General features: G+C 48.4%; 22 protein-coding genes, 4 long non-coding RNA genes and 6 other non-coding genes across 84 annotated transcripts in view; 19 read left to right on the top strand and 13 right to left on the bottom strand.

Annotated features, from left to right (window-relative positions):
• Nucleotides 1-9,203: 9,203 nt before the first annotated feature.
• PIPOX (pipecolic acid and sarcosine oxidase) lies at nucleotides 9,204-105,573 on the bottom strand. 6 transcript variants are annotated; one of them, XM_038548304.1, is made up of 9 exons: nucleotides 105,456-105,573; nucleotides 76,465-76,622; nucleotides 19,399-19,547; nucleotides 12,012-12,225; nucleotides 11,589-11,771; nucleotides 10,894-11,046; nucleotides 10,346-10,504; nucleotides 9,670-9,745; nucleotides 9,204-9,406 (listed from the first exon to the last, which is right to left on the bottom strand). In XM_038548304.1, the coding sequence occupies exons 3-9, from the start codon at nucleotides 19,461-19,463 to the stop codon at nucleotides 9,276-9,278; spliced, it is 981 nt and encodes a 326-aa protein (XP_038404232.1). In that variant the 5' UTR covers nucleotides 19,464-19,547; nucleotides 76,465-76,622; nucleotides 105,456-105,573; the 3' UTR covers nucleotides 9,204-9,275. The 6 variants fall into 6 exon arrangements, with proteins under 6 accessions (XP_038404232.1, XP_038404231.1, XP_038404230.1 ...); XM_038548303.1 differs by lacking the exon at nucleotides 105,456-105,573 and adding an exon at nucleotides 99,879-99,897; XM_038548302.1 differs by lacking the exon at nucleotides 105,456-105,573 and adding an exon at nucleotides 94,746-95,035.
• Nucleotides 48,512-54,367, top strand: LOC119873329. The gene is made up of 3 exons (XR_005364714.1): nucleotides 48,512-48,720; nucleotides 50,435-50,552; nucleotides 54,087-54,367. It is a non-coding gene; the product is annotated as an uncharacterized LOC119873329 (long non-coding RNA).
• SEZ6 (seizure related 6 homolog) lies at nucleotides 55,594-101,521 on the top strand. Of its 5 annotated transcripts, none has more exons than XM_038548295.1 (17): nucleotides 55,594-55,787; nucleotides 76,890-77,537; nucleotides 78,007-78,140; nucleotides 88,140-88,335; nucleotides 92,398-92,583; nucleotides 95,010-95,178; nucleotides 95,312-95,478; nucleotides 96,065-96,259; nucleotides 96,505-96,643; nucleotides 96,755-96,951; nucleotides 97,877-98,071; nucleotides 98,671-98,862; nucleotides 98,972-99,166; nucleotides 99,688-99,726; nucleotides 99,965-100,082; nucleotides 100,167-100,269; nucleotides 100,435-101,521. In XM_038548295.1, the coding sequence occupies exons 1-17, from the start codon at nucleotides 55,733-55,735 to the stop codon at nucleotides 100,465-100,467; spliced, it is 2,961 nt and encodes a 986-aa protein (XP_038404223.1). In that variant the 5' UTR covers nucleotides 55,594-55,732; the 3' UTR covers nucleotides 100,468-101,521. The 5 variants fall into 5 exon arrangements, with proteins under 5 accessions (XP_038404223.1, XP_038404222.1, XP_038404221.1 ...); XM_038548294.1 differs by having other exon boundaries at nucleotides 55,595-55,787; nucleotides 98,969-99,166; nucleotides 100,451-101,521; XM_038548293.1 differs by having other exon boundaries at nucleotides 55,595-55,787; nucleotides 98,969-99,166.
• On the top strand, nucleotides 105,074-147,047 carry PHF12 (PHD finger protein 12). Of its 2 annotated transcripts, XM_038548291.1 has the most exons (15): nucleotides 105,074-105,255; nucleotides 105,900-106,081; nucleotides 127,673-127,745; nucleotides 130,323-130,716; nucleotides 132,269-132,389; nucleotides 133,650-133,782; nucleotides 136,064-136,228; nucleotides 139,288-139,446; nucleotides 140,047-140,842; nucleotides 142,081-142,206; nucleotides 142,871-143,014; nucleotides 143,962-144,060; nucleotides 144,803-144,885; nucleotides 145,467-145,605; nucleotides 145,955-147,047. In XM_038548291.1, the coding sequence occupies exons 1-15, from the start codon at nucleotides 105,190-105,192 to the stop codon at nucleotides 146,287-146,289; spliced, it is 3,015 nt and encodes a 1,004-aa protein (XP_038404219.1). In that variant the 5' UTR covers nucleotides 105,074-105,189; the 3' UTR covers nucleotides 146,290-147,047. The 2 variants fall into 2 exon arrangements, with proteins under 2 accessions (XP_038404219.1, XP_038404220.1); XM_038548292.1 differs by lacking the exons at nucleotides 105,074-105,255; nucleotides 105,900-106,081 and adding an exon at nucleotides 118,502-118,585.
• Nucleotides 147,048-149,815: 2,768 nt separating this feature from the next.
• DHRS13 (dehydrogenase/reductase 13) lies at nucleotides 149,816-153,985 on the top strand. Its single transcript, XM_038546153.1, has 5 exons — nucleotides 149,816-149,969; nucleotides 150,100-150,218; nucleotides 151,184-151,307; nucleotides 151,489-151,800; nucleotides 153,283-153,985. Exons 1-5 carry the CDS (start codon nucleotides 149,843-149,845, stop codon nucleotides 153,732-153,734), a joined length of 1,134 nt encoding a protein of 377 aa, XP_038402081.1. The 5' UTR covers nucleotides 149,816-149,842; the 3' UTR covers nucleotides 153,735-153,985.
• A 458-nt stretch (nucleotides 153,986-154,443) lies between these two features.
• On the top strand, nucleotides 154,444-170,472 carry FLOT2 (flotillin 2). Of its 3 annotated transcripts, none has more exons than XM_038548288.1 (11): nucleotides 154,444-154,601; nucleotides 159,951-160,032; nucleotides 165,476-165,566; nucleotides 166,559-166,682; nucleotides 167,285-167,403; nucleotides 167,513-167,626; nucleotides 167,728-167,847; nucleotides 167,931-168,145; nucleotides 168,552-168,735; nucleotides 169,021-169,170; nucleotides 169,249-170,472. In XM_038548288.1, exons 1-11 carry the CDS (start codon nucleotides 154,553-154,555, stop codon nucleotides 169,285-169,287), a joined length of 1,287 nt encoding a protein of 428 aa, XP_038404216.1. In that variant the 5' UTR covers nucleotides 154,444-154,552; the 3' UTR covers nucleotides 169,288-170,472. The 3 variants fall into 3 exon arrangements, with proteins under 3 accessions (XP_038404216.1, XP_038404217.1, XP_038404218.1); XM_038548289.1 differs by lacking the exon at nucleotides 165,476-165,566 and adding an exon at nucleotides 163,223-163,313; XM_038548290.1 differs by lacking the exon at nucleotides 154,444-154,601 and adding an exon at nucleotides 163,223-163,313 and having other exon boundaries at nucleotides 160,005-160,032.
• Nucleotides 170,473-190,305: 19,833 nt separating this feature from the next.
• On the top strand, nucleotides 190,306-190,365 carry MIR144 (microRNA mir-144). The gene has a single exon (NR_049384.1). It is a non-coding gene; the product is annotated as a microRNA mir-144 (primary transcript).
• A 103-nt stretch (nucleotides 190,366-190,468) lies between these two features.
• On the top strand, nucleotides 190,469-190,537 carry MIR451 (microRNA mir-451). Its single transcript, NR_049459.1, has one exon. It is a non-coding gene; the product is annotated as a microRNA mir-451 (primary transcript).
• A 129-nt stretch (nucleotides 190,538-190,666) lies between these two features.
• Nucleotides 190,667-195,372, bottom strand: ERAL1 (Era like 12S mitochondrial rRNA chaperone 1). The gene is made up of 10 exons (XM_038548287.1): nucleotides 195,048-195,372; nucleotides 194,001-194,128; nucleotides 193,810-193,887; nucleotides 193,400-193,446; nucleotides 192,715-192,776; nucleotides 192,453-192,565; nucleotides 192,113-192,361; nucleotides 191,616-191,765; nucleotides 191,409-191,489; nucleotides 190,667-191,253 (listed from the first exon to the last, which is right to left on the bottom strand). The coding sequence occupies exons 1-10, from the start codon at nucleotides 195,328-195,330 to the stop codon at nucleotides 191,131-191,133; spliced, it is 1,314 nt and encodes a 437-aa protein (XP_038404215.1). The 5' UTR covers nucleotides 195,331-195,372; the 3' UTR covers nucleotides 190,667-191,130.
• Nucleotides 195,373-195,442: 70 nt separating this feature from the next.
• Nucleotides 195,443-279,263, top strand: FAM222B (family with sequence similarity 222 member B). 9 transcript variants are annotated; one of them, XM_038548278.1, is made up of 4 exons: nucleotides 204,080-204,202; nucleotides 252,794-252,886; nucleotides 267,269-267,390; nucleotides 275,297-279,263. In XM_038548278.1, the coding sequence occupies exons 3-4, from the start codon at nucleotides 267,309-267,311 to the stop codon at nucleotides 276,901-276,903; spliced, it is 1,689 nt and encodes a 562-aa protein (XP_038404206.1). In that variant the 5' UTR covers nucleotides 204,080-204,202; nucleotides 252,794-252,886; nucleotides 267,269-267,308; the 3' UTR covers nucleotides 276,904-279,263. The 9 variants fall into 9 exon arrangements, with proteins under 9 accessions (XP_038404209.1, XP_038404204.1, XP_038404206.1 ...); XM_038548277.1 differs by lacking the exon at nucleotides 204,080-204,202 and adding an exon at nucleotides 236,569-236,783; XM_038548281.1 differs by lacking the exons at nucleotides 204,080-204,202; nucleotides 252,794-252,886 and adding an exon at nucleotides 195,443-195,758.
• LOC111097445 lies at nucleotides 205,208-257,570 on the bottom strand. The gene is made up of 4 exons (XR_005364713.1): nucleotides 257,376-257,570; nucleotides 256,931-257,072; nucleotides 237,448-237,556; nucleotides 205,208-206,368 (listed from the first exon to the last, which is right to left on the bottom strand). It is a non-coding gene; the product is annotated as an uncharacterized LOC111097445 (long non-coding RNA).
• A 2,294-nt stretch (nucleotides 279,264-281,557) lies between the features above and the next one.
• TRAF4 (TNF receptor associated factor 4) lies at nucleotides 281,558-287,789 on the bottom strand. The gene is made up of 7 exons (XM_038548286.1): nucleotides 287,580-287,789; nucleotides 284,414-284,465; nucleotides 283,700-283,804; nucleotides 283,464-283,625; nucleotides 283,213-283,374; nucleotides 282,968-283,123; nucleotides 281,558-282,703 (listed from the first exon to the last, which is right to left on the bottom strand). Exons 1-7 carry the CDS (start codon nucleotides 287,720-287,722, stop codon nucleotides 282,071-282,073), a joined length of 1,413 nt encoding a protein of 470 aa, XP_038404214.1. The 5' UTR covers nucleotides 287,723-287,789; the 3' UTR covers nucleotides 281,558-282,070.
• A 599-nt stretch (nucleotides 287,790-288,388) lies between these two features.
• On the bottom strand, nucleotides 288,389-298,264 carry NEK8 (NIMA related kinase 8). Of its 3 annotated transcripts, XM_038548274.1 has the most exons (16): nucleotides 298,138-298,197; nucleotides 295,814-295,998; nucleotides 295,046-295,251; nucleotides 294,578-294,810; nucleotides 294,219-294,350; nucleotides 293,590-293,798; nucleotides 293,346-293,428; nucleotides 293,084-293,265; nucleotides 292,843-292,993; nucleotides 291,804-291,880; nucleotides 291,340-291,457; nucleotides 290,538-290,688; nucleotides 290,147-290,310; nucleotides 289,879-290,037; nucleotides 289,544-289,702; nucleotides 288,389-289,148 (listed from the first exon to the last, which is right to left on the bottom strand). In XM_038548274.1, exons 3-16 carry the CDS (start codon nucleotides 295,179-295,181, stop codon nucleotides 289,120-289,122), a joined length of 1,983 nt encoding a protein of 660 aa, XP_038404202.1. In that variant the 5' UTR covers nucleotides 295,182-295,251; nucleotides 295,814-295,998; nucleotides 298,138-298,197; the 3' UTR covers nucleotides 288,389-289,119. The 3 variants fall into 3 exon arrangements, with proteins under 3 accessions (XP_038404202.1, XP_038404201.1, XP_038404203.1); XM_038548273.1 differs by lacking the exon at nucleotides 295,814-295,998 and having other exon boundaries at nucleotides 298,138-298,264; XM_038548275.1 differs by lacking the exons at nucleotides 295,814-295,998; nucleotides 298,138-298,197 and having other exon boundaries at nucleotides 294,578-294,730; nucleotides 295,046-295,188.
• Nucleotides 298,265-300,379: 2,115 nt separating this feature from the next.
• Nucleotides 300,380-302,485, top strand: TLCD1 (TLC domain containing 1). Its single transcript, XM_038548272.1, has 4 exons — nucleotides 300,380-300,752; nucleotides 301,079-301,161; nucleotides 301,254-301,336; nucleotides 301,755-302,485. The coding sequence occupies exons 1-4, from the start codon at nucleotides 300,559-300,561 to the stop codon at nucleotides 302,136-302,138; spliced, it is 744 nt and encodes a 247-aa protein (XP_038404200.1). The 5' UTR covers nucleotides 300,380-300,558; the 3' UTR covers nucleotides 302,139-302,485.
• A 714-nt stretch (nucleotides 302,486-303,199) lies between these two features.
• On the bottom strand, nucleotides 303,200-303,264 carry LOC119873480. The gene has a single exon (XR_005365069.1). It is a non-coding gene; the product is annotated as a small nucleolar RNA SNORD42 (small nucleolar RNA).
• Nucleotides 303,265-303,842: 578 nt separating this feature from the next.
• On the bottom strand, nucleotides 303,843-303,914 carry LOC119873486. The gene has a single exon (XR_005365075.1). It is a non-coding gene; the product is annotated as a small nucleolar RNA Z17 (small nucleolar RNA).
• A 1,877-nt stretch (nucleotides 303,915-305,791) lies between these two features.
• LOC119873479 lies at nucleotides 305,792-305,858 on the bottom strand. The gene has a single exon (XR_005365068.1). It is a non-coding gene; the product is annotated as a small nucleolar RNA SNORD42 (small nucleolar RNA).
• A 1,693-nt stretch (nucleotides 305,859-307,551) lies between these two features.
• RAB34 (RAB34, member RAS oncogene family) lies at nucleotides 307,552-311,626 on the top strand. 6 transcript variants are annotated; one of them, XM_038548267.1, is made up of 11 exons: nucleotides 307,567-307,882; nucleotides 308,707-308,772; nucleotides 308,999-309,090; nucleotides 309,819-309,884; nucleotides 309,987-310,088; nucleotides 310,203-310,267; nucleotides 310,379-310,430; nucleotides 310,621-310,702; nucleotides 310,795-310,885; nucleotides 311,018-311,125; nucleotides 311,207-311,626. In XM_038548267.1, the coding sequence occupies exons 1-11, from the start codon at nucleotides 307,691-307,693 to the stop codon at nucleotides 311,272-311,274; spliced, it is 984 nt and encodes a 327-aa protein (XP_038404195.1). In that variant the 5' UTR covers nucleotides 307,567-307,690; the 3' UTR covers nucleotides 311,275-311,626. The 6 variants fall into 6 exon arrangements, with proteins under 6 accessions (XP_038404196.1, XP_038404197.1, XP_038404195.1 ...); XM_038548270.1 differs by having other exon boundaries at nucleotides 307,746-307,882; nucleotides 308,560-308,772; XM_038548271.1 differs by having other exon boundaries at nucleotides 307,794-307,918; nucleotides 308,560-308,772.
• A 4,554-nt stretch (nucleotides 311,627-316,180) lies between these two features.
• PROCA1 (protein interacting with cyclin A1) lies at nucleotides 316,181-324,404 on the top strand. 8 transcript variants are annotated; one of them, XM_038548260.1, is made up of 6 exons: nucleotides 317,059-317,253; nucleotides 317,867-317,922; nucleotides 320,666-320,836; nucleotides 322,684-322,819; nucleotides 323,103-323,261; nucleotides 323,358-324,404. In XM_038548260.1, the coding sequence occupies exons 3-6, from the start codon at nucleotides 320,710-320,712 to the stop codon at nucleotides 324,025-324,027; spliced, it is 1,092 nt and encodes a 363-aa protein (XP_038404188.1). In that variant the 5' UTR covers nucleotides 317,059-317,253; nucleotides 317,867-317,922; nucleotides 320,666-320,709; the 3' UTR covers nucleotides 324,028-324,404. The 8 variants fall into 8 exon arrangements, with proteins under 8 accessions (XP_038404190.1, XP_038404185.1, XP_038404187.1 ...); XM_038548257.1 differs by lacking the exons at nucleotides 317,059-317,253; nucleotides 317,867-317,922 and adding an exon at nucleotides 316,184-316,589 and having other exon boundaries at nucleotides 320,750-320,836; XM_038548259.1 differs by lacking the exons at nucleotides 317,059-317,253; nucleotides 317,867-317,922 and adding an exon at nucleotides 316,186-316,589.
• Nucleotides 324,405-325,375: 971 nt separating this feature from the next.
• On the bottom strand, nucleotides 325,376-362,362 carry SUPT6H (SPT6 homolog, histone chaperone and transcription elongation factor). Of its 2 annotated transcripts, none has more exons than XM_038548256.1 (37): nucleotides 361,988-362,362; nucleotides 349,693-349,834; nucleotides 348,755-348,913; nucleotides 348,582-348,658; nucleotides 348,030-348,222; nucleotides 347,518-347,602; nucleotides 346,610-346,883; nucleotides 346,132-346,233; nucleotides 345,767-345,883; nucleotides 345,071-345,160; nucleotides 344,728-344,870; nucleotides 343,900-344,048; nucleotides 343,650-343,748; nucleotides 342,415-342,544; nucleotides 342,180-342,330; nucleotides 341,850-342,004; nucleotides 341,473-341,668; nucleotides 340,948-341,087; nucleotides 340,715-340,832; nucleotides 339,695-339,771; nucleotides 339,310-339,445; nucleotides 338,873-339,010; nucleotides 338,627-338,794; nucleotides 336,901-337,028; nucleotides 335,560-335,767; nucleotides 334,599-334,746; nucleotides 333,835-333,977; nucleotides 332,767-332,907; nucleotides 331,315-331,510; nucleotides 330,672-330,910; nucleotides 329,976-330,089; nucleotides 329,681-329,805; nucleotides 327,660-327,772; nucleotides 327,307-327,384; nucleotides 327,044-327,210; nucleotides 326,482-326,669; nucleotides 325,376-326,180 (listed from the first exon to the last, which is right to left on the bottom strand). In XM_038548256.1, exons 2-37 carry the CDS (start codon nucleotides 349,799-349,801, stop codon nucleotides 325,994-325,996), a joined length of 5,181 nt encoding a protein of 1,726 aa, XP_038404184.1. In that variant the 5' UTR covers nucleotides 349,802-349,834; nucleotides 361,988-362,362; the 3' UTR covers nucleotides 325,376-325,993. The 2 variants fall into 2 exon arrangements, with proteins under 2 accessions (XP_038404184.1, XP_038404183.1); XM_038548255.1 differs by having other exon boundaries at nucleotides 361,984-362,361.
• A 29-nt stretch (nucleotides 362,363-362,391) lies between these two features.
• On the top strand, nucleotides 362,392-371,888 carry SDF2 (stromal cell derived factor 2). The gene is made up of 3 exons (XM_038548265.1): nucleotides 362,392-362,605; nucleotides 366,873-367,069; nucleotides 370,994-371,888. Exons 1-3 carry the CDS (start codon nucleotides 362,455-362,457, stop codon nucleotides 371,279-371,281), a joined length of 636 nt encoding a protein of 211 aa, XP_038404193.1. The 5' UTR covers nucleotides 362,392-362,454; the 3' UTR covers nucleotides 371,282-371,888.
• Nucleotides 371,889-373,972: 2,084 nt separating this feature from the next.
• Nucleotides 373,973-403,922, top strand: KIAA0100 (protein KIAA0100 homolog). 2 transcript variants are annotated; one of them, XM_038548244.1, is made up of 39 exons: nucleotides 373,973-374,120; nucleotides 374,973-375,096; nucleotides 375,597-375,646; nucleotides 375,941-376,088; nucleotides 376,266-376,384; nucleotides 376,621-376,681; nucleotides 376,863-377,046; nucleotides 377,587-377,710; nucleotides 377,875-377,999; nucleotides 378,445-378,512; nucleotides 378,628-378,773; nucleotides 380,515-380,633; nucleotides 380,742-380,905; nucleotides 381,061-381,319; nucleotides 381,839-382,044; nucleotides 383,615-384,707; nucleotides 385,133-385,324; nucleotides 385,451-385,653; nucleotides 385,801-385,919; nucleotides 386,041-386,261; nucleotides 386,766-386,956; nucleotides 387,072-387,171; nucleotides 387,309-387,511; nucleotides 389,527-389,821; nucleotides 392,591-392,748; nucleotides 393,027-393,233; nucleotides 396,572-396,671; nucleotides 397,079-397,261; nucleotides 397,617-397,738; nucleotides 398,226-398,381; nucleotides 398,464-398,585; nucleotides 399,672-399,852; nucleotides 400,886-400,972; nucleotides 401,392-401,502; nucleotides 401,638-401,773; nucleotides 401,878-402,008; nucleotides 402,182-402,283; nucleotides 402,589-402,723; nucleotides 403,133-403,922. In XM_038548244.1, the coding sequence occupies exons 1-39, from the start codon at nucleotides 374,056-374,058 to the stop codon at nucleotides 403,313-403,315; spliced, it is 6,693 nt and encodes a 2,230-aa protein (XP_038404172.1). In that variant the 5' UTR covers nucleotides 373,973-374,055; the 3' UTR covers nucleotides 403,316-403,922. The 2 variants fall into 2 exon arrangements, 1 of the variants encoding a protein (XP_038404172.1); XR_005364708.1 differs by lacking the exons at nucleotides 402,182-402,283; nucleotides 402,589-402,723; nucleotides 403,133-403,922 and having other exon boundaries at nucleotides 401,622-401,773.
• Nucleotides 399,981-416,730, bottom strand: LOC102154115. 3 transcript variants are annotated; one of them, XR_005364711.1, is made up of 6 exons: nucleotides 415,984-416,730; nucleotides 415,457-415,530; nucleotides 407,412-407,488; nucleotides 406,612-406,717; nucleotides 405,617-406,146; nucleotides 399,981-403,881 (listed from the first exon to the last, which is right to left on the bottom strand). It is a non-coding gene; the product is annotated as an uncharacterized LOC102154115 (long non-coding RNA). The 3 variants fall into 3 exon arrangements; XR_005364710.1 differs by having other exon boundaries at nucleotides 399,981-406,146; XR_005364712.1 differs by having other exon boundaries at nucleotides 399,981-406,146; nucleotides 416,409-416,730.
• RSKR (ribosomal protein S6 kinase related) lies at nucleotides 404,085-408,366 on the top strand. 11 transcript variants are annotated; one of them, XR_005364709.1, is made up of 13 exons: nucleotides 404,085-404,387; nucleotides 404,778-405,026; nucleotides 405,115-405,210; nucleotides 405,312-405,380; nucleotides 405,738-405,807; nucleotides 406,028-406,150; nucleotides 406,326-406,366; nucleotides 406,626-406,653; nucleotides 406,765-406,854; nucleotides 406,939-407,027; nucleotides 407,152-407,262; nucleotides 407,423-407,498; nucleotides 407,698-407,831. XR_005364709.1 is itself a non-coding variant. In XM_038548250.1 (12 exons), exons 1-12 carry the CDS (start codon nucleotides 404,331-404,333, stop codon nucleotides 407,917-407,919), a joined length of 1,212 nt encoding a protein of 403 aa, XP_038404178.1. In that variant the 5' UTR covers nucleotides 404,085-404,330; the 3' UTR covers nucleotides 407,920-408,366. The 11 variants fall into 11 exon arrangements, 10 of the variants coding, with proteins under 10 accessions (XP_038404178.1, XP_038404174.1, XP_038404177.1 ...); XM_038548250.1 differs by lacking the exon at nucleotides 407,423-407,498 and having other exon boundaries at nucleotides 404,781-405,026; nucleotides 405,115-405,198; nucleotides 406,046-406,150; nucleotides 407,698-408,366; XM_038548246.1 differs by lacking the exon at nucleotides 407,423-407,498 and having other exon boundaries at nucleotides 404,781-405,026; nucleotides 407,698-408,366.
• Nucleotides 416,731-416,816: 86 nt separating the features above from the next.
• SPAG5 (sperm associated antigen 5) lies at nucleotides 416,817-438,163 on the top strand. 2 transcript variants are annotated; one of them, XM_038548243.1, is made up of 24 exons: nucleotides 416,817-416,985; nucleotides 417,242-417,367; nucleotides 421,068-422,158; nucleotides 422,270-422,447; nucleotides 428,345-428,419; nucleotides 428,668-428,757; nucleotides 428,906-429,040; nucleotides 429,225-429,344; nucleotides 429,470-429,562; nucleotides 429,665-429,778; nucleotides 430,149-430,242; nucleotides 430,408-430,555; nucleotides 430,635-430,737; nucleotides 430,946-431,079; nucleotides 431,528-431,666; nucleotides 435,491-435,602; nucleotides 435,770-435,856; nucleotides 436,121-436,241; nucleotides 436,359-436,470; nucleotides 436,860-436,940; nucleotides 437,230-437,385; nucleotides 437,473-437,547; nucleotides 437,679-437,759; nucleotides 437,961-438,163. In XM_038548243.1, the coding sequence occupies exons 1-24, from the start codon at nucleotides 416,935-416,937 to the stop codon at nucleotides 438,030-438,032; spliced, it is 3,588 nt and encodes a 1,195-aa protein (XP_038404171.1). In that variant the 5' UTR covers nucleotides 416,817-416,934; the 3' UTR covers nucleotides 438,033-438,163. The 2 variants fall into 2 exon arrangements, with proteins under 2 accessions (XP_038404171.1, XP_038404170.1); XM_038548242.1 differs by having other exon boundaries at nucleotides 416,818-416,985; nucleotides 428,665-428,757.
• Nucleotides 438,164-438,913: 750 nt separating this feature from the next.
• ALDOC (aldolase, fructose-bisphosphate C) lies at nucleotides 438,914-442,756 on the top strand. Its single transcript, NM_001286945.1, has 9 exons — nucleotides 438,914-439,039; nucleotides 440,106-440,227; nucleotides 440,315-440,526; nucleotides 440,655-440,709; nucleotides 441,006-441,166; nucleotides 441,288-441,371; nucleotides 441,598-441,772; nucleotides 441,898-442,097; nucleotides 442,243-442,756. Exons 2-9 carry the CDS (start codon nucleotides 440,116-440,118, stop codon nucleotides 442,336-442,338), a joined length of 1,095 nt encoding a protein of 364 aa, NP_001273874.1. The 5' UTR covers nucleotides 438,914-439,039; nucleotides 440,106-440,115; the 3' UTR covers nucleotides 442,339-442,756.
• A 1,910-nt stretch (nucleotides 442,757-444,666) lies between these two features.
• PIGS (phosphatidylinositol glycan anchor biosynthesis class S) lies at nucleotides 444,667-460,225 on the top strand. The gene is made up of 12 exons (XM_038548240.1): nucleotides 444,667-444,771; nucleotides 445,051-445,190; nucleotides 445,276-445,387; nucleotides 451,656-451,745; nucleotides 452,027-452,118; nucleotides 453,470-453,677; nucleotides 453,941-454,083; nucleotides 455,068-455,182; nucleotides 456,831-456,976; nucleotides 457,553-457,653; nucleotides 458,612-458,822; nucleotides 459,148-460,225. The coding sequence occupies exons 1-12, from the start codon at nucleotides 444,738-444,740 to the stop codon at nucleotides 459,421-459,423; spliced, it is 1,668 nt and encodes a 555-aa protein (XP_038404168.1). The 5' UTR covers nucleotides 444,667-444,737; the 3' UTR covers nucleotides 459,424-460,225.
• LOC119873490 lies at nucleotides 449,244-449,378 on the bottom strand. Its single transcript, XR_005365079.1, has one exon. It is a non-coding gene; the product is annotated as a small nucleolar RNA SNORA1 (small nucleolar RNA).
• An 825-nt stretch (nucleotides 460,226-461,050) lies between the features above and the next one.
• On the top strand, nucleotides 461,051-466,822 carry UNC119 (unc-119 lipid binding chaperone). Of its 3 annotated transcripts, none has more exons than XM_038548239.1 (5): nucleotides 461,051-461,355; nucleotides 464,780-464,893; nucleotides 465,359-465,461; nucleotides 465,764-465,819; nucleotides 466,108-466,822. In XM_038548239.1, exons 1-5 carry the CDS (start codon nucleotides 461,130-461,132, stop codon nucleotides 466,218-466,220), a joined length of 612 nt encoding a protein of 203 aa, XP_038404167.1. In that variant the 5' UTR covers nucleotides 461,051-461,129; the 3' UTR covers nucleotides 466,221-466,822. The 3 variants fall into 3 exon arrangements, with proteins under 3 accessions (XP_038404167.1, XP_038404165.1, XP_038404166.1); XM_038548237.1 differs by having other exon boundaries at nucleotides 461,054-461,355; nucleotides 465,647-465,819; XM_038548238.1 differs by having other exon boundaries at nucleotides 461,078-461,135; nucleotides 465,647-465,819.
• A 4,718-nt stretch (nucleotides 466,823-471,540) lies between these two features.
• Nucleotides 471,541-499,988, bottom strand: FOXN1 (forkhead box N1). 2 transcript variants are annotated; one of them, XM_038548234.1, is made up of 9 exons: nucleotides 499,826-499,988; nucleotides 485,618-485,769; nucleotides 484,771-485,229; nucleotides 482,362-482,472; nucleotides 480,481-480,611; nucleotides 478,864-478,960; nucleotides 475,241-475,448; nucleotides 474,518-475,009; nucleotides 471,541-473,075 (listed from the first exon to the last, which is right to left on the bottom strand). In XM_038548234.1, the coding sequence occupies exons 2-9, from the start codon at nucleotides 485,738-485,740 to the stop codon at nucleotides 472,765-472,767; spliced, it is 1,932 nt and encodes a 643-aa protein (XP_038404162.1). In that variant the 5' UTR covers nucleotides 485,741-485,769; nucleotides 499,826-499,988; the 3' UTR covers nucleotides 471,541-472,764. The 2 variants fall into 2 exon arrangements, with proteins under 2 accessions (XP_038404162.1, XP_038404163.1); XM_038548235.1 differs by lacking the exon at nucleotides 499,826-499,988 and having other exon boundaries at nucleotides 485,618-485,776.
• LOC119873325 lies at nucleotides 480,667-490,367 on the top strand. Its single transcript, XR_005364707.1, has 3 exons — nucleotides 480,667-480,875; nucleotides 483,814-483,889; nucleotides 490,191-490,367. It is a non-coding gene; the product is annotated as an uncharacterized LOC119873325 (long non-coding RNA).
• An 8,209-nt stretch (nucleotides 499,989-508,197) lies between the features above and the next one.
• The window catches only part of SLC13A2 (solute carrier family 13 member 2), a 24,004-nt gene continuing 8,076 nt past the window's right edge, over nucleotides 508,198-524,125 (bottom strand). The window contains exons 2-12 of the mRNA XM_038548233.1: nucleotides 516,948-517,076; nucleotides 515,997-516,133; nucleotides 515,686-515,885; nucleotides 514,533-514,713; nucleotides 514,293-514,415; nucleotides 512,398-512,616; nucleotides 512,076-512,164; nucleotides 511,671-511,792; nucleotides 510,174-510,335; nucleotides 509,415-509,552; nucleotides 508,198-508,902 (exon numbers count right to left, since the gene is read on the bottom strand). Of these exons, the coding sequence (XP_038404161.1) occupies nucleotides 508,729-508,902; nucleotides 509,415-509,552; nucleotides 510,174-510,335; nucleotides 511,671-511,792; nucleotides 512,076-512,164; nucleotides 512,398-512,616; nucleotides 514,293-514,415; nucleotides 514,533-514,713; nucleotides 515,686-515,885; nucleotides 515,997-516,133; nucleotides 516,948-517,076 (1,674 nt within the window). The 3' untranslated portion in view covers nucleotides 508,198-508,728. The remainder of the gene's footprint in view (nucleotides 508,903-509,414; nucleotides 509,553-510,173; nucleotides 510,336-511,670; nucleotides 511,793-512,075; nucleotides 512,165-512,397; nucleotides 512,617-514,292; nucleotides 514,416-514,532; nucleotides 514,714-515,685; nucleotides 515,886-515,996; nucleotides 516,134-516,947; nucleotides 517,077-524,125) is intronic.

Here is a 524,125-nt window from a genome sequence, read left to right as displayed (position 1 = left end):
AAGAGGACACTAGGGATTTGAAAGCAGAGAATCTAAAAAGGAGGTTTTGGAGGTTTTTTGGTTTTTTTTTTTTTCTTTCTTTCTTTTTTAAAACACATTCTGGTATAAGAAGATGTAGCCAATAGCCTTGGAAACATTATGTCTTTGAAAGACAGGTCAATGACTGGTAATCAGGCAAATACAAGATTGTATGCAGTGAAATAGGCCTCAGGGCTCATATTTAGTCCTGGGGACTGGCAGCTTGGTACCTTTACTTGGAGAGCTGCTTCTGGCCCCCACAGGAGTACTATCCTTGGGAGAGCAAGGAAGAGTTACCCTAGAGAGTTGCACTGCCCTGAAGTTTCTGCACTAGAAGCATAGAACTCGTGGCCTGCCTTTAAGAGTCCTAGAGCTCATCTGTGGAGGCTGTTCTTTCCAGCGGACCACATACTGAGCCAACAGAGCAAAATTTAATAGTAGAAAAGGGGCTTCTGCTCCCAGGAACTGGCAAAAATAAGCCTGGAGAACCAACGAGAAAGGGAGGCACTCTTACAGCTCTGTGAATGGGTTCTTACCAGAATGTGTACACACAACAAAAGTGCACGTGAAAACACAGATAAATAGAAAAGTGTTAGAAAAAGGGACCTTAAAAATTAGAAATAGGTTTATTTGAGGATGTGGGTTATAGATGAAGTATCTCTGCTTATAAAGTTTGCAGACGGCTTTTTTAAAGTCAGTACAGATGTATGTCTGTGCCAAACACCAAAGAAGGGCCCAAATTGTCATATTAGTGTGATTTTAAAGAGTAGCTTCTTTCCTGGCATTTCGTAGATAGAAATAGTAGTGCGGTGAGGGGGGGGGGGACCAATGTGGCAAAGCTGCTTAAACTGCTTAGATCCCTTGCTGGGCGGGGGGAGCTGTTTTTAAAGCAGCAGGCATCTCTTGGCACAGCTCAGAGTAGAAGCTGGAAGAGGAGCAGATTGGAGGGTGGAACCTGAACGGGGTATTTAAGGGAGAGGAACACGGGGGAGCATCTAGACGGGCCCTCCGTGCAGCCTGGAGCCCTGCAGGTGACAAGTTTAGGCAAGGAAACTCTTGTACTCTTGTGAGGGACTGGTAGAGTGGGGTAAGGAGAAGCCGAGAATCAAAAGGTCATTTAGGATATTTGTGTCATGGTTATTATATACTTCTTTTCTTTCTTTCTTTTTTTAAAGATCTCTGTGGGTAGACATGGTTCAATGGCCAGACTTTGTGCCTGGCTGATGGGTTTGTGCTTCTCATACCTGACTCCATCCAAGTAGGTTTAGCCCCTTAAGGAAAAACTATTTTTGATGTTTCAGAGAGTCAAGCTAGTGAGTTCTCTGAGAAAATGAGAAGGTGTAGGTATGAGAAGGGGACGCCGGGGGTGGGGGTTCAGGCTTGGCAGAAGTGCCCGAGTAAGCCCGAGTAAGTCCCCTGGGGCTGGGGGTGGGCTTCATCTCCCTCCTCGCCCCCACTCCTTGCTCCCCAGTAGAAATCAGCTACAAATCTCGGCTTGTTGGGAACAGATGGCCTTGGCTGACGAATAAGCCACCGCAGGCTGCTCCACCTGTTCTCGGGCTGGAATAATCAGCTAGAGACAAACATCGGCGCTGAAATAACTCATGGCAGCGGGTGATGCGCAAGCACAGATTCCAAAAATCTCTTAAATAGACCCCCTCCAAGTCTCTCCCCTTCCCAGCCCTAGAGGCCATCAGGGAAAGGTAATGGAGTGGAGAAGACAGATCGAACCCCAAACTGAGCCTGATGCCGAACCGGTGGTGCCGCCGGGTGGGGACGGGGATGGGGATGGAGGCCTGGGGGGGGGGGGGGCGGCTGGGCTGGTTCTGCGTGGGAGGGGCTCAGGGTCGGGTGGGGGCCTCGTTCACCTGCTCTGGGGCAGGAAGTTATTTCGCAGGAGCACGTGGAAAACAATGGGAATGGTCGGTCCAGGTCAGAGACAAATGTGAGGAGATCCCACCAGTCACGGAAAGTTGAAAACTGAAAATTTGGGATTCATTCGAATTGTTCATTAAAGGAGTGATATGCAAATGAGACCAAGCTTCAGCGAATCTCTCAGCAGCTCAGACAGCTCTGCCAGCAGCCGCTGGGGGTGGGTGCCTGGGTGCCCCCACTTCTTTGGGTTTGTGTTGCCTCCCCTCACCTCCTTGATGAAGTCAGCTAGGCTAATGTTCCCTGGCAGAGGCAGATGAGCATGGGGGGGAAGGGTGACAGCTCAGGCAAGCAGTGGTGACAGCAGTTGGGAAGGGGGGAGTGCCATCTGAGATGGGGGTCCAGCTCCAGTGGAGTCAGTCAGGAGAGGGCGGGATTAAGAGACTGGGACTAGGCTGACTTCTTGCTCTGGGTGCCTCAGGCAGGCGGCTCCCCTTGGTCCAGCAACCAACCCCAACCTCCTGCACCTTGGGGCACGGACATGGGGACTCTGAGTCTCCAGAGGCTGGGCTGGCTGAGGGAAGAAGCCTGAGAGCCCTTGGACACCCCACACCTCCAACTGCATCTCTGCCATGTTCCCCAAGTGGTTTCTGTGGCTCTGCCTGCAGTCAGGACCCGTATCTATCATTTAGGGTCCCACAAACCTCTTCTTCCTGAAGCCAGCTGTACTCACGGAGGTGCCATGGTAGCCCCTTTCCTGTGGAGTGCCAGGCTCTGTAGTTCTCACCCTGTTGCATATTAGAAACACTCAAGGATGGAGCACCTGGGTGACTGAGTCAGTTAAGCCTCAGACTTAATTTCTGCTCTGATCGGTGATCTCAGGGTGAAGAGATCCAGTCCCATGCTGGGCTATGTGCTGGGTGTGGAGCCTGCTTAGGATTCTCTCTCTCCCTCTCCCTCTGCCCCCCTCCTCTCTCTCTCTCTCTCTCTCTCTCTCATTCTCTCGAAAGAAATAACTGATTCAAGGAGCCCCCCTTTATTATGTTTTGTATACAAGAAGTAAAAAGAATCATTAATGAACATCTTTGTCCATCAAGCAGCTTCAACAATTATCAACACTGAGCAAATCTTGCTTCATCTACCCCCCTCCCCACCCACTTTCCCATCCCCTTCAGTGGATTATTTTGAAGTAGATCCCAGATACGATATTACTTTGTTAAGAAATACTTTAGTGTCTATCCCTCAAAGAAAAGAAAATGACTCTAGGGGCACATGGGTAGCTCAGTCAGTTGGGCAGCCAACTCTTGATTTCAGCTCAGGTCATGATCTCAGGGTCCTGGGATTAGGCCTCACATCAGGCTCTGTGCTCAGCAGAGTCTGCTTGAGTATTTTCCCTCTCTCCCTCTGCCTCTTCCCTGGCTCGCACTTTCTCTCCCTCTCAAATAAATCTTAAAAAAAAAAAAAAAAAAAAAGAAAATGACTCTTTAAAAAATGTAAAAGTGTCATGATACTCTTATCATACCTAAAAAAAATCATCAATAACTTCTTAATACCAAATATCCAGTCAATGTTTAGATTTCTCTGATTTTATTTCACATATTAATAATTAATAGACTACATATGTATATACATATCTATTATATATACACATATATATAATTTTAAAAGTTTGTCCAAATTAGGATCTAAACAACACTGAGGAGCTTTTAAAAAAAAAATACTATGCTTAAGGGCCTTCTTACTCAGAGATTCCAATTTAATTGGTCTTGGGTGGGTCCCAAGCATCATATTTTTTAAAGCTTCCTGGGTAGTTTTAATGTGCAGTCAGGGTTGAGAGATGCTCTACCTTTCCCCCTACTGGTTTCCTGCCAACTCCTCCTCATCTAGGCTTTTAATACTTCTCCCTGACTCTAGCCAGTAGACCGGGCAGCTCCCAGAGCAGTTGGCACTATCATGCCTACCCAGACGCTTTGAGGGCTGCCCAGCTTCTCCAGCCTTCTCCTTCAGAGGGGCTTAAACTCTCTGTGGGCACAAGCCTTCCTTTTCCCTACAAATTCACATACCACGTGTGCCCGTGTCTATCTCGTTCTCCCTTAATATGCTTGGGTCTGTTCTTACCTTGCAAGTATAGCAGACTTTCTTTTTTTTTTTTTTTTTTTTTTCATGAAAATAGCAAAATTCCTGCCTCAGGAAAAAAGTGAGAACTTCCCTGGGGGCTGTACTCATTTGGCTGCTCAAGTGGCTCAATGCTGCAATGGGCTGAGCCAGGGGCCTGTCAGGGGATTGGCAGCAGATGTAAGGAAAACCAGAGATTGAATGGGACTTGAACCCAGCACATCTCGGGGAATCTAAGAAACTTTTCTTTCAAAAAAAAAAAAACAAAAAACTTTTCTTTCCTGAAGATGTTGGCCCCAGGAGCCTTTTAGAGAATGCTGCCCAGGTCCCTAGCTCACAGCCATCTGCTGCCTTCCTGAGGCTGGGGCTTCTGTTCTTCCCCTATGCCTCTATTTCGCCTGCCTTTTGGACTCATTCCTCCCTCCTGTGTCCCCCACTCCATGCCTCACTGAATGTTGGTGAAACAAATCTAGTCTAAAATAATGAGCAATCAACTACCCTGATGCTTGGGGCAGGCTGGCCAGGGGCTGGGGGGAAGGGGTAGGGAGCTGAATCATTTATAAGGCTTAATAAAGATGCAGATGAGCATGCTGACTAGGAGCCCCAGAGCTGGGCTTATTCATTATTCAAAGTTATGTAAATGCCACTGGGTCTTGCACGTTAGAATCCTGCCCCTTGCCTCTGATGCTTCTCCCAGCCTGACAGATCCAGCTCACCTTGTGCCTCCCCTTTCCCCACCCCCAGATGCTTCCATTTGCCCTGCCATAGGCCCCCGGTCCAGAAACCCATTTCAGACCCTACCTCAAGGATAGTAAAAAATCCTAGATCTGGGATGCCTGGGTGGCTCAGTGGTTGAGTGTCTGTGTTTGGCTCAGGGTGTGATCCTTGGGTTCCAGGATCAAGTCCTGCATTGGGCTCCCCGTGAGGAGCCTGCTTCTCCCTCTGCCTATGTCTCTGCCTCTCTCTATATATATCTCTCATGAAAAAATAAAATCTTAAAAAAAAAAAATCCTAGATCTCCTCTCTCACCAGAAGTCTTCCAGGAGCTTATGGAAGAAAGGCCCTGGCCTTCAGGAAAGTCTATATAGGCCCAAATAGATGGACTTCTGGCTGTTACAGATTTCCAAGGAAAGGATACCATAAGAGTGTTTATGTGCATGTTTTAATATCTCACAAATCTACTTAGTGGGATAGATTTCCTGAGGTCTAACCTAAATCCTTCTTGTTGCCCCAAAGCCCACCACTGAAATAAAATATCCAATAAGCAAATTCTCTTTCGTCACCTGAGAAGTAAAACTCAAGTATCGTCACCCCTGCTTACTGTCTCCACACTAATTCAACTTTGTTCACTCCTTTCACCTTTTTAGACAGTTGAACCTCCTCTTCCAAGTCATACTCACACTCCTGAAGCTTTTCGGCCTGTCCTGGGGTGCCAGACTCCCATGAGGGCTGAACTTGTACCAACATCACATCACCACCTCTTGCCCGCGTCCTAAGGACTGACTCATGCTCCACAACCTCCTGGGTGCCAGGACTCATGTCCCTTCCTCTGACTCTCCACTCCCTGAGCCAATCTTTCCCTCCCTTTCCTTCCCACCTCATCCCTCTCTAGCTTTTCAGTTTGGTGAGGCTGAGAGAATAAGAATTGGGTCAGAATCTCAATGGCATCGATTGCCTCTGCTTTCCCTTCTTTTCTGGACTGGCTTTCTTCCCTCTCCCCGACCCCAGCCTATTTTTAGCCTGCCTCTGTTTTCCTTAGTCTGGTTGGCATCAGCACTGGCCTCTTTCTCTTGCTGCCCTTATCTCTCCCCTGCAGCCTATACAGACCCCTGCTGCCCTTCCAGAGGTCTCTCATTGCCTGCCCTGCTGACTGTGATTTTCCCTCATCTTGAAGATAGGTAGAGTCTGCCCTAAAGGGGATGGCTGGCTTTGCTCAAGCACAAGGGAAGCGGGGAGACAATGTTGATAGGTCTGTTTCGGCAAATCCTTCAGTGTTTCTAGAACCCTTAAGTTGTCTCCCCTCCACTACCCACCCCACCCCAACCCTGGCCTTCTACAATGGTGTTTCCTCTCCTCTGTGCCCAGAGACTCTTCATGCCCTACATCCCCTCTTCTCTTCTAGGACCCCAGCCCAGCCCAAGAAGAGGTGCTCTGGGGCATTCTGGAGCAGTTTCCTTTGGCTTTGGGGGTAAGCAGCAGCCCTGGAGGTCTTCAGCTGCCTTCTTGGCCTGTACATTACCAGTCTCTTCTTCAATTCCTTTTCTCCGCTCCTCCCTGACCTCATCCCTCCCCACAACGCCCCTTCCTACTCGCACTTGCCCCCGCCCCTGCTGCCCTCCCCCTCGGTTTCTAGGACACACGAGTTCAGGCAGAGCTTGTCAGCATCCCCCACTTGTCCTTTCTCAGCCTCTTCTAGACATTGGTCCCCTCCTTTACTGTCACCAGCAAGCTGAATAAGACTGGATATTTTGGAAGGGGAGCTGCAGCTGGCTGGGGGAGGAGGGCAGTACTGGGAGAAGCAGAGGCAGAGGGAACTACGGGCAGGCAGCCGTTGAATGAGAGGGAGAGGTTCCCAGCGCCCTTTCTCCCCAACTTTGCCAGCTTGGGAGATGGCAGGATCCTACACTGATCTCTGTCTCGGTACCCCATTTTTTCTCTCTCTCAGAAATAACACAATACCTTGCTTTACAGTTTACCACGTCCTCCCACACATTTCCTGGTATCTGCATGGTGCACTCCTTCTCCTCTGGGCTGCTCAGATGCCACTTCCCTCTGAGTGGGGGTGGGGTGGGGGGGTAGGAGTGTGGGGGGGTGCTGTATCACAACCGTGGCAGAGGGCAGCCCTTCCCCCAGCATTCTCTGTCCTCCCTGCCCTGCTCTTTTTCTCCGTGCACTTGTCTCCTTCCAAACCAGGATATAATTTACTTATACATATTTCTTATATGTCTTCTCTCTGAACTGGGTGAACACCCCAAAAGCAGAGATTTTCATCCGTTTTGTGCGCAGGTATACCCACAATGCCTAGCACAGTCCCAGGCACATAGCAGAATTTCAATCAATCTTTGTGTATTTGATGAATGATATCATTTGATCCTTGCACGCTCTTGTAAATTTGGTCGGTATTACTATCCCCACTCTTTTTATTGCGGTAAAATATAAAATATACATAACATAAAATGTACCATTCTAATGATTTTTTTTTTTTTATGATAGTCACAGAGAGAGAGAGAGAGAGAGAGGCAGAGACACAGGCAGAGGGAGAAGCAGGCTCCATGCACCAGGAGCCCGACATGGGATTCGATCCCGGGTCTCCAGGATCGCGCCCTGGGCCAAAGGCAGGCGCCAAACCACTGTGCCACCCAGGGATCCCCCATTCTAGTAATTTTTAAGTGTAACAGTTTCATGGCATTACGTACATTATCTTATTTATTAATTAATTTATTTATTTATTTAGGAGGGGGTGGGGGACAGAGGGCAAGGGAAAGAGAGTCTTAAGCAGACTCCCCACTGAACATGGAGCCAGAAACTGAGCTGGATCTCACAACCCTGAGATCATGACCTGAGCCGAAATCAAGAGTTGGAGGCTTAACTACACCACCCAGGCATCCCTAAGTACATTCTCTTAAACCATGTTTGTGTTTGTGATGTGGTTAAACCATGGTGTTGTGAAACCATCACCACCATCCATCCACAGAATTTTTTTATCTTCTCAAACGGAGACCCTGTGTCCATGAAAGTCTAACACCCTCTTCCCCCTACCTCCCCAGCCCCTGGAAGCAACCATTCCATTTCTGGTCCCTGTGAATCTGACTGCTCTCAGTACCTCATGTGAGTGGAATCCTCCAGTGTTTGTCCTTTTGTGTCAAGCTTATTTCACTTAGCATCACATCTTCAAGTCTCATCCTGGTTGTAGTCCATTATTCCTACTATACAGATGTAATTATTCCCACTTTACGGAGGCTGAGGTTCGAGGGATCCTCTGAGAGCACCCAAGAAGCAGACATGGCACGGGACTTGAGAGCCTGGCTGGCTTTAGGATCCCCTGGAGAAATCAGTGCTGAACCGTGTGTCTAGGCCTATGAGGCTATATTCTTTGTGTTGTCTTTCCTTTGGGAATATTTTTATTCTTATCTCCATTTCCTGTTTCTGTTCAGCACTTCCTTCTAACATTTTCACCCCAATTGGTCCCAATTTTTCTCCCCCAGGAGCAGGAGTTCTCAGGTCAAACTGGCCTGGTCTGGAGATGCTCCGGCTGGGATTTCAGCAGAGCACAATCAGCCTTGCTTGAGTCCCTGTTTATACCCCTCACCCCTTCACCCGCCCTGGGGTAGTTATAAGCCTGTTTCCTTCCAAAGCAATTAGTGCAAGGAGGCCAGCCGACTCGGTGCTAATGCCGTTTCATTAAGTGGGAGCAATCCTAATGATAATAAAATGGCACATTTAACATTCAAACATTGAACAGGGTTTCTAAGCGAGTGTGTCTCTCTCTTCCTTTCTGGTATAACAGCTCCATCTTCATAAGGACCTGACAATACACCCTAATGAGAGACTGGGGAGAACTAAGCGTCCTTACAGAGCCAAGGGGAGGCCAAGAACCAGACAAAGAATCCAGGGAAAGAGGGTGCAGGGCATTGAGGGGATAAAGACCCCAAGGATTCCTGGGGTCATGGGCTCTGTGGCGCTGATTTAGACAAAGTCATGAAGAAATAAGGTCACATGGAGAATAAAGCCCACCACAGACTCTAATGCAATGCAGCTATTCATTTCTTTGCTTGCTCAACACATTTTTTTCAACAAACATTTTTTGTGCACCCAAGGTGAGCCAGATTTTATGGGAGTCTGTGATGGAGGATGGCTCATGTTTTAGGAAAAGGAACTCCAAGTTCCTGTAAGTCGTGATCTACAAATCATCTTGTTTACCCTCCCCTGGGCAGCTCTAGTCAATTCCACCCCAAGTTTATGAAATGTCTCAGCAAAGAGAATTTTTTAACAACTGCTTGGATCCCCTGAGCCAGTCCTTATGCATCCTCCTTATTGAGACATCCATCTCAAAGGTCCTTGCTACTTGGTGATTTAGAATATCTGGTTGACCTTCTGGAAGCAAAAACATAGTGGGACTGGGGAGCTGGCCAGGGAAAAGAAAGTGGATTCAATCATCTGGTATTGACTGGGGACTCAAGAGAGGCAGGAGAACAGGATGACATTTAGTAGCCAGAGGGCTTTATTCCCAGCTCCTATACATATGCACAAGGGAAGCTGCTGGCCAGGGGTCAAAGGTGGGCTTTGCCCAGGCCAGGGAAGCGGCTCATTCGAAAAGGCGTCAGGTCATAGGATGGGGTTAATTTCATACTTAATTCACACAGGATCTTGCCCACAACAGGGGCGAGCTTGAATCCATGTCCTAGGGAAAGGAAAGCAGGCTGTCAAGGATCCTCAGGGAAAGCAGCTGGGGTCCCTGAATATCCACTACCCTGTCCCCAAATAGAGCTAACATCCCAAAGCTGGAGGTTGCCTCCCACCAGAAGTACCTCTTCTCTATTTGCCTGCCCAGCCCCTTCATACACTCAAGTCTAAGCTCTGGCCAGCTGCGAGCCTAGAAACACCATTTTGCCTGGCACTGAGAAAGGTCGGCTTTAAGGCACATCTTTCCCTCCTCAGGCTCACCAGAGAATCCAGCACCAATGACAATGTTGTCATACTTTGGGTGTCGATCAAGAATGCAGTGCCCATCGGGGGTGTTCTAGAAAGAAACAATCACACTTGCGTCCTTTGAGAACAGAAGGAGGAGGAAGAACTGCAGGCTCCAATGGGAGGGGACTAGGCTGGATTGCTTTCCAGAAAGAATGGGAATGGGGCACAGGAATGCTTTCTGCATGCCAGCGCCCCCTCCGGGTATGACAGTCTTTCTCATTTGTCCATCTGCCCTCTCTTCTCATACAACGCTATGAACACAGTAGGTGCTCAGTTAATGCGTGTAAACTGACTTTAGCCAAGATGCCTCAGGCCCTGGTGACATCTGTCTCGTCTCTTTGTCCCTAAGGCCTGTTCAACGAGAACATCTTGCCAAAAAATCTTTTAGAGCTCTTCTGGGAAACATAGTGAGGGGCTGCCAGGCAGAAACCTAGTTTGCTAATGAAAAGGAATATGAATAACCTCCAACCGGGCCCTCTCCAGTAGAGGTGGACCAGCCCACAGGAATAAGCTCATTTGTTTCAAGTCACATACCGGGTCAGGGGTCAAAGAGAAGCCAGCTGGAGCAGTGCAAGGTCTCTCTGTGTCCTTCCCCTGTTCTCTGGGGCTGCGAGAGGGCCAGGCCTGGCCCGGCTGCCCACACCCTTACCGTGTACAGGCAGTGCTCCAGAATGGCAGGCTTGGGCTCTAGGTCGGGTAAGTGATCTCTGATGAAGCGGCTCAGGATCTGGACGTCTTGGATGTCTGAGAAGGCTTCCGGGCAGTCCCGCTCCTCAGGATCTGCATTGTTGCCGTGGTGATAGCAGACCTAGCTCCCAATCAGAGCAGTGTGAGCTGCGAGGCCGGCCCTCCTGCACACCCACCCAGCCCAGGGGGCAGGCTCAGACGCAGAGTGCCCCCATCCATCATCACAACCTCTCCCTGGCCCTGACAGATGCTGTTTGCTGCCACATGAGGTTGCCTTAACTGTTCCTCCCCCCACTAGCCCCATGTTTGCAAAGGAAGGGCTCCCTTTGGGGAGGGGGGCTTGGGACAGCTGGGGGTCATGCATTGCAAATGGTGAATAGAGAAGTATTCTCCTGCTCCTGCTGCTCCCTGGGGGGATCTGGGGAATCTGTTGAAAGGGAAGTTAGAGCATTGCCCCAAATCTGCAAGGGAGGGGTGCCCTACCAACCCTCTCTGGGCCTTTCTGTTCACCTTCATCAACCCAGGATACTCTCCGGAGGGCAGCCCATAGATGTGGTGGGGAGTCAGGCTGAGGTCCAGGACCAGGAAGCAGGGAAAGGCCTGGGACACGCCATAGCTTCCAGGAACCTTCTCTGGCCAGTAACACACATTGATCCGCAGAGTCTTAAAGGAGGAAGAGAAGTGAGAGATGAAGGGGGAAAGCCAGGAAACTACAGACAGCAAGAACAGCCTCTCCAGAGGTCCTGTAGCTCTTAAATACAAGCCTGGATCCCCCCCTTAACTTGTCCATCCTTGTTTCACCCAATTCTCTCATCATCAATCTGTTCTATTTTGATACGAGGCACAAAAATTTCTGCATCTCTGTCTCTTCCCTCAGTCTTAGTCTCCCATACTGCACCCAGGCCTACTTCCCTCTCTCTCTCTCTCTCTCTCTCTCTCTCTCTCCAGCAGTTAATAAGGCCTCAGATGTGAGGCATTACTACCAACCAAGCCAGTTCCTGAGGGCTTTATGTTTATTATATAATTTAATACTCCAACAGCCCTGTCCCCATTTTACATGTTATAAAACTGAGGCTCATGAAGTGAACTCATTTGCCCAAGTTCGTCCACTAGCAAGTGGCAGATCTGAGACTCAAACTCAAGTCCATCTGACTCCCAGGTTTCTTCTCTTAAACATCAACTCTGAGGCTTTCAGCCCGCCTGACCTGGAGAGGCAGCTCGATCCCCAGGGGACGGAGGAGCCGGTTGGTCCAAGGACCTACTGTGATGATCAAGCTCTTGGCTTGGTAGCTCCTGGAGGTACTTTTCACAATGACTGGCAGCCCTGGTTTTATCTCCATCACCTTCTCTCCATCATGGACTTGGCCTCCAAGACGTCGAATTGCATCCTGGAAGGGCAATGGCAGGGAAGAGCAAATTAGTTATATAGCTATACGGTTCACCCTGGTGAACAGAGTCTTTCACTTAGGGCAGAAAAGAGAGCACAGACTCCAGACCTCCCGTCCCATATCAACGAGATCAAGAATAAAGCCAGCAGGGCAATGGCTCCCTTCCAGCCAGGGAGGCTGGGGACAGCATATTGGAACCACAACAGAAGCTGCATTGTCCCCAAGGGCTATGCATACTACCTGGAGGGCTCTGAGGGCCCTGTCTGCATAGAGAACTCCTCCAGACTTTTCCAAGAGCCCCACTTCTCCCCTGGCCAACTGAACATTGGGGAAACGTTGCTTCAGTTCCTCAGCTGAAAAATACTGATGTTCCACCCTGTGTCTAGACAAAGTAGCCTGGATTGTTTTTAATTCTGAATTCTCCTTCATTCCCAGCATCAGTAGCCCAGTCTGCCTGTAAAAAAAGAAAAAGCAAGAAAAGAAAGGCACATGGATGATGGTATGAGTCAGGGCCCTGGGCCATTCTCTCTCATTCTTCAGCAAAGATCCCATCAAGGAGAGAAGGAGGGTCCCAGCCTCATGTTCAAAAAACTGATCAAGGGCAGCGCCCCCTGCAGCCCAGGGTGTGATCCTGGAGACCAGGGATCGAGTCCCGCGTTGGTCTTCCAGCATGGAGCCTGCTTCTCCTTCTGCCTGTATCTCTGCCTCTCTCTCTGTGTGTGTGTGTGTCTCTCATGAATAAATAAATAAAATCTTAAAAAAAAAAAAACACTGATCAAGTCAGGGGCGCCTGGCTGGCTGAGTCAGTAGAGCATGTGACTCTTGATCTCAGGGTCATGAGTTCAAGCCCCACACTGGGTGGGCATAGAGCCTACTTAAAAAGATTTAAAAAAAAAATTAGGGTGCCTGGATGGCTCAGTCGGTTGGGTGTCTAACTGTTGGTTTAGGCCAGGTCATGATCTCATGGGTCCTGATCGAGCCCAACTGGGGCTCCAATGCCCACATGCATTCTCTCTGTCTCAGATAAATAAATAAATCTTAAAAAAAAAAAGGTTAAAAAAAACTGTAAAGTCATCTCAGTACTGTCATCAGGGTCACACTCAGTATTACTAAGCTGGCTGCCAGCCCATTCCTAAGTCTGCCCTTGGCTCTCACTATTGGTTTACTTGTCCCTCTCTCCTCTTGGGATCCATCCCCGCCTTGAGGGCAGTTATCAGAAATCCTCTTATTCCCACATCTAGAAAGTGGTAAGTGTCTCTTCCTCTTCCTCCATCCCCTGACCCCTTCACTATCCTGATCTCCATTCTTTATCCTCTCCCTTCCTACTCTATGGCCCTGCTGTTTCTTTTCCTTTGTTCCTTTTCTTCACATATAATGTTTTGTCCCTTGCTGTGCATCTCTCTGGTTCCTCCTCAGAGGCTGCCCATTTTATGGAAAGGATCCTAAATGGGGAGACCTGGCTCTGGGTCCAGTCCTGGCAGACCCTTTGTGACCTTGCCCTGGTTGCACACCACTCCAGACCCCAGATTCCTCTGTAATGCAAGCCTGCTGGACAATATATTGGTGGTGCCACACCAGGGTGGTATCGCCCCGACCCCGGGGCTTATGGACATGGCATGGGCCATTTTTTTTTTTAGTTGCCACAATGCCTGGGGGTTGCCCCTCTCGTGTTTAGTGGGCAGGGCCCGGGGATGCTGAACCTGCAATGCTCCAGAAGATCCCACCCAAATGCTGAGAGCACCCTCACACAGAAACACCAATAGATGGTTTCTTGGGGTTCCGGCAATTAATTCAGTGATTCTGTGGTTCTATTTCTCCCTATACTTCCCTTTATGCTTCTTACTCTCCAGGGGAGTAAAAGTTGTTTCTCTTTAATACTTTCCGTCTCTCTGTCACAAGACATCAGAGCTCCCTTTTGATGGGAATGGATCTAAACAATGGAAGGGTCACTTTGGCCCTGGGACCATTGCTACAGTCCCTCTCCCTTTCAGCAGCTGCAGTGACCAGCACCAGCCTGGTACATCCCCCAGGTACTGTGTATAAAGCTCGTAATAGCCTATAATGGAGTCTCATGGATATTACATGCTTCCAAATCCCACATTATCTGGTTGGGGGGATTAAAGAGAAGATTGGGAGGGGGTAGGGACACAGCAGGCCCCAGGGCCGGTGTCAGTACACAGAGCTGCGAAGCATGCCCAATCCATTTGCCATGGCCCCCGCCTACCCAGCATTCAGCACTGGTGAGCGAGGATGAGCGCCTCCGCCTCCTCAAAGCTTAGCAGAGGAAGGATGCTGTAGCATCCCCATTAGCCAGCAGGGCCCCTTTCCCGTGGCCCCAAAAAGGGCTTCGTTTGGTTCTCAGGTAATGAAAACTTGCCCAATAGACTTCTTGGTCAAGAGGATAATTAAGAAGTCATGCAAGTATATGTCCTAGAGCCCTCGTTTGCCGATGTGGGCTGGGTACAATTCTGGGAAAGACCTGGCTTACCTCTCACCTCAGCGGTTATAATGTCAGACCCCTGGCTCAGCAATTGCAAAGCAGCATTTTCCAACCCCTGCCTGCTGTATCCCAACCGCAGTGTCCCATACACCCTGAGATTTAGCTACTTCCTTTCCACCCTTTCTCCCTTCCTTCCTTGAAGTAAGAACTCTTCTTACAGGAATGTACTGTATGGGGAAAACAAAACCCATGCCAAGACAACAGGCAAATCTGTCAAATTATGAAATGCTGAGTGATATTCTAATTCCCAAGCCATCCCGTGGTGGATGAAGCGGGAGCTCCCATCCCTAGGAGCAATCAGTGAGCTGATTCTGCCGGTGAATGTAATTGTGCCAATTGTAATCATTTTGCTCCAGCTCTCTGCCCCTGTGGCATTTATTTCTTAGCCCAGATATTGATCTAACAGTGGGAAATTTTCCATCTGAATTTGTGATGGTGGACCCTCCCCTCGTCCGAAGATGCGTTTGGGAAATTCTCATTTTCCGTGGATCACAGCTGAGCTATTTGGCCTGAGGGAAACCGTGCACTGCTGGAGAAATGCCTCCGATTGGAGAGAGATTTTTGACCATTATGAGCAAATCGGAAATAAATGTAAAACACTGCCTGCAAATGCAAAGGTCTGTCATTATGGGAGATAGGTGAGAGGCTCCTGTGGGAAATGCTTACAGAATTGGAAATCAGTCAGTCAAAACCGGGATCAGAAAATGGGCCTTTTCCACCCAGGATGAAGATAGATGACTTCCATGGGCAGATTGAAAATCATTTAAGTGCTTATTTTCTTAATGGCTTTTCCTAGATCCCAATAAACAGACCACTCGTTCTGCATCAATTTCTCACCCCTGTGCTCTGGGCCTCCCTCTGCTCTTTTCCTGCTCAGACCCTAGTGACAAAGTTTGGAGAGGAGAGGAATGAGAAGAGACAAGGCCATCGCAAGGGAGAAAAAAAAAATGTCCAGGAAATGCCGGCTCAGGGCTGGCCTAGAAAGAAAGCATCTTAAAGTGAGGCTGGATTGTCAGGGGACCCTGGAAAGTGTGGCTCCCAGCTCCCAGCTCCCAGCTCCCAGCATACGACCAGCTGAGTGCAGAGCATGGGGTAGGAACTGTGACTTCCCCCCAACCCGAGTTGGCTCCAGCACCAGGAAGAGGTAATCGAAGAATCCTCCTGAGGGCCTTGTTGACTCCTCTAGCCAACTAAAGCCTCAGACCTGATGTAAGGAGCTGGTGATCAGGGCCTTCCATCTGTTACTAAAGCAGGACAGGAGGCCACCGGCCCGATGGAGCAGGGAGGAACTGGGAGGGACAGATAGCCCTCCTTGGTCAGCCACCTGCCAGCCCGGGCTCCCTCTTCCCCTTCCCAGGGTGAAAAGTGCCAGTGGAGCACCTTGGGGAAGGGACTCAGCCATGGCCGCTGTCTTTGTTGGTTTTGGAGGAGCTCTTGGCTTTCATCTTCCGCTCAGTGGGCCGAGGTGGAATTGGTTAACAAAGACTGCTCCAGGGAGGGGATGTGGCTGACAAGCCAGACACTTCACAGAGACACAGGAAGCAGCAGCTGCAGAGGGGGCCACCAGGTTCTGCCAGCAGCTGTACTGCCTACGGCTGTGATCTTGTCTGATATTGTCAGCTAAGCAGGGGCAGCCTGGGTCAGGAGCTAGATATTAGGACTCAAAGGGAGAAGGGGGGACAAGCAAGAGGTGAGCCACAGAGCTGGGATTTGCTGGTGGTATCAGCATCCCAGCTGTATGCATCACAAAAGATTCAGACCTTGTGATCTGACACGTGTCATTGTCTGTACCCAGAATGTATGCAAATATCCGGAGCCCACCCATGTTTAGTATGCCACTGTCACAGGAAGAAGCGGAACAGGAGGAAAAGAATTGGACAACCACCTTCACTACCAACTCCTGAAGATGTTTGTTTGGTTGTTGTTTTTTTGTTGTTTTTTTATCACCATCGAATAGCATTAAGTACATACATTCGGATCTATCAGTTACATGATGATGTTGCGCTGGTTCTCCCAGAAGAACCTAGGAGAACCCAGAAGAACCTAGGAGAACCACAAAGATGATAACGCATGTAGAAAATCAGAATTAAGAGCCAAAGCAAAAAGAATGGCAATGGGAAGTATCTATTCTGTATCCCTAAGTAAAAGAATCAAATAGTGTGCTCGAGTGAATCAGATTAGCCACAAGAAAGAACTGGGTAATGATTATGATAATAATAATAATAATTAATAATAATAATAATGGCAACACCTAGCACTCTGTAGAACTTGAAAGGCTTTCCAAAGCACATTCACTCCACTATTCATTTTTCATAAGTGGGGATTAAAGCATCGGAATGGTCTTTTATTTTTTAAAATTTATTTTCTTTATTTTTAAAATTATTTATTTATTCATGAGAGACACAGATTGAGAGAGAGAGGCAGAGACATAGGCAGAAGGAGAAGAGAAGCAGGCTCCATGCAGGGAGCCTGTCGTGGTACTCGATCCCGGGTCTCCAGGATCACATCCTGGGCTGAAGGCGGCGCTAAACCGCTGAGCCACCCAGGCTGCCCTTGGAATTGTCTTTTAAGAGGGACTATGATATCTTCCTGTCTTTAAATATATATTAGCAGTCTTTCGACCCGAGATGATTTAGGCATGAATTTGTTTGGACAGAGGGGATGGACAAGGTCACCACTCTGTGGTATCTTCTAAGCCGGGGGCCAGCAAACTATGACCCAAGAATCAGATCAGATCTACCACCTATTTTTGTCTGTCATACAAGCCAAGATGATTTTTACATTTTTAAATAGTTGATAAAGAACAAAAGAATATTTCAGGACATGAAAAGTGCATGAAATGTCAGCATCCATGAATAAAGTTTTATTGGCATACAGCCACGCTCATTTATTTACATATCATCTGTGGCTGCTTTCACACTACAATGGCAGAGTTGAGTAATTGGCAGAGTTGAATAGTTACAACAGAGACCATATGGCCTGCAAAGTCGAAAATACTATGTGGCCAATTCTGGAAAAAGTTCACCAAGCCCTATTCTAGACTAAAAGTGTAGTGATCTCGCAATCTGCACTAATAGGTTAAGAGCCTGACTACTCAGCAACCCTCTCATAAGGTTGTGGGGTGGATTCAATGCATTAGCATATATTGGGTACTTTTAAAGCAGCCTAAGTTTCTTATCATGAGCACTAAATAACATGATGATGGTGATGATGGTGATGATGATGGACTTGTCAGGTACCACCACTCCAAACCCTTCACATACTCATCCTCACAACAGACCCCTGAAATTGCCCTACTTTATAGGTAAGAAAACTGAGTCTCCCAGAGGTTAAACAGCTTGCTCCAGACCACACAGCTAAATGTGTCAGAGCTGACATGTAGAGCCAGGCCTGCCTGGTCCCAAGGCCTTTCCAAATTCCTATCCTCCTGCCATGAGGACTGTGAGATTATGAGAATCTCCTATCCAAGGGTTCCTTTCCCTTGCTCCAGCAGCCATTCTCCTTGATGTCCATGGCTGCTACCTCCCACCTGTCTCCTCTTGCCCTTCTTCTTCCCTATGCAACAGAGATAGGATACAGCTGACCCAAATGGGTAGAAGGAACTGCCACTTATCCAAAGATGCTATGTACTATACCAAGTATTTCATGAGAGTCTTATTTAAGGGGCACCTAGGGTGGCTCAGTCAGTTAAGCATCTGACTCTTGATTTCAGCTCAGGTCAGGGCCATGAGATTGAATCCCACATCAGGCTCCACACTGGGCATGGAGTCTGTTTAAGATTCTCTGTCTTTCTGTCCCTCTTCCTCTCTTTAAAAAAAAAAAAAAGTGGGATCCCTGGGTGGCGCAGCGGTTTGGCGCCTGCCTTTGGCCCAGGGCGCGATCCTGGAGACCCGGGATCGGATCCCACATCAGGCTCCCGGTGCATGGAGCCTGCTTCTCCCTCTGCCTGTGTCTCTGCCTCTCTCTCTCTCTCTCTGTGACTATCATAAATAAATAAAAAAAATAAAAATTTATAAAAAAAAAAAAAAAAGTCTCCTTTAATCCCCCACAAAGCCCTGTGAGGAAAAAATGAGACACAGAGAGGTACAAAAACTTTTCCAGTGTTATACAGCCAGTAAGAGGTAGACACAAAGTCAAGTTCAAGCCTGTCTCAGAATCATGTCCTTTCTGAAAGATTCCAGACACTCTCCTAACATCTCTTAGTTACCTCCTTATCTGCTGGGAAGAAGTGTGCCCTCCAAGGCCTCAGCACTTCTCTTAGTACCAGATACTCAGCAGTATTCACAGATGGCTGACAGAGAAGGGTCCCTTTGCCAGGCCACCCCTCAGCAAGACATGCTCCTTTATTTGGGTGCTGTGTGCATTAGCTACCTCTGGAATAAATCTGTAATTAGCTGTCCTAGCTGTATTTGCATAATGGATTTCACTTTGTTCTTAAGTTAATGGTGTTTTTGCAACAGAACAGTAACCTCTTGGTTCTCGGCCATTAAAATAACTGCCACCCTGTAGGATAGAGTCGTGGTTTTGTAGAGTTCAGTTAAGAGCCACAGAGAAGGTGGGAAGGGACGTGTGGTGGGTGATTAAAGTTCTCTATGCACCATGGCTTGTCTGCCTTCTTCCCCATGACTGTTTGAAAGGTCAATGGAGGTGAGGGGGTACAGAGGAGCTTTAAAGGTTAGAGAGCCATGGGGACAGCAGAGATCCCCAGTGAGCAATAAGGCCTACAGAGGAGACCTATAGAAAGAGGAATTCAGAGAGAATGAATGGATTTATAGGGGTGGCTCCTGGGAGAGAGGACCCAGTGTGAAAAGTTTTGATATTAGTATGAATATAAAGAACCAGCTCTGGGTATCAGCTCCGTGTCTTTTCAGCAGTCTTCACAATATACCCTCTGCTGGCCTTGGACATGTGCTCTGAACCCAGTCCTAGAACTCAGAGTGTGACAGGAGCCAGCTGACCTATGGGGCAATCCTAACAGGGAGCAGAATGCTCCTATGTGTCTGGCACTTCCCTAGGCCCTGTGTCCCTCCACAGCATTTCACATGTTCACTGCACTGTACCCTCACATACTCAAAGCACCTCCAGGCACTGGGCCCCACATTTCAAGGAATTCCCCCATCCACCAACCTGTGTAATTGAGTTTCAGCCTCGTGCTCCAGCTGGGCCCATATCTGGTAGCACTCATCCATCATCTGGGTATAAAAATCTTCAAGGTATGCCCTTCGGATTATCCGGCTCTGCCCATGCGAGCTTCCTCGGGAGTGTGGTAGAAAAAACTGGAAACAGAAAACAAGAGAGACAACTGAAGCTGTTACCCCTTGTGCTGTCTCTTCCACCCCTTAGGAAATTGCTCAGCATGTGTTGTCAATCAGGAGCATTTCCTCTTCAAATATTTTCATAGTTCTCCCTTTATGGTCAAGTTACTGATTTGGCTACCAGCATAGAAGTTCTTTAGGAGTACTAACTCTGCTTCCTGGGATGCCTGGATGGCTCAGTGGGTTAGCACCTGCCTTAGGCCCAGGGTGTGATCCTGGGGTCCTGGGATCGAGTCCCACATCAGGCTCCCTGCATGGAGCCTGCTTCTCCTTCTCCCTTTGTTTCTGCCTCTCTCTCTCTGTGTGTCTCTCATGAATAAATAAAGAAAATCTTAAAAAAAAAAAAACTCTGCTTCCTGTTTGGTAACATTACCTCACACCCCAAAGTCCCTTTGTTAGTTAGTCTTTGGTCATCTTGCTGCAAGCCCAGCCCACTTAACTCATAGTCTCATAGAGAAGCATAATTAGAAAGCACCTTTGAGATCATTCCCATCTAGCCCCCTTCATTTTTTTTCAAATTTTTATTTAAATTCAAGTTCAAGTCACTAGTTAGCATATAGTGTAACATTAGTTTCAGGAGAACTTAGTGAGTCATCACATACAATACCCAGTGCTCATCACAAGTGCCCTCAATCCCCATCCCCCATTTAGCCCATCTCCCACTCACCTCCCTCCATCAACTCTGTTTGATCTCTATCTTTAAGAGTCTCTTAGGGTTTGACTCCATCTTTTTAGCCCTTTCCCATATATTCTTCTGTTTTGTTTCTTAAATTCCACATATGAGTGAAATTACATGGTATTTATCTTTCACTGACTGATTTATCACACTTAGCAAGGCATCCCCATTATTGTCAATGGCAAGATTTCATTTTTAATGGCTGAGTAATATTCCATTGTATATATACACCACATCTTCTCTACCCCCTTTTTTTTTTTAAGATTTTATTTACTTATTTGACAGAGAGAGAGAGAGAGAGAGCAAGAGAGCACAAGCAGGGGGAGCTGCAGGCAGAGGGAGAGGGAGAAGCAGGCTTCCCACTGAGCAGGGAGCCCAATGTGGGGCTTGATCCCAGGACCCTGGGATTATGACCTAGCCAAAAACAGACACTTAACCAACTAAGCCACTGAGGCATCCCCTTCTTTATCCATTCATCAGTCAATGGACACTTGGGCTCTTTCCATAGTTTGGCTACTGTTGATAATGCTGCTATAAACACCAGAATGCATGTATCTTTTCAAATCTGTATTTTTGTATCCTTTGGGTAAAAAAGGCTCACCCCAAAGTGTGCTGGCTCTGGAAACTTCTCTCTGGAAGAGGAGAGAAGGACAGTCCCTAAAGTCAGGAGTGTGGAGGAGACACAGTACCTGCTCCAGCAGGATGACCTTCTTCCTGTGTTTGGCCAGGTGGTATGCCGTGAAGCAGCCCTGGATGCCTGCCCCGATCACAATGGCATCACAGAGAACTTTCTGAGCAGCCATGATGCCCACTCAGCCTTACAGCCACAAAGCTCACACACAAAAGAGAAACCAAACAAAAGTAGCCTCTGGGCTGAAGGGGGAGGAGTAGGGCAAAGTCCAGCCTGGCCAACACTCCCACAATCCCCTGAGCTGTGTCCTTCCCTCCACTCCTCCCTCCCAGCAAAGCCTGGCATAGTGCCCAGCCCCCACTTCCCCTGTAGAGCAGAACAGGGTAGTCTGATTCCTGAAGTTTAGCCCAGCTCAGCTGCCAGCCTCACCCTTGTATCCCTCTAGCTTTCTATTCTTGGCTCAATTATTGTCATGCAAATGGCTCCTTCCTATGCCACCTTCCTGTCTCATTATGATCTTTGTCTCGGGACTTCGGCCTTGGAATTTCAATGCCTCCTAGACCAAGCTGGGCACCAGGAATGCTGCCTCCCCCTGCTGGCTTCTCTCCCTGCAGCCTGATTTCTTTTGGAGATTCTAAGGGCCAAGCTAAGAACTTGGCACTCCGCCCAGGGTAAGGCTCACCTCCCTGGTGGATGGTGAGGTCAGGGGGTAGATGCAGGGAACAATCCGGAGGGCAATTTTGTGAGTATGAAATTATTCTCAGCGTGTTGCTTTCATTTTTTTACAAAGGAGAAGAAATTATCCGGAATAACTGGGAAGGACAGAGTGAGAAGAGGAGCCTTCTCCTGAGGCACAGAGTGGGGACCAGGCACCAACCCCGGGCACACAGGGTCCCCAATGTGAGCAAGCCCTCTGTGCCAGGCAGTGTGCTAAAAAATACCACTACATGCATTCAGGACAGAGCTAGGATTTGTAGGACCTGGTTCTTGTACCATTTTGGGGTCATGATCCCAGAGTCCCAGGATCGAGCCCCTGAATTAGGCTCCCTGCTCAGTAAGGAGTCTGCTACTCCCTCTGCCCTTCTCCCTGCTCGTGCTCATGCTCTCTCTCTCTCTCTCTCTCTCTCTCAAATAAATAAATAAATAAATAAAATCTTTAAAAAAGAAAAAGAAAAATTATGAATACAAAATTAGGTGCTAGGACTAGGAAGAGACTGTCCAATTAAGGAGCACTGTGGATGAAGTTTTGTTAGCTTCATGGTACATCTGCCTCTGTACACATCACCTCATTTAATCCCTGCAGCCCTAGGAGAACATATATTTATCTCCACTTTGGGCACATTAAAGATGGCCCCAAATTCTTTGTCACTCCTCCCGTCACAGGCTCTGTGACTACATGACCAATAGACTATGGCAAAGTGGGCAGCCCCGGTGGCGCAGCGGTTTAGCACCGCCTGCAGCCCAGGGCGTGATCCTCGCTGCATGGAGCCTGCTTCTCCCTCTGCCTGTGACTCTGCCTCTCTCTCTCTCTCTCTCTCTGCATCTCTATGAATGAATAAATAAAATCTTAAAAAAAAAAAAAAAGACTACGGAAAAGTGACACTGGGACACTTTCTGGCCCCCGCCTTAAGACACTGAGAGCTTCTTCTTGTCCTGGAGCACTTGATCTGAGTCACCATGTTAGAGGTCCAACCACTCTGTGGGAAAGACCATGTGGGGAGGCCCTGAGACTGCATGGAGAGCCAGACATAAGAGTGAAGCCACCTTGGACCTCCAGCCCAGCCCAGCCACCAGCTCTATACCACTGAGTGACCCAGCTAATGCCACACAGAGCAGAATCACCCAGCCAAGCCTCATCTGAATTCCTGATCGACGAAATCATGAGATAGAATAAAACCAGTTGTTACTTTAACCATGAAGTTTTGGGCTAACTTTTTATGCAGCCAAAACTGAAATGCCTCTTTACAGCCAAAGACATTAAAGCTTACAAAGCCACACACCTAGTAAGCATAGGCACTGAGATATGAACCTAGGGTCATCTGCTCCAATCCTGTTCCCTTAACCACTGTGCCATGCTGGTGATCCGTCCGAACTCATACTGATGATTCTGATTTAAATAGTTTGCTGTTTCTTTCATGGCCATACTGTGTGGGGAAAAAAATACTGGATCAGAAAATCCATATGATCCCATTGCGGCTGCCCAGCCTCAGTGAAGTGACCCCCCACCCCCGCCACCCCCAGCAAAGGAGGGCAACTAGTTGTCCTCTTGGCCCAGACCCTCTTTTACTAGGAAAATGGGGGTCCAGAGAAGGGGTACCTATGACTGGCTTTTTTTTCTTCTAGAAAAAAAATCACTCTAGAATCCAGAAGTCATTTCAACTCCACCTCACCCCTATCCCACATGAATGGGGTAGCATCTGCCTCACAACTGGACAGTCCCCTTAAAAAATGGTAGACATGATGGGAAAAGTGTACTATTTAAGTATGCAAAGGCTTGATAGAAATAGGTAAGGTCAGCCCCCAGGTTTGTCTTGGTAAGATGTCAGAGAAGATGAACAGTTTATACACAAGGGAAACAGGTAATAAATCCTCACATGGAAGTGCGCCCAGCCTCACTAGCAATGAAAGAAATGGGAATGAAATAACCTCAAGGTACGATTATGTGCCTATTAAATGAGCAAAAATAAATAAAAATTATAAAATTGGGTGTTGTCAGTGCTGTGGGGAAGGAGAGAGAACGAAGGGGCGACTCAGATGGTCTGGGCCTTCTGGAGAGTACTGGGCAGCGTGCAGGCACAGTAGAATGGTGAACCTTCTGATCTAGAAATCTGACTTGGGGAACTATACCCCCAGGAAATATCCAAGGGAAGAAAAAGACATTTGTATGAAGACATTCATAGCCATGCTTTTACAATCTAGAGAACTGGAAACAACCCAGCCACAGGGAATCGCTGAGCAAATTCTGGCACGTTGACACAACGGAATACTATGTAGCAATTCAAAATGACAAGCTGAGGTCTGTGGGCTACATAAAAATGTGTATATATATGAAATCATCCTGAGAAAAAGAACAGAACACAAATAGACACACTCAGATCACAACCATGAGTTATGTGTGTGTGTGTGTGATCAAAGATCTAAAGAGAATTTGGCACAGTAATTGAGCTTAATGCTCATTAGTTTCCATACTCTCTCAAAACCCTGCTTTCATTCACAATTTGTAACAGGGGAAGGAGGAATTCCCTGGGGAAGCAGATTCCTCAGATCTCCGCTGGTCACCGGTTCCAGGGCCGGGGGAAGTTCTTTCTTTGTTCTAACCTCCGTGCTTCCTGCTGTCCCCCCACCCGCCCCTCCTGGGCCATTTCTTATTGTTCGTTCTCCAGGGAAGCTACAAAGCGGCTCTACATCCCCCTCTCCTTTGTTTAATATAATATCCCTCCAGAAATAAGACGACACTTCCATTTCCCCATCCCTACTTCACAAGCTTGCCCTGGATTCCTAGACTCAAGCATTCTGCTTCTTGTTAAGAATTTCAAACAGCTCCTCCGAAAGCAGACACTGGCCTCGGCCCAACCTTGAAATGAAAAGGAAATAGACTTCTGAAGGCTTCCCCTCTCTCTCAGGGTTGCCCGTCCTTGTGGCTGTCCTGACAGGGGCAGGCAGAGAGAAGCGATCCCCTCAAATTCCATTTTAACACCCATTTTGGATCGGAAGACTATTAAAGAAAAAGCCAGCAGCCCTACACCGCGCTGCTGTGTGTCAGCAATTGCAGCTCGTGTCCTGGGGCCGAGCCGCCAAGGATGTGAGGCTGAACTGCTCATCTGATGGCTTGATTGACACTTCGCAGACGGGGGCGGGCGAGCCCAGCCAGGGAAGCAGCAAGCTGTACGGCTCGAAATAATGAGGACTCGAATCGGGAGAGGGCGTGGAATAAATAAAAGAGACCTCAGAGTCGAAAGGCGAGGGGGAATCTTCTGTTCCCAGGGAGCTGGAGCCTGGGGCAAGGAGGCAGGCTGGCAGACCAGGAAGTGGCCCCTCCAGACCCATCCTGCCAGCTGCCGGGGCCTTTGGGTCCCTGATGTGTAGAAGATGCCAGAGTGAGAAAACCGAGAGCTGCACAGCTGGATCTGAACGTGGTCTCCACACACACTGTCCACCCGGTGCATGTCTCCGGTTTCACCCTCCCACCGCCCACCCCTCCAGCCGGGCCCCTTCCGCTGCCTTTGCCCCAGGTCATCCATCTGCCTTCACTCACCTCGATTCCCGCAGTAACCTCATAAGGGGGCTCCCGGCCCCTCCGTGCCCACTCTGTACCTATCCTTCCACGCCTCTGCCGGAGTCCTCTCTCTAAAACGGTGAATGGAACAGGTCACCCCCTACTGAAAACTCTGTAACAGTCGCCCATTTCCTATTACAATGAAAACCACAGCGCCTTAGCCTGGCACGGGAGGCAGTTTGCTTCTGACCTCCACTGGCTCTTGCAGCTCTGCAGCCGGTCCCTTCTCACCGCTTTCTTTAGGCCCTGGCAAGGCTGAGCGGAGAGAGGTCCTGACGTCGCTGCGATGATTCCAAACTCCCCAACACCCCCAAGCCAACTTGGATATCCTCTGTCCTGTGCTCCCTTCTCACGCCCTCTGCATCTCAGGGACAAAAATGAACAGAGGGTAATGCAGTAGTTCGCGTGTCTGCCTCCCTCGACCCCCAGCTCCTTAAGGGGAAGGAGTCTAGAGCGTGGCGAAAAGGATGTCTCCCTCCCACCCTGTCCTCAGCCACTTTGCTCTCCTCACATGCACTACTGTTACCATTTTCATTTGTCTCCTTTCAGAGATGTTCTATGAGGCTACAAAAATATTTAAACTGCCTAGTCTTTGTTTTAAGTCTCAGAAGTAGCACACTGCACAGCACTTTGCTGTTTCCGTTTCTTATCTCGTGGCTCCCGCATGAGTCCTATGGAGCTGGCCCGTTCTTCCTGAGGGCTGTGTAGTTTTCCTTGCATGGCGAAGGCATTTGGGACAGAGAAGGCACCCAGACATGTTTGCTGAATGTATGCTGGGTTTCTCTGGCTGCCAGAGGCATCCTCACTCACAGAGTTCTCTAGCCATCCGGTGTTGGGAGTTCGGGGGTTCTTATCCAGGCCAGCCTGGCAAGGTTTATTAAAGGCTGGCAGTGTCCTCTGTGAGCTGCTGAGGACGGTGCCTGGAGGTAGTGGGGATAGAACACCCAGAGAACCTGGCTTCTGCTTCCTGCTGTGTCTTTGTGTTTGCATTTGTTAAGTGGCAGATATTACCGCAACCCTGCTCCCTCAAGATATAAGAGTTCCATTCCTAGGCAGTCTCCAGGTGAGGGAAGAAAATAAGGAAAGTCCTGGGAATTGGGGCTGAAACCTCTGAGAAAAAAAATAAATCACCATGTAGCTTGGGAAGGGAGCATCCACCTCAGACCTCACTAGGACAGAAGAAAATTTGGTAAAAATGAGGAAAGAGACATTTTCATTGTCTTAAGGGAAAACTTCCTTGAAGATGAACACTAGAATCCCCTTCTTCTTCTTCTCTTTCTCCCTCTCCTCCTCCCCCTTCTTCTTCTTCTTGACTTAAGAGTTTTATTTTCCAGGAAGCCTGAGTGGCTCAGTGGTTGAGCATCTGCCTTTGGCTCGGGGCATGGTCCTGGAGTTCCTGGATTGAGTCCCATGTCAGGCTCCCTGCATGGAGCCTGCTTCTCCCTCTGCCTGTGTCTCTGCCTTTCTCTCTGTATCTCTTATGAATAAATGAATACAATCTTAAAAAAAAAAATCCTTTACTGAGGAGCTCCTGAAGGGTTGCCCTGGCCAGGGAATCCAGAACCTTCAGTCTCTCAGACACAACAGGTGGAGTTACAAGCTTATAGCTGGGAACTTCCTTACAGAGTTTGTCGTATGTCACTTTGTCAAACGAGATGAGGTTATTGAGCCTGTCCTGAACTATTCCTTTAGACCATTTCTCCTCTCTGGCCTTGCCCCCAGATTTGTTCACTGAGTCTTTGTCTTTTTTTTTGGTGGACTTTTCAGAATTTTTCTTCTTGTCATCCCTGGGCAACATTGCAAAGCTCAGAGAGTAGCAGCCACACCTGCCTTAGCCTCGCTAAGATGTCAGACAAAAATCAAACACTGGAATCTCAGTCTTGTCTTAAGTCTTTCTATCCCAGCTCTGCACAAATCTGTGTGCACATCTGCACACCCATCTAACTGTGGTGCTCAAGGATATACTCAGGTGTTCATTAAGTAGGTCTCTTTACACCTATGTGTATCTGAGCAGGTCTATTTCCACCACTAGGCTTTTGGAGAGGTCCCATTAAAGCTCAGCAGACATTGGAGAAAATAGCAAATCAAACAGTGATGAGAATAGGTATCCCAATTCTGCCGCTTGGAGGTGAGGGTGTGTTTGGGACCGAAATAATATATTATCCCCCTTTGTAGGAGAGACTCTTCCATGGCTTTCCCATACTTCATAGCCTGGCTATCAGGACACTCTGCAATCAAGATTTGCAGCAAGGAGTGAGTACCAGGGGCAGGAAAAGTCAAGTGGTTTTCACATGGATCAGGCTGGCTTAACAGGTGACAATATCAACCAAACTTTAGTAGCATGCAGGAAGACCAACTCCAGGGATTTGGTGCTCTGGTATTCCCCAGTTTTCAAGGAGATATGGTCTTCCATTCTCCTACCTCTGCAGCCTGACTGCTGATGTTGCTGCTTGTTAGGGAACATAGGTGGACATGGGAGCTCAGGTCCTCCTGACGTAATGCTACCAAACATAGGGTCATGGAGGCAGAGAATAGAGGGAAGCCTGAAGGAAAGCAGAATTTGGGATAGCAACTCCTAAGTCATCTTCAATCTCCATCTTCTAATTGTTGCCTCCTGGCTGACTCCCAAAGCCAGTCTGGCCCATCTCCTGAGTCATAATACCTGTAAGACTCATCTCCCTTACTCTGATTTCTCTCTGATTCTTATTCTTCTGTTCTTTTTTCTCTTTCTTCCTTGGGCCTCCTTCCTTTCCTTGAGGCCAAGAAAGAAAGAGAGATCTGAGGGAGGGTATTCGCAGAGAAGTGGTAGGATACCAGGGCCTGGCTGGGGGAGAGGGCTTGAGGCAATGGAAGAGGGAGGGGAGCCTAAGGGAGCAGAGAATCTCAGGCACCAAAGCTACAAAGCTCTGCTGCTTAGTGCTCTTTCTACTAATTGAGTATTTTACATAACATTTAAGTCCACTGGGGCTGGAAAGACAACCCTCCCTCCTGTATCCCTCCCTCCTCTCTCATTTGGCTGCTGGTTTAGACAGGACATTCATGCTTAAGATTTATTGGCTTCTTGAATCTGTAGACTAGTATCTTCCATCAGTCCTGGAAAGCTCTCAACCATTTCTCTTCTCAAATATTTGCTTCTGCCCTATTTGTTCTTTTCTGTTTTTCTGGGATTCTAATTAAACATATATTAAAGCTCTAAGCCACTGTATCTACTATCTTCTCCATCCTTCTCCTCTTTTGGTCTCTCCATGTTTCATACTGGGTAATTTCCCACTATTATCTTCCACTTTGCCAATTCTCTGTTCTACTGCATCTCAGCTGCTTTTATTTACTTTTTTTTAATTTTTTAAAATTTATTTACGATAGTCACAGAGAGAGAGAGAGAGAGGCAGAGACATAGGCAGAGGGAGAAGCAAGCTCCATCCACCGGGAGCCCGACGTGGGATTCGATCTCGGGTCTCCAGGATCGCGCCCTGAGCCAAAGGCAGGTGCTAAACCGCTGCGCCACCCAGGGATCCCTCAGCTGCTTTTAAATTAATGAGTTGAATTTAAATTGCAAGGGATCCCTGGGTGGCTCAACCGTTTAGCGCCTGCCTTTGGCCCAGGGCACGATCCTGGAGTCCTGGGATCGAGTCCCACATCGGGCTCCCTGTGTGGAGCCTGCTTCTCCCTCTGCCTGTGTCTCTGCCTCTCTCTCTCTTTCTATGTCTATCATGAATAAATAAATAAAATATTTTAAAAAATAATTTTAATTGCAATTACTATTATATTTTTTAATTTTCAGAATTTGCATTTGGGTTTTTTTTTTTAAGATTTTATTTATTTATTCATGAGAGACACAGAGAGAGAGACAGAGACATAGGCAGAGGGAGAAGCAGGATCCCCATGGGGAGCCTGATATGGGACTCAATCCCAGGATTCTAGGATCACAACCTTAGCCAAAGGCAGATGCTCAACCACTGAGCCACCCAAGTGCCCCTGTATTTGGTTTCTTTAAAGTCTGGTTTGTCCCTTTATTTTTTTTTTAATTTTTTTTATTTATTTATGATAGTCACAGAGAGAGAGAGATAGAGGCAGAGACACAGGCAGAGGGAGAAGCAGGCTCCATGCACCGGGAGCCCGATGTGGGATTTGAAACCGGGTCTCCAGGATCGCGCCCTGGGCCAAAGGCAGGCGCCAAACCGCTGCGCCACCCAGGGATCCCCATGGTTTGTCCCTTTACATAATGTCTTATTCCATGTAAATATCTGCACTTGAACAAATTATTGTTTATTACACATTAATTTATTACATGTTATTCCACATATATAGGAACAATCTAAATAGGAAGGGGCTTTCTCTGGAGAGTATTGTGCTGACTTCTGCCAGACACTAGGGGCATCACCAGTCCTGAGCTATCAAAACAGAGACCCCCAGATCTGAGGTTCTCTGGATCATGCGGGAGTCCTTTGGGATCTCAGTGTATTGAAGGGAGGACATTGTATTAAGCTTCCCACCATGTACAGGCATTGAGCATGGATTTCTAACCCATACATTATCCCAAGTGATCAAAATGAAACTTCAGATTTGCTAGAATTGACAGATGCTTTTTCAGGGAAAAGTGGTTTCTGTGCTTTGTTTGGTTTTCTCCTCCATATTGACCTGTTGGTTCCTTGGTATTTTATCAACTCTTTGGAGCTTTTAAGGTATTTTAAAAAATATTTTATCTAGCACTTCTAGTTGTTTTTACTGGGATGGTCAGTCCAAATAATTCTGTCTGACATTACCAGGTTCCAACCTCAGTTGCAATCAGATTACTGGGAACATTGGAGATAAAGATCACTTAAAAAAATAAGATCTAGGTGCACCTGGGTGGCTCAGTGGTTGATCATCTGCCTTTGGCTCAGGTCGTGATCCCAGGGTCCTGGGATCAAGTTCCCATTGGGCTCCCCACGGAGCCTGCTTCTCCCTCTGCCTATGTCTCTGCCTCTCTCTGTATGTGTCTCTCATTAATAAATAAATAAAATCTTTAAAAAAAGAGGACTGTTTTGATAAGATGCAAGTATAGGCTGTGACCTCCAAGGTTAACTGCTTTCAGCTGAAAGTGGGTCCTGATTATGGACAGCTTTTGTTTTAAAGACTGGGTCATGCAATTGCCCACCAGGGCTGCGTTGCTGAGAACAATAGAGAAGCATGGTCCTCTGTTCACCCTTCTTCTTTTCAGTACCTAACCTCCTTAAATAAAGTGTTGAACAAATATTTAAAGAAAATCAGTTTTCTCTCTATAAGTATAGCAAGAAACTGGCAACACAAGTTGCCTCTGGGGAGTGAAGGTAGGTGGAATCTTGTTACAGAAAAAGGCTTAGAAGAAAATGCTGTACAGGTAATTGCTGTCCTGAGGGGGCTCAGGGCATCGTCAGCATCCTGCCTGCACTGAAGCTCCCAACCACAGCCAGGGTTTGGCCTGGATGGGATCCAAATCCACAGAAAGACATGAAAACAGGTGAATGGTGGTGTGCAGCATCTGGAAATGTAAGAAATATAAAAGGGGCAAGATTGTGGAGCCCACCCTGGGTCTCATCTCATTGAGCAGGGTTTTTGTACAGAACTTTGAAAGGATCCACGCCAAGCTCACAGTAGCATGGTATTAGCCAAATGCTCCCCTCTTCCTGCCTCCGTCCTTGGCAGCCCTCTTTTTGTCTCTCCCTCTCTTTCCGTGTCTCTCTCCACTCCCACCCCTCTCCCTCTCTCTCTCTCTCTCTCTCTCTCAGCCTTTCTCACTCTATCTCTCTACCTATCATAGTTGTCCACCTTTCTCAGTATTTTCTCAGTATTTAGAGGGTCAGAAGAAGGAAGGCTTAGAAAACACATTGGGAAAAGTCCAGCTGTGTTTGGAACAGACTATCTATGCTCCTTGTCCAGAATTCTGAAAGGAAAAGAGACAGCCAAGGTTTGTGGAATGCGCTGGAGAAGGTCTGCCGGAAGCCCATTCCAAAAGCTTCCTGGACAACGCTGATCCTGATCATTGCCCCATAAGAACCCACATCGCATTGCATGAGCTCATCAAAAACTTCAGGGCACTCACTTTATAGACATCTCATTCAATCTGCATGACAGTCCTGTGAGGTGGGCAGGGCAAACATTTTTAACCCCGTTTTGCAGACAAGGAAACTGATAACCAGTAAGTGACAGAGCCAGCATTCCACCCCCCGCCCCCCTAGGACTTCAAGTTCCAAGCCTTTGTCTGCATCCAGAGACAGACCCAGGGCTCTCACTCCAGACCATCCTGGGTCTTGAGCTCAGTGAGTGCTTTTATGAAGAAGGAGCAAGAAGGGGGCTTCGTCCATATTGTAAGTCACAGCATTTTCCTCCCCTCCCCTGCAAAGAAAGAGAAGGAACATGACCCCCAATGGAAAGAAATTCTAAAGCAGCCCCTAGGGACCTCTGGAGAAGCTGTTTGATTTATTTCAGTCCCTACTGGTATTCTGTGCCACATTTATAAACGTCAGTGCCGGAAATGAAGTTCCCACTGCCCTGGCAGCTGCTAGTTGCTGCTGTTGCTCACTAAGGGTTCAAATAAAGTGTCTCCCCCTCCCCTTGATTGATAGAGAGCTGAAAATAAAATAAAAATAAAAGCCCCCTGGAGCACTGATAGAAGGGAGGGGACAGCTTCTCAGGAAGAGAAAGGGGGTGATCTTTTCTAGGCTTAGGCTGATATTAGTGGAAACAGAGAGGGTGTGTATGTGTGTGTGTAAGGAATAGATCCAGTTTTTAAGGCCACATGGAAAATAAATGCCTTCTGCATGGCCATGACAAGAGGAAATGTAGTGAAATCCATGATCTGTTTCAGGGGCTCTGACACAAAATGAAGGGAGGAAAGGGGGTCGGTGTGGTTGTCTTCTTAACCTCTGGGTTTCTACTCTCCCTGAGCAAAATCTGCTATCTTCTAGGGTCTGGGCCAGGAACAGAGACTGGCAGAGACCAAGAGCAAGAGAGTCCTAGAAGAGAGTGGCAAGAAATGAAAGATAAAAGCTTCCCAAAGGACCACAGAGATCCAAGGCATTGCCATTATTAACTGAACCAGCCGCTGAGATGGAAACCTCCTTGTGGGGAATGGGCTATTGTGTTGCCCATGGTACCAGGTAGATACTGATGCACACACCCCTGCAATAGTGCCTCCTCTTGCATATCTCCTAAATCCACAATGCTCTCTGGTCGTTGAGAAACGCTGGTTGGAACCAATGCACACAGTGCTGGTTGAGCACCTATAATGATCCCCAAAGCAACAAGACATTTAAAAGCCACTTTGATTTATTTTTGTACCTTTATTTTAAAACATAAGCCAAATATTTCCAAATGACTATTGTTCTCTTCAAAGTCACCCCCTTGAGAGGTTTTGTAGTTAACCCAGTGGCACTCACTGTGTGACCTAAATCATCCTGGAGGGCAATATGTTAATACTTCAGGGCCGGTTTATAACCCAGGGAATAAAATATCTTATTGCTTTAGAGGTTCCTTCCTTTGCCTTAACTTGTTTATCACACTTGTTTCCTGTAACTTCTGGCCCTTTCCAAGTAGTATCCTCTGTCTTGCTGCTAGCTCACAGTGGGTTGAACAGGCCCTTAGAGGACAGGATTACTCAGTGACAGGGTGGAGATATAATTATTAGCATAAGAGAAAAACACACAGGAGAGAGAAGAACCGTTATATTGATGTGATGAGTATCTGGGTGGGTTTTTGCTTCTTTTCACTTTCTTATATGGATAGAAATGTCTCTGTTTTTTTTTTTAAGTGTGGTGTAAAAAATGTGGTATATTTACACAATGGATATCATTCAGCCTTAAAAACACAGGAAATTCTGACACAGGCTACAACACAGGTGAACCTTGAAAACATTATGCTAAATGAAATAAGCCAATCGCGAAAAGGACAAATACTGGGATCCCTGGGTGGCTCAGCGGTTTAGTGCCTGCTTTCAGCCCTGGGCATGATCCTGGGGTCCTGGGATCAAGTCTGCATCGGGATCCTTGCATGGAGCCTGCTTCTCCCTCTGCCTGTGTCTCTGCCTCTTTCTCTCTCTCTCTCTCATAAATAAATAAATAAATAAATAAATAAATAAACAAATAAACAAACAAACAAATAAATAAATAAAATCTTTAAGAAAAGAACAAATACTGTAGGATTCCACTGATACGAGGTACCTAGAGCAGTCAAGTTCACAGAGACAGAAGACAGGTTGGTGGTTATGAGGGGCTGGGAGAGGCAGGAATGGGAGTTAGTAATGGCACAGAGTTTCAGTTTGGAAATGAAAAAGTTTTAGAGATGGCTGGTGGCTGATGGTTGATGGTAACGTTTACACAACTATGTGAATGTACTTAGGGGTACTTGGGTGGCTCAGTCAGTTGGGCATCTGCTTTTGGCTCGGGTCATGATCCCAGGGTCCTGGATCGAGCCCCATATCAGGCTCCCTGTTCAGCAGGGAGTCTGCTTCTCCCTCTCCCTCTCCCTCCATTCTTTCTCCTCACTCTGCGCTCTCTCTCAAATAAATAAATTAAATATATTTTTTAAAGATTTTATTTATTTATTCATGAGAGACACAAAGAGAGAGAGGCAGAGACACAGGCAGAGGGAGAAGCAGGCTCCATGCAGGAGCCTGATGCGGGACTCGATCCCGAGACTCCAGGATCACGCCCTGGGCCAAAGGCAGGTGCTAACCTGCTGAGCCACCCAGGAATCCCCAATAAAATCTTTTTTAAAAAGCAACAATGTGAATGTACTTAATGTCACTGAACTATATACTCTTCAAAAATGGTTAAAACGGTAAATTTTAAGGTAAGTGAATTTTATCACCACAAAAAGAAAAAGTGTGGAGAACAAAATCAAATGTATTCTCAAAAGGTGAGGATTTGACATTACTAGTGTTATTCAAAAGAATGTGCTACAGGGAGGGCAAAGGCCCAAAATATTCTTTCTGGATCAAAATCAGAGCATTGGTGTCAGGCAGGTAGCCTTCCTTCACTCCTGCTCTGAAGCCACTCCCAGGACGAGCTACACCTCCTCCAGCTCTTCTTTTCCTACACCTCCTACAACGTTGTGCACCTGCAGCTGCGAAGCCACTCTCCCAGCCCTGGAATGTTCCACAGCACAGCCTGGGCCACCCTGACCTAGCCTGTGGGCACTGGCCGGCTCCCCTGGCAGCATGAATGAGGCTAGAGCAAGTCATGGCTCTGCTGGCCAGGCGTCTGCTGAGGTGGCTTTTTAATCCTCCAGCCGTGCCTTCCTAGTGATTGCTTTTATTAGGAAATGTAATGAAAAAGACTATATGAAGCCCCTGCCAGAAAGAAAAAAAAAAAAACTAATAAGATTTTGTACCAAGTGTGGCGAGAAAAGAAAGGGGGGGGGAAAGCACATTAGGAGTCAGATAATGAGATAAATGAAAGACCGCAGGGAAGATCATTTTTGCAGACTTGCTGGATGGTTGTAAAATTTTTAATTTGCTGAATTCTCTTTTTTTCGTTGTCTCTGACTCTCCCCACCTCTTTCCCTGGCTTTCTGATGCTCTGAATCTTGTCCCTGTCTTTCCATCTTCGCCTTGCCCTCTCTCCCACAGCTGCTCTTTCGGTTTCAGCTCTTGCTCTTTGAGCGTGCATGTGCGTGCATGTGTGTGTGTGTGTGTGTGTGTGTGTCCCTTCACCATGGCCAAACCTGACCCTCAGGAGTTGGGCAGGAAGCTGGCACCTTGGGCAGCGAGTCCCACCCAGTCAGAAGGAGCAAGAGGACAAAGGACTGCAGCTCCCCACCCCCCTTCTAGGGAGCTGCTGTGATTTGGCTGAAGGAAGAGAAAGAGGGAGAGATCAAGAGAAGAAGGAGGAGAAGAATGGGGCTGCAGAGGAAGGACAGGAGATCAAAGACCAGAGAAGTAAGGAGGGAAGAGAAAGCCCCCGCTGCTCCCGCAAATCGATTCTCGGCAATGCCCGCCCTCCCGTCTGTGCTCTGAGCTGCTGAGCAGAATGCCACCTCCGTGGGATGCCAGACCTGAACAGAAGGGCTCTGGGGCACAGGGCAGGCACACAGGCCAGGCTGCCAGGGTCCACAGGGCCTGCCTTACCCTGTGAGGAGAGGTCCTGCCTCCCCAGGACCCCCCTGTCACCACCCAGGCTCTGAGGAGGTCCTCTCCCAAATCCGGTTTGGGCGTTAGCTTTGGCAGACCCCTTCCTCCGGTTCCACACTTGGGAATTCAGAGGAGTTCCTTTGCTCCTCTGCATAAATCCCAGTTCACGCTGCAGTTGGAGAGCTTGAGAGTGGACACGATGAATAGCTTCCCCATGGGGAGGAGGAGCCTGTGAAAGTATAGGAATGAATGGCTCGGGGTGGAGACATGTTGTCAGTTATTAGGAAAATCTCTCTCGCTCTTCCATCCCTTGTTCCTGCCTCAGTGGGGACCATCTGCTCCACTTCCTCCCAGGACGACTTTCTCTCTGTGCCCTGCCTCCAGCAAAAGTCGGCTGTCGGTGACCTAGGGGATGGGCATTTCCTCTGCTGGCCATGCAGAAGAGAAAAGAGCCATGAAAACAGGCAAGGTCTGTGGGAAGTAGAGGACTGATCAGAAGAGGGCGTGGGGAGTCCAGCAGTGGGGCCCTAAGCTGGCTGGACAGAGAAGGTGGAAGGGGACAGAGACAGGCAGTCCCAAGAGGGAGGATGGTTCAAGGTCAGTGGGAGGAAGGTGATTGCAACTTGACCATGGCATAAAATAAGCTGGGAATAAGAATAAATGCACATGGTGCTTCCTACACTCCAGGCTCTGAGAACCCAGGGTATTGATTTATCTAATCCTCACCACAATCCTGTGAGGTTGGTACGATTGGTAACATCTCCGTTTTATACCTGAGGGAAGTAAGGCATGGTGAGAGGGTTGGCTACGTCTCTCTGTTCCCCCTCCAGAACAGGAGACAAGTTGAACAAAGTATCAGAGATGAGTCAGGAGGGAGAACAGCAAATAAATAAATAAATAAATAAATAAATAAATAAATAAATAAATAAAATTTTTTAAAAAGGAAGGAGAACAGCACTGTGGTTAAGAATGTGAAGATTGGGATGCCTGGATGGCTCAGGTCATGATCCCCGGGTCCTGGGATCGAGTCCCACATTGGGCTTCCCATAGGGAGCCTGCTTCTCCTTCTGCCTGTGTCTCTGCCTCTCTTTCTGTGTCTCTCATGAATAAATAAATAAAATCTTTAAAAAAAAAAAAAAAAAAAAACAATGTGAACTTTTGGGCCAGATAACCCAACATGGACTAGCAGTGGGACCTTGGGTGAGATCCTCAGAGCAACATGAAGAGTACCAAATGCATGTTGGTTAAACATGGCATAGTTCCTGGCCCCCAGCTCGTCAGTGGCAGTGCTTAATGCCATTACCCCCACCACCCATGAGAATAGGAGAGAAGCTTCCATGCTTGGCAGCTGGCAAGCCTCAGTTTCCCCCCTCTAACCTCCCACCGAAACACTGGAGATGGGCCCTCCCAGGGATCAGCTTCTCAGGGGCACGCAGTCCTGCAAATAGGCCCCCAAAAAGCCCTAGCCCCCACGGCACAGCCCCTCACCCCAGAGCCTCCTCTTTCTCTGACCTGGTGATCCCAGGGATTCCCAGGCTGTGAGAGTAACCCCCAGCCCCAGTGGGCTCAGTGCATCACTCAGGGAGTGTGTTGCCCTCTTTCCTTGCCTCTTTCCCTTCCCTTGCCCCTGCTTTTCTCTTGATGGAGAAGGCACAAATTAGGCAGAAAGGAAAATGTTGACAGCTCCCAGCCCTCCCTTGCTGGGAATAAAGAGAAATGCGTTAACCGCTGAAGCTTTAGGTGGATCAAACACAGTTTGTGAGATGCTTCAAATGTATTATTCATCTCACCAATGATATGCAGTCTTGGGCTTTCTCCTGTCACCCCATCAAGAGGAACCTCAGCCACTGTGGAGGTGGTGGGCTCCAGAGAGGAGAGAGCACCCTCAGAACAATATCTTTTCAATATTAAATCAGTAAGTCTGTCTCCAATCCTTCTTTCTCCTCTTGAAGCTTTCCAAATGGGATGAGTCAACTTGCCAGAACATCTAAAGGTACAAGGCTACGGGTGAGACCCATGGAATTGGGCACAATTCCAAGTGCTTACACTTGGAACCAAAAAGTGACTATGACACTCGGAAGGCAGGAGCTGGAGACCCAGACCCCGGAAGATCCTCCATGTGCCACTTGAACTTGAGGGATGGACTCTCATGGGCTGGAAGAGCTCTAAGAGAAGGCATCTTAGCCATGCCATTAGGTCTAATTTGTCCTGTAGATGGAGAGGGTGGGGTGCCGCACTCATCCTATAGTTGGACATCTGAAGGAAGGTTCTGGATCCAGACACAACCCTTAGGCTTTGTGATTGGGACAGGTGGAGGCCCCTAAGGGTTCTACATTCATTCCCTGCCGCCTCTTCCTTTTCCCTTTAACCACTGAGTTCCCCTGTGGGCTCCTGCCAGCATCCCAGGATTCTGAGGCACTGGGCAGGCTTCCCCAAATCACACACTGCCTCCTTCTTAAGGCTGGAGAAGAAACCATCCCAGCCTCCCATGCTTTTGCCCCACTATCTCACAAACCTCACACTTGTGCAGTGCTAAGCATATCGGAAGTGGGAATAGAGTGTGGGCACTGCTGGTGCAATTAGAAGAGCCCAGAAGGAAAGAATTTTGACGTGACGTATCAAAAAGCCTTAGAGTGAACATTCCCTTTGACCCAGCAATTCCATTTCTTAAAAACTGCTCTAAGGAAACACTGGACAAGTGTGCAGAACCGTACAAAAACATTCACCCCAGCTTTGTTGATAATGGCAAAATCTGCAAACATCTTAAAACCACAGTCATAAAGGGTTGGCTAAATAGTTGCCTTCCAGTGTAGTCACTTATAATCAGATGCAATATGGGGGAAGTAATGAACATATTTGCATTCTAAAAAAAATGCCAAATAATAAAAATAAAGCACACCCTTTCCCTTAATCCTAACCTAGTCCCATTCCTCCCCTCAAAGTATTCATTATTAGCAGTTTAGTATGTATCCTCTCAGAGGGTTATTTTGAAGAATGTATTTAATGTAAACAAATAATAAACTCAGGTTACGCAAGTTTGTAACCAGAGATGTGTCCATGCAAAGATAAAAGTCTTGCTGCTTATACACCAGAACCTTAACAATATTCAGCCCTAAATAGTGGCACTGTATATGATTTTTACTTCCCCCTGCAATAATTACTGTGTTTTCTACATGAACAAAAAAGATAAACATTTTATTTATTTTATTTTATTTAGCTATTTTATTTATTTTTTCAACGGTTTTTTAATTTGTTCATTCCAGAGAGAGCAAGGGAGAGGATCAAAGGGAGAGGCAGAAGCAGGCTCCCAGGTAAGCAGGGAACTCAATACCAAGCTCAATCCCAAGACCCCAGGATCATAACCTGAGTCGATGGCAGATGCTTAACCAATGGAGCCACCCAGACAACCCAAAATAATGCTATCTTTAAATATAGTAAAACACAAGGAATTGATACCATTGGCTGTCTCTGAGGAGTGAGGGAGACTGTTCACCAGGTACTCTTTTATGTCTTTTGAATTTTGCACCATGGACAGATTACCTACTCAAAAAATGAATAAAATTTTTTAAAATTTAATATGGTAATAAAATAAAATGAAGGGACTGGAGGAGAAGACCTCCAAAGGGCAGCATGCCCTGATATTCCAGGAATCAGTAAAATCCTTCGAGCTGTAGTAACAGTTTCTGAATCTGCTCAGGATTCACTCCGGTACCACTAGTCTCTTTCTGACTCACTAGGCAAGGAATTAGGGCCTATAACCTGGAAGAAGTGAGGTGGGGTCTAAAATAAACCAGGCTGCCAGTCAGAAATAACTTTGTAATAATTTACAGCACAGCAACAGTAATGGCTCAGTTGAGGCCCTTTTCATTCTTTTTTTTTTTTTTAATTTTTTATTTACTTATGATAGTCACAGAGAGAGAGAGAGAGAGAGGCAGAGACATAGGCAGAGGGAGAAGCAGGCTCCATGAACCGGGAGCCCGATGTGGGATTCGATCCCGGGTCTCCAGAATCATGCCCTGGGCCAAAGGCAGGCGCCAAACCGCTGCGCCACCCAGGGATCCCCTTTTCATTCTTTTTCAAAGTATTTTTCATCTCCCTGTAGTTCTTCCTAGTTTCCTTGAGGTTCTCTGCTGCCATTAGGTTCCTGCCAGGAAAGGATGGGGCCGAAGACCTGTCTAAAGGGCCCTTGTTTGAAGTCTGCCCAAAAGATCCATATTTCCCAGGGCTGGGTGTGGGGTCTCAGACAAGAGTCCCCTCTTCCTCCTTCCCAGGGCTCATCTGCTCCCTCAGTCCCCAGCTCTGTCTCCTATCTCTGGCCTCGGGGTCCTAACTTGTCAAAGGAGGGTAATTGGCCTTGCCTCATAGACCAGCTGTCAGATGTAGGGGATGGTTGGTTGATGGACTGAGTGTACAGCAAGGTGGCTGCCCAGTCAGAGCAGAGGGCCCCCAAAGCCAGAGTGGCATCCAGCATTCACTGTGGGGGAGGATATAGTTGGCAAAGTGAGGGCTCTCTGAGGCCTGGGATAACCACTATTCACCAACCAGTGACAGTTTTAATCGACCATGTTATGAGAGGTACAGATGATGTGTGTCTGTGTATGAGGACACAGGCGGCCCACCCAGCCTAGAATGTGCTCCACGAAGTATTCATTCCCTTCCCTGGAAAGCCTCCTCCCTGGGTCCCCTCCTGTACTTCCAGTCACCCTTTCCTCCTCTTGGCTGCCCCATGCCTCTCCATTCATATACCTCCCAGGACTGTAACTGGATGCGTGTTTCACACACAGTCTCACTAGAGTGAATTCCTTGAGGACAAGATTTGTATCCAAATCATTTTTATATGTCACATAGTAGGTCCTCAGAAGCCACTTCCCAAATAAACAAATAGATGCAAATTTTTGAACCCATGATTCCTGTAAATCTAAGCTATCTCACTCCTAGCCCAGAGGCTACCCTAAGACCTGAGGCTCCCTGTTGCAACTCATGCCAAACCTGACCCAGAGGAGGTAGGGACAGGGAGATGGGGGCGGGGGCAGCCAGGTGTGGCAAAAAGTGGGCTGGGCTGTGGTCCTGGCAGAGGGGGACTTGACTGCTCTGGATTCAGCTTCTTTTTTCTACATGATCATTAAGTCAGATTGGAAGTCGAAAACTCAGATACCTACAGAGGAAAGTAATGTTGAGAGAGAAGCAAAGGGTGGAAGATAGGATAGTCAGGTAGCAGGTATATACCCTGAACACTGCCCTTCACAGCCAGCTGGTCATTGTCAGTTGATACAAAACCAGTGAGTTACAGGGACACCTGAGTGACTCAGCAGTTGCCTCCAGCACCTGCCTTCAGCTCAGGGTGTGATCCCAGATCCAGGGATCCAGTCCTGCACCAGGCTCCCTGCGAGGAACCTACTTCTCCCTCTGTCTGTGTCTCTGTCTCTCTCACTCTGTGTGTCTCTCATGAATAAATAGAATCTTTAAAACAAAAATAAAAACCGTGAGTTAAGTGTGGCAAGAGTTTCTCATTTTTCAAGGCAAGCCAGAAATCTAGATTTTTTAAAAAGATTTTTTGCTTATTTATTCATAGAGACAGAGAGAGAAGAGGCAGAGACACAGGCAGAGGGAGAAGCAGGCTCCATGCAGGGAGCCCAACACCGGACTGGATCCCGGGACTCCAGGATCACGCCCCCGGCTGCAGGCGGCGTAAACCGCTGCACCACGGGAGCTGCCCAAAATCTAGATTTTTATGTGAAGTCTCCTGTGAACAGGTCAAGCTCAAATCTATAAACCCTTGGCGGGCTAGAGGCCACCAGTTTGGGATCCCAACACCAGGTGACCACTCACCTCCTTTCCAGCTCTTGAATTTGCCAAATTTCAAGAAAGTGGCCTGAATACTTACGTTTGGGGGGTAACCTTTAAAGGGCAAGACCCAAAGTCCAGGTCTCATTCTGGCAACTGCCACCCTGATGCCCAAACTGTTGGTTTATGCAAGTGTGTCCCCTGTCTGCCACCAACCGCCCCACGAAGCAGGCAGAGATGGGGGATGAGGGGTCAATGGCCACTCGTCCTAGGATGGGCCAGAGGGCAGCCGCTGGCTTTCTGCCCTTCCAAGGGCCTGCCCTGCGCAGAGGTCCCGGCCCAGGGGCAAACCAGCTTGCCGCCTCGCCCTGCCCCGCACAGGGGCGCCCACCAGGGTGATACGGCCTCACCTAATAAATTCCCGTCAGCGACGCTGTCAGGGCCTGGGAAATAAATAATGATATTTAACATTTTGTAATAACAACAATTAACCAGTAAATAATGTCCTTTAAACTGCAAACGCTGGAGTAAATTAATTCTTCTAATGAGCTGTCAGGCACGGAAGAAAAAAAGTACCCGTTTCCTTTGGTGCCACGCGGCTGCCGTGTGAGCAGCGGGGGAAGCTCACCTCGGCCCGGGAGCTCATTACCGCCGAGCCCGCGCCGCCGCGGGATTCCCGGGAATTGGCCGCCGCCCGTCCTCCCCGCGAACCCCCAGCCCCACCGCCCCGCCCGGCGCCCCAGGCCTGGCCACGCTCGGCACCCGCACCGGCACCCGCACCCGCAGCCGCACCGCGCACCTCCAGGTGCCGATTGCAAACGAGCGCGCGGCCAGCATTTCAATTAGAGGCGCCCTCTCCCTTGCCTTCCTCGCCCCGCTCGGCCCCGAGGTGGCTGGGGCAGGGGCTGGGGACAGGATGGGGGGAGAAGCCGGCGCGCCTCCCTAGTCCTTGCTGCGTGACCTTGGAGAGCTTTCCTGCCCTCTCTGGGCGGCGACGTCGTAAATGGAAATGTGAAGCTAATCAAACCAGATCTGATTACTTCTGAGCTCCCCAGAAGCCTGTGACCATAAAAAGACACCTAAGAGTAAGGCAGCTCTTTATGTACTGATTCGGAGTAATCTCCAAGATATATTGTCAGGTGACAAAACGCGGCACAGAACAGTGTGTAGGGTATGCTATATCTTGTGTATTAAAAATAGGACTAAAGAAAGAGAGTATGGGTCCCTATTTGTATATGTCTAGACAGGAAACGGATCCAGTGTGCTTGCCTCTGGGGAGTACTGGGAGATTGGGTGGGAGGAACGCTTTCGCTGGATGGGCTTCCGACCCCTTAGTTGTGGAACCATGTGCAGTTATTTCTGTATTCAAAAAATAAAAGACAAAGCCTCTCGCAGCAGAGGTCATCTTGTCTCTCGGTGGCTTTCAGGAAGGGGGAGCCACAGGGGACAGATGAACTGAGACCTATCTTGAGCCTCCCCCCCCTCCCCAGGAAGAGAGCACACTGCCTGCCCCCTGACCCCTCCTACAGCACTAGCTCATGAATCAGGACCTCCTTGCCAGTATCTAATCCCATTCCCTCTCGCTACAATTTGAGTTTATCTCTATATTCTGTATTTGGTGGGTGGAAGGACTGATGATTTCATGCAGAATGCAGGAGTGGGGGGGGTGCAGGAGGGGTAGCCATGGTCTGGAGAGGAGAGAATGCAGGCAATCACCCACCACCTTCTGGAGCCACACAGGTCTGAATGTGAATCTGCTTCAGTTGCTTACTGCCGGTGTGGTACTGTGTCACATTCTCCACTGCTAGGCTTCAGGATCCAGACATCCCTGCTTCCCTCAGGGAGGACACAAGGTGCTGAGCATGATGAACAGGCATCCACCTCCCACGAGGGCCAGCCCAGGCCTTTTGCTCCCCAGGACAGACGGAAGAGCCCTTTCACAATCCAGGGCCATCTGGTTCCCAGATCTATGCCTCCCTGAAATGCCCAACACTAATCCCCAAAGGAGATGGATATGTGGCCTCCCTGGGGAACTAGGAGCAGCTTTGCCCACTTAGCACCTAAATTACCATGCTGTAAGTCCAGAACAGACTCAAGGTAGCTGGTGGCTGAAAGATAGTGTTGGAGCCAGAAAATCAGCCAGGCCCAGGGCTTAACTGAAGCACTAGAAGGCCGGGGGTGGGGGGTTGGGGGACCACTGCTCTGGAGGTGAGAGAATGATTTAGCAGGAGGGCTCCCAACCCCCTATTGCCAGCTGACCAAATCCATTTTCTTTTTTTTTTTTTTAAGATTTTATTTATTTATTCATGAGAGACACAGAGAGAGAGGCCAAGACACAAGCAGAGGGAGAAGCAGGCTCCATTCAGGGAGCCTGACGTGGGACTTGATCCCGGGTCTCCAGGATCATGCCCAGGGCTGAAGGCGGCAGTAAACCACTGAGCCACCAGGGCTGCCCGGACCAGATCCATTTTCATCTGTTTGTATCCTTGTCTCCTAATTAGAGAGTTTCTTAGCTAAAATATATTTGAAAAGCCCTAATCTTGGCCATTTAGAACACCCTGCTGCCTGGCCCAGGCCCCACTCCTCACCACCTAGATATATTAACAGGATTGGGGGAGGGAAAGGGATTATGTGCTGAAATGTGAGATGACCAGTGTGGACTCCTGACCCTCCTGTTTCCTCAACACCCCAGAACATCAGGGTGAAAGTTCAGGAAATTCATTGTGCCGGTTGTGAGAATTCCTGAGAGTCTCCCTTCCCTGGCACCGTGGTGGAAAAGCATGGCTTCATTTAACCTGATAGGATCCAGGAGGGGGAGAATGAGGGCATGTCATCTTTAAGACAGTATTGGTGGCTAAGGCTTAGGGAAGAGAGTCTAACAGATCCAGGTTCAAATCCGGTCTTCATTTCCTATCAGCTGTGTGACTCAGGACAAGTTACTTAACTTCTCTAAGCTTTGGTTTCCTCTTCTACAAAAATGTAGAGAATTTCTCTATCTCTTTGGGCTGTTATGAGGGTTAAGATGAGGTGTGAAATACTTAGCATAGTGCCCGGGCATAAAGTAAGCACCCAATAAATGGCTGTATCTGCTCTGGAGAGCTTTTTTGCTCTCCTGCTAGACAAATTCCATCTCCAAGCCCAAGAAGGGCAGTTGTCCCGCTGCCTCAGGTAAGCAGATCACCTCTGCAGCTCCCTGACTTGGGAGGCAGCCCAGAAAGGCCTCCAGGCCCGGCTTTTGCAGAGGGCAGCGGAAAAATCGGAGCTGAAGCCAGCAAAACAAGGATCCCAGCAGCAGGTCTGACTCAGCTCCTCCTGGGTCTGGGGGTTCCAGAGCCTTCCTCAAGGTCACATGACCTCCCAGTCATCCTGTCTCCATGTGACTGCCCTCTTGGCCTGAGTCCTCTGAGAGCCTGCCTGGACACCTGTGAGCTGGGCACACTGGCTGGGAGAGAGGGGTGTTCCAGTGCGCAGAGGAAGCTGGGTCTCAGCCACACGGAAATTAAAACCAGCTTGCCCAGTGCTGAGTTACCATGTCGCCTGAAATCAGATTGATTTCTTGGGCTTGTTGTGACGGCAGTGTTACAATTGATTCGTCTGGATGGCAGGGAGTTTATCTATTTGGAGCTGTCTGTCATTGATCTGAATAAGCTTCTAAAATAGCCCCAATACCTGGTGAGGGCGAGGTCGCCACCAACCCCAGCTCAATATTAATTATAATAATGAACAGGCATGAGGAGGGTTGTTTCATTGCCTGCCCTGCAGGGCTGGCCTCTGTGAGGTTTCCTGTTTAATATTCATTGCAGGCCAACCCGTGCAAAGAGCTGGCGGATGCTCCTCAACTAGTGAAAGTTTGCATGGGACAGAGAAGGGACTGGTGCTGTTGAAACAAGAAAGGAAAAAAGAAAAAGAAAAAAGAAACAAGAAAGGTTTAGGTTAGACCTCAAGAAGGACTTCCTAATGACTAAAAGTGGATGGAGCTAAAAGAGCGTATCATTCACTTGTTAGCCTGGACAAGTTATTTCTTACTGCATCAGTTTCCCTTGTAAAGTGGGGATTATGATACTTCTCCTACCTGCTGCCACCTCTGCTTCTGGCTAAAAAAATAAGACAAAACAAAACACTGGAAGCCTCTTCTGGTTCAGGGAGAAGCAGAAGGGTTCTGCTTTAGGTATAAAAAAAGCATCTGCCTTTCTCAGCTTTGGCACAGAGTAAACGTAATGGAGTTATTATTACCATAATTATTGATTCAATGACTATTTACTGAGCGCCTGCTACCTACTTGGCCCCAAGGAAACACAAGTGAATGAGCCACGATGCCCTGCCTTTGGGGAGATGAAGCCTTGGTTACTATGGGAGCCAGGACATCCCCCTTGCTGCAGGATCTCAGGAACCAGGGAGCATCCTATGCATGGGAGACAGCTTGGAAGTTGCTCCAGGAGGCAGGCGGGTGAGCATGAGGACCTCATGAGGTGGCTGCCAGTCCCAGGCAGTGTCGCCCTGCAGAAAGCAACTCTGCTAAAGATCAGCCAACGAGAGCCCCACCAGAATAATGTTCTCCCAGGAAGAAGAGGATCCTTCCCTCTAAGGATGTGGCGGAGATGTGATTAGCCTTGGAGTTCAGGTCTGCAAGAAGCAAAGAATAACAAGCTGCCCCTGATGACACCAGCTGACATGCAGCAAGGAGCACCACATAGGACTTCTCAGCTGAGGTTTGAAGGGCCGAGGAGACCCTGGATGGAGAGACTCACAGGCCCGTCTGGTAGCCTGGTCTGCTGCCTTTCTTGTGACATTCCTTGCTGTTGCTGCAAAGCTCTCCTCTCTCTTGCAGCCTGTGGCTGGCAGGGACCCCCACGGCCAGCCTTAAGAGAAACATCAGAAGAAAGTTAATAGCGAAACGCTCTGGCGGATCTAATTGATTTTTTTCCTATTGGTTCCCTAATATAGGCAACACTGTTCCTGCCGCTTTTCTGGGCTGGAGATTATGTCATAAATAAAGAGATTTGCTCCCTATTTCCATGTGCTTATCTTTAATAAGTTAAGAACTCAACAAGCTTTAGAAGGACTTGAAATAAGCAAGGGATCCGGTGGTGGCTTTGGCTGTGGTGGTGGCAGTGGCAGTCACAGCTTTATTTCAGCAGAGGGGGAGGCAGATGGTTGAGGCTGGTGGGGGCAGAATTTGCATTCTGCACTGGGCTGCACTGGATCCAGGCTCAGCTGGAAGAAGACAGGAGCAGGAGGGAGAGGTGGAGGAGGGACTTCATGGTGGTGACTGTGGCAAAATGGATGGATAGGGCCCGTGAGGCTGGACATACCATGGGGGTGAAGAGCGCAGGTTCTAGAGCCAGGGGACCTGAGTTCAAATCCCAACCCCATTGCTACTTACCAACTGTGTGACCTTGGGCTATGTTCCTAGCCTCTCTCTTTTCTCATTTTAAAGACAGATAATATCATCAATTCCATAAATTGCTGTGGGGCTTGACAACATGTAAAGAGCTTAGAACAGAGCCTGGCATGAAGTGTACATACAACATGTTAGCCAGGGTACGGTCAATAAGACATCATCTAACTCCATGGACTTTAACCGCTCCTGAGCCTCTGCCATGTGCTAGGCCCTGGCCTGGGCTTCACTGATGACTGAGACACTGCCCGGCCCTGACTTCAAGGAGCACCAGGCCAGCCAGGGCCCCGGGGCCTGTGACTGGCATGAGCGAGTGGTCACCCCTTCCCGAGCAGGCTGCCATTCTTATGCCCCTGTCTCAAGGTTCAACCACTCTCCAGTTCCGGACGCACCACGGATTAACTTCCGTTTCTTAAAGCTGACAGTGAACAGAAACTGGGAGCCATGTGTCAAAACAGCCCTCCTCGAGCCTGAGCACATTGCCACCATCCATCACGCATTTACCATATGCCAGGCTGTAAGGATCGGGATTTGAACCCAGGTTCATTGACTTCCCCTGCTCTAAGCACTGTCCTCGATTCCTATGCTATACTTTCAGTCACAAGCATTAATAAAGCACATAAAAGGGATCCCTGGGTGGCGCAGCAGTTTGGCGCCTGCCTTTGGCCCAGGGCGCGATCCTGGAGACCCAGGATTGAATCCCACATCGGGCTCCCGGTGCATGGAGCCTGCTTCTCCCTCTGCCTGTGTCTCTGCCTCTCTCTCTCTCTCTCTCTCTGTGTGACTATCATAAATAAATAAAAAATTAAAAAAAAATAAAAATAAAAAAAATAATAAAGCACATAAAAGATGCAAAACCCAAGCTAAAAGCTAAGGGCACAGATAAGTGAATATAATAAGCATTTATTGACTACCTACTCTGTGCCCAGCCTTCCTACAGTTTATCTCCCTGAATACCTTTCTGAAAGGCAAATGGTACTGTTTTACCTTTCTTTTTCTTTTTCTTTTTTTTTAAATGTTATTTATTTATTTGACACAGAGAGAAAGAGAGCACAAGCAGAGGGAGCGGCAGGCAGAAGGAGAAGGAAAAACAGATTCCCTGCAGGGCTCTATCCCAGGACCCTGGGATCCTGACCTGAGCCGAAGGCAGATGCTTAATCCACTGAGCCACCTAGGCACCCCTGTTTTCCCTTTCTAAGTAAGGAAGCAGAGGCCCAAAGAGGCCCAGAAACTTGCCCAAGGCAAGCATGAGATTGGGATGATTTAAACCTGGACCTGACTTCCAAGCCTGGGCACTAGCCCCTTAGCCCTTTGATAAGCAGTCTCCCTCTCCAGTGGGTCCTACTCTCCCAAACCACTAACATGGCTTCAGAAAAACCAGCGGCCAATCTAAAAACACCCCTAGTGTGCCCACCTCCACCCTTCTCCACTCACTGTCACTCCCCCCTCCCACCCCCTACTCACTCACAGAAGACAGAGGGCAGGCCCACAGCCTTAAGCCAATTTGTTATTTATCCTATAAGTCAGGAAACAAGGCTCCTTAGTGCCTTCCCTCTTTCCCTGATGGGGAAATCAAAGCTCAAACTTACACCAGGTCTTGGCCAGACTTTCTGAGTCAATGGGGCTGAGAGCAGAACCACACTCCCGCCTCTACTTCCCAGTGATACCTGGGTGAAGTTAGTGACCCAAGGATGCTGCTCAGCCACCCCATCAATTTCTGCAGTCCATCTGAGTCAGATTATATGAAGTTCTACCTTCAAGGGCAATTTGGGAGGGGCTCAGTGTCAGTGTAGAAGCTTTCCAGTGAAGACAAGACCAATAAATTGTTTTTACCCCTCTCTGCAAAGGGGGTCGAAGTGGAGCCCTCCTCCCTTCCGTAGGACTTGGGTGGCCCTTTCCTAGTAGGAGAGGGTTTTCTTCTTGGAGCCCCATTTTGAATTCACCCTCTCTCCTTCAGGCCATTGTCCAGATCCACAGATTCTGTTGCTTTAAGGATTGGTGACCTCACAATCAGTTGCCATAGAGACCATTGTGATGTCACAAGCAGAGGACAAGTAGTTCAAGGAGGAGTGGAGGGTGGAAATGCATGGCTGGAATTGAGGGACATCCAGGGTTTCTGTCCTATTTTCACACCCAGAAAAGAAAATGTCTGGAGCTGGATTCTGATGTCTCAGGGAGACCTGGCCATGTTTCCCTGTGTTCTCCTGAAAGTATGAGACCCCTGAGACCCAAAAGAAGGGTCAGTGAATACAAGCATCAGAAACACACTCCACCTTGGAGTGGTAAGAAGTGGGCTACTTTTGTAGCAGAAAGGAATGAGATTGCACATCAGGAGGAACCATGTAGCTGAAAGATCCCCATGGAGGGGATGATGATGCCTTGTCTTAGAAAACTTGAACCATGGGAGATGGCCTCTAGGGCTTTTATTATCCTGTTTAAGCACCTTGTAGAGATAGATATGCCACATTACAGTGAGTTGAGACTCTAGACTCTATCTCCTCTCCCTGGTCTGGGAGCTCCTTGAGAGCTCTGCCTCTCTATATTGCCCTCAGATCCCAGCACCAATAAACATTCCCTCATGCAGCAAACAAACAAGGAAACAAACAAGGGAGAGGGCATTGAACAAATTAGGTAGGTAATTGGGTAGAATGAGGGAGGGCATGGACAGATGACTGGATGGACATAACGGGCAGGTAGGGAACCTAGATCATGTACAGCCCCACTAAGCTTTGGAGCTCCACACCTGCCTACCTCTCTACTGCATCCCACCACATACTTCTTTTCTACAATCCAGCCACATTAATCACCTCTTAGTCCTGCTGATTCCAGGACTTTGCACATGCTGTTCCCTCTGCATGGAATGCACTTCCTGTCCCTCTTCAATCATGTAACACCTACTTGTCCTGTGGCTTTCTACTCCATCAACACATTTTCAAGGTAGCCTTCCCTAATTAGGTCAAACCCCCAGTGAAGTTGCTACTGCCTATGAACCTCTCCTGAGCACCTGATATGCTACAGTTTGTATTTACCCATTCAGGGTAAGATCTCCCATTCTAGACTCTGAGCTCTGAGCCAGCAAGGGCAGTGTCTGTTTCACTCACCTCTGCACCCCTAGCACTTAAGACAGTGGATACTTCATAAATATTTGTCTAGTGAATTAGTTAATAAGTGACCAGCCCTGCCCTCACTTATTCCAAGCAGCATATCCTCCACAGACATATCCTGAGCCAGGGGAGAGAATGTAGGCACAGGTCCCCTGCAGGTGAACCCAGGACACAGGCCAGAGGTTCAGGGAGCCTGAGGTCCTCCCACAACCTACCCCTGTCAAGGCCCACCAGCACCTATGCCTACCTGCTGTGCCTTGTTAATATATCTTGGTATCACCATGAACTACCTGCAAATCACTCAGCCTCCCAGGGCCTCAGTGTCCTCCTCTGTACAATAGGAACAATGACACTGCCTACTCAATTATCCTCTCACATTATTCAAAGCAACCCCCCAATTTGTCTCAGTCATTAAAAAAAAAAAAAAAAAGGGTATGGAGCATTCTTTTGTCCCCCAGCTATGGCTTGACCCAGAGTGAGTACTGTTTGGGACAGGGGTATGAGGTCAATCTGGGTGGATATTTGTTCATGCTTCCACCACCCTCATCCTGCCCTAGTTCTCAGAAGTGGGAGGAGTGGCCCAGGATTCTGTTGGGTAGAGGGACTCTTCCTGACAAAAGACCACCTTTTGGTCAGTGGCACCTCCTCCTTCTTTGTTCTGTGCATAAGTAGTCTCGCATCTATTGACCAAGATTCCAGGGCAGACCACCCAGGCAAGAAGTCAGTTGAACATCCTAACTGGTTCCACATAGCAAAGAACTAAGATGCCTTTGAGGACACCTGGGAAGCTTTGTTCTTCCCACCCCCACACTCCAGCTGACTATAGCTTCCTGAGGCCCAGCTGCCCAGGGCAGCCTCAGGATACACATTAGGCTTTCTCCTCCTTTCTCAGGGGCTCAGCCTCTCTGGTGACCCACTCCCTCATCACATGGCCATCATCCTGGGACCAGGACCCCCGCTCTATGGCCACACCACCATTAACCCAATGCCTCTGGACAGATGTATTTTATGTAAGTTCAAGCACTAGAAATATTGAGTTCAGGGAATTTTATTTCTAGAGCCTTCTATATTTCTCTGGGATTATCACCTGTCTTTGTTCCCTCCCTCTCCTGGTTATTATCTTTGGACCCTTTCCAAGTCAAGCCACCTTGATTGCTTGGGGAGAAGGCCGCCAGCATCCTCTCACAGTATCTGTGGGTCTGGTAAGAGTGACCTCAAGGGACCCTTTCTTCTTCCTTCAGTATAAGTCTGCAGGTGGCCACTCTGCCCAGGCAGCCTTGGCTTTTGGGAGCTGGCTTCACCAAGGGACTCTCCAAGTGCCAGGGAACACTGAGGTGATGGTGGAAGGGGAGGCCTTCTCCCCAAGTTAGGGAGGACAATGCTCAGGGTGAGCCTCAGGGTACGTAGGGGAGGGAGAAGGCCAGCTGTTCTCTTTTCTACACTGTGCCAACCTAGCCTGACACCAAATTAATAGCATTCAAATGAGATACAAAACATTATGCAAATCTAGAGGAGAAGGCTGTTCTCATCGGGCCTTTGGGCTGTTGGAAGACCAACACTTTAAGCCCTTTCTTGGAGGACCCCACAGACTCCCTTCAACCTCAGCCTTCATCCCTTCAGCACCAGCTGGTGTGAAGATTCCAAAGAGACTTCCGTGACCCTCTCAAGGTCCTCTGATTCATGTGCCTCCCCTGGTATCACCTCTCAAGCACTCAGGGCCGCCTCTATTCTGAAATGGTGCAGAAGCAGCTAGAGAACTTGGCATAGCCTCCCCCTGAATACCAGGATTCTGGATCCCCACTCATTAGCAGTATATGCAAAATAGATGCAGGGTTTTGTGGGGTTTTTTGTGTTTTTTTTTTTTTTTTTTTGCATCTATTTAATTGTCCATTAAAACGGCCCCACGCCCATCACCTCTGCACAGGCCCAGGCTTCCAAATTGCCAACCCCTGCTGCCTGCAAGCACCATGTGGTTCCTACGCCTGGTAATTGCCATGGTGTTTGTTGAGCTGTATTTGCATTTGATTGTCATTTAACTTTCCATCTTTCTCCTTCAATCAAAATCGGGGTTGGGCTTTTGCAATTGATTATTCATTTTATTTTCAGCCCCTTGGTGGGTTTTCAAAGAGTTTCCTTTATTAGTCCCACAAACTTGAACCCTGGGACTTCTCCTGTCACATGGAGTGGGGAGGCTTCCTCCCACTTATCCCAGGGCTCCTGCGTGAAAATAATCTAGCCAACATTGTGGATTTTAAGTCCTATTCCCAGTCTCTCCATCCCAGCACCTGCCTCATTTCTGTCCAGCCGGTGCCATTAAACATTTATGGAGCTGTAGAGGATCAAAGGCCTTGGCTGGGGGTGATGGACAGGCTAGAAGCCTTGGTTTAGAGATGGAAAGCAGCTCACATCAAGCCACTTTATGCTACTGTCTCCATCCACCCTGGGGTCTTGCTACAGCTGATGTGCTCCTGCCCCTGGAAGCAAATGCCTAGATGCCAGGACTCCCCATTTACCAGGGTAGGGACCTCCTCCTACCCCTAAATTCAAAGGGTTGACTTTGAGTACTCCAGGAAGCCTGACTGAAGAAGCATAGTATCCCAGATTGTTCAAGCTGATGCCAGGTCCGGGAGTCCCTCTGCAGAGTGGGGGAGCTGAATAGGCAGCTCTGTGCCCCTGGGAATCTCTAGAGTCAGGTGGCAGTCTTTTGCCCCTGCTTCCCTAGAACTCCAAAACTCCCTTGGCTCCACAGAAGATGTAGCTCTGGTTTGAGAGCTCTCTTGGAGGAGGCTCATTTTCTTCTTCTCTTGCTCAGAAAGCAAGTGTCATCCAGTTTGAAGGCAGAGACTTCAAAATAAGTCACCAGTGTGCCTGTGATCCTGCAAATTGATGGGCTGTTTGGAAGCGGGAAAGTGAAGCTGGCGTCTCCAGGGATATGGGCTGGTTGTCTGGCACTGCCTGGGCAGAGGCTGCAAAGGTCCTTGGGTTTGGAAAGCCCCACTTCCCTCCCTCTGGCCCTCAATCCTAATGCAGCCATTGTAACCCAGACCCCACCCACCAACCTTCTGAGTCAGCAGAGAACTCTTCTCAGTTACTACCACTTGCTATAGTGTTTGAAAACCCACCTTAACAATTCCAGACTCCCTTGTTTAGGTGAGATATCTTTGTGATGGGATAAATCCTTCTGTATAGTTACCAAGGATGTACTGCAGCTCAAATGACCACAAAGTCCAGCCACAAGTCTACTCCCATCCTTCCTCTTAAACCTCTGTAAGGACTTCCTGTTCCACCAGAGCCAGTCTTCTCACTGACCCCAAACTATCTTGCCTTTTCCACCACTTTACCTTTGCATATGCCACTCCCCCAACTTTGGATGCCCTCCCTCTTCCTTTCCACTGACTGAAACCTAAAAATTATTTAAGACTTGGTTTCAATCCATTTGCCTGCTGTGTGAAGCATTCAGTGACACCGCCCCCCCTTGCGCCCCCAAAAGGAGCAATTATCCCCTTCTCCACTATCTCACAGCACTATTTTGGCACCAGTAACCTGCCTTGGGCTTTAGACATTCCTTCCTCACCCCTCTACCTCCACTACTGCCGTATCATTTATTCACAAATATTTATTAAGCACCTTCGCAGAGTTGACAGATAATGAGGAAAACAATTAGGCAATTATGTAGACAAGGGTCATCTGGATCTAAAGAGCCAGGTGGAGGGCACAGAAAATGGGAGAAATGAGACAAGTGAAGGGAGACTTGCAAGGCTGCCACTTCCAAATGTGTATATGACTTAAGTACACTATAAGCCTACAGCATAGAGCTGAATACCCCCTCGGGCATCTTATTGTCCTCAGTTTGTGGGTGATGCTGAGCTCTGGGTAGACTGAGTCGCTTAGAGGACATAGACAGGGTGCTTGACAAACACTCTACTGCTTCCCAGTCTGGCCCAGTTCCCTAACTGGGAACCCATTGCACAGAGGCCACGTTGACCATCTTCAGGAGGGAGAGACAACCCTGGAGCATTATTATTCCCATCATGCACTATAAACCCATCCTCTGAGCTCAAGGCAGAGTGCTGCATTCTGGGACTTGTAGTCTCCATTGGACCCACCCCCACCCTCCTGAATGCCTACCTTAGTTCAGACAATAGGGAAGGAAACATAGCAAGTTCTTGAGTGGCTCCATTTACCCTCCCTCTTGTGAGTAGTGCCCAGCCCAGCTTCCAGGAGACAAGCCTGCCACCAGCCTCCAAAACCCCATGAATCATCCTGTCATACAACGTTCATCCCTGGGTCATGATTCACCCTCCTTTTGCCAAGCTGAGTCCAGAGGAACTAGAAATCAAGGAGGTCAGGAATACCTTTAAAGAGGAAAGGAGGACTCTCATACCACTTGCCAGCATTTCCCCAAACTTCTCTCTGCCATAGAACCTACCACTTCCCTCCTCTGCTGACAACTTTTTCTCCCCTCTGCACCTCTCCTCATCTCTGATTCTTTTGTCAACTCCCCTTCTTCTGCCAATCTCTGCTACTGCCCTCTTTTTTCTCAGCTTCTTGAAAGGACTGTCCAGCAATCCTCTCCCAGTGACTCCCTCAGATAATTCCACCTGCCTGATGCCTGGGATTCTTTAGGGTGGTGATTCAGTTCAAGGAGACTCCCCAGAGCTCACAGGAAGAGGATCTGGAAAGAATCTGAGGAGCTGAGCTGGACGACTGTGGAGTAAGGATCAAAAGACCCTCTGAGGAATGAGAATTAAGAGTAGAAGTCTTGCCACCTGCTTCCAGGATGAAGTCAGGAAGGGCACTGGACAATGACTAGGGTCTGAAAGCTTTGAGGAAGAGCCAAGTTCAGGTGAGAAGCACTAATCAAAAAGCTGTCCTTCTCCCTAGGTGCCACAGGGAGTTCAACCCTCTTCTTCCTCTATAGGAAATATCATCAGTCACAGGGTCATGTCCCATTGTGTCCACTGAGGCTTTTCAGGTGAGCCTATCTATGAAGCCAGAATCTCCTAGGTCTAAACATCAGTCTCAGGGATGACACAACTATGAGTGCCCTTTCTGCTGCCCTATGAATCATTGGAGTTCCTGAGCCCAAGTAGAGCCATGGACGTTTATTTTTCCATGTCCTTGAAATGGTACAGCCTCCCTGGCTATTCCCCTGGTCCTCCTTCAAGTCTCCATCTAAAATATCCTAGGGAAATGCTCCCATCCTCCATACCTGTCCCCTTTTCTCCACCAGTTCCAGGAACCTGGGTAGAGATAGGCATGAAGGGTCTGGTCTCACTGGCTGTCACTTTGATTTTTCTGGTCCTGTGTGTGTGCTGCGGGGCTGCCCGGGGTGGGGGGTATTGCCAAGACAGAGTCCTAGAGACCCTGGGCTGCAAGGGGATCCAGGATACTACCTTCAACTGCCCACAGATTGGCCCAAGTTGCCTCCTGCGAAGACTGTCTTCCCAGGACGTGAATACCACTGGCTTTTAACTATAATATCAGGATAATTAAGCTTTTCTGTGAGCACAGTTTGCTGCTGATGCAGCTGCCTGGAGCCCTGGCATTTATTGAGCGCAAAGTAATAATTTATTGTCCTTTGTACGCACAAAAGCCATCTTCATTATCAGCCCAAGACGGAGCTGCCACAAGGGCACGCGGGCCTCGCCAGCTGCCTCACTGGAGAATGTCTTCCCAGGTCACCCTTGATGCCCTCAGGTACCAGGATGGGGTGGAGTGAGGTGGCGAGAGGGTTGCTCTCCTGGAGAATCAGGTGAGAACCTCACCTCCTTGACAGGCTGCTAATAGGGGAGAGGGTGGCAGGCTTGGCTGGGCGTGGGCAGCCGGGAAGGGAGGGGGCCGTGTGCCCACACTAGCAGGGCAGTTCTTCCCCAGAGCTGGCGGCGGCGCGGGAGCCTGTGCTCCCGCCGCTGGGTCTTCTGCGCCTTTGCTTGAGACTTTACGGTAAACCGCTCCTCCCGCGCCCCCGCCTCCAGCCCCGCGCGGCGATCCCCGGCGCCGACGCCAGGCGCTGGCCGTGGTGCTGATTCTGTCAGGCGCTGGCGGCGGCGGCGGCGGCGGCGGCGGCGGCGGCGGCCCCGCTCCCTCTACCCGGCAAGACCCCGCTCTGTCCCCCGCGCCTACGCCCCGCTGTGCCCCCCGCTTCCCCGCCGTAGCTCCGACCCGGGGCGCGGCCACAACCGGCACCATGCGCTCGGTAGCCCTGCTGCTCCTGCCCTCGCTGCTGGAGCTCCTGGCTCACGGTAAGGGACCCCGGCGTCCGGCGGCAGGACGGGAGCGGGGGCGGGGTCCCGGGGGTGGGAAGAGGGCAGTACCGCCGCGCAGCCCCGTGCATCTGGCTGCCCCGCGCAAGCACCGCGCTCCGCCGGCTGCGCTGGCCCCCGCGCCGGCCGAGCCGGGCGGGGCGCGGGCTCCACCGGCGGGAAGCTGCCGCGGATCCCGCCATTCGCGCCCGGCCAAGACCTCGCCTTTAATCATCTCCCCGGATCTAATGGTATTTCTCTGCTGCAATTCATCACGCCACCCCCTCCCCGCACACACTCACGCGCTCACCCGCGCGCTACCTCGCCACACTCCAGGCGTCTAGCAGCGCCGGGGCGCGTGCAGGAGCGAGGAGAGGGCAAGGGGCAGTCAGTCAGGGTGGTCCTGCTGGCCGCCCGCGGTCCCGCCTTCCCTGCTGCCCGCCAAACTTCGTTTGACTTTGCTGCCGGTTCCCGGGCGCCTCGGTCCCTCGCTGCGGAGGGATCGAGCCGGATGGCGGCCGGACCCGGGACTGGGACGTCGTTCACCTCCCTCCGCTTCGCGCTGCCACGCCGGAGTCGGAACCCGGAATACAATTCCAGGGAGAAATTCGGGGACCCGGGGACCCATATTCGGCTGCTCGCTCTGACCGCAGCAACTGAGGTCCTAGGCTAGGAACTCTGCCCCCCACCCCACCCCAAAGTCCTTTCCTTGCACTCTCCCCCTTGCACATTCCCAGAGCTCTTCTCCCTCCGGGCCTGCCGTCCTGCCCAGCCCCAGCCCACCCCACGGCAGCAGACTCATCGCGGGAGGACTGGCACCCACCCCTGCTGCCCCTGGTCCTCCGTTCACAGTCCGGGACTCCAACTTCATTGGTCCCGGGTCGAGGGAAGCTTGGCCATGGAGTGAGCAGCCAGGGAGTGTTGGGGAGAGGATGAGGGCTCTGTGCCTCGGGGGAAGGAAGGTTTCCAAGTCTCGACGGGACCTGCCGCCCAGGCTCAAACAAGCATTCATCAAAGCTACGGACGCGCCCAGGTCTTTCTTCTACAGCAGCCGGCCGGACTTGTGGGTTCACGGGGATCTTGCTTGGAGTTGGGACCCACCGGCCCTCAAAGTATATGGTTCATAGCTTCTGATGTGGAGTGGGGAGAAGGTGGAAGTTTCTAACCTCCTCAGATCTTTTCAGGCCACGTCGGAGGTCAGGGCAGCCGGGCCAGGACCAGGCTGGGCCCCTGGACGGCAGTTTTCTGCGTTCCCAGGGACACGGAAGCTGCTCTCTGAGCCTCTGGCTCTTGTCGCTCGGGGCCCAGTGTCCTTCCCTGCCCCCTGGCTGCCCATGACTGGTCCTCCCTTGGCTCCCAGAACTCAGAACCTAGTGTTCACGTTCAGGGGCAGCAGGGGGGTCGGGGGTTGTCGCAAAAACCCCACCCTGCTGAGGGCAGGGAGAGGAGGGGAGAAGCCTGTATCTTGGCCCAACCATCCAAGGATGTCCCTGGGAGTTCGGCACCTGTCTTGCGGTCTGGCCATGTCTTGCTCTGGACACCTCCCCTGGGGCTCACTGCCTATGTCTGAAGACTCGGTGTGTGGGTGTGTGGGTCTGAGTGTGAATGTGTGAATCAGGGCCCAGTGTGTCTGGATTAACAGATCCAAGTGTGTCTGCACTCAGGAGATCTGGATGTTGGGTGAGGGCTCAGCAGTGAGCCAGTGTGAGGAGTGTGTAAGGCCGAGAGTGTGCCGCACAGCCTCTGCCAGAGAGCTCCCTGCAGGGCTGAAGTGAGACTGCGGGTCTCCAGGAGGATGGCTGGTGTGGATGAGAGTTGGAGGATCCCCACTGGAGGTATGGGTGCAACAGTTGGGAGGAATCTGTTCATTCTGTGGCCAAGAGCCTGTGTGCCCCCAGTCAGGGTCCCTCCCTGACACACCTAGACCTCTCTAATGTCCATGGGGCCACTTGCCCAAGGGGTATATGTTGTAGTAGTTCACCTGCTGGGCAAGACCTTTATTTTCTCTCCCCAAGGGAGAAGAGGAAGCAGCCCTGCAGTGCCAGGCATGAGGAAAGAGGACCTGGACCAGGGCAAGCCCTGGCATGTCCTTCTATCTCAGTGGAGATTCGAGGTCCTAGTTGGGGTAATGAGTTTCCTCATTGAGAGGCAGTGCATTCAGCCATCTTGGCACTCCTGGGGGCTCCAGCCATGAGAAGGCAGGCCTCGAGCCAGACTCTGAAGCCCAGGTGGCTGAGCACGAGGCCTTGTGGCCTTGAAACTGGTCCCCACCCACCCAAAGCTTGGCTCACACATAGATTGAGGGACACAGCTCTAGGCAGCCCGTGAGATGTTCCTGGGTGCACCCAGAAGTAGCTGAAGGGCCCCAGAGGTCGGAGGCCTTGGAAGGGGGATAAGGGTGAGATCACCCTGGGCCTGGCTCAACCCCTATCCAACTGCGGGGTGGGGAGGATGTGTCGAGATTGGTCTCTGGCTTGAGGGGCGCTGTGGGCCACTGTGATCCTCCAGACCAGAGGGCGGTGCCCCAGCAATCCTGCCACAGTGGGGGAGGAAAGCCGTTGGGGTGGCATGTGTCTAGGCCTGCTGTGTCAGTTTAATGATTTTTAATGAGCAATTACCTTTAGTCATTCTCCTAATTTCTGAATATCAATAAAGTTAATTAAACTCTGCATGTGTGAATGTGGCCTGGGGAGATTGTGAAGGTGGAGACTGGGGTGGGGTTGAGTTTCCTGGGGCAGAGGCTGCCTCCCTGGCCCTGTGACCTTGGACCCAATGCTTCCAGTCTCTAAATTCTGATGGAGTGTGTGGCAGGAAGAAGGAGGGAGGGGACTGCAAGTAGGGGCTGCTCAGTCTGCCAAGAATTAGGGGATGGTGTCTGGGAGGCAAGGCTTGTAGGAGGAAGAAGAGAACGAGGGCTTGGCCTCCAGGAGTCCCAGTGCTGAAAGGGTTAACAAACCAGGGCTGCCTTAACCTAAAATGGTAATTGCTGCTTCCCTCAGACTCAGTGGGAGGTGCGGGATTCTAACGGAACATTTCAGAGTCAGGGGGCTGCAGGGAAGCGCAAGCCAGGTCCTGCTCCCTGCCTCGAAGTCTGGCACTTGGGGGTCAGGAAGTGGCCACTGGGGATAAGGCCCCTTGGGAGGCAGTCTAGATTTCACTCAGAACCCCAGAGGTAGACTTGGCAGACAAGAGGCTCCCCTAGGCTTCTGAGGAGACTAGAGGACCCAGAGATTGCCATGGATGGGAGGGGAAGTCCAGGTTGGCTTCTTGCCCCTCATGGGTCTAAGCTCATCAGGCTTGGCAGGCCTTGGCGGCCATCCCAGCCTCCTCAGCAGGGTGGCAGCTTAAAATGCCTTGGGGACAATAATAGGGAGTGAGGCGACACAGGGGCTGGGCTTAATTAGAAACTGGGCTTAATTAGATCTTTCGTGCCCCCCCCCCCCCCACCTTGGCTGCCTGAATGGTGGGAGGGCTTCAGAAAGTCGGCTTTTGTGAACCCCTCCTTCCACCCAGACAGGGGCGACCAAGCCCTTCAGCCTGCCTCCACTATGTCCCCTTCCTTCCTCTGGGGGCCCCGCAGGTGCTGGCTGGTCTCAGCTCAGGGATGTTGCGCCCCCGCCTGGGCAGAAATGTCAGAGCTGTGTACCCCACCCCCAAACAAGAAAGATGTGAGTAAAGGCCTAGAGGGTAAGGATTACTTTTGTGAAGGAACCTCTTGGCCCTGAAGGCTAAGAGCCCAGGCTCCCTTGTGTGGCCTCAGGCATGCCTCTGCCCTCTCTAAGTCTCTACTTTCTGAAGGATTCAATGTAAAGTTGCACCAAACTGATGGTTGCCAAGCCTGGGAGCACATTGTGGCCTCCAAGGACTTGTCAAGTCAGGCAGATTTCTGGGTCCCCAGCTTTCTGGCTTGCTCTGAAGGAGAAAGAGCCAAGATCTATATGTAAGAGTAGAGCGTCAGGGAGACGATGCTGCTAGCCATGGTCAGCAGCTGGGAGGTAAGGGAAAGGCCCATCCCAGACTAATTCCAGCAGGAAGCACCTGATCCAGGAAGCCCACTCACCCAGCCAGGCCATTCAATTTGCCAAACTATCCATGTCCTCAACAGCTCCTGGGCTCTTACCATTCCTTCTGCCTGAAATTCTTTTCCCCTCCTGGGCCAATCTCATTCCATCTCATGCTTTGGGTCTAGCTGTGGTTGACACTTCATGCAATTCTTCAGTATATATTTATGATTCTTCAGGGGAAGCTTCACCTGACCTCCAGCCCGTGTCAGGGGACTCTTGGCCTCCCACCATCCCCTGGTTTCCCTCATTAAGGTATCTATCTTGTTGAGTCACGAGTGCCTGGCTGCTTGATGCTTCTCTCCAGGAGCAAAACTGAACTGAGAAAGGAGACAGCCAAGTCTGTTTTGCTGAGCCCCTCTACCTTGGGGCAGTTCCAGAATTCCTATCTGGAAGAAGTTTAGGGTCAGAAAGGAAAGATTGGTGCATGGCAGCTGAGACTGTGTCTTGAGGCTGAGTTTGCGTAGCAAGCACACTATTTTTACATAGATTGTATGTTAGGATTTTTTCCTTTTCCTAAGAGTTGGCCAATTATCCCCACTGTAAATTATAGCCTTTACTTCGTCTTTTCCTTCCACAAATTATGCTGTCACATCGTCAGCGTGAGGTGGCTTGAGGGTGGGATGCTGATGGCCATTCTGAGAAAGCTAAAGCCTCTCTCCAGCCACCCCTTAGTGCCATTACTGCTTGTGTCCCCAGTGGCACAGAGCCTAGCACACGACAGATATTAAATGCATATTGAATAGATTCATGAGAGTTGCACGTGTGGACAGTGGTGGAGTTAAGCCCGGAGCCCAGTCTTCTTGACTCCCTCCCATGGCACCTGCCTACCACGTCTGCTGGCTGAGAGAGGAGCCCTATTTGAAATTAGGGACGGAAGTAAGGGAGGGACAAACCCATTTCATCTGGCTTCCCATCATAGCCCCCTCCTCCATCTCAGCTTCAGCCATCTTTACAAAGCTTAGAGGGACCAACATGAAGCCTTGGGAGCAGCCCTGAGTTTAACATACCCTTGAATGGAAAAGTGGGGACCCTGGGCATCATCCAAGATCATAATAATGCATGTCCACAAAGCCTTCACATCTCCTGAAACAACAGTCCCTGGAGTACCTGTATTCACAATTCACTCATTCACTTCACAAACATGTACTGAGGTATGAGGCCTAGCCCAGAACCCTCAGACCAAGCCCTTCACATGCTTTTTCTATTTAATACAAGAGACTAGCCATCCCCACTTTACAGATGGGAAAACTGAGCTTCAGAGAGATTAAGTCACTGACCCTGGACTTCACAGCCAATAAGTAGCCAGGCTACTCCAAAATGCCTGCCTATTTTGCAAAGCCTGTCTACAGACAGCACTGTGTCTGCTCCCCCAGCCAGAGGCAAAGCTTTAGTACAGGCACATGGGAACCCAGGACACTATCACTATTATCATCACTATAATAACAATACTAGCAAGCATTTGTTAGGTACCAACTACGTGCCAGGCACTGTACTAAATGCTTTCCATTCCATACTCTATTTTTTTTAAAGATTTTTATTTATTTATTCATGAGAGACACACACAGAGAGAGAGAGGCAGAGACACAGGCAGAGGGAGAAGCAGGCTTCATGCAGGGAGCCCGATGTTGGACCCAATCCCGGGACTCCAGGATCACGCCCTGGGCTGAAGGCAGGCACTAAACTGCTGAGCCACCCAGGGATCCCCGCTTTCCATACTCTAGATAGAAGCTACTATCTGCATTTTATAGGTCAAGTTCAATCCCATGTTGTCACGGAGACCCATAAATGGCGCCTTTCTTCCGGCCCATTTCTGATGATGACAGTGACTTATCTTCCTGATATCTACCCTCAGTCCTCACTGCTGTAGATTAGGGACATTTTATCTTGCTCAGTTCTTAGTGGCAAGGAATAAAACATTCTCTGACACTGGGAGACCAGGACAGAGTATGAAGCTGGGAGTCAAGTGAATCTTGGTCTTGGCTCAGAAGTCCGTGACCTTGAGTTACTCATTCTTCCAGCATTTGGGAATGAGAAGACCTTGTCATTCCTTGTTGGATGAGAAGACCAGTCAATCCTGTCTTGGCCTCTGGGCTGCCCCACCCTACCCCCAAGTACCCCCTGCTGAGGCCCGGTACCACCACCATCCCACCACTCCCAGGCAGGAAAGCCCAAACTTGCCTGAAGCTCAGCTCATCTCCTAGACAGGGCCAGGTGTCAAGCCTGCCCCAGCTTCCCTCCACCTGCCTACCTGCCACCCAGCTGCCAGCCCTGGGAGGGAAGATCGATGCTGCAGCCGCCAGCAGTGTTGTTGGTCATCGATTGTTGAGATTTCTCAGCGGGCTCTGGAGCAAACAAACCTGCCGCTTCTTCAACAACAATCCTGGTCTCCAGCTACAGAGTCTGCAGCCTTGCTGGCAGGCGGGCTGGCGGGAAGGGGAGGGGGTGAGAGGTCCTGGCTGGGCCCAGCAGGGATAAGGGACTCTGCCAGGAGATGAGAAGAAACTGAGTGGTCATGGGAAGGGAGGCAACAGAGAGACCAGACCAAGATGCTAGGGTGAACCCTAAATCCACGCATGTGTTGTTTGGACCAACCTCTGAGTATTTGCTCAGCCATTTTTCCATTTCTGGAATGCCATCCTGTGTCCCTCTGCTTATTTCAGTTCTCTCACCCTCTCTTTTCCTGATCAGCCCAGAGGGCTCTCTGTCCTCTAAAAGCTAAATGCCTCCCCTTAGGAATTTAGCCTGACAATCCTTCATCCACTCATCCATTCTCCATTCAACAACCCTCTATTCAGCCCCTATCAGGTGCTTTGATAGGTAAGAATACAACATAATCACCATCCTAAAGGAACCCAGTTTGGAGAGGGAGATGCCTTCTAATAAGCTCAATTCTGACTGCCTCCAAATTTAGACCTGGACCCTCTGATTTTAATTAAATGAGATACAAATGAGATGCCAAACAGCATCTACGTATGTGATCCAACCACTTGATCTTTGAAAGCACAGGAGATTCCTAGCCAGGGATTGCTCTGAGTCAGTTTCTTGTCTGAGGCTAGAGGGCTCACCTATTTGGTCTTTGGGGGTCCAGTAAGCCTCTGGAATCCCTGGGCCAGGCCATTGTGGTGCCCTCCATCATAACTTTTCCCATCTTTGCTGTGACTAGGTGTCCCTAACCCCCAAACAGAGCAGTTGCAGGGCCGCTCCTGGCAACAAGTCCAGTTCTGTGCTGCAGAATGCAAGCAGTGGGTCTCTTCCTGCCCCGGCCCCACCTCATGCAGTCTCTAGGGTCCCAGCCAGAATCTTGACACCCTGGCATCAACCTCACCATCTCCTTGGTCCCCCACTCATTCCCTCCCCACAGGCTCCTCTCTCTACCCCCAGGACCCTCCTCCCTGCTGGTCATTGGGCTGGAAGGACAGACAGGATAGCCCCTATGAAAATTGCCTAAACCACTGAGCACTCCTTCTACACAGATGCTCATTTGCATGTTGTTTTATCCCCCTTTGCATTCTTGCTCCTTATTAACTTCACAGAAGCAGACCCTGCCTCTCCCCACTCCTAGACCAGATCCCTCCACCCCACCCCCCACAGCTTTCCCTCCCTGCCAGCCCAGCAGCTGAGCACCAGCTCCTTTGTCCCCCAGGCAGCCACCTGCTGAGTGTCTGGCCTGGGTCCCATCAACCAGCAGGTGCCTAGGGAGTCCCAGAGCCTGAGAGGGGGGCTATCGGGCAGTATGGAGAGCCGACTCGTGCCTCAGGGAAGAGGGGGCATCAGCTAAGGAAGAATAGAAGAGTGTTCATCAGGGAACCAGGACCTCCAGGACTTAAATCCAGTCCTGGCTCTTGCTGGCTGGCTGAGCTTGTGCAAATCATGTCCCTTTCCTGTGCCTCAGTCTCCTTGGGGATTCATGCTGTCCATCCCACCTCTTTCATTGAACAGCATCGAGATCAAAGGAAATCAGAGGGGGTGGTGATGGAAGGAAACCAAAAGCCTCACTTGGGGTGGTGGTCCTTTTTTTTTTTTATTAAAGATTTTATTTATTTATTCATGAAGGACACAGAGGAGAGAGACAGAGGCAGAGACATAGGCAGAAGAAGAAGCAGGCTCTATGCAGGGAGCCTGATGTGGGACTTGATCCCGGGTCTCCAGGATCATGCCCTGGACTGAAGGCAGGTGTTAAAGTGCTGAGCCACCCAGGGATTCCCCCGTGGTGGTCCTTCAATAGCCAGAGCTGTCTAGTACCAAGAGGGGCTGATTTTCAGATTGTCAGTGGAAGAGCCCAGTGCTGAACTATCGAAGGCAGGGATGGAGAGTGAGCACCAGCTGTACAGTAGGTATGAAGGTTAGCAGTACAGAGGTATGATGGTTGGATTCAGGGTGTTTCTAAGGGCCTTTGACCCTTGCTTGTTGCTCCCATGGACACTGTCTTAGACATCATTTACATTTAGCAAGGGGATGTGTTAGTGATTTGAAACATCTGGTATGGCAGCTGGCAGGTCTCCTCCTGTCATGAGGCCCTATTTTCTGGCTGGTTAGAGGAAATGGGGGAAAGAGAGTCACCTTCTTTTGAGGACAGAAGAGCCTCTGGCATCTCCAGGCAAATGCATGAAGGTGGGATGAAACAAGGCATGCCTGAGAGAGGTCATTAGAGCATTTATTTATCTAGCCTCCCCTTGTCCCCTTCCCTCATTTCCCATTCACTTCTTGCCCATCCCCTACTAGAGCCCTAGCTGTGTCCAGCTGGGTCCAGCCACCCCCATCCCATCTTCCCTTTGGCCTGCCAGTCAGGTCAGGGAAGAGAACTGCTGCTTAGATTGACGTGGTGTTCCTGAGACTCTAGCCACCTGGGTGGTACCCTGAGTCTGGTCTCTGCTGCACCTGTATCCCTGATGCACCTGTATCCCCAGGGTAGGGAAGGGCCTCAAGCAGACAAGGCTAGAGGGGATAAGGAAGGAGGACTTAGCCCTCTCAATTCAAAGCAATCATACACCCAACCTGGCAGGGTCCTTGGAGGTCAAAACAAGGTTGGGACAAGAGGGAAGTCTGAAGGGATGGGGGCTGTGCATCTGGGTCTATCTGGTATTTCTAAGAGTCTTGGGAAGAAAAGTCCCAGATATGCAAAGAGCCCTGTCTGTGTGCATCTCTACCTGGCTTGTCCATTTTTCCCTTGGCGTTCATATGTCCCTGCATATCTGGGTACTTCTATCCCTGCACCCTTGGGACTGTGGCCCTGTGTGTAGGCATAGCAGGTCTCAGCTGAGGGTGGTATTTCCCCCTCCCTGTAGCTCCCTCCATCCTTTTCCTCCCCAACTTTGGGCTCCATTGACCCCTCGAGGAGACTTATAGCGGGAACTGCTGCTGCTATTTTTGGCAGCTCTGCACCCCTCCCCTCCCCCACTCAGGCTTGCTGGGGAAGTGGGGAGGATAGGCAGAGCCTGGGGAGTCTCACAGTGTAGAATGCTGGGTGGGTAAAGCCCTCTCTCCTCAGTCCTACAAGGCTGTGGAGGCAAGGGGAGCCTGGACTTGTCCATAGGTGCAGGGCCTATACTCTGGGGCAGATCAGGCTCCATCCCACCTGCTTGGGCCCGGGAAAAGGTCCCAGGCTGTTCTCTTCCTACCTTCTCCCCAAATTCCTGAGAGTCCAGGCCCCAGTGACTCTTCCTGAAGCTGTTTGGAAGTAAGGCAGGAGCTCCTAGGTCTTCCCCATAGAAGCTGGAGAGTCAGAGAAGGGCTCAAAGTATCAGGAAGTTCAATGGAGGGAGCACACCTGGATGAGATGACACTTCACCTCTAGGTACCTCTGGTACTATCATGGCACTTCCCAAAGAGGTTTCAGCCCTATACTCTTGGGATGCCTGGGTCCCTCCCCACCACTGCCCCAGATGCTCTGGAAACTGGCACCAGCTGGAAGGGGGTAGGCTACAGCTACATACCCCAAAGGGTATGATCTGGAGGACCAAGCAGGTAGGCAGTTCTGGTTTCCTCAGAGTGGATGCCTGCCCTCTGGGCTCTGGATACCCTTGCTTTTTGAGGCTCTTTGTTCCTATATCTGTTTTCATCTGTCTCTTGAGTTTATCAGGGCAGACGTAGCCCCAGGTCAGCTTCGGGGCCCAGCTAGACCACTTCCCACAGCTGTCTTGTTCTCTAACTATGGGATGGGGAGGATTAATCAAGTAGTGCAGCTGAATAGGCCAGCAGACCCTGGCACACCATAGGTGCTCAAAAATATTCAATCCCTCCCTAGGTTCTCTTCTCACACCTCCGTCCTCCACTTCCCTGGTTGTTCCCACACACACACACATGCATGCACATACATGCACATATAGATACATTATATGTACTCACACATGTACATACATACACACAGCCTAGCCTTCCAAGTGCTCAGCAAATACTGGCCAACAGATAGAGGTGAGGAGACCAGGGTCCACTGCCATACCAAAGGAAAGTGATAAGTCAAAAGAGCACAGTGCTCCACACTGCCAGTCCCCCACCTTCACCTTTACCACCAACCAAGGGGCTCCAACAGCTCCTGAGTTTGGGTACCACCCATAAAGACAGGACTGTGACTCTCCACCCAACCTACCCAAAGACTCTAAGAAGCCAGGGCCTGAATACTGTATGAAAAACCAGCCATATCCAGAGAAGGCAAGACAAGTTCAAGGTCACACAGCCTGTCAGTGGAGAGCTACTTTCATGCTGGGATCAGGGTTCTGACAAGGCATCACCAGGCTCCTCTGCCTCACAGCTAAGAACAAATACTCTAGTGACTTCATAGGCAGAGAGTAGCCACAGCATACACCAACATTAAGGACCAGGGCAGCCCAGGGATCTGGGTTCAGCACCCCTCCATCCCTAGCCAAATCCCCCAATCCATCTCCTCTCAGATGCAGCTGACAAAAGCAGCCACAGGGCAAAAATCACAGGTCTGGGAGGGGACTTTGGCCCTGGTACACAGAAGAAGCCCCTTCATGTGACTTAGAGGCCCCAGAATCTTAGGGCTACCCTGCTGTTAATTCAGCTCAGCAGCAAACACAAGCACTGGGAGTAATCCCAATTGTATTGGTTTTTGAACTTCAGGATGTGGGCTAGGAGGGGGTAGCAGTGCAGAGATGCCAGTCTGGGACTTGGAAGCTACCTACTCTGGGGCCCTGGCACCCTGTGGCCCTGTCTTGCAGGGTGGGGTGGCTGGGAGGAACTGTCCATGGTAGGTACCTGGAGTAAGGCAAGGGCAGAGAATGGAGGCTCCTCCCTAGATCAACTCCAGTTGCCCAACTTCAGCACTGGGCTGCCTGAGTTGGTCCTGGTCCTGGCACCAGGGAGAATCCAATCCCTGCCCTTACAGCCTTCCTTGTCCCAGCTAACATTCTTAAAGTTTTTCATTCAGAGAAATATATTCCTGCTGCTGACAAGGTGGTGATTGGAGAATTAGTGCTGGGGGAGGGCTGACCTGAGCACCCAGCTCAGTGCCAAGTCCCTTCCCTGCCCTGGCCACACTACTTTGAGTTGGTGTAATTGGGGTGGAGCATGACAGATTGACTGGTTAACAGGCTGGTGAGGGAGGTGATGCCACAGGGACCCCTGCTGTTCTTCCCACTCCTCCAGTCTGCTCCAGGGGTGAGGGTCAATTCTACTGCCCCCACTCCAAAGCCACTCCTACCCTTTTCCTTGGGGACCCCAGTCCTGTGCCACTTGCCCAAGCTCCAGGAACTGTGGGCAGGCAGAGCTAGGGCCCCCAGGTTCCCAGGGCCAGCAGGCAAGCAGGAGAGGGGAACGCAGGGCTGCAGGGGAAGGTGGAGCACGCAGCAGGTGATGCTGTAGCAGAGGCCTCATTAATCACTTCTCCAGCCCCCAGCTCTGCAGTGGTGAGACCATATTAGATTTTAAATTGGAAAGCAGAGAACATGGCAGTTAGCTGGGAGCTCCCTCTACCCTTGGCCCCTGGTCATATAGCCTCAAAGGAGGTAGGGTGCAGTGGGGAGAAGAGAAGGGAGTTGGCCCCACTGTGTTCCAGAGCCCTATTCCCACCCACCCCCCTGTGTACCCAGGGCCTGAGAGACTGTCCAGGCCACAGGACCCTGGGAAGGGTCAGGTTAGGGTCCAAGAAGGGGGCAGAGTGAAAAGGAGGGAGCACAGCAGCCCCCTTGGAGAAAAGTGCAGCCCTTCTGGGAGCAGTGCCTTTTTTGGGCTTGAGGACCGTATGAAGTCAGGTTCCAGGGTGTGGCATCCATGGGCAAGGACAAATGGTAGTGACTTGTGGCCCATGCATGTGTTTGGACCTCTGTGCACATGCTCACATATACCCATGGATCCATATACTCACCCATGCACACACACATGCTCACAGAAAGCAGCAGCTCAGTGTGGCAGAAATTTTGAGCCCAGGCTGTGGACCAGGCAAACCCGATTCAAACCTCTTATTTGCCATTTTCTTCCAGTATGAACTAGGATAATTTACTTTGCTTCTCAGTCTTGGTTCCTTCCCATGTAAAGTGGAAAATACTGATTCCAAGCATGGAGAGCTGCTGATCTGGGTGGAAGACAACTCTCTGGGAGGCCCACGCCTGACCCATAGAGAGTGCTCAATAACTGTAAGTGCCCTGCCATGACCTTCAGGCCAGGCAGCTGCTCTGGGGCTGCCCTAGGAGCCCTGGGGAGTGGCAGGCCAGGCTCCCTGCCCCCCTGTGCTCCTGAATGGGCACTGAGGTTGCAGCAAATCAACCAAGCACAATGGGCATTGTCATGGGACATTCACATAGCCTGGCCCCATCCTGGGCCAAATCACAGGAGGCCAAGCCTTCCTAGCTGTCTGCCACCCACGAAGTCCTCCTAAACTGCCTCTACCTCAACTCCCAAAATTGCCCATCCCCTCAGAACACCAGTGCTCAGTCAAGGTTGGGAAGCCAACATCATCGGTGGGCGGCACTCATCCTTCCCAAGGGGGTGAGTGGTGATAGGCCCAGTTCTCATAAGACCCTTATGAAAAATCTAAAGAGTACCAGGGTTCCTTGTCATTTCTCCTGCCCAACCCCAGTCCCCAGTTTTCCAGGCTCAAAGGAGGGAAACAAATACTGCCACGCCATCTTAACTCTTCTCTGAGACCCCAGCTTTAGGCTCTTTCCTGCTGAGAGGCAGTGAATACTACAAGAGGTCAGGTAAGAGCTACACTTCCATTATGGTAGCCTTAACCACATGTGGCCATTTAAATGTAAATTCATTAACATGAATTAAAATTTAAAACTCAGTTTCTCAGTCTTCATTTCAAGTGCTCAATATCCATGAGTGGCTACTGGCTATCATATTGGACATGCAGATATAAAATGTTTCCCTCATCATAAAAAGTTCTATTAAGAGCACTGCTCTGGGCTGGACCACCCCCGGGTTTGAATCTGATACATTCAAATTAGTAGTCTTGGAAACTGTGCTCCCTGGGTCCCAGTTTCTCCATCTATAAATAGAATAATAAAAGTTCGTATCTCATAGAGTTATTATGAGAATTCAATGAGTTAATTCCAGTAAAGCGCTTCGAGTGGTGCTGTGCAGGTGATAAGTTCTCAGTCAACAGTAGCATTCCGTAGTTTTATTCACAAAGTCCTTTGTGACTCACTGGATCCTGGAAGGTGAGAGCTGGCAGGGCCCTCAGATACTTTTCCCATTTTACCAGTGAGGAATTGGAGGCTCAGGTTCAGGAAGTGATTTGTGTAAGGAAACCCAGCCTGTGAGGGGCTGGACCAGGACCAGGCGGGCTGACTCCTGGCCGGGGGCCACTACCTATCCCCACCCCGGCTCTCTCCATCTGACAAGAAGACCCCAACCCTGAGTTGCCAAAGCTCAGGGTTATCCACCACCCCAACCCAGGATAGTGAGGGACAAAGCTGCCCCCAGCAGCTCAGGAAGAGTGAACTCTCTGTCCCTGGAGGTTTGCCACAGATGGTATACAGCCCTGTAAGTTTTAGAGAGTTTACTCTTCAGAGCAATTGGGCAAGATGTTCTCTGAGTCCCAACATCCTGAGTCCCGGCCCTGCCCCAAGTCCGCTGTGTGACCTGGAAAGCCTTTTGTTTTTTGTTTTGTTTTGTTTTGTTTTTGTTTTGTTTTGTGTTTTGTGTTTTTATTTCATTTATTTATTCATGAAAGACACACTGAGAGAGAGAGGCAGGCTCCATGCAGGGAGACCAATGTGGGACTCGATCTTGGGACCCTAGGATCATGCCCTGGGCTGAAGGCAGGTGCTCAACCATTAAGCTACATAGGCATCCCTGGAAAGCCTTTTTAAATTTTTTTTTTTTTTAATTTTTATTTATTTATGATAGTCACAGAGAGAGAGGAGAGAGAGAGAGAGAGGCAGAGGGAGAAGCAGGCTCCATGCACCAGGAGCCCGACGTGGGATTCGATCCCGGGTCTCCAGGATCGCGCCCTGGGCCAAAGGCAGGCGCCAAACCGCTGCGCCACCCAGGGATCCCTGGAAAGCCTTTTTGACTCAGTTTCCTCCTGCATAAAAGAGGGAGGAGTGAGAAGTTCACATGGGCTCAGATTCTAGGGATCAGCAACTTCCTCGCCTGGAGCCTGGCCAGGAGGAAGTGCCCTCATTCATATCTGCACTCCGGACTTGACTGGACTGCAGTCAAGTCTTGGAGTTGACCAAGAAAAGATAGTAGAAGGGTGTGATGGGGAGGGTGGTCAGTTGCAGAGAAAAAGAGGGTAGTCTGGGGTCAGGGACCCACAGCACTATCTGTGCTGACAGATACTCTTCATCGATTGCCAGTTGAGGCTGTGCTGGGGAACTGCCAAGGGCTGGCTGCCCATCTTTTCCCTGTAGAACCCGCCCCTGCCCGCCTCTGCCCTCCTCTGCCCACCCCTACTGGACAAGGGCCAGGCACTTTGGGGAGAAGGGAGCCTTCCAAGTGTGCAGATAGGCAGAATCCTTGAGCCCACCCTTCACTGTGCCAAGTACCAGAGGTCAGTATTTGTGGGCAGAGACGTGGAGAGAGGTGCCTCATGCTGGATCCTTGCCCACAAGTAGTACATGTCCTGAGGGCCCACCAGGAGGTGTCCCCAGGAAGTCTGAGGAGGGAGCTATTGTCACCCATTGGGCCAGCAGTGATAGCTCCCCAGAAGGGGTATAGGAGCTGGGCCTAGTAGGACGGGGAGGGTTTAAAGAGATAAAGGAACACTGAGTAAATGGGGCAGAAGGAGGAAAGCATTTGTTCTGGCAGAGAAGATCCCTTTGAGTGTATCTCTATGCCCACTCCAACTATGCCCATGCAAGACACCACCAGAACTTCCTTCCCCACCACCCCAAGCTGCCGGGGTTCCCAGTATAAGTGCCCTAGCATAGTGGGGCCAGGCAGCTGGAGGGACAGTCGGGAGGCCCCAGTGAAAGCAGTGGACAGAGCTGAGCGATGGAGCTAGCCAGCTCTGGGTTCTAGTCCCAGGTTTGCCATTCTTCAGCCATGAGACCTTGGATAAGTTACTTAGCTGTTCTGGCCCCAAATGTCTTTATATTTGGGGATAATGACCCAAAGCTTGGTAGAGTAAGGGAGGGGATAAGAGTGGCATGTGAAGGCATGGAGCACATGCTGGGCACACAGTGAGCACTGGGTACTGGCAGCTGACACCTGCCCCAGTTGCCTGGCTCCAGACCACAAAGGGTAGAATGTGTTCATTCAGGCTCTGCCATATAGTCTGGGTGACCTTAGAGAAGCCACACCCCAGCTTTGGGCCTCAGTTTCCCCATTTGTCATACGGGGAGTCTGTTGCCTTTCCTGTTGGTACAAGTAGTCAGATAACAGGAAACCTACCTCAGATGCAGGGATACTGTGTGGTAATTACTACAGTAGCACATGGAATCAGAAGCCTCTAGAATTGGACCTCAGGCCTCAGGGGCCCTAGGTGGCCCTGCTAGCCTCTACCTAGGGCCTCTTATTTCAGGGGCAGACCTGGGCCCAGGGTACTGTCACTATGGAGACCAGTCTCTGGCTCTGGGGGGCTCAAGCACTCTCACTCCCAGGACCTCTCTTCCCTCCCTTGGGCTCTGGGATAATGAGGGCCTGCAGGGGCCAGGCCCTCACTAATCCCCTATTAAAACTTGAAAGGGGCCAGGAAACCTCCAGAATAAACTCATTAACTTTTATGGGATAATAAATGTATCACATTAAATTCTCATTCTTATGCTGGGCCAGCTTAACCTCCAGAACCCAGAAGGGTGGGCTCCCAGCCCACTGTATCCCCGGACTCCCCCTATACCCACCTGCTGTCCTCCTCCCTGCCCCCTCACAACCCCAGCTGAGAGCTGGTGCTACTACAAGGTAGGGATCAAGGCTGGCCTCATCTCAGAACTTTGGGCACCCCTCCCTGTGCTGGCTTTGGCTTCATCCTTAGGAGGCTAGCAGCTGTGGCCCTGGACGGGGAATGCCTGGCACCTCTGCAGGAAGATAGTTATCAGAGTGACAGAGGCCCTTCTGCCTTCACAGAGGATGGGGTGGGGCTGGCAGATGTGAGCATAGGCCAGTCTCTAGATGGCCCTCACCAAACCCAAATGCCCCCACTCCACAGATGGAGAAACACAGGCTCAAGTGGGCAGTCCCCCGCCCCAGTCACAGAGCCCGTGAGGTGTAGATTTGGGATTCAAACCTGAGGCTTTCTGGCTGTCTGGTGCAGGAAGATTTGCAGAAACAATAGCACCAAATAGGGCAGCCCAGCTGGCCCTGAGGTGGCATCTGGAGTCTATTGCCCAGTGCAGCAGGTCTCCCCAGGCAGGGCCACTTCATAATGACCCCAGTCCTTCATCACTGCCTCCACAGACCAATTCCAGCTCCACAGCCCACCAGCAGCCTCTTGGGTCTCAGTGAGCCTCAGTTTTCCCATCTATAAGACAGGAACGATAACACTTACCTAGTTGGATGTTATGAAAAAAAGTCCCCAGTGTTCAGGCTTCTGCTAAACAGAGGCTAGAGGACTCCCCGACCCCCATCCACCCCCTACCCCCATCCAAATGGGGCGTTCAGGGTGGAGCACAGGACTCTCATCTCTACCCTTACCAAGCTGGGCCCTGGGGAGGAGAGGGCAGGGCAGGTGGCCTTCCCCTGGAGGCCTCGTCTGGGCCTGGTGGGGAGGGGCCTCCAATCCCTAGAGGGGCCATGGTGGGGGGTGGGGGAAGAGGAGAGGAGGGCCGCTCGGGCTGGGAGGCGGGAGCGGGAGAGAATCCACCGGGGAGGCATCCTGAATGGCTCATTAGTGCCGATGAAAGCCTTTTTTCATTTCGTCTAAATACTTTAAACAGGGCTCCCTCCGATGTCTATTTGCATAGCTTAAGAGCTAATGCGGGGGGAGGGCCTAGGCGGAGGCAGGGCCACGCCAGGGCGGGGGTGCTGCTGGGGAGCTCCGGGGCTCCGAGGAGGAGGGGATGGCGGGTGAGGGGAGGAGAGGGGGGTTTCCCGGACCCAGCCCTCTACTGGGAAGAAGCCCTGGGCCCTGCGTCCTTTCCGGAGGAGAGGAGAGAGGGGCAGCCAGGGGAGTGCATTCCTGCAGTCTGGCACCAGTCGGAGGGGACAGGTGGGGATTTGGGGGACCTGTCCACCTCCTCCAGGCAGACCTTGGAGGCAGCTGCCCTTTGCATGACTAGTGTAGTAATATCCTCATTTAACAGATGAGGATGCTGACATTCTCAGGGTCACACACACTGCCACCCACCAGGGAACATGTTCCCTCAGAGAGGAGAAGCCTGGTCCTGGCCCAGCCCCTCCCTACCTTAGGCTGACCTCAGTGTTGCCCTGCCAGGAGTGGGTGGGGGCTGCCTGGCCTCCACTCTGTGGCCTCTCCCTCAATGCTTCCCTCAAAACTAAAATTTAGAGCAGTAAGATTCTCTGAAAACCCATCCAATGTGCCCATTTTACAGCAGCGAACACAAAAACTCTGAGAGGCAATTTGCCTGGGCTCAAGTGAGATTTAAGAGGCAGAGCTAACACTTGAACCCAGGTATGTGGGACACAGTGCCCCTGTCCAGAGAAACCAGTGTTCTTGGTTTCTGGTTTGGGGTCCAGACTCAGATATGCTTTGGGCATGAGGTGGGTGCTCTCTAGGTCCCACCCAGAAGGCTTCCTGAAGGTCCAGAGCAGGTCAGGCTCAACTCAGGTTCCAGATGCCAGCTCTACTTCCAAATTGCATGAGACCTTGGACAAGTCCATTCTCTCTCTGAGCCTTAGTCTCCTTGGCTATCTAGAGAGTTCTTTACTGGATAGCTCCACTCTCCTGTGAGGCAGGCTAGTATCCTGGGAAGACTAAGGCTTTGACCCAGATGGGCATAAGTTCAAATCCCAGCTCCATCACTGTGTGACTGAGCGAGCCCTCACCCCAGTTCTCTAGGCTTTGGCTTCTTTGTAATTCCCATCTCTCAGAATTGTAGCATCAATTTAATAATACAAGATCTGGGAACAGCCTGACTCAGTGTCTGGCAAACAGTAGGTACCTGATGAGACTGAGCATGTGGGTCCCTGATACCCCTGTTCCCTATGCCCTGCATCACACACTCCCTTCTGTCAATCTCTGCACCTTTGAACTCAGCCCAGGCAGAGACCCTGAGAAACCTGGTGGTAGGGAGGGTAGGTCACGAGGCCTCAGGCTTCCATCAGAGTCATCCAGGAGATCTGGAGATGCCCTCTCCCAAGAAATGGCTTGTCTCCCGGAAATTGTCTTACCCTCTCTGACAGTGGGTAGCATCCTCTGGGACCAAGTGGCAGCTGATTACGGAATCAATTTGCTTGTTTGATATGCTGTCTCGATCCCATTTAACCAAGTGCTCAGTCCCCCCAGATAACACAATCAGTGCAATCGACAGTGACGGGAGGTGCCCATTAGCTCTGCTCCATTGCCCAGCACCTACCTGGCAGCCGGCGGGAGGAGCTGTGCCCACTATGGTCCCTTCCCGAGACAGAAGATCTCTTTGCCCTTCATCCCCCAGTGAAGAATCCCAGTTCCCTAGCCTGGAAGCCACGGGCCACATCTCTTATTGGGCAATCCAGGAAGGGGACTCAGTCTGTAGCCTATGTGATGAGAAAGGCTCTTCTTCCTTGTGCTATGCTAAAATCAGTTTCAGCTCACCTGGCAAAGACTGTGTGACATCTGGGAGGTGGGCAAAGAGAGTAGCCCTGTCCTGGCATGACATAGGCACTGCCTGGACCCTCCATTACTGACTCAAATGAAAGACACAGGGCACTGGCAGACCATCTGCTCCAGGGCGTATGGGCCTGGCTGGGCATCTAGTTTGGGCATTGTATCGTCAGTGACTGGCACAGAATGCCGAGGCACAGATGGGCTGCTTTAGTGGGCATCTCAGGAGATAAGGGTTTGTCCTGTTTTCTCAGGGCTTTGGGACACCAAGGCCCCTCTGACCCAGAGTAATGGAGAGCCAGCCCTCTTACCTGCACCCACTTCTCCTGTCCCATCTCTTCCCTCCTCCCATTTGTCTGACACATCAGAGTTGCTATGGGCTCCTGAACAGAATGTAGGCCATCTGCCACTTCCTCATGCCTGCCAATCCATGGGGTGGGTGTGAGCCTGTGGAATGACAGCCCCACCATCAGACATTCAGAGGAACCAACCTTCTTCTTGCAAACTGTTAACTCGCCCTGGCTGTGTTTCCTGTCAAGTGCTCATGCAGCCATTTTGAGAGCTGTTAGAATTAGAATATCCTCCCATCCTTCTCGAAGCTGGCAAAATTCTGTATGAGCTGAATCTGGAGCCAGAATTCATTGACCTTTTCCTGGCAGTTAAGGATCTGAAGAGCCTAGTGGGCCACAAGCAGAATATGCATCATCTGTCCAGCTATGGTGGTTAAAAAAGTCAAAATAATCAATAGCAAACAATTTGTATCTCAAACCAGCAAAAGCAATAAGTTTTATCTTCCACAGCCTATCTAATTGATTAGTAGTGGCTGCCTGGATAACTGTGTTGAGAAGGATTCTGAAGTCCCGTGTGGCTCAGCAAGAAATACCCAAAATTGATTAACAATGTCTGCCATGAGTTGAGCCTAACTAATCCCTGCTTTAGACCCTGCCCTAGATGGACCTTGGCTAGTATCACAAGAAAGATAATGGGAGGGAAACAAGAGAAAACTAATGGGAATTCAGAGAGATTGGATCAAATGAGGAAAAGAAATATCATCTCAGTTAATCCTAAAAAAGAAACCCCATTTTATAGATGAGTAGACTAAGTTTCAGAGTTTAGGTTATTTGCCTGAGGTCACACAGCCCCAGAGTGGAATGGATTTGGGATTTAAAGCCACACATGCTTTACTCTAGAGCTTGGCTCTTCCCCCTCTCTTTACATCACTGCTCTAAAAGGATTTAAAACAAAAACAAAAACAAAACAAAAACAAAACAAAAAAATGGATAAAAGAGATGATTTTCTGATAAGTGAGAGAAATGGGACATAATGGGACCCTAACAAAGATGTCATGTACCCATTGGGGAATCTAAAACAAAACCCCAAATATATGAAGCATTTCCTGAGACTTCACTGCAGCTTCACTGAGAACAGAAAATGAATTTGAATGCCCTATAACCTCAGGCAGGAAAGTCTCCATGGTGGGGGATGACATTCTTGCTAAGGGTCTTACCTCAGGTCTTCAAGTCACTGGTTGAAGCCAATTCCTGTTTCCTCACGTATAAAATAAGGCCCCAATTAGAAATGGCAAATATTTATTTCTCATGTCGGTCTAAGGTAACAAGCATGGCTGCCTGGAGTGTTGTGTTTAGAAGGACTCTGAGGCCAAATCTGTGAAAAGCAGGAAATAATGGAAAGATAAGTTAGTAGTGTCCACATCTGGTGCTGGAGCAGAAATGATCTCTCACATGATATCCCGAAAATATGTGATATCCTCTCATTTCCAGCTCTGAAGTTCTATAGCTCCTGATTCTCAACAGTGAGTACACTCCCAAGCCTCTCTGTCAACAGAGATAGATCTCCTACTATCTGGACTGGGTGTGATGCTGCTCACTGTAGGGCAGGGGGAGAATCTCTGATCATTCGTTATTATTTCAGGACTCTCCTCAGAGGCCCCAACCATGGGGGAAGGGCAGGCCCCAGGAATGGAAGAGACGGATGGGGAGCTGACAGTGGCCCCCACACCTGAGCAGCCAGAACGAGGTGTCCACTTCGTCACAACAGCCCCTACCCTGAAGCTGCTCAACCACCACCCACTGCTCGAGGAATTCCTACAAGAAGGGCTAGAGGGCAGCGAGGAGGGGCTGAGGCCAGCACTGCCCTTTCAGCCTGACCCACCTACACCACTCACCCCAAGTCCCCTTCCCCGCCTGGCCAACCAGGACAGCCGCCCTGTCTTCACCAGCCCCACACCAGCCATGGTAGCAGCACCCACTCAGCCCCAGTCCAGAGAAAGACCCTGGAGCCTAGAGTCAGAGCCCCGTGTGCTTCGTAGCACAGCTCCCTTACCTCCAGTGCCTACCCTGGGCCCAGGGGAAAGGCCCAGTACCACACTCCCTAGCAGAGCATGGACTCCAACCCAAGAGGGACCTGGAGATATGGGCAGGCCATGGGCTCCAGAGGTCAAGTCTCAGATCATGGGGCTTGGGATGGAGGGAACCATCACCACCTCTACAGCTTCGGGGGATGACGAGGAGACCACCACCACCATCATCACCACCACCATCACCACGGTCCAGCCACCAGGTCAGCTACTTGCTGGCTTGCAGATCTACAAATGGGGATGGGGAAACTGTGGGCCCCTAAAATCCTCTGTCCCTGTTACTGTGGACACCTGCCTTGCCTTTTGGCACCAAGGGCCAGCCTGCAGGAGGCATGGGATGGGAACCAGATAGCCTAGGTTAAAATCCTCATTGGAAGCAACTACAACAGACCCTAGAAATTTTGCTGAACCTCCCTGAGCCTCATCTGGAAAATGGTGATAAGACACACCTCATTGAGCCATTGTGAGGACTTAGATAAGATTACACATAGGTACTCGAGAAAAGGTGGTCCCCTTCTTTCAACAGGGAAGTAGACTCCCCAAGAGCTAGGCTTCACTACACATACACACACACACACGCATTCATGCACATGCACGCATACACGGGTCAGCGTTGGTTGAACCAACAGCACCAGAGCTAGGCTTAGCCTTGTCTTTCCTCCTGCCTCCCAGGCCCTTGTAGCTGGAATTTCTCTGGCCCAGAGGGCTCTCTGGACTCCCCCGTGGCCCCCAGCTCACCTACTGATGTCGGCCTGGACTGTTTCTACTACATTTCCGTCTACCCTGGCTACGGTGTAGAAATCAGGGTAAGTGACCTGGATCCCACGGGGACAAAGCTGGGGCTAATATGTTATTTTTCCAGAAGGATGCTGGCTACTGGGGGAGGTGGGGATGCTTAGGGGCATCAGTCGGCCTAGAACCAGGGCTGGACCTAAAACTTGACGAGCCTCTGCCGTCCATACCAGAGAGTGAAAAGCTACTGTTCCTATCCCTCCATGCTCTCAGCTGAGAGGGGCTGCAAGAGAGCCAGGCGAGCCCATGCTCTTTCCCAGGGGCTCCATCAGGAGCTCAGGAGAGCTTGAGGAGCGGCTCTACTCTTGGTTGAGTAGGGGAGTGGGGGAGTGTCTGAATTTATGTGGCTGATGAGTGAGAATGCAGGGCTGCGTGGTTGGGCCTGAAAAGGCCATGGGGCCTTGTTGGCTGACTTATCCACTCACTCATTCCTTCAGCAAATACTCCCCCGGGCCAGGCCTCATGCTGGCTCCTGGAGTGCAAAGGTGGGGAAGATAGACACGGTGCACCAGCAGAGAGAACTAGCTAGTGGGCAAGTCAGGCCCACAGCCCCAACCTCCTGCCCCTTGCCTCCCTGGGCCATCTCATCTCTCCCTTGGGATTAAGACTCTCTCTTAACCCTCAAACCTGAGCCTGTAGGTCCTCATGGATATAACATAGGCTCTTCCACCTTCGCATATCTCAAAGCCAACTCTCACCTTTTGTTCCCCCAAACCTGCTTGCCACACCACTCCTGACCTCAGAGATGGACCCTAACCCATCAGAGACATAGAGCAGGGCCACCACTGTGCAATGTGGATGGTGCCTGGAGCGTGCATGGTGAGGTCGACTTGGCCCTTCTTTCTCCCTCTTCTCTGCGTCCCGTCAGCTCATGCCTATGTTCTATCATGGCACTCCCCAAAACTCAGATCTCCCTGCTTCTCCCCTCCATCCCACAACCACCACATATTCCAGCCTCCATCATCCTTCCCCCAGTAATGCCGTGGTTGCCTCACTAGTCACCCCACTCATGCTTGCCCCCACTGCCCTCCACTGCAGTCACTTTGCTATTTTATTTTTTTAAAAGATTTTATTTATTTATTCACAAGAGACGCGCACAGAGAGAGAGGCAGAGACACAGAGGGAGAAGCAGACTGTATGCAGGGAGCCCAGCTTGATCTGGGGTTTCCAGGATCACACCCTGGGCTGAAGGTGGCGCTAAACCGTTGAGCCACATGGGCTGCCCTATTTTATTTTATTTTTAAAGATTTATTTATTTGAGAGAGAGAGAGAGCACAAGCCGGGCAGGGAGAGGATCAGACAGGAGAGAGACTCCACATGCAGACTCCCCGCTGAACGTGGAGCCCAATGCAGGCCTCCATTTCACGATCCCGAGATCACGACCTGAACCGAAATCAAGAGCTAGACGCTTAACCACCTGAGCCACCCAGGTGCCCCTTATTTTATTTTACTTAAGTAAGTTCTTACACTCAAGATGGGACTTGAACTCATGACCCAGGGATCAAGAGTCACACGTTCTACTGACTAAGCCAGCTGGGCACCCCTCCAATTGCAGTCATTTTTCCCATATGAAATCAATTCTTCCCTCCACACCTTCCCAGAGGCCTCTGAATCAAGGCCAGTCCCTCTAACCAGTGTCTAGCCACTCCCTTCCTTGTTGTCTATCCCCCTTCGCACTGAGAAGCTTGCAGCTAACTGGATGGGATGAGCCTGCCCTCCCCACAAACCCCAGTTGTGCATGCTCATCCCTCTGCCCAGAAGAGTCATCCTACTCTCCCTTCCCAGGACTCGCACTTGGTGTTACTTTCTCTGTGACTTCTCTTCTCATGCCTCGTCCTATGAGTCTGTTAATAGCTGGCCACATGCCCAGCTGGACTGTGAGCTCCTTGAGGGGTACCTTGGAGGACAGGACCCAGCATGGGGTCTCCATGGACTGGCTCCAGGGACAATGCACAAATGGATGGAGGAAGGAAGGAAGGAGGTTACAGTGGCCTGAGTCTGGAGACAGAATGGAGGTGAAGGAGGGAATTGGACAGGTGACTGAGGAGCACAGGGAAGGGGGCAGAGGAGGAGTCCAAGAAACAGGGCTGTGCTCCCTCCTCCCAGCTCTAGGCCTGCCCCCATCCATCCCAAAGCCCCTGGATCTGGGCCTGGAGCCAACTACACCTGTCCTGGGGATGTCAGGTCCAGGTCTCTGAGCCAAATCCAGAAGAGGGGGACCCTCTCCCACCACCGGTGGGCCCCTTCCCTTCTTTCTGTAACCATTTGCTCCTGCTCTGCCAAGCCTTGTGCCCCTCGCTCTGGGTAATTAGGAGCAGCCACCCCCCCCCCAGCCATTAGCACTCAGTGCCGCTTAATTAAGGTAATTAATGTAAAATCATCACCTAATGAGAGGCGGCACCGGCTGTGGTTCACTGGGTGGAAGGCGCCAGCTGCAGGTGTAGGGAAGGGGGTGGGAAGGGGCAGATGCCAGGTTGGGTGCCCTCCTGCAGGCCTGAGCTTGCTGCACCTGCCCCCCAAGCCTACCATTCCCACTGAGGCCCACTGGGCCAGGCTGAGCCCATTGCTGGCACTCCACAATGGGGCAAAGGGGCTGGCTCTGCCTGCCCCAGCCCTGGCCCCGGCCACAGGCCCCACTCTAGAGGCCCACCCCCCTCATCTAAGCCCTGTGACTGCTGTCTGGTGCTGCCACTTTTTTTTTTTCCATCAGAATGCCAAAGCTGTTACCAGGCAACCTTGAGATGAAGACCTGCCACAGCCCCAGATTGCTGTCTGGAAATGTGGCAAGCAGATGCTGGTGCCACCTTCTGCCTCTATGACCGTGGGGCAGAGTCCTTGGGGATTTTGTTGGCCCTGATAGCCTGAATTAGAGTCTGAGGCCATGGTGGGAAGGGCCTGGTGGAAAGGACAGAATTAGCCAGGGCCAAAGCAAGAGTTAAAAGTTTGTCTTCTTCCAGGGCCAGTTCCACAACCTCTGCTCCTAGCTGGGCCTCCAGGCCATACCACTCAGGTCACTTGGGGACCAGAAGAATTACCAATACTGCAGACCAATACCTATGGAGAGCTGGGTAAACTGAGGCCAGCAAGGAAAGGGAACTGCCTAAGGTCACTCCATTAACCACTAGCTACCGTTTTTTGATGAATGAATTTGTTCTGCAATTATAAATTGAACAATTCCAATGTGCCAGGCTCTGTGCTGGATGCTGGACACAGTTCCCAAGGGACACAGACGTTATAAGTCATGACTCCAGATTGCTCAGCACTGTTGGGATGGAGTGGGAAGCCCAGGGGACGGTAGGAATCCCAGGATGGGGCACACTTCACCAGCCTGGAGCGCCGGAGAAGGCCTTCCAAAGGCCATAATACCTGCTCTGAGGCCTGACAAATGAGAGGTCAGCAGACAGGCCTGGACTGGGAAGCAGGTGGCTATGGCAAACTGGCCATTGAAGTTTGCCAGGTAGTTTGGGACAGGTGCTTTTTACTGCACAAAAGTGGGAGGTGAGCTAAGGGCCTTCTGGATTGCACTCCTGCCAGAAGCTAGGACTGAAAGCTGTGCCCTTCTGCCCAGGCAGTGGGGGTTGGAATGGGCGAGGCAGCCAGAAGTTCTAGAAGGTGCCTAAGGCTCCTTCAGACTTTGGGAAAAACTTGTGGCTTCTCTCCATTGTGAGTAAGCCCCTACTTGCCCCTCCATGAATTCACAGGGATGGTTAGGGTAGGTAGAGGGATGGAATCCAGGCAGTGGGGATGGGAGAAACCATGGGAAGAGAGAAGCATGTGAAGGACCCACAGATCACATCCCTGATATCACACTGAGCCCCTGCCATGTGACCACAGCTCTGGCTGAAGTCTGGGGATCAAGTCTGGGGCTCAAGTCATGAGGATCAGATTCAGGGCTTCCAGAGCCCCTAACTCCTCAGCTCTCTGTGTCCTGGACTCCAGCCCCTCCTAACCTGCTTTATCCCCTGCCCCCACCTCCCTTCAGGCCTCAGAGGGCCTCAGAGGGTCTGGGCTGCCCACATGGAGGAAGCCAGCTCAGGCCCTCTGTAATCAGGGGAGGTTTGCCTGTTTTGATTGGGGTCGGGCACTGGGCTGTCTTAAGAGATCCAGAGAAGCCCCTTCAGGATGGGTGAGCACAAGCCCCCCAGCCCATGTGGGTCCCATCCCTTCTCCAGGCAGCTGGTCTCCCCTGAGAGTTCCAGGCCATTCTGGGCCTGGCATGTGCCTCTTATTGCACTTGGCATTCCAAGAACCTTCCCACTGCCAGTCTCCATCTTGGCTTGGCTGCTCTCTGTACCATCTGGAGCCTGGGCACAGCTGCCCATAGCCTCTCTCCTAGTACCTCAGGTGGCCTCATTGGAACACAGCTCTCTCATGCCAGGCCAACTGCCAGTCTGATAGCCAGAACCAGGACCAGGCCTCATGTGGACACCAATAGGGTGGTGGGTCAATGGGGTGAGTTTTCCGGGCAACCTCCTCTGTTCTGGCTCCTAGAAGGCTCATCTGAGAGGGATTATGGAGGTGCAGGCAGGTCTGCCCTGTGGATTTCAGCCCCTCTCCCCATCCTCAGAGCAGACTCTGCCCGTCTGATATGGACGGGCATCAGCTCAGATAAGAGCTCAGAGGCTGTCATGTGGGCCTCTGCAGCCCATCTCTCAGTGACCAGGCAAAGCCCCTAGCCTTCCCTGGAACTGTTTCCTTCTTTGTAAAAGGAGATGAACCATATGATGCCGAAAGGCCCTCCCAGCCAGTCCTTCTGATCCTGTGTCTTTCTTCTGGGTTCAGGAAGCCCCCTCATAGGCCAGACTGGGCAGGGCCCCTCAAGCTCTTGACCCTCCTTCCTGCTTCCTGGCAGCTGTAGGACCTGGGCCAGAAGGTGGCTCCCAGGTACAGTGCTTCCTAGGCAAAGCCCTGACACACCTGAGGTGGAGCTATCACTGCGGCAAAAGCCACGGTCTTACCAAGGTAGAGCCCAGATCTCCCCAAGAAAGGGGGAGAGGACTGCTAAGCTGTGCCTGTTCTGTGCTGAGCTCCTTATGGGTGGGATCTGACTTAATCCTCACAACCCTATCAACTGTCTATGACCATCTGTTTCACACACAAAACTAGGGTTCACAAAGGTCATGTGACTTTCCCAAGGACCTTTCAACCAGTCAGTGATGGAACTGGGTTTGATTGCAGGACTCAAGAGCCTCTGGTTTTCCCCTGGCCCAGGAGACTGGCCCAGGTATGGCAAATCCAAAGAGGGAGCTCAGTTGGGGATTGTTGGGGGGCTCTACCCCAATTCTTTTTCTCAGCTCAGCCCACCTTCTCCTTTAAGACACTCACCTGGAATTCTTCCAGTTTGGGGGCAGGACCTGGAATGCTACTGCTTGAAGACAAAGCACTAGACCAGGAATCTGGAGTCCAGAGTCCAGAATCTTGGCTTTGTTTTGCATTTACTGTGTGACCCAAAGAGGAACTCTCAACTTTTCTGATTACAAGGTTCCCTTATCTATAGAGTAGAAGTAAATATACTCTGCTCTGCCTCCCTTAGTGAGATTTTGTGAGATCTGAAAGGATAATGGGTGTGAAGGAGCTTTGGAAACTATAAAGGGTCTCATAGGAGAAGCTGTGATGATGCTACTGTTGGGAGTGGGGGAGCCCATGGAGGTAGGGGAGCACATGGATTTTATGGAGTGTGTGGATGAGGGAGCACATGGATGTGGGGGAGAAGGGCATGAGGGCACATGTGTGCCATGCCATGTGTTTGAGGGAACTATGTGCATGCAACCAGGCCTCTGTCAGACTATATACATGGATGCTGGCGACCAGGAGAATGTAGTGGTGCAGGGCTTGTGGCCATCTTCTGGGGGTGGGGCTCACACACCAGAGTCATCCTCGGGCTCATCTGCCTGTGCAGGGTTTTATTCAGGAGATTCTGATATCATCCTATTCACGAGTCACACTGTTAGGACATGTTCTGGAGACCCGACTGGCAGCTTCAGAATGGGGACAGACAGGCCAGTCAAGGCTAATGGTCTTGGGGCTGGCAGAGGGCAACCTAAATCCTCCTCACCTCCCATTCAGAAAGGAGTCGGCCCCCTCAAAGTGGCTGCATTTCCTTCCTTGAACTGAACTCATGGTCAGCTGGAAGCCGGACAGTGCTAGACAGCCCGGGGTCCTGTGGGATTTGTCTTCCCTCTGCTCTATCTACCCCCTACCTGGCCCCCAGCTCCCCTCCCCTTGTCACAGGCTTATGGGTGTGGGAAGACAGCCCTTGTGAGCAGAGCTGACATTTCAATCTGTCTCCCAAGCTCTTCAGATGCCTGCAAATTGCATCAAGACTTCATCACCCTCCTTGTCCAACACTCAGCCCTGTCTGGCCCCTGTCAGGCCTGGCCCTCAAACAAGTGACAAATTATATTGCAGCCACTGCAGCAGGCCGGCAAGTGGGTGCTTGAAACCCAAGGGACCAGAGCCAACAGACAGCCCCTAGGTGAGGACAGGGTGCCTTCTGGATGTGAGCCAGGCAGCCCAGACCCACTCCATCCCATGCTCTCATGGCAGCCCTCACTACCAGGCAGGCTGGAAGCCAGGCTAGCTTGAGGGGGCCATAAGCCTCAGCTCCCAGTTTTCTTAGCCTTACGGGCTCCTGGGGAAGGGAGGGGGAAGAATGGCTGGTGGAAACATAAATCTCAACATCTTCGAAAAAGCCTGGTCTGACCAAAATCTACCCTGCTGCTAAACCTGGTGGGCATGGGGTCCGGAAATAAACATGTCTGGACATCTGGACAGGCGACACCCCCATGAGGTTGGAAGAGAAGGAGTTGCCTTTGCCTCCAGCAAGGCAAGATTTCTGTTACTTTACACCTTAGTGATCTTTTTGCAAGTTCCTTAGCCTCTCTGAGCCTCTGTTTACTTATGGGGATTTTACCTGTACCTTATAGAAGTGTGGCGAGGAGGAAATAATGCCTGTAAACAGAACAGGGCTTGACACATTGTAGGTGCTCCATGAATGCTAATTGCTATTGCTGTGCTGGCACCACTGGTGGCACTGCTGGTGGCAGAGCAGCAGGGTCACGAGCTGGAAGCTGTAGGTCAGAGGATGTTTGTGGCAACTAGGAAAAATGCTAAGTTCATTTCTGCTTCTCTGCTTTTGCCTCCACAGCCATTTCCCTGCAGTGACATCCTCCCTCCCTCCTCCTCTTCCCAGACCAGGCCCCTGCAAGGCCCTTGCAGATCTACCAGCTCCACACTCTCCCTGAGCTTGCAACCCCTCCACTCCCTGCACAGAGGATTCCCGCTGCATGCATTCAGTGCCACTTAAGGCAGATTATATGCTGCCTGGCGTCTCTCGATAATTACAGATTCCACGTGTGTGAGTCTTGTTTGCCCAACTCTAGAATCACAGAATCTCCAAGTTTGAAGGGACCTCATCCAGCCTCTGCCTGCGGCAGGAATTCCCTAAGGAATGTCCCTGGCAGATGGTCAGGCACCCTCCACCCAAACGTGCCCTATAAGGGAGGCTCCTCACGGACAGCTGACGCTGCCGTTCCAGCACCCTGTCTTCAGCCTTCTTTTGGGCCTCAAAGACCTACTAGGTCTTTTCTCCCAGGCAGAGAAGTCCCTAGGGCACATCTGTTCTCAGCACCCACAGTCTGAGGGACCCAGAGCACGGCTGTCTCCTGGGACCTGCCTGGGCTCAGCATCCATCCTCTGTGCTTCTCGGCTCACAGGTATCTGGCGAAGAAAGCCTCCAGTGGCCCACACATTCACTCTCTCCACACATCTTTATTGCGACTGGCTATTGAAGAGGGCATTGTGACCCCAAATGCTATCCTGAGCTAAAATGGAGACGTACTGAGAGAAGGGACAGGTGCGGAAGGCCTGATGCAAAAGAACTGACTGGCCTGGCTTGGAAGGCAGAGGGTGGTGGTCCTGAGATCTGAAAGAATGACCAGCATCACTAGAAGGGCAAGAGAGGGCATTCCTGCATATGCAAGTACCCAGAAGGGTGGAGTGAGGTGTAGCATTTGACTACAGAGTGGGCAAATGAGGCTGGCAAAGCCACTGGGCCCAGCTGTGAGCTGAGAACTTTGCACCTTGTCTTCTGGGCAATCTGAAGTCACTAATGTGTTTGGGTAAGAAAGAGGTATAATCTGATCTGAGCCAGCCAAGACCCAGAGATGAGCTGAGGATAGCAGGGGGGAAGGCCATTCTCCAGGTGAGAAAAAATGGGCAGGGGGTGATGTTCAGAGCTAAGGGATAGAGAGGAGGAGCCAACTGGGATTTGGGGGAGGGAACAGATCTCTGGGCTCCCCATCCAATGTTTCTTGTACTGGGCCACACTGCCACTTCCCCCCAGGGCAGTCTATTGCAGTCCAATCCTCCTTTGACTGAATGAAGGCATGAAGCCCAGAAAGATGCTCCAGGGATCGAAGGCCTGAGGACTGGGGTGATGGTAGAGAGGCCTGGGATAGCCAGAGGGAAGGATTGGAAAAAGAAGCCTGGGGGCACTTGGGTGGCTCAGCTCAGTGGTTGAGTGTTTGCCTTTTGCTCAGGTTATGAATCCCGAGGTCCTGGGATCGAGTCCTGCATCGGCCTCCCTGCATGGAGCCTGCTTCTCCCTCTGCCTATGTCTCTGCCTCTCTCTGTGTGTCTCTCATGAATAAATAAATAAAATCTTAAAGAAAAAGAAAAGAAAGGAAAGGAAAGGAAAGGGAAAAGAAAGGAAAAGAAGAGAAAGAAAAGAAAAGAAAAGAAAAGAAAAAAGAAAAGGGGATCCCTGGGTGGTGCAGCGGTTTAGCGCCTGCCTTTGGCCCAGGGCGCGATCCTGGAGACCCGGGATCGAATCCCATGTCGGGCTCCCGGTGCATGGAGCCTGCTTCTCCCTCTGCCTGTGTCTCTGCCTCTCTCTCTCACTGTGTGCCTATCATAAATAAATAAAAAAATATCACTAGACTAGTTTAAAAAAAAAAGAAAAGGAAAAAGAAAAGAAAAGAAAAGAAAAGAAAAAGAAAAGAAAAGAGAAAAGAAAAGAAAAAGAGGCCCAGAAGAGAGAGAAGAGAATGGTGGCCAGCATGTGGAGAGGGGGGTGCACAGTGAAGGGCCTGGCTGAGCAATCAGCAGGGGCTAAGTTAGGGAGGGCCCTGTGAGCCACAGCAAGGCATTTGGACTAGATAGTGGGGTCTTTGTGGGCTATGCGGAGTGCCACCAAAGGATTTCAGTGAGGAAGCACCACATCAGGCCACAGGTTGGGGCTACTAACTGGCTACAGTTAAGAAATATTGACGTGGAGGGAGAAGTGGCTGGAACCCTGCAGGCAGGGAAGCCGGTCAGGAGGCTGCCGTAGTGATCCAAGTGAGCAATAGCAGCGAGGAGCTGTGAAGTGGCAGGGGGGATGAAAAGTAGTAAAAAGATCTGGGTCCAATAGACAGGACCGAATGACTGATTGGCCATGGAGTATAAGGGAGGAGGCAAGATGCCAGTTTTGACTACGAGGATGCAGATGAATGGAGAGGGAAGCTGCTGGCTGGGGAAGAGGAAGGCTCAGTATGAGGCAGGCTGGGGGTTGGGGTGCCTGTAAAGTATCCAATGACAGGAGGAGTCCAGAGGAAGCTGGGCACATGGGACTGATGCTTAAGACCTCACATGGTGGGCCAGGCCCTTGGACACCATCTAGTTCAACACACCAACTCCATCCCCCAGAGAAATGAAGGGACAGGAAGCAGCTGGTGTCCTGGTGTCACTGAATAGCTTTGGTGACAGAAAGACATGCTTACAAATTCTAGTTCTGCTAATAATCTCTATGTGACCTTGGATAGGAACTTCAGATCCCATCTCACAGGGTTACTGAGATGGTGAAATGAGCTCCTCTTGCACTCAAGTGCCCAGCCCAGGGCCTGGAGGTTCCAGTGGCCAAGCAGCCCTGACGACAGGCCATGTCTGGGGCCCCCAGGAGACTGTGGGCAGTGGGGCTCAGTTGGCAGGAAGAAGCCTAACTGCTCTACTTTTCACTGTCTATTCCATGGCAGGTCCAGAACATCAGCCTCCGAGAGGGGGAGACAGTGACTGTGGAGGGCCTGGGGGGGCCTGACCCGCTGCCCCTGGCCAACCAGTCTTTCTTACTGAGGGGCCAAGTCATCCGTAGCCCCACCCACCAAGCAGCACTGAGGTTCCAGAGCCTCCCACCACCTGCTGGGCCTGGCACATTCCATTTCCACTACCAAGGTAGGCCTGGGCAGCTGAGGGAAGAACCAGCCCTGACTGGGTGCCCTCCTGGGGATCTCTGGTGCTACTATAGGTCTGTGTAGGGGAGGGGGGATGATGGAGGACAGACACAGGTGCCTAGTGAAGCTCTGTACAACTAAAGTTGATTATTACATATTTGACACCTCCCTCCTCCACCTACTACCCTACAGAAAACTGGTTGTGAAGGGGGCCTGACACAGAATCAGGTAGCCCCAGGGGTGCCCACTGCCATTTACTCATTCACTCATTCATTCATTCATTTATTCATCCAGTAAACTCTTCCTAGGTATCTGCTCTTTGCCAAGACTGTGCTGGTCATTGACAATATCAAGATGGCAATATCAACCCTCCAGATCCTTTGCCCTCAAGGAATCCAGAATCTCTAGGGGAGGTGGACACTTAAATAGGCAATAATAATAGAAGCCCTCTCTCCTAAATGCAAGGTGGTCAAGATCAAAGGGGCTTGATAGTGACCTTCTGGAGGTCCTTAGCTACCAACTTGGTCTTCCTGAACTGCCTCACCCACCCTAGCACCCTAGGGACCCAGTCAGCTCAGAACACCTCTGGAAATAGGGGAGTGGCAAGATAGAATGGGAAAATCACAGACTCAGGGGACGGGCAGATCTGTGTCTAAATCTCCCTCCCATTGGCTGTTGACCTTGGACAGGTCATTTGACCTCTCCAACCCTCCTTTTCCTCTGCTGTACCATGTGACCAATATACTTCCTCCATAAAGGCATGAGGAAGATTATACCAGAGGGTTCCCGTGAAGTGCTTAGCACTTAGCACATTCCATGAACTTAGTTCTGGTTCCATGAAGGAACCAGAAACAAGTATTAAAGAGCTGGCAGGATACAAAAGGGAGGGATTGGGGCTTGCCTCTGCCCCTCTTCCATCAGCATCTTTCCTGGCCCTGGCACCCTTTCCCCAGGCAAAGTCTTCTTAATCCCTTGTACTGCTGTGACAGGGTAACCAGTTCAGACTGGGGAGTGCTAATGGGGAAATAATTGGTGTGAACAAGTATAGCATTGCCCTACATTGTCAGGGACCACTTCCACAGCCTTGCAGGGTCCATAGCCCAGGGAGGAGGACAGGGACTGGAGATGGGGATGCTTGGAACCCACCTAAGCAGCACTCACCCCTCCCTAGCCTCTCCACCCAAACTGGGAGAGCAGTCAGGTGTGGCAGCAGGGAGCCTGGTGGTGGGCAGGGGCTGGCCCGGGGCTTGGCAGAGAGAGGCAAGGGGCCAGCTGAGACAAGGGTGAGCATCTAGGCGGCCCGGCCAGCCTCCCTAATGGCTCATCAATCCTCCTTAGCAGCGGGCATAATTTCACGCCACGGTAACCTTCTCTCTTGCCGCAAATTCCTCTGCACAAAACCCTGGACCTTCCCTCTGTTGGCCAGACAAAGGTGGCTGAGAGGCAGTGAGCTGGAGGCCCAGGGAGGGGTGCAGACACCAAGGAGGGGCTGGGAGAGCTGGCCCAGCCCTGCCTTCTGCTCAGCTCCCAGAAGTCCTCCCTCCTCGGCCCAGTTTTTGTCAATGATCAGCTCTTTCCTTAATGAGTGTAATTCCCCTAATTATAGGCTGTAATTAGCCCTGATCCCAGAGATGGGAACAGGAGGAGCATGTGCTCACACGCGTGTCTCCCTGGGCTGGAGAAAGAGGGTGCCAGAAGAGGGGGCGAGGGGACTGGTATCCATATCACTGTGCTACCCAGGATAATGTTGGAGATCACAAGGATGGGCCCCCACAAGGGCCTCAACTGCAGAACCAGGTTCCAGTTCCCCTCCCACAGCCTCAGGCAGGGTGAGGAAGCAAAGGGCTCTGCCAGGCATGCCCCTCCTCCCTCCTGAGCATTCCTGGCACTGGACTTGGCCCCAGAAACAGACGCCAGGGAGAAAATAGCTCAACAGATTGCAGTCATCCAGGCTCCCTGGGAACGGTAGTCATGGCAACAGGAGGAAGCTCCTCCTGGGAAGTGGCCATGATGGAGTCTGGGGGCTTCCTCATCTGCCCCCAGCCTCCTGTTCTCACCTCATCCCAGTTTCCTAATCTGTGAAATGGGGGACCGCCCTTCCCAGAGTTGTGATAAGAACTCACAGGAAAGGTGTCAGTACATCTGGTTCGTGGCCAGATGTACTGACACCTTTAGACCTCTAGAACTCTCTGGATGTCACCCCCTCCCTGCACTCTGGCTGGAGTGCCTCACACTCTTTTGCCCATCCCATTCTGGCCTGGGGTCTCTCCCCAGGTCATTGTGGATGGCCACCCTAACCGACCAGCCTTGTGTGTCACTCATGGGTTTCTCTGACTCCTGAGCCCTGATTTCTACCTCACCCAGGGAAACAGGTAGGAGAGGGGATTAGAACGCAATGGGCTCCAGAGCCAGGAGCTTCAAGTGCCCTCTCTACTGCTCACTGGCTGTGGGATCAGGACTAGTGCCCCGGTCTCTCTTAACCTCAGTTTTCCTCATCCTTAAGAACCCATGCCTTGCCTTCCTTCCACCCAAGCATGTTGTAGACCTCAAGTAGGAAGAGTATAAAGGCATTTTAGAAGCTGGATGGTGCCTGCAGATGTGAAGTGCTTTTATGAATCAAGATTACTAACAATAACAGCAGGCTGGGACATTTGGTATTTGTTCTGTGCCAGGAATTGCACATGTGTCCTCTCAGTTAACCTCTCTTGTAACAGCACCAGATGCTGTACTCTGAATGGGTGGGTAAACAAGGAAACAGAGGCACAGAGAAGTTAGGTAATTTGCCCAAGGTGGCACAGCAAGTAGGGGAGCTTGTATTTTTCAAACCCAGGCAGTCCCCTAAGTGCTGCCCTGCCCTGCCTGCCAATTACAAGTAACCACTCATTGTCATGAGAAGGAAGAGTTAAAACCATCCTCTCCCTTTGCACAAGCCCAGTGACTACAGCCAGGACAGGTGAAAATCACAAAACCCATTTCTGGACCCCATTCTGCTCAGATACAGCTCCTTTTTCTATTTATACAAATTACACAGAAGTTAGCAGAGTTCCTGCCTAGACCTCTCTTTCCATCTTGCCTAGTGCCATCAGTAAGGGTGGGCACCTCCACCCCAAGATCCTCAATCTAGATGGTCCCCATCCCTCTTACCACCCTCAAGGGTTTTCAGACTCCATAGCCCAGCCTTCACTCAGCCTCTCTCCTTGACCCCTCTGGCCTTCTTTCGCACCTCTCTGGACCCAAGCCCTGACCCCCATCTTTAGTATCACCTGGGGCTTGGCTCTATGTTGGGACTTGCCAGGTTGTTTTGTAGGATTTGCTGCCACCATTTGGTTATACTTGGTATGACAATTCCAAAAGTTACCAAGTTTCCCAGGCAACTTGCCCTTCCCCCACTTCCAAGGAAGGCGTGCCCTGCCTCCCCACCCTCGCCCCATCCTGTTTTTAAAAGAAGTCCACAGCCCTTGCCAGTGAATACTGGGAAAGCTTTTACTGTCTGACTTCAGTCGTTCTGGCTGTAATTCCTATTCGTCCCCTATAGGAAAAATAGTATGAATGCTTACATCAGAATAGACTCCTCATTGCTTCAAGTGCTTTCACATCTATAAGTCATTCAGCACACATTTCTCAAAGACGGGCTACCAGCTGGATTCGGGGATACCACACTGAATAAAATACTATCCCCTCTATTCTCTTAATAACCCTGTAGGTAGGCTGGCATTTTGAAACTCACTAAATAAATGAGAAACTGGGACACAGAGACGCTAAAAAACCTGCCAAAAACATCAGAAAGCTTGGACCAGAAGCCAAGCCTCCTAACTTCCAGCTCTGTGCTTGCTCCACTAACCAGCCCAGGCTGCTGGAAATATCACTGGCACCTTCTGGGGAGGGGATCAGAGTCTCTCCCAGAATTCCCGACACTTCCTCTGGCCCCAAGTGACATGTCCAGGCAGGCTGTGGCAAGCCCCTTTTGCCCTGGCTATGATTCAGCCCCCCAACACACACACACACACACACACACACACACACACACACACACAAACACGTGTCACCCATTTTCCCTCTGCAGCTTATCTCCTGAACTGCCATTTTCCCCGGCGTCCTGCTTATGGAACTGTGACTGTCACCAGCCTCCACCCAGGAGGCAGCGCCCACTTCTACTGTGCCACTGGCTACCAGCTGAAGGGTGCCAGGCTTCTTACCTGTCTCAATGCCACCCAGCCCTTCTGGGATTCCCAGGAGCCTGTCTGCATTGGTAAGTGGCTCTGGGGGACTCTGCTAAACAGAGGAGTAAGGTGGGGGGCTTATCCCTGCTCTCAGCTGCTGCCTGGAACCTTCCATTTGCTCTCTATAAGGAAGCCAAAAAATGGTCCCATACCTCAGTAGCGTTTATCCAACCTCATTATTGAGTATTTCCTACATAGAGGCACCAAAGGTATATAGAGCTGAATTAAACAGGGATCATGCCCTCAAAAAGCTTACAATTCCAGGAAGTGGGGGAAGCAAAAAGCACATGGATCACCAATTTCCAGAGCAGGAATTAAGGAAGCACCAATGAAGACACACAAAGTGACCTGGGCAGGGAGGAAGCAATCATTCTTAGTTGGGTATTTAGGAGGCTTCCTGGGGGAAGTGACATGGAAGATTTGACATTTTAATGGAGGGAACACTTAGCAGAGCAGTTAACACAGAGGCAACAAGGTGAGGGAGTGTTCAGGGACTCAAAACAGCCAGGGAAGAGCTCAGAACTGTTCCTCAGGAGAGGCAGCCAGGTGGTAATTGAAGGCCAGGAATCCAGGAGGCCAGGTGGTGTCTGGAGACCAGGAGGCCAGGAAGCCAGGTGGTGTCTAGAGTCCAGGCAGGCAAGAGGGTCTGAACATAGACAGTGACTTTGGGAAGGGAAAGGAGGGAGGAGGTCCCAGAGATACTGACAAACGGAGGGGGGCAAGTGGAAGGAGACATCCTCCCAGGTTCTGGACCTGCACGACCAGGAAGTCTGAGGTTGCTGCCAGTGAAGAGGGGCTTCTTGGCAGAAGGAAGATGGGGCGTTTAGTCTGCAGTGTGCAAGGCAGCTTGGGTATCTTTTCTTTTCTCTCCTTTTCTTTTTAATAGCTTGGGCTCTTGAACCTTACTCCATCTTATAAATGCTTCCTGAGTGCTAGGCACAAGCAGAGGTGAATAAGCCAGATCCAGTCTCTGCCCTCAAGGAGCTCTCTGGCAAGCAGGAAAACCGGCATGTAGCAAGCTCTGTGCAGACCAAGCTGTGATGGGGTGAATTCAGGGCATGGTCAGGATCCAAGCGAGGGAGAGCTGCTCCAAGATGAGGAAGGAGGCAAAGAAAGCTTCCCAGGGAGAGCACATGGAAGGATTATAAGAATGTTAGCTCAGGGAAGTGGAGTGGATCCTGAGGACAGCATATGCAAAGATGTGGAGGCAGAAAGCAGCACACTAGAGGACAGGACAAGCAAGGTACATGGGATGGGGCTGAAGCCAAGTCAGGAGAAAGCCGGCTTCATGAAGGGTTCGAATGGCCCCTCAAGCTTAGATGACTTGGAAGTAACAGGGAACCCCAGACAAATTTAAGTGAAGGGTGGGCATGCTCACATTCACAGGGCAGTTCTGTTCTGAGACCAAGAAGAAAGATGGGTCTTGCCCTCTCTGAAGAGAAGCAGAGAAGAAAAGCACCACAACACCCCCAGCCCCAGGAGTTTTATTAAATTTAAAAATTCTGCCATCTTGAACATCCAGAGACAAAGAGGCCATGTTCTGGCCAGGGCAGCCTGGTCTCTGAGAGCAAACAGGCTCCAGAGCTGTGTGTCTAGGAGAAGAAAGTGCTGCCTGAAACCAACCACACTCCTCTTGTCTTTGAAACCCCTTCTCTGGCCCTGCTCAACTGCCAGATGCTTGTGGCCAAGTAACCCACAAGCCCCATCAGTGATGGGGCTGGGTGAGCTGCTCAGCCTCCCCTTGGAAAAAGGACAGTGCCAGGCCAGGGGGCTCAGTCCAGGAACCATGGTGGTAGTGATGCTATCTCAGGAAGTATGCGAGGCCAGGCCCTAGGTAGCAATGTCTGCTGAGGGCAGAAGATTTGGAGGTGATGCCATGTATACCAGTAGTTTGTCAGCCTATGTCTAGTCCTGCCCTCTTTTTTACATTCATTAACTCATTTTATTCAACCAACACTGAATACCAACTCTGTTCCTGGCCTGAAAAAGACTTGGCACCTGCCCCAGGGGGTCCTAGTTAAGGAACATATCCAAACAATAATGGGTTTTAGGGAAGTGGCATGAGGTAGAAGCAGCAGATATACCCAAGAAGGTGGGAGGCCCTGGGTAAGGGGCTTGAAGGCTCTGCCTGCGGGGGCGGAGAGTGGGGAAGGCCTCCCAGAGGAGTCAGCAGAGAGGGAAGGTGACTTACCTAGGGCCACTTGGCTAGACCATGGCAGATCTACCACAGTCAAAGGAGTTGAATAATTCCAGATGAGTGAAAGGTTAGGAGGTAGGATTCTGGAGTCTAGGCTGTCTGGGGCTGCAGGATCACAGGGGCCAACGATTGACCTTTGGCACCACGAACGCACAGAGGGCTCAAGAGCCGGGGTGTGTGGGTAGGCTTGGTAGGCCATTCAGAATCCAGTGGAGCTGGGACCAAAAGCCAGCCCACAGTCCCTGCCCTATCTCACAGCTGCCTGCGGTGGAGTGACCCGCAATGCCACCACTGGCCGCATTGTCTCCCCGGGTTTCCCGGGCAACTACAGCAACAATCTCACCTGCCACTGGCTGCTTGAGGCCCCAGAAGGCCAGAGGCTGCACTTACATTTTGAGAAGGTTTCCCTGGCAGAGGATGATGACAGGTAAGGAGAGTCCTGGTGGGATGGGAGTGTGCAGCCTACTAAGGCCCCACAGCAAGGATGGATCCCAAGCCTAGGCCCCACACCTTCCAGGGCAGTGACACCAGCCAAGCCTCTGCTCTCTCTCTTGGCCCAGGCTCATCATCCGTAACGGGGACAATGTGGAGGCTCCTCCAGTGTATGATTCCTATGAGGTGGAGTACTTGCCCATTGAGGGACTGCTCAGCTCTGGCCGACACTTCTTCGTGGAACTCAGTACTGATAGCAGTGGGGCAGCCGCAGGCATGGCCCTTCGCTATGAGGGTGAGCCTGCTGGGGCCTCACAGGGGTGGAGGGCTTGAGTCTAGGACCTCTTCTCTCACACACACACCCCCAACCCATCATCACTCCTTCCAACTTAGCCCTCGCTCACCTAGCACTTAGGTGCTCCCCTCTCCCTCCCTTCCAGTTCTTAGGGATTCCTACCCTGGTCTTGCAGGAGACCCTTGCCTGGACCCAGGCCCTCTAGTCCAAGAGAATGAATCCTCAAGAGTTTGAAGAACAAAAAAGGCCCCAACCCTTAGAGAAGAAAATTGCTGCAGGAGACATTCTAGAACCACCCATGCCTGCATGCATGCATTCATTCATTCATTCATTCATTCAAAAAAACATTTATTGAGTGCCCTGTGTGTATGAAGCACAAAACTAGGTGCTGGGAATACAATGGTGATCAAGCCTGCCTCCTGAGCAGGGTATGATAGGGTATGGTGCTCTGGGCATCCTGCCCCTGCTGCAAGCCTAGGACATACATTTGTGGTCAGGAAGATAAAGGCCTTGGGGTGGGAGGCTCCCCCCTTCTCCCCATTTGCCCCAGTTGAGGCTAAGCTGGGCTGGCCCCTGTGGTTTGCAGCCTTCCAGCAGGGCCACTGCTATGAGCCCTTTGTCAAATATGGCAACTTCAGCAGCAGTGCCCCCTCCTATCCCGTGGGCTCCACCGTGGAGTTCAGCTGTGACCCTGGCTACACCCTGGAGCAGGGTTCCATCATCATCGAGTGCATTGATCCCCACGACCCCCAGTGGAATGAGACAGAGCCAGCCTGCCGAGGTCAGTAGGGACCTGTGGACAGACCTGCCCGGGGCAGGGAGCAGGGTGGGGACCAGAGCCAGCTGCAGAACCTGGGGCCAGAGGGGCCCTGTGACATGTGTGATTCAAGCCCCCCACCTAGGGAGGAGGTGCGGGCTCCCAGCAATGGGTAGGCACTCCTGTGGGCCGGTGGCAGCCCCAGGACATAGCACTGGGTGGGGGGGATGTGGAGGGGATGCACCTCCTGGGCCTCCCCTGCCTTCCAGCTGTGTGCAGTGGGGAGATTACAGACTCAGCTGGAGTGGTGCTCTCCCCCAACTGGCCGGAGCCTTATAGCCGGGGGCAGGACTGCATCTGGGGTGTGCACGTAGAAGAGGACAAGCGCATCATGCTGGACATACGAGTGTGAGTGCCCACTGGGCAAGGCTGAGCCAGCTCCTGAGCTGTGGGGTCATTTCTTGCCCAGATCACCCTAGAGTCCCCAGGCCCACCCTCCCTGACAGTCCTCCTCCACAGGCTGCGCATAGGCCCTGGTGATGTGCTTACCTTCTATGATGGGGACGACCTGACAGCCCGGGTCTTGGGCCAGTACTCAGGACCCCGTGGCCACTTCAAGCTCTTTACCTCCATGGCTGACGTCACCATACAGTTCCAGTCAGACCCCGGGGCCTTGGTGCTGGGCTACCAGCAGGGCTTTGTCATCCACTTCTTTGGTGAGCTTGCCCCTGCCCTGCCTGCCCCACCACCTGGGGGAGGGAATGCCAGAACACAGATCCCAAACCATGGCAAGTCAGAAAGGCCAGGGCAATGAGCCTGAGTGCTCTTAATCTGACGAGGGAAAGCTGGAAAAGCTCCAGGCATCACCTGAAGGAAGCCAGTCTAATTCTCCATCTTCCCTGAGGGCCCAGTGAAAGGGAGCCTTCTGTTGCAGCAAGAGAGATTTGGGTAGGCATCAGGAAGACCTTCATAACAAAGAGGAAACTCAGAAAGGTGTTTGTTTCTACCTTCTAACAATCTTTAAGAGAAGTGGCAATTTCCCCACCCTCCCCGGCTCCTCTCTCAGGCATGAGGAACTGGCCAACGTGCTTTTGAAAGTAAAGCCCAGGGGCACCTGGGTGGCTCAGTTGGTTGAGCATCTGCTTTCAGCTCAGGTTTTGATCTGGGGGTCCTAGGATCAAGCCCCTCATCAGGCTCCCTACTTGTGGGGAGACTGCTTCTCCCTCTGCCTCTCTCTCTCTCTCATGAATAAAATCTTAAAAAAGGAAGGAAGGAAGGAAGGAAGGAAGGAAGGAAGGAAGGAAGGAAGGAAGGAAGGAAGAAAGAAAGAAAGAAAGAAAGAATTCTGTTTGTTGTTTGTCTTTGTCTTTGTTTGTTGACTCTAATGGATAGGAAGAGGGCAGAAAGAAAGGCAGGCATAAAGCCAAAATGATAACCCCCGAATCTAAGAGACAGAATGATGTCAGGGACAGGCAAGGAGGGGCCCTTGAGCATGAAGGAATGCATTGCTGGGCCTGCCCAGGCCAGGCTAGGCCCAGGCCAAACTGGCAGGAGCTGGGGTGCCCTTGTGGTGAGGGAGGCTAGCACAGTCACTTTAGTGATGGCTGAGGGCCTGCATCTTGCTGCCCCTATGACCCCCAGAGGTGCCCCGCAATGACACATGTCCGGAGCTGCCTGAGATCCCCAATGGCTGGAAGAGCCCATCTCAGCCTGAGCTGGTACATGGCACTGTCGTCACTTACCAGTGCTACCCTGGCTACCAGGTGGTAGGGTCCAGTGTCCTCATGTGCCAGTGGGACCTAACCTGGAGCGAGGACCTGCCCTCCTGCCAGAAAGGTGAGTGTACCTGTTCTCCACATTCCCCTCTTCAATGCAAGATACAAGGCTCTCTCCTGGATTCTGAACCAGACTTCAGCTGTTGCCAGCTAGTACCCTTGAACTTCCTCCCCCTTTCATAGCCTAAGTTTTCTCATCTATGAAATGGGGATAGTACCTTTTCAAAGGGTTATCCACCAAGCATTTCAAATATTTCCTTCCTGATGGATGGCCAGTGTTTGTTGACTCTAATGGATAGGAAGAGGGCAGCCCGGGTGGCTCAGCGGTTTAGCGCCGCCTTCAGCCCAGGGTGTGATCCTGAAGGCCCGGGATAGAGTCCCACGTTGGGCTCCCTGCATGGAGCCTGCTTCTCCCTCTGCCTATGTCTCTGCCTCTCTCTGTGTGTCTCTCATGAATAAATAAATATTTTTTTAAAATAAAAAAAAATGGATAAGAAGGGGACAGATGAGGGATGCACCAGCAAGATGGCAGGGACAGATAAATAGGCACCACAGCCACATATCATGAAGATATTGGCTGGCTTGGAACAAAGCCAGGGTGGACTGGCTTCTGTTGAGTTCTATCTGGGCTACTTTCTCCCATTACCCCCCTACCCATAGTGACTTCTTGCCATGACCCTGGGGACGTGGAGCACAGCCGACGTCTCATATCTAGCCCCAAATTTCCTGTGGGGGCCACCGTGCAGTATATCTGCGACCAGGGTTTTGTACTGACTGGTAGTGCCATCCTCACCTGCCATGACCGTCAAGCAAGCAGCCCCAAGTGGAGCGACCGGGCCCCCAAATGTCTCCGTAAGTGTCAAATGGTTATGAGGGGAAGATTCTGGTAGGAGACAAAAGATGCCACCTCTGGAGACTAGAGGCCTGGCACCCTCACTGGGCTCTGCCTGCTTTGCAGTAGAACAGCTCAAGCCATGCCACGGCCTCAGCGCCCCTGAGAATGGTGCCCACAGTCCTGAGAAGCGGCTACACCCAGCTGGGGCGACTGTCCACTTCTCATGCGCCCCTGGCTACGTGCTGAAGGGCCAGGCCAGCATCAAATGTGTGCCCGGGCACCCTTCACATTGGAGTGACCCCCCACCCATCTGTAGGGCTGGTGAGTGTTTTGCCACCCTCAGAACTCCTGTCTGTCCCCGGGCGCCTGGGTGGCGCAGTTGGTTGAGTGTCTGACTCTTGGTTTTGGCTCGGGTCATGATCTCATGGTTGTGGGATCAGGCCCCATGTTGGACTCTGAGCTCAGCTTGGAGTCTGCTTACAATTCTCTTTCCCTCTCCCTCTGCCCCTTCCCATTCATGTGTGCATGCTCTCTCTCTCTCTCTCTCTCTCTCTCAAATAAATAAATAAATCTTAAAAAAAAAAAAAAACTTCCTGCCAGTCCTACAGGGCTGCTCTAGCAAAGACGCCAAATATTGAGAACCAGAACCCCCTGCCCACATGCCCTTCGTGTTACCCTTAGTCTCCCCAGTCTTTGCCAGATCTTTCTGATCTGGTGACACCAAGACAAATGCTGGGGTAGACTCTCCTTGGACAAATCCATCCCATGATCAGTCTACTCCCTGCCTTAGTGGTTGGCCCATTGGTCTCACCTCTGCCCTTGGCCCTCCCCTCTTGTTCCAGCCTCTCTGGATGGGTTCTACAGCGGCCGCAGCCTGGATGGTGAGCCCCCCCCTTGAGGGCCAGGGAAATAGTCTCCCTGGCCCTGGCTCTCACAGCTCCCAGGCCATGGGTTCCCCAAGAAGGGAGGGCAGAGAAAGAGAGAGGTCTGGGACCAGCAGAGCAAAAGTTAGAAGCTAGAGGGAGCTGCTTACCCGGATTCTCCTGGGCAGAGGTTAGGGCAGATATGGGCTCTGGATCATAGGGACTTCTCCCCCAATCCCATCCACTGTGTTTTCAGTTGCCAAGGCACCTGCTGCTTCCAGCACCCTGGATGTTGCCCACGTTGCAGCCGCCATTTTCTTGCCACTGGTGGTGATGGCGCTCTTGGTAGGAGGTGTGTACCTCTACTTCTCTAGGTGAGTCTGGTTTCCCTTCCTGCCCTATATACCCAACTCACTCCTGCCCAGCACTTCTGACTCACAGGCTTCTCTGTCCCACAGGCTCCAGGGGAAAAGCCCCCTGCGGCTGCCCCGGACACGACCCCGTCCCTATGACCGCATTACTGTGGAGTCAGAATTTGACAATCCAACTTATGAGATTGGAGTAAGTGCCCATGCCATTCTTTGCACCCTTTCAGAGGATCTAATTCTATTCTCCCTTGGGCAGGTACCCCTGAGGGTCCCTCCAAGCCCCCTCACTCTTTCCCTTTTCCTTGGGCAGGTGGATTATGGGCCGGCAAATCTTATACAAGTTTCCAACTCCCAGCAGTCTCTTTACTTTGCAGGAGACGAAAGAATATGAAGTCTCCATCTAGATGGGGGCAGCTTGGAGAAGCCAGCTCAACCCAACATCACAGCCCAGCAGCAAAGTTTCCAGCTTCCTGCTGTCCCTACACCTCCTGTACATACCATCTGGGAAGAGACGCCACCAATCCCTCAAGAAGTCGTGCCCTTCCCCACCTGCAATGCCCACCAGGGCCTATATTCTTGGTACCGCTGCCCACATAGGGCCCTTCCTTGGGTTCAAATCAGGGGGCATCTGCCTCTGGGCAGAGCACAGCTGGAGTACATACATCAAGTACCAGCATTCTCCTGACCCTCCTTCATGCCCTGGACCTCTAGCCTGGAATTCACAAGCAGAGGAAGCACACCTCTCTTCAGGTTAACCACCATCCAGGCTAGCATGTGGCACCCTGCAGCAAGGCGAACTTGATGGTGGTGGAGACTGCACCAGGGTGCCCCTCACAGGGCTATCACCAGTGGCCAAAGCTGCTGTCAACAATGACCTCTGGGTAGTCCTGGCATGCTGACATCAGCCCCTCGGGGAGGTCTCTAATCCTTCTCTAAGGCCCCAGGAATGGACAGTTCTGCTTCCTGGAGGCAAAAATTCTAAGGGACCCAAAGGTGTTTAGGGACCCTACCCCACGCTCAGGTTGGGCTTCCCTAGGCACTCATGCTCCACACCAAAGCAGGACACCCCACTGCTGCCCTGGCAGCCCTACATGCCAAGGAGAGGGAGATCTTACCCTAATATCGATCTGGCTTTACAAACATCTTTCCCACTAGTCCTTCCTCCAACCCCAGCCACCTACCAGTCTTCCCTCATGGCCACTGTGTTTTGGGATAAGGGGAATGGGCAGGCACATTCTGGAGAGGAGCGGAGGTCCAAGGGCCCAGAAATTTGGCATGGAACAGGGGGTTAGAGACCCACAGAAGAGACCCAGGAGTTGGCTACAGGCCAGTTTGTACATGTAATGTATTATATGGGGTCTGGGCTCCAGCCAGAGAACAATCTTCTATTTCTGTTGTTTCCTTATTAAAACGGTGTTTTTGGAAAAAAAAAAAAAAAAAGCAATGGCCAGGTAGATGGTGCTTTCTTGGAGGGAAAGGAGGTGGGAAATCAATGGGATGCGGATTTCAAGACCAGAAGGCATGCTGGGTCCACCAATTGATCACTCTGACATTTTATCAAGAATAAGTTACATGCAGGTGCTTCAAAGACTACTGTCCCCACAAGGTCAGTACAACAAATGGCAGGTGAAATAAGATGCCCCAGTGGCTGATCCACAGGGGTTTGGGAGCCCAGGAACCCAACTGCTTACCTACCCGCAATGTTTCCTTTCTTTCTTTTTGCTAGGTCCAGTACTATAGGCCAGCACACTCTCAAGCCCCTCCCCAATGCCACTGTATTGTTGACAAGGCCCAGGAAGCCTGACACCTCTTTTCTCCTTTCTTCCTTCCCCTTCTTTCCCAGCTAGCAAGACTTAGGAAATTGGAATAAGAATTGGAGACTGAACCTCTATAAACATGAGGCCCTAGTCCATCTTGGCCTCAGGGAATATCCAGACTATCAGGAGGAGGGGCAGTGCAGTTTAGGTCAGGGACTTGGCTCCTATTTTAGCAAAAGCCTATCTATGGGCTCCAGAAAGAAGTTGGCTGGAGAGGATCTGTTTAAGTTTGACCTGTTTGGTCACTTATAGCCCCGATGTCTCTTCTCTATGGTTCCCAGCACGTTTTGAGATGAAAGTGCTAGCCCAGCCTTGGCCCCCAGCACACACATCCATGCTTAGAGGTGTGTTCTGTGTGGCTGCTCTCCAGGGTAAGAGCAAGAGACAGGCAATGGAGTTATGGATACTCAGGAGGCAGAAGACAAAATCCCTGAAGGAAATAATGGCAGCAACCAGCACATTCTACTTCCACAGTCTTCCAACAGAGAGGCCTTGATCACTCATGGCTGCCCACCTCCCACTCTACCCATCTTGAAGGCTGGAGAAGCTCCAGTCCATGTAGAGTGCAGTGCCTATATTAACCACAAGAGGTCACTTCAGAAGATATCTGTATCCCACCTGCTAGCTCTCCTCAATCCCCCTTGAGCAACCAGGGCTGGAGCTCTCCAAGGTGGCACATTTCCAAACGCTGAGCTGACCTCCCCTTCCCAAGTTCTAAAGGAAGGTGTGTAGAGTGATTAGTTCCCCTGGCACTTGTCAATAGAGCCAAGTATTATTTCCCTCGTTAACCCACCACCTGTTCCTCTTTTCCACTGCAAATAATGATGTTGATCAAAGCAAAGTCTTACTCACTGGGCACAGGCCAACAGACTATTTATCTGCCCCATAATACTTTCAGGCTGACACGGCAGCACAGTTGGGCCCTGAGCAGTAAGAAGCTAGTGAGAGAGGGCCCATGGCTTCCAACTTCTGAGGGCCTGTGGCATGAAACAAAACCTCAGAAGATGTGAGGTCCGGCCACTTTCATACAACTAGCTCACCCCTACTCTCTCTGATGGTTGCCTCTCTGGTCCATAGCCACTAGGATTTCTTGTTTGCAGAGGCTGGTAGAGGGCAGAAAGCAGCCAATCTAGATGACATCTACATGACAGATAAGGCCCATGACCTTATCATTCTTCCTAGGCACCAAGAGGAACACCAGAAAAGTCAGAAAAACAGAAATATTGAGACCACACACTGACATCCCCACCCTAACTCATCCTCTTCGCTATCCCAAAAGAATATCTGCTGCTGTTGTGAGCAGCAACAACTCCTCACAGTTAACCCGGCATAATGGAGAGTGTCCTGGCCCGGGATTAAAGCTGTTTCATTCACAGGTCTGCCATAAATTCACTATGTGAACCAGGCAAATCATCGCTCCTCCATGCATCTGGAAATGAGATTAACACAGATGGCCTTTAATCCCTTTCTAGTTTTATCCTTCTGCAAATGCTACACCTTAACGATCACAGGTGAGCAAGACACAACTACCTGGCAACAATGCCAACTAAACGCCTAGTGGCAGGCACAGTGATGCCATTCATTCCCTTCTCCACCTCTTCACCTCCAGTCAGGCAAGAGATAACTGGCCATCTCTGAAAGAGATAACAAGGGCAGGGGCGGGCGCCATAAGGGAGGAATTCGGGGTGAGGCCTTCAGACTACAAATCCCAGCATACAGCACAGCATCCCTTCTCAAAACCATCCCTTCCTACCAGGCAAATCTCTTTTCCTCGCGTCCTCCTACCCTACAACGCATAGCATGCACAGGGAACTACGACTCCCACAATCCACCAGATCCCTCGCGATTTTTGATCCCAGGGTGCAATACGCTCCCGTTCGCCCTTTGGACCTCCTGCGCATTGCAAACTGGGAGTTGAAGTCCGCCATAGACAGGTAGCTGGGCGTTGTCAGTGTTACTAACTCTTCGCTGTTGGCTTCCACTGGAGCAGTTCTCAAGGACGGTGACCAAGAGAGGGTAGTAACGGGCAAGCGAAACTCTCCATGGTGTCATCATTACGCAAGGCAGGGATGCTGAGGCTAAAATTAATTCGGGAGCGGGAGGGTAGTGTGAACAGCAGCCATCCAACCCGACACCAAAAGAATAGTTTTCCGTCGCGACGGCTTTTCTTTTCTCTTTATCAATATGGCGTCTAGTTCAGCCACACCTGACGCTGGGAACCAAACGACCCAGTACAATATCTCTAGGAGTGTTGCTGTCACCGACAGCCTACCAGCTCCAGCCAACACCACACCTAACTCCTTCCCGTTGTTGCCTGAGGACCCCAAGGACATGGTAGCCCATATCCCATTACCAAAATGGCGAAAGTAGAAGCATTCTTGTTAGGGCCTGCAGGTGACAATACGCTTGCGCGGAAAGCGGCTGTGGTGTAGGGCGGGAGGGGGCAGCATTCTCAACGCGCCTGCGCAGGAGCAGAGTATTCCTGGTCTATACACAAAACACCAATGGAAGAAAAGCCCCCATGTTCCTGCGGCTGCGCTGTGACCCTTAGGAACTGTCCCAGGCGCCTGCGCGAGACCTCACGTCCCGCCCCCTTATCTCAGTACGCTGGCGCAAGGCAGAAAGGCGGGGCTTCGGCGCTCCAGACGAATGCCAGCGCGGCTGCGCGCTGGGGGGTACCCTCTCACTGCGGCTGCGCGGGAGCCCGGCCGCCGGCTGTCACTGCGGTTGCGCGCGGCGAGCGGCGATCCCGGGGCGCCTGCGCGGGTGGCTTTGCGGGCGCTCGCGGTAAGTTTGCGCCAAGTGCGCGGCAGCCGGGACGCAGACGGCGGCGGCGGCGAGAGGCGGAGCCCGGGGACCACCCCCCATCACCCTCCCCGCAGTCACCTCACGTACCACAACCTCACCTAACCTCTCACCCCCCCTCCGATCCCCCCAACCCCGGGATGGCAGCGCCCGCCAGCCTTCCCGGCCGGACCAGCGGTCGCCAGCGCCGGCTTTAGCCTGTGGGACTAGGCCCCGCCGAGGCCTGACCCCCGGAGCCGGGACCCACCGTGCAGCCAGCCGCCGGGCCGGGGCTGAGGGGCCGCTCCCCCCTCACGGCCCGTGGGGAGGACGCTGCCGTCCCGGGGACAGGGGGCCGGGGGGTGGGGGGGAGCCAGGGCGAGGAAGTCGGGACCCGTGTTGAGGAAAAAGAAGGGGGGCCGGGGTCAGGAGCGCCCCCTCCCCCCGCTTCCCCCCTCCCCCTGGGGTTGGGGGGGCCGGAGCAGAGAGCGCCCAGCCCGGGAGGTGGATGAATGTGGGAGAAAATGGAGACCAAGACGATCGTGTACGACTTGGACACGTCGGGGGGGCTGATGGAGGTAAGAGTGGCCCTCCTCATCCCCTTCCCCCAGCGCCGGGAGGGAACCTCCGCCCTCCGCCCCACAAAGCCGGTCCTGAGCTCACAGCGCAAAAGGGCCGGGGGAGGGGGGGTTCTTTCCCACCCAGACTCTCCCTCCCTTCTTTGCAATTCGAGGGGCTGAGCTCAGCCTCCGAGGACGTTTGCAGCAGTTTCACCTACCCGCCGCCCTGGATTCGCTCTCCCGAGGCACCAACCCACTCCATGTCGATGCACCGGCGGGCCTCCCCACCCCCTTCTCGTCGGCCCCTTTGTGCTTTCCCCAGCACGTCCGGGTACCGGGTTTCAGGCCTCTCCAGAGCCTGGCTTTGGAGTCCCCCACTGTCCATACAAGGAAGTGGCGAGAAGGGAACCGCGCACCCTCTCCCCATCCCCCTACCCTGATCCTCCCCATTTGGAAGAAGCTGTTCTCGTTGTGCTGCAGGAACGCTGTTAGGGTGGGCTCCCCCCGGTTCCGGGGGCTGAGAGGTTCTGGGAGCAGCTTGGATGGGAGGAAGAAGGACAAAAGGGGGGAGAGGGGTGGGTGACGGAGAAGCCTTGCCGGGGGGGCGACGGACCGCCCGGGAGCTCCGAGTATGCACACACGCCGTTTGTATGTGTGTGCAGCAAATCCAAGCTCTGCTGGCTCCCCCCAAGACGGACGAGGCAGAAAAGCGGAGTCGGAAGCCTGAAAAAGAGCCCCGTAGAAGCGGCAGGGCCACCAACCACGACAGCTGCGATAGCTGCAAAGAAGGTGGGGATCTCCTGTGCTGTGACCATTGCCCGGCCGCCTTCCACCTCCAGTGCTGGTAAGGTCTGGGGACCCCTTTGGAGCTCCTTGGCGGACCCCTCTCGGCACATTCCTTCACCCGGCCTACCCTTGGCTGCCGAAAATAACGGGCGCTTGCAGCCGCTAGCTGACTTTCTGCATCGGCTGGGGCGAGCGCCTCCCCGCCCCCAGGTGTCTGCCGGGATCTGGCCGTTTGGGGGGGGGGGGGGGGGGAGGAGCAGCAGTGGGTCCGGACCCCGAGGTGGGGGTTGGGACGAGTGAGGAGAGCCCCATCTGGGATTGGAAGTCTCTGGGTAGCCGGGACAGAGCCGGCAGGGCACGGCCGGCGGTGGCGGGGGAGGAAGGGGAGGAGCTCTGGGCCCTGTGCCTCTCGCTTGCCCGCGCGCCCGCCACCCTCGGGCTCCTGCCGGGCTGGGCTCTCCTGCGGGCGGGTGCGCGGAGCCCTCGGCTGCGGGAGTTGGCCTGGTCCAGACCCGGGAGTCCGGACACCCGGGCGCTTGCGGCTGTGGAAGAAATCATGGAGGGTGTCTCTCGAGTCCGCCTCTCCTCTGCTTCTCTGTTTACAATATGGCGACCTGCCTTTAAATTATATTTTTATTCTCAGCGCCATTTTGGCTGCATATATGATTTGCAAACGTCTCCCGGGGAACGGTGGGGGTAGAAGCTTGGAGTCTTTTCTGCAGAAGCTCCTCAGGGACCAGGGCTAGGATCTCGCCGCTTTGGTCCCCTTTCTCTGGCTCCGCTTGCCCCCTGTTGCCTCTCGGAGCTGCCTCCCTCTCTCCCTCCCCTCCCCGCGCTGCCGCCTCCTAGGAAATCGGGCCGGGTTAGACAATTAAAATTGCCCTTGGGCGCGGATTTCACTTCCCCGCTCCGGATCAGCGAGCCCTTCGTGGCAAAATTCTTTGCTGCCGGGGCAGGATTGTGTGCGGTTAGCTCGGCGAGGGCATTTTTAAGGAGCAGAGAGCTGGAAAGCTGCGCGCTTCCCTCTCCCCCCCCTCCCGCCCCCCTCCCTTACTGAACGCGAGAGGAGGGAAGAGACGGGCGAGAGAGGGAGGGACCTGAGTTGATCGCCCGCTGCGTGATCCTCCTGGCAGCTCAGCCCAGAACAGTCCGGCCAGGAAGAGTTTAAACTCCAGCTTCTGCCTGGAGAAACCATCTCTGCCCTCCACAAAAATCCTGCATCTGAGCAGGGAGTCCAGATTGTGTCGTGTTCTGATGGGTCTTGTTCTGTTGTTCAGCAACAGTTGACTGAAGCAGGCGTTTGTGAAAGCGGGAAAGAGAGGGTCTTCTGTTTGTTCCCACCAGTTTTTGATGTTGCCTTTTTTTTTTTTTTAAGTCCTCTGTTTAAAAAAGAAAAAGTGAAGTTTTCTTTAAGCCCTCTACACTGTTCATTCACATTCCGTCTCTCAGTTTGTGGACTGGTGCCTACTGTATATTTGTACTAATTACAGGTTTTGGAGCACTTATTAGACAGATGACTGATACTGGGCAAATTAAGTCTGTGGTCAGAAGTTAGGTAGGAAGCTCCCATTACCACCCCCCAGATACTTTTGCCCAGGAAGGCACCCCATCTGGGCTCGTAATGTTGCAGGGATGAAAATGGTTATCCTGGAGGAAGCTTTGTTGCTGGTTTTAAATTTTTTATTATGGAGTGACTAATACCAGCAGGAAGGGTCTGTGGTTTTTAGCCTTTGCTTCCTGTAAGGTGTAATCCACCTGGAGAAAATATCTCTGGTCAAGTTTCCTGAGCTGTTCTTGAGCAAGGAATAGATTTGTATCTGGATATGTTATGTTGCTTATCAGTTTTTTCCTGTTGCTTACACTTTTTATTGTGCTTGTTTGATACATATACTGGGACTGAATTGTAGCCACCTTGATTTAAAATGCGGATGTTTCATTCCTAGGATGAAGCTAGTGTGAGTTAACCAAGAATGGTGACCCCTGTGTTGAGAATTTTATAAGCTTTTCATTATCTTCAGTCTCCTGTGTTTAGTAAGGAGATTGTTCATCAGAAACTTCAGGAATGGAAAAAGTGTGCTGTTTTGCCTGGATTTGGGCTTTATAAACTCTAAAACCTAACCTCGGGATCTTCTAATTAGATGAGTGTGAGTCTTGTCAAGTTGTAACAATTAACAGTTTCTACCTCAGCTAAGAGAAGAGGGAGGTACTTGTAGCTGTTTGGTGAGACTCAGGCTTGCCCAGACTGTGCATTTCATTGAATACTTTTCTCTTTCATTTTTTGAAGATGGTGAATGGGAACTGGTAATCAGAGATTTGAGAATCCTAGTAAGTGAGGCAGGGCTTGTTTTACATCTCCAATTCCCTCTTTGAAGAGCCAGTACTGAAGGTACCATTGATTTACCTGAGTTATTACATAAATTACAAAGCATTCTAAATATTGGTACAAAGGCAGGAAGCCTTCTTTCCAATGAGCTTTATTTCACCTTCCTGCCTCCCATTCCACATTCTTTCCAGCACAAGTGAAGTATTTCGTTAACTACCTCCACCAGAGTAGTTAGGTCAAGTAGTTGACTGTCTTAGAAAATTTTGATTTCTGAGTGTCCTGGCTTTAATTCACGCCATTTCTGCTTGCTTGTACCATGTGGGAATGAGTTAGGTGTGGCTATATTTTCTCTTGCTTCCCTTTTTAACTAAGACTGGATTACAGTTGACCCTTCGGCAGTGCTGAGGGCTTAAGGACACCAACCCTCATGCAGCCAAAAATCTAATAACTCTTGATTCTCCAAAAACATAACTACTAATAGCCTATTGTTGACCAGAAGCCTTAACCAGCGACATAAACAGTCAACACCTATTTTGCGTGCTATGTGTATTATACACTGTATTCTTACAACAAAGTATGCTAGAAAAAAAGAAAATGTTAAGAAAGGAAAAAAAAAAAGAAGAAAGAAAAGAAAAGAAAAGAAAAGAAAAGAAAAGAAAAGAAAAGAAAAGAAAAGAAAGGGACACCTGGGTGGCTCAGCGGTTGAGCGTCTGTGTTTGGCTCAGGTCATGATCCCAGGGTCCTGGGATCGAGTGCCACATCGGGCTCCCTGCAAGGAGCCTGCTTCTCCCTCTGCCTATGTCTCTGCCTCTCTCTGTGTGTCTCTCATGAATAAATAAATAAAATCTTTAATTTTTAAAAAAGAAAGAAAATACTAAGGAAATCATAGAAGATACAGTACCATACTATAAAAAAATCCACATAGAAGACCTGCTGTCTAAACTCATGTTTTCCAAGAGTTAGCTGTATTTAGATAGCATAATAATGATGATTTTCTTTAATGTACAGAATATACAAGCATGAAGATGGAGGTTTTGCAAACCCTGTAGATCATAACTAGTTCTGCAAGTCTTCACTCAAAGTTCTCTGAGACAAGTCCTCTTTCAGTCTTTAGTCTGTCTTGCCAGCTTGCCTCACAGTGAATGAGATCTAACAAAATGTTCTAGAAGTGATCCTAGGCAAACTTTACCTCCTGGGCTTAGTGACATAGCCATAACCACAGGGAATTTTTCTAAGATAAACTACTATAGGAAATGATTGGTCAGATAAACTGTTTTAATTGTCTTGTCTTTTCTCAGGGGCCAGTGCTCTTCCCAGTTAGATTGGGAGCCCTGTTTCTGGTTTTTCTGTAATGATCCTTTAGGTGAGGGAATGAATTGTCCTGTGCTCAGCACCATGACCTCACTGAAGAATTAAACTTAAAGAGGTGATTTTTTGTTTTTGTTTAAGTGATAGTGTAATCATTTTATCTGAGTTTAACTGGTTTATCAATTATTCAGAGCGGTGGTAGGGTTTACTAAACTTGCCCCAGGAGAGCTGGAGAGATGTTTTTGAGTGTTTTCTGGTGAACCTGACACCTATCATAATTGTCATGCCATGAGTTGAACTTTCTGAAAATCCTGGTCTCCATGGGTTAGTCCCTAAAAATTGGTTTAAAAAAATTAGAATAACTGGTGGAACCCTAGTTGCCACTGACCCATCTTTCTGTTTGTGAATGGATTGAATTGTTCTCACCAATAAAGTGAACGCCAATAGGCCATGGGCAGTGAAGTTGACTAGAAACTAGATATTTCCCTCTGATTGCTTTCTCTCTCATGGCATTTTGCTCCAAACGGACTGAGGGACCAACACGGTCTGCTTGAGAAGTGAATCTACCTCAGCAGACCTCAGCATGGTTGCTTCCCGTCAGACAGATTTCTGTAGCATTTGCCTCCGCATGTTATATTTGGAATTTTTGGCCGGCTTTCCTCTCTTTGGTGTTGGCAGCAAGATCCAAAATGAGGTTTTCGAAGAATGAGAGTAAAAAGGTCTCTGTGCACAGGCAAAACTAAGCTCAGCTTGGAGTTTTGCATATCTAATTTTCAGTGAGTCATAACAAGAAAGGTTTCACACACAGAGTAGAAAACTGCCTTGCTGAAAATCTTTGCTGTTTGAACTTGTAAGAAGGTGATTTTCCTGATTTTGTTGTGTTTAGCTCCTCATTGGAGTAGTATCAGGCTAGCAATGAATTAAAATACATTTATTGTAATGTTATCTTGTGAATTTGTTTCTAACATTTTAAGTGCTTGGAAACCTAGCACTGAAGATCTGGAGGTGTCAGCATCTGGACTTCCTCCCATCACCCTGCCTCCTCAATAGTAAAATGATTCAACAATAAACAAACCTACTTTGGTTTTATGTATATTTTATTTATTTTTACATTTGCTGCATCACATTGGAATCCAGGTGTGTATTATTGTTTTTAAATGTTCCACTCAAACAGGAAGGGTCCAGTAACATTGAGCTTGAGCTCAATTACACATGCATGCTTTGTAAACTTAATGTGGGGCTCAGGGACTAATTCTTGTGATGCAAGTGCTTTGGTTCAATGATAAAAGGATAATGACTATTTGAAAATAATAATAATAATAATATTTAATAGAATTGTTTACACAAAAATGTGTGACCTAGATGGCTTTGGTTAAGAAAGGAAGCATCAGAAATTTTTTAAAGGGGAAGAGGAGACAATGTTCCTCAAAGGTAAGAGTGTTTGTATGACCTAAGGCAAGTACTTAGTGGTACTGTTGTGGGAAATTTTTCACTTTGGGCCTTTCCCCAAATTAATTACCATACTCAATGAAAAGTAGGATGCTGTTGTAATCTCATTAGTTTCCTGCTACTCCTTATGTATTTTCCTGCTCTCAAAATACTTTACAGATGGGCTCCACTAAAATACTAGGGCCGTTTTGGCCTTCGTAAATGATTAGTGTATTTTTTACGTGTGTAATTGTATAAAGGACATATTTAGGTAGTCTTCACTTATATATGGAGAGGGAATTCATGTTGATCTGTTTTATTTATTTTTTATTTATTTTGTTGATCTGTTTTAAATTCTTAAGTATGTCTCCAAGATAATTTTTTAAGCCAAATCATAAAATAAAGACAAATTGTGTAATTTGAACTGAAAAGGGATCCAAATTGTCCTTGCTGTGCGTTGATGAGACATTGGTTTTTATTAGGCTCTGAATAAAGGACAAGTAATACTCAAAAAAGGACTCAGTGAGTTTCCAAGGTTCACCCTTGTAGGATTTATCAGTACTTCATCCATTTTTATGGCTGAATATTATCCCATGTATGGATATACCACTTTTTTGCTTATCCATTTATCAGTTAATGGGCATTTGGAGTTTTTTCTACTTTTTGCTATTGTGAGTAATGATGCTATGCACATTTTTGTGTGCAGGTTTTGTGTGGGCATCTGTTTTCATTTCTCTTGGTTGTGTACCCAGGAATGGGATTGCTGGGTCATAGAGTAACACATATTTAACCTTTGAAGAACTGCCAGACTCCCAATTTCTCTACATCCTTTCTAACACTTGTTATTGTATGTCTTCTTGATAAAAGCTATCCTATGAGCAGGAAGTGCTATGGTTTTAATTTGCATTTCCCTAATAGCTAATGATACCAAACATCTTTTCATGTGCTTATTAGCCATTTGGATATTTTCTTGGAGAAATGTCTATTTTGATCCTTTGTCCAATTTTAATTGGGTTATTTGGTTTTTTATTACTGAGTTGTAAGAATTATTTATATTCTGGATACCAAGTATTTTGTCAGATGTATGATTTGCAAGTATTTTCTTCTGTGGGTTGTCTTTTTTTTTTTTTTTTTTTTTTTAAGGTTTTATTTATTTATTTGAGAGAGAGAGCAAGAGCACACACAGAGGGAGAGGGAGAATCAGACTCCCTCCTGAGCAGGGAGCCTGATATGGAGTTTAATCCCAGGATCCTGGGATCATGATGTGAGCCGAAGGCAAAAGCTTAACAGGCTGAGCCACCCAGGCGCTCCAGTGTGGGTTGTCTTTTCATTTACCCTTTTTATTTTTTAATTTTTGAGTCTTACCTAGAAGAAAAGTAGTTGATTTAAAGCAAACTTTAATGTCTATGCCTATGTTATCAATGTAATGACAGTGACTAAGGGTTTTCTTCTGTGAACTCCAGTCAGGATGGTATATCTCAGTGGAGAGAACCCTACAATGTGATTTTTTGTGTTTCAGCTTTTCTGAGTGACCCTTCTTAGTAAAGAGTCTAAGGCTGGAAGTTAGCCCTAGAAAAACTATAACAAATCCACCACAATAGAAAATGGCTCAGCGGTTTAGCACCTGCCTTCGGCCCAGAGTGTGATCCTAGAGTCCCAGGATCGAGTCCCACGTCGGGCTCCCTGCATGGAGCCTGCGTCTCCCTCTGCCTGTGTCTGACTCTCTCTCTCTGTGTCTCTCATGAATAAATAAATAAAAATCTTTTTAAAAAAATTTCTGTGTACAGAAATCTCATATTTGTGAGGCTCCTAGTTTAAGGAAGATTTTCATTTTCTCTGTTTGATAGGTTACAGCTTGGAGTGGAAATAACTCCAGATCAATTGAGCTAGCTCTTGAACTCCATTAACAAGAACAAAAATTGTACATTGTAATGAACTCACCTGTTTATATGTGTCTTTATGTAAACCCAGGTAGCAATAAATAGGGAGACAGAGTGCAGAGAATATTTGCCTGAAGGTTTTATATAGTTTATAAAAAGAAACCATCTGTTTTGATGCCCCCCAAGAGGATTTTTGCCACCTAGGAGTGCAGACGTCCTGCTTCTTAACAGAAATGGGTACGTTTTTTCTCCTATAAGTGATAGGACAATAGAAAATAGATGAAGCCGAATGTTTTTTGCTTTTGGTCATGAAGGAAGGGTGTTGAAATCTCTCTCTGAACCTCCTTGTCTCACCCAAGCAGATATACAATTCCTTGGGTGTGTAGTTAAGCAATCTGCCCTAGTAGATTTTGGTTGGGGTTGTGATGGTTGTATTATTATGATAATGCAGCAAGGCTCCTTTAAATGCATTCCTATTTTAAGGTGCCAGAGTTTAAGTCGTGGTGGGGGGTGTTTTCCCACCTCTACTGTGCTCTTCCTTTGACTTAAGATTCCCCAGGGAGTACAAACATGGCCAGCTGCATTGCCATTCAGTGAGTGACACTTATAAGAGCACCTCTGCATAATGCTAGCCTCCCAAGAGACTGGACAGGAGTACATCTGTCGCCCTGCCAGTTTCCTGAAAGAAGAGGACATTGTATTCAGTGCAAGTCCTAGACCAAATTTCAGAAAGGCACTTTGGTATTGCGGATTTGTCACCATGCCCAGGACACATGCACAGGTCACTAGCTGACTGCTTTTCCCATGACTTGAGAGCAGTTAAGAATAAGAAGGTGACTCCTTTTTCTGCCTGCCGTTTATAGATGTCAAAGTTTGCATCCTTTAAGCCTAAACATCTGAATCTAGGTCTCAGCAAATAAGAATAAAGATGAAGTTTTAGCACATTTGTATGGGAGGCAGAAGACACTGAGAGGTACAGTAGACACTGATAAAAAGGAGAAATCATTGCTTTGACGCATCAGCAAAAAAGAACTTGTCTACCACGTAGAGCTGTTGAATTCACAGTAAGCAAATTCCAAGTACACGTTACAGATTGATAAAATTTCAATTAATGTAAAGCTTGACTCATTCAAAAAGCTACTTTCCCTTTTGCAACCATGTACTTAAATGCTCACTAAACTTCTTGAAAGCCAGAGGCTGACCCATTTCCTCTGTTCACTGCTATGCAATTCGTAGCAGTATTACAAATGAGAGACATGCAAAGATAAGCAATGCTTGGGGAACAGAACTGATACCTGGTTCTACCAAGTGGATGGTATCTTTGTTAACACAAACACACGGTGACCATTCCTTTCCCCCTAATTACATTTGTTTCTTATGTGTTAATAGTGTTAGTGTTTAGTCTTTGCCCTTCCCCTGTTTTCTGACAAACTGCAAGATATATCTCCCAGGAAGTGTTTCCCAATCTTGAAAGGACAAAAGACAGTGTAATAGCAGGGCAGGGACTCCATGCCTGAACCTAGCTAGCATCAGACTTTCCTGATTTGGGGTCTGCATGAGGCTCTTTTTGAAATAAGCTTGAGTGAACAAGAGAGGACTCTCTGCAGGGTTTGAATTTAACCATAGCCCAAAGACACCACTTTACCACCAGGCCAGGCCAGAGTGAGGGAACCTCTCAGAATTACTAGCAAGCTTGAGCTTCAGGGTGGAGCCCTGTTTGTAGCAGCACAAACACTTTTATCCAGCTGTGACCCTCAGAGGACTGTTGAATATTATTTTTCTCCTGTCTGCGTTTGTGCAGAGAACAGAGCAGAGAAGCTAATGAAATGCATAGAACTCTTAAGTGATTATAGGCAAGACTCCTCATTACAAAACTGGGTGATGAGGAGCTACTCCTGTTCTTTACACCAGCCCTGGGCTCCTGTGATGAGCTGGGAGCTTTTTAATTCCCACGTTCACTGAACCATCAGAGTTCTCCTGATTCTTGGTTTTAGTGAAGCTCTGGAAACAGTGAAACTCTACAGTGAACTTTTTTGGTTGACATTCATCAATTTTTGGTCAAAGTGCATTATGAAATTTATACTCTTAATCTCATTAAATGTGTCTAAACCTATGACTTTTCCTAGATCTTTCTGTACATAGATTGGCTGTATTCAGCTTTCCTTGATCTTCCTTGCCATGTTTTGAAAGAGCATCTTAAACATAGGGAGAATTCTGTGACCGATTTTGGTCTTTGGATAAACATTGTTTTGCTCTATCATTTTTGTTTTCTTTATCCTTCCTTTGTAGTCCTCATAGTTTTGCCTGGCTTAGACAACACTCAGTCATTCTAGCTTAACTTAGCTCTTATAACACCTAATTCATCAGACATCTTTGGCTGCAGGCTTCAGTTTGTTGGTGTTGAAGTAAGCTGAATGGTAAGAAAAGGATCTGCAGTTTATATAAGTTACAGGAAAGTGATTATGTCCAAGATTTGTATGCTTGCTGCATGTAAGCTTTCCTTAAATTTTACCGCTTGTGTGCACACATTCAGGCCTTTAGGGTGATCATTCTTTGGTTAGAGATCATCTGAAAGAAAAGTGGGCCAAAGGGAAAAAATTATGATGCTCTGTCTCTGAGAAGTCTGTTCACCTCCTAAATAGGTCACAGGGGGTATAACTGGAAGGCTTCAGAAGCCCAAGTCAGCACTTAGCTGTGGCATCAAACCACGATAGCACTGTTTGACAGCATGCCAGGAGATTACTTCAATCATGTAGGTGGGGAGCTTTGAGGTTTATGAGTAAAATGGGGTAGGGGGAAAAGGTAGAAGAGAAGGAGAGAATAGACCCTGTGCTGTTTTGATGCAAATAATAGCATTATTCTCCCCCTCCCCTTTTTTTTTTTAAGAAGACCCTGTCAGAGGAGGGTAAATGAAGCAGAAGTCCTCCTTAGGGAAAAGCAGCTGGGTCCTAAGTAGAAACATCCTCTCTATATTTAGTTGGATTTCAAATAAAGATGTTAGTGTTTTTAGTTTTCCCAGCCCTTATAGAATTTTAGGTCCAGTATCTATAAGATGTAAACTGATCCAGATTTCCATATGCAAAAAAATTTGGGCTGGCTACCTCCTTGTTCTTGATGGTCCACTAAAATTTGGCCAGTGAACAGTACCCAGTTTTCCATATACCTCTGAGACTCTTCTGGAATACACAATTACAACTATTGGTTCTTCTTTCCAAGGAAGAACATTCCCTAGGAACATCAGAAAGTGACTATTGAGGCCAGAATAGTGACTCTTCCAAAAAACAGGTGGGCTCCAGCATCTATCATGAGGTGAATGAATGAAGCTCATTTTTAAAATGTTTGCAGCTAATTTGTTTGCCATTGTGGAGAATCAGGATTGCCAGAATAGCCAGACTAATGATAGATAAGGCCCTGTGGCACCCAGTCTCAGCTTGTAGAGAAGTTAGCAGAGCGAGACACACCTGGTTTAACTGTTGGCGCTCTGCCTTCCCACCCTCCTTTTGCTACACTTAGAACCCTGTTCTCCAGGTGTCCTTCACTGGGAGGATGCCATGAGCCAGCTCTACATAGAGGGCAATGAAGTTTGGGGGCACAGTCAGCTAGTTTGAAAGGATTGTATGCCTGTGGAAGTGACGCAACTAGCTAAGTTTCTCAATGGGGCATTTGTAATGGCCTGGCACTTCATTGGTCTCCTTGTTAACACTGCTACTGAGGCTTTGCATGAAAAAGCCAGTAGTCCTTATATTTTTTTATGTAATTTGTGGCATTAGCTGTTTTTGAGTCGGTAGCTGGGATGAAGGAGGGTAAGGAATTAAGGTTCTAGAACCCCGTGAACTTTCTGCTTTTATCTCCAATATCTTTCAGTATAGCCATCTTGCCAGCTTTTGAAAGGTAGGCTGTGCTTGAAAATAAAAACTGATGCCCATACAAGTGCCCAGAGGAAGCATATATGCTGACATTTAAATTTCATTAGATTTGTTTCTTTGAAACAAACCATTAAATTTGAGTGTATTAGTAACAACTTTTAAGCTTTAAGAATATTTTTTAATTAAATTTTATCCTGCACCTTTGAGCTTTTCTAGAACAGAAGCTGGTTTAAGTTTATAAAACCCTGCTTTTTGGGTGTCTGGGTGGCTCAGTCAGTTGAGTGGCTGCCTTCAGCTCTGGTTGTGGTCCTAAGGTCCTGGGATTGGGTCCTATATTAGGCTCCTGGTTCAGCGGGGAGTCTGCTTTTCCCTCTCCCTTTGCCCTTCCCCCCTGCTCATGCTCTCCTCTCTCTCTCTGTCAAATAAATAAAAATCTTTTAAAAACCTACTTAAAAAGGCTTGTTTTGTATGCTCATAGTTTCCTTTGTAGATCAAGATGGCTGCCGGGAGGCTGAGATGTGATAGTGGCCTTGTCAGTGATCACCTTCACTCCTATTTTGGCTGGTACCAACACGCTTCCTGAGCTGGCCAAAGGCAACAGGGCTAGTCTGAGGGAGAGCAGGCCTGCTGTAAGCATGTATTGTCTTTTACAGTCACTCTTAGACAATACCGTTAAATATAATTGCAGGATTTTTATCTGGTAGTGGACCTCAGATGGATGGATGAGACCCATGAACTGTGAAATTAAAAATCAAAACTGCTCAGTGCTATTGTTTGCTGGCTGACACCCCACCACCACCCAAAAAAGGGAGGAGACATACAGATGCGGCGGGTGTGTGTGTGTGTGTGTGTGTGTGTGAAATCATTCTTAGTCTGATATTTTAACTGAACTCTATATATGAGCATATATGGCTAGAGAGCTTCTTTTTTTTTTTTTTTTTTTTAAAGATTTTATTTATTTATTCATGATAGTCACAGAGAGAGAGAGAGGCAGAGAGACACAGGCAGAGGGAGAAGCAGGCTCCATGCACCGGGAGCCCGACGTGGGATTCGATCCCGGGTCTCCAGGATCGCGCCCTGGGCCAAAGGCAGGCGCCAAACCGCTGCGCCACCCAGGGATCCCAAGGCTAGAGAGCTTCTGATTCTTAGAGAATGATGGGTTCTGACAGGAGGGACCCTAGCAGTTCATGCAACTGACCTCTTTTAGAAGAGAACCCGAGTGGAATGCTGTGGGTATATTGTGTTTGGATATGCTATCTGCATAGAGTTCCTGTTCAGTCTTTGTATTAAGTAGAATATTTTATCAGTCCAAGAAGAAAGCCTTCTTTCTTAAATATTTTTTATGCATCTTACTTTCTTTTGTCCTAATACACACACCAAAGCTTTTGATTTGGTTAAGTGATATTTCCATGTCTCCCCAGCTGCCTTTGGCTCAAGTTTTAAAATGTCAGTGTTACTTAGCTGGATGGACAGTTGCAAGCTATACATTAGTAACGTAACATATTTTTAAAAAATACGGCCAGAGCCCAATGCCTTTCCTGTCTGCATGTTGTAATGCAAAAAATAGGTCTCTGAAATCAAAGGCAGTCTTTTGCTTCCCTGTCTCCCTATCTCCACCTCTCCCCTCCTCCCTTTGTTCTCTTGTTCCCCTCCCCCTTCTCCCTTCCAGTTCCATATTGAAAAACTGCTTGCGCTGGGTGGATAATTAACGCAGAGCTATGGAGCAACAGGTCCCACTGGTGGCGACTAAATCTGAGGTAAATGTTAATGTCTGCAGGTTCACATGTATTAATAGGTGAGGGAGATGAGTGAGGTGAGACTCAGATCAGCCACACTGGTGTATGACTTGAAATAGATCCTCTTAATTAGAGAGCCAAGAACCATGACAACTAACATCTTCCACCTGCAGTGGTGGGCTGCAGCCTCATTAGTGAATGAAAGAGGCATTCTAAATTAAAACTGGACTTCATCCTTTGGCTGTGAATTGGGTTCATCTGGCTCTGGGCTTTGAATCTCTGACATGGAGAGGTCTATCAATGCAGGCATCACAGCTGGGGGCCAGGGTGTATGTAGTTTTCTCTTCCATGATTCCGGAAATTAATCTAGACAGCCCTGATCAGAAATAGAGTCAAGCCATTTAAATTTATTTATGGGGGTCTAGATGTTGGAGTCCTGCTGCAGGGGTTGGCTTTAGGAGTTTTAGTTTTAAAAAATTAATGCCAGGGCTCCTGAATGGCTCAGTTGGTTAAATGACCGATTCTTGATTTCAGCTCAGGTCGTGATCTCAGGATCATGAGATCGAGCCCTACATTGTGCTCTGAGCTCAGCACAAGATCTGCTTGAGATTCCCTCTCTTCTGACTCCACCGTCCTGCATGCATGCTTTCCCTCTCTCTAAAATAAGTAAATCTTTTTTTAAAAAAAGTAATGCCTTTGACCAGCTTTCTAATTGGTTTGTGTACAGATGTTACTGTTAACAGTTTATAGGCCGTGTCAGGCCTCACAGAAAGCCACACCAAACCCTGAGATGCATATCTTTCAGTTGTCCAATCTCTGTGGATTTAGAGCTATATTGTTATGAACTATTTTATAGCTAACAGAAGGTCTTTAAGATCAGGTAGTTGTTAAATAGCAACTTAGAAAGCAGTGAATGTCACTGTGGCCAGGAATTGCAGGCCAAGGCTTTTTAACAAATAATCTGAGAGGAAACCTCCACAGCAGTGAAGATGGATAGATATTCTCTGCAAAAGCTCTGTCCTCACAGGGTACTCTCTAAAGAGCTACCAGTTTTCCAAGACAAGCCAGCTCTCATGCATATTCCAGGACTCACTTTCCTTTCTAGGACTTGGACAGTTCTCAGAAGGAATCTAAAGGCTCATACAGGGCAGCCCGGGTGGCTCAGTGGTTTAGCGCCGCCTTCAGCCCCAGGGCCTTATCCTGGAGACCCCAGATCGAGTCCCACGTTGGGCTCCCTGCATGGAGCCTGCTTCTCCCTCTGCCTGTGTCTCTGCCTCTCTCCCTCTCTGTGTCTCTCATGAATAAATGAACAAAATCTTTTAAAAAATAAAAAAATAAAGGCTCATATACTGTTGAGTTCTAAATGGACATAAAATACCCATTCCTAGGAAAGTGTCACCACTCCCTGAACTTTCCTTCTTCATGTAGTTTTTCAAATCTAGAAATACACCTTCCAAAACTATAATTTCCTCCTGAACCCCTTGAGATCCTTAGTATTGCTGCCTTTTTTTTTTTTTTAAAGATTTTATTTATTTATTCATGAGAGACACAGAGAGAGAGAGAGAGGGGCAGAGACACAGGCAGAGGGAGAAGCAGGCTCCACGCAGGGAGCCCGACGCGGGACTCGATCCCAGGTCTACAGGATCACACCCTGGACTGAAGGCGGCACTAAACCGCTGAGCCACCCGGGTTGCCCAGTATTGCTGTCTTTAAAGGATCACTGACTGAATTACCATTTGCTGAATAGTTCTGAATTATAGAAAGAGAGGAGGGAAAAGGCCACTGTCACGTTCAGTTACCAAGAAACCAAACAACTTCTTTTTTTTTTTTTTTTTTAAGAAACCAAACTTCTGAGGCTGTTCATTGAGCCCAGCATCCATGCACAGTTGAGTCTTGTATAGGTCTTTATGGTGGGTTCAGTTTGTAGTTGATTGTATGTGGTCTTGTTGTCAACTGTCCTTTTCATGTTATTCTAGCCTATGATCCCTGAGAATAAGGACCTTGTCTGAAATCTCACCACTTAACACATTGCCATCCATATAATAATTAATTATTCATTAAGTGCTTGACTGGACGAATGACTCTGGTCCTCTCTCCCCAAAGGCCATTTCATGGTAGAGTAGATCATAACTTGTTTGCTTTGTGTCCTTCCTCTAATGTGGTACCTCTAGCATGGCATTGGTAGTAAGCAGGGGGAACTCAATAAATATCGACTGATGTAGAAGGAAATGCTAGACTTTGAGGTTAAAGAAGATACTTTGATGGATATTCCACTGTTCCTCCCAGAAATAAGAGAACTCACAAAGGTTTTTTAGCAACAGCTTGGGCTCAAGATTTGAGAGAGCCAGGAAACTGATTTGAGTTCTAATTCTGCAACCTAACTGGCTCCATGGCTTTAAATAAGTCCATTTTCTCACCTGTATGATGGGAGTAAGAATTCTCACAGTGTGCTGGTGAAGATCAAATAAAAACATCTGTGAAAACACTTTGAATTGTAATACGCTGTGTAGATGTAAGATGAGATTATCGCTATGCTATTTCTAGGCTTTAGTGATTAGGAAGCATATTGATGTCTTTACAAGCAGCACTGGCTCATTATAGTGTCCTCATGGTTTTCATTGCTGAGCAGAGGAAACTCTGATAGAGCATTTCCAACATTACCTGACTTTTAACTTTTAATGATTTCCGTTTATAGAGAATGGCCCTCAGCATCTTGTCTTCATTGATATATAGGGATAAGAGAGAGCTGAGACAAAGCCTTCTTTTTCTTGACAGATATATTATGATTTAAAGACTCTGGCATGTATATAATTGTTTCAGAGCTGCACAATAAAGGGAACACCATTCTTATAGGGGAAAAAACTTTGAGATGTGAAAGTCTTCAGGATGTGTATGGGAGTGTCCGGAGGCTGCAGAATCTCCTTTCTCCCTGGAATCCTTTCCCTTTTGGCAATATTTCTGATATAGAACAAAACTAGCTGTTTGCAAAACAGCCTCTTTCTGAACTAGTTTGTGAGCTTATTACTCCAACAATCTAGCTTTCCTGGATCTATTTCATGAATCGTTTTAAAGATATAGGTATTTGAGTTGAAAAACTACCTTCTAGATAGCTTGAAAGGAATTGCTAATGGCAAAGAGGAAACATGGAGAAAGCTTTATGATAGGCAATTCTTGTATTCCTGCTGTATCTGTGATGATCATTTTCCTTTTTTTATTATTTTATTTTTTAAGATTTTCTTTATTCATTAGAGATAGAGAGGCAGAGGTAGAAGCAGGCTTCCTGCATGTAGCCCGATGCAGGCGGGACCGGATTCCAGGACCCCAGGATCATGACCTGAGTCAAAGACAGATACTCAACCACTAAGCCACCCAGGCATCTCTATGATGGCCATTTTCTAAAAACAGACTTTCCTTCCCTATCCATCCTATCTTACATACTACTGCCTTCTCAAAATACCACGTTTTCAAGTTTATTTCAAGATGCACATTCTATCTCAGAAAGCAACAAAATCTTAACTAGGCCTCACTCTTAAGTGTTCTGTGCTCATCCTGGAGACAATACTCTGACTTTCCTGTGCTATTCCCTAAACTCAAAAGCCCTCATCAGACACTTTAGGGCAAACAAAAAGAGCCTGTGGCCATTAATTTAGAATTCTGAGAAATGAATGTTCTTAAACTTTATCTCTAAAAGTGATCCTTTAGAAACCAACCAGAAGTACTTTTTTTTTTTTTTTAAGATTTTATTTATTTATTCATAAGAGATACAGAGAGAAAGAGAAGCAGAGACACAGGCAGAGGGAGAAGCAGGCTCCATGCAGGGAGCCGGACATGGGACTTGATCCCGGGACTCCAGGATCACACCCTGGGCCAAAGGCAGGCACTAAACCGCTGAGCCACCCAGGGATCCCCCAGAAGTACTTTTAAGAGCCTCTTAATTAAAATTTTAGGCATTTGACCCCTGTTTTCAGAAAAATAAACAAGAAATCAAATTGTTTAAAGAAGATTTTAAATGAGTTGGGGGTGGTGGTTCAGTGTGAAGTTCAGGTTTGCAAGTGTGGACTTTGACTCTCATGTCTTATTGTTTTGTAACTTAGAAAACAAATCATTTCATGAGTGATTTAACCACCAAAACAAGTGCCTACCCAACTGTATTGCTGCCTCGTGACTTTGGAGGCATTCACTTCCTAGAAGTCCATTCTTTAGTGTTCCGCAGTTTTTTTGTTTTTTAAGATTATTTATTTATTTATTTATTCATGAGAGACACAGAGAGAGAGAGAGGCAGAGACACAGACACAGGCAGAGGGAGAAGCAGGCTGCATGCAGGGAGCCCGTGGGACTCTATCCCTGGACTCCAGGATCACACCCTGGGCTGCAGGTGGCGCTAAACCTCTGCACCACCGGGGCTGCCCTTCCGCAGTTTTTTAAAGCTTTATTGAATACCTAGTATGTGTCAGACATCTTGCAGAGTGTGAAGGTACAAAGATAAGTAAGGCATAGAGAAAAGGAATCGGATGCATAACAGTTTCAGTACAGTGTGGCACAGAAGTGCTGTAGGGAATCGGGCTTCAGGGGAAGGCTTCCTGGAGGTAACATCTGACTTGAGCCCCAAAAGATAAAGAGTCCACTGGGTAAAGGAACGAAGGAAGGCCCAGCTTTTGTGGTTGTAGGTAGCACCTCCAGAACAAACAGACATGCAGTGGAGAAAGGATATGACTGTGGGGAGCCACCAGGTTAATGATGTTGGAGAAAGGTGAAGGACTCTGGCCACAGGGGTCTTTTTTTTTTTTTTTTTTTTTTTAATTCATGAGAGACAGAGAGAGAGAGGGAGGCAGAGACATAGACAGAGGGAGAAGCAGACTCCATGTAAGGAGCCCTGTGTGGGACTCTATCCCGAACTCCAGGATCACACCCTGAGCTGAAGGCAGACGCTTAACCACTGAGCCACCCAGGCATCCCTGGCCACAGAGGTCTTAACCGACAATATGGGAGCTTGAACTTTATCCTATAATAGTTAGGGTAGGGGTGATACTGAAGGGCTTTTTTTTTTTTTTTTTTTTTTTAAGGGCTTTTTAATTAGGAGGGTGATGGGACACCTGGGTTGCTCAGTGGATGAGTGCCTTCGGCTCAGGGCATGATCCCAGAGTCCTGGGATCAAGTCCCTTATCAGGCTCCCCTCAGGGGAGCCTGCTTCTCCCTCTGCCTATGTCTCTGCTTCTCTGTGTCTGTCTCATGAATGAATAAATAAAATCTTTTTTAAAAAATTAGGAGGGTAATAAGGTCAGAATTTTGTTTTAAGGGACAGCCCAGCAGTTGAGCATCTGCCTTCGGCTCAGGACATGATCCCAGAGTCCCAGGATTGAGTCACACATCGGGTTCCCTGCATGGAGCCTGCTTCCCCCTCTGCCTGTATCTCTGCCTCTCTCTTTCTGTGTCTGTCTCATGAATGAATAATAAAATCTTAGAGAGAGAGAGAGAGAAAGGAAGGAAGGAGGGAGGGAGGGAGGGAAAGAAGGAAGGAAGGAAGGAAGGAAGGAAGGAAGGAAGGAAGGAAGGAAGGAAGGAAGGAAGAAAGAAAAGAAAGAAAGAAAGAAAGAAAGAAAGAAAGAAAGAAAGAAAGAAAGAAAGAAAGAGAAAGAAAAAAGAAAGAAGAAAAGAAAAGAAAAGAAAGAAAATTTTGTTTTAAATAACTCAGTCTGCCAGCAGGAGTTGGGGCTAGATTGAGGGAAGCATGAAGAATGGCCCGGAAGCCTTTTACATCTTGGTAAAAGATCTAAGCTCAAACTACCTTTCCTTGCCCTTTTCTGCTTTACATGTTTGGTGGAGAGTATCTTGGTACAAAGCCAAATGGGCAGATGAAAAGAAATGATGAGAAACAGAATCAGAAGTGACAACCTTTTCAGGGTTAGTTTTAATATGACAGCTGCTGAAGCATAGCAGAGTCTGTAGGCCTTTGCAGATTACATGCATGCATTTCATTAGTTTGGATGTAGCCTGTGCAGAAATCCATTAGAGTGAAGTGGGAAGACTTTACAGGTGACATTCATCTCTGATCCTCTAGGGTTTGAAGACCTGTCACAGCAGGCCAGTGTGCCTCCAGTTTTCTACTTCCTAGTAAGGATCTCCTGAGATTCACCAAGGAAACTGGAAGGAAAGAAAGCCAGGACCTGTGATGGCTTGGTGGACATCCCGACATGTATACCCAGGGCTCCAGGGAAGCATGGCAAAGCAGGAGCAAGGACAATTTCCAAGCCAAGTGCTCGTTTAGATAGTCTGCCTTTGGTTCAGGTCACAATCCTGGGGTCCTGGGATTGAGCCCCATGTCAGGCTCCCTGCTCAGTGGGAAGTCTGCTTCTCCTTCTATTCCCCTCCCACTGACTCCCCCCCCCCCCCCCATAAGTCATGTTCTCTCTTTCAAATAGATAAAATCTGGGGAAAAGAAAAAGAAAAGAAACAGTAGAGCAGTGTAATATTAAGCCCTGGAACTTTAAGAAGAGTCCTTCTATTATTCAACATTCAGTTATTACCTTTTTTTTTTTTTTTTTATGAAAAACTTCCTCCTTAACATTCCAAATAGGTGACCCCAGGAACCAACTATAGGAATTCTTTAGTGTAAATGTAGCCTCATTCTGTATAACAGAATTTCTCATTCTGTATGCCTGAAGTGAGGTCTCAATTTGCATTTCTAATAAGTTCTCAGGTGATACTGATGTTTACTTCTGATCTGGAGACCACACTTTGAGAACCACTACTGTATAGACATTAGAAATGTGACTCTCAAAAAAAAAAGAAAAAAAAAGAAATGTGACTCTCCTGGGATGCCTGGGTGGCTCAGCGGTTGAACATCTGCCTTCAGCTCAGGGCATGATCCTGGGATCCAGGATTGAGTCCTATATCAGGCTCCCTGCAAGGAGCCTGCTTCTCCCTCTGCCTGTGTCTTTGCCTCTCTCTGTGTGTGTCTCTCATGAATAAGTAAATAAATCTTTAAAAAAAAAAATGTGACCCTCCCAAGGATTTAATATCCTATATATGGTTCTTGCTGTAACCTTAATGGAAAGTAAGGCCTTCCCTACACAGCTCTAATTCTGATTCAGTATTGACTTACTGAGTGACTACTGTGTGCACAACCTGTATATTATTAAGCTACAAAGAGGGAAGAGATCTATCTAATCCTTGTCTCTGTCCCTCTAATGAAAGAAATAAAAGAGGGGCATCTGGCTGGCTTTGTTGGTAGAGCATGCAACTTTGGATCTCAGGATTGACTTCAAACCCCATGTTGGGCATATTTATAAATAATGTTTAATATATATAAATTTAGGGCAGCCTGGTTGGCTTGCAGTTTAGCACCGCCTTCAGCCCAGGGCATGGTCCTTGGAGACCGGTGATCGAGTCCCACGTCGGGCTCCCTGCATGGAGCCTGCTTCTCCCTCTGCCTCTCTCTCTCTCTCTCTCTCTCTTTCTCTCTTTCTCTCATGAATAAATAAATATTTAAATATATGTATGTGTATGTATGTATATATATACACATATGTGTATGTATATGTGTGTGTGTGTGTGTGTGTGTGTGTGTATATATATATATATAAATAAATTTAGGGGTACCTGGATGGCTCAGTGGTTAAGCATCTTCCTTTGGCTCAGGTTGTGATCCTGAGGCCCCGGGGATAGAGTCCTGCATCGCTTTTCCATCTGCCTATCTCTTCCTGTGTCTTTCATGAATAAATAAGATCTTTAAATAAATAAATATATATGTATTTTTTATTTATTTATAAATAGTTAGTTCAAGCCCCACGTTGGGCATAGGGCTTCCAATATATAATAAGAAATAAGAGAACTAAGGTGCCTGGCTGGCTTAGTCAGAAGAGCATGCAACTCCTGATCTTGGGGTCATGAGTTTGAGCCCCACATTGGGTATAGAGATTACTTAAAAATAAATAAAACTTGAGAAGAAAAAAAACCTGTCACACAAGGGAAAACATGAGAAGTACAAAAAAAAACCTATGCAGCCCAGAGGTCCAAAATGTCCGAGTAATCCAGGAAGAACATATGGAGGAGCTGTACTCAGTTATCTGTTGCTGCATATAAAAAAATACCCAAAACTCAGTGGCTTAAAAACAGACCCTGGTTATTATCTCGCACAAGTCTTTGGGTTGACCGAGCTCACTGAGTGGTTTTTCCCTTCAGTTTGGTGCTGAGACCACAGTCCTTTAGAGGCTCAACTGAGCTGGCATGGTTCAAGATGACTTAGTCACCTAGCAGTAGTTCATACTGGCTTTTGGCTTGGAGTCCAGAGGAAGCTGTTAATTGGAGTTCCTTAAGTCTCCTCTGTGTTGCCTCTCAGCATGACAGCAGGGCTCTGAGATGGAACATTCCAAACATGTAAAAATGGAATCTGCAGGTCTCTTAACACCCAGCCTCAGAAGTTATATAACGTGGTCACTTCTGCTGCATTCTATTAGTCAAAATAAGTCACAAGGCAAGCTTTATTCAAAAGGAAGGAAATGGCCTACCTCTGGATGGTAGGAATAGCAAAGAATTTGCAGCCATCTTTAATCTACTATAGGCTGATTGAAGCAAGTTTTACAGGATTAATAGAGTTTTAACAGGCACAGCTTTCGAGGGGGAAAGTGCTATAGAGAAAGAAATAGCAAGTCTTATATTTGACTAGGGGGAAGAGTACCTGAAAGGCTCCTGGGAAGATGGAATGGGACTGTGCTACATGGGGCTCAGAAGAGCAGGTGGAAGAGTTTTTACATTAACAAACTTTGAGGAATATGGAGGATCTAGCAATGATTTTAGCATGATACAGTTTGGGAATGATTCTCAAGGTTCCAAATTAGTTCTTTCTATCTTTCCCTCTAAGCCCAGTGTTAATAGCTGTGGCTTTGGCTTCTCTTTCCAAGATATGGGAGGGGGTCCTCACTCTTTAAGGTTATTATAAATGATACCAGCTAACCATTTTAAAGGAAAAGAGAGAGAACCCTAGTAGTGTTGCAGGACCGGCCAGAATAGGAGTCAAGGGCCAATGCGGCCTTTTGCCAGACCCAGCTAGGCTTTTTCCTGCTGCATCAAAGGTTAGTACTCAGTCTTGCCCTTGTCTTTTCACCACAGTAACCCTCCACTGAGTGAAGAGATGTTGCCTCCTGGGGAGTGGATGTGTCACCGGTGCACTGTTCGCCGAAAGGTAATAATGCTGCTTTCTGAAGGCTCTGCTCAGAATGCCAGATCTAGAGCACTGATATTCTAGAGCTAAGATGGCCTGGCCCTGAAGGCATTTTCGTCCCTTCTTCTTGTCTTTTCCAGCCCTGGAATCACCCTCACTCTCCCCATGGTGACTGTTTGGAATCCAGTAGGGCCTAAAATCCAAACATGAGCTGCTGAAATGGGCAGAAGAGGTGTGTTAATTTACCAAGCCATGTTCATTCACTAGTGACAGGAGTAGGCTGATAAGTGGCCTGAATGTGGCAGCTGTATCCATTGACTGAAACTGGCTGAGAAAAAACAAGGCTGCTTCTCCAGCTTAGTGGAGAAAAGATTCCCCTCACCCCAAGGCACATGTCACTGGTATCCAGATGCTTGAAACTAAGTGTATGAGGGACAGAGAGGACTTTGAACATTTTTGTACCCCAGGTTGCCTAATCCCTCCTTAACTCCCCTTCCCTTGGGCCTTGATAATTCAGTACTAGCTTTGAGAACATGATTTTCTACTTTGAGACCTTTTGTGGGGTGCAAAAGCTAAATTCCTCTTTATCAAAAAAAGGAAGTAGGGTGTGTTTCCATCCAGATTATGATAACCAATCCTCAAATTATAGACTATGGATTAGAATCTGTCTGGAGTTGTAAACCATCTCCTTCCCTCTCCCCACACTCATTACACACCAAGGAACTTGCCTTTGTTTTGACATCACCTCTATTTTCCTGGCCTCTGAACATGATGTCACAATGAATGATGATTTCCTTGGTTGCAGAAACAGGATGAGATAATTCAGAAATTGTGGTTTATGTATGTAACAGTTTTCAGCCTTTTAGAAGGTAAACAGGCAGACTTTTCTTTTTCAACATGTGTAAAAAGGTCCTGTTAAAAGGCAAGGCAAGGCCAAGTCAACCACTTAGCCTCCGCTGTAGTTTGATATCTCCTAAAGTGCACAAACCAGGCTGTCCTCCAGCCTGTCCACCTTTCAAGATCTCTTTGTATGCATCCCCAGTTAGGTTAGAAGAGGGCCAGTTAGGTCAGAACTCCTGCCAGCTAGGAGGCCTTTCAGAAACTTGCCTCTGAAGAAACTGGACATGAAAGGGTTAGGAATAGTGAAGCCAGGAAAAGACGGTGGAAAAGAGGAATTAATATTATTTTGGTGCCCATTATATGCTGGGTATTTTACATATGTTGTCTCATTTAATCCATACAGCCATCTGTAGGTGCTGGTGGTAGTATCTCCATTTTAGAAAGAAGAAACTGAGGCTCACAAATGTAGAATAACTTTCCCAAGGACTCAAAAGAATTAACAGAGCCAAATTGCCTCACTCCAAAGCTCTGTTACGTCTTCATCAGCTTTCTAGAACCAGAGCTGCTTGGTGGGGATTATAGTAGCTTGTTTCTAACATACTGTGCTTTCCCTGAAATGCCACTCTGACCTCTTGCCTACCAGTGCCAGGTCTGCCTTTTCCAGCACCGCTACCTCTATCCCCCTTTTGCCTCCTATAGTTATGCTGAAGTGGATTGAAACAATACATCCTTTGAAAGGGCCCCAGCAACCTCTGATGTTCGGGTCCTGTTCCTAGTGGAGGTTGGATCTTCCTCCAACTCAGAGCCATCCCTTTCATACGTGTGACCCTATATCTCCATCATATCTCTGAAAGGAGGAGAAGAAAGGTTTTACTAGTCTTACTTTACAGACAGAAATTTCTGCACACCAACCTGAGTCACCCAGGGTCATAAGGAATCATTGGCAGAACTGGGACAGATCCCAGGTTTCCTGACTGGAGACCAGTGTTAAACCTTCATTTGACCACCCTTTGGAGTCCTAGAGGAAAATGTAATACAGGTCATCCAGTCGTACTGAATAAACATAGTCTTTTTCCATTTCCCCACCTTCCCATTTGAAGAAGTGTCCTTTCAGAGTTCTAGTTAAACTTGAAACATTGAAAGCCACCATTCTTGGACACTGTGATCACTGGGGAACTACCTTCCACATACCACCCATCCACCTTGTAGTGTAGTTTCTTTCCATGTCAGCACCCAACCTCCCTGGACAAGGAGCTCTGCTTGCCTCTTTTACTTTTTACCTTTGCTTTTGCCGACTTTATTTGGAGCAGAATTCTTAAAACCATTCAGGAGGTCAGAATGCTCCAAGGCAAACAACAGTGAGGTTGAGTCTTCTTATGTTTTTCTCCTGTTCTCACTTAACCTAAATTTATTCTCACTGTGATAACTTTTTATCCATTAATCTCTGTACTTTGTATGGAGATAGTGTGTATCATATGATGACTTAGAGTAAAAGATGTATGATAAGTGTGTATAAGTATTTTTAACTTCCCCTACTGTTTTTTGATCCCATCCTGCTATAGTTTGCCAGCTTTAGTTTAGTTCAGCTATAGTTTTGCATCTTGAACAGGCTGGTGTTCCAAGTCCCCAGGTGGATGAGTCTGTGACATGTTAGAGAATTTCATAATTTTGGCTAGTGGTTTAGCAGGACTGTATAGTATTCATCTCTTTCTGTCTTGTCGTACTTTATTTGATGGGCCTATCTGTTTGTTTGCGCAGAAACGAGAGCAGAAAAAGGAGCTGGGCCACGTCAATGGACTGGTGGACAAATCTGGCAAACGGACTACATCCCCCAGCAGTGATACTGACTTGTTGGACAGATCAGCCAGCAAAACTGAACTCAAGGCCATTGCCCATGCCCGGATCCTGGAGAGGAGAGCCAGCCGGCCTGGCACGCCCACATCCAATGCCAGCACAGAGACCCCCACCTCTGAGCAGAATGACGTCGACGAGGACATCATTGACGTGGACGAGGAGCCAGTGGCAGCAGAGCCAGACTATGTGCAGCCTCAGCTAAGGCGGCCCTTTGAGCTGCTGATTGCTGCCGCCATGGAGCGGAACCCTACCCAATTTCAGTTGCCCAATGAACTGACTTGTACCACTGCACTACCAGGTTAGCCAAATTGTTATGTCCCCTCCCCTCCACCCCACCTTTCCCAAAAGACTACCGTCCAGCCAGAGGGCAGTGCTGCCTATGTGGTCACTGTACACATAGTCATTCTCAGGTTCCTGTTCTTTGTTCTTTCTGGACATCTTTGAAGATTTTAGGTTATACTGTGCCTATTCAGTTTTTTTATATTCTGCCCTTCAGGGTATTACTTTTTTTTTCAGGGTATTATTTTTTTTTTAATATAAGTAATATATTCATATGGTTGAAAAGCCAAAAAATATACAAAGGCTTAAAATGAAAAATTTCCCTTCCACATCTGTCTGCTATTTGCCTGGTTTCTACCTTTCTACCCCTCACAGATAACCAATGTTTGGTTCTTGTGTATTTCCTTCTAGAATTTATTTGTGCCTATATAAGCAAATATAGATATGCTCAGTATTTTCCGTCTGACTAGTTTACTCAATATACTGCTCTACACTTTGCTTTTTTTACTTCACAGTATGCTCTAGAGATCTTTCCATATTAATGTAGACATTCCTCAGTTTTTCTTAGCGGTTGCATAATAGTCTATAATATAGATGTACTATAATTTATTTTAACTAATTTTCTATTAGTGGACATTCAGGTTGTTCCTGCTCTTGTTATTGTAGATAGTGCTTCAACAAATAATTTTGTAAATACATCGTTGTGTACATGTGAGTGAGTGTATCTGTAGGGTAAATTCTTTTTTTTTTTTCAAGTTTTTTTTTTTAAGATTTTATTTATTTATTCATGAGAATACACAGAGAGGAGAGAGAGAAGCAGAGACACAGGCAGAGGGAGAAGCAGGCTCCATGCAGGGAGCCTGATGTGGGACTCGATCCTGGGTCTCCAGGATCACACCCTGGGCTGAAGGCGGCGTTAAACCACTGAGCCACCGGCGCTGCCCTGTAGGGTAAATTCTAATGTTAGAATAACTCAGTTATAACTATGCATTTATAGTTTGGTAAGATGTTACCAAATTGCCTATCGTACCTTTTTTTGTTTGCTAAGTCCTGTCTTCTTGATACCACAAAGCTTCTAGACATTATTTTCTTTTTCCCAGAGAAAGTGAAATTGGCAGTCTTAAGAATCTTGGTCAGTCAGCAGGATGCATATGGAATCAAAGCCTTTCTGATTTCTGTAAAAATGCAGTAAAGGCAAATAGCCTTTTTCCTCTGCCACCTCCGCAGAACCATCTTTGTTGACCATTTGATGTAGGCACTTTATTCCTTAGGTTGCCAATATCTAACAACCTAAGCTTCTGACTGCTTTATATTTGCAAAACATAAAGATGTGTTTCTGCCCCAGAGCAGATGACTTCTGACCATAGTTCTGATTTCTGTCTCAGTGTTCCTTTTCCTACCTTCCTATTCCTTTTTCCCTTTGAAATCAGCCCAGGGGGTCTCAGAGACCCATGTCTAGGCCATGGCACATGCTTTTACTGAGATCTGTTCTTTCACTTACTGTTGTTTCCATATCCCAGACTAGGAACTCTACATCCAAGAAAGCTCAGCACCATCAATTTCTCTTCTAGGTTCTAGCAAGAGGAGAAGAAAGGAGGAAACCACAGGGAAAAATGTTAAGAAGACACAGCATGAGTTAGATCACAATGGTCTTGTTCCCTTACCAGTCAAAGTCTGCTTCACATGCAACAGGTATTTTTCTTCCATCCTGAGGGCTCTTCTCTGTAGTCATCAAATGATGTTGATGTTTTTTCTCTCTTCTGTCACCTCTTCCAAAACCTGTATGTTAAATGTGGACAACCCATATCCTGATGGCATGAGTACAGAGACTGAGTGGTCAATTGACCAGAATCTTGACTATCTTAACAACAAAGTCCCTAAAGTACCTTAGACTGTGTTTATAGAGGCTTGGATGAGAGGAGTTGGTCTTAAACAGAAGTGGGAGATATTTAGACTAGCTAGGAGGAGGAAGTCTGGCCAGCAGAAACACAGGGCCCTGGAAAAGGCAAATAATTTTTTAAGTCACCAGAGATGAGTTTAAAAGTAGTATAAGTATCCATGGTAGCTAATATGCATCAGACTGGATGACTTCCAAAAGCCTCCAGGCTGCCCCAGTTGTAGCTTTCCTGAGACACTGGTTTCCTTCAAATAGGATCTCCTCAGTGACAGGAACCAGCTGCTTCAATTACTGAAGCTGGACTTAGCGGCCTGGGTGACTTAGAAGGGCAGGATAGCAGGAGAAAATAGCTATCAAAAAGAAATGTGCCAAAGAAAAAAAGGAAATGTTCCACAACAAAAGCTGTAGGGAACTGGATAGTAGAACAGCAGAATTCTGAGCCAGGCCCAGACTAAGGTTCCAGTGCATCTCAGGGACCCAAGGAGTATCATAGTTACAAGTCATATCTGGTGTTTGCTGAAGCTCCTCCCTTAAACTTGTATACACACAAACACATTACAGAATCCTTTCCTGGCACAGCTCTCTCTCTCTGTGTCATTTTTGCTGAGTGCTTCATGTAGAAGAGAAGTCCTTTCTTGCTATATAGTATAAGACTCTAGAAACACTGCTGGAGATTTTTTTTTCTTTTTTTTTTTTTTTTTAATGAGGTAGTTACTTTCTTTTCAGGAGTAGAAAGATCAGAACAGAGTTGGCTATCTTCCCCTTGTGGGTACTGAGCATTGATCATTCCTGCTCTGACAGCCACTTTAGCTCTACTCCAAATAAACATTCACTTCCCCACAAGACACATTCCTCTTAAAAGAGAGAATAATGGAGAGCCTGGTGGTAGCCCCCAACCTCATCTGTCTTCCTAAACCATGAGTGTAACTGATCACTAGAGGGGAGGCTCTGAGAGAATGTTGTAAGGATTAGGGAGGAAAGGCTGTTCCACAGAGCAGAACTGGTTTGAATTTTCCCGTTTTGCCACAGAAATGGCCTACAACCATTTTTTGCAGGAGCTGCCGCGTGGCCCCTCTCATCCAGTGTGACTATTGCCCCCTCCTGTTCCACATGGACTGCCTCGAGCCACCGCTCACTGCCATGCCCCTGGGCAGATGGATGTGTCCAAATCACATCGAACATGTGGTGGTAAGTACAGCGTCACCCCTTCAGTTTTCTCTGAGCACAGCTGGGGCATGGACTGATTCAGGAAAAAGCATACTAGGGTCAGCTCTGTACCAGAGTTCACTATAATCTCTCAGATGCTGGATTCTGCAGACCATCCTACTCAGTTCTGATTCTTTTGACATGCTTCAGCTGTGTGTTTTCCCTTTACCCACAATGCCTCAGTTTATCTGTTCAGGCAGACTTGGTTGTTTATGCATAATTTCTTCCACAGTGAATTAAGCAGCTGACGTTACAGCTCTAAAAGAGGGGTATGTTAGATCCAACTTATGGGAATAAATGCTCTCGTGGTAGTTGCTTCCGTATTTTCCTGACTCTTATTTTTAGAGGGAACAAACTAAGAAACTCTAAAACATCTATCCTCATATCTCAGGAATTATCACAGGCAGTCAACTTCCAGTAACTTGGGAGAGTTGATGAATTGGCATGATAACAGTGTTCCAGACAGACAGTTATTGCAACACCTGAGGCCCTTTCCTGTCTCTTTAGTTTTTGACACCCACCTTGTCATGGTACATAATAGATATTCAGTGAGTAAGTTGTTGAATGAATGAATGGTGTGAGGGTCCTTTTATCTTCTCTCTCGGGAGTCTTGGGTGCATTTTCCAGATGCTACCAGGGGCTCAAACAGAATTGTAGTTTGCTATCTCCAAAAGAGGCTTAAGCTTAGTCCCTTTTATGCTAGACGCTAAGAACAGTCATTTACAAGGTTGAATGGGTGAGGGCTTCAGAAGAGCAGCTCCCTCCTAAGAGTAGCCTTTCTAGATTAAAAAGATTATTGTTGGGGATCCCTGGGTGGCTCAGCAGTTTAGCGCCTGCCTTTGGCCCCGGGCGTGATCCTGGAGACCTGGGATTAAGTCCCACAACGGGCTCCCTGCATGGAGCCTGCTTCTCTCTCTGCCTGTGTCTCTGCCTCTCTTCTCTGTGTGTGTCCCTCATGAACAAATAAATAAAAGTCTTTTTAAAAAAATGTTTTTAAAAGATTATTGCTTAAGAAATTGTCTATCAGATGATAATAACCATGGATGGATTGTCTTTTGACCCTTAGCATGACAGTGTACTCCTCACATTGTACCAAAGGACCTCAGTTACAGACTTGCACACTTGGGCAAAAATGTTGCTTTGCCTCTTCATTTGGCTGACACTGCTCAGAAAGGTTTATCTAGGAGGAAGCTTCTCTCTGAGGCTCAGTTATGAGTGTTTCATTTTGTCCCCTGCTGAACCAGAGAAAAACAACCATAAGCTGTGTGCCCAAATACAAATCTTAAAGGGCAGCTTTCCAACAGATGAAAAATTAATTAGGCAATTTTTTTATTAGCTGCGTAGAGGTTTTTCCTACTTTACTAATTAGGAACCTGCTGTGGAGATCTTTTCTTTTGAATTAAAGTGTAGTGGACTATAGGGCCCCTGGATGGCTCATTCGGTTAAGTGTCTGCCTCCGGCTCAGGTCATGATCCCAGGGTCCTGGGATCGAGCACCCGCAACAGGCTCCCTCCTCCAGCGGGGCATCTGCTTCTCCCTCTGCCCTCTCCTTTCCCCTCCCTCCCATAATTAAAAAAAAATAAAGTTTAATGGACTCTGCAGACGTAGAAGAGGGAAAGTGGCATAGTGTTCATATGCCTTCCATATGCTCCTGCATAAAATTCTTTCTTTCCCTCCCTTTTGCCTCAAGAGCAGTCCAGGCTTTCCACCTCCTCTAGAGCAGGACTGTGATATATCCAGATGGGCTCACTAATATTCCCTGGTATGTTGGAAGAGGAGTAGGGCAGGGACACACAGGATTCTGTTGCTGATCCCTGTTATCAGCCAAGCTCCTATTTAGGAAACTGTCCTGCTTCCTTTGGGGAAAAAAATCCCTTCTAGAAAGAGTCTGGGTCTCAGGGGCCAAGGCCCACATCTCCTCTGAAACCTATGCTCCATCAGGGTACACTGCAAAAGGTGGTGTGAACTGTCAGAGGCTGAATTTAAAGGGCATTTCTTAGCTAATTTGCGATTTCCTATCCCCCTCAAGCTTCTCCAGAGGATAGAAGAGACCAGTTTACCCCTGCTAGACCAGACAGGGCTGGGGGAGAACATCTTATCCATGTTCCCTGGCCATCTGACAGAAGTGTTTTGACATATCAGCCCCTGACAGAAAGAACCTATTTGGCCCAGTGCTTCTATATTTTGAACCTAGAGAATAGAGGTAGTTGGGAGGGGATGCCTTTTGAGGTTCATTGCAAGAGGGTGTCTGCTTTTTTCCTAGCTGAACCAGAAGAATATGACACTGAGCAATCGGTGCCAGGTGTTTGACCGTTTCCAGGACACCATTTCGCAGCATGTGGTCAAAGTGGACTTCCTGAACCGAATCCATAAGAAGCACCCTCCTAACCGCCGTGTGCTCCAGTCAGTCAAAAGAAGAAGCTTGAAGGTGAGTCCCAACCTGGTTCAAGCAGGATGATGTGTGCTCTGATTGTGTTCATGGGATAGACAGAGGATCATGGGCCCAAATTTAGAGACAGGAAGACTGAAGCCCTGAGATTTGTCTGTGGTATCTCAACAAGTAGTGAATGTGTTTTCATACTTGAGGATGGAGTTCAGAATTATGAAGGCCAAACCACAAACTCTACAAGTCACCGGTTCTCCTGAAGATAAGTGCTCTTTAGCCCCTTCCATCAAACAGATGTGCTCTATTACCACCCCGGGCCTGGCGCTCATGCTATCTGTTCCTGGGAGATGGCCCCTTTCCCAGAACTGCCTAGTGGGGTGAAGGTGATAGTGATGAAGCAGAGGACCATGTGGAAAGTGAGGAGCTATCCCAGCTGAGGAACTTAAGAGGAGAATGACTAAAGGAGAGTTAAATCTGTTTTCCAGGCTGCTAGGAATATATCATGAATACTCCAAATTGTGGCCTTGCTGTAATAATATCTAACATGCATTTGACAGTTGCTAAAGTGTGTCCACAGAGATAGACAGAAAAAATTCCTTTGTTTGAAAAACGTTTAGAGGTATTGAGGCTGTCTTCATAAACCAATCAGTTCCCTTATTCATTTGACTGAGAGAGCCCAACACTAATATTACAACATGCTTGATTTTTTTCTCTTCTGAAGTAATCCCACAGGCAGTGCTGTCTTTGGAGACCAGCAATTCTCAAATATGGCCACTTGGTGGCAGCCGCGCTCTAAATCACTCACTCCACTCCCATCACTTCCAGTGGATGTCAGCACCAGCAAAATGCTAACTGTTGGAAATTGTAAAATAATCTCTTAACTGTGTAAATATTTATACTTAAATGCAAACACCAGTTTCCAAAATCAAATCAAGGTGTTTCCAGTTGGGGGTATTACAGAGGTGGCATGCCTTATACCTTAGTGAAACAGATTTGAAAATAACCTAAACTGTATAATTCCCCATGTAGATTTGGAAGAGAGCCTGGTGGCTGAAGTGAACAGTCCAGGAGGCTCTGATAAAATCCTGTTGCTTTAGAGCCCCCCCTCCCCCTACCTACCTTCCTTCCTTTCTTTAAGACAAGTGGGGGGGCAGCCCTGGTGGCTTAACAGTTTAGCGCAGCCTTCAGCCCAGGGCATGATCCTGGAGACCTGGGATTGAGTCCCACGTCGGGTTCCCTGCATGGAGCCTGCTTCTCCCTCTGCCTGTGTCTCTGCCTCCCTCTCTCTCTGTGTGTCTCTCATTAATAAATAAATTTAAAAAAAAATAAGACAAGTGGGGGGCAGAGAAAGGGAGAGAGAGAGAATTTTAAGCAGGCTCCACGCCCAGCACAGAGCCCAACATAGGGCTCGATCTCCCAAATCAGAGATCATGACCTGAGCTGAAAACTTGACCAACTAAGCCACCCAGGCATCCCCCCCCCCCTCTTTTTTAAAGGTTTTCCTAGTCTTGAGGAAAATCCAAGGACATGAATTGCCTGAAACACATTTTTTACTTAGACAATTTGAAAATGAATTGAGGACTATAGCAGCACAGGGCAGTGATGGAGAACTGCTCAGGCTCTGTCATGGAACATCTTTATCATTGATGTAGAGCAGTGCAGCAAATTTGGCTTAAGAACTTTGTATTTAAAAAAAAAAAAAAGAACTTTGTATTTTGTTGGGGATTCCTCTTCCTACTACCCCTTCACTCTTCGCCAGGGGGCAACCTCAGATTTGCCTACCATTCCATTCCTCCCCCTCCCATTCCTAGGTGACCTTGGATAAAACCATGGAACTGGCCACCACCAATGGTGCTGACTCTCAATTCCGTATGCCTTGCCTTTCTCCTCATATCCAGACTGCTGTGTGCCTGCCCATCCCAGAGACACCTCAGTCTCCACTTGCCCAAGACCAAAGGTGTTCTGCCTCCAAATCTCCTCTTCCTCTTGTATTTCCTGTTTCAGTAAATGATCATGATTGCCATCCAGCTCCCTCAAACCAAAATTCTGGAAACCATTTTCAGTTCTTCTTCTTTTATCCTCAATAAGGACTTGGTCACCAAAGCTGTTCTCCACATGTTTTCCAGATCCACCAAGTGCTTCCACCTCTCTGTGCCTTATATGCTGCTCCCTTACCTTCAGTTACCCTTTATCTGCCTGGAAGTTCTCAACTTCCATGGCTCAACTCAGATATTGTTTTCCTGCGACATCTTCCCTAATCCAGAGTTCTGTCTTCCCAAGACAGACATGAGCACTCTCCTCTAATGTTTTTAGTAGCTCCTTAGCCACGCCGCTATACTAGGTCCCCTTACACTGCTTTGTAATGTTTCTGTGTTTATTTCCCCAGCTAGACTGTGCGCTCCTTGAGGGCAGAGCTTTTATTCATCTCTGGATCTCTAGGGCTTGGTACAGTACCCAGACTCAGGAGATGCTCAGTAAATGTTGGCTGAATGTATGAATGACTCTTTGCTTGTGTGGCTCTTTCATTCTTACATGGTTAGGATTCCGAATGTGCCTTTTGTCTTTGTACTACAAAGAGTTCTTCAGTTGTTTCATCAGTCATGAATGAATGGGTGAAGAAAACAGACATTGATAGAGTGCTTATCACCGGCCAGGCCTCATGCTGAGCATTTCCACTGTGAATGTGACCTCCTTTAACTTTTTACTTCTCGGATCCTGCTCACTCAACTCCCAAACTTGCCGCTGAGCAGTAAGAGCCTAGAGTCCCACTCTGAAACTGTGTCTAGTGTCTGTCTTACACTTCTTAGGCTAAAGCAGTGGTTTTTGTCTTCTACGGGCCTTAGACCTTGATAAAGAAGCAGGGTATGGGCAGGGCGCCTGCCTGCTGTTTCTAGCTCTCTTCCTTCTCAGGCTAATGTGTGTGTGTCTGAGGCACAGGGCAGTTGCAGCCCACTGAGCCTGCTTGTCCTAGTGGACCCCAGAGTGCATGACGGTCCCATGGGCATCAGCACCACAAATGGAAGAATGTGGCCAGGGCAGAATCACCTGGGCGTGTTGGCGCTATCTCCCCTCTCCTTCCTCCTTCTTTCTGTCCTAACCAGGTTCCCGATGCCATCAAATCTCAGTACCAGTTTCCACCCCCTCTCATTGCACCTGCGGCCATTCGGGATGGGGAGCTGATCTGCAATGGGATCCCTGAGGAATCACAGACGCACCTTTTGAACTCTGAGCACTTAGCCACCCAGGCAGAGCAGCAAGAGGTGAGTGAAGGTAGGGCCGGGATTCCAAAGCCAGTCTCCTTCCATCTCACCTCAACTGAAGTAGTCTCAGTGCTGTTCCCATCCCCATCTTCTGCAGCCCCACCCCCACACCCTCACCCCCTGAGAGTTGAATATTCCAGAGAGAACTTCTGGCCGATACTCTGAAGTAAAAGAAGTTACAGAGTCAACCAGTCTGCTTCTCTCCATGGGTCCCCCCATGTGCTGTGAGACTGGCATATCTGTCTTGTAGAAAGAGATGAGTAGACTCATAGAGAGGTTAGGTGGTAATGCTGAGCATATAGCAGTTGCTTAGGGTACTTGCTGAATATTGGTTCACAATATGAACCTTAGAGGCAGAGCCAGACTGAGAACCCCAAGCTCTGCTGACCAGGGTGTTGCCTGCTGAGTGTACCAACAAGTCTTGCTTGGGACTGGAGGTGGAATCCTGTCAGAAGTCAAGCACACCTTTTCTGGGCATTTGCAACGGGACCTTGGAAACAGTGCTTATCAGCCATGTGGTAGCCCTGGCCACTGGGGCAGAAAGGACCAGCGCCTCCCAGGCCTCTCACCCTCCTCTCCTCTCCTCTCCTTCCATTGCAGTGGCTCTGTAGTGTTGTTGCGCTCCAGTGCAGCATATTGAAACATTTATCTGCTAAGCAGATGCCTTCGCATTGGGACTCTGAACAGACAGAGAAGGCTGATATTAAGCCTGTTATTGTGACTGACAGCTCAATCACCACCTCCCTGCAAACAGCTGACAAGGCACCTACACCTTCCCACTGCCCCTTGTCCTGCCCCTCAGGGATTAGCACCCAGAATTCCCTGAGCTGCTCTCCACCCCACCAGCCCCCAGCCCTAGAGGACATCAACTGCAGTTCTTGTGTGGAAAAATCCAAGAAAGCCCCCTGCGGGACTGCCAACGGGCCAGTGAGCACAGAGGTGAAAGCCAATGGCCCACACCTCTACAGCAGCCCCACTGATTCCACGGACCCCCGGCGACTCCCAGGCGCCAACACCCCCTTACCAGGCCTCTCCCACCGGCAAGGCTGGCCCCGGCCCCTCACGCCACCAGCGGCTGGGGGGCTTCAGAACCACACCGTCGGCATCATTGTGAAGACAGAGAATGCCACTGGCCCCAGCTCTTGCCCCCAGAGGAGTTTGGTTCCTGTCCCAAGCCTGCCCCCTTCCATTCCCAGCTCTTGTGCCAGCATCGAGAACACCAGCACTTTGCAAAGAAAGACTGTCCAATCACAGATAGGACCTCCGTTGACAGATTCAAGGCCACTGGGCTCACCCCCAAATGCCACCCGGGTGCTCACTCCCCCCCAAGCAGCAGGAGATGGTATCTTGGCCACAGGAGCCAACCAACGATTCTGCTCACCAGCGCCATCATCAGGTGAGTGCTGCTCAGCCTTGGGGTAATTTGGAGTCCTTTCATGCTCTTCCTGGCAGTTAAACTTCAAAAGACACTTACATTCTTGTGCATATTTCAGAGGAGTTTGATCACTCTATTACTTGCCCTCCCCACATTTATGTGATAGAAGAGAAACACGTTAACTTGTCCCCGTTTTATTGGTGGGTTTGCTTAGGCTCTGAAAGTTTAAGTGATTTCCTCTAGGTGGCCCACTGAGTCAGTGGCAGGATTGGAACTATGGCTGGGTTTCTTGATTCCAACTTCCCACACCTTTCAGACTTAGTCTTCTTTGTGTTTTTGTTCCATCACCTTAGAGGAAGGCAGCTGCTCTCTGGAGCCACTGGGACCAGCCTGAGGTGCTAGGTGATGGCCTCTGTGTTTCAGGATCCACACCAGAGGACTAGATCACACCTGATCTAGATTCTCAGAGCCCGCTCATTTGAAGGAGCTTCTGCATCAGGAAAAGCAGGGGTAGAAAGCAACACTGCCTTTCAGAATAGCTGTAGAGTGGCATGCCCACAGAGGTTGGTCTGTCCCAAAAGCTCACCCTTGGGCCACGTCCAGAAAGGCAGCCCCCTGTATTGATACAGGGGACTCTCAGCTGTCCCCAGTCAGCACTCCGGACCTCGAGATTGCTGACCCCAGCATCTGAACCAGGTTTCAGATGCTGCTGGAACCCCCTGTGGTCTCTCCTGTCTGAACTGAAGCTGGCCTCCTAGTCAGCTGGGAGTCTCGGTAACCAGGTGACTGTGACTTCTCTGCATGGGGGCCCCTGGTCCCAGGATGGCCCCTACCCTCAGGCTCTTTTCCTGTCCCTGTTAACCTCTTAATACCAACCTGGATAGATTTTGCACCCTGTGAGTCGAACTTAAGGAGGCAGGAATTGAAGGGGCAGATACCACTTATTTGAGTGAATGGAGGCAGCAGGGAGGTAGTCATGGCCTAAAGAACAAAGCTGCCCCACCGCATTCCCCAGAGCAGTTGATTGCACTGGTTCTCAGTGCTCTGGAGACTCCTGCGTGCCCGGGTGCATTGTCGTTCCATCTGCCCTTCCTCACCACACATTTTTAGCTCTAGGAGTTCCAGAGCCTATGGGGTGAGAATCAAGAAGGGAACATCACCTTGGGTCCGAAATCCAGACCTGTCTCAGCAGTGGGGGATTGGACCGGTGGGTTTCCCCTCAGGCGACGTAAGTAACAGTCTTCCTGCTCCGTCCCCAGATGGCAAGGTCAGCCCCGGCACGTTATCCATAGGAAGCGCTTTAACCGTACCCTCTTTCCCAGCCAACTCTACTGCCATGGTGGACCTCACCAACTCACTTCGAGCATTTATGGATGTTAATGGAGGTGAGTGAGTGAGCTGCTGCTCTGCCACCAGCTGCTGTGTGAAGGTGCTGTCCCCGCACAGCATCAAGCTCATTTCAGAAAGGAACAGAAGGGCTGCCTCATCTCCGAGGGCTGGGGAGGTGGATTCAGAAGGAAAGCCCCTCCTACCTCTGCCTTCTACATGGCCATATACACATAATCAAAGGTGAAGGGAGAGGGGAGAGCAGAGCCAAGCTGAGCCTGAAGGCAGAATAAAACCAGGAGGGCCTTGTTCCCAAACTTAAAGAGAATGGAGGCAGAGCTTGTCCTTTGAAGAGAGGGTGGGTAGAAAATATATGCCTCGGTGTCAGACATCCAGCATCATAAACCCCACACACACCCACATACCCCCGCCCAACAGGCAAGTGGTTTTTCTTTCTCTGCCTTTCTAGGACCACTTGACCTAAAATCAAGCTACCCACCTGCAAGAGGCAGCTGCACAGGCTGCGTCAGGGCCCATGTCTCACTGCAAATGGCTAGTGGGATGCCCAGCTCTGGATCCTTAGGCCACTTTGTATTCCGCTGTCCGAGAAAAATCACTTGGCTAGATTCTAGAAATGCTAAACTATTTACTGTATGACCCTCACCTACTTCCACATTCCATTTCCTCCTCAGCTGCTTTTTAATCTTTCTCTTTGGTTAATAGAAATCGAGATAAATATGCTGGACGAGAAGCTGATCAAGTTTCTGGCCTTGCAGAGAATACATCAGCTTTTCCCCTCCCGGGTCCAAGTTTCACCGGGCAGTGTCGGGGCACATCCGCTGGCTTCTGGAGGGCACCACACAGAAGGTGCGCATGCACACACCTGCCACCACAGCATACCATCAGATATCTTTTCTGTATGTGAGCAGCTATTTCCCCTCCATGAGGAATCTCAGTTTTCAGTACCTCAGTGCTCCTTGTTTGCCTTTAACGGGCTTAATAAAGCACCATGGTTTCTTTCCCCAGAAAACAGGAACAAAAAGGCAACCACAGCTTTCACGTCAGACTCAGGGAAGTCTGAGCTATAACTTTCTTTCATGCTCATCCACCCTGAGACACACATAGCATCTATAAGTGCTTTTGGGTATATGTGGTATGCTTTCTGCTGAACTGCTTTCAAATATATGGGTTACAAAGGTTTCCCAAAAGGGAATTTTTTAAGCTCCCTTTATGGTGAGAAGCAAAATAACAGCTGGGCTAGGGGCACCTGGCTGGCTCAGTCAGTAAAGCATACAGCTCTTGATCTCAGGGTCATGAGGTTGAGCCCCATGTTGAGCATGGAGCCTACTTAAAAAAGAAAAGAAAAAAAATAACAGTTGGGCTGGCCTCCTAGAAATTCTTCCCAAGAGTTTAAGTGCTTAGGATATTCCTTAGAGCATTAACCTTTAATGAGCCTTACTGACTGAAATTGTGTGGTCCCCAGACCAGTAGCATCAGCATCACCTAAGAACTTGTTGGAAACGCAGTGCTCAGGCCCCACCTCTGACCCACAACATCAGAACATTTCACACTTGAGTTCTGTGACCATCTTCAAAGATGGTCCCTCTTACCCTGTGTTGACAAATGCTCTGGGTGGGGGAAGAGAGCATCACCCTGAAGCAGCCCAGGGTCCAAGGTGAGTTTGGCAAGATGACTCTCATCTAGTGGGATTATTTTCTCTAGGCCACAAGCCAAAGGTCTAGGCTCTTTTGGTTTCTGTTTGGGTCTCAGGTCCTGAGTTTCTGAATGATGCCGTCCCTGTGTTTGTCTTGTAGTACAAAGAAAGGAAGTACAGGCCCGAGCTGTGTTCTACCCTCTCTTGGGGCTGGGAGGAGCTGTGAACATGTGCTATCGAACCCTCTACATTGGAACAGGTGAGCCAACTAGAAGAGGCAATGAATCTGTTCAGCCCTAAATACTAACACCCCCCCCTTCCCCACAGAGGCCAGAAAAATGGGTGAGGGAAACCCTCTCCAGGGCTGACTGGTTTAACCCAGCAGATATTCAAGCAAGAGGGACTAAGAAAGGAGATTACCAGCTACTTGTCTTCTTTGGCTCGAGCCCTTTTGCTTTAGGCCCAGCATGACCTCAAGAGAGAGGAGTCAGCTCTGACTGCTGCTCAGGGAGGCATTTTAAACACGCAAGAAAAACTCAAGCAGAGGGCACATACATTGTCCTGGAGGTCTTTGAAAGAGTGATAGGGCTCACACATACCTAACCCTTACTCAGTCCTGTATCCTGTACACAGGGCCTGTCAGATTAGCCCTCGGCCTACAAATCCCCTTTCTCTCCAACAGTCAGATCTATAAACCCTACACCCTGTGTTGTTCCCTCAGGTAAATAACCCACCATCCTCAGGCACTCACTCTTCCCTTCTGGGCAGCAGCCATGTGTTCTAAATGAGATCAGCTGGCAGGGACAGCTGTTCTTTAGAAGGGGATTGAAAAGAAACCAGTTTTATTCAAAAATACAAGGAAGAGGCCCTGAGCTAGCTTTCTCCTGAGGTCTTATCAGTGCCTGCCCCAAAGCTCACTCCCTGCCACCCACCTTCCCCCTACACACACACCTTACAGTCTGTTCTCTGCCTGCCTTTGCCTCTACTCCTGCCACTTGCAGGAGCTGACATGGACGTGTGCCTTACAAACTATGGTCACTGTAACTACGTGTCCGGGAAACACGCCTGCATATTCTATGATGAGGTGAGGGCTGGGAATGGGGTGGGAGGGAGTTCTCCCAACCTGAGGCCTCTCCTAGGCAGTAGGGTTTTGTTCCATGCCCTGGGTGAGGGGAGCAAGGAGGGGGAGGTCTTCTCTTCTTCCCTCCCTGTCATTCCTGGAGGAGAAGAGTCTTGGCGTGAAAGGGCATCTTACCATGGCTATCCTGCTCCCTAGGAGGAGGATTGCCATTTCTCCTAAGGTTGGTCACAGGCTCAGCAGGGGGAGCCCACCCGAAAGCAGGGCCAGGGGACCAGCACAGGAGGAGGCCAAACCCTCTGTGCCAGTGGATAGCATTTCAGCAGGAGCCCGTGCCAAGGAGGCACAGAATAAAGGAGCAGTGGTAGAGCGGGGGTTGTGGGGCACTGGGAAGGGAGGCTTCCCTGAGGAGGTGAATCTTGAGCCCTATTCTAAAGAAACAGGGAAGGGGGCGGGGGGGGCTTGACTGGGGAAGAAAGAGAGCTCCCGAGGTAGAGCAGCACAGCCTTCTCCATGTGTCCTCTCTCCCCTTAGCCCCAGGCCCCACGCAGCAGACCACACATCTTATCTTCCCTCCTCCTCCTCAGAATACCAAACATTATGAGCTGTTAAACTACAGTGAGCACGGGACAACGGTGGACAATGTGCTGTATTCATGTGACTTCTCCGAGAAGACCCCGCCAACCCCCCCAAGCAGTATTGTTGCCAAAGTGCAGAATGTCATCAGTAAGTTGGAGCCTGTGGCCACAAAGCTGGCCATTCTTGGACACATTGTGTTAAGACCCCTGTCAGGGTGGCTCTGGCTTGCTGCCAATGACCTGCTCTCACCTTCCCGGTCCCATTGGCCAGGCTCTCCTTGCCCATGGGCCCAGGGAAAGCCACAGAGAAGCCAGTGCTATGGGTACATACACCTCCTTAAGGACTTCCAGCTCCCTGGGGCCTTTCCTGGTGTCCCTCAGCCCTAGGAACACAGCATTTAGAAAGGGGAGGAACAGAGCCCCAGCCAGGGGCAAACAGCCCAGATGGATTGGCTTCTCACCGTTCCTCTCCCAGTGATGGCCCTCTTTCTTCCCAGGGCGCCGCCGGCACCAGAAACAGGATGAGGAGCCAAGCGAGGAGGCAGCCGTGATGAGCTCCCAGGCCCAGGGGCCACAGCAGAGACCCTGCAACTGCAAAGCCAGCAGCTCGAGCTTGATTGGGGGCAGTGGGGCCGGCTGGGAGGGCACGGCCTTACTGCACCACGGCAGCTACATCAAGCTGGGGTGCCTGCAGTTCGTCTTCAGCATCACTGAGTTTGCGACCAAACAGCCCAGAGGCGATGCCGGCCTGCTGCAGGATGGGGTCTTGGCAGAGAAGCTGTCTCTCAAGCCCCACCAGGGCCCTGTGCTGCGCTCCAACTCCGTTCCCTAGGACGGGCAGCTGCCCCAGCGCCCACCCACCCGCCCCACCCAAGACTCCTGCGATGCAAAAATGTACACAAACCAAGCCCGGGTTTTTTCTAGACTCCACCAGAAACCCTTCAACCACAATCTTTGCATGAAATGAAGAAAAACCTTTGACTGTTTTTTAAAAAATCCTTTTTCTTTTCTCAAGTTCTAGGGGGCATTTGCACATACATTTGTACTCAACATTTCATGGGAAAGCGGCAGACCCGAGCTGAGGAACAGCGTGGGCAGGGAGGGGAAGGCTGGCGGTCTGGACACGTCCTCAAACATGAAACCGCTCCCCACCCGACTCCCGCCCCCTCCCCCTCCCCCGCCGTTGTAAAATAATCAGAAACTTGTTCTATTTTGTGGCAGTGACAATAGTTTTATATTAAAAGAAAAAATACAGTTTTCATACAGCAAAATCTATACAATATCATTGTTTTATTTAATATAAAGATCGCTACCCACCCTACTTCCGTGGTTCCTACCCTCCAAGTTATTTTCCCTTTCTGCAGCGGTTGCACTACAGGTAGCTACTGTGTATTATGGACAAATGAGAAATGAATTCTTTTTCTGGCTGTCCATTTATTTTATTTCAAATAAGGAAAAGTGTATTTGGATTTTGTGTAAATACATCCAGTGATGACATTTTTTCAATGTTTTTAAAAACTGTACAGTACTACATGTGGTAGAGCGTTTTCTTCAAATTGTCTATTGTAGCAAAAACGTTTTTGTCGTAAACCTGTTTTGTCTCCTTTTTTTGTTCTCTTGCCACTTCTCTCCTGTTCCTCCCACCCCTGGCTCCCTCCTTTCCCCACCCTCCCACCCCTAGTAGTACCAATGTACATAGTAATTGTAATGTTTTAGACTTTACAGAAACTTTCCTGTATTCTGTATATAAAAAAACAAAAATACTTCAAATTATGTTTTCTGCCTGTCTGTCCTACCTGTCATCACCCTTACAGAGGGGACCCTCCCCCAAGATCCTGGTCGCAGTCTCTGAATTCATTTCATTCCCAGACACTCAGTCCCCAAGGGAAGGCAGGAGGGTGGAAGGTCTGGGAGGAAAGTAAGCCCAATATAGGTGTAGGAAAGTGAAGGGCTAGGGTTGCTTCTGCTAAGGGGGAGCAGGGGGCTGTTGTCTGGCTTTATGGGTGACTTGAGGAAATCACTTGATGCAACCATATACAAGAATCCAAGAGGAAAAAAAAAAAAAAGAATCCAAGAGAGTGGGCCCTTGCCCCTTCCTGTTGACTCCAAAATCAAGATAAGAAAACAGGAGCTGTCGTAAGACCTCTGCCTTCTGGCCTAGAAACACTAACCTCAGGAGTTAGGGCTACCTTTGGTTGCAGTCTTTTGCTATCCTGTTTGATTCATCGGTTCTGGGAGAAGTCAATGCCTGGCTTTATCCTTGTCAGCCTTAGCTGGGCATGCAGCACCTCAACCAAGTATCACTTGCATTCCTCCTCTCTGCATGGCCTTTGCTGGGACTTGGGGCTTGGTCTAGGTAACCCACTGTGAGCAGGCAACAGGACAGATGTGCTCCCTGCCTCTTGGAGCTTAGAATCTAGTGTGGAACAATTTGTCGATTTAAATGTCTCTGGGAAGCATCGCGAAGGAGAGATTCAATCTCTAGACCCAGTCAAGCCACAACTTACATGACTAGCGATCCTAACTTCCCTACAATTGCAGCTCATCAGAAGATGTGTGCATGGCATTTTCTTAATTCTTAGGCCCTGACAACCCTCTCAGCAAACCAAGCTCCCATCCTTTCCTCCTCTCCAACCATACATGAGAAACTTTCTTTTGGAAGTGTTTCCTGAAGACAAGTCTTTGACTCCTTAGATAGAGATCACCTGTGTGTCTATCCCAGCAATGTTCCAGGAAGTGGTGTGTCAGGGTTTTGCCCTGAGGATGGAGAATGCACCCATTTGTTTCATTAACATTCCATTCCCAGCTTCATCCCACAGCGTCTACAATAGAACCCCAAACCAATAATGCAGCCAAGTAGGAAACTTCTCCCTCCCCTGGAATCAGGTCTGTTCCTAGTTTCGACCTACCTGCTTGGCTTAGCCTCCACCACTGCTCCCTGTGCCCTGATGGGCCTCAAGGTCCCCAAGGACAGAAACATTGTTCTGTTCAGTATTTCCAAGGCTAACCACACTGCTGGTCACACCATAAATGTCAAACAGCAGGTGCTAAGTTACAATGGTTTACTCAGGCTAGTCCTTGTCCTGGCAAGTCACCTGGCCAGCAGTACCCTTACCCATACCCTAACCCTCCTTACCTGTCCCCACTTACCTTGCCATCATAGTCACTTCTTAAACTGAGTCATGGAGCTTCTTCACCTATTTCTACCCCCTGTGAGGACCATCCCAGAGAAATTTCCTCCTGGAGGTCAGATAATGGGTTTTGCATTGAATGCTTCCCTTCAGAAATGTAGAGGATGGGGAGCAGAGACAGGGAGATATAAACAGCTAATGAAGGAGTAAATCATAACAGCCCTGGACAGATGGTGCCACCCTGACCATTACCTCATCTCTTTCTGACCTTTATAGGAAGAACAGGAAAAATTCTAGCAGCAGAGGGCTGGGAGTGAGGATCAGGAATTGGAGGGCAAGGCTTCCAGGATCAATCTCTCTCTCAGACATAACAGCATTCGTGTACATAGACACCCCTCCAGAAGAGAAAGTCTCTGCTACTCACAGTTGACACCCAGAGGGCTTACACACACCCTGTGAACCCCTCCTGCAAGGCCTCAGCTACGGGCATGCGCACAAAGGACAGCTACATAGGCAGATGTTCATTCAAGCACACATCGGCAGAGACTACAGATGCATGTACACACCTGGGGCGGCTCTTGGCCCACGTGGGCACAAACATGTAAAAGATGGTCACACAGGGATCCCTGGGTGGCGCAGCGGTTTAGCGCCTGCCTTTGACGCAGGGCGCGATCCTGGAGACCCGGGATCGAATCCCATGTCAGGCTCCCGGTGCATGGAGCCTGCTTCTCCCTCTGCCTGTGTCTCTGCCTCTCTCTCTTTCTCTCTCTCTCTCTCTCTATCATGAATAAATAAAAATTAAAAAAAAAAGATGGTCACACAGGCACACACACACAACCTGAAGGGTAATCCCAGGGCCCTTGGGCACATTACACACTCACGAGTCATTCACACACTCAGAGTTGGTGGATGCGTGTACATAGCCAGGGTGCCCCCGCACACAAACACGCTTCTGGAAGGAGTTCACGCAGGCACACACCTAGAGGGCGCTGCCAGGGCCCAACCCACACGGGCCTCTAGAAGGTGCTCCACAAGCACACACCTACAGGACGAAGGCGCATGCCTAGGGGGCGCTCGCAGGGCCCACGCTCACACGCACGCACACACACCCCTGCCCAGCCTCCCGCCCGCCTCCGCCTCCGCCTCCGCCTTCAGGGAGGCCCGAGCGGGTGCGGGGCGGACCGGCAGCCGCCGGGCGGGCGGCGATCCAGGGGAGGCGCGGGGCCGGTGCGGGGGCCGAGCGGCGCGGCCGGCATGGAGGCGCTGCTGCTGGGCGCGGGGCTGCTGCTGGGCGCCTACGTGCTTATCTATTACAACCTCGTGAAGGCCCCGCCCTGCGGCGGCATAGCCAGCCTGCGCGGCCGCACGGCCGTGGTCACGGGTGAGTGCCGGGGGCCGGGCAGGCGGGCTGGCCGCGGGGCGCGGAGGCCGGGCGGCGGGGGCGGCGAGGGCGGCGGGGGCGGGGGCGGCGGCCCGCGGGGCTCAGCGCGCCCACCGCCCGCCCACCGCAGGCGCCAACAGCGGCATCGGGAAGATGACGGCGCTGGAGCTGGCGCGCCGGGGAGCGCGCGTGGTGCTGGCCTGTCGGAGCCGGGAGCGCGGGGAGGCGGCCGCCTTCGACCTCCGCCAGGTGAGGGGGGGCCAGAGAGGGCGAGCGGAAAACGGACACTTGGGGATGCGGAGGGGTGAACACAGCGGCTCCCTCAGCTGGTTGTTAGTGCAGAAAAGAGGGTCCGCTGGTGCTCTGGGGGACCAGCGGGGAAGGGGCACCAGACGCCAGCTAGGAAGTGGGTTTTGCGAAAGAAGTAATTGCTGTTCTAAGACGTTTAAGGATTGGTAAAAGTTACATTAATGAAAGACGGTAGGGAAAGGAACAGCAGGGGGAACAGCATATGCAAAGGCCCTGAGGCAAGAGAGCTGATTTGAGTTTAAAAAAAAAAATGAAAGAAAAGGCTTATTGAGGCTGGATGGAGCACAAAATATAGGGGAAAGAGGCAAAATGAAGATGCTGGAGGCCCTTATAGACCCTATTGAGGAACTCAGATTTTATAGGAGGAGCAGTATTAGTGAAGGGTCTTCAGCAGGGTATGGACTGTCAGAATAGCCTTCCGGGAGGAACCCCTCAGTGGCTGCACATGCCTGGACTGGGGTGAGGGGGCAAGAGTGGGTGAGGGGAGACCAATGAGAAAGATGTCTGCTGTAGATTTCAGGATAAGCAATAATGGGCAGAGAGAATGATGATAATAATACCAAGTACTACCTACACAGTGCTGACTGAGTGCCAGGCTCTAAGTATTTTATGTATATTAATTCAATCCTCACAACAACTCTGTGAGATAGGTGCTACATTATTCCCACTTTACAGTGAGAAAACTGAGCCCCAGGAAGATTAATGTCACACTTGCCTAATGTCACACTCTAATAAAAGACAAAGTCAAGATTTGCATCCAGAGTCCACATGCTTATCCACTACATTCTATTGCCTAAGGGCAAATCTTAGTAACAGTATGAGGAGGACTCTCAAAATTTGGTACCTGGGGAGAGGGAAGAGGAGAGAGATGCCTGGTGACAAGCCCAGCCCTTGCTGCCCCACAGGAGAGTGGGAACAATGAGGTCATCTTCATGGCCTTGGACTTGGCCAGTCTGGCCTCTGTGCGGGCCTTTGCTACTGCCTTCCTGAGCTCTGAGCCACGGCTGGACATCCTCATCCACAATGCCGGTGAGGGGCAGCAGGCCCTGCAGGGGGGCGGCGGGTGGGCAACCATACCCTCCGGCCAGGTCTTGCCAAAGCCCATTGGATGTGTGGGAAGGATGCCCCCTACCACTGTCTCACAGATGGGGACACTGTGGCCTTCCGGGTTCCCTGTGGAGCAGTTGCTCATATCTAGCCCCTGCCCCAGGGATCAGTTCCTGTGGCCGGACCCACAAGCCGTTTAACCTGCTGCTGCGAGTGAACCACATTGGTCCCTTCCTGCTGACACATCTGCTGCTGCCCCGGCTGAAGACATGCGCCCCTAGCCGCGTGGTGGTGGTATCCTCAGCTGCCCACAGGCGAGGGCGCCTCGACTTCACACGCCTGGACCGCCCAGTGGTGGGCTGGCAGCAGGAGCTGCGGGCATATGCTGACAGTAAGCTGGCCAACGTGCTATTTGCCAGGGAGCTCGCCACTCAGCTTGAGGGTACTGGTGTCACCTGCTATGCAGCCCACCCAGGTGAGGCCTGGATCTCTGACTGCTCTGGTTGGCTTTCATTCCCCCTCTCTCAACCTCAACCTGTCCTGTGCACCCCCAGCCTCTCACTGAGCCACAGAAACTCAGAACAGGAAGGAAACATGGTATAAGGAGAGACTGTTCCTTGCTGATCTTGGAAGGAGGCTCTCCTTGTCTGGGTTATTCCCCTCACACCACTAGCTTGGATGCTGAGTACTGGTTAGGGTATGGCAATTAATAAAGCCCAGGCTCTCACTCCAAGAAGCCATCCATATGATGAACTCACTATAAAAATAAGAATGATGAGGAAGGGTAATAATTACTTATTCATTAAAAAAGCATTTACTGAGTACCTATTACATACCAGCCATTAATCCTGGTGCTGGGAACATAGCAGTGAACAAAACATAGACCCTTTCCCTGTAGAATTTACATGCTAGTTTAAGGGAAGGGGACATGACTAATAAATATATACAATGACAGGTGGCAATAAAATGCAACGGGAAAAATAAAGCAGAGTGAGAGGGATATGAAATGACAGGAGGTGCTGTTTTTCTGTGACAGTCAAGGAAGACATATCTGAAAAGGTGACATTTGTGTAGATGCCTGAAGGAGATGAGAGAATGAGCCATGTGGCTTTCTGAGGAGAAGAGTGTAAAGACCAGAGCTGATAGCCTTTGCAAAGGCCCTGGGACAGAAGTCCCTGGCAGGCTGGAGAAAGAATAGGGAACCCCATGTGGCTGGAACAGAGTGAGAGAAGCAGAGTGGCAAGAGATGAGATATAGAGATGGGCCGAGTCATCTAGGGTCTGGAAGTCCACAGTAAGCATTTTAGCTTTTAGGCTAAGTGAGTTAACTGATGAATAAGGCCCACCTCTGCCTTATGGAACAGATCACAGGATAACAAGATCTATCCCACCCATATTACCATACCGCATTTTTTTTTTTTTAGATTTTATTTTTAACTAGTCTCTACAACCAAAGTGAGGCTCAAACTCACAACCCCGAAATCAGGAGTCACATGCTCTAACGAGCAAGCCAGCCAAGCACTCACCATATCACACTTCAGATAGTCATTGCCTAAGACTCACTAGTAATTATAATAGTGACAATAACCACAACTAATGGTTATCAAGCTTTTATTACACTCCTCAGCTCTAATGTCCAAAACAGTGACCGGTCTGCCATTGGTGTTAATACCTTTGCTGCTTAAACAAAGGAAGAGGACTTGAAGAAGGAAAAAATGTGCCCTCAGGCTGGGGGGGGGGCGGCACAAGGAAAATCTGGGACATGAGAATGGACAGGAGCCCCAATAGAAAGGAGGAGGCTTGCTGTCCCCCACAAGGGACTTGAATGCGCACTCCACACTATCCTGGTTTCCCTAGAACTGGACTCTGTTCCTCATCCCCTTCTAGCCCTGTTCTTGCTGCTCTTCCCCTGGACCCTCACCCACCGTCCTCCCCACTTCCTTTCTTCCTGTCCACAGGGCCTGTGAACTCGGAGCTATTCCTGCGCCATGTTCCTGGATGGCTGTGCCCACTCTTACGCCCACTAGCTTGGCTCATGCTGCGGGCACCAAGAGGGGGTGCCCAGACACCCCTGTACTGCGCTCTACAGGAGGGCATTGAGCCCCTCAGTGGGAGATATTTTGCCAACTGCCATGTGGAGGAGGTTCCCCCAGCCGCCCGAGATGACCGTGCAGCTCACCAGCTGTGGGAGGCCAGCAAAAGGCTGGCAGGGCTGGGGCCTGGCAAGGACGCTGAAGCTGATGAAGATTCCCAGCCTGAGGACCCGAGGACCCCATCTTCCCCGAGCAGCCCCCACCCTGAGGAGCCCACAGTTTCTGAACCCTGCCCCACCTCTCAGAGTTCGCAAGACTTGCCTAAGGTCACACGCAGAATCCAGGTTCAAACTGAACCTGAGCCCTGCATTTCCTAATCCCTAGGCTGGGATGTTTTCCATGGCACTGGGTGACCCTTGGAAACCTTCACTGCGCGCCAGGCCATGCCCTGAGCACTGAGGGGTTTGCAATTTTTACCTCTGTGGTTCTTTTCTGGGGCTCCACATTATGTCCTGAACAGCTCTTTTCCTGGTGGAATGAAATCGTGGGCGATGGTTTCTTCCTGAAAATAGCCATACTCCCAGATTCAGGGGTGGGGGATAAATGCGCCAGCATTGCTTCTGAGGAATTTGAATTTGGTATTACCAGTCCCCGCGCTAGGTGACTGATCAGCTCTGGGTGAGGGCCGGGACGGTGGTCATTTGGTGGAGTGCAAGGTGCGAATTCCTGAACTGGGCCCTTTGCAACCTTGTAGCCCGGTAGTTAAATGACCCTCTTCGCCGAGGCGGGACTCGGCTGCGGAGTGAAGGGACTCGCCCAAGGTCTCGCGTCTCCCGGCCGGCAAGGGCAGGGGCGGTGTGACTCCGGGCCGACGGCGGCAGGGTGGGTGCGGGGAGGAGAGGCAGGTCCGGGCGCTCGTTACGGGGCGGCCCGGGGGGTCGGGGGGCGTCCTCCCGGGGCGCGGGGGGCTGGGCCCCAGGAAATAAAGCGTGTTGACCGCCTCGCCTCGCGCTCGCTGCCGCCGCTCTCGCCGCCGGCCCCGCCCTCCGCCGCCACACTTCCGGCGGGGCTGCGACCGCGGAGGGGCGCGGGCGGGCGGCCGCGGGGGTGGCGGGATAGGCTGGGCGCGGCCGCCAGTGCGCTCGGCGCCGTCAGGTCCCTGCGGTCCCCGCGGGCCCTCTGCCCCGCCGGCGCCATGGGCAATTGCCACACGGTGGGGCCCAACGAGGCGCTGGTGGTCTCAGGTGAGAGCGCGGCGAGGGAGGTGGGGCCCGCGCGCCGGCGCCGGGCGGTGTTGGGGTGCGCGCGCTGCGCCCTCCGTGGTCGAGGAGGGGGCTCGGGGCGGGGGCGGGGCTGCGGGGCAAGCCGGGGCGGGCTAGGCCAGGGGAGGGCGCGGGGGGCAGTGCGGGGAGCGGGGCGCGGGCGCTGGGCCTGAGAACCTTGCAGGGGGAGCCCCCATTCTCACGCCTGCCGCGCCCTCGGGACGCCCCCTCCCCCTGCGTGTGTGCTTGTGTTTATTCCCTCCTTTCTCTGCCCCCTCCCTGGGCACCGTCTCCTCTCCTCTACTCCACCGTGGCCTGGGGGTCCTGAACTGGGGGCGGCCGTGGTTCCCAGAACACAGCGGCCTGGCTGGATTCCAGCGCCCGGGCCTCGGGTTGGGTCTCGCAGTTTGGAGGGTAGGTGCCTGCCTGGGGCGGGGCCCCGGGACCGGGATCCTTGGGCTCCCGTTAATTCTGAGCAGGTTGGGGCTTGCTGGGGTTTCCTGGCACTGCCCGCCCCGGAGATGCGGGTGCGGCCTCTACAGGTTGAGAAATTGGGCTCTGGGCTGTGTCGCCGATTGCAAAATGCTACAGGCTCCAGAATTTCTCGGAGCTTCCGCGGGGGCTTGCGGAGGACTGCCGAATTGGGAAAGGGAGAGATATCTTTGCCTGCAGGCTGCTTTTTAAATTGTGTATTTGGTACCTTGAAAGGTGGCTGAAGCCTTTGAAGCCACCAGCGTGTGCAACACCTAGCTCACAGGTGCCGGGGAGGGGCGTTGTTTCCTGACAGCTTAGAGCCCCAGAGCTGCAGGAATCCTTCAGGTCTTCCCACCATTGCCAATTTCCAGCCTGTGTACCAGTTCTTAGGGTTGGCCGCAGAAGCGGGGGGTGGGGTGGGGGGGGGGTGGACTAGACCAGGGTTTGTAGCTGTGCCTTGGGGAGGTGTGACAAATCTGTTGGGAACTTTTACCCCAGAACATGGCCTCTGGCTCAGTTTGCACCTCAAAATCAGTCTGTCCCCCACAACTGGAAATCTCCACTCTTCCTGACCAGGACCCTGATAAGATAGATAAGACCGGAGCAGATAAGACCAGAAGTGGCCTTGGGGTTAGGAGGGAGACACTCCCCACCCCCCCCACCCCCAGTCAGAGAACACTGACACCAGACTTGCACCCATCTCCCAGGCCGCAGTCCTAAAGAGGACTTTTTGAACCTGAATCTGCACCGCTCTTTGTTTCTCTTGTGGAATTTCTCTCTGGAAGCCCAGACCCTGGGCTGAGGAGACGAAGGCTCCAGTCCTGTCCTTGTGGAGAGCTTTGAGACTGAGGAGTGAGAGCAACACCTGATGTGGGCTACTCTGTACCTTCCACTTGCTGGAAACCTGGTTTTCTGGCCAGAGGCCAGTGCAGTGCTAGCTTCAAAGGTGTTTTAGAGGTGGGGAGAAGAGGCTGTGCTGAGAATTGAGGGTGGAGTCAAGGAAGAATGGGAGAGAAGAGGGGAGGATAGTGCCCAGCATAACAGTACCTGGGGATTTGAGATGATCCAGCAAGGATGCAGCTCTCTCCTACACGAAGTCCCAGCAGAGCAGAGCAGTCACTCCCAGCCCCGCCCCCACCTGGCTGCTTAAGCCTCATCCAAAGTCTGGAGGCCGAATTTGGGAAGGATGCTGATAGATACATCTCTGGTCATCTTCTCCACCTGAAAAGGCTGGAAAATTTTCAGGTTGTCGTACCTCCCTCCTTCACTCTGTAATATAAAACCTTTTTTCTCAGTTTCTACTGTCAGGAATTTAAAAGGGGAATCCAAACACTGTACACTTTTCTCTCATCTCTACAATAGGGTCAGAGGTTCTTAACCTGGGGTTTGGGGGTAGAGTTTAGAGGTCTGTGCATTTGGATAGGGAGAGACGTGCATTTTTATTGTCACCGACCTTAATCGAAATTTAGCATTTCTTCATATTGTAAATGTCATCCACAACCCGTGATAGTATCAGTAGGTATTTTCCTACCACACCACAGTTTTTGCATTGTACCTTCAAAATCATTCATGCTCATCGGGATTTTGAAGTTAAGCTAGTTATTAAATCTACCACTAGATCTTATTATTTAATGTTTTACTGTATCATACATATTATCATGTATTACGTATCATGCATTTGGTTATTTTGATACTTTGGCAACTTTCAAGATAATCCATTTCTTATATATTTTATGCCTTTATGAACATTCCAGCATTGCTGGACTACTAAAGGGGATTGTGGCTCAAAAAAGGCTGAATCCCCCTTGTATGGTTGTCTGGAGGAGTGAGAAGGTAAAAGAGAGGCAGGAAGGAGGGCAGTATTTCTGAGGAGGAAAAGAGCCCATGCTGGATCTGGAGGGGCTGAGAGTGGGGCAGAGGTTATCGTGGGATGTTGTATGATTCTTCAGCGTGGGTGAAGACAGGGCAAAGGAAAGTAAGCTGGGTTAGAAAAGGTGAGATAAAATTAGGAGAAACTTCCGGGTCTAAAAAGAGTGAGAACAAGGGAGGTCAAGGAAGGGGCACCTAAGTGTTCTCTTTGGGGAGTGGTGCTCAGACAGCATGACCAGAAATTGGGAAAAGATGCCTTCCAGGGGAGGCGGCTGCTGGGGGTGGGGCAGGCTGGCCAACCCAGCTTCCTGTTGTTGCTACCCCTGGGAACCTGGCCATGTGTCCTTGGCCAAATCCCAGCTTAAGCGGTGACAGCCTCCTCCCAAGGTCAAAGACTAAGTTAAAGATAAAGGGTGGTCACCCCCTTCCCCACTCACTTCCCTTCCCACCACTACTTCCCCTGTCCCTAGCACATGGAGAAGTTCCCTGGAGCTGGCCGGAGGCTGCTAGGCCCCAGTCTTCACCAGGCCAGAGTGACCCTTTCAGTTTCTGTGGATCCCAGGATGGCTTAGGTTTCAGATTGACTGCTTGCCCCTGGAGGCCTCCTTACCCCACTCCCCAGGGCAGAGCAGCCTGCAATAGCTTCCCTTGAGCCTACAGCCCTGTGGGCCAGTATTTCCACCACTGAGAACTGGACTGATCTCCTCTTCCCACCCCTACTCATACCGCAGGGCTGCTCTTTGCTCCTGGACTTCTGGAGGGGCTCCTTGTGACTGGGTACAGCGGCAGGCCCCGGGGACCAGGTGGGCAGCTGAGTGAGCCTTCTCTGATACCAGCTACGCTGCCAGAGGCCCTGCACTCCCGGGGCCCATTCTTTCACCTCCACCTGTGCAGAGCTCCTCTCTGTTCCCTGTTTTCTCTAGGGTTTTTTGTTGTTGTTGTTTTGTTTTTTAATTTTATTTATTTATTTGAGAGACAGGGAGCACGGGAGCAGGGGGAACAGCAGAGGGAGAGGGAGAAGCAGACTCCCCACTGAGCAAGGAGCCCGACACGGGGCTCAGTCCCAGGACCCCGAGACTGTGACCCGAGCCGAAAGCAGACACTTAAACCAGCTGAGCCACCCAAATACCCCAGCCCCATTCTCTCTGTTGTCTCTCTTTCCCTTGTTGGCTTCACCACCCACTCAGACCTGGACTCCAGAGCTGCACTGATATGGTAGCCACTAGCCACTTAAATTTAAAGTAATTAAATTATAAAATCGGTTCTTCAGTCACACCAGCCAAATTTCAAGTCTTAGTAAGCTAAGCACATGTGGCTAGTGGCTGCCATATTACACAATGCATCTATAGGACATTTCCCCCCTCACAGAAAATTCTCTTGGACAAGATCTCTCTGGAAGTTACTCTCTGACATCAGCCATCATGCCTTGCCTAGGTCACTGCAAAAGGCTCCTGCCTAATCTCCTAGACCTCCCCACCCCCATCTTCCTTGTGCAAAGTTGTGTTTCTAAAATGTAGATATAATTTTGTTGCTCCCCAGCTTCAGTCTCTGTGTGATTCCCCCATCACACACACACCACACACACACACATGCACACACACACACAGCTTCTTGACCTGATACCTGAAACACCCTATGATCTGCCCTCTCTGCTGTGGGTCCTCAGAGACACTGTGACCCAACTACATGAAACTACCCCTAACCCTCGGCTTTTGGGGGCACACACTCTAAAGCTTTCCTGAAAACTCAAGTTTGTGAATACAGAAAATGACAACACCCATTGGCTTTTTCCCAAATCACATTTCCTTTGAATCATCTATTTCCTGTGCATTTTTTTTTTTTTTTGCACTGCAAAGAAACTGCCCCTCTAGCTTTTATTAAACTTTTCTTGAACTTGATGAATAATTTTGGCATTTGCAGGACAGTTCACAACAAGAATTTCAAGAATTGGAGGCGCCTGGGTGGCTCAGATGGTTAAGTGTCTGCCTACAGCTCTGGTCATGATCTCCAGGTCCTGGAATTGAACCCCACATGGGGCTCCTGCTCCGCCTCAGCGGGGGAGTCTGCTGCTCCCTCTCCTCTACCCCTTCCCCTGCTTATGTGCTCTCTCTTTCTCTCAAATGAATAAATAAAAAAATCTTTAAAAAAAGAAAAAGAATTTCAGGAATTGGTTTTTCTCATTTCTGCATAGACAGTATGCCGGACATTTCTACAGTTGGGGCCAGATGCAACATTCTGTTAAGTTTATAGTTTTCAGGCACCACTTCCTTTTGAAACCTTCTCCCTTTGTCTCTACTTCTTCTGTGGGTACCACAGGCTGGCCTTTTTTTGAGGCCTTGTCTTCTCCATTCACTCTCCTGCCCAGGGGTACAAAGTCACCCTGAAGCCCTGGGAATAGAGAACCAGCCTTCCTGAGATGTGTCTGCTGGGCATGAGCAAGGATCCCATCTTGGCTCCAAGATTCCTGCCTCCCATCAGCTTCCCAATGCCCCTCATCCCTTCATCCCCCTGTGTTCCCTTTCTGCCTGCACATGCCCTGATAAGAGGGAAATCATACAGTAGTATGGTTATCTCAGGAAATTTTCCTACATACTTCAAGATGGGAACTGTAGCTTCATTTCTGAATCCCTAGCACAGAAACCTATTCTGCTTGTTTGCTAAATGAATGGTTGAATGAAAGTTGAAAGTTTTTCCTGCTCACTCCTGCCCACTGACTTCTTCTGTTCTCTGAAAGCACATTCAGAACCATTCATTGGATGTCCTCCTTTTTTTTTTTTTCTAGGATGTCCTCCTTTTTATGTAAATTACCCATCCACCGAACTAGATTCCCAGGGCTTAAGAGCTCTCTCATTTCTGTGCAAGCTCAGCACCCATTCAATGGGAGTTGTCAAGTGTCAGAGCGGGTAGAGCCAAAATTGCTGTTGGAGGGATGCAGGGCAGACAAACCCAAGAACTGACTGACCAGCAGTGGTTTGTTTTGCTCTCCAGGGGGCTGTTGTGGCTCTGACTATAAACAGTACGTGTTTGGCGGTTGGGCCTGGGCCTGGTGGTGTATCTCCGACACTCAGAGGTAAGGGCTCAGGGCCCCCCGGGAACCTGGTGTCCAAGTGGGCAAGGGAGAAAAGGATTTCCAGGCTTCCCCCTCTTCACCCCACAGTCAGCTGGAGCATCCACCACTTGCCACATTCCATCCTGGGGGGTGGGGCCTCCTAAAAAGCAGGTGAGATGGGTGGCACAGGGGTCCACGGGGCCCATTTGGGCACCATCCCCTTAGTAGGGATGCTTTTTTCCACTGGAGACATCACTTGTGTCCCAGAGAATTCGAGGTCATGCCCACGCAGAATCCTCATTCCCTAAGTCTCGCTCGGTTATTCACGAAACCTGCCTGGATTATCCTCCCTGTGGAGACCCACAGAGGCTGCAGAGATCTACCCACCCACACCCGCCCTTGCCTGCGCAAGCCCGGACAATGCAGGCAATGGCTGAAGAGCAGAGAATGGATCCACGGTCTGAAGCAGCTCTATGGCTCCATGGCAGTGGCCGCTTACAGACAGGGGGAGGGGAGCTAAGGAATGGGTGCTGGGTCAGACAAAATGGATCGGGACCTCTGCAGTCAGTCTGGAAGGATTCGCCAGGGGAAGGGACATTTCAGCGGGCTCTCCTGGGAGCTCCCCTAGGACCCTCAGCACCCCCAGCAGGCCCAGACTTGGCCCGGGCCTCTCCTGCCTCCCTCACTGCTCACCAAAGAGGAGATGAAGCATGCCAGCCACTCTTCCACCATCACCCCCTTCCTGACTAGGCCCAGATCCTTCCAGGCCAGGACCCAGGCAACAGGGGTAGCCGAACTGGAAAGCTGTGAGAGGGGAAGTGGTGGTCACCCCAAAGGGAAGCAGTGGGGAAAAGCCCTGTGGCCTGCACTGAGCTGCCAGTGCTTGGGACCCCAGGGAAGCCAAGGGTGTCAGCTAGGGTCAGGGGCATGGGAAGGAGGTCCACTTTTTAACCTCACTGATATCGCAGTCACCCCCTCTTCTCTTTCCTCACTTTGCTCTACCTGAATAGAGGGATCCTGTGGGACTGTTAGGGCCCAAGGCCAAAAGTGTCAGAGAGTAACCAATACTGGTCACAACTTCCTCTCAGGAGGTTGCTAGGCCCTCTTGAGTATACCAGTTGGCCATGTTAGAAGCCATGGGGTGCCCTTTCCAGAGGCACTGCCACCCCACCCACAGGACATGCAGTCCTGTGATCACAGAGTATCTTGTCCAAATATCTTGACACACAGCTGGGCCTGAGGGTTTGCAGCTAAGCCAGACACTTGTCCTGCATAGGCCTCCACCACTAGGGCAAGATCCCTGCAGCCCTTTTTCTACCTTCTTGGCACCCCCTCTTGCTTCTTGCTGCAGGAAGCAGACAGAGCTCCAAGACGGGGCCGAGCTTCTCTGACAGCAGGTTTGCAAGTAAGGAGTGGAGGGCTTGGGACCTCATCCTAGGAAACTGGTCTCACAAACCCAGGCTTAGCATTCTCCCTCTGGTCCCACTTGCTGGGGAGTCTGAGCCTGTAGATCTTGCCCTTCGTGGGCCCTGTTTCTGAGGGAAGCCCCTTCCCCGACCCCTGGCCTATATGAAGGACATCTCTACAAGCTGGGGCTTATATTTCCCTAGGCCGGCAGGAGCCTCTCCAGTCAAAGTAGAGGGTTTTTTGTTTTTTTTTTTGTTTTTTTAATTTTATTTATCTATTCATGAGAGACAGAGAGAGGGGCAGAGACACAGGCAGAGGGAGAAGCAGGCTCCCTGCAGGGAGCCCCATATGGGACTCAATCCTGGGACTCCTGGATCAGCCCCTGGGCTACAGGCGGCGCTAAACCACTGAGCCACCCAGGGATCCCAAAGTAGAGGCTTTTAATCCAGCCTGAATTCCAAGCCTCCCTTTCCGCAGCCACCCTCCATGTGCCCCACCTCCGCTGTCAGCCATTCCTCTCCAGGCTCAATGAAGTCCCTCTTGCTGCACTTTGCTGCCATGTCCTGTACCATCCTGAGGCCCTCACGTGGCAGCTCTCTCCCTTACCTGAGTGAATCCTCCACCTCTGGCATCTGAGCTGCAGCCTCCTGTCTTCCCTCCTTCCTTCCCTCCCTCTCTCCTCTCTCCCTCTCGCCTCCTTCCCCAGAAGAGAGCTTGGTGGGTTCCTGTCTGAGCCAGGCATAGAGTCCTCTCAACCCAAGAGTGCTAGTATTAGGGGCTTGATTGAAGGCAGCCTTTGCATGTCTGCATGGCCAGAGCCCCTCTGACAGGTAAGGGCAGGGCTCCTCATGGCCTACTGCTCCCATCCCCTGGTCCACCTGCCTCTGCTCCTTTGTCCTCAGCCACTGCCCTCCCTTCCTCTGGTCTCAGGAAACGTCCCACACTGCACACAGCCTAGCTTCTGCCCAGCCACCCTGCACACACACATCCCGCACCACTCACACACATGTGCTGCACTAGGGAGGGTCGGCTGGGGTGGGCTGAGCAGCTGCACAAGGCCCTTTGCTTTTTTTGCCATAATTCTCCTCTGCCTATGCCCAGCTTCGGAAATTCCAAAGTGAATTATTCCATCACCTCCCAGTTGTCCCTGTGAATATCCTGGCAGGGACACACTTCCTCCTTCAGCCTCCCTTGACACTTAGCCCTCCAAATCAGAAAATCCCAGCGTTTGTTGTTGTTTTTTTGGTTTTTTGGTTTTTTTTTTTTGGGGGGGGTGGGGGGCTTTCCTGGACCAAAATTGCCTTCTTAGTGATATATAGCACAGACCCAAGCAGGATTAAGTATTTGCCGTGGCTCATTAATCCCCAGCATGGCATTTCCTGCCCAATTTCTGGAAACACAGGTTTGCCTGTGTTTAGAAGGTAGAGCTGAGGCTGAGTCTCCCAGACTGTGCCAGAACTGTCCTGGGAAAGTGAGGTGGTGGGCCACCTGGGCACCCAGCTCACAGGCCTTCCCATCTCAGGTCATAGGCCCAGGGCATCAGCAGGCTTTTCCCCCAGCCCAGCAGCTCCTCTCAGGCGGGTATGGGGGCTAGGGAAGATATTCAGAGGCCAGCAAGGGGGTTTCCTATGTCCCCCTACAGTCCTAGGCCGAGCTGGCAGGAGAAGGCTAGAGTACGAAGAGCAGCCTCCCCTGCCCCCAGGCATCAGGCATCATTGCTTGTCTGGTAACCACTGTGTGTGTTTGCTGTGTCCCCTCCTACCCCTCCTGTCCCTACCTCTCCCTCCCCCTGGCTGCTCCTCAGACTGTCTCTGGAGGTTATGACCATCCTGTGTCGCTGTGAGAATATTGAGACGTCGGAGGGGGTCCCGCTATTCGTAACAGGGGTTGCACAGGTAATAACCCACCTGCTTCCTCCTCTGTGTCTAACCTTCTCTCTTCCTGCCCTGCGGGGCCTGGCAGGCAGGAACTGGATGGACTCTCCTCCTGAGAGTGTGCCTCCCTCCCCTCTGCTCCCAGCTGTGCTGCTCTGGGTACCAGGATGGACCCCTATAGATCCCCAGCTCCCTTGCCCTCACCCACTGGGGCTGCTAGTGGGGAAAGAGCAAGGGATTCTGGAAGCTCTGCCCAAGTCTGCCAGTGGGTGTCCTTGGATGCCAAAGGGTAAGTTGAGGCAGGAGACACAGTGCCCTATGTGCCAGAACTAGGCTGTCTGGGTACAGAGGGTTCAGTCCAGCCACTCCAGGCACTGTGGAGCTCTCTTGCCAGCCCGACCTGTCCGTGCTGACATGTCAAGCCCTAGCACTCCTCCTCACAAGGCCAGAGACAGGTCCCCTGAAAAATTCTGTTCTACTAGCACCTTGGCCTCCTCTGATCTCCTTGACAGGCCTTAGCAAAATGAGTCCTGGCTTTTCCCTGCCCCTAATTTTTGTGCAAAAGCCTTTGAGGAAATCTCTTATCATTAGTTTTAGTTTCCTTATGTGTAAAATTGGGAATCCTGTCCTCTCTGTGCTTTGTAGGTATATGGGAAAGGCAGGTAAAGAAAGATGAGGACTCTGGGATTTTTGGAAAAGAAGTGCTGCAGAGGGGCACCTGGGTGATTCAGTCAGCTGAGTGTCTGACTCTTGATCTCAGCTCAGCTCTTGATCTCGGGGTCCTAAGTTCAACCCCAGTGTTAGGCTGTACACTGGGCATAGCACCTACCAAAAAGAAGAAGTGCCAGAGAAACCCAAGCTTTATCGTGAATCCAGTCTCACTTGGAAAGGCTAGTGACCGTTGATGTCTCATTCTTCGTTGCCATGTAGCTGTAGCCAGTGAAACCCTCTCCCGAGCTGGGGTGTTTGGTGCCTCCCAGCACTCTCCTTGTGCTGTGCAGGCATTCACCTTCATTGCTTCACTCATCAGCTCTCTCTTGAGCTCCTTCCCATTCCTGGCACTGTGGATGCTGCAGTGAACATCAGAAAGCCCCTGCCCCCTCAGAGCCTTCATTCTGTGTCCTCAGACTGGAAGAGCCCTAACCATCATCTTACCCATTCCCTTCACTTGTATGAAATTGCCCTTCAGGCTTCTCAGGCAAAACCCTAGACCACCTCTCTCTTCCTCACCTATCTTGCTGGCTCCACTCAGGAAGGGAACCGTCCCCACCTCATCCACTCCTTGTAGCCTCAGGTGGGCAGGCTTCAGCACAGAGGCCTGAGCAGCTCAGAGCACCTTGCAGGGAACGGGTAGGGTCCCGGCCTCCCTCCACCTCTAGCTAAAGCAACCCCACTCCCTCTCCAAACTGCTACCTAGTTGGAACAACTGCAAATGCCCACATCCCTTTTAAGCTAGGTGATGTGGACCCTTGAGACTGTCTGGGCCAGGAAGCCCTAGTGTGACCTCAGCCCTCATTCCCTACTTGAGCCACCTGGGCCCAACCCCAGAGGATAGGCTTCAGGTCAAACCTGATGCCAGGTGAAGGGACTGAGCAGGACTTCCCTGGCAGGGGGCCGACACAGGATCACCTCCATCTTGGTCCAGCATCTTGGTCTAGCATACTCCTAGCATACCTAGCTAGTAGGCAGAGGTTTCTGGGCAGCCTCCCAGGGCATCTTGGGGTACTGAGCAGACCTGGTGAACAGGTGAAGGCCCCTGAGGGATGTTCACATGGCACCTGTGGACAACCTGCACAGCACAGCCTGGAGTACCAGCACTTACATGTCATTCCCAGGACACACACACATCCACTCCCCCACACCCCCACACACACAGCTACACCTGGACCCTACCCACTGACCCAGACCTCCCACTACCACTTCTCTACTTTCCCCGTGCTGCAAGCCAGGCTGATCTGAGCAAAGACATGTGTGCCATGGGTAGCACATTGTACCCACACTGCTCTGCCTTCCCACCCATCTTTTCACATACTCCTCTGACTACAGACCCTCAAAGCATCCTCCCCACCCTCTGCAGCAGGATCCCTGGCCTGTCCCAGCTGGAGCAGTGAGATATTGGACTCTCCCCACACCCCAGACCCTGGGCCCCCAGACCCATGCCCCTGTTTTGCATTTCTTGGCAGGATTTCCCTAGAGATTATGACGTTGCAGCCCCGCTGCGAGGACGTAGAGACGGCCGAGGGGGTAGCTTTAACTGTGACGGGTGTCGCCCAGGTATAGTAACTCAGCAGCCCCGCGCATGTCCGTTGAGCTGCCTCGTCCTTGTGCTGGGGTGTGGGGGGAGGAGGAGAGGACAGCAGCCAGGGGCAGTCTCTCTCCAATGCCCCCGCCCCCAGCCCCCTTCCAAGAGAGGGTCATCACCACTGGAACGTGCTCACTTGGCCCCTTGGCTACTCAGCAGGACTAACAGATACCCCTTCTCTCCTCAGCGGGCCCACGAGGGACAGAACCAGTGCTGAGGGCTCCTGTCTCACTAACCCCACCCTATTCTTTGCAGGTGTTGGAAGGGCCATGTCCCAGAATCCAGGCCTTCCCTATTCTCTGGGTACGGGGTCTAAAAGGGTGGGGACCAGAGGGCAAGGCCACACGAGGCAGAGGAGCTCTCTCGGAGGTTGCTTAGTATTCTATTCCCAGCTCGGGGTCTGAGTGAGGGGCTTCCCACCCTAGACTTCACAGGGCAGCAAGGTGCAACCGAGTTAATAGGCCTCTGGTGAGGGAGTGGTTGGTTTAGGACTTCGGGAAGGAAAGGCCAGAAGACACCCCACCTCAGTGACGTCCCCCTGGACCTGTCTCCTGCCCTGTCTAGGCGACCTTCCCTAGTCTGTATATCTGTGTCCCTATTGCTCATTCTCCTTTTCACCCTCTCTGCCTCTCAGCTTGCAGGTCTCCTACCTGTGGGGAGCCTACGGGGGGGAGTTGGCTAATGAGGGAACAGTGAGTGGGCTGAGGGGTGGGGAGATGAGCCCCAAGCAAAAAGGCCATGTCTAGGCCTGAGGCTGCCATTGAAGATAAAATGTGTCAGTGTAAGAATTCCTTGTATGCTCTCCCCACTAGAGGCCTCAGCCAGACTACCCCTCCTGGCCCCTAGGCCTCCCGGTCTGAACAAGGAGGGGAGGGGCACAGCCACCATCCTCCACTCCTCTGGGTCTGGGGCCTCCACCTGCCCCCCTCCAGCCTGGTTCAGGCACCTCTGTGACCACTGGCAGGTGAAGATCATGACGGAGAAGGAGCTCCTGGCCGTGGCCTGTGAGCAGTTTCTGGGCAAGAACGTGCAGGACATTAAGAACGTCGTCCTGCAGACCCTGGAGGGGCACCTGCGCTCCATCCTCGGTAAGGCCCCGCCCTGCCTCCAGACACCTCTGCTGCCTTTGAGGAACCTCACAGGCTCTCCAAACCCAGGCCAGGGAGGGGCCCAGGGCATGGCAGTCCCACCAAGACTCTCTTTCAAAACTTCAGGGACCTGGGATCCCTGGGTGGCGCAGCGGTTTGGCGCCTGCCTTTGGCCCAGGGCGCGATCCTGGAGACCCGGGATCGAATCCCACGTCGGGCTCCCGGTGCATGGAGCCTGCTTCTCCCTCTGCCTGTGTCTCTGCCTCATTCTCTCTCTCTCTCTCTGTGACTATCACAAATAAATAAAAATTAAAAAAAAAAAAAAAACTTCAGGGACCTGAGGGAAGGGGAAGGCATTGGTATGGGGAGCAGGGGCTGCCAGTCTGATCAGGCACCTGGGATTGCTTGGGACACTTGTCCTCAACCAGCCTGGGCTCTGCAGGAGGTGACTCAGTGTCAAATGCTGTGAAGAAGAAACCCCAGGAAGACCCAGCTCAGACTGTACAACGTGTGCAAACACTCAGACCGCTACTTGCATGCCTCTTCCCTGTCCCAGTGGGCTGGGCCGCCAGGAAGCCAGCCTGTGATTGCTCTGTCCCCAGGAACCCTGACCGTGGAGCAGATTTATCAGGACCGGGACCAGTTTGCCAAGCTGGTGCGGGAGGTGGCGGCTCCTGACGTCGGCCGCATGGGCATTGAGATCCTCAGCTTTACCATTAAGGTGACATGTGATGGGAAGGCTGCAGCCCACTTCCCCACATGCCCCTCTGGGTGCTTGGCACTTTTGTGCCTATTACAACTCCCAAGGATGACTCCCCCTTCCCTCCCAGGACGTGTATGACAAAGTGGACTACCTGAGCTCCTTGGGCAAGACGCAGACCGCTGTGGTACAGAGAGATGCCGACATTGGGGTGGCCGAGGCCGAGCGAGATGCAGGCATCAGGGTACACCAGCTTTCCTTCCTGCCCCTGGGGCCAGGATTCTCAGGGGCAGCAGGGCCTTGGTTACCTGGGGGGCCCTCAGCACCTGCCCTTGTTGTTGCCAGGAAGCGGAGTGCAAGAAGGAGATGCTGGATGTGAAGTTCATGGCAGACACCAAGATTGCCGACTCCAAGCGAGCCTTTGAGCTACAGAAGTCAGCTTTCAGTGAGGAAGTCAACATCAAGGTGAGGCGCCATCAGGTATCCCAGGTTGGGGATTAGGGGCCTGGCAGCCAGCCTCTAATGTCCTACCCATCCTCCTGCCACAGACCGCCGAGGCCCAGCTGGCCTATGAGTTGCAAGGGGCCCGGGAGCAGCAGAAGATCCGGCAGGAAGAGATTGAGATCGAGGTTGTACAGCGCAAGAAGCAGATCGCAGTGGAGGCACAAGAGATCCTTCGCACGGACAAGGAACTCATTGCCACGGTGCGCCGCCCCGCCGAGGCTGAGGCCCATCGCATCCAGCAGATCGCCGAGGGTGAAAAGTGAGCACCCTGGCTGTGGCGGGGTGGGAAGTAGTCAAGCTCCCCTGTCGTCCACACACACCATCAGCTTTCCCAGTCCCAGCTTGGAAGCCACTTCTCCCTGTGCCTGCTTTCTGACTGTGGATTGGAAGTGACCTGCCTCCCCTGTGGGAATGGTGCTGGGAAGACTAGATGAGATAAAGGGGGCTCCAGGGCCTGGTATGGTACTTGGCTCAGTGGGCATCCTGGCTAGCCCCCTCTCCCCTTCTCATCCAGTAGCCAGTGGCCTCCCCCTGGCCAGAGCCAGAAGGCCAGGGTAGCTAGTTCCCTTCCTAGGTTCCCCACCCCGACACCCATCAGGGCAGAGGGCTTGAGGCAGAGGGCCCTGGCACTTGGCACTGATCCTGCTCGGCCTGAATTCCTGCAGGGTGAAGCAGGTCCTCTTAGCACAGGCAGAGGCCGAGAAAATCCGCAAAATCGGTGAGGCGGAGGCAGCAGTCATCGAGGCGATGGGCAAAGCAGAGGCCGAGCGAATGAAGCTCAAGGCTGAGGCCTACCAGAAATACGGGGATGCAGCCAAGATGGCACTGGTGCTGGAGGCCCTGCCCCAGGTGAGGCCCCCCCGCCCTGGGGTGGGTCTGAGGGGGCCTTGTCAGGAGCACAGCCACAGGCTGGCTAGAAGCATTGAATGCAGAAGTACTCAGCATCAGGGCAGGAACCCTACAACAGGCACAGGCTCACCTGGCCCACTGGGTCTCCCTGACCATGGCTTTCAAATAAGAGCCACCCAAGCTGCGTTGGGGTTGCATGAGGTAGAAGAAGGTGGGAAAGATACCAGACAGGGCAGATGGACAGAGTCAGAGCATGCTCTCCTCCCACCCCACCCTGCCTCCTAGATTGCTGCCAAAATCGCTGCCCCACTGACCAAAGTCGATGAGATTGTGGTCCTCAGTGGGGACAATAGCAAGGTGACATCAGAAGTAAACCGACTACTGGCGGAGCTGCCTGCCTCTGTGCATGCCCTCACCGGCGTGGACCTATCCAAGGTGAGCGCCCAGCTAGCTGCATGTGGAGCCATCCCGGGCCCCAGAGCCGAGGCCTCATGACGTCTCCCCTCCTTGCAGATACCCCTGATCAAGAAGGCCACCGGTGCACAGGCATGAAGGCCTGTACCCCTCAGCAGCCGTTTTACTACCACAGCGACAACGGGAGCGTTACTGACTCTGGTGCCTTATTTTGTAGGGACCAGAGGTGCTGCGTGTCCAGGCCCTCTCTGGCTGTCTTCCCTTCTCTCTTGTCTCTGGCCATCTCCTTTTCTCTTTTTCCTTCCCACACCTTCACTTCCACTGCCACACTCATCAGGTCTGTCTCCCCCACCTCGTGTCCACCTCTGTACATCTCTTCCTTCATCTATCTGTCTCTGTCTCTGCTCCCCCCCTACACATCCTGTAGTTTAGGCTGAAGTCGTTTATTATAATCACTGTCTGTGGGGGGTAGTAGCCCTGCTGCTCCTCAGAATCCTGGTGCCTTGAAGTGCTCTGTGCATCGTCCATCCTCCCTGTGGCCCTTGCCAAAACTCGGCATGGGTGCAGAGGGTCTGGGTAGGATGGCCACCCTCTCCTCTCCTGGCCTGGTCTTCCTGGCCCTACCCCAGGAAGTCCCCAGCCTCTCCCATTCCGACCCCCGAGGCCTAGCTGGCCACTGCCCTCCCCAGCCCCAGGCCTGCTCTCATACCTTACCTCTCTCTCCCCACCTAGGGGCACAGGGGCAAGGCCTCCTGTCTATAGCAGCTCCCTCACTTTACTACTGCCTTAGGAGGCCCCTGCTTGTGCTCAGGGAAGTCCCCTTCATGGACATGTCCCTACTAGGTGGAGTAGGGCTTGGTCCCAACTCTGTTAAGCCTTCCTGGGATCCGGGTCTAGCTCTGTTGGGGACTGGAAGGTGTGTAGACCCTCTTCCTACTAGGGCTGTGCTGTCCTGGACATTGGGCTAGGCCCTTCCAGTGGTTAGGGCTGTGCCAACCATGTACAGAATTGAGTGCTGTAGACTGGCCAGACTCCATACCCCTTATGCCATCTTTCCTTCTGACCAGAGTGATAGGGTTCCAGCCATGGGGAAGCAGTCCAGTCCTCTGTCTCCTTGCACTATCGGAGACAGAAGAGCCCAGGGCCCAAGCATCCTGGCAGGGATGCTGTGGGTGTCAGTTGGTTCCAGTCTCCCACTTCTGGCTCTGCCCCAGCCTGTGTAGCTGTTCCTGCATGTGGATGCTGCATGTCGGGTCTGGGGCTTGGATGCTGCACTGCCCCGCTGCCTGTCCCTTCTAGTAAAATAAAGATCTGTTATGCCTATGCCCTGTATTGTGTCTTCTGTGAAGGGGGAGACTAGAAAGCAAGGACTAACTGGGTCCCTTACCCATATGCCCATTCAGCCTAAAGGCTACGCTTTGTCTGTTCTTCCCCATGACAGCCACTGGGGGGCATCAGCACACTGGCCGTGTCCCCAGTACTGCTCCTGGGGCTGGGAGGCCACTGGCCCAGGTGTTCCTCCCAGATGAGAGCCTTGGGAGACCTGGCTCCTTTGTAGACAGAAGATGGGGGAGCTGCCAGATTCACCACACTTCTTTGCCGGTCCTCAGCCCCACTTGGTAATGAAGCCCATTTGTCAGGCTTAAGAGCATGAACTCTGAGGTCAGACTGCTATCACGTGTGTGATCTTGAGCAAGTAACTTCACCTCTCAGGGCTTTCATAACCTTTTTTTTTTTTAAGATTTTATTTATTTATTTTAAAGATTTTTATTTATTTATTCATGAGTGACACAGAGAGAGAGGCAGAGATATAGGCAGAGAGAGAAGCAGGCTCCATGCAGGGAGCCCGATGTGGGACTCCATCCCGGGACTCCAGGATCACCCCCTGGGCCAAAGGCAGACACTCAACTGCTGAGCCACCCAGGTGTCCCAGGCTTTGTTTGTATTCTTATTCGTTACAAACTTACATAATGTCTGCTATGTGCCAGTCATTGCCCTAGATGGTGCGGAGACTGCAGTGAACCATACAAAGCCCTAGCTTTTAGAGCTTACATTCACATGGAGGTAAAGAACAGCAAGTTTGGGGGCAAGTGAAATTTTAGCATGTCAAAAGAAGGCCTCATTGAGAAGGTAGCACTGATGAAAGTAAAGAAATACGCCGAGTGAAGAGTTTCATGTCCAAAGTCTCTGAGATAGAATGTGTGTGTGGTATGACCAAAGACGAGCAAGGACAGTGTATCTGGAAGCAAGTGAATGAGCAGCAGGGAGAATGGTAGTGGGTGAGGTCAGGATGGAAACCTGTTTGCAAAAAAAAAAAAAGAAAAAAAAGGAAACCTGTTTGCAGATCATGTGGAACCTTAGTGGGTTATATTTTGGCCTTGACTCTGCGGTAAGAAACTACAGAAGGCTTTTTTTTTTTTTTTTTTTTTTTTTTTTGAGAGAGAGAGAGCCAGGCAGGCAGAGACACAGGCAGAGGGAGAAGCAGGCTCCATGCAGGGAGCCCAATGCGGGACTTGGTCCCAGGACTCCAGGATCATGCCCTGGACCGAAGGCAGGCACTAAACCACTGAGCCACCCAGGAATCCCTACAGAAGTCTTTTGAAAGAAGAATGACATGGGGGTGGGCAGCCCCGGTGGTGCAGTGGTTTAGCACCGCCTGCAGCCCAGGGCTGATCCTGGAGACCCTGGATCGAGTCCCACGTCAGGCTCCCTGCATAGAGCCTGCTTCTCCCTCTGCCTGTGTCTCTGCCTCTCATTCTCTCTCTCTCTCTATGAATAAATAAAATCTAAAAAAAAAAGAAGAAGAAGAATGACATGGGGGTGCCTGGGTGGCTCAGTGGGTTAAGCATCTGCCTTCAGGTCAGGCCATGATCCTAGGGTCCTGGGATTGAACCCCACATCCAGCTCCCTGCTCGGGGAGTCTGCTTCTCCCTCTCCTGCCTGCCCCCCTCCCTGCTGTGTTCTCCCCTCCCCTCTCTTTCCCTGTGTCAAATAAATAAATAATAAAATCTTTTTAAGATTTTATTTATTTATTCATGAGAAACACAGAGAGGCAGAGACATAGGCAGAGGAAGAAGCAGAATCCACACAGGGATCCTGGACTGCCCCCAATAAAATCCTTTAAAAGAACAAAGAAGGATGATGTGATCTGACACATCTAAAAAGTATCATTCAAGGCCTGAGACAATACAAAAAAGAAAGGAAAATCCTTTCCAAAAATGGTGCTGGAGGGCAGCCCCGTGGCGCAGTGGTTTAGCGCCGCCTACAGCCTGGGGTGTGATCCTGGTGACCTGGGATCGAGTCCCACGTCAGGCTTTCTGCATGGAGCCTGCTTCTCCCTCTGTGTCTCTGCTTCTCTCTCTCTCTCTCTCTCTCTCTCTCTCTCTCTCTCTCTCTTCCTGTGTCTCTATGAATAAATAAACAAAATCTTTTTTTAAAAAAGTGCTGGGGATCCCTGGGTGGCGCAGTGGTTTGGCGCCTGCCTTTGGCCCGGGGCGCGATCCTGGAGACCCAGGATCGAATCCCACGTCGGGCTCCCGGTGCATGGAGCCTGCTTCTCCCTCTGCCTGTGTCTCTGCCTCTCTCTCTCTCCGTGTGTGACTATCATAAATAAATTTAAAAAATAAAAATAAAAAAAAGTGCTGGAAAAAGTGTGTCTGTGTGGGGGAAAAATTCAATAACAACCTCTACTTCACTGTATATACAAAAACGAGTTCAAGATGGATCACAGGGGATCCCTGGTTGGCGCAGCGGTTTGGAGCCTGCCTTTGGCCCAGGGCGTGATCCTGGAGACCGGGAATCGAATCCCAGGTCGGGCTCCTGGTGCATGGAGCCTGCTTCTCCCTCTGCCTATGTCTCTGCCTCTCTCTCTCTGTGTGTGTGACTATCATAAATAAATAAATAATTTAAAAAATTTAAAAAAAAGATGGATCACAGACCTAATGTTAAAATTCAGATTGCAAAACTTATAGAATAAAAGGGGAATGTTTCTATGAGCCTCACAAAGGCTAGATTTCTTAGGACAAAACAGAGCAGTAACCATAAAAGAAAACTTGATAAATCAAACCATCAAAGTTAAGTCTATTCATGTGAAGAAACCTCAGAAGGACGCCTGAGTGGCTCAGCGGTTGAGTGCCTCCCTTTGGCCCAAGGAATGATCCTAGGGTCCAGGGATTGGGTCCCACACCCGGCTCCCTGCATGGAGACTGCTTCTCCCTCTGCCTGTGTCTCTGCCTCTTTCTGTCTCTCATGAATAAATAAAATCTTAAAAAAAAAAACTCAGAAAATGAAGAGGCAAGCACAGTCAGAAAAAATACTCACCTATAACTAAAAAAGGATTTGCATTCTAATATAAAAAGAGCTCCTACAAATCAGTAATAGACAACCCCATATGAATATCGCTTTGAGGGACACCTGGGTGGCTCCCTGCATGGAGCCTGCTTCTCCCTCTGCCTGTGCCTCTGGCTCTCTTGCTCTCTCTCTCTGTGTCTATCATGAATAAATAAATAAAATCTTTAAAAAAATTTTTTTTGAAGACTTAGCATTGCAATGATTATCAATTCTCCCAAGTTGGTCTATAGGTTAAATACAATCCCAATCAAAATCCAAGAGATTTTTTCACTTCTTTTCCCTTTCTTTTTTACACTTCACAATATTTGTTATTCTGTGTATCTTTTTTTTTTTTCGTTGAAGTATAGTTGACACACAGCATAACATTTGAGGTACAACATAGCAATTCTACAATTTGATACACATTATGCAGTGCTCACAAGTGTAGCTGCCATCTGTCACCATACAACTCTATTACAATACCGCTGACTATATTCCTCTATGCTGTGCCTTTTATCCCCATGATTTATTCATTTTATAACTGGAAGCCTGCATCTCCCTCTCCCCATTCACCCATTTTGCCCATCTCCCCAGCCTCTCCCCTCTTGCAACCACCCAGTTTGTTCTCCATATTTACAGGTCTGCCTTCAGCCCAGGGCCTGATCCTGGAGTCCCGGGATCCAGTCCCTTATTGGGCTCCCTGCATGGAGCCTGCTTCTCCCTCTGCCTGTGTCTCTGCCTCTCTCTCTGTGTCTCTCACGAATAAATAAAATCTTTTTTAAAAATGAAAAAATGTGCTCGTTTCGGCAGCACACATACTAAAAATGAAAAAAATGTAAAATAATAAACATGTAGAAAATAACAATATCCCTATGACTTTAGGGTAAGCAAGCACTTTTTAAACCAATACAAAAATCAGTAAATATAAAAGAAAAACAAAAACTATAAAAAGATTGATAAATTGGAACATTAAAATTAAGAATATCTGTTTAGGGCAGCCCCAGTGGCTCAGCAGTTTGGCACCACCTTCAGTCCAGGGCACGATCTTGGAGTCCCGGGATCAAGTCCCGCGTTGGGCGCCCTGCATGTAGCCTGCTTCTCCCTCTGCCTGTGTCTGCCTCTCTCTCTCTCCTCTCTGTGTATTCTCATGAATAAATAAATAAAATCTTAAAAAAAAAAAAAGCATATCTGTTTAACCAGGTGGCTGACTGGCTCAGTCAGTGGAGCATGTGAGTCTTGATCCCAGGATTGTAAATTCGAACCCCATGTTGGGAGTACAGTTCATTTTAAAAAACTAAATAAACAGGGGTGCCTGGGTGGCTCAGCAGTTGAGCATCTGCCTTCAGCTCAGAGCATGATCCCAGGATCTGGAATCGAGTGCCACATTGGGCTCCCTGTGAGGAGCCTGCTTCTCCCTCTGCCTAGTTAGAGTCTCTCTCTGTGTCACTCATGATTAAATAAATCTTTTTAAAATTTCACATTGAAAAATGAAATAAATACCCAGGCAAAAAAAATGTTTAATTAACAACAACAAAAAAAATCTGCTTATCAAAAGACATTAATTTCCAGGGAATTATGCTGGTCTAAAACAACTAATTCAAAAATGTTACATAGTATCTGATTCCATTTATATAACTTTATTTATTTTTAAGATTTTATTTATTTATTCATGAGAGACACACAGAGAGAAGGGGGGCAGGGGGCAGAGACATAGGCAGAGGGAGAAGCAAGCTCCATGCAGGGAGCCTGAATGCGGGACTTGATCCAGAGACTCCAGGATCATGCCCTGGGCGGAAGACAGGCACTAAACCGCAGAGCCACCCAGATGTCCCAATTTTTCTTTTTAATTATGGTAAAATTTACCTAACATTTTAAAATTTACCTTTTTTAAAAATTTTTATTATTTATTTATTTATTTATTTATTCATTCATGAGAGACACAGATAGAGCGAGAGAGAGGCAGAGACACAGGCAGAGGGAGAAGCAGGCTCCATGCAGGGAATTTACCTTCTTGACCATTTTAAGCATGCAGTTCCATGGTATTAAGTACATTTACATTACTATGCAACCATCACTACCAACATCTCCAGAATTTTTATTTTATTTTATTTTATTTTATTTTATTTTATTTTATTTTATTTTATTTATTCATAAGAGACACACAGAGAGGCAGAGACACAGGCACAGGTAGAAGCAGGCTCCATGCAGGGAGCTCAATGTGGGACACGATCCAGGGATTCCGGGATCACGCCGTGGGCCAAAGGCAAATGCTCAACTGCTGAGCTACCCAGGCGTCCCTAAAATTGTTTTCTTTTTGTAAAACTGAAACTCTGGGGGTGCTTGAGTGGCTCAGTTGGTCAGATGTCTGACTCTTGATTTTGGCTCAGGTCATGATCACATGGTTGTGAAGTCCAGGCCCACGTGGAGACTTTGCTTGGGTCTTTCCCTCTCCCTTTGCCCCTCCCCTCACTCCATCTCTTTCTCTCTCTCTCTCTCTCTCTAAGATTTTATTTTTTCATGAGAGAGAGACAGAGAGGCAGAGACACAGACAGAAGAGAATCAGGCTCCATGCATGAAGCCTGATGTAGGACTTGATCCCGGGACTCTAGGATCACGAAAGCCCTGGGCCAAAGGCAGACACCAAAGTGCTGAGCTACCCAGGGATCTCCTCTCTCACTCTCTTTCTCTCTCTTTCTTTGTAATAAATATATAGGGACGCCTGGGTGGTTTAGCAATTAAGCATCTGCCTCCTGTGTGTCTCTACCTGTGTCTCTGCCTCCCTCTCTGTGTGTCTCATGAACAAATAAATAAAATCTTAAAGAAATAAAATAAAATAAAAATATAAAAATTCTTATAGAAAGAAAAAAACCTGAAACTCTGTACCCATAAAACAAAAACTTCCCATCCCTCCCTGTGACAGTTCCTGGCAACCACCAATCTACTTCCTGTCTCTATGAACTTGAGAATTTGACTTCTCTAGGTATTTCATATAAGTGGAATCATACAGTATTTGTCTTTTTGTGTCTGGCTTCTTTCATTTTGCAAATGCCCTCAAGGTTCATCCATGTTGTAGTATATGTCAGAATTTCCCTCTGTTTTAAGGCTAACATTCCATTGTATGTATACACAACATTTTGTTTACCCATTTGTCTGTTGATAGACACTTGGCTTGCTTCCATGTTTTGGCTATTGTGAATAATGCTGCTATGAACATGAGTATATGAATATCTCAAGATCTTTCTTTCAATTCTTTTGGGTCATACAATAATTCTATTTTTAATTTTTTGAGGAACTACACTCTTTTCCACAACAGTTGTACCACTTTATATTCCCACCAATAGTGTATGAGTTCCAATTTCTCCACATCATTGCCAACACTTGTTATTTTCTGTTTTTTTTTCTTTTTTTTTAAAGATTTTATTTATTTATTAATAAGAGACACACAGAGAGGCAGGGACACTGGCAGTGGGAGAAGCAGGCTCCATGCAGAGAGCCTAATGTGGGACTCCACCCCGGGACCCTGCGATCATGCCCCGAGCCGAAGGCAGATGCTCAACTGCTGAGCCACCCAGGTGCCCCTTCTGGGTTTTCTCAGAGTAGACATCCTAATGGGTGGGAGATGTGTGACTTTTTTTTAAGTTTTATTTTCACCTAAGTAAGCTGTACACCCAATGTGGGGCTTGAACTAATGAGTCCAAGATCAAGAATAGCATATTCTCCAACTGAGCCAGCCAGGCGCTCCATGGATGACATTTTTGAAATGACAAAATTTTAGAAATGGAGAACAGATTAGCGGCTGCCAGGAGTGGGAGTGGCAGGAGAGAAGTGGGTGTGGTCATAAACATTAGGGTCCCTTGTACTGGAATTGTTGGGTAACTTTACCACGGTGGTGGACACATGAACACACACAAGTGATAAAATTGCATGGAACTTTACACACACACAAGTGAGCACAAGTAAAACAGGAAATTTGAAGAAGATGGGTAGATTATATCAATGTGAACATCCTATGATATTTGTCTGTGGTGGTTTTGATGTTATACTGTAGTTTTACAAAATGTCACCATTGGAGAAACTGGCCAAAATGTGCGAGGAATCTCTCCATATTATTTCTTACAACTGCCTGTGAATCTACAATTACCTCAATATAAATTTTAATTAATACACATGCACATGCACACACATGAAACGCCATTGAGAGAATGAGAAGGCAAGCCTCAGAATAATGGGAAAAGTTATCTGCAATATGTGTATCTGGGGGAAAAATACTAACATCCAGAATATAGTTTACAAATCAATAAATAAAAAGGCAGGGACGCCTGCGTGGCTCAGCGGTTGAGTGTCTGCCTTTGGCTCAGAACGTGATCCTGGGGTCCCGGGATTGAGTCCTGCGTCAGGCTCCCTGCATGGAGCCTGCTTCTCCCTCTGCCTGTGCCTCTCATAAATAAATAAAATCTTAAAAAAAAATAAAAATAAAAAGGCAGATGACCCAGCAGAAAAGAAATAGACAAATGATGGGCTCAGGTACTAAACAGAAGGGCCAATAGATGTATGAAAACATGTGTGGCAGGGGTGCCTGGGTGACTTAGTTAAGTGTGTGTCTGCCTTTGGCTCCGGTCATGATTTCAGGGTCCTGGGATGGAACCCTGCATCAGGTTCCCTGCTTGGCAGGAGACTGCTTCTCCCTCTCCCTCTGCCCCTGCTTCTGCTCTCTCTCTCTCTCTCTCTCTCTCTCCGGCTCACTCTCAAATAAATAAATAAAATCTTAAAAAAAAAAATGAAAAAAAGAAAGAAAACGTGTGTGGCAGATCATATTTTGCAAAGATAGTGGCAATAGTATCATCCATTCTCTGTGTTCCTCTTTTTTTCTTTTTTTTTTTTTTTAAAGATTTATTTATTTATTTATTTATTTATTTATTTATTTATTTATTTATTTATGATAGACACAGAGAGAAAGAGAGGCAGAGACACAGGAGGAGGGAGAAGCAGGCTCCATGCCAGGAGCCCGACGTGGGACTCGATCCCCGGACTCCAGGATCACGCCCTGGGCCAAAGGCAGGCGCCAAACCACTGAGCCACCCAGGGATCCCATCTGTGTTCCTCTTAACAGTGACTGACAGTCCTTCCAATTAAAAGGAGAGCCTATGCCCCCTTACTTGAAACTGAGTAGGCTTTTGTGACTATTGGGGTCAATAGGATATGGCCAAAGTGATACTATGTGGCTTCCAAGGCTGCATCACAATAGACAGGGTAGATTCTGCTTGGTCTGTTGGAATACTCTGTCCTTAAGCCTTCAGTCCCTGGGATTCCTGGGTGGCAGCGTTGGTTAAGGGGCTGCCTTCGGCTCAGGTCATGATCCCAGGGTCCTGGGCTCGAGCCCCACATTGGGCTCCCTGCTCAGCGGGGAGCCTGCCTCTCCCTCTCCCTCTGTTCTCTCTCTCTTGCTCTCTTAAATGAACAAACAAACAAATAAATAAGTAGTCTAACCATTCTCAGGCAACGGTGCTGTGAGGAAGCCCTAGCAGACAGACCCCAAGGATAGGCCCTGAGCTCTGGAAGAGAGAGGTGCCTGGCCGGCCCCCAGCTGCTTTAGCCCCCATCTGACCAGATCCTCGTGAGAAACCCTAAACCAATTCTGCCCAGCCAACCTCCCGAAATCCTGACCCTTAAAGCTGAAACAGTGCCAGATGCTAAAATAACTGTTCATTGTTTGAGCTTCTATAGCTGAGGATGATTTGTTATACAGCAATAATGGGAACAGCAGGGAGCACCTGGGTGGCTCAATGGTTGAGCGTCTGCCTTTGGCTCAGGGCGTGATCCCGGGTCCTGGAATCGAGTCCAGTATCGGGCTCCCCGCAGGGAGTCTGCTTTTCCTCCCTCTGCCTATGTCTCTGCCTCTCTCTGTGTGTCTCTCATGAGATACATTCATATTTATGAATAAATAAAACCTTAAAAAATAATAATACTGTGAACAGCAGCCTAACTCCATTACTCACCAGAGAAATGCAAATTAAAACAAAACAAAACAAAAAAGATATCCCTACGCACCCACCAGAATAACCAAAATGGAAAAGAATGACAAATCCAAGTGTAAGTGAGGATGTGGAGCCGTTAGAACTTTCATACACATACACTGCTGGAAGAAATGTAGATTGATACAACCACTTTGAAAACCTATTTGATGGAATCTACGACAGCTAAACACAAGCATATCTTTTGACAGAACTATTCCACTTCCAAAGAAATACACATATATGTCCCTACAAGAATATTCTTAGCAGTATTATGAATAATGGCCCCTAAATTCAAACAACTCAAATGTTTAAAATGGTAGAATGAGTAAAGTTTAGTATATTCATGACTTTGAATGCCATGCAGTAATAAAAATGAACTGTTGACACATGGAACGATTTTAATGAATCTTGCAAACATAATATTGAGCCAAAGAAGCCACACATACCATATCATTCCATTATATAAAGTCCAAAAAAGCAAGCAAAGCTAATCCATGGCATTAGAAGTTGGGATGGAGGTCACTTTTGGACTGAGAGAGGACTAGCTCCTGGGAGTATATTGGTAATATGCTGCTTTTTGACCTGGGTGATTATTACATGGATGTGTTCACTTTGTGACAATTCTCTTACAAGTTGTGCACTTTTTGAACTCGTGTTATCCTTCAATAAAAAGTTAATTTGAGGCACCTGGGTGACTCGGTGAGTAAAGCATCCGACCCTTGACTTCTGCTCAGGTCATGATCTCAGGGTCCTGAGATTGAGCCCTGTGATGGGCTCCGTACTCAGCAGGGAGTTGGCCTGAGATTCTTTCCCTCTGTCACCCACCCCCAGCTGGCTTTCTCTCTCCTTTTCTCTCTCTCTCTCTAATAATCTTTTTTTAAAGTTAATTTAAGAAACCAGGGATCCCTGGGTGGCGCAGCAGTTTAGCGCCTGCCTTTGGCCCAGGGCACGATCCTGGAGACCCGGGATCGAATCCCACGTCGGGCTCCCGGTGCATGGAGCCTGCTTCTCCCTCAGCCTGTGTCTCTGCCTCTCTCTCTCTCTGTGTGTGTGACTATCATAAATAAAGATTAAAAAAAAAAAAAAAGAAAGAAACCTCCAAGGTGGGGATCCCTGGGTGGCTTAGCAGTTTAGTGCCTGCCTTTGGCCCAGGGCGCGATCCTGGAGTCCTGGGATTGAGTCCTGCATCGGGCTCCCGGCGTGGAGCCTGCTTCTCCCTCCTCCTGTATCTCTGCCTCTCTCTCTCTCTCTATGTCTATCATAAATAAATAAATAAATAAATAAATAAATAAATAAATAAATAAATAAATATTAAAAAAAAAAAAAAAAAGAAAGAAACCTCCAAGGTTTGGGGCCTGCCTGGAAGCATGGAGTTGTTATTTACTGAAATGGGAAAAACAGCTGAAGGAGAGGATTCAAGGTGAGATCAGACCTCAGTTTTGGACTTGCTAAGTCTAGTGCCTGTTAGAGAAACGGCAAACAGGAGATTCACTCTACAAGTTAGTGTTAGCAGAGAGGATTGGCCTGGACATGTGGACTAGGGAATCATCACTGTGCAGATAGCATGTGAAGCCTTGGGATGAAAGGAGATCAGTAAAGGAATGAGCGCAGGCAGCAGAGAGAAGAGGTTCAAGGATTGAGCTTGAGGGGCAGCCCGGGTGGCTCAGAGGCTTAGCGCCGCCTTCAGCCCAGGGCCTGATCCTGGAGACTGGGGATCGAGTCCCAGGTCGGGCTCCCTGCATGGAGCCTGCTTCTCCCTCTGCCTGTGTCTCTGTCTGTCTCTTTCTCTGTGTCTGTCTCTCATGAATAAATAAATAAAACCTTTAAAAAAAAAAAAAAAGGATTGAGCTTGGGGCCCTCAATGGTTGGGGTTGTCATAAGGACTAAATGACGCAGCTCCCACAAGCATCAGGCATGGCCCTTGGTGAGCCCTTAGTATGTACTCCCTAGTATTATTTTCTTGCACCTGGCTTATAAAGTCTGCTCTCAGGCATCTCTTTTTTCTTGTTATTTTCTTTCAGATTTTTTTTTTTAATTTTTTTTTTAACTTTTATTTATTTATGATAGTCACAGAGAGAGAGAGAGAGGCAGAGACACAGGCAGAGGGAGAAGCAGGCTCCATGCACTGGGAGCCCGACGTGGGATTCGATCCCGGGTCTCCAGGATCGCGCCCTGGGCCAAAGGCAGGCGCCAAACCGCTGCGCCACCCAGGGATCCCTATTTATTTATTTATTAAGATTTTATTCACTCATTCATGAGAGATACAGAGAGTGAGAGAGGCAGAGACACAGGCAGAGGGAGCCCGATGCGGGATCTGATCCTAGGTCTCCAGGATCACGCCCTGGGGCTGAAGGCGGCGCTAAACTGCTGAGCCACCTGGGCTGCCCTCAGATTTTATTTTTTAATTGTTAATTGTTAATTTTTAAAGATTTTCTTTTTAGGTAATCTGCACCCAACATGGCGTTTGAATTTACAACTCTGAGATTGAGTTGCATGCTCTACCAACTGAAACAGCCAGGCACCCCTTTTCTTCAGATATTAATGTTATTTTCCACCTGATTATTAAAATTATACATATAGATGTCTATACATGTGTATATGTTTATTTATTTTACTCATTTAATCCCTGCATCAACCCTGTGAAAGAGTTACTGCCTCTATTTTATCAAATGAGGAAACGGAGGAGCATGGAGGTGAAGGGACTTGCCCAAGTCACACAGTGTCTGAGCCAGAACCAGGACTGCAAGCCAGACTCTGAGACCCCATGCTCCTGCTGACCTCCAGGAAAGGAAGACCTGGGTGGTTGCAGTGGAGCCCGATGAGGACTTGGTCCTGGTGAGCCTCAGTATCTGGGATAGTGGCTAGCCCAAGGAGATGACCAGAACGGCCAAGAGAAGGGAAGTCAGCAAGAAAACAGGCAAGGGCCTTGCTGCCAGAGGCTGGAAGGATGCTGCAGAGGAGCATGGAGCCATGATGTGGGGGTGGGAAGAGAGGGGTGATGTATTAGCACCTCCGTTGATGCCAGCGGTCCCCTAGGGTGGAGCCAGGCTTCCATCCCTAGAGCCTGGAACCAGTCTTGGGAAGGGGGAGTAGAGAGTATAGGGCCTTTGGTTTAAGCCCTTAAACATCTGCCCAGGCTGTCCCCTCCTTATGTGAGGCTGCTGTGGACCCAGGATGGGCAGGAGAGGGCCCCGAGTATAGACTGGGATCCTAGAGGACACAGGTGATACTGTTCCCTATTTCCTTGTACTACTGACTCCAGTCACGGGAACTGAATATGGGGACACAGGGCCTGCTGCCTCTCTGCTATTCCCAGTCCCCAGGCCTAAAGGCCAGCACAGAGGGGGTTAAGGGCCCTGGAGCCTTTGCCTGGAGGAAGGGGGGGCATGGGGAACTGTCATAAGGAGCCTTGTCTGCCCTGATAATCCAGGCCGCCTATCTCACCCACAGCAGCTGTGAGGCAGACAGGTTGCCCTGGCAGGGAGGGAGGGAAGTAAAGGCCTGGCTGATGGCGGGAAAGATTTGAGGAGCGAGGGACACCCATGCTCCCTGGGGATCCTTTCCCACCCCATAGCCACTTTCAGGGCTATGCTTGAAGGCAGGAGGGCATGGCCAGGGTCTGAACGTGGGAGTTCCCACTGACCCAGAGAGTAGGAAGTGGGAGCTGATGAGCAAACAGACTTTGGGAGGTATTGATTGGAAAGTTTCTATTTCTGACTCTGTGTGTGCCTGGGCAGGTATGCAAGGTGGGCACTATCATGGGCATCTGCAGAGGTGTCTGCAGAGCATGGGTGCCCATGAGTATCTGCCCCAGTGGGGAGGGGGAGTAGGGAAAGCCCACTGCAAAGCTGGAAGGGAAGGAATCTGGCATTTGTTGAGCTCCTATTATATGGGAGCCACATTCGGTTGCTTGAGTAGCTCAGTGGTTGACCATCTGCCTTTGTCTCAGGTCATGATCCCGGGGTCCTAGGATGGAGTCCCACACTGGGCTCCCCACAGGGAGCCTGCTTCTCCCTCTGCCTATGTGGGTCTCTCACGAAAAAATAAATAATCTTTATACGTGAGCCAGGCTATACTTAGAAATTTCCACCTCTACTATCTCATTTCACCTGCATAACAACTGTGGAAAAGAAGGCATTTTCAACCCATTTATCTGATAAGGAAGCCAACACTCCAAAAGCAGGTAATAGTGGGATCCAGGGTCTGACAAATCCGGAGCTGTGCTTTTTCCTTTGAGCTCTGAGTCCCTCCTCAGAAAGTGGTGGTCTCAAAGAAAAGCAAGAACTCTTAAGGCACAACCCCTGAGCCACACAGGCTAAGGCTCTGGTTCAAGGCAAGGATGGAGTGTGTGTCCAGGGCATGTGAGCTCCATGCAAGGGCCTGGCTCACGAGCTGCAGGAGTCAGAAGAGAGAGGATCACTGCTGGTTTGAATTTATTTTTTTTTTTAAGATTTTATTTATTTATTCATGATAGTCACAGAGAGAGAGAGAGAGGCAGAGACACAGGCAGAGGGAGAAGCAGGCTCCATGCAGGGAGCCCGACGTGGGATTCGATCCCGAGTCTCCAGGATCGCGCCCTGGGCCAAAGGCAGGCGCCAAACCACTGCGCCACCCAGGGATCCCGATCACTGCTGGTTTGGAGCTGCTGTGGAAGAGGTTTAAAAAGGCTTGGTTGGGTGGGAAAATCAGAGCAAGTGCAAGTGAGGAGGGCACACCTGCATCATGTGGGTGCTTCACACACATTCTTTCACTGAATCTCCCTGAGGGTCTTGTGAGGCAGGTATTATTGTCATCCCCATTTTTTTTTTTTTTGTCATCCCCATTTAAAAAAATTTTTTTTTAAGGATTTATTTATTCATGAGAGGCAGAGAAAGAGAGAGAGAGAGAGAGAGGCAGAGACATAGGCAGAGGGAGAAGCAGGCTCCATGCAGGGAGCCCAATGCGGGACTTGATCCTGGATCCTGGGATCACCACCTGAGCCAAAGGCAGACACTCAACCACTGAGCCACCCAGGCACCTGTCATCCCCATTTTAGAGACTGGGAGACCAAGGCTCAGAACCATATGGTTGCTAAGTGGCAAAACTCATGTCTGATTCTCTTGCCTTTGAAATTCAAATAGTCTCCCTACAGAGACACACACAAAATCCATCTCATTTGTAGCAAGGCTGTGTATAAAGAAAGCCTGGGGCCTGGAGACCAGAGTTGTCATCCTGACTCATGTCCCAATTTACCATATCATGCAGGCCATGTGTTTACTCCTGAAGCCTCAGTTTCTCTATGATAAAATTGGTGTGCACGGGTGCCTGGCTGGCTCAGCCAGCAGAGCAGAAGATTCTTGATCTCAGGGTCATGAGTTTGAGCCCAACACTGGATGTAGAGATTACTTAAAAATAAAATCTTGGGGATCCCTGGGTGGCTCAGCAGTTTAGCGCCTGCCTATGGCCCAGGGCACGATCCTGGAGTCCCAGGATCGAGTCCCACGTCGGGCTCCCAGCATGGAGCCTGCTTCTCCCTCCTCTTGTGTCTCTGCCTCTCTCTCTCTCTCTCTGTGTCTATCATAAATCAATCAATCTTAAAAAGTAAAATCTCTATCAAAAAAATGCATTTAGGGGCAGCCAGAGTGGCTCAGCAGTTTAGCGCCGCCTTCGGCCCAGGTTGTGATCCTAGAGACCCGGGATCGAGTCCCACATCAGGCTTCCTGCATGGAGCCTGCTTCTCCCTCTGCCTGTGTTTCTGCCTCTCTCTCTCTCTCTGTCTCTCATGAATAAATAAATAAAATCTTTAAAAAACAAAACAAAACAAATACAAGTGGGGCATCCCGAGTGGCTCAGCGGTTTAGCGCTGCCTTCGGCCCAGGGCCTGATCCTGGAGTCCCGGGATCCAGTCCCTCATTGGGCTTCCTGCATGGAGCCTGCTTCTCCCTCTGCCTGTGTCTCTGCCTCTCTCTGTGTGTCTCTCATGAATAAATAAAATCTTAAAAAAAAAATACAGTTGGTATCTGGTCATGTTTTTGAGACTGATGGACATTGGCAAAGCCCCCAGGGAAGTCATTGTTAGGACTTCACTGCATCTGTGGTTGTTGTTCAACACATACACTTGCTCGTGGGGCTGAAAGGCACGGGGGAGTGTAAGAGAGCAGGTCGAGTACGTGGAAACTAACTGGGTACTGTCTGCAGGGTCAGCATCTGTTCAGTGTAAGGTATTCTCTGAGCACCTCACAAGGCAGCACCCTTGAGGGGTGCTGGTGCCCAGAGAAGAATCCGACAAGGGGCCTACTCACAGAGTAGTTGGGGACAAATAAGAGATCAGATGAATTCTCAGTGTGATGAGGAAAACAGCAGGATCAAAGCCTGGACTTGAGGGGACAGGTGTCAGGGGGGGTTAGGAGAAACTTCACAGGCTGGCCACGATGAACCCAGGCAGTCATCTCTGATCGGTCCCCTAGATCTCAAGCCCCAAGCTATCACATAGAGAGTAAAGATTAGAACAGTTTCCTTTCTCATACCATTTATGCTCCTAGGACTGACTCTACCAGGCTCTTACTTTGGGTTCCCCTTTTGTAAAGCAAAACAGGAAAGCAAGAACCTCTCAGAACTTCTCAAAGTCCTTGGTTCCAGGATGAATTGTGCTGCCAATTGTACTTTGAGACACTGACTGACCCTAGGATTGGGCCGCCTTCTTGTGCAAAGCTGCCGACTTCATGAAACTTAGTAAAGTCCAGAGGAAATTAAGAATAATTTTACAAGCTGAATCTATTTTTTAAATATGTGTGCTTATGTATCTCTGTGTGTCTGTGTATATTTAGGCATTACGCGTGTGCTACACACATGTGTGTGTTCCATGTGCTATGTGTGTCTATCTGTATCTGCTGCTGCTGTGCTGTTCTTCTTAAGGTCATGGGTTCCCAGGTCCTGAAAGGTGATGGGAACCCTGAGGCTTTGGGGGTGATTTGCTCCCCTTCTCTGGGCCTTGGTTTCCTCTCCTCCACAAATGGATTACTTGAACTCCATGATTTTGAAGGATTCTTGCAGATCTGACCCCCCCTTAACTTTGTCATTCACCATATGGTTTAAGAATTTCAACCAAAGGAGATCACAGTAAGAGTCAAGGGCTAAAGCTGGCATGGCAGGGGCTGGAATTAGACGTGAGAAGGTTAAGGTCCCAGACCAGTCCACACCGGGCTTCAGGAGAGCCACGGAGCTTCTGAGCTAAAGGAACAGTTGTTAGAATACAAGGCCAGGTCCGAGGATGTGGATTGTGTCCTCTCAACCCCGTGCTGGCCAGGAAGAGGGCAGGGTCTCCACAGGTCTTGCGGAAAGGGCTCTAAGGAGGCAAAGGGATAGCAGGGCTGCCATCCAGGAGACAACTCTGGGCGGGAAGTGTCCTCAGCTCCTACTGGGGCCCCGGCAGGCTCCTGATAAACAGAAAAGCCTCCACCCTGATAGCCCCAAGTCTGCTTATCAGGATCTCCAGACTACCCCACCCAGGCTCAGACTCTGTGCCAGCCCCCTCCACCCCAGCCAGGGTCACAGCCACAGGATCTCAGGCTGACCGAGACAGCGCTCTCTTCTACCTCCAGGATCCCTGGTTTCTGCTCACTTTCACCTCTGGTCTAGGACTAAGCAGGTTCTAGGCAGAAGCCAGGCAATGAGTGGCACAAATCTTGGCCTTAGTACATGAAGCCTTTACTCTGGTAAAGGAGCTTGAAGTATCTGTGGGGTGAGTAGAGGTGGCAGGAGAGGTTCCAGGACAGGAAAGGGGGCAAGAAGCAGACATACAGTATTTTCTCACCTGGCTAGAGCGCCTGGGTTTATAAAGGTTTCTCAGCCATATTTCTCAAGTCTTACAACTTGGTGAGCTGTGTTATCACCAAAACTCAGAGAAGAATTTTGCCTCTGGTCACACAGCTAGTGAGTGACAGAGAGGAAGGAAGGGAAGGAAATGGACATTGGTTCCACAGGTGTTAGATCTGACCTGGGAAGTTGAGATGAGCACTCACAGGACCCTGTCACCACCATATGAGCTAGGTATGGATTGCTCCCATGGTACATATGGGAAAACTGAAGTTGAGAGCACTCATTCCAAGGTCACAGAGCTATGCAGGGGATGAGGGATTGTCACTCAGGGCCTACTCTTCCTTTCCTTTTCTTCTTCTTTTAAGATTCTTATTTGAGAGAGCGAAAGAGAGAGAGCGAAAGAGAGAGTGAGAGAGAACTAGAGGGGTGAGGGGCAGAGAGAGATGCAAACTCCCCATTGAGCAGAGAGTCGGAGGGGCTCTAATCTGGGACTCTCGGATCATGACCTGAGCTGAAGACAGACACTTAATCAACTGAGCCACCCAGGCACCCTCCTTTCCTCCTCTCCCTTTCCCTTCTCTTCCCTTTCCTTTCCTTCAAGATTTTATTTTTAAGTAATCTTCACACCTGATGTAGGGCTCGAATTTACAACCCTGAGGTCAAGAGTTGCACGCTCCACTGACTGAGCCATCCTGGTGCCCCAGGGCCTTTTATTTCTAAATCTGGGCTCTCAATGCCTTGAGCGGCTTTTAAGAATATTCCACGAGGGGGACTTGGCTGGTTCATTGGGCTGAGTGCTTTGTGAGTAGCTAGTCACCCAGCTCAGCTCTGAACTGGGGACTGTCACAATGGCATCTACAAGAACAGGAAGGGTCTGAGAGAAAAAGACTTGCCTAAGAGCTATAGTTTTAACTGCCTGCTTCCCCAGGTCAAAGTTTTTCTTCTCCCCTACATCATATTGAGTTTAGCTCTATGTCAGACATTTGACATGATCAGCCAATAAACCAGGTCATTGTGATTATTTGCCTAAATGATTAATCACACAGATGAATGAGCCCATAACAGGGAGATTTAACTAGCCAGAAAAGATTTCCCTGCAGAGGTGATACTTACATAGGAAGAGGGAATAGAAGTTAACTAGACAAGAAAGGAGGGAAGACTGTGCCAGATCAAAACCCGACTTTTGATCTCAGGGTTTTAGGTTTGAGCCCCATGTTGGCTGTAGAGATTACTTAAAAAAACAAAACAAAACAAACAGAGGGAAGAGCATGTGCCGACATTCTGTGGCAGCAAGAAGCAGAACATCTCCAAGGAATCAAAAGTAGGTTTGGTCTCTCCTCCCACTCATCTTGGTCTCATCTGCTCCTTCAGAGGAGGGGTATAACTGTCTCCCAGAACACAGACCAGACTGTCTAGGATGGGGAAGGGGAGGGAGCACAGAAGCAGATGTGTCTCTTGGAATGGATATCTAAAATAACAGAGGTGGGGTGCTTGGGGGCTCAGTAGGTTGGGTGTCCAACTCTCGGTTTCCACTCAGGTCATGATCCTGGGGTTATGGTATCAAGCCTCACGTCAGGCTTCGCACTCAGCAGGAAGTCTGCTTAAGATTCTCTCCCGCTCCTTCTGCCCCCATCCCCTACTCCCTCTCACAGGCACATGCTCTCTCTCCTCAGATGAATAAATCTTTAAAAATAAATAATAAGGGCAGCGGTTTAGCGCTGCTTTCGGCCCAGGGCGTGATCCTGGAGACCCGGGATCGAATCCCATGTCGGGCTCCCTGCATGGAGCCTGCTTCTCCCTCTGCCTGTGTCTCTGCCTCTCTCTCTCTCCTATGTATTCTCATGAATAAATAAAATACTTTAAAAATATATATATATAAAAAAAAATAACAGAGGCCCTGTTTTGAAGACTCTCACCTTCTCCAGAGGCAGAGAACTGAATATTGCTAGGCTCTCATATAAGTGGCTTAAGCTTTGAACAGGCCCCTTACTCATTCTTACACTCTCTCGAGAAGAGCTTGAATTCACCTGCCCTCATATGTCCCAGCAGAGGATTCCCCCCCTTCCCTGCCCAGGGGAGCTTGCCATGGCAGAAGTGGGCAAGAAGTTGGCCTGCCTAGGTCTACCCAACTTGGGCTCCACATACACATGTGGCAGGGGCCCAGGAACTGAAGTTTAAGGCAGAGCTTGCCCCAAGAACCCAGCTGTCAGGACCCTTTCTGCTTTATAGAGGTTCAACTAACATTTTTTTTGTTTTTTTTTTTTTTGTAACTATCATTTTTATCACCACCTTCGCCATTCCATGACCAAAATAACCACCACTCCCACTTGGGTCATGGGCAACAATTAAACCCTGAAGGATGGGGTGAGGCTGTTCCTCCTCCCAGGCCCAGCAGATAGATGATCAGCTTCATGGGGTAGGTGTGAAAGGCAGATCCTAGCTTTAGCAAGGTCCATAAATTCATGTGAGAAAGGGCCTAACAGGGAGAGGAGCCAGTGACCCTAGTCTAGCAGGGAAAGGGTTAAGAGGCAGGGCTTTCTAGAACCCAGGGAAAGTGCCCCACCCAGGGGAGGGGCCTATGGATTAAAAGGCAAGCAGCTTGAGTGAAGAGCCAGGGTCTGGGCCTCCCTACCTCTAAAGGCCTCCCCAGTCTACATGCAGTTCCAGCTCCAGGTAAGTGCTCTCTCCTGGGCCTGTCTGTCTGCTTGTCAGTCTGACCAGAGGGAACCTTCTGTCTCATTATGTGATCTCTGGCTTGTTTAATTCTGGCACTGGGTCCCCCAGGAGATCTCAACAGACTCTAACTCTGCAGGATTTTCCAGGCCAGTTTCTTTCCTTACCTGACTTGGGCTGCCCCTGACCACACAATCAAGGCACTGCTGATTCAGGAGCTATGGAGCAGGGAGGGGGGAGCTCTGTGTGTACTGACCTGTCCTGCTCTGCCGTGGGCCCCTGGCTCCCCCTGCCACAGTGCTCTCCAAGCCATGCTCCCTGTGCCTGCTGCGGGGCCCTGGCTAGGATATCATCATATACTGTAAGTTTGCGACAAGATACTACAGTATAGATGATGTACTAGTCCGGGTCCCCACAGCTCTGGAGCCAGATGAGGAGGGCAGAGCATGCTGCAAACCCACCGGGCTTACCGCTCAGCCTATCCAGCCTGCTGACCGCCAAGACACTTGGGGATGGCGAGGAAACCGTTACCATTACTGAGTTTAGTAATGGTAATGGTTCTCTTGCTGTACCCACAATACGTGCCAAGAAGACAGCTCGGGACCCTGGAGCAGACCACTGGAAGGGACACTCCAGCTCAGACAACAGTGTGGGGGTGAGGGAATGAGTTTTTACTTTCCTGTGCTAAAGAAATAAAGATGAGAACCAGCATGCTTGTCTTTTTATTAGCATTCGAGAAGGGGAAAGGCATGGGGTGAGTGGCACTATCTCACTTAGGACCCACAGGTCCTCACACATCGCTTTAAGGTAGAGGAACTGAGGGGATAGGAAAAAGACCTCTCTGCTAAAACTGGCAACTCAGGGAGAAACTCTGGGTTCGGTGCCAGCTAGAAGCAGGTTGGCATTGTTCCTACAAAAGAGTCAACTTCAAGACTGAAGTAGCTAGGGCCCCAGGCAGAGAAACGACCTGAGAACTGAGCTAAGTTCCTGCCTCCAAAAGGAGACATGGCTAAATAGGGGCTAGGCAGACCCAGCAAGGCCAAGCCAGCCGTCGGGCAGTGTCCATGCCTCCCACCAGTCCCTAGAGGCCCTCGGCAGGGGCCATTCTGGTCAGTGGCTCCTGCCAGCAGCTCTGGCTCAGACCCTTGGGAGAGGCAGCAGAGGGTGGTCACTGGAGAAGCTTCACAGAGAGGCGGAGCTGAACATCACAGAGGAAGATGTCCATGAGGTCGTGGCCTGCCTCCTGTGCAATCTGGGCGATCAAGCGCCCCTTTGGGCCAATCAGGATCCTCTGAGGATGGGATTACAGAGAAGGACATAAAAAACAAAAACAAAAACAAAAACAAAACAGAGAAGGACATGAGCCTGCTCTCAGGGCTTCCAAGCAGTGGAGGAAGAACCCCTGCTTAATGCCCTGGTCCTTTCTCTAAGCCTAACCCAACTTACCACATGAGATTCTTTGGACACCAGAAGCTTCTGTTCGATCACCAGCTCCCCACTTGGCCCTTCTTCCCACAACACTGTCTTCTGCACAGGGAGACATGATTAGTCAGACAGGCCCATATCCCTTCCTCTCTGGGCCCCAGGCATCCTGTCTTGGTTGTGTGCCTGGTGAAGAGCCCCCAGATCCCTTCATTGTGCCCACGCCCACACCTGCTGTACACTGTAGGGCATCTCCTGGGGCAGGTGCTCTAGGAGCTTCTCTCGGATGATGTTGGCACAGATTTCCTCAGGCGTCTGGCTAGTGAGGACTCCACTGTGGTATTCCCAGGGTCCTGGCAGGGCCTGTGCTAGGAGGTATTGCTGTGGGTACAAAGAGGGTAGGTGGGCAGTTCAGTCCCAACCAAGACTTTCCTTTCTTATTCACTCTCACTACCAGGAGGAACTCTTTTTTTTTTTTTTTTTTTTTTTTAAGATTTATTTATTCATTCATTCAGAGAGAGCAGAGAGGCAGAGACACAGGCAGAGGGAGAAGCAGGCTCCATGCAGGAAGCCCGATGTGGGACTCAATCCTGGGTCCCCAGGATCACACCCCAGGCTGCAGGCAGCGCTAAACCGCTGCGCCACCGGGGCTGCCCCCAGGAGGAACTCTAAGGCTTGTCTTCACATGGTAGAAAAGAAAGGCCACACTATGACCAAGGCTAACTGACCTTTAGTGTTTTCACATCTTCCTGGCTTAGAGCTGACAACATGAAGATCTCTCGGAAGTGGGGCCAGCCAATCCTCTGAGGGCCTCCCATGGACTGTATGTTTGGCCCCTTAGCTGTTGGGCTGGGGCGAGGAGTGTCGGACTGTAAGTGAAGGGCCTGTCTCATCTTGAGCTTCTTGCCATTGACCACACCTTCAGTGAGGGCTGCTGTGAGCTCCAGGAGAACTGACTTCTGTTTCAGACAATCTACCTGGACATGGAGGATGGGTAGGAGGTGTGTGGTCAGTGAGATGGGCACCATGGAGGAAAGGAGACTCCTTATTCAGGTAGGCGGTGCTCACCTTGTTCATGACAAGGATGCTAGGGACTTGGGAGAACTGGGTCAAGCACTGGAGCACCTGGGGGCTGAGCTGATTCCGAGTCCACTTGTCTGAGACATCCACCAGAACCACAACTAGAAGTAGGCAGTGAGGGGAGGAGGACAAAAATATGACCACTCTTTCCCCACCCCCTAAAAGTGTCCGTGATAGGGGCTCTGGGTCAACCCCCAGCTTCCAAACTACCATGAACAATTGGGGTTCAGATTCCCATCATGAGTCTAACCTAGATCAGCAGATTCCATGCTCTTCCATGGATCTTCCAACAAAGAAAGCTCCAGATGGTGCCTGAGGACATACAAACATAGGTCAGGAAGGGTCTTAGGACTGATATACTCTTTTTTTTTTTTTTTAAAGTCCAAGATACTGACTTCCTGCCTTTTTTTTTTTTTAAGATTTTATTTATTTATTCATGAGAGAGAGAGAGAGAGAGAGAGAGGCAGAGACACAGGCAGAGGGAGAAGCAGGCTCCATGCAGAGAGCCCGATGTTGGACCCAATCCCGGGACTCCAGGATCATGCCCTGGGCCGAAGGCAGGCGCTAAACCGCTGAGCAGGGATCCCTGGGTGGCGCAGCGGTTTGGCGCCTGCCTTTGGCCCAGGGCGCGATCCTGGAGACCCGGGATCGAATCCCACATCGGGCTCCCAGTGCATGGAGCCTGCTTCTCCCTCTGCCTGTGTCTCTGCCTCTCTCTCTTTCTGTGTGACTATCATAAATAAATAAAAATTAAAAATTAAAAAATTAAAAAAAAATAAAAATAAACCGCTGAGCAACCCAAGGATCCCCAGGACTGATATACTCTTAATGAGGGATAAGGTGTGATAAGAGGGTCTTCCAGCCTCTACGATGGAATCTCCCCACCCTCTCCCTTACCACCTTGCCCTTTACAAACCCGTTTCCACAGCTATTACCTTTTCTGTTTAGCAGGGCTGATGAGGCCAGGTGTGTCAAGCAGAATCTAAAATCAAGAAAGAGAGATGCCCGGCCCCCGAGATGGGCAAGTGAAAGAAAGACCACCACTGACATCAGAAGCCTGGACTTCTACCCTCCACCTTTGTTTTAATTCTAGATGAGATCCAAGAAAAGATGATGACTGTGAATATATGGGAGATTGGGAAGGAATAAAGAGGGAATGAAATCTTTCTGACTAGATGCCAAAGGGGGGAAAGGAGAGAGAGATCTGCACTAGGCCTAACAAAAGAGGAGACCCTCTTCCCTCAAAGCAGTTAATCTAAACATTTTCTTCAAGTTGAACTGTAAGGAGACCCTCCTAAGTCCACCCTCTGCCCAGTCTGCTGGACTTCCTTTGCAGGCTACCCACCACCTGGGCCTCTTCCTCTGTGATGACCCCCAGAGCTTGGCAGCGAGTGGTGTGCACCTTCTTGGAGACAGGAAACACCTGCCAGAAATAAAGAAATCCTAGGTGAGGTCCCAGACCACTGTAGGTCAATTCATGAAGAAACAGAAAAAGTGAGATGAAGGGGAGGGTGGTGGGTCAAGGATGTAGCATACCTTCCGGCCCAGCAGCTGGTTGGAGAGTGTTGATTTCCCTGCATTTGGGGCACCCAGGAGGACCACTCGTAGGACTCGAGGGTTCTCAGGCATGTCAGGACGATGGACCAAGAGGAGATCCTGCTCATCTGTGTGTGGGGGCAGGAGGGGAGTGAGAGGTAGTGCAATCTGGATGCCCTGTCAGGTACTCAGTTCTACTCACACACAAAGGAAGTAAAGAATACAAGATTAGTGTATCAGGTTGAAGCTGAGACCTGGCTTTGAGACTTAGTTTGTCCATTAATTTGTTTATATGAGTTTACCAAGTTCTCTAAGTTCCTTGGTTTTCTCACATGTAAAGTGGAGATAATATTAACAATACCTACTTATCTTAAAACCTTCTTTTGACAATTGGCAATTTTATAAAAACAAACACAATGCCTGGCACTTAATACAATTACCGTGTGGAACCGTACTGGGAAGTTGTGCTTTATCTGATAAATATGTGTATGTGTGTGAAAGTATAGCCAGATCAGTTACAGCCAGAAATCCCTCCAGCTCGGACAATCTCACCCTTCTAAGGGTGTTATGTAGGCTCTGCAAGCTTGCTCAGTATTTCTAAGTATTAGTTTCTTATAACACTACATAAAAATTACCAGTTTTTGTGTCCAGCCTCCTTACCAAAGTGTAGTCTATGCTACTTGAAGAACAGGAGCTATTTCCTAGGTGTAATTCAGTCTCTTGACAAATAGATGGGGGCACTATTTGGGTCGAGTTTGCTTCCCATCTCAGGGCAGAGAGCGACAACTCTGCCTTGCCTGTGGCCCTTCAATCGCTTGCTCTTTTCGTGCGTCTCTGGTTGTGACCACATCGGTTCCCTCTTGGAACCTGGTATATCTTTCTTCTGAGATCCTTCACGGCTTGCCTCTCTCTCGGGGCCTCAAGATCGTTTTCCATAATATAGGACCAGAGATGATACCCCAGGGACTGAGGAGTTTCCCCGACCCGCCCGGAACTTTCAGGGCTAAGACCGTGACAGTCCGGGACAAGCCTATCTGGGCCCTTTACCTCTGTGCATGGACACGGCGGGAGGATGAGAAGTCAACGAACCGCCGTGCTGAGAGAGTCCGAGGAAGCGGTCCAAGGCTGAGCTCTGGCCATAACGGCGAGAGGCGGAGGCCAGGCGGGGACCAGAGAAGGCGGCTCCCGAACAACAGGACACGCACCTCCGCGGACAGTCAGAGAGCGAGGAGAGCCGAGCCACCCACTCCCTAGCGGCATCGGGGCCCAACCGCCTGATCCCTAACACGGTCGGAAGAAGAAGAGCGGAGCGGCGGCTGGCGGCAGCCATTGCGGCCGCAAGGCACGCCGGGAACGGACCAGGCGCGCACCTGCGGTTGGATGGAGCCGTGGAAAGGCGAGCGAGCAGGAGAGAGCGAGATTGGCCCAGAGAGCGGGGACGCACGGCACGTAGGAAGTGGGTTGGAGGAGAAACAGCTCTGGAGACAGACCGAAGCTAAGAAAAAGGAAGATGTCTATTTAGAGTTTGTGTGGACATGGTGATCGTTTTGGACCCCCATTTACATCCTGTTTCCTTCTTCTCCTGTCAGAGTTTCGCAAAAGGCCCTTCTAGCCCTGCCTCCTGAGAGACTACATCTCCCATGAGGCCAAGCGCAGAAACCTTTCTCTTAGCTTCTGCCTTCTCCCAGCTGGAGAAACTGACGCATCGAAGGAGGAAAGGTAGTGGGAGCCGGAGCAGGTGCTGTTCCGCCGGTCCCCGTAAGGGCCTTTTAGTTCTCTCTGGTTTCAGGCTTGCACACCCTCCCCTAGCACCTCCCTCCCCCAGCCCCCGGCTTGGCCTAGCTGGTCAGCAGCGTTCTCTAACAGTCTGCACCTTTGCTTTATGCGAGCTTCTTGTAGGGAGTACTCCCTGGGTGTGTGTTCCCCAGGGGCACAGACCCAGTTTACCATCTATTAACCTCCCTTACGATCTCCTCCCTGAGGACATTCCTTTCTGAAGAAAAACAAGAGGGTCTTAAAGGGAGAAGCTGCACAGTCACCTACAATCCCTCAGATTGCCTTAGTGGCCTGCGGAACTTACATCTTAGTCATTTTGCGGCCTTAAGCTTTATTCATTCTTTGAAGCCTCTCAATCAAACTCTTGGGGATTTATTCATATGCTATGTACAGGCCGTGTCCAGGTGCTGGGGATGTATGACTGAAGAAAATGGACAAAAATCTGCCTCAGTATTTTGTGTCCTGGAGGTCGAGAGAGAGAGGGAGACAGAGAGATACTAGTGACCTGACAGAATCAGTTCAGGTAGCATGTTCCAGGTGAAAACCTAAATGGAGTAGGAGGCCTGGGTGGCTCAGTGGTTGAGCGTCTGCCTTTGGCCCAAGGCATGATCCTGGGGTCCTGGGATTGAGTCCCACATTGGGCTCCCTGCCTGGAGCCTGCTTCTCCCCCCTCTGCCTAGGTCTCTGCCTCACTCTCTGTCTCTGTCTCTCATGAATAAATAAATAAAATCTTAAAAAGAAGAGAAAACCTAAATGGAGTGAGTTTGAGAGGGAATGAGAGGAAAATGGAAAACCAGCTGGCTTAGTTGGTAGAACATGAAGTACTTGATCTCAGGCTTGTGAGTTTAAGCCCCAAGTTGGGTTGGGTGGAGAGCTTCCTTAGAAAGAGAGAGAAAGCACCTGGGTGGCTCAGTCAGTTAAGTGTCTGCCTTCAGCTGAGGTCATGATCCCAGGGTCCTGGAGTCAAGCCCCATGTTGGGCTCTCTGCTCAGCGGGGATCCTGCTTCTTCCTCTCCCTCTGCCTGCTGCCCCCCCTGCTTGTGTTCTATCAAATAAATGAATGAAATGTTTTAGAAGAGAGTGGGAGAGAGAAATGAAAGAAGTAATTGAAGAAAGCCAGGAAAAAAAATCTGGGGAAGCAGAACAAAAGGGAGTGGTAACAGAAGAGGGGCAGAGAAGTGTTAAGAAAGGATTTTCTTTTCTTTTTTTAAGACGGTGATTTTTGCTCATGGCAATGACCAGGGGGAGAGGAGAAAACTGATGATATAGGACAGAGAGGGGAAACTTGTTGGAAAGATAGTGGGAACCACTGACTGGGCTGCTCTTGTGGGAATGAGAGGCTGAGTGTTCAGAGTAGTTCTGAGTGACACAGGACTGACAGAGACTGGGCAGCTAAATGCGTCGATGGTTTGCAAATCGCACCAGGCACCAGCTTTCAGGCTGCCTGCTCTATTAGCAGAAGAAACAACCTTTCTGGCACATGACATTCTGGATGTTCTTTGGGCATATGGGTGCCCAAGGAACAGAAATACCACTTAATACAGGACAGCTGGCAATCAGAAAAATATGAATCTTCTTCCATGGACAGTTAGGTGAAATGTCATTTCAACTATAATTAGGGTGAAGGGCAATTTCAGGTTAAATAGTGGTTGAAGAGCTTGAGTAAATAAATGCAAAGTCATCCAAGGAACATATGCTAAGTACTACAGCAGTGGCAACGGATAACGCCTTGGAAGAATCCCTGGGATAACACAAAAACTTAGAGGAAATGTGTCAAAGTGCTTTGTTAATTCTCTTCTTTCCTGGAGATTTTCTCTCAAAGGATATTGTGAGGAAATTTTGTATTTTATGAGATTAGGAGAGGCTAATCAAATGAAATAGACTGATGGGCTCATATGTCAACTTGCCACTTACTATCTGTGTGAGTTTGGATAACTTATTTCAACTCTCCAAGTGCCAGTTTCATCGCCTGTAAAATGAAGAAGAAAATAATAAACAGGGATGCCTGGGTGGCTCAGTGGTTGAGCATCTGCCTTCAGCTCAGGGCATGATCCCAGGATCCTGGGATTAAGTCCCACAAGGGCTCCCTGCATGGAGCCTGCTTCTCCCTCTCCCTGTGTCTCTGCCTTTTTCTGTGTCTCTCATGAATAAATAAATAAAATCTTAAAAAAGAAAATAATAAACACATCTACCTAATATCACGTGTCCATTTGAATCTAGGATTTAGAAAAATGGAGGATTTAGAACAATGGAGGCTCTCAGTAAATGTCCTTATTTTAAAGCTAATTATTTTACCCCATTCAGGAACATTTTTCCATGAATTATTCTTTCTTTTCTTTTTTTTTCCTTATTTATTTATTTATTTATTTATTTATTTATGATAGTCACAGAGAGAGAGAGAGGCAGAGACACAGGCAGAGGGAGAAGCAGGCTCCATGCACCGGGAGCCCGATGTGGGATTCGATCCCGGGTCTCCGGGATCGTGCCCTGGGCCAAAGGCAGGCGCCAAACCGCTGCACCACCCAGGGATCCCGATATTCTTACTTTTCTATATAGACAATTTCTCTCTGTACTATATTCCTCTCATCAGCATTTATTTTTAAAATGCTTAATCTTGAGGTGCCTGGATGGTTCAGTTGGTGAAGTGTATGCCTTCAGGTCATGATCCCAGGGCCCTGGGATTGAGCACCACATTGGGCTCCCTGCTTAATGGGGGAGTCTGCTTATCCTTCTGCCCCTTCCCCCACCCCCACCCCTCAAATTAATAAAAATCTTTTTTAAAAAAATGCTCAGGGGTGCCTGGGTGGCTCAGTTGGTTAAGTGTCAGACTTTTTGTTTTTAAATATTTTATTTATTTATTTTAATTTTTATTTATTTATGATAGTCACACACACACAGAGAGAGAGAGAGAGGCAGAGACACAGGCAGAGGGAGAAGCAGGCTCCATGCACCAGGAGCCCGACGTGGGATTTGATCCCGGGTCTCCAGGATCACGCCCTGGACCAAAGGCAGGTGCTAAACCGCTGCACCACCCAGGGATCCCTTATTTATTTTTTTCATGAGAGACCCAGAGAGAGAGGCAGAGACATAGGCAGAGGGAGAAGCAGGCTTCCTGCAGGGAGCCCAATGTGGAACTCAATCCCAAACCCCAGGATCACACCCTGAGCTGAAGGAAGACTCTCAACGGCTGAGCCATTCAGGAGTCCCAGTGTCAGACTGGATTTCGGCTCAGGTCATGATCTTGGGGTTGTGGGATTGAGCTCTGCCTCCAGCTCCGCACTCAGAGTCTGCTTGAGTTTCTCTCAGTTCGTCTGTCCCTACTCACCCCCCACCTACTTGCACGTGCTCTCTCTCTCAAATAAATACATCTTTTTTAAAAAATAAAGAAAAGGGGCAGCCCTGGTGGCGCAGTGGTTTAGCTCTGCCTGCAGCCTGGAGTGTGATCCTGGACACCTGGGATCAAGTCCCACATCAGGCTCCCTGCATGGAGCCTGCTTTTCCCTCTGCCTGTGTCTATATGCATCTGCCTGTGTCTATATGCTTCTGTGTGTGTGTGTGTGTGTGTGTGTGTTTCTCATGAATAAATAAATAAAATCTTTAAAAAAGATAAAATGCGGGATCCCTGGGTGGCGCAGCGGTTTGGCGCCTGCCTTTTGCCCAGGGCGCGATCCTGGAGACCCGGGATCAAATCCCACATCAGGCTCCCGGTGCATGGAGCCTGCTTCTCCCTCTGCCTGTGTCTCTGCCTGCCTCTCTCTCTCTGTGTGTGACTATCATAAATAAATAAAAAATAAAAAAAATAAATAAAAATAAAAAATAAAAAAGATAAAATGCTTAATCTCTTCCATTTGAAAAACAAAAACCCAAAACTTCCTGATCTGGAAGTCCTTTTTCAACTAGATGTCACTGTGTGTTTCTCACTAAAATAGCAGCAAAGATGGTGGACAGAGATGGATTGTAGAGATTTAAGGGGATAAAAATGGAAGGATATGATTAAAACCCTCCAATGCCTAACTATTACCACTAGACTTATCCAATGTCCTTGAGCCCTCCTTCTACTCCCAAGGAGTCCAGTACACTAGCTTTCTTTCCATCTCTCGAATATACTGAGCTCATTTCTGCCTCAGGGCCTTTTTAAAAAAAATTTAAATTTACTTATTCATAGAGACACACACACAGAGAGAGGCACAGAAATATAGGCAGAGGGAGAAGCAGGCTCCATGCAGAGAGCCCGACGTGGACTCATCCAGGTCTCCAGGATCACGCCCTGGGCTGCAGGCGGAGCTAAACCGCTGCGCCACCGGGGCTGCCCTGCCTTAGGGCCTTTATCTGCTATTTCTGCCTTCTATGTTCTTCGGGTCTCAGCTTAAATGTCACCTCCTCAAAGCATTTCTCACTACCTGCAGCAATCCTATTGCAGTGCCTGAAATACTATCAGAGCATTGTGAAGAGTCTTCACAGTCTTACCAACCGCTCATGGCCCCAATCTGAACAAGTCACTCCCTTGCTTCACTGCCCTCAGAATAAAGTATAAACTAATGTGGCAGTGGCTTACTTTACCAGACTTCTCTCTCGCTCTCTCTTCTTAAGTTTATTTATTTTTAGTAATCTTTACTCCCAACATGGGGCTCAAACTCAGGACCCCAAGATCAAGAGCTGCATCCTCTTTGCACTGAGCCAGGCAGGCATCTCCACTAGTCTTATCTCTTGTCGTTCCTCTTTTTTCAGCTCAATTGAAATTTTTTCAGTCTTCCAATTGCCCGGTATTCTTTCTCACTTCCAGGTCTCTCCTTAGGTCACTCCTTCCATGACTGGTTAATTCTCTTAGGATCTTTTTTCCTCCTATGATAAGGCAGTTTATAATATAGTATTTGAGTAGAAAGATTATAGAGCCAGATATCCAGAATTTCATTCTCAGCTCCATTATTTACTGTGTGATCCGAGGCAAGTAACTTCTCTCTTCTTAAATTTACTTATCTATAAAATAGGGATAGGGTTGTTGTGATGATGAAAAGAACTGATATGCATAAAGGACTTAGAACAGTCCTTGACATATAGTAAATGTCATTCAAGTGTTTATTATTATATATCCTCTACTAGACTGTAAGTTCTCTGAGGACAAGGACAATATATATTGTTCACTGCTGTATCTTCTACACCAACAATATTTTCTAACACATAATGTGTACTCAATAAATTTTTGTTCAGGATCTTTCTATAGATTGAATATATCTTTCTATAGATTGGCTCTACCTTTGTGGTGTTGACATGGCTGCAGCATCTCCAGATTTTACATCTTACATTCAGTTTTAGTTGGAAAAAGCAACAGATTTCCCCAAAGGAAAAATTCTCCATGTGTATTTTGGTTCTGACTTGGCTACATGTCCATTCCTGAAACAATCATTGTAGCTTAGAGAATGTTACATGCTGAATGACTTGGGTCTAATTTCTGTGCTCTGTTCAAATCATATGGTCTGAAAATGGAATAGAGGTGCTTCTCTGAATGATTATCGTTAGATATAGTGAGTCGATACTTGGCAGGAAAAAAAAAAACTGCTATTCTGCCCTTGGTAAGCAATTCAAGGAGATGGGGCGCCTGGCTGGCTCAGTCTAAAGAGAATAAGAGGGGCAGCCCTGGTGGCTGAGCGGTTTAGAGCTGCCTTCACCCCGGGGTGTGATCCTGGAGACCTGGGAGTCCCACGTCAGGCTCCCTGCATGGGGCCTGCTTTTCTCTCTGTCTGTGTCTCTGCCCCCCCCTCTCTCTCTGTGTCTCTCATGAATAAATAAATAAAATAATAGAAAAAAGAGCATAGGACTCTTGATCTTGGGGTTGTGAGTTTGAGCCTCACTTTGGGCATAGAGATTACTTAAAAATAAACTTAAAAATAAATCTATATTAAAAAAAGAAATTCAAATAGGGAAATGGTTCAGGAAACCCGTATGATTCATATATAAGAAGATATGCTGCCAGGGCACCTGGATGGCTCAGTCAGATGAATGTGTGACTCTTGATCTTGGGGTCATGAGTTTGAGCCCTACACTGGGTATAAAGATTACTTAAATAAATAAATAAACTTTTTTAAAAAGAAGCTGTATCATCATCATGTAGATTCCAGCAGAGGACTGATTGCATGTGGTGGTAGAGTTAGGAAAGTAGGGTTCCTGGAAGTTTCGGGGTCAGCTTTTGGCCTTTTTTTTTTATACATCCATTCATCAGAACATAGTGTCAATATTAATTATTCCTCTTTCTGGCTCTTCAATTTCCCCATGGTGCCAAATGTGCTCTCATTCCAAAGCATAATACTTTTGCAAGTAATGACAACTCTTCCAAGTCAGGCGCTAGCTTCTGGGATTGGTCCTGGGCCCTACCACCCTACTCTGTCAGCAATTGTATTTTACTCTATATATGTCAAGAGGTGGGAGGCAGTTCATACATGAAGTGTGCAATTTTGTGTAGATTTGCTTTTCTGGGGACTGAATTATGCTAATCTATACATTATTTTCCCACAGTAACATATAGCTATGTATGTAAAAGTCACATGTATCTGATGAGTAAAAAATCCTCAGGTTCCTAGGTGCTACAGGGAATAACCTTTCACTTCTTAGTGACTTGAGCATTCCATTATATGCATTTTAAAAAATATTTATTTTAGAGAGAGAGAGAGAAGAAAACAAGCAGGAGGAGCAGAGAGAGAGGGAGAAAGAATCTCAAGCTTTGTGCTGAGCGTGTAACCCCAAACTGGGCTTGATCTCATGCCTCCTGAGATCACGAATTGCACCAAAACTAAGAGTCAGTCAGATGCTTAATCGACTGCACAACCCAGGCACCCCATCTGCATTTTTAATTAGTAATCTGTAATTAGTAATATAAATGACACTCCATTTTCAGCATTCTCGAACTTTACTGTAGGGCCTATTCTGGCTTCTTTTCAAAATGAGGGAAAAATTTCCTTAGTCTTTTTTAAAATATGTTTTTATTTATTTATTTATTTATTTATTTATTTATTTATTTATTTATTTATTTATTTATTCATGAGAGCCACAGAGAAAGGCAGAGAGGTAGGCAGAGGGAGAAGCAGGCTCCATGCAGGGAGCCGGATGCGGACTCCATCCTTGGACGGAATCCATGCCCTGAGCCAAAGGCAGGTGTTCAACTGCTGAGCCACCCAGACATCCCTCCTTAGCCTTAGATTAGGAGTTTAAACATTCATATCAGATCCTGAGATCAAGAGTAGCTTTTGCTTTCTCTATAAGTTGCTTTCTTTTGCTTTGTGCTTTCTCTAACACCTTTCACAGAAAGAATGGAACTACTCCCTGACATCCCTTCTCCTCCTTGAACTTCATTTGCCTTGTATTATATCTTGGTCCCTCTCTCTCCAAATTCTGAACTGTAGAGGTAAGACTGGGCTAGATATGAGATGGGGATCATGGTAATATGGAGAAAGTTTAGTCCTGTATCTCCTCTTCTCTTCTACTGCAGTGCATTGCCCTCAGCTGTTAAGTCTGTATTGTTGAATTCCCAAGACTCAATTAAGCCTCATCTATTGTTTGGCTATGCCAAGGCAGCACAATGGTCTAGGGGCTGATGGTTGGGTCTCCCTGGGCTAAAGGTCTAGTTTTTGTTTACCAATTTGCACAAGGACCAGGCTTCATAGTGAGAGCTGGAAAGTAGGGGACTACTAGCCTGCAAATTCCTTGATGGCAGCAGATATGAGATGCCTAGAACATCTTTGTCCAATACACAGTATTCGCTTGATAGACAGACTGAATTTAACAGTGTCCCAAAGAAGTTTAAATGCAGTCACCTCCTTGACAAGATGCTCGGGGCTTCGGAGCACTCAGTTCCTGGCCAGTAGTGTATAATGGGATGTCAAAGTTGCTTCTTACACAATTAGCCCCAATGCATTCTAGATGTGATCGTCTTCTTGAAAGATATCCAAGTTCGTTATCAGTCACCTCAGAGCACCTGCATTCAGAGCTTTAAGTGTAAGTAGGATCCAGAATCTTAAAAGTGTCATTATGTCTATGGCTCCTTATGGGCATCTCGGCCCAGGCACTTAGTAAACATAGGCAAGATAATCCAGAGGCCTTGGACCTAGGGTCAGCCGCCAAAGCCTGTAAGCCTAACAAGTCCTCGAGGCCAGCGGCCATATCCACCTGAGACCCGAGGTGGTGGTGGTGGTGGTGGTGGTGGTGGTGGTGGGGGCTGTCCAGGGCATCAGGCACTGAAGAAGACGCCTCGGCGCGGGCTGCGCAGGCGCGGGAGTCTGTAGAGGGCCCCGGCACTCCAGGCTGCGCAGGCGCATGAGCGGCTCCCGGCGAGTCCCGACGGCGGCGGCGGCTACTGAGGGGCCGGGGCGTGGAGCAGCGGTGGCGGCGGCGGGCGGCTACGGAGCAGCCATGAGGGCCGGGCCCAGTCACCGACAGTGAGTGATGGTGGAAGAGGGGTGGACGCCGAGAGAGAAGAGGGGTGGCCTGGTGGAAGGATACCTCGACTTCGGAGCGGGAGGGGCTCTGTCGGAGGCGAAGGGGCGTGGGGGAGGGACAGTTTGAGGTGATGATGGGAGAATTTGGGGCATAGGTGGCCGGATCGCCCGCGCCGGGGCCGGACAGCTTGGCGGAGGGAAGGAGGTGAGTGCTGCAGAGGGAGGGAGCCCTCGGCAGGGCAGTGTCCCGCGCTTCCCCGTTTGTCATCATCCCTTCCCCCAGGAGCTTTCGGTCGCCTCTCCCTTTCCGCTTCTTTCAGAGAATGGTCGCGGGGGGAGGGTGGTGGAGGATGAAAGCCCTGCTGGAGCAGAAGAAGCTAACTCTGATCCAGGCAGGGAAGGGCCGGTCGCCCGGAGTCATGGGCTTTTCTGGGTGGAGGATGGGAGTCGGGAGCCCTCTGTTTAAAGCTGGGAGGGATCTAGGGGAAAAAGCTAGGGGGCTTAGAGTCTGACAGGCTCGAAACCACGTCCACCATTGATAAGGCTGATAGATATAACCTTGGGCCGGTCCCACTTAACCTTTCTGAACCTCTAAACATGTGGGGTGCTTCAGTGGGCTATTGCAAGCATCATGTATGTGCTTGAGATTGTTGATGAAGATTGTAAATTGTAGATACTATGCCGATGGTACTACATTACCACGATATTACTGGATTTTAGACCTTGCCGTCATTAGTAGAATGATTGATTTCTTTGTCAAGGCGAAGCATATTGTTTGTAAAACCTCAGTAGGCACATATGTGCGTTCTACGTAGGCACGGTGGATCATGTGCAAAAATACCAGTTTGTGATGTGACTAATTAGCCATCAGACTTGTGTAGGAAAAATACTCTTGGGCATTTTTACAAATGGTGTGTAGCTCCTTACTCAAGAGGAAGGAAATAGAGAATGGAGGGGCCAATCTGTTAAATGCTTTCAGAACATAGCTTACTCATGTTCCTTGTCTTATAACACAGTTGGTATTAATGTGCTTTATTATGAGTTGAGACAACTAGTTTGAGACAAGCTGGGAGGGCTGCACAAAGGGGGATGTGCAAATACAATTTGTTATTTTTAAACTGTAAAAAAAGTTTTCTTTTGCTAGGGAGTTTCTGGTTGCTTGAGGGCCCTGTCTCTATTTTGGAGGTCAGATAAGCATATAGCAGCTTTTTCAGCTCCACTTTTTGTTATTCTGCCTGTGGAACCTCCAGGGTGGAGTGTCTTTCAGAGAAAGACAGAAGCAGCTGTGCGAGAGCCAGAAGGTGGCTGGTTCTTTTCTGCGAGGCTGAAGGAGCACTCATGAGGCTTTGTTGTTATTCTTGTTGTTATTTAGGATAGACAAAGCAGAGGACAGAGTTAAACCTTGTGCTTCTAGAGAGAGAAAATGGCTTTCTAGCCACTGCTTTTGAAAGAGATGAAACTTCTTTCAGAAGGACAGAAGGAGACGGATGCTTCAGCTTTTGCTGGCTATGAAGATTGATTGAAAGCTTGAAATGGAGAGGCCTTTTGGAAATTAGTGAGTGATTTGTCTTTCATCTGAGCAAAGGTAGGGGAGTGGCTGTACTAGATCCTTAAAGATTCTCAGATAAGAACGGTGAATTATTTTATAGGAATGGGGGAAATGAACCCCAGGTGTCTTTAACTTCTCCATCTGGTAAAACTTGTTTTACCGCTTTTTCCTGGAAATGCACAGTGATAGGTTATCTTTAAGTTTTTGCTGTAGTTCCTTGGTTCTCTGGTAATTATCCATAACATCGATTCTTCTTTTTTTAAAGGATAATTTAAAAACGAAAGCACTTGTTACTCTTTTCATTGGTCTTTTACAGAATACAAATTTATTCTGTTTTTGACTCCCACACAGAAGATGAAATAGAGGTATAAAATGTTAGAGCTGGCCTCGCTGTCCTATTTTATTTTAGTAATTGGATATTTGTTTTTAATTTTGGTAATGTATTTTTCCCTCTACTGGAAATTTCCATTGGTTCAAATAATTCCATAATGCCGTCTGTGTTATGTTAAAATGATAGAGGTTTGTTCAGCTGTGAAGAGAATTTCCTGTCCTTTCTATTCTTTTTTTCCTATTTTTGGTTATTTTTATGTAGTAGATGAACCAAATAGAATCTTCCCCTGCGGGAGAGAAAGGGCATGGTCAGTGCTTTGATTACCTGTTATGTGAGCAGTCTGTCATAAGTGGGGAAGTAAAGGGTGCCTGGGTGGCACAGTTAAGCGTTGGACTCTTGGTTTCAGCTCAGGTCATGATCTCAGGGTCCTGAGATGGAGCCTGCATCAAACTCCGTGCTCAGCATGGAGTCTGCTTGGAATTCTTTCTCTCCCTCTCTGCCACTGCTGCTCGCGCTTGTGCATGTGCATGCTCTCTCTCTTTCAAATCTTTAAATAAGTAAAATATTCTAACAACAATAAAAACAAAGTGGGAATGTCAGGACTTTTCATAAGTTTCTGAGAAAGCAAGGGCTAAAAAGGAATTAATGGTTACTAACTCATTTTTATTCTGATAAAATTAGTAATTAAAAAAATCTCATGCCTTGGGATTTAATTAATTAACTAATTAATTAATTAAGCAAGCTCTAAAAAAAAAAAAAAAAAAAAAGCAAGCTCTACACCCACTACAGTGCCCAACTTGGAACTTGAAGTTACAACCCTGAGATCAAATGTGGGATCCTTAACCAACTGAACTGCCACTCAGGTGCCCCAGGGGAAAACTTTTTAAAATAGTCTATTTAAAAACAAAATTATGATGTTAAGAAATAACAAAATTATAGTATTTTTACCTCTTTTTTTACTTTGAATATTTGCTTGTGAACAGAACCTTTGTTCCTTTAGAGCCCTTTTGATCTTGCCACCCATTCCTAAACTGAATTGTCCTTTGTGATACTTTCACAGCTGCTAATAATTGAGCACAAAGGTTTTTTTGTTGTTTTTTGTCATGTTTGGTTCTTGATAGAGTGCTAAAAACTTTAAGGGAGGGTTATAAGGGAAGACATTAAAAAGGAAAAGTAAAGAGGAAAGAGATTTAACTTAGTGAATTTGTAGGTTATTCTGGTGTTTGGAGGGTGAAGGATTCAAGAATGGATATATGATTCAGAGTAGCCTTCTGAGGACCCAGTTTTGCTTACCAGTGTTTAGCACAGTACATAGTGGCCCTAGAATAATTGCTCTTTAAATATTTACTGAATGGGGGCCCTGCCTGGGAGGCTTGGTTAGTTAAGCGTTTGACTCTGATTTTGGCTCAGGTCAGGATTTCAGGATCGTGAGATCCAGCCCATGTTGGGCTGGTACTTGATGGGGAATCTGTTTCAGATTCTTTTCCTCTACCCCTCCCCCAGTTGTCTTAAGTGTGCTTTCTCTCTCTCAGATAAGCAAATAAATCTTTTTTTTTTTTTTTAAGATTTTATTTATTTATTTACAGAGACACAGAGAGAGAGTGAGAGGCAGAGACACAGGCAGAGAGAGAAGCAGGCTCCATGCAGAGAGCCTGATGTGGGACTTAATCCAGGGTCTCCAGGATCACGCCCTGAGCTGCAGGCGGCGCCAAACCGCTGCGCCACTGGGGCTGCCCAAATAAGCAAATAAATCTTAAATAAAAAATATTTGCTGAATGGAAAAATGATAACCAGCAGTATAAATCATAATCCACAAACGTGAGTTCAAATCTTCTGCAACTTTGTGAATCTTTGAATGAGTTTACCTCTGTTTCTTAACCTCAGTTTCTCCATCTGTAATAACTGTACTTACTGCATGGGTTGTTTTGAGGGTTAAATGTATTAGTACAAATAAAATGCTTAGGATAGTACTTAATACTTAGCAAATGCTGAATAAATGCTATCTAACTAGTATTTGTTGAGTGCTTAAATCTATGCTGGTCGGAGATGTTTATAATGTAGCCCTTGCTCTCTCAATTTACAGTTTAGTGGAGGAAAAAGAAGTATATAAAGTAATTGCTACAGAATCTAATACCTTATTTCATCAAATCTGTGGTGTCAGGTTGTAAAGCTCACAGTTACTTTAACAAGAAAGAAAGAAATGCTGCTAATGAGACTGGCATGCCATCAGTTGTAAGATATATCCTGTTTTTAAAGAAATGTGGGAAGAACAGTATGTCTTAGAATTGATGAAATACAGTATGTGCTCTACTAGAGGGAGGTACAACTTGTGAGAGTTGATGGAAGTCTGGGTGCAGGTATTGTCAGTAAAGGCCCCTTGCATAACCTGTGTGATGCTGATAGATGGACAAGGTAGATAGGGCATTCCAAGCAGAGAGTAAAGTCTGAAAATGGAAAGGGAGAGGGCATGATTGATGTGTACCACCATATCAGGACAAGAAGGTGGAGGAAATGAGCTAAGACTTTGGCAGAGTAGCATTGTATAATGCAGCAGAGCAGGACAGGAAGCTTAGAACATTTTCAGAAGACACTGAGCCTGATTCTTGGGTTTCAACTCCTAAAATGTAATAGGAACTCTAAAAAGATGATACTAATATAATAAAGTGGGAAGTGAGAGTAGTGTGAGAAGCAAAGTGGCCAGGGGTAGGGTTGAAGCTTCACAGCTGACCAGAGTGGGGATAAGTGTGAAGTCACTGTACTAATGATGAGAGGTGAATGCTTTCTCAGCAGAGAAGTGTTTAATATCTATTTCTGTCTTTCTGTCTATCAAGTCTCGATTATGCCCTCTTTTTAAAAATTTATTTTATTTTTTTTTGATTATGCCCCTTTTAGAGCTTTGTAGCTTAGAGTGATAGGAGATACAACTCAAGAGGAAAAATGCTAAATTTTCTTTATTAAAAATGCATTTAGGGGGGACCTGAGTGACTGTTGGTTAAGCATCTGCCTTTGACTCAGGTCATGATTCTGGGATCCAGCCCTGTACTGTAGGGCTCCTTGCTCAGTAGGGAGTCTGGTTCTCCTTCTCCCCTTCTCCCTGCTTGTGCTATCTCTGTCTCAAAAAGTTAGGGCAACCCTGGTGGCTCAGCGGTTTAGCACCACCTTCAGCCTAGGGCCTGATCCTGGAGACCCAGGATCGGGTCCCACATCGGGCTCCCTGCATGGAGCCTGCTTCTCCCTCTGCCTGTTTCTCTGCCTCTCTCTCTCTCTCTATGTCTATCATGAATAAATAAATAAAATCTTTAGTAAAAAAAATAAAATCTTTTAAAAAATGCATTTATTTTTATTTTATATATTTTTTAAAGTTTTATTTATTAAAAAAAAGTTTTATTTATTTAAGTAGTATCTGTACCCCAGTATGGGGCTCAAACTCATGACCCCAAGGCCAGGAATCACATGCCCTTCCATCCGAGCCAGGTAGGTGCCCCTAAAAATGCATTTATTTATTTATTTATTTATTTATTTTAAAAGTAGGCTTTGGGACACCTGTGTGACTCAGCGGTTGGGTGTCTGCCTCCGGCTCTGGTCGTGATCCCGGGATCGAGCCCTGCATCAGGCTCCTTGCGTGGAGCCTGCTTCTCCCTCTGCCTATGTCTCTGCCTCTCTCTCTTTCTCTCTCTCTGTCTCTCATGAATAAATAAATAAAATCTTAAATTAAAAAAAAATCTTAAATAAAAATAAATGAAGTAGGCTTCGTGCCCAGTGTGGAGCCCAATGTGGGGCTTAAACTCACTACATGGATCAAGACCTGAACTGAGACCAAGAGTCATATACTTAACTGAATCACTCAGGTACCCTTAAAAATGCATTTAATACAAGGAGGGCAATAAGTTACCAGATTTAAGGTTCAGTTATAAAATGGTGGTTTAGTATAGCATTGTATTGTACTGTTTCTTGGGAAAATATAGGTCATTTAAAGAGTGGTTTAATAAACTTAGTTACTAAGTTTCTGGCTACTAACCCTGAAGCTAGTAGGGAAAAATATGAAAAAGTAGAAATAGCATGAATTTGTGTGGTGTCTTTTCTTTTCACCAGTAAACCAAAACCAGGTTTGAATGTCTTAAGCTTTTTGGTCTCTGGTCTCTCTTTTTAAAAATTAAAAAATAATTTTTAAAAATTTATTTATAATAGTCACAGAGAGAGAGAGAGAGAGGCAGAGACATAGGCAGAGGGAGAAGCAGGCTCCATGCACCGGGAGCCCGACGTGGGATTCGATCCCGGGTCTCCAGGATCACGCCCTGGGCCAAAGGCAGGCGTTAAACCGCTGCGCCACCCAGGGATCCCGGTCTCTGGTCTCATTAAAAAATGTTGGAATTGATCCTTTCAGCAATCAAATTCAGCAGACATTTAAGTGTCTACTGTGTGTTAGGCATTGTGCTGGCACTGGAATTAAAAATATGAATAATTCTTGTTTGTAAGGATGAATCTTAGAGACTCATCGTGGGGCTTGAACTCATGACAACCAAGATCAAGCCTCGCATGCTCTACCAACTGAGCCAGGCAGGTGCCCCTAAAAAGCACACGTTTTAAAAAATATATTTTAATTGGTTAATTAATGTGTGTGTTTATTTAATTTAAAAAGATTATTTGAGAGAGAGAGAGAGCGAGCGAGCATGCAGTAGGGAAGAGGCAGAGGGAGAATGTGTCCTGACTCTGCACTGAGTGCAAAGTCCTACCCAGGCTCTATCTCTCCACTCCAAGATCATGATCTGAGCTGAAACTAAGAGTCCAATGCTTAACTGACTGCAACACCTAGGGCCCCCTGTTTATTTTCTTTAGTAATCTCTACATACAATCTGGGGCTCAAACTCACAACCCTGAGATCTACTCACATGTTCTACCAACTGAGCCAGCCAGGCACCCCAAGAGCGCACATTTTAATTAGAGACTAATGCATAAATGATTATGAATTAGCATAGTAAGTGCTATCCTAGAGATTTGCACTAAGTACTGTGGGACCACTGGTGGGAGGATGGGATGGTTGAAAAAAGCTTCCTAGAGAAAGACTTGGGTCTTATTATTATTATCTTTTAAGATTTTATTTATTTATCCACAAGAGACACAGAGAGAGAGGCAGAGACATAGGCAGAGGGAGGAGAAGCAGGCTCCGTTCAGGGAGCCCGATGCAGGACTCGATCCCAGGACACCAGGATCATTCCCTGAGCTGAAGGCAGACGCTTAACCGCTGAGCCACCCAGGCGTCCCGAGTTGGGTCTTATTTATTTGTTTAATTTTTAGAGATTTACTTGTTTATTTATTTGAGAGAGAAAGCATGGGAAGGGCAGAAGGAGAGGGAGCTTTATGGGAATCTCAAGCAGACTCCATGCTGAGTGGGGAACCCTGTGCAGGGTTCAGTTTCAAGACCTTGAGATCATGACCTGAGGCGAAACCAAGAGTCAGGTGCTCAATAGACTGAGCCGCCCAGGCACCTCAGGGTTAGTTGGGTTTTAGAGGATGAATACAATTTGGCTGCTTCAACAAAAAAAGGATTAGAGAGGATAGTGTTTCAAAATACAGAGAACAGCTTGCATAAGGGCGCTGAGGTATAGGAGTATGGACCTGTGGGCCAGTGGTTTAATGTGGCTAGATCATGGAGCATGAGGATGGAATGGAATGAAGTGAGGTGAAAGATACCAGATTGTGAATGGCCTTGGTGAGGGGTCTGAATTTTGTTTTGTAGATGCTAGGGAGTTACAGGAGAGTTTTTAGTCAGGTAAGGAACACATTCAGATCACTGTTTAAGAAAAGTAACACTGTTAGCAGTGTGGAAGTTAGATTTTAAAGGGTGAAATTGGCTGCAGGGAGACTAATTGGTTATGAGACTTGGTGTGATGATCACTTTAGATATCTTAAAGATCTCAATTACAGTGGTAATGGTGAATTGTAAACAGGTTAAAGAGCTTTTTAGGAGACTGACCAGAAGGATCTTACTGACTTTATTATGTTGGGGAATGTGTAAGGGAGAAGGAGTCGTCAAAGATGGATTTGAATTTGCTTGCTTGAGCAACTAAATGAATGGCGAGGTCATTAACTAAGGTAGGTAATACAGGGGTAAGACAGTGTTACATTTGAGGGAAAATGAATTTGATTTAGGTATATTAGATTTGAGGTGTCAGGAAAATCCAGGAGCAAATGTCCAATAAACTTCTGGATATTTGGGGATCCCTGGTTTGGGCCTGCCTTCGGCCCAGGGCATGATCCTGGAGCCCCGGGATCGAGTCCCGCATCGGGCTCCCTGCATGGAGCCTGCTTCTCCCTCTGCCTGTGTCTCTGCCTCTCTCTCTCTCTCTCTCTGTGTCTCATGAATAAATAAAATCTTAAAAAAACAAACTTCTACATATTTGGGTCTTGAGTTTAGTAGAAAGGTTTAGAGTGGAGATACAGATCTAGATCTAGATATCATTAGACTATAAATAATAGTTAAAGTCAATGTGATTACCCTGTGAGTCTGTGTTCCAGCTGCTTTGTATGCTATTCATTCACATCATCTGGAGGGATTGGCATTATGGGAATGTGGTACTAAGTATCTTTTCTATGGTAGTAATTCAGACAGTGCTAATACTTTTCCTTATTTTTCCATTTTTTTAAGTTTTAATTTAAAGGAATTATAGGGGAAAGGAGGGAAAATGAGTGGGAAAAATTAGAGAGGGTGACAAAACATGAGAGACTCCTAAGTCTGGGAAAAGAAGGGGTAGTGTAAGGGGAGGTGGGCGGGGGTATGGAGTGACTGGGTGATGGGCACTTGATGGGATGAGTACTGGGTGTTATACTATGTGTTGGCAAATCGAACTACAATAAAAAAATTAAAAAATAGGGCAGCCCCCGTGGCTCAGCTGTTTAGCGCCGCCCTCAGCCCAGGGCATGATCCTGGAGACCTGGGATCGAGTCCCGCGTCGGGCTCCCTGCTTGGAGCCTGTTTCTCCGACTCTGCCTGTGTCTCTGCCTCTCTCTCTCTCTCTCTCTCTCTCTCATGAATAAATAAATAAAATCTTTTTAAAAATTTAAAATTTTTTTTATTTTATTTTTTACCCATGAGAGACACAGAGGCAGAGGGAGAAGCAGGCTCCCTTTAAAGAGCCTGATTTGGGACTCAATCCTAAGACCCCTGGTTCATGACCTGAGAGGAAGGCAGATGCTCAACCACTGAACCACCCGGGTGCCCCATTTATTTATTCATTTAAGTAATTTCTACACCCACCCAACATGGGGCTTGAACCCATGACCCCAAGATGGAGTTGCATGCTGCTCTACCAACTAATCTAGCTGGGCTCCCCAGTGAAATTTTCTCCCCCCGCCCCCCCCCCTTTTTTTAAGCTTTTATTTATTTGTTCATTAGAGACACAGGCAGAGGGATCCCTGGGTGGCGCAGCGGTTTGGCGCCTGCCTTTGGCCCCGGGCGTGATCCTGGAGACCCGGGATCGAATCCCACGTCGGGCTCCCTGCATGGAGCCTGCTTCTCCCTCTGCCTGTGTCTCTGCCTCTCTCTGTCTCTCTCTGTGTGACTATCATGAATAAATAAATAAAATCTTTAAAAAAAAAAAAAAAAAAGAGACACAGGCAGAGAGAGAAGCAGGCTCCTCAACAGGAGCCCGATGCGGGACTTTATCCCAGGACCCTGGGAACCACGACCTGAGCCAAAGGCAGATAGATGCTTAACCCCTGAGCTACCCAGGTGCCCCTCCTTTCCCTTTTCCTTCCCTTCCCCTTCCTTAAGTAGGCTCCACACCCAATGTGGAGCTTGAAGTCATGACCCTGAGATCAAGAGACTCATGCTCTACCGACTGATCCAGCCAGCTACCCTGAAAACTCCTTTTTCCACCATCAGTTATAAATATAGGAGGGAAAGGAGTCTATTCCACTGAATGCCTCTGATTGGAAACTAGATGTTTTTTTATGAACTAGAGCCTCAGCAGACCATAGGACAATTTTGAACCAGTGCCAGGTTGGTTCAGAGTTGGTATTAGGAATTCAAGCCAACTGTCTCATCTGCTACTCCGTAGCTTTTTCACCAGTTATATAAGAACTGAAAACACTGAAATAAATATACCGAATGATAAGTGAAAGATACACATGCTGTTGTTTTCTGGAAGGGCAGTTTCCTATGATTTAGGTGCTTTTTCGTAGTTTATGATTTTGAAATAAAAGGAAAAACATGTTTTGTGAAAGGAAGTAATATGCATAGTATCTAAAGTTGTTGGTTGACTTTACTAAACATTTTAAATATTGACATTAAACAGGATGCCTGGCTTTGACAGGAGAATCAAATGCTGGAAATCACAGACATCCCTAGGGTCTCAACTTGATTCAAGACTTAACTCCCCATACCTCTCCTTTTCTCCCTTTCCTTGGAGATTTAAAGTTAAAGAGAAAATTAATTCTGTAGGTAGGTTTTCTTTTTACCTCTTTATAATGGAAAATTTCAAATAGAAGCAAGAGTAAACATCGGTATAATGAATTCCTATCACTGTTACAGTAATTGTCAACTCGTGTCCATCTTGTGTTATCTATGTTGCTCCTACTGATTAACCTACCCAAGGTATTTTTAAACAAATCCCAGATTCATAAATTAATATTTCTGTATATTTCTCTAAAAGATAAGGACTAAAAGAAAAATCCCACAAAAAATAACAAGCATTTCTTTTTTGTTTTTTTTTGTTTTTTTTTTGTTTTTTTTTTTTTTATTTATTTATTTATGATAGTCACAGAGAGAGAAGGAGAGAGAGGCAGAGACATAGGCAGAGGGAGAAGCAGGCTCCATGCACCAGGAGCCCGATGTGGGATTCGATCCCGGGTCTCCAGGATCATGCCCTGGGCCAAAGGCAGGCGCCAAACCGCTGCGCCACCCAGGGATCCCCAGCATTTCTTTTTTGTTTAAAGTTTTATTATTTATTTGTTTTAAAGACTGTTCATTTTAGGGAGAGCATGTGCAGGCAGGTGGGGGGGAGCAGAGGGAAAGGGGGAGGGAGATAATCTCTAGTAGATAACATGCTGAGCCCAGCATGGGGCTTGATCCCTCGACCCTGATATCATGACCTTAGCCAAAACCAGGAGTCAGACACTTAACTGACTGAGCCACCCAGGCCCCCCTATTTATCTAGAGTGATGTTAGAGGTCCTCAGGGTACAGTAGAAACAGGTTAACCCTTGATGCATATTTAGGGGATCAAGAAACGCTTGTGGATGGAGGAATGTCCTCCAGGAAAGACCTGAAGGGTGAGTAAGAATTAGTTGAAGAATGAGGGAAGTTTACTGACAGCAGAGGGACCATTGTTTGTAAAACACAAGAAGTTTGGGAAGCCTGGGTGGTTTAGTTGCTTAAGCCTCCAACTTTGTTTTTTTTTTAAGTTTTTTTTTTTTCTTTAATTTATTCATAGAGACAGAGAGAGAGGCAGTGACACAGGCAGAGGGAGAAGCAGGCTCCAAGCAGGGAGCCCAATGTGGGACTGGATCCTGGGTCTCCAGGATCACACCCCGGGCTGCAGGCGGTGTTAAACCGCTGCGCCACCGGGGCTGCCCTCCAACTTCGTTTTTTTATTTTATTTTATTTTATTTTATTTTATTTTATTTTATTTTATTTTATTTTATTTTATTTTATTTTATTTATTTTAATTTAATTTAACTTAATTTAATTTTTTTAAAGACTATTTATTTATTTATTAGAGACACACAGAGACAGGCAGAGGGAGAAGCGGGCTCCATGCCGGGAGCCCGACGTGGGACTCGATCCCAGATCTCCAGGATCACACCCTGGGCTGAAGGCAGCACTAAACCGCTAAACCACCGGGGCTGCCCATGTTTTGATTTTTTTTTTTTAAGATTTTATTTATTTATTCATGAGAGACACAGAGAGAGGCAGAGACATAGGCAGAGGGAGAAGCAGGCTCCATGCAGGGAGCTCAATGCAGGACTCAATACTGGACTCCAGAATCACGCCCTGAGCTGAAGGCAGGCACTCAACCGCTGAGCCACCCCGGCATACCCAAACCTCCAACTTTGGCTCAGCTCATGATCTTAAGGTCCTGGGTTTGAGCCCTGTGTCAGGCTCTGCACTCAGTGTGGTATCTGCTTGAGGATTCTCTCTTTTCCCTCTGCCTCTGCCCACCTCCACCCCCACTTGTGCACGCTCATGTGCTCTCTCTCGCTCTCTCACGCTCAGGTACCCCTGAAGTATTTTTCTTGACTTCTGCACAACTGTAGGAAATCCCAGAGCAGCTGTGCAAGTAAAAAAATCAGAATTTTAAAAAATAAACAAGATTTTCAACCCTTGCAACGCTCCATCTTTGTTAAAAGTAATCCTAGGCAGCTTATTCCCGCCTAAAAGTAGATACTTTTGGGGAAGGTTTAAAAAGTCTTTGACAGGGGATCCCTGGGTGGCTCAGCGGTTTGGCGTCTGCCTTCCACCCAGGGCATGATCCTGGAGTCCCGGGATTGAGTCTCATGTCGGGCTCCTTGCATGGAGCCTGCTTCTCCCTCTGCCTGTGTCTCTGCCTCTCTCTCTCTCTCTCTCTGTCTCTCTCATGAATAAATGAATAAAGTCTTTAAAAAAAAAAAAAGTCTTTGACAGCTGATTGTAAAATTTATGTAGAAAGGCAAAGGGACCAAGGCAGCCAAAACAATTTTGAAAAAGGATGACAAAGTTGGAAGATTCATACTGCCTGATTTCAAGACTTACTGGAAGGTCCGACAGTATGATATTGGCAAAAGGATATTTTGACAGATCAATGAAAAAATAGAAAGTCCAGAAATAGACCATATATTTAATAGACTATTAAATGTAGCCATTTGATTTTTTACAGAGGTACAAAGGCAAATCAAAAGAGAAAAGATAGATTTAACAATGAGTTGTTGGAACAACTGGATATCTATAAGTAAAAGAAAGAAAAACTGTAACCCAACCTATACTTCATACCATTTGTAAAAATTAACTTAAAATTGATCATAGACCTAAATGTAAAATGGAAAACTATAAAATGTTTGAAATAAAACAGGAGAAAAATCTTTGTTACCTTGAGTTAGGTAAAGAGGTCTTAGATACAAACCAAAAACAAGATCCATAAAATTGAAAAAAGTTGATAAATTGAACTTCATCAAAATTTTAAACTTCCTGGGATACCTGGGTGGCTCTGTGGTTGAGCATCTCCCTTGGGCTCAGGTGATCCTGGGATCCAAGATCGAGTCCCACATTGGGCTCCTTGCAGGGAGCCTGCTTCTTCTTCTGCCTATGTCTCTGCCTCTCTCTGTGTCTCTCATGAATAAATAAATAAAATCTTAAAAAATTTTAAACCTTTACTCTGTAAAAGATACTAAATGAAAAAACAAGAGATGGGGTGCCTGGCTGGCTCAGTTGGTAGAGCATGTGACTTTTAATCTCAGGGTTGTGAATTTGAGCCCTATGTTGGGCATGGAGCTTACTTTACTTTTTTTTTCTTTATTTTTTAAAGATTTTATTAATTTATTTGACAGAGGACAAGTAGGCAGAGTGGCAGGCAGAGAGAGCAGAGAGCCTGATGTGGAGCTCAATCCTGGGATCATTACATGAGCCAAAGGCAGACACTTCACTGACTGAGCCACTCAAAGGCTCCATGGAGCTTACTTTAAAAAAAAAAAAAAAAAAAAAGACACAGAATGGGAGAAAACATTTGCAAGTCATAGATCAGACATGCATAGACTCATATCTAGAATGAATAAAGAGCTCACAGCTCATCAAGAAGCAAAGAGCACCATCAAACGAGTGAAAGATTTGAATAACTTCATTGGAGAAGATAGTGGCTGGTGAGAGTGAGGGAGTAGGGGAGTGAGGGAGCTGGGTGAGAGTGAGGGGGAGTAGGGGAGGGGCAGAGGGATAGAGCCTTAAGCAGGCTCCATGCTCAGCAGTGCAGAGCCCAGTGTGGCGCTGGATCCCATGACTGAGATTGTGACCTGAGCTGAAATCAAGAGGCAGATACTTAACTGACTAAGTGACCAAGGTGGCCCTGGAGAAGATAGATTGATGACAGGTAAGTGTGTGAGAATGTGCTCAGCATCTCAGTTATTAGAAAAATGCAAATTAAAATCATAATGAGATATACCATTAGAATGGCTAAAAAACAATAACAAAGAAACTGACTAGATTATGGGCTGGCAGGGATGTGGAACAACTAGAACTTTGGAAAACACTGTGGTGATTTCTTACTAAGTAAAACATACATTTAACATATGACCCAAGTATTTACCCAAGTGAAATGACAACCTAAGACATAAAAACCTATATGTGAATATTTATAGCACCTTTATTTGTACTTAACCGAAAACTAGAAACAACCTGAATACTCTTCAACTTCAGTATGGATAAACCAACTGTGATATATTCACAGTATAATACTATTTAGCAATAAAAAGGAACTGTTTATATATGCAATAACATAAATGAATCTCATATGCATTATGGTAAGTGAAAGAAGCCAAACTCAAAAGGCTATTCACTATATGATTGAATTTATTTTTTAAATATATTTTTAAAGGTTTTATTTATTTATTCATGAGAGAGACAGAGAGGCAGAGATACAGGCAGAAGGAGAAGCAGGAATCCCAATGTGGGACTCGATCCCAGGACCCCAGGATTGCGTCCTGGGCTGAAAGCGGGCATTAAACCGCTGAGCCACCCAGGGATCCCCCATATGTTTGAATTTATATATTGAATGGTTTTCATGGGCTAAGGGTAGGGGAATTCTTTTTTTTTTTTTTTTTTTTAAGATTTCATTTATTGATTCATGAGAGAGGCAGAGACACAGGCAGAGAGAGAAACAGGCTCCCCATGGGGAGCTCAATGTGAGACTCAATCCCAGGACCCTGGGATCATGACCCAAGCTGAAGGCAGATGCTCAACCACTGAGCCACCCAGGTGCCCCAGGGGATTATTTTATTACAAAGTGATAAGATGAAGAGATTTTTTTTTAATATATTCTATTTATTCATGAGAGAGACACACACAGAGAGAAAGAGAGAGGCAGAGACATAGGCAGAGGGAGAAGCAGGCTCTATGCAGGGAGCCCGATGCGGGACTCGATCCCTGGACTCCAGGATCTCGCCCTGGACCGAAGGCAGGCACTAAACCTCTGAGCCACCCAGGCTTCCCGGAAGAGGGAGACCTTAAAGAATTCCAGAAATGTAATTTCCTAAGTAAATATGAATTTTAACTTAATTTTGTTTCTTTTTTTTAGTATATTTTAAATACTTAAAAAATATGTTGTGTGTGGGTGCTTGGCTGGCCCAGTAGAGCATGTGACTCTTGATCTGGGGGTTGTGAGTTTGAGGCCCACATTGGGTGTAGATAGAGCCTGCTTTAAGAAAAAAGATGCAGGGATCCCTGGGTGGCGCAGCGGTTTGGCGCCTGCCTTTGGCCCAGGGTGCGATCCTGGAGATCCGGGATCGAATCCCACGTTGGGCTCCCGGTGCATGGAGCCTGCTTCTCCCTCTGCCTGTGTCTCTGCCTCTCTCTCTCTCTCTCTCTCTCTCTCTCTGTGTGACTATCATAAATAAATAAAAATTAAAAAAAAAAAAAGATGCAGGACACCTTGGGTGGCTCCGTGGTTGAGCGCCTTTGGCTCAGGGCATGATCCCAGAGTCCCTGGATCGAGTCCCACATTAAGCTTCCTGTATGGAGCCTGCTTCTCCCTCTGCCTATGTCTCTGCCTCTCTGTGTGTGTGTGTCTCTCATGAATAAATAAATAAAACCTTAAAAAAAAAAAAGACTTCAGGAATATTTTTCCATTTATTTTTACTTATTTGTTAAGTTTGCTTATTCTCAATCATGATGCTACTAGCTTTCCTTCCCCACTATCTTCCTATCCTGGGACACTGCTGTGTCACCTAAAGATATGTTGTCTACTTCTGTGCATGAGAAAGTACAGGAAGACATTTATCAAGGTAATTGGGGGATACATGAATATCATCCATGTAGCCAAGCTATCTGTTCTCCTAGGGATTACTTAATGAACTGAAGCTTGAACATTCAGAATATTGTGGCAGGACACATCCTTCAAATTCTTGGAAATTAAATATTATAGCTCCTAGGTGAGTGTGGGTTTTCAGATTTGTTAAGACATTGAGAAAATAGGCTGTGATTTTTGAGCAGCTGGACCAGGCCCAATATTGATTAACAGTGTTTTCCCATCTGCTTGGCCATCTATCCTCTTCCTTCTACTACCACTTTCTTGTGAGAGGCAATTTGAACTTTTGCTAGTGTTTCTGCTTCATGTCTGCTCTTTTTTTCCACAAGTACTCTGGTTTTCCACCAGATCTCAGATTTCTAAGTAAGGATGTAAGATAAAATAAGATCGTTCCTATTAGTAGGAGGTTGTTGGGTAACTAGTTAGACTCCTCTGTCTCACCTAAATAAGCTTGCTTTTGGTAAATTGTTAATCCAGCGGATCTTAAGTCCCCTAGTATTCTCTCCCTTTCTCTCAAAGGCTATCAAGTGAAAGCTATCTTTACTTCTTTTTTCCACACCTACAGGCGTTACTGCATTCATGTTGGCCTTTGCTTTCTGTTCCATATTGTTAATCCCTCTGTGACCTTGTATCACTGTTTTTCTTTCATCTGAATCTTCAGCCTTTATGTCTGCATTTATTTTTCCCCCAGTTCTTTGTCCCCCCACCCCCAGTTATTGTATCTCTTCTGTTCTTAAAAGTAGTCTTCCACCTGTTGTCTTTACTTTCTCACAGCCTATTTATTCTTCAAGCACGTAATTTGATTTTGTCCCCACCACTCCCCTAAAATTGCTCTGCTCAGTGACCTAATTGTCAAACCCAGATGATGCTTTTCAATCCTTAGTGTGTTTTGCTTCTCTATTTCTTTTATTTGTTTAATTTATTTTTTGCTTTTCTTCCTTTCTCCTTTTCCTTCCTTCCTTCCTTCCTTCCTTCCTTCCTTCCTTCCTTCCTTCCTTCCTTCCTTCCTTCCTTCCTTCCTTCCTTATTGTATCATTTATTTGAGAGAAAGAGAGATAGAGCATAAGCAGGAGGTGGGGAAAGGGAGAAACAGGCTCCTGGGTGGGTGGGCTCCATCCCAGGACCCCAGGATCATGACCTGAGCCAAAGGCAGATGCTTAACTGACTAAGCCACCCAGACGCTCCTTCTTTATTTTTATTTTTTAGGGAGAGAGGGGCAGAAGGAAAGTGAGAGCGAATTCTAAGCAGGCTCCATGCCCCGTTCCATCTCATAAACCTGATATCATGACCTGAGCCAAAATCAAGAGTTGGATGCTTAGGACACCTGAGCGTCTCAGCAGTTGGGTATCTGTCTGCCTTTGGCTCAGGTTGTGATCCCAGGATCCGGGATTGAGTTTCACATCGAGCCCCCTGCGAGGAGCCTGCTTCTCCTTCTGCCTATGTCTCTGCCTCTCTCTTCTCTCTCTCTCTCTCTCTATGTCTCATGAATAAATACATACATCTTAAAAAAAAAAAGAGTTGGATGCTTAACCAATTGAGTCATGCAGCCATCCCATCTTTGCTGCTTTAGACTATGGATATCGTCCACACTTGGTTTTTCTCTTCCTATTCCTGTTCAGTCTCCCTCATAGTCTTCTTTTCTATCCAGTCCCTAAATGTTAATGTTTCTGAGAAATTTGTTCTTAGCCACCCTTTCTTTCATTTTTTATAGCTAATGTAATTCACTATACACAGAGACACAGCATCCAAATCTCTATATTTAACTCAAATCTCTCTCTCCTGGTATCCAGACCTGTATTTCCAAAATCCACCTGCACATCTTATGGGCACTTTGGAATTCATTATTTTTCCCACAGAATCTAAACCTTGTAGATCCCCTGCTTATTAATAGTCATACAGTTGCCTAAATCAGAAACATTGGATTTGACCTTGCTTCTTCTCCCTTATCACTTGTATCTGCTTGATCTCTAGATCTGATTTTATTTTATTTTTTTATTTTTTTTTAAAGGTACTTTTTTTTTTAATTTTTATTTATTTATGATAGTCACAGAGAGAGAGAGAGAGAGAGAGAGAGAGAGGCAGAGACATAGGCAGAGGGAGAAGCAGGCTCCATGCACCGGGAGCCCGATGTGGGATTTGATCCCGGGTCTCCAGGATCACGCCCTGGGCCAAAGGCAGGCGCCAAACCGCTGCGCCACCCAGGGATCCCTAGATTTGATTTTAATCTCCTAAATCTGCCTTTTCCTTTCCAACCATATTTCCAGAGTCTTGGATTAGACCATTTTTATTTTTCCTTGGACAGTTGCAGTAACCTCCTAACTGGTCTGCATGCTTCAAGTCTTATCACCCCTTCAGTTGATCTTCCTAAATTGTAAGACTACTTACGCCCTTTCCCTTTAGGACCCTTCATTATCCACAGTGCCTGATATCAGCAGATGATTGACTCCATCTTTCTTCCTCCTTTCCTCATTATACTTTTGCTCAAGCTATTTTCTTTCCCTCCATGGCTGCTTCTTCCAGAACAAACATAAGCAGTAATCTGGTGAATCTCTCAGTTAATCTTTAAGGTTTAGCTCATAGCTCCTCTCTTCTGTGAAGTCTTTCCAGCGCCCAAGACAGAATTAATCACTCCTGCTGCTGGCTTCTGTGACATTTCATTATTCTGCTAGCATTACATTTATTATTTAAATGTTTGTTTCTTCAAATGGATTGTGAGCTCTTTGTGGGTAGGGGTAACTAAGCCTGCTAAATTTATTGAGTTTCTAGTATGTAGAGCACTAGTAATACACTGGTAATCAAGAGAGACAAAGTCCCTCCTCTTGTGGATCTTGTATTCTGGACAGAATAAACAGACCATTTTTATTTTATTATTATTTTTTAAAGATTTATTCATTTGAGAGAGACACATATACAGTTAGAGCATGAACAGGAGGGAGAGGGAGAAGCAGTCTCCCTGCTGAGAAGGGAGCCCCATGTGGAACTCCATTCCAGGACGCCAGGATCATGACCCCAGCCTGAAGGTGGATGCTCAACTGAGACACCCAGGGCCCCCAAAAGACAATGGTTTTAAAAACCATTTAATGAGGGGTGCTTTAATGGTTCAGATGCTTAAGCATCTGCCTTCGCGGGATGCCTGGTGGCTCAGTGGTTGAGCATCTGTCTTTGGCTCAGGGCGTGATCCTGGAGTCCCAGGATTGAGTCCCACATTGGGCTGCCTGCATGGAGCCTGCTTCTCCTCCCTCTGCCATGTCTCTGCCTCTCTGTGTCTCTCATGAATAAAGAAATAAAATCTTAAAAAAAAAAAAAAGGTATCTGCATCAGCTCAGGTCATGATCCTGGGGTTCTGGGATCAATGAATCCCCCATCAGGCTCCCTGCTCAGTAGTGAGTCTGCTTCTCCCTCTGCCTCTCTCCGCACTCATGTGCTCTCTTGCTCTCATGTTCTCTCGTGCTCTCTTTCTCTCTCTCTCTAGCTGCTCTCTCTAAAGTAAATACATAAAATCTTTTTTTTTTAGATTTTATTTATTCATGAGAGACACAGAGAGAGAGAGAGAGAGAGAGAGAGGCAGAGACACAGGCAGAGGGAGAGGCAGGCTCCCGACATGGGACTCGATCCCGGGTCCCCAGGATCAGGCCCTGGGCTGAAGACGGCGCTAAACCGCTGAGCCACCCGGGCTGCCCACATAAAATCTTAAAAAAAAAAAAAAAAAAAAAAGTACTATGCAGAGAATTAAAGTGATGTGTTAGAGAATGAACAGGTAACTACTTTAGATTAAGAGACTGAAGAATACCTCTCTAAGAGCATAGCGGTTAGGAGAATTCAGAGATAACCAGATCAGACATTCTAATGCAAAGTTAATGAGGAATGAACTTGGTATCTTGGAGGAAATAAAAAGAAGGCGAAAATGGTGGATGAGAGGGAGAGAGAGGTGCCAGAAGAAGGCAGAGACCAGATGACACTGAGATTTTAAAGCTAGGATAGGGCAGCCCCCAGTGGCGCAGTGGTTTAGCACCGCCTGCAGCCCGGGGCGTGATCCTGGAGACCCTGGAGTCTCACATCAGGCTCTCTGCATGGAGCCTGCTTCTCCCTCTGCCTGTGTCTCTGCCTCTCTCTCTGCGTCTCTATGAATAAATAAATAAAATCTTTAAAAAAAAAATAAAGCTAGGGTAATGTGTTTTTTGGAGGTTTTTAAATGGGGACATGATGTGAGTTGATTTGTAATTAGAAAGAATGTTCTGGTTACTGTATGGAAATGGAGTGATTGTGGGGAATACAGAGTAGAGGCAAAGAGACTAGTTCTAAGACTTGTACTAATTCATATGAGAGTTGGTGATGATTTGAACTGAAGTGATGGTAGAAATGTAGAGAAGTAGACAGATTTGGAGTTTCTTTTGAAAATAAATTGGACAAGGCTTGCTCAGGGGTTGGCAGCAGCTAGAGGGAGTGAGGCAAAGAGAGGAATCATGCCTAACTTCTGCATTATTGGTTGGAGCAACTAGGTAGGTAAATAGTAATGATATTTATTGAGATGAGTAGGACTCTGGCAGAACATATTTGTTAACAGTTTTGTTGTGGTTGGGATGACTGGATGGTGTAGTTGAGTAAGTGTCGGACTCTTGATTTCGGCTCAGGTTGTGATCTCAGGGTCGTGAGATCAAGCTCTGCATTGGGCTCCCTGCTTGGCATGATGTCTGCTTGAGATTATATCTTCTTCTCCCTCTCTCCCTCCTGCTCATGTGCACACGTTCTCCCTCCCTCCCTCCCTCCCTCCCTCTCTCAAATAAATAAATAAATCTTTAAAAAAGAAGCTACTAAGATTAGGAATTTTCTGGTTAAAAAAAATAATTTTGTTTTGGTCATGTCAAGTTTGAGATGCATGCTAGACAGCCACCTGGAGTTATATGGTAGTTAGCTATAAGATAGCTAGCAAAGGATAGCCTGGCATCCCTGAGAGAAATCTGGGCTGGAATCATAGACTTGTAAATCATCAACATGTAAATAGAATATGAAGTTGTGAAATTTAATCAAGAGGTCACCTAGGAGGAAAAAAAAAAAGAGGTCACCTAGGAATGGACTGTGGCTAGAGAAAATCTGAAGGGGAAGGAGCAGCCATTGAGGTAGGAGAAAAACCAGTGATATTATGGAAGCCAAGTAAAGAATATGTTTCAAGGATAGAATGGACCACTATATTGATTATTATCTCAGAGAAGAACAGAGAAGTACTCACGGGGTTTGGCAAGCTGGAGATCATCAGTGACCTTGAGTAGAACCACTCATTGGAATGATGGAGTTTAGAAGTCTGCTTGTAGTGGATTGAAGAGAAAAATCAGATGAAGAAGCATTTGACCCTTTTTTTGTTTTCAAATGATGTAGAAGTTTTGGAAACCAATTTCTGAAAACTCCCTATGTCATTGTTATTAAATCCTTCCCTATTTGTATTTGAATGAGGTTGTATATTTTTGTTGAAATGTTATAATAATTTAATGTTTTTGTACCATCATTTTTTTCGTACCATCATTTTATTTTATTTTTATTTTATTTTATTTTATTTTATTTTATTTTATTTTATTTTATTTTATTTTATTTTATTTTATTTTATTTTATTTTTTAGGGTTTTTATTTATTTATTCATGAAAAACACAGAGAGAGAGAGAGGCAGAGACACAGGCAGAGGGAGAAGCAGGCTCCATGCAGGGAGCCCGACGTGGGACTCGATCCCGGGACTCCAGGATCACACCCTGGGCCAAAGGCAGACGCCAAACCGCTGAACCACCCAGGGATTCCCTGTACCATCATTTTAGATGGTTACCTGTGCTCTAAGAATCTGTGAAAACTAGGATTATGAGGGCAGCCTGGGTGGCTCAGCGGTTTAGCACCACCTTCAGTCCAGGGCGTGATCCTGGAGACCCAGGATTGAGTCGGGCTTCCTGCATGGAGCCTGCTTCTCCCTCTGCCTGTGTCTGTGCCTCTCTTTCTCTTTCTTCTCTCTCTCTCATGAATAAATAAAATCTTAAAAAAAAAAAAAAAAAAGAAAACTAAGGTTATAAGCAATACAGATACACTGGTTGAATGAATGAAACTGTTTTTAAGAATTAGGTTCCTGGTTTTGGAAAAGCAGACTGGCTTAACCTTTGCCTTACCATACATCAGTTTTCTCAGCTGTCAAATGAGGATAACAGGACCAGTTTAGCTCATGCGTGGTTGTGAGGCATGACTACTAATGAAAATAATTGTAAAACACTTTTGCAAGTTAAAGTGTGATATAAATGCTAAATAATAGTTCTTTATTGGGATGTTGTGAAAATTAGCAACATGCTGTCGTTTGAGGCCCTAAGTTCATTTTGAGAAAGGTGATATGTTTTTATAAGTACTATTTGAAGAAAAAATAGCTCTAGATTTGGGAAAAGATATGCTACCCTGATTTCTGGAATGTAACAATTATGGAATCACAAAATTTAGTCAATATTTCTAAAAGATTTATTATAATACCACTCCCGAGGAAATGTATCAAAAGAGTTTTTACCAGTCTTGGCTTTTGGTTCAAGTGAGGGTACGGCAGTTATAATACTGAATGTTTAAAGGATTGGTAGGGGTGATTTATTATCTATATTTAAAGCATCATAGCCAATTAGTGGAACCATTCACAAAAAAAAAATTGAAAATGCATTTTAATTTATTTTAGGCGACATCATATAGCCACTTCCATGAAGGCTTAGGTGATGGCTGCAGTTAAGCAGTTAAGCTTGGAGGAGGGACATGGTGCCATTTCAGGCAAAGTTAGCACTCCTTGTTCCACACCTGAGGCTAAATATAGATTTTGTGGAGAAAAAAAAAAGAAAGAAAGAAAAGATTTTGTGGCATCATTACGTATAATGTACTTAGAAAATGCTTGAAATTTGAATCTGATGAACTAAATTTTTCTTGGCCTCTAAACTGGCATTAATAGAGCAAACTTGGGATGTGGTTCTTTAATGTCTGAAACTGATAAGTGAAAACTGAAATGGTTAAGCAGTAATCTGCTGACATGTTTAGAACTTTACCCTGCTGATAGCTCAGTTGATCATGTGTATTGTTTTTCAGTAGGGACTTGTGTATTGCTAAGTATAGAACAAAGTAACATGAAGTTCTTAGCTTTACAAATACGTTGGAATTGGGTATTTTTTCTGGAATTTGAGTTCTCCCACGATTCATTCCCTCTCTTTTTTAAGACTTTAATTATTTATTTATTATTATTTTAAAAGATTTTATTTATTTATCTGAGAGAGAGGAAGAGTATGAGCAGGGAGAGGAAGAAACAGACTCCCCGCTGAGGTTCAATCCCAGGACCCTGATATCATGACCTGAGCCAAAGGCAGATGCTTAACCGACTGAGCCACCCAGTTTGCTCTAAAGATTTTTTTTTTTTTTAAGATTTTATTTATTCATTCATGAGAGACCCACGGAGAAAAGCAGAAACATAGGCAGAGGGAGAAGCAGGCTCCCTGCCAGGACCCTAGGATTACGACGTGAGCCAAAGTCAGACACTCAACCACTGAGCCACCCACATGCCCCTCCCCAAAAGATTTTTATTTTTAAGTAATCTTTACATCTAGTGTGAGGCTCAAACTCATAACCCTGAGATCAACAGTCACTGTTGATCACTCAGTCACTGTCACTGTTGATCACTCAGTCCCACTGATTGAGCCAGCCAGGCACCCCATTCCATCAAGGACAAGTAAAAGGTTTAGATTTCTTTTCCTCTTTGATGGGAATACTTTTGTTGCATCCAGGCATTATTTGCTTTTCTTTGGCATTTGTTGATTGGAAAAGGGGTCCCAGAATGGGCTGTTTCCACAGCAGGGCAGTTGAGTAAGCTTACTTGAGAAAAGCTTTACCTCTGTGTTTGTATTTAGATTTTCTTTTATTTGCTTCCATTATCTCCCTTGTTCATTGTAGACTTGGGGATTGACTTCAACTATTTTAGGTCAGGTAAAGGCACTTATGCTCTTATTTTAGTTTCTTTGGATTTGATTTGCAGCTTCTCTGTATCCATTCTTTTTAATAGTTGCCTTCCCAGAGTAGATGTTTCACAAAACTTCTGTTCTAAATATTTTTAGGAATGTATTATGCTAGGCATCCTTATCTCCCCACCCTGGCGTATTTGAGGTATAACTGACAAAATTATAAGATACTTAAAGTGCACAGTGTGATGATTTTAGGTACCATTATCCTTTTTTTTTTTTTTTAAATTCTGAATAGCCAAGTTTCTTTGAAGCTTCCAGTTGGCAGTACTGTCAAATCAAAAATACTTTTAGGACTATATAAAGAAGGCGCTTGCCTTGCCACTGCTTTCTAACAATATGAAATATATATATATATATATATATATATATCATATTTGACCTTATGTATTAGTTCTGTGACTACTAGTTCATGCCTTTTGAAAATTTTCCCTTTGGTTGTCTTTTTCCTATTGACTTATAAACATTTTTTGTGTTTTGTGGCCATCAACTCTTTTTCATAAATGTTGCAAATTATTCTTTAAAGCTATGAATAATAAATGAAAAGGCAGGCTATTGCATCAAATGCTTATCTAAGATGGCATTTGGATGAAATGTTTGCCTTTGGTTATTTGAGCTATAGTAAGCTTCTTTTGTTTCTTCCAGAGATGCATAGAAAAGCTCCTTCTGTCTGAAGTAAAGTGTTGGCTCTGTGTTGGTTATAATTTGCTTTTTCTGGCTGGCAAAGCCTTCTTTTTGTTTTCTGTCTTCTGACAGATTATAGGATTGTGGGGAAACAGCGTCCAGGGCTTTTTCAGGAACTGTGCCATTTCATCTACAGGAGAAGCCATTGGCTTCGGCACTAGAAGAGAATTGGCTCTGCATTTAAAGATGCCAAATCATGCTTGGTTCACAAGTTTGCTGCCTCATTTTGTGTATGTGTGTGAAACTTTTTCAGGATGTTGGCTTTTACTTTTTCTACCATGTGCTATCATGGGTATGCGAAATTTACCCTCAATATGAGAAGTTAACAACTGTTCCTTGTCTCCAACTTCCCAACCTCAACACACACAATCCAAACATCCCAGACCATAGCAAAAGATGGAACAGTCATTTTGGGATTAGGGAAAAATATACCATACAAATGTTTCCATCATTCTTATGGTGACTTTGAATTCAAGTCGGTCTTTCCTGTATAGGCTTGAATTATTTAGGTGTGGAAATGATTTGCCAACCAAGATGTCTCTATTTCCTAACTTGGGAAACTTAATTTGTATAAGAGCACATTTAGGAAACTTCTATTTGGGCAGCCCGGGTGGCTCAGCGGTTTAGCGCCGCCTTCAGCCCAGGGCATGATCCTGGAGACCTGGGATCGAGTACCACATCAGGCTCCCTGCATGGAGCCTGCTTCTCCCTCTGCCTGTGTCTCTGCCTCTCTCTCTCTCTCCTCTCTGTGTATTCTCATGAATAAATAAATAAAATCTTTAAAAAAAAGGAAACTTCTATTTATTTTTTACATTTATGCTTTCCATGGATGTATAGTATAGTTTATCATGATTGCAAATGAGAATTTTTATTGTTGTGTAAGCAGCCTTAACTTTCTATCTGTTGCCTTCATGTTTTAAAAACTATATATAATGGGGGTGCCTGGCTGACTCAGTTGGAAGAGAATGAGACTCTTGATCTCAGGGTTGTGAGTTCGAGCCCCACGTTGGTTGTAGAGCTTGCTTAAATAAACTTAAAAAAAATTCTTTAAAAACTGTATAATAGGGGCGCCTGGGTGGCTTGGTCAATTAAGTATCTGCCTTTGGCTTAGGTCGTAGTCCCAGGGTCTTGGGATGGAGCCCCTTGGGATCTCCCTCTCTGTCTCCCTTTGCCTGTCGCTTACCCTGCTTATACTCTCTCCCCCTCTGTCAATAAAATAATAATAATAATAAAAAACACGAAAAAACTGTGATAGATTTTGAAACCTAGTCAATTCAGGATTTTGGTAAATATTCCCCACCTGTTAACACCTCATACCTTTACTTTTTTTTTTTTTATACCTTTACTTTCTATAGATAATAGTTTAAAGATACCTTCTAGGTATAGATTATTTCCATATAGGTTAAGGTGGGAAAATAAATAGAAGAAACTAATTTGGATAAGCTGGTTTATCTAGTGTGAATTATTATATGGATACATGTTTCTGTTTTCTCCCTCTGCCAGAAATCCTTCCCCTTCTGTCCTGCCCCAAGCCCACAGTCTTGGAAAAGTTGGATTTGGTTCTTATATACATTCTTTTTTTTTTTTTTTCCTTATATAAATTCTTTGTTGTAGTTTTGCCATTTTTTAACTGATTAGATTAAGCACCTTAAAGATCAAGACTATAGCTTATTCACTCTTTTTGGCTCTGTGTCTAATAGAGTTCCTGGTATATAGGAATGCAATAATATATGGTGATGTGAGTGAATGAATGAATAAATTGAATTTCCATGGGGTAGCCTGGATGGCTCAGCGGTTTAGCGCTGCCTCTGGCCAGGGGCGTGATCCTGGAGACCCGGGATTGAGTCCCATATCGGGCTCCCCGCATGGAGCCTGCTTCTCCCTCTGCCTGTGTCTCTGCCTCTCTTTCTGTGTCTCTCATGAATACATAAATAAGATCTTTAAAAAAAGAAAATAAATTGAATTTCCAAAGATACAGTGAATGGATTTTATGCTTCCCTCTAGTGTCTGAAAGAGAAAGTGCAGCCAGTTTAAAAAAACCCAGCAAACTTAATACTTTGCTACATTGAAATCATAGTTGAAGACTTTGCCTTTTTTTTAACTTTCACACTTTTTTCAGACCTGCTGTTCTCTTTAAGACTAGTGGATAATAAGGATTTTGTTTTGTTTTGTTTTTAAAGATTTTACTTATTTATTCATCATGAGAGACACAGAGAGAGAGGCAGAGACACAGACAGAGGGAGAAGCAGGCTCCATGCAGGGAGCCTGATGTGGTACTTGATCCCTGGACTCCAGGATCATGCCTTGGGCTGAGGGCAGGCGCTAAACTGCTGAGCCACCCAGGGATCCCCTTGTTTTGTTTTGTTTTTTTTTAATCTATGTTCTGTCTCATGGGTGTTTGAATTCTAGAAAATGTCACATAGCAGGTCTTTTTTTAAAAATTTTTTTATTTATTTATGATAGTCACAGAGAGAGAGAGAGAGAGAGAGAGAGAGAGAGGCAGAGACATAGTCAGAGGGAGAAGCAGGCTCCATGCACCGGGAGCCCGATGTGGGATTCGATCCCAGGTCTCAAGGATCGCGCCCTGGGCCAAAGGCAGGCGCCAAACCGCTGCGCCACCCAGGGATCCCAGCAGGTCTTTTTTATTTATTTTTATTATTTTTTTAAATTTATTTATGATAGTCACACAGAGAGAGAGAGAGAGGCAGAGACATAGGCAGAGGGAGAAGCAGGCTCCATGCACCAGGAGCCCAACGTGGGATTCGATCCGGGGTCTCCAGGATCGCACCCTGGGCCAAAGGCAGGCGCTAAACCGCTGCGCCACCCCAGGGATCCCACATAGCAGGTCTTTATGGGGAAAATACCCTTTTAGTAGTTTCAGCTTCTGCTTGGGATAGATCATTGTTATGATCTTGTTTTTGTTATTCAATTCTACTGTAAACTGTATATTTATTTTGATTGGAGTAAATTAAGTGTCAAAGGCTTTTTTTTTTTTTTTTTTTTTTTTTTTTGGTGTTTTGTTTATTACAAATGCCATCTGGGAAATTTGCCAAACACAGTACTCAAGAAATATTGAAGTGTGATCGGACTAGTTGGACGTTACCTGAATTAGTTTTCAGTCTAGCTCATTGATGTTTTCTCTGCTTCTGAGAGACAATGTGTTTTCTATTTTTTTTTTTAACTTTATTCATGAGAGAGAGACACACACACACAGAGGCAGAGACAGAGGCAGAGGGAGAAGCAGGCTCCACGCAGGGAGCCCAATGTGGGACTTGAACCTGGGACTCCAGGATCACACCCAGACACTTAACCGCTGAGTTAAGTGTTATTTTATTAGTATCTTTTACTGATTGTAAAAGTTCGACATGTTCAACATAAAAAGTTAAAAAACTATAAAAAATAATCTGTTAATTCCACTATTCAACTAATCTAAAATTACAAAATTAATGAATGTTGTTTACTTTTTGGGGGATCCAATAAGACAAATACTTAAAAAGTTCTCTCATTTGCTCCCCCTTCGCCTCTCAGTGGTAACTACTATTGAGAGATTGGTGTATATATTTCCAGGTATTTTCTTGGACCTACAGATATATATAATACTCATGTGCTTAAAAATAGATGGTTATTTTGTAATACAATCTGAAACTTGATATTTTAAAGTTTTTATTTAGACAAAATATCCAGTATAGAAAAGTGCATATAAATGCACAGTTCAGGGAATTGTCACAAATTGATACCAGTATAACTAGTTCCCAGATGAAGAAACACTACCAGAGCTCTTGAAGCCCCTCCTATCAATTTGTCCATGATACTGTTGAAGCACAGAGTGAGTAAATACTTAGTAGTGGCAGAATAAGAATTTGTTGTATCATGAAAATGAAGAGAATTATTAATCATTTCAACTTTAGTGGCTTTTATGGGTCATTTAGGTGATTTGGACCATTCTTTTGCTATAAAGTTTACTGATCTAAATATTTATTGAGGGCTTTACTATGTGTGCCTTACTGTACATAATTGGGAAGGGAGAAGATACAAAGGCAAATATACAAGTTCTGAGTTACGGGGGGATCCCTGGGTGGCGCAGCGGTTTAGCGCCTGCCTTTGGCCCAGGGCGCGATCCTGGAGACCCGGGATCGAGTCCCACGTTGGGCTCCCGGTGCATGGAGCCTGCTTCTCCCTCTGCCTGTGTCTCTGCCCCTCTCTCTCTCTCTCTCTCTCTCTGACTATCATAAACAAATAAATAAAAAAACAAAACAAAACAAGTTCTGAGTTATAGTCTAAATTAGAAAGACAAATCACATATTAGACAACAGAGTAAGTATTAAATTGTGTGGTAGTGATTCAAAAAAGGAATCATTGCTGAGAGCATCAAAGAAAGCTCTACAGGGAAGGTGGAATTTGAGCTGGGCCTTGAATGGATTTAAATCACATGATTGTAACAGCACAAGTCATGGCATGAAAGTAGAAATGGATGAACATGATACACACTAAGCAGATTAATTTGGTGTGGGGAAAATATGCTGAGGAAAGGTAGGAAGTAAGTTCATTAATACAGGATAATGTTAGATTGTGGAACATAGAACAACTATAGAATGGAAACTTGGCCGGATGACATAGGTACGAGAGAGCCATAGATAGTTTAGTGGATAGGAGTATTAGATTTGGAGCCAAGGAGACTCAAATTCTAATACTGACTTTTCCATGACCTAGAGAAGATCCTTTGGACCTGCGTTTCTTCATCTATAAAAATGAGGAAAATATCTATTTCATAGGGTTATTTTTTTTAATGTCTTTATTTCTTCTTCACTTTTTTTTTTTATTTTTTTATTTATTTATTTTTTTTTAATTTATGATAGTCACAGAGAGAGAGAGAGAGGCAGAGACACAGGCAGAGGGAGAAGCAGGCTCCATGCACCGGGAGCCCGATGTGGGATTCGATCCCGGGTCTCCAGGATCGCGCCCTGGGCCAAAGGCAGGCGCCAAACCGCTGCGCCACCCAGGGATCCCTCTTCTTCACTTTTTAAAAAAATTTTTATTTATTTATGATAGTCACAGAGAGAGAGAGAGGCAGAGGGAGAAGCAGGCTCCATGCACCGGGAGCCCGACGTGGGACTCGATCCCAGGTCTCCAGGATCGCACCGTGGGCCAAAGGCAGGCGCCAAACCGCTGCGCCATTCAGGGATCCCTTCATAGGATTATTATGACAGAATAATAAATATAAATGTATAGTCCCTGACATAGGACCCTGGACTTACAGGCAATGAATTTTACTGTTTCCGTGGTTCTTTTTTTTTTAATTTTTTTTTTTTAATTTATTTATGATAGTCACAGAGAGAGAGAGAGGCGCAGAGACACAGGCAGAGGGAGAAGCAGGCTCCATGCACCGGGAGCCCGATGTGGGATTCGATCCCGGGTCTCCGGGATCGTGCCCTGGGCCAAAGGCAGGCGCCAAACTGCTGCGCCACCCAGGGATCCCTGTTTCCGTGGTTCTTAAGGAGAAGAGGAAATGGTTGAAAGCAGTGGTATGCAGAATGATGGAGACTAGGAAGAAGTTATAGGTACCCCACAGACATGTTAAAGATCTCTGTTAGGGTAATGATAATAAGATAGAGTACATTTGAGGGATGTGAAAAGAAATTGGACTTAAATTCTTTTTTTAGGAGGAAATGATTTGGGCTTCCCCAGTGATCTTTCATTAAACTATTCTAATTCTTCTGTGGACTATATAGATACTTTGGCAAGGTGAATTTGACATTTTAATTTAGTTAAGGCATTTGAAACTCCCTAAGAGTTCCTCATTTATATTATTATTATTATTAATATTATTATTTAAGATTTTTATTTATTTATTCATTCATGAGAGACATGGTGGGGGGTGGGGAGAGGCAAAGACACACGCAGAGGGAGAAGCAGGCTCCATGCAGGGAGCCTGACACGGGACTTGATCCCAGGTCTCCAGGGTCAGGCCCTGGGCTGAAGGCGGCACTAAACCGCTGAGCCACAGGGCTGCCCTCATTTATATTTTAGAAGAGGATATTAGAAATTTTATCTGAATTAATCCACTTGCCAAGAACATTTGTGATAATAGTGGTGATATTGGTATGTTTTTTTTTTTTATTTCTAGGCAAATTATTAATTTGGTGCATGTGTGATCTTGGAACAATTTAAATTTTAGTTTCTGGGCGCCTGGGTGGGTTAAGCTTCTAATTTTGGCTCAGGTCAGGATCCTGGGATAGAGCCCTGGGTGAATGGAGCCCACTTATCCCCCTCCCCTTCCCCTCTGCTCCCTCCCCTCACATGACTTCCTCTCTTTCTCTTAGATAAACAAAATCTTTAAAAAGAAAAAAGGGCACCTGGTTGAGTGTCTGACTTTGGTTCACGTAGTGATCCTGGAGTCCTGGGATTGAGTCCCACATCAGGCTCTCCTTGGGGAGCCTGCTTCTCCCTCTGCCTATATACCTCTGCCTCTCTCTTTGTGTCTCTCATGAATAAATAAATAAAATCTTTAAAAAAGAAGAGCTGTCTTTAAAAGAGTCATGCCATACAGTTCCTTTTCCATCTTACAAGAAGACTGAGGTTATAGATATGAAATGCTTTAAGCTCCACATAAGAAAGAGCTACTTAAATTGCAAATATTTTGTTGTCTTTTAAAAATTATTTTTTTTCTTTTAAAAATTATAGTACTACTTGGGGAACTAAGGAGGATTGTAGAGTGTGATGAGGATATTTAATATTAGTTGCAAGAACTTTGCAGACAAAAATGGCAATATAGGTAATAGTTTGCCTTCCCTGACCCCCATGGTATTTTACTTAAATGAGCCCCATGCACTGCTCTACCTCTACACCTAAGAAAATATTCTACAGTGTGTGGCATATTCCATCTCAGCAGTGTTTTGCCCAAATGGTGCCATTAGTGATTAAAGTGTTGATGCAACCTGCCAGTTATGTGGCGATCTGGCTGTTGCTGAGAGTTTTTTCTTAATATTTGGTATATAGCTTAAATCTTTGCTTCCTGATTGTGCTGAAAGCTGCTAAAGATTTGGTTAGCTTGGATTTAATTGGATGTAGATGTTTTATATCTGAACTGGGTTGGAGCCAACTGTGTGTGTTTTTGGGTGTGTGTGTGTGTATGTGCGTGCGGTTTGTGTTTTCAGATTATTCGATGTATCCCTTCTACCCCCCACCAACTTCCAGTTACAAACCTTCCCAGTATGCTCCCTCCCCTCGTAATTTCTGCGTCACAGGAAGCAGGAGTTTCAGACTGGGTAGATGGATGTGTGCAGCTGACTTAATATGCAAACCTATATCTATCCACGGTGAAGTTGATTAGTCTGAGAAAAGAAGGGCGAGGCAGAAAGGCCCCCGAGAGCATCTTTTTACTGTTGGGTGTCATCTGGTAGCTATTGCTATGCAAGTCTGAGGCACTCTGGGAGGTATCGTCTGGATAGGGGTCACTCCGAGCACTCAAGCAGAAACAGTGGCGAGGGAGTGGTAGAAGGGGCGAAGCATCACCTAGCCCAGCTGTGGGATGCTTGGCTCCCGGCTTTGGGGTGGTAGCCAGGGGAGATGGGGGCAGCTCTAACAAAGAGGAGCCGCGCAGGGGCCGGGGCCGTGGGTAGCTGGCCTATCCCCGGCGGCTGACCTCCCAGTGGGCCTCCCCAGTTGGCTGCTTGGCGGGTCGCTCTGCTGGCTCCCTGGCTTGCCATTGGCTGTGCGGGCGGGGGTTTGCAGAGGGCCGGGATGGAGTTGAGGGGGCGGGGCTGGCTTCCGGCAGCAAAGGGGAGCAAGCAGCAGCCGGCTGGGGGAGGGGGGTGTCGGCGCACCACGGAGTGCTGTGCTCAGAGTCAGAGAGCCTGGCACTCGGAGCAGCCGCCTCCCCCTCCCCTCCCCCTGCCGAGACTGCTGTAAGCCCCTTCTCATCCCTTCTGCCCGGGCGGGGCGAGGAGGGCTGAGCTGCCCCAGGCGGGCGGGGCGGAGCCTGGAGCCCCACCGAGCGCTGCGGAGTGAACCTCACCTCCCTTCCAGGGCTCAAGGTGTGTGTGTGTGTGTGTGTGTGTGTGTGTGTGTGTGTGTGTGTGTGTGTTCTTTTTCTAATGCAACCCCGACTTCAGCCGACTTAACCTTGTGAGAAAAGGGGAAATGGAATAGGAAGTAAGAGCTCCACATCCCATCAGTTTATCTTTGATTTTCTGATTCTGCCCTTCATTCTTCTTTCCCTCCCATCATCACACCCCTGCAGCAGAGTAAGGAGAGGAGATTCAGGACTCATATCTTTTTTTTTTTTTTCTTTTTTTTTTTTTTTTTACTAATATGTCGATGTCGGTCTCATATGTAGTAAAATGAACAGAGAAGAAAAGGGGAGCCCTTTCTTATGTGGCATCTGATGTAGTAAACCGCGGAAGGAAAAAAAAAAAAGAAAAGAAGGCTAGGAGTGGGGTTTTGGAACTATATTGCATCTGGGTCCATTAAGGCTGTCTTCACCATTTTCCTACTTGGGACAGCCTTAATCAGCAAAAACAATCTGAAAAGGAAGGAGGTGCTAGTGGAAAGAGGGAGCAGCCCCTTTCAAATGGTGTTCAAAGGAAATCCTGATAGTTGTTAGAGATTAACTCTGAAGTCTCTTCCTAAGACCTTGTCATGGGCTTTGTTAGATACTCAGCCCTATTGGAGAAACCTACCTAGAGAGAGCAAACTTACCTTGCTTTTATTGAAAACTGAAAGTCTTGTCTATCTCTCCATTGGTTTATTTCTTATATCCATAGGTTCTCAGAGAGGTTAGTTTCAGTCGTGAAAAACCAGAACCAAACTAAAAAAAAAAAAAAAAAAAAAAAAAAAGAATTCTGTTTAATTATTTTTTAAAGTACCCCTCCCTGCCAATTTTATGAAATTGGGTGGCTGGAGCATTACAATTTAAATTCTGTTTATATCGCTTTTGAGTTGTTTTGCTTCTACAACTTACAGATTCCTTTTTTCTGAAGAACACAGCCTATCTTCAGCCAAAATCAGAAACCTCTATATAAGTTTTTAATTGAGAGGAAAGTTACCAATTGAAGATAGTAAACCCAAATTTTATGATCATAGTTAGAAATAAAGTGTGTGTGTGTGTGTGTGCGTGCCCGCGCGCCTTTCTGTGATGAGTGGCAATGTTCTTGCTAAACTTGCTTAATTTAACTGGGTGTTTTCACTAAAGGTGTTTGGACAAGATATATCTTAATGTTGATTAGCAAAGAGCTAGAATGCCAGACTAAATATCAATTTTTGGCAGCACTTTGGTAAATATTAATTGAAATGATTGAGAGTTCATTCTTATAATCCAGGTTCTGTTTCCACAGTTTGTTCTTTTTTTTTTTTTAAGATTTTATTTATTTATTCATGAGAGACACAAAGGGAGAGAGAGGCAGAGACACAGGCAGAGGGAAAAGCAGGCTCCATGCAGGAGCCCGATGTGGGACTCGATCCCAGCATTCCAGGATCAGTCCTGGGCCAAAGGCAGGCGCCAAACCACTGAGCCACCCAGGGATCCCCCTCCACAGTTTGTTCTAACTGGAGTTCAATTTTGAAGATAGAAATGAGGTGCTGGAGCTTTATTACAATTTTAACTGGATCAGTATTTTTCCTTTGCATTGATATATTGGATCCCTGATAAAGGGCAATTTGTGGTGAAAGCAAGTATCATGAAGAAGAGGGGTAATAGGATAGGAAACCATCTCAGTTGTGGAAACTTACTAGGGATCAGGAATCTATCTATTTTCTAAATTTCAAGTAGCCTTACTACAGAATTATACAGAAAAGGGGGCACCTGCCTGCCTCAGTCAGTAGCGCATGTGATTCTTGATCTCCGGGTTCGTTTGAGCCCCACAGTGAGTTTAGAGATTACTTTAAAAAATAAAATCTTTAAGAAAAAAAAAAAACTGTGCAAAAATGTATATTCACAGTAAACCTTTGTTGGATTTAGGATGTTTTGTTTGTTACCCATTCATCTCTTAGACTCCGTAATCATGTTTAAATTGAAAGGCTAAGAGGATACCCTAGATGTTTTCTTACCTAACTTGTTACTGAGAATGAACTATTAAAAATCACTGAAGCTTTGACAGCTAGCTACCGTATAGAACAAAGCACACTTGATGTCCAGGCTATTGCAAGCTGAGGAAGTAACAACAACAACAAATTTGGAGGGCATATTTAAAGCATGTATCATGTCAGCTTGCTTCTACTAAAAAATAAGTTGCTGTCCTATTTGATTTTCTAGGTGGCTTTTTGTCTACCAGTGGGTAAGCAATTAATACAGCTTTGTAAAGCTATATTACACTTTGCTCACTTAATTTTTTTATATATCTATTTTCTTGCCTGATTTGTGTAATCAATATTTTGCATGGTACAGTGATTTCCCCAAAGAATTTTCCCCAGGAGACAAAGGCTATGTATAGAACTCTAATCATAGGTGTATCTACACTGATCTCCAAATATCATTTAAAGGGAGATAGAACTCCTCAAATTTGGTCCTCTACGAGGAAACAATTATTTGAAGCCATGACTTCCCATAATCTCTTAGGTTGAGGGGACATGGTGCTGCTGAAGTTAAAGTAGCTGATTTAATTTTCTTTAGCAATCTGTTTTTATCCATCCTGATTATTTCTGTGAGTCACAGCTTAGATGTGTTAAGAAAAAGGGCCCTGTGTTCTCTCTAAAGGGAGACTCGAGCCCAATCCCCCATTCACATCAGAAGTATAAAATGATCCCCTTGAGAAGGTGACAGAAAAGATTGGACCCTTGGTGTTGATTCTCATAATAATCATCTTGAGTGTTATAAGTTTTGGTTGGAATCGGGAAAAGCTTGCTCAAGATGGGGAAATACTGGAGGCAAAAAGAACTGGGAATTTTGCTATGTGGGAGATGTATTTAGAGACAATGAATGCATTCATATGGAGATGTGGTTGGTGGTAGTTTTTAAGCTATTCAGCTTTGTCAGGTGTCTGAGACAATATTTTGTGTGTGCTTAAACCCCTCCCCCAGGGATTTGACTCTTAGAAGCTGAATCTTTTCAGCTTCCAAGAGGAAGTTTGCTGTGAGTCTGAATCCAGAGGATAGAGGACTTTGGTAGAGTCTGTTATCTGTTCAGATAAAGATGTGGAATTGATTGCTGGTGAGTTACTGAACTCTTCCGAATGAATGGTTGCTAGGCAAAATGCATCCCAATCAGTTTAATCCTAAATAGTTTACGGGTCTGTTCTTGGTGAGGGCCAGAGCTGCCTTTCTCATGATACTGCCTTTTAAGAATCCTGTTGGATTTGCATATATGTTGCTGAGTGGCTCACATACCTGCAAAAATAGCGGGGGGAGGGACCCCTGGGTGGCTCAGCAGTTGAGCGTCTGCCTTTGGCTCAGGGCCTGATCCAAATTCAGGGATTGAGTCCCATATCAGGCTTCCTGCGTGGAGCCTGTTTCTCCCTCTGCCTGTGTCTCTGCCTCTCTGTGTGTCTCTCATGAATAAATAAATGAAGTCTTTAAAAAAAAAAATAGCGGGGGGTCGGACCAGAATGACTTATGGACCTCCCTTCATCCATATAAGAGAGTTTAGCTTTTGGTAACATTGGCTCAGCATTGTTTCTCTCCTGGATCAAGTGGTGGGTAGGGTTGCTCTTCAATGGTAGGATACCATTGTATTTGATTATCTTTGGTTTTGTACACATTCATTTTGGAAACAGGCCAGTGATAACACTGCCCTTGGGCCTGGATGGATGGAAAATAGGACACAGTAAACAATTGAGGGCATAAATAATGAATCTTCCAACTGAGCCCTGGGAGGGTGAAGGAGATTATCCTTAGAGCTGTTCGGTCTGGCAGCAAAAGGGGAAAAGTCCACTGAATTAATTACCCTATGTTTGATACTGCATTTACGGGATTGTTAGAGCTATTCAAAACAGAGATGTCTTTTAGATAAAAACTTTTAACCTATTTTTTTTTGTTTTTTTTTAATTTTTTTAATTTTTTATTTTATTATATTTTTTTAATAAATGCCTTTTTAAAATTTTTTTTTTTTTTAATTTATGATAGGCACACAGTGAGAGAGAGAGAGGCAGAGACACAGGCAGAGGGAGAAGCAGGCTCCATGCACTGGGAGCCCGACATGGGATTCGATCCCGGGTCGCCAGGATCGCGCCCTGGGCCAAAGGCAGGCGCTAAACCGCTGCGCCACCCAGGGATCCCAATTTTTTTTTTTTTATTTATTTATGATAGTTACAGAGAGAGAGAGAGAGAGGCAGAGACACAGGCACAGGGAGAAGCAGGCTCCATGCACCAGGAGCCCGACGTGGGATTCGATCCCGGGTCTCCAGGATCGCGCCCTGGGCCAAAGGCAGGCGCCAAACCGCTGCGCCACCCAGGGATCCCTTGTTTTGTTTTTTTAAAAATCACTCAGATTGCTCATCTTTTTAGAATCCAGGCCTTTGCTCCTTCCCCCAACTTTGGTCTATATGTTAGCATACTGTGAATACTGGACAGTCTGTTAGGCCAGATCTTAGAAATTTACTTATTGAGGGACGCCTGGGTGCTCAGCTCAGTGGTAGTGTCTGCCTTTGCCCCAGGGCGTGATAATGGAGACCTGGGATCGGGATTGAGTCCCACATTGGGCTCTCTTCATGGAGCCCGCTTCTCTCTCTGCCTATGTCTCTGCCTTTCTCTCTATCTATCTCTCTGTGTCTCTCATGAATAAATAAATAAAATCTTAAAAAGAAATTTATTTACTGGGAGGTTTCATTAGCTGCAAATACATGTGATAGAAGAATCTGGTTCTTCTGGTTTAAACAAAAAATTTTAAAAATTTTTTTTTAAGATTTCTTTCTTTATTTATTTATGATAGACATAGAGAGAGAGAAAGAGAGGCAGAGACACAGGAGGAGGAGAAGCAGGCTCCATGCTGGGAGCCCGAAGTGGGACTCGATCCCGGGACTCCAGTATCACGCCCTGGGCCAAAGGCAGGTGCTAAACCGCTAAGCCACCCAGGGATCCCCTGTTTTATTTATTTATTTATTTTTTACTTTTTAAAGATTTTTATTTATTTATTCATGAGACACACACACACACACAGAGACACGGGCAGAGGGAGAAGCAGGCTCCAATCAGGGAGCCCGATGTGGGACTTGATCCCGGAACCCCAGGATTACGCCCTGAGCCGAAGGCAGGCACCAAGCCGCTGAGCCACCCAGGTGCCCTGGGATCCCCTGGTTTAAACAAATTTTTAAATTTCTTTAGTACATCTATGTATCTTTAGTCCGTATTATACTTTGAAATTAAATGTGGAGTTGTAGGATAGAATTATTTTTTAAATATTTTATTTATTTATTCATGAAAAACAGAGAAAGAGGGAGACAGAAGCAGAGGGAGAAGCAGGCTGCATGCAGGGAGCCCAACATGAGACTCGATCCTGGGTCTCCAGGATCACACCCTGGGCTGAAGGCAGCACTAAACTGCTGAGCCACCCAGGCTGCCCTGTAGGATAGAATTATATAACAGTTCACGAAAGGTTAAGACAAGAGTTTTTTCAGCCCAGAAGTCATTTCCAGTATTAACATAAACATCTTTACTTTTAGATTAGTTTCATTCAGTGAATGAAATAAGCAGACTCTTAGTGGTCTCAGTATTTCTCTGAGGTAGGAAAAATAATACCCTGAGAATGTCTAAATAACTTAGTGATTTGGTAGTGAAGCAAGACCCAGAGGCAAGGTCTCTGAATTCTTCCCTTTGAATTTCTAATATAGTGAAAAAAAAATTTTTGAAGTACGCTCTATGCCCAGTTTGAATTTACCACCCTGAGATTGAGTCACATGCTCTACTGACTGAGCCAGCCAGGCACCCTGAAATTTCTAATTTATTTAATTCTTTTCTCCAAGAACTTTTGTTTTTTGTTTGTTTGAAATATATTTTTTTAAGATTTTACTTATTTATTCATGAGAGACAGAGGTGGGGAGGCAGAGACACAGGCAGGGGGAGAAGCAGGCTCCATGCAGGAAGCCCGATGTGGGACTCAGTCCTGGGACTCCAGGATCACACCCAGGGATGAAGACAGGCGCTAAACCACTAAGCCACCCAGGCATCCCTTCCTCTGCTTTTTAACTGGGATTTTCTAGCTGAACAAACTGATTAGAGTTTGTTTTCTTTCTCTGGTCCTTCAAGAGACCAGTAAGTAAGATACCCACAAGCTTGAATTAAATGTAGTTCTTTAATCATTAAAAGTAGTATATAGGGGCCTCTGGGTGGCTTAGTCCATTAAGCATCTATTTTCAGCTCAGGTCATGATCCTGGGGTACTGGGATTGGGCCCCACATCCGGCTCCCTGCTCAGCGGGGAGCCTGTTTCTCCCTCTCCCCTGCTCATTCTCTCTCTCTGTTGAATAAATAAATAAAATCTCAAAAAAACCAAGTAGTATATAAGTCATTACTGGACCTAGAAAAGTTTAGCTCAATTTAGTATCCTTTAGATTGTTTAATTTTTTGACATTGACCCTTATTGTCTAATTACAATGAGGTCCTGTGGAGAATTGAGATCTTCCAAGTAGATCATAGATAAACTAGCTTTTGGTACTAGCATGTCTCCTTTGTTGGCATCTTCTGGCCCCACAGTATTGGCCAGTCATTCATCATACGTGGGCATGTGGTAGATAAGCAAACCAAAGAAATGTTACCAAAACAAACCCCTTCTCTCAACATTGGCCTGTATATACTCTAATGATGACAACTGTTGGCCAACATGAAATTCATTTAGAAGTCAGGGTGTGATTAAAGTAGTACTATACATTATAAATTTCAAAGCTGAGGATTTCTTTAAGTGCTATTTGGTGGGAAAATGTTACTTATTTCTCTCTCTCTGTCTCTCCCTCTCTCCCTCCCTCATTGGAAGATCAACTGAATATTACAGCAGATTTAGGGCAGCCCCGGTGGCGCAGCGGTTTGGCGCCGCCCCTGCAGCCCAGGGCGTGATCCTGGAGACCCTGGATCGAGTCCCACGTCGGGCTCCCTGCATGGAGCCTGCTTCTCCCCATGCCTGTGTCTCTGCCCCCACCCCTCTCTGTCTCTATGAATAAATAAATAAAATCTTAAAAAAATATATTACAGCAGATTTAAAAGGCAAGGTTTCCATGATCAATTGATAATTCTTTGCACTCAGCAAAGTGGTTTTCAGGATCAGTTGCTGATCTGAGTGAATCAGATTTTATGCCACTTGGAGAATTGAAGGGATTTTGACACCATCCCTGTTGCTTCAGAGAGAAACATAAGTGTTGTTAGTCATAACCTAAGTTCTTCTTTCCAGGGGCACCTGGGTGGCTCAGAGGTTGAGCATCTGCTTTTGGCTCAGGTTGTGATCCTGGGGTCCTGGGATCGAATCTCACATCGGGGCCCCCTGCAGGGAGCCTGCTTCTTGCTCTGCCTATGTCTTTGCCTCTCTATGTCTCTCATGAATAAGTAAATAAAACCTTTAAAAAAAAACTTCTTTCCGGGATCCCTGGGTGGCGCAGTGGTTTGGCGCCTGCCTTTGGCCCAGGGCGCAATCCTGGAGACCCAGGATCGAATCCCACGTCGGGCTCCCAGTGCATGGAGCCTGCTTCTCTCTCTGCCTCTCTCTGTCTCTCTCTCTCTCTGTGTGTGACTATCATAAATAAATAAATAATTAAAAAAAAAAAACTTCTTTCCTTCCAAAAGCTGAAGTATTTTTTCTATTGGCAGTTCACTTATCACTTACTATGTAAAGGATAGAACTTAATCTATTTTTTTTTTAAGATTTTATTTATTCATGAGAGACATACAAGAGAAAGGCAGAGACATAGGCAGAGGAGGGAGAAGCAGGCTCCCCACAAGGAGCTCAATGCGAGACTTGATCCCGGATCCCAGGATCATGCCCTGAGCTGGAGGCAGACGCCCAACCACTGAAGCACTCAGGTGTCCCAAACTTAATCTATTTTAAAAGGACAGAGGTATCAAGACTATGAGAAGTTAAAGGCAGCTCATCCCAGGTCACAGTATATCAATGGAAAAGACACATTTCCTGGATTCCTGAATGGACTGTCTGTATTACTCAACTATTCAGCTGGGAGTGGTTGTACTATTGTGAAGGCATTAATTTTGTAGCTGTGAAGTACTGATTTATTTGGCTTTTGCTTATCTTATTCTCCCAGACCTTTTTCATTCAGCAGAAAGTGGAACCAGTGGATTAATTAAGAATCCATATCTTGGTTTTAACCTTTCCTGCTAGGTGTTACTGTGCATTCAGTAAAGTGTTTTACAGAGGATTTTAGTACTTAGGTTTCATTCAATCCCTGTGAGGTTAGGGTGCAGTTGGAGTGTGATGGTGTATTAGAACATTTGTGCAGAGAGACAAAAGGAACCGTTCCTTTTAAGAAAAGCTCTTTGCGGGCAGCCCTGGTGGCGCAGTGGCTTGGCGCAGCTTGCAGCCTGGGGTGTGATCCTGGAGACCCGGGATCGAGTCCCGCATCGGGCTCCCTGCATGGAGCCTGCTTCTCCCTCTGTCTGTGTCTCTGCCTCTCTCTCTGTGTGTGACTATCATAAATAAATAAAAATTAAAAAAAAAAATTAAAACCTCTACTGCTGTCTTGCACTAAAACCAGCAGATAAACCACGGAGAACGACAGTTTCTCAGTAAGGACCACTCTATGCTATTTAAAATCGCTGTCCCATCTAGTACTCCTCTCCTTACACTGCTTATTTTTCTTTTCATAGCATTTATCACCTTCTAAGAGTTTACATAACTTACCTGCTCATTAAATTTGTCTGATCCTCCCACTCTACCTTGTGTAAAAATGGAAGCATAAGTCTTTGTTTTGATCTTTGCCAAGTCCCTCACTCCTGAGCAGTGTCTTGCTGCATAGTAGGTGCTCAGTAAATATTGATATGAATTAATTGGAGAGGTAATCTAGGGATTAGAATTGGAGTGTATGAGAAGAGATTATTGTCTTACTGGAGCCAGAACTAAACGGGATCACGTTACTGAAGGACTAGCTTAAGAGAAAAAATATGTGAAAAACAAATCAACGGGCAGCCTGGGTGGCTCAGCGGTTTAGTGCCACCTTCGGCCCAGGGCATGATACTGGGGACCTGGGATTGAGTCCTGTGTTGGGCTCCCTGCATGGAGCCTGCTTCTCCCTCTGCCTATGTCTCTGCCTCTCTCTGCGTCTCTCATGAATAAATAAATAAAATCTTTAAAAAAAAAAAAAAATCAAGGAATGGGGGTTAGTTAGCCCAGATTAGAGAAATGACATTTTATAGTATGAAAATATGAAGGAACATTATATAAAGATAGATGACTAGCCCTAATTCACCTTGAAGAAGACAAAGGAATAGACTGAAGCTCCTGAACAATGAATATAAGATAGCAGAAGAATTTCCTGATTTTGAAATGAACACTGGAACAGGTGACCAAAGAGGGATGGTCTCTCAGAATTGATTTTCAACAGTGGCATCGTGTTGGAGGCAGTGGTGAAAATGGAAAGAGAGCCAGGGGTCAGAAAACCTGGTTGTAGTCTAGGCACTTATGAGCTTTTCCTAGTTTCTTTATCTCTGAGAATGGAACTAATGATGTTGCACAAACTATCCTTTTTTTTTTTAAGATTTTATTTATTTATTCATGAGAGACCAAGAGAGAGGCAGAGGCATAGGCAGAAGGAGGAGAAGCAGGCTCAACGCAGGGAGCCCAGTGTGGGACTTGATCCTGGGACTCTGATGCCCTGAGCCCGAAAGGTTGTCACTCAACCACTGAGCCATCCAGGTGTCCCTGCACAAACTATCTTAAAGGGCATTTGAAAAACTCAGATAAGAGAATTCATGTGAAAGTACTTTGAACAGCATTTCTAGTACTGTGACACTATTGAATAAGCTCAAGTTATTTATGTTCATGTAAAATTGCCTTTCTTTAGACTTTATTAACCTGTTTTTGAGCTCAGAAATAAATCTACTCCTTATGGCATCTTTGTTTAAGACTTCATCATCATCATCATCATCATCTCTTGCCTTGAAATCACTATAGGCACTTAACTGATTTCTGCCATCTTCTGTTTGTCTTTCACATTTTCAGCAGATTGATTTTTTAAAATTTATTTTTATTTATTTTTTTAAAGAGTTTATTTATTCAGGAAAGACAGACAGAGAGAGAGAGAGAGAGAGAGAGAGAGGCAGAGACACAGGCAGAGGGAGAAGCAGGCTCCATGCAGGGAGCCCGACGTGGGACTCGATCCCGGGTCTCTGGGATCACGCCCTGAGCTGAAGGTGGCACTAAACTGCTGAGCCACCCAGGCTGCCCCAGATTGATTTTTTTTTAAGATTTTATTTATTTATTTGTTTATTTACTTATTTACTTATTTATTTATTTATTTATTTATGAGAGAGAGGCAGAGACACAGGCAGAGGGAGAAGCAGGCTCCACGCAGGGAGACTGACGTGGGACTTGATCCCAGGTCCCCAGGATCACATCCCGGGCTGAAGGTAGCACTAAGCTGCTGAGCCACCGGGGCTGCCCTCCACAGATTGATTTACAATAGACATCTGATCAATGTTACTCTCCTCAAAACCTGTCCCTGTCTCCCCATGGCTTCAGGATAAAGTCTGACATTAGCTAATAATAGTTATAACTACTGGGATGCCTGGGTGGCTCAGTGGTTTAGCGCCTACCTTCGGCCCAGGGCGTGATCCCAGAGACCCTGGATTGAGTCCCACATCGGGTTCCCTGCATGAAGCCTGCTTCTCCCTGTGCCTTTGTCTCTGCCTCTCTCTCTCCCTCTGTCTCTCATAAATAAATTAATTAATTAAAAAATAGTTATAACTACTATTGAGCGTAGACACTGTACTCAGCACTTTATGAATATTATCTTATTGGGCAGCCCGGGTGGCTCAGTGGTTTAGCGCCGCGTTCAGCCCAGGGCCTGATCCTGGAGTCCCGGGATCGAGTCCCGCGTTGGGCTCCCTGCATGGAGCCTGTTTCTCCCTCTGCCTGTGTCTCTGCCCGCCGCCCCCCCCCCCGCCCCGTCTCATGAATAAATAAAAAGCTTTTTAAAAAAATGAATATTATCTTATTTAATCATCACTGTTTTTCTCTAAGATATGGAGCTACTTTTATGCTGATTTTTAATGGTAAGAATATTAAGCTGTGACTCCAACCCCAGCTTTTTTTCTTTTTTTTCTTTTTTAAGATTTTATTCATTTGGGATGCCTGGGTGACTCAGCGGTTGAGCGTCTGACTTTGGCTTAGGGCATGATCCCAGGTCCAGGGTCCTAGTCTCACATGAGGTTCCCTATGAGGGGCCTGCTTGTCCCTCTATGTCTCTGCCTCTCTCTGTGTGTCTCTCATGAATAAGTAAAATCTTTTTCTTTTTCTTTTTTTTTTTTTTAAGATTTTATTTATTCATGAGAGACAGAGAGAGAGAGGCAGAGACACAGGCTTCATGCAGAGAGCCTGATGTGGGACTTGATCCCAGGACTCCAGGATCACGCCCTGGGCCGAAGGTGGCGCTAAACTGCTGAGCCACCCGGGCTGCCCAATAAAATCTTTAAAGAAAAGATTTATTCATTTTATATATAAATTTTTTTTTTAATTTTTTCATTTTATATATAGAGAAAGAGACAGCATGAGTGGGAGGGGAAGAGGTAGGGAGGGAGAGGGAGGGAAAATCTCAAGCAGATTCCAAGCTGAGCTCGGAGCCCGATGCAGGGCTCGATCCCAGATCCTGAGACGATGACCTGAGCCAAAACAAAGAGTTGGCCATTTAATGGACTGTGCCACCCAGGCGCACCAACCCAGTTTTATTCTTTTTTTTTTTTTTTTTTTTCCAGTTTTATTCTTAAAGTGCTGTTCTGTCCCTCTAGTATGAAATATAAGGCTCTTCATAATTTGGCATATCGGGCTCATCTCCAGGGTTTGTCACATACACCCAACACCCAACTCTTCATACCAGACCATTTGTGGTTTCCCAAACATGCATTTAGTTAATGCTAGTTTTCTCTGCCTAGAGTAGCTTACCCTTTGCAGTCTGGTAAATTCTTGCTTGGCTTTCAATGACCCATATTATTCCCCCTACTTTCTCATTGTTCCTTTGAAGTATTTGTTTTGTTATTTTTAAACTTTTTAAAAAATATTTTATTTATTTATTTGACAGAGTGAGCAAGCAAGCAGGGGAAGAGGTAGACAGGGAGAGAGAAGCAGGCTCCCCATTGAGCAGGGAGCCCGATGCAGAGCTCAATCCCAGGATCCCAGGGTTACGACCCGAGCCTAAGGCAGACGTTTAAGCAACTGAGCCACCCAGGCACCCCTTGTTTTGTTATTTTGGTTTTCAAACAACTTGATCCACTTTTTTTTCTTTTTGAAGTGTAATTGACTTACAGCATTGTGTTAGTTTAAGATGTACAACAGAATGATTTGATATTGTGTATACTGTGAAACATTCACCACAGTAATCACATTTCTCACCAGGGATGTCTGTCATATTTGTATTCCCAATACATAGTACTACCACCGTGCCTAGTGCATCGCAGTTGTTCAGGGAGTGAATAAATGATGTTCCTACTAAGTGTTCTCTTCAGGTTAAACTCTTTTATTCCCTTTTCTATACATATTATAGTTTCTTGATCCCTCTCTGTTTTTTTACATCTTGGCTGAGCTATTCCTAGGCTTTCCTCTGTTTCCATCAGAAAGTGTATTTTAATGACTGCAGGAAGTGAACTGCAACCTTCCAAAATAACTTTTAACAAAAAATGTACCAAATGAGCAGGTTGTCCAGCTGCTTCTTTGGGAAATGTTCTGATTGCATTAATTTCTAGCTACCTCCTTGCCAGAATAGAGCTCAAATAAAATAAGAAAAATAAACAGAGAAGGGGCACCTAACTGTTCAGTTGGTAGAGCATGAGACTCTTGATCTCCAGGTTGTGAATTCAAGCCCCACAGTGGGTGTAGAGATTACTTAAAAATAAAAAACATAGGGGGAATCTCTGGGTGGCTCAGCGGTTTGGCCCCTGCCTTCAGCCCGAGGCATAGTCCTGGGGTCTTGGGATCAGGTGCCGAATCGGGCTCCCTGTGTGGAGCCTGCTTCTCCCTCTGCCTGTGTCTCTGCCTCTCTCTCTCTGTCTCTCATGAATAAATAAAATCTTAAAAAAAAAAAAAAAAAAAAAAAAAAAAAAAACAGAGGTAAGCATTTTGTGTACCTACTTTTCTCTTTTACTTTCTGTCACCTCAGCAGGGTCATCCCACTTTATAAGTTACTAAAGATCACAGTTTTCCCCTTCTGTAAAACAGAGTGGCTTCTTAAGACTCCACAGTACCCCTAGGGCAGTCTTAGTCCCTTGGGCTGAAGATACAACTGAAAAGCAGAATCTGGTACAAAATTCCAGGGGAAGAGGTGCAGCTCTTATCCAGAATTGAAGGCAAATGAGTCAGGCAACACAAATCTATCAGCTCCAAAACATCTATTCAGAAGTGATTTAATCTTTGCTGTTGAAGCAGATCAACAATGCCATTTGCCAGTCTAAAAAAATGAGGTTACCCAGGATTCTCTTATGAGAAGATAAATTATTAGTGTAATAGTAGCTCCTGGCCTTCCATAATGTCTCTTAGTGGGACGCCTGGGTGGCTCTGCGGTTGGGCTCCTGCCTTCAGCTCAGGTTGTGATCCTGGGATCTGGGAGCGAGTCCCACATTGGGCTCCCTGCGGGGAGCCTGCTTCTCCCTCTGCCTGTGTCTCTGCCTCTCTCAGTCTGTGTCTCTCATGAATAAATAAATAAATCTTTAAAAAAAAAAGTCTGTTCTTGGTAAGTACTACATGTTAGCATCACAGGGCACATCTAGTGCATAGTAGTAGAGTGTAGAGATAAGGCCAGAGTGCCTTACTTAGGGTGGTTAGGGAAAATTTAACAGTTCCCAGCAACTCTCAGCCTTAATGGACTTGGTTATGGTTAAAATTCATCTTTATCAAAGGAAACGCTAGTTAATGATTTTTCTCCTGGCTCAACATGCTGGGCATTAGCTGGAATTGCTGAGTGATTTGCAGTGGGGAAACCATGAGAGCAATTTCTTGTTTGTCCACAAATTATCATTAGCAGTTTCATTTGCAGATTGAAGAAGCAAGACAAGTGGGCTGTTTGCCAGTTGCAGCTTCCCTCCGATTAGGGCGTTAGTTCAATTATGTCCAATTAACTTTTATTGCAGATAGTGGTGATAATTACTTGCAAGTCAGTTTTTGGCTGCAGTTATCCCAAGGCTGAAATATGAACTTGATGGATTTTAATAACCAGAATGACACATTTTTACTCCCTTCCTCCACTGTAGTTATTTCTTTTTCCAGACCTCTTTTAGACAGGAGATCAAAGCAACGTAAAAATTCATCTCACAATTAAAACATATTGTCCTTCCTTTGAAGAGCTGTGTAGGATCATATTTTAGAAGAATCTATTAGGAGCAGCCTTAATGGCTTTTTATATTCTGAGATCATACCCTTGAGTTCATTGCTGCCCATCATAAGAGAATAGATTGAGATGTAACCAAATGTCATTCACAGCAGTATGTACTTATTGTAAGATTATAGTAATTGGCAAGGTGTAATTTAGTCTACTGCTTGCATATGAAATTCTCCTCAAAGTGCAAAAGTAAACTTTTGTTGGGGGCACTTTTGTAGATTTTTTTTAAAAGATTGTATTTATTTATTTCTCTGTCCAGTTTCCTTTACTGGGGTGAGGGCACCTAGAAGAGACCATCCACTCCCCAAACCCAGGGAAGATTTATTTATTTTAGAGAGAGCGAGATCGTGCGAGAGAGAGCAAGCATGTGCAAGCAGGGAGAGGGGCAGAGGGAAAGGGAAAGAGAGAATCTCAAGTAGATGTTGTGTTAGCATGGAGCTGAGGCAGGGCTTGATCCCACAACCCTAAGATCATAATCTGAGCTGAAATCAAGAGTCAGTCACTTAACCGGCTGAGCCACCCAGGTGCCCTTGTTTGGGGCACTTATTTATTTATTTGTGAGAGCGTGAGCATAAGCAAAGGGAGGGACAGAGGGACAAGGAGACTCCCCAGAGTGGTGAGCCCAGCATGGGGCTCCATCCCTGAGATCCTGACGTGAGCCAAAGTCAGATGCTTAACCCACTGAGCCACCCAGATGCCCCCTGTTTGGGGTACTTTTTGTTTGGAGTACTTTTAAAGTTTTCTTTCTTTCTTTTTTTTTTTTTTTTAATTCATTCATGAGAGACGGAGGGGAGGGGCAGAAAGAGGCAGAGACACAGGCAGAGGGAGAAGCAGGCTCCATGCAGGGAGCCCAATGCGGGACTCGATCCCTGGACTTCAGGATCACACCCTGGGCCAAAGGCAGGCGCCAAACCGCTTAGCCACCCAGGGATCCATCTCTTAGGTGTTATTTTATTTTTTTATTTTTTAAAGATTTTCTTTATTTATTCATGAGAGAGACACAGAGAGAGAGAGAGGCACAGACACAGGCAGAGGGAGAAGCAGGCTCCACGCAGGGAGCCTGACGTGGGACTTGATCCTGGGTCTCCAGGATCACACCCTGGGCCAAAGGCCGGCGCCAAACCGCTGAGCCACCCGGCTGCCCCGGTGTTATTTTAATAGAAAGTTGCATAATATCTTTGGAAACATCCTTGCTTAGGTGGAAAAAAAGTGATAGAAGGAATAGTTTGTCTTTCTCTGAAGATGACAAAGTCCCTTTGCTTTTTTTTTTTTAGACTTTCCCTTCAATATTATTTGATGGTAACCCTGAAAAGTAAATGGTCTTATAAGCAAAATCTTATCTCCTTAACATACAAAAAACTAAAGTCGACTCCAAGCTGGGACTGTTCCTAGATCTTCAGGTGACTTGCTGTTTCTTTTATTTCAGATGTCCTTGCTCACTCTGTCTTTTGTTGCTAGGCTCTCTTTCCAAGGGCTTATCAGTCTCCTTAGATACTTCATGGATGTGGCTGCATAAAAATTTTGTTGCGAATAAGTGGCCAACAAGTGTGGCAGTGCATTTTAAGAGCTAACTTTTCTTACTGTTTGTGTGAAATAAAGGCAAAAAGTTCATGGCTGCTTGGAGAAGGGGCATAATACAGCTGTTTCTCCTCCAAAGCCTCCCTGATCACACTAAAAAGGAAAGAAGAAAGGGTGAGTGATAAATATCTTCCTTTTACAACTTCAAAGCTCTTCATTGATTGTTACCGAAAACCTTTCTGCTTTAGAATAACCAAGACTGCCTACCAGCTGCTATTGGTGTGAAAGTGGAGAAGCTAGTTACAGTGGGTACTTCTCAGGAAATCTGGAGATAAAGTTCATGAAGTCATTTGGAACTTTTTGTGTAGTGGGAGGAAAGAGTGTCAAAACTGTTAAACTCTGGGGATGCCTGGGTGGCTCAGTGGTTGGGCATCTGCCTTTGGCTCAGGTCTTCATAACCAGGGTCCTGGGATTGAGTCCTGAGTTGGACTCCCTGCTGAGCAGAGCACCTGCTTTTCCCTCTCCTGCTTGCCACTCTCCCTGCTTGGGTTTTCTGTCTCTGTCAAATAAAGTCTTAAAACAAAAAACATGAACTTGATGGAAATGCTAGTGGATGTCAGGCCTGAAAAAGGAGGGTTATTAATAGGGTCCCTTTAGGGGAGACGTTTCTTTTCTTTTCTTTTTTTTTTTAAAGATTTTATTTATTTATTATGAGAGACACAGAGAGAAGGCAGAGACAGGCAGAGGGAGAAGAAGGCTCCTCGCAGGGAGCCCAAGGTGGGACTCAATCCCAGAACTCTGGGATCACGCCCTGAGCCGAAGGCAGACACTCAACTGCTGAGCCACCTAAGCATCTCATAGGATAGACGTTTCTTTTGGAACCTTTCCAAAACCTTTAGGGTAACAGGGTTGCATTGAATGCCACACAATGGAAGCATTGCCAGAACAGAGTGGAGGTTGGGAGAGACTTTGAAGTATAGGTACTGGGGAAAATATTCAGGTAAGTGTTGAAAAGAAATCGAAAGTTGATGAGGCAGAAAAATATAGGAAATCTATTCCAGATGGCAAGAACCCCAAATGTCAGCCCTCACCGATGTAGAGGTAAGTCACTTTCATGAAGATGAAATGATAATGGTTACCAACAGATCATCCTCTCCAACTCTTCTTTATGATCTCCAGCACTTACCCCCTTTCCAGACCTCAACAGTGGTGCCTTTTTTGTTAATTAAAAAAAATTTTTTTTAAGATTTTATTTATTTTTTCATGAGAGAGACAGAGAGAGGGGAGAGGCAGAGACATAGGCAGAGGGAGAAACAGGCTCCATGCAGGGAGCCCAGTGTGGGACTCGATCCCAGAACTCCGGGACCACGCCCTCAGCCAAAGACAGATGCTCAACTGCTGAGCCACTCAGGCGTCCCTGTTAATTTTTAAATTTTGTTGTTTTTTTGGAAGTGAAAGCAGAGTTTATTGAAGATGTAGAGAGAGCAGATACAGACAGAATGTCTGAGATACTCAAGAAGGAAAAAAGGAGCATGAGTCTCCTTTTTTTGTGTATTTTTTGTTTTGTTTTTAAAATAAAATGTCAGGGATCCCTGGTGGCTCAGCGGTTCAGCACCTGCCTTTGGCCCAAGGCGTGATCCTGGAGTCCTGGGATCAAGTCCCATGTCGGGCTTCCGGCATGGAGCCTGCTTCTCCCTCTGCCTCTCTCTCTCTCTCTCTCTCTCTGTCTATCATGAATAAATAAATAAAATCTTAAAAAAAAAATAAAATGCCTGGAAACAATCTCAGAATTACAGAAAAGTTGCAAATATAGTACCTTGAATCATTTGACCTGATTGCTTCATCATCTTAGAATACTTTAGTGTTTATCTTCTACAAACAAGAATAATTTCCAGCATTACCACAATACAACGATCAAAATCAGGAAGTTAACGTTGATGCATTGCTGTCATATAATTCTCAGACCCCTCTCAGATGTTGCTATTTGTACCAGTAGTGCCCTTTGCAGTAAGGGTATACAGTTCAGAATCACACATTGGAGTTTATTTTAAGTGGATTTTTGTTGTTTGTTTATTTAAGCCAGCTCTACCCCCAGCATGAGGCGTGAACTCACAACCCTGGGATCTGGAGTCATGTGCTCTACCAGCTGAACCAGTCAGGTGCCCCACACATTGCATTTATTTGTTATGGTATATTGTATTCTTGATCTCCTTCAATCTGGAACAGTTCTTCAGGCCTTTGACTTTCATGACGTTAATGCTACTGACAGTTATTTTCTAGAAAGCCCCTCAATTTACGATTGTCTGATGGTTTTTCATGTTTAATTTAGATTATATGTCTTCGGCAAGAATATTACAAGAGTGATGCTGTGTTCTTTGTTGCATAATTTTTATGAAGTGCAGAATTTTTGTGTGTCCTATTTCTGGTGCAATGTTCAATCACTTTTTTTGTTTTTAAGATTTTATTTGTGAGAGACACAGAGAGAGAGAGGCAGAGACATAGGCAGAGGGAGAAGCAGGCTCTCTGAGGGGGGAGCCCGATGTGGGACCTGAGCCGAAGGCAGTTGCTCAGCCACTGAGCAACCCAGGCATCCCTGTGAAAATTTTTTTACTCAATTTTTTTAAAAAGCTGGTCACAATGCAGATTAGAAAATAGTTGTCTAAAAAAAAAAAAAAAAAAAAAAAGTAGTTGTCTAGTGGAATGAGCCACAAGTCTAGGAATTAAGACAGAGAATTTAATCTGTCTCTCCTATCCCTCTTCCTCTTTATAAAAATATTTTATTTTATTTTATTTTTTAAAAATATGAATATTTTAAAAATGTTTATGCAGCCCCTGGATGCCTGGGTGGCACAGTCCATTGAGTGCCCAACTCTTGGTTTCAGGTCATGATCTCAGGGTTGTGGGATCCAGTCCTGCGTCAGGCTCCATGCTCAGGGCAGAGTCTGCTTAAGATTCTCTCTCCCTCTGCCCCTCCCACTTTTCTCTCTTTCTCTCTCAAATAAATAAAATCTTAAGGGGAAAAAAACACTGTTCATGCAAAAAAAAAAAAAAAAAAAAAAGAAAGAAAGAAAAGAAAAAAACCTGTTCGTGCTTATTTCCAGAAAGAGTGTATCTATCAAGGGCACCTAGATGGCTCAGATGTTTGAGTGTGTGCTTTCCGCTCAAGTCATGATCTCTGGGTCCTGGGATTAAGCCCCTTGTCCGGCTTTTGGCTCAGCGGGGAATCTACTGCTCTTTCTCCCTCTGCCTCTCCTGCTTGTGTTCTCTGTATCTCTGCCTCAAATGAATAAATAAAATCTTAAAAGAAAAAAAAGTATACATTTAAACATCTCACTTTAGTAATTCTTCAGTATATCCTTGACTCTCTACGTTTTAGATTTTTTCAATCATGTTTGTCATTTTTTAAGCAAAAAAATAAAATCTCATTCCACTTAATTTACATTTTTTATTTTATTTTATATATTTTTAAGATTTTATTTATTTATTCATGAGAGGCGCAGAGAGAGACACAGGCAGAGGCTCTATGCAGGGAGCTTGATACGGGACTTGATCCCGGGTCTCCAGGATCACGCCCTGGACTGAAGGCAGGCGCTAAACTACTGAGTCACCCAGACTGCCCAATTTACATTTTTTAAAAAAGATTTTATTTATTCGAGAGAGACAGAGACCTAGGCAGAGGGAGAGGCAGGCTCCCTCTGGGGAGCCTGATGTGGGACTCTATCCCAGGATCCTGGGATCACGCCCTGAGCCAAAGGCAGATGCTCAATCACTGAGCCACCCAGGTGCTCCAATTTATATTTCTTTAAATATTAGATAGTTATATTATTTCTTCACATATTTAGTAGTTGCTTATATTTTTCCATACAACTTTGGAGGGAGCCATGTCTTCATTCCCCTTACATGAATTCAGATGTTGCTGTAGATCCTATCCCTTTTACTGCTTCCATTCATAACTTCAACACTTGTTCAAAATTTTGCTTAAGATACTCTTTGCAGTTTTGATACCCTCTTACGCAGTGTAAATCAGTGTTAATTCTTACATAACACAAATACTGATTTATAAATGCCACTTGAAATGTCTAAATGCAGCAGTGAACTTTGATGGGGTACATTAGACCCAGGAAAGAGACACCTCTGTACCAGGGTCAGGAAACAGGCACACATGGTCCAAACGTTCTCCCTCAGCTTGTTTCAGAATAACACCTTGTAGTTATTTACCTAGTGTCTGCCTTTAAGCCTCTTCAATTTCTGTCATCCTTCAGACTTCAAAGTCAGACTTTAGACTGGGTTCAAGGGCCGCTCTCTGGTGAGGTGATTCTGAGACAATGGAGTCACTAGAGAAATCAGGCCTCTGTTGTACCTAGTACAGTTGAGGGGAGGAGAAAGGGCATGAATAAGCAGCTTGTTTAGCTGTTCTCTAAATACATGCTTGCCAAAATTTCTTGACAGCCTGGTAAATTCTTAAAATTCTTTTTCTGTGTTGGAGCTGTAGGCTGTATAAGTTTACATAAGCTAACTGGGGAACTGCCATTTCTTTTTTTATCAGAATGAATAATACCTGTCTTGGTCTGACTTGTTTTGCACTCAAGGCCTATTAAAGGTCTTTCTAGATATCCTAAGACTTAAAATTGTACCCAACTTTGATATCTTTTTGACAGATTACCTTTTAAAAAAATAGTTTGGGTCTGTTGCTTCAGGTTCCCCATCTGGGTGTGAGATCAGTACTTCTCTGTCACTGGGCAGCTTTTCGCGGATTCAAGGACTCAAGGCTTTGAAGATTAAAAATTGCCACAAATTGTAACATATTTGAAGTGTATTTCATCTGAATAATAATTAGAAACTGTTTTGATACAGAACAAGTTTCTACAGAAGATTATAGGGATCCCTGGGTGGCGCAGTGGTTTGGCGCCTACCTTTGGCCCAGGGCGCGATCCTGGAGACCCGGGATCGAGTCCCACGTCGGGCTCCCGGTGCATGGAGCCTGCTTCTCCCTCTGCCTATGTCTCTGCCTCTCTCTCTCTCTCTCTCTGTGTGACTATCATAAATAAATTAAAAAAAAAAAAAGATTATAAAAGGAGGGGGTGCTTGGGTGGCTCAGGTCATGATCCCAGGACTCTGGGATTAAGTCCTGCAACAGGCTCCCTTCTTGGCAGGGAGCCTGCCTCTCCTTCTCCCTCTGCCTGCTGCTCCCCCTGCTTATGCTCTCTCTCTCAAATAAGTAAAATCTTGGGGCACCTGGGTGGCTCAAATCACTTAAGTGTCTGCCTTCTGCCCGGGTCATGATCCTAGGGTCCTGGGATGAAGCCTTGCATAGGGCTCCCTGCTGAGCAGGGAGCCTGCTTCTCCCCCTACTTGTGTTCTCCCTCTCTCTCTCTCTGTGAAATAAATAAGTAAAATATTTTTTAAAATAAGTTAAATCTTGGGATCCCTGGGTGGCGCAGTGGTTTGGCGCCTGCCTTTGGCCCAGGGCGCGATCCTGGAGACCCGGGATCGAATCCCACATCGGGCTCCCAGTGCATGGAGCCTGCTTCTCCCTCTGCCTATGCCTCTGCCTCTCTCTCTCTCTCTCTCTCTCTGTGACTATCATAAATAAATGAAAAAAAAAATTAAAAAAAAATAAAATAAAATAAAAAAAATAAAATAAGTTAAATCTTAAAAAAAAAGAAAACTATAACAGGTAAAAATTCAATATTTGTGTCTTCATCTCAAGGAAGTGGTTTCTTTTGGTTTTTTGTTCTCCTTGTCTTGCTGGGCACAGTCCCAGGTACTTGTGAGTAAAATTCTATCCTGTCTGACAACACTGTCTATGATTATGAATGTAGTTAAATGCAAAGGCCAGTCTTTCTGAGGTGGTTCATCTTAAGTTATAGTGATCCAGTCCTGATGGGCCTTTGGAAATTCAAGCTCTGTTACATACCATGATGAAAAATTCCAAGTTCTGATTTAGCTGCCTACAACGGACACAGCCTGCATTTTCACACTTTTAGGAACACTGATTTCTACTTAAAGGAGATTAAAGTACAGAAATCAAACGATACTTTTCAATACAATGTAAATAGAGAGCAGTATTTGGGACTTTTTTTTTTAATTTTTTATTTATTTATGATAGTCATCACACAGAGAGAGAGAGAGAGGCAGAGACACAGGCAGAAGGAGAAGCAGGCTCCATGCACCGGGAGCCCGATGTGGGACTCGATCCCGGGTCTCCAGGATCGCGCCCTAGGCCAAAGGCAGGTGCCAAACCACTGCGCCACCCAGGGATCCCTATTTGGGACTTTTTAAAAAAAGATTTTATTTATGTCAGAGAGGGAATGAAAGTACAAGGTGGGGGAGAGAGGGGCAGAGGGAGAAGCAGACTCCTCACTGATCAGGAAGCCCAATGCCAGACATGATCCCAGGACCCCGGGGATCATGACCTGAGCCAAAGGCAGATGCTTAACTGACTGAGCCATTTGGGCACCCTGGGGCTTTTTTTTTTTTTAAGTTAATTAATTATTTTTCTGGTGGTTGACATCTTTATTGCTTTGGAGATGGGGGGCAGGTGCTCAAGAGTCCTTGGTGTGGCAAGCTGCTTCCTCTTCACCATCACAGGCATCTGGCTGCACAGGATGGCAGCGGCTCTGTGAACGGCAGCCATGTGCAGATCTGGACAGCACTTGTTCTTGCAGACCATGTGTCTGATGCTGCTGAGGGTGGCATTCCTGTTAGTGGTGGTCTGCTCATAGGAGGTAGAGGGTTTTCATTGCCTGAATCTCGGCTTCAGGGCAGCCTGGGTGGCTCAGCAGTTTAGCACCGCCTTCAGCCCAGGGCCTGATCCTGGAGACCCGGGATCAAGTCCCACGTCAGGCTCCCTGTATGGAACCTGCTTCTCCCTCTGCCTATGTATCTCTCTCTCTCTCTCTCTCGGTCTCTCATGAACAAATAAATAAAATCTTTAAAAAAAAAAAAAAAAAAAGAATCTCGGCTTCATGAACACTACCACAAACCTTTGCTGTTGCCCACCAGCTCCACACCAATTGGCCTGTTGTAGTGGAAGAGGTCGTGAGCCTTCAGGTTATTGGATTTGTTGCTATGTGTCTGCTTGTTCCTTTTGATCAGGAAGCTGGAGTAGTTGTACAAGACCATTCATTGCAGGTGGGTGGATATGGTGGCAGCTCCTCTCACTATGGCAGCGAGAGATGGAAAGAGCTGCCCAGGCATTTTTTATCTCTTCTGTCCTCTCGCAGAATGAAGGTACCTGCCCCACGCACATGCACAGGCACTTGTTGGCACTTGTATTATCCATATGTCTCAAGGATGTAAATTCACATAATTTCCAGACCCTGAGATTAAAATATATGCTATTTTCTTCAGGAATGTGAGTCAGTGGTATTTATTCAGTATCTGTTATGGGATAATCTTGTTCCTGATTCTGGAACTTAGAAGGATAAAATAAAAGACAGCCTCTGGTCTAGGGAAGCTCACTCACAAGTTGAAAGGTTAGAATGTCCAGGAAGAATACTCTACCAGTACCAGAATAACACCTTCAAGAGAAAGCACTGGGTCATAGAGGAGTTAAATAATTACAGGATCCAGGAAAGAGCATCCTTGCTGAAGAAGAGAGCACCTTTAGGGATTTAGGGTGGGGTGGGACCCGGAAAAGAAGAGGACCTGTTGTCATAGATTTTAAAGGGCAGTTAGTAGAGGAGTAATGTTTTCAAACCCCTAAGTAGGGATGGATTGCAGTATGGGTGGTTCTGGGCTTTCAAAATTGTAAGCCCTTGGGCACCTGGCTGGCTTAGTCCATGGAGCATGTGACTCTTGATCTTGGGTCCTGAGATTGAGCCTCACGTTGGTAAGTAAGAGATTACTTAAAAAAAAAAAAAAAATGTAGGGGTGCCTGGGTGGCTCAGTTGGTTAAGCATCTATCTGCCTTCAGCTCAGGTCATGATCCCAGGGTCCTGGGATTGAGCCCCATGTTGGGCTCCTTGCTCAGCCCCTGGCCTCTGCTCACCAAGGGAGTCTGTTTCTCCCTCTCCCTCTACCCTTCCTCCTGCACACACTTTCTCTCTCTCTCTCTCAAATAGATAAATCTTAAAAAAAAAAAAAAGTAAGCCCAGAGTGAACATTTGTTCTCTCTGCTTCCCTAGAGTTGTGAGGTCACAATTCCAAGTGAATTTTAGCACCCCTGTGGGTTAAAGATAGAAAAGAAAGATGCCTTTGAGCAATGACTGAACTTTATTCGGGTTGAGTAATTAGTGAAAAGTTCAATTTAATTGGAAGTTGATGGTTAAACCTGGACTGACAAAATTACCTGTTGAATAGATTATTTTATCGTAACAGACAATAGAGATGACTGATTTTTCAGAGTCTGATTTGATAAACATGTAATTTTTGCTGTCTTTCCCCCTGTATTTTCCCCAGAGCAGTATTTTGGTGTTTCTCTTAGGTTTTATTTATTTTATTTTATTTTATTTTATTTTATTTTATTTTTTTAAGGTTTTATTTATTCATGAGCAATGCACAGAGAGAGAGAGGCAGAGACACAGGCAGAGGGAGAAGCAGGCTCCATGCAGGGAGCCCGACGTAGGACTTGATCCCGGGTCTCCAGGATCAGGCCCTGGGCTGCAGGTGGCACCAAACCGCTGTGCCACCAGGGCTGCCCGTTCTCTTAGGTTTTAGCCAAATTTCTTGGACACCCCCTGCCCCAGAGTTAAGAAACAGAGCAGTAAGATAAAACTTTTTTCCTCCTTATCAAAAAGTAGTCTTTTAAAATAAGCCTAATTTAATTCACAGATGAGAAGGCTTTATTCAGAGATGCTGAGGACTCTTAAATTAATTCAGTTTCATGGTATTAATCATATTCTCTTACGATGCATGTCCACAGGATTATCACTGTTGAATGTATTTTATAAAATGAAGTCAAATAAGGAGCATAAGGTTTTCTTTCTTTACCTGTGGTCACAGAGATGGCAGTGGTGTCAATTTCAGTTTTTAATTAAAGACCACAAATGACAAATTAAAAATTTTTAACCACAGCATGAATCAGAAACTTGGCCAGTCAACCTTTTTTTTTTTTTTTTTTTTTTGAGGAGATATTTTTGAAGGTAGAGGTTGCAGGCAGGGAAGGGAAAGCAAGAGAGGGAATTGGCAAAGAAATGTAGTGGGAGGCAGTGGATTGTGGGTGGTGAAACTGGGCTGGAAGTGATGGCTCTAGACTTACTTCACCTTACCCCAGAACCCTGAGTAAAAATAAATCTTTTTTTTTTTTTTTTAAGATTTAATTTATTTATTCATGAGAGAGACAGAGAGAAAGAGAAAAGCAGAGACATAGGCAGAGGAAGAAGCAGGCTCCCTATGGGGAGCACGATGCAGGACTCCATCCCAGGACCCTGCAACCACACCCTGAGCTGAAGGCAGATGGTCAACCATTGAGCCACTCAAGTGTAATAAATCTCTATCACTTGATTTTCTCTCTACCTTTCAGTGATCTTAAGCATAAGCAGGGACAGTCAGCACAAACACAACTGGGGTTTTCTTACAGTCACAGAGCTAGTCCTTTATCAGATGCGCCCAGGAAAGCAGAATGTGACAGCACAACACTATATAACCTCTGGGAGTCTTCTGACAGGGATTGGGGAGAGGGACATGGAGGGGAACAGATGGAAGTACTTTTGAATTTTCCCAGTGGGCACAAGGGTTTTGTTTCTTAATTAGAGGTAGTCTGAAGTGCTTGCACTGGTGCTGATACCCTAGTAGAGTTTGAACACCTTCGTTCTGAATTTACTGTGATATAGTCCCCCTGCTTAGGGAGTAGACCAGCTGGCAGCAGGAAAGCTGGCTGAGAGCTCACTTGGCCTGAGCTCTAGATTACTACTTGATTCTGTTTTGAAGTCAGGACTTGAATTTTGATGTCCCTTTAGAAGGTAATGCTAGTGTTGATTTCTGGATCTACTTGTGCTTCTGGAAGTATCAACTGTAAAATTATATATATGGAATTTGCTTTTTAGAAAAACCCAGGTGGTAATCAAAATGTGTGGGTGGTTTGAAGTTGTTGTTTTAAGATTTATTTCCTTATTTTTAGAGAGGGAAATATTGGGATCCCTAGGTGGCGCAGCGGTTTGGCGCCTGCCTTCGGCCTAGGGCGCGATCCTGGAGACCCGGGATCGAATCCCACATCGGGCTCCCGGTGCATGGAGCCTGCTTCTCCTTCTGCCTGTGTCTCTGCCTCTCTCTCTCTCTCTCTGTGACTATCATAAATAAATAAAAATTAAAAAAAAAAAAAAAGAGAGGGAAATATTGTGTAAGTGGATGGAGGGCCAGAGGGAGAGAGAGAGTCCTTTAAGCAGACTCCCCGCTAAGTGTGGAGCCTGACCCAGGGCTCCATCCCAGGATCCTGAGATCATGACCTGGGCCGAAATTAAGAGTTGGATGCTTAACCCAACCAGGCACCCCTGGTTTGAGGTTTTTATTTTATTTTTTTAAAGATTTTATATATTCATGAGAGACACAGAGAGAGAGAGGCAGAGACACAAGGCAGAGGGAGAAGCAGGCTCCCCGCAGGGAGCCTGTGGTCAGAGTTGCTCCCAGAACTCCAGGATCACACCCTGGGGCGAAGGCGGGTGCTAAATCACTGAGCCACCCAGGGATTCCCTGGTTTGAGGTTTTTAAATAAAAGGCCTATGCTCAGTTACCAGGCCTCCAGAGGAGTTCTTTATTCTGCCCAGTTACTTCCTTCCTGTTTCATTACAAACCTTGCCATATTCCCTGCCTTTCCTGACCTTGCAGAATCTGATTCTTTTTTTTTTTTTTTTTTTTTTTTAAGATTTTATTTATTCATGAGAGACACAGAGAGAGAGAGAGGCAGAAACATGGGCAGAAGGAGAAGCAGGCTCCAAGCAGGAAACCTAACGTGGGAATCCATCCCGGGTCTCCAGGATCACACCCTGGACTGAATGCGACACTAAACTGCTGAACCCCCCAGGCTGCCCCAGAATCTGATTCTTTTTTTTTTTTTTTTTTAGATTTTTTTATTTATGACAGACAGAGAGAGAGGCAGAGACACAGGCAGAGGGAGAAGCAGGCTCCATGCAGGGAGCCCAACGTGGGACTCAATCCAAAGTCTCCAGAATCACGCCCTGGGCTGAAGGCAGCGCCAAACCACTGGGCCACCGGGGCTGCCCCCAGAATCTGATTCCTTTTTTTTTTTTCCTTCAGAATCTGATTCTCAACTTCAGTTGAGACTGTTCGAGGGGCTTGAAGTCTTCCTTAAGTACAGAGGACAGTTTTTTGGAAAGGAAGGCAGAGATAGATCCTAAACTCTTAAAGAAAGGGTCACAAATTGGAGGCTGTACTCTTAATAGTAGCCTAGATGATGAGTTTTCTAAACTTTCTGGGTGGTTCTTGTTGGGGACATCATCACGGAGGGCACCAAGCTCTGGTATCTTTCTTCCTCAATCACCCTCTCCTGCCTAAACTAAAAATTGACTTTCCGGAGTCTGTTGTTGTTGTTGTTGTAAACTCTACACCCAATATGGGGCCTGAACTCACAGCCCCAAGATAAAGAGCTGCATGCTTTACTGACTAAGCCAGCCAGGCACCCCGACTTTCTGCAGTCTTACAGAATTCACCTATTATTCTTGCTCCTTTGTTTGCTATTAATAAATCCATTACTGTGTCTGCCACAGTTTAGCTGTTTTAATTGTCTCATCTTCTTCCGATTGAAATCCACAGTTGTGATTTGAGGGGTGGTATGTTATGGTCAAATATGTTATAGGATCCACAGCCCCCCACACTCATCTCCTCCTGGTTGTAGGCAGCAAGATTTAATAGATACACCGGAGATTGCAGTGATCATGCATAGATTGGTTTCTTCCAAAAAGTACAGGGAAAGAGTATATCTGGAAGACAGCTTAGGGAATGTGTTCTCTGAACCTCTCTATCTTTACAGCATCGCTGCTGTCCAGATGAAGTACAAGGCATGGAGGTGAAGTGTGGTTGGCTCTTCGGAGGAGCTATAAGGAGACCACTGTGGCTGGAAGTAGAATCAGCAGGAGGGGCAGAAAGGTTGGAAATAGTAGTAACAGGTCATGGTAGGCCTTGTGGACCTGTTAGGATTTTTGTATTGTATTCAAAGTGAAATGGGGAATCATTGGAGATTTTTGAGTTGATATGATTTCTAATTTAAAAAGTAAATTACTCTGGCTGCTGTGTAGGGAGTAGACTGGTGATAACAAGAGTGGAACAGAGAAACCATTTAGAAGACTATTGTAGTAATCCAGGCTAGAGATGATGATATGACAAGTGAAATTATTACCCATCTCCAAGCAGGGTTGGGAGACCTAATTAAGAAAACCTCACCGATGCCCCTCATGTAGTCCTTTTAACAACATTAGGCTCCAGTATCCAATAATTCCCTTCTGTTCCTGGGATTTTGCCCTCTCCTATATTAGGAGCGTAGGGAGAGGTTATTAAATAAAGAACAGCTTTCACAGGGGAAGGGATTGTAAGCAGTACCTCACTCACTTGACCCCAACAGAAGCCTTTTTATTTCTTGAGGCACTGCAGTTGGTGCGCTGGGTACATTCTGTTATCCCACCCACCGGAGACCTGAAAAAGCAGAATCTATGCCCAAACTTTTGGGCAGCTCTGTTCTCACTGAGGCATTCAATCTTCAGTTCTTTCTGCATTTGCTATCTTAGACACAGTTTGAGCAGCTTCTTTTACAAACTGTCTTTTCAGCTACCTGGCCTTGCAAGCTGGAGCTCTTTGATACTCATCAGGACAAGGTAGTTTCACATACAGAGGGCCCTCAAAGAGAAAGAAAGAGGATTTGTGGTCTTTGTTTATACTTGAGCTCTTTTCCCACTCCTCTTTTGTTGGGATTAGAGCCTTAACATGCCACCTTGAAAAAAAAAAAAAAAAAAACATGCCACCTTGATTTCTGGGTTTTGCAATAAAGGAAAGGAATTCATGTATTTTATAGTGCATTATACTTGTTTGAGAAAAGCTTGGTCCTTGGTACACAGGAAACTCACATTGCTTGCTCTTCCCTACAGAAGGCCACATCAGATCTGCTTTCTTGGGCAATTCTTGTTGGTAGACATCACTGAGGAAACCAGGCCATCTTGACATAATGTCAGGATTACCTACCTACGGAGGGCTGCTGGTAGCCTTCTACCTCCTTGATTTATTCTGGGAACAATGCTTTTTTTTTTTTTTTCTTTTCTTTTTTCTAGGGTCTAGGGGGTCTAATTGTGTGATAGGCAATAGGAAAGGTAAATCCCAGAAACTTAGAAATGGAATTTGATTTAACAGTAGTTAATTGCGTCTCCTAGGATGCTTTGCTCCTTCTTCCTTCTAAAAGTGAGCTCAGATTACTGCCATCACAAGTTGGACTTTGGGTGCCTTTGCCGCTCATACACTGTACTGCTTTTGGAAATGTCTGACTGCCCCTGCCCCAACCAGGTCTGTAAATAGACTGAGCCAGGTCCTGTGAAGGCCGGCTCTCCTCAAGAACCCTGTTCTATTTTCAGGGAAAAATAATTTTTCCCTTCACCTCAGCTAGAATCTGCCCTAGCCTTTCTGCTCCTGCCTTAGCTGGGGCACAGATGAGAGCTAGTATGCCATGTATCTGGCAACCCTGTGGCCCTGCCCAAAAGCAGTATGGAGAGGCCATCTATAGGAAATGCACATGCTAAAAGTGTATCCACCGCTTGTGAGCATAAAAGATAAGTACCTTATTTTCCAGTTACTTGTGTGGATAGGTATTTCCAGTTTTTATTTTCTCTCCACCCATGCATCTGTGCTGACTGTAACACCATTTTATTTTATTTTAATTTAATTTAATTTTATTTTATTTTATTTATTTTTTTAATTTTTTTATTTATCTATGATAGTCATACAGAGAGAGAGAGAGAGAGAGAGAGAGGCAGAGACACAGGCAGAGGGAGAAGCAGGCTCCATGCACTGGGAGCCCGACGTGGGATTCGATCCCGGGTCTCCAGGATCGCGCCCTGGGCCAAAGGCAGGCGCCAAACCGCTGCGCCACCCAGGGATCCCTATTTTATTTTATTTTATTTTATTTTATTTTATTTTATTTTATTTTATTTTATTTTATTTTATTTTATTTTATTTTATTTTATTTTATTATTTTATTTTATTTTATTTTATTTTATTTTATTTTATTATTTTTTATTTATTTTTTTAATGATTTTATTTATTCACTGATGAGAGACACACAGAGAGAGAGACACAGGCAGAGGGAGAAGCAGGCTCCATGGAGGGAGCCCGACGTGGGACTCGATCCCGGGTCTCCAGGATCAGGCCCTGGGCTGAAGGCAGCGCTAAACCGCTGAGCCACCCAGGCTGCCCTGAAACACCATTTTGGCCATAGTAATAGTTGGGAGCAAATTGGTGCTACAGATAAAGACATAGGTGTATTTTCAGCCAACATGCTGCTAATTAAATTGTTTGTCTATTTAAACTTGGCCACTGCTGCTCATATCTGATGTCCCTGGTATCTTCCTTGAGTGAATTGCCTTGTATTCCATAACCTTGTTTTCTTATTCATTGCAGTGTGAGTGACTGCCCCATGTTGTGTTGATGCCAGTCTGCCATGCTAGCCTGTCTACCAGGGCCAGGTGACCTGTCCTTTCAGCTTCTTTCTCACACGCAGATGAACACTGGACTTCAGAAATGTAAGTAATCTGGATCCCAGGGACGGATGTGATCTTTATTTTGTCCCTACATTTGGGTGTAATACGGAGGCACATCAGGGGCATGTTGACTCTGAACTTTGGTACCTCTAAGCTATTCTTCAGCAAAGACAGCAAGAAAGCAGCTGCCAGACTTATCAGCAGTGTGGACACTTTGCTGATCAGAGAGATCTTCTTAAAATACTAGAATTCCTCAGGGTGTATCATTTTAATTATAATTGTGCTGATAGCTGTATGTTGAGCAACAAAACTATAAGGAGTTTTACAGGATATGTATGTCACCCTTCAAAAAGATGTTTTGGTGGGGATCCATGGGTGGCTTAGTGGTTTAGTGCCTGCCTTCAGCGCAGGGCATGATCCTGGAGTCCTGGGATCAAGTTGCGCATCAGGCTCCCTGCATGAATCCTGCTTTTCCCTCTGCCTGTGTCTCTGCCTGTCTCTTTCTCTCTGTGTGTCTCTTATGAATAAATAAATAAGACTTTAAAAAAAAAAAAAAAAGATGTTTCAGCTTGAACCCCCATGAGGGATTGAATGAAAACTCACACTCTTGATTACTTACTGTATCTCTGAAACAACCTATTTACCCTTTTCTGTTGTTTTGGACACTCTGAGCATTCTCTACCATGGAAATAGTTCTCTTTGGCTCTTCTCTCTGCCAAACCAGTGACCTCAGTTCACAAGTAAAGAAGCTCTAACCTCTGGAAGTGATAGGGAGCTACCTTTCTCGGGCTCTCTGGGTATATTCCTGCTAATAAACTTGCCTACAAGATTGAACTTTTGAAAACTATTAGATTTCTCCCCCCCCCCTTTTTTTAATAGTAAACTCTACGCCCAACATGGGGCTTGGACTCATGACCCTGAGATCAAGAGTTGCATGCTCTACTGACTGAGCCAGCCAGAAGCCCCAGATTCTTATCTTAAATTGGCTGGAATTGGGGCTTTATACCTCATGTTTTCCCAGATTCCTGGCTTCTATCCCTGCACTACAAGGATGTGCAAGGAAAAGATTCTATTCCTAGTTCATTACCATGTACAGTTTCTTTAAGTATAAAAATGGCCCTCAATTTGGGATAGACCTTTCAGAGCAAAGGGGGAAGTCACTGAGGCATCTAGGCTTTACCCTTTAATAGAAAAGGTGCCTTAGCACCTTACCCAAATCCTTTATGACAGAAGCTGGTAAACTTCTTCCATAAAAGGCCAGATAGCAAATATTTTAGGCTTTGTGGGCCAGATGGCCCCTCTTGCGTCTACTCAGAGCTGCTGTTATAGGGCAAAGGCAGCTATAGACTACATGTAAACAAACGAGTATGGCTGTGTTCTGATAAAACTTTTTACAAAAATACAGCAGCTGTATTTTGGCCCATAGGCTGTAGTTTGCTGACCCCTGTTATGTCCTGCTATGTGAGATCATCTTCAGAAGTTAAAAATTAAAAAAAAAAAAAAAAAAAAGAAGTTAAAAATTGTCTAGCCTCTTGACTTCCTTTCTTTGAAGGAGAGTAAGACTCGGAGCCTGGCTAGTTCTGGAATTTAGCCAATGAATCCAACTCAATGTCAGAGCTGAAAGCAACAGTCTTCCTTGTGTAGCTGCTTCACCCAATAGGCAAGCTATGCTATGCTGTACCAGCTTTTTCTCCAGTCTTTCTCTTAATAAATGATGATTGGGTAATAAAATTTTTTGTTTTGTTTTGTTTTGTTTTTTTGGGTAATAAAGTTGTACGTGCTCTCTGGCCACTGAAATCTGAATGCTAACTGCATTTTGACTGGTTCTGGGGTTCCAGGGATATAACTAGAGAAGGGAGTATACTTAAAGCATGACAGAAAAGCCCATTGACTTTCTTCTAAGTTTCTTTTTTTTTTTTTTTTTAATTTTTTTTTATTATTATTTATGATAGTCACAGAGAGAAAGAGAGAGGCAGAGACATAGGCAGAGGGAGAAGCAGGCTCCATGCACCGAGAGCCTGATGTGGGATTCGATCCCGGGTCTCCAGGATCGCGTCCTGGGCCAAAGGCAGACGCTTAACCGCTGCGCCACCCAGGGATCCCTTCTTCTAAGTTTCTTAATGTACTCAAACAGCTTTACCCAGGGATGGGATATCATGGGTAACCCATTTGGAAGGAAGAGCAAATTGGCAGCTTTATCTTTGGTGCTGATTTTGGATCTCCACTCCCTTTCTCCCCAAAGCAGTCTCAAAGTAGCCTCTGCCAACCACTGTCTTCAAATTTTATTCAAGAATTGAGATAACCTTCTTCCTTGGATTCAGGGATAGTGTAATGGAATCCCTTTGTCTCATTTAGTTTCTATCCTTAAATATACCGAAGCCTTTGCAGAGAAGAAAACTTGATGGTACTTTAAGCCTACTTGCTCTCTTCTCACCTCTCCCAAAATGTTTAAGAAAAAAAATTCTGCCATGTCACTTATTATTATTAGCATAAAACATTCAGGATGAGGTGGAGCTTAAACTCTCTCCTTTGGGAACCAGCACCAAGGCCCTGCTCAGAGCCGAGACCTCTCAGCTACAGAGAGCTTTAAACCAGTTTTTGGACTCTGCTCTTCAGCCTTTCTCTGCCCCTCATCCTCAGGAGGGTCTTATGAGTTGTTAGAAACAGAACTTGGTGTCTGGTAGGGTGGGGATGGGGTACAGATGTTTATAGATTATTGTGCTTTGTATTGTAAGAGTTCAAGGCAAGAGAGATGGATCAGGGGTCAAGAGATAGGATGTGTGGCATCTTGGCCCGCACTCTAAGTCACCTGGTTAATTGCTTTCTCCAGGCCTAACCCACCACAGGTACAGAATCATAGGATCGATCCCTTCTGACCCTAGCATTTCTCATCTCCTCTTCTTTTCTTTGTGTGTAGGAGGATGTAATGCATTTCCCATCCTAGATGTGTCATTTGCTGTGGGGCAGTCTGGATTAAGGAACATCTTGGCTTTGGTGGGTCCTGCACTTGCTAGGGGACCATAGTTGGGGTTAGGTGGATGCCCTCCTAGAGCTTTTCTAGATTGTATATTCCATGATGTCACTTGCTTTGAGAGTTCTCAGCAGTTTTGGAACTTTACTTGGGAAAACTTCCACTGACCTATCTTTTCCCAATTCCCTAGAAAATTGTTTTTTTGAATATTTTTTTTCTGCATTTACCCCAAGCCTCTACTCCTACTTCTCCAGCTCACCATCAGGTATATTGTAGTGGCTCAATAAATATTGCTAGGTGAGTGGCTGAAATGATCAAACGTCGTTGGTCCTCAAATCATCCTTTAAAAAAATTTTTTTTTTTTTTTTAAAGATTTTATTCATTTATTTGAGACAGAGCACAGAGGGGAGTGTGAGAGGGAGAAGCAGACTCCCCACTGAGCAGAGAGCCTCATGAGAGGCTTGATCCCAGGACCCTGAGATCAGGACCCAAGGCAAAGGCAGATGCTTAACCAACTGAGCCACCCAGGCACGTCCTCAAATCATCTCTGAGACAAAGGTCAAAATTACCCAGGTTTGCTATTACTTTCTATGCCTATCTGCCCCCTGGTGGAAGGGCCTGGAAATGGTGAATTAGCCCTCTGGATAAACCCATAGAAATTTCAGAAATACTAGCTAATAATTGTTGATTGCTTATTGTGTGCCAGGCACTATTTTAAGTATATTTATCTATGTTCTCATTCATTCCTCAATGATCCCATATGAGAAACTCTTATCTTTCTTTTGAATGTCACATTACTGTTCAGTGACTAGGCTAGAACTTACTCTTGGGTCAGACTCCAAAGCTGGTGTTTGAAACACTGCCTGTGCCTCTCCACCTATTGATAGTTTCCTGCTGCATATGATACTTGTGTCTTCTGACCTTCAAAATAGAAAGATAAACAGGGAGGCCCCTGTGAGGAAGATGGGATTCAGGGAGATTCTCCCCCTCACACCCCTACCCCGCTGCTGCTTCCTGTAGTCCCTGCAATAGATAACACTGCTTTCTGCTACATTTAACTCCCAGACTCAAATCCAGGGGGATTTCTTGGTCAGGTTACTTTTCCCTGTGTGTAGACTCCACCAAACCTGCTATCCTTGAATAATAACTTCTGATAGTTAAGGTTCCTGTTTACAGAGCTTTTCCTATTCAGTGAATCTCTTGATCTTAGTAATTCTGTGAGGTAGAGGGCTCAATTGGTTAAGTATTTGACTCTTGGTTTCAGCTCAGGTCATGATCTCAGGGTCGTGAGATCCAGCCCTGCCTCCCACTCCTGCTTGGAATTCCCTTTCCCTCTGCCCCTCCTGTCCGTGCATTCTCTCTCTCTCTCTCTCTCTCTCTCTCTCTCTCTCTCTCTCTCTCTCTCACACACACACACACACACACACACACAAATAAAATAAAGGGGTGTCTGGGTGGCTCAGTGGTTGGGTGGCTCAGTTGTTGGGCGTTTGCCTTCTGCTCAAGGCGTGATCCCAGGATCTGGGATCGAATCCCACATCGGGCTCCCTGCGTGGAGCCTGCTTCTCCCTCTGCATCTGCCTCTGCCTCTCTGTGTGTGTTTCTCATTAATAAGTAAATAAAATATTAATAAAATAAATACGTAAAATCTTTTTTAAAAATTCTGTGAGGTACAACAAGCAGGTATCATCCCTATGTATATGAAGAATGACTGAGACCCTCAATAGTAGGTAATAAAGCTAGTATTTGAATCTGGATCTCTCTAACTTTGTTCTAGCCATAGATGCCCTAATCTCTCTCTCTTTTTTTTTTTTTTTAAGATTTTATTTATTTACTTGAAAGAGAGTGCACAGATGCATACATGAGCTAGGGAGGGGCAGAGGGAGAGGGAATCTCAAGCTGACTCCGTGCTAAGTGTGGAGCCTTACTACCTCTCAGTCTTACTACCCTGAGATCATGACCTGAGCCGAAATGAAGAGTCAGTTGCTTAAATGACTTGAGCTACCTAAGCGCCCCCACAGATTCCCTATTCTGTACACTGCCTTATGTCCTGATCAGTGATATCTTTGGTACCAGGTATTTAAATAAGCTGGTTATGGGGGAACCTGGCTGAATCAGTCTGTAGAGCATATGACTCTTGATCTCAGGGTTGTGAGTTTGAGCCACATGTTGGGCATATAGCTTACTTTAAAAAATAATAAAAATAAATAAGTTGCTTACAAAGCTGTGGTATCTGTGTTAGCTGTATACTTAAGGGAAGATGTTATAGAAGAAAGCTTCCAGGGTGCCTGTGTGGGAGTAAGATAAAGTGTAAAGAAAGCTTGGGTTTTTTTTTTTGTTTTTTTTTTAAGGGCTGGGCTTATGTCTTGTACGTGAGGTGGGTGGTACTGGATTCCAAGAATGTAGTCTCTTTTTTGTCCAATATACTCATCTCATCCTTGAGATTCTTAAACATACTATAGCCTATATCCACCCTTCCTAGCCTTACTTCCTTGTGATTCTGATTCCTTTATTTGACTGCTCTAACCACCACTGTCAACATCTGCAGAAGCAGGACAAAAAGAACTAATTGGTGTAAGTGTCCCATTCCATACTCCTGAATCAAGCCAAGCTACCTTCCAGTGGGGGCGGTGGGGACACCCTGAGACTTGGTACTGACTTGGAACAAAGGATTCTGTTGGTCAGCAGGCCACTGTACCACCCTGTCTTACCTGGCCTGCAAGGAGAGAAGCCCACCAACACTGAGGAAGGCCCAGGGGCAGGCCTGTATTACCTGTCTGAACTAAAATCCAGCGGCTTTGGACTGCCATGACTCAGCTGAGCCCAAGGTGTCTGGGCAGAATAGAACTTATACTGACGGCACTTGCTGAGTCCACTACATGTCTGCTCTGGTTAAGGCGCTGTGCTAGGAGTGTCACGTGATTTTGGCCGGTCAGACACCTAACGTACAGTGGCTGATGTGGGCAGCTTCTAATGGAATGCTGCTGCCTTGGACTATTAGTGATCCCAGATTTTTTGGTATTTTCTTATCTAGGAGAATGTAGTGAGGGTCAGAAACTGGCCCCACTCTATGGAGACTGATGCCCATTGAGGGTCAGTGGCTTATAAGAAGCAGCAGAACACAGACTCTTCTCTCAGGGCTTTGATTCTGCTCACCAGCTACTGCTACCTAATGGATAGAAGGTTTCTGGGCGTCTTTTGCCTCCCTCTCCCTTCCTGGCCTCAACTGTCACTGTCACATTCATCCTTTTAAGACCTTCTTCAAATTGGTCATCTTACAAACATTTCATTTATGGACAGAGCATCTGTTCTGTATGCAGTGAATAAAGCAGACCTCAAACACGTGGGAGTGCCCTACTGCACTGAGGTATTGTGCCCCTGAAAGCCCAACTCTTTCCTGTACTCTTTTGCTTAGTTCTGCCTTGGTGAGCATGGGACCAAATCTCTCTGTGCCTTGTGGAGTTGATTTCTCTTTTCATGCCTCTGAAAGCAGCATTTTCTAAGCAGTTGCTGCCAGGCTAACCAGCCACGCCACTCAATGAAGGCAACTGTGCCCTCTTCCTTCTTGCACACTCCTTGAGCCCCTTCCCTTTCATTTGATGCCCAGTGATGTGACTGAATGGGATCTTCTTGGGCCAAGGCAGCTGAGGCCACCAGCTGAGTATTCGGTCAGCTTAGTCATGCTGTGTCCTGGCTGCCTTCTGCAAGGGGGAGAAATAGGGCGGGAGTTAGCTACTTGAGCCTAGGCTCCCGGCCAGGCCCTTTCCTTCTGCTGGGGCAGTCTGTGGACTTGATCAGCAAACTTTTACTAAGCTCCCTCTGTGTATACTTAAGAGACCCCTACCTCAGAAAGGGAGAAGAGAGCTGAGACCTTTTGCAGGAGCCTGGCATCCTTAAAGAGCTCTTGTTCTCAGAGCCTTTTCCTTTTTGACTAGAAGTCTGACATCCGCCCGAGCCCCCTGATGGGTGGCCACTGGAGATGGGAACAGAGAGACTGTTAACATTAATGAGGCACATTGAGTGGGTATTTCCGCAGTCTCCAAAGGAAGGCAGGTTTTTCCTCTTTCATTTTGGAAAGTGACAGCTGACAAGGGCCAAATACAGACTATTTTTGGCTCTCAGAACTTTAAGATTCTCTGAATCCTTTCTTCTCAGCTCCCTCCCTGCTGCCCTGTCATTATTGTCACCCCCACACACACACAAGGAAATAAAGCCTTTTGATCTTCACCCAATCAGGCAAAGAGTAAGCTGTAAACAAAAGTGAACTTGCGACATAAGGCTTAGGGAAGGGATGTTGGCAGCTTATTCCTCTGCTCCTGAGAAAGAAGCATCCTGTTTGCTGTGCCAGGATGCCCACCCAGTGGGTATGGTGCCCTAGCTGCCAGGGCACAAGGGAAAGCTGCTTCCTCCCTGGCTGCCACAGGCTGAAGAGGTGCCACTCTGGGTGCCCTCTTTAGCTCGATGTCATGGGGAAGGGACTGAGTTGAGTGGCCACAGAGGGCCCTGACAAGCAGCTCTGTGTAGAACCTTCACCCCCCAAGGCCAGCATGGGCTGGTAGGGACTTGGAGAGAGTACCATATACGGGAACCAACCCTCAATTAACCTTTGTGAGAATTGGCCAGGTCTGGCTCTCCAGAATCCAGGACTTTGAAAGTTCCTCTGTTGATCTGATCTTTGGTGGCCTCATTTATAAATGAGAATCCTTGATAGTAGCTGCCTTCTAAAGCAGGAGTGAGGATTCATTGAGATAGCCTGTCACTCAGCACCAGGCCTGCCCAGTTACAAGTACTGACTAAACATTAGCAGTGCTCATTACCATAGGGGCTCAGTAAGACTGGGTCTAAGATGAAGACTAGAACTTCTTTATCCCCTGCTCCACCTAACGCCCTCAAAAGGGGAATCTAGAAGGGCTGGTTGGCTTGGCACTCATGAGCTCCCTCTCCTTCTTTGCTCTCCTTACCCTTCTCTCTCTCTAGGGGACACTACACAGAAAATGAGAGCTGCTCACTATCCTACCCCAGCCGAATTGGACGCGTATGCTAAGAAGGTCGCAAACAACCCACTGACTATAAAAATCTTCCCCAACAGTGTGAAGGTTCCCCAGCGGAAACACGTTCGTCGTACTGTGAACGGCCTCGACACATCAGCCCAGCGCTACAGCCCCTACCCGACTCAGGCTGCCACCAAGGCAGGCCTGCTTGCCATTGTCAAAGTGCCAGCCAAAAGCATACTCAAGGACTTTGACGGCACCCGAGCCCGATTGCTCCCTGAGGCCATCATGAACCCCCCAGTGGCGCCCTATGCTACTGTGGCACCCAGCACTTTAGCCCACCCCCAGGCCCAGGCTCTGGCCCGCCAGCAGGCCCTGCAGCATGCACAGACCCTGGCCCATGCCCCTCCCCAGACGCTGCAGCACCCTCAGGGTATCCCGCCACCCCAGGCGCTGTCCCACCCTCAGAGCCTCCAGCAGCCTCAGGGCCTGGGCCACCCTCAGCCCATGGCCCAAACCCAGGGCCTGGTCCACCCTCCAGCCCTGTCTCACCAGGGTCTCCAGCACCCCCCCAATCCCTTGCTGCATGGAGGTCGGAAGATGCCAGACTCAGATGCCCCCCCGAATGTGACCGTGTCTACCTCAACTATCCCCCTTTCAATGGCGGCCACCCTGCAGCACAGCCAGCCCCCGGACCTGAGCAGCATCGTGCACCAGATCAACCAGTTTTGCCAGACGAGGGCAGGCATCAGCACTACCTCAGTGTGTGAGGGCCAGATCGCCAATCCCAGCCCCATTAGTCGCAGTCTGCTCATCAATGCAAGCACCCGGGTGTCGACCCACAGCGTCCCCACGCCAATGCCTTCATGTGTGGTCAATCCCATGGAGCACACCCATGCGGCCACAGCCGCACTGCCTGCCGCAGGCCCTGTCAACCTGCCCACAGGCATCTCTCGAGCCCCCACTGGCTACCCTAGCGACCTCAAGCCAGTCGCCTGGAACCAGCACCAGCTGGCTCACCTACAGCAGATGTGCAGTGAGGCTGGTGGGACGCCGGCCCCTGGCCTGACAGGCAAGCATGCAGCAGGACGCGAGTTGGCAGGGCCTGGCTTTGTGGGCAAGGCCCCTGCCTACCCGCAGGAACTCTGCCTGGCACAGTCCTTCCATCTGAAGCCACCCCTGGAGAAGCCAACCCCATCCCCGCCCGTCAACGGCCTGGCAGCCCCACTGGCCTACCCCAATGGTCACTACTTCCAACCCCTGTGGAACAACATTCTGCCCACTCCCAATAGCGACAGCTCGGGGTCTCAGGACCTCGCCATGCCGTTCCATGGTGGGCAGCCCACGGGTGCACCCCTTGACTGTGGGACGGCTGCTGGGGCCCACTACCGAGCAGGGACTGGGGGTGGTCCAGTGGCAAGCCAGAACAGCTTGATGCAAACAGTGGATTACCTAAGTGGGGATTTCCAGCAGGCCTGCTTTCGAGAACAGAGCCTGGCCATGCTGAGCAAGGCCCACCGAGCCCCTGGCAACCGAGCTCCTGATCCCACAGATAGTCGAAATCTTCATATTCAGCACCCTGGGTATAGATAGGTAGCCCTGCTGCCCTCCACAAGCTACACATCATACATCACCCTCCTAGGTTTAGACTTACTTTGGAGTCATTGGATAGTTTCAAATTTTTCGCTCCTCCAATGTGATCATTCTTAGATGTCTAAGGGAATTTGGTGGGATCTAATTGAGGACACCAGGGGATGCCCTGTGCCCTCATCCTCCCCTCCACCATCCCCAGTAACTTCTGGGTTTATGTTAGGCCCTAACCCCAACTCCAGGCTTTTCTCTCTGCTGCCAATCAATCCCTTTACCTTGGCTGTTTCCCGCCAGCCACCTCCTGTCTTCTTGCACCTCTGCCTGTTCCCCTCAGGACTGAGGTGTGGGTAAGGTAAGGGCCCTGGGTGAGGCAGCTGTAGGTGCCCAGACCCTTAAGCTAGGCCTCTCCCTGTCTGTCTCTTTGGGACTAAGAAGCCAGACTTCCCAAGTGCTCTGGAAGCAAATTCCTTGTTCACCCAAAGATCTCAAATCAAACTCACCCAGTCTTCACCTCCCCCCACCCCCCTCCATTCCTCAGGGCTTTGTTTTACATCTACATGGATTCCAGAGCCACTGCGCTTGTTCTTGCTACTCCTCAAGGGCACCCTGCAGGTACTTGGCCATAGCCTTGAGACGTGGGGAAAAGATCCTTGTGTTGGTCTTAGTTCCTGACACCCACCCTCCCCCGGCCCCTTCCAGCCCTAGAGAAAGGTAGTAAGGTAGTGAGCATTCAGCCAACCCAAGATCCTTTGTGACCCAAGATCCCTTTGTCACTGGTGTCACTCTCCTAACTCACTTGCTGCTCCCATCCCTTACGCCCCTCCAAAACCTAAGCAAAACAAAACAGGATCTTATGGAACTAGGTAGGTGAAGGATGATCACATTGGGGTTTGGAATTAAAAACACCAAAAAAAAAAAAAAAATGCATTTGGTTCTCTCTACACTGGCTAAGAATATTGCTCTACACTGTAAGTTTTAAATGTCCTGTTTCTGTATGAATGTAGTGTGGGTTTGAGTAGCGTTGTGTGAGCGGCCCCACAGGTACATTCACCCTCTAGTCACCTCCTATTGCAGCCCCAGTTTAATGAAGAAAGAAAGAAAGAAAAAAAAAAAAAACACAAAGCCTTAAGCTCTTTGAATTCTTCCTTTACCAAATGAGCATGGTTCTAACAGCTGGAGGTGGGTCTACATGGAAAACAGCCCCTCCCGCCCTTGCCCATCCTTCACCCCATGCTCGATGTGTCTCACTCCCAAGTGACAAATAGTTGGCTAGAAATTTAAACTTTTCTGTAACTTTAAATTTAGATCATTTTGTAATTTTTTGCACCCTTCTGTTAAAGATACATAGTTGGGGTCTTTTTTTTTTTTTTTTTCTTTTCCTTTTTAAACCAAATAAGCCCTTACCTTTCCTCTTGTCTCTGGGGAATGTTAGCTGATGTTCTTATTTAAGATTTGGGGTTTTGTTTACTATACTATCCACTGTTCTTTAGCCAGAAATTCTCTAGTGATCTGAAGCAATGTGACTGAAGACCAGTTTTTAAATTATGTGTTGGCAAGTTGCCTTATATTTAAAAAGAGAAAAAAAAAAGAAAATGCCTGATTGTGTCATGCCAAATGATAGCAACATGAAGTCCTAATTTATTGTTCCTGATGTCCCTGCCGTCTGTGAACACTGGTACCTCCCTGTCCCTGAGCCCTTAGGGGGCACCTGCAGCTTCTGGTGCAGCCCACCCCCACCCCCAGCCCGCCCAGGCATTGACCGCCATCTCACCCAGGGCCCCCTTCCGGGTCTCGCTTCTCAGAGTTACAGTGAAAGGGCACCACTGTTTCCCCTTATCCCTTGCTTGATTTCCAAACCAGGTATTTTTGCCGTAATTTTTTCCAATGCCTCTCCCTGAGAGGTGAGCTGCCATCTTAGGAAATTGGACCAGACACCAACTTGGGAGCTTTAAATCAAAACCTCAAACCCTCAAATCTCTTCCTGTGTAGGGGTGCAAATTTCTGAAGCTCTCACTCCCACCCCTAGTCTGCATGGAAAATGTACTGTGACCCCCCCCCCTCCCCTGTTTAACTTCCCCCCCAACTGCCCTTGCCTTTGGTGTGAGATGTTTCCTAGTTCACCCTGAGCCCCTCTCCCTTCTCTGCCAGCCAGTCCCCAACCAGCAATAAGGGTCCAAGCCAGGGCCTCCTGTCCACACTCCCTGCCTCCATCCCACACTGCCCCTAGGGAATACCTGGATTCCCTATGCTGTCCACATACTGTAGCATTCATTCTCCATCTCCCTCATCTTCTCACCTGTGGTGGTTTATGGGTGTGATGGGGTTTTTAAGATTATTATAAACCAGTAAAAAGAAAAAACTGACCTTCTGATCTCGTCCTATTCGTTGAATGCTGTGAATGTGTGAGGTGATTTTTCTTGTAATGGTTTCTAACCTGTCTCATTTCTAGAAGGGAAGCCAGTCCTCGTTTTTAAGAGGGGAGCCACGTAGTGTTTGTCCCACTCAGGAGCCCTCCCAGTCTGTTACCCCAGAGCAAGTGCTGTGGTGGTTGGAAAGTATGGGGTAGTCACTGCAGCCAGCTGCCCAGCCCTGCCGGCTGGGTGTGCTGTCACTCTCACTCCAAGGACCATTGAAAAAGGGATCTATCTGGTTTGCTGATAAGCCAACTGAAGACTGAATGTCCCTCCCTCCCCTTCTCCTCCAGCACTTTGGAATTCTGAGGGCCTCTGACAGTTGGAGGTCATAGGTGCTGTAATCTATAACATGCAAAGTGCCCCCTCAGAGTACAGTCCCTTCTGGGCACGCCCATCTCGGGGGGGGGGGGGGCTTTAGAGAAGGGCTTCACCTCCTTTATTCCTTAGGCCATCCCAGTAAAAACAAGCCTTCTACCTGGGTTACATACCTGGAGTCTGCCTAAGGTCATACCTGGGTTACATACCTGGAGTCTGCCTAAGGTCACACAGCTATAGAGCTGACCCACAAGGTGAGCCCAGCTCTGTCTTGCCTCTTAGGACAGGAGCTTGAGTCCAGCCCACATTTTGATGCAGAACCTGGCCTGAGGGGCACCCAGGTGGCTCAGCAGTTGAGCGTCCGCCTTTGGCTCCGGGTGTGATCCCGGAGACCAGGGATCAAGTCCCACATCGAGCTCCCCACAGGGAGCCTGCTTCTCCCTCTGCCTGTGTCTCTGCCTCTCTCTCTCTGTGTCTCATGAATGAATAAAATCTCAAGAAAATAAACCAAAACAAAATCTGGCCTGAGTTCCACAAAGCAGTTCTGCTTGCTTGCAGCATCGCTGGAATGAGGTTTGGGGTCTGGAGTCAAGTGCAACACCCACTGTTGAACACAACTCTAGAAGCTACCGCTCGACCTTCCCTGTCCGTGTGCTCTCGAGTGGTGCACGGCACAGGCCTGCCAGCAGAGGGGGCCCAAGCTTGACCCAGGGTGTCCGGCTTCTCTGGGAAGACGGATGCTGGACGCACGGTTTTCCACCTGTTGCCTGACGCAGGCATTTGGCAGAGCCCAGGCTTTTCCCTACCAGTTTCCTGGCATCACTGTACCAAGATGGAACCATCTGGAGAAGCAGTCTTTACTTCCTCAGCAAGGCCACCAGGGTCCCATCTCCCCCTCGGTCAGTGAATGTGACCTTTTGAAGGTCCTTAATCCTAACACAAGCTCTTTTCACTTCAGCCTGTGTGGCAAAGTGAAGGCAAAAACTCCAGCCCTTGAACCTGCCCCTTACTAAGGTAGTGGTAGTCACACACTGGGCCTGTTCCCAGGGCCAAGCAGAAAGAGTAAGGGACTTGATTGATTGTGAAGTTTGCAAGTCTAGGGGAATAGGAATACTCCCTCCATCTTGCCAGTAAGTCTTACAGTGCCCCATGTAGCTGAACAACTTGCCAAAAAGCAAGCACAGCAAGGATCCAAACTCAATTCTACAGCCAAAATTAAAGGGAGCTATACTACCAGGATTGCTAGAGCTTCCAACAGAATCCAGGCCCTGTCCCAAACCAGCTTGAACGAGCCCTGAGAATTCGGCTCACGCCTCCATTCCTGTTTTGTCAGTCAAATGTGGGTAATCACAGGCACTGAGGCCTCTATGAAAAGTAAACAAATATGGATGAGAAAATCCAGGTGCCCTGTACATCTCACAAGGCCCATGGCTTAGTCCCTGGATATGGGCTGGGCTTTGGGGCTGGATGAACCTTCTGTCAAGCACGTATTTTGTGCTAGGAACAAGCACTGTCTTAGGAAGTCTTCATCACAACCAGTCGAGATAGGTCCTTTTAGTTTGGGGATGGGAGCGATTTCATTGGCCTGTTGTATTAAATGAAATAATACAGGTAAAGCACCTAGCGGTGTCTGCCACGTGACAGCTATCATTACTGGACCAAGAAACACCAACTTAGGGTGGAAACCCTAGGCTTTAGTGGAGCGAGGATCAGGGGACTCCCAACTTCTAAAATGTTCAGAGCCTGCATCTCCCCATTTAACCACCAGGCGGCAGAGGCAGGCAGCTGTGCGCCGCACAAAGCCGACGCGATTCCCCTGCCGTCCGCCAGAGGGCGATGCAGCAGCCTGACTTCGGCCCTGTGACCTCGCAGTCGGGCCCTGCCTTCCAGGGCCCTGACCATCCCAGATAAGTCAGGCTGGAACCAAGTTAATAAATACAATTCAGGATTTATTAAAAACCAGGGCTCCCCCGCCGTGCTCTCCTGGCACTAAGTAAATAAATAACCGGAGAGGGCACAGCTGGGGAAAGGGGAAGAGAAATCAGATCTCATCAAGACAGATTCTTTGAACTACCCCTCACTTTCCCAACTCCCACCCCCCACTATGGCTCTTGGGACATAGCACCAGCAGGTACCTCAGTCCCGGGTAGAGTGTGGCCGGCACCAAGGCATGTCTTCCCTGCCCAGGAGAGGAGACAGACCCTGGGATCACTTGTTTCCAAGCCCTTGGTGACCCCAAGACCTGCTCCACCCAGGGGCCAGGGCTGAAGCACCAATAGGAGGCACCTGAGGGTAGGAGGGAAGGGGGGGAGGGGGAACGGAGGAACAGAACCTAGGCAGCAAAAGAGGCTGAAAGGGGGTCCGGCCCCCTCTCCAGGTTCAGCCAGTTCCCGACTGAGGTCACATTCCATCCTCCCTTTCTCCTGGAGCCCTGTCTGCACTCAGCTGAGGATCTTGCGGGGCAGTTCAACAGAGGCACGGATGAAGACGGCATCATCCCGCACATAGTTTCGCTTGCGGATATCCTGGTGGGAAATGAACTTGGGATAACCAAAGCCCAGAGAACTCTCATCCAGGGAGCCCCGCCAAGTACCCGGTTTTTGAAAATTCTTCCAGTTTGGGTCAGGGTGAAAGGTCTCCGTGACATGCTGTGGCTTAGCCAGCCCAGGGTCGCTCTGATCCAGCAGGGAGAAGGTGACACGGCGGGCAAATGGCCACTCCAGGAGATTGTCAAAGGCACCTGGCAGCACGCGAATGTAGAGCGAGAGGTGAGTCCCCTCGCCGCTGCCGTTGCCATTGAGGAACGCAGAGACCTGCAACTTGTAGCCGTACTTGTGTGTGTAGAAGGCCGGGCTGAAGCACTCGAGGTTGGGCTTAGCTTTGGCTTCCTGAAGCCGCCGTCCATAGCTGCCTATCTTCCAGATGAGCACGCCGTCACTGCCCACCGACAGCTCCTCCAGCTCCCGCCGCATCTCCTGCAGCTCCTGCCGCTGCCGGCTCACCAGGGCACACATCATGGCCAGGTGTGGCTTCACACTCTCCTCCACATGCCGTGCCATCGCCAGCTTAGGACACTGTTGGCAAAGCCCAGAGCAGGCGGGGGGGGGGGGGGGGGGGGGGGGGGGGGGGGGACGACACACAGTTCTCAGCAGGAGCAGGCCCAGGGGAGAGGGGGGAGGGGGGAGAGCTGCAGGTACCCAGCTCTGAACGGGGAAGATAGAGGGCACTTAGGAGGCCAGTAGCGGCCTCACAGCAGGAACCACCGTGGGCCTGGTCTGCATATGAGGCTTCAGGGACCAAGGGGGCCAACGGGAAAGCAGGACATCTCAACATCTCACCCTGTGTTTGCAGCCGGAGTCCTTGAAGGGACACAGCACCAGGGCGGTGCTACAGCTCTCCTTCAGATGGCCAGGCAGGTCCTCCCGAGCCACCGTGCCCACACCACACTGGTTGGGGCAGGGCACAGGCAACCTCGGGCACTGGTACTGGTGGCTCTGTGGCCACAGAGGCAGAGAAACAGGGATCAGTAGCTCGATTCCCCACTCCCTGCCCACCCCACGCCCACACTCGGGAAGGGCCGGACCTGGATTGTGTCAAAGACGAACTCCTTGGTGCAGTAGGTACAAGGCTGGGTGCGCTTGGGGCACTCAGAGGCAGCGTGCTGGGCCAGCAGGCGCCGCATCATGCGGGCACCACACTTGTTCTCACAGTACACGCTCTCTTGGGGGCACACGCCCTCGTGGCTCTGCGGGAAGGCCAGAAAGGCCGAGTTGAGGGATCCCTGGGCTACCAGGTGCCCGACTCTCCCCCTGCCCTTCACCAGGCCCCTCTCACCTCAAAGGCCTCCCCGCTGAAGTCACAACCACAGAACTCGCACTTGAGGCGCCGCTTGGGGCAGTCGTGTTGCAAGTGTGCCGGCAGATCCCGGCGGCTCAGCTTGGTGGGGCAGCGATTGGGGCAGGGGATGACATTGAAGCTGCATGTATTCAGGTGACTCTAGGGAGTGGGGGGAGGCAGTTAGTGCCAGCCGGCAAAGGGGTTGTTCCCCGCCCTCCCCACCAGAGACTCACCTGCAGGTGCCGGAGCGGCCCGCTCCAGCGGCAGCCCTCCTCACTGTGGATGCAGCGGATCGCCAGGCTCAGCACCTGCACCTCCAGCTCCGGGTCTGGGTAGATCTGAGTGGATGCAGAGGAACTGGTCAGGGTCAGAGCCTGCTACAGGCCCCAGTTACCACCCCCACCGCCCCCACCACCCCCACCACCCCCAGACAGGCTAGCTCTACCTTAGAGTCAGTAACGGGTTCCCTGGAGCTGTATTCCCCTCTGTGCCCAGAGAGAAAAGGCCCAGCAGGTGGTATCTGCTCCACAGCTGGACACCAGGGTCTCCAACCTGCCTGCACAGGACACTCCCTCTGGAGTGGTAGCCAATCAGCCTGCTCAGTTCCAGGCAGCCCCCACATCCTCTGCTTCCTTCCTCCTGGTAGAGGGGTCCTGGCCCTCAGCCACTGGTCTGGCTTGCCCCCAAAGGGGAGGGGGAGCCTTTCTTCTGGGCACAGAGCAGCTCTGTGCACCCCCACAGGCTGGGCATTGTGCCTACCCTCCAGGGCAAACACTGGCCTCATTTGCAAACTGGCCCGGTGGGAGGGAAGAGGCCACCTTTGTGGGGGCACGATTCCACGGTACAGGGTTGACATTGGCCCTGAGCCGACTGGCTGCCAGCAGCTCCAGCCTCCACCAAGGGCAAAAGCCTGTAACCTGGGCCTCTGCCTGGCACTGTGGACTCACCTTGGCATAGTCCAAAGGAAGTTGGTCCTCAGGGCATTTGAAGACTCCTTCACTGTGAAGGGGGAGGGGCAGGGTCAGGCTCCAGCTATGGGAAGGGAGAACCCAGGCCTCACCCCCTCAACCAGGGCAGCCTCACACTCCCTCTCTAGACCTGTTCTCAGCCAGAGGCCTGTGGGTACCCACTATCCCCAGAACCCCAGAAGATCCTAGCTCTTGTCCTGGATAGAGGGGTTCTGGGCCCAGTGGAGGCAGACAGCTGCCTCAGACAGCATTTGGCCGACAGGTGGCAGCTGGTACCCCTCCCCCCCAGGAGGGCAGCTGGACTGGAAAAGGCACAGGACACCTGCCCTCTCTCCTCTCACTGGCTGATGGTGGGGGGGTTCGGGGATGGGCTGAGATTAAATTGCAGGGCTGCCCAGCCCCCATTAGTGCTCTAGTCCAAGAACCCAGGTCAAAGGTCAGTTTGGGGCCAGTTTACCCTATCCCTTCCCTCCTCCCACAAGGGTGTGTCTTTTTTTTTTTTTTTTTTTTTTTTTTTTAATTTTTATTTATTTATGATAGTCACACAGAGAGAGAGAGGGAGGCAGAGACACAGGCAGAGGGAGAAGCAGGCTCCATGCACCGGGAGCCTGATGTGGGATTCGATCCCGGGTCTCCAGGATCGCGCCCTGGGCCAAAGGCAGGCGCCAAACCGCTGCGCCACCCAGGGATCCCAAGGGTGTGTCTTCTAAAGCAAAGAGGAGAGGCTCACTCCGAGGCACTTGTTTACACTCCCATCCAGTCCTACCACCTGCCTCTGGGAAGGGGCTCCGTGCCTCCATTTTGCAGATGAAAGAACTGAGACCCACAGCAGAAGCAGCACCTGGATGTCTGACTGATTCCAAACCTCATATAGGTTCTACTACACTGTACACACAGACAAGAGGCAGGGCAAGAAAAACCATGCAGGGGGCACAGCCAAGACTCTGGTCACCACACGGCATGCACTGAAAGCTTTCTGACCTTGCACCAAAGAACCTGTTGGCACACCTCCTTCCGCCAACAGGGCCTTGCTGACCCTAGCCAGGACCAGTCACACATGTCTGGTGTGGCCTAGGCAGGGCAAGGGCTCACCGGTAGGACTTCAGGCATAGCATTCCTGGCAGATGTGAGTCAGGGAGGTGGGAGGCAGAAATCAAGGCGGAAGCGGAAGCCACATGGCTGCCCTGTCCACGATGGTACTTTGTAGGACATGGGCAGCCCAAAGGATTTCTAGCACCCACCTCCTTACCCCACTACCACCAATGACCATGCCACCGATGGCAAGAACAATACATGTCCAGGCACTGAAGAGGTGTGCCCATGCCCACAGGGCAACCAGCCTTCCTGGACCAACCTGAGTAATAGCCCTGGCAGGAGTGGGGAAAGAGGGGTGGGCCACCGGGGAGGGGTCTGCCTGGCTGCTCCAGGAATGTGCTGATTTAGAGGTTTTGGAAACAGGGAGGGGACTAAGGCAAGTTCCCAGGCTTCAGGCAGATTAGCCCGAGCAGCTTGGGGCCCAGCCAGGACAAAGGTTCCGCCGGGGCTATGGACACCCTTGCTTGTAGGGTAGGGGGTGGTGAGGGACAGAGCCTGTTCAACCACTTCTTTCCTTTGGGGGCCTCAGCTGCACAGCTCAGGCGCTGGGAGGGGGGGCGGAGAGGCCGGGCCAGAGATTGCTCCAGGCTGTGCAGTGGAGGCCCAGACCCAGGGGAGAAAACAGGATGGGGGGAGGTGGCTGTGGGAGAGGAAGAGGGGATTTCCGGGAGGGGGAGGGGCAGAAGCTGGGGAGAGGGGCAGAGGAGGCGGAGGGAAGCCGCCTGACAGCCCCCTCCTCTGCTCCCTTCCAGGCAGTCAGGGTGGGTCAGCTGCGAGTGGGGGCAGGGGCTCAGCTGGCCTCATCTGGAAACCAGAGGGCCGGGAAGGGCACCGCAAAAGACAATGGGACTGTGTGTCTGTAGGGGAGTATGTGTGTACAGTGAAGGGAGGAGGGAGGAGGGTGAGGGTAAGGAGGAGGGGGCAGCACAGCAGCTCTCACAGGAGCATATGTGAGGGCAAGAGCCGGCCCAGGCTGTGGGGAACTGAAAACAAAGGGCCTGCTGAGATTTCCGCCAGCTAGGGGCTGCGGAGGGCTGAGAGACGGAGGGGGGAGCACTGAGGCAGGAGCCCCAGAAGTGCTCCCTGCCTGCGCCCCTAGGCCCCCTCAGCAAACAGCCTCCTGACAGCTTTCCCTTGTGCTCTCGGGGCACGACCTCCACAGAAGTGGGGGCTCCCTCATCTCGCCTTCCCACACCGGGGCCCGAGCAATTCCCAGCAAAAGAGTTTTAGATTCAAGACACCGCGGAGCACCCAAAACTCAACAGATGCCCCAGAGCCAAGGGGTCACCCGGATCCCCGGGTCAGTAACACGCAGGGTGCGACCCCCTCTCTGGCGATTTATCAGACCACCCCTGGTACTCAAGAGCCCCAGTGGCGAGGAGGGGCACCCCAGGGGCCCAGTGCTTCAGGGGCGGTCTGTAGCGTCACTATCCTCCCTCTGCTGTTCGACCAAAAGCAGCCGGGGCTTGGGGGCTTAAATCCCAGCTAACCCTTTAAGGGACTGTGCGACCGTAGGCAAGTCGCGGCCTTTCTTTGAAGCTCTTGTTTCACCATCTGTGAAATGGGAGAACAAAAGCTGCCATTCTCGGATTGTTCTTAGAATCAGAAGAGGTTAGATGGGCGGAAACTCCAGAGGCTTAAGGCGCGGCGCGGGCAGAGGGTTCGGCCTCCCTTCCCGTACGGATTCAAAGTTCAAGGATGCGGCCGCTCCGGCTGGCGGGGGGCGGGGGCGGGGGGCGGGGGCGGGGGGCGCGGCCCCGGGCCAGAAAGGGCTTCTCCCTCCACCACCCCGCGGGCTGGCACCGAAGTCTTCCGACCCCGCGCGGCCGCCGGCCGGGCCCCGGGCCCCGGGCCCCTTCGGATTAGTGCGTGGGGTCCTCCCTCGGGGTCTGACGTCACCGCCTCCGCCGTGACGTCACGGTGGGCGCCCTTGAGATCACGGAGCCGCGGCGCAGACAAAGGCCCGGCGTGCCTCGGGCCCGGGCCCCTCCCCAGGCGCCGTCCCCCCTCGTCCTCGCCACCGGCCGCTGCCCGCCCCCCCGGCCCGCACCTGAGGAACTCCTGCAGGCAGGTGTCGCAGAAGCGGTGGCCGCAGGTAGAGACCTGCACAGGCTCGCGCATGGGCTTCCCGCACAGCGGGCACAGCAGCCGCCGCTTGGGCTTCTCCAGGAACTTGTAGTCGAAGCCAGGCATGGCGGGCGCGCGGCGGGCACGGGCGAGCGGGGCCGGGCACGCGACGGCCCCACAGCCCGCGCCTCGCTCCGGCCGCGCTCCCGGCTCCGGGCGGCGCCGACTGGCGGCCGCGGCCTGCGCCCAGCCCCAGAGCCCGCGCGCCCGCCCGCCGGAAGAGGGGGTGGAGCCGCGCCCGCGCGGTCCTAGCGCCCGCCGCACCCAGCTCCCGCCCACCTCCCGGGCTCGAGGCTCCGGGGTCCGCGGGCCGCCGGCCTGGCGCCCTCCACCGCGCACCGGCTCCTCTCTCCCTCCGGGAAGAGAGATCGTGGCTCCGCTTCCTTCTCCCCAGGGCTGGAGGGACCCTGAGGCTCGATAGGGCGGAGGGCCCCGGCGGCTGGGCCGGGCCGCGCCACAAAGGTTCGCTTCTCCAGAGTCGATGGCTCGGTCTCGGTCTCGGGGGGCCACGTGTCGCCCTGAGGCCCGGGACTCCAGCTTGCAGGTGCTAGGCAGCCGAAGCCTGGCAACCAGATCTGGGGAGCTCGGCTGGCGCGGAGAAGCCGGCCTGGGCGCTGGGCCAGGGGAACCTCGGCCCCAGCCTCAGGCTGCGCCCACATTCCTCCCTGGACCTCGGCCCTGCCCAGCCCTGGGGTGTCGGGCCGCCACCCCACCCCTGAAGAGACCACATTCTAGGCAGGCAGCTGATGTTTTTATTGGCGCGATTTCCCAGTCATCTGGAAATTGGTCGGGCCCAGCCAGCTACCCTTTCTCCCAGCCTGCTCTGGGGGAATGACTGGGGTGAAGGAAACCTTCAACAGGGATCCCCCTCTGCAGTAGTCACTGGTGCGCTTGCAGATGCACTCCCAGTCCACTCAGAAGTTGTGCAAATCTAAGCCTCAGGGTATTAGAGTCAGGGTGGGTGGTGAGGCTCCCTGCCCCAGGCAATGCAGAAGCTAGGTGGCCAGAATGGCCAGTCTAGACAGGACTGGGCTTGCCCTGTTCCACAGCACTGTGCTGCTCTCCCAGGGGGCACTATCAGCTTATTTGTCTAAGTGGGCAGGGGAAAAGAGTAGGGTCTAGGTGAAGCCACAGCCAGCAGCCTCCAGCTTTTTTCTGCCCAGACTCGAGACCACCCTGCTTCCATAGGTTAGGTCTGGTTTCCGACTCTAGCCAGGCTGGCTGGACCTTGGGGACACCAACTTAAAAGGGGTGGGGAGAGAAAGGGAGATGTTGGGAAACAGGGTGGGTTAAGGTTTACAGATCCAGGGCCAAAAGAGAGTGGGCGCTTCACTGGTTGGTATACCTCCCTGAGTACCATCCAGGGGGCTGGTGGGGACAGTCTTGCTGCAGGCATCTGCAGTTTTTGAGAGTGTTCAGAGGAGAAGCAATATCAAGGTGGTCCCAAGATGTATCTAGGTCCCTCACGGTGGAACTGGCTCATCTGTAACCGCTGGAGGGTAAAAACAAGAAACCCCTGCAGCCACCCAGAGGGCATCGTTTACAGCAAGGGATACCCACCTCCGCTCCCACTCCCATGATGGGCCCTGGACTCTGGACCCTGACGGGTGGGAAACAGGTTCAAACTAAACTGGACTGGAGGTAGGAGAAAGAATACATTTGGGCCCTGGCAAGCACTGGGAGCAGCCATCTCTTCAGGGAGACGGAAGAAACAAACTCCCTTGGCCTCCCCAGGCAGGAAGCTGTTTCAGCCTGCAGCTTTTGCTTTATCTGGAGGCTTAAGATGCTTTTAGCGACTTGGGCTGTGGCCACTGGGGAATGGGAGTGTGGGCAGGGACTCGCTGGATTAACCCTTGTGCAGGTGAGGTGGGAAAAGTTGTAACTCACGGCGAACAGCTAGTAGAGTGTTTCCATGGCAACAGGACACAGAAGTCACTGTGTAGGGGTGTATCTCATCCAGCTGCACTGGCCGAGGGAGTCCAGCATCCTCATCCCTTCTGCCTAGTCGACCTCGGGCCCCTTTGCCCCATGAGTACACTTCACCTTCTGCAAAAAGAGAATCCCAAGGAGGGAAACAGGAGGACAAAGCTTAGGTTGCTACCCTCCTGGATTGCCATATTGGCCCCAATAGGAGGTTCAGCAGCCCCGAGAAGGATACCCCCCACTGCCCAGGGGCCTGCCCATACCCCTGTCTGTGCCCAGAGTGCCCACTAATCAATCACCTGCCCCAACGGCTACAGTGAAGGCATCCCCACAGGCTACCATTGCTATCTTGATGTTCTGCAGGCCTTGGACTTGACAAGGTGCCCGGCTGACCCGGCGGGCATTAGTGCCCAGCTGCCCATGCTGATTGCTGCCAAAAGTATAGCAGTCACCAGAGGCTGTAGGGGAGGGAAGAGAAGAGAAAGGGGTACCTCAGCTGAGATCCCAAGGAGGCCAGTGGAGTCCACCTGTGGACAGGAGTGTCCCCCTGTGCCAGGTCCTACTCACCAGTCACGGCAGCTGAATGAGCAGTGCCCAGGTCCACGCTGAGCAGGGGCTCCCGGTCAAAGGGTGCAGAACCTAGTGGTGTGAAGCTCAGGGCCTCCTCCACCTGCTGGTTGGGGGCAGGCTCCTCCCCCAGGGAGAGGCGGTCCAGGCCCAGCTTGTTGAACCTGAAGGTGGAGCCAGAAGCCAATTTCAATGGTCAGTTTGCATAGACCCTCCTGACCCCACCAATCTGGGCAAGAGCTGGTCACCAGGGGCAGATCCCACCCTGGGTTGAATCAGCAGGTCTCTCAGCCCCACCCTCAGTTCTGACCCTTGATGGAAGGTAAGGCAATGACAGATGAAGCATTAGCAGCCAGGGAGCAGCAGAGGGCAGGCCAGTGCACCAATCTACCTGTTACTCCCGCAGGCCAGGGCTCTGCCAGGTACAGTGAGGATCATGGAGGAGTCAATGCCACATACAACCCGCTGGGCTTCCTGTCCTGGGGGCATGGACACCTGCTGGGGGCAGCTGTGGGACTCCCTGGTGCCCAGTCCCAGCCGGCCTACAAGGAGAAACCAGGAGGGGGCTAGTTTTAGAGTTGGTGATGCCAAGATGAGGGGGAGCCACGGAGAGGAGGTGACCACATGAGTGAAGGCTGTGCCCTCAGCCTGAAATACCTACCCCTGGGCCCTCTGTGGTCAAAACCCTACTCCTCCTTAAGGCTCTGTTCAGATGTCACCTCTGTCTCGTGCAGGGAAATCCCATGCCATTCCTTGGATTCCCACATCTCTGTACCTTGGGGGGAGCCCTGATGCTGTCTGTCCTTTATTATAGGGAGATGTCATTTCTCCCCTCTGAAAGACACTAGGACTGAGTCTGCCAGGAGGACAGAGACCCCATGTAAGTCCTCTCAGCATGACATCTGACCCAGAGGGGGTCCTGTTTAAGACTGTCAGATGAGAGAAACCTCATCACAAGCACCTGAAGGAAATGACTCTTGTTCATCTTGTCTCTCTGCACCCAGCCCCGGGTGGGCTCATAGTAGATATGCAGTTAAGTTGTGTAAGTTGTGTTTAGGGAATAAATGAATGGGATGGGAAGAGAAAAGAGGGATAATGGGCCATGGGGTGGAAGGTAGGTATGGAGAGGAATGAATCTTGGTCAGGGTGCTGTGAGATGGAGCTGAGAGGCTAGAACAGGGTGAAGAGCTTACCACCATCTCCGCGGCCCCAGGCAAAGAGTTCTCGCTCAGTGGACAGGGCCAGCACATGAGATGCCCCACAGGCCACCTGCACCATCTCATAGCCCAGCAGGGCCTCCACAATGGTGGGCTAGAGGGAAGGGGGAAGCAAGAGAGACTAAGCAGAGGGTCTGGACTAGCTGCCTGGCCGTCAGCATCCCGTGAAGGGAGAAGCTGGAGGCTGCAAATTTCTCATGAGACAGCTGTTTCTTTAACTGTCCTCCCCCGCTGCCCCCCCCCCAACACACACACACATACACTGCAACCACTAGGGAAGCCTGGTCTTTCTGTACTTCCCCTAGGTTGCCCAGAGCAGGTGCAGCCTGGGAGCTAGAGGGACTTGTGGTTGCTGGGGATCCCCTGCCCCCAACTTGGGAGTCAGCTATCAGATATCCATCTCCCTACTTCCTCCTTCCCAGGGTACCTGTAACACCCACCTGGCTGATGTCATTGAGGCTTCCATGGCCCAGGCACCCATTGCTGCCACTGCCAAAGGTCATGATGATACCTCGGTCTGGAGAGGGGGTGGTGAGGAAACAGAAGGGGGGGGTTGGGCTTCCAGATAGGCCAGTCACATGTTAGAGGGGCAAGAAGTCAGAAGCAAAGGCTGGAAGAATGGGACAGGAAGTAGAAAAAGGACAGGAGTGTCTCAAGTGTGTGTGTGGACAGGTGACAGCCTCTGAGCTTTAGATCTGAGCCTACCTCAAATGAGGATAATATACAGTAACTACCTGGCCAGGGCTGTTCTGGAGGGTAAAGGAGATTGTGTCAGTAAACTACCTGGTGAGGGATAAATGGGGCATCCAGGTGGCTCAGTCAATTAAGACCCTGACTCTTGATTTCTGCTCAGGTCATGATCTCAGGGTCCTGATATCTAGCCCCACATCAGGCTCTGCACTCAGCAGGGAGTCTGCTTAAGATTCTCTCACCCTGGAATCCCTGGGTGGCTCAGCCGTTGAGCAACTGCCTTTGGCCCAGGGCGGGATCCTGGAGTCCTGGGATCAGATAGTCCCGCATTGGGCTCCCTGCATGGAGCCTGCTTCTCTCTCTGCCTACGTCTCTGCCTCTGTGTGTGTGTGTCTCTCATGAATAAATACAATCCTAAAAAAAAAAAAAAAAAATTCTCTCGCCCTCTGCCCTGGGCCCCTGACCCAGCAGGCACGCATGTGCTCTCTCTCTAAAAATAATTACATCTTAGGGGATCCCTGGTTGGCTCAGCGGTTTCGCACCTGCCTTTGGCCCAGGGCACGATCCTGGAGTCCCAGGATCGAGTCCCGCATCGGGATCCTGGCATGGAGCCTGCTTCTCCCTCTGCCTGTGTCTCTGCCTCTCTCTCTCTCTCTCTATCATAAATAAATAAATCTTTAAAAAAAGAAAAAAGCATTAATGAGGAAATGACAACCAATGAGGGAAGTTGCTCTGGGGAGCCCTCTCAGACTCTGTGCGATGCCCTGGATGGTCCTCTGATGGACTCACCGGTCAGGCAAGCAGTGAAGAGGTCCCCACAGGCCACGTGCTTGATAGTCACGCCTGACTGGCCCTCCAGGAAGCGGGAGACGAACTGGGGCTGCTGCTGCTCCACGGCCCCGGGCAGAAGGGCGCCCCCTCCGGCGCCTAGGGGCGGGGCCTGCCCGAGGTAGGGGTGGTGTGAGCGGGCCAGCGCCCCGAGCGCCCCTCCCGCCCCTCGCCGTCCAGGTGCCCGCCCCAGCCTGATCACCTCCCACAGGATGAGGCGCCCCGAGCGCGTGACGCCGGCCTTCTGCGTGCGTCCAGCTGCCACCTGCACCACTTCTGTGTTGAGCATCGGCAGCCGCAGAGGGGCGCTGAGCCCGCCACCCCACGCGTAAACCGACGACAGCGGTGGCGGAATGGCCGGCCGGCCGAGTCCCCGGGGAATGCCTGAGGGACGGCGCATTGGGCCTGTTAAACTGGTGGGAATGGCCTGGCATCAGTGGGCTTGGCAGTGCGCCCCGACTTACCCCTGCAGCGGGCGCCGGCGCTCCTGCTCCCTGTGCTGCCGCCGGGGGCCATGGGTGGCCCGGGGACCAGAGACTTCTCTGCCCTGTGGGTCAGATGGGGGTGCTTTAGGACAAGGACCATTCCTGGTGCTTCCACACGCTGAAATGGAGGACTTGCCTTGAGCTCCCCCTGCCCCAGGTTCATTGTGCTCCCCCTGGTGTCCCACTGCGGCCCAGAGCCCCCTCCCCTGCTCCCTGCACAGGCCTCCTCATGCGGACACTGCCCAGGTCGGTGTGAAGGTTGAGGAGGGCACGGATGCAGAGGGGCTGTGCCATGATGTGGCTGAGTGGTGGCCGCTGTGAGGGCTCCAGGCTGAGCAGACTGAGGACCAGCTGGCGTAGCTCAGGGCTGTACCGGTCAGAGATGGGTGCAAAGGTGCCACTCATGATCTTCAGCACCAATGCTGGCAGGTTCTGTGAAAGCACCAAGAGTGAGGTTGGCCAGAGCCTGGGCCATGCTCTTGGTGGGGGGGTGGCAGCACCCCCAGCAAGTCTAATGGAGTGGTCATAGCCCCGCACTCAAATTTCATTCTGATGAGGGGACTCCCAGTGATAGGAACTCCTGACAGAGGTGCTGCATCTGTGGCCTCAGAAACCCTAGGTTGTTGGGAGAATTCAAGTCTTACCCTAGGAGGGTCCCTAACCTGATAGGAGAGCCCTGCCCTTAGGAGTCCTCAGTTTAATGGGGAACCCAAGCCCCACCTTCAGGAACCCATAGCCTGAAGGAAGCCACAGCCCTGCCCCAGGGTAATCTACCAGTCAGGTGAGGGAAACATCTTAGCCAAGAACTTCCAGAGGAGGTCTCCCAATTGTCTCTTTGGGGGTATAACTCACTGCAGCTTCAAAGGCCCTCTTGAGACTGGCCAGCTCATAGAGGACACAACCCAGGGCCCAGATGTCACTCTTCTGATTGTAAGGCTTGCCCTCACACAGTTCAGGGGAGATGTAGCACGGGGTGCCCACCACCTGCAGGAGGGAAGCAGATATTATTATAGCTCAGGGGAGGGAAGGGTCTGTGCAAAGCCCACTGGGAAACTGCCTCTCCCTAAAGCAGGCAAAGTGCTTCCTCCTGCAGGACCACCCAGTCACGGCAAAGGGGCCAAGGTCTTGGGGGGGGGGGGGGTTGGGATGCAGAGTGCGCCTTGGCCCTCAAAACCTCCAGCACCCTTAAGGTCCCCTCTGTGCCCAAGCACCGTGTAGGCCTTGCTCTTGCTACTAAGGATCTTGGAGATGCCGAAGTCACCAATCTTGACAACCATGCGGTGTTTGTCAAGAAGGATGTTTTGAGTCTTGAGGTCCCGGTGCAGGATGAGATGGGTATGCACATGATGCAGTGCCAGCAGGATCTGCACAAAGAAATGCAGGATGGTCTCCTCCTCTAGCAAGGAATTACAGCGCTTTTGGATGAACTCAGCCAGGGTGCCACCTGCAGCCACAAGGAACTAGTTAAGATCTAGGCTGTCCCAGGCATGGGGCTCTTTTAATAAAATTAACAGTCCAGACAGGGCAAGGGCCTGCCAGCCTTACACAACTGGCGTGAGAACTCTACCTCTGACCCTTGGTCAAACCCATTCTGAGAAGGGTAGGCAGCTGATCTGTGTCTGCCAGTCCCAGAGGTGAGAGGCCCTCAGAGCCAGGTCAGTGCAAGGAGGCTGGCCCACCTGGTGCATATTCCATGGCAATCATGAGGGCCTTGTCCTCCAGGAAGTTCTCATAGTACTCAATGACATTGGGGTGGTTGAGTAGTTTGAGGACCTGACACTCATTTTGGGCTGCTTGCCGCTCTTCTTTGGTCATCTGCTCCACTGGGATCTGCTTGATGATCACCAGCTTCTGGTCGGCCTTGCGCAGGCACAGGTGCACAATCCTGGGGACACAGAGTACAGGGGTGGGCACCAGCTGAGCCTCCCACCACTCATCAGGCAGGGCAGACCTGGTCCCCAGATGTTACTTAGGAGAGGGGAGTTGGTGGGGCACCTGGGTGGCTCAGTTGGTGAAGCATCTGCCTTTGGCTCAGGTCATGATCTCAGGATCCTGGGATCGAGCCCCAAGTTGGGCTTCCTGCTCAGTGAGGAGTCTGCTTCTCTCTCTCCCTCTTCCCCTCCCCTCCACTTGTGCTCCCTCAAATAAATAAAATATATTTTTTTTAAGATTTTATTTATTTATTCATGAGAGATACAGAGAGAGAGAGATAGGCAGAGACCTAGGCAGATGGAGAAGCAGGCTCCCCACAAGGAGCCCAATGTGGGACTCGATCCAGTATCCTGGGATCATGGCCTGCCCGGGCCAAAGGCAGATGCTCAACCGCTGAGCCACCCAGGTGTCCCAAATAAATAAAATCTTTAAAAAAGACTGAGAATGGACACCAAGATTAACAGGTCTATAACTAAATGCATAGAACACTGAGTTTAAGAACCGGGAGAACTGACCATAAACTCTGTGTGAGACCTTAGGCAAGTCATTTAACTTATCTGAGACTCAGTTTCATCACAGGCAGTGTGACATTAGTCTTGATCTTCATAAGTTCCCATAGACTTTGGAGTTAACTGCCAGGCTCAAATCCTGGCTCCTGCTCTTACTACTCACTTAGTTTTCGACTATATGACATTTACATCTGCAAGATAAAAACAATTTCCCTCGGTTGTTGAGAGGATCAAATGAGAAAATGCATGTAAGAACAAAAAAAGAAAAAGAAAATGCATGTAAGGCACTTAGCACAGTGCTTGGCACATCAGAAATGCTCAGTGAGTGGAAGCCGTTCATACAATTATTTTCTTTCAACTCTAGTCAGTGTCCATAAAAGCAGGGTTCTTGTTCTCCTTTTTAACTATATCCCCAGATCATAGCCCAGTGTTTAGCTCATAGTAAGAGCTCAATGAGTATCTGCTGAATGAATGGACTGTAAGAGGATCAACTAAGTATCAAATTTGTATTTCCAACTCAGACCTCTCCTCTGAGACCCAGACTCAGAAATCCAACTACTTGCTTTGCATTTCTACCTGAACTGCTTGCAAACATCCGAAATTTTAACAAATTCAAAATAAAACTTTTGATTTCTGCCCCAAGCCCTTTCTTTCTTTTTTTTTTTTTTTTTTTAAGATTTTATTTATTTTTTCATGAGAGACACAGAAAAAGAGGCAGAGACAGGGGCAGAGGGAGAAGCAAGCTCCCTGCGGGGACCACGATGCAAGACTCTATCCCAGGACCCCGGGATCACGACCTGAGCGAAAGGCAGATGCTCAACCACTGAGCACCAAGGTGCCCCCTCCCAAACTCTTTTCTTCCTTAGTCTCTTCCATCTTAGTAACTGACACCACCATTAAAGTCAGACACCAGAAAATCATCCCAAAATCTTTCCTCCATTTCACAGCAACGTATCAATAAATCCTGTTTCTATCTGCAAAATATTATGAACTCATCCATTTCTGACTTCTGCTATACCCTTGTCCAAATCATTATTTCTTGCCTAAAATACTGCACTAGCCTTTAAAATGATGCCTTTTACTTTCGGCATCCTCAACTCTAAGTTCCACACAGCAGCCAGGGTGACATTTAAAAAATGCAAATCGGGATCCCTGGGTGGCGCAGCGGTTTGGCGCCTGCCTTTGGCCCAGGGCGCGATCCTGGAGACCCGGGATCGAATCCCACGTCGGGCTCCCGGTGCATGGAGCCTGCTTCTCCCTCTGCCTGTGTCTCTGCCTCTCTCTCTCTCTCTGTGACTATAATAAATAAATAAAAATTAAAAAAAAAAAACAGTTTAAAAAAAAATAAAAATAAAAATAAAAAATGCAAATCATATGAAGACCATTCTGCTGAAACCTCTTCTCTTTACACTTCAAATAAATCCAATCTCTTTACCTCAGCCTATAATGCCATAATCTGTCCTCTGTGACAATCACATTTTATACCATTATTTTTTATACATACTATTCTTTTTTTCCCTCAAGGTTTTATTTATTTATTTGGCAGAGAGGGAGCGAGAGCGCACGCAGAGAAGTAGCAGAGGGAGAGACAGGCTCTTCACTGAGCAGGGAGCCCCGTGCGGGCTCCATCCCAGGACTCAGGGATCATGACCTGAGCCGAAGGCAGACGTTTAACCAGCTGAGCCACCCCGGCGCCCCTTTATATACCATTCTTGACCTTGCCCGCTACATTCCAACTTCACCAGTCTTTTTCTCAGTTCCTTGAATACTCTGAATTCCTTTCCACGTGAGGATATGCTGCTTCCTCTGCCTGAAAAGCTCTGCCTGCACCTGTGGATTGCTGGTTTGCATTCCTCAAGTCGTGGCTTTAAACTTCACTTCTCAGGGAAATTTTCCTTGACCACCCCAAATAAATACTCCCTGGCGTATTCCAGGCTCGCAGCTTGTTAATAACTTTTAATTACTTGTCTATTGTATCATTTTACTACAGTCTGTGAGCTCCGAGAGGGAAAAGACACTCTCATTTTGGTCTTTACTATATACGCGTCGCCGGGAGCGTCCGGAGCCCACAGCGCCGGGCTCACTATCTGTGGAACGAACTAGTCAGGAATCGAAGAACAGAACTCTGCGGGGGCGCCGAGGCTCGTCGGGGCGTGACCTCGCGAGAGGCGGAGCCTCCCAGCCCGGGCCGGGACCGGAAGCGAGGGCAGGGCTTTCCAAGGGGCGCTCACGCCTCGGGGCGGGGCTAACCGGGCAGCGAATTCGCGGTCAGAGCTGGGGCTTACTTTCCCTCTCCCCGACCATTTTCCTTCCCCAGATCCCTGGCTCACCCGAAGGCACCTCTCCCCACCACTCGGATCCGCTCGTACTTCTCCATCTTATTTCTCAGAGTCACATTTCCGGAACCCCCCCCGCCCCGATGCGGCGCGTGCGCGGACCCGCCCACTCAGGACCACGCCCCCTACGCTGCAAGATAATTGCGGGGCGGAGCAAGTGAGATTGATGTGGGTTCAGCTTTGCATCTGTCTTGTGCTGTTTACACAGTCCTTGCAGCCCCCGCCCACAGTTGCCTTTTCAGGGTCCCAGCAGTGGGGTGTTATGCCATTTTTGGCGCCTAGGACAGGACCAGCCACTGCCTAAAAACAGGTGTGCATCTGGCCCTCGCGAAGCATCCATTGAGCGGAGGGGTGCCCTGCACAACCAGCGAGGTTGGAAAGCGACGACTGACCTCTCTCAGCCCACCTCTTTGCCCACTAGTGATGCTATTTCGGAAGGAGAGCAGATTCTCACTGGCACTCAAATGATCAACTACCAAAACTGTACCAAGAGAGCATCAGCACTCTCGGTCTGTGGGGCAGGGTGCCGGGTTAGTTTCGTGTTTGCCTAGGTAGGGACCTGGGAAACCCCAAGCTGTGCAAATTGATTCACCTAGGGATGTGGAAACTCCAGGCTGTCCCAGCTAGTGAGCACCGCGCTCGCCAGCACTTTCATCACTCCTCCTGCCCCCACACACCAACACACAACTTGGCTGCAGGCCATCGCCTTCAAGGCTCAACTGTGGGGAGAATCTGCCAGGCGGAGAGAAGATGAGAGAAGTACACCACTATCGGAGAGCATCAGAGAGAGGAGGAAGGAGAGCTGTTTGACCCATGTGGGTTCAAGGCTCCTGCCTAAACTGTAGGGGGCTGGTTAGTATGATCATCTAGGGTCTTGACTGGAAGTGAGTTTAATTCCTGTTGTCTCCTTGGGCCTTCTGCTCTGCGAGCTCCATAAAAAGCTCGGTTAAGGAGTAAGAGGATGGTGATTAGCTAAGGGACAGCGTCCCTATTTCTGAGTGGGCGAGGAATGGGAGGAAAGCAGTGTTTACGTTCTGTCCCGCCCAACCCCTCAAAAGGGTACTCAAACCTGCCCACGTGGAAAGACCACTAGAGGGGCCCCACGAGGGGCCCTGGGTCGCTGGCTCAGGCTGCTATTGGCTGATGAACAAAGCTGCCCTGTGAGCAAAAGAGAGCTCAGAGGAGGAAAGCCGCTCAACCCGGGAAACTCGTGCTCTCACCTAGAAACCAGTAGAGCCGTGGTTGACCCAGGAGCCCCACAGGGGTTAGTTAATATGTAATCTTGGAGCCATCAAAGGAGGCAGAACAAACACCCAAACCTCTTGGTCCCTGGGTCTCCGGCACCTCAGGCTTCTAGCTTTCCTTCCCTCTCGCAGCATCTTTCCCCCCCACCTCACCACCCCCCATCCAACTGCTCCCTTCCTCTCCTTTACCATCCCCAGCCTTGGATTCTCAGCCTTTCCTCCGTTTGCACCTCGTACGTTTGGAGGCGGGAGGGGGATCCCGCGCCAACGTGGGGATAGGCTGACACCTAGTGACCACGAGCTGCAACCGCTCCAGACCACTGGCCTCGAGTAAGGGTTACGCCAGTAGCCCGTGCAAATCGGAGGTCTCCCGCGTGCCAGCCCAAAGGAGCCAGAAAAGCCGGGTCTGTCTGAGGGAGGATTGTGACAACCGCTGGGCCCCAGTAGCCCAAGAGCGGGCTGGGTAGAGGGGTGGTGGTGGATTAGTCGACCCTTCCTAGGCACCACGTCGATGAGGGGCACCGGAGAGGCTGGTAAACAAGTCCGTCTCTGGCCTGAAGAAGCCAGAGATCCAGTGGCAGAACAGGGTATGGGCGGAGACCATTATCGAGGCGGGGCTCGGAGCGCTTCGCAGGACCTGGGCTTAAAGGACGCGGGTGTGTGGCGGGCCCCGCCCCGCTCTGCCCAGAAAGGAGTTGAGGGCGGAGAGAGTTCTCTCAGTACCCGCCCAGGCGGGGGAGCCGGGAGCCCCGGGGAAAGTGGGGACGCCGGTGAATGAGGCCAAGCAAGCGAGGCTGGACTCTTGGCAGTCGAGGGGCGCCCGCGAGGGGTACCGCGGCGGCGGCGTCCCCAGGACAGCCCCTTTTCACCCGAAGTCCGCGGGAGCCAGGCGGGGCCCGGAGGCTCCGGGGAAAGGGGGCTCTCGCCCGGGCCGCTGCCGAGGCGCCGAGGGGCGGGGCGGGGCGGGGCGGGGGCGGCTCGGGGCGGGGGCAGAGACCGGCGGGGTGCGAACGCGAGCAGCGCAGGGGCCTAGAGGGCTCAGCGAAAACTGTGAGGCTGGCGGCCGGCGGGGAGGCGGCCGGGGCGAGGTGGGCCGACAGGATCCCGGTTTCCTGAGCAGTCCAACGAGGCCGGCTAGGGGGCAGACAGACAGACGGCAGAGAGGGCCAGCATGCCCTCACTGCTGCACCCCGCCCTGCCGCTGCTTCTGGGCGCCACGCTGACCTTCCGGGCGCTCCGGCGCGCGCTCAGCCGGCTGCCCCTGCCCGCGCACGTGCGCGCCGACCCCCTGCGCACCTGGCGTTGGCACAACCTGCTCGTCTCCTTCGCCCATTCCATTGTGTCCGGGATCTGGGCGCTGCTGTGGTGAGTGAAGGACTGGGGGAGTGAAGGTGGGTGGCTAGGGGAGCCCACGTTATCCTCGGCATCACTCTGGCAGGCTCAGGCCAAGCGGTTTCAACCTGACTCTCCGTTCGGAAAGCTCTCCGGCTAGGAACGGCAGAGTTCCCCGGGGGAGGGGGAAAGCTCATCTAGGAACCGGGAGATAACCTGGATTTCAGCCAAGCCTCTCCTCACTTCCACTCGGCCAATAACGCGAGCCCATATTCCCTGGGGACCGGGAAGGGTAATGGGGGGAGTAGAGGGTCCTCGGGGATGCCGAGATGTTGTGAGCTTGCCGTCTTCCCTCCCAGTGTATGGCAGACCCCCGAGATACTGGTGGAGATTGAGACGGCATGGTCGCTTTCTGGTTATCTGCTCGTTTGCTTTTCCGCAGGTAGGTCTTGCCCAGAAAATATTAAGTATGTGTGGGGACTGGGAATTTTTTTGTTCAGTTACATTCATGATCTCTCTCCGTCCCCTTCCTAGGGTATTTCATCCACGACTCGGTAGACATCGTGGTTAGTCGTCAGACACGAGCTTCTTGGGAATATCTCGTTCATCACCTCATGGTAAATGATAGGCAGGGGATGTGGTGTAGTCCTGGTGCTAGCAACCTAGTCTCAGCCCTTTCTGGATCTGGGAGGTAAATACTATCCTAATTCATTTCCAACCTGTGTCCTACATCTCCTACCAGGACACTGAGTGAAGGTTGGCACTGTGTGTGCCCTTGGCAGGTAACTATTTGAGGCCAGCAATCCATGGCCTAATACCTCCTTGAAGACTGGAAACCCTACCCAGAGCCAGAACCTGTGGGCGGGGATCAAAATATAATTATGTTTAATCCACCATAAACTATAATCCAGAAGGAAGCCAATAAGGATGGACTTCCCAGCCAACCATCTGGTAGCTTTGCCATCCCTACCAATTTTTAGGAAATCGATGGTATCTGGAGTCCCTAACCTGCTCTCTCCTTTCTTTGCCTTCTAGGCCATGAGTGCCTTCTTTTCAGGCATCTTTTGGAACAGTTTTGTTGGTGGGGGAGTCCTAACACTGCTGGTGGAGGTCAGCAACATATTCCTCACTATCCGCATGATGATGAAGATAAACAACGCCCAGCACCTCCTCCTGTACAGGGTCAATAAGTATGTCAACTTGGTCATGTACTTTCTCTTCCGCCTGGCCCCTCAGGCCTACCTCACCTATTTCTTCCTGCATTATTGGGGCCAGAGGACACTGGGCACCTTTCTGCTGAGTATACTGCTCATGCTGGACGTCATGATCCTCACCTACTTTTCCCGCCTCCTCCGCTCAGACTTCTGCCCTGAGCGTGTCCCCAGTCAGCAACACAAAGGCAAGTTTTTGACTGAATGAAAGGCACAAAGCCTGCAACTTGTGGCAAGAGCAAAGGCGCCAAAAACAGCCTCCATGTGTAAGAGAATTAGCTCCACGCCTGGGGCATCCTCTGAGGCCGACTGCTGCACCTACTATTGAAAATGTTGATTGAAAGCACTCCTCTGAAGTCCTTGTCCTTTCTTGGGCAAGGGGTGAGGGAAGCAGACAGACCGGTTGGACGTAGTAGTTGGGTGTGGGGACAGGTGCTATGAAAGCCAACCAGTCCACACTGCCCTGAAGTGGATGCTAATGAGAACTCTGTGTTGGTTTCCTACAAAGCCTCTTCCAGATAAAGGGAAGGATTCTTGTTTTTCTTACCCCTCCAACAGTGGCAAGTTGTAGTTGTCCCAGGACAATGAACCCCAATCCGGGCCCGAAATATCTGAGCTTCCACTGCTGGGATTTTATTTTATTTTGCTGGGATTTTATTTTATTTTGCTGGGATTTTAAGAAGTGTGGTGTGGTAATAAGGCAGTGTTCCAACAGGGTAAGTAGACCAAGAGTCTTACCCGAGCCCTGTTACCTAAGTGTGTATATATACCATAGTATGGCCTCCCAGAAGCCCAACCAGAAATCAACAAACAAACATATATGGTGAAAAAATTTATATTTAGATTTATAGCCGGCTGGACTCAGTTTAGATGATCCCAATCTGAAAAACAAAAGGGGAGCTTTCATTACCAGGAGCTGAAATGTGAAGATTAGCTGAAAAGTCACAGTTAAAAAGCAAAATGAGGTGAAGCAGGGCCTATTAAGGATATGGGGTGCAGTCAGTTAAGACCAGTGAGAAGTCATGTTTTGGACACAATTTTTTTTTTTTTGGTCACTTATTAATGACCAAAAGAGCCATCACTTGGACCCAGGCAGTGGGTGAGTTCACAGAAAAGGAAGCTTACTTTGTTGGCAACATCCAAAGCATCATAGTCAGGAGCCAGTCGAACATATGCTTTCTTCTCTCCATCAGGCCTAGGATGAAGGATGTCTTAATTCCTCTTGCCCTTACTGCCCCTAACCCCTTCCCTTTCCCCCTAGTCTTTCTGGCACATCAGCAGTTCCTTTGTTCATGTCATTCTTTCCTAAATAGTGACTTTTCCATCATTTGCATAAGAGGCTAGGGATGCCACCAAACCACATATGAAGCCAAGTCCCCTTGTGGGGACCACCACAGTACATTTTAAGACTTAAGTGCAGATAATCTGACATAAATTGGGTCTAGGGCCTGTCTATCTAAAGGTGTAAGAATCAAGAAAGCCAACACCATACATCAAGTCCTAGAGGCAGGAGAGCTAATGTATCCTCAAAAGCCCATACCACATAGAAATACAGCAAAAGCTGCTCATTTCTCAAGGCTCAAAAGCTGTGAAACCTACCTGACTCCATGTAGGTTTCCTGGCTCCTGATGAAGGCCCTACTCACCTGATCAAGGTGTTGACCTTGGCCACATCAATGTCATAGAGCTTCTTCACAGCCTGTTTGATCTGGTGCTTATTGGCCTTGACATCCACAATGAACACAAGTGTGTTGTTGTCTTCTATTTTCTTCATGGCTGACTCAGTAGTTAAGGGGAACTTGATGATGGCATAGTGATCAAGCCTGGAGAAGAGGCAAAATGGTGTCAGCTGGCCTGGGTCTGATAAAAGAGAAGATAGGCCCTCTTTCAGAGCCTGAAGCCAGAAGAGCCCAGGTGCATCAGACAATGAAGTAGCAATCATTTTTGTCAGACTTTGGTCGCTAAACAGTGTCATCATCTGCACCCTGAAACTTGGGAGACCTGTGCACTCTCTTCCACTTGAAGGACTTTCAAGTGATTGAAGAATCATCTGAGTAAACCCCCTTCATTCTTTGACTTTAGCGTTTTGAAGGGCAAACCTCTAAAAGAATTTGAGGCTTCAGAGAGTAAACAACTTACTTCAAGAGCATAAAGCTGGACTATGGAATCTTGAAACCCAGAGTAGAGTTCCAAAGAACATTAGTGCTTCACTAGGAGATGAGATAGACATTTCTGCCCCCTCTAGTTGCTGAAACTGGTTTGAGGACCAATGAATGAAAGCAACTTTTATTTATAGTCCAAGTTAAACTTACAATGGCTTGACCATACCTACCACACACCTTTCCCCCTGAAATTCAGAAAAGCAAGTCTCTGTTCATCTGGACATTACGTTCCTGTCTTAAAGCTAGATATCAGGTCTCAACCTCTCATCACATTAAATCCTAAGTCTAAATGGGGGTAAAAAGTGCTTTCCTCCACGGACACAACCCACTCTATCACTCTTTTCTTTTCTTTTTTTTTTTTTAAGAAATAGAAGGTGGCAGTTACTACTATTGTTCTAATACGTGGCCCCTAAAGTCAGTCTTATTACTACAAAACACTTCAAAGACCCTAATCTTTTGCCTATTCCCTCCTATTTCTTGAGTGTAAATGAGAATTTTTACATACACTGTTGCAGGCCTTCTATGTCCATTTGGTTATTATAAGTGTCCTTATCAATCTAGAATCAGCACCTGTTAGGACTATTCCTTCCAGCAATAGGCACAATGAATAACTAAATCTGGAACTCCAAAACAAAATACATTTATCAAAGTCCTACTTTTTACACTCCAAGAAAACGGAGTTTAAAACCCTAATCAGGGCAGCCCGGATAGCTCTGCGCTTTAGCACCGCTTTCAGCCCAGGGTGTGATCCTGGAGACCCAGAATGGGGACCCACGTTGGGCTCCCTGCATGGAGCCTGCTTCTGTGGCTCTCTCTGGTATCTCTCATGAATAAGTAATTAAAATCTTAAAAATAAAACCCTAATCATTGGGCACCTGGGTGGCTCAGTGGTTGAGTGCCTTTGGCTCAGGTCATGATTGCAGGATTCTGGGATCCAGGCCTGCATCGGGCTCCCTCAGGGTGCCTGCTGCTCTCTGTATCTCTAGTGAATAGGCGTTTTTTAAAAATTAAAAAAATATAAAAATCCTGGTCATATAAGAACAATAATTAACCTGACAATTAGTTAAACGTCTCTTCTTGTTCTTTTTTTTTTTTTTTTTTAATTTTTATTTATTTATGATAGTCACACAGAGAGAGAGGCAGAGACATAGGCAGAGGGAGAAGCAGGCTCCATGCACCAGGAGCCCGATGTGGGATTCGATCCTGGGTCTCCAGGATCACGCCCTGGGCCAAAGGCAGGCGCTAAACCACTGCGCCACCCAGGGATCCCCGTCTCTTCTTGTTCTTAAATGGGGCACTAACAATCCCTTCACACTCCCCTTAGGAAGACACACACTAGGTACCAACATGTATTTGAGAACCCATGCTGTAGGTTTGGTAAGTTTCCAAATTACGAATGGTTACCCAACATCTTTTCACAGGAAAGGGCATTACTAACTTGTTTCTCCTGGGGGCGCTCTTTCGAGGATATTTCGGCTGCCTTCGGAGACGCAGGGTCTTGGGTCGTCGGAATGTAGGTGACGTGCGGATCTTCTTTTTTTTGTGACTGTGCACGCCTTTCAGCACCGCTTTCTTAGCTTTCAAAGCCTTTGCTTTGGCTTCGGCTTTGGGAGGGGCAGGGGCTGAGAGAAAGAAAGAAAATTAGGGCTCGGGATTCAGAAAACAATCACTTCCGTCCTAGCGGGCGCCCCAGACCACACGTGCATCAGTGGTTCCTTTGAAGACATCACAAGTCTCAGGAGATTAAGATTTTTCCATCATATGCACGATACTGGTTCGAACTTGGGAAGAAGTCCAGGAATACGACGCAGAAAAGAGGAACTAACGATAATCGAACGCTTGATATCTGACAAGATGTGTTAGCAGTTTTATTTACCTATATAGCACCGCCTAAAACACGGGGGAAAAAAAAAGGAAATTAAATTGGAGGCTAGTTTTTTACAGGTCTGGAGACACGGAGCTCCGGCCGGTGGATATAAGTAGTTCCCCAAAGCCAACAGTCTGGCAACCCCCGACAGGTGGGGCCGGCCAGGCTTGCCTCCACAAACCACCTCAGAAGAGCCTAGCCCACGAGGCTGGGTACACACGCACCGTGGCATGGCGGAATGCGACACGCAGCTCGGGAGAGGACACCCCAAAGCTTAGCCTAGCCGCTGTCCTCCCAGTTCGTTCATTCCGAAGAGACCCCACGCCAGCTAACCGTGATAACCCTCTTTCCCCAGCCCGAACACACACCTTCCTTCTTCGCCTTCGGCGCCATCTTCGTGAAAGGGATTTCCCAGGCTCGTTTCCACGGGCTTATAGAGCGCAGTCTCACCGAAGACTCGCGATGCTTTTTATTTAAAGCTGATTGGATAAACTGTAGCGCAGCGCCCTCTGGGAATAGTAGTTAAGTTTAATGCCCTCGCGAGAGTGATTAAGCATGCTCCACCCCTTCCCGCAAAAGAGTCTAAAGTGTCTTGGGGGTTGTAGTTTTTTGGAGGCACGTTTTATTATGTTTATTTGCTAAGGTCGTGGATGTGTTTCGTGTAGCCAGCTGCAGCTGGCGTCTGATCCTGAGCGCTTCCCATTTTGAGGAAAGTATTGCAGTTTCAGGAGACAGTAACACTGAAAACTGAGCTAAATATAATTAGGTTGACTCAGGGAGAGTGAAGCAAAGTTCTAGAACGTTAGAGCAGAAGTTGTCTGGTACAGGAGCTCCTGGGTGGTTCAGTAGGTTAGGCCTCTGACTTCTGCTCAGGTCATGATCCCAGGGTCCTGGGGTGCAGACCCCCATAGGGCTCCCTGCTCAGCAAAGATCTGACTTCTCCCCTCTGCGGCCCCCTACTCCGGCTTGTGTGCACTCTCTCAACAAAACAAAACAAACTTTAATTATCTGGTCCAAGACCCTCAAACAACTTCTGTGGAAATTTAGGTCCAGAGCGGCGACGTGGTTTATCAATAACACAGTGATTTGGTCGCAGAAAAAGACGAGTCAGGCAGAGGAGAAGAGGAAAGTGTCATAGGAGGTAGAAGGTGGCCGTATCTGCCCCTCTTTACCTGTGATAGTCCTAGATGTCGTGCGTTTTCCCGATAATATTCTTTAAACTACCAATATTAAAAACACCCGTTGCACTGATTTCACTAGGACTTGCTAGTTCTCGTGAGTAATTTCATTCATAGTCCCCTCTCTTTAAGTAGTCTTCCCTCCCCCTGCTCCAGTCATGTTGGCATCCTCAAATTCAGTTCCCCACACAGAACAAGTTTTAGGAATGCTTCGGTTTGCTTCTCCGATGGTCTGTGTCTATCCCATCTCCACCCTACCCTTTCTATCTTCCTCTTCCCTGCTTTGGAACTAGCTGTCCCCTTTGGACGGCGAGAATTATTGTGTCCTACACCCCTCTTCTATTCTGCAGACCTGCAAAATGGAAGAGCTGTCCTTGGGGGTAAGATTCCGATGGGATCAGAGAGAACGCCGGTACCAGAGCGGTGACCTACCTAAAGGGAGGAGTTCCAGGATCACCTAGCTCTTCTTTACCCTCCATTGAAGGAGACAGACTCGGGACTTTGGACGTCTCTTTCCTCGGTAGGCACCCCGTTCTGCCCCCGGTATCCCCTGTATGCTTTCCCCCATCCCACTCCATCCCAGGCGAGCGGGGGCAGACTATGAGTCACGTCCTGGGCCTGGAGTTGAGGAGGGAAGCGCCGCCTCTCCTTGGGCCCCGTCTCTCCTCCTTTCCCCTCCCCGCCTGTTCCTAGCCCAGCCAGATACTGCGCAGCGATCACCGATTGTCCATCACCAATTTGACTGGGTAAGGGTCCCCTTGGAGCCGCAGCCCCGCCCAGAGGTACAGGGGAGAACGGCCGTGGGGGAGGTGGGGGGACTTGGATCTGGGCAGGTTCCAGCCTGGGTGGAGGCGGTCCTGGTGCCGGTGAGGCGTCTGGCAGGGTACCCAGAGCTGGGGCAGCGCAGTGGGGAGGAGAAGAGGGGGAGGCTGGGACAGGCTGCGAGGCCAGGAGCTGCCGGGAGAGGGGCAGGGGGCGGCCCTTCTCCAGGAATTTCCGGGGATCATGTTACTGCGCTCGCGGAGGGAGAGCGGAGTGGGACGCCGGGCCCTGCAGCGGACTGGGCCCCTGGCCCCCTCCTCCAGCAGCCCGCGGGCCTTGCAGCGCCACCCCTGCCCACACTGACCCCGTGCGGCGGGCCGCTCTGCGCCCCCGGGCAGCTGTGTTATGGTAGGGCCGCCTCAACCTCGAGTTGTCGTCGGGTCCCCGCGGCCCCGAGTCATTGTAGGAACTATCCGGCCCCGGGTTATTGTGGGGTCTGCGCGGGCCCGGCCCCCCCCGGACGGGATTTCCCGCCCCCATTTGGCTGCGGCTGAGTCTCCCCGCCCCCGAGTCGTCGTCGGGACGCCCCGGGCCCGGGTGATTGTAGGTTCGCCCCGGCCCCGGATGATTGTCTCATCCCCGTGGCCCGCTGTGGTCGTAGCGTCCCCGAGGCCGCGGGCTCCCGTAGGCTCCCCGTGGCCCAGAGTTATAGTCGGGACACCCCGGTCGCGGGTGATTGTCGGGTCTCCGCGGGCCCGGGTCGCTGGGGTGGATCAGGCCCCCGCGCCTTCTCGGGGCTCCCCGCAAGGTCGCAGGCGAGATGAACATTCTGGCGCCGGTGCGGAGGGACCGCGTCCTGGCGGAGCTGCCCCAGGTAGGCGCCAGGGCCACGTCGGGCTTCTGGCTGCGGTGGGGTGTGGGCGGGGAGGAGGCGGCACCAGATCAGTTAGAGGCTAGGGCCCAGCCCTGCGCCCCAGCTAGGCCTGCTGCTTCTGGGTGGTCCCCGTGCCCCCCCCCCCCGCCCCGCCCCGCCCAGGGCAGCTTGGCTGCGGGACGTGCGCCAGGAGTGGATGAGTCCCATTCTCTTCTATCGCTCTAAGTGCCTGAGGAAGGAGGCCGCTTTGCACGTGCACAAAGACTTCCACCCCCGCGTCACCTGCGCATGCCAGGAGCACCGGACAGGCACCGTGGGGTGAGTTAGACACCTTTAGCAAAGAAAGGAAGTCCCCGGAAGCCCTGTAGTCCAAGCTAGGGTACACACAAACCCCTAGAGGCTCCATTTCAGCCTCTACTAGCTATATGATTATTACCCCCCCCCCCCTTTTTTTATACCCGTTTGTTCTCTCTTTTCTTCCCAGCAAGGTTGTGTTGAATCCTATGAAATGGAGTGGGGTAGAGAGGTGGCAGTTCACTTCCTGACACAGAGAAAGTGTCCAACCAGAGAGGGTGATTGTCAGCTCAGCTTCCCACATACCATTCATTTGAGCCCTGGGGGCTCAATTTAAGATGTATCCTGATTTCAGAGATGTTAAAATGTATGTGTGGGGAGTGAAGGGGCAGTATGTCTCAGAATATAGGACATCTATCTCATTTGAACCTTCATAACAGTCCAATAGAATATATAGTAAATCTCCGCTTAGTAAATGTTGATACTGAGGCTCAGAGAGGCTGAGTAACTTGTCCTAAGTCACACAGATAGCGAATGTAAGAACTGGGATTCAGATTTATGTCTCTCTGATGTTGAAACACAGAACACTCTTCTGCAAGCATATGTGTCCAGGCAAGTTGCCTGGGAGGCCTCATGTCTATGGTAACCTCAGCCAGGGTACAGCTAACTTTATAGACTCCGTAGGGAACATTGAGACTCCTGGGTTGCAAGAGATAGCACTCACTCCTCCTGCCTACTTTTGTGTCCTGCAGATTTAAGATCTCCAAAGTCATTGTGGTGGGGGACCTGTCAGTGGGGAAGACTTGTCTCATTAATAGGTAAGAAGGTGCTCTGGTTGAGCTGGATTGGGCTGGCCAGGGTTCAGCCAGACCTAGCCAGGTGGGCCAGGCTCAGGGCCAGAGCATCTGGTGTTCCCTCAGGTTCTGCAAAGATACTTTTGATAAGAATTACAAGGCCACCATTGGAGTGGACTTTGAGATGGAACGATTTGAGGTGTTGGGCATTCCCTTTAGTCTGCAGCTGTGAGTACTTCCTCCATACCTTCCTGCCCTTCCTTGCCCCAGTGCCATACCCCCCTCCCCACCCCCCACACACCCACATACCTGTGCTTTACCCTACCCCTTCCTTTCTCCCAGCTGGGATACTGCTGGACAGGAGAGGTTCAAATGCATTGCGTCAACCTATTACCGAGGAGCTCAAGGTAAGAGCTGAGGTGCAAGTGGGGCAAGTGGGTGTTCCTGGTCTCTAATCTAGGGTTGGGGAGATTTGGGAAATGAGCCAGTAATGTCAGCTGTTTTTGCCACTTTTCCAGCCATCATCATTGTCTTCAACCTGAATGATGTGGCCTCCCTGGAACATACCAAGTATGTGGGGATGCTGGACTATAATGGGGGCTCTAGGAAGAGAGGGGTCAGAAAAGAGGGGTGGTCAGGGGCATTAGTAGGGAAGGGGAAGAATGCATTGAAGACCAGAGAGAGAGTAATGGGCATATGAGTGTCAGCGAGAGGAGCCTCTCCAGCTCACTTATCCTTGGTTGTCTCCCTTCTCTGGCAGACAATGGCTGGCTGATGCACTCAAGGAGAATGACCCTTCCAGTGTGCTTCTCTTCCTTGTGGGTTCCAAGAAGGACCTGAGTGTGAGTGTGTCAGTGGGGGTGGACGTGGGGCTTCCAACTTGGTGAGGGGACTCCCTACCCCCACTTGCCATCTGACTCTGACCTTCCCTTAGACTCCTGCTCAGTACCTGCTGATGGAGAAGGATGCCCTCAAGGTGGCCCAAGAGATGAAGGCTGAGTACTGGGCTGTCTCTTCTCTCACTGGTGAGGCAGAGGTTTCAGGTCTTCTGCTGTGGCACTCTTGTCTACCTGGCCTCTCATTCCTATACCTTTAGCTGTGCCCCATGACTCAAGGCCTGGAACAGCCCCTGAGCACCTGTCTGCTCCATGTGTCAGGTGAAAATGTCCGGGAATTCTTCTTCCGTGTGGCAGCACTGACCTTTGAGGCCACGGTGCTGGCTGAGCTGGAGAAATCGGGGGCCCGGCGCATCGGAGATGTTGTCCGTGAGTGCCTGCCTGGTGAGGGTGGCAGAGAGCATGGGGAACGTCTAATCCTTGCTTCACATATTTTCTACCCTTTTTTAGGCATCCATAGTGATGACAGTAACCTCTATCTAACTGCTCGCAAGAAGAAGCCCACGTGTTGCCCGTGAGCGGTAAGGGGACTGTCCAGAGCCTGCCCAGCCCTGGGGCACTGTGCCACCTTGACTCCCCTAGACTTCGACCCTGGACATTTGCACTGATTGTTTTTCCAGACCAAAGAGCTGCCTGTTGGTGGCAGTACCCCTGGAGGGGTAGCGGGGACCATGCTAGTCGCTTCCTGCCCCAGGCACCATGCCAAAGACTGGATGTTCCCCCTCCTCCAGGGGCTCTCCAGGGTGCCCAGCAGTGGGGAGGTAATCCCTGCTGCTTTTGCTTAGCCTGCTGGGCCCTTTTGAGTATGAGGATGCTTAATGATCCCAGCCTCACACTGTGCCTTATGCATTAAAATTTCTATTATTAGCAGTTTGGGGACTAGAGTCCTTTGTTGGGGATGAGGGATGTGGAATTAGCAGGGCTGTGTGGCTGTCTTGGGAATGGAGCTTCCTGCTGGATTCTGGCCATATCTGACCCCTGGGCCCAGACAGGCTGAGAGCTCAGGAACCACATTTTGGAGGGGTGTCCTGGACTCTCAGTGGTTGGCTTTGAGAGCTCTTTCCTTTGGTTCCTTATCCCCAACTGTGTCCTCCTACGTGGTGCTTATTCACATATTTCTACCACTGGATAATTGTTTTCTTTTTTTCACCGATTCTGCCTTCCCTTAAAAAAAAAAAAAAACTTCTCTGAGGGGAACACTGTAAGAAGTGATGGAGGTTTTGAATGCTCTTTGGGTTGACCAGAAGGCCCAGCGCGGGTATGGGCTTGGCTCTTACTCAGAAGATGTACTATCTAATGTATATCTAACATTATTAATAATATAAACATAAATTTATGAGTTGCATCCTTTTACATTTTAAAACATGATTAAAATAAACAAAACAGGGATCCTTGGGTGGCGCAGTGGTTTAGTGCCTGCCTTTGGCCCAGGGCACGATCCTGGAGACCCGGGATCGAATCCCACGTCAGGCTCCCGGTGCATGGAGCCTGCTTCTCCCTCTGCCTATGTCTCTGCCTCTCTCTCTCTGTGACTATCATAAATAAATAAAAAAAATTTAAAAAAAAAAAAAATAAATAAAAAAAATAAAATAAAATAAACAAAACAGCATAGGGGTGTTTGGCTGGCTCACTCAGTAGAACATCTGATTCTTTATCTCAGGGCTGTGAGTTTAAACCCTACGTTAGGGGCAGCCCCAGTGGCACAGCGGTTTAGCGCCTCGGGCGTGATCCTGGAGACCCTGGATCGAGTCCCACATCAGGCTCCCTGCATGGTGCCTGCTTCTCCCTCTGCCTGTGTCTCTGCCTCTCTCTTTCTCTCTTTCTGTGTGTGTGTGTGTGTGTGTCTATGAATAAATAAATAATCTTAAAAAAAATAAACCCTACGTTAGGCCCAGAACTTGCTTTATTTTTTTATAGTATTTTTAAAAAATTTTTATTTATTCATGAGAGACACACATACACACACACACACACAGAGACACAGACAGAGGGAGAAGCAGGCTCCATGCAGGGAGCCTGATGTGGGACTCAATCACGGGTCTCCAGGATCACGCCCTGGGCCAAAGGCAGATGCCCAACCACTGAGCCACCTGGGCTGCCCCCAGAACTTACTTTAAAAAGGAAAAAGAAAGAAAAAAAAAAAAAAAAAAAGGGAAAAAGGAGGGCAGCCCCGATGGCGCAGCAGTTTGGCGCCACCTGCAGCCTGGGGTGTGATCCTGGAGATCCAGGATTGAGTCCGCCGTCAGGCTTCCTGTAGGGAGACTGCTTCTCCCTCTGCCTGTATCTCTGCCATTCTCTCTCTGTGTCTCTATGAATAAATAAACAAAATCTTAAAATAAAATAAAATAAAAAGGAAAAAGGATTGGGATCCCTGGGTGGCTCAGCAGTTTAGCGCCTGCCTTTGGCTCAGGGCGTGATTCTGGAGTCTTGGGATCGCCTGCCTTTGGCTCAGGGCGTGATTCTGGAGTCTTGGGATCGCCTGCCTTTGGCTCAGGGCGTGATTCTGGAGTCTTGGGATCGAGTTCTGCATCGGGCTCCCTGCGTGGAACCTGCCTCTCCCTCTGCCTGTGTCTCTGCCTCTCTCTCTCTCTCTGTGTCTCTCATGAATAAATAAATAAAATCTTAAAGAAAAAGGAAAAAGGAAGGAAAAAAACACCAGCATATTTTTTTTCCCTCTGCAAAAAGAAAAAAATATGCTCTGAATCAGGAAGTCCCCCATTTGAGTCCTCACTGTTTATCCTCAATCACTTCTCACTATGTTCCCCTGGGAGAAATACTATTTTTAATTCATTATTTTTTCCAAAGATTTACCCATTTATTCTAGAGAGCAAGAGAGTGATTGTGCAAGCAGGGGGAAAGGCCAGGAGGAGAGGCAGAGGGAGAGGTAGAAGCAGACTCTGCACTGAGCAGGAAGCCCAATGTGGGGCTTGATCCCAGGACCCCAGGATCATGACCTGAGCTGAAATCAGGAGTCAGACGCTCAAATGACCCATCCAGGTGCCCCAAAGAGAAGTATTTTTCAAAGGGAAAGCAGAAATGGGGTGAAAAAAAGAAAACAATTATCCAGTGGTAGAAATATGGGAATAAGCACCAAGTAGGAGGACACAGTTGGGGATAAGGAACCAAAGGAAAGAGCTCTCAGACTCCCAGGGAAATCACTTATCCTCTGTTCCTCAGTTTCTCCATCTGTAAAACCAGGCTAATAACACTGATGAGGTTTCATGGATGAAATAAGGTAAAGCACCAACATACACAAGAAGAGCTCAAAAACCTTAACTATTGTAACTAATTGGAGGGAAGAGTGGTAAAGAACCTGGCTCATTTTTGACATTTTTTAAAAAAGATTTTGGGATCTCTGGGTGGCGCAGCGGTTTGGCGCCTGCCTTTGGCGCAGGGCGCGATCCTGGAGACCCAGGATCGAATCCCACATCGGGCTCCCAGTTCATGGAGCCTGCTTCTCCCTCTGCCTGTGTCTCTGCCTCTCTCTCTCTCTGTGACTATCATAAATAAATAAAAATTAAAAAAAAAATAAAAGATTTTATTTATTTATTCATGAGAGACACTAAGAGAGAGGCAGAAACATAGGCAAAAGGAGCAGGCTCCATGTGAGGAACTTGATGCGGGACTTGATCCCAGGACCCTGGGATCAGGACCCGAGCCAAAGGCAGAAAGAAGCTCAACCACTGAGCGCCCCCAGGGGTGCCCCCCATTGTTGACATTTGATCCAGAGTTATAGATTGGGTGGAAGCATCTCAGACATCTGAGGCAACAATGCTGGGACCCATGTGGCCTGGTGTCATCCTGAGAGGCCTCGGAGGGGCTGAAATTAGAACACAGATCCGAGGGACTCCTGCGTGGCTCAGTGGCTGAGCATCTGCCTTCGGCTCAGGGTGTGATCCAAGATCCTAGATTGAGTCCATGTCGGGCTTCCTGCAGGGAGCCTGCTTCTCCCTCTGTCTGTGTCTCTGCCTCTCTCTCTTTCTGTGTCTCTCGGGAAAAAATAAATAAAATCTTTAAGAAACAACAACAACAACAAAAAAACCCCACGGATCCGGGCTCCCAGGCGCCTGGTACCATTCTCACCCAGCCACTCTGTCCTGGAAGGGTTGGCTTTCCTGCAGATTCCTCTCTCCTGGCTTCTTCCCTGCAATTCCTGGAATTGTCTAGAGCTAAGGTGAGGAGAGGAGTCTGGGTAGCGGCAGTAGCCACTCAGCCTCCTGGGTCTGGAGGAGGGTGAAGGCTGGGATCATGCAGAGTAGCAGCAGCAGGAGAGGCCCTTGATGACTGGAGAAAACAGAGTTTAAACATCATCCTTTCCTCTTTTTTCCATCTGTTGAGACATATCCTGGTTTAGGAGCCTGGTGCCAAGACAATTTGAGGAGTGTGATGTGTGGAGTGTGGGTGGTATGGCTGTAATACTTTTTCACACTCCCTGGGACTGTTTTTTCCATGTCTCTTCCCTCACAGGACTGTGCTGCTCCTCACCCCTCCTGTTGCACAGAATCTGTGACTCGGTGTGTGTATGCACGTGTGTGACAAACCTGAACCACAGAGCTGCTGTGGAATGTTTGTGCTGTACCCCGCCTGGGGATCAGGGATGTGGTTCGGTTTTCTGGGCCCTCTCTGTGAGGGGAATGGGCATGTGTGCATATTGCATCAGTCCACGTGTGTGACTGTTGTATGTGTAGTGTATATGCTATATTTTAAGGGTGGGCGGGTGTGTGTAGTAAGTTACTATGAATGCCAACGGCCCTGCTCCCCGTCACAAGCAAACCTATGGAGACACATGGTGTTGTGAGAATGAAATAAGATGAAGCACTGACATACATAGGAAGAGCTCAGAAACCTTAATCATATTTATTTATTTATTTATTTATTTATTTATTATTAATTAATTTATTTTTTTCCTTAATCATTTTAATAACTGTCTTGGGGAAGAGTAAGCAAGACCTTGGTCCTATGCTGACATCTTTACTGGGCAGTATCGTCTCTGGGACGGCGCCTGTGGGGGTTGGGAGGGAACGCTGAGAAGGGGCCCTGGGGATGGGTGCCCCGAGGGGCTGGGAGCCGACTTCAAGTCCTCATCTTGAGAACTGGGCCTTGGGCTCCTGCGGAGAGGCCTGGGGGCACGAGGAAAAGCGCGCGCGCACGCCAGCGAGCCGGCCCCAGCCAGGCTCCCGAGCCGCTTCGGTCGGAGACGCCGGGGGGAGGGTGAGGGAGGTGGGGGCGGGGGTGGGGGTGGGGGCTGCGGGCGGGCGGGGCTCCCCGGCAGCCGCTGGGTTCCGAGGGCTTGGGAGGGGCTGGATTGCTGCGGAAGCTTGAGGTGGAGAGAATGGCTGGGGCGGGGCTAAGAACGGGGTGGGGGCGGGGCTAAGGTCCGGGGGTAGGACTAAGAGCGGGGCCTGGAGAGGAGCTAGGGATGGGACTGAGGGGGCTGGGCCTGAGCGGCCGAGCTAAGGTTTAGGCCCGAGAGAAAGAGGCGGTACTAAGGTTCCAGGTGGGACGAAGAGGGGCGGGAAGGAGGTGGGAGGCCCCGGATGAAGAGCGCGGCTGAAGCTTAGGTTTGGGCTAAAACAACGCAGAGCAAGGGGAGGGTGGAGGGAGAGATTGGGAAGCATGGGGCGGAGTTAAGGGCTGGATCGGGGCGAGGCTGACATTGAGGTTTACGGCTGGCTCGGCCAAGCTGAGGTTCAGGATTGGACTTCCGCGAGGAAGTCTTGTAGAGAGAGAACTGGGCTGGGAGCGATGTGGGTCAGGACGACACTGACGATCGAAAGGTGGACTAAGGAAAAGACTGAGGACAATGCCACCCTCTGGGCTGAGAGCAGCACTGGTGAGCAGGGGGCGGGGCAGGAGTTTGGGGGTGGGTTTCGGTCTAGGGGCGTGGCACTCAAGGAGGGTTTAGAACAGGGTAGAGCCTGGCGAAGGAGGCGGGGTCGGGGCTGGGCCGGGGCGGAGTTAGGGCCTAGGGGCGGGCTCACGCCGAGCCGTGGGCCAATGATTGAGGACTGGGGTCCTGAGCCCTGGAGAGTGCCTGCGGGGTCGGCCGGGCGGTCCTGCTGGAGCCAGAGCGGCCGGCCCCGAGCTAGTAGGAGTGGGAGGCGTTGCCTTGTTGCAGTCGGAGCCCTGGCCGCTGCCTAAGAAGTGCGGGGCCTGGCCAGAGCGCCTGGTCCAGCGCCCACCCAGTCGCCAGGTTGGGCCGGGCGGTTCCATTGAATCTCAGAGGAGGAAGGAGTCTGGAGGTTCCACGCGTGACATCACAATTACTGTCAGATTTGGCGGGGCCAGGGCGGTATTTCCCAGAAGACAGTGCACACTGCGCTGTCTAGCTCCCTCTTTCTCCCTGCTTCCCTTCCTTTCTCCCTTCCCCCTCTCCCTTCCTCCCCCATTCAGCTGCTTTGGTGCCCAACCTGGAACCCCACCACCTGTGCCACAAGGGCGGGGGGAGCGCCTCAGCCCGCAGGACTGGGAGGATTCTGTACAAATGAGCATCACCTGTGAGTTTTGAGTTAGGCCCCTGCACCTGGTTGAATGCCCCACCAAGAATACCACCATAAGCCTCCCTCTTCCTTTCAAGCCGTCCCTCTACTCATTTCATTATGAAGTCTGCCCTGTGTCTGGCCACAATTGCTGCTGCTCCTAAGTAGGAGCTCTCCTATCTGTGAAATTAGAGAGCAGGTTGTCTTCCTCCTACCTGAAGTTACCAAGTCCCACCCCTTGGCAGAGTTTTGATCCATTTATTAACTTGTGTCTTTGGACAACTTTCTTATCCTGACTCTCTGAGTCCCCCACCGATAGAAGGGATTGTGGTGAGGATTTCAGATCCAAGGCATATTTTAAAAGCCCAGCACAGGGGGATCCCTGGGTGGCTCAGCGGTTTGGTGCCTGCCTTTGGCCCGGGACGTCGGTCCTGGAGTCCTGGGATCGAGTCTCGGGATCGAGTCCCACATCGGGCTCCCGACATGGAGCCTGCTTCTCCCTCCTCCTGTGTCTCTGCCTCTCTCTCTCTCTCTCTCATAAATAAATCTTAAAAAAAATAAATAAATAAAAGCCCAGCACAGTGCCTAACTTTGGAAAGATGCTTATCCTGGGCCACTTCTCCTTTTCTAGAAAAGTCCTCAGTGTTGAACCCTGGACAGAATCTCCAGTGCTGTGGCTTCTTTATGGTTGGTTCCAATAGGGTTTTTTCTATTCTACTCATGTATTTATTCAATCAACCGACATTTATGGGACACTTTTCATGTCCCAGAACTTGCAGATACAGAGGCAGATAAAATATGGGCCTGTTCTCAAGTTGCCCTAGAGTAAGTGCATAAAGTACCATGGCAGGGTAAAAGGACACAAGACATGTGTGACCAATTCTGCTTGGAGAGAGAGTGTTGTTCTTTCCAAGATAAACAGGTATTTCTGGGGAGTGAGAGGCAGGAGAGAAAAAATGGAGAAGAGAGGGGTAGGAGGAAAGATGAGTGAGAAAAACTTAACAACTGAGGAAGGAACCAGGGCTGGGTCCTGGGGGGTCAGTTATGTCATGATAGGGAGTTTGCACCTCATCCTGAAGGTAGTGGAAGGCTATTAAACAGGAGGAACGTGGTGGATTGGTTGGAAAACTCAATTTAGCTGCATTGTCTGCATGCGGGTAGTAAAACAGAAGGCAGGGAGATTAGGCTGGAGGTTCTTGAGTTGTCTTAGGAATAATGAAGTTCTGAACCAAGTTAGAGGCAGATGTGGGGGGCAGGTAGGCATGGTAAGACTTCGTCATCAACTGGGTGTAGAAGTGAAGGAAAGAACCATCCCTAGATTTCTAGCCAAGGTGTCCATTCCTTTCTGAAATGAAAGAGATAAAAGGAGATGGCTCCTGGAGGGCAGGGAGAAGATAGATTTGTGTATGATGTGCTGGTCTAAGATGTTTTGCAAATGTCCTAGAGAATATTGATTCTGTGCTCAGGAAAGCAGTCTGAACTGGAGGCCCTGATTTATGTCATTTTTTTGATGGATGTTGAAACCATGTAAGTGGATGACATTATCCAAGAGAAGTCTGTAGAGTCTTTGAGAAGGAGGTCAAACAGAACCCTGGTAATTACCAATTTAAGGGGTACAGCAGAGGAAAAGGAAACTGCAAAGAAGTCAGGAAAGAACTAAATAGCCACTCAGAGAAGGAAGACAGAGGAGTTGAGAGAGGTCAGTCATGGGGGTCAGAAGAACAGTTTGCAGAAGAAAAGAGATCAATTGGTCAACAGTGTCAAGAGAAGAAAGAAGGCCACTGGGTTTAGTTATTAGGAAATTGTTGAGGGGGTGGGTGCCTGGCTGCTGCAGTCAGTAGAGCAGGGGGCTCTTGATCTTGGGGTTATGAGTTTGAGTCTCACATCAGGCATAGAGATTACTTTAAAAAAATAAAAGCTTAAATAAATAAATACATAAATAAAAAGGAAATTGTTGGTGGCCTTTGCCTGGGCTTTTTTGATAGAAAGGCCCAGTAGCTGCCATGATGTATGTGGCTGGCAGAGAAGAGAGGTGGAGACTCTGAGCTAACTGAAGGTAGGGACTTGGCCTCCTCCACTGGTGCCTGGTGAAGCTAATCAATTATGTCTGTTAAATGAACAAGTGAATAAACCTGGATTGAAAAGGAAGCGAGGTGGGATATGCAGTGGTAGAGGGAGAAGCAGGGTTCATAGAGTATTTTGTTTAAAGATAGTCATTGCTTGTAGGGAAAAAAAAAAAACAGTAAAGAAGGAGAAGGTAAAAATTCTGACTGGGACCTAGGATTCAGGGGCTTTGGGCAGGAGAAAGGTGGAGGGATACTTCTCCAGGCTGGGGGAGAGTCGATGAGCGGGGGAGCAGCCTCAGGCAATGCTGGTACAATGATCTGAAAGGAACAGCAGCAGGGTAGGAGTTTCCAGGAAGGTGCTGGAAGTTATTCATTCATTCATTCATTCATTCATTCATTCATTCATTCATTCATTCCATAAATTTTGGGTACTTACTGTGTTGTGGAAAATAGAAAGAGCTGACCAGGGACCTGTAGAAAGATGACCAAGTGCCACTGAAGTCCCCCAAGCAGTCAGCTTTTTTTTTTTTTTTTAATTTTTATTTATTTATGATAGTCACAGAGAGAGAGAGAGAGGCAGAGACATAGGCAGAGGGAGAAGCAGGCTCCATGCACCGGGAGCCCGACGTGGGACTCGATCCCGGGTCTCCAGGATCGCGCCCTGGGCCAAAGGCAGGCGCTAAACTGCTGCGCCACCCAGGGATCCCCCAAGCAGTCAGCTTAAGGAGCAGGACTCATGGGATCCCTGGGTGGCGCAGCGGTTTGGCGCCTACCTTTGGCCCAGGGCGCGATCTTGGAGACCCGGGATCGAATCCCACGTCGAGCTCCCAGTGCATGGAGCCTGCTTCTCCCTCTGCCTATGTCTCTGCCCCTCTCTCTCTCTCTGTGTGACTATCATAAATAAATAAAAATTAAAAAAAAAAAAAAAAGGAGCAGGACTCAGCTCTGATGCCCCAAAGGACAAAGCTAGCTGTGGGAAGTAAGGGCAAGCGGCAGACTCTGCCCTGTGGCTGCTGATGGAACTGTTGCCCTATCCAGCTCAGGAACACCCTCTGACCAGCTTCCACATGCCCCAGGAATTCCTGCAATTGTCCCTCCTTGCCTAGGCTCTGGCTTACTCCTATTCATTACTTCACATTCTGCTCCTGTTACGCTTCTTCCAAGAAGCCTTCCTCATCACCTCTCCTCATCCCCTAGCACTGTTGCACTCCTTGGTAGATGCCCTTGTTCTAACTCCCACAGGCCTTCCTCCCCCCCACTTCTTTGCCTGAACTGCTCATCCTCTGGAGTCCCCCTCCTCACCCCATCCCTCAGCTCCTTGAGAAGGGGGCGTGTTGGATCGTTTTTTTAATTTGCATCTCCAGGGTACAGGTGGGGCTTCTCAGGAAGTCTGTGATGAGTGAATGGCATGGGGAGGGGCTGCTGCCACTGCCACTCTACTCTCTCAGATGTAAACAGGTTACCCAGCTGGGAGAGAGGACATCTGCTGGCTGGCGTGGCGTCTAGCACGGATGCATCTACCTTCTCCTCTGAAGGTGGGTCCAGGGAATCTCTGGCCCCAGGGTTCCCCACCACCTCTCATTTGGGAAAACTAATACCTGGTGGCAGGCAGGAGGGAGTGAAGTGTTTGGTCCCGAAAGGGGGGACCCCAGCTGCTCCAGCCCCACCCCATCCCATACCCCTGCCAGGCGGGGAAGGCCCTTTCTCTGGAGGCCATAAGTCACCCCTGTGTTTTGTAGCACTTTATGGTGCACAAATTTCTTTGGCATATGTGAACTGAGTCCTTTCAACAATTCTGCAAAATAGGTATTACCACCATCCCCATTTTGTGGATAAGGAAATGAAGGTGCAGAGAAGTAATCTGCCCTGGGACATCCAGCTAGTGACAGAGCTGGGACTTGTACTCAGGCCTGTCTGACTACAAGTTCAGGGCACTTGACACTATACTGCCCCCTGTCCCTAGTTCAGTGCTGAAGAAGGTGGTGGTGGCGGTGGTCCAAGGTCCAGCCTCACATGCCTTATTCCCCCCAGAATGGAAAAGGAGCATAGGAGAAGCAAAAATGGAGGCCACCAAATGGGACAGGGGCATATGGGGCACCTGGGACCCTCACAGCCTGGTGGGGGAAAAGGAAGGAAGGAGAAATGTGGGGCAAAGCTCTTACCAAGCTGCTGTGCCATCTCTCAAGTACTTTTAAGGCCACTTGGACTAACACACGCCTAACCTGGTAACTCCTGGCTGGGGGCCGGTGTGACGTCTTGTCCCAGGTCCACCCTTGTAGAGGCTGGATAAAGGCTCAGTCCTCCTGGCCTGAGGGAGTAAGCCAGCTGCTGCACCCCCTACCAGGCTGTCCTGGAGTTTATCAGTGCCAACCCACTACTTCCTCCAGGGGTGGGTAGAACTGGAGTCCAGGGGAGGGGGGAGGAACTGCAAGAAGGTGCCTTGCTCTCTCTGTCCTAGTATGTGAGACCTTAGGCACATGGAAGTCACTTCATGCGGTGGCCCGAGGGAGAGCCATTGGTAGACTAGAGATGGAGGGGGTAGAGGCTGAGTGTCCAGTGTGTCCAGGGCTTATGTTCACCTGAACAAACGAGGTGAAGGCTCGCTCCAGGGCTTCCCCCAAATCCCAAATCCTTACCCCCAGCAGCTTCTCAACTGTGTCCTGGGAAAGGGAACTTGCTGCATACAAGGGATGGAAGGGCTCAGGCTGGGGTCGGGTTGTTCAAGTCTGTGGCTCTAAGGAGATGGGATGGGGAAGGAGGCCATGAGTACGGAGTAGAGAAGAGTGAGCATGGAGAACAGGAGAGAGGTGAGAAAGTGAAGAAGGTGTCAGAAGGGAGGGGAGGGGCTTGGCGAAGAAGAGGGAAAGCAAGCACTAGAGTCAGGAGAAGCTGAGGAGACAGACCAAATCTCTCCCCCAGGCTTGAGCCTCCAGGCCACAGCAAGTCTGGGGGCTGGAGTGATCCTGAGGCTGAGGGCTAGGGATGGGGGCTTCCTGGTGGTGCAGGGCAGGCTAGGAACTCTGAAGTGGTGCTCCTCTCTGCCATGTGGCTCCATGGTCTGCTTGGCCTGAGGGCCTTCCCCTACCCAGGCAGCCTGCGGAGTTCCCCAGCATGATAGGCAGGCATCAGAGGGGAGCAAGGGAAACTTGCTGATACATTTTCCTGAGAGTCTGGTTGGAGGATTTGTGCAGGGGGCCTGAGGGGCAAGGGGAGTGCTGAGTTCCTACTGGGTGGTTACCACTCAGAAGCAGAAAGGTGCCAGGGAAGGTAGGGGTGGGGGTGGCAGAGGGGTCTGGTGAAGATAGATTGAGCTATGGGAGGGGAGACCCAGAGGTGTACTGCTGTTGCCATCCCTGCATGACCCAGACTCCTGCCCTCTCAGGTGAATTCAAGGACCCAGACAGGTGCTGCTGGAAACACAAGCAGTGCACTGGGCACATTATCCACCCCTTCACCTCTGACTATGGTCACCACAACCTGCACCTGCACTCTGTCAGCCACTGCGACTGTGATTCTAGGTAAGGGCCCTCCTCCTTGGGGGACGCACAGCCCGAGAGACACTCCTGGGCAGAGCAAGGCCCACAATTTCCCCACGGTTCCCCCTTCAGCTTTGACCTGGCACTGCCAGCCCAGTTTCTGCTTCATAGACCTGGCTCTGCCCCAAAGCCAGGGGGAGGAGGGTTCTCTTGGCAGCCTGGACTGAGCATGGTAGAAGCCAGCTGTCCTTCTGACTCTGGGACCCTGGTGTGTGTGGGGGAGTCATGGAGGCCTGGGAGCCAGGCTGAGTCCTCTGTGTGGCAGGCTGAAGGACTGCTCAGAGAAGACAAATAGCAGCAGCTCCCGAGATGTGGGCCCAGCCTGCTCCCGAGATGAGGGCTCAACATGTTTCAACATCATCCAGTCCCCTTGCTTTGAGCTCATCCCAGAGGAGGAGTGTGTGGAACGGTTCTGGTATGGCTGGTGAGTGCTGGCAGGCTGACAAGGGCGGCACTAAGGGGCACTGGCCCCCCCACTCTCTGTCAATCTTCTCTTTCCCTGTCCCCCCCTCCCTCCCAGGTGCAAAAGCTATAGGCCTGTCTCTGTGGCCGTGATCCACCATCCCATCCACCATGACTGTGGGGCAGATAATCTGAATGAAGAGGAGGAGGAGGAGGAGGAAGAAGAAAGCAAGCCCCCCATTCCGACCCAGGTGGGGCCGGCCACCACCACCACCACACCCGCTGACCCAGTTATGGGCACAATCACAAGTACCCCGGATTCAGCAGCTCCCATCACTATCTGGCGCTCTGAGAGCCCCACAGGGAAGTCCCAGGGCCACAAGGTGATCAAGAAGGTAAAGAAGAAAAAAGAGAAAGAGAAAGACAAGGAAGAGGATACAGATGAGAAGCCAAAGCCGAAGAAAAAAGTCAAGAAGGGCAAGTTGATTAAGAAGAAAAGCCCAGTTAAATCGGAATCTTCACCTCCAGACCTGAGCCGGTCAGTAAGCCCGAGAGAGTTGACCAGGATGTCAGAGTCCAGCCCAGATAGCCGGGGAGACCTGGAGAGTGAGGACAGTTACAATGACCCCAGGCGGGAGGAGCCCTCTAGCGAGGATATCTTGGAGTCTTCGTCCCCCAGGAAGAGAGAGAAGAACACCATCCAGACTAAGAAACCTGGGGCAAGGGCCTCACCAGTCAAGAAGGTCAAGAGGAAATCTCCCCCAGCATCAAATCCCAATCTCAGTTGAGGCCAGGGCATCCAGGGTGAAGAATAAATGCGATCAAGCCTGTAGCTGACCCCCTGCTGCTGTTCTCTCTCCCTCCAACCTGTCCCTTCCCAGGGGAGGGGGTGGGTTCTGGGCACAGCAGGAGTCAAGGGGCCAGGGGCTACTGGGGTTTTGGAAGAGTAATTTGTTCCTCAGGACGGAGTCCATGGGAACAGAAGGGAGGGCAGAGGCGGGGCACAGCCTGTTTCTCTGTAACATTCTAGGCTCAGGGCAGAGCACATCTGGATGGGGTGGGAAGGAGGCTCCCCATCTTTTGGGAGACTGGTCTGTGAAATCCACTCGGGGATAGGCAGTGCTGTCTGCAGTGATACCCCTAATAAATTGAACCTTTTAACCCACTCTGTGCCACTGTGCCTGGCCTTTCCCTCTTCTAAGTGGCCCTTAGGAAGATGCTGGTGGCACCAAAGGGAACATGGTCTTCCTGGCTGCTGTGTCCCTGACAGAAGACCGGCTCTTCCCTCCCAACTCTTGCCAACAGCCAAAGAGATCTTGAATGATGTAATGAAGTCAAGATGGGAAGCTCACGGAGTTTGGGCAGCAGTGATTTCTCTGCTGAGCCCCAAAGCAGAGGAGAGGGAGGAGGAAAGCCTCATTTAGCACAAACTCACAAAGCTTTGAGACCAGGCCCTTCTGAAGAAACAGGGGAGACCAGGAGTTTGGAATACACACAGGCAGTGGGGCCAGGAGCAGGGGCTAGGGCCAAGGGAGCTGGCTGGTCCCAAGCTGATAAGAGGGAGGCCAGCCTCCCCTGTAGCAGCCTGGCACTTTCTTTTCCAGGGCAAGCCTGGGGCCCATCCTGGGGCAGACATCCTCATGTAGAGCTATCACAGATCAAGCCTTGGCTGGCAATGAGTGGGGAAAGAGGTGCAGGGGCTCAAACTGAGAAACCAAAATTTACTTGCAGCCCTTCTTCACTGCGCCAGAAGCGGCTAGTGGGCACAGTGGATGGGACAGCCACCTGTGAATGCAGTAACAACAGCTAATGGGTACTGGGGCCTCATGAGGTCCCAGGCCCTGGGCGGAGCGCTCACATGTCCTCTCTCAATCCTACCGGCTGCCCTGATGAGGCAGATTATCACTCCACTTTACAGAGAAGATGGCTGGCTCAGAGACAACAGGCACAGGGCTCGGAGGCAGAGCAGGGATGTGGCCCCAGGTAGTCAGATTCAGAAGCTGCTTGCTGTTCTGAGTCACTGCCTCTTTGATGGCCTGGAAGGAGTCAGAGGGAGCCCTGAGAGCTCCACACACACTGCTTTGAAAGCCACCCTTCAAAAGCTGGAGTGTTGGAGAGAGAGGCTTTGCCAAGTGCTCTGTAGAAACACTGTTTATTCAAATGACAGGCAGGAAGCGGAGGCAGCAGCAGGTGGGTGAAGGCGGCCAGGTGGGGGCTGGGCAGGTTAGCACTGCTCCCCTTTGTCCCCTGCAATTTTGCTTTGCTAGCCACCAGAGCTGTCGGCATCAGGGTCAGAAATACTTTCCCTCTTCTCCCTCCTGCCCCAAACTGAATAAATAGCATTCCTCTCCCCACAAGAGTTGGGGGAGACTCATGTGCTGAGCTTGGTGCCCCGGGGTCACAGCCCAGAGTCAGATGAGGGCAGAAGCTCAAAAATGGCTTGTAGGGAGTAGAATACAAAACTGTTCCACTCTCATTCTCGTCTTCCTCTTCTTCCTCCCTGCCACACTCCCCTCCCAGCCTGGTCCCAGGATAGGTGGTCGGTGAGGGCCTGGAGTGGAAGAATTGTCACCTAGCGTACACTGAGCTCAAATTCCCAAGGCCATCCAGCTTGTCACCCATCCAGGCTGACCACCAAAGAGAACGTCAATTCACGTCACTTTATGGACAGAAAAGGAGGGGCAGGGAGTGAGGCAGTGGGCGGCTGGGCCTCTCCCAGCCTCAGAGGTAACTAGAGTCCTAGGAGCAGGCCCCCTACCGATCCATCTCATCCAGGAGTGGGGTGGCATCGCCAGCAATGGACATGGGGGTGCTTTCGATCATGGGGCTGGGAGAGGGCCGAGGTGTCAGCCGCTGCTTCTGTTTCCGCCGCTCTGCTTCCTTCTCCTGTAGCCACTGCTCTGCCATCTTCCCCCAGTCGATGGCCGCGTGGCTGTTGGACCTGGGAGAGGAAGAAGGGGCCTGAGATCAGGATACTCTGCAGCTCACCAGAGTATCTGGTATCTCACCAAACACTGCTGATCATCCATCCTTACAGAAATGGACTTCCTAGTTTTGGGTAGCAGTAGCAGTCGTGGTAAGCTGCCACATTGCCCTTTTCTGTCTTCTAGAAAGCAGTCATCCTGGGCTATCACTGGGGTCACGGCCCTCACAAGGTCCAGGGTCCTGCCTATGCTGAGCCTGTTGGCCTCTTGACAACACCTGCCCCTAATAACCTTCTCTGTCACCAACTATATACTTACTTTGGCTGCTGCTGCCGTTGCCGAGAGCTGGAGGAGGGCTGGGGCTGGGCCTGGGCAGACTGTGGGGTGGTGCTGGCCTGTAGTTGGTGGTACTGTGGTGTGGTGATGGGCTGGCTGGGGGTTGTGTAGGAGTAGCTGGGGGTCATTAGTGGTGTGGCCACTGGCTGCTGGGCTGGCGTTGGGAACACCTGGAGAAAGGTGAACAGTTAAATGGGGGTGGGTCTCTTGAGCATGTGCAGTCCTAAGCAGTAGAGAGAGGCCAGCAGGATGGGACCTGGCACAACAATGGAGCCCACCAGCCCTGATTGCTTGAAGGTCCCAAAGATCGCAAAGGACTATGGAAAAATCAGACCTTCTCTTACTCCCTTTACCCTCAAGTGGGCCTGAAAAAAAGGGCTATGGGTCAGACACAGTTCCTAAGGCTGTGAGCCCCATCTGTACATATGGGCACTGTGGTGGACACTGCCAGAGGCCAGTCTATGGTCATGGGTCAGTAAAGGATGATGGTTCTGTTTCAGTCTTCTTTACCGTCCGCAGAGAGCCTTGCCCCCAAGCCACGTACGTGGTAAGCGCTGCTGCCTCCTCCACTGCCGCCATAGCCATACTGGCTGGAGGCCCACTGGGCTGGGGTGGCATTAGGGTTCTGTCCTTGACCTGTCACAGCTGCAATGGCACTGAACATCTGCGAGGTCATGTTCTGGGGCAGGGCATTCACAGCCCGTGTCAGATCTGTAAGCACAGAGAGGTGGAGGATGGGCATGTTAGAGGTCAAAGTCCTTTTAGCACCATCCCTCCAGCTCCCAGTCACAGACATGGGTTCCTTACCTGCAAGGTTGATGTTGGCTGGTGTGGCATTGATAGAAGCAGGTGTCCGTGTCCTGCTGCTGCTACTAGGAGTGATGCCTATAGGAAATGGTCAAAGTTAGTTCTGTCTGTTCAGAAACTTATTTCTGGTTTCACAATGTAGGGGGCTGGAGGAGGTCCCGAGGTGGGTGGAGAGAAGGGAAGCTGCATCGGCAGAGTAGATGGAGGACTTCCTTGATGCCAAGAGGCTGGAGCAGAAGTGAGACAGCTGTGGTGAGAGACCATGCCTCATCCCTTCCACAGATGGCAAGTGATCACCTTGATTCAGGGCCTATGTGTCCTAAGCACACCCCAGAGCTCAGAGCAGAACTCACCTGGTACAGGATCCTGGTAGTGATCCTTAAACCATCTGAAAAGTCCATTCACAGTAGGGAAGATTTGGCCCCGGTACCGGAATCCTTCTGGAGTCACTGTTACATATTCTATCCTGGGATTTTGGAAGGAGACATGTGTCAGATACCACTTGGGGCCAGCCCTGAGAAGCGGCCAGAACAGATCACCCTGTGAAGGAGCCACACTGGGTGCTGGGGGAAAGGAGAGATGAAAGATCCCTGACCCTGTCAAAGGAGGCCGCACTCTGAGGTGAGCACAGGTAAGGCCAGGAGCTTGGTGTACAGGCTGCCAGAGGAAGGCCTGCTGGGGGCTGGGCCACCATCCTGGGCTGCAGAATGATGGCAGCACACTGCAGGTGAGGGTAAGAGTGAGGTCGCAGTGTCAGGGTTGGAGGGGCCAGGGTACCAAAAACAATTCCCAAGACCGGGAGTCTGGAAGCACCCCTGTTAAGGTGGTTAGTCTGACCTTACTCAACACTGTAGTGTAGGGAGTACATAAGAGGATGGGTTCTGGGTTCAGACCAGTTCTAGTTCCAGTTGTGGCTCTGTCACTTGCCACTTAGATGACTTTATATGAAGTTACTAAACCTGGGTCTCCGTTTCATTTGAAAAATGAGAGAAATGACACTTAAACCTTTAGAATTGAGTGTAAGAAATACCTGAAGATGGTGCATGGGAAGCACTTAGCACAATGCCTCAATAGGGTTCTGCTGACTTAAGGATAACTGTCATTTACCCACAGACGATGACAAATATAAAGTTCTCATTTATAAAGTTGAACCCTGCTTCCTAAACCTAATGACACTGAAGTATCGTCAATTCTGCAACACAAGGAGTCTGCACACCTTCCCACGGAAAGTTATCATGTTGCCTCTATTCCCTTGTTTAAAGGTCACTTGTGGGATCCCTGGGTGGCGCAGCGGTTTAGCGCCTGCCTTTGGCCCAGGGCGCGATCCTGGAGACCCGGGATCGAGTCCCACATCGGGCTCCTGGTGCATGGAGCCTGCATGGAGCCCGCATGGAGCCTGCTTCTCCTTCTGCTTATGTCTCTGCCTCTCTCTCTGTGTGACTATCATAAATAAATAAAAATTAAAAAAAAAAAAAAAGTCACTTGTTTGTTCAACTATTCCTCATGGGACAGTGTCCAGCCAAGAGCCCTGGCTGTCATCCTCTGGAAGCGTGATGGTGAGTCAGAAATGGTTTCTCAGAAACAATACTCTACATATGCCCAAGATGGTGTAGAGTTTGGAGTCTAGAGCTTCCTGTCACCTAGCCACTGAGTCCCTACTAATAATCTATACTATTTATCATGTGCAAGTAGTATAGAGACAAGAGCAGAAATGCACTGGCCTTGGCCAAGGGGCTGAAGGAAGGATGGGGGCATAGAGAAGGCTGGAAGAATGATCAGCCTGAGTAACAGACAAGAAAGCAAATCTAGAAAAAATGGGACTTTGTCTAATTCAGAGTGAGCTCTAAAGGGACCCAGACAAAGGAATATCTAGGAAGGCCAGCCTGTCAGTCACACACAAAAGGGAGCAGAGGGGGATTCGATGGTAGGAAGAAGAAAAGCTCTTCTCACCCACCCCTTCGGAACAGGCACAAGTTATCTGGCACACAACAGTGACAGTGAGCCATCATGTGCTGACTCGCCCTGGCAAGGGTGAAGTGGAGAGTAAAAAGAGTTGTGTCCTGGTCCCCACCTTTGCTAGTCAGGTGGACAGGGGCAGGTGATTTCCATTACTCCTTGGGAGACAGAAGACGCAAAGGAAAAACTTTTTCTCACAGGGCTGAGGAAAGTATCTTTTTTACCAAATCTTTCCCTTCTGCCTCTAAATCATCACCCTCTCTCCCCAGCTCCAACCTCCACTGCTGGTCTAAACAGATAAAAGGCAAAAGACAGTTAAGCAGAACCAGAGAGAGAATACTGCTCCAGATGTCTCTAACTCCCCTGCTAGACTATCTGCGGACCCCAGTGGCAGCACCTTCTCAGCACCAGTGCTCACCTGGGTTTACCCCGGGGCTGGTATCCCAGTAGGAACTTGCCGGGCAGTTCCTTGCAGGCACAGATGAAATAAGGGATGAAGGTGGGCTTCTCCTTCTTAGTTTTGATGAGCAGCTCCTCTAATTTCTGGGGGTAGAACGAGGGGGAGAGGTTGGGATAGCAGCATGCTTGGTACACAATGTCTGGTACATACATGAGGTACACTTCCTTCACCAGATGAACATCCCCTACACTGAAGGGAAATCATATCCTGAAGTCATTGGGAAAGGTCATGCCTGGAAGAGCCCTGGGCTCACCTTACGGTCACCACCACTGCAGTCCTGATAATATTTGTGGTTCAGAAGGTCCCGGGCAAAGGATGCCATGGGCTGGACGTAGCGAGCAACAATCTCATCCAAGTCTTCAAATTCCTGTGGGGAGATGGTAAGGCCCCGTGTGTCACATTCCGAGCTGAAACTCCTGGCCCTTCATCCAATCCACTCAAAAGAGGATCTAGAGGAGGACATGGACTTCCCAGCCCTGCTGTAGCCTCACTTCACTGCAAAGACCCCTCAAGTTATTATCTGTTTGAGTCATGCCCAGATTTATGAGCTTACAAGGCACAAAATTCTTTAAACCATAACTTTGATTCTACCCTGCCACTTGGGAACAAGAGAGCTTCCCCAATTTTTTCTCTACTGAAAACAAAAATGAGAAACGTGTGTGCGTATGTGTACACAACCACGTGCTTCTACATGTATATTTTCTTCTATTTCTCTGCTGATGCTCTCAAGGTAGTCTATTTTAAAATCTGGAGAACACAGAGAAAGGAGCAAAACATACAAAAGTGTTATCAAATGACTCATTTCACAATCAACCTCCTGTTCCACTGCTCTGTGCAGCTAAACTACATATAATGCACATAAGCCACTATATCAGCTCAGAGTAGCCAGAAATGGCTTGTTTCCAAGAGAAGGAGAGGTGATGGGGAGCGGGCAGGAGCCAGCTCTCACCTCGCTGTTGATCCACAGTGTGGCCCCCAGGCTGAAGGCATTTTCTTTGCCCTCTTCCCGTACATCCACATGTTGGTAGATGCCATCGCTGACCTTCCAGGTCACAGTCAGGTGATTTTCACCCTTACTGCTTGGGCGGATGATCACGTCACCCTGGTCCATGGTCTCCATCATCTTTTCTGCTTGCTTGAAGTTTATATTATGGAAGGACGGGTGTGCGATCACTCGCTTGATGTATGCTGAGGAGGGCAGGAAAGGAGTACACACTGGGTGAGGGGACTGAGACCCCACAACGGCAGGACAACTTGTGGCTTCACTTCTGACCCGCTATCAAATTCTGAGACTCTTTCACCTTCTCCAGACCTGGGTTCTCTGAGGTGAAGGATGTGTGAACCTGGCTTTCTAAGGTGCTGAGAGAATGAAGCTCTAAGAGTCATAGTGCATTACCAAAGAACACGTGACCCACAAAGACCCTGGCTTCCAGCCTGGCCACTGACTCCAGCCACGATGTTTCTGGGCCTGAGCACCTCAAAGCTGAGCACTCACTCCCCCCGCCCCGAGGTACAGCCATCAGCAAGTGCATAGTGCAGAGAGCGGGCTGCCAAGACCCGGGCTGCAGAAGTGTGGTGGAGGCCACACTCACTGGTCCGCTGCTGCTTCCGTTTCATGTCCTCCTCCTGCTTGTGGTCCGCTGCTTCGGCATCAAAGTCATAGTAGGTGTCCTTGGGCAGTTTCCACTCATTGTTCCTGTCCATGAGGTCTGAGGTTCGGCAGGTGAGATCGGCACTAAACTTCTCAATGTCAATCTTCATGATGCGGCAGTGAACGGTCATTCCCACCTAGATCCACAGAACATTTGAGCTGGAAGGGACAAAGATGATCTAGCCCGATGCCCCATTTTACATGTGAGAAAACCAAAGTCTAGGCCAAAAGATGGAGAGTGATTTGCCCAAAGCTAGCCAGCTAGCAAGTAGCAGATTAGGAGTTCAGTGTGGAGTCTGGTCTGCAGACTACGGGCCATGGTCGGCACAGATGCCTCTTACTCTAGGCAGGAAAACCAAACAGGAGCTTCCTGGGATCTACTCTGCCACTGGCACTATTCCCTTCTCCCATAAAGTTACCTAATTACTGTTCCTGGGGTGCAATCAAAGTCTGGCTGCCCTTTTTGGAGAGGAGGCAAATAAGTGCTTTCTGTTCTTTCCCTCTGACTTGAGCCTTTCTATCTAAACAGTGGCACAAGCCCATTGCATTGCATGGCTCTCCTTTAAAAAATCCCCCTAGGGCAGCCTGGGTGGCTCAGCGGTTTAGCGCCTGCCTTTGGCCCAGGGCCTGATCCTGGAGACCCCAGATCGAGTCCCATGTCGGGCTCCCTGCATGGAGCCTGCTTCTCCGTCTGCCTGTGTCTCTGCCTCTCTTTCTCTCTGTTTCTCATGAATGGATGAAATCTTAAAAAAAAAAAAAAAAAAAAAAAATCCCTCTAGCTTCTTTTTTAGAAGGGTCTTTCTCCAATCTTCCTAACTCTACAGTTCTTAGGGGTTCATGACACTTAGAACGAGAGAATTTGGCAGATCTGGTACCAGCCATGTCATCAACTAACTGGGTGATCCCCGAAAAGGCGGTCAAATTTGCCTGAAAAAGGAAGGTAATATTTCTTTCCCTACCATGTTGTGAGACTAGAGACAGCATATGTAATGTCAAGTGCTGGTATCTACTGGGTGAATAAATGGCAGTTGGCAGAAGAATATAGAACAGAAAGAGACCTTAGCCTTTGTTTCACAGCATGTAAGGCTGGGTCCTGCTTCCTGCCTGCAGTCTAAAGCACAGCTTCCCACACAGGAAGAGAGAGCCCTCTCCTGAAGGGCTTGGCAACCCAATGAACTTTCACAAAGACAGTGAACAAAAGCTGCTACTCATTCACATGCTTCTCACCCTGGCTTCTTTCAACTAGTTATAAATCCTCCTGACACTCTCCCTCTACCAGCAGGCACTGGGAACAGAGCTTTCACTTCTAGGGGGGCATAGCCCAAAGTTCCGGAAAGCACAATTTGGACAACTGTAAGTTGCACTAGATGCCTTAGCCTGGTCATTCATCTACCTTCACTCGCTCCTCCGGCCGCTTTACCACTTTGTCACTGAGGAACTTGGTGGGGATGAAGCCGGTGACACCATTGTCTAGCCGTGTTTTGACACCAATGGCCTGGCCTGGGCATGAACCGCTGTCAAAGTGGTTCCAGACCTAAAAAGTGCATCAGAATAGGAGCTTGGTCATTAGGATTCTGGAGATCACACATTCAAAAAGGAGCTGCTGGGACACTGTAATTTATCTTATCATAACACCTGGCAACATGTCTGAAAACACAATGACTTAGCCACCCACCAACATAGATTTTGAACATCCCTAATGTTCCTTAATTCATAACTGATGTTTGGCACCACTGGCCATCAGATCAATCCTTTATGTTAATCTAATCTGTACATCCCTCTAGTTGCAACTGAGGCCCTCTTGCACATTTTGTTCAGACATAGTGGACATTAGAAATAAACACATCAGTCTCCTCAGAACAACCTGTTTCAATGAACCAGGCCCCCCTTGACTTTCTTGTAACCCGGACAAATCCCATCAGCTTCTTTTATTAGGTACAGTTCAGAAATTATCACCTTCACAGACTGCCTGTTAACATTTGAAGACTCAGAAAAAGCTTTCAGAGTGGCTGTAATGACTTCTGACCATTAGAAAGGCAGATAGTGTCTAGAAGAACTTGGGACAAATTAAAATGTGTGTGGAAGATGGAAAAATTAAAGAGAACCTACAGATACTTTCTAACTAGAATGAACAGGGAGATTCCTAGCCTGTAATAATATACGACTTCACGTCTCTAATCTGGTTAGATTCCAAGAGAATGGGAAACAGGGTTAAAGGCTGAGCCAGAATAGAAGGAAACACACCGATTTCTGACCAGCATACAAAGGGACTTCACATTAGACCTGTATGTGTTCCAGCCCTCTTCCCTCTCTGCGTATTTGTTCGGTAAAAGCATGTAATAGAAAACAAAACAAAGCAAAACAAAAAGCATGTAACAGCTCGATTCTCGACTCCTTTCCAGAGTGCAGAGAACATTTGACTGAAGAAATCCAGTAACCATAATAACACTGCAGCACCTACCTCACTTAGCTCCGGGAAATTGTCTTGCTGACAGAAGGGGCACTGCCATAGCCCTGTCTCATCGTTGCGGATTGCCTGGTCATAGCTCTCACCCTGGGGACGCCTGTGGGCAATGCCAGTGACGTTGCAGATAATGAGCTTTCCTGTGGGAAAGGGAGGACAGGGAAGGAAAGAAGAGAAAAGGGAACAGGCTAAGAGAACTGGAGGAGTGACTCCTTCCACTGATATTTTCCTGACAAAACATCTGTCTTGGGATCCCTGGGTGGCGCAGCGGTTTGGCGCCTGCCTTTGGCCCAGGGCGCGATCCTGGAGACCCAGGATCGAATCCCATGTCGGGCTCCCTGCATGGAGCCTGCTTCTCCCTTTGCCTGTGTCTCTGCCTCTCTCTCTCTCTGTGACTATCATTAAAAAAACAAAAACAAAAACAAAAAAACATCTGTCTTATAGCATCTCCACTATAGGAGGAGGTGGTTTCCCTCACCTCCTTCCTTGAGAAGGGAAATCTTCTGATCTGATGACAAGGAAACATGAAGCCTATGAGTGACTCCCTAAAGATCCTGCGGCAGCAGGTTAAAGACACAATTTGACCTTGGACTTAGTTTTGACTTCTAGTCCAGGACTTTATAATCTTCTTAAATGTCCCCAGTCCTTTCTACCTACAAACCTGCCTCATTTTGTTGGAATCATGGCTTGGTTTGAATGTTAATGCACCCCCCCCACCCTTACATATCCTCCTCCAACTAAAAACCAGACCCAGAATTTACCAATGTAGAAGGTCTCTGGCGTTTCTTTGGTTAACATATTGAAGATTTCCTCTGTGTTGGGAGAGCGGTAGGCTGTCCGGAGATCCTTATACCGACAGCTCAGCTCCGCTCGGATGTCGTACAGGGTGATGTGTTTATCACCATAGCCCTGGGAAAGATATTCATCAGGAAAAGCCTTGCAACCATTCCTGACTGAAGCCACAAGGGCTTTCTTGAGGCTGATGTGAGACTCCATCCTGGCAATCCAGGATCACATCCTGAGCCAAAGGCAGACATTCATGCACTGAGCTACCCAGGCATCCCAACAAGGGCTTTCAATGGCCCCCATCAGGGCTTCTCTCTTCTTCCCTTTCAACATTTAAGATAGGAAGTTTTCAAGTTTTCTCTTAACCATGCAACGTTCTAGAATAAAAATGCTTCACAGAATCCCGATGTGTGAAATAGACACATGCAAAGCTGTGCTACTGGAAAGGAAGAGAGGAGGTGCGCCTGGATGGCTCAGGGGTTGAGCACCTGCCTTTGGCTCAGGGTGTGATCCCAGGGTCCTGGGATCAAGTCCCGCATCAGACTCCCTGTGAGGAGCCTGTTTCTCCCCCTACCTGTGTCTTTGCCTCTCTGTCTCTCATGAATAAATAAATAAAATCTTAAAAAATAGGAAAGGAGGAGACAAGGTCTAAAAGGAAATTTGACTGACAGCAATCCCTACCCCGCACCCCCTTGTAGTGACTGTATCAGTCTGAGACTCCCTTGGCTCCTTAAGAGGCAGAGTGAACACTTCCTTGAAAAACCCAGTAAAAAAAAAAAAAAAAAAAAAAAAAGAAAAACCCAGTATAGCCTGGGGAGGGACAAGAGAGGATCAAGTCTCACATGTTAACAGTAGAAGTTTTCTGGAGATTTGATGCCTGAGTTTCCTCCCAACTAGGCCATGATTTCTGTGTCAGGCCTCTCCATTGTCACTCACCTGCCTCTCCAGTTCTTCTGCAAAGGCATCAAGGTCCAGGTCCTTGAGTCGCTCTGGGTTTTCCAAGATTTCTTCAAGAGCTCCTGCAGGGTTGGCATCCTCAGCTGATTCATCATATTCCAGAGCATCCACTGCCATCTTCCTGGCCCACTCATAGGTCTCAGGGTGGACTCGGGAACCATCAAGAACCTCAATGTATGAGTCAGTGCTGAAGGCAAGGCAGAAAAGGGGCAAGGATATAAAACAAGAAGCTTCTAGTAACAACCCAAATGTCCACCAATGGGGAATTGGTTAAATAAATTAGGGTACCTCCATACAATGGAATACTATACAGCCATTAAAAATAATGAGGTAGATCTATGTGTGCTGACATGGAAAGATGGCCACAATATACTGATACGTGAAAAATGCACTGCAAAACACTATGAACCGTATGATCCCATTTTCGTAGTAAATGGGTAGTTAGTAAATGCATAGCAAAAATAAAATTTAGGAACGTTGTAGTATACACCAAATCGTTATGGTAGTTATCTCTGGGGGGTGGGATTATGGGGGACTTCCACTTTCTGCATAATACTGCTATACAATGAATTTTATAATGAACTTAAATAAGTGTTACAGTAAGATAAAACAAGAAGGGGGAAAGAGACTTCTGACAATTTGCTGGCAGCTATTTTCCCCCATAAAGCCTTCCCAGGCTGGTCTTGCCCGTGCACTCACATGGACCTATGTTATTCGTGGAGTGTTACAGCAAAGCTGGGTGGAAAATGAAGTTTTAGAACTTGAAGCCTATTTCCCCACTGATTTCCATTACTGAATGAGGAGCTATGTGCCCGTGGAAAAGATCCTCCAAAGACTGAGTTGATAACTTCTGGAGAGGAAGAGGTCAATGGTGAAGTCCAAAGTCCAAGTGAATAGAACTTTCTCTCAATAACATCATCTCAAAACATACCGAATCTCTCTCCCCCTTCCTTACTTCCTCATACCCCCACACTCCTTTTCCATTGCCCCTGCCAGTCCCACCCTTACCTAGCCATGGTAGATGGTAATAAGAGAACATGTTTGTGTTTACTGAACGAAGTCTTGTATGTATCCTGGCCTTAATTTATGAAGTTAAGTTGGTTCTTTTTATGATTTTCTCACGCAAAAAAAGTTTCACATAATTGAACCGATCTTTTCCATAGGTCAGAGGCTCTTGACTTTCAATAGAGGTTCCTCACCTTTGCTTTAAAATATTTCTCAATTCAAATACCTTGGGCCCTTTGACAGCCCTAATTCTCTGAATCCCCAAAGCAAAGCCCAAGGGACCTCCTCCTGGCCCACCCAGGCAGAGGGCATCACCTGTCCCCCAAGGAGGCTGTGTCAATCTTGAGGAAGCCAGCACAATTCATGAAGACTTTGGGACCCATGTGGCACATGGTGACCAGCTGGGTCCGGCTCTCGAGCCTGGTGTTGTTCTGCTTCAGGATCTAGGGGAGAGGTGTGGGGTGAACCAGAGCAGTAGGCAGGCCTCCCCCCTCCCTGCCTGCTTTCATGTTTCTGGGAAACCCTCTATGATGGGAAGTCTCTCCCCATGCCTCGATATCTAACACTATACCCTACTATTTTAAAAATTATTTTAATGAACTATATTACACTTGCCAAAGGTAACTAACGTATGGCTTAAAAATGATATAATGGGGCACTGGACTGGCTCAGTCAGAAGAGCATATGACTCTTTTTTCTTTCTTCAAGGATTTTATTTATTTATTCATCCATTGCGCCACAGAGCCAGGCTTGTTTATTTATTCATGAAAGACAGAGAGAGAGGCAGAGAGAGGCAGAGGGAGAAGCAGGCTCCCTATAGGGAGCCTGATGTGGGACTCGATCCCAGGACCCTGGGATCACTACCCAAGCTAAAGGCAGATGCTCAACCACTGAGCCACCCAGGTGCTCTGAGCATGTGACTCCTGATTTTGGGGTTGTGAATTTCAGCCCTGTATTGGGCGTAGTGATTACTTAAAACAAACAAAAACTTAAAAAAAAAGTTAACGATAAAACATATATCCAACAACCCCACTACTCATCTTAAGCAAAAGAGTATTACCCATGCTTCTAAAGCTCCTTGCATTCCCTTTCAACTCCTGACTGAAAAAAAATTTTTTTTTTAAGATTTTAGTTATTCATAGAGATGCAGAGAGAGAGAGAGAGAGAGAGAGAGAGGCAGAGACACAGGCAGAGGGAGAAGCAGGCTCCATGCAGAGAGCCTGACGTGGGGCTCGATCCAGGGTCTCCAGATCATGCCCTGAGCTGCAGGCGGCACTAAACCGCTGCGCCACTGGGGCTGCCCTTAATTTTTTTTTTTTTTAAGATTTTATTTTGAAATCTTTACCACTTGAATAAATCACTGTCCTGAGGTTTGTGTCTAGTATTTTTCCCACTTCCACTTTTTTTTTTTTAAAGATATTTTGAGAAAAAGAGAGAAAGAGGGAGAGAGAGCATAAGCAGGGGAATGGAAGGCAGAAAGGGAGAAACAGACTCCCCACTGAGCAAGGAGCCCGACTTGGGGCTTGATCCCAAAACCCTGGGATCAAGATCTGAGGCAAAGGCAGACACTTGACTGAGCCACCCAGGTGCCCTTCTTACTTTCTTCCATCTGTTTTTTTTTTTTTTTTCTTAATTTATCTATTCATGAGAGACAGAGAGAGAGAGAGAGAGAGAGGCAGAGACACAGGCAGAGGGAAAGCAGGCTCCATGCAGGGAGCTGGATGTGGGATTCAATCCCAGGTCTCCAGGATCACATCCTGGGCTGAAGGCGGGGCTAAACCGCTGAGCCACCTGGGGTTCCCTCTTCCATCTGTTTTAAATTCTGGTTTACAGCTATCTTTCCCATGAGCCATTTGCTATAGTAGTGAAGAGCACAGCTGTGGCCACCTGAGTCTAAAGTCTGACTTGGACTCTCACTAGTTGAATGACTATGGACAAGTCTCTTTACCTAATTTTGGCCTTTTGCCAAATCATACTGGCATAGTGTAAAGACTCAATGAAATGGGAACTTTCCTTATTTTCTGATTCAACCCAACCCTACCTTTAGGAGATGGGTCCCTTTTCGAGGTCCCAGGCCACAGACATACTGGATTAAGGCCTGGCTGTACGGGTGAGCGATGGCACGGTTGACATCGACCCCAACTTCATTGACTCGGTTGATAAATTCACAGTACAAGGCGTTGAGCAGCTCCTCTTTTACCACATGCTCCTGTGGACACACAGCAGGCAGGGATAAGATGACTGTGCCTTTCTGCCTGCCTAGGCTTATCTGTCAAACCCTACTCACCTGCAAGGGATGAAACTTGAGACACAGAATATCTTCATCAGAGCTGCACACCTGGGCAAATTCAATCAGAGGGTCCTGGATGCGCCGGGCCAGGGAGACGGCCTGTCTCAGCACTGGAGGATAATCCCGGAACTCTGCCTAGAGTCAAATGAGGACCAGCAGGACCATTAAGTTCCCTCAGGTGCCAACAGCAAAAGGAAGTCCAAAGCGTTCTGACTTTAAGTGACTTTCTCATTTCCTCTGGGGCCCTGTTTTTCTGGGGCCAATTTAATCTGCAGGGCTCCTAATCTGAGCCATGACTGGCAAAATGAAGCATCCTGGGATGGGTTGAGTAAGTGCAGTCCTGTGCCCTTGGTCACCTTCATTTCCCTAATGAATTTCCCTGGGATTGACAACTCTCACTTGTGCAGGTCCTAAGACTGGGGCTCCAGCATTACCTCCGATTTCTTGCTGTTCATATAGAGAATGGCCAACTCATTATCAACCAGCTCCACCCCAACAGAGGACAGCTGTTGGCCCTGGTCCAGCTCATGCACAATGCGCTTCACATCTTCAATCAACATCTGGGCGTCCCTGGAGGGATGAGGGGTGTTGGTCGGGGCTCTTTCTGAATTGTTTCTCAGGGATAGGCAGACTTATGGCTGGGATGCGGGTAAGGTGGGGGAGGAAAAGGCTTTGAAGACAAAATACTCCCCGGGGATAGGAAATTTACCAAGGGTCTACAGAGGCACATGCTCACTTTTTTAGAGGCACATACCAGATTCAGTAAGAAGGGATGAATGAATTTAAGCTAGGTCTAGTCTGATCCCCTGGTGTTCCTACCTGTTTTCTCCTGCGACTGTCACCACATGAGGCTTTTTGTTCAGGAGAAATTTCTTTAGGGTTTCAATGTCTTGAGCCTGGATTAAAATAAAATTGGAATTGAATGGCTCTGAAGATATGGAGATTTCTAAAAGTTTGCTCTCCCTAAGTAATCCCAAGACCTTATAAGACCAGAGAAAAGTAAGCTACAAGTGTATATGATACATACACACTGTCTAACTGGAACACAAACAGGAGACTAAGACCTCTGGTTATATATCCATTAACATTTCCTAAAATTACTACGCTTCTGGCTTGTACTCAGTTGTGAGCAAACACACCTGGGTCTTCCTTTTCTTTCTTCCTTTCTTTGAAGTAGTCTCTACACCCTACATGGGGCTTGAACTCATAATCCTAAGATCAAGAGTGGCATGCTCCTCTGACTGATCCAGCCAGGAATAAACATATTTAGGTTTTGCTAACATAAACCACTGTTTGGCTGTTAGGGCTATTCTAATCTCATTTCAACGTTTTTTTTTTTTCTTAAAAAAAAAAAAAAGGATTGTTAAAAATTACTTTAGGATGCAACCCTCTTCAGCAAAACGGAGTTATCTTTATGTTAAATAAAATCAGAAACATATACCTGAGATGAATTCAAATTCCTTTTTCCTTGGGGAAAAAAAAAAACACACACTGAAAGGCTAAAGCTGGGAAAAGGTTGGCTTAATGCCTCACTGGCTTTCAGCTCCTGGAACAGTATGACCCAGATGCTAGTAAGAACAGAGGCCAGAATGGCAGCTCCCAGATGCACACAAGGTCTAGGACTTGGCCTCTAGCCAGAAGTAAATTCTGCCCCAGAACTTGAGTGCCATCTACTGCTTATGAAAGTGAGACTTATCTTAGGACTCCAGAGTTCAGCAACCAGGTAGAGATTATCAGGGTCTTGTATAGGATGTTGTATAGACCACAAACATGTATCCCCAGTGCAACTGTGAAATGCACTTAAGATGTACACTTGGTTACCCCATCCCAGCCACTTACCTTCTTTTCCCTTTCCTCCTCTCTCCACGCAGTTCGCCGTTTGGTAAAATGTGGCAGCCGAAGGAAGTCTGTCACTTCTCCTTCGCCATTGACCAGGGCACAGAATACAGGATGATCTCTGTCAACCAGACCAGAACAGTGCAATAAATCAGAAATAAGAGAATATAAATAAGAGAAGAATGAGATTAAGAGAGGGAAGGGGTGAGGCCAGGCAAGCACGAATGGGCAGTTACCTGGCAGAGGAGAAAGCAATGCCTAGGACTCGGATGCCCTTCCCTTGGTTCTCATCCATAAAGTCATCGTCTTCCTCTACCTGTTGATCTGGCCGGTATGGTGCCACCCTCAACCAGTTGTAGAGTTTTCGACTACATGCCTGAGGAGAAGACACACGGATCTATGGCCAAGAGGCTAACCAAGTGTGCTAATAAGGAAACAGATGTGGGCACGTGTGTGCAAAGGTTTTAACGACATGTGCACATGCTCTGAGCCCTTGGCAAACTTTTGGTATGAAGGCATACCTTGCTTTTGGAAACAGGAGTATATAGAGGACAACAATATAAGCCAAAAACATTTGGATTGGGGGTGGGAGCTGAAAGGGTCCTCAAATGGGGAGGTCCTGGAGTGATCTGTAGCCTTGTTTGCAGTCCCCCTGATTACACTCTATCCACCCGGAGAAGACCACTATTAAGGGGTTCCTGTGCTCTCCACTCTAGTTTGGGGAAACCATGGACCTAAAGACCATGAGTTTCTGCCTTAACCTTTATGACGTATTCTTTGGCTTCGGCCAGCAGCTTATTTTTGAGTTCCTTGGCCATCTGCACGTAGAGGAACTGCTGCAAAGCTCGTTCAATAGCCATGGTGCGCTGTCGGTTCCATTCCTGCACCTGGTGGCTGAACTCATCTCGGTAATAAAACTGTTTGATCTCTTCAAAATAGGTCTGGTCATTGCCATAGCTGAGGAGAGAACACTGTAGTGTCAGGGTGGAGAAGAGAGGGGATACTCAAATGTCCCCAAACACAAGTGAGCCAGGGACAATGGCTTGCTTGACTCTGAAACTGTGATTCACATTCCTGAAGGCCTGCCCCCCTCATCAAACCTTCCCCCAAACAGTCCCCAGCTCAAAGCTTTGCTTACCCTTCTACCCCCTTCATGTCTATGCTGATGTCAATGGTGAGCAGCCCTTCGTCTTCAGCCAAGCAGATCTTGAGGAACTGGTCATCTCTCAGTTCCTTAACAGGCTTGTTCTTTAAGTACTTGAAAGAATAAGCGTAGTGGGCTTCATCGACATCCTGTGTACAGCAAGAGGAATCATCAGCCTACTAATAGGCTGGCTTGACCATAGGAGCAAAGAGTGCCTCTTTGCTCATGGGCAGACAGCTCAGCTGAGCACAAAAGTAAGAAATTCAATCCAGTTGAACACAAAGCTGGACCACATGTTAGATCAAAACCTTTCAACCAGCTCACCTTTCTGCCTTTCTTGGTGGGGGTTATATTTAGCTTGGCTCTCTCCTGGAAGGTTTGCCTCAGCACCTGTCGGACAAGGGGCTCTCGGGCAATCTGCAGGGCTACCATGTAGCGAGCACCTTCCAGCACAGCTTCTGGTGTCGGGAATTGGCTGTGGGGAAACGGGGCAGCTGCAGAATGACAGTGCCTTGGCCCCCAGGCCCCTCTTCCTGCCAGCCACTTGTTGTATGCCTACCTGCAGACATAATCCTTGGCCAGCTCCAAAGGCTCAGCAGGGAACTGCTCTGTCTCGTGCCGCTGGTAGCTATCCCGGAGATTTTCCCCAAACTGCTCCGGAGTAAGCCCAAACTTTTTGGCCAGACCATCTAAAGCAAACAGGAGGGTGAAAGGTAAGACAACAGCTAGGCTGACAAATGTCTTTGGTCTCTAAGTCCAGAGCAGCAATTTTGGGAACTAAACTGTAAAAGGGTCACAAATAAGCAGGACCAGGAAGTTTACGGATAGTGAAAAAGGGTAGGGTGTGGGGAAAGGGCAGCAGGTGCCATGTCCAGTCATGAAGGTGACTAGCAGTAGCGCCAAAAGATGGATGAAAAAGATAAAGCATTCAAGCAGAAACCAAAATAGGAGCAGAAGAAACTTGAGGAGCTAAAAGTGAAGGACTCGGGGAAGGGACCTACAGGTGGAATTAAGAAATCTGGCAAAAAGTTAAGTTGTTTTTTGTGCCCAAGGCAATGATGACTCTTAATTCCATTCCTGTTTAAATATCTGGATTCCCTGTCACAGCATCTGTTGCACCTATGACAACAAAGTATTGTCTTATATCCTGTTATATGTTTAAGGATAAACTTTGTTAAAAAAAAAAACAAAAAAAAAAACAGGGATCCCTGGGTGGCGCAGCGGTTTGGAGCCTGCCTTTGGCCCAGGGCGCGATCCTGGAGACCCGGGATCAAATCCCACATCGGGCTCCCGGTGCATGGAGCCTGCTTCTCCCTCTGCCTGTGTCTCTGCCTCTCTCTCTCTCTCTCTCTCTGTGACTATCATAAATAAATAAAAATTAAAAAAAATTAAAAAAAAACCCCAACCAATCTTAAAAAATAAATAGTAAAACAAAACAAAACACAAAAAATTTGCCTTTAAGCACCCGACATGCTGTTATCAGGCAGCAGAAATAGGAATTTTCTTTGACTCCTGGGCTCAAAACTAAGATGGAAGTTACAGTTTAATGGAAGAACCTCTCAAAGATAGGATGGACTCCATCCCTCTGATCATGTGAGCTTCTCATTCCTTCAGGTAGTTAGGGAAAGGTTGGACTATTACTGTGGGCTGGGTGTTGGTAATATGGGCAAGTGTTCAGAATTGCACTGGTGAATCGCTGAAATGACTAAATCCTTTTCCTGCCCACTAGTGGCAATCAAAGAACTCCCCTTGCTCAGGGCTAAATACACAGGATACAAAGCAGCTAGCTTTTACCTAGCCCAGCACTCTGGCAGATGGTGTACATGTCTCGGCGGGAGGCCTGCTTGAGCTCTGGGCCCCTCTGCTCCTCATCTTCTGCCTCTTCACCCTCACCTGGGAAGAAATCCTGAGTTACTGTTCTAGTTTCCAGTCACTCCCAAGGACCTGACATCTGTAGAGAAGCCCCAAAGGGCACTCAGCCCAGGCCATCCTAGGGGATGCTGTGGCCATCAAGCCTCCCCAGGTTTTCCTTTCCAGCACTCACCTTCCTCATCTCCCTCTTCCCGTACACGCTTCAGCTTCTTGCGGCTGGCCTTGGCGGCATTCTGCATCTTGGGGATATCACGACCATAATAAAGCAAGAAATGGTTGTAGACATCTTTCAGCTCATCCATTGACTGTACATCCTTCAGCCTGGAGGAAAGAGACATAAGATCTCAATTGTCACTGAGTAGTAGAATAAATCCAGTTCTGCTACAAGAAGCCCAATTCCCATGAAGCAAGATCTCAACTGGAATGGTGCCTATGTTCTTCAATTATTAGAGATACACACCACCACCACCAGACCATGACTTACTTTCAACTAAGGTATCTGAGAAAAGGAGTATGTCAAATGATGATCATTAGAAATGGATAAAAAAAAGGGAAAGACCAAAAAAAAAAAAAAAAAAAAAAAAGGGAAAGATAGTTGAAGCATCATGTCTCTAGCAAAGTTCAGAGTCTTTGAGATGGCCTGTCCCCCTACTCCACCAGCTTCATGACACTGGCCACTAAAGTCATCTGCTCCCCTCCCATACTTGTTGATTGCAGGCTCATCAAGATACTTTCTGGTTATAATTTGGTTTCCAAGTAACTTTATATGCAGGGAATTTTCAGATCAGCAAACATGACATTCTTATTCTTTTAACCTTTTTCAACAATATAGATAACTAAGATGAATTTGTTTGCCAAAAAGATCACTTTTGATGTGGTGACAAATTGGATTTCTAAAGGATGGGCCCTGTGCTGAGGATTTCGTACGTTATGCTGCTCCCTGGGGGCCCATCTTAGGTCTGAGGGCTCTTTGTAATGGAATAAACCCTGCACATGTTACCTCTCCATGTCAGTGGTATCCAGAGCCCGGATGCCATCAGCAAGAGGTTTATCAGGGTCAGCGGAGATCTGCTCATACTGGTAGGCCTGCATCTTTTCAAATAGCCGTGTTAGGTTCTCTTTGCGAATCCTCAGTTGGGTCCACTAGGACAAGATAGGGCAGGGGTAAGGGCTGGTGTTTGGCCCTGGAGACCCAAAGTTGCTCTATTCTTTACCGGGAGACCCTGAGGAGAGCTTGACAGAATAGAGAGGTTTGGGCTGCCACCATACAGAAGGCTTAGGCTCTTGAAGTAGTGGTTCCCAGTCCCCACCTCAGCTTCTTAGAGGGTACGGATCCATCTTACCTTTTCATCCCATTGCCACACCCTCCACAGGTCATTGATGTGCAACTCAGGCTCCACATACTCCTTACGGTAGAAAGCAATAAAAGGCACCTAAGGTTGCAAGGAGACCGCAGTCAACCAAAGTGGAAAGATCTATAAGAAGCTCCTTTGCCAGAGGGGTAAGTGGCTCCAGAAAATTCAAGTTGGAAACATGGCCTCCCTCAGAGGCTCATCAAGGGCACCTGCTCTCCCCCATAGGGGAAGATGATGCTGCAGACAGGTGGCATCATTCTCCTGATCACTAGAGTCTCTCTCCTTTGCTTCTCACACTCTTTGAGCCAATGTGAGGACATATGTGAGGACAGGAGGGCTCTCTACCTGACAGGCAGCTCCCCTTACCCTCATCCCTTAGCTGAAGAAAAAAAAAAAAAAAAAAAAAAAAAAAAATTTTTTTTTTTTTTTGAGAGAGAGCTAGTGAGAAAGGACGTGCATGCACAAGCGGAGAAGTGGGGGTGTGGGAGAGGTAGAGGGATATGGAGAGAGTCTCAAGCAGGCTCATGCTGGCGTGGGCCTTGATTCCACAATCCCAAGATCATGACCAGAGCCAAAAATCAAGAGCTGGACACTCAACTGACTGAGCCACCTAGGAGCCCCACTACCCACCCTGCCCCCACTGAATTTCTAACCAATGAGCCATTAGAGAGCTTCAGATGCTACCTCAAAGTGTTGATTTCGCATGAAGCCCAGGGCTTCTTTAATCTTCTGAATTGTGCTGGGCCCTTTTCGACTGAAGCTGCTGGTTGGCTGCCCTCGATCTAGGTAATCACAGCTTTCCTAGAGCCAGAAGAAAGAAAGAAATAGCAATAACATTGTTACTTGTTTTGTCTTACCACACATGAAACTATTTCATGTCAGAGGATAACTTTGTCTGATAAAATCTAGAAAAATCTCTCATACACCTGCAGACACCCATACTGTCCTGTACTAGGCACAGAGATGTTTGGGGCATGGGAGGAGCAGGTCTTCAGCTTGATGAAGTGGCTTCCGGTTCATGTTAAAATGAGGATCTTTTTTTTGGGTACCTGCAGAGAAATGGTTGGTGTGGCAAAGGCATTCCTGTAGATCCAGTCAGCTTCCTCTTCTAGTTCATCATCTTCAGCCCCCTTGACTGGAATGGAGCGGAGCTGCAGGGGATAAGACAATGAGACTGACTTTACCCTGTATCCCGTGTAGGAAACACATATACCATTTACATATACCATTTCAGGACACAAATGTGTGTTCCACACACACACATTTCCAGCACCGTCTTGGCACGAAGTAGACACCTTATATATCCTACTAAAGAAAGAGTGCCATTTCAAGAAGCATAAGCAGCACAAGAGCCTTCTCTAAAACCTAGACTCCCTGCACTTCCTGGTCAGATGGGGTTCAAAGCCAACTTCCTATATACCATTCAACATCAGATTACTACTAGATTATTTCTCTGCTACAACCCCAGGAGCAAGGAGGCTCAGGGCAGGCAATGACAGATTGGCAGAAGGAAAGAAGCTTTCTTACCTGGAATCTCTCAGGCAGGTCAGTGGCTCGGATTTCATTGTCTTGATCTGTGAGGTGGCTGCTTTCCAGCTCGCTGGGCTCATACATCTCAAAGATGCTCCTGCGGCTCACACGTTTCTTGGTGGTCTTCTTGGGGCGCACTCGGATCTCACCTTCAGCCTCATCATCCTCATACTCATACTCTTCCTCCAGTTCTTCATCATACTCATTGTATTTCTCAAACTCGTCATAGTCAAAGTCCACACCAAAAATCTCCTGGGCTTCCTGCAGGGCCCTGTGGGTGACAGCAAGAGGCATTTGGCTTAGGCTCTAGTGAGAGGAAACAGATGCAGCCCATGCAGAGATCCTCTGCTTGCCCCAAAGGAAACCCAGAATGTTAAGAGAAAGGTAAATCTTAAAAAGCATACTTACAGTGCAATAAAGGCTTAGTTAGGGAAGATTTCTGGGAAAACTATTATTTATGGAAGATAAAAGCCCATGGTTGGTATGTGCCAGTGTTGGGAAATCAAACAGAACAAGGGCAGGTAGGTCCATATTCTGCTCAGCAGATATATCTTCTGCTAAGGCATTACAGTATCCTCTTAGAGCAAAAGTTTTCTTAGAAGAAAATTACACTTAGAAGGCAAATGTTTAAATGAATAAACATGGAGCTACAGGAGCAGAGGGAGGCTGGATGGAGGCCTACACACGTGACTCCACCCTGATTCCACAGCGGCCCTATAATGTAGAGAGCTCTCAGGGCTTCTAGGAGCAGTGTGAAATTCTTGCCTAGTAAAGGTTATCTAAGGCAAGGAAGCCAAACAGTTAAGAGCTGGGATGTCCCAGTTTTGGCAGAAACCTCACTTCCTCCTTCCTGACTGTACCTACTCAGATGTCTGTATCACCACCCTGTACCAGACCCCACTCACGCATCTGTGTATCCAGGTAGCTTTTTCCGCCACTTAGGTTTTTTCAGGGGCTGTCCGTCATCATCCACAATAAAGTCATCGATGTCTGGGCAAGGAAGGAAGGGATTAGTGCTCAGAGGCAGAGCATGAACCAGGACTGAATGGCTTTAATTTTTTATTTATTTATGATAGTCACAGAGAGAGAGAGAGAGAGAGAGGCAGAGACACAGGCAGAGGGAGAAGCAGGCTCCATGCACTGGGAGCCCGACGTGGGATTCCATCCCGGGTCTCCAGGATCGCGCCCTGGGCCAAAGGCAGGCGCTAAACCGCTGCGCCACCCAGGGATCCCCTGAATGGCTTTAGTTCCTACCATGTAGGAGGCCAGTGAGAAGAATAGGGAGGCTCCTAAAAATGAACTTTCTGTCAAATGCTGCAAGCCCTGTAGCTGAAGAATGGTTTCCCATCCTGCTCTTAGGGTCTATGCAATCCCAACACCCACCCAAACACAGGCGTTCCTGCCTGATGTCACATACCTGATTCTTCATCATCTTCCTCCTCCTCCTCTGGAGGAGCCATGGGGGCCTCCACAGCTTCCTGCCCTTCTTCCCCTTCCCCATCCTGGAAGATTTCCTCTGCAATAGCCTCTTTTTCATGTTCCTCTTTGCCATATTCCTCCTCGTCGTCATCCTCGTCATCTGACATTTTTTTGACACGTCGGTATTTTTGCTAGGGGTGGGAAAACCTGTCTCATCAGGGCCTGAGGAGACTAGCATAATGATGCTTGTTTTCTAGTCTCATTCTCATATCCCCACCATAGTTCCACTGACCAAGGGAGATGGCAAAGAACACATTAAGTTATGCTCTTTCAGCACTAAGGCCCACCCCTGAAACTCTGACAGGCCTTTTTCTAACAGGCACCCAGACGTGGGATGCAACTCTAGTCTCCATGGCATAAGGACACGGAGCAATATTCTCTTCTCTGATGCTTCCCAAATTGTTCTGGAGGTGTCTTCTCCCCCCAAATCACTCAATTTCAAGGGCTTTTTCCTTCATCCCCAGGGACAGAGACAAAGAATGACACTTACTCCTCTTTTGACTTTGACACCCAAATTCTCCTCAATGAGGTCAAAATCATCATCCTCCAGGCGGTCATCAAAAGATGCTGGAGAAAACAAAGTGTTACCCATGGTGATGTGGAGGCCCCTTCTCCACTGCAACTTCCACCCCAGCCTTACTTGACTGAGGAGAGACTACTCACTGCGTTTTCTCTTCTTGTGGCCAACATCATCTTCTGAATCACCAGAGTCACTACCCTCATCCTCCTCCCCTTCATCTTCATCATCATCATCATTGATAAAGCCTTTCAGATTGCCTTGCTCATCCTGATCATCTAGGTTCTCTTCCTCCTCCTCCTCATCTGGAAAACATGTATGTTTGAAGCATAGAGTTTGGGTAACGGGTTGGGGTGGGATAGGGCCACCTGCTTAAACTGTGATTCTCTTTCTGCTCTAAACCTAATGATATGGGTGCCATGTTAACTTTTCAGTCTCACCTGAAGATATAAAACATGATCACTAACTTAGAGCAGCAGCATCTGGAAAAGTAGTATCTCCTTTCTATGTTCACCATCTGTCTTTAGGCAAGATGATCCTCCTAATTATTTGGGCTCTTCAAAGTCCTACTAGGAGTTTTAGAGCCACCAATAATCTTTGTTTCCATCTTAGTTTATAAATTCAGCAGCCATATGATTTCTTCTATCTATAATTCTTTTAATAAAACTTGTATTTACTTTTCTGTCTTTAAAGCCATTTCATGATTCTACTCTGCTGAGGATCCTAATGGTTGGGTTTGGCCAGAGAAATAGAAAACTGGGCACATAAATACCAACACTGCTAGGTCTCTCAAAGAGGAAAACATTATGTATATATTTATTTGTTGGTTTACTCTCTGTCCCCTCCCACTAACATAAACTCCATGATTGCAGGGTCTTTATTTCATACTCCAATTCTAGGCACAGTGCCTGGCATACAGCAGTCAGATGCTCAGTAAGTATTTGCTATAAATTACTGAAAATTCTCAAGCTGGTACCTCATGTGTGATAACTTCTGTGCTCAGCCTGAGCCTCTCATCAGCAAGAATCCAACTATCCAAAGCTTAGCAATAGTGGGGAGAAGCTTGAGGCTGGGGCCTCCTCACCGTCATCCTCCTCTTCCACAAATTTCTTGGTGACTCGGGGCACCACTTCGCCTTCATCATTGTACTCTTCCTCTGACTCCTCGGCCTCGCTTTCCACAAAATCAGACATGTTTGCAGCTTCTCACCGCCTGCCTAAGGATGACTAAAGAAGGAAGGAAGATAAGGATAAATGAGACACATGACTTTACAGAGTGTCCTTAACTCTTTCCACAAACAGCCTTTTAGCCACAAGCCACTGCTCTGCCCCCTCAATCATTCCCACCTAAGGAAGAGACAGTTAAGAATCAGATGGGTTGGGATGCCTGGGTGACGCGGCAGTTTGGTGCCTTTGGCCCAGGGCGTGATCCAAGGGTCCCGGGATCGAGTCCCGCATTGGGCTCACTGCATGGAGCCTGCTTCTCCCTCTGCCTGTGTCTCTACCTCTCTCTCTCTCTCTCTGTGTCTCTCATGAACAAATAAATAAAATCTTAAAAAAAAAAAAATCAGATGGGTCCATTTCATCCATTTTCCACTCCTCCCATGGTTACTCCTCTTACGTGCGCCTTTATTTATTTTTTTAAATTTTTAAAAAAGATTTATTTATTTATGATAGAGAAAGAGAGAGAGAGAGAGAGAGAGAGAGAGAGGCAGGCAGAGACACAGGAGGAGGGAGAAGCAGGCTCCATGTCAGGAGCCTGATGCGGGACTAGATCCTGGGACTCCAGGATCGCGCCCTGGGCCAAAGGCAGGTGCTAAACCGCTGAGCCACCCAGGGATCCCCTACGTGTGCCTTTAAAAAGATAAATGATTACACCGGACTTCTCTCTACATAGCTAGCTGACTTGAAAATCAGGAGTTTGAGCTGCATGGGTCCACTTACTGATTTTTTTCAATAAATAAGAGTATTGTAGATATATTTTCTCATCCATGTGATTTTCTTAACATTTTCTTTTCTCAGGCTTACTTTAAGAATATGGTATATAGTGCATATAATGCCCAAAATATGTGTTAATGAACTATTCAGGTTGTGTTATGTTATCCCAGGCAATGGTAAGCTATTAGTAAAGTTTTTGGGGAGTCATAAGTTATATAGATTTTTGGGGTGCCAGAGTGGCTCAGTCAGTTGAGTATCTGCCTTCAGCTCAGGTCATGATCTCAGGGTCCTGGAATCGAGCCCTGCATCAGGCTCCCGGCCCCGTGGAAAGCCTGCTTCTCCTTCTTCTGCCTGCTGCTCTCCTGCTTGTGCTCTCTGTCAAATGAATAAATAAAATCTTTTTTTTTTTTTTTTAAGATTCTATTTATTCATGAGAGACAGAGGGAGAGAGAGGCAGAGACAGAAGCAGGCTCCATTCAGGAAGCCCGATGGGACTCAATCCCAGAACCCTGAGATCACGCCTTGAGCCAAAGGCAGACACCCAATTCCTGAGCCACAAGCATCCCTGAATAAATAATATTAAAAAAAAAAAAAAGTTATAAACAGATTTTTGATTGCATGGAAGGCCAGTGCCCTAACTCCTGCACTGTTCAAGGGTTAACTGTATACCAAAGAATTTTATCTCACTCATCATTTAGGGGCAAGGGCAAATGAGGAAAAAATTTAATGATTATGTAGGTAGGCATTTGGTGGCAGCAGGGAGATTCTATGAATTGCTCATAAGAAATTTGGGAAACAAGTGCCAACTTAATGACAGGCACTTTCATACACACTATACCTGGCTGCTGACAGAGTCAAAAGGAAAATTCTTTTCAACAGATTAAATAATATTTCATGAACTTGAGCCCACTTGTGTGACTACTAGTTGGGAGCATTTGGGTGAAAAGGGGGTCTTTTTAGAAATATTAGATTCATAAACCTATTTTTACATTTACCTTCCCAGCAAAAAAACTTTGAATGTGACTTTCATGGTCTACAAAATAAAGGCAACATAGTTAAATACAAAGATTGCTGGGCTCAAGAGTAGAGATCAAAACCTGGTCCCAGGGATCCCTGGGTGGCGCAGAGGTTTGGCGCCTGCCTTTGGCCCAGGGCACGATCCTGGAGACCCGGGATCGAATCCCACGTCGGGCTCCCGGTGCATGGAGCCTGCTTCTCCCTCTGCCTATGTCTCTGCCTCTCTCTCTCTCTCTCTCTGTGTGACTATCATAAATAAATTAAAAAAAAAAAAAATAAACCTGGTCCCAACATCTACTAGATATATAAACTAAGCCAATTATTTAATTTGTCTGGATATCAGCCTCATCTGGAAAACAGGAATAGTGCTACCTACTTTGCCGAGTAGTTGAGACTATTACATAACACAGAGGGAAAGAACCTAGTTTACAGTTTCAAAAAATGTTAACTGAGTCTGATTTTGAATCTTGGGGTTAATTTTCCTCAGCATTCTACAATTTTGTACCAACAAATCCCAATTTTGTCTTCTACTTCGCTGCTTTCAGACTCGTCCAGAGCCTGGAAATGGCAGAACCATAACATGGAGTTTCCTGGGCCTTGTAGGACTTTATTTTACTTAATTAATTTGATTGATTTATTTGACAAAAGAGAGAGACAGAGAGACAGAGAGAGGAAGAGAGGAGAAAGAATATGAAGTAGACTCTGCACTGAGCACAGAGCACAGAGCCCAATACAAGGCTGGATTTCACAACCCTGAGATCAGGGCCTGAGCTGAAACCAAGAGCCAGAAACTTAACTGAATGTGCTTACCCAGGTGCCTCAGGCTTTGCAGGACTTTAAAAAATAGCACACATCACACACATCATAACATCAAGATCCTATCCTGAAACCTGAAGCTGGCTGTTGATAAACTCAGCATCAGTCCTCATCTTGTCCTGAATTATGGTCCACTGTGTATGTGCCTGTTTTTCACACTTAAGACCATAAGCTTCTGGGGCAGCCCCGGTGGCTTAGCGGTTTAGCGCCGCCTTCAGCCCAGGGCATGATCCTGGAGACCCGGGATTGAGTCCCACATCGGGCTCCCCACACGGAGCCTGCTTCTTCTTCTGTCTGTGTCTCTGCCCTCCCCCTTTAATAAACAAAATCTTTTTAAAAAAATATTTATTTATTTATGATAGACATAGAGAGAGAGAGAGGCAGAGACACAGGCAGAGGGATAAGCAGGCTCCATGCCGGGAGCCCGATGTGGGACTCGATCCCGGGATTCCAGGATCGCGCCCTGGGCCAAAGGCAGGCGTGAAACCGCTGAGCCACCCAGGGATCCCCAAATAAATAAAATCTTAAAAACAAACAAACAAACAAAAAAAACCCATAAGCTTCTGGAAATTAGAGACCCTACCTAACAGAAGGGCTAAAAAAACCCCATGAAAACAAATGGCAACACAAGAGGCATCCCACGGCACTTTGTGATTCTGTACTATGTAAGCTGCACCCTTCTAGGTGTCCTGTACAAAACAGGAACCACTAAATATCTGTTAAATAAATTACTTACTTTCTCATACTGTTGCCACCTAACCAAGGAAAGATGGCAGTGGGATGGGAGAAAAGAGGAGGTTGGGTAACAGTTACCAGAAATGGTCTGAGCTCTAGAAGGAGCCTTAAGTGCTAGGGCTCTAATTCTTCTGAAAATTACTCTTAGTGATATCAACTGATACCACAACCAATTAATTTAAGATTGACTGAACTCAAGGAAACAAAACTGAAGATACCGTGTTCTGGTGGAGAGAGAGGGGCAATGATATGGTCTTATGTTCAATTTCAGGTTGAGGTTTTAGATGTTATTCAAGTATTACTGAATGACTGCCAGGTACATACATTCTGCTAGGACCTAGGAATTCGAGGAGAAAACAGGATTATTTGTTATTGAGGAGTGGATTTCTGGTAGAGGGAGAGAGATATGAAAACAAATAAGGACCAGAGGGGGTGCCTGGGTGTCTCAGTTGGTTAAGTGTCTACCTTTGGCTTGATCCCAGGGTCCTGCATCAGGCTCCCTGCCGAGCAGGGAGTCTGCTTCTCTCTCTCCTGCTCCCCTTGCTTGTGCATGCTGTCAGATAAATAAAATCTTTTAAAAAAATAATGACCATAGAACAATTTTATGTATTATATGTAGAGAATAGGCATGGGAAAAGAATTAGAAACCAACCCACAACACTCACACAAAACCCAAGCAAGACTAATACAGGCACTTCCTTAAAGCAAAAAAAAAAAAAAATAAAAAAATAAAAAAAAAAAGTACCCAGAGGAACAGTACTTACACATCTACCAGGTTCCAGACACTTAAGAATACCTATTAACCCCTATGCTGTCCTAGGAGTTATACTGCACTTCTCTCTGCATTCAACAAAGGAGATGACAGAGACAAAATAAATCACTTGTTCAGGCTGATACAGATATCCAACACAAAAGCTGAGGTTTGAGTTAAGGTGTGTCTGATTCCAAAGTCACAGTTGTTTCTACTATATCAGCAGGTCTCAAAGTATGGTCCGGGGACCACCTTCTCTCGAGCATACGGTGGAGTTTTCCAGAGGTAATATAATGTGTTGTATCACAACATTGAATGCAAAAACAAATATGAAAATCCAGCTATATTCTATTAAGACAGACATTAAAAAGATGGGGGGGGTGGGGCACCTGGGTGGCTCAGTTAGTTAAGCATCTGACTCTTGGTTTTGTCTCAGGTCATCTTGTGGTGTGGGATTGAGCCCTGCATTGGGTGGAGTCTGCTTGTTCCTCTCCCTCTGCTCCCCCTAATCCTCACACTCCTATGCACATGCTCCCTCTCAAATAAATAAATAAAATCTTTAAAAAGATTTGGGGAAAAAAAACAACAACATTGCTCTTCTCACTACTTTTGTTTTGGTTTCATAAAAGCATTATTTATATTAAGATGTAGAGGACTTACTATCACCCCCCCCACCCACACACACAGCTTTATTGCCATATAATAGACATAAAACATTGTGTAAGTTTAAGATGTATAATGTGAGGCTGCCTGGGTGGCTCAGCGGTTGGGCGTTGTCTGCCTTGGGCTCAGGGAGTGATCCCGGGATCTGGGATCTAGTCCCGCATCAGACTCCCCTTGGGGAGCCTATTTCTCCCTCTGCCTATGTTTCTGCTTTTCTAGATCTCTGATAAATAAATAAATAAATCTTAAAAAAAGGATGTATAATTTATTAGTTTAATATACCTGTATACTCCCAAATATATTTTTTTTTTTTTGGTGCTGGCTTTATTATGACTGTAAAATGAATATACTCAATTTTTAAAAAATATTTTATTTATTTATTTATGAAAGAGAGACAGACACAGAGACAGAGAGGGGTAGAGACACAGGCAGAGGGAGAAGCAGGCTCCATACAGGGAGCCTGATGTGGGACCTGATCCAGGGACTCCAGGATCTCACCCTGAGCTGAAGGCAGGCGCTTAACCGCTGAGCCACCCAGGCGTCCCAATATACCCAATTTGAATTTCTTATCAAATCAAAATGACACATTAAAATATGAAAATATCATAAATATCAATAGATATAACTCACATAACCAAAACATCTTTGCAATTTTAAATTATCCTTAAGAGTGTACAAGTGTCCCAAGATTAAAACATTTGAGAGCTGCTATGCTATATAGTTGTGAGACATCCCACAGGGCAGTGATAAAAGTCTTGCGGTTAGACTGATGCTCCTTTTCCCCCAAGATTTCTGTGTCCTTAAGGTAATTTACTTTGACAACTGCCAATAGTGAGTATCTAAAAACTGCTAATTAAATCTCCTGCTCTAATTTTAATCTTGACACCACCCCTCCACCCCCCGCGGAACTAAGCCATTATTGGGTACAGCAGCCTCCACACATTGCTTGAATTAGGCTATCAGACCCACAAATTCAGTCTTATAAATCCTCAACATCTTCACATTAAATGCCAGCTCTTACAGACCAGATGCCTTCCAGTCTACTTAGAGAGAAACAGCCTACCTGATGAAAACAACAGCTTTTTCCAGTCCCGGGGGGTGGGGGGGCAGCTGGTGCTCTGTGCTACACGCAGCTTTCCTCCCATTCCCTAGGTTAGCAATAGAGTATATGCTGTGCTATAGCGGGGAATGCTTCCAATCTAGCTCACTGCCAAGACTTTCAGTTAAAAGAGGTGTGCCAGAAGCAAGCCTGACTTGCTGCAACTTGCAGGAGCTAGATGTGCGGAGGGCGCTGCAGCAGCACTGCAGGCTGAGGCTGGCAAGTAGCAACTATTCCAGAACAAAAATACTAATTAGCATATGATTATTATTATTATTAACATATGATATGGGATGAACCCAGCGGAGTTTAAATTTCTTATTTAGTACTTATGCTCCTGAATTTTCCCTATATTCAGACCATAAGTTAAATTTACTACTGAAATAGGTCTAGAAGGAGCAGGGATTAGTGAAAGGAAGTTTCTCCAGGCAGAAGGAAAGCTGCAGTACAAGATGTGGCTCAAAGGGAGAGGGTGGTGGTTACCATGACATTCTCTGGAAGGGGAATGGAGCTGGGATCAGATTGCCACAGGGAGGCCCCTGGTGGTCCCTCCTTTTGAACAAGATGATGTAGGAGGCAATTAAAAGGAGACCAGAGCAAAACAAGATGTCTGTTAATTCTCTCCACTGCCAGCTTCAATTAACATTTACTCTTATGTGCGTGCGTGTGTGTGTGTATATGTGTATATATATATATATATATATACATATACACGCATATAGAATTAAGGTCTGTGCTAAAAGTTAGGTATATAAAAAAGAGTAAAATATGCTTTTTACTTTGATAGAGTTCAAAAGCTATCTCAAAAAACTTATAAATGAAGTTATGACAAAGCATAATGAATGTTGTATTATAGTTATATACCAGGACTGAGAGCAATATAAGGAGAGAAAGGTCAGAGAATGCCTCAGAAAAGGTGATGCCTAAATTGAGAAGAGTTAAGCAGATAACCTGGAAATAGCAACATGAGCAAAGTCTTAGGTCTGAACGGGCCTAGCGGTATAGGGAACAGACCCACAAGTCTGGTGTGGAGTTTCTTTTTTTTTTTTTTTTTTTTTTTTTTTATTTATTTATGATAGTCACACAACAGAAAGAGAGAGAGAGAGAGAGGCAGAGACACAGGCAGAGGGTGAAGCAGGCTCCATGCACCGGGAGCCCGATGTGGGATTCGATCCCGGGTCTCCAGGATCGCGCCCTGGCCCAAAGGCAGGCGCCAAACCGCTGCGCCACCCAGGGATCCCCTGGTGTGGAGTTTCAACGAGAAGATATTCTGTATTTTATGAGCAAAAGCCCAGGGCTATTCCAAAAGTGTTCAGAAATGACAATCCAATGTGGAATCCAAAAACCTGAAAGTTTAATACGTGAAGTATTCAGAATCTACTTTAGACAAGTTTTTATTTATTTTTAAGATTTTATTTATTCATGAGAGACACAGAGAGGCAGAGACACAGGCAGAGGGAGAAGCAGGCTCCTTGAGGGGAGCCCGTGGGACTTGATCCCAGGACCCCAGGACCACACCACGAGCTGAAGGCAGACGCTCAACCACTGACCCACCTAGGCGTCCCCTAGACAAGTTTTTATTTTTATTTTTTTATTTTTATTATTTTTATTTTTTTTTAATTTATTTATGATAGTCACAGAGAGAGAAAGGGAGAGAGGCAGAGACATAGCCAGAGGGAGAAGCAGGCTCCATGCACCGGGAGCCCGACGTGGGATTCGATCCCGGGTCTCCAGGATCGCGCCCTGGGCCAAAGGCAGGCGCCAAACCGCTGCACCACCCAGGGATCCCTAGACAAGTTTTTAAACTTTAGTACTACTCCTTAAGAAAAATCCTAATCAAACCAAATCAAGATGTTAAAATAAAAAGTTAGGGGGTGCCTGGCTGGCTCAGTCAGTAAAGCATGCAACTCTACTCCTCACCCCAGGGTTGTGAGTTCAAGTCCCATGTTGGGTATAGAGATTACTTGAAAAATATACAGAAAAAGTTACTCTACCTATCGTCATTTTAATGTGCACACCACATTTATAGGAAATAACAATCTTATGATTTTTTAAATAACAGTATAAAAAACATTATTGTTGACGATGACTTACATAAGTAATTATTTAAAAATATGAGTTATCTCTTTTCTTTCCACGTTTCCTTGCAGAATAAGGAAAGGACAAAAGAGGAGCAGAAACTGAAATACGTAACCAGAGTCAAAATCCCTGCAACACAGGGAGGGAATAAGTTACTGAGTTTTCTGCCACACACACTGGGGAATATATAGTTCCTGCCCTAGCACAGGGGTCATCAAACCACAGAGGGCCAGATCTGCCACTGTAGCACAAAATCTAACACTGATGATATGTAAATGAATGGGAGTGGCCTATTTAGCCAAGGAGCTTTAGTTTACTGACCCCTGATCTAGAACTAAAGGAGTAATTGAAAGAACTGATGATCAAGGTACCATGGGAGCCTGTAAGAGTGGACTCCAATCCGGTTTTGAGGAAGTGACTTTATTTTTATTTATTGATTTATTTTTAAAGATTTTATTTATTTATTCATGAGAGACACAGAGAGAGAGGCAGAGACACAGGCAGAGGGAGAAGCAGGTTCCGTGCAGGGAACCTGATGTGGGACTCAATCCCGGGACTGCAGGATTATGCCCTGGGCCGAAGGCAGGCGCCAAACCGCTGAGCCATCCAGGGATCCCCGAGGAAGTGACTTTAAATAAAGATTGTAAGATTGTGGAGGAATTAGCCAAGGAACTGGCTTCTTTGGTGGTCATGTGAGGAGTAGTGGTATTGGAGAAGAGTACTTCCAGCAGAAGCCTCAGGATATGCTGTAGCAGGGACAGTGAGAGCCAGTTTGACTAGAGAGAGGGAGAAAGGTTCATAATGAGTTGGAGTGAAGCTCTAAGGATCTTGATAGGGTAAGTTAAAGATTTTGGACCCTAAAAGGTGCTGGGAAGCGCCTGTAGGGCTTTATTTTATTTTATTTTTTAAAGATTTTATTTATTCATGAGAGACACACACAGAGAGAGGCAGAGACAACCAGGCTCCATGTAGGGAGCCTGATGTGGGAACCTGATCCTGGGACTCCAGGATCATGCCCCAGGCCGAAGGCAGGTGCTCAAGAGCTGAGCCACCCAGGCGTCCTCCCTGCAGGGTTTTAAACAGAACTGACTTAGTTTACTTGGTAATTCAGCAAAGATTTATTTAATAAGTGCTTACTACATGTCAAGCATGTAGAAAACAAAAGTCCTTGTTCCTAGAATACTTGTATTCTGGTGTAAGAGACAAACCACAAACAAAATAAACCTTGGTGTAATTACGAGGAAGGAAATAAATACCCTCATCTCTGAGAGGGTGAGTTTAGGCTGATGTCAACAATGAGTAGGATGTGGTATCAAGAGCCAGAGGAAGGGATCCCTGGGTGGCGCAGCGGTTTGGCGCCTGCCTTTGGCCTAGGGCGTGATCCTGGAGACCCGGGATCGAGTCCCACGTCGGGCTCCCGGTGCATGGAGCCTGCTTCTCCCTCTGCCTGTGTCTCTGCCTCTGCCTCTCTCTCTCTCTCTGTGTGTGTGTGTGACTATCATAAATAAATAAAAAATTAAAAAAAAAAAAAAAAAAGAGCCAAAGGAAGAGATTCCTAGTAGAAAAGGTGGGCAAGAACTTGGCATATGGTAGGCAATGTCCCAAGGACAATGTGACCAGAGAATGGTGAAGGCAGTAGAGTTGCAGAAGGAGGGGCCTGTTTAAGTGGAGGCTCTGAAGGCCATGGAAAACCACTGGAGTGTTTAAAGCAAGGTGATATGATTAGACTGACCAGCTACCTGCAAAATGAACTGCAGTGGGATCTGGATGGAAACAGGAAAAACTGAGGATACCACTGTTGTAGGCAAAAGATGATGGTGGTTTGGAATAGGATAGAAGCAGAGATGGAGAACAGAAAACAGATTAGAAATATATTTTGGGGGCAGCCCCTGTGGCACAGCATTTAGCGCCGCCTGCAGCCTAGGGCATGATCCTGGAGACACTGGATCGAGTCCCACGTCGGGCTCCCTGCATGGAGCCTGCTTCTCCCTCTGCCTGTGTCTCTGCCTCTCTCTCTCTCTGTGTCTCTATGAATAAATAAATAAAAAATCTTAAAAAAAAAATGAAATATATTTTGGAAGAAGTGACAGGACTTACCAAAAGACTTCGGGAGAAGGATAGCAAGGGAAAAGAATCCCAGAGGATTCTCAGAGGTCTGGCCTTGGTACCATGTGGACGAGAGTACTAGTGAGACAGTACAAACCAGGTTTGGAATGATGCAAAAACTAAAATGTTCTTTTTGAGGGATGCCTGGTGGCTCAATGGCTGAACGTCTGCCTTTGACTCAGGGCGTGATCCCGGGGTCCGGGATTGAGTCCCGCATCAGGCTCCTGCAGGGAGCCTGCTTCTCCCTCTGCCTGTATCTCTGCCTCCCTCTCTCTCTGTCTCTCATGAATAAGTAAATAAAATCTTTAAAAGAAAAAAGTTAAAATGTTATTTTTATTATGATGTTAGGTTTGGGATGTCTGAGAGACATCCAAATGGAGCTATTAAACAGGCATTCTGTGTATGGATTCTTGAATATAGAAAAGGCTGGCTAGAGATTTGAACTTGACAGGTGCCAGCTTTCAGATGGTAATTAAAGCCATGAAACTGGATCACCTAAAGGAAGTAGGCAGAGAGCCCAAGATTAAACTCTGAAGGAAATTCAACACTTAGAAACTAGGTAGATAGCAAAAATGCCTAGCAAAGGAGACTGAGAAGGAGCAACCAGAGAAATGGAGACAATTCAGTAGTGAAGTGTCAATGAAACCAAGAGAAGAAAGCTGCAAGACAAGAGTAAACTGTGTTGCATATTTCAGGGATTGAGGAAAGAACAAAGTATCCATGATATTTAGCAATACAGAAATCACTGGTAACCTTGACCAGAAAAATTTCAACCAAGTGGTTATAAGAGATACCAGACTAGTAGAGTCCGAAGAATGAATAAAATTCAAGAAAGTTGACACACAGAGAAATCTGACTTTGAAGGGAAATCAAAAAAGTAGGAGGATAGTTGGAGGGGGATAAGGGGGATGCCAGAACATAATGTGTATGTCATGGCAACGTAGGACTGGGTGACTGATTTTACTGGAGAATAATAGGAAGAATCCAAGGACTTTACACAGGGTCCTGATCACAGTGCCACTTACTGAGATCAAGAACTTAAGACCAAGGGCAAATTTACTTGCCTCCAAAGACCGTTTCCAGTATAGCCCCTTCTTGTGAAGGGCTACTGAGGGACAACTGTGAAACGTGACTGAGCCTCTCTAGACTGCACCACTTCTAAACGTGATTAACCTCTAAATGAGATTTAAACCTCTTAGGGAGTAACTATGCTTATCTTATCTTGTAGCCATACAAGCCAGCTAAAGAAGAATGTATTTGTACTGGCTGAAGGGACACAAGTGATAGAAAAGGGATCTAAATTCAGAGGATAAGGAAACAATCACACTTTTGTAATCAATACACTTTAGAACCAGTCACTTCCAAATAAACAGTGCAAGTAGGCGTTTTTTTCTCTCGAAGAAATTAATCAAATTCAAAACTGTTTACACTCTCTATGTTCGTTAATAGCAGCGGTGTAACTCAATACTCCCTTGCTACTTCTGATATTACAGTGAATTTCCATGGACATATTATCAGAGAGCTTAGGCCTCCTCTTAAAGAAAAATAAGTATCACTTCTTGAAACCACCAAAAGGAACGAACTGCTCCAGCAAGGGACTGCCTGGAGAGAAAGGCAGAAACTGGAAGAAAATGAAGCTTTGACTTAATAGCCTATTCTGATGTTTGTGGTAGGCGACTGATGGAGGCAACCATCTATAAAAAGTTCTAATCTTATTTTTAACAATACCGAAAAAGATGGTATTTGGCATCGCCCTGTAGCCTGATGGCCGAGCTGCTGTAAGATCCGTAGATTTAACACCACCAGAACAAAAAAATTCGGTCACCTGATCCTGACTCAGAAGCCCCAAGTCCTTCCATTCCCAATCCTTTGGCGTGGCCCAATTTTCACAAGCTCTCGGGAGAAGGACGGAATCCCAGGAAGCTTGTTGATACAACAGGGCACCCAATTCACGGGTTTCGGGTAGCACAGGGTTAGGAAAAGCTCTGAGACTCTAGGCAACTACTCTGGTTTCCTTCTCCTTTCCCCCTCATAGAGCAGAGAAGGCCCGGAGGGCCCCCTTCTTCCCGCATACGGCTCCCCAGTACCTCTTCTCTTACGGGACCAGGCCCTAGGAGCCTGGTTCCTCACCTGACCGGTTTAGAGGAACACGCTTTCCAGTTCGAACTTTACCTGCCTGAAGCCGCCGCTACTCCGGTGCGCTAAGCCCCCACCGAGGAAAATGGAGTCGTCGAACCGAGACTGGGAAAGGATAGTACGGACCCACCGCACGGCCCCTCCGCCGCCACCGCCGCCGCTGCTGCGTCAACGTGCTACGTCACTTCCGGCTCCCTGTCACTGGGAGTGGGCGGGCTCTTTCTTGCTCTCTCTTCTCTCACCCGGCTCTCGGGGCTTCGTTTGGGAGGACGCGAATACTTGCCGTAGCGGTTCAGGAAGGTAAGTGTCACAGAGACTTGGGAACAGAGCTTCGGGATCGGAAACGTCAGGCCTCGCGGCTTCCTCAGGCCGCTCTAGCCAAAGGAACCATAAAGACTAGACGAGGGCTTTCTCATTTCCTCCTCTCTGTGGTTCCGTCCGCAGCTTCCGGTTCCGGGGAGGGGCCGAGTTTTCTCCGAAGATTAGGGGCTGTGCGCTACAGCTAGGATGGCTGTGGTGTCGCTACTGTTGTTGGGAGGTTTGTGGAATGCTGTGGGGGCGTCCAATCTGGCTGTCGTTACATGCGGCTCTGTGGTGAAGCTACTCAATACGCGCCACAACGTGCGATTGCACTCACACGACGTGCGCTATGGGTCAGGTACTGCTGCCCGGGTTCGGGTGGGCTGGGAAGGCCTGGTAGGCTCCGGAGGGGGCGGAGCCAAGAGAAGATCTGAGGGGTGTGGTTTGGGAAGGTTAGAGGAGCTCGGGGGAGATTCCTGAGGTCTAGAGGCGGAGAATTGGGCGTAGTACCAGCTTCTATCCGGTGAGCTACGTATCGGGCACATTACACATGTACTTTTTAGGATTTATAACATTCCTACGAGGAGGAGACGATTGTTATCCTCATTTTACAGATGAGAAAACAAACTCAAATCGCATGCTCAGAGCCTTGCAGCTAGTGAATGACAGAGGCGGGGTTCGAACCAAATCTGTCCAGTTTCAAACCCTGCTTTCAGCTACTCCAGGGTGGCACTACTCAGTGCGGGAGAGACAGACATGTAGAAAATTACAGTAAGTGCTGTACCAAAGAAGTCTTGAACTCCAAGACCTCACTCTTTGTATCTTTCTATTCTAGCTGTTCTGCATCTTAAACTCGCTCTTCAACTCTTTCTCTGGCCTCTTTTTATTCAAACTTTACCCTACTTGTAAGAATTTTAAGCACTCATTGGAATTTGAGAGGAAACCGCTTAGAGGGCTTTATAACATAGGAAATTAAAATGCTTGGTTTGTGGGTTCATTTATAATTTAGCAGTTTGTTGACCCGTTCATTCATTCAGTGTAGGTTTAATAAACTCTTATGTCCCTAATATTGTTCTAGACACAGGAGATACAATAGTGAGCCAGTTAGCAAGTTACAGGAAAACAACTGACAAAAAAGAGAAAAGTTAGTGAGGATACGCAATGCATCTAGGATCATTGCTAGATTTCTATCTTAGATGACTGATGATGCTATTAGCTAAGAGAGCATGGGGGCTAGTCTGTGGTTTATGATTCTCAAAACATGTCTGACCAGTTAGACTAGGAAAGGAACTGAGTTGTTGTCCTTGGGATGTCTTATAATCCTAGCAGCCATTCAGTGAACACCTGCTGTGTGTCTAGCTTGTTACTTTTTAACTTGATCTAGTTTCCTAGTTTGATTCTACTAAATCAGTGTGGGAGAGAGGTCTGACAATAGGAATCTGTAGATTTGAAAACTTCTTCCGGTGCTTGTAATGGGCAGCTAGATTTGAGAACCAGATTCGGTCTGGAGCTCAAAAGAGATCTGTGCTGAGCCTGAGGTAGAGTTAAGTACAACATCATTGTACTGGGGGTGGGGGGAATTGAAGATGTGGGTAGAGTACCTGCGATTGCCCAGAATGAACTGTGGTTCTCAATCTGGTGTCAATTTGAATCACTTGAAAAACCTGTTGAAGCATGTATAAATGCTTTTGTCCTGATCTCCGATCAGTAAGTATTTAAGGGGCACCTGGGTGGATCAGTGGGTTGAGTATCTACCTGCAGCTCAGGTCATGATCCTGGGGTCCTGGGATCGAGCCCCGCATCAGGCTGACTGCAGGGAGTCTGCTTCTCCCTCTGCTCATTCTCTCTCTCTCTCTCTCTCTAGCAAATAAAATCTTAAAAAAAAAAAAATATATATGTATAGAGTGGATAAGGACTGAACTCTGAGTGATCCCAATGTTTAAGGGTGGGAGAGGAGTCTACAGCCATACCACTCTGAATGCAGTCCCATCTGCTGTCTGATCTCTGAATCATGGGGAGAGGAAGTCAAGGGTTGAATAAAACTGAAAAAATAGAAGACGCAAAGTATGGACTATAATTTAATGATACATGATAATAACCCAGGACCAAGTGAGCTGTAAGGCAATAACCAAGAAGTAAGGAAGGAGGCTTGGTTTGCCTCTTTTTTTTTTTTTTTTTAAAAGATGTAACAAACTTATTGTGAGCTGAGTGGAAGAGGCAATAGAGAGAAGCTGGTAGGTTGGCTACAGACGTTCACCCATATAATTGTGGTGCAAGGTGTAATGTGTTAAGTGTGAAAGGTGTCATTAAAAGGCTGTCAGGTGAGGCCAGGCTGACTGAAGGCAAAGCTAGGAAGAACAGGAGAGAGTAACAGGGCAGCCCCGGTGGCGCAGCAGTTTAGCGCCGCCTGCAGCCCGGGGTTTGATCCTGGGGACCCTGGATCAAGTCCCACGTCGGGCTCCCTGCATGGAGCCTGCTTCTCCCTCTCCCTCTCCCTCTGCCTGTGCCTCTGCCTCTCTCTCTCTCTCTCTCTCTCTCTCTCTGTGTCTCTATGGATAAATAAATAAAATCTTAAAAAAAAAAAAGAGAGTAACAAGGAAAGTGTCAAGTGCCTTTATTTATTTTTTTAGATTTTATTTATTGATTCATGAGAGACACCGGCACCCTGCAGGGAACCTGGTAAGGGACTCGATCCCAGACCCTGGGATCATGACCTGACCCAAAGGCAGACACTCAGCCACTGAACTACCCAGGAGCCCCTGTCAAGTGCCTTTAAAGAATTGAGTAGTAGATGAAGGTTTAGGGAATAGAATATCCCCAGAGTTTATATGAGAGAGTAGTCTTTCTGATATAACGACAGAAAGTAAAGCTTTGTGGGAGTTCTAGAGTTGGGCTATCTATGTTCAAACCCCAGCGCTGTCTCTTGGTGCTGTGTGACCATGGGTGTACTATTCAGCTTTTCTGACATTCCAGTGTAAATTGGGGATGATAATAATAATACCTACTTTAGAGAATATATACATGTATCAAATAAGAATATTCAGGCAAAAGGTTTGGATTGGTATCTCACATTTAGAAAGTGCTCAGTACACATTAGCTGACTACTACCAATTATTATTTGTATATTTTCCTTTTTAAGCCTGTAGCTATGTGTTTAACTTGGTGCCTTTTTTTTTTTCTTTTTTTTAAGATTTATTCATTCATGAGAGAGAGAGAGAGAGGCAGAGACACAGGCAGAGGGAGAAGCAGGCTCCATGCAGGGAGCCTGATGCGGGACTTGATCCTGGGACTCCAGGATCATGCCCTGGGCCAAAGGCAGGCGCTAAACTGCTGAGCTACCTCGGCTGCCCTAACTTGGTGCCTTTTAACCTGAAGAATTGTACCTCTTTAAGCAGTATTAACCAAATTTAGAGGACTTACAAATACTTTTTTTTTTTTAAGATTTTATTTATTTTTTCATGAGACAGAGAGAGAGGCAGGCAGACAGAGACACAGGGAGAGGAAGAAGCAGGCTCCATGCAGGAGCCTGATGCAGGACTCGATCCCGGGACTCCAGGACCATGCCCTGGGCTGGAGGCAGGTGCTAAACCACTGAGCCACCCAGGGATCCCCATAAATACCCCTCCTTTTTTTAAAGATTTATTTATTTATTTATTCATGAGACACACAGAGAAAGGCAGAGACATAGGCAGAGGGAGAAGCAGGCTCCATACAGGGATCCTGATGTGGGACTCAATCCCAGGACCCTGGGATCGCACCCTGAGCTGAAGGCAGACACTCAACCGCTGAGCCACCCAAATGTCCCCTTATAAATACTTTTATAACCTATTGATAGATAACTTATGGGGAATTCAGGACCTGCAGTGATTAATTGCTTGGATTAAAGTTGACAGCAAAAGCAAAAGCTGGTCTCCTTTTTATTGTGAAATGTGACAAGGTTTTGATTGTAATACATAGTAAGCATTGAATAATATTAAACAGACTTCTATTTATTTATTTATTATTTTTTAAATTTTTATTTATTTATGATAGTCACACAGAGAGAGAGAGAGAGAGAGGCAGAGACACAGGCAGAGGGAGAAGCAGGCTCCATGCACCCGGAGCCCGACGTGGGATTCGATCCCGGGTCTCCAGGATCGCGCCCTGGGCCAAAGGCAGGCGCTAAACAGCTGCGCCACCCAGGGATCCCTAAACATACTTCTATTATGTGATTAAACACCTGGCATATACCAGGGGCTATCCAGGTTATTGTATATAGGTGACTAATAGTTGTGTTTCAAAAAAAAATGGATATAAGTTAATTTATTTAGTGCCCTTTGATGCAAATTCTTAGTTTTCTGATATGCTACAGTCTTAAGTATAATTTATCGGAAAATAATGATGTTTATGTATTATTGTAATAACATATATTTAAGTATGTGTACTATATGAAATATAAACATTATTTTTCACTTATATTTAAATGCTGTAGATGAAAAAATTTCAAGCATAGAGTTTCCTCTCTCCACTCCTTCAAACCTGTTTTATGACACAGGACGCATTATTGGCCTTAGAAAAGAGAGGGATTAGGTTGAGCTCACTCTCCTTTCTTTACCTTTTTTTTTTTTTTTTTTTTTGAACTGCAGGTAGTGGGCAGCAGTCAGTGACAGGTGTAACCTCTGTGGATGACAGCAATAGTTACTGGAGGATACGGGGGAAAACAGCTACAGTGTGTGAGAGAGGAACCCCCATCAGATGTGGCCAGCCCATCCGGCTGACACATGTCAACACTGGCCGAAACCTTCATAGTCACCACTTCACCTCACCTCTCTCTGGAAACCAGGTGAGATGGCATCCTGTGGATCATTGATGCCCTGTGCATAACTCAGTTGAGTTATCTAATATTTTGGTTTTAGCCCTTTCTTTTCAAGGTGTAGATACTCTTTTTTGTGTGTGCAGACCTGGAGAATGCCTTTGTCTCATAAGTGTGAAGGAAATTGTTTCTGGTCAAAATAGACTTTACATCTAGATGAAATCAAGAAATGAGGAAAGACAAAAGGTATGTGTTAGCATATCATAAGTCATCTTGATAAATTCTGCAGTAAAGAAACCCAATGTTGACATAGGAAAAGATGTTCAACATCACTAATCATCAGGGAAATGCAAATCAATACCATAGTAAGATATTACCTTATACCTTACAGAATGGCTACAATCAAAAAACAAGAAATAACAAGTGTTGGCAAAGATGTGGAAAAAAGGGAACCCTTGAGCACTGTTGGTAGGAATGTAAATTGGTGCAGCCACTGTGAAAAACAGTATGGAGGTTCCTCAAAAAATTAAAAATGGAAATATATGATCCAATAATTCTAGTACTAAGTATTAGAGAAAATGAAAACACGAATTTGGAAAGATAAACGCACCACTATGTTTATTGCAGCATTATTTAAAATCACCAAGATATGGAAACAACCTAAGTGTACATCAGTAGATTAATGGGTGAGGGAAATATGGTGTATACATATATATGCAACAGAATATTACTCAGCTATAAAAAAATAATGAGATCTTGCCATTTGTGACAACATGGATGGACCTAGAAGGTACTAGGCTAAGTGAAATAAGTCAGACAAATACTGTATGACTTCATTTATATATGGAATCTAAGAAAACAAATGAACAGCAAAAAGCAGAATCAGACCTATTAGAGAACAAATTGATGGTTGTCAGAGAGGAACGGATTGGGGAGATGGGCAGAATGGATGAAGGGGAATGGGAGATAACAGGCTTCTAGCTATGGAATGAAGAAGTCACAGGGATAAAAGGTACAGCATAGGGATGTAGTTGGTGATAATTGTAAAAGCATTGTGTAGTGACCAGTGGTAGCTATACTTGCGGTGAACATAGCATAATGTATAGACATGTTGAATCACAATGTTGTACACCTGAAACTGCTAGAACAATGTGTGTCAACTATACTTGTAATAAACGTTTTCTAAATTTTGAATAAAAATTATTATTTTAGGGACGCCTGGGTGGCTCAGTGGTTGAGCATTTGCCTTTGGCTCAGGGCATGATCCCAGAGTTCCAGGATCAAGTCCCACATCGGGCTCCCTGCATGGAGCCTGCTTCTCCCTCTGCCTATGTCTCTGCCTCTGTGTCTCTCCTGAATCAATAAATAAAAGATTTAAAAAGAGGGGATCCCTGTGTGGCTCAGCAGTTTTGCGCCTGCCTTTGGCCCAGGGTGCGCTCCTGGGGTCCCGGGATCGAGTCCCGCGTCGGGCTCCTGGCATGGCGCCTGCTTCTCCCTCTGCCTGTCTGTCTCTCTCTCTATCATAAAATAAAAATAAATCTTTAAATAAAAAAATAAAAATAAAGATTTAAAAAGATTATTATTTTAAATGATGCCAACTAACCACATTAGGAAAATGAATTAAGTATTATCCCACTTTTTTAATTTAAAAAAAATTTCTTTTTTCTAAAGATGTTATTCATGAGAGAAACAGAGAAAGAGGCAGAGACATAGGCCCAGGGAGAAGCAGGCTCCTTGCAGGGAGCCCGATGTGGGACTTGATCCCCAGACCCCAGGATCACGCCCTGAGCTGAAGGCAGATGCTCAACCGCTGAGCCACCCAGGCATCCCTTAATTTTTATTTTTTAATTAATTAAAAAAAAATAAGCTCAATGCCTAATGTGGGGTTTGAACTCAGCACCTCGAGATCAATAATCACATACTCTACCTACTGAGCCAGCCAGGCCTCCCAATATTATGCCATTTTTTTTTTAAGCCTTGAGGTTTTAGGAGATAGCCCTTAATGACTGCTTCCCTCCCACCCCCACTTTGCACGTGGTTTTTCCTATTAGCATCTTATGTTAGTATGGTAAATTTTCTTCAGTTTATAAAGCAGTATTCATACATTGTTATCAGCTAAATTCCATAGTTTATTTTGATTTCCTAATTTTTACCTACTGTACTTTTTCTGTTCCAGGAGCACATCCAGGATATCATATTACATTTAGTTGTCATGTCTCCTCAGGCTTCTTTTAGGTGTAACAGTTTCTCAAACTCTTCTTTTTGATGACCTCGACGGTTTTGAGGAATGCTGGTCAAGTATATTATAGGGTGCTCCTCTCTGGATTTGTCTGATGTTTTTGTTACGATTAGATCAGACTTAACAAAGGTTTTTGGAGGATACCTGGGTGGCTCAGTCGGTTAAGCATCTGCCTTTGGCTCAGGTCATGATCCCAGGGTCCTGGGATCCAGCCCTACATACGGCTCCCTGCTCAGCAGGGAGTCTGCTTCTCCCCGTCTGTCTGCCTCTCCCCTAGTTTGTGCTCTCTCTCTTGCTCAAAAAAATAAAAATAGGGCAGCCCCCATGCGCAGCGTCCTGGGGACCCTGGATCGAGTCCCAAGTCAGGCTCCCTGCAGGGAGCCTGCTTCTCCCTCTGCCTGTGCCTCTGCCCCCCTTTCTCCCTCTCTGTTTCTATGAATAAATAAATAAAATCTTTACCAAAAAAAGAATTAATAAAAAAATAAAAATATCTTTATTTTATTATTATTATTATTTTTTAAAGATTTATTTATTTATTCATTCAGAGAGAGCGAAGAGAGAGACAGAGACACAGGCAGAGGGAGAAGCAGGCTCCATGCAGGAAGCCCGATGTGGGACTCGATCCTGGGTCTCCAGGATCACACCCCGGGCTGCAGGCGGCGCTAAACCGCTGTGCCACCAGGGCTACCCCTATTTTATTATTTTTTAAGATTTTATTTATTTATTCACGAGAAACACTTGGAGAGGCAGAGACATAGGCAGAGGGAAAAGCAGGCTCCCTGCAGGGAGCCTGATGTGGGACTCGGTCCCAGGACCCCGGGATCATGACCTGAGCCAAAGGCAGATGCTCAACCACTGAGCCACCCAGGTACCCAATAAAAATATCTTTAAAATTATATAGTTTATATAGCTTAGCGTGTATTTATTTATTTCTGAAATACTCCATAACTTTTTTATTGCAGTAGAAACTGAATATTTGGCCTTAAGGGTAATGGGATTAAAAGACAAGTGGAAGGACTCTGCTATTATTTATTCTGTTACTTCATTTAGTTTTCAAAATTATTGTAAAGGTGATACTGTCATCAGTTTTTAGAGGAGAAAATTAAGGAATTACACGGAGTGGAGATTCAAGATCTGCCAGTCTCCACAGTCCATTCCCCCTTTCAATTTGTGTTGCTCACCGGGTCTCTTAAAATATAAAGAGGCAGAAATATTTAAAGTCAAATAGCAAGAGTAAGACTGTAAGAGAAGATATAAGGCAAATACAGGATTACTTGCAAACTTAGTATTTGGAACATAATCCTAGGGCAACTGATTTCATGTCCTTTGTGTCTTTTTATCTTTTTCCACAGTTTGTTTATTATTTTAAAAGTTTTCCCCCAGTTTATTTTTATTTTATTTTTTTAAAAGCTGACTTTTTTCTTTTTTAAAATATTTTATTTATTTGTTTATTCATGTGATACACAGAGAGGCAGAGAGATAGACAGAGGGAGCAGCAGGCTTCTCGCGGGGAGCCCAGTGCACAACTCGATCCCAGGACCAGGATCATGCCCTGAGCCAAAGACAGATGCTCAACTGCTGAGCCACCCAGGCATCCTTCCCCCAGTTTATTTTTAAATACTGGAAAGCCTCTTATTTTTCTTCCTAGTTTTTCCCTCTCCTTTCCAAGCCTATGTGTCAGTCATGCTAATATTGCTACCATTTGTGTCTTTCAGGAAGTGAGTGCTTTTGGTGAGGAAGGTGAAGGTGATTATCTGGATGACTGGACTGTGCTCTGTAATGGGCCCTACTGGGTGAGGGATGGTGAGGTGCGGTTCAAGCACTCTTCCACTGAAGTTCTGCTGTCCGTCACAGGAGAACAATATGGTCGACCTATTAGTGGGCAAAAGGAGGTACATGGCATGGCCCAGCCAAGCCAGAACAACTACTGGAAAGCCATGGAAGGCATCTTCATGAAGCCCAGTGAGTTGTTAAAGGCAGAAGCTCATCACGCAGAGCTATGAGCCTGGAAGCTGTAAGCCACTGTTACCACACAGTGTTCATGACATCTGCTGCTGCTCCACCTTGGGATCCCTGCCACAGGTTCCCTGGGCAGTGGCCATGTCCCCACTGAGATGAAGATGCGTGACAGAAAACAGTGGCTGTGTTTGGAAGCTTTAGCCCTTCACACTTGAATTGGTGGTTCTTCCAGACTTTCGGTCAGTTCTTTTTGAGTACCGGACTTGCTGGTGAAGGAGCAGATGTTTTTATTCATATTGATAAAACAGAAACTAAGGGAGATACCTCTCTTCGTTGGGAAATTTTTACTCTTCAGAAGCTTGGCATCATGGATTATCAATGTGTGACTTTTACTCTTTCTCCAAAGTGATAAAGAATTTCATTATTAGTCACCAATGTTGTCATTTATTAAGTGTGCTGTTTTATAATCTGATTGGCCTTGGAGTCCTACACAAGTCACTGCTATCACTAGAGATGCTGGGAGCCTTACTTGCATCCAGATTTTTCTTCTGTTTTCACTTTTCTCCTAGCACTTCACTTTTACTAGATTTTGGCTAATTATGGCCAAAGACCCTGAAGGAATACAGCTTAATAAATAGCCAATGAAATGTTTTTTGGATTTGTTAACTGCAGTTGAGAAAAAGGTGTAGGGGTAGAAAGAGGAACCAATATTCACTGTCTGCTAAATACTAGATGCTGTATTATATATATAGATCTTACCTCCTTTAATCTTCACAGATACAGGGTCAATTTTACAGTAAAATAATACAGATTTTACAATACAGAACATAGAGGTTGAGTAACTGCCTGGATTCTTAAAGCTAGTAAATAAGAATAGGAATCTAGCTGTGTCTGGCTCACATTCTTTTTACTACACTGCAATTGTGTTTTGCTCTGTTATCTCTTTTTGGTAAATGTAGGGATATCTTTCTCTAAAAGGGGGTAGAAGACTTTTTGTCCTCTCTTTACCTCATTTCTTCCTGTCTGCTGGTCAATTCCAGAAAGTTTGCTCCTAGGTCTTTTGAGCATGGACGTGGTGAACAGAGGTGTCTGCCACATCTGCTGGAATTTCAGTGACTAGCCATCCTTATTTTTAGAAAGAATGATTTTTTTTTTCCTCCTTTGCTATATGGACATACCATTAAACTTTTGGGGATACCCGGTCTGTGCCACACATAAACCATGGCATTAAAAGGCTTAGTCTCTTTCACAAGGACTTGTTTCAGGAAATTGAGACCATGAACTAGTTGAGCTCCATCTCCATCCTCTCCCTGCTTTTCCTATTTCATTTACATTGATCTTTTGGGATATTTCCAGAAAAAAAGATAGACAAATCAACATTTAAGGTTATTGAGATACTGGAACTAGGCTGGAAACAGTCTGGGGGAGAAAGAAGAAAGGAAGTGATAGGAATCAGCTGAATAAAGGGAACAAATTGGACAAGATGAATGGGAGTATGGAGGTGTGTTGCAAGGTACTCCAACTTGGTTTGAACAGTTTTCACTGAGTTGTCAGGCCTTTCCTGAGGGTTTACAGACAAAGCCTACCTTGTTAGGAGGCTTCAGATTACAGTGTTTGAGAGATAAGTATGAATTTGAAACATGGTAGAGTCTTTGGGGAGAGGTGAAATGATGGATGAGAGGACTAGATAAGGAAACCAGTTGGAGTTAAAACTATGGGCAACCCAATGTGAAAACTGAAATGATGCTTTTTTGAAGGAATTGAAAAAAGTTTCCAAGTAAAATCTTGGAGGATATTTATGGAGATTAGGATGGAAGAGCAAAGGAATATGAAGTGCTTAGTTTGAAATCCTCGGAATGTTTAGCGTGTACTAGAGTTGAAAGGTACCTTTGTCCAGTTTCCTCATTTCACAGAGGAGGAAACAGGCAAAATGATGTTGATCCTGAATGGCCTATTTCCTGCAATTAAGTTTGCTTCCAAGGTAAAGTATTTGTTGCTGAGAGACAAGAACAGTATTCTGTAGTTCTGTCGTATTCCCCCAGCCCACTGACCAGATTGTGCTATATATACTGTAGACACTGAAAACTTGTCCTATGAAGGGTCCAGAAAATTGCGTTGCTCACACAGTAGGTCAGTACATGTTAATTGACTCGAACAGTATTCAAACAGTAAAATGAATGAAAAACTCGTTCCTTTGTGGATAGAATGAGGTGGGAATTTTAACTGATGTCCTTTAGTTCTTGGTTTCCTCCTCAATGATTTTCAGATAAGGCTCGTATGAAAGGGCAGCTGCTTCTTGTGACCCAGGGTTATACTAGTACCCTCAGTCCGGACCCTAAGTGGCCAAGCGGGCTCTATAATCACCCTAGGAAAGTGCTTTAAAAGTGGAGCGCCGCGGCCGAAATGACGAAATGAGACGGCGGAGTCTGTAGCCAGCCCGGGAACCGGCTCAGACTCGGTCTCGGGTAAGCCCCGGGCTCCGCATTTCCGGGTGCGGAAGGGTGGGTCCAGGGGCGGCGCCTGAGTGTCAGTCGGCGCGAGTTCCGCCCCCCACCCCCGCGGTCTGCTCTGGAGCCACGCCCCGACTTCGCGCAGGCAGCCAGTCGGCCCTGCCAGATCGCGGGCGGGGAGGAGTGCGGCCGGGAGACAGCTGGCTGGCTGGCGGGCTGTGGGGGGCGGGGTGCACGCGCGCCAACGCTTCCTTGTCCGGGGCCCTTCCTGTGCGTGCGGCTGCTCGGCCTGCGGCGGCGCAGAGCGGAGCGGGCGTGGGGGGGCCCCGGCAGGGCGGGGGCCGGAGCCAGGCCGGGCCGGGGCCGGGATGCCCCTGTTCTTCTCCGCGCTGTTGGCCTTGCTGTTGGTCGTGCTCAGCGCCCTGTTAGGCCGGTGAGGGGATCCCGGCCACAGCGGCCGGGGACTGAGGAAGCAAGAGATTGAGGAGGGGGCGCTCGCCTGAAAAGCGCGCGGGAGGGGAAGGGGGCTGGAGTGGACGGTGCGCGGGCGGCGGAGGGGGAGGGCCCGAGGGGGGCCGCGGAAGGGGCGAGCGGCGCGCGGGGGGCCGGAGCGGGGGCGTACGGCCCGAGCTGGCAGCTAGAAACTGGGAGTAGGGGAGACTGAGAGCGGGCGAGGCCTGAGGGGATGCTGAGACTGGGAGCTGCATAGGTGTGTGAAGAGGGGCCCGGCTTGGTGGTCTCCCCTTCCCCCCGTCACTCGCCCCTGAGTGTCCCCTTCACCAAGCGCAGAGGGCACCTGCAGCCTCGCCCGAGGCGGAACAGGTCTGGCTACCCAGGGGAGAGTGGCGTTTGAGCCGGCCGGGTGTGACCCACAGTGCCTTCTCGCGGACACCTGTCTGGAGAGCGGAGACAGAGACCCCGTGGGGGAGTGCGTGATGATGGCACATCTGACACAGGGCTGCCTGTATTTCCACTCCCCTTCGGGCCTCTTCTTTCTTCCTCTGGCGTTCCTAAGGATTGCAAGGACTGCTTTATTTGTTCCCTACTTAGGAAGTGGGCTGTAGTTTGTCTGATTTCATCTGGGTGGAGGAGGACTGTCCAGGGCTAGGTAGGGTCTTGATCTTTGTGGCTGAGTGTGACAGTGTTGTTTTGGGAGACCAGAGAGTTGCCCAGTAGATCCAGCTTTAGGACATGACCTTTTTGCCAGGCGTTTTAGGACCAGGAAGGGGTGAGGACAACCAACATTGGGAGAGGGTCCTGTGGACTTACAGGGATTTTTCTGCAGGTGGTTTGTGGTCCGGTTGGTCACCAAGTGGTGTCAGCGAAAGCTGCAGGCGGAGCTAAAGATTGGCTCCTTTTTTTGGATCCAGAATGTCAGCCTTAAGTTTCAGCAACACCAGCAAACTGTGGTGAGTCTTGGGGAACTCCCTGGGTATGTATGTGGAGTGGACTCAGCTAAATTTTAACTTTTTATTTCTTTTTTTCCTAAAATTCTGGGTGGCTTTCCTAGGCAACCCAGCCTTGTCACCTCTTTGTCAAGATGATCTTAGAGTGAGTTTGGAAACACTGGGACTGATGCAAGTTGTTGAGTTAAAAATGCTTATAAGGCACAGAGTGTTCAGGGTATGTATAGTAAGAAAGATACAGAACTAAGCACAGAAAAAAGATAATAGGAAATAGAAAAGCTTACTGTTCTAATTTAAGAGGAGAAATAGCAACATAGTCATGAAAGAGAAATACTAAGCAAGTTCAATCAGTGTCATTGTCAGGAGCAGATACAGTGCTGAGGAGAGAAGTTGGTGGAAATAGAGTGAGAATATTTAGTGGAGGGGCTATCGCACTTCCTCCTCTTCTTGCAACCTTTCCTGGCTTCAGGCTGCTCACAAAGCTTTCTTCTCCACTGTTTTAGGAAATTGATAGCCTGTGGATTTCCAGCAAACTCCTTAGCCATGATCTGCCGTGAGTACCCTATATCCTCACTCTTCTCTTGGGGAATATTTTGGGATTGGGGTTCGCAGAATGTCATTCTACGGAGGCCTCACAGCTCAAGGAGGGGGCTGGGGTTTTGCTGATATCTCTCAGTTAGCCTGGAAGCTATTATTTTGTGAGACAGATATCGACAACTACTATGAGACTGTTCTCCGTGATTTGAGTTACATTTTTACAGAGGATGGGAGAGTGAATGTGACGGAGGGGTGGAGACTGCTAGGGAAGGGCTGGATCTGATGGCAGTGAGATTTCTCTTCTGGGCAGACGCTATGTGGCATTGTGCTTTGGAGAAGTACGTATCAGGACGGACCTACAGAAGGTTTCTGGCCTTTTTGCCCCATTTTCCCAAAGCACTGGGGTACATCAAAAGGAACTGTCTTTCAGTCCATCCTTACTGAAGATCTTCTGTCAGGTGAGATACTTCTCCCACTTTCCTGGACTATATAGTAGGGATGGCTGGCTGTAGAGTCATAGGTGGATTTTTTTACTGTTTTGGGAACATAATACCAAGAGATGCCTCTTATTCTTTCTCTACTAGAAAGGAATAGCAGTGCCTTGACATTAATGATTATTCTTTGCTTCTTTCTAGCTATTCTCCATTCATGTAGATTCTATAAACATCATGGTTCTCAAGGTGGCTACTTCTGAGTCTTTGTGGCACATTCAAATCAGAGAAAGCAGCTTTCTTTTGGATTGTGATGGGAAAAGGTAACCATTGGGTAGAAGAGGGTCGGGTAGTCCCATTCTTGCCTTACAGTTGTTTCAGGGTGGGTGGATGTCAGGGTTTTCTTATTAAGCTGTCAAGTTCTCATTATGTAGCAATTTGAGGAGAGGCTAAGATTAGGTACTTCTATTTGCTTTGTTCCTTTCAGCCAGTAAAACTTGACTGAAATTAAACAGTGAGGAAAGGGGCCAACTGCTCTTAATTTTTTTTCCTTTCCCAGGCTGAAATGTGAAGTTGGCCTAAATCAGATCAACAGCAAAGTTCTAAAGAGTGGCCAATTGGTGAGTATGCCCTGGTCATTTAGATGCCTTATTTCTGGGCATAAGATATGAAGGAGCTTACATTCTAGATTCCATGTTCTTATGGGGGGAAGTGTCTCTCAAGGTGGTGGTCTAGACTGAATTTTGGCCCATAACCCCCAGACTCCCTACATCACCTTAGAGGCTTTTATCCTCCCTGCAGGAGGACACCTGCTTAGCGGAGCTCTCACTGGCCCTAAAGTTGTGTCTAGAGGTGGGCATCAGCAGTCGGCAACTGAAGGCCATCACTGTGGATATGTGGACACTCCATGCTGAACTGCATGAAGGCCTTTTTCATAGTCAGCTGCTACGCCAGGGCCCAAGCCTGGCACCCAAACCTTGTTCAGGTAAAGACCTGGTCAGTAAGTTTGGCTGCCTTGTTCTCCGATTATTCTGGAAGTACATAAAAATAGGGGTCTCACTATTCATTAGATGTGATTTGTTAGCATGACCTTTGATCCTGAGGATAGCTAAAGGAAATAGGGCATTTACTTGTCATGAATTAGATTTGTAGTATTAGTTTTACATATGGTCTCTCACTAAATTCTCAGCATTTCACAAACAAGAAAACAGAAGCCCAGGAAGAGCAGCTACGTGACTTGACTGAGGTCATAGAGCTAGTCAGTAGTAAAAATGGGACATCAATTATTTTGCTCTAAAGTCCAAATTCTTTCCGTTATATTAACCTCTCCCTACTGTTTTTTAGATTTTGGGGAAGGAAGTACACCAGGTGACTGGATCTCTGGGATATTTGCTTTGTGGCCTAAGATTGGGCATTTGGTTAGCCTACTTTATGTGGGAAGATTTGGCCAAAGAGGATAGGGTATTTTGGGGACTTGAATGTGTTAAAGATTGATGGCTCTTGTGTTATTCATTCATGTTTTCAGAAGTGACGGAGAACTTGGCTGAGCCAACTCTGCCTGGCCTGTACCTCCTTCAGCAGCTGCCAGATCAGGTCAAGGTGAAAATGGAGATCACAAGTGTGGTGCTGTCCATGAATAGTCAAAAGAGGTAGGCTCTCTCCTGACGCAGAAGTGTGGAGAGTGATATGCTCTATATGCTCAGGTCTTTGTAACTAGCTTAGTAGCTGCACTGCACTGAGCTTGTCTGTGGGGAGAAAGGGAGTAAGAATGACATTCCATGCATTCCTGAGCCAGAGTTTGTCTCTGGTTCAGGCACCTGAATTGGACACTGAAGCTGTTGTATTTCCTGTACCACCGTGATGAGGATCAGCTGCCTCTTCGAAGCTTCACAGCAAACTCGGATTTGGCACAGATGAACACTGAACTCATACTAAAAGGTTCATGGGTGGGGATGTTGGTACCGAGATGATTAGACACTCTCTCCCATGCTCCATTTGGCCTTCTTTTTTTTTTAAGATTTTATTTATTATTTATTCGCGAGAGAGAGAGAGAGAGAGAGAGAGAGAGAGAGAGGCAGAGACACAGGCAGGGGGAGAAGCAGGCGCCATGCAGGGAGCCCGACATGGGACTCGATCCCTTATCTCCAGGATCACACCCTGGGCCAAAGGCAAGCTTTACACCGCTGAGCCACCCGGGCTGCCCTCCATTTGGCCTTCTTAATTTAATATCAGTGTAATTGGGGATGGAGAGGAGGGAACATACTGAGAGAATATAGCCCCAATTCATGAGTTTTGGTGACAGTCTGTTCAGTCTGCTTGCCTGCCTCTAGTTTGCCTTCTGTTTTCCCAGTGTTCTTCTCTGATCTGCTCTTTGCCCTCACAGATGGGTTGTTGCTGTCCCAGAGCCGCCAGCGCATTGTCTGTCTCAACTCCCTCAAGGCTATTGTGCAGGTATGATGACTGTGATACCAAGAATCATTCCTTTCTCTGCTTTCTCCTTGTATCATTGCATTGTGAGTTAATGGGATAAAACCCAAGCCGACAGTTCTGGTGTTCTTATTTCCAGGTGACCACTATTGACCTTTCAGCCTCCCTGGTTTTGAATACTTGTATTATTCATTACCGGCACCAGGAATTCTCTCACTGGCTGCACATGCTAGCACTGGAGACCCAAGGGTCTAGCTCATCTGTTTTTAAACAAAGAAAGAAAAGGTCAGTGTAATCTTTTTAGCCACCATCTTATCAGGTAGATTCCCAGATTCTTTTGGATTAAAGTGGCATATTGTGTTAAATATGTATTTGATTACTTCAGTAGCAATTCTTTTTTATTTTATTTTTATTTTTTTTTTTGAAAGAGAGCAAGTGAGCATGGGAGTGGGAGGGGCAAAGGGAGAGGAAGAGAGAGAACCCCAAGCAGGCTCCAAGCCCAACTTGGGGCTTGATCCTGTGACCCTGAGATCACAAACTGAGCTGAAATCAAGAGTTGGGTGCTTGGGCAGCCCTGGTGGCTCAGCGGTTTAGCACTGCCTTCAGCCCAGGGTATGATCCTGGAGATCCAGAATCGAGTCCCATGTCAGGCTCCCTGCATGAGGCCTGCTTCTCCCTCTGCCTGTGTCTCTGCCTCTATCTCTCTCTGTGTCTTTCATAAATAAATAAATAAAATCTTAAAAATTATATATAAATAAAGAGGCAAACAAGAATCACCAGGGTGTGAGGCTCTGGGATACCTGCCTCTCTTAAAAAAAAAAAAAAAAAAAAAAAAAAAAAAGGTTGGGTGCTTAACTGACTGAGCCACCCAGGTGCCCTAATAGCATTTTTTTTTTTTTAAAGATTTTATTTATTTATTCATGATAGTCACACAGAGAGAGAGAGAGGGGCAGAGACATAGGCAGAGGGAGAAGCAGGCTCCATGCAGGGAGCTCGACGTGGGATTCGATCCCGGGTCTCCAGGATCGCGCCCTGGGCCAAAGGCAGGCGCTAAACTGCTGCGCCACCCAGGGATCCCTAGCATTTCTATTTTATATATTTTCCCCATTAAACTAGATTTTTTGACAGTATGATGAAGTCTTTTTTGTTTTTATGTTCTCAGTGCCAGCATAGTGCCTTATTTTTTTATTTTTTTAAAAGATATTTTTTTCTTTTTTTTTTTTAATTTTTATTTATTTATGGTAGTCACACACAGAGAGAGAGAGAGGCAGAGACATAGGCAGAGGGAGAAGCAGGCTCCATGCACCAGGAGCCCGACGTGGGATTCGATCCCGGGTCTCCAGGATCGTGCCCTGGGCCAAAGGCAGGCGCCAAACCGCTGCGCCACCCAGGGATCCCAGCGTAGTGCCTTATTATACAAAATATATAATTGTTACATTGAGTTTAAGTGATCCACAATATCTTATCTACTTTAGATTATCAGGTGATAGGTCAACCGTGTCATCTCTCTGTGCATTTGTTGCGTAGACAACTTAAAGTTAATAATGGCTTGGAAGCAGTGTTCCTTTGTTGTATTAGGTTGAATCATATGATCTACTGATGTTCATATTTGACTTATGAAATGGCAATCTCATATGGTTCTATTTAATATCTTTCTTGAATTCCTGCAGATTACCATTGGGAATGGCAAACTGATGAATTTGGTCTTAGTTGCATTCCATCTTAAGCATCACAACAAAAAATTTTTTTTTAAGATTTTATTTATTCATGACAGACACAGAGAGAGAGGCAGAGACACAGGCAGAGGGAGAAACAGGCTTCATGCAGGAAGCCCGATGTGGAACTCGATCCTGGGACCCTGGGATCATGCCCTGAGCCAAAGGCAGATGTTCAACTGCTGAGCCACCCAGGTGTCTCAGAATCACAGCAAAATTTACCCTGACTTTTGAGAGTTTCACGTACCTGTTCCGTAATAGGAAGCTGCAGTTCTTTCTTTATCGAACAATAATGTTTTGTCCTTATGCAGAACCTTCCCCCAAATCCTGGCTCCCATCATCTTTAGCACCTCCATCTCCAATGTCAATGTTTCCATTCAGCTTGGTGATACACCACCCTTTGCCTTGGGATTCAATGCTATCTCTCTAGGTAAGACTTCGGGATGGAAAAGGAACAAGAATCTGTCCATTAGTGAAGCTAAGCCCAATTGATGTTTACAGTGGCTCCATAGAAGTCTTTCTTACCTTCTTTGTTCAGATTACCAACACCTGAGGCCACAAAGTATCCATCAGCGGGGTGTCCTAACTGTGGACCATCTCTGCTGGAGGGTGGGCAGTGACTCCCACATTCAGCGAGCACCCCACCCACCCAATATGCATGTTTGGGGTGAGGCACTTGTCCTGGACTCCTTCACACTACAGGTAGGTGGGGACTTTGATGAACGGAGCCCATATGGTTTCCTTGTCTTGCCATGCTTTAGTGCACGGATCATCTTTTTGGCAAAAGATGATGCATTAGGGTGTTATAGAACTGTGTCTGCATGCTTCTAAGGGGGCTCCCTCTGCTTCTTTTCTAGGGTAGCTATAACCAGCCTTTGGGCCTGTCTAGTAACCAGTCAGATACCCTCTTTCTGGATTGTACCATCCGAGGACTGCAGGTAGAAGCATCAGATACCTGTGCCCAATGTCTCTCTCGCATTTTATCTTTGATGGACACACAGTCTGGGAAGTCAGCTGTCTCTAGAGAATCTTCATTTGGGGAATCTGTGTCATTGCTGTGGAAGGTAGACTTGAAGGTGGAGGACATGAACTTGTTCACTCTTTCTGCCCTGATTGGTAAGTGGGACAGGGAGTCTATACCTAAGTGGGTAGTTTGTGACCTAAACATATTATGCTAGTTCAGTATACTCCCTTCTTATTTAATGAAGCTGATTATTTGAATTTTTTCTAATTTAAAGGCATGAGATGCTAGAAGGTTTTACATAACTGTTGGGTTTCTTGAAATTTCTTAGAGGCTTATAGAAGATATTACTAAGCAAGATTTATTTAAAAAAAAAAAAAAAAAAAAGCCTTGATAGTTGGTCAAGAAACTGAGATGTGTAGTTTTTTAATTTCCATGTGTGTTTAGTTCTAGAAACAGATTTATCTCTGGAACTTTGTAGGCGTTAGAGAGCTTCTTTGATTTAGGTAGGTTAAGATAGAAAAGGAAAAATTTCCCTGAAACATGAGGAATGAACTTAGAGGTAGGTATAGGGAATAAAGAAAACTAGAATGAATGGAATGAGTAAGAAAGGAGAGTGAGGGCTGAAGTTGCCAGAGCTGAGAGCCAATGCTAATGTGGTTTCTGGATGTTAGGTGCTTCAGAGGTCCGACTAGACACACTGACCATCCTGGGAAGTGCTGAAACCTCCACTGTGGGTGTCCAGGGACTTGTGCTTGCCCTAGTGAAGTCAGTCACAGAGAAGATGCAGCCCTGCTGCAAAGCTCCTGACATCCCCACTCCTGTGCTCAGTCTCTCCATGCTCTCCATCACCTATCACAGCAGCATCCGCTCTCTGGAGGTAAAGCTTCTATGGGGAGGTGAAGTCAGATTGTTTTTTTCCTAGGCTAAAGAACATTTCCCAGCCTTCTGAGTTTGTTGCAAAACATTTATAAGAAATATGATACCTTGTGTTCTTTTTGGCTTGGCTTGTTCTGTACATTTTTAACTCTTTATGGAATGTAAAATATACACAGAACTAAGGAGGATATTTGAACTTGTATGTATCCATACCCAGCTTCAGTAATTACCAACTTATGACCAGTTTGTTTCAGTTCTATGACCCACCAGTCGCCCCTGCCTCCTGCTCTGGGATTATTTTGAGGCAGATATATACCAGACATATAATTTCAACCCTAAATATTTCAGCATATATCTGAAAAATAAGGGGCTTTTTTTTTTTTTTTTTTCTGGTGTTATTTCGCTGAAGCACACAGCACATTAAAAGGCTGGGAGGGGTGCCTGGTGGGTTCACTTTGTGGAATGTGTGACTCTTGATCTTGGGGTTGAAAGTTTGAGCCCACGTTGGGTGTAAAGATTACTTTAAAAAAAAAAAAAAAGTCTGAAAGGGAACTGAAAATGGAGACCCTGGCAAGTTTTAAGAGGCTTTTCAAGATCTTTCTCCTCAGGGTACCAGGTGGATATGGGACCCTCTTAGGAAGGGAATGGAATATCTTTCTAATTGTCTTACTTCAGCTTCCTTTGGAAACTGAGGAGTTGTCTTTTCAGAGGCTGGAGCTCAAAGGCATTTTTCTGTTCTGCGATTTAAATTTTCTTTGTGTAACTATTCAGGATTGATTTCGTTTTTCAAGCTTACAAAGATTCCCTTCTTTGAAGCATAATTTCGTATGAGTCAATTGCTGTATTGACTTGTGTGGTCAGTTCTTTTTATACTTTTATTTAAGAATTAAGTCAGGGGTACCTGGCTAGCTCCATTGGTTGAGTGTCTGACCTTTTAGCTCAGGTTGTGATCTCATGGGATTGAGCCCCATGTCAGGCTCTGCACTCAGTGTAGAGTCTGCTTCAGATTCTTTCTCCCTCTCCTGCCCCTTCCTGCTCATGTGTACCCTCTCTCTCTCCCTAAAATGAATAAATAAAATCTTTAAAAAAAAAGTATTAAATCAAGATGCAATTAATGCATAAAACATTTTTAAATTGATTGTTGCAGTGGTTATTATCCAGAACATGGCCATTATAGAAAGGTATTTCATGAACAGAAACAAAAAGCCACATGACTTAATAAGTATTTGCTGTATATAATTCATATCCTGTGGTAGATATTAAGAATCAACACACATGGCCTCTACTCTCAGATAATTTAAAATCCAGTTGGGAACTCAAAAGTGTAAGTGCTCTTATATATAAATAAGACCTGAAAAAAAACCCAAAAACAAAACAAATAAGAACTATTAGTTCTGTATATTCATGCTAGGGAAACAAGGCAAGGGAGTAATTAATGTAGTTACTCAGGAAATGCTTCTGAATGGAAATGGTTCTTCACCCAGGTGTGCATGTACATAATAATAATCCCAGCCATCTCTCCTGTTTTGGGATATTGCAACTGACAGATCTTTTTCTCTTGTTCCCTGAAGGTTCAGTGTGGTACAGGGCTGACCTTACTTTGGAGCCCACCAGATCACATGTACCTGTATCAGCATGTCCTGGCTACCCTACATTGCCGAGACCTACTAAGAGCCACTCTGTTTCCCGAGTCTGTTCCATTCCTTGCACTAGAGACTCCAGAGACTGTGTCTGAACTGGAAGACCTTCTCCCTGAGCCATCTCCTCCAAAGCGTCTACTAAACCTAACACTAGAGGTGAACACAGCTAAGCTGACAGCTTTTGTAGCTGAGGACAAGTTCATTACCCTGGCTGCAGAGAGTGTGTCACTGAGCCGGCATGGGGGTTCACTACAGGCTTACTGCCCGGAGCTGGCTGCTGGCTTTGATGGTAATAGCATCTTCAACTTTAAGGAAGTGGAGGTACAGCTGTTACCTGAACTGGAGGAGATGATCCTCCACCGGAACCCTTTCCCTGTGCTGCAGACCCTCCGGAATCGTGTTTGGCTCCTCTCCTTGGGCTCAGTCTCGGTGGAGTTTCCTTATCAGTATGATTTCTCTCGAACTCTGGATGAGGCTGTGGGAGTACAGAAGTGGCTGAAGGGGTTGCATCGAGGAACTCATGCTCAGGCTTCTCCAAGGCCTGCCCCACTCCCACCTGATCTACTCTTAAAGGTTCAGCACTTCTCATGGGTTTTCCTTGATGACATTTTTGAGGTGAAACTTCGTGATAACTATGAACTAATGAAGGATGAAAGTAAGGAGAGTGCCAAAAGGCTGCAGTTGCTGGATGCCAAGGTGGCTGCCCTTCGGAAGCAACATGGGGAGTTATTGCCAGCCCGTAAAATTGAGGAGCTCTATGCCTCTTTGGAACATAAAAACATTGAAATTTACATTCAGCGCTCCCGTCGTCTCTATGGCAACACACCTATGCGCCGGGCACTGCTCACTTGGAGCGTGGCAGGGCTAGAGCTGGTAGCTCTGGCAGATGCCTCCTTCCATGGGCCTGAGCGTGTGGTAGAGCAAGTTCAAGAGCTTGATCCAGGCAGCCCTTTTCCTGCTGAAGGAGTAGATCTCGTCATTCAGTGGTGTCGTATGCTCAAGTGCAGTGTTAAGACGTTTTTGGGTAAGTAGTACTTGCTTATTTGCAGAGTGTGGTGTTTGCCCTCAGAGCTTCAGAAAGCTCTTTGAGTGACTACAGAGGAGTTCAGTTATATTGGGAACTGTGGTGGTTTTTGGATGAGTGGAGTGGGAGGTGGGCCCCTCTTCCTTTCTTTGTTCCAGAATTTCACCCTGAAACTGCTTGGCTACTGTAAAGGACAATTACCATAGTCATCTTCAGGGTTAGTGTGTCTCTTGGGTCTTGGTTTTATTCCCCTCACCATCTGCTCAGTGTCTCCATGCCCTTTTCCAGCTTTTCTTCCAACTGCCAGATCTTGTTTTCTCAGTTGACCTTGTTAAATAGATGGGTAAAAGTAGTGGCAGGGAATGCTCGAGGCATGTTGAGACAGTCCTCTGAATAGCCAGCATATATCCTCCCTGTAATAACAGTTCGGATAAGAGATTATCCCCGGTACCTGTTTGAGATACGTGACTGGCGGCTGATGGGTCGACTTGTGGGCACCGAACAGAGTGGTCAGCCTTGCTCCCGGCGGCGTCAGATCTTGCACTTGGGGCTTCCATGGGGTAATGTGGCAGTAGAGAGGAACATGCCTCCACTCAAGTTCTACCACGACTTCCGCTGTGAGTAGAGGAGGGCAGCTGGTTTGGCCGGGGGATGTTGTGATGGCTGGGATGGGAGATGAGCTGAGGCCTGTTGGAGTGAAGAAAGAAGTTGTGTAACAAGTTGTACCTTTTCCTCCATCACAGCGGAAATCTTTCAGTACACAGTAGTATGGGGCCCATGCTGGGATCCAGCCTGGACACTGATTAGCCAGTCTGTGGACCTCTTGACCAAGCCTTCAGCTGACCCCAGCCCACCCTTGCCCTGGTGGGACAAGAGCCGTCTTCTGTTCCATGGGGACTGGCACATGGATATTGAACAGGCAAATCTGCACCAGTTGGCTACTGAGGTGAGAGGTTCCAGAGGAGTTGTTTTCTTATTAGGATGGTTTGGTTGGGGCTTATAGCACATGGGGGGGAAGAGAGAAAGGTACTCATTTGGGAGATTTGGGTGATACTCTTACCAGATCTCACCAAATTATTGGGGGTGGTTATAGGACCCGTACAACACCACAGAAAATATGCACTGGGAGTGGAGCCACCTGTCTTTTCATTGGAAACCTGGTCAGTTTGTGTTCAGGGGTGACTTGGATGTCAACGTGAGAACAGCTTCTAAGTGAGTGAAGTGATGGGTGGGGCCTCAATAGGGTGAGGGACTCTGGTTGGAGGGAGAGGGGAAGAGCCAGAGGGTTGCAAGTGACCAGGACACTGAGGGCTGGGACTCTGTTGTGAGACAGGTATGATGACTGCTGTTTCCTTCACCTGCCTGACCTCTGCATGACACTGGACCTGCAATGGCTGTGCCATGGGAACCCCCATGATCACCACAGTGTCACTCTGCGGGCCCCAGAGTTTCTGCCAGAGGTGCCCTTGGGCCAGCTTCATGACTCCTACCGGGCATTCCGCTCTGAGAACCTCAATCTCTCCATCAAGATGGATCTGACCCGGCACAGTGGGAGTGAGGCTTGGGTCTGGGGCAGTGGGCGGAAGGGTTGGGAGGATGGGCTTAAACACCAAGGACTTCAACCTGACCCTCTAGGGAGGGGTTAGGGAAAGCAAGGGAGGATTTGGATTAGGATGTTTTTTTGAGAGAGGGTTAGTGAAAACAAAGCTTAGATCTTTTTTTTTTTTTTTTTTAATTTTTTAAGATTTTTTATTCATGAAAGACACAGAGAGAGAAAGGCAGAGACATAGGCAGAGGGAGAGACTCCAGGCAGGGAGCCCGATGTGGGACTCGATCCTGAGACCACAGATCACGCCCTGAGCCAGGGGCAGGTGCTCAACTGCTGAGCCACCCAGGCGTCCCAGCTTAGATCTCTAGACGGAAAAGGTGTTGGGGATGTTCTCTTGAGACTGAATGCTGCTTGGGTTTTCAAACCTCTAAAAGCTGAAGCTAGGGATAGATTTAACTTCATCTCTGTTTTAATCACAGCTAGGAAGTGTCTTTTCCTCTTTTTTACAGCAATATCCCAGCCCCGGATTCTGTTATATAGTAGCACCCTGCGCTGGATGCAAAACTTCTGGGCAACTTGGACTAGTGTTACAAGGCCTATCTGTAGGGGAAAGCTCTTCAATAACCTGAAACCTAGCAAGAAGAAACTTGGCCAGCACTACAAGCAGCTTTCCTATACTGCACTTTTTCCCCAGCTGCAGGTCAGGCTCTGACATCCTCAGTTCTATTGTCCTTCCCTAGTTTTCTTGTTTTTTCTTATCTTAATCATCGCTCTGATGCCATTCATGGTTCAGAGCTAAGCTTTCTTGTTGCCAGGTGCATTACTGGGCCTCATTTGCCCAGCAACGGGGCATCCAGATTGAATGCAGTCAGGGCCATGTCTTCACTAGGGGAACTCAGCGGCTTATACCTCAAGGTAAGCTCAAAAACTGCCTTTATTTCTCCTATCCTAATCCTTGCCCTCTTCACCCTTCTCCTTTCTCTTCCCTCTTTCTGTTCCACACTATTTTTCTGTACTGATCCTCATGGCCTCTGTATGCTTCCTTTTCTCAGCAGGCACAGTGATGCGGCGCCTCATCTCTGACTGGAGTGTGACCCAGATGGTTAGTGACCTAAGTCAGGTGACTGTTCACCTGATGGCTTCGCCCACTGAAGAGAATGCTGATCACTGCCTTGATCCCTTGGTAACAAAGACCCACCTACTGAGCCTGTCCTCCCTCACCTACCAGCGGCATAGCAATCGCACAGCTGAGGAGGTACCACCTGATGCAGTCTCTTTACTAGCTTTTTTGTATCAGTAGGTGTCTTAGTTTGCTCAGGCTGCCATAACAAAATACCAAAGAATGCGTGGCTTAAACAACAGAAATTTATTTCTCACAGTTCTGGAGGCTGGGAAGTCTAAGATTAAGGTGCCAGCAGAGTCATATTCTGGTGAGGGTTCTTTTCCTGGGTTGTAGACAGTTGCCTTTGCTTTGTCCTTACAAGGCAGGAAAACAGAGATTATGCTCTCTGGTGTCTCTTCTTATAAGGGCACTAATCCCATCATAAGGGCCCTACCCTTGTGACCTCATATAAACCTAATTACCTCCCAAAAGCCACATCTCCAAATATTAACACATTGGGGATTATGGTCTTTTCCTTTAAAAAAAAAAAAGATTTTATTTATTCATGAGAGGCACTAAGAGAGTCAGAGACACAGACAGAGGGAGAAGCAGGCTTCATGCAGGGAGCCTGATGTGGGACTTCATCCTGGGACTCTGGGATCACGCCCTGAGCCGAAGGCAGACGCTCAACCACCCAGGCATCCTGGAGATTATGGTCTTAACATATGAATTTTGGCTGGCAGAACAATTCAGTCTATAGCAGTAGGTTTCAGGCTAAGTTCCGGGTAACGTTTCTAACTATATTCCAAGCATATGTATCATTACCATATGATGAACTCACTGTCAGCTGTACCAGTTGTCCCTCTTTCTGAAAATTTTTTTTTTTCGGGCAGCCCAGGTGTCTTAGCAGTTTAGCGCTGCCTTCAGCCCAGGGTGTGGTCCTGGAGACCTGGGATCGAGTCCCATGTCAGGCTCCCTGCATGGAGCCTGCTTCTCCCTCTGCCTGTGTCTGTGCCTCTCTCTCTCTCTTTCTCTCTCTCTCTCTGTGACACTCATGAATAAATAAATCTTTAAAAAAAAAAAAAAGAAAATTCCTTTTCTCCCTCACCTTCTAAACATAGTCTCTTGCCCTTCAGGAAACTGAGTAAAACTTATTTCCTAGCACCTTATTTGATGTCTTTTTTTCCCCCAATTAAGAAAAGATTTTATGTTGAAATTATATGCTTCTGCGCGAGCCAGACGGCTTCTTGCGGGAAGGAAGAAAGAAGGAGAAGACGAGAAGGAAAAGAAGCAAAGTAGGAGGACTTGGGGGAGGCTGGAGAGGGGAAGCTCTAGGAGGGAAGGTAGAAAAGAGCTACTCATCTCCTAGCCATATCCTCCTCCTCCTACCTCCTCCTCTCTCTTCGCTTCTTCTTCTTCTTCTTCTTCTTCTTCTTCTTCTCTTTCTTTTTTTTTTTTTTTTTTTGATTAAGTAGGCTTCATGCCCAAGGTGGGGCTTGGACTCATGACTCCAAGATCAAGAGTCAAATGTTCAACCGACTGAGCCAGCTAGGTTACCCATATGTTGAAATTTTCTGAATCATGTAAAATACGGTGGATATAGTCTGAGTGTAATCTAATGACCTTTTTTTTTAAGATTTTATTTATTTATTCATAAGAGAGAGAGAAAGAGAGAGAGAGAGACAGAGACACAGGCAGAGGGAGCAGGCTTCATGCAGGGAGCCCAAGGTGGGACTTGATCCTGGGTCTCCAGGATCAATGCCCTTGGCTGAAGGCGGTGCTAAACCGCTGAGCCACCCAGGCTGCCCTCTAGTGCACATATTAAGACCACTTAGGTTTTTCTTTCTCCAGGGTCTTCTTGTCTCTCCCAGAACAGATGTCTTTCTTTTTCCTTTTTTTCTTTGGGTAAGTGGGGGCAGAGGGAGAGGGAGAGAGAGAATCTTTAGCAGGTTCCATGCCCAGTGCAGAACCCAACTTTGGGCTCAGTCCCCTTTGATATCATGACCTGAGCTAAAATCAAGAGCTGGATGCTTAACCAGCTGAACGACCCAGGTACCCCAAGAATAGATTTCTTATTCAACAAGGTGGTTTTCCTCCTCTACATTTATGGTCCAGGAACAATTGTGGGAATTTCCATGCTACCTCGTGGTTCTTTTCCTGTTTCTTAGGAGCTCTCTACTCGAGTTGGGGATCCTGCCTTTCATACACACCAGCTGCACTTGGTAGATTTACGGGCTTCCTGGACAACCACCAATCGGGACATTGCCTTTGGTTTATATGATGGCTATAAAAAGGCAGCAGTACTCAAACGTAATCTCTCTACTGAGGCCCTGAAGGGGTTAAAGATTGATCCCCAGATGCCAGCTAAAAAGCCAAAGCAGAGTGTTCTGACCAGTGCCCCAACCCCGCCTCCTGTCAGCACTCCCAGCTTTAGCGGACAGCCTGATAAGGGGTCATCAGGAGGTAAGCTGGGGAAGATGAGATTTCATCGGGTTAGTTGTAGGATATGTACATGGGATTGGACAGGAATTGGGAAGGACTATCACAGATGGTTTCATCTAGGTATAGAAATGAAAGCTATTGTTTTTCCATATTAAACCACCTCACTCTTTTTTTTTTTTTTTAAAGATTTTACTTATTAGAGACAGTGCATGAGTGGAGAGGTGGGGCAGAGGGAGAGGGAAAAGCAGACTCCTGGATGAGCAGGGAGCCCTATGTGGGCTTGATCCCAGAACCCTGGGGCCAAAGGCTGACACTTAACTGACTGAGCCACCCAGGCATTAGCTCATTCATGATTAGCTCATTCATTCACTCACCACTTATTCATTCATAGATTCATTTACCTTATTGAGGGTTTATAATATATCAGACATAAACCTAGACATTAGGGATATAAAATGAGGGGAAGCTCAGAAACTAGTAGGTAGACACGTAAATTATTATTTCATTATGAAAACGTTTTATAAGAATGTTCAAGAAGAAAGTATTTACTTATTTATTTATTTTTATTTATTTACTTGAGAGAGGGTGCACAAGCAGGAGGAACAGCAGGCAGAAGCAGAGGGAGACAGAGACTCCCCCACCAAGCAGGGAGCCCAATGCAGGGCTCGATCCCAGGACCCCGAGATCATGATCTTAGCCAAAGATAGATGCCCAACAGACTGAGTCACCCAGGCACCCCAAGAAGAAAGTAGTTAAATCAGCATAGGTAAATCTAGAAAGGTCTTCCCAGAAAAGATAATTGAGATAGGTATTAAAAGATGAATAAGAGTTCAACAAATAAGGAGAAAGGAGAGGGCATTTTAGGGAGAAGGAATAATAAGTACAGAGGAACGCAGGTTATGGTGATTTTGAGAAAAGGTGAAAAGTGGTGTGTGTCACAAGTGAGAAATGAAAGCATAAGGAGTAAGGAGGGAGTTCTTGACTGGATTAAAAGAGGGAATGCAATCAGGGACAGGTTTATTGATGAAGTAGCATTTAAGCTGGACTTTGAAGGCTTAGTGTGATACGGTTTGAACACGTGGAAGTGGGAAGGAAGGACATTCAAGGCAGAGGGAGTATCCTGAATAGGAGTGAAGTTAGTAAAGGCCAGTATGTTCAAAGAAGAGCAGTCTTATTTCAGTTGGCATAAAGAGTAGCTGAGGTGAGGAGTGAGGGAAGATCCTGGAAAGGAAAGCTGCATGTAGACTATCAAAACTCATAAAAGGCTAAGGAGTTTTTGTCCTTACTCAGTAGATAGTGGTGAACTAACTAAAGGTTTTTGAATAGGGATGTGTCATCATTAGACTTGACTTTTAGGAAGGTAAGTCTGGCAGTGCTGTGGAGGAGGACTGGAGGGGAAGAAACTGGAGGTAGAGGTATAAGAAGTATAAGGTAACTATAATAGTGTCCCAACAACATATAATGGAGGCTTGAACTTGGTAGAGGCAGTGGGAATGGAAATGAGGGGATGGATTGAAATGTTATTGCGTGTATGAAATTTGACAACTAGTTGGAAGGAGTTAAAACAGTGAAAGCAGTAACGACTGAGGCTTTAAGCCTAGGACTGGCATGATGGTAACATTAATATCAGAAATAGGAGAGCCAGAGGCTAGACAAGTTTGGGGAGGTATAGGGTTGTTGAGTTCAGATTTGGACATGCTGAGTGTGTGGCACAAGCAGCACATCTAGGTAATGTCTAACAGCTGGAGATGATGACCTAAAAGCTTAGTCCTAGAGATGAAGACTTTGGGAGTTTCAGCATAGAGCTAAGAGTTAACGCCAAGGAGATAATAATAGTTGCTTACTGTGTGGCAGATACTCTGCAAAATACTTCTATGTGTTGTTGCAGTAAACTCCCTCAACAACCTTGTGAGACAGTTACTGTTACTTTACAGACAAGGAAACTGAGACAGGCTAAAGCAAGCTGCCAAAGGTCACAATCAAGTAACTGGCAGAGATAGGTTCTTAAATATAAGTGGACTAGTCTGATTCTGGAGGCTGCTGTTAACCATAATACACTGTTAGTCTCATTAGAAGAAAGAGGAAGAGAAGGAACATGTCCAGGATAGACCTTAGGAGATACTTATTTCTAAGACCTGGGAGAAAAGGATTTAGAGGCATAATCAGAGGAAACAGTAGAGCCATGAAAACATTGAGGCACTGATGGTAAGGGAGTGGTTTCTTTCTTTTTTTTTTTTTTTTTATTTATGATAGTCACAGAGAGAGAGAGAGAGAGGTAGAGACACAGGCAGAGGGAGAAGCAGGCTCCATGCACCGGGAGCCCAATGTGGGATTCGATCCCGGGTCTCCAGGATCGCGCCCTGGGCCAAAGGCAGGCGCCAAACTGCTGCACCACCCAGGGATCCCAAGGGAGTGGTTTCTTGTGAAAAGGAGTGATCAACAAACAACATTTAAGATGATATGAAATGAAAAACGTAAGGAACAAAATGAAATGAAAAAAAAAGATTCTAGAATAATTTAGAGCTTGATATACCTAAGAGAAAAAAATCCTGCCACTTACATAGCATTTCTAAGTTTTTCTTGGTAATCTATTACTTTTGTTAAATTGAGGGAAAAATGAATTGATAACTTTTATTTTGTCCTCAGGGATCAAGGGGTGGAGTGAGTAGGTTGGAGTTGCAGGTTGCAGAATATGTTCTAGACATACTGAAGGAAGATCAGTTTGGCCCTAGATGTGTTCCCTATCCCTTTGAGATTATGACTTTTCCCCACTTCCTATTTCTCTGCCAGGTGCCTACATGTTGCAGAAGCTGATTGAAGAGACGGATAGGTTTGTAGTGTTCACAGAAGAGGAGTCAGGTGTGAGTGACCAGTTGTGTGGCATTGCTGCCTGCCAGACGGATGACATATATAACCGAAACTGCCTTATTGAGCTGGTTAACTGCCAGGTAACTTCTCTTTACCAGCACACCCCAGCACTGGGCTAGATCATAATGATATGTGTTCACCTTCTCCCACCACCAAATAAGAATGGGCAGACAGAGCTCCAAAAAATTATTCCTTCCAGCAAGTGTCCAGGATAATCACTTTCATATCTAAAACCATAGTGTTCACTCTGTAAGCCAGAATTAGGCCCATCTATAGTTATTGTTACAACCTTTTCACTAACTCTCTTATCTTCTCTGGTGGCCCTTGTGCTGTGATTCTGCTTCTGCCTACGGCGTAGATGGTTCTTCGTGGAGCAGAGACAGAAGGCTGTGTCATTGTATCAGCTGCCAAAGCTCAGCTGCTGCAGTGCCAACACCATCCAGCCTGGTATGGTGACACATTGAAGCAAAAGACATCTTGGACTTGCCTACTGGATGGCATGCAGTACTTTGCCACCACTGAAAGCAGCCCCACTGAGCAGGATGGCCGACAGCTGTGGTTAGAGGTTAGTCAGCGGGGTTGGGAAGGCCCGTTATATTCCCAGCTTTCCATATTTGGCTCCTTCCAGCAGACTACTTGAAAGATTTCTGATAGTACCTGTTGCTACCAGCTTAGCAGAATAATGAAGCTGGTAACACCTTGAATGTAGGAATTCTAGGTAGTCTCTGATCTGTGGTCTGTGAGCACAGAGTGCTTTTTTTTTTTTTTTTAAATCTCTTTCTATTCTTTTTCATTGCAAAGGGAACTCTCATTTCCCAGCACTAGAATAAAATGGGCCCCTGCTAATAAATCATATTAATCAATGGGCAGCCAATAAAACAGGCAGTAAGTCTGAGGACTTTAGATAAATTCTCTTTCTATCCTTTCTCTGATTTCTCTTATGAAGATGGTTGATTGGTTGTTTCAGCAAAGCAGTAAGGTTGAATAGAAAAATTGCTTGTCTAGGAGTCAGGTTATGTGAGTTCTAATGCTATTATGTAGCCATAAGCCTTTGAGTGAATTACCATTATTTGTAAAATTGAGTTAATACTTCCCTCTCACAGGATTGATGAAAGGATCAGTGAGAGAGTGCTTTGAAAAATATAAAGCTTGGGGATCCCTGGGTGGCTCAGTGGTTTAGCGCCTGCCTTTGGCCCAGGGCACGATCCTGGAGTCCTGGGATCGAGTCCCACGTCGGGCTTCCGGCATGGAGCCCGCTTCTCCCTCTGCCTGTGTCTCTGCCTCTCTCTTTCTCTCTATGTCTATCATGAATAAATAAATAAAATCTTTAAAAAGAAAAATATAAAGCTTCATTTAGAAGGAAAATAATCATTCCATTTTTAAAAAGTTATGTCAGGGGAGGTCTCACTGTGTGTCAAGATAATGTTTTGTTAGATGGTGAAATTATGAGCAGTTGGCAGGGACTAGACTAGATTTTCTTTCTTTTCAGCTTAGTAAAACTGAATTTGCATTATAATTTCTAGGATATAATATCAGAATTATTGGGAGATCTGATAGTTTGTTTTTTTTTTAATTTTTTATTTATTTATGATAGTCACAGAGAGAGAGAGAGGGAGAGAGGCAGACACAGGCAGAGGGAGAAGCAGGCTCCATGCACCGGGAGCCCGATGTGGGACTCGATCCTGGGTCTCCAGGATCACGCCCTGGGCCAAAGGCAGGCGCCAAACCGCTGCGCCACCCAGGGATCCCGAGATCTGATAGTTTATAAAATGTATCTAGCAAATAATTCTGCATTGTTACTACTTGCACGGGTGTGAAGTGTCCACATTGTGCTGGGCCTGGTACACCCAAATGAGTTACTGATCCAGCTACATCTGTTAAACACCAATATGATAACTTCATTTGCCACTATACTCAATGAGGAAAAAGCTAATCCTACTCTTCCCTCTTCCTTGCCTGGTGTTTCTTAACTCTAACAACCTTAAGGCTCAATCCAAGCAACCTCAGGTGTAATTACATACAAGGTAATCATTTAATCAGATGTTAAGCCAAGTAAGGGTCAGGTTATTGGTAATATGAGAGGTCATATTACAGCTGTGGTTCAAGCAAGCCCTATTCTTTATCAGTAGACTCAGGAGGTAGGCATAGAAGATATTAACTATTCAGGAAGAGGTAGGCAGGATGAGCTATGTAAGATCTGACTAGCATTTTCTGGGCCTCTGCTTCTTTTAGCCATGCCTTCTTTTGCATGTGAACCTCTTTTCTCCCCCCTCAGGTTGTGATACTAGCATTAGAGTAGAATGTCTTTGGATTAGGTGGGAGGGACTTTTTGTTGTGTGTGTTTTTTTTTTTTTTTTTTTGAGAGAGAGGGAGTGTGCACATGTGTGGGTGCAGGGGTAAGGGTAAGGGGAGAGGAAGACAGAATCTCGAGCTGACTCCACACTGAGTGTAGAACCCAATGTGGGGCGCAATCCCAAGACCCTGAAATCGTGACCTGAGCTGAAACCATGAGTTGACTTAATCAAATGAGCCACCCAGGCGCCCTGATATTAGCCACTTTGGTGTGAAGTGGTTTTGATTTGCATTACCCTGATGATGAGTGATGTTGAGCATCTTTTCAAGTGACTGTTAGCTCTCTTTATGTCTTTTTTTGAAAAATGTCTACTCAGGTCCTCTGCCCATTTTTAAACTGGATTAGTTTTTTTTTGGTGTTGAGTTGTAGGAGTTCCTCATATATTATTTGCAAATATCTTCCATTCAGTAGGTGGCCTTTGCATCTTGCTTATGGTTTCCTTCACTGAGTTGGGAGGGGACTTTGATCTTGCCTTTTCTATATGAATTTTTTTGTGACTTGGCAGATTTGCTTTTGGCCTTCCAAACATATTACTCATTCTATTATTCATTTTGACTTCAGCTTGGCAGAGTCAAAATAATTCATTTCCTTTACCCCATGGCAACAATATCAGAGTGGTTGTCTGAAGACAGAAAACAGCAAGAACACAAACACATAAATATCAAAGTGGGTGGGAAAGTCATTGTTTTCAATGAAATTTTTTGTGTTTGACAGGATTTGATTTTTTCCCTAATTTTTAAAATTGTAAATACATGTAGTATATTTTATACATATATAAGTACGTATATGGTAAAACATATGAAATTTACATATACATAGAAATATATTTATATAGTAAAATATAACATTTACTGTTTTAACTTTTTTTTTTTTAAAGATTTTATTTATTCATGAGAGACACAAAGAGAGAGAAGCAGAGGCATAGGCAGAAGGAGAAGCAGGCTCCATGCAGGGAGCCTGATGTGGGACTTGATCCTGGGATGCCAGGATCACACCCTGGGCCAAAGGCAGGTGCTCCTCTGCTGAGCCATGCAGGCGTCCCTGTTTTAACCATTTTTAAGTGTAAAGTTCATTAGTATTCAGTACATTCATAATGTTGTTCAACCATCAGTACCATCCATCTCCATGACTTTTAAGATTTTATTTATTTATTCATGAGAAACACACACAGAGAGAAGCAGAGACAGAGGCAGAGGGAGAAGCAGGCTCCATGCAGGGAGCCCGATGTGGGACTTGGTCCCAGGTCTCCAGGATCAGGCCCTGGGCTGAAGGTGGCACTAAACTGCTGAGCCACCTAGGCTGCCAGGATTTGATTTTAATCTAGCTTCCCTTTCTTGCCTCAGGCCTGCAGGTCTGGTAAAATGTGCATGTAACTCATTTGGCTTTGAAGAATTTGGGTGGTTTAGGTCAAGAGAGAGTCATGTATGTCTTCTACCCTGGGAGACCCTTCAAGCTATTCCAGGCAGTAGAAATTTGGATGGTAAATATAACTACTTGCATCTATGACCCAGTTGGCCAGGAGTTAAAGGTACCTGTATCTCTGTCTTCAGGTAAAGAATATTGAGGAGCACCGGCAGCGTAGTCTGGATTCTGTGCAGGAGCTGATGGAGAGCGGGCAGGCAGTGGGAGGCATGGTTACCACGACCACAGGTCAGTTCTCCCTTATTCCCCATCACGTGTATCTTTTTTTTTTTTAATTTTTATTTATTTATGATAGTCACACAGAGAGAGAGAGAGAGAGAGAGAGAGAGAGAGGCAGAGACATAGGCAGAGGGAGAAGCAGGCTCCATGCACCGGGAGCCCGACGTGGGATTCGATCCTGGGTCTCCAGGATCGCACCCTGGGCCAAAGGTCGGCGCTAAACCGCTGCGCCACCCAGGGATCCCTCACGTGTATCTTCTTATGTGCTCTTAAGATTACCATATGCTGGAGTAGGACCATTTTGTGTTAGGCTAGGTTGAAAGCAAGTGTTTGGAGTTCTCTAGACATCACACGGAGCTGAAGGCTATTACAATACTGCTATTGAGAATGTCTTTCTCTTTCCCACCTCTTCCCAGATTGGAACCAGCCAGCTGAGGCGCAACAAGCCCAGCAAGTCCAGCGGATCATTTCACGCTGTAGCTGCCGAATGTACTATATTAGTTACAGCCATGACATTGATCCTGAACTAGCAACTCAGATTAAGCCACCTGAGGTCCATGAGAACCAGGAAAAGGAAGATCTCCTAAAGAAACACGAAGGTATTTAGGGCTTGAAAGGCTTTTAGAAGGGAACTAGGGAACTCGTGTTATTTCCTTAGTGGTTTTGAGTTAGTAGTGTTATTAAAAGTCCCACTGTGGACTGGGCATTAACATTTTCACTTTGCTCTACGTTATGTAAGTTTTGCCATAAGACAATAAACTGTACTCTTGGAGGGAAACTGGGGTAAATTGGTATTGTTTGATTCTAAAATAAGCAAACATATTTCCTACCCATAAGGATCTCTCACTGATCCATTTCTATGGCGTTAACTAACAGGAGTGGTTCCAAATATGGGTTAGAAGGTGGGGTAGATAGAAACTTGAGTTTCTTACTTAGCTGCTAACAATTACATAGGGGCTGTGGATACCTTCACCCTTATTCATCATGAGCTGGAAATCTCTACCAACCCGGCTCAGTATGCTATGATCCTGGACATTGTCAACAACCTGCTGCTTCACGTAGAACCCAAGCGGAAGGTGAGCAATGTGCCCCTGTAGAATGCCAGTTAGCCATAGGAACCCATTGACCTTGTGCTATATTTGGTGTCCAGTAAGAAAAGCCATGCTTCAAATTGAAGAAAGGACCTTGGGGTTGGTACATCCTGTTAGTCAACAGCAGCCATTGAAATTTCACTTATCTAGGAAAGGTCTGAGTGTTCCGAAGACTATAGAGCTTGTTTACTTTTTTTTTTTTTTTGGTTAGTTCTCTACTCAGTCACTTCAATATCTCTAAGAACAGTAACTAGTTCCCACTATCACCTCCATCCCTACCCTGTGGGACTGGCTTACTGTGAAATTTTTACTACTTCTGCATTGGCCTACCCCTTACACTTGTTACTAATGGTGACAGATACAGGTAAGCTTTCCAGAAGAGATCCTTATTCCTTGTTTCTTTCTCTGTTTCACTTTACTGCAAGACTTGTCTATTAAAAAATCTTGTTCATCTCCTTTTCCATTCCTTCAGGAACACAGTGAGAAGAAGCAGCGGGTCAGGTTCCAGCTTGAGATATCTAGCAATCCTGAGGAACAACGTAGCAGCATATTACATTTGCAAGAGGCTGTGCGGCAGCATGTGGCCCAGATACGGCAGCTGGAAAAGCAGATATATTCTATCATGAAGGTAGTTATCAGGGCAGTCTGAGAGGGTGTTCTCCTAGGACAAGGGAGATCTCCTCTCAGTCTCTCCTGTCCTGGTTCCCTAGTCTTTGCAGGATGACAGCAAGAATGAGAACCTGCTTGACCTGAACCAAAAGCTCCAGTTGCAGCTAAACCAGGAGAAGGCTAGCCTACAGCTGGAAAGTGAAGAGCTTAATATTCTCATCAGGTGCCACAGCATTCTTTCTCTTTTTCCAGAACGCCAGCTAGGATTGATTTCTCTTCTTTGCCCATGTTATGATAGTCTTTAGGTCTAGTGTGCATTATCAAAGGCTGATGTAGATTTGGGCAGTTCCTGAATGAGTCTTGCTGGACTTGGCCAAGAATTGAGAACAGGAGAGCCCTTCCTTTGTCTTCTTATTAGAGTACCTCCTGGGAAAGGGGAAAATCAGATGGTTTGGAAAGATCACTTTTGTGGCCTTGCAACTATGCAGGTGAACTGAAAATAAAATGTCTTTTTTTTTTTTTTAAGATTTATTTATTCATGACAGTCAGAGAGAGAGACAGAGACATAGGCAGAGGGAGAAGCAGGCTCCCTGTGGGGAGCCTGAAGTGAGACTTGATCCCAGGACCCCAGGATCATGACCTGAGCCAAAGGCAGACCCCCAACAACTGAGCCACCCAAGTGTCTCTGAAAATAAAATGACTTGAAGTTGATCAGTAAGGAACACAATTGCAGTTACAATTGTAGGGGTTTATTTTTTTATTTTTTTCTAAATTTTTATTTATTTATGATAGTCACAGAGAGAGAGAGAGAGAGAGAGAGAGGCAGAGACACAGGCAGAGGGAGAAGCAGGCTCCATGCACCGGGAGCCCGACGTGGGATTCGATCCCGGGTCTCCAGGATCGCGTCCTGGGCCAAAGGCAGGCGCCAAACCGCTGCGCCACCCAGGGATCCCTGTAGGGGTTTATTAACAGGCAGAGACTACTTTATTAGCTATGGGGAGCACCTGGCTGGCTCAGTGGAGCGTGTGACTCTTGATCTCAGGATCATGAGTTCAAGTCTCACATTAGGCATAGAGCATACTTAAAAAAACAAAAAACAAACAAAAAAAAAAACCAGCAGCAGCTACAGAACTAAAAGATGGAACTTATTCTTCCAGGCCCCAGATGTGAGAAGCAATGAATCCAGTGAAAAAAATTTAGGGAATACCTGTTCCAAAATAGGTCCATTTCTGGGTTTATCTCATTCCACTCTACTCCCGACCCAAATGCCGTTACCCTTATTGGCTTTGGCCCTCCTGTCCATTTATAGGTGTTTTAAGGACTTCCAATTGCAGCAGGCCAATAAGATGGAGTTGCGAAAGCAACAAGAAGATGTGAGTGTGGTCCGTCGCACTGAGTTCTACTTTGCTCAGGCACGATGGCGCTTGACAGAGGAAGATGGACAGCTAGGAATTGCTGAACTGGAGCTGCAGCGGTTCCTCTACAGCAAGGTATCGGGTATATATGGTCATACAAAAGCAGCATATTGAAAGGCATTGATTTATCTCAGAAGTCTTACAGAAAGAGATACAAAGAGGCTAATGATGATATTAATGATAGAGACATGAGCACAGATCCCTCTTGGACACAACTGTTTATACTATAAAATAATACAGATATAGATGAGTTTGAACAAATGCTTCTTTCATCGAATAAGATTATCCCTAGAAATATGGCCCAGAGGGAAGTAATCGTCCAAGTCCAACTTGGAATAGAATTTTTTTTTTTTTTTAAGATTTTATTTATTCATGAGAGACACACAGAGAGAGAGAGAGAGGCAGAGACACAGGCAGAGGGAGAAGCAGACTCCATGCAGGGAGCCCGACGTGGGACTAGATCCTGGGTCTCTAGGATCACTCCCTGGGCTGAAGGCGGCGCTAAATCGCCGAGCCACCCGGGCTACCCTGGAATAGAATTGTTAATTCTATACTGACATTCAGCTTTCCTGCAATAAGTAACCAATGGCATGGAGGAGAAAACATGATTCATTATTCTGTACCCTTTCCCTCTGGAAGTTTGGAAATATGTGAGACTATTTTTTTTTTAATCTTTTTATTTATTTATGATAGTCACAGAGAGAGAGAGAGAGAGAGAGAGAGAGAGAGGCAGAGACACAGGCAGAGGGAGAAGCAGGCTCCATGCACCGGGAGCCCGATGTGGGATTCGATCCCGGGTCTCCAGGATCGCGCCCTGGGCCAAAGGCAGGCGCCAAACCGCTGCGCCACCCAGGGATCCCAATGTGAGACTATTTTTGAATATCACAGTGACTGGGAAGTACTACTGGCATTTAGTGGCCTTGCCAGTAGTGCCCACGAGAAACTCTGGATTAAAGAGTGAGTTGATTGTATGGAATTGAAAGAGATACTAAAGGTTGGGATTAAACATATGGAGAACCTGAAAACAGAACATGTAGCAATCCTCTAGCAAGCTCCTGATAAAAGGCTTATTTATAGTATGTGTGTGTGTGGAAATCTGTCTTTATAGGTGAATAAGTCTGATGACACAGCAGAACATCTTCTGGAGTTGGGCTGGTTCACTATGAACAACCTCCTCCCCAATGCAGTTTATAAGGCAAGTCTTATTTCCTCATTCCTATCCCATTCTCATGCTTCCTAACATAGGGCATTTTTAAGATATTTTTTATTTTAGAGAGAGAGAGAGTGAGCATGAGTGAGGGGAGGGGCAGAGTGAGAAGAAAAGAGAGAATCCTAAGCGGACTCTGTGCTCAGCATGGAGCCCAATGTGGTGCTTGATCTCAGCCCTGAGATCATGAGCTGAAATCAAGAGTTAGATGCTTAGCTGATTGAGCCACCCAGGCGCCCCCTAACACAGGGAGGGGCCCATTTGTAAGGGCCCTTCCACATAAATCCAATATGGGAAACAGTGTGGTGATCTGAGAGGTTGAACGTTTGTCCAGCTTAGCAAGACTATTGCTTTTCCTTTTAGTCTGCATGGATTTGTGGGTTGATTTATCACTCTTTATCCTACAGGTAGTCCTGCGGCCCCAGAGTTCCTGCCAGTCTGGGCGACAGCTCGCCCTCCGCCTCTTCAGCAAAGTCCGGCCCCCTGTTGGGGGTATTTCTGTTAAGGAACACTTTGAGGTTAATATATAGTCCTTTGGGGATCCAGAAACAAAGGGCACTCAAAAGCTGTGTGTTGTTATACTATGTTAGGGGTAGGTAAACTGAGGGATGATATCTGAGCTTAATTGCTTCTTCAGCCTTTTTCCTCTTTAGGTAAATGTGGTGCCTCTCACCATCCAGCTGACACACCAGTTCTTTCATAGAATAATGGGCTTTTTCTTTCCTGGCCGAAGTGTGGAAGATGATGAGGTTGGTGATGAAGAAGATAAGTCCAAACTGGTGACTACTGGTGAGAACTTTTATGGTGGAGCTCCAGAAGACTGGGGTAGTGGCCCCAGAGATAGCTAAAGCTTCAAAAAGAGGATAGCAGCTGGTATGCTTGCATTTTCATAGGAATACCAGTGGTGAAGCCTCGGCAGCTGATTGCTACAGATGATGCAGCACCACTGGGCCCTGGGAAGGGTGTGGCACAAGGCTTAAACCGGAGTTCTGGTGTCAGAAGATCATTTCGGAAAGTACCTGAGGTACCAGACATGCCCCTGATCATGGAGAGATGGGACAGTCCTGAGGTTCTCTGTTTGGGCCAGCTGGGGATGTTTTCAGTCTTTTCCAGGGATGAAAGGAGATGGAGACATCTCCTTTCCTGAGTTTCTTCTGATGGTTTCAGGGACTCACACTCCTTTCCTGCCTCTCCTAGCACCCTGTGGATGATATTGACAAGATGAAAGAGCGAGCTGCCATGAACAACTCCTTCATCTACATAAAGATTCCACAGGTTCCTCTGTGTGTCAGCTACAAGGTCTGTTCCTCCCTAGTACTTTCTAGAACAGGGTGGGAAGGGAGCCAGATAAGATCAGAGATTAAAGTTAGTCATGGACAATCTGGTTTGTGAAGTTGGTCTATGGGTGATAATCTGCTATTCCCTCTACTGCCTTCAGGAGTCAGAACCATTACAGGATGAGGTAAGGGGAATCAGTATCTGTAAATTGCTGCTGTAGGAAAGTACTAGACTTCCGACTCAAGTACTAGCTTGAACTAAAAATGGCAGCTAATGTATCTTTTCATTCTTCTTTTCTCTGTCCTCTTCCCCTCCTTCTCTTGCAGGGTGAGAAAAACAGTGTGGATTGGGGTGACCTTAACCTGGTGCTGCCCTGTCTGGAGTACCATAACAACACATGGACATGGCTAGACTTTGCCATGGCTGTCAAGAGGGACAGCCGCAAAGCCCTAGTTGCCCAGGTATCCCGGCAGAATTCATGGCTCTTTGGTTAGCAGGGGCTGGCAAACAGATCCTGGGCTCAGGAGCATTTCATTGTAGGACATATGTAGGACAAGCAGCCTTGGGAATGGACGGGTGAATGAAGTGAGCTGCCCTCTCCATGACTTTGGTCAGATGACTAAATTAAATGTTTACTGAGTGTTTCATATATGTTAACTACTGTTGATTTTTAGGAAACTGAGGGCTGATGCAACTTCAGGTTCAGAATGGGTTCTAATTAGACTGTAAGCTTCTTAACAGCAGAGATAATTTTATAATTTGAATTGCCCCATTGTGTCTTCATGTAAGCTTAATAAATCTTTATTGATTTGGTTCACATTGATTTATTTTGCTTATCCCACTAATGCTTCCCTTCTCCTAACTTATTAGGTAATCAAAGAGAAGCTAAGGCTGAAGCCTGCAACAGGGTCTGAGGTCCGAGGAAAGCTAGAAACTAAATCAGACCTCAACATGCAGCAGCAAGAAGAGGAGGAGAAAGCCCGGCTCCTCATCGGTTTAAGTGTGGGCAACAAGAACCCTGGCAAGAAGTCCATCTTTGGCAGGCGCAAGTGATCCAGCATCCAAGAGTGGCTGCAGTACAGGATCTGACTCTGGCTCAGGCCCCAGGGACTTGTGGGGTGGGAGGCGTCTCCCTTCACCTATCAGGATTTGGGGGGGTTGGGAGACCACGGGGTACTGTGGAGAGAGGCAGTGCTTTTTTAACAGCTGGCCTGTTCCCTGCAGAATACGGTGGATAATAATGCTGAGTTCTACCTCACACTGATCAGCAGGCCAAGGGCCAGAGGCATCAAGAGAGCAAGACCCAGGGAATGGGTCCAGGATCAGGATCTGGTTCCCTTGGGGGCAACTGAAAGGGTGGGAGGGACAGTTCTGATCAAGTGTGATAAATTTTTATAGACCTATATATAAATACATAAATATATATTTCTAAGTGTAACTGCTCTCCCTCTGTGCTGGAAACTTGAGGGGAGGAGCTGATCTGTTCCTCATTTCACTGCCTTGTATGAGAGGTATTAGGGTTCTGGGGGGAAATCAGCCCCTTTTCAATCTGTGCCAAGTTCACTTGGGAAGATGGCAATAGGTGCCAGGGCTGGCCATGGGTCCCCTTGGGGTATGTCCTGGAGAATGGAAAGAAAACAAAGAGAAAAATATATTTAAAGTTGATTTTTTTTTTTTTTTTTTTTTTTGGTGTGTTAAGTGCATATGGGTTCAACCTGTGTCCGTCCCTCCCCATCAACCCAAGACATATCCTTTAGCTGTTACTCTGAGGATGGCCTCTTCCCTCCTGTGAAACTATATCATGGATACTTCCCAGCTCTGGTTTGACGCTGGCCCCCTAATAGGTCTCTGCACATTTTAGTGCTGGCTATGAGCCTATTCATAACTGGGGTGGGGGTGGGGGATAGGATTTGAGGATAAGAGTGGGGTTAGGCTGCAGCAATTTGCATCTCTAGTCATGAACAACAAGGAAGAGGCGGGGCTCATGTGTAATGTAGCATAAGGGGAGGAATTGCTTATGTAACAGACAGCAGATTTAGCAGGAGGAGAGAGGAAGCAGAGGCTTTGAATGGGAACAGTGAGCTGTCGGCAGGGGCAACATGCCCCGGTGGCTGCTTCTCATAAGGTAGGCTGTGGGGCTCTGGCAGCCTATTTAGGGGAGGTGAAGGGGTATGGGCTTAAGGCCTAGGAACTGACTGGTGCGGAGAATGTTAATGATGCCCATAGTGGAGGTGGAACAGGAGGCTATGCTGTGAAAATATCCCAACCCCATAGTAAGAGGCACAGGCTGAATTTCTGATGCCTCAAAGGGAAAGTGTCCAAATACTGCTTTTCTACAGGATTTGAATCATATCCAGGAAATCTAGGCCTTGGCCTAAAGCAAGAGCAATGGTAAATTTGCCTGGTGCTCAAAAACATATCTCTAAGATTGGGATTTGAGGGTATACCTTCTAAGATGGGCAGAACTTGTAATGCCTCAAGGGTAGAGGTTTAGAGTGGCTCCCTTGGTTCTTAGCAGGGTGGCAACATCCAGGGTGCCTGGGTCCGAGGCTGGAAGAGCCTCTGGTCAGGTGTGGGGACTACCAGGTCAGGTCTGGAAGAGTTGTGGGGACTACGGAGACATCAGTGCCTACACCAGGAACCCCCGGAGCTGGCCCCATTGCTAATAGAGAAGCCTCTGTCTGAGTGGCCAGTGCCTCAGTTCGTCAACCTTTTTCTGCCGGAGTTTCCCATTAGGCCCCTGAGGGGGCATCACCAGCTGAAGGTAGGTCAGTCCCTGGAAGGGGTATCAGTCTTGGGGAGATATCTAGAAGTGTCTAGAGTTTCAACAGCCCTACTCCATTTCTCTACAGATTTTAGGCCTTGTGGCTAAAGGCTCCTTTGGAACAGTCCTCAAAGTGCTAGATTGTGGCCAGAAAGCAGTATTTGCAGTGAAGGTAGGGATCCAGGTACTCTTCCACATCATTCTCTAGTCCCTGCCTCCAATCTTGATTTCAGAAAGGTATGGTGGGCATAACCTATAGGAGTCATCACTCCTCTCCTTTTATAGGTGGTGCCCAAGGTAAAGGTCCTACAGAGAGACATCCTGAGGCAATGCAAAGAGGAAGTTAGCATCCAGGTATGCACAGAGCCCAGGAATGGATCCTAGGAAGAACTAAACCGCAGGTGGAGAAAGCACCTTTCCGGTCCAACTGTCCTGCTCTTCCTGGTTCTGTCCCCTCCCTCTGCTTCAACCAAAGTAGATCCTGGGAAAAGTAGTTATCAGTTAATTCTAGGTCCTTCCGTGTCTAGTATGTCCCTCCAGCATGTCTTAGGTGTTTCTCAGTATCCTGCTGGTTTTGGGATTTAGTTCACCTGAACCAAGAGGTGGGGCAGCAGCTCCTTTTCTGCACAACTAGGTAAATCCTGACTTCTTGGCCGCCTTGATCCCCAATGACCTTTTTCCTCCGTAACTTCCTGTTTTCTTCATTCCTAGCGACAGATCAAGCATCCTTTTGTACACAGTTTGGGGGACAGCTGGCAGGGAAAACGGCACCTCTTCATTAGTGAGTGACTGGTTTCTCCTCATTCCCAAGAGTCCTTCTGTTGTACTCTCCACCTGAGATTACCCATCCCTTTGGCTTGTTCTCCCTTTGCACTGTTTTCCTTCCCAGAGCACTTTTATCTCTCAAAGGGAGAGGGAACAATAGGTGGCATGAGTTTGGGCAAGAAGCCTAAAATAAAATGCTTTGAGCCCAGACACAGTAACCCTCTAATATTGCCTAGACTTCTGGTACTTTGCAGTGTGCAGCTACTGCAGTACAGATCTGTACTCCCTCTGGTCCTCTGTTGGCTGCTTTGCTGAGGCTTCCATCCGCCTCTTTGCTGCTGAACTGGTTCTGGTGCTGTGTAAGTGAAACAGGAATGGTAATGGAAATGAGGGAAGAATTAAGAGGGAGGGGCAGAGAGAACTGATATTAACCCTGGAGGTCAAAGAACTAGGATAGGAATGGGATGGGAACTATTAGGGAATCTGGAAACATAGGAGAGCTTTAGCACACCCCATACTTGCTGTCATCCACAGGTTACCTCCATGACTTGGGCATTATCCATCGAGATGTGAAGGTAGAGTTATGTGCTTTTTTTCTTTATCTAAAGTGGGGCCTCAGAAGTTTCAACAGATCTAAGTAGGCGGAGGGGGGAGGGGCTGAGAACAGCTGACCTTAGGGCCCTCATAAGCCACTAAGGATTTGGGCAAGGGCCATCAAAGTATAGGCTTGAATGCTGAATAGGGCATCTTTCTCAGCTGGGAGGTAGGTATACATGATGAAAGAGGGTTGGAAGGAAGAGGATGACTAATAACTTCTCACCTGTGATTTTTCAGATGGAGAATATCCTTCTGGATGAACAAGGTAAGTCCTTTTCTTTTCCTAGCTCCAGAATGAGAGGTACCCTCAGTTTGGGAATAAGTCATGGCTAATAAGGGGAGGAACAGAGTGGTGCTGTTGCCTTATCTTTCACAGGCCATCTGAAACTGACAGATTTTGGTCTGTCTCGCCACCTACCCCAGGGAGCCCGAGCCTATACTATTTGTGGCACTCTTCAGTACATGGGTGAGAGAGGGGCTAAAGCTGGTGGGTAAGCATTGGTTGGAGGATAGCCAATTGATACCAGTGACAACTGTCCTTCAAATCTAGCCCCAGAGGTCCTGAGTGGAGGGCCTTACAACCATGCTGCTGATTGGTGGTCCCTGGGTGTCTTGCTTTTCTCTCTGGCAACTGGGAAGGTGAGAGAATGGTAGGGATGTCGGGCAAAGAGAGAGGCTTTTCCCTGTAGTGGGAAGAAGACCTTAGGAAATCTTGCCTTATTCCTGCCAAGCAGTGATACGTGCCCCCTCCCCCTTAACTCAGTTCCCAGTGGCTGCAGAGAGAGATCATGTGGCCATGTTGTCAAGTGTGACCTACTATGATTCTGAGATCCCATCTTCTCTTAACCAGGGGCTCTCACTCCTGCTCCATGAGGTAAGGGTGAACACAATTTTCCTTCTTGACTACCAAACCATTCATTCTCTCCTTCCCTATTGCTGAAGTGATATTTCCCCATTCCTCTAATAATCTGGGTGGGGTGGGGGTGTGTTCCATTTTGATCAAGTACCACCCTCACCACTTACCCTCTAAACAGCACTTCAGATTTGACTTCTGAGTTCCTCATCCTTCAAGTATCCTCCCCATCCAGAACAGATCACTTCTGAAAGAAGGCGAGTGTTACTCCTACCAGTCAATACAGCACCTTTTTATTCCCACCTTTGCCCCCAAATTAGTCTGTTTCTCTCTCTTTCAAATCCTTTTTTGGATTCTTCTTCCTGCCCTCCACAGCTCTGTGAACTTCTTCTCCAGTTTTCTGTTTAGCCCCCTTCCCATTCCAGTCCCTCATCCTTCATTTCTATTTGCCTTCAGCTCTTATGCCAGAATCCCCTCCATCGACTACGTTACTTGCATCACTTCCAGGTCCACCCTTTCTTTCGGGGTGTGGCCTTTGACCCAGAGCTCCTCCGGAAGCAGCCAATGAACTTTGTCATGGAGACACAAGCTACTCAGCCCACTCCATCGGAATCCATGCTTTTCAAGGATTTTGACTGTAACCTGGAGTCCTACCTGAACCATCCCAGCCTTGCTTGAGCCCCTCTACTGTAGATTGGGGCCCATCTGGGAACCTGAGGATTTCTCCATTGCCAACTTAGTATGACTACCTTAATGATCCAGTTACCATTCTGTTCTACTTATTGGACCAGAGTTCAAATCTTGGACATTCTGCTATTGGCAGCCACAATGGCCCTATCCCTCCCCACCCTCTAATACAACCCAGCTCTCTTTTTTTAGTATATGTGCTGCCGAAGCGAGTATAACAACCCAGCTCTCAATTCAACATCTCAGAGTGTTGACCTTTTCCTTTGCTTCATTTCTCCAGTGCTCATACCCTGAAGCTTTCAGTCAGAGGCTTATTCTACTTTTCCCTTTCCTTGTTTCTCTGCCATATTTCCTTTCTTTATTTTTCTTTATTATAGGGGAGGGGTAAAGGGAGACCAAGAATCTTAAGCAGGCTCCATGCCCAGCTCAGAGCCAATAACTTGGGGCTCAATCTCACAACCCTGAGATTATGACCTAAGATGAAATCAGGAGTCGTATGCTTAACTGACTGAGGCACCCAGGTGCCCCTGCCATATTTCTTTTTTTTTTTAATTTCTTTTTTTAAGGATTTTATTTATTCATGAGAGACACACACACAGAGAGAGGCAGAGACACAGGCAAAGGGAGAAGCAGGCTCCACACAGGGAGCCCAATGTAGGACTCGATCCTTGGACTCCAGGATCACACCCTGGGCTGAAGGCAGGTGCTAAACCGCTGAGCCACCCAGGGATTCCCACATTTCCTTTCTTGAGCAATAATGATACTTCATGGGGTCTCAAGGTGCTATTTATGTGTTTAATAGGCTTGTTGGAAACAGTATGAATGTTTTTCAAACGTCTCAAAAGCTGGCATTTTAACCCCTAAATATGCAGCTAAGACATATGATCTGGGGCTCAAAGCCAGTCTGTAATCCAGTTTTTAAAAATTTCAAAAGTGAATCTAACAGCCTAATGTGAGGAATAGGAACAGAAACAAGTGTGGGTTAAATGTCTTCTAAGGCTAATTGGAATAGCTATAGAATTTTTTTTTCCAAAACAAAACCTCTTCAAAAGACCTAAGATTCTTGGGGCGCCTGGGTGACTCAGCGGTTGAGCGTCTACCTTTGTTTGGCTCAGGTCATGATCCCGGGGTCCTGGGATCGAGTCCCACAGCAGGCTTCCCGGAAGGAGCTTGCCTCTCCCTCTGCTTATGTCTCTGCCTCTCTCTCTGTCTTTCTCATGAATAAATAAATAAAATCTTAAAAAAAAAAAAAAAAAGAACAAAGTTCTTAAATTGATCATTTCCCTACAGAGCCTAGGATTCAGTTTCTTTTTTTTTTTTTCTTCTAAGATTGTATTTATTGGGCAGCCCTGGTGGCTCAGTGGTTTAGCGCCACCTTCAGCCCAGGGCCTGATCCTGGAGACCTGGGATCCTGGATCGGGCTCCCTGCATGGAGCCTGCTTCTCCCTCTGCCTCTCTCTCCTCTCTGTGTATTCTCATGAATAAATAAATAAAAATCTTAAAAAAAAAAAAAGATTGTATTTATTTATTCATGAGAGAGACAGAGAGAGAGGCAGAGACGTAGGCAGAGGGAAAGGCAGGTTCCCTCCGGGAAGCCTGCTGTGGGACTCAATCCCAGGACCCTGGGATCATGACCTAAGCCAAATGAAGGTAGACGCTCAACCGCTGAGTCACCCAGGTGTCCCTAGGATTCAGTTTCTGATGGGCAAACCAAGAGATTAAGAGGCATGACATCAATCTTAAGATTTAAGGTTAGATGTATTTCAAAAACCTTTTCCTAAAAAAAAACAAAAACAAAAAAAACCTTTTCCTTTAGTAAGGAAAATCATCTGGACCTTAACTTTATATACATTTCTGGCCTTTAGGACTTTTCATTATTTTTTAACTTCTCAAAACCTTCATTTTTTTTTTTTTTTTTTTTTTTTTAAAACCTTCATTTTTTAAAAAACAATTTATTTGTATTTAAGTAATCTCTATATCCAATGTGGGGCTCAAACTCGACCCAAGATCAAGAGTTTCATGCTTTTCTGAGCCAGCCAGGTGCCCCTCAAAATCTTCATTTTTATTATTTTTCAATTATATCTGATCTCTCTTTACAGACCAAAGAGAGTCTGGAAAGTACTCAGTATACTTGTGTTTATTAATTCTGTTCCCTGGATTAAGCCAGATTTTCCTTGTACGTAGCTGGCATTTTATTGGCCTCTGCAAATTGCTTTTTCTGGATTGTACTTTGGCAATCTGTAGGAAAATCCCTATGAAATTTAATTAATTGCTGTGGATATTGTAAACGGTGTTCATCATTATAGTTCGTAATGTTCTGTTTAATGATGCATGGGAGAAATTTCCTCTGGACCCAGCTGTGCTTTTCCTGAATTGCTGTTTGGTTTTACCTTAAAGACACTAAATAGTCAATAGACTGTATTTTTCTCTTCATATCAGTGCTAAACCAATTAGAGCCTAATTTGTGGTCCACTTCCATCAAGTGTTTAGGACTTCATGTTGAATGTTTTGTATGCTAGCCGCATTCTTGGTTCCATCTTCCTTTCCTACCTTTATTTTCTTTTTTCTGTTTTAATCTTTTTTCTTACTATATTATTATCTCCGTCTTTGTAAGCCTTTTTGGACGAGGTTGGGATATAAATGAATAGTGTAACGTTAATGCTTTTGATTATCTCATTTCTCTTTAGACCCTTTTTTAGCTTTACTACATTTTTTTTTAAGTTGTAGTGAACATACTGCATATTGGATAAAAGCCCTAAATACTAGAAATAGGAACTAATGGTTTCTAAAGTAGTTAAGAGTATTAGGTGCCTGGATCCACCACTATCTCAGAGTATTTACACAAGTTATTTTAACTTCTCTGGATTTTAGTTTTCCCATTCTATATATAGAATGAAGGGGTTATAATCACTGGTTCTTGATTGTTGGGGGATGGGCTTCAGAGTTCTGTGATGCTTTTTCAAAGGGCAAATGTAGATAATTTTATGGTACTGTGTGTCTGGCCCAGTGTTTTTTTTTTTTTTTTTTAAAGATTTTATTTATTCATGAGAGACACAGAGAGGGAGGCAGAGACAGGCAGAGGGGAGAAGCAGGCTCCTCAAGGGGAGCCTGATGTGGGACTTGATCCCAGGACCCCGGGATCACGCCCTGAGCCAAAGGCAGACGCTCAACCACTGAGCCACCCAGGTGTCCTGTGGTCCAGTATTAATTAATGTTCAGGTCACTTAACATATAGCTTCTTTGGTCACAGCAGCATATTGGTTTAAGGTCTTTCAGACATGGTGATATGTCACTAAGGTCCCTTTCTTAGGTAATATTAGGTAGCTTTAAGACCATAGTCCTATAAGTGTAGTTTGAATAATTTATCACATGTGGACATTTTTTAATGTATTCTGTTCAATCAGTGGGGCACTATAGCAGTTATTCTCAGGGTAGAATGGAAGGGGTGATAGAAAATCAAAGTTTCAAAAGGTATAATTTGAAAAAGCACTGTCTTCACCCCCAGTTTTAATATGCTCATCCCTGAAAGGCATTCTTTCCTGCCGTCCCTCCACCTGTTTAGAATCACTAACCTATAAATATAATACCTTTTACTTATCCACATGAAATTCACTTAAAAATATTTTTATAGGGGATCCCTGGGTGGCGCAGCGGTTTGGCGCCTGCCTTTGGCCCAGGGCGCGATCCTGGAGACCCGGGATCGAATCCCACATCGGGCTCCCGGTGCATGGAGCCTGCTTCTCCCTCTGCCTGTGTCTCTGCCTCTCTCTCTCTCTCTGTGACTATCATAAATAAATTAAAAAAAAAATATTTTTATATACAACCTGATATCATTTAAGTCTAACTCTATGCTTTGATTTTTCATTACCTAGAAGAAATCAAATATACCTATCAGTTTAGATATTTTATGCTATATCCCTTCTATATTTTCTAAGAATGTAAGATTATTCTTAACACCAATCCTTATATTCTTCTAGAAAACTATCTTTGTAGTTCTACCCGTTGTTTTTTACCTCTAAGTTTCTTCACCATATATTGATCTGTTCTTGATTTAACAAATTGGTAATCACAGTTCCTTACTTAGTTACTTCTTTACATAGAATCTTCAATGTAAAAATCTTGTCGAAGCTTTTTCAAAATAAAATCATAGGGCAGCCCCAATGGCTCAGCGTTTTAGCGCCGCCTTCAGCCCAGGGCCTGATCCTGGAGACCTGGGATCAACTCCCACATCAGGCTACCTGCATGGAGCCTGCTTCTCCCTCTGCCTGTGTCTCTGCCTCTCTCTTTCTCTCTCTCTCTGTGTCTCTCATGAATAAATAAATAAAATCTTGAAAAACAAAACTAAATAAAATCATATTCACTGCATTATTAACTCCTGTTACGAGCTGAATTATGTCTCCCCTGCACTCCCCCTCCCTGCATTCATACGTTGAAGTCCTAACCCCCAGTACTTAAGAATGGGACTGTATTTGAAGATAGTCTTAAAGACATAATTAAGTTAAAGTGAGGTCATGTGGGTTGGCCCTAATCCAATGATTGATGTCCTTATAAAGAAGAAATTAGGACACAGACACACACTGAAGGAAGACCAAGTGAAGATACAGGGAGATGACAGCTATCTACAAGCCAGTGGGAAAAGCCTCAGAAGAAACCAACTCTGCTGACACCTTGATCTCAGACTTCTAGTTCCAGAATTATGAGAAAATAAATTTCTGTTGAGTCTCTGGTACTTTGTTATATAGCAACCCTAGCAAATACAACTGCTATGATGAGTTCTAATAGATAAATCAGGAATGATTATTTACAAAAAAAAAAAAAAAAAAAAAGAATGCTAGCTTCTTCCCTATAGTTCTGAGAACATCGTTATTTCCATAAAGTTTTGCTGGTTTATGGAGCCCACTGATTAGCAGCTGTCACACTGCCTCCTTTGTTCAGTACTCCCATCATACACATCATATACACATACATTGTAGCAGGGCTACTAATTCCAGTTTCATTCTTGAATTCACATAGAACTGCCTGGTGTGTACTTCACAGAGCTGCTGATTTGGGTTGTTTATTTAGATTTTTACAAAATAAGTAATCTCTAATCCTAAATTTTTTTTTTCTAATCCTAAAATTAAAAACTACAAGTGTTGGGGTACCTGGCTGGCTCAGTCGGTAGAGCATGTGAATCTTGATTTTGGGATTGTAAGTCTGAGTCCCATGTTAAGCACAGAGATTAAAAATAAAGTAAAACTACAAGTGTTTAAAAATATTTGGACCCCTACTTCATATATATATAAAACTTAATTCCATATACATTAATGATTTTTTAAAATATTTATTTATTTATTCATGAGAGACGCACACAGAGAGGCAGAGACACAGGCAGAAGGAGAAGCAGGCTCCATGCAAGGAGCCCGACGTGGGACTCGATCCACGGTCTCCAGGATCACATCCTGGGCTGCAGGTGGCGCTAAACCGCTGCGCCACCGGGGCTGCCCTACATTAAGGATTTAAATGTGATTGTCAAAACATTTAAAAGTTTTAGAAGAACATTTGGGAGATTAGACCTACAATCAAGGGATGGAGGAGATAACTAAACCAAAACAGAAAATGAAAACACTATAAAAACATATTTACATAAAAATCTGGAAAACAGGGCAGCCCCGGTGGCGCAGCGGTTTAGTGCCGCCTGCAGCCCAGGGCCTGATCCTGGAGACCGTGGATCGAGTCCCACGTCGGGCTCCCTGCATGGAGCCTGCTTCTCCCTCTGCCTGTGTCTCTGTCTCTGTGAATAAATAAAATCTCAAAAAAAAAAAAATCTGGAAAATGAATGACTCGATCAAGATGCTCTTAACTCCACCACATAAAAGTCCTATATGTACGGCCAAAGATACTATTAATAAAGTCAATGGACAAAAGCAAATTTTAAAAAATTCATAATGTGATGACATCACAAACCCTTGCAAATTAGAACAGACATAACCTATTTTTTAAAAAGGGCAAGGAAGGGATCCCTGGGTGGCGCAGCGGTTTGGCGCCTGCCTTTGGCCCAGGGCGCGATCCTGGAGACCCGGGATCGAATCCCACATCAGGCTCCCGGTGCATGGAGCCTGCTTCTCCCTCTGCCTGTGTCTCTGCCTCTCTCTCTCTCTCTCTGTGACTATCATAAATAAATAAAAAGAAAAATTAAAAAAAAAAAAAAAAAAAAAAGGGCAAGGAATATGAAATGATGAATCAATTACATCTATATCGTTGACACAGAAGGGTCTTTACTAGGGGCATCTGGCTGGCTCAGTTGGTAGAGCATGCCACTCATGATCCTGGGTTGTGAATTCAAGCCCCATGTTAGGAGGGAGTAGAGTTCACTTAAAAAAAAAAAAAAAGAAGAAGAAGGCTCTATATAAGACATTGAATGAGGGGGAAAAATGCAGAAGTATAAGAAATGGTGTAATTTTTGTAAAGACTTCAATACTTTCTTCCCTTTCATGTGTGTCACAGAGAATGAAAAAATGGGAAAGAGAAGTACAAGTGGAGAAAAAAGACACTGGCCCTCAATCCCAGAGACCCCATTCTACATATTAATTAATTTTAGGGGAGAAAATGTGTGTATAAAATAGACATACAGAACCTGTGTATGTGTATGCATATGTTTTACAAAGGTGTACACACTATTGATTACCTCAGGCAGGTAGAATGGAGGGGGGAGGCTTTGCCTTTAAAACACGCTTGCATTGCATTGTTTCACTTGCTATAACAGGCATCGATTATTTTTATAATTTGAAAACCACCAAATTTGGGATGCCTGGGTGATTCAGGGATTGAGCGAATGCCTTTGGGTCAGGGCATGATCCTGGAGCTCCGGGATTGAGTCCCATATCGGGCTCCCTGCATGGAGCCTGCTTCTGCCTCTACTACCTCTACCTCTGCCTGTGTCTCTGCCTCTCTCTGAGTCTCTCATGAATAAATAAAATCTTAAAAAAAAAAAACCCAAGTTTTAAAAATTATGCAAAACAATACTAATATTCTGTTTGTTACCTATTTATAATAGTATTTTCCCACTCATCTACTCTTCCATATCTGTCCTGATTTGCTGCTGGAAGCACCATATCGTTTTGGCTACTCACCTAGCTCTGACATACCACCTGCGACAAAGAATAAGCATTCCAATCGACACATTTCTATAATACAGGTTTTTATCGGGACACTTGGGTGGCTCAGCAGTTGAGCATCTGCCTTCGGCTCGGGGCATGATCCTGGGGTTCCAGGATCGAGTCCCACGGTGGGCTCCCTGCATGGAACCTGCTTCTCCCTCTGCCTGTGTCTCTGCCTCTCTCTCTCTCTGTGTCTCTCATGAATAAATAAATAAAATCTTTTAAAAAAATACAGGTTTTTACCAGTAGCACTTAGTTTTGTTTTGGTTCTTCTGCCACTTTCCACTCTTATTTTATTTGTGAATCTTTTTGATCGACCAGAAGTACATAGACCTTGGGATTCCCTCTGCGAGTCTTGGGAAACCCCAGGCTCAAGTTTGTGTTTTTACCTTGTCTTTCTTCCAGTTTTCCATTCAAGCAACTGTTATCTGTAGGCTGGGACTGTCATGTTTCTAGAGCAGTGCTGTCCAATAGAAGTATAATATAAGCTCTGTAAGTCATTTAAATTTGCCAGTAGCCGCATTAAAAACGTAAAAAGAAACAAGTGAAATTAATGTATTTTACTTAACCCAATACACCTAAAATATAATTTCAACATGTAATCAATATTAAAAAATATTCTATATTCTTTTTTACATACAAAGTCTTCGAAACCCAGTTTGTATTTTACACCTATAAACATCTCAGTTTGGACTAGCCACATTTGAAGTGCTCAAGAATCACATGTGGCTAGTGGCTATGCTATCAGACCACAGGGTTCTACGGAAGCTCATGCCTACAGTTCATGACAGATTATAGTTCTTCCTCCTTGTATGATTTCCTTTTCCAACTTCATTAAGACTTCAGAGTGTAAGTAAGGTACAGTGAGTGTCGCAAGGAACACACTTTATCACAGACTCTAACTCTGAGTACTTACCGTTAGGCTGTTTCCAAAAATCAATTCCACCTTCCATGGCTAGATTTTCCACGGAGGGGATTCAAGCCGACAGAAGAATATAGTCCTATAGTTGGTGGCGTGGTGGGTTGAAATCTCGACTCTGCCATTTACTACCGGCGGGGCATTGGGCCAATTTTATTAGGGCTTAGGTTCTGGTCTGCAAAAGGGTGGTATTTATACCTACTTCATAGGTCCTTAGGAGGGTTCAAGGAGTTACTATAGAGAAAGCATTTGGAAGTGCCAGGTACATAATAAATGTTCAATACTTGCTAGCTGTCGTTCCCGTAAACTTGTAGCAGGCCCTGAGGTAAGTCCCAGGGAAACACGAGACAGTCCGAAGAGCCTACATTCCAGCTCAAGGCCACCTCAGGCCACCCCGACACAGGGCCTACGCGCGGACCCACCTGGCCTCGTTCGTTACAGGACTTTCCATCACTTCTCCCTTCCGCGCACCCCAAGGCTCTTTCCGGTCTGGCTAAGGCGCCAGGTAACTAAGGCAGACCCGAGGAGAGGCCTCCTCAGGCCAGGGAACCGAGACAACTTTTCTGACAGGGTGTGAGGGTGGCCCACTGCAAGCGGGAGGTAGCTGACTCTCCAGCTGTCTGGGTACCCGCGCCGAGGTGAGGCCGCAAAGCCGGCCTGGCCCGGGGTGTGCTTCCAGCCCCTCAGCCGGCTCCTGCGCCGCGAGTGCTGTTGGTGGGTGTCCGTCCAGCCAGCGGGCGCGCGCCGACCGCCGGGCGGCGGGGGCGTGGCCTGCCCTAGCCCCGCCCCCGCCCGCCGGGCTCGAGCCCGGAGCGGACCGCCAGGCCGACGCGCCCAGGCCCCCGCAGCCAATCGTGAGGCGCGGCGCAGGTTCAAATAAAGACGGCGGGTGAACGTGGCGTCTGCTCTTGGGTGTGAGAGGGGATCGATCGGCGTTCTGTAGTGGAAATGTGGCGGGTGAAAGCGCTGAGCGTTAGCGGGTCGCCTTCGCCCCAACCGGTGAGCGGGAGAGCCTCAGGGACGGAGACAACTGGGCCGGGGTTTCGGGGCGGGGACGCCGGCAACGCCGAGGGTCCCGGAAAGCTGGGCCCAGCCCGGGGAAGGGGCTGTGTATGGAGTCTGTTACTGGTTCTGCCGCTTCGGCGCGACTGGGGTGGAAGTCTGCCCTTCTTCCTATTGCCCCAGGACCCACTTCTTAGGGGAGAAGGGCCGGGCTGGCCCAGCGCAGGCATTCTCACACTCTCTGCTTTCTCAGGGAAAACCAGCTATGAGAACTCCTCTCCGAGAACTTGTCCTGCAGCCCGGTGCCTTCACCACCTCTGGAAAAGGGCCCCCGGTATGCCACTCGCCAACCTCTTCACTGTACAAGCTGGGACTGCAGGTGAGATTCGCCTGGCCGGCTTCTCGATTGGGCTCTTTGCCGAGGTCGAGCGCTCAGAGGAACAGAGGGCCAGGGCTGGAACGTAATTAACCATAATGAAGTCTTCTACCTTAGTGACATCCATTTACAGCTATTCAGGCCAACAGAGAGGTGCCCTAGGGTGGTTAAAGGAAATCCACCGAGAACCTAGACCTCTATTTAGCTGTTAGTTTCTATCACCTCCTCCCTCATTAAACCTTTACCGAACTACTGAGAAATACCATCATTTTGCTTAGTGGTTTTCCCCTAACGTGGGCTCACACGTAGACATCAGTCAGCTGCCATAGTGAGGCAATATTCACATCCATTCCAAGAGTTAATCAGAACTCTTCCTGGGATCAAGTTACCCCACTGAAAGTCAAGGTACTTGGACCATCTTTTAAACTAGCCCATTGTAGAATTGCCCTGTTGAGTTGTGCTTTTGTCAAAAGTCTTGAGAGAAGTAGCCCTGTAGAAACTGCTTTTCAGTTGTTGTAAAAACTTGCCAGAGAAGGAAACTAACTGACCCTTCTAAAAGTTCCTTGAAGAAAAAAAAATTAGATTTTATTTATTTATTTGAGAGAGAGACTGAGAGAGCACAAGCAGGCGGAGGGGCAGAGGAAGAGGAAGAAGCAGAGGCCAGGGGCTGAGCAGGGAGCCCAACATGGGGCTTGATCCCAGAACCTTGGGATCATGACTTGAGCCAAAGGCAGATACTTAACTGACTGAGCCACCCAGATGCCCTGAAGAAATTTCTTTAAGAGCTTAACTGCCTGGAAAATTGTCTTCATAAAGAAATTGCTGTCCTTTTCTCTTTCTGATACAGAGAGCTACCTGTAGTTTGCCATATTTTTCTTCTTGCTCTGGCTTCTAGAAAGCTCAGGGTCAAATTTGATCATCAGATAAAGCTACGATTACTCCTTGAAATAGGAAGATTTGCTTCCTTTTTCTTTTTTGACTGTGATTTTGTATTTCATTAACCGGATCTATTTGTTCTTTTTCATGCAGTCTGAATTATTTTTAATATTTTTATTTTTAGTTATATTCATTTTTTCTTTAGTAGGCTCCACAGCCAATGTAGGGCTTGAAGTCATGACCCCAAGTTCAAGAGTCGCATGCTCCACTGACTAAGCCAGCCCACAGCCCCTTTGCAGTCTGAATTATTTCTTGGAGGAGATAGGATATAAATAAAATAGATTATAGGAGGAAAAAAGAATGTATAAAAACATGATATCCTGAATAACAGATGTATGAAGATGGTGGCCTTTCTTGAAAACAATCTAACACCTACTGGTCAGTAGAACTTTCTGGGAATCACCTGGGTGGGTTAGTTGGATAAGCATCTAACTCTTAGTTTTGGCTCAGGTCATCATCTCAGGGTCCTGTGATTGAGCCCAAGTGGGCTCCTTCCTTAGTGTGAAGTCTGCTTCCCCTCTCCCTCTCTTTTTGCCCCTCACTCTGCTCTCTCTCTCTCACATAAATAAGTAAATCTTGGAAGAAAAAGAGAGATCTTTATGGGATGATGGAAATGTTTGATAACATGGGCTGTCCAATATGGTGGCTATGAGTTATGTGGCTGTTGAGCACTTGAAAGGTAGTTAATGGGACTGAGGAAGTAAATTTTATTTAATTTTAATTTACCATATTAAACCGTACAGCTTAGGTAGAAAAAAAAAAAGTACTTAGTGGGAACTTATCTTCATACACTTGATCTTAGCCAAAAGGCCAAGAAGTGATAGGGAACTGATCTTCATAGAACTTATAAAATTGAACCACAGCCTTTTAATCACAGTAGCAGAATAGAATGGAATTTAGGTCTCCCTTTTGCTACCTTCTGATATAGTCAGCTTCACAGACAAAAAGAATTTTTTCCCCAACAAAATACTATTACTTTTGCTTTTTTAGTTTTTTTTTTTTTAAAGATTTTATTTATTTATTCATGAGAGACAGAGAGAGAGAGAGGCAGAGACACAGGCAGAGGGAGAAGCAGGCTCCATGCAGGGAGTCTGACATGGGACTCGATCCTGGGTCTCCAGGACCACACCCTAGGCCGAAGGCAGTGCTAAACCACTGAGCCACCTGGGCTGCCCTTGCTTTTTAAATTTTGATTAATTATATAATAGATGATCATTGTTTGAAACATTCAAACAATATATAAGAAAGAAGGTATGTTTTTGCCATCTTAGATAACTATCATATTTGAAAATCCTTTCTTGCCTTTCTTTTATTTATTTATTTAATTTACTTTTTGAGAGAGAGAGAGAGAGAGAGAGAGAGAGAGAGAGAAGGAGAGATCGTGCCCATGCATACACATGTGTGAGCGGCAAAGGGAGAGGGAGAGAGAAAATCCTGAGCAGGCTCCATGCCCAACTCAGAGCCCCATGCAGGACTCAATCTCACCACCTTGAGATCACAACCCAAGGGGAAACCAAGAGTTAGTTGCTTAACCAGCTGAGCCACCCAGGTACCCCCTTTCTTACATTTCTTTTGTGAATCTGTGTGTATGTACATACACACTCATCTATATATTATTGTAATATATTTTTATAAAGGCAATTTTTTTCTTTTTTCTCTGCCTCTTCCCTTTTTTTTTTTTTTGTTTCTTGTTTTTTGTTTAGCTCCATGTTTCCTATCTCTCTTACCCCTCTTCTGGAATTAATTCTTTCCACACATGCCTTGCCTTTCCCAAGTAACCAGTCCATTTTAACATCCTGATTTATATCCTTCCATATTTTCCTCTGTGTTCTTTTAATAATATGCAAACATACATTATTATTTTATTGATAAGATCACAACATATGAGTCAGTGCTCATTATTTGACGTTGCCCTTTTTCCTAGGGTCCATGGATCTCTGTGGGCCCCAGCAAAACATTACACTAACTCTGGTCCCCAATTTCTCATCTGTCCCAGAAGAGAGAAAATCTTGGAGCAACTCTAGAGTTTGGCAGAGCTTACCTAGGGATCTCTCCTATCCATTCCTCTAATGGAATTAGGACTGAAGATGAGTGGGGTCACATTTAAGCTACCATCACCTCCAGGATATGGATAGATTATCTCAGCCTTGTTTGTATTGTAGGCTGATTCACTTGCAAGGACATAAGATGGGTTCCCAGCTTTAGTTAAAGTTTAGTTAGGTTTATTTATTTATTTATTTAATTTTATTTTAAAGATTTTATTTATTTATTCATGAGAGACACAGAGAGGCAGGCTCCATGCAGGGAGCCCGACGTGGAACTCAATCCTGGGTCTCCAGGATCAGGCTCTGGGCTGAAGGTGGCGCTAAACTGCTGAGCCACCCAGGCTGCCCTAGTTAGGTTTAGTTTAGGGTTTCTTTAGTGAGAGCAGGGCATAGCCAAGTCTTTACTTAAGCAGAGGTAATGAAAAATCTTCCTTTGGGACACCTGGGTGGCTCAGAGGTTGAGCATCTGCCTTCGGCTCAGGGCATGATCCCAGGATCTGGGATCAAGTCCTGCACCAGGCTCCTTGCATGAAGCCTGCTTCTCCCTTTGCCTATATCTCTGCCTCTCTCTCTCTGTGTGTCTCTCATGAATAAATAAAATCTTGAAAAAAAAGGAAAGAGGAAAATCTTCCCTTGAGTTTAGACAGTATTCTGTACTCATAATTGTAGGTTGGGAACCTGAATTGACTGCCTTGGCCAACTACTTTTGTTTTCTTTGGCAGGAAGATAGCAACACTGCATCTCCACTGGATTTTGTCAATGCCAAGAGGACAGACTCCTCTTCAGAACAGTTCAGCCATCCATCAAAGTGCCTGGAAGCTTGTCATCGTGAATCAGATGAACAGTCTCTAGATTTGAATCCCCAAACCAACTCTACTCCCAGAATATCTGAGGAAGCAGTAGATCCACTGGACAACAGTGTGTTTAAAACCATGTTCCTTGTACCCTCTCCAGTGGGGCAGCAGCAAGATGTCACACTTGAGGCTCATTTAGATACCATGGCAGAGACAAATAACACCTCTCCAGATGAGCCTTTGAACCCAGGAGATTTGCTAAGAGAGGGGGTGGCGGCCTGCCTAGAAGACAGCCTTAAAGAAGTTGTTCCTACTATGCCTGAGAAACCTACATTTCAGCATCCTCCATCCCACATCCTGGAGTATCTACCAAATACCTGTTCTGAGCAACAACCACACTGCTCCAAAGAATGCTTTAGGGGCAGTAGGACTGAGGCTGTGGTTGAGGACTTAGTCCCTTCTGAAAGTAATACCTCCTTGCCTTCCTCCATGTTCTGGCTCTCCCCTTCAACTGACTTAGCAACAGATTTCCTTGTCAGTCATGTGGACCCAGGGGAGGAAATTGTAGAGCACAGATCTGTAGAGGAAAAAGAACTTAGCTTTCCCATACTCCCGGAGGAGGTTGAACTAGGAGATCAAGCACTTGTCTCAAATATGGAAGCTACTCCATTCACATGCCTGACCCCAAATCCAAGAGAAATGGAATCCCAGACAGCTGCAGGCCCAACAGTAGAAGATACTGGTAGGGTTCTCATCTCTGATACAGGGCCTTGGATGTCTCCACTGGCCTGGCTGGAAAAGGATATAAATACTTCAGTCATGCTGGAAAATCTCCGCCAGAGCTTATCTCTTCCCTCTATGCTTCGGGATACTGCGATTAGCACTACCCCTTTCCCTACCTGCTCTGTAGGGACTTGGTTTACTCCCCCAGTAGCACAGGAAAAGAGTACAAACACCTCCCAGACAGGCCCAGCAGGTGTCAAGGATGGTACTTCTGAGACAGAGCACCTCCTATGGGGGTAAGTGTCCCTATATCTTTGTGCCTCCTGGGCCTCATTAGCCTGGACCTGCTGTGCCCCTCTCTTCCCCTTTCTTCTTTCTTCTCTTCTCATATTGTTCTCTTGCCACAGCAACCGTCCTCTAGATCTGACTGCCTTATCTCGACACGACCTGGAAGATAACCTGCTGAACTCTCTTGTCATTCTGGAGGTTCTCTCTCGCCAGCTGCGGGACTGGAAGAGCCAGCTGACTGTCCCTCACTCAGAAGTTCAGGACAGTAGCACACAGACTGGCACATCTCCCGGTGGGGTATGAATGTTCTTCTTCCCAGTGGGCCCTCTTCCTTAGAATATGTGTAAAAGGTGATGATCTGGATAATCCCTTAAAGCTGTGGGTACTCATTTATACCCGTGGGATACATCAAGATTTTCCAAGGGAATATAAGCCAGGAAAGTTTTATTTATTCATGAGAGACACACAGAGAGAGGCAGAGACATAGGTAGAGGGAGACTAGGGTCCTCAAGGGGAACCTGATGTGGGACTTGATTCCAGGACTCCAGGATCATGCCCTAAGCCGAAGGCAGATGCTCAACTGCTGAGCCACCCAGGTGTCCCAAGCCAGGAAAGTTTTATTTTTTTTTATTTTATTTTTTTAAAATATTTTATTTATTTATGATAGACCTAGATAGAGAGAGAGGCAGAGACACAGGCAGAGGGAGAGACAGGCTCCATGCCGGGAGCCCGATGTGGGACTTGATCCCGGGGCTCTAGGATCCCACCCTGGGCCAAAGACAGGCACTAAACTCCTGAGCCACCCAGGGATCCCCAGGAAAGTTTTAAAGGAGTCAGTTTCGGGACACCTGGGTGGCTCAGCGGTTGAGCCATGCAGGCGTCCTCCACATGTACTCTTGACTAATTTCTTTTCTTTCCTACTTCCCCATTCTCAATTGCCCCTGTCCACTTTACTAACAAACAGTGTATTTACTACCTATCTTGAATCTTACATTGTCAAGGAATAGTAATCAAAGGACAATTGAAAATATTTGTGTCCATGCTAAGAAAGCAAATGACTATGATGATTATGTAACATATCATTTTTGCATGCTTTCAATGAAATTGAAGGAAGACTTTAGTTATATTTGTGGATCATTAAACATTTTGACAGAAGTTCAATATGAGATTTTTGGCATGTATCTCCAAAGGAGCGCCTAGAATTGGGTGATGTGCCCTTTTCTTTTCCTCCATTCTTACTTATTCCCATTATTTATTTATTTATTTATTTATTTTTTAAATTTTTTTATTTATTTATGATAGTCACAGAGAGAGAGAGAGAGAGAGAGAGAGAGAGACAGGCAGAGGGAGAAGCAGGCTCCATGCACTGGGAGCCCGATGTGGGACTCGATCCCGGGTCTCCGGGATCATGCCCTGGGCCAAAGGCAGGCGCCAAACCGCTGCGCCACCCAGGGATCCCCTATTCCCATTATTTATATGAGGATTCTCAGTGCTTAAATCTCATAAGAAAGGAAAATCAGCATGGAATTGTTGCTGAGCCATGTCTTAGTATAGGCATTACAGTACTCCACAGAAACATGAACTAATAAGAAGCACCATCCATTTTTTTAATAGATGATTTGCAATAAAATTTTACTGACTAAAATGGATTTCTGTTGTTGCAGATATATTGATTAATAATAATAGATTTTATATTATAGATATATAGAGATACTAAAATTTGTTACATTAGGATAAAATTCTGAGAAGAGTAAAAATACAGGTTCAAGGAGAAAAAGGAATGATAAAAAATTTCTTACTTTTGAAAGATGTATTTATTTGAGAGAGAGAACATGAGCACATGGAGGGGCAGAGGGAGAGGGAAAAGGAAAGAAATGAACTCAGACACCCCACTGAGGGTGGACCCTCACGCAGGGCTTGATCTCACAACCCTGAAATCATGACCTGAGCCAAAGTCAAGTGACTGAGCCATCCAGGGGCCCCAAAATGTCTGACTTTTAGGAAGAGCTTGTTTGTGCATTTTTTAAAAGGATTTATTTATTTGAGAGAGAGAGTGCACACAAGCAGGGGCAGAGGGAAAGGGAGAGAGAATCCTCAAGTGGACTTCCCGCTAAGTGTGGAGCCTGATGCAGGTCTTGATCCCAGGACTCTAAGATCATGACCTGAGCTGAAATAAAGAATTGGACACTTAACCAACTGAGCCACCCAGGAGCCCCTGTTTATACGTTTTTTGATGGTATCAAATAGGTATTAAATCATTATGGTAGGGATCCCTGGGTGGCTCAGCGGTTTGGCGCCTGCCTTTGGCCCGGAGCGTGATCCTTGAGTCCCAGGATCAAGTCCCACGTCAGGCTCCCTGCATGGAGACTGCTTCTCCCTCTGCCTGTGTCTCTGCCTCTTTCTCTCTCTCTATCTCTCATAAATAAATAAATAAAATATTAAAAAAAAATTATGGTATATGTACTATTTATACTGTTGGATATACTTAAGAGTGATTTAACAGTTTTATTTCAAACTATCAAGATTTATTTATTAAAATTTATTTATTTGTTTGAGAGAGAGTGAACGAGCGAGTGAGGGCGCTGAGTGGGGAGCCTGATGCTGGGCTCAATTCCAGGGCCCTGGAATCATGACCCGAGCTGAAGGCAGACATTTAACCAACTAAGCCATTCAGGTGCCCCTCAAACTATCAATATTTATAGTATGGTTTGAAATTACAGCCTTTGTAATAATTTAAACCTCAAATACTCAGTCTTGGGACGCCTGCGTGGCTCAGTGGTTGAGCGTCTGCCTTTAGCTCAAGGTGTGATAGCAGAGTCCCAAGATCTAGTCCTACATTGGCTCCCTCCATGGAGCCTGCTTCTCCCTCTGCCTATGTCTCTGCCTCTCTGTGTCTCTCATGAATAAATAAATAAAACCTTTAAAAAAGAAAACAAAACAGTACTCAGTCTTTTGGGGGTTGCATAGGTGGCTCAGTTGATTAAGCATTTGTCTTTGAGTCAGGTTGTGATTTTGGGTCCTGGGATCAAGCCCCATATCAGGCTTCCTCCTCAGTGGGGAGTCTGCTTCGCCCTCTCCCTCTGCCCCTCTCCCCACTCATGTTAGAGCTCTCTCTCTTGCTCTTTCTCGCAAATAAATTAAAATCTTAAAAAATACATTTAGTCTTTTTTTTAAGAAGATTTTATTTATTTATGAGAGACACAGAGAGAGGCAGAGACGCAGCAGAGGGAGAAGCAGGCTCCACGAGGGGACCCCGATATGAGACTTGATCCCAGGACTCAGGATCGAGTCCCACACCAGGCTCCCTGCAAGGAGCCTGCTTCTCCCTCTGCCTGTGTCTCTGCCTCTCTCTGTGTCTCTCATGAATAAATAACTAAAATCTTTAAAAAGAAAAAAAAAAGATAGATGTCAACCACTGAGCCACCCAGGCACCTCAATATTCAGTCTTTCAAAGTTATTCTGGAGATATGAAAGGAAAACAGTTTATTTTATTTTATTTTTATTTTTATTTTTATTTTTATTTTTATTTTTTTTTTAATTTTTTTTATTTATGATAGTCACACAGAGAGAGAGAGAGAGAGAGAGAGAGGCAGAGACACAGGCAGAGGGAGAAGCAGGCTCCATGCACCGGGAGCCCGACGTGGGATTCGATCCTGGGTCTTCAGGATCGTGCCCTGGGCAAAAGGCAGGCGCCAAACCGCTGCGCCACCCAGGGATCCCAGGAAAACAGTTTAAAGACCACTGTTCTTGGGGCACCTGAGTGGCTTGGAGGTTGAGTGTCTACCTTAGGCTCAGATCATGATCCTGGGGTCCTGGGATAGAGTCCCACTTCGGGTTCCCCATCGGGAGCCTTCTTCTCCCTCTTCCTGCATCTCTGCCTCTCTCTCTGTGTGTGTCTCTTGTGAATAAATAAATAAAATTTTTAGGAAAAAAAAAAAAGACCACTATTCTAGAGGACTCTGGTTGTGATAGCATAAGCTGAGGAAGGAAGGGAATGGTATCCAGGGAGGAATTGAGAGCCTCAGTCCTGTGGCCTTTGAGGTAATGGGTGGCTGCTGCTAAGAGGAGATGGTCTCCAAATGCCCAAAGACCTTGAGTTGAAAATATTCTCAAAATAATGACTATCTTTTGCCAAAATCCTGACCTTGTTCCCCATCCCTGAGTTGACCTCGTACCCTCTTTCCCTGAAGCTCGCCAAATCCCTTTGTCTTTTTTTTTTTTTTTTTTAATTTTTATTTATTTATGATAGTCACACAGAGAGAGAGAGAGAGGCAGAGACATAGGCAGAGGGAGAAGCAGGCTCCATGCACCGGGAGCCCGACGTGGGATTCGATCCCGGGTCTCCAGGATCGCGCCCTGGGCCAAAGGCAGGCGCTAAACCACTGCGCCACCCAGGGATCCCCATCGCCAAATCCCTTTGGATGCCACTGAGGCAGAGCCAAATAGAGGCAATGATAGCACCGGCTGCCATTCTCTATCGCAGTGCCCTGTCCTTGCCGCGTGGCTGCTTCCTTCACACTAATCTCATCACTTGCCTGGCTGCCCAGCTCTGAGCAGCATGCGTCCCCTGTCTGGGGCTCATGGCATCCTCCATGCCTTACTACATGATGCAGTAGGGAATCATGACTGCTCTGTGCGGGAGGGGAACAGTGAACTCTACAAGCTCTGTCCCCTTAAATCCAGACTGCTGTAACATCGTGACTCAGCACTGCTGCTCCCACAGTAGGTTTTGTCTTAGATGATGGCTGCCTTTCAGCAGTAATGATGGCTCCTGCTTCTGTCTCAGAACTTGAGTCTTTGTATGGCTCTGCTGCCTTGAGATCATACTTTTCCACTCAATGTAGCATACTAATTTTTATCTGCACTAAGATAACGAATAGATAGAGAATGGGAAAATGAAAACGACAAAGGAGTATATGGGGAGGTTACTGTGATCAAGAGAATTGCCAATTAAAACAATGAGATGCTATTTTCGTCTACCAAAATGGCAAAAATAAAATAGATAATGCTAGTAAGTATTGTCCTGTTGTTAGTAAGGTATATAAATTGGCTTAACCTTTTTTGCAAGTAATTTAAGTAAGACCCTTAAAGCAATTCAGAATTTCTGACCTAGTAGTTCTACTTCTAGGGACGTATCCTTAGGGTAAAAAAAAAAAAAAAAAAAAAAAAAGCTGCATAAAACTGATAGCTTTTTTTAAAATAATGAAAAAAGTGTAATGAAAAATGATACACCGTAAGATGGGATAATCTGCAACCTAATTTTATGTGCTTATGAAGAGCTTTTAATAACAGGGAAAGGAAGTATAACATAAGTCATGGTTTTTTAAAGAAAGGAAATCAGAGTTCAGATAATCTTTGAGAGGCTTTAAGGTGAGGTAAAGTATCATCAGAAGTAAAAAAATGAGTAGTAGTCCGCTTTGATAGGTCTCCCTAAAGCAGATTTTCCAGTCTCAGGCTATTTCAGTGAGGAGAGTGAATATAAATTCAGGGTTAAATAACATTAGTATAATAAAATTAAGTAGGGGCGCCTGGGTGGCTGAGTTGGTAAGCGGCTGCCTTTGGCTCAGATCATGATCTTAGGGTCCTGGGATTGAGCCCCACATGGGGCTCCCTCCTCAGCGCAGAGTCTGCTTCTCTCTCTCCCTCTGCCCCTCTCCCCACTCATGCTCTCTCTCTGAAATAAAAAAACCTTTAAAAAAAATTGTTGCTCCAGGTGGTGAAATTATTAATGGTTTCTTTTTCCATTTTATTAATTCTGTGTTTCTAAAATTTTACATTAAGCACATTCTTATAGTTTCGTTCTTTTTTTTTTTTTTTTAAGATTCTATTTATTTATTCATAAGAGACAGAGAGGCAGAGACACAGGCAGAGGGAGAAGCAGGCTCCACACTGGGAGCCTGACTTTGGACTCGATCCTGGGTCTCTAGGATCAGGCCCTGGGCCTAAGGCGGCGCTAAACCTCTGAGCCACCCGGGCTGCCCAGTTTCATTCTTCTAATTAGAAAAAAAAGTTATTTTGAAAATGAATTTTTTATGTATCTCAATTTTTTTCTGACTTGGCTTCATCGAGCTTGTGAGCTTTGCTCCTACTGTTAATAGGAGAGGCTCCTGTATCTCAGGGGGTGGGAGGGGGAATGCAGTGCTGGTGGTGCATGTTGTCTATGCAAAAGGCACAGCTTTTGTTTCTCCACCCAGATAAATAAGAAACCTCAGCATCTTCAGGAGAGTCAAGAGATTGGACAGGTTCTGCAGCAGGCCAGGAATGTCATGGTAAGCTTTGATTGACCTTATATTATCTCTGGGTCTCCTGTGAAGATAAAGAATGGAGAATCCTGAGTAGTTAGCAGATGGTGATACTAAGCCATGGTAGTGAAGGGAGGTTTCCAAACCTTTGTTAAGGACATGTCCCTATTGGGAGCTTAGAATTGGGGTCAGTGGTTTCCGTCCCACTGTCCTTGCTTATTTCTTGCTTAGGGACTTTATTTGATCTAGCCTAACCACCTTTCCCTCCACAGCAGTCATGGGTGCTGGTTTCTAAAGAGCTGATATCCTTGCTTCATCTATCTCTGTTGCACTTCGAGGAAGATAAAACTGCCTTGAGTCAGGAGGTAAGCAGCATGAAGGTGAAGGCAGGGGCCTCTGGTGAGATGGAAAAAAAAAAAAAAAAAAAAAAAGCGGCCGGGGGGGGGGGGGGGGGGGGGGTGGGGGGGGGAGAGGGGCGGTAACTAGATGCAGTGTCTGGTTCTTACCTTGTAGTCTCGGCGTATAGAAACTATGGTCTCCTGCTGTTGTGATGTGTTGAGGAAATTGAAGGCAAGGCTCCAGAGCCTCAAAGCAGAAAAGGAGGAGGCAATGCACAAAGAGGAAATGGCCCTCAGAGGCAAGGATGCGGTAAGGTGCCATGCCTTTGTTCCTGGATGTGAGAGGTCTCTTCCTCAGGGTTCCTGCAGGAACACAAATTCACCTGAGACACAGATGACTGCTTGCCCTGGGGAATAATGAACTAAACCACAGGTGTGGAGAGTCAGGGCTTTTTGTGCTCTTTTGCCCCTCTGCCCACCTCTTCCTTCAATAGGCAGAGGCTGTGCTAGAGGCTTTCTGTGCACACGCCAGCCAGCGTATCAGCCAGCTAGAACAGGACCTGGCATCCATGGGGGATTTCAGAGGCCTTTTGAAGGAGACCCAGACCCAACTGGTAATTTGAAGGCATTTTCTTTTCCTGGGATCCATGCTAATAGAGAGGGAGGATGGCCATATACCCCCATTTTGTTGTATCCAGAGGGAAGGGGCATGTTCTCCATAAGCAATCTTTCTGTGTAGGTAGGGCTTCATACTGAGCAAGAAGAGGTGGCTCAGCAGACAGTGAGTCTGACTTCAAACTTACAACAGGACTGGATATCCATGCAATTGGATGTGAGTATTTGAGGCCAGCATATCACTCCTTTACTCATAGCCAGCCCTGTTAGGAGCCTTGCCTCAAATGTGTTCTCCTGACCTGCTTGCTTCCTCTGGTAGTACATAACATGGACAGCTTTGCTGAGCCGGTCTCGACAACTCACAGAGAAACTCACAGCTAAGAGTCGGCAGGCCCTCCAGGAGCGTGATGCTGCAATTGAGGAAAAGCAGCAGGTACAAACCAGGAGTGGGGACTTTTTAGGCTTGGTTGACTACTCCTCCTCTATAGAAGGCCTTTCTAATGAGTGGTATCATTAGCTTCTTACCCTGGACCTGTCTTTTTTCCACTCTGTGGGTCTGGAGACCAGCCAGTTCCCTTCATTATAGATGGCCTTGGGCCCAGTTGTTTCCTTTGCTCTTCAGCACCTTCTTCAGCTACTTTTCTCCTCTTTCTTCTTTTTACTGAGGACCAGCCTTATTTCTGTAGTGTTGCCTCCCAAGAGCAATTGCTTTGCTGTTCTGTCCAGAAAGAGAAGCTGGGCTGAATCCTAGGATTCCTGATTTAGGAAAAACCAGAGGAGAAAAATATGTCTTTTCTTCCTAGGTTTCCAGGGAGCTGGAACAAGCTACTACCCATCTAGAGGACTGCAAAGGCCGAATAGAACAACTAGAATTGGAAAACAGTTGCCTAGCAACAGGTAGGGGTATGTGTGCACATGCATGCACAAGCATTTGTGCCCTGCTGAAGCTAGAGGTGTGGCAGTAAAGCAAGGAAGTGCTCTAGAGCACTTGTTTTGGAGCAGAAGAATGTGGAGGTTTTGGCCTGATGACTGCATGGTATCATTAGGATACTTTTGGTTTAGATCTCCAGGCTCAGCTGCAGATTCTGGCCAGCATGGAGAGTCAGCTAAATGAACTACAGAGTCAGCATGCCCATTGTACCCAGGACCTGGCCATGAAGGATGAGTTGCTTTGCCAGCTTACCCAGAGCAATGAGGAGCAGGCTGCTCAGTGAGTTACTATCAGGTTATTGTGGCAGGAGGCACCCAGGAAATAGGACCAGTGGAATCTAATATAAGGTCTCTGGTAGATGGCAAACGGAAGAGGTGGCACTAAAACACTTGCAGGCAGAGCTGCAGCAACAACAGGCTGTCCTGACCAAGGAGGTACAAGACCTGAAAGAGACCCTGGAGGTAAGGAATATGGCATGGGGCCAGGGAGCCGGTAGGAGTGTGACTCTTCTGATGGTATTGAAGTAAGGTTTGAGACTGTGGACCAGAAAAAGCCTCTGTTCCCAGGGCTCTAAGATTTCTTACTTAGGGCTCTAAGATTTCTTACTTAGCCTTATTCCCCCCCTCCCTGTCTCGCTTTTTGCCGCCCTTCCTTTTCCTGTGTCCCCAGTTTGCAGACCAAGAGAACCAGGTTGCTCACCTAGAGCTGGGCCAGGTTGAATGTCAGCTGAAAACCACACTGGAAGCACTCCGGGAGCGCAGCCTGCAGTGTGAGGACCTCAAAGATACTGTAGAGAACCTGAAGTGAGATTTCTACCTTTCTGTGCTTCACCTACTGTTTATGTTTCCCAGGAGCACTTTGAGAAGCTAAAGTTTCCAAGAAGAGAATTGTAATAGGGTCCACAGCCTCTTTTTTTTTTTTTTTTTTAAAGATGGTATTTATTCATTTGAAAGAGCTGAGAGCATGAGGCGGGGAAGAGTAGAGGAAGAGGGACAAGCAGATTGCACTCAGTGCAGAGCCAGGGGCTCGATCCCACAACCTTAAGATCATGACCTGAGCTGAAATCAAGAGTCAGACGCCCAAATGACTGAGCCACTCAGGAGCCCCCTTATTTCCCTCTTTTTGTTGTTGTTGTTGTTGTTGTTGTCATTTTTGTTTTTTTTTTCCTCTTTGAATGCAGCTCTGTGTGGGGATTTGGGAGAGGTGTTCAGAGGTTGCCTGGTCTTTGACTGTTTTCTCTCTTTATTTCAGGGCTAACCTGGCTAGCACCATAGCAGAGAGCCAGGAACAACATCTGGAGAAGACACGCCAGTATTCGCAAGAGCTAGGGGTGCTGACTGAGCAACTACAGAGACTCACCTTCTTCCTACAGACAAAACTAAAGGAGAAGGTAGGATCTGGAGGTTCCTTTTCTTTCCTTCCAATCCTATCTTCAAACAAAGACAGTTTTATTCCTTCCTTCCCAATCTGTAGACCTTTTATTTCCTTTTCTTGTCTTACTGCATTTGCTAGAACTTCCACCACGATGTGGAAAAGGAAGGGTATAAGGGGACATCCTTGCCTTGTACCTGATCTTAGAGTGAAAGCTTGAACTTTCTCACCATTAAGTATGATGTTAGCTGTAGGCTTTTGTAGGTTAAGGAAGTTCTCCTCTATTCCTAGTTTTCAAGAGTTTTTCCAGTTGTATCTACTGCATAGAATGGTCTTCCTAAAATGCTATTCTTATTCTATCTCTGACCTTCACTGACTTTCAGTCACCTATGGCAATTCTTCATCTTGTCACTCAAACTTTTCGTCATCTGTCTCCTGCTTCTCTATTATGAACTCTTTACTCCAACTAGTCTGTATACTGGCATGCCCAATCTCTAATCACACCCAGACTTGGGCTGTTCCCATGCCCATTTTCCTCTGATTTCAAACTGGAAATACCTTTTCCTTTCCTTATTCTCCCTATTGCACCTTCTTTGAAATATTCCGGAATCACATGGACTCAGTGATCTCCTGCTATATTCCTCATGAACTTACTCTGCTTTTGTACTTGCATTAGTTTTCCTTGGATGTCTGTTCTCTTCAACTAGACAATGTCATTTTATTTATTTTTTTTAAAGATTTTATTTATTCATGAGAGATAGAGAGAGAGAGAGAGAGAGAGAGAGAGAGAGAGACATAGGCAGAGGGAGAAGCACGTTCCATGCAGGGAGTCCAATGTGGGACTCGATCCCAGGTCTCCAGGATCAGGCCCTGGGCTGAAGGCAGATGCTCAACCGGTGTGCCACCCAGGCTTCCCCAATTAGACAATATTTAAAGAAAGTAGATGGGGTGCTTGGGTAGCTCATTTGGTTAAGCATCTGGCTCTTTTTTTTTTTTTTTTTTTTTTTTTATGATAGTCACACACACACAGACAGGTAGAAACATAGGCAGAAGGAGAAGCAGGCTCCATGCACCGGGAGCCTGACGTGGGATTCGATCCCGGGTCTCCAGGATCGCGCCCTGGGCCAAAGGCAGGTGCCAAACCGCTGCGCCACCCAGGGATACCAAGCATCTGGCTCTTGATTTCAGCTCACGTCATGATCTTAGTTAGGGTCATGAGATTGAGTCCTGCATTGGGGTCCACTCACAGCTGGTAGTATGCTGGAAATTCTCTCTCCCTCTCATTCTGTCCGTCCCCCTGCACTCGTTCACTTACTCTCTCTCACACAGACTCTCTATCTCTCTAAAATAAATAAGTTAGGGCAGCCCACGTGGCTCATTGGTTTAGCGCCACCTTCGGCCCAGGGCATAATCCTGGAGTCCTGGGATGGAGTCCTGGGATTGAATCCCGCGTCGGGCTCTCTGCATGGAGCCTGCTTCTCCCTCTGTCTGTGTCTCTGCCTCTCTCTCTGTCTCTCATGAATAAATAAATAAAATATTTAAAAAAATACTTGATTAATTAATTAATTAATTAAAACAATTTAAAAAATAAAGCAGAAATTTAGCATTGCTTCTTTGGCTTTCCTACAGTCCACCCTACACAATAAATTGTTGATATCTTTAGAATAGAGTTATTTAGCTTATTCAACAGTGAAAGTTACAACCAGGATCCAGAACTCTGAAAGTACTTATGATCTGACCCTAGTGTGTGCTGAGCACAGGAAATGTTAAAGATTCCACAGTCTTGCAAGAAGAGGAGTGTAAACCTGACATCTTGACTTGTGATCATGACAGATGTCTGCATGGAGAAATATACCTTTGAGAGTTAGCATGTCTTCTCAAAGCAGGTGATCCTTGGGCAGAGTCTTGAGATTTGGAAGTTTATAGGGTAGGGCAAGGGTAGGTTATATAGGAAGACCTTCTAGGCAGAGTGGATGGTGTATGAAAGAGAGGCACTGTGTGTACTTTTTCGTAGTGTCTACCTTGTAACATGACCTGGGTTAGGTGCTGGGGCTATAGGTGAACAAGACAAGGCCCTGCTTATATGGACTTTGGCAAGCTTGGGGACTGGGAAGCCAGCTCTTCATAATTGGAGCATAGCAGGTATATGGGGCAAGAATGACAAACAAGGAGACAAGACTAGAGAAGTAGACAGGAGGCCTGAAGGCTTGAACTAATGACAATTATAGAAGGGGTAGGGAGGAGAGGATGGACTGGATGAATTCAATACATATTTAGAAAATGGAAGTAATATAACCTGGTGATCAATTTGGTGTAGGTATAAGGTGGAAGAGTGAATGATGATCTCTAGGTTGCTGGAAAGATGATGGTACTTTCTAGAACTGGGGGTGGCAGACTTTCTATGAAGTACAATATAAGGCAGCCCGGGTGGCTCAATGGTTTAGCGCCACCTTTAGCCCAGGGCGTGATCCTGGAGACCCGGGATTGAGTTCTGCGTCGGGCTCCCTGTATGGAGCCTGCTTCTCCCTCTGCCTCTGTCTCTGCTTCTCTCTCTGTGTGTCTCTCATGAATAAATAAATAAAATCTTTATAAAAAAAAGTACAATATAATATTTTGGGTTTTGTGAGCCATGTTGTCTCTGCCTTAACTACTTAAATCCACCTTTGTAGTTCAAGAACAGCCATAGACAATATATAATTAAATGTGTATGGCTGTATTTCAATAAAACTTTATTTACCAAAACAGGTGGCTGGCCAGATATTACAAACTGTAATTTGCTGCCCCAACCCTCCTGCTCTAGGATTGTAAATACAGGAGGAGGAATAGATTTTTGATGGGATGGGACAGGGAAAATGGTGAGGTCAGCTTTATACATATTAAATTTCAGGTGAACTATGGAACATTCTGGTAGATTTTTCACAGGCAGGTGAGCCTTTTGGTCTGGAGATTGAGAAAATCATATACTTCAGAGAGATATATTGAAAGGTCAACCATGTAGAGGTGGATGTTTTTGTGGCGTCCCAAGGCAAGGCCACCTGGGGAATGGGTTAGAGTATAAAGAAGGTTAAGGATGAGCCAAAAGGAGTCCAGCAGTTTAAGGAAGGACCTGTGGATAGAGAGCAGAAATTGTTAGAAAGGTATGAGGCCTACCTAAGAAGGAGAGAGTCCTGTCCCAGAAGCTGAGCAAAGAAAGTTTCTAAAAGAAGAACATGGTCATCGATTATCAAATAGGTAAAACAAGAGCTTTAAACTGTCCATTGAGGGGATCCCTGGGTGGCGCAGCGGTTTAGCGCCTGCCTTTGGCCCAGGGCGTGATCCTGGAGACCCGGGATCGAATCCCACGTCGGGCTCCCGGTGCATGGAGCCTGCTTCTCCCTCTGCCTGTGTCTCTGCCTCTCTCTCTCTCTGTGTGCCTATCATAAATTGAAAAAAAAAAAAAAAAAAAATTTAAACTGTCCATTGAATTTGAAAGTAAGGATGCTATTGGTAAAAAGAGTTTTGGTGGAGTGGTGAGGCAGAAGACTGAGTGTAGTGGGGCTAGGGAGTCAATAAATAGATGGTGAGAATTTTAGGCGGGAAATGTAGTCTTTTTTAATCGGAAGGGAAAGAGAAATGGCAGTTTAAAAATGGGATTTAAGTTAAAAAGAAGGTTTCTGTTTTAAATTGTTACTGTTTTAGTTAGAGAATTAAGCTCAGGGAAAGGAGCTAATTGAGAAGTTGCTGATAGAGAAAAAAGGGAGTAGATAGAAGAGCATTCCAGAGGAGGTGGCTAGGGGGTACCTGGAAGTTCAGGAAATCACAGACCCTGAAGAGTAGCTGACCATGTTTCTCCTTTACCCTTAGGCTGAACCAGAGACCCTCCTGGTAAGCGCAGCCTGTGCTCCTGCCCAAGAATACCCTCCACCTACTGACAGTACCTTCTTGGGGAGCGTCTTGACAGCAGTGGCAGATGAAGGTTAGAGTCCCTGGGATTTAAGAGTGGGAAAGTTGCAGCCCTGCCCCTGATATCTTCAGCTGTTGAAGATGCTCACCAACGGACATCTCTCTCCCTGGCTTCTGTCATGGCAGACCCTTGACTGGGTCACCAAAGAGGCCCTCTACCTCAATTGGTTTTTCTTTTAGAGGTAGAAGCAGCTCCTGTGCCCTTGCTGGGAAGTGACAAGAGTGCTTTCACCCGAGTAGCATCAATGGTTTCCCTTCAGCCTACAGGTTAGGATGGGCTCCAGGGATCCTGCCTCATTTCTAGATCTGGTACTAATGATAAAGACTAAAGCAGTGAGAAGTGCTTTGCTCTAAAAACCTCAATTTTACGTGGGCTCATTTTATTTCTGCCTTTTGAGATCTGCAGTGTTCTGGAGATTCAAATCCTATGGGTGGGGAACAAAGATAAGAGTTGTGGCAATGATGGCTACATACATCTTCTTCCTTTCAGAGCCAAAGAGCTCTACTTCTAGTTAGGACTTGCTCTTTCAGAGACCCCAGGCATGGAGAAGAGTCTGGCAGAAATGGGTACTATGACTCTGGAGCTTCAAAGCCTGTGTTCCCTGCTGCAAGAGTCTAAAGAAGAAATTGTCAGGACTCTGCAGCGAAAGATGTGAGTGGAGGGCAGTCTTGATTAGAGAGGGCAGATCAAGCAAGACAGCTCCTTATGTCAAGGGCTCAGCCAGTGCCTCAGAGGACAGCAGTAATGCTGAATCCTTCCCTCCCCTAGCTGTGATCTGCAGGCTAGGCTACAGGCCCAGGAAGAACACCATCAGGAAGCCCAGAAGGCCAAGGAGGCAGACATAGAGAAGCTGAACCAGGCCTTGTGCTTGCGCTACAAGGTGAAGGAGGGGCCTAGAAGTGGGCCGTTGAAGAACTGGGGCAGCTCTACTGGCCCACTGGGACCCATGGTCTCTCCAGGAATCTGGGTGGTGGGAATTTTCCAATCATTGCCCTAGTTTTGCCCTTCCCAGGGTCAGACATTTCACATGCTTGGGAATTAGCTATGGGCTGACCCATCTCCCAGACTGACCTAGAAGTCAGGAACTCTGGCAGAACTCTCTCAACACTGAAATGTGCCTTGCCTAACATAGCCCTAGAGAAAGAATTGGACTGTTATCAATTGGTATTACTGGAGCTAAACATGGGTCAGACATTAAATCCTATCTCCTGGCAAGGGCTGCTAAAAAGCCAGCTGTCCCAGTGCGGCTTTCCTTCCTTTCCCTCACAGAATGAAAAGGAGCTCCAGGAAGTGATACAACAGCAGAATGAGAAGATACTAGAGCAGATAGACAAGAGTGGCGAGCTCATAGTATGTTCTGTATGATGCCTGACCTTCTGCGTCCATGGTAGTTAGAATCTTAAATTTGGTGGGAATTGGATCCCTGGGTGGCTCAGTGGTTGAGCGTCTGCCTTTGGCTCAGTTCGTGATCCCTGGATCCTGGGATCGAGTCCCACATCGGGCTCCTCATGGGGACCTGCTTCTCCCTCTGCCTCTGTCTCTACCTCTCTCTCTGTATCTCTCGTGAATAAATTAAAAACAAAAAAGGATAAAGAGGCCCTTTGAGGGCTACTGGATACCTCTTCATTCGCATCTCCAGAGCCTTAGAGAAGAGGTGACCCAGCTTACTCGCTCACTTCGGCGTGCAGAGACAGAGACGAAGGTGCTACAAGAGACCCTAGCAGGTCAGCTGAACCCCGACTGTCAGCCTATGGCCACTAACTGGATCCAGGAGAAAGTGTGGCTCTCCCAAGAGGTGAGAGGTGACTCAGAGTTAACAGAGGAGCTGGGCAGCTGGTGGGAAACCAAGGCTGTGCCTCTACTGATCTGGACATCTCTATAGGTGGAAAAGCTGAGGGTGATGTTCCTGGAGATGAAAAATGAGAAGGCAAAGCTCATGGTCAAGTTCCAGAGCCATGTAAGGATTCCCATGCCATTCTAGGCCCATTTCCCATTACTACTAGCAAATGCCCTGCCATATTTTCCTGGTCCCACACACTATGCTGTTCTTCTGAGTACAGGACTTAATGCAACCTATTTATTTTCTAGAGAAACATACTAGAGGAGAACCTTCGGCGCTCTGACAAGGAGTTAAAGAAACTAGATGACATCGTTCAGCATATTTATGAGGTAGAGGAGGGAGGGAGTTCATATAGTGAAGGCACCTGGCACAGGACTTAGCCCCAGGAAGTATGATGAGTATCGTTCTGGTTCCCAGCCTGTGCTCACTGTTGCAGGCTTCTGGTTTCTCCCCTCTCACTCAGTCGGTAATTCCTGGGACTGGGAGCCTTGAACATGTGACCCTGAGATACCTTTTCTGTCTCTTCCTAGACTCTGCTGTCCATTCCAGAGGTTGTGAGGAGTTGCAAGGAGCTACAGGGATTGCTGGAATTTCTGAGCTGAGAAACTGAAAGCTGGAATCTGTTTCACTCCTTTTTTTTACTTGCAATACTCCCTTACCCCAACACCAGGACCAATGGACATAGAGCTAGCTATGTTTAATGCTATTTAAATAAATATATTTAATGAATTTCTTCAAGTTCAATGAATCCTATTTTTTGGGTGTGGGAGTTGGGTGAGGTTAGAGGAGATTGTTGGCTCTCCTGCCTGGGCACCCTCCATACAACCCTCCCACTGCATCCAGAGCCAGAGTTGGCTGCCCCTCCTCCCTTCTCTTGCTTCCTCAAATACTCTGGGCACTGGACTGCTTGTTCCCTGGCTCTTAGCCGGTGGGGAGAATGGACAGACAAGGATTCATTCTCTTACCTTCTCCATCCCCCTCCAGACAAATAAGGGGGTGGGTGAGAACAGAGAAACTCAGTTCTTACTCCCTGCACTGGACTGCCACACTTTGTTGGTACCTCTGTCTCCTTACCCCATCAGTTGTGACTGTTTAGGTGACTCTCCTTCACAGACCAGGCGCAGTTCCCAACATCCAGGACAGTGCCCAGCACAGGGTAAAGGCGATGGTGGCAGAAATGAGGGCAAGGCCATTTCTTGCCTCGGGGGCGGGGTGGTGGTGGGGTGGTGGTGGCGGCGAGTGTGTGTGGGGGGTGGCGGGGGGTGGGGGCGTGAGGGGGTAGTGGGGGTGGCGGGGGGGTGGGGGAGGTGCTGGTGGTAGGGCTCCCTGAAGTGGGAGGGAGGGGTACAAGAGCTCCGAGACCTGGCAGGGTAGTCACTCCACCTCGTCGCCCCGCCTCTGTGGGCATGGCTCTGCTGAGTCACCAGTCCGGGGAGGGGGCGTGGCCAGGGGAGGGATGTGCCCGCCCCTCGGGGGAGTCACGTAGCTCTGCGGCATCCGCAGCCTCATTTACAGGAGGCTGAGCTAGAGCCGCAGTTGTTGCCAACCTGAATCCGCGGTGTTCCTGTGGCTGTCGCTGCTAACTTGCTGCGCATCTTGCTGCACACAGGTGAGGCCCTGGGCGGGCGGGAGCTGCTCAGCACTCTTCCGCTCCCCAGCTTTTCCTTCTGTCACCCTTGCTTGGCTCCCGAGGATTCTTGGCTGTGCCTTCTCAGCTCTCTTCTTACATCCTCTCTACTTTGTCCACTCGAAACCCTATGGTTCAGCCTTTCCCACAGCACCGCTTCATCTTAGCTCTCACGCCCAGACCTTAGCTCCTCTAATCTCAGATCTTCCTCTGCCTACTGGATTTTTCTTGGGGATCAGCTTCTCCCACCTAGCCCGTTTTCATCTCAGCCTGCTCCCTCTCCTAGGCTAGTTCCTTGTCCAGCTGTCTTGCCTACTCTGTACCCCTGGTTTAGGTCTTTGCCCTGGCTAGTTAGCCTGTCTCCCTGTCACCTCCCCACAGGCCTCCTCCCTCCTGCTCCCTCCCTTTCTCAGGCCCTCTACTCCTTTCAACCCTGATCCCCTGCTCCCATCTGGCTGCAAAGGCAGTCATGTTTGGGATACAGAAAAGAAGAGGTTACAGAAGCTTATGGCAGTTATTTCTGCCACTCCTACTCTCCACTTTTCCCCTACTTTTCCTCCAGAAGCTGAGGAACAGAGGGTGATAGGTACTTGTACTTCATTCTGAAGTCTTGGAAGTAAGTGCGCTTTCCCTAGAGGCCCTGCTGAGGATGATAATATTGAAATTGGAAAGGCCAGGCCTTATTCCATACCTGAAGGGGCCAAATTCACTGAAAGAAGGACTAGATCTTTGGGCAGTAGTTTCACAGGAAGACCTGTAGCTTCAGGGCTGCTTACTTCCCCACCCCTACCCTGCATCTTTCTCCAGGGCTGGGAAGGGTGCCCATCAGGGACAAAAGGAGATGTGGGAACCGGGGCCCTAAGCCTGCTAGCTGTCAGAGGGATTGGTGCCACTGTGTTGTACAGGACCCATGCCAAGGACTGCTGCCTTGTTCCTAGCTCCCTACTTGTTGGGGGGGTGGAGGAGGCCATTTGGTCCATATGGCCAGGAGAGGAAGCAAAAGAGGTAGCTGGGCCCAGTTTTTATATCCTGTCTCTCTCTTCCACAGAGCTGTCACCATGCCCCACTCGTACCCAGCCCTTTCTGCTGAGCAGAAAAAGGAGTTGTCTGACATCGCCCTCCGGATTGTGGCCCCAGGCAAAGGCATTCTGGCTGCAGATGAGTCTGTAGGTAGGTGGGGCCTGTGGCTAGGTAGGGGTAGAGGTGGCCAGAGAGCCCTGGGGATGAGCTTGCTACCTCTCTTTTGTTTGTCCCCAGGCAGCATGGCCAAGCGGCTGAGCCAAATTGGAGTGGAGAACACAGAGGAAAACCGCAGGTTGTACCGCCAGGTCCTGTTCAGTGCTGATGACCGTGTGAAGAAGTGCATTGGAGGTGTCATCTTCTTCCATGAGACACTTTACCAGAAGGACGATAATGGTGTTCCTTTCGTTCGTACCATTCAGGATAAAGGCATTGTCGTGGGCATCAAGGTGCAACCACTGGCCCTCAGTGGGGGTTGAACATGGAATGAGTGTGTGTGTATGTGTGTGTGTGTGTGTGTGAGGTGACAAGGGGAATTCTGTTTAGGTTCAGCCCTCTGCCTGTGTTTCCTCTACAGGTTGATAAGGGTGTAGTGCCTCTAGCAGGGACCGATGGAGAAACCACCACTCAAGGTATAGAATGTGTGGGTGAAGGGGGATTCCTGAGTGGCTCTGCGGTTTAGCACCTGCCTTTAGCCCAGGTCATGATCTTGGAGTCCCGGGATGGAGTCTCACATCAGGGTCCCTGCATGGAACCTGCTTCTCCCTCTGCCTGTGTCTCTCTGCCTCTCTCTCTCTCTGTCTCTCATGAATGAATAAATAAAATATATATATATAAAAAAAAAGGTGGGTGGGTAAAGACTGCAAGATTGTTGGTTGGTTGATGCTGGCAAAGAGGGGCAGGGTGATGAGCTGTCCTATACCTACAGGGCTGGATGGGCTCTCGGAACGCTGTGCCCAATACAAGAAGGATGGCGCCGACTTTGCCAAGTGGCGTTGTGTGCTGAAAATCAGTGAGCGCACACCCTCAGCACTTGCTATTCTGGAGAATGCCAACGTGCTGGCCCGCTATGCCAGCATCTGCCAGCAGGTGTGTGTATGTTTGTGTGAGGGGTCAGATGGGTGCCTTGTGCCTAGTGGGGAGAGGGTTAGGAGGGCTTTCTCCCCTCCTCCCTACTGCCCCTCCCAAGTTACTCTGCTCTTACCTACAGAATGGCATTGTGCCTATTGTGGAACCTGAAATCCTGCCTGATGGAGACCATGACCTAAAACGTTGTCAGTACGTTACAGAGAAGGTGAGTCTACACCTAGGCCAGGTACATACTTCAAGGAGAGCCTGACACGTCCTGTAGTCCCTGGCTCAGATGCAAGTACTTTCCCCAAGCACTCTTTTACTTCATCCCAGAACACATACCTGTGAGTTTGAGCCTGTACTGACCCTCACAGTCATGCCCACTTTCCCCTAAGAGAAGAGCATTGAGCAGGGGCTTGGAACCTTAGTAAACCCCCTCTGATCTCCAGGTCTTGGCTGCTGTGTACAAGGCCCTGAGTGACCATCACGTGTACCTGGAGGGGACCCTGCTCAAGCCCAACATGGTGACCCCTGGCCATGCTTGTCCCATTAAATATAGCTCAGAGGAGATCGCCATGGCAACTGTCACTGCCCTGCGTCGTACTGTGCCCCCAGCTGTCCCAGGTACTACCCTGCTTCCTAACCTGTTCCTGTCCCTAAGACCCATTCTCAGGGTCTTGTGGCCTTCATGGGTCCCATACCCTGGAAAAATAGGGAGTTGACCAATCAGTTTCTCTTCTCTACCCTAGGAGTGACTTTCCTGTCTGGGGGTCAGAGTGAAGAGGAGGCATCACTCAACCTCAATGCCATCAACCGTTGTCCCCTTCCTCGACCCTGGGCCCTCACCTTCTCCTATGGGCGTGCCCTGCAGGCCTCTGCCCTCAATGCCTGGAAAGGGCAACAAGACAATGCTGGGGCTGCCACTGAGGAGTTCATCAAGCGGGCTGAGGTTGGGAGCTAGAGGTGGTGACTAGGGGAGAGGGGTATAGCTAGGCAGGGGGCAGCACCCAGAGGCTATAGCCTAGGCAGGTTTTGGTGCCTGTGGGCTGTGTCAGCCTGCTTACCCCTTCCTCTCACCCCCTGTCCTTTTACAGGTGAATGGGCTTGCGGCTCAGGGCAAGTATGAAGGCAGTGGAGAAGATGGTGGAGCTGCAGCACAGTCCCTCTACATTGCCAACCATGCCTACTGAGTATGCATTCCACGCCACAACCTTTGACCTGGCCACCTGCACCCCATTTCACCAATAGTTAAGGCCAGAGCCAAATAGCCATGCAGAGCGAGACGCCTCCATCCAGCACTGAGTCATCTTCCTTTTTTGTCCTCCCCCTCTCCCACTGCTGCACCTGGGATCACTGGATGGGAGAATAGGGCGCCCCTCATGACTGAGGGCAGAAGTTGCTAGAAGTCAGAGCAGGATGCCTGGGTTTCCCCCTGCCTCCACCAGCCCCTACCATTTCCCCATGATATGGTAGCTTCTCCTTGGGCTTTCCTTGCCCCTGTCTCCTGGGATCAGAGAGTAGGATACTAGACATGACTCATGTCTTGGGTACATACCACATAGCAAATAAATGGTAGCAAAAGATGCTACTTCGTCTGTCTGTTTTACACATCAAATTCCCATCTCAGTTTCTGATTTCCACTGACTGTCTCTGGGCCCTCTGACTGTGGAGGTGGGGAGGGTAGGTTTTGAGTTTTACTGGGCTTTAAGTTTATGGGGGAGGGGCACACCCAGTCACTATTCCCAGCTCAAGCTCTTCCTAGTGAATGGTCCAAGGCTGGAGGGTGGGCAGTATGGAGGGCAGGTGTTTCAGGGACTGCCAACTCAGAAGCAGTGGGCTGCAGTTGAAGGATACAATAAGGCGAGACTTGTGCAATTCCTGAAGGCAAGACTTGTGTAATTTCTGAACGCAGCTTTTGCCTAAAGCCCAAAACTGGGATAAGAGGATGGAGGTCTCTCACCTGTCCTCTGTGTTGAATTCTGCTGGGGCTTGACACATTGTGCTGGGGGTGGGGGGTGGGGGGTGGGCACTGCAGGAGGAGCACCTGCACTCCTGCCCAACATGGAAAAGCCACAAGGGTCAAGACTGTCAGATGGAGCAGAGTATCTAGGAGGTTGCCAAGGGCTATTGCCCATCCCCATTTAGGGTAGATAAGGGCACAGGAAAGGCTGATTTGAAGGTCTGGGCAAGTGTAGACCTGGTGAGGTTTTATGCTAAACTTTGACTACTCGGCTGGGGTGCAGGGGTACATCAAACACCTGGGTCTGTCTGAGGGGATGAAAAGATGAGAGAACCTGCTAGGTGTGTTCTGTGTGAACTTAGGAGGTCATTCTCTGTAAAGTACACAACCAGTTCTCCACCCAACTAATAATTGCTGTATGGGAAGGTAGGCCCAGTGTCCCCTGCCCTTAACAAAAATAGATCATACTTATATAGCACTTTCTTTTTTAAAATATTTATTTATTTGAGAGAGAGGGAGAGCATGTATGAACAGGGATAAGAGCAGAGGGAGAGGGAGAGAGAGAATCTCAAGCTGACTTCTCCTGAGCCTAATACAGGGCTACATCCCACAACCCTGAGATTATGCCTAAACTGAAATAAAAAATCAGATGTTGAACCCATTGAGCCACCCAGGCGCCCCTATAGAACTTACTATGTGCTCCTGGCAGACCAGGCCCTATTCTAATCACTCTACATTTACTAACTCATTTACTACAACACTGTATAAAGTAGATACTATTACTATGCTTATTTTAATATGAGAAAAACAGGCATAGAAAGGTTAAATTCTCAAGATCACTCAGGTGAAGTGATGAAGTCAAGATTTAATCCTGATCAGGATTCAGAGTCTGTGCTCATGAATTTTCAAGAATTTTAAGTATTCAGACTTCTACAAGTTGGGATGAATTCAAATTAATTAAAAAAATACTGAATGAACCAAATTATGCTAAAAAGGTACTAGTAACTTGCCACGTCCATATTTGAGGCTTGAGGAGAGGGTGCCCAGAAGATAGAGTAATACGACAGGTGATATTTGGGTGATTAGCTTTCTGTGCTAGGCTCTTTACATGAATGACCTCATTTTATTTCTTCAAGTAATCTTTACACGCAACGTTGGGCAGGAACCTACGACCCTTAGATCAGGCTCCAGCGCTCTACCGATTGGGCGAGCCAGGAGCCCTTTAATGAGCTCATTTTAGTAAATGTCTCCATTCTTCAGATGAGAAAACTGAGACTTAGAGCTGCCTGTGGTCACCCAACTAGTATTTAATTAATGCCTGCAGAGTTTGTGTTCTTAATCTCTGGGGCTAGGAGTGTGTTCTACAAGGAAGCGGAGGACGAACGAAGTCTTCCAACCACACAGAAAACCGCACACCTCCGCTGGCCCTCGCTGCCGGGATAAACGCCTTTCAAACTGGCGAACCGGCTCTTTGCGGCCACGCCCACCTCCGACCTTCCCCCACCTTCTCTGTGCCGCTCGCGATTGGCTGTGGCCGCTGCCGTGGTCCCGCCCCTTCCTTGCGGGTTTCTGATTGGGGGCGGCTTGCGCAGCTCCGCCCCTCGACGCCTAGAGCAGCCGGAAGCAGGCATGGCGGCTCCCGGGGTCGCTGCTACAGACCTAGGTGCGGTGGCATTCGGGTGGGGCCCACGGCTCGTGTATTGCGAGGGAGGAATGCAGTCTTTGGGGATTGTGGTGTGCCAGAGGTCCCTCGGAGTGGGGGTCTGGGGTCGTTTCAGACACGATCCCTTCAGACTTGGGCGAGGGCCCCTCGTACAGGGATTCCTATGAACGCGGGCAGAGAGCCTCCGAGTGCCGGTTGCTGGGGCTCCTCTGCATCAGGTGTGGGGCGGGCACCTAAGCCCACTCCCAGCGCCTCAGGTCGGTACCTCCGTGCCCCCAGAGGTGGTCCGAGGCAAGCGGGCCGCTCTCTTCTTCGCTGCGGTGGCCATCCTGCTGGGGTTGCCGCTCTGGTGGAAGACCACGGAGACCTACCGGGCCCCGTTGCCTTACTCCCAGATCAGTGGGCTGAATGCCCTGCAGGTGAGACCTCGGTGGGAGATGGCCGGGGGACGGCCCTCTGGCAAGGTGGAGACTCAGCTGAAGGCCCTGGTGCTCCTTCCTTTAGCTGCGGCTCATGGTGCCCGTCACTGTCGTGTTTACCCGAGAGTCAGTGCCATTGGACGACCAGGAGAAGCTGCCTTTCACCGTTGTGCAAGAGAGAGAAATCCCCCTGAAATGTGAGTTCCTGGGGAGTCAGAGCTGCCTTTCTGGTCTGTGCTCAATCCAGAGATGCGTTAGGTAGGAGGAGCATGGGTCACTTAAAGGTAGTTAAGAATTTATTAAAAGCCCTCTCTGAATGAACAGTGTGATTGGTTAGAAAACTTTAAATTCAGTGTTCACCATTAAGGCTATAGTTTTATTCTTTTTTTTATTTTTATTTTTTTTTTTAATTTTTATTTATTTACTTATGATAGTCACAGAGAGAGAGAGAGAGAGGCAGAGACACAGGCAGAGGGAGAAGCAGGCTCCATGCACCGGGAGCCTGATACGGGATTCGATCCCGGGTCTCCAGGATCGCGCCCTGGGCCAAAGGCAGGCGCCAAACCGCTGCGCCACCCAGGGATCCCCTATAGTTTTATTCTTAAGACAGTTATGCTAGCTGATGAAAGCAATTATTGCTCATTAAGGGATAGGAGAGGAAGTGGGATGTAGTGGAAAGGACGCAGGGTTTGGAAGCAAGTTAGAGTTGTATACAGGCCTTATTAAATTTAGCATGCAGCACTTTACTGAGTGTTAGGTACTTTCTGGTACCAGGAATTTTGGGATGAATAAGGAATTGATAATGGTTTCAAGAAATTTGTAGTCCAGTAGGGGAGAAAGACACTTAGATAAAGAAATCACAGTAAAAGGATGTAAGAAACTGAGATTGTGCTAAGAAAAGAGCCTTTTACTGTCTGGGAGGAAAGAAAGGCAGAGGTTTTGAGGATGTCATTTTTAAGCTGGATTTTTAAAGGATGTGAAGGAATTCACGTTAAATGGGGGAAGGGAAGAAGTTGTTCATCATATGCCAGAAACTAGGTGAAGCATTTTACATATGTTGCCTCATTTAATCCTCTTTAACATTATGATCTCCATTTTATAAACGAAGAAACAGACTTAAGAGATTTTAATATGTTCAGGATCACACAGCTAGCTAGTAAGAGGTGGAACTGGTATTTAAATCCAGGCCCAACTGATTCAATTGTTCTGGCTTTTAACCAACAAACTCTACTGCCTCCTGTGTAAGCATGGAGGGGTGAATCAGCATGTTGGGGGATCTATGAACAGTTTTACTTTTCTGGAGTGTGAAGTGAAAGACTGGGTATGACTGGATGTGTAGGCTGAGTCCACACCATGACGTGTCTATATGCCATTTACTTTCTAGCTTTTTAACGTTGGTCACACACTGTTTTTAGAAAACAATCTTATTTCAAGAGGCACCTGAGTGGCTCAGGTGGTTAAGCACCTGTCTCTTTTTTTTCTTACTTATTTTTATTTTATCTTATTTTATTTTATTTTATTCAGTTTGCCAATAAATAGTATAACAGTGCTCATCACATCAAGTCCCCTCCTTATTGCCTGTCACCCAGTTACAGAGAGAGAGGCAGAGACCTAGGCAGAGGGGAAGCAGATTCCCTGTGGGGAGCCTGATACAGAACTCAATCCCTGGACCCAGGATCACGACCTGAGCAAAAGGTAGACATGGAACTGCTGAGCCACCCAGGATTCCTATTTTTAACTTCTTGAGGAACCTCCACACTTTTCCAGAGTGGCTGCACAGCTTGCATTCCCACCAACAGTGCAAGAGGGTTCCCCTACATCTCTGACTCTTGATCTCAGTTGTGAGTTTAGCCCTGTGGTGGACCCCCCACTAGATGGGGAGCCTGCATTTTTTAAAAAATCATATTTCATACAGTTCAACCTAATGTAAACACACATAGTTTTTGTTTTTCAAAACAAAAATAGGATCATACCTGACATGTTAGTTTACAACTTGATTGTTGTCAATTTGTCATGGATTTCTTCATATTTAGTGACACAGCATTCAATAATATGGACATATCGTGGAGGCAATATAGTAGAGTGGCCAAAAGTATGGAATTTGATGTAAGAGAGCTGGATTAAAGCCTTGGTTCTGGGGCACCTGGGTGGCTTAGTGGTTGAGTGTCTGCCTTTGGCTCAGGTCATGATTTCAGGGTCCTGGAATTGAGTTCCACATTGGGCTCCCTGTGGGGAATCTGCTTCTCCCTCTGCCTGCATCCTGCCTCTCTCTGTGTCTCTCATGAATAAATAAATAAAATCTTTAAAGGAAAAAAAGCCTTGTTTCTGCCACTTATTGGTGTGAATTTTTTTTTAAAGATTTTATTTATTTATTCATGAGAGACACGGGCAGAGCAAGAAGCAGGCTTCATGCAGGGAGCCCGATGTGGGACTTGATCCCTGGTCTCCAGGATCACACCCTGGGCTGAAGGTGGCGCTAAACTGCTGAGCCACCGCTGCTGCCCTATTGGTGTGAAAATTTTTTAAAGATTTTTATTTATTTAGTTAGTTATTTAGTTATTCATTCATTCATTCATGAATGAATGAATGAATGACACACACACAGAGACACAGGCAGAGGGAGAAGCTGGCTCCAGGCAGGGAGCCTGAGGTGGGACTTGATCCCCCTTCTCCAGGAACACACCCTGGACTGAAGGCGGTGCTAAACTGCTGAGCCACCGGGGCTGCCCAATTGGTGCGAATTTGAGTGAGGTTGTTAACCTTTCTAAATCTTGGTTTTCTCATCTTTTAAACATGAGTAGTGATGGGTTTGTTCATTTATTCAACAAATATTTATTGAGTATCTATGTCAGATACTCAATAGTTGTATCTGTAGTTGTAGTTGCTGGAGATATAGCAAACTAAATAGACAAAAAGAAGAGAACAGACAGGAAGATAAACAAATTAAGTGTATTTTAGGTGAGAGGGCTAGGGAGATCCCTGGGAGGCTCAGTGGTTTAGAGCCTGCCTTTGGTCCAGGGTGTGATCCTGGAGTCCCGGGATCGAGTCCCACATTGGGCTCCCTGCATGGAGCCTGCTTCTCTCTCTGCCTGTGTCTCTGCCTCTCTCTCTCTCTGTCTCTCATGAATAAATAAATAAAAATCTTTAAAAAAATATTTTAAGTGAGGGGGCGCCTGGTTGGGTCAATCAGTGGAGTATGTGACTCTTGGTCTTAGGGTTATGGGTTCGAATACCACATTGGGTGTAGAAATTACTTAAAATCTTAAATCAGTCAATAAATGTATTATGTATATGATAGATGGTGACAGGAGACAAACAGTTCAGGACAGGGGGATAAGGAGGGTTTTTTGGGGGATAAGGAGATCATTACTGTTTTAGAAAGGGTGGCCAGGGAAGGCATCATTTGAAAACAGGACTTCCAAGTAAAGATCTAAACGTGGTAAAGGAGTAAATTGTGTAGATACCTGGGAGAAGAGCATTTTTAGCAGAGGGATAAGCAAGTATAAGGTCCTGAGGTAGGAGCAGAAGTGGTGCCTTTGCAGAACGGTGAGAATCCCATTGTGGTGAGATTGAGGTGAATGAAGGAAAGAGTAAGAGGAAATGAAATAAAACCAGAGCAGTGAAAGGGGCCTAGGTTCACATACAGCTTATTCTGGCTGAGAAGGGAAGCCATTGAAGGATTTTTATTTTGTCTTGTTTCATTTTTCAAAGATTTTATTTTATTTTTTAAAGATTATTTATTTATTCTTTCACAAAAGACACACAGAGAAAGGCAGAGACATAGGAGGAGGGAGAAGCAGGCTCCCCATAGGGAGCCTAACATGAAACTGGATCCGAGGACCCTGAGATCATAACTTGAGCTGAAGACACATGCTTAACTGACTGAGCCACCCAGGTACCCCAAGGAATCCCATTTCTTTACGTTAGGGCCTTAGAAGTCAAATTATAGGAAGTACACTGATTGCTATTTTGGCAAATGATCTAAAATTATTATCCCTTAATTCTAATATGAAAAGTCTTGTTACATACACTCTCCTGCATGAGCTTAACAGAAAATATTACGTGTCTCATTGTCAGCACTGCAAAAAACTTGCTGTGATGGAAGCATAACCTATGTCTTAGAGTAGCCACATTAACAATTTTTGGACACCGTGAATAATAGAGCCCATTTCCATCTAGAACAAGGCTTTTCAAAAAGGTGTTCTTTTACAGCTGGTTTATTCTCATCAGGATCAACACATTGCATTTTGTTACATCTCTTTTGCCCTTTTTTTTTTTTTTTTTAATTTTTATTTATTTATGATAGTCTCACAGAGAGAGAGAGAGAGGCAGAGACACAGGCAGAGGGAGAAGCAGGCTCCATGCAGGGAGCCCGATGTGGGATTCGATCCCGGGTCTCCAGGATCGCGCCCCGGGCCAAAGGCAGGCGCCAAACCGCTGCGCCACCCAGGGATCCCTCTTTTGCCCTTTTTGTTATACATCTGCTCCCCCTACCCTATCCCAATATACTTATTTTCTTTGATTTGTTGGATAAAGCAAGTCATTTGTTTTATGGAACACCTCACGTTCTGGATTTTGCAGATTGTTTCCTCCTACTTTATTATTTTTTTTTCTTTTAAGATTTGATTTATTTATTCATGAGAGACACAGAGAGAGGGGCAGATACATAGGCAGAGAGAGAAGCAGGCTCCATGCAGGGAGCCCGATGTGGGACTCGATCCTGGGACTCCGGGATCATGCCCTAGGCCAAAGGCAGGTGCTCAACTGCTGAGCCATCCGGGCACCCCCTACTTCTTCCTACTTTCATTTAAGTTGTTCCTCTACTATCCATATTTTTAATAAACTGTTAGATCTGAAGATTGTATTAAAATCAGTTTCACTTTTTAGGAATGATATGATATACTTCCTATGTCAGGAAGTATATAATGATTGGTTGTTTCACTTTGGGTGGTACAAAGATGATTTTGTGAATTCAGATACTGTCAGCTTGATGTCTGTGTTTTAATTCCCTGTCAACCTTTGACCTGAGAGTTTTGGCAGCCATTGATGCTAGCATCCATTTCATTAGTGGTTGCAAAATGGCAATTTTTAAATTCTATAATTTCTCTGGTGTATATGACCTGGAATTCTTCTGTAACAAAGAACTTCCTCAATAAATTTTAAATTCAACTTCTCAAGTTCAGTGGGGGGTGAGTGGGGCAAAAAAAATCCCTTTGGGATTGCCTTATAGGTGTAGATTAACTTGGGGAGAATTGACATCCTTAGAACATTTAGTCTAAGAACCTTGTATGCTTTTCCCATTTTATTTTATTTTATTTTATTTTATTTTATTTTATTTTATTTTATTATTTTTTTATTTTAAATATTTTATTTATTCATTCATTCATGAAAGACACAGAGAGAGAGGCAGAGATGCAGGCAGAGGGAGAAGCAGTCTCCATGAAGGAAGCCCTACTTGGGACTCGATCCCGGGTCTCCAGGATCACGCCCTGGGCCGAAGGCGGGCGCTTAACTGTTGAGCCACCCAGGTGTCACAGTCCTTAACTTTTCAAATTGGATGTTACCGGTATTTATCAGAAAGTTACTGATGCTTGTATATACCTAGTCATTGTACTGAATTGTTACCAGTTTGAGTAGTTTTCCAGTTGATTCTTGATTTCCAGTCTTGATTTTCTTGGAAAAGAATTATGCTACTTCAAAAAGTGGCCGTTTTGTTTCTTTCAGATATTCATGTGTCATGTCTCTTTCTTCACTTAATACTTTGGTCAGGAACTTCAGAAAGAACAATGCTGAATAATAGAGGAGATAGCAGGCATCCTTGTTTTATTACTAATTTTTTTAAAGATTTTATTTATTTATTTATTTGGGAGAGAGAGAATGAGAGCAAGCAGGTATAAGCAAGGAAAGGAGTAGAGGGAGAGGGACAAGCAGACTCTCCACTGAGTGTAGAGCCTGATGTGGAGCTCCATCCCACAACCCTGAGATCATGACCTGATCCAAAATCAAGTGTTGGATGCTTAACTGACTGAGCCACCCAGGCACCCCTTATTACTAATTTTAATGGAACTGCATTTAGTGTTTTATCATTAAGTGTGCATCTTATCTTTATCAAGAACATTCATCAAATTTAATTATTTTGAGGCACTCACTGAAGTGATCATATGGTTTTTCTCCTTTCATCTATTAATAGAATGAATACTGTAATAGATTTTTCTTTGAGAGGGTACTTTAGGTTGACAGTAGTGTGTACATAGGCAGGGGGAAGAACTAGTTAGGTGGAAGAGGTGGGGTGTCATGTATTTGATAATCATTCATGTAGAAATCATTAGAATTGGCTGTAGCTTCTTGGTCTTTCTTTGCAAACAGTTAACAGCAAGATGCTGTCCTAAGACTGTGTTAGGGCTGGGAAGGTGAACAGGAGTCTCTATTTAGACTTCTCATCTTGCTTCTTCCTGTTCCTCTCAGACAAAATGAAAATCAAATGCCTATTCCAGAAGGCCTATCGGAGGGCTCTAGAGCACGAGGAGGCGGCCTTGTCCCTGGGCAGTATGCAAGGTACTGGAAGGGGTGATCGTGCTAGTTGAACACAAAGCCCTCTTTTTCTCTTCCAATCTCTAAGCATGCATTTTCCATACCTTGTCTTAACTTTAGAATCTCTCTGGGAAAGCTGGGAATGAGATACCTTATGTTTAGCCTGGGCCACGGGGGGCCAAGCCTGACCACAGTGTCAGCCAGGTGTGAATGGGAGGTGGAGCCGTGGCTTAAGCGCTCTCTGGGGGCCAGTGGGAAAGGGAATGGTGTTTTGCTCCTGGTGCATTTCTTGCTCTTGTCCCCAGAGGCAGAAACCATGTTAGCCAAGTCGCAGAAGCAAGCAGAGGGCTCTCTGACTGTGTACGTGATCTCTGAACACTCCTCACTTCTGCCCCAGGTAGGGTGAGCAGAGAGGCTGCAGCTTTGCTTATCCCGTCAATTCGTTCTCTCCTAGGTCACCTTCTTGCAGTAGTGCTGCCCATTGGCTTGTATTTGCTACAGAAACTCTTTAACAATTTTTTTTAACAAATATTTTTTTTTTTAAAGAATGCAAATAGAGATTTTTTTCATTGGCTCTGGGTCTTTCTAAATCCATGAGTTATATATGGTTAAAGCTCTGATGACCATTTAAAGTAGGGGAGAAAATCAGGATTAAAAAAAAGCTGGTTTGGAAGCTTTGGGCCAACATGTTGACCCTTTCACTTGATGAGCAAGGGGCTCAGTGGGAGCCATGCCATGTACCATTTTCTTTTAAAACTTAGGATGAAGTATTAAAAAGAATTTTTTTTTTAGGTTTTATGTATTTATTTGAGAGAGAGCATGAGCAGGGGAGAGGGGCAGTGGGCGAGGGAGAAGCAAACTTTCCACTGAGCTGGGAGCGGCTCGATCCCAGGAGGCTGGGATCATGAACTGAGCCACCCAGGCGCCACCCATGATAAAATATTCAATTCTTAAAAAAGATGAGAGAAAATTTTAATGAATATCCATGTACTTAAGTCCAGCTTGCAAACTACAGCCTAGCAATATAGCTGAACCCTGCATGTCTCCATGTATACCCTTTTGACCCAGGGTGGCCATATTTTTTGTGTGTGTCTTTTTTTTTTTACTTTTCTTTCAAGTTTTATCATGTATGTTATATCTCAATAAATAATATATTTAATTGTACACACTTTTGAACTTACAGTAATAGAGCACACATTCTTCTGTAACTTTCATTCAGCATTTCTATTTGAGAGTCATCCATGATGATCAATGTATAGTTGAGTCTAATATGTTCATTTTTAATGTTTCATTATAGAAACATATCACAATTTATGCATCCTATTGCTCATGGGCATTTGGATTGTTTCCGGTTTTTGACTCTTAGAAATAATGCTGCTGTGAGCATTCCTGTGCCTGCCTCTTTGCCACATGCTATCTACTTATATCAAACTTTCTAGGTGTTTGTTTATTATGCTGTCCTTCCACATGCCATCTCCTTGTTTCTAGCCTGTGAAGATTTAGATAATACCTGGGACTTATATCTGCTGGGAAGGCACAAGGAATGGAAATGGATGAAAACATTCATGCATCCCAATTGGTCAGAGATAGTAGATATCTGAGATATCTGAGCTGAGATAGTAGCTCACTGAGATAGTAGGCCTGTTGGTCAGTGGCAGAAGGCCAGATTCTCTGAGACAGGAGCCAGTGCGCTCTTCTGCTTTCTTCCCTGAGCCCTGGGCATCCTGTCCCTTGCTGGCCTTTCACAGGACATGATGAGCTATATTGGGCCTGAGAGGACAGCAGTTGTGCGAGGGATCATGCACAGGGAGGCCCTTAACATCGTCGGCCACCAAGTAATCCAAGTAGCACAGGCCATGTCTTTGACTGAGGACGTGCTCGCTGCGGCCCTTTCTGACCACCTTCCAGAAGACAAGTGGAGCTCTGATAAGAGGCGGCCTCTCAAGTCCAGCTTGGGTATGGTGATGGGGCTTTGCCAGAAGGGAGAGGGAAATGAATGATGGGGAGGGGAATCTGCGGGCAGACTCTTTACTCCTTTCTTCTGTGGTTCCACCTTTTAGTTAAAACACTCAGTGTTCCTCATCCCAATTTTATCCTCTCTTTGGTTCCATGATGTCCATCAAGCCCATTCCAGAGGAGAGACAAATTCAGCTCAGTCGGGGGTACAGCTGCCCTTGAGCCCCAGAAGCCTCTGGCTTCCCTCACTCCTGTTTCTACAGGCTATGAGATCACCTTCAGTTTACTCAACCCGGACCCCAAGTCCCATGACGTACACTGGGACATCGAGGGGGCTGTCCAGCGCTATGTGCAGCCCTTCCTGAGCGCCCTCAGTGCTGTGGGCAACTTCTCTGTGGACTCCCAGGTGAGGCTTAGAGCAAGCTGGGGAGACCTTTCCCTAGCCACTCTGTCCTTCTCAAAGTCCATCTGTATTGATTGTTTGCAGGTGTAGTCTGTCCTTCCAGCTCTTAAAGCTTGCTGATCTGCTAGGAATTTGCCTGTGTGTATATCAGATTCTAGTGTCTGCATTACCTCCATGGAGTACAGCTCAGGGTCTCTTGTCAATATTTGTTAAAAAAACAACTTTCCTTATGGCCCCCTTTATTTATTTATTTGTTTTTAAGATTTTTTAAATTTATTCATGAGAGACACAGAGAGAGGCAGAGACATAGAGGGAGAAGCAGGCTCCTCTCATGGAACCTGATGCAGGACTCGATCCCAGGACCCCAGGATCACGACCTGAGCCAAAGGCAGACACTCAATTACTGAGCCACCCAGGTGCCCCATGGGCCCCCACCCCCCCTTTAGAACTGTATTCACCCAGTTGTGCCATCCTTAAGGAATTTATTTAAAGAATCAGACTTCCGGAAATATGTCAATATAGTAACAGTAAAGATGGGTAAAGAAATGTAGTTTTCTTTAGCCCCCAGAGGCCTCTTTGGGAGGCTATCCTGGTGATTATCAGTAAAGAAATGTAGCTTTTTACTCATGAAGAATGTATCACACAGTGTCCTTTTAGGGAAAACATGGGAGACATTTTTATCAGGTCTTGGTAGTAAGGGTACTTCTGAGTAACTGGCTTGAGTTGATCTTGTGGACGCTGGATTATGCTATTCTTGTTTCCCTCTTTGTTTAGGCTCTTCAAAAGCCTGGTAAAACATGTGGTTTTTCAAAGCATGTATTTAGTGTATTAACTTTGCCCTTGGCTCTATTATTTTTTATCCTACACCTGTTTTCTCTCAGCTCTGATTTTGTCTCATATCTTGTCCTAAGTGTATCATTTTAAATACTTTTTGAGATGAAGTGGGAGTATGAATCAATAAACAAAATAATCTTCTTTGCTTTACAGATTCTTTACTATGCAGTGTTGGGGGTAAACCCCCGCTTTGATCCAGCTTCTTCCAGCTACTACTTGGCCGCACACAGCCTCCCCCATGTCATCAACCCAGTGGAGTCCCGGCTGGGTAAGCTGAGGATGAGGGTCTGTCTGCCAGGCTGGGGAGGGACCCTGAAGGCTCAGTGTGGAGTTAGATGCTGGTAGTATATACTTATGGCTCCCAGGTTGGATGGTCTGAGGGCATCAAGGAAGTGCTGGGCATTTAGACTTCCTTTTTTTTTTTTTTGGCTCCCTTTTTATGCAACTCTATTGACATCTCTTAATTCCACACTATCCTATCCAAAAATGTTCATTTTTAAAAAAATTTTTAATTTATTTATGATAGAGAGAGAGAGAGAGAGAGAGGCAGAGACTAGTCACAGAGAGAGAGAGAGAGAGAGAGAGAGAGGCAGAGACATAGGCAGAGGGAGAAGCAGGCTCCATGCACTGGGAGCCCGACGTGGGATTCGGTCCCGGGTCTCCAGGATCGCGCCCTGGGCCAAAGGCAGGCGCTAAACCGCTGTGCCACCCAGGGATCCCAAAAACGTTTATTGAACATGACTCCCACTGCTTTTTTATAAATAAATGGAAAGGCTGTGTCTCTGTCCATGCAAGCCATCCAGGAAAGATATGGTCACACATGTAGGAGACATAACAGCAAAAATACATGAAGGCAGAATTTGGATAGATAGTTCTGCTGATTGAGGTTTGAAGCTGGGAGGATTCCAGTTTTTCATTTTGAGGGTGGTACCTACGAAGAATAGATGACCATAAACTAATACAGGCAAACCAAAGTTAGTACATCACTAGTTGTGGGATTTCAGACACTAAGGCTAGGCCAGTGTGGACCAAGATATGGGAGGGGCTGTAGGTCATCCTTCCCTCCCTCCCTCTGTTACTCCCCCCACCCCACTTTCTCCCTCCAGCAGTATGGAGTACAGAGATAGAAGGGCATTCCAGGCAAGGGAACTCTGAGCTTAGATATAGAAGAGTCAGGCATACAGACAGGCATTCAGAAGCTCAGAGAAGTTTAGTGTAGCAGAATTGTGAGGGAGTAACTGAGATGAAGCTGGCAAGGCAGGCAGGTACCAGATCATAAGGACCACATTAAGTAGCTTGAGCTTTTTACTGGGTGTGAAGAGTTAGCTGTTGAAGGATTAAGAGGGAATTGACATGAGGTCATGTTTACACTTATAAATAAGATGGGGTTATAGTTACATTGGTGTGATGTGGCATTGGCTAAGAGAGTGGTCTTTTTTTTTTTTTTTTAAAGATTTTATTTTATTTATTCATGATAGATGCACAGAGAGAGAGAGAGAGGCAGAGACACAGGCAGAGGGAGAAGCAGACTCCATGCAGGGAGCCTGATGTGGGACTCGGTCCCGGGACTCCAGCATTACACCCTGGGCCGAAGGCAGGCACTAAACCGCTGAGCCACCCAGGGATCCCCAAGAGAGTGGTCTTAAGACAGTCAAGGGTGGCCTGTTAGAGGAGGGGAGACTCCAGAGGCCTTTTGGGGACTAAGGACTCTACTTCACATATGTGGCATTTCTTGGGAGAAGGTTCAGAGGAGGATTTTGACCACAGAAACCCAGGACTGGAGGCTAACCTGGTGATTATCAGTTGGGGAAAATGAGGCCCAGAGTGAGTGACCAGAAAGTTAGAGGCTGACCTGGAACTGAGCTCTAGATCCAGCATGTTTTAGTATTCTGACCTTCTTTCTCTTTGTACCACAGGATCCAGCGCTGCCTCCCTTTACCCAGTCCTCAACTTTCTGCTCTACGTACCTGAGCTTGCCCACTCCCCCCTGTACATTCAGGACAAGGATGGGGCTCCAGTGGCCACCAACGCTTTCCACAGTCCCCGCTGGGGTGGCATTATGGTAATGGTACTTGAGACTATTCCTTCTGTTGTTCCTCTTGTGTCCTCCATGCCCAGTCTGTGGGAGGGGCACCACCAAAGAGGTGAGGGTGGTAGGAGCTTGTCCCCTCCTCTGCCAGTCCCACACCTTCTTATTTCTATTCATGTTTTCTATGATATGACCCTTTTGCATGTCGTGGTTGGCACTTCCTGAGGATTTCTCTGGTATACATCTTAGATCTTGACTCTGTTTATGGGAGTCTTGCAAGGGTGGGAACTTTGTTTCTCCTATTACACTGGCAGTTTCTTATAGGTAGGAACTCTTATTAAAGTGGAATACAAAAATATTTTTTATATTTAAAAATTATATTTTTTATTTATAAAAATATATTTTATATTTATATATTGAGGGGATAATGGAGATACTTTATGAAAAGCTCCTAATACGTATTCAAAAAATATTAGTGGTACCTTCTTCAGGTTTGTAATTTCTAAAGAGCACAGAACAGGTCTTTTTCTCTCATAGCCTCTAGAGTGTTTAGGGCAGAGCTGTGAATGGTCTGGTGTAGTCTTGAGGCAACCTCATTTCCCCCCACAGATATACAACGTGGACCCCACAGTCTACAATGCCTCAGAACTGCCTGTGAGGGTTGAAGTGGAGATGGTGCGAGTGATGGAAGTGTTCCTGGCTCAGTTGCGGTGAGGTCCTGGCTAATGCACCTGGGGGTGTGGCCACTGAGCCTGACCCTAGTCTCCTGAGCTGCCTGGAATGAAATCTTACCTGGCAGGGATATCTTGACTGTGCCTAGAGCCCCAGGGAAACCAAGAAAGGTTCCTAAGAATCACTTTATGTTCTAAGAAGGAGTATTCGCTGACCAAAACTGTTTTAGGCAAAACAGCCTCCTGAATGTCAGGTCCATGGGCTGTGATTAGGGATGCTTAAGAAAATAGCTATTAATTCTCAAGCTAACTGGTATATTAATAGTGGCTGCCTCATGCCCTGTGCTTAGGATTCTTGGCCTGTGCCTGGGATCATCAGGAAAGAGAATTCTGATTGATTAGCAATGCCTGCCCTGGGTGTAGGATTAGAGATACAGCACATGTGCTTATCAGAAGTGGTGCTGGATCGGGGTACTTGGGTGGCTTGGTTGGGTAGCTGACTTGGTTTTGGCTCAGGTCATATTCTCAGGGCCCTGGGATTGAGCCCTGCATTGGGTTCCATGCTCAGCATGGAGTCTACTTGTCTCTCCCTCTGCTCCACCCCTGCTTGTGCACAGTACTTTCTCTCTCTCAAATAGATAAATAAAAAACAGCAAAAAAAGAAGTCCTGGATCATCCCTTAACTAAAAGTCCAAAGAGAAGGTAGATAGGGTGAGGGGATTAAACTAGATTGCTATTATCAGAAATACTTTAGCCATGGGACCTTTTTTCAAACAAGATCTTAGAAATCCAATCTTGAGACAGGTAAGAGTAAAAACACTGGTTAAAATGGGGCTTGGGGCTCTGTTTTGCTGAGTGTTGCCATTTACCCTTCGAGACCCTGAGGCACTTTCCTAAGACTTTTGTGGTTCTGGGTAAGATTGAAAATCTTAGGCATTATTCTAGGAATCTTAGCCATCTTCTACTCTCAGTCTTCCTTACTTTGCTTTTCCTATAGGCTGCTCTTTGGGATTGCTCAGCCCCAGATGCCTCCAAAATGCCTGTTTTCAGGGCCCAAGAGTGAAGGGCTAACGACCTGGGAGCTTGACCAGCTGCTCTGGGCTCGGTCAGTGGAGAACCTAGCTACAGCCACCACCACTCTCACTTCCCTGGCCCAGCTTCTCGGCAAGATCAGCAACATTGTCATCAAGGACGATGTGGCATCTGAGGTGAGCGGACAGGTGGGGCCAGTGTGTGGTGAAACCAAAGAGCCAGATAATGCCCAGGGTGTGTGTGGGCATGCCATCCTTGAGTGCCCCAAGATTCCTCTAGCGGGCAGTGCCAGGTCCCCAGTAGGACTCCAGATGGGGTGTGAAGTTTTAAGCAGGCGCTAAAAAAATACACCATAGCCCTTTTATGCTGGCCTCCATATCCTGGGCAAACTCCAGGCAACATGCCTGGCTGATGGAAGACACAGTAAGTCCCATCCCCCCTCCCAGCCCAGTACCTCACTGGTGCCTGGGACATACTGGTAACTCCTTGCCCCCTTCCTAGGTGTACAGCGCTGTAGCTGCAGTCCAGAAGGCGGCAGAGGAGTTGGCCTCTGGGCACCTGGCCTCTGCCTTCATTGCCAGCCAGGAAGCGGTGACATCCTCGGAGCGTGCCTTTTTTGATCCCTCGCTCCTCCACCTCCTCTATTTTCCTGATGACCAGAAGTTTGCCATCTATATCCCACTCTTCCTGCCTATGGCTGTGCCCATCCTCCTGTCCTTGGTCAAGATCTTCCTGGAAACCCGCAAGTCCTGGAAAAAGCCTGAGAAAATAGACTGAGCAGGACAGCATTTCAGTGAGAAGCCTTCCTTTCTGGCCAGGATGGAAGGTGTTAGATTGAGAGGCACATAAAGGGGGCCTGCCGTGAAGGACTTGGCTCCTATAACCAAAGTATAGCACTCTAAGCAGGGTTCATTTTCCCTTCCCTTCCCATCTCTCTAGCTCAGATTCTCCCCCAACCTTTGTGCCCCCCCCCCCCCCCCAGAAGATGCATCATTTGGGTCTTATCTGGCTTGAAATTGAAGGCCCTCCCCTGTCTCCCTCCAGGGCAGGGACAGTTTGTTGTGCTTCTGTCCTGTTCCTTGCAGTCCTCTTGCACTCAGAGGGAGCATTAGGGGAAAGCCCTGGGTCAGATTCTAGCCCCTTCCCCTCCATGCTTCTCTCCAACCCCTCAGGGAGAACCTTAGCACTGCTCTCACGGAAGGGAGCAGGTCACCCCTGGGACCTTCTCCCTTCCTCCCCTCCCTCCTGGCTGGCTGTGCCTACTGGGTGTAGCCTGATGCTGCGCATGTGGCAGAGTTTCCCTTCACCCTTTTATAGAAGTAGTGTGGTGCAGTGGAGAAGGTTTCAGACTTGGGATCGAGCATGCCTGAATTCAGATGTTTCTGTACCTTCTGCACTTATCATCTGGGGAGCATTGGATAAGCCTCTTAATCTCCCTGAGCCTCAGTTTTTCACTTGTTAAAATAGCACCAATGATATCTCACAAGGTGGTTATGAGGATTAAATGTGATAAACATATGAAAGTGTCTGGCACATGGTAAGCTCTCAATAAACATTGGTTGACTGAATTGAAATGATATGAAGTATGAGCAAACCTTTCATTCTTCATTTGTGTCTAAGTAATGGTTTCCTAGTATCTGACCTGGACTCACAGGTCTACCTTGCTTCCACCTGGCCATGCGCCCTACAAGGAGGCTGTGCCTCTCTGCCCTGTGGGCCCTGTAGTGAAGTGCCTAGGCTGTTGTCCCTCAGCATGTCCAGGGTTTCACAACAAAGCTGTTAGCATATACTGCTTTTTTTCGCAGGAGGTCTGGAAGACAATAGCTTGTACCAGTGTAAGCCCTCAAATACTCATTCATAAACTCAGAAAAAGAATATGTTAAGCACAGGCTGCAGTAGCCACTGTGTTAAATGCTAGGTATTATAGAGAACAAAGACAGGATCTCTACTTTCATGGAACTGATCTTTTGGGGAAAGAGTCAGTGAACAAGTAAAATTAATTTCAGATAATGCATTAGAAGGAAAAAACAGGCTGATCAGACAGTGACTGAGGGGTAGTACTTTAGATTGGGTGTGAGGGGGGCCTTTGAGCAAATGACATTTGAACTGAGACCAGAAGAGGAAGCCATCTGGGGGAAGCACATCCCAGGCAAAGATCCTGAGGCGGGAACTTGCTTGAGGGGCAGACAGAAGGACAGAGTGGCGCGAGTAAGGAAGAGAGGTAGTGATCCCTTCAAGGACCTAGCAGGACCTAGCGGAAAAAATGAATGAAGCCCAAAGCGAGGCCCCACCCGGCCCCGGGGGAGTGGACCCAGGTTGGCGTTCGCAGGGGTGGGCGGGGCCCGTGCCTGGCCCACCCCCGGGGGCGGGGCGGTACCTGGGGCCCTGGCCGGGGGCGGGGCTGCGGACGCTCCCCCTTCTCTCGGCTCCAGCCGGCGCAGGCAGCTGCCGCGGCAGCAAGCGAGCGGTGGCCCCGCGAGGCCATGAAGGTGAAAAAGGGCGGCGGTGGGGCTGGGACGGGGGCGGAGCCCGCTTCTGGGGCCCCTGGCCCGAGCGTGGAGCCCAAGCCCGAGCCGCAGCTGCAGGCGGAATCCGAGTCCGGGTCCGAGTCAGAGCCGGAGGCTGGCCCGGGGCCCAGGCCGGGGCCGCTGCAGAGGAAGCAGCGGATCGGGCCAGAGGACGTGCTGGGGCTGCAGCGGATCACGGGCGGTGAGCACTGGCGAGGCAGCGCCGCCCGCGGCGGGAGGGCGGGAGGGAGAGCGCGCGGGAGGGGGCACTCGCTGTGCGCCGTGCGCTGAGCCTGGGCCCCCGCCCCCTTTCCCGCCCTACCCCCCACTCCCGCCTCCCCTCCCCCACCCGGGTACCCCTCGCTTGAATCCCCTACCCTTCTGCCTTCCAGCCTGAGATCTCCTTGTACCCGCCTTTTCTCCCTTTAGATATTTATTTTCACCCTACTCCTATCTTTCTGAGGAGGCCATCCCCCTTTCCCATGGTGGAGGTGAGGCAGCAGCTGCAACTGTGACCCCTTCCTCATAGAGTCTTCCGAGCCCTTTGAGGCTTTTCTCTGCAATAATGAGGATGGATGCTGAGTGTATTCTGTCCTCAGTCCTCACCCTGGAGGCTAGGAGGAGGCTGAGCTACTTAGGTGACCTTAAGACCCTCCAGTCGCCCTGATCATTAAATGCCGTCACTCCAGATTACCCAGAGAGTCTGGGGCCATCCTCCAACCCCAGGAAAGGACTGGGCAGGAAACCTCAGTGGGTTGGCTCTGGGCCCTCTCAAGGGAGTAGGTTAATGCCCTCCATCCCCCTTAACCTGTCTTCTTCCGGGAGGCCTAGTCTCCCACTGTGGTTAAGTTTCTGAGCTGAACTGCCTGGGTTGAAGTCCCAGCTATGCCATGTAATTGGCAGTGTGACCTTGGGTGAGTAATTTCACCTCTGAGCATGTTCATCTGTAAAATGGGGGATAATGGCACCTATTATATAGGGCTGTTGTGAAAACTAATTTTCCGATTTTGCATAGTGCCTCGCATGCTGTGCATGCTCTGTAAATAGGGCTCTTTTGTCAATAGTACTGAAGGCCCCACAGGACTGCTTATGGCTGCTGCCTGGAGGCAGATAACTGGGCATTCAGGACAAGGGAGGAGGTTGCCAGGCAGAGAACAAGGGCTACGAAGCCTCATGGCAGAGGCAGTGGCTGAGCCTCAAAAACAGGCATTTGGAGAGAGAGTGGTCCTCCAATGTAGTTTCATTTATCAGAATCCTGCACTGGCCCCTCTGTGAGAGCACTGTTGAGACCCCTCTTTGGTGGAAGGGGGCAGGTGCTGGAGCAGACCTGAGCTCTGGAGCTGCAGGAGCAGCAGAGCCCAAGGCTGCCAGACAGCAGTGGAGGGGACTGTAATGGCAGGTCTAGGCCTGTGCATCTGGGTCCCTGGGGGACCAGCTTCTCCTCTCTGAGCCAGGCAGCAGCCATTCTTGGCGGGGCCCCCAGAACACTGAACTGCCTCGCCCAAGCAGACACTAGTAGAGGGAGGGGTCCTGGACCAGTTTGATGGTAGTGCCAATTGAGCTATAACTGGCAATGGCAGCATTTAGAATGAGGGCAGAACTTATAGGATGTTTAGAGGTCAAGCTGACCTGTCTGGGTCTTAGGTAACTTTAGAGACTATTTTGTAACTGTAGGGGCTTCCAGCCCATGTACTGCCATGTGTCTCCTAATTTGGAGGAAATCCGTAGTCCTTAGAGATGGGGCATCTGTGGGAGATGAGTGGGGGAAGGGGCTTCATGGGAACCTTTCCTCTATAGAAGCTGAGACCTGGGTTCCAGGGATCTCCATCCTGGCACCCCCTGGTCTCTTTTGACCCTAATCACACAGGTCTGAGGTTTGTTCTTCCTGGATTACCAGCCCTGAATCCAGCTTAGGAAGCTATTTGTAGCAGAGGGAAGGGGCGGGGGGGGGGGGGGGGCAGTTTTGTTCTGAGCCTTAAGCCACTCTGTCCCTTTATCTGCCCTGACCCCGGGCAGGCTTCATCCTTCCCTTGGCAGAAGGGAGGGTGTGGGTGTGGCATTCTGAGCAATGGGCATCCCACTTCCCTCACTTCTTCTAAGGACAAAAGGGCTGCTTATTCAAGGTGTAGTAGAAGAGACTGAGGGCGGACTCTAAGCACTCATTCCTGCATGACAGGAGAGGCTCCCAAAGCGAGAATGTGGAGAGGGAAGGGCTTTCCAGGGAGCTGGAGTCTGCTCCTTGTGCCCTGCACCTTCTCTCTACATCTTGGGACTAGTGCATACATTCTGTGAAAATAAGGTGTGTACAGGGTGAGGTCAGGGCTGCCCACATGTGTTCCTCTTCCTCTCTCCCCACTGTGGATTGTGGTGGACAGGCCAGAGATCAGGCCCTTCCCCAAGCCCTGCTGGACCTTAGGGTGCCAGGAGGCTCCCGGGAGGGCTTCCTGGAGGGGGCTGCCCCAAGCTTAGGGAAGAGAGAGTGACCTTACATTCACTTCCTCTTCCTGCCCCAGAGGAATAGGAGGTGGCCTAGGGGCCTGGTGGGTGATTTCCGGGCCTCTATGGGGAGGATGTGATGCTGTGCAGGCTGATAGCACCAGACCCAACAGTGTTTCTTTCTGTTTGTTGCCAAGACCTCCCTGAGCACTTGTAGTTGCTGGTGCAGAAGTGAGGGGTGGATCAGGCCCTGATATTCCTAAGCTTCCTCAGCCACAGCTCACCACTGTTCCTGGTTCCTCTTCTGGGCCTGAGGACTCCCTTTCCCCCATGCACACCCCCACGCGCACCTGCCACACCCTCTTCCTGGCTAAACTTGGTACTCTTCTCTATGGGGGTAGCTCAGAGCTAAGGCTGGGTAGATGACCTTCAAGCGGGTTCCCTTGGTTTGCTAAGACTTCCCACTTGGAGATCCAAGGGGATAGGAGCAAAGGTGGCCCCCTTCCTCCAATATTCGAGGCTCTGGGCTTGAGTCAGCAGAGCTTTGGCTAAGCTGCTTAAGGGAGCTGGGCTTATATAAGCTGCTTACGGGGAGACGAGGGGGTTAGGGGTGAGGAGGAACAGGAGTGGGGTTGTTTTCCTACCCTAGCACCACCCAGGTCAGGGAAGTCCTTGCCTGACATTCCTAGATGTAGCACCAGGGGCAGCTATGTGCTGGAGGTGGGGCTGTTCTCCAGGGAAGCACTGTGGATATCTTGAGGTTCTCAAAAGCAGGGCTGTATCTTCCCTCTCGTGCTGGGACTCCTCATTAGATCAGAGCCCAACTGGCTCAAAGTCACCAAGCTCGCCCTGGCAGGGCAGAGGCTGGAATAAGGCCGCGCAACTCCAGGATGGGAGAGAAACCGCTGAGAGGAGGTGATCTCATCTTCCACCTTTCTCACCTTGGCCCTTCCTGACCTCAGAGATCTCTGAGGAGAGAGCTGTTTGCCTCTCATTAGATCCAAGTGACAGAGCTGTGTATCCTCCACATTCTGGGTGCATCCTCAAGGCAGGGGCTCCATTCTCACTTTCTGGAAGGCAGTGTGATCTTTCAGAACCAGAGAAAGTAGTAGCTAGTCTGGGGTCCCAGCAAGGCTGAGCAGGGTCTTCAGGGCGAGTCCCTCTTTTGCTTAGCTGCCTGTCTTCCCTAGATTACCTATGCTCTCCCGAGGAGAATATCTACAAGATTGACTTCATCAGATTCAAGATTCGAGACATGGACTCAGGCACTGTTCTCTTTGAAATCAAGAAGCCCCCAGCCTCAGGTGAGTGGGCTGGGTGGGTAGGCTATGGACAGGGGGATGAGGTGGACGAGGGCTGTGAAGTGGGTTGCCCAGGGAGTCCTCAAACTGCAGAAGAGTCAGAGCAGTGGCCCTCTCCTCTTCTTTCCCATCTGTTTCTGGGGCTGGACATCTTGGGAGGACAGTTTGGCCCCTTCAGTCCCTGCCAGCCTGCCCTCTGCAGGCCTTCCTGGGAACTACAGTCCCAGAGGCCCCAGCCTCTGTTCCTCCTGTGGCCCTGGGAACCTCACTTACAATTGGTGAAATGCTGACCTAGAAACCACTCCCCTTTCCCAGTGGAACCATTTGGCCAAATGGTCTGAACCCTCAATGTCAGAATCTCCTGGGGAATTTTTAAGAATCCAGATGGTGGGAGTCCTGGGGTAGAACCCTGGGTGGGCCTGGGCCCCAGCCTGAAGCCCTCTGAGCCCCAGTTGGGGTACATTACAGAGCGGTTACCCATCAACCGGCGGGACTTGGACCCCAATGCTGGGCGCTTTGTCCGCTACCAGTTCACACCTGCCTTCCTCCGCCTGAGGCAGGTGGGAGCCACGTGAGTCACTGAATGGAGGTGGGGAGGGTTTGAGAGGATGGGTATGGGCTGGGGGTAAGGGTGAGGGTGGGAATGAGTCCTTCCTGAGTTCTTACTGAGCCTCTCTTTTGTGGAGTGGTGTCTGTCTTGAGCCTTGATGGCTGACTTCAAGGCCAAGTTCAGCTCTGCCCCCTCCTATCTGTCAGGGTGGAGTTCACAGTGGGAGACAAGCCTGTCAACAACTTCCGCATGATTGAGAGGCACTACTTTCGCAACCAGCTCCTCAAAAGTTTTGACTTCCACTTTGGTTTCTGCATCCCCAGCAGCAAGAACACCTGCGAGCACATCTACGACTTCCCCCCTCTCTCTGAGGAGCTGAGTGCGTGGGCAGGGCCTTTGTGGGAGTGGAGGGTTGGGGGAACTAGAGAGCCCACATTGGGAGGAGTGTGGGTCTGGCTCCCTTCCTCCCACCCTGGGCCTCTTGAATTGAGCTACCATTCCTGTGCCACCTATAGGGGAACTGAGGCTCAGAAAGGCTGGGGGAACTCTTTGAGGTGGTTCTGAGGTTGTTCAGCTTGTCCCCATCCCACAGTCCTGAAGCCTCTGCAGTGGCCCGGCTCAGGCTCCTTCCTGACCTTTGCCCCAACTGGTTGGGCCTCTCTTGCAGTCAATGAGATGATCCGTCACCCATATGAAACACAGTCTGACAGCTTCTACTTCGTGGATGACCGGCTGGTGATGCACAACAAAGCAGACTATTCCTACAGTGGAACACCCTGACTCCCAAAACAGTCCCCTACCCCAGGAGGGTCCCGGACCTTCAGCTGTGACCTTCCCAACACTCCCCTCTCAACCCAAGGTCTTCTGCCTGGGCAGTGTTCTGAGAGCCCTGGACCCTGAGCCAGCGATGGGAGGGAGGGTACCTGATGTCCCCAGCCCAAGTCTCCAAAGCCCATTGGCCCTGGCACATGGGGTGGGGTGGTAGGAGGGCTGTCTACCTCCATGTCCAGGAGGCCTCCTGTGAGAGGTGTAGCCAGGACTTCTGGACAGCCTACCTGGGCCTCTGGGGCCGAAGTTAAAGAATAGTGTTCCCCTATCCAGGCTTTGACTAGATCAGGGCAGGCACCCATTCCCTGCCCCTGCCCACCGCTGACAGGCCATTTAGAGTTGTAAATTCACAGATCAAAATCCATCGGGGGAGGGGGTCTGGCTGCCAAGCTTCCCAAGGGGTTTGGGGCCCTGGCCCCAGCCCTAGCCCCAGCCTTTACCATCAGGGGCTGAGCTACTGCTTGACATGTGGGAGGGACCGGCCCAGATTGCAGCCTGTGGTAGGGACGGACCAACTGTATATAGTTTTCAATAAACTCTCTCCTTTTCTGTTCTTTGGCTGTGGACCAGCATGGCGGGGTGTGTGTGTGTGTGTGTGTGTGTGCCAATAATATTGCTCCCAAATCCTCCTGTCCCCTAATCATTTACACTCTGGCATCATATTCAGCATCTAGAGTCAGCATTTAGTGCGTGTTGCAGCTGGAAAGGGTTTTTCCTTTGATAAAGATGGAGACCCAGGCCCTGAGAGGGAACGCTTCTGCTCAGTCATAGCCAACTCTGGCAAAACAGAGGCTGGGACAAAGGCCCTCCACTCTAGGGTGGACGGGAGGTGTGGGGAGGTGGCCTGATCTCTAGCCCACTTCCCCCACCCAGAGACCACAAGGACTACTATGTTGTGCTTTTAGCCCTCCTCAGAGAGACAAGGTGGACACAGTTTGGGCCAAGGTCTAGAGCCATCTCCTTGCACTCAGCTGCCTTGGGGGAACCCCCTGACCTGGCTGCCCCCAGCACTGCCTCAGACCCAGAAGAGCTCTTAATTTCATTAGTGGAGAAAATTGAGGAACTGAAGGAGGCGGAGAGCTCACACTGTTCTCAGGCACTAATTTGGATATGGCTGGTGACTGTGCTCTTTGGGCTGAGGCTTTAACCTCACCCTCTGACAGGCCTAGAAGTGCTGGAATTTATGTGGGTTCTGTGGAGCCCTGGCTGGGGTCAGGCCCTGGGCTGCCCCATGGGAATTCTAAAATGAGTAAGACACAAACACTTGTTCCCAGGGATAAGGTGGACTGGGCTTACAGGGGAGCAAGAGTCCTGCTTGGAGGGATCTGGGGAGGATCCTTGGAGGAGGCAGTATTGGAGCAGGAGCACTCAGGCTGATTGGGTGAGCATTCTGGCACAGGAGAGAGCATAAAAGCAGAGGTCTAGAGGCAAAATGTATCAGGTGCCTTCGGGAAAGTTAATGTTACAGGGAGGAGTCAAGGCTGAAGCCCAGTCCACAGCCTGAGTGTTGGGGTAGGAAGGGGTGCTGTCACTGGGTTTGGGAACTCAAGTTGGATCAAGGCGGGTGCGAGGGGGACATGAGTTCAGGTTGGGACGTGCTGTGGTGTGGTACAGATGTCCTGAAGGGGTGTTCGGAAAGAGACAGGAAATTGAGCCACAAGACCAGAAGCAGTCTGGAGATGGTGATCCTTGGAGATCCTTGGAGATCAGCGGCTACAAAGCAGTTGCTGACGCTGTGATAGTGGTTGAGTTATGGGATGCCCAACTAGCATTACTGGTGTTTAATGAGCAGGGGACAGGAATGCCAAATGCCTTCCAATTAATGGGGCACTCCATGCAAACAGTCCACACCTCCCAACTAAGGGTCACTGGATGGGAGTATGTAACCCTAGGGAAGGCTAGTGAGTGAGAGCAGGACAGAGGGAGAGGAACCCATAAAGGAGATAGGAAGGGCAGCCAGAGAGGCGGGAGCAGAAGCCTATTCTGTAGTAGTATATGTTAGAAGCTGGGGGAAGAAAATTTCACCAAGAAGCGAGTGCTTAGGAACTCTTGTCACAAAAGTGAGGAAGAAGCATGGGCTGGGTGTGGGGCGGGTTTGCAGATGAAGCTGTGTGGGTATACAAAGTATTGGAGTTGGAGGTGTTGTTTATGGGGTTACAAGTCTACAGAGAAGGGGATCCCTGGGTGGTTCAGCGGTTTAGGGCCTGCCTTTGGCCCAGGGTGTGATCCTGGAGTCCCTGGATCGAGTTCCGCATCAGGCTCCCGGCATGGAGCCTGCTTCTCCCTCTTCCTGTGTCTCTGCCTCTCTCTCTCTCTCTCTCTGTCTATCATAAATAAATAAATAAATCTTTCAAAAAACCAAGTCTACAGAGAAGCTATAGCAAGATGGACTTTTAGGCCACCAGTTGTCAGGAAGAGGATGCTCCACTACCACCCTGGTATCAATCTTAACTGGGCCTGGTAAGTCAAACTGGGTTGAGGTTTTGGGTTGGGCTGAGGTCCTCATCCCTGGAGCAGGTACCAGATTGGCGCTCACCTTGAGAGTCTTATGTCCCTTGGGCCTGGAGGAGGAGCTCGGCTGGGAAAAGCCTTGGCCCCCTGTCTCCTTTTAAGTCTTCATGTCTCTGGCACTGGTCCTGCTGCCAATGTTGCAACTTGATACATTTGGTTCCTGGCACTTTCTCTAGGAACCTAGAGGATCCCTGGGCAGAAGGAGGGAGAAGACAGGGTAGGGGTGGGTCTAGTCCTGACTCTGATGATGATGAGCTATTGACCTTGAAAGTCTGTGGGCCTTGCTGGATCTGGACCTCAGATTTCACTTCTTTGAAGTGGGCCAGATTTGTTTGCTTTGGCTTCTTGGGAGTGTCATGAGGACCCCACTGCCTGGGTTGGGCAAGAAAGCCCAAGGGACCCACTATTCATGCCTACCCAGGCTGGTCTGCATGGTGCGTGTTGGGGGTGCCAAACCCACTGTAAAATATTGCAGTGCTTCCCTACCAGATGGTAAAGAGTTGCTATCTGAACCCCCAGCCCTTTCCTACCTAACCGGGCTTCTCCCATTAAGAGCCACCCTCCACCCCTCACCACTCTGCAACTAAAGCAAGAGTACTTTATTTTTTGTGTGTGTCATGGACCCCTTTGTTATTGTCTGCTGAAGCCTATAGACAATAACGTTTTTCTGACTATAAAATATGTGGTAATCCTGAATATTTTAGGTACTAAAAACCATATAATAGAAATCTATATGTCTATCCTGCAGCATCTGTGATATAATATAAAAACATCTATGGGATCCCTGGGTGGCTCAGCGGTTGAGCATCTGCCTTCAGCTCGGGTCATGATCCTGCGGTCCTGGGATCGAGCCCCGCATCGGGCTCCCTGCATGGATCCTGCTTCTCTCTCTGCCTCTGTCTCTGCCTGTCTCTCACTCTGTGTCTCTCATGAATAAATAAGTAAAATCTTTTAAAAAAATAAAAACATCTGTGATTTCTAATCTGTGATTTCTCTACCTTATGACAGAATCACAGATTCTAGTAAAGCTATTGTGATTCATTGCTGACATTCATAATTGAGGGAAATACTACATTTGAAGTCGAGATGAGTGAAAGTGAAGGTATAATTTCTTCATCCAATTTAAAAATTCTTTTGTTTTATTTTTATTTATTTATGATAGTCACAGAGAGAGAGAGAGAGAGAGAGAGGCAGAGACACAGGCAGAGGGAGAAGCAGGCTCCATGCAGGGAGCTCGACGTGGGATTCGATCCCGGGTCTCCAGGATTGTGCCCTGGGCCAAAGGCAGGCGCTAAACCGCTGCGCCACCCAGGGATCCCTAAAAATTCTTTAAATTTATTTTAGAGAGAGAGCTCATGAGTGTGAGTTGGTGGTGGGGGTGGGCAGAGGGAGAGAGAGAGAATCTCAAGTAGATGGGCACTGAGTGCAGAGCCCAATGCAGGACACATCTCAAGGCTGCTTAACCGCCTGAGCCACCCAGGTGCCCCTCTTCATTGAGTTTAATGAACCCATGAGCTAACCAGGTTTAGAACCCTATGTTCAGAGTCCCCTCTCCCCAAAAAAGGTGAACTCTTCCAGAACCTGCGTCCTTCCATTCCGCTCACCCTAAAACTGTGACCGTTTGGTGAGAGGCGGCCAGCAGGGGGCAGCATATGAATGGGAGTGTGGGGCCCGGCTCCCAGAGCAGCTGCAGTCCAGTTTTAAAAGTTTAAGGGCCAGTCTGGTTACAAACAAAAACAAACACGAGACCCACAATTCCGTTTGCCACCTGCCTTGCTTGTGTGGGTGCCAGCTCGCTTGTTGGTGTGCCATATGGGCCCTGGGGACAGAGGTATGAGTGTCTGGAGGAGATTCGCCACCTGAGCTGGGAGGTTTTGTAAGAGAGCCTTCGCCCCTTCCTTTATAGTCGGGACTGGGCTGGGGCAGGCAGGTCTTCCTCTCCGTGTACTGGCTGGCCATATCTCCTCCCATTTCCCACCCACCCTGTCCTATAGGGGCTAGGCTATAGGGAGGGTGCTGCTTGTAGGGTGGGGCTCTATTAATGGTGTCTTCTACAGAGCTATCCTCTGGGGTAGGCAGGTGGTGTTGACCAGCCTCCAGGCCTGGCCCCTGGAAGAACTCTGGTCAGAGTCCCCATGTGGGGCTGCTCTGAGACTTGAAGGGCATATGTGTGCTATTGTCTCCCACAACTGCCCCATCCCTGTTCAGGCAGAGTGTAGGGCTCCCTCTCAGTCTGCTCTCTGGTCACAGCAGTCCGTTTGGAGGTGGTACCTGGGAGGTGAGTTTGAAGTGCAGTGGAGTGGGCCCCTGGCCCTCCAGAGGCCACCTTCCAGGGCCTGCAGTGCACACAGCAGCAGGCTAGGCTCCATTCGTGGCACCTGCAGAACCCACACCCCAGCCGTGGACAGATTGGGGACAGGAAGGCACAGCCTGGACAGGGAAGTGATCCCTTCTTGTGTGAAGAGATGGAGCGGTTTGAGGAGGAAGGTAGTGAATCTCAGTAGGAAAGGGTGTAGGGGGAGGGAATCCTCTTCCTTCTTATGGGAAGTTCTGGGAAGAGGCACGGCCCACCTGCCCTCTGTTCCTCCTCCAGACTGGTCAGGAATTCCCCCTAGATGCCTCACTCTTCGGATTTGGAAACTTCAGGGTACAGAATGAGGGTCAGGGTGACATCATAGATGCAGGGCATCTACAGTTAGTGTGGCCTGGCCTTTGTGCCCAAGGAGGGGAAATTCGGAAATGAAATCTCGGAAGCCAAGACCACAGGTACTTGCTTTATTGTTCCAGGTCAGGCCACCTAGGGATTTGCTTGTGCCTTACCAAACCCAGGCTAACCTCTGGGGGTTCTTGTCACCCCCAGACCCAGGGTAGGCCGAAACTCCGGCTTGGCTCTCCAGTAGAGCATGGCAGGCAACTGGGCCACACTCCCTAGCTCCAGGGACATCCTGGGTCTGCCCAGCAGTCAGAGAGAGGGAGGCGTCAACCCCCCGCCCCACCCCTGCCAGCCTGTATCAGACTCCCGTTCCCTGAATTCCCTGGGCTGCCTGGGACAGTTGGAAGTAATTAGTAAGTTGAGACCTAAACTATATGAAGTTCTTATAGAGAAGGAGTGAGACTGTAGTGCCCTGGAGGGGCCCTTCCTGCACCCGGGGCTGGTGAAGAGGATACTTTTAAGGTTCTGAGGGCAAGGGCTTTTCCAAACACTTTGTGTCAGAAGTGGGCTCAGTTTGGTCCTGGGGTGGCCGTTACCCCTCCTGTGTGTCATTCTGGGGGAGGTGAGACAGAGAATATACTGAGGATGGGGAGAGCCTGGCAGGGTGGGTGCTAATAGCAGCCCCCCGAGGGGCCCACAGAAGACTTGGGGAGAGGCTCCACACCTACTCCTCCTTGACCAGTTGCTGGGATGGAGATGGGAGAATAAATACAGGGGGCTTCTGGGAGAGAACATACTAGAAGGGGCCAGTCCTGAAGAGAATGTGGACATCAGAATAGGGTTTCAAGGTGATCCTGGCACTGGCATGAGGACCTTAGGCCCCCTGCTCCCCCCCACCCTCAGCTGCCTCAGAAATGGAGTCAAGCTCTCAGTGATAGAGTTCTGATTCCTCTGGATAGAAGGTATGTGGGTGTGGGCGTGTCTAACTCTGTGTGTATGTGTGTTTGTGTGTGTGTGCATATGCATGCACATATTATGAAGAAGGCCTTACTTAAGTGTGGATGAGTGTGAGTTAAGGAGAGTGTGTTTGTTTTTTTCTTGCCCAGACACTTGGTCTTCCGGGACCCTGAGTGAGGAGCTGGCTCACCAGATGGCAGAAATGTGTGAGGGGCAGTGGTGGTGTCTTCTTCATCCCGGCTGCCAGCTAGCAGTTGGCTTAGTGGCATAGGGGACAGGGATGGTTTTCCTTCCTTGACCTTTAAGGTGGGCCCGTTGTGGGCGGCCAGCTGGGACTTCCAGGCCAGACAGGCTGGAGCTGCTGCTGGACATGGCTCATGCTAGGGCCATGGGCTTGGAGCTGGGGCTGAGGTACACAGAGGGGCCTGTGGGGGGTGTGGGCTCCAGCTCCATGAAGGCTGAGTAGAGGGTGGTGAGGTGCAGGTCACCCAGTGCCCCGGAGCCCCCACTGCCTGGTGGTGCCAAGTCGCCGGTCCCACTGCCTGTCTCTGCCAGACAGGGCCCAGGTGGGAAGCAATGGGTAGGTGGCGGAGGTGGCGGCATTGACGATGATGTTGGGGATGAGGTCACCAGTACCAATGGGTCGAGGGCCAAGCTGTCATCCTTCAGCTGTTCCCACAGGTTTCCTAGTTGGGAGAGAGATCAGGAGTCACTGGGAGGTACCAAAGAGCCCTGTCTCCCCCCACTCCATGGCTCTTGTGTGCTAAAGAGAGCAGGATTGGGGTTACCTTGATGGGGGAACAGACCCTTGGCACCAGGCAGTTGCTAGAACTCTCATATTCCTCTGCCATAGCTTTAAGATGATCTCTGGGGCTCTTTTTTTCGAGGGAGGTGAAGTGGGCAAGGACTTGAGAGCTGACCTATTGGAAGAGCTGACACGGGATGCCTGGGTGGCTCAGCGGTTAAGTGTCTGTCTCTGGCTCAGGGTGTGATCCCAGAGTCCCAGGATTATGTCCCAAATCAGGCTCCCTGAGTGGAGCCTGCTTCTCCTTCTGCCTATGTCTCTGCTTCTCTCTCTCTCTCTGTCTCATAAATAAGTAAAATCTTAAAAATAAATAAATAAATAAATAAGGAAGGGCTGATGCTTATGCCTACGCTGTGCACCCTGGAGTAGCCTGCAGAGGGCGTCCCTGGAACTGCCCCCCTCCCCGGGGCTCCTGCCCAAACTCCTAAGGAAGGTGCGCCTGCAGCCAAAACCAAGGATCTTCCAACAACATGCTGAACCCAGTGAGCTGGCTGTGCTTAGCTCCCTGGGGTTCCTCCACTGTAGGCCTGAGGGGGAGAAGTGGAGCCTGGAGCACTGGTAAAGCAACTCGCATGATGGCTGATTGTGAGTGTTGAGCATGCTCCCCACTTCTGGACGGGGCTGAGGATCTAGCTGCATGTTTCTAACATGCTTACCAAGACCTGAGCCATCTCCTCCACACAGCCCGGAGCTCTGTGAGGGCCAGCTGTCTCCACCTGCTTGTGGATGTCCCCCCAGCCCAGTGCACCTGGGGGGTCTGAGGCCTGGGTCAGTACCCCCTCCAAACCTCTTGTGGCCAGGACCAGGGCCTGGGCAAGCACTGGATCTGAATGGGTGGGCTTGACCACGTGTAGAAAAAAGCAGGCAAAATGGAATGGAATTGATAGAACCTCTTCCCGGACTCCTCCTGCCAAACCTCTCCAGGACCTGCCTAGTTCTGAAGCCTTACACTCTTCCTGGGGGAAGATCTCTCTCCTTCTGCATTAAAAGATGAATGAGAAGATGCAACCACTTCAGACTGGCAGTCACTCACAGCCAATATGGAATATAACACTGGGCTCTTTCCCACCTCCCCAAAGCTGAGAGTGGCTAGACGATGGGGTCAGTGGGAACATGTTCAGGGGCACCAGGAGAAGGGAGATAGGGCAAGAACATTCCTCTTCACCCCTTGGCACCCCTTGCCAGCTCAGGATTTTTCTGTTTCCATTGATCAGAAACCTGGCAGCTAGCAGGTCATGTCCTGGAGCCTTGGAGGGGATGGGCCACACTGCCAGATGCATCTGTGCAGTCCTGTCCCACCTTCCTTTTCTCAGCCCTGCTCACCCTGGAGGTCAAAGTCGGTGAGCGAGGGGTTGATGGCATCCAGGTCAGTGCCAAGGTCTCCATCTGGCAGCAGGGTGTCATGCATGGTCTTGGCCGGGGAAGGCTCAGCCAGCAGCTTGGCACTGTGGCTGGGTGGGGTGTTGGCAGGCAGAGGCGAGTCCTGGGGGGTGCCTGGCTGGGCCCGCAGCTCAAGGCGCCCATCTGGTTGTGGGAACAATGGCTGCGGAGGTCCAGGAGGGGCCAGGCCCGGTGAGAGGTGTGAATATGTCTGCCCATAGCAAGAGGGGACGTGCCCCCCAAGTAGGTCCTGCAGGGGGTTCTTGCCAGGAATGGGGCCCGAAGCTGGGTGGATTGGATGCAGTGGCTGGGAGAGCCCCACTGGAGGGGCCAGGGGTCGGATGGGGCCTGAGCCTGCCAGACCCAGGGGTGGGCAGGCCATCAATGGGGAACCCAGCTTCTCCCTCTTCTCTCCAATGAGGCTGTCCAGCTCTTCTGAAAAGGCCCAAGAGAAAAGAGAGAGGGATACCATGAGAATTCCCTTTCCCCACAATCTGTCCCCAGCCTTGGAACCACTCAGGCTACTCTCACTAATCAGTTCACTAGCTCAGCTTCTCTCCCTCTCTCCCTCCCTGCCACCCAATTCCTCCCTCCACCCCGCCCTGCACCCCCCTCAGCTCCGGGGCACCCTGGGCCCTCTCTTGCATTGCCCCCTCAGCCTCTTACCTGGCTTGGCCATGCTCTTGCGCACAGCAATAGGGTCTTTCCTCTTCCACTTCTGTAGCTCCTCCTGCATCTTGTCAATTTTGGCCGGATTGAGGGCCCACAGGCAGCCTTTGCGAGAGGAACTGCCTGATTTGTTCTCCACTTTCTCAAAGCACTTGTTAAGAGACAGGTTGTGGCGAACAGAATTCTTCCAGCCGTCAGGCGCTGTCTGCCAGAGCAGAGCAAGACAAAGTTCAGGCCAGGGTCAACAAGCCTGAGCCAGGTCTGGGCTCCAGAAAACTTCTTTGTCCTCTGGACACAGAACCACCACCCTTTCTGGGGCTTGTCATCCTCCTCAGCACCCAGCCCATGCTTGGTACCCTTCAGTGGTGGGGAAGGGGCAGGCAGGAACCTTGACTACAAATTATTTTCACCTAAAATCTGCCTTCAATGCCACCCCCACCTCTGGCTGACCCTTCAGAGGATTATTGGGATGGTTCATAAAGGGAGGGCTGGTTCCTCCTCTGGAGTTGGACCAGTGCCCCTGGTTTTCAGGCTGTGCTAGGACCCCTCACAACTCTCAGGTCTCCCCAAGGCCAGCTTTGGAATGGGAGGAAGCTGAGGAATGCTCCTTTCCTGGGTCTGCCTCATCCCTGCTTGAGCAAACTCAGGAGAAAAGAAAAATGGATGAGGTTGTATTTGGATGTGTGCACATGTTGCTCATATATTGTGTGTATATGTGTGTTTTGGTTGGGGGGGGAGGGATAGCTTGCCTATGTGTACGTGTATGTGTACGCATGTGTCCCTGAGTATGTCTCCTTGGTGTAAGCTTGTCTCCTGTGTGGGTCTGTGAATTCATTTGAGTGTGAGGATGTTTGTGTGTGAGAAAGTCTCTCTGGGTATGTGGGGGTATCCACGATTGTGCATGTGTGTGTGGGTGTGAATGTTCACATGAGGGTGCCTGGGAGGCGTGCCCGGGTGGGGAGGCCAGCCCTCAGGTGGGGAGTGGGGGGGGCTCGTGCCAACAGAATAAACACCCATTAGGAGGCCTGGTCATACCACCAGTGCAATAATTGTACCCAGGGAGGGTTGTAAAAACCATTAGGCTGACTCAGTTGGGTGAGAGGTGGCGGCAGGGGTGCCAGTGGGTACCCCCACCCCCCCTTCCAGCTCTGTTCCAGCCTCTGTGATAGTCCTGGGCCCAGCAGGGTTACGGGCAAAGCATCTGCTCCAGCCAGTGGGGCCCCCATACCCTCACCCCCTGGTCCCTTTTCCCTTTCAGCCTGCAGTTTCTGCATAATGAGGGGCGGCCACTCCCTCCTCCCCAGCTCCCTTGCCCCAGGGAGCAGCCAGGCTGAATCACGCCCAGCAGAACTGGGTCCCAATGCCAGCGTCACTGCAAGTTGCTGGCAGGAGCTGCTGGAGCCTTTCTCAGGGGGCAGCTGGCCTGGGGCTGGGGGCTGGTTGAGATGACCCCCAAGGCTCGCAGGGTCATAAGGAGGGATTCTGGAGCCACCAGACTGGTCAGCTGGGGATTCACCGTCAACTCCCACAACAGTTCCTACTAGAAGTCCAGGCCGTGTCGCCTGATGGGCAGAGTTAATGTGCACTGGGCCTTTTTATAGGCCCATAAATCTGTGACTTTGGGATGCCAGGGCAGCCCCCGCCCCAGCCACTTCCTGTTTGGAAGAAGGATGGTCAGCACTAATAATTATGTCCAGTGGCTGGACACTTCCCCAGTCCCACATCCCTGACTCATGGGGCTACAGGACGCCCACCTCAGCTGCCTTGGGCATGAATGCCACCTGCCCCAGGGTCCACTCTGTTTTTACCCAGAAAAATGACCTTCAAATGAAGAGTGAGTGATAAAGGGGACAGGGGATCTTTGAACTAATTCCTTAGGTAGGTGAGAGGGGAGCCGTCTGAGTTGGAAGGAATGTATGTGCCAACTGGTTCAACCTGACCATTTTACAGATTGGGAAACTGAGGTCCAGGGAAGAAAGAGGCTGGCCCTAGATCACACAGGAGGCAGTGACAGAGCCCAGACTCCAGCTCTGTCCCCTTATTAAGGGCCCTGCCCAGGTCACCCTATAGTGCTGGCTTCCCCATTGGGGCCCGTCCCATCCTCACAGATGCTTTCTCTCTGAAGTCAAATGTAAACTCAAGAGTGAGGGAGTGATGCAATTGGCTAAGAACAACAACTAGAACCAAAAAAAAAAAAAAAGTTGTTAGACCTCTTCACTCTTCAGCCCCATAAAACAGGGATTACACGGCTCCCAGAAAAAATAATTAAGCCAGGAAGATGAGATGCAGGGAGGGGCTGGGGGCCAGGCCGGGAGTTGGCAGGGAGGAATGGCTGAGAGGAACAGGGCAGGGCCCTCACTTCCTTCTCTCTGGCCTGGCCCCGTGAAGCCCTATAGAGGACCCTCCACAAGCTATAGGGCATAGGGAGGGTCTCGTCTCTAGATCTGTTGGGATATAGGGGCAGCCCTGGATGCTGGCTTTGATGCTTCTCAAATCCCAGAGACAACTCTCCTCCCTCCTCCTCTCCCTTCCAGAATCACTGGTAGAAAGATGACCATACTTTTCCATTCCTGGCCAGACCACTCTGGTCATCTTGCCCACTCCTCATTTGATGGCAATGCAGCAAGTACAAACTTGTTTGAGTATCAGCTTCAGATTATCCTCAGGTAGGACAACTGAGAAGAGAGTGGGGGCAAAATCCCCCTACTGGCAGATGGAGATGAGTTCTGGACCTGGGCCTCAGCATCTACCTCCTGCCTGGTTAGCAGGCAAGATTATCTCCACCAGGGTCTGGACCTTGGAGAAGACACTCCTCACACACAAGCTCTGATCTCTGCCCCCACCCCCAAAGAAGAGGTCTGTGCTGGAGGGTATGGGGGCATGCAGAGAAGGGAGGGAAGCGGTTGATGTGTGAAGCCAAACTGCTTGAGCCAACAGCCGATCCCCTCTGTTGTGTGCCCTTGAGTAGGTGGATCACCCCTTCTGATGTGTTTGCCCATCTGGAGAGAAGGGCATCTTTCCTGCCTCTAGTCCAGTAGAGCCCTCAGAAGCCCCCTCAGTGGATGAGAGGAACTAGATACTGTACTTGGGAAGGTCAAGTGAGCCACCCAGTTCCCTGGGACACTTGAAGACCATGAAGCCCACACCCCGCTTTCTGGCAGAACTGCCGCTGAGCCTGCCACCCACAGAGGCAGATCTTAATCTCTCCCTGGAAGGCAGCGGGTTCTGTGGTCCCAGGATCCCATGCCACCCTGGCTGGCTAGCTCTTACTCAGATTCCTCTAACCCTACAGCATCCTGGGGCCAGGGGTGGGGATGGTCTCTCAGTTCTCCCAAGCTCTTCCTCTCCACTTGGGATAGGTGGATGATTCTTGAAGCCTATCCGGGCCGACATGTCTGCTTTCCACCAGCATAGATCTGACTCCTGGACTGCTGTGTAACCTCGGCGGAATGACCTAGGACTTTTTGAAGTGGAGACAAGAGGATGCATGGAGGAGGCAAACCCTCTCCTGGCTTTCACTCTGACCCTTGCTCTGCCTTCTAACTGAACCCTTTGGCTCCAGAGAGGCCTGGCTAGCCCAGGACTCGGGGTGGTAAGATTAGGGTGGATCTTGGGCTCACCTTGAAGTAGGGAAAGTGCTCCGTCATGAAATTGTAGATCTCGCTGACAGGAAGGCTCCCAGTTTTACTGTTCTTAAGGGCCATGAAGATGAGGATGCTGAAGGCAGAGAAAACTTTGAGAGTTTGGACTTCTGAGCAGGCCGGAAGTCTCCCCCTTCCCACTCCACCTGCCCTGGCTGGAGTAGTTGAGGAGGAATAAACTGCTGGAGACTTAGGTGAGGGGCTCTATAAGGTTGAAAGGAGAAAGGATGAGAAGGTGTCTACTGACGTTGGGAATTACTGATACACAAGGGTCTTGTGGCATCTGAGAGGCCTGGGTTGTCATACTGGCTTGGCCACTCACTGGCTGTGTGACCTTGGGTGAGTGCCTTAACCTCTCTGAACCTCAGTTTCCTCAACTTTGAAGTAAGGAAAGTAATAGCTACCTCAGAGTTGTGAGGATTAAGGATGATGCCTAGAACATAGAAGACACTCGTTAAATGGAAGCCATCATTACCAGCCAGGCCCCAGCCAGTTGCACACTGTCAGACAGCAAGGAAGGGAACTAAGTTTTCTTGAACCCCTACAATGTGCCAGGCGTATTCTCTCACTTAATCTTTCCAAAGGCCCGAATATGGCTGTTCCTTTTTTTTTTATTTTAACAGATGAATAGAGGCTCAGAGAGATTGCCTGAGACTTCACAGCTAGTGAATTTTAGATTTTATTTATTTATTTGAGAGAGAGAGAGAGAGGGAGAGAGGGAGAGAGATAATGAGCTGAGAGAGGGGCAGAGGGAAAAGCAGACTCTATGCTGAGCAGGCGAGCCTGATGCAGGGCTCAATCCTAGGACCCTGAGATCATAACCTGAGCTGAAGGAAGATGCTTAACTGACTGAGCCACCCAGGTGCCCCCATAGCTAGTGAATTCTAGAACCTCGACTTGAACTCAGTTCTGTTGGACTCCAAGGATTGGGTGTGCATCATCATCCTGCCTCCCCCAAAACTCTTCTCCATGCTTCTGGCTGCTGTTTGCCTTCCTTTTCCTTCCCTGAGCTTGCACTGGCTAATGACCTGACCCCATGTGGGGCCTGGCACACAGGAGGTGAAGCCTCACTGTTAACTGGATGAATGAGGGTTCAGGTGGGAAGGTCTCTTAGAGGCATTGGGTGTTGCAGGCTTGGGGCTTACAACCCCAGCTCCAATCTTGCAGGTGGTGGACCCCTGAGCTGTGTCTGCAGGCCTCATCCCTCACTTATTTCCAGCAGAGCTTTGGGGTTGGGTTTCTCTCTGTATCTAGGGGAAAGGGACGGGGAAGGGGGCGAGCATCCCTCCTAAACTGTCAGTCCCAGGCCCTGGGCCCCAGGAGGTTAGAGCTTAGGGGACCCATCACAGGGCACCAGCCCCTGCCAGGTAGAGCCACTGACTTGGCTCCCCAGGGTCAGACAAAAGGTCAGATGTGATCTAGTCCATCTGCCTGCCCCCATGCAGGAATCTCCTCTCCAGCATCCTCTCAAAACCTACTGGGTATGACTTCCATTTTCTACCATCACCTTATATACCTTGAGGATTCCATGCCTCATTTTCCCCACTGGTGCTCTTACCCCTCTTCCATCCACCCCAGGGGGACTGAGAAACTTACCTGTAGGAGTAGATGGGTTTGGGAAAGAGGGGCTGGTGCCCATCAGTGCTGGCCTGGGGTGCGATCCGCTGGTACGGATAGTGTGAGGAGCCCAGGTACGGTATGGGATAGCTGCCACCACCTGGTGAGTACTGTAGAGGTCAAAGGGGCAGAATGGTTGCCATGGTAACCAGTCTTTCCCAAGATGGTGGTGCCCCCCCCCCCACTTCATGTACATCCAGAGGGGGAGCTGAGGCTAGATTCTTCTCTCCCTGGTTATGAGCTCCAAAAGCAGAGCCATCTGAATCTGAGGGGGCTGGCTAAGGGTGTGGACATCTGAGAGACTCTGAGGAGATCCACATTCCCAAATTTGGGATCTCAGAGGCCTCAAAGTGCCTTTCTTCCAAGCCATCTAGGTACTCTGGTTGCCATGGTGATGGGGAAGCATCCTGGCTGGGCTAGAGAGTGTGAGGTGCTCCAGGCCTCCCCCACATTTCCTGGAGCAGCTGGGTCGGAAGTGGGGTGTCCAGCCTGGGCGTTCGTTTGCTGGGCACTGCCACCTTTTATGAGTTTCAGTGGCTCTTTGAAAGGGCTGGTCATGGTGGTGGGCAGGTGGGGGTAGGAGGTGTTTTTACGGCAAAGGGAGTGGCTGCGGTGCCAGGGGTGGTGTTTTATGGGGGCAAAGGGGGTAGGAGACTCTGACTCCCCCATCTGCTCCAGGCTGAAGTGTTCTTTCCAGGTCACCCGAGAGACACTTAGTACCTGAGTCACCCTCTTTGCAGGCTCTATAAAGCCCTGGGTGCGGCCATCTTGTTCGGGGGGGTGGGTAGGGGGTACAGAACTCAGAAAACAATCAAAGCAGGGCTGGGCATGGTGAGGCCATTTAAGGTCTGGCAGCCCCTTAACCTTGCTGTGGCTCAGGCCCTGATGGGCCAGGCTGCCTCAGGGACACCCTCAAGACCTTGAGCCGGATGGCTTTAGCCATTCCAGCTAGGCTCCTCATGGTGGCAAGGATGATGCCTCACGTGCTCCCTCTGGTTCCCTCCATCCCCTGCCCCAAAGCAAGCAGTCTGACCACCTCCCCCACTCCCCCCCACGTGCCTGCCTCCCTGGCTAGGGCCAAGATCAGGGCCAAGGCTAAAGAGCTGGGAGTGGAACCTGCTCCACAGGCAGGGCCTGTCTCAGTGCCAGGCTGCAGGTGGATAGAGCTGGGCTCTGGGCAGCCACTTGCTCTGTCTTGCCCAGTGACTCCTGGGAGCTGCCTGGATGCTCTGGGGCTCTTTTCTTTCTCTTTTTAAAAACCTGCATCCCATGCCAATGCGGGGCGATTACTTGGGCATCCTGTCCATGTCAGGGGAGCTGAGGCTGGGCAGTGGGGTGGAGAAGAGGGAAAGGGCCAAAGATGATGGGGTCTTGGAGGCTTCCAGGTGGGAAGGTCCCTTCACTCTAGGCCTGCTCCCACCCTGTCTAGGTGAAAGGGAAGTTTGGGGCCAAGGCTACATAGCCAGACAGTGGCTGACCCAGACAGGAGCCTGTTGTTCCCTTTCTGCTCAGTCTTGTGTGTCGCCCCACACACTCCTTTTCTCTTCACCCCTGCCTTTGTCTGGCTCTCCTCTTCCTGTTCTTTTTTGGTTCATGTCTGAACCCTGTCCCAATCTCAGCCCCACTCTCTTTCCTGAGACTCTCTGTCTAAGACTGTTGGATGAACCCCACCTACTTCTAGAGAAGGGAAATTGCTTCCTTCCTCATTATCCCCTGGCCCCCGACCCTAGGTGGATCCTGGACCTCGGGCTGCCCCTACCTGCCATTGCAAGTGTGCACAGTCATGTACACGCCCACACACCTCACACCACGTAATATGCTGAGGCCCCAGGGATGCATGCCCACCTGCCTCTGACCCACCTGGTGGAATGGGGGCTGGGAGGGACAGTACATGTGCTGCAAGGGGGGCTGGTAACAGTACATCCCAGGACCAGTCTCCAGAGCTGGGGGCTTGACCTTGACTTCTGACCCCTGCTGGAAAAAAACACAGATGACCAGGTGGGACCTTGATTTTCTTCCTCCCTCTCTTCTGTGGCTTGAAAGTTACACAGAAGCAACCTCCACTCTGCCTCCCCCAAAGCTTAGTCCTGGAGAACAAATGGAGAACAGAGAAGGTCAGGGATTTTCCTGGGGGAGCCAGGGCTGGAATCGACAGTACTCCCTACCCCTCCACCTCACTTCAGGTGAGAGGCAGAGGCCGAGCTGTCCAGAGGAGTGGGGGAGATTTGACAATGATCACAGTGAGGTTGGGTAGGGTCAGAGATCCCTCTGGAATAGCACAAGAATATAGTGCCTGATCCCACTCAAACCTGGCTGGGGCCCACTTGGTTCAGAGCTGCTGAACAGGTCTGTGGAGGACATCTGGAAAAGGTTAGTGTTCTAGAATTCCCACTGCGGGGCCACAGTAAGGGGAGCACAGGAAGTGGTCAGACTGGTTGGCCCAGCTGGTGACCCAAGCCCTGCCACCTCCTCCTCTGCAAAGCCCAGGGGAGCTCCAGCAGGCTCCTGGGAGGGGGCTGATGAGTCCTCTCCACTTTGTCTCCTGGTCATCCTCAACTCAAAGGCCTTTGCTCTCTGATCCAGGGAGTCTACCCAGTTGCTGGTCTGCTTGAGTCCCATGGCACTATTTCACCCAGGCACAGGGAATCTGCAGCTGCTACTGGCAGAGGTGGCCAGACTCTGGCTTCCTGAGGTCATGAGGTCCACATGGAGCCTCTGGAATCTAGCACTAGTCAGAAAGATTGGACAGCTAGGTACTGGAAGGTTAAGAAGGAGGTAGACCACTCTTCCTGAGGTTCCCAAGGGCCCTTGGGAACCAGCATCTGGGCCCAGAGGGTCAAATCAACAGTGACCTCTTTCTGGATGTGCCCTGGGGTTGCTGATGCAGAGATAGCCACCATCATAGAATCTCAGGCCCGGAAGGGCCGTTGTCCAACCTCCTCATTTGGAAGATGATGGGGCTGAGCCCACTGAGGGGAAGTGATGTGTACAAGGTCACCCAGTGAGTTGACTAGCAGCTGCAGTTTCCTGGGCCTGAGTTCCTTTCCACTGTGCAGGGGGAAGGGAGTGAGCTCAAATCTTAGCCTCACTTCCTACAGGCCAAGGGACACCTTGGGAAAGTCACTTGACCTCTATGGAACTTCAGTTTCCTCATCTGCAAAATGGGGATAGTGGGAAGTCTTTTGAGGGTTGCTGTGAGGAGTAAGTGGGGGTCCTTGAGAGGAAGCATCTGGCACAGTGCTCAGGAACTGGCACTGGGTGGACATTTGGGGAAGGCAGCAGCTAATACGATTGTGCCCTCACCATGAACAGCTGTCATGTTCAATGGACCTGAGGAGAAGCCATCAAAGGACTCCAGTACCAAGAGTCCCTGTCTTGGTCACACCTGGTAGGTACCCAACCCCTTCCTTATCTTCCAAGCCTGGGAATCAGGCTTTGTCTGGGGTGGCTTGGGGATGGAATGGGAACCTGTGTGAAAGCAAGAGGTGTGGAGAGCTGGTGGGCATCTTAAGTAGGCACAACCCAGGCTGAGCCCGCTCAGTGCTCACTACCTCAGGGATCTCCAAACTTCCCTTTAGCTTTCCTCTTCCCAAGGCAACAAGACTGTGAGGCTGGTCCTCTTAACCATTTTTTCAGATGAGGCTCAGAGAGGTTAAGTGACTTGCCCAAGATCACACAGTGTGGGTATGGCAGTGGAAGGGCATGTTGACCTTCCAAGGTGCTTTCAAGGTATTTCTATGAATATACACAGGCTACATTCTGGGCAAAGAATGGGGCCTGGAAGCTCTCTCAACCATGTACGCTGATGCTGGAGAGGGAACCTTGTGCTCTGTGGCTCCTCCCTAAACCCTCTCTCTAGGTCTCTGGAATGTGTTTTTCTTCTCACATTTACATATGGGCGGGTAGGTCTGGCTGGGGATTCTCTGACACTTAAACAAATAGAGAAGTCACACACTGGAATCCTGACTCAGGAGCCTCTGGGAAGCTGCCAGCTTCCTTAGACTGATCTGCCTCCCCCACTCCACCCCGTCCATGCTCGTGGGGGGGGGGGGGCGGTGGGGGGGGGGCAAGTCAGCATCCCCTCCCCAGCTGACTTGGAGGCCAGAATGAAGTCGAGACCCCAGCTTTCTGAGCTTGCCACTTCCCTGGCACACTGACCCTGAGTGAAAGGTCTGAGAAGGGAAGGTGGAGTTTGATCTCAAAGGACTCATTCTGGGAACTAGGACCCCTGGGGGGTAGATGGGATGCCCACCAGCCACTGGTACTCACCAGGACTTGGGGGCTGTGCTCTTGGCTGGGGTAGGGGAGCCCGTTGCACCAGGCCTCTGCTGAGAAGCCAGGCAGGAAGGCCTCAGCCTCCCCAACATCCACGGGGATCTCCTCGAAGGCCTCCAGCGCCCCTGGGGTCTTAAAGGAGTGTCCATCGAGGGCCAGGGCAGTCTGGGCCTCGGGGAAGACGTCCTCATGGAAATGCCGCTTGTAGGGGTGGAAAGGCCCATGGCTGCCCTTGAGGAAGCGCCCAGGGCTGCTTGCCGGGCCCTCCTCAAAGCCGAAGCTGGGGTACTTGTCTGAGGGCGAGAGCCGGAAGGGGCCCGGGCCAGGGCCGGCTGGGCAGTGGACTTGCTCAGGGCCTGGTGATGCGACGCTGGGGCTCTGTGGGGGCAGTGAGGCTGCCCTCTCTGGAGGGCCGTCGGGCACAAATGATGAGCAGCTGAAGCCGGCAAGCTTCTGGGATGGATAGAGGGTAGAGAGCCTGTGAGTAGAGGCTGGACCAGGACCCTACTCTGTGCTAGGGTAAAGGGGTCTGCGGCTGAGCTCTGGAGGGCCCCCAAACAACCGAGGAGACATAGACCACCCTTGGAAGCCCTAATCTGATGAGGGCACACTGCTCCTAGATCTGAGGTACCCCAAGTCTGATGGATGCACAGTGCTGCCCTAGCCCCAAACTGAAGGAATCAGCAGAAGCCTGTATCCGAGCACTGCTGGATCTTGGAGTCACTGAGTACTTGGTCACTGGTGGAAGTGACAGGGCAGATCCCAGGAGGTCCCTGGGGGTGGGGGTGACTGGTCCAGCAGCTGCTATGCAGTCCTCAGGCCAAGGCACCCAGGTACTTACGTTCTGTGGAGCAGGGGAGCCTGGGAGGCCCGGTGCCTGCATGAGGTCCCCCTGGGGCTCGCCCTCCAGTCTGGTGGGGCCGGTCAGTGTGGCGTCAGACTGCGGCGGGAGTAGCGACACCATCACCCAGTCCTGGCCTCGAAGAAAGTCGGCTGTGATGAGAGTGAGGACCAGGGTCCTGGGGTGACCAACCCCAAGTTCACCTCCTCCATTCCCACCCTATCCCTGGGCTGGAACCTTCACTCCAGCCAGACATCTGGTGAGGCACAGAGAGACAGACAGACAGACAGGCAGATAAACAGGCAAAGTGAGAGAAACATCAGAGACAGAAGGAGGCAGATAAACAATGAGAGACAGAGGAAGAAACCACAGAGAGAAGGCTGGTGGGGAGAGTGAGCACCACCCCTCCCCCATGAGCCCCCAGCCCCAGGAGGGAGAGTTGACTGCTCTGGAGCTCAACTGCAGATGGTTCCCTGGAGACCCTGCCTCTAGCCCCGATCTCCCCAGTGAGGGACTGGGCTAGGTGACCATGGTGAGCAGCCTCTGCTTGGTGGCTGAGCAAGTGGGTGGTCCTGAGAGAAGAGGAGCTGGAGAGAGAGGGTCAAGCCCAGGCCTAGGGTGGGAGTTATCCTCATGCTGCAGGGGACCCAGCTCTCCATAGAGGCTGGGCCTGTGGTGCCACTTTAGGAACTGGTGGGACCAGTGTGCCACTGGGGACTTGAAGGGACCTGGTTGCCTGGTGGCCCTGTGAGCCTGGCATGGCCTCTTGCCGCCTCCAGACTGCATCTAGTACCTATGACCTTGTACAGGCCACTGACCTTTAAAAAAAAAATTTTTTTTAAGTAATCTCTACACCCCCCATGGGGCTTAAGCTCATAACCCCTGAGATCAAGGGTCACATGCTCTACCCACAGAGCCAGCCAGATATCCCCCAGGCCACTGCCCTTTCTTTTCTTTCTTTCTTTTTTTTTTTTTTTTGCCACTGCCTTTTCTGAGCTTTGGTTTCACTATTTGAAAAACTAGGGGGCTTGTGGTAGATGATAGCTTAGGGCTCTTTCTGCTCCGATCTTCTAGAATTACAGAACTTTGTCCCCAGCACAGCCCAGAGGTTGAGAGGAATTAGCTCTAAGCCTTTTCTTGCTACCTGTGTTAGGGAAGCTCTCTGAGCTCCGACACCAGCATCTACAGAGCAGGGAGAGAGGTAGGGCCTCCCGCATAGGGATGCTCTAGTAAATGAAATCACGCATAGGAAGCATTTTGTACAGCGCCTAGCACACGGTAAGTGCTCAATAGATGCCGGCTCTCGTTGTTGATATCATTATTAGTACGGCCTTACTAGTATCATCCTCAGCTGTCTGCCTTCCTTCTCCACCACCTGCAAAGGGCAGTTCCTCTTGAATGTACTCCTCTTTGCCAAGTAGTCTCTGATAAAGACCTCCATTTGCTGAGGGCCTGCTCTGGGCTGGCTGCTGTGTGAACAATTTGGAGAATTTTCTCATTGGTTTGTCAGAACAAACCGGGAAGAAAGATACATTATTAACCCCACTTTATAGTTGAGGAAATTGAGGCTCGGCAGGGTTGCATGACCTGCTCAAATCACATAGCTAATCCTTAACAGAGTCAAGACTCAAGCCCAGGTCTGTTGGCTGTACCCCCTTAAGGTTTCTTCATTTGGTGGGGGGGCCAGAGTGGGTGTGGGCTAAGCTGGGGTGTCAAGCAATAAGGCAAGCATGAGGTTCACCCTTACCCCTCCTCCCTGAGGCCTCTACCAAACAGATCAGGATAACCATGCATTTCCCAGGCCCTGCTCTCCCAGGAGCTCTCCTGGGACCCCATGGGGCCCAGCCTGGGGTTGGCACGCCATTGATAAATAAACTACCTCCTCCCTTTGTTTGGGGGTAATGGGGACAAGGAAGGGAGGGCATTTGCCCAAAGCCCATCAGGGGATCAATGGGGGAGGGGGGCTAGTAGCTGGGGGTTTGGGGGTGGGGCCCGGCCGGAGGCTCTCCTGCCACTACAAGAGTCTCTACCGCCCCTTCTCCATGTCCCAGCACCCGCTCACTCAGCAATGCTAAATGTGGCGTGACCAGGGAAGCACCGAGCTGGCCGTAACTGGACACCACAGGGGAGCAGGCATGGGGCCCGAGGTGCGGGGCAGCCCATCTCTGGCTCCGCATGACTGCCCGCCTGGCCCCTGTTCCCCGGACAGCTCCAGGACAGCTGGGGCTTGCCTGCCACGCCTGGATCTGGCCCAGAGCTGCTTTCCCAAGCCTTCTCCAGCACCTCCAGGGGAAATGCGGGGGGCCCTTTTCCCCCATGTCTCACACTTTGTAACCCATGAGGCAATAGTTGCTCCTCTCTCTGGAGGCAGGATAGTATATGGATAAGAGCAAGGGTTGCAGATTTGGTTTGACTTGAGTTTGAGTCCAGGCTGTGTCACTTCCTGGCTGTGATTTTTTTTTCTCTTCTTTTCTTTTTTTCTTTTAAAGATTATTTATTTATTCATGAGAGATACAGAGAAAGAGAGACATAGGCAGAGGGAGAAGCAGACTCGGTGCAGGGAGCCCAATGTGGGACTCGATCCCAGGACCCTCATGACCTGAGCCAAAGCCAGATGCTCACACACTGAGCCACCCAGGTATCCCTAGCAGTGTGATTTTGAAGCAACTGTGTAATTTTTTGTATCTTGCTTCTCTGATAAATAGGGCTTGTGGACCTATCTCACAAGATCGTCATGAAGGTTAAGAGAACCAATGCAGGGTCCTGGGATCAAGTCTTGCATCAGTTCCTCATGGGGAGCCTACTTCTCCCTCTGCCTGCGTCTTTGCCTCTCTCATGTGTCTCTCATGAATAAACAAATAAAATCTTTTAAAAGAGAGAGAGAGAGAGAGAGATAGCCAATGTGTGTAGGATGCCCAGCACATAGAAAATGCTCAAGGGGGATCCCTGGGTGGCGCAGCGGTTTAGCGTCTGCCTTTGGCCCAGGGCGGGATCCTGGAGACCCGGGATCGAATCCCACGTCGGGCTCCCGGTGCATGGAGCCTGCTTCTCCCTCTGCCTGTGTCTCTGCCTCTCTCTGTCTGTGACTATCATAAATAAATAAAAATTTAAAAAAAAAATGCTCAAGGACGCATGTCATACATTGGCCTTATTGGCCAAATGTGGCTGTGGCCTGTGACTCCAGACTCTAGTTTCCCTGCTGGTCTTGCAGCTTCGGGTCTGGCAGATCTGGGGAGATAGGCCAGTGACTCCCAGGTGGCAGCTGTCCCTTCTACCCCTGCCCTCTATGCCTGGCCTTCACTCAGCCTGGCCTCAGGGGGCTGAGACCCCAGCTCTGCCTCTCTGAGACGTGAACCTGAGGAGGCCTCTTTGAGTCCCAGCGTGGGCTGCACATCCTGCTGAGGGTCTGGCCTTCGGTGAGGGCCCCCTGAAGCCTCTGGCTCACCCCCATCCTTGTATCAGCCTCTATGTCCCAGGACATCATCTGGAGCCCTGGTTGACTTCCAGCATCTCAGAGACCTTCACCATAGGCTTTAGTTCACACACAGCCATGACTTTTACACTTTGACTTGGCCAAACCACCATCCCCCTCTTCCAAGCCCCACAGGGATAGGATTAAAACCAGGGAGTCTATACAGAGCTCAGAGGCCCACCTGTCCATTTGCACTGAGGATGCAGAAGCCCTGGAATGGCCCTCTGAGCAGGGTTTCCTCTGGCTTGGTTTTAGAGATGGCAACTCCTGATTCAGTGGTACTCCCTTGGTCACCCCAGCCCAAACTCTGGTTTATGAATGAGGAGAGAAGGCCTGGAGAAGAAGTGCAGTGACTTGCTTAAGACCACACAGCTCCTGAAACAGGGGGTCCTCTACCAACTGCATTCAAAAGGGGCCAAGCAGTGGGGCTCTGACTGATGTATATGAGGGGCTCCTGTCTAGCACAGGGAGGAGCTCACTGTAGGGAGAAGGGGGAGGCTGCCTTGGCCCCAGAACCCTTCCTGGAGTAGCCAGCAGTGCCCTTGAGGTTGGATGATCTGGCTTAGAAGCTCCAGAGTCAGGATTGGGTTTGAATTCCAGAAACTGTGACTTTGGTTGGGCAAGGTGCTTCACTTCCTTCCCTGGGCCTCAGTTTCCTCATCTGTAATAGAGGGCTAATAATACATACCTCTCTGGAAGCTTAGATGAAATATTGCTTGTAAATAGCTTAATGCATAGTACATGCTCAATAAATAGTAGCTATTAGTAATAATTAGCAGTGGGACAGAGTTAATTGAAAGCATGAGCTCTGGGGGTGGGGGAAGAACTCCCCCCTTGGTTTCCATGACATCATCCTCCTGCACTGGCAGAGGCTAAACTTCCCTCCTCTTGACTTTCTGACCTCAGACACAATTCCAGCTATTCTCATGTTAAAGCCAGTGTCCGTAGAAACTCCCAGGGAAGGTAGGGGGCAAGGAGGGCTACTCTATTGCTTTGGATCGCTCAGGAGGCTTTGCTAATGGCTCCAGTGTCCTAAGGCTGGCAACCGCATTCAGAAGGAATTTTGAAGTCTAACCTCTATCCTACCTGCTTTCATTCTAGGGAATGTGATGGGATGTGTGTGTGTGCAAGTAACAGCAAACCACATGGGAGGTTCAGTCAGCTCTCCTTTCTCAGATCCCAGGAGCTATGAGAAATGGCTCCCCCGACCCACAGCCTGCCCCCTTCCTGGGCTGGAGCTAGGCTAGGCCTCTCAGTGGTGGACTGTGCCCTGGGGTCCCTTCAACTGTCTGGACGATCGTCCTCACAACTCTACATCTATAAAGCACTCTGCAGTTTACAAAGTCTGCTCATTTGTTCTTCCTTTGCCCCAGAGATTAACAGGCAGTGGTGTGCTGGAGACAGCTACTGTGGGCTTCAAGAGCAACTGGGCCCATGGGCCCACCTCTCTCCAGTTCCTCATTCAGTCAAATCAGTCTGGACTGGCCATGGTGTAAATACTTACCCAGGGACATTAGTAAACACTACAAATCAGAGCCTTTTTATTTTGAGAGCTGTTTGGTGGACATTGGTCAGCACACCACCAGTAGGGGAGCAAGGTCATTAACCCCATTTTTCAGAGGAGAAAATTGAGGCCCAGAGAGAGGAAGTGACATGCCCAGTGCCACACAGCTGAAATTAAAAATCACATCTCCTGATTCTTAGGTCACCAGAGCCCCAAACACACCCCTAAACACACACATTCCAGAGTGCAACCCTGACAAAAAAGGAGCTGAAGACCATTTCAGTAACTTGGCATCCATGACACTTGGAGAGTTGGAAGGCAGGGATGGGGATGGAAGAAGTAGACTTAGTTTTCCCTGGAGTCAGAGAGAAGTCAGAGCAGAGTCCCTGCTCCCTAACCTGGCTGGGGAGCACTATGGGAAGACATTCTCCAGAAAGCATGACAGCAGAAGCAACCAAGAGCATTATGGAATCCTTGCTCTGTACCCTTCTCACAAACAACCAGGCCCTGTGCTCCTCTACCCAGCACATCTCCCCACCTCTGAGACTCTTCTTCTAGTGTTTAGGACTCAGGCAGAAGGGCCCATCTGGGGTTGAGGGCTGGGGGACACCCTGTTTGCTGGTTGTGTGACCTTGGCCAAGTCGCATCCTCTTTCTGTTCCTCTGTTCCCTTATTTTTTTTAAAATATTTTATTTATTTATTTATTCATGAGAGACACAGAGTGGGAGAGAGGCAGAAACACAGACAGAAGAAGAAGCAGGCTCCATGCAGGGAGCCTGACGTGGGACTCGATCTCGGGTCTCCAGGATCAGGCCCTGGGCTGAAGGTGGCACTAGACCGCTGAGCCACCAGGGCTGTCCCCTCTGTTCCCTTATAAGTACAATGGGGGCTGGGACCATTTGCCTCTAAATTTGCTGATACGGGTCCTGCGGAGGTGTACATGTCCCCAGAGCTGTCAGCAGGGCCCTCACCCTTGCCCTGCCTTTAGGAGGGACCTCCCTGAGGACATCCTCGAGGGGACCAGGACCAGCTGGGTGAATTCTTATGTCCCAGAAGAGTATTATCATCCTCATTGTATAGACGCGGTTAACCCGACTTACCCGAGTTCACCCAGCTACCAAACTATGCCTGCCTCCTAGGATTCAGACAGACTTCAAAGCCAAGGTGCTTAACCATGACACTACACAGCCCCAGCTCAGCAACACCTCTGGAAGCCAGAGCAGTGGGTCAGGGACCACGTGGGAGATTCCCTTGGGAGGGTCTGTTGCTGGGTCCTCTGTGGGCAGCTGAGTCACAGAGGACACGGAGGGCCCTGACCGGGCTCCCTGCACGCTCCCTCCCACCAGGCAGCCTCCTGCCCGCCCTTTATGAGAGAGGTGGAGATGGTGCAGTTCCGCCTTAATGGTTTCTGTCACTGGCTGCGGCAGCATGTTTTATGAGGGGTGGGGCCGGGGCCTGGTGCTGCCTGTGGCCCCACCCGGGGCTCCGCCTGCCCGGCCGCTGGGAGGGGCCCCCCTGGAGCAGCTCAGTAATTACCTAGTTGGGGGTGCAGGGAAGGGCCCAGGGGCTGCTCCTGAGCCTTGTGCACCCCAGGATACGGGAGTCTGAGTGTGCCGAGAAGGAGGGAACTTCTAGATCCTTTCATCCCATCAAGGTTGGGGGTTCGAAAGCTAAAGTTCTGGCCCCCCTGGCTCTTCACCCTGCCTCAGTTTCAGGAAAAGGGTCAGGTGCCCCTGCCCTGAGATCTGATTAAAGTGCTTTGAGAGGCAGCTAGGGACAAACAGGCAGGGGGCAGAATGGAGCAGAGCAAAGAATGAAGAGCAGTTGTCCCCCAAATCCGAGCCACAGACACCTGCAGCGGAGCCATTCCCATCTCCCTAAAACAGAGCTCTCCCGGAAGCCACTTCAGCCATTCCCTTGTTTTTGGAAATAGACTGGTCCTACACGATCCCTCAGTGTGCCCATCCTGATAAAGCACTTGAGCCATCTTCCATGTCTGGGGCTGAACTGGAAGTTCTTCCAGATATCTGACCTTAATCTCCCTTGTCATCTAGTCCTCCTGCCCTGTTCTGCCTGCCAGCCACCAAGGGACCCTCCAGAGGCTAGTAAATGGCAGTGGACTCATTCCTTCTCCAGGGTAGGTCCCAGCTCTGCTGTGGATGCCTGACTCCAACTGCTTCCTATTTTCCCACTCTCCTTTGCCCTGCACCCCTTCCTTTCTGCCACCCCTGGCTACCTCCGGACAGCTTCCTATCTCTCCAGCCCAGCCCAGCCCCAGCCCCAGCCCCAGCCCCAGCCCCAGCCCCAGCCACCCAGCTCTGGTCCCAGAAGAGCTGAATCCAAGCACTCACAGTGGGCTCGGGGCCATGGCCACCATCACAGCTTCGGGGAGTCATTCAGCCCAGCAACACCCAGGGAGCCTCCATCAAGGTATAAATACTCCCACATGCCTGGACCGGCCCCCTGCCTGAGGGCTGGGGCGGGGTTGCCTCCCCAGGCCAGGCTGGCAGGTCACATGCCCCATAAATGCCACAGGACCACAGGCTCTTCTCAGCAGCCCTGGGGAGACCAATTGGGGCCTGACCTTCCTGGATAGATGGACGATGGATGGATGGATGGATGGATGATGAATGGACAGATTGGTGGGTGGACTAATGACTGGATGGAAATCAAGACAGTTGGATAGATGGACAGATGGACAGATGGATGAATGGATGGGGACAGATAGGTAGGTATCCTTGACTTGTCTGTTCATTTGGTAGACGGGAAGGAAGGGATGCTTGGTTTTAAGGAAATAAGGAATGCTACCCCTCACATTTCCATCCATCCCTTTCTGAGAAACACTTACCAGGACCCCTTTTCTCCTAGAAAAGACTGTCCATCTAGTCTGAGGGATTGGCTCTACTGGGTTCTCTCTGCTCCTTAGCTTCCCCTTTCCAGAGACCTAAACATCCCAATCCAGAGATCTTTTGCTCTTACTCTTAGGGATCATTCATGGTCTGCCTTCTCCTCCCTCTTGCCTACTCTGGAGCCCAGGCTCCGAGGCAGTGAGCCCACCTCCAGATCTTGCTCCCAGAAGCAAGATCAGCTTGCTCTCCAAGGTTACCAGGAAGAGCCAGAGCAAAATTCTCAATTCCAAGAACATGAACCTTTTAGATGGGCAACTCCCCCGAGGGGCCCTTCACTCTGTACCTTCCCCCAGGGGTTTTTAAAGGCATGATGGGGATCCCTGGATGGCGCAGCCGTTTGGCGCCTGCCTTTGGCCCAGGGCACGATCCTAGAGACCCCGGATCGAATCCCACGTCGGGCTCCCGGTGCATGGAGCCTGCTTCTCCCTCTGCCTGTGTCTCTGCCTCTCTCTCTCTCTCTCTCTGTGTGACTATCATAAATAAATAAAAATTTAAAAAAAATTGTAAAAAAAAAAAAATAAAATAAAGGCATGATGGTTCTGATGGTGAGCACAGGTTGAGGAAGAACTTGTATAGACAAAATGACCCTGAACCACTGGGGGCTTGACTAGACAGCTGGGCTTCTGGAGGGTGGGGACTTCTTTCCTGCTTAATCCTCCCAGGGGGACAGTGTACAGAAAGCAGTGGTCTGAGGCCCCAGACACTGACTTCCGGAGAAGCAAGTTCCTGCTAAACCTCAGTCTGCCCAGTTCTGAAAGGGGCCAAAGAGTGGATGATGAGGTGGGGAGTGATGGAAGGAACAGGAGGATTTTTCACAGATTGTGAAATCTGGCCTCATTCTCCCTTACAACAAGACAGCCATGCCACAGCCGGTAGGAAGGTGAAGGAATGGGCCAGGGGATGTGACTACATTGCTAGCCTCTGAGCACCCATTAGCTCTATAGCCCCTGTCTGGAAGTCCCCCGTAAAGAAGTCACTTGGCTGAACCAGTGGTCCCATCCCACCTCCTGCGGGCTGCATTCATAATCAGCCACGGAGCTCATTGGCTGTGGTGTGATTTGCAGCTGAGGATTTGAGCTGTGAGACCAGTAGGGATGACTAGAGCCTTGCTTTATCCCATCCCTTAGCCTGGCATTTATCTCAGAAGCCCCTCGCTGCCCTGCCAAGCCCCCCTGTTCCTTTACAGGGAGTCCTTCTGGCCAAGGACTCCAGAAGCGTCCTTTCCTAGCTCTGCCATCAGCATGGGCTATGGGGGATCATATTTGTCATATATACCTCATCTGGCCATTCTGGGGACTGAGTGAGAATCAAAATGGTCAGAGGAAGATAAACATGCTCCTGCCTCCTTCCCTGAGGTCCTGGGCCCATGGGATTTCAGGAAAGGGTTGGTGGCTGACATCTGCCCCTTCAACCATCTGCCCTTCCTGGGGTGTTCCCCAGGGGGTAGGTCAAGAGTGCTCACATCCAGTTGGTGGGCCCCTCTTTGCCTGCCCACCTTAGTGGATGACTTGGGAGCCCCCCATCTCCTGGGCCAGGGGTCTCTTGTGCTCTGTACATATTATTTTCTGAAGGCCTGCTCATTATTACCAGTCTATTATTATGGGTATTGATTCTGCCACCACTACCAATAATGCGGATCTAGTACCAAATACACACTGGTGTGGCCCCTCCCCCTCATGTCACCCTGAGCACGTGTGAGCACAGACAGGCGGTAAGCCAACTGCTTGAATTTACCAAACTGGAGTGAAAAGAGCACCGGAAGGCCCTCCCACCCAAGTCCCTCTCCCTTTGACAGATGGGGAAGCTGAAGGGATCCCAGAAGGGATTGCTCTCTGCTATGCAGGGATCTGGGCACTAGCCCTTCCTGCAGGCATCTGGGTGAAGCTGACTGAGTCTCTACTTATTCCCTTGTGCATCTGAGAAGGATACCAAGATCTGGTACGTTCTGGTCCACCAGAAGCCCATCTGGCTTCTGGGCTCCAGTCCCTACCTTTCCTCCCTGAGCATCACTGGGTCCCTCTGGGCTTGGCATTATCATCTCAAAGAACTCTCTCTCCAAAACCCTTCTCACCTCAGAGAGGTTGGGCATGCTCAGGGGGAAGGCTCAGAGAGGTGGAATCTCCTCTCCAAAACCACATGCTCTGTGGGGCCCAATGTAGGCTCCAGTCACCTCTCTCTGAAGGAGCTGGGGACATCTCTGGCAGTGAACACTGCTGCACTGGTTCTGCTAAGATCACTCTGGCGTGGGTGGCTCAGAGGTTGAGTGTCTGCTTTTGGCTCAGGTTGTGATTTTGGGGTCCTGGGATCAAGTCCCACATCAGGCTCCCTTGCAGGAGTCTGTGTCTCTGCCTCTCTCCTCTGTGCCTCTCATGAATAAATAAATAAAATCTTAAAAAAAAAAATCACTCTGGCTCTGCTAAGTGGAGTCTGATCATTGGGTTTTCTAAGCGTGGTGATATGTGTCTATGTGTGTGTGTGTGTGTGTGTGTGTGTGCACACGCGTGCATATCCTTGAGCACATCCTATGCCTTCCAAGACTGATGGACTGGTGTAGTCTGGGACATGACTATGGAATTTACAAGTGTAGGTGGAATCTCCAACTGTCTCCGGGCGATCCAGTTCCAGGGACACGCCCCATTCTAGGTGTGTGTATGTGTGTGTGTGTGTGTGTGCATGTGTGTTGCTGCCCAAGCTGGCTGTAGTTTGTCAGAAGCAGTAGTTTCAGGCCAGAGGAACAGGGCTTAAAGTTGACTGATTATGCATCTTCCCATGAACAGGGGCTGGAAATGAGGGTCAGATGCCCCAGTGGGCTCTCTTGGTGCATCCAGGGGTTCTTGAGGGGTGTCCACCCCCTGGAGCTCCCAGAATAGCCATGAGAGCAAGGGTTCCCTTTTCTCTGTGACTCACAGCTCGTTCTCGAGTCAAATTCCTTGAGTGATCACGATTCAGCTAATTCTCTCCCCGGCCCCATTAATCTGAGCTGAGTAAGCAAGAGCCACAGGGAGGGTAGAGACCGGGGGATGCTCACGACAGCAGTCATTCCTAAACAACCTGGCAGGCCTTCTGTCCATCTCCCTCCTTTGGGCCTGGCCATGCTTAATTGAATTGGTTACACTTGTGGCTCCCCCTGCCAAGAAAGGTTGCCACTACCTACTTTTGGATTCCTCTGGGCATGTTTCTCCGTCTTCCCTCTTCTACCTGCCACCCACCTGCATGTAGAGAGGTCCACCTGGTCATCAGACCTCAACTCATCTTGTTGCACTTGATCTCATTTTTGCTGTTTGGCCAGTGTCCAGCCCTTAAGACCTGGATAGGATCAGGAAGTAGAAAGCTTCTCCGGGGATGACCCCATCCAGTCCTTTTTGTTCTAGTGGTATTGCTCTAGGCTTTTTCTAAATACTGGGAGAGTGTGGAGGACAAAGCAGGACCTGCCTGGGGCGATGATGAGGGGTGTTGGACTTTGAGGGAGATCTCTGGTGGTGAATGGAGAGATCCGTTCTGGGGAGGTGAGGATGGAAGATGGTTTTGGGGCTGAGGATGGAGGTGGGGCTGAGGAGGTGAGGTAGAGAAGGATGGGATTGTGGAGATGAGGGTGAAGTTGGGGATGGGGTTGGGGTGAAGGGGTTAGGGATAGGCTGCGGGTTGAGGTTGGAGATGAGCACGGAGATGGAGGAAGGGGCAATAAATCAGAAAGACCAAAATTATTCAGGGATGTTTGATGCTTCTGAGATGCACTCTCCCAGAGGTCATCTTGTCATTTCCCTGCTCCTGGGCATGTTGCCAGCCCAACCACACCCATCCCAGATCAATGGTTGCCTCCGCACTCAGGAAACCACCTCCTGTGGTCACACAGTCCAACCAAACTCAATTTATGATACTGAAACATGTCATGAAGTCCCAATGTCAATCTCTCCTGCTGCAGAAGCCAGTCTCAGCTTGCTGGACTCCCCCTGCAGGCCTAGCAGGGATGGCGGGCTGTGACTAGGAAACAGAGAGGGGAGGACATGTCTGCGGGACCCCTGTCCCTGCAGCCCTCTGTAATTGGGGAGTCAGGGGAGACGGGCAGAAGTGGCTCCCAACCGCCCCACCTCAGTAGAGTATGGAGCTGAGAGACCAATGGAAGGGCAGAGGGGCCTTCCTTCTGCCCTTCCCTGTACGTAAGGTCTCAGGACACTTCAGTGTGACTTAGTAACAGTCACTATATTGACGAGCCTCGTGGAGGCAGTGGTGTTCTGCGGATCCAGGAAGACTCAGGCTGAAGGAGGGAGCCTAACATCAGGAAGGACTTCCTGGCTGGGAAGTCAGAGCTCATGGGAAGGGGTGCTACGTTGCTCTCTTAGAAGGCAGATGGGACTCCCCATGGGGGCTAAAGAAAGGCCCTCCCTGAGACCAGGGTATAGGTGGGGGGGCTGGCACATGACAGCCTCCCAGAAGGCACGTGTCCCTGGTGAGCTTCTTCCTAATCTTTAAGTTTGCCAAGCCTCCTCCCCCTCCCATGATGAACAGCCAAGGCTGTTGGTAGGGGGCAATGTGGGCTCAGTTTGTGGATGAGACAAAGTTGGGGGGATGGGAAACCCCCCTCATCTTGTCCTCCTTTTCCCGACAGGAGAATTGAGAGGATTCTGGGGCTTCCTGAGCCCCTGGGAAATAAAGTCCTCTGAGAACTCCCTGGCATTCCCGGGAGAACAGGTTCCTGGCCCTGGGAGGTGAGTGAGGCGCCGGGCCTGGGGGGGCAGCATGCCTCAGCAGGCCCTGGAGCCCAGAGCTGAGCTCCGCAGAGGCAGCACGGGCGGGGCCGGGCGGGGAGCTGGGAGGACAAGAGCCTCTCCTTGTGGCACCTTCGCCCCTAAGGATCCCGAGCCGCCCCAGCCCCAGCCTTCCTGACTCTGGCCCTGCCTGGCCCACCACATGAGAGAGGGTCTGGGACAGGAGGTGCTGCGACCCCTCAGTTGGGGATGGCCTTCTACTGCCTGCGTCCTGTGGGTCAGGCAACGACCCAGGTGGTAAAAGGGCCTGAGCCAGCGCCTATTGGGACAGGGTTGGAGTACAACGCCATCCACCCACTATACCCTCAGACCAGCCCAGAGGAGCTGGCTTTCATTAGTGGGGGAAGGCCGAGGCGATGGGTTAAGCAGACCTGGACTCTGCAGCAGTGGAGACTTCATGACTTCGAGGGAGCTGACCAAGTGTCCTCCTGCAGGATTAGCAAAGTGAAGAGGGCAGCCCTGCCTGGCAGGGGGAATAAGTGGCATAGAGTCAAGGAGATGGGTGAAGTGACTTCTCTGGGATGCGCCCTCTTCACCCAGGTCCTTTCCTGCTGGCTGGCTGTGCCCGGCCACAACGCACACACAAACATACCCTCCACCCACCATACCCCCCATGTCTGTAGGTGCAGAGAGAAGAGGCAAACACGCCTACTTGTTAGAGTCTGTGCTTTATCTGACTTACTTCTTTGGACATTTAGGGAGGGCCTGGGGGACTCCCTGGGGAATGCCAGAACCTTACCTGGTGGGTAGCGGGTGGGGAGAAGCTGTGGGAGCCAGAGGGTGCTTCCTGCCATGCCAGCCATTTCCCTAAGGGCCTTTGCTTCCCAGACTCCCAATTCTAGGCTTCAAGGGTCGTACAGCTACCTTCCTATCCCAGGTCTGCTCACCAGGCTTCTTGATTCCAGAGATCTTGAGGGAGAGAGGTGTTCCTAGCCCTCCGGGGGATGCTGCCTTAAGCTCAGCATCCGGCACTGGCCACAGCACCTGCTTGCCACCTGTCTGCTTCTCCACCAGGTGTGCCGTCTCCTTTCTGCACTCCAGGCCTCCCCCTAGCCCTCAGGTGTCTAAACCCCAGCCTAGGCCGCCCAGAGATGTTGAGCGATTTCTCCATCAACACAGCCCCTTGCACCACCCAGCCCCCGAAGCTGGGTTCCCCCTTCTCCTCTAGAAAGCCACTAAAATTGGGAATCTGCCTCCCAGGCTTTCAGCTCTAGTTTTCCTGTCCTAAGATTACTGAGTCCTCATTTCCTCCCAGCATGGGGTGGCTAAGCATAGCCACAGAGCCACACACAAAATCCAACAAACCTCAGAACGACAAGCCCCACTACGTCAGGCGGCCTGGGACAGGGATGAGAGGGAGGAACATGAGGGGGTCCTCCTTGGCCTCCAGGCACTCACCCCGCTTCCTGAGTCTCCCTTCAGCTGCAGTGAGAAGATGGGGAGCACCCAGGTGCTCCCGGTCTCCCCCAGGGCCCATTAAAAAGGCAACCCCCCTCCCCATGCTCTGGCCCTGCCCTGCTGGCTTCCACGGCTGATTTGGGACCAGTCTCCTCTTACCTGCTCAGTGAAGCAGGTCGGCGTGGGGGCCTGGGTCTGGGGGGCCAGGAGCTCCGTCCGCCTGTCAGTCCGTCAGCTTGGCCGTCCTGGGTCTGTGCTGACATCAGGTGAGGGGAGGCAGCTGCTGGGTGAGCCAATAATTATGATATCAGCTTCCCCTTGCCCCGAGGGGCTGCTGCCAAAACGGGGAGAAGAGCAAGGTGACTAAGAAGCTAGTTTGCTCCTTGGCTCTTGTTTGACAGGTACCGGCTCCTGTGCCCGCCCCAGCCGCACCCCTGCTCCCCCCAACCCCTCCCTTCTCCTGGACCAACCCCAGCCCCAGTCTCTGCCAGCGGGCATGGCCTGTGGCCTATGGAGGAGGGGGTTCTCCCGTGGCCCCCACCTGCACCCCAGAGAGGAGATGTCAGCCTCCATGGGTGGGGCATAGGCCTGTTGGGACATGTACACATATGTCAAGAGAGCTGGGCCACCACATGTATGTTCATGGAGCCTGCAAAGGGATTCTGGGGAACAGCTCTGCTGTGGTGGCCCAGGGTCCTCTGCAGCCTGATGTGAAAGGCAATGATTGTGAGCCCTCAAGGGCGAGGTACTATCTGTCCGTGGAGTCCAACCATCTGTCTATCTCTCCAGCCCCGCTGATACCTTCAGGGAGTCTCCCTGTGTGTGTGGGTGTGTGCGGGCATGGGCACCCATGTGTATGTGTGTGTGACTCCCTTCATGTGTCTGTGGGCACGTGAGTCTTTCCATGTGTCTGTACATTTGTCTCCTGGAGTGGCATGCATCTGCATCTACGTCTTTCCTCATATTTCTGTGTGGGTCTGTGACCCCATGTCCTATGTCTGTGTCCTCCCGTAGGTCATCTGTGTCTGTCTGTGCTCTGGGTCAGCAATCTTGCTCTGTGTGTGTATCTGTATGTCTTTGCAGGTGGAGATGGGGAGGAGGGCCCTTCGTTCTGTATCATGATCCTATAGCTACTCTTTATGTTCTGGAGGGTAGAAAAAGAAACCCACATGGTTGTGGTGCTGATTCTAGCCTCTGAGAGTCCACCGAGAGTGGACAAGAATTGGTCTCCACTGCTCCCATTGGAACCCCCCACCCTGCTCCCCTTCTCTGCCCCCACTTCCCTCTCACTGCTTCCTTTTTCATCTTCTTTGCCCCACCTGTGTCTCCTGTTCCTGGCTGATCTTTCCCTCGTCCTTCTTCCCCATTTGGCCTGGTTTCTAAGCCCACTTGTACCTCTCCCTGGAGCTAAAGGCTGCAGAGACCTAGTGGTAGATCTGCTACCCAGCAACGCCTGGGACTTGGCTCCTGGCCTGAGGGTATGGAGAGGGTGGTTCCTCCCCACTTACTCTATCTCATTCCAAAAAAGGAGGTAACGTTAACCTTGTCTGAGGGATGGTGGTGGTCATCTGGCACCAGTGTGGAGTAGACTTAAACATTTGGAGACTTCCTGGTCTAGGCAGGGAATAATTATTTCCGAAAAGAGAGTGCTGGGGCAGATAATAAAGAACCCATCTGTGAGTGACAGTTAGCGGTGTCATCCTCCATACTAACAACTGGAGTCTCAGTTTCCTCATCTGCTAAAAAGGGAATAATACTATTCACTTGCAGAATTGTTGTGAAGATTAGCTAAGATTATGTTTAAAGTTCCTAGCACAGTCTCTGGTATACAGTAGATGTTCTATAAATATGTGCCCCCTTTCTCTTCACCAGGCCCAATGGTGCTGGGTGAGAAATGAGGATGTGCTGGTTTGACCACTTGGGCATAAGAATTATGTTCTGGGGCTAGAAGGGGGGCCCTGGGCTCAATCTACCTTTCTCTGGGACTCATGTTAGCAATCAAAACCCCATTCCCTTGACCTAATAATCAATGGAGCTTCACAGTGAGAGAACAGGTGTCGGGACCTTCTGGTGCATTTGCTAATTGCTCTTACTGGTGTATATGGGGCTAATTGCTATTTTTAGACTCATGGGTATTTCCATATGGATACACTGAGCACAGAGAACCATGAAAGCTGTAAATTGCTATTTACCCCATTATCCCCATTGCTATCAATCAACATTATTCTGAAGGTCCTACCCAGTGCAATAAGTTAAGAAAAAGAAATAAGAGACATAGATATGAGAAGAAAACAGGCAAAACCTCCAAAAATTACAAATGATGTGATTGTTCACTTAGGAAATCTAAGATAATCAGCTAAAAAGCTATTAGGACTAATGAGAAAATTTAGTAAGGTACTGGAATATATGCTAACTTTAGAAAAACAAAATCCATGTCTATGCAACCAGAAGAACCAGGTAGAAAAATAAAAGGAGACAAAAGATCCCATTCCCAATAGTAAGAAAGTTACATAGTACCCAAGAATAAGCTTAGTAAGAAAAAAATCTTAAAATTTCCATGAAGAAAAGAATAGAACTTTATTGATAGACATAAATACAAAGGCAATCATGTTCCTAAATGGAAAGGTCAGTATAATATTGTAATGGTGTCAGTTCTGCCCTAAATAATCTATAAACTGGATGTAATTCAAATCAAATCTAATTTTTCACTCCCTGACCTTGACAAGTTGATTCTAAACTTTGGGGAAGAGTTAACATGTGAGAACAGCTTAGAATCTTTGGAAACAAAGGAGAACTTGCCTTCTAGATTTCGAAATGTTCTATGAGTCTTCTGCACTTAAAATAGTGTGATTTTGGTGCAAATTAGCAAATAAATTAATGGACGATAAGAGTCCAGGATAAATGGGGATTTTTGAGTATTCGGTATAAAATAACAAGTGTTCTAAGCACCAGGAAAGTGTAAAAAAAACATTCAATGAATGGACTTGGGATAATGGGATTTCCATTTGAAAGAGATAAAGTTAAATCCTACCTCACACTATTCATTAAAAAAAAATCTAGGTAGGGATCCCTGGGTGGCGCAGCAGTTTGGCACCTGCCTTTGGCCCAGGGCATGATCCTGGAGACCTGGGATCAAATCCCACGTCGGGCTCCCGGTGTATGGAGCCTGCTTTGCTTCTCCCTCTGCCTGTGTCTCTGCCAATCTCTCTCTGTGTGACTATCATAAAAAAAAAAAAAAAAAAAAAAAATTAAAAAAAAATCCAGGTAGATGAAAGACCTAATATAAAATGAGAACCATACGGATAATTTTTAAAATGTAGAAAACATTTTATTAACTATGGAGTGAAGAAGACATTTTAAAGCATGGCATCAAATCCAGAAGCCATGAACGAATACGTTGATAGACTTTACTAAGTAAAAGTTACAAATTTCATTAGAACAAAATATACCATAAACAAAGCTAAAAGATTAAAAAAAAAAAAAAAAAAAAAACCCAGCCTGGAAGAAAGTGTTGCAACATATAAAATAGACAAAGAATTAATATCCATAATATATAAAGAGCTCCTCTAAACAGGTAAAATGATCATAGAAAAATGGGCCAAGGACATGAGTAAGCGATTCAGGGCTAAAATACAAATGGCCAATAAACAAATGAAAAGATTTTTAACTTCACTAAAAGTCAAGGAAATGCAAATTAATTGGGGGGCCAAAGGTCCCAGAGGGGCTCTGAGGGGATGCCAGGAGAGACTGTGGTTTTCACCTTCCTACAGTGAAACTCTGATTTGATGATGAGATGAACTTCTTTTTCTTGGGAGACACGATCCACCCCTACCCCGGGAATGGGCATGGCTCCCTCTTTCCTTTGGGAAGTACTACTTCCTCATTGCAGGCCATCTGGGAGTTGAAGAAGGAGCCTTGGGAATCCCAGTGTTCTCGGACTACAAGGGGATTTGTGAGGTCTTTTTTTCTCATTCTCCACTTCCAGACAGGACCATCCTTCTCATCATACCAACCCCTCAGAGTTCTTGCCTGGACCCCGAAAGTCTTGTCCTGGTGTCTAACCTCAATTCTAGATGCTGCAGTGTTGGCTCTGTTCCCCTTGAAAGGGACTTCAATCTGGAGGTTTGGTCTCACACACTCCAGCATCCTCATTTCAGGGCCTGGAGATGTAGCTGAGCTGGCTCTGGCCTGGATAGACTGTAGCTGGGTGTTGAAACAGGGGCCAGGGGAAGCTCCATCTCTCTAGAGACTGGAGGTCAGTACCGGTTCTCTGCCCAGGGCTGGGCTGCTTTGAGTCGGCATCAGCCCTAACTGGGGATGGAAATCCCTGATGCCAATGTCCACCATGCTCCAGTCTGGTGCAAGATGCTGGTGACCCCCAGGGAGAAGGAAGAGCAAGTTTCCACTGTTGAGTACCCCAGTGTGATGGAGGAGGGGCTCTCTCCATGCACCCCCACATCAGGACTAGCCAACTTCTGTCCATTTCTGTTCACGTGAGCTGGACTTGTCTTCCCCAAGTGGGTTTCCAAGACTGAGCCTGCCACCTCCCAGGCCTTCCCAGTCTCACTCCATTGTCAGGGAAGACATTTAAGAACATTTGCAGAGGAACTGGGCCTAAGTGGAGCTGCCCTGAGGCCCTGAGGCCTGAGGACCCCATATCAAAGAAGAGTTGGAGAGGTCTGGGCCAGCACTGGCCAGAGTTGTGGAGGGCGTGTGGTGGGGGCGCGAGGTTGGGAGGTCTGAGCCTGTTCTGGTTGGCTGACCCTCTGGGAAATTCAGGGAGTTTCCAGGCTGAGGGCTTGGTGGTGGGGCGGGGGGGTTCAGGAGGGAGGGACACAGCTAGAGTCCTGCTGGGTGAGAAGGACAGGCTTCTCCTGGCGAATCTTAATCCCTCCTGCTTTAGGAAGACTTATTCCAGAATGTGTGTGTGTGGTTGTGTGTGTGTGTGTTCACTGGCATCTGTTTGTGTAAGTACAGGTGTACCTGTGTGTGAGCGTGCAAGTATTTACATTTATGTTCTCAGGCTCACATGTGTCACTCTGAGTGTGCATTAAGTCAGTGAAGCTACACTGTGATATTGGGTGTGCCCATGGCACAATCTGTGTCTTGATGTGTGTGAATGTAATTGCGAGAACACTTGGGCCCAATACTGTGCACCAGCATCTGTGTTTTTGCAGGTGCCTGACTGACGCTGATTGTGCGCGCGTGCGTGTGTGGTTGTGTACAGACTAATGTCTGCAGCTGTGTCTCTATGTGTTTCTGTAAATGCCTGAGTGTCTGAAGGGCTGTGAGTAACTGCATACATGAGTGTCTATGTGTGTGCGTAACTGTGTGTATGCAGGTACTCAAGCCTGTGTATGTGTCTGTAAGTTGTCCCATGTGTAAGAATCTGTGGGTCTGTATATACATGTGTGTAGGTCTACCTGCCCTTAAAAGCAACTTTTCAAAAAAAGATTTTATTTGTTTATTCATGAGAGAGAGGCACAGACATAGGCAGAGACAGAGAGAGACAGAGACATAGGCAGAGGGAGAAGCAGGCTCCCTATGGGGAGCCTGGTGCAGGACTCGATCCCAGGATCCCGGGATCATGCCCTGAGCCAAAGGCAGACACGACACTGAGCTACCCAGGTGTCCCAAGAGCAACCCTCTGAACCCCTGTCCTGACTTTGCTAGTCAGGCTGCTCCTCTTGTCCTCACCCTTTGTCCTCTCCTTACTCCCTCCCTCCCCAAAGTTGAGGGCTTACCCTTTTGGCTGCCTGCCCCTAGTGAAACCCCACGGCTCTGTTGACATGACTAATGGGGCCCAGCCTGGGGTGGAGGCTGTATGGGGCCCTCTCTTCAGGCTGGCACCCATCAGAACCTTAGCCATCCCAGTCCTACCCTACCCCTTACCCTAAAACTCCTTGTCCCTAAAGTGCCCCATCCACCTGCCATCCTACATAGCTCACCCCGCTGTCTCCAGGAAACAGCTTTCCATCTGAGACTTTGGGGAGACAAAGAAGTCATGCCCTGGACCTATTCTGGATTTGAGGACCCTAACCCCCAGAGCTGCCCTTGACCTCAGGCCCGAGGCAAGATGAACCCAGAAAGTGGGCACAATGACCCTGCTACCACCTTCTCCATCTCTCTAACTAATGCCTCCTTTCTACCCTGCTAGGTTTCTCTTTGAAAACTTGGCTTCATAGGTCTTCCCTGGACTCTCTGGGTGCCATTTGCCCCTGGGGTTGGGGCTGGCCCGCAGGAGAAGGGGTGAGGCAAATAGGACACTCCCAGGGTCCTAGGTGACAGGGGCAGGGGAAAAGGTAAGAGGTGGCTTGGAAATCTGGACCTATCTGCTGAGCCTAAAGGTGACATTGGTTCAAGGTCATGCACAGCAGCCTGGAAAGGGGCTTTGAGGGCAGTGTGTCCAATGTCCCTCTGGGAGCAAGAAGCCCTCCTATACTTCTGATACATTCACTCATTCATATGATAGTCACTGGGCCAGGCCCCACGCTAGGAACTGGGGACACAGCTGCATCAGGCAGACTGTCTTTAGGTTGTTTCTGGCCTATCACTTATCTTCTCTAGCAACAGGGAATTCACTACCACAGGAGTTTTTGAGTCCTGGCACTGCACCAACTCAGCTTCTAGAGGAGATACCTGGAGCCCCCCCCCCCCCGCCCCCCGCCCTGTTACCTTTCTGGAAGCCATGGGAGAAAGGATGTGGGTGCCAAGCAGAGAGGGTACAGCCCCTTGTCCCTACAGTGCCCCATCCACCTGCCACAGCCCCGAGTGTATGCAAGAGGAGCTGAGCTGCTAGGCTCCCCACACAAACCAGACCTGGGCTGACAGGCCCTTCCTTCAAAGGTTGGCCTGGTCCGTGCCACTTTATTGCCTGGCTAATGACGGTGATTAGGCCGACAGGTGCTACTTGCCTCCTGTCCACCCTCCTGCCTGCCAAGAAGGATGGTTTCTGAGCACCTGGGGGAGGCCTGCCCCCATGCTCTGCCAGAGCACCTACCATCGACTGTCAGGCCAGTTTTTGCCCACCTTGTCCCCAGAGAACACAGGGCCAGTTCAGTCCTCATCTGCTGGGATTGCTGTGTGGCCTCAGCCCCCATCTGGCCCTCTCTGAGCAGGACTGAGGGGGAAGTGGGGAGGTATAAAGGAAAGCTAAGCATAGTGGGTGGGGACATGTGCCCCTAAGAAGCACACCTACCTCTTCCCCAGCTAGGGTTGGGTTGTAGGTACCCAACTAGAATCCAGAAGAAAGTAGTAGCAGAGGGTCTTCCTTGCAGACGAGCAGGGGTTGCTCCTTAAGAACCTACTGGATTGTGGGTACGTCACTGGAAAAATCCCATCATTCTAGAGGGGTTGGCCCACTCCCAGTTGGGGGGTGCTACTGCCTAGGGCCTTAGGGGGTCTAGTGTGGGTCTCTCCTGTGTGGGTCTGGGTGGGAGCCATGATTTATGATGGTGCTTCATGAGTGAGGAATGCCAGCCTGGGGGGCTGGGGTGGGGGTGGAGCCACTTACTTGCCTGACACTCCTCATTCTGCTGGATGTCTGGCATGTCCTGTCAGGATCTCTTGTCCCCCGGGGACAGCCACATTCTCCCACATGTGGCAGCCCCCTCCCATCCATAACTCGAACCTTCAGCTCTGGGAGGATGGAGTGACGGCCCAGCTGAGTGGGAATCCAGAACTGAATTCTTCCTGGTTTGTCTTCACGACTCAGTGCCCTTTGTCAGTGGGCATGAGAGTGATGGTAAATAAATAGCTCTTTTTTCTTCCACTGCAGCAAGAGGGAACTAGAGGAGACTTCTGGAAACTCCTTTCCAGAAGAACTCAAGGCTGACATGCTACAAAAAAGAACTTCCAGCCAGGAAGCTCCTAGAAGGGATGATGGGTGTGGCGTCATCACTCCCCACTCTTACCCCCACCTTGCCAGATAAATGAGAACTCTGAAGTTCATGAAGGTGGGGAAGCAGAGGAGGGTTGGCAGTGAGGTCGGGAGGCAGAAAGATCCAAAGTGTGGTCTGGTCCTGGACTCTGATGTCCGTGCCAGTTTTGAACCTGTTCCCTTGAGTCTCACCTGTATCCCTCTTGCTGCAGGCTGCCTCTCTGGTAAGGGTCCATCTTTCTGGACATGTAGCAGGGTCAGTCTGCCTTCCCTGGTCTGGTGGGACTGGTTTTTCAAGCTGGAGGAAGGGTCGGTGGTGGCAAGGAATTGGCAGAGGCAAAGGGTTTTATGTAAATGCCCAGGGAGTGCTCTGGGAACGGGAGGCCGGTTTTCCCAAAGACACGCAGGGACTGGCAGCTCCCAATTAGCTGGGGCCGGTGATGTCAGTGCTGCTTTCCTGGGTGGCTGCGCCCACTCCAATCGGCCTTGGCGGGGGTTCCTGGCCATTACCTTCTCCCTTGGGTGGGAGAGGTGCCAAGGGGGTCACCATACAGGACAGAGGCCAAGTCCCCTCCCATCATATTCCCCGACCTGGGGTCTGAACCATATTGTGGACCTGCCCTGGAAAGTGCCATGAAAAACCAGCCGAGACTCTACTTAAAAATCGTTTAATGTGGCTAATATTCTATCTCTCCCCTCAAACCTGAGAAGCTGGGGAGACTTCAGTAGCTGGGCTGGTCCCACCAGCAACTCCTCATAGGCCCTGCTCCCCGGGCTACCCAACCCCGAGTTTCAATAAATACAGTGCAAAGGGGTCTGGTCAGCCACCAAGCTGGGGAGACAAGGACCCGGAGTGCTAGAGGGGGCATGTTGTATGGTCTGTGAACTCACATATGTCCACTGCCAAGCACACACACTGAGGAGCATGTGCACACACAAGAAACACCCTCTCAGGCATCCTCAAGCTACATGACACGCCACACACACACACACGCGCGCGCACACACACACACACACATCTCAGAAATGCAGGATTGAGCACACTCCTTACAGACACACATACAAGGTTCTATATATAGGTTCCTTTCTCTCAATGTTTGGCTTGAAGCCTGGGTGTCCCCTCCTGGCTCAAAGGGATACGAACAGGTGAGTCTTCCTGGTCTTGGCCAGATCATGCGCTGGTCTAGGGGCTAGGTGTCGTGGTGATGTTCGTCTGGATGGCCATGCAGTTGGTTGTGGTGTTGGAGTAAGCCCAGGAGGGGAAAGTGTGCAGGTTGAAGATGGGGAAGCTCCAGCTGTTGATGGCCAGCGTGATGACTAGCACCCCAATGATGTTGAGCAGGAATCCTGTCCGGGCCTGGTATAAGGAGAGCTAGTTTGAGTGACCAGTGGCAGAGCTGGGCCAGAACCTACCCTTTAGGGGTTCACCAGCACTCAGGAGCTCTCTTACTAGCAAAACTCTCCCTGAGAAGTCTTCCCACGGTCTGACCTGCAGCACTGGGCAGTGCCCCCGCCCCTGGCTTTTCATCCCAGCACTAAGGGGATGAGAGCCCTAGTGAGCTCTCAGGGCCTCAGGCTTTGTTCCCCCTGAGTCCACCTCCCTGGTGGTGGGTGCCTAGTGCCTTGGAGCCTTCCCTAAATTCCTTACCCACTCCCTTCTCTCTCACGTGGCCTGGTGTTGGCAGGGTCTGAAGACGCTCCCACTGGGGATCACAGTGTGATCACCTCTTCCACTGTACCCCTCGCCCCCAACAGGGTTCATTCTTAACTCTGAGAGCCTCAGTGGCTCGAAGCTACTCTGTGGGCCACCAGAAACGAAGGATGGAGCAAGGAGGGGCACTGAAGCATTCAAGCCCCACTGCTACTCACCATATCAGACACTTTGAGGCCCCCAAAAGAGAAAACGATGGCATTGGGTGGGGTGGCCACAGGCAGCATGAAGGCCAAGGAGGCGGCCAGCGTGCAGGGAAGCATGACATACAGAGGGTGGAGACAGATGGCCTGAGCCTGAATGGGGAGACAGCGGGCAGAACTGATCTCAGTCCCCAGCCCAGAGAGGAAGACATGCCCCCCAATTCTCCCACTCCCCCTCTCTAGAGGACAACTTCCCCTCCAACAACATACACTCTGGCCACGAACCCACCACTTCTGCCAGAAGGCACTGGGTGACCCGGGAAGGGCCCCTTGACCTCTCTGGAGGGGATGAGGGTGCAGCCCTGACCAGCAGGGCGTGGTGAGGGGAGGGGCCCATAAAACGGATCTCAAAGGGGCTCCAGGGTGTCATCAAAGGCTGCGGGAACGCGCGCCAGGGGAGGAAGGGGCTGGGGACGCTCCAGGGAATAATTTCAACCTGTCACCTCAGGACTGACCAGAACGGGGGCTGGTCCAGGGAGGTGGGTGAGGCCACCGATGAGGCCCTCAGGATACTCAAGGGGTGACATCACCAGGGATGGATTGAGTCAGGGGTGAGAGGGCCTTGGGGCCTAAGGCGCTGAAGAGTCTGGGGAAGGGTGGAAGCTAGGGGTCTTCTCCCAGAAGTGAGAGGGGGTGCAGATGGGCTGCAGGCGGGGCCCCTGCATGGAGTGGGCAGGTGGGCTGCCTGGAAGTGTGTCTGCAGGACCAGCTCACCATGGAGGCCAGAATGGGCAGGAAAAGTGTGGTGGTGGCCACATTGCTGGTACACTCAGTGAAAGTAGCAATCAGGAGGCAGAGGATGAAGGCAATGGCGGGAGATGGCACATTCTGTAGTGGGGTCAGCTTGTCCCCCAGCCACTCAGACAGTCCTGATTTCTGTAGGTAGAGGAAGATAGTGTGTGAGAGGTTGGGGTTCCTAGGGCTCCAGGGTTCCCTGCTGGGGCTCTGGGAGGGTCCTGCTCCAGCCTATACCTCTCTAGAGTCTTCAGCATCAGGTCTGCTTGGGAAAGAAGATGAGATCCAGCCAGAACCAAGAGGCCCCTCTAATGATTTTGAAGCACATTTGGGTGTGATGAGAAGTCAGATGAGAGGCTAGGAGATGGGGCCAAAGGGCCTTCTTCAGAAGCCTGGGGCTTGGTGGGAGTAAAGACTTTAACTCCATTTACTCCTGTTCTCCCGACCACTCTTGGGAGCTCCTTGGCCATCCTTTGCCCTCTCCCTGCCTCCTCCAACCCAGCAGATTGGCCAGGAGAGAGAAGGGGGAAGGGTGCTTGGTAGAGGCTGGGGAAGAGGCCGACAGGAGATGGGGGACAGTCCACAGGGTCATGAGGGTTCCAAGGTCTTTCTCCATCCACATGTGTAATGCCGGACTGTGAGTCCCAGGGCGCCGGGACTTTATCTCATATAAAGCTGCCCACCCAGCACCAGGCACAGTGCTTGGCACAGTCAGTGAATACTTGATGATGAACTAGCTTCAGATCCAGGAGTCCCTGGCACTGATCCCTGACCCAGGGAAGCTGCTTCCTATCTGGACAGTGGATGAGGCTCGCAGGCAGATTCAGGGATTTCCCTCTTGGATGGAACCTCTGGGGAATGATGCCCTGGTCCCCATAGCCTGGCTGGGTGTGACCATGGCGCCTCCTGGTGGCCTCGGCGGGCCAACTCATCCACCCCATACTAGCTACTCCCTGGTGCTAAAGCTATTGCAGTCTCCATCTGGCTGAGGGTGAGGCGGGTGGAGTGGGGTGAGGTGGAGTGGTCACTGAAAACAGTCCTTGCCCACCAGAGAAGCCTGCCTTCCCTTTGGCTTTGAGAACCCTAACACGCAGAGGTCCTTATGGCTTGTGTCCTCCCTCCCTTAGATGGGGCACTAACCTGTCTCTCCAGCTGCTGCAAAGGCTCTGCCCACCAGGAGGCGCCTTTTAAAAAATTGTTTTTAAAGATTTTACTTATTTATTCATAAGAGACACACACAGAGAGAGAGAGAGAGAGAGAGAGAGAGAGAGAGGCGGAGACACAGGCAGAGGGAGAAGCAGGATCCCAGGATCATGACCTGAGCCAAAGGCAGATGCTCAATCACTGAGCCACTCAGGCGTCCCCATCAGGAGGCTCCTAAGTGGGGATCCCCTGTGTGGGATAGAAGCAGGGGGCCTCTTTCCTTGCCATAGGGTGTCCCTCCAACAGGCTGGGGAGGGGGCAGGGGTTTCTCACCTCGCTGCCCTTGGCCAGGGCAAAGCCACCACCCAGCAGGAGCACAATATTCCAGGGCATCTTCTCATTCACAGTCTTCCAGTTGAGGAGGGCAGGAGGGGCCTTCAGCCTCCCTGGTTTGTCTGTTTCCCAAGCAGAGGAGGATGGGTCACCAAGAGCTACCAGGTTTTTCCTCCCCTCCACTTGGGTCTCTCTACGGGTCTCTATCAGAGCTTAACACATGTGAGAGAGGGGCCCCCAGTTCTGTAGCATCCTTACTTGGTCCCTGGGTCCCTGAACCCTTGGCAAGTCCTCTCAACCTCTCTGGGTTTTTATTATTCCTGTCAAGTGTGGTTGAAGGCACATTCCATGCTGGAAGGCAGGAGCTGCCCAGAGGCCCTTCCCTGTCCCAGTCCGGGTTCTTACTTGGATCCTGAGTCAGCCCTGGGATCTTGGAGGGCACCAAGAACAGAATTATTCCAATGAAGATGGCCACTGTCCCATCGGATGCCATGCTGCGGGCAGGGCGAGGAGGGCAGGCTTAGTGACTTAGGGCTGCTTGGGTCATAGGGTGGAAGGGCAGTGGAGAGGAGCCTCCCCACCCCCCCCACCCCAGAGGTGCCAAGCTCTCCCAGCAAGTCCTCCCCACTGTGTTACCTCCTGTGCAGTACCAGGGCCCTGCTCATGTCCCTCCTCCGTTAGCCAGGCGAGCCCCAGAAGTATTCCCCCTTTCCCCAAGAATGCTCACCTGTTTCCATCCTTGTCGGGAAAAGCCAGGTTGCCCCAGCCAAGGAAAAAGCCTGGCTCCCGGGTGAACCATAGCACCACCAAGATGATAAAGAGGACAGAGACAGCCTTTTCTGCGAAGGTCATGGGGCCCAGTCGCTTGTGTTCTGTTTGGATGACGTGGAAGGCTGCCTGCTCTCTTTCCTTCGCCTGTCCCCCAAAGCCGAAGTTCTTCCGGAAGCTATTGGCAGAGGGGTGGGGCAGCTTCTGAGGGCCCCACACCAGGCAGGGGAGCAAGTGCCTCTCAGCACCAGTGATATCCCAAGGCCACTCAAGGCTGCCACATGAAGGCCCTGGCCCTGCACCCTCCCCCCCCAAGGTTCTGGAAGAAGAGCAGAAGACTTTCAAGGGGTCATATCCTTATTCAGCAGAGGCAAGGCTGGGGCTCCAGGGGCAGCCTTCTCTGGATTGACCCCCTCTCCCCCAAGAGATTCTCTTGTGTTAAGCCCTCCCTCGCCCAGAGCGAGGAGGACCTAGAGGCCTGGACCCCACGACTCCTTCTGGTCCCAACTCACCACCCCCCTCCTCCAGGAACCTTTCAGGAAATCCTCCCCTCCCTCTCCTACCTGCTTCTGGGCATCCCCTGCCTGCCCAAGCCCCACCCACATCATTCTTAGAGGCACAGGAGACTGTCACCCGCTTCCGCATACCCCTTGCTTAACTTAGGTTGACTTTTAACTTTTCACTGGGGCAAATCTCAACTCCTCTGATGGACTTTGAGTTCCTCAATGACAAAGACCATATCTCACACATCTTTGAATCTCCCATGGTGCCTTGCACATGCAGGTCCCTTTGACTACCACCTAGCCTTGTACCAGCCACCAGCCTTGATCCAGCTGCCTTGCACCCACCCAAAGAGTTTTCCAAAGTACAGCAACAATACTTAAAAAACTTTCAGTGTCCCCCCTTCCATCTCCACCCCTGCCCCCACGTGGGCAGGAAGGGGCAGAGAACTCCTACCACAATTCCACTCTTATCACTGATCTCAGCCTGTCCTGGTAGTAGACATCACCAGTCAATTCCAGACTCAATCCCAACTTAGCCTCTAGCAAGGGCTCACAAGATCTTTCAACTCAGACCTCTAGTCACTATCAGCAATCCAGGGTTGGAAGCAAGAAGAAAACCTATTTACTACTCTTGACCTCGAGGACTAGGTCCAAGCCCTTTATGTGGCACACAAGCTCTTTACGTTTCAACCAACAGAACTACTTTCCCCACACACATGCTCTTTCGTGCCTCTGCACCTTTGGATAAGCTGTTCCTGCTCCCTGGAATGCCTTTACTCTGTTCTCTACCTGGCTGAGTTCTACAAGATTCAGCTCAGGCATCATGTCCTCCGGGGGCCTTCTGGGATCTCCACGGCACCCGGGCTTTCCTCTGACGCGGCCTCCACCTGACCGTCGCCCATTAGAAGGTGCACTCCAAGGACAGAGCCCATGCCTCACATTCTCTAGGATCCTCAGTGCCTGGTACAGGGCCAGATGCACAGTAAGAGCACAACAAATGCTTCTGTAACTGACCATGCTCACTGTGTGTGCTCCTTAAGCATTTACCAGAGGACCGTGGAGCATGATGGAATGGATCTGGCCTGGCATCAGGAGGCCCAGTTTGCAATGTGAGCATTGACAAATATGGTTGTATCCCACTCTTGGAACCTCAGTTTGCCCTCTGCTAATACTCTCCACCCAGTAAATCCCTCAAATGGGGGGCCACGGGCACAAGAGACCTAACGAGGGAGAGGCCTCAAGAGGACGGTGATGATATCCTCTCCCGCAGTGGCTCCCTGCTTACTCAACTGGAACCTCCCAGAGGGTAAGGGCAAGCCCCTGGGCTTCTCTCACGTCCTCCACCACTTACTTGAACCCCAGGAAGAGGATCTGCAGCCACAGCCAGGAGAGCAGCAGCAAGATGGCCATGGTGGGGAAGGCAAAGCCAAACCAGGAGGCAAAGTTCACCACGTTGCCATTTTGGGGGAAGAGCCTGAAGGGAGATGAGGGCTGGGCTGTTGCATGTAGTTGCCTGGTGGCCATCCAGCCCAGTCCACCTCCCAGTGAGAGTGCAGACCCCCTCCCCCAGCCTCTGCCCCCAGGCACTCACGCGTTGACCTGGCCTTGCAGCACCAGGTTAGGTGTAGTGCCAGTGAGTGTGGCGATGCCCCCGATGCTGGCCGAGTAGCACACGCACAGGCTCATGCCCTGGCTAAAGCGGAGCTGCTCCCTCTTCTGCCACACCGTTGACTCTGAAGAAGCAGGCAGGGCAGGGTGGGCCTGCCCGTTATCTGGGAAAAAGGAGAGCTCAGGTGGAGGGTGCCCACAGGACCACTTCCAGGGAGCATGGCTGGAGTTCCACAGCCTCTGAGGGTGCCTTGGCAGTGAGCAGCCTCCATCTGGGCTAGGGGTGAGGGCAGCAGAGGGTGTGCAGTGGCTGCATCCCTTACAGCACACCCAGACTCCAGCTTTCTGCCTCCCCAGGTGACCCAGCATCTTGTTTTGCCGGGCATTCGAGGGATTCTCAGAACACGGGACTTTTCATTTTATTTTATTTTATTTTATTTTTTCTTTTCTTTTCTTTCTTTTTTTTTTTTTTAAAAGATTTTATTTATTCATGTCAGACACACAGAGAGAGGCAGAGAGAGAAGCAGGCTCGCTGTGGGGAGCCTGATGCAGGACTTGATCCCAGGACCCCGGGATCACAACCTGAGCCAAAGGCAGACACCCGGCCACTGAGCCACCCAGGTGCCTGGGACTTTTCATTTTACTTTATTTTATTTTATTTTATTTTATTTTATTTTATTTTATTTTATTTATTTATTTTTAAAGATTTATTTATTTATTCATTCAGAGAGAGCGAGAGATGCAGAGACACAGGCAGAGGGAGAAGCAGGCTCCATGCAGGAAGCCTGCCGTGGGACTCGATCCCGGGTCTCCAGGATCATACCCCCGGCTGCAGGCAGCGCTAAACCACTGCGCCACCGGGGCTGCCTGGACTTTTCATTTTAAAACTAGAGACAAAAAAAAAAAAAAAAAAAAAAAAAAAAAAAAAAAAAAAAAAAAAAAAAAAAAAAAAAAAAAAAAAAAAAAATAAAACTAGAGACAGCCTTGGACAAACCAGGACAAGTTGGTCACCACGTGCCTCCCCTCTGTTTCCCCGAAGGCTCCAAGATGACCACCCCTGGTCATGGACATCACTTCAGACCCTCCCCAGGAGTTGGGGGTTGGGGCAGGGCAGGGGCGGGCTTCATCTTTCTCACCAAGTTTGGTCACGTCCTTCTGGGGACTCCCTTCTTGGAGTTCAAAGGTGGGGTTGTCGCTGCCCTCCTCTACATCCTTGCTTGTATTGTGGAGCTGCTCCAGAACGGCATGTGCGATGGGCACCATCATGGCTGTGGTGGCTGTGTTGCTAATCCACATGGACAGGAAGGCTGTGACCAACATGAAGCCCAAAAGCAGTCTAGGGACAGACAGATGGACACACTGGTTGGTGTTCTGGCATCCCTTCAGGGACCAGATCCCCAGCACACCACCCGTTCCAGGTTCTCTGGTCCGGTTTGTGGGAACTCACAGGGCAGGCCGCACCCCAATGATGAGGAGCACACGGAGAGCAATGCGTTTGTGCAGATTCCAGTGCTCCACGGCAATGGCCATCAGCAGCCCCCCGACGAACAGGATGTTGCTGTCCTTAAAGTATTCGATGCAGACCTGGCAGGCAGGGACAGCTAAGAGGCAGAAAGGGGTCTCCCCCATGTCCCTGGGCTTATAAGGCTACAGTCAGTGACATTCCCACAAACACAGGTTGGTCTCCTGGGCTCTCAGAATCAAGTGGAAATGGTCTTTGGATTATGTTCCATTTAAAATTAACCAGGTCCCTCTCTGCCTGCCAAACTCCTTCTTTCTCCCCTCAGGAATGAGTGGGAGATAATCTAGCCTGATTCCAGTCATGTTGCAAGCCATTGACTGGGAGAGAATTTAGCGCAGGTTCTAGAAACTACAGCAGTGGTTCACAAAGTGTGGTCCATAAGCTGGCATCATCTCCGACCTGGAACTTGCTAGTAACGAAATGCTCAGGCCCTGCCCCAGATCTATGGCATCAGAAACTCTGGGGGTAGGGCTGAGCCGTCTGTGTTTCAGCCAGCCCTGCAGGTGATCCTGAAACATGCACGCTCATGTCTCAAAGCCATTGACCCAGGGGAATACAAGTTCCTTAGCTGACTTTCAAGGCCCCTTTTCTTGGGTCACCAGGCCTTTCTACCTCCCTGGCTTACACCTGTTCCACTTTGAATGACCTCTCAACACCAACCATGCACTCAGCATTTCTAGAATGCACCCTCACCCACCCCCTCCCCGGTCCTCTTCTAGCTGACTCCTCACTTAGTGCTCCCTGACCTGTTAAGCAGAGGCAAGGACTCCTCTTCTGTGTGCTCTGCCCTGTGATGAGACTTCCTCCATCACCAGTGTTTTAGGGCAAACTCCCTCCATAGGAGAAGCCATTCCTCTTGTGAAAGGGGAGGCTTACCTCAGAGGCATCCATTATGCCCATCATGGGGTACAGGATGATGGGGAAGAGGGCAGTGACAGGCAGAGGCAGAGCCTCGGTGCACCAGAAGAGTGCCATGAGGATGATGGAGTAGGCACAGTAGGCTTCCTGTGGGTGGGAGGGGAGTAGCAGAGCTGTTGGAAGGGTAGGCCTGGTGTTCCAGAGTCATGTCACCTCCTGCCCCCAGAGAAAACAGGCCATTTGTAACAGTGTAGGGACAGCCTGTGAAACTCACAGTCTTTGATTTTTAAGTCCAAGGTCTCACCGCAAAACGGAAATAAAAAACAAAGCAAGGTACTCATCGCCTTGTCTTTGAGCTTGGGAGGCCAAACGTTATAATCCAGCCACACTGGAGGGACCGGAGAGTCTAGAGTCGGGTATCAGGCCCCACTCAGCCCGAGGAGACTGCAGGGGGCCAAAGTGAGGATCCCCTAGATGAGATGGGGGCTCATCTAGATGAGACTGGGGTGTGGCCAGTATGGACTCCTGAACGGCACCCTGGCCTTCCCTGGCTTTGTCAGAGCCTGCAAGAATCCATATGGCAATGTTATTATCGTTCGTTTCCCCTCTTAGAAGGTGAGCTTCATGAGGACAGAGTCAGTCACTCCAAGCACAGCATCTGGGTGCTTGGAGCTCAGGACCCTGCAGGCTTCAAGGCAAATCCCTGAATGAATGAACCACTGGGAAGTTTTGGAATAGTGGGAGATCTCCTTCCCAGCAAGCCTGGCATGACCACTGCATCACACAGTTCCAGGAGCTTCCATACACATTTACAGAATATGTGAAAGGTTCCTCCCCAGCCCCAAGTTGGGCAGGGAATTGGGGAGTAAACCCTGAGTCCTAGTCTTTCAAGTCTGGGTGCCAGAAGCTCTCCTTTCTTTTGCAGGGTCCTCGAGTCTAGGAGGGGACCTGGAGCAGAAATGGAAGTCAGAGAGTCAGCCTCCTGTGTCACGGGGCCACCGGAAGGAGAGGGTAGGAGAATCATTAGCTTTTAGGAGCTGGGTGTTTTCAGGTGGGTGTGTTCCAGGTTCTAGATGAGCTTGGAGAGGCTAAGTGGCTTGCTCAAGGTCACAGAACTGGGGTGTGTCAGAGCCAGGATGGAACACAGGCAAAGCCTCTAGACTGCAGAGCTCTGAGGGCGTTTCCCAGGTCTTCTAGGGGAAGGGCACCCCTGAAGTGGAACAGCATGCAGCCTGTGCAGCCCCGCTGTAGAGCCAGGTCAGCCTGATGCCAGGCTCACCTTCTCATCGTGAAACTTCCACCACCCCTTCTCACCCTGGATGAGAACTCTTGGGCCCTGGGGGTGGGGCCACCTTGACCTTCGCCCAGAGACCCACCCCTCCTTCCCCTCAGCGGGAGGCTGGTTCTGCTGAAGCTGCTGTTCTCCACAGCTTCCTCACCTGCAAGTACTGCCGGCCCAGTTATTCATCCTCCCCGGGGACTAAGGGCAGGCCAGCGGCTCTGGACCCTGGCATTGCCCCTCCCCCCACAACTCCCCTGGAATTCTTGGGTCAGAGACAAGGAGGGGGCCGGGGTGCATGGTCACTGCTGATTCAAGGAGAAAGCACTGCTAAGGATAGCAGAAGTGTCCCGAGGGCTAATCCGTGCCAGGCTTTGGGCCCTTCATGCTTCAGGTGATTGTCCCAAGGTAATGACCACTGTTCCCATTCCGCAGATGCAGAAACAAAGGCACAAACAAATGAAGTGAATGTCTCAGCGGCACATGTTAGCAAGTGAAGAAGCCAGGCCATTTGGTTTTTGAGCTTCAGCTTTCTCTCTCTCCCCTGAGCTCCATCCCTCACAGTTGTGGGGTGTCCTCCAGCCTCAGGTACGCTGTGACTTGTGGGGTGCATGGAGATGGGCCAAGGCTCAGAATTCACACATGACTGTCTTCCCTGGGGCCTGCCACTTCCTGCCACCAAGCTCGGGGTGAGTTCCTTCCCTTCTGAGACCCCATTCCTGTGTTCCAGAGAGAGCTGGTAATAATTGAAATTCCCCTGTGAGCTCTGGTGCATGTGCCATCGATGGCTCCCCTACCCCTCTACAACTTTCCTGAGTCCCTCTCCTCCTCGTCGTCTGTCTGTCTTTGGATCAAACCCAAAACCAGTTTCAAAGTCCAATCCAGGAGCCTCCCGTGGCCCTGATGGCCCTGGCCCTGTGTCTCCAGCCTCCCCTTCTGGGCAGTCCTGTCCCGTTCTAGCATAACTTGCTGACCTGTTCTTCCTGGGTCATAGGGTTCTTAACTGGGGCGTGGAATTCCAAGGAATTTGAGGGAAGACTGTTTCATCTCTGTGCTAACATCTAAGGGTCTAAACATAGGCAACAAAGCCATGCTGCTGCTAATGGTACTACAGGTGATTTGGTCCCAAGCCCTCCCCCCCTTTTAAAGATTTTTATTTATTCATGAGATACACAGAGAGAAACAGGCAGACACATAGACAGAAGGAGAAGGAGGCGCCCTGCAAGGAGCCCGATGTGGGACTCGATCCCGGGATCCCGGGATCACAACCTGAGCTGAAGGCAGACGCTCCACTGCTGAGCCACCCATGCATCCCTAGTCCCAAGGCCCTTGATGGTGACTGTCAGCCATCAGATACGTGCACAGATCAGTTGTTGCCGTTATCTCAAAATGTATCTCGAAGTATTGTCTCTATCCATCCCTAGTTTTGAAATTATGGTAGTTATACCAACACTAGATCTTATTTAATTCATTCATAATCACCTATAATTCCCAATGGTAATTTGCTTTTTCAAATTTTTATTACTGTATTTCAAAGTAACTGGTTTCTTTTGTAATCCCATACATTTTATTTTGTGCATTTTATTTATTTATTTTTTAAAGATTTTATTTGTTTAGTCATGAGAGACACAGAGAGAGAGAGGCAGAGACACAGGCAGAGGGAGAAGCAGGCTCCATGCAGGGAGCCTGACGTGGGACTCGATCCCGGGTCTCCAGGATCATGCACTGGGCTGAAGGCGGTGCTAAACTGCTGAGCCACCCCGGCTGCCCTATTTTGTGCATTTTAAAGCACTATTTTGAGAAGGGCCCATAGTCTTCACCAGACAGGCAGAAGCTTCATAGCTCAGAAATGAGTTAGAGTCCCCAAACGAGGGGCACCTGGGTGACACAGTTGGTTAGGCATCCGACTCTTGGTTTTGGCTCAGGTCGTGATCTCATGGTCCTGAGATTGAGCCCCAGGTTGGGCTCCACGTAGTGTCCCTTTCACCTTGCCCCTTCCTCTTGTGCTCTCTCTCTCTAGAATAAATAAATAAATCTTAAAGAAAAAAAAAAATCCCTGAATGAGATTTTCAGCTACCTCCATTTTGACCTCAGTCTGTACATTCTAATTTGATTAAGTCAAATTGATTAAGTTCTTCCTTTTTTTAAAAAAAATTATTTATTTATTGAGAGAGAGAATGAGCACATGGGTGGAGGGCAGGGACAGAGGCAGAGGGAGAGAGAATCCCAAGCAGACTCTGTGCTGAGCGTGGAGCTCAATGGGTGGCTCAGTGCAGGGCTTGATTCCATGACCTGAGCTGAAACAGAATCAGATGATCAACCAACTGTGCCACTTTCCAGCTTATTTATCATCTCAGGCAAAAGATGCCCAAAAAGCATCTCGTGATGGGAACCGTAACTACTCCCCCAAGCAATAGGGACTGCCCTGACAGCCACAAGAACCTTCGTGATTGACCCCAAGATGGTTATTAACCTTACCTTTCCTGCCTACCTGCAAGACCTTTCCTGTGGCCCACTCTTTCTTATATAAACCTGGACATATTCTCAGCACTTTGGAAACAGTCCTCGAGATACTCATCCCCTGTCTTCCCAGTGCTGGCCTCACTGAAATAAATCCTTTTCTTGTTTCACCACCACCTCTCTCTGCCTTTGGGTTTTGTCAGCAGCGAGTGGCCCAGCCCGGTCTGTTTGGGGCCCTCACGGCCAAGTGCTCTTGCACCTTTGGGCTCCAGTTATATCCCTGCCCTAAGGTGAAGGGAAAGAAAAAAATGATCTAGCACTAACTATTGTGGCTTCCCCGAATCACCTTGGGAACTTTCTAAGCTTCTAGGTCCATCTCCAAGTGAAATTTCTCTCTGAGTGGGAGCAGGGGTCTCTACAAGGCCTGAGCAAGGCAGCGTGAGTCAGAGCGAGGAATAGACAGAGAGGTCAGGCATGCATAGTTTGGTGGGTGCCTGACCTATGTTCTCTCTCATTTCCTCCTCATATCTCCAGGGGGCAGTGTTTCTCCCTACTGCCACTGCGGGGGCTGGGGGGGAGGGGGCAGGGAAGGGACCTGGGCTGGCCAGGCTCAACTGGCAGCTTATATGGTATGGGACCATGTGGGCTTATGCTCTGGCCACTGGCCGATCCTCTGGGCTGCTGGCACTGCACAACTGCACACACCAACCTCATATGCATTGCCTGCACTGCTGTCTGCGGTGGCCCTCCTGGAGCTCAGATAACAGCAAGAATGAGTTTTTTCCTGGCAGCCAGTGCTTCTTTCTCCCTCTGTCACTGCCTCCCCCTTGCCCAGGCCGGCAAGGGAAGTGTTCCCCATCTCTGACAGATTTGGCTCTTCTCCTCAGTATCCATTTATGGGCTTCTGAGGACAGAGAGAGTCTCTTCACCTCCATGCCTGAGCCCTGGCTCTTTGGCTGGTGCTGGCCTGGATGAGAAATCCTCCTCTCCCCACTTGTGACACACCCAGGAAGCATCTTGTTTGGACGCCCATTGAATTCAACCCCCAGGAAGTCCCTGCTATGGGGAGCCCCTTGGGAGCAAGCCCTGGGCCTCTGAACTGTTCATCAGGCACTCATTCGACAAATAGTCTCTCCACTCCAGGTCTGCAGTCCTGTTCGTTCTGTGCCTCAAATACCCCCATTGACTTCTCTCCAGTTCTCAGTCACCCGCCTCGTCCAAGCCCCAGCATCTGTCACCAAGACCTCTATAACACCTCCTCATTCACCTCTCTTCCTCTCTTGTCCCTGAAATCTCTTCTTGCTGCAGGCAAAGTGATCTTGAGTCACAAATCTATTTAATCCACCTCAATCCTCCAACACGGACGGACGCACTCACCTCAAAACAGATCAAATCCCTTCAGAGGATCCCATTGCTCTCAGGAGAAGTTCGAGGCTGATTCAAGCCTCTCCTTGCTCTCTGCTCCAGCCACACTAGCCCTCTTCCAGTTCCTCAAATACACCAGCCTCCTCCCAGCCACAGGGCCTTTGCTCATAATTTCCTCTCTTCCCACTTCACCCAGTTGATGTCTACTCAACTCAAGGATTCCCTTTTCAGTGAATCCTTCATGGGTTCCAGGCTTGGTTATATTCCCCATTTCAAAACCCCTGTACCTCTTCTGCATAGCACTCATCATACGCTATCATTAAACACTGTGTTTCATGGATTTCTTGGTGAACATCAACTTTTTCATCATACTGTACTCTCTAGGGAGCTAGGCTCAAGTCTGTTTCGGCCCATCCCATCAGGTATCTTTATGGAGGTGACACTCTGAATACATGAATGAGAGAGCACTAGGCACTAGGGATATAGACATGAGTCAGGCCCAGCTCCGGCCCTTTGGGACTCTGAGTGCCCCCATGTAGGCTGGCCCCTAGGGTCATGGTGGGCAGGCTACCCTGCAAAGCCAGCAGTGGACAGAAGAGATAGATGCTCAGAGGGTTTCCAAAGCCTGAAGTTGGCAGCTTGCTTCTTTTGTAATAGGAAACAAAGGTCAGAGGTCAGAAAATCTATGTGCCCAGGCCTGGCTTTATGGCTGTGTCCTTGAGAAAGTTACTTCATCTCTCTCAGACTATTTCTTGTCAGCAATAGTGATCATTTCCAGCTGTACACACATTTATCTCATTTTTGTAGTTTTCTTATCTACAAGTGGGAATGAAAGAAACACCTGCCTCCCTGGGTTGTTATAAGGATAAAGGATGTGAATATGTCATAAAGGACAGAGGATGGCAGTGAGCAGATGGTAGGGTTGGTGTTGGGAGACGAACGTGCTCCTGGGCTCCTGGGGAACCAGGGTGGATTCACAAGGCATATGTGGAGACGAAAGTGCCAGAGACTCTTGGGCAGACTCTGGACCCAGGGTGTGGGCAAGGTGTATGACCTGCGGGCATCATGGCCTTTACGCATGACAGGCACGGAGCAGCCCATGGCTCAAATATGTCTGTAGTCTCAGAGGTATCATGACTTATTCCTTCTGGTGATTGAAGGTTAACCTAGGGGTGGGGGATGGCTTGGCACACAGTGAGTCCTTCCCACTGCCCCTATGCCCTGGTAAGTAGAGATGCTGCTGGCGGTGAGCACTACTGGCTCTGGGAATGAGGTGAGATACTGGGTGGCAGCCTGCCAAGAACCATGGCAAAGGTGAGGCCAGAGTGGGACCCCACAGGAGAAGAAGCCCTTCGCTGAGCCTCCATCTGCCTAGGCTGAGGACGACTTCCAGAGGGGACCCTCAATAGGTGCTGAGGAATGAATAGGAGTTTGATGGGTGGGTGGGCAAAAGGTGTTGAGGTAAGGGAGTGAATAGAGAGGGAACAGAAAGAAGCATAAGGGATCTTTTTGATACATTCTTGGAGGGGTGTAATGCTTGGAAAAGACCTTGTCTTCCCTGGTGGAGATCTAGAACTTTATCTGGAAGACAGTAGTGAAAAGTGAGGCCCCTAAAGGATTTTTAGAGAGAGTGATAACAGTAAGGTTACATTAATGCTACTACTCTATGGGATTTTTAAAAAGACTTTATTTATTTATTTGAGAGAGAAAAAGAGTGAGTGAGAGAGCACAAGCAGAGGAAGAGGGAGGAGCAGACTCCCTACTGAGTGTGGAGCCAACCTAGGCCTCCATCTCACAACACTGAGATCATGACCTGAGCTGAAACCAAGAGTCAGACCTTAACTGACTGAACCACCCAGGTGCCCCTTATCCTATGTGATTTTATTTACTTACTTATAAGATTTTATTTATTCATGAGATACACAGAGAGAGGCAGAGAGAGAGGCAAAGACAGGAGAAGCGGGCTCCATGCAAGGAGTCCGATATGGGACTCGATCCTGGGACTCTGGGATCACGCCCTGAGCCGAAGGCAGATTCTCAACCACTGAGCCACCCAGATGTCCCACCTATGTGATTTTTAAAAATATGTGCA

This window comes from Canis lupus, chromosome 9, assembly GCF_011100685.1.
Source record: "Canis lupus familiaris isolate Mischka breed German Shepherd chromosome 9, alternate assembly UU_Cfam_GSD_1.0, whole genome shotgun sequence".
Classification (NCBI taxonomy): Eukaryota; Metazoa; Chordata; class Mammalia; order Carnivora; family Canidae; genus Canis; species Canis lupus.
This window is presented reverse-complemented; position numbering and strand designations above follow the sequence as displayed.

Coding starts and splice junctions, on each gene's coding strand:
- KIAA0100 (XM_038548244.1), top strand. CDS start 374,056: ATGCCCCTGTTCTTCTCCGCGCTGTTGGCCTTGCTGTTGGTCGTGCTC. Junction 378,000..378,444: donor CACTGAACTCATACTAAAAG/GTTCATGGGTGG, acceptor TTGCCCTCACAG/ATGGGTTGTTGCTGTCCCAG. Junction 399,853..400,885: donor AGCGGTTCCTCTACAGCAAG/GTATCGGGTATA, acceptor CTGTCTTTATAG/GTGAATAAGTCTGATGACAC.
- PIGS (XM_038548240.1), top strand. CDS start 444,738: ATGGCGGCTCCCGGGGTCGCTGCTACAGACCTAG. Junction 452,119..453,469: donor ACTCCTCACTTCTGCCCCAG/GTAGGGTGAGCA, acceptor GGCCTTTCACAG/GACATGATGAGCTATATTGG. Junction 456,977..457,552: donor CCCGCTGGGGTGGCATTATG/GTAATGGTACTT, acceptor TTCCCCCCACAG/ATATACAACGTGGACCCCAC.
- RAB34 (XM_038548267.1), top strand. CDS start 307,691: ATGCTTTCCCCCATCCCACTCCATCCCAGGCGAGCGGGGGCAGACTAT. Junction 309,091..309,818: donor CACCGGACAGGCACCGTGGG/GTGAGTTAGACA, acceptor TGTGTCCTGCAG/ATTTAAGATCTCCAAAGTCA. Junction 310,703..310,794: donor GTTCCAAGAAGGACCTGAGT/GTGAGTGTGTCA, acceptor ACCTTCCCTTAG/ACTCCTGCTCAGTACCTGCT.
- SDF2 (XM_038548265.1), top strand. CDS start 362,455: ATGGCTGTGGTGTCGCTACTGTTGTTGGGAGGTTTGTGGAATGCTGTG. Junction 362,606..366,872: donor CGACGTGCGCTATGGGTCAG/GTACTGCTGCCC, acceptor TTTGAACTGCAG/GTAGTGGGCAGCAGTCAGTG. Junction 367,070..370,993: donor CACCTCTCTCTGGAAACCAG/GTGAGATGGCAT, acceptor TGTGTCTTTCAG/GAAGTGAGTGCTTTTGGTGA.
- SPAG5 (XM_038548242.1), top strand. CDS start 416,935: ATGTGGCGGGTGAAAGCGCTGAGCGTTAGCGGGTCGCCTTCGCCCCAA. Junction 428,420..428,664: donor AGCAGGCCAGGAATGTCATG/GTAAGCTTTGAT, acceptor TTCCCTCCACAG/CAGTCATGGGTGCTGGTTTC. Junction 430,243..430,407: donor AAACAGTTGCCTAGCAACAG/GTAGGGGTATGT, acceptor CTTTTGGTTTAG/ATCTCCAGGCTCAGCTGCAG.
- RSKR (XM_038548245.1), top strand. CDS start 404,331: ATGGGAACAGTGAGCTGTCGGCAGGGGCAACATGCCCCGGTGGCTGCT. Junction 405,381..405,737: donor AAGAGGAAGTTAGCATCCAG/GTATGCACAGAG, acceptor CTTCATTCCTAG/CGACAGATCAAGCATCCTTT. Junction 407,028..407,151: donor TCTCTCTGGCAACTGGGAAG/GTGAGAGAATGG, acceptor CCCTTAACTCAG/TTCCCAGTGGCTGCAGAGAG.
- FLOT2 (XM_038548288.1), top strand. CDS start 154,553: ATGGGCAATTGCCACACGGTGGGGCCCAACGAGGCGCTGGTGGTCTCA. Junction 160,033..165,475: donor TGTATCTCCGACACTCAGAG/GTAAGGGCTCAG, acceptor ATTTCTTGGCAG/GATTTCCCTAGAGATTATGA. Junction 167,627..167,727: donor AGCGAGATGCAGGCATCAGG/GTACACCAGCTT, acceptor TGTTGTTGCCAG/GAAGCGGAGTGCAAGAAGGA.
- FOXN1 (XM_038548234.1), bottom strand. CDS start 485,740: ATGGTGTCGCTACTCCCGCCGCAGTCTGACGCCACACTGACCGGCCCC. Junction 475,449..478,863: donor AGCACTTTCCCTACTTCAAG/GTGAGCCCAAGA, acceptor CTGCTCTGGCAG/ACAGCGCCTGACGGCTGGAA. Junction 473,076..474,517: donor CACCGACTTTGACCTCCAGG/GTGAGCAGGGCT, acceptor TCTCCCAACTAG/GAAACCTGTGGGAACAGCTG.
- ALDOC (NM_001286945.1), top strand. CDS start 440,116: ATGCCCCACTCGTACCCAGCCCTTTCTGCTGAGCAGAAAAAGGAGTTG. Junction 440,228..440,314: donor GGCTGCAGATGAGTCTGTAG/GTAGGTGGGGCC, acceptor GTTTGTCCCCAG/GCAGCATGGCCAAGCGGCTG. Junction 441,773..441,897: donor TGTGCCCCCAGCTGTCCCAG/GTACTACCCTGC, acceptor TCTCTACCCTAG/GAGTGACTTTCCTGTCTGGG.
- PIPOX (XM_038548299.1), bottom strand. CDS start 21,065: ATGGCTGCTCAGAAAGTTCTCTGTGATGCCATTGTGATCGGGGCAGGC. Junction 11,772..12,011: donor GGGCCCTCAGAGCCCTCCAG/GTAGTATGCATA, acceptor TTGCCCTTCCAG/GATGCAATTCGACGTCTTGG. Junction 10,505..10,893: donor AGTATCCTGGGTTGATGAAG/GTGAACAGAAAG, acceptor ATTGGGAGCTAG/GTCTGCTATCACCACGGCAA.
- NEK8 (XM_038548273.1), bottom strand. CDS start 298,184: ATGGAGAAGTACGAGCGGATCCGAGTGGTGGGGAGAGGTGCCTTCGG. Junction 294,811..295,045: donor TGCCATGGAATATGCACCAG/GTGGGCCAGCCT, acceptor TTGTGGCTGCAG/GTGGCACCCTGGCTGAGTTC. Junction 289,703..289,878: donor CACTGTAGCCGTTGGGGCAG/GTGATTGATTAG, acceptor CTCTTTTTGCAG/AAGGTGAAGTGTACTCATGG.
- TLCD1 (XM_038548272.1), top strand. CDS start 300,559: ATGCCCTCACTGCTGCACCCCGCCCTGCCGCTGCTTCTGGGCGCCACG. Junction 300,753..301,078: donor GGGATCTGGGCGCTGCTGTG/GTGAGTGAAGGA, acceptor CTTCCCTCCCAG/TGTATGGCAGACCCCCGAGA. Junction 301,337..301,754: donor ATCTCGTTCATCACCTCATG/GTAAATGATAGG, acceptor TTTGCCTTCTAG/GCCATGAGTGCCTTCTTTTC.
- ERAL1 (XM_038548287.1), bottom strand. CDS start 195,330: ATGGCTGCCGCCAGCCGCCGCTCCGCTCTTCTTCTTCCGACCGTGTTA. Junction 194,129..195,047: donor CGCCGTGTCCATGCACAGAG/GTAAAGGGCCCA, acceptor CCCCACACACAG/ATGAGCAGGATCTCCTCTTG. Junction 192,362..192,452: donor GCATCCTTGTCATGAACAAG/GTGAGCACCGCC, acceptor CTCCATGTCCAG/GTAGATTGTCTGAAACAGAA.
- SUPT6H (XM_038548256.1), bottom strand. CDS start 349,801: ATGTCTGATTTTGTGGAAAGCGAGGCCGAGGAGTCAGAGGAAGAGTAC. Junction 333,978..334,598: donor GCCAGAGACCTTCTACATTG/GTAAATTCTGGG, acceptor CCTTTCCCACAG/GAAAGCTCATTATCTGCAAC. Junction 326,670..327,043: donor GAGGCAGCAGCGCTTACCAC/GTACGTGGCTTG, acceptor ACCTTTCTCCAG/GTGTTCCCAACGCCAGCCCA.
- UNC119 (XM_038548237.1), top strand. CDS start 461,130: ATGAAGGTGAAAAAGGGCGGCGGTGGGGCTGGGACGGGGGCGGAGCCC. Junction 461,356..464,779: donor GCTGCAGCGGATCACGGGCG/GTGAGCACTGGC, acceptor TGTCTTCCCTAG/ATTACCTATGCTCTCCCGAG. Junction 465,462..465,646: donor CTGAGGCAGGTGGGAGCCAC/GTGAGTCACTGA, acceptor CCTATCTGTCAG/GGTGGAGTTCACAGTGGGAG.
- DHRS13 (XM_038546153.1), top strand. CDS start 149,843: ATGGAGGCGCTGCTGCTGGGCGCGGGGCTGCTGCTGGGCGCCTACGTG. Junction 149,970..150,099: donor CCGCACGGCCGTGGTCACGG/GTGAGTGCCGGG, acceptor CGCCCACCGCAG/GCGCCAACAGCGGCATCGGG. Junction 151,801..153,282: donor CTGCTATGCAGCCCACCCAG/GTGAGGCCTGGA, acceptor TCCTGTCCACAG/GGCCTGTGAACTCGGAGCTA.
- FAM222B (XM_038548281.1), top strand. CDS start 267,309: ATGCTAGCCTGTCTACCAGGGCCAGGTGACCTGTCCTTTCAGCTTCTT. Junction 267,391..275,296: donor GAACACTGGACTTCAGAAAT/GTAAGTAATCTG, acceptor CTCTCTCTCTAG/GGGACACTACACAGAAAATG.
- SEZ6 (XM_038548293.1), top strand. CDS start 55,733: ATGCGCTCGGTAGCCCTGCTGCTCCTGCCCTCGCTGCTGGAGCTCCTG. Junction 55,788..76,889: donor GCTGGAGCTCCTGGCTCACG/GTAAGGGACCCC, acceptor TTATTATTTCAG/GACTCTCCTCAGAGGCCCCA. Junction 100,083..100,166: donor GTGTACCTCTACTTCTCTAG/GTGAGTCTGGTT, acceptor TCTGTCCCACAG/GCTCCAGGGGAAAAGCCCCC.
- TRAF4 (XM_038548286.1), bottom strand. CDS start 287,722: ATGCCTGGCTTCGACTACAAGTTCCTGGAGAAGCCCAAGCGGCGGCTG. Junction 283,375..283,463: donor TCAGCGGGGAGGCCTTTGAG/GTGAGAGGGGCC, acceptor GCCTTCCCGCAG/AGCCACGAGGGCGTGTGCCC. Junction 283,124..283,212: donor TCGTCTTTGACACAATCCAG/GTCCGGCCCTTC, acceptor CTGTGGCCACAG/AGCCACCAGTACCAGTGCCC.
- PROCA1 (XM_038548257.1), top strand. CDS start 316,502: ATGTGGGTCAGGACGACACTGACGATCGAAAGGTGGACTAAGGAAAAG. Junction 316,590..320,749: donor CTGGGCTGAGAGCAGCACTG/GTGAGCAGGGGG, acceptor CTACTCTCTCAG/ATGTAAACAGGTTACCCAGC. Junction 322,820..323,102: donor CACTGCGACTGTGATTCTAG/GTAAGGGCCCTC, acceptor TCTGTGTGGCAG/GCTGAAGGACTGCTCAGAGA.
- PHF12 (XM_038548291.1), top strand. CDS start 105,190: ATGTGGGAGAAAATGGAGACCAAGACGATCGTGTACGACTTGGACACG. Junction 127,746..130,322: donor GGTGCACTGTTCGCCGAAAG/GTAATAATGCTG, acceptor TTGTTTGCGCAG/AAACGAGAGCAGAAAAAGGA. Junction 142,207..142,870: donor ATTTATGGATGTTAATGGAG/GTGAGTGAGTGA, acceptor TTTGGTTAATAG/AAATCGAGATAAATATGCTG.